Raw genomic sequence first — 561,825 nt, forward strand, 5'->3', positions numbered from 1 at the left:
CCTCTTTTGGAGGAATTGTATTGCTATAAATTTCTTCACCTGATTTATGGTTTAGCTATCAATTACTTTACAGGAAACTCTGAGGCATTTAAATTTCATTTGGAAATAATAACTATTCTATGTGAAAACATTTGATCCTGTCATCACATGCAACACGCCAAAGTGTTAACACTCTCATTTAAGGTTTCGGAGCTAAATCAGTCTGTTAGTTTCCTATTGCTGCTAAATTACCACAAATTTAATGGCTTAAAGCAATGCAAATTTATTATCTTGCAGTTCTGCAGGTTAGGAGTCCAAGACAGGTCTCACTGGGCTACAATCAAGATGCTGATGGGGCTGTGTTTCTTTCTGGAGGCTCCAGGGGACAAACCATTTCCTTGCTTTTTCCGTCTTCCAGAGGCTGCCCATATTGCTTGGCTCATGGTCTCTTTCCTCCATCCTCAAAGCCAGCGAGAGAGACTCAAGTCCTTCTGATATCACATCACTGTGACCTTTTCTTCTGCCTCTCTCTTCCACGTTTAAGAACCTTTGTGACTAAATTAGGCCCATCCAGATAACCCAAAATAACCTCCCTATTTTAAGATCAGCTGGTTAGCAAACTTATTTCCATCTGCTGCCTTAATTCCTCTTTGCAATGCAACGAAACATCGTCACAGTTTCCTGGGATTAAGACGGACATCTTTGGGAAGCTATTATTCTGCCTACCACACTAAGATAGATTTTTAATGCCGCCAAAAATCTAAAAATCTATCCATGAGTCAGGATCTCATGATCCTTCTATTTAAGCCTCAGGTACATATGATTAAGTTAACAAATTTTATTCTGAATAATAGTGTTCATTTCCTGTGAAGATAGACACAACTATATGCAGTTCTAAAAAAAAAAAAAGCACAGTTTTTAAACAGTTTGGATAAACTTCATGATCTACAGCAGACTCCTGAATAGGGTGGAGAGCTAAACTAAGCGATACTTAGGGTTCTTCCTAACTTGTAAATCTCTAAGGAACTAAGGATCTGTAGAATGCTGCTCTTAATCCCTTCCTCTCAGTCACCATGGAGCCAAAGATGCTTAACTTTTTTAGGGCATAGAAATTAATAAGAATAAAATGCTCCCCAAGACATCCATCAAAACTCCAGGATTCTCGTCAAGTTACCCTTCAGACTTCTCTAAATATGGAAATCTAACTTTTAAATTTTTTTAAAATAAATCAAGGATTGCTATTTGCCATTTCTCCTGACAAGTAAAGACATGTCTTTTCATTAAACCTGCAAATAAATACAATTTCCAAAACTTACATCACCCAAGTATAAAGTTGGTAATAAGAATTATTCTTATTTTACTGATGGAAAATCACTGACAAGATTTTTTTAAGGCCAGATTACTAATATAACTGAGTTAGAATTAGGAATAGTTATGCACAGTCCTGCAAGTAGATGTTTGTTGCCCCTTTTTTCTCTGGTGGGTTAAAAACACTAAAAGAATCCTTATAAACATGGATGGAAAATAATATGTCAAAGATGAGTCAGCTCTAAAAGACTAGTTTCTATGTAGTAAAATATATCTAGATTGTGACTGCAGCTCAGGTAGAACGGAGTAGAAGGGACCAGATTTACTCTCCTTCCTGGAAGAAAGGGGGAGAGAGGAGAAAAAATATATAAAATAGCAGTTTTAAGACACAAGATGTGAGATAATGAAAGGGATAGTGATCCCTAAGAGATGAGAAACAAAGAAGAGGAGCCTTACAATTGGCCCAACTTACTGCCTTAAGAGATTCTGCAGGTCACACCGCCCAGAAGGGGAACCCAGGTGGAGCCCAGCAGATGCCCTGAGTGGAAGAGAAAGAGCTGAGAGTCTGGGCAGACCTGCAGCTAGACTTCTCAATGTAGTATGAGAAAATTAGCAATTTGCAGTTTGCATATTCTTTTGACTTTCCACAAAGATTCATTATCAGAAACACTCTGGCCTTTATATACATTATGTTTTAACTCTGATTCCTTATTAATAATGCTTCAGTATATCTAATTTATCATTGTACTATCTCTGTCTGATCACACAAAATATGATTAAAGATTTAATATATTAAGTTTCATCCTTTGAATTGTTCCCATTAGGCAAATAAGTAACCAGGGTCATTCTGTAAGACACGGGTGTGCATGCTATACGGTCTATTCACTTTCTGAAATGGACTAATGCATTCTGCACAAGCAGAAGTTTGTAGGTGACTTACGAAGGTCACCCTTACACACATCATTATGATATTCCAGCAAAGAGTTTGCCAAACCATGACCAAATGAAAAGGAGGAAAATATATTTGCCCCATGATATTAAGTGTCAGCTACTAGATTCTGTACAGGGATATTAGCTTAATAGCTATTTGTCATAGATGGGCAGCAGTGAGCCAAAATAGCCAAACCAGTTACTTGGTCACCAGGTGCATGCTTTGCCCTGAGAAGGCCTTGATCCAGCCAAGGCAGCTCTGCAGCTGAGGCAGACCCTCAAGCTACCTGAACGCTGCTCCTCTGTTTGTCCCAGCTGCTTACCTGGCCGCGTGACTCAGACATTTATCCCCCAGGGCTCTAGGCACCATGCCCTTCACAGGCTTGGGTGGTTTGCCGTGTCCATTATGGCCACAAGTAGGCAAAGGAACACCCAGAAAACCCAAGTGAATCACCTGGGTTCCACTCACATTCCACCAGAGAAAAAAGGGGTAACAAACATCTACTTGCAGGACTGTGCATAACTTTTTACTGGGATGACCACCCTTCAGCCTCCATGTTACCCATCCTTGATTTTGTCTAATGGTACAAAATGAGTAGGACTCATTGGCTGCCCATTTTCTTTTGCCCCTAAGGATGCTGTATTCTGTTAACTTCTCCATAACTCTCTGCAGGCCAGGCGCCCTTGGCTAACCACTCCCATCTTGTCATTATGATAATTGTGACCCCCTGATTTTTGGCAATTAGGCGCTACCACTTGGCCACTATTATTTCAGGGTCTTATCACCCATTGCCCTCAGCAAGCTAAATAATGTAATAGTTTGTCTCTATGGTCAGCAGTAGCCTAGGATTATCACTAAACTTTTTAGCGACCCTTGCGGCCCTGTTATCAGCATATGTCTACATGACCTTGTTAAGAGGTTTGTTCGCTGGGCCTTCCCATGGAACAAAATCATCTGATGGATCTTCCACCTAAAGATAATCTATCTGTTCCAGCATATCCACTTCCCTCAATCTTTTAATCCTTTCCATCTGCCACAGTAATACTGGCACTTGAACTTTGCTCAGAATTGGCCATTGCTTTTTCCACGTTTCTAGAAGCCATCCTGGTAGTGAGTTCACACCATCTCCCGGGATCCTAGCCAGGGTGTTAAATCTTGTTAATTTCAGGTAGCTCTTATCCTATAACCCAAGGACTCAATGCAGATGCTGCTATCACACCGCCCCCGTAATCTCACGTTCTGACCCTCTTGATCAACACCTTCAGATGCCTGTCTCAAGCAACCTCTCCAGCTCCTCCCAGTATATACTGGCCAATTCTTGCAGCTCCTTTGGGATATAGCCTGTTTCTTCTGTCTTCTCTTAAACTGAGTTTTGCTTAACCCTAAATATAGTTACTTAACCCTAATTCTAGGCCTAGTGGCCTAGGGATAGGGCAACTCCAGAAGTGAGCACATGTTGCCTCAGGAGAGACCTCTGCATTGTCACCGAGCTTGGGAGTGGTGTCAGGGAGGGCTTAAGAGCACTGGGCTATGGCAGCAGGCTCAGAAAGTTCAGGAGTCTGGGGAGTAACAGTGTTCAGCAGCATCCATTCAGTTGTCTCCATCTCATTTGTCAGTGTCCCAGGTTTTCCCAAACTGTTCTTTGACCTTTCATAATAGACCCGCGTTGATGGGCAACTGTCTTTGAAGTTTATCTATTCAGACTATTATCCTGGGCTTTATCCTCAGCTTTCTCAGCCCACCTGCTGCAAGAGACGAAAGCTTTCTCGTATGCATCCAGAGGCCCTCTGGCTTTCATGCCTGGCTTTCCATTGCCTGTTATTGCCCTCAGCTGTTCATTATGTTTCCATAGAATAAGAACAGCTTGGCAACAGCCATCAAACCCTGTTATCCTCATAGCGCCAATTTTCTCCATACTTCTCAAATGCCAGCCTGTCCAATAATGCATTCCTTTCTACCACACCATCCAATTCATTGCCAGCATAAGTTGTAACACCTGGAACTTGTGCCAGTAACTGTCCATTTCCCACCTACCATGAATGATGGGGTCTGGCTGCATAACTTTGTGTCCACCACACTATTAATCTCTGCTACCTATTTCGCATATTAGACAAAAAAATGAAGCAAAATTTATATTAAAATATTGGAATGCTTTCCAAAATAAGTTTAAAAGAAATGAGAACAATAAATTAAACATCAAAAGTATATAAGTGAAATACTAGATTTATTCAAGAGAAATGAAATTTCCTGGGTAAAGCATCTGTGTAATAATGCTGTTTCTGTGTCTCTGAAAAACAGCTATGTAGCCACCTTTGTCTATAGATTAGGCATTAATAATACATACTGTTCAGGACAGACACTGTGAGGAAAGGAATGAGTCAATTGCTAAAACATACATATCATGACTACTTAAGATAACATGAATAGTTAATGAAAATTTAGCATATAGCATCTGACTTTTATCCTGTGGACATACAAGGAAAAATACAATAATTCATTTTACCCATTCATTGTACAAAATCAGACAGAATGAATTTATAAGCAGTTTTTTAATAAAAACAGCAATTTAATTCAAACAAATATATTACCATCCTATTCCTTTATCCTGTATATGTATCTAATTGGCAAAACCTACTAGATTACTGAAATCAGTAAAAATCTAATCCATGATGCTTCAATTGCTTGGATCAACAAACATCCTACATTTGAAATTCATTTTTCTTATGCTATAAGCCTGATTATCAATTCCTATAAAAATGCTATGCCCTAGTAAGTGTGACGAGTCTTTTGCACAAGTCTAAGTAACAGTACTTTTGCACACCCACACACACTCCATCAAGCACACACATCCCTGCTCCTCTCAGACAAGGTCACAGGGGCAAGCAGCTCCCCTAGCTCTCCTGCTCCTCATAGTGAGCATAGCCACTGGCATAGGTCCTTCCTAAATTCAAATTAGTGAACAAATCTGACGACTCAGCATCTGAATCCTTTCCACCTTCATCTTCCTCCTCTTCATCATCCTCTGCTTCATATTCATCCTCTTCCTCATCATGGTAGCTGTTATCACCATACTTCTCAGAGGAAAGGTTCTTCCAATAGGCATCATACCCAGAAGCTCCATCTCCCTCTTCACCTCCGGTCTGCCTACCAAATTTCAGGGAGCGCGCTACAAAAGACAGATATGTACACGGCACTCGTCAGTTCCACTTCTCTACACCCTCACTCTCCTCTACAATATTTAAAATTACATACACTTGATCGGCTGCTTCTTACTCCCAAATGAAAAAGTAAGCCACATTTTCCTAATTTCCCCACTTAATATTTAACTGGAAACACAGGAGACCTTAAAAACAACAATCAGTTCTGTCCTCCTCAGAGTGGGGTCTACATACACACCATATATAACAAATAATAAAGATGACAGTGTTATTTTATTAAACCGAGAAAAAGCTGGAAAACAAAGTAAGAACCACAGTACTCTCCGAACATAAGTTAAATAAGGCATGTTAAAAACTCAAATGCCCTTCGTTTGATTGATCAATTAAATGCTTATTTTCAAATCAGAGAACAGTTGATTTCATATGTCATTACATTTTTCCTGAGAGCTGTTTTATAATTCAGATGTCCTAGAAGACAAAGCCATTCATTTCTTCTGCCTTAGTAGCAACACAAAGTTCGGTGCAAAAAATTAGCAAAATCATCAGTCTCACCTCATTGTACAGCTATATCTTTGATTAAACAAAGTACTGTCAATCATTTAGAATTATGGTTCCCTTCTGATATGTTTGGTAAAGAATCAAATTCTCTAACAAAATCATGACTGCATTACTATAAGCGTGCTTGTAGTAGTCTTATTCCTTCATAGAAAACTTCTGTAAAAGCCACAAAACAACTTCCTATAGTAGTGATGTATCACATAATAAGCATAGCTGCGCAAATACCACACACCTAGGAATGGCTTCAGATTGAACCCCAACTTCTGAGTACTGAAGACTACTAGCACTTGAATATTAAGGATTTATAACTACTCAATTATTTAAAAAGGAAGCCTCAGCAAAAACAGAAAAATCACTCTTTTCGGTCTTAAATTTCAGTACTCACTATGTCATTAACTGAAGCAAATGCCAAATATCAAAATGAATGATGGTATATTTCCTAACTTAAATTGAGAAATTTTACCCACAAATTTTCAAAGGCTGTAAAATTCCACTTGCTTAAGAGAATGCATGAATCTTTTCAAATAGGAGGAAGAGGCAAAACCAAAAATAGAAAGTGAAAAACAGAGAGAAATCCTGTCTAAGCACGAAAACAAAATCACTCCAGTGGTATTTTAAGAAGAGCCTTACTTGACATGCTAAGATCCTTAGTTTCCTGAGTTTCATGTCCACATTTTGGGCAGGGAGGCTGTTTTCCTTTTTCTTGCTTAAACACCTTGCTCCTTGTATGATCATCACAGAAACAAGCCTACAGAGGAGAAGTAAAAATAAGTAAACAAATCAATAATTCAAAAAATATACAAAGACATCATTCCATATTTCAAGGAAATTTAAAGATAAAAGTTTTGTTAGGGAAGAAATTAAGAGTTTTTTGGGACTGGCCACACTCCTGACTTGAATGTCTTAAAGGAAAGAGTCTTTGCAAGGACTCCTCTGAACTATGACCTATCACAAGGCAGAAACTACACACAGGGTACGACACGTAGACACACTTATTCATTCCTAAATATATGAGTATTCACAAAGCCCCTGACAACATAATGGTGACCAGCCTATCTACCTTCACGGAGTATACAGTCTGAATGGGGACACAGACAAGGGCAGAGGCCATTACAAGACACTATGCATTGGAAGGGAAGTGCAGAGGAGGCGCGCTAAAGCAGATGTGGGATTCAGGAGAGGGTGCCCGGGAGACAGGAAGTCTTAGCTGAGATCTGAAGCAGAAGGGGGCTGCAGCAGGGTAAGCACGGATGCAAGAGGGATCTAAGGCAGAGCGAACAGCACACACAAGACCTGAAAGCCATTTGGTAAAACTGGAGCAGAGATGGGAGAGAAATGAGAGATAGGGTTAAGATGTAAGAACCAGAGAAATGCCTCTGAGAGGAAGTGAGTCAGCTGCATCTGTTTAGTGATCTCTGACAAACAGAAATGCAGCAAACAAGGTCTAAGGAAATAGAACATTATGAAAATCTCCATTTCACTCAAACTCTCCTAAGCAAGTGCATTTTGACGTTAGGTAAACTATACCTCCACCATTTTGGTCAGAATGTTCTCCATAAAAGTGAGGTGTAAAAACACTGAGCTGAGATTCAGAAGACACGTGCACTAGTGTCAACTCTAAGACAAGCCAACTGGATGACCTTTGGAAAGCCACTTTGGCTTTCTCAATTCAATTACACAATCTCTAAAATAAAAGAATTAAACTACCTAATGTTTCAGGACCCTGGTAGATCAATTATAGCTATAAATAATCCAAGGGCAGGCGGAGGAGTAGGGGATGAAAAACAAAATCTAAAAATAGAAAATTCACAAGTATACCTTACAACGGAGACAGGAATGCTGACCAAGCCGATTGCATGAAACACCTGTGGGGGAAAATACGTAAAGTCCACATTCAAATTTGGAACGAAAACACTATTTTCCACAGATTTGTACTTGATATACTATGTCAGATCAATTATTAACATTTTTTTTCTGTCTCATAATATAACTTAGAGGATACACAAAATTGAGATGGAATCCGCAACCAGAAGGAAGGAAACCAACAACTACACACACCCAACATTCTTCCACTATTTTGGCTCTAATTAGTCTCCACTCTCCTTCTACTTCTCCAGATCTAGGAGATGGAAACGTCATTAAACTACATTTAGAAAACCGGAATGGTGAAATACCATTTTTTCCATGACACTGGCTGAAGCTCTTCCCTTAATCAAATAATAGTTAAATTTTAAAAGGAATAATTATCTCCATTAATACATATTCTTTCCTGGTGATGCAAGCTATTGTCATTTTTGCATAACTTCTGATAAGAGAATAGAATGCTTTGGTTGGAAAAAGGTGACTGAAAAAAAATAATGTTGAAGTGGGCAGTAAAATAGATGAAAAAAATCCCAAAATATTTTATCCCTACTTCAGTCGGTAAGCCATATTAATCATTATCTATGACTGATGAGGAAGATTCTAAATTTAAGTGCAAATACACTGGAAAAGCCAGAAGGTCTGGCACATACTGAATGTACCAAAAAACGGAAGAAAAAAATAAGTAACAGAGGTATAGACAGAGAAAATAAACTAAGCCTTATCCTGATAAAGCTGAATATAAATTATTAACTTTCAATTCACTTAGAGGTCTTAAAAAAACAGAAAGGAAAACAAATAAAAGGAAGCCTCTCTTTGTAATTCAAATATTTGACCAGACGTTTCTAATTTGCGGATTCTTTTACTTAAGTTTGCCTGATTCATGAGGAACGTTTTCAATGTGAACAGGGAAGATTTTTTTTAAACTCAAGAGATGATGTTCTCAGTTAGGTGTATCATTATTGCTTCTGTCCACCCATCCTGCTTTCTTCCCAGGAATGCCAATAATTTGACTGGATTTGTATTACTTGTCCTACATGCTAATAATAGAAGTTAAAATCAACTGAGTACTTACTATAGATTAGGCACACATAAGCATACCAAATTATTCCAATAATAGCTATTTCAGTCTGTGAAGGACAAAATCAGAAACCGCAATCATTTCTACTTGAAGATGCGCCCAGAGAGTTTCTAGGCTCACTCTTCATTCAATCTAAAGAAAGATAGATTTAACCAAAATACTATAAATCTCTTTCAAATCCAGAGCCAGGACACACAGTGAACGTACAAAGCTCCCAAGCCCATTTCCCAGGGTCAACAGGCATTTCTGATAAGGAGTCTTCCCCTCACCCACCGCCTGAACCTGACATGCCAGAGACATGATCCCAACAAACTGGTGTTGTCTCCCCACCTGCACCTTCACCTCTGGGAACTCAAAGCGGGAGGGAGAGTGCCACGGCCAGTCCTCTCTCCCCAATCCCTCAACCCCACACATACGCACTCAGTTCACTGCCTGATGATGTCTCCCCTCAAGAGTTACAATCTTGGACTTATATAAAGAATGCACTTCTCCCAGATTCTAAAAATAGCTTGACTTTCCTAGTTTTAGATTGGGAAATGGTTTTCTTTTTAAGTCTATCTCCATGTCTTCAGAGTATTTTAAAAGAAAGCAGGTCGGGAATGCATCAAAGCCTGCTGACAACAAGCCATTTTAAATTAGAAGACCATTTTAATTATTTAAAAAAATAAAGGGAGGGGCCACCCAGTGGCGCAGCCTTAAGTTCGCACGTTCAGCTTTGGCGGCAGGGGTTCGCAGGTTCGGATCCCGGGTGCAGACATGACACCTCTTGGCAAGCCATGCTGTGGTAGGCATCCCACATATAAAGTAGAGGAAGATGGGCACGGATGTTAGCTCAGGGCCAGTCTTCCTCACCAAAAAGAGGAGGATTGGCAGCAGTTAGCTCAGGGCTGATCTTCCTCAAAAAAACAAATAAATAAATAAAGGCAGAGGAAACACATGTAGGGCTTTTTCTCCCTTTTAACATCCATTTCACCAATTATGTAGGTAAATAACTTTGTGTGTGTGTGAGGAAGATTGGCCCTGAGCGAACATCTATTGCCAATCTTCCTCTTTTTTTTCCTCCCCAAAGTCCCAGTACCCAACACTATATCCCAGCGGAGGTCATTCTAGTTCTCCCTGTTGGATGGCGCCCACAGCATGGCTTGACGAGCGGTGCACAGATCTGCGCCCAGGATCCAAATCGGCAAATGCCAGGCTGCCAAAGCAGAGCATGCGAACTTAACCATTCGGCCAAGGGGCTGGGCCCAGTAAATAAGCATTTTAAAGAATTTCTAAATACTGCAATTCATAGTTGTAAGGTCAAATCTATAAATGATGACATATGACCAATTAAGGGGTGTAAACAAACTATCTTTGGGGTTCACGGGTTATGATTAGGACAGAATTTCAGAGAAAACGTTTCAAGCATTGGATAGCAACTGATGAAGGAAGAATGACACAGAAAAAATAAAGCACTGAAAAAAGGTAAAGAAAGAGGGTAAATTACACTAGCCAAGGAAACCTGTGAGTCTGCAATGAGAATGAGTTTAATATCAGGTATCAAAGACATGGTGATAGAATTTATCTTAAAATCCTGTCAATTACTCTGTGTTCATATTTTTCCCTTTGCCTTTTTTACCGAATCACTAAAACTTCTTGATGGAACTATAGCCTTATCACTCACAGCTGCCTGTCTTTGGGGTTCGCATGCTATAAAATACACAAAGCTCTCAAGCCCCAAATAAAACAATTCAAATTTTACATTATTCTTTCTGCAGAAGCCTAAGAATGACTCAAAAATGCTGTATAGAGATGTTCCTTTACCCTTTCAGAATTTCTATATAATATTGCAAGAATTATATATCTATCTACATATATTGCAAGATATAATATATATATCTTAGATTGATAAGTTACCAACTTTAAATTTATAGCTAAATACAAAAATTAGCATTTCATACCAGAACAAAAACCAAATTCAAGGAAGTGAGTATCTGGGGAATTTAGTCTTACCTATGATGGTACCTACTATTTCACAAGGGCTCTCTAAGTGCCAGGGACTATAATAACACTTTATATGGATTCTCATTTTAATTAACTCTTTGAAAAAGAAATTAGCATCTTCTTTTAATAGATAAAGAAACTCAGGTTTAGAAAGATTTCGTGATTTGCCCAAAATCATATAGCCAGTAAGTAGAAGTGAAGTAGTATTTAACTCCAAAATTTGAGTTTTTGAGAATCAACAGAGTAGAAATAAAACGCAAGCTATCTGTAAATATGATACATCAGCCCAGTCAGTAACATGGTTCTCACACTGGAAGATACATGAGAATTACGTGTGAAGGTTAAATACGCATTCCTGGCACTCACCACAGACTTAAAGACAGAATCTCCAGGGATGAGGCCTGGGCACCTGTATTTTTAAAAAACCTGCCCAGGTGTTTCTGATGCCTACTTCCGTCCAGGAATCACTGGAACCAACAAGCGGGAACAAATTAGGGGTGGTATCACCTACTTGGGGGCATTTGGGTGCGTGTGTGCTGGGCCAGGGAGCAGTTGTTATAACAACTTCCAGGTGAAAATGACATTTAGTACTCAGGAACAGGAATGCTACAAGTCCTATAATGCCTGATCAACCCCACAAAATGAAGAATTAACCCAACCAAAATGCCACCTATTGGAAAAAATGGACTATGTGTGCTGAATTTTTTCTAGAAACAGAAAATAGATATTGAGTTAAACAGAGTCCATAAGAGGCTGCAGGAAAAACCAGATTCCTTTTTCATTAAGTTTAACACTTATACCATTAAGAATCTTGGGTATAAAGAATATCTAACACAAAAACTTACATTTAAATGTTTCTGCCTCTAAAACCTGGCAGCTGGCTTGATGTTCAAATTGATCATCTTCACAGAGAAAGTTATGGCAAAAAGAACAACTGAATATTCTGCCTCCTATTGGATTAAAGAACAAAACCCACAAATGTAAATATGATGCACTTTAATTAAAAAAAACTCATATCTATAAAACTGCTCAGAAAAGATGGTAAGTTATTTCAGATTTACACCAAAATGTCACAGCAATTTTCATTCTGCTAAACGCTACAATGAAACCTGCCAAATTGAAACATAAAGCAGTGAACTCCCACTATGCCCCAGCTATTCATACAATACTCACAATGCTTGCCGGTAACCCCCTGCCCCATCTGCTTAGATAAACAATCCCAGCATTGACTATTACTGCTAATATAAATGCCTTTCCCAACTAAATTGATAACCAAAACTGTGCCAGCAGTTAGAATTAACAGTATCCTTAAAAAAATCTGAAAAAGAGGATCCAGACTGTTTCAAAGCCAGCCGTCACTTACAGCAAAGTTCACTGCTTCCAAGCAGTTACTCACCATGGTCCCAGACACCTCGTTCACACTCCACACACTCGGCATCGGTGAGAGGGCAGGCACAGGCATGGGTGCTGAGACACTTCCTACCATGGCAAACCCAAGCCTCACAGAAGTCACATATGGCACCCTGCAACCGAGGGACATGACAAATTCATCTCTGTCACTCTACGGGCTGCAATCATTACTTAACCAATGGCAACCATCAAAATTGTATACATTTAGCAATTTATCAACCCTCAGTGCTAGTGGGTGGCTTCAGCAAAGAAAAAATCGTACTGTTTACTCTAAGCAAAAATCAAAGCAGGTTCTCTGAAAATCAAACTACTTTACCAACAGCTATTTACAACATAAACATCTTAGCTATAAATCAAAAGAAAAAGAGGCAAGGGGGAAACTAAATACTTCCCCTATTAATAATGATTAAAGTAAGTCAAGAAACTGGAAGTGTTACCTTCAAACTGAATTCTAATTCAAATGAAGTGTGGAGTCCACAGTTTAAGCATTCTTGTCTATAGTAATTCTGCTAACTAAAGTGAACTTTTTCAAATACTAATACTTCTGACTTAAGAAAATTCCTCATTATCCGTGTAATTTATAAAATAATCATCACATAGCCTTCTAGAATAACTGAGAGAAAATATTAAACTTCTAGCAGCCTCTTTTAAAGCAACTTATGCATTAAATCATTATTATATTTCTTCACGAAAAAAATTACAGTAAAATTCACAGAACTAAATGACAGGGTAAGACTCTCCAATTCCGTATCAAGATAAGATGGTAAGACTATACCTTTCAATAACACAATGGCATCTACAGAACATTAAAAGCTAGGAAGACTCTTAAGGACATGGGACTAGATGGTCTTCCCTTTACAGATGAGGAACAGGGGCCCAAGACTAAGTCCGAATCGCAGGGCCACAGTACAGCAGAGCTGAGATTTAAACCCAGGTCTCCTGCATCTCAATTCAGCATTCTACTACTCAAGACTCCGTAACAAAAGGAGTAAAGAGCAAACAGGATGTTCTCTGGCTGATAAAAATGGAATATGAGTGTAGACAGCAAATCCTCAAATATATCTCTTGGATCACTCAGGATTCTAGCAACAAAGAGATGGCACACTAAACGAGGTAACCCAGGAGTTAAAAGAAATGATTTACAAACGACAGGGAAGGGCTTAGAAAAACATTGAGAGATGACGCAGTTACCATCCCTGCACCTGAAACAAGAGGAGGGGACGGAGTTACCAGAACCCCAGGAGAGAGCCACGTGGAGAGGATTACCTGGCCATGTGGAGAGGACTTGTGGCCAATCCACATCCAAACCAGGACAATCCAGGTAGGGAGCGAGCTGGGAGAACAAACAGCCAGACTGTAATTTCCTCCCAGCTTCAGGTCTCCTGCCAGTAACCCCCACTGGCTGAACCCAAAGGGAAGTCATAAGGTGAGAAAGCCATTGATCCAGTCCACACGCAAAGGTCAGGCTCCCAGGGCAAAGCAGGTGCAGAAGAGTGAAGGGAGAGGGAATCTCAACAGGCAAAGAGATTTCCAGAAAACCATTTTCTACAATTTACAGCTAATGATGAATGATTCTACTTAAATGTTTCCTTTATATAAGAAGAGATCATTCACACTCATACAACTCAGTGAATTCTTTAAAAAGTATTTGATAAATTTAGACATAACAAGCTACCGAGGAAGATTCCAACGGTTTTTGAATAAAGATAACATTGACAATTCTATATTTAAAATAAAGAGGAATTCACAAGATGATTATGAATAATTCTAACTCCTTGCTTTTACAAGACATGCACATATGAAACATATAAAGGTCAGTCTCATGATAGAAAATTATATGTTCTTTGAAAGTTACTATAAATAACATATTCTGCTGGATGTAAAAATAGTATTGCTTTCCTCGTGGACTGAAATTTGGACCTGAGCAGAAAATTACACAACAGAATACAATAAAACTGGTTAAAAGGATAACATTTTTTCAGCGAAAAAGACAACAAAATGCATCATACAATGCAATTGTGTTTTTTATTTAAAACAATAAACTTCCTTAGAAAATTCTACATGTAATGAAGAAATTATGTATAACTCTGGGTTAAGTATGTACTCTTATTTGAAATGTAAAGCTTTAAAAAAACTACTAATCCCAGGTTCTTTTGGAACTAGGTTGCTTATTTCACCAAAAGCTTGAACTTTGGTTAAACAGGGCTTTAGGCATAATACACAATATCCTATGAAGTCTAAGTAAGGTACATTAGAAAGGTACTATTGACAAATGAATTTCTGTTTAAGTCAACATTAAATAAGTTTCCATTCCTTATATGTTTGCTAATAAGAAAAAAGGAAGCAGTCAAAAACAAGTGGGTAATAAAGAAAAATCATACAAAGAACATGCCACAGAAAATCCACATAATTCCAGACTGACTGAGCCAAGGGACAAAGCAATGCTATCTAGAAAAAAAAAACCATTGGTCAGAGTGACTTTTTCTTATCCTTAGAAACCTCCTATTCTAAGAGATGAGGACAGGAAGCTTACCACCATTGCAAGGCCAGTACTGTACACACCAGCATGCTTTATGACACAATCTGAAGACTTCATCATGCATTTTGTCTTCCCTAGTAAAGAAACAAATTTGCACTATTAGTCCTGAAAAGTAGTACATGCAAGTATTCACTAATTCCTCTTTTTATCTAGCCTAAGTTACTACAGAAATAATTTGAAAATAAATGGATAGAAATCAGCACTGTCTACCACTTACGTAACTAAAAACAGAAATGGATATAACTGAGATCTCATTACCTGAGTCAGATCTTTTGAGATCAGAAATTTATTAGTAAATGTCTAAAAACGAATTATATGCTAATTCACGTTCGTACTAATATCAGAAATTGCAGCTCATGCTTTGTTATCTAATGATCATTATTTGTTGTTAGTGCTGTCAAGTTGATTCCGAGTCCTAGTGACCCTGCGCACAGCAGAGCTGAATCCTGCCGGGTCTTTTTGCACCATCCTCTCACCTTCCAGCACCGTATCAGACAATGCTCCACTGCTATTTATAGGGTTTTCATGGCCAATTTTTTCAGAAGTGGGTGGCCAGGTCCTTCTTCCTAGTCTGTCTTACTCTGGAAGCTCTGCTGAAACCTGTCCACCATGGCTGACCCTGCTGGTCTGAAATACCATAGGCGGCACAGCTTTCAGCATCACAGCAACACACAGCCGCCACAGTATGACAACCAACAGACAGAAATGGTCATTATAGCAGTTTGAAATCTTGTGACTTTTCAGATGAATTAAAATAGATTTTAAAAAGCTATGCTTTAAGATGAATTTTACATTTTATAAAGAATAAGTCTGGTTTGAAGCTATTGCTTATTTGTTTCCACAGAACACCTCAAACCAAACCAAACATGATTATACAACTTATCTGGTTCATTGTTTAAGTTTATCCATATGTAAAAATTTACAAACATAGGCCCAAAGTAAACATTCTTCCAAAAGAATTTTCAAATAGTGCCCAAGTAAGCACAAAAGTCAGCAATACAGTGACAGAGCTAAAATCACAATGCGGCCACAAAAGCTCTCATCAAGCAGCAAATCACCAACCAGAAATGCTATCAGGAAATTCACTTATCACATACTATGTGAAGATTAATGGTGACATATTAATCACACATCTCAGGCTCCACAAAGTGGAACACGAAAGAAACAGAAGATGCTCAATTTTCCATTATCTTCAATATCTGAGGAACAAAGCTAGACAACAGGAAATGGGAAGAAAGAAAAACTGGAAATGAGAGGCAGCAGCTACCCAACTGTTCCATGTCTAACACTAAGTACAAGAATCAGTAGGTGGGAAATGCATCCTTGTGTAGCACTACAAAATTCAAGCCCAGACACACAGAAAAGATGGGAAGGTCCTAACACGAACTTAACTACCTTCGTAATCTATTTTCTCACTCTATGTTCATTTGCCCTTTGTAAAATAAGGATATAAAAACTGGCAGATAAGTGGTCTATCTAGGCCAGTATTCTCTTTTTCATTAATTATAAACCCAGGGGCCGGCCCGGTGGCACAGCAGTTAAGTGCACACGTTCCGCTTCGGCCGCCTGGGGTTCGCTGGTTCGGATCCTGGGTATGGACATGGCACCGCTTGGCAAGCCATGATGTGGCAGGCGTCCCACATATAAAGTAGAGGAAGATGGGCATGGATGTTAGCTCGGGGCCAGACTTCCTTAGCAAAAAGAGGAGGATTGGCAGCAGTTAGCTCAGGGCTAATCTTCCTCAAAAAAGAAAAAAATTTAAACCCAAAAGACATCTTTGAATGCTAAAATTATACTAGAAACATTCAGGGATGTAGCCCTAAACAGTTCTAACTGTCTGCAATGTTATCACATGTAAACACACCTAAATGAGCATATTCTAAACTGTGTTCCACCTGAAACTATTACTCCATAACCAAAGGGGCTGTTTGTTCAAATAGAAGTTTAGGGAGTAAATGTGGAGTGAATGAAATTACTCAAGTTTCTTTACTGGGTGTCTTCAGAACCTTTAACATATAAATATATAATAGAAATCTCCCAGATGGAAAGGAGGGGATGAGACTTGCAGCGTTTCTCAAATGTATGCATCGTTTTTAAACATATCTATTAATATCTCAAATATTCTGTGGAAGAATATTTGGGAAACACCAATCTTGTTCTATGAACTACCATTTAGTTTTACTCAGAATGATCATTTACTCTGAATAAAAGTTTCCACTTATACTTGGGAACTGAGCACACGGCTTAGGAACTCTATCGCAATCACTTGGGAACATATGTGAGGAAACTCAAGAACTACATGCTAAGTGCCAAACGGAAAAACAGCTGATCACAAAAACTGGCACCAGGTAAATATGGAACAAAATTATTCTCAATGGTCTATCTAACACACTGCAGTAATGCAGGCAATCTCAGCAGGAATCAAAATTTAGAGAAGTAAACAAATGGGTATCAACAAGACTAAGGTATTACAATTAAATATTCAGGATCACAAATGTTATTAGTCTGAAATCTGATCTTTTAATGTTTAAAGCAACGTGTTGGTAACCTATATCTAAACTGTATCTTAACTCTTTTCCAGGATTACATCAAAGAAACAAAATCAAGACTTGACAGTATGCTGGTAGGCCAAATAACATTTTATGCTATTTTATTAATGGTAAAGCATAACATTATTGTAAACAATAATGATAAACCCACAGGTTCAAACTGGTTAACTGCCAAACAAATTTTTGATAAAAGAAAAGGTATGTGTCCTTAGTTATCATATACTTACCACACTGTGCACAAATTGGTAACTTCTGTACAGAATTACAAAAATAGCAAAATGCTCTATTCTTCTGCCGTCTTGTCATGTAAAATAAAATTTTAAAATACAGTCAATATCAGATAAACGGTCAGAGGGTCTATATTACTACATATAGATAGAAAAAGAAATAAATAAAAATTTACCTCTGACACTTGTCACATTCCTGTAAAATATAAAAACATAACACTAATTTAATACTGGCTGAAGATTGCAGATTTACTTGCATCATAAAGACTATCCTGTTTTTCACGTTAAAATTTAAGTGACACTTTCCCAAACCCTCCAACTTCACCCACATATACAAGCACCTACACATACTTTAATAACAAAGGTATGCTCATGGGTTTATTACACTAGAGAAAGAAGTGGCATTTTCACAAAAGAGGCTAAATACAGCATTAGTTTGTTTTTTCCTTTTTTTTTTTAATTTTAAGGAATCAGACAAATAATACAGAATGGACACAAGCAACAGTAGAGAACACAATATGATGAAGTTCACGGAAAATTCAGAATCCTAAACATGCTATTAAAAGTTCTCAACAATCTGGTCCCCACCCACTTTTTAAACCTCGCTGGCCTAGTCTCCTCAGATCCGAGTCACTATTTGTCAGCTATTCTCAAAATATGTCTTGTACTCGCTCTTTCCATGTCTTACTTATTCTAATACTTTCCCCTGAAAAGTCCCTCCTCCTAACCTTTACCTGTTGGACGTTCTGGTGATGATTCCACACGCTCTGTGAACTGTACCCCATCCGCACACTCAACTTTAGCACCTCTCAGTCCTAATGTACCTTAGTCCTAATTGCACCTTTACTGCAACACTTACCAAAGTCTAGCCGTCTTTATATGTAAGTGAGTTATTTCTTGTTTTGTCTGCCCTATACCCCTCTTCTCTTAAATGACCCTGACACACAGAAGGGAGTCCCCACTGTCCTATCTGTGCTATGTAATCCTGCTCCCCCACCACAAACATTTGCCCTGGGATAGGCACCCACCCAAGTCCAAACTATCAGAGTTCCTTCCCTCTCTGAGGGCAACAATATGTGATGTGAGACATGTGAGCTGCCAATGCCTACAAACCCAAACAAATGGAGCGAGACAACCTGAGAAAATGGAAATGATAAGCAAAAAAGAAACAAAAGTAAAAGATGGAACTATAAGGTTACTCCAGATTCCAGCTGTCCCTGCATCCCAGCTACATCTTTGCCCTTCCTAACTATGCAAGTGAGTCCATTATTCACTCGATAAACTCTATTTCTCCCTACAGTTCAAGTTGGATTTGTCATTTATAAACAAACAAGTCTTAAGTAAAACACAAAACAACTATAAGCTTGTGGAAACAGACTGTGTCATTTATCTATGCATACCCACAGTGCCTAAAATAGGACCTGGCACAGACTAGATACACAATAAATGTTTGCAGAATTAAGTCATATTTAAGTATTCGGTATGTGTTTGATGAAACAAAAGAAGAAAGAGAAGTAGTGGGAATAGAAAAAGCAGAGAGGAATGGAAATAGGGAAATGTGGGGCCACTCAGAAAAACATGGTCAAAGAAAGGAAAGGGGTAATGATGATACAATAATCTTTGCTTTTTTACAACTTTGACCAAAGAAGCCCAGAAATCACGAGGACTAACCGACTGACTCAGTGCAGGGAAATAAGGTAGCACAACAGGAAATCAAAAGAGATGTTGGGAAAAGTGGAAAGCTGAGAAAAGAGAAATCAAATGAGTAAAGAATTGCTAAAAGAAAATGATGAAAAGGCTCCAACTAATAGGACAAATTGAGTTAAGGTATATAAGGGTAGAGAAGCTGGAAGACATCACACAGTTCCTAGCACGTATGCTTGTTCAACGTCTATCACCAACAGCAGCCAAGGTAATATGCTGGGTTTTATAATTAACATAAAGCCAAACAAGAATCATGGCTACTCAGTGTTAAAGAAAACAATGGACATGCCTCTACCACAGATTTCAAATTCAATTAAATATATGCAGCAACACTGTATTCACTGAAATTTTATTCAGATGTTTTTCATATAAATGCTATGTAGTTTTTCAACTATCAATTGCCATCAAAAAAGGCCGTTACCATTGAAGCATTGCACGGGTGTTTGGCTAAATCTATGGTGCTTCTCGAAGCTCTGAGTTGTTTTTCACGTTCCCGGCGATTCTCTGCCTTCTTCCTCGCCCCAGTCTTCTTTTTAGGCATTTCCCCCTCTTTCTACGCAAGAGAACAGAAAAGATGTAATTGCCTGGTTGCATTTGCTATTTTATATAAACTAAGAAATAGTAAAATGAAGTGCTCTTATTCTCATTAAATTTTAAACTCATCCGTCATTTTGACAGTTAAGTACATTTTAAGCCTTTATGAAACATTAAGCACACACTATCCCAAATAAAATAGACAACTTTTAAAACAAGGCACGTATTTGCACTACCAAACAATTCTAAAAAATGTAAACATCAAACATCTTTCTCCACTGAGAAAAAAAATTCCTCTGATGTTAAGGAGTCTTTAAAAATTACTCTGTACCTAATTTAAAAAACTATTATGCATATATCATTAACAAGATATTATTCAAAAGTATATTAGTGGAGCCAGCCCCTTGGCTGAGTGGTTAAGTTGGCGTGCTCTGCTTCAGCAGCCCAGGGTTTCACAGGTTTGGATCCTGGGCGCGGACATAGCACAGCTCATCAAGCCATGCTGAGACAGCATCCCACATAGCAGAACTAGAAGGACCTGCAACTAGAATATACAAATATGTATTGGGGGCGCTTTGGGAAGAAGGGAAAAAGAAACAAAGATTGGCAACAGATGTTAGCTCAGGTGTCAATCCTAAAAAAAAAGTCAATTAGTTACCTAGTTTATATGACTTTTTTGGGCTTTATAATCAGATGACCTGATGCTGCCAAGACATGAAGTATACATAACAAGTCTTGTTTCTCCTATGCGATATCTAAATCGACCATCTAATAGTGAAGTCAAATGACAACACTGACCACAAAGCCAAACCATTCTCTCTGAAAAGATCCTAAAGGTATTATCTTGCTTTGACTCTGAGAGCCCCCCTTCTCTCTACAAGCAGTGAATATATAACTTTAACAGGGTTCAAATTTATGTTTAAGAGTACATATTTACAATACATACCAAAATAAGGGTTTTACACCAGCTTTCATCACTTAGTTAAAGGAACTACCACATTTAGAAAAACAAGATTTTTACTAAATAACACATTTTTATTTGGCTTTTCATCCAATCTGACTGAAGACTCTAAGTTCGCTGAGGATTCCAGCCCTGTCTTCCTGGACAATGTTTGCCTCCCAGCCCTGGTTGGCGTATATCAAGCACTCAATAAACAAAGAGATACACGAATAAACGAGTCTATGCGCTTGCTCTGAAATACGAATCTAAAATTTCCCGGTCTTTTCTAAGAGTGATTCTCAAAATCCAACTGTAGATGTTCCTAAAAATACAGATTTAGACTTCCAGGCCCTACTCAAGATCTACAAACTCTAAACCTCCAAGGACAGGATCAAGTCTCCCTGGTGACTACGACACATGACCTCCCTGAAGACAAAAACATTCTTACTCAAAGAAACCAAACCGTGTCCACGACACATGGAGAAAGTTCCAAGAAAGCACACCTCACCCAAAAGGGCATATTACAATACAGCAAAATCATGCACCACCTTGTATTTGAAACAATACTTGAAGGTCACTCATAAAGTTTCCTACTTTGGGTTTCAACTCACGTTAGAACGTTCAATCAAAAACTAAGTGATGGGAAGTTGTGAGTTAAAAATTAAGCCAGGAGGTTTGGTTACTTAAGGAACGTCCAATCCCACCAGGTCACCCTTCCAGCATTTAAAATGACCAACTCTACAGGGTGAAAAAAACCTGTACTGCCTTGGCCAAAGGAGTTCAGAAAATCATCACGGGGTGCTCATCGGGATGGATCTTCTGCGTCCCCAGGGGTGAATCCGCTCAGAGAGCTGAGCCTCAATTTTTTTTTCCCCCAGTTGTTTTGGAAACTTAAGAGTGAATTCTTTTTCTCAGCCTGCTAGGAATTTAAGCCCTTCTCCAGGAACTCTCGGACTTCTTCAGGACATGACCCATGTCACCAAAGGAGGAAACGGGCACAGGGTCACTGCGGCTTTGGAGGGAAAGCCTGCAGCCGGGGGACCCAGCGGGCGGAGGGCGGCGACCAGAGGAGCCCCGGCGGAGGTGCCACGCGGCTCGGGGAGCCGACAACCGTCACCCGCCCGCGGGACACCCTCCCTCGCGCGCCCGGCCGACCTCGCTCACCCTCGCGGGGAGGTCGGGCTCACTCCGGGGACAGAGGGACAGGGAACGTTGCGAGGCCGGCCCGCCGCAGCAGCAGATCCAACTTGGGGACCTCGGCTCCGGGGAAGAAGCCACTAAGAGCCGAGCAAGGCAGACAGAAGCAGTTTCGGACCCTAAAGAGCCGCACCGGATGTCCTCTTACGTCAACAGCGTCCTTACGGCAGCACGTCGACAGACAAGGGCCCGCCCACTTCTGTTCGCCCCGCCCCGGTCCCGCCCACTCCTGCGGGGGGCGGAGCTCCCAATCCTGGGCAGGAGACCTGATCCAGGAAGGAAGAGGGTGCCAGAGAGAAGAGGAAAAATGGGGGAACGGAAGGGGGAAAGGGGACGCGGGAGCCCCCTCAATTTAATTTTTTCAGAAAAGGGGAAATGTAAAGGAAGAGAAAAATCTGAAAGGAAGAGGGAAATGAACTCGCAAACTTGGTAGTGGATCAGTTACCGCAAACAGAAAAATTCTTGCCTAATTATATTGGAAACTTTCCGCTATCTGCATCTTTTGTGCCTCACAACCCACTTTTCGTGTTTGCCGGCCGAACTGCGCCTTTAGTTGCCTGGCGAGTTCTGTACTACCCTCTTTTTTCTCCTACCGCCACTGTGCCCTTTGGAGTTCCAATCTTTTATGAACAAATTCTCCCACGTTCTGGCCTCTAGTGCGAGTTCTGCCTGTTGTTCACTGAAACCTAACATCCTCTGCCCTGCAAAGACTGCTTGCTTTAAAGTTCTCTGCAATGAAGGGTGCTCATTTTCTCGCGCTTCTTTGTCTCTTGATTAGAAGTGCTCCCCAGCGCCTCGCTCAGATGATTGTTCCTCCTTTCTATGTAGCCTTACTGCTTTTAATCCTTCATTGTTGCTATTTTTTATCCACTCCTTATTGATGGAAAATTTTGAAGCCTGACTTCCAACTTCTGCCATCACCCAGAGTCACATTAACATCCAAATGGAAGATCCGTTCTGGTGGGTTCTTGATTTTTTCATCTCCAGTAGCCATCACCTCCACTCCACTTACCTACCGGCGCCCATTCTCAGGACCATACTCCAGGTCTTGTCATCAAGTGGATCTACTCCACCACTGACTTCCAGAATTCAAACCAACTATCCAGCCTGCTATCTTACCAACTCTCTTACTCAATTTTCCCTGCTAACGAAGATTTCAAATCTCTTGCCCCTTCTATTTTCTCCCTATGGATCATCTCTCTGCTTCTTCCCTTCTTTTTTTCCCTCAATTTATAAAACAGTTCATTACGTCAATCACAATTTGCCTTATTTTCTTTCTGATTAAACCAACTGGAACATTCCCAACTCTGTAAATTCAACAGCTTGTGTTTTCTTTCCTACACTGGCCTTCTGAGTGTTAAGGAAAAAATATTACACAATCATGATTTTACGCTAGATCCAAAGTCACCAACCTCCACAAATCTCTCAAAATTTCCCTTCAATCCTCCTAGATTTTCCTAATCAGATCTATCATTCCCATTCTCCACATGGCTTTATCAAAGCTTCTCCCCTTTCCTCAACCTTCCATCCCTTCCTCCGTCAATTTCACCAGATATTATCACTTCCTATCTCACAGAGAAAATAAAATAATGGCTATATTTCATTTTGTGCTCTTAGCATTCTAATTACTTTACATGTATAAGTGTTAACTCCTAATTTTACACATGAGGAGACTTGAGCAGAGGCTATACAACTTGCCCCAAGGTTGTGCAGATGGTTTGGCTTGTGGTATTGTCTTTTGCAGCAGTTCTTAAACTTTTTGACCTAAGGATCCCTTAAAACTCTTAAAAATTGAAGACCCTAGCAAGCTTTTGTTTATGTGGATGGTATCTTTTGATATTTACCATATAAAAAATTAAAACATAAAATTTAAAGTATTTATTAATTCATTAAAAATTATACTCATAAATCTATTACATGTTCCTATAAATAACTGATTTATATGAAAAATAGCTATATTTTCCCAAACAAAAAACAGGGAAGCGTGATACTATTTTACAGTTTAGCAAATCTCTCTAATGTAAACCTTCCTGGAAGGCAGGTGAATTCCTGTATCTGCCATTCCATTGAGAAATATTTTGCTCTTCTCATTTTCCCGACATATTGCTATCCAGGGAAATTGCAAAGAACACTCTGGGGAAGGACTGGGGGCATTATTACACTGTACACTTTTTATGAATATTTCAGGGCCTTCCTCATGGGAATCACCTTTTCTCTGTTGATGGTTTCCAGATCCAAAAACTGGCTTAGACGTAAAAACTGGACAAAGAATTGTAGCTCATTATTAGAGTATTGCTCTCAGGCTGCTGATCGTGCCTTCCCTTGATTTCCTTTAGTTGTACAGACTCAGCAGTATCCTTGTTGGCTGCTCATCCATTTTGCTCCTGGGGACACCATATTCTGTTATCCATCTCTCTGATCTTCTGAAGGTGAGACCCCTCTCCCTCACTGCCACTCTGCCCTTGCCACTGATTACAATAATTGTGCCAGGAAACATTGTAAAGAAAGCCACGTTATTGACCCAGTAGCCAGGAGGGAAGCTGGGATGGATCCTGAAGGGATCCACAGGTTGTACTACAAGGAGGAGGCCTCTCCATGTTTAAGCAAGGGGAGGAGAGCGTACTAGCCATTAATCATGAATATTAGAGCATGTTCAGACTCAGGAGATTCAGGAGAATCTGGGGATTTAAGATTTTCAGGTGTCACAACCCAGCCCTTTGCATCACAGATTTTCTTTCCTATTCAGCATTCTGACCTTGGGTTAGCTGACCTCGCTGGGCTGCATGGTTATTAATCTCCTTTGGAGATCAGCCACATTTATGATTAAGCGTTGAGCCGGCTCCTCAGCTTTTTCTTCCCTCCCACTGCAAGAGATAAAAGCCTCTTTATTTGCTACCAGAGAAGCCTTCTGAATTTTACTCTGAGATTTTTAATGGCCATCAACCATTCTTAGCTTTTTGCTTTCCCCAAAGAATCAATTTTACTTAGCAACAGCCAATTCCCCTGTCCTTAAGATTACTGTTTCCCTCATATTTCTTAAATGCCTGACACATTGCTCCCACTAGTATATTACCTTCCATTAGAATACATCCCAGTTCACTACTAATGAAAGTTCTACCTATTGCACTGATAGCTTGTGCCAAGGTCTATCTGTCCTACATCTATTACCAACGTGGAGGTTCTCACTGACAGTCAGGTGGCCAATGATTCAAGTCAAAAATCCTAAAATAGCTTCTACTCTCTTGACTCATCCCTGACATCACTATCTCAGGCTGGCTTCTCTGGAAGCACACTCTGAGTCAGAGATGAGGATGGAGAGTTTATTAGGGAATGCTTTGAGAACAGCACCTGCGGAAGGGATAGTGGCAGGTTGGACAGAGGGAAGTATGGGCCTGCAATATAGTCTCAGTGAAGGCCTCGACTTCAAATCTGGGATGTCCCTTCAGAGGTGAGGCAAGCAGGCACAGTCTGTACACACCTATGACGTCAGCTGTTGGATGTGGGCTGACAAAGGAAGCAAAGTAACCTTGGGTTAGACTACTCCCAAAGGGGACTGACAGCTGAATCGTGTCAGCTTGCTGAACTCCCAGCAGCTCGGGGAATAAATCCTGCATTTCCTCATTTCTGAACAGGGATCTAAGTAGTGCCTCCCAGTGTTCACACCAAAGATTGATGGCAAAATAAAGAAGTGTTCAGACAAAGAATCTTTACCATTTATAGACCCTCTGTAAACTGAAAGAATTGCAAAGAGTGTACTTCAGGAAGATGAAAATGGAATTCTGAAGGAAGGAGGGGGATGCAAAAAGCGATAGTGTGTAATCAATTCATTGAATATATAGGGTAAATCTAAAACATTATCTGTATGAAACAACAAAACTCTAATAAACAGTTTGGGATATGGAAACTATGAAAGACTGAAATCTTCTCTAAATTCAATTCAATTCAAATCAAATCTTGACAGGGATTTTTTAATGGAATTTAATTAACTGATCCTGAAATTTATATGGATGAGTACACAGCCATAAATAGCTCAGATCATTTTAAACAGAAGCAGGAGAAGGACACTTTTATTTCTTATAAAGCTCCAGTGACTAAAACAGTGTTGTATAGAGTCAGATGTTGGCAAATACAAAAGTAACTGAATAGAAATCCTAGATACAAACTCACATATGTTTGGAGGCTTTGTAAACGGTATAGGTTGCATTAGCATCAGTGAGAAGAGACGTATTATTCACTAAATGGGGTGGAGACTATTGGATATCCATATGGCAGAAAATAAAATTAGATCCCTATTTAACAGCATACGTGAAAACAAGTTCCGGATGGATTAAAGACCTACATATACAAAGCAAAAATATAAAACTATCATAAGAAAATATAAGAGAATGCTTTTATGGTATTGTGGTGTGAATGATTTCTTAAGACACAAAAAACAAAAAATTAAAGAAAACAAATAACACATGTAACTAAATTATAAATTAAAGCTTCAGCATGAGCAAAGACACCATAAACAAAGTGAAAAGGCAAACCAAAACCTAGGGGGATGAGTGTGACACCCATGAAACTAACAAAAGATCTCTATGCAGAACAAATCAAGAGCCACCATTCAGTGAGAAAATCACAGACAACCCAAAAGAACTACAGGCAAAAGATATAAACAGGAGATTTAATGGAAGAGCAAATCTAAATAGCATTAAAAGCATCCAAATCAATACCACAGTGGAATACCTTTTCACACCCATCAGATAGGCCAAAATTAAAAGGCCTGACAATTCAAAAAATTGGAGAAAGGTGGAGAAACAGATTTTAAGCAATTCTAGTGGAAGCATAAGTTGTTAAACCTGTAGAACTGGTTATAATAGCAAAAATTTTTGAACAACCTGTCTTTTATTAGGGAAAGAAATAAACTATGTGCTATTTATACAGCAATTAAAATTCACAAACTTACTCTCTAAGTATCACCATGGGTAATCCAAAAAAAATTATGTTAAAGAAAAATCTAATTGAAATACTATTTATGTAAAATTGTAAAACAGAAAGCAATGGTATACATCATTTATGAATATATATGGTAAAATTACCTGGATGCCCATAGCAATGATATTAACTTCAGATTTCGATTGTTTCTGGTGAGGAAAAGGGAAGAGATGTTTGATGTGAAGTATTAGCTGTACTTTTAGTTTTCAGAACAATACTAATTAAAAAACTTATGTAATACCACAACAACATCTACCAAAATGGCTAAAATTTAAAAGAGTGACAATACCAAGTGTTGACAAAAATGTGGAGCAACTGGAACTCTCGTTCAGTTTGGGGGAGTGTAAATTGAGACTACCTCTTTGAAAATTATTTAGCATCAGGTGCTAAATGCATACCTGTATTCACTAAAATACATGTAAAAGGATGTTTATAGTAGCACTATTCACAATAGCCCCAAAACTGGAAACAACCCAAATGTCCCTCAATAGAAGAATGGATAAATGTATCATGACTTATTCATATAACAAAGTATTGTACACCAACAAAAACGGACAAACTACAACAATATGGATGAATTTCAAAAAAGTAATATTAAGCAAAAGAAGCCAGGATGAAAAAGAAGTCAGCTATGAAAGAAAAGTTCACTTTAATTCTGTTTATATAAAGTTAAAAAATAGTCTAAACTCATGGGGTTAGAGGTCAGTACAGTGGTTACCTTCGGGAGAAGGTAGTGACTGGAATGGGTCACAAGTAGGGTTTCTGGAGTACTGGAAATATTCTATCTGTGACAACTGTGTTCAAACTGTGACCATTAATCAGTCTGCAAATTTATGATTGATGTCATACGTATGCAATATTTTGCTACAAGTTTTTTTAAAAGACTATGAATTAAAAATAGAAGCAGAAAATCTGAATGAAAGTTTTAAAAGAAGCCATCAATAACAGTTCTTCCTAAACATTTCCTTGCTGTGGCATCAATAGGAAATAACATTCACAGGGCACACAGAGGTAAACAGAACAGGTCTGTTTGTTGCCAGAGGTAACTGTCTTTATGATTTTTCCCCTTTTTATTTGCTTTTTTTCATTTTTCTTTTTTTGGTGGTGGGCAGGTAAAATCCCTATTCATTTATCTTCCTGAAAAAAGTATTCTTTGCATTTTCATAACAGGTATCTCTCATACTCATTGTTTCTAGAAGCAAGAGGGCTTTCTTATTTCTGGTCCCCAACTCAAGAGCCGAGGTCTAGGCATACTTGCCACTCATTTGCAGCACATTATTGTGCTGGAGTAGACAGTTTGGGGACCTCTGAACTGCAGGACTCCTTAACCTTCCCATTTAAAGGCTTTTCGGTTTGGCTTCCTTTCATTTTAATTCTGCAAACAAAAATTTATTTTCTGGCTCAGAAAATCACTTTCCAAATCCAAGCACGTATGTTGTCCACCTTTTGTGTATTTCACTATCCTTAAGAATCAGGAGGGAAATAACTGTGATTCATGAAATAACTGCATGATTGATTCCACCTCAGTTCTTTTAAAGCATCCTATTTTTTAGGTAGGCTAATACATGGTCCTTAACAAATGATTTGTGTGCTTTGGAAAAGCCTTACAGTGTTTATAACTATATAGCAACTTATTTCTTCTTTTTTCACTGGTTATCATACTCTTATTATCCACTGGCCCATTTTATTATGAGGAGGGCTCTAAATACTGTCTTTGTCTGACCAATTAGCTTTGCAGGGAGAGGCAGGGTTTCTAAGTATCTAATGCCTGTATAGTCCCTTATAGGTTACTAAGATTTTCATATTCATTATAATAGTTAATGCCCATAAAAACTCTGTTGTAAAGTAGATATTGTCTCCACTTTACAAATAAAAAAGCTGAAAGTTAATTGTATCAGTCATGACAAATGATTTCTATTCAAAACTGAATTCAGCATCTTTCCCCAAAAACTGATGCCTCTTTATTGACGTCTTAACTCAGTGAACACAGGGCACTGGTCCATCTGTTCAAGCCAGAAATCTGAGAGTCAACTCAGATGCTCGCATCTCTCCTACCATCAATCTAATCATTAAGCCTTTGTAACATGACCTCCAAATCATCTGTCAAGCTCATTTCCTCAATAAAATCCAGATATCTATTTCTGGCAAGATGTCTGGAGAAACTCTGTAAGAATAGAACACACAAAATTCTGGATAAAACAAAACAAAAGCAAACAAATAAAAAACTTTTACAGTGCGTGACTAAACTGACTGGAAAGTAACAGAAATTCAAGGAGAGTAGGAGGAATGAGAAAGTGGGAATTCAGAAAGTAAGCAAGCACCAGAGCTGGCATTTGCCTGAGACCATCTGAAAAATCCCAGTGACCTAGAACTTGGATTCTAGTGAATAACATGTCACTGGAGACAGGGCGCTGTGACCAAGAAGTCTGGGATGTTGGGGTGGAGACTCTTGCATAAAGTTGAGACCCACAGAGGTCAACACCTTCAGTACAAAAACAAGGTTGAAAAAAAAATCTTGCCACATACACTCTCCACTTCAGAGGCCCATGTGTGGATCCCAGGTGCAGACCTACACCACTCGTCTGTCAGTGGCCATGTTCTGGAGGCCCCTCACATTCAAAAAGAGGAAGATTGGCAACAGATGTTAGCTCGGGGAGAATCTTCCTCAGGAAAAAAAAAAAAGTCTTACCACATAGAGGAAGATGGTAGGGATAATTCCCCGCTTCACCTTCATCTCTTAGTAGAGTGGGAAAAAATAAAAATAAAAAGCACCACAAGAGGATTCCTAACTACAACCCCACCTTCAAGCGTTTGTTCGTTTGTTTGATTTTAAGACTTTCCCCACTGTATTCTATAGTGAAATAAGAACAGCAAATCTGAGAAAGCTAAAGAGGCTCCAGAACAGCCCTAAAGTTTGACATCCCTGGCCAGCAGTCCCTAAGCCCCTTCTTGCCAGGCTCACCGCGAGGATTAAGCATGTGCTCTGAGTAAAACTCTTAGCACGGCAGCCTACACACTGGAGACCGTAAAGTGTGGAGTTCCTTCCTCTCTGGCTACCTAGCTCTAAGGGCCCCGCAGTCCCTACGCCTTGTTTTAGCCCTGGCTCCTCCATTAGTCCTGCCTTCTGCTCCTTGAGACCTGAGGCTTCCAAAGGTCTCCACTGGGTCTTCCAGAGCATTCACTGAGGTACTGTCTTTGCAGCACTGGGGACTCTGGGTACACTGACTGAGACATTTAAATCAGATTAGGTAGTTAGAGGTTATACTGCAAAGGCTCAACTCAAATGGGCAAAGCAGCCACTTGTTTCAAGTTTCCTCTCCGGTTAATGTCTTCCCTTCTCTTTAGGAGTGATCATTGTTACAACTCTGCCTGAGTGTGTAGCATCAGATGGAATGAGTTTTTAAAAATTGATTAAAATATTAAGAATAAAGATTATACAGCAAAGTCAAACAACCCTACCTTCCAAACCCAAAAAGTCATTTACTGTTAATTTTGAACATAGAATGTGATTTTTTATCAAATACAGCCATCTGTTTGACAATAGTTAACAGACATCCAGAAAAAAAATTAAGATGATAAAACAATGAAATAGTTAAAGGGAGAGTTGATTATATTATCTTCTACTTGGGAACTAGTGGAAGAATAATGTATAGATAACCTTCAATGCCGTTAAAAGAGACTCAATGTGATAAGAGTAGAAGTACATTAATGGTTGTACTTGGAGGAAATAACAAGGCATTATTACAAATGGAGTCAGATCATTTTCTAACTAGGAGTGTAAAATGTGTTAATCATGATAAATATCTAATATCAGATAACTATTGACAAATTATAGTTTCGTTTTTCTTTGAATAATATCAAATTATAGCTTCAATAAAGATTTCTTGAAATAAAAAGCATAGATGCATCTAATCTCCAGCTGCTTCCATAATTAACCATGATAAAGCAAAACACTTTAAATAACCAAACATATAAAATAAATGTGATTTGTTACAGTGATTCTTTTTCTAAAGCCTGCTACTTAAAGATGTTAAGACAACAATTCAAAATTACATCAAAATCAGATACAAAATACATCAGTTGGAACTGCATTCAGCTGCATGTAACTGAAATCCCAAATAATGGTGGATCCAACAAGATAGTTTCTTTTTCTCCCATGTTACAAGAAGTCCAGAACAGCTACAGTGGCTCGGGAACTTTGCTACCAAAGTCTTTGGGATTCTTTTGGCCAAGCTCTCGAAGGTCATCACCACCAAGCAACCTTATAGGCAGGAAAATTGAGGAAGGGGAAAAAGGCAAAAGAACCCACAACTGAGTCAACCTTTGTCAACCAGCTTTCACGAAAGCCCAACCAAATGACTTTGGATTCTGATAATCGACCAGAATTGAATCACATGAGCACACCTAGCTGCCAGAAAGACTGGCAAATGTAGTTTTTCAGCTGGACCCATTGCAACCCTGAGTAAAATTGAGGTTCTGTTATTAAGGGAGAAAAGGATAATGGGTATTAAGTAAGACACTAGCAGTTTCAGCCGCATCTTGATTTCTGATATTCCACAAGACAGGAAATTTGAAAGCTATAAGGATGGATTGGAAAAAAAAGTGGGTCAAAATAGAAAACAGTGTTATTTAAAAATCCCTTCCAGTACAAAACAACTAGATCCTGCTTGTAACATAATTTTTAACGCATTGCTGAGCTCACAGGAAGGAAGGAAAATCTCTAACACCATCACCTCCCTTTCCCTGAAAACAAAAGCTGGAGCTACAGCCAGGGCATTAAAAAATAAGCTAATATGTAAGGGGTGTTTGTCTGAGGGCCCAAACAAACATTGGCATGAAACACATGAGACTAAGCTTCTTGCCAGCAACCAGTTCAAGGAGCTCCATCAGAGGCTCAGGTTCCAACCTGGGTCCTTGAAGGCAGCTAAAGTGGCCCCAGCTCAGTGGTGTCCCCGACTTCAACAAGAAGTAAATATAAATACTCGCTGGGGGAAAGAATTGCCAACTTAGACCTCCAGGTTGTCTACAGATTAAAATCCACCAGGCATGAGATCACAACAGAAAAAGAACAAATACACACAGAAAGGGTCTAATACTTAAAAAAAAATCTACGAATGTGATTCATCACATGAACAGCTTAAAGATGAAAAAAGTACATTGTCATCTCATTAGTTGCAGAAAAACATTTCACTCATCACTCATTTGTGATTCTAAATGTACCCAGATGACTTATAAATTCTCTTACTATTCATAATAATTTTTCTTTGAATAATTTTGGCTTTTCTAAGTAGACAATTATATTATCTGTGATTAATGACCTTTTTCTTTCTATCTTTCCAGCTCCTTACATCTTTTATTTTGTTTTCTTGCCTTAATGAGCTGGGTAGGACTTCCAGTACAATGTTGAAAGCAAGCCATGATAAAGAGCATCTGTGTCTCATTTCTGATTTTTAAAGAGAATGCTGTTATCATATTGCTATTAAAATGATGTTTGAAATTATCGGTTTTAATGGATACTTTTCTTTTGGCAGCAGGGGGTGGATTAAAAATGTTCCTTTCTACAAATAAGACATTTCATTTTAACCACGAATCAGTGATGAAATCATGAACTCTTAAAAATAAATTTAAAAAGACAAACAACCCAAAAGAAAAGTGGATAAAAGATATGAACAGGCAATTCAGAGACAGGAAAACAGAAACTGTGAATAAATGTAAGCAGTTATTTTCAGCCACATTAATAATCAGGTAGTTTCACACCTAGTCAAATCCTCTAAAGAAACTTTGGCACATTTGTACCGGAAATATATGCAAGAATATTTGTAGAAGCATAATAGCAAAATACTGCAATCAACTCAAATGTTCAACAGGAGAATGGATTAATAAATTATTATGTATTCGCCCAATGCAATGTTACATGATAGTGAAAATGAACAAATTCTAACACTATGCAGAATTGTGGATAAATTTCAGAAAAAGAATATTTACATATATATTATTTTGCATGTAGCAAACATTAAATATTTTAACTTATACGTGTGAAGAATTGCCTGTGTGTCCTCTCAGGACTTGCGATGTTTGTGGGTGTTGGAAGAGGCAATTTGCTCTGGACTCTCAGCCACACATTCTTGCTGGTGTGCCAAGAACGCTGGCCGTTTAGCAGAGCCATTTCTCAGGGTTATGTTTGCAGTTAGCAACCTTGAGGACTGAGGTAGCATGTCTCAATGGACAAAGAGCAGCCTTGCTTCCACTTGCTAAAGAAGCAGTGAATTCCTCAAGCTTATTGTTCTCTGGCTATGATGCAAACCTACTGCATGCATAGCATCCAGGTGGCCGCTCTGCATCGCTTCTATGAAATTTGAGCATCAAGGGAATCAATACGTCTGTGCTGACACTCTGGCAATTGCTGTGGCATGAGTACTAAAGTCTTTTGTCCCAGTCCCAATAGTCTTGTGTCTTCTGCCAGCATCCATAAAACAGTAACAAGCTAACTTGTTAGCCTGCAAGTCAGGCAAAACAAGTCCCTGACACTTCATAGACTTTGACGCTAAGTTGGGAGACTAGAAAGACTTCAAAAGACCTTGACCTTGTTTAGTCACTAACTAGCTATCTTGACTTGAACTATTCAGCAACCTCTATAGATTCCTCATTTCTTTCATTTAAAAGGAGAAAATTGAAGTAAATGGTCTCTAATTTTCCATGATTCTACATTGTGTGAGTGCAGAAGAAATATCCTGAGTCCTGGAATGAAGGCACTCATCCAAGGGAGCTTGCAAGGAAGAATTGAGGCTGTTTTACAATTTCACTTTGCAAGTGTCTGAATCTTATATCATCAAGTGCTTTGGTGGATGGTGTTCCCTTCCTCTTCCTGCCTTCTTTTCTTTTTTTTTTTTTTTTCACTTCATTTTTCCACGAGTGGGTATTGATGCAGTAGAAACAATAAAGTACAGCAACGTGCCAGCCACTCACAGCCATGTTTCTGCTGTGCTCTTCTCTGCATTGCAGGGGCTGGAAGCCTGGGTCCTGGGTTAGACTCCACCAGCGAGAGGCAGTCATGTGAGATTTGGAATGCACAAGAGAGGCAGAAGCCATTATTATCCCTCCAGCTGAGCAAGGCAGGCAGACAGCAGAAATGAAGTTTTGCCAACCGCTTCCAGACATTCTGCTGAGAATACTCATTTCGGCACCACAGATAGCTGAAATCACAGTGGTGGTTTCTTCTGGTTTCTTCAATTTCCAGGTTTCATGAGAGATGTTTTTCCTCATTTCCACTTCCTCAATACTTGTTTATGTTTTGTTTTGTGCTTTTCTTAGAGTGCTTATTATCCTTCCTGCTTGAAATACCTGCAGTGGTTTCTTTTGTCCTGACTGAACCTGCCTGAAAAAAGAAGGTAAATTTTGAGGAAAAGCTACTCTAAATTGGTTTTATTTTCCCCCCTTTCATTATCAAAACTTTAACAGTAAAAATAGAACTAAAGATTCCATTGGAATCTGTATCCATATGCGTTAGTTTTCTACTGCTGCCATAACAAGTTACTACAAACTTAGTGACTTAACACAACACAAGTTTTTTCATCTCACGGCTTCTGTAGATCAGAACTCTGGGCGGGCTTAAACTGAGTACTCTGGTTAAGGTTTCACAAGGCCAAAATTAGGGTGTCAGCAGGGCTATATTCCTTGGTGGAGGCTGTGGGGAAGAATTCTTTTCCAAGCTCATTCAGCTTTTCCAAGCTCATTTACTTCAGTTCCTTGTGATTGTAGGACTGACGTCCTTGTGCCCGTGCTGGCCATCATCCAGAGGCTGGTATTTGCTCTTAGAAGTGCCCATATTTGTTCTCAAGCTTTCCATGTGGTCCCCTCCAGCAACAGACTCATGGAGCTGAGTCTCTCCAACATTTCTCATTCTGTTTCATCTCTCTGACTCTAGCCGGAGAAGGTGCTCTGCTGTGCCCATCCAGAAAATCCAGGATAAACTCCTTAGCTCAATATATATTTAATTATACTGCAAAGCCCCTTTTGCCAGGTCACATAACATATTCACATGTTCCCAGGATTAGGGCATGTCACCTCTGAGGGTGCCACTCTGCCTACCACACCATCTAAAACTTTGAATGTTATTTATTATATCTTCTTCATGTGACATCCTCACTTGAATGCTTATGATCTGTCTTGACTGTGACAATCTTCTTTAACTTGACATTTTGGTATTTTTTGACACTCCTTTTAGTAGGAATAAAAGAGGGAGAAATGGAAGGAACCACCAATGCAAGGAAAGCAACAACAATAAGGCAGACCCAAGGTGACTTTAGAGAGCAAGTACTCAAAGAGTGGTCACGAATGGACCTGGAAAAAGAGTGCATCATCTTTTCAAGTTATTACCTTAATGATTTCATCTTTAAAAATTAAGATGCAAGGTCCACTTCTTCCCTTCTCCAGCAATTACACATGTTAATTCTTTTTCATTGAACATCCTCCTTTTCAACACACAAACACATTCACATACACACACAGATGACCAAAAGTTTGAGACATAGTAATTTCTAAAAAAACAATTTTTGCCAAAAACCTGATTTGAGATGGATGGGGAATTTGGGCTTGCTCCCTGCAACATAGAAATTAAGAGGTTACTCTGTGGGATATGAAGACATCACCAGTTCTCTTGTCAGATAAATAAAATTTATGTCTAGCTTTATAGTGAAATGAGATATGTTCCCTGCTATTTGGCTCCCAAGAAGAAATATTTCTCATCATAATGAATATCCCCTCACACACAAACCCTGAAACATATTTGTGCTTTGATCTGGAACAAAAATATTAATTAGAAGAATGACTGAACCTTTTGTCCTGCCTCCATAAATCCATCATCTATCTCGATAATAAGAATCTATTTTTCCTCTCTGATTTTGCCCTCCCAGACCCAATTCGCGTTCTCTTTGTTTCCTTTGTTACCTACAAAGCATAGTCCAGAAAGGCAAAAATGAAATATACAGAGGTAAATAATAGCTTGAAAGAATTGTCTCTTTTATCATCTCAGGTCCTTTGGTTTCTGAGCATTATAGAAAAAAATGGGATATGAAAAACACTTTACAAGCATTGTACGTGAAGAGACTGTATATCTTTCTTAGCCACTTAGGGTATGATGGGGCCACCGAGATTCAAAATGGTTTCTTAATTCTAGAGATTTATATTATAAAATAAATGTAATGAATTGCAATTCTACTTATTGGTTTAAAAAAAAAAGCATCAGATTTAGCCTCCTGTTAATATTCTGGTCGTGTGTCAAATGACCTTAAAATTCATGTCAATATTTATTTGATGTGAGATCATTTTAAGAATGTTTATCCCAAATGGGTTACTACATTCAGAAAAAGACCTCAAGGCATGCATTTATAGGAATATATCTGATGGCCTTGCCAAAATTCTACACTTTGAAATGCTCCTGGGTTTTGCTTGTATGAAAAAGGTCCTTTAAAATAATAAATAGTCTTAGCATACAGTCACCTGAGATTAGAACATTCATATCTCTGACCCGAAAAACATTTATTAATATTCTACCAAAGACTGAGGACCAACTCAGCAAGTATCAAATGTGCAAAAGAACAGAATCATAATCTTTATATTTGTATTACAATTTATAGTCTAGTGAGAATTTTATCCTAATCATCTTATTTGGACAAGCTGACACACAAGAGTTGTTTACAGCTCTGCTACTCACAGTGGCCTCAGTTTATCTCCTTTAAAATCTCTTTCCACCCTCAGGGGAAAATACAGATCACTTTAAATGGCACACATTCATCGAACAAGAAGAAGGAGATGCAATGGAGAATAATTGTGCTTATCGTCTACTATATATTCAGTACTAGAGATGCAAAAGTGAACAGATAAGGAATTTGGTTTTTTGTCTAAAAACAACAGGGAGTCAGTGAATGCCTTTTAAACAAGGTCAGTGGTTTATCATAATTACTTTCTGCAAGGATCTTTCTGGATGCAGCAGGAAGAACACCTCCCTTTCCCAGTCCTCACATCCAGGAGATCTGAAGTTGTCAGTAATAGCTCCTGTGTGTCTCCTCCCTTTTCCATTCTCACTGCTCCTGCAGGAGCTGCGGCCTTTCACCTATTCTCCCAAGGAAGATGGCTGGCCAACCATCGTCCCTGCTTCTCGTCACATCGGCCTGCGTCCCTCCTCTAGCTGCAGCAAGACGGGTGCTTCCAAACTGCAGTCTGCACCAATTGCTTCTCTATTTCCAATGGACCTCATAATTTCTAGAGGGACGTCCAGATTTCTTCACAAACCAGGATGTTTCCTGGCCTGAGACTGCTGGTCTTTGTCCACAGTAAGCTGCCTCCGGTTCCTGAACGTTTGCATTTTACACCCGGGCACTTTGGCTTGGAGTTCTTTTCTCCCCACATTCCTCTGCCCTCCTGCTGAGCTCTACTCATCCTTCCAAAATTCTTAACAGAAACATTACCCCTCTAAGAAGGTCTAGAGAAAAACTACTTTTTCTTCACTGGACTTTGGAGAGCATATTTCTATTACTCTCATAATTAGAAGCTTAGAAGAGGCTGAGCAGACTGGTGGTGCTGGTGGTGGTGGTGGTTGATCTGCCCAAAGCCACACCTTTCCTTTTCAATGAGTCTTTTCTCCATCCCAAGGTATTTCTCAGAACCCAAGCATCACTGTTGGCAAAAGCAAAAACAAAACAAATCCAAAAATCCCTTGAAGATGCTCCCAGGCAAACTCACAAAGATACAAAAAAAGACCCTGAAAGTTTCAGGAAGATTGAGAACAACCTTTCCAGACCTGGCACGTTTGGTTCTCAAGTAAATTGAATGGAAGAGATCCTTGTCTATCCAAAGGCTAGAGGAGGAGGAAATAGTGACTAGGATGTAATCAGTTCTCAATCAATCACACGGAATGATCAGAGTCCCCAGTTTTCATTGTAATCATGTACTTTTGTCTGCATAAAAGTACCATGATCCTTTTTATTAAAAAAAAAAATACTGCTGAAAACAGATCCAGCTGAGTGGTCATATAGTCAGAATTGGAAATAAATCTTACAGCATTTCCAAAAAGGACATGAATCCTATTTTTAAATACATGCCAAACAGCATATTCTTGTTTTACGAATTTATTCTCTACAGCCAGTATTCCATTTTATGGAATAGTTTACAGCTGCAAGTAAAACATCATTGTTTATTAATTTGGGAGTGGTCTGACCTCTAAAGACTTTTGAATTATTTTTCTGTCACAATATACTTAATAACTTTCAGAGTTTTCTCTTGTTAAGACAAATGCTAATGATAAAACATTCAACTGTAGACAATTAAATTGAATATATTGTTATAAAGGGAAGGAGAATAATTTTCTTGTGTAACTCAAACTTATTTTGAAAGTATTTTCACACAAATTTATGAAAATCTCTTAAATATTTGCAGAATGTTTTAAAGAACAGTATGGCCTCCTGAAAGAACCTAATTTGAAAAACAATCATTCTGTATTTAAAAGTCTTACTTTAAACTCACACCTAGTAAAACATGGATAAAAGTATCATTAAGTATCAAAAGTATCATTAAGAATGCATTTATTAACCAAATCCTACAGTTCTGACTAAACTTGGTTGTGTTTGAGACAGGGATGATTCCTATGTTTCGGTGGGGTCTCGGCTATTCTTTTTATCTGCCCAGGAAGTTTTCCAACTCCTCTTCCTAAATAACAGACCTTGCTCCCCTGGTTCCACTCAGTTCGGGACTTGAGCTCCCTAACCCAGAGATGATACATCACTGAAGCAGGGACCGTCTCCCTTTTTTTCTAGTTGTCTAAGAGGGAAAAAAACAAAAACTAATCGTTCCTACTGGCATTTCTAAGATCAAGCTGTTGGCAGCTATCTTCCAAACTGTAAGGAAAGACCCTATCTACAAAATGAAGCCAAGCAGAGACTGAGAAAGAGGGAAGATGAAAGAGAGAGCAAAAAAAACCTCTTCGTGAGGCTGAGTCTCTGATTTAAGACGTCCTCAAGGCTTCGGCTCCCAGAAGGAAATAGCAGTGGAGCTGCACCCCTCCTCCCACTTTCATGCGGGCGGTGGGGCAGTGGCACCTCCAGAGGAGGAATGAGAAAGGTGAGCTGGGCAAATTCCTTGTCAACACTGACCTTCTGGCAAACATACCAATAATATTCACGGGGAGGAGAATCTTCCTCTGTGTAACGTCTTTAGAAGGATCTTCCTGGTCTATGTAGCATCACTTATAATAAACAAATCTGGAATCTATAGATTTACCGGGCATAGCTTCTCAGAAAATCTTACGTAAGCTGTGTAACTATTTGGGTACAAAACAGAGATGTTTCATAACCGAACAGCATCCTTTTGTGTGAGTAATGTAGCCCCGTACATGACTTATAGAATTCGTGTGCTAATCTGAACCAGAATGCATCCAGAGGTGGTAAGAAAAGATGTGTGGACCTGCATTTCATTACTTTATCTGTGCATCACAATTACTTGTATCTTTGAAATTATTGGCAAAGTTTGATAGAGTGAGGTTTCGGATTCATGTGAGTTTAAAGTGATAATGTGCCCTCTCATATTATCTCAGATTCCTACACCTTTTTCTTTCATCTTCTGTGTTCTGTCAGCCAGTAAGTTATCCTTCTGTTTATCTGAGGTTGGGTCTCTGTCGTTTGCAACCTGCTGAGTCCTGGCTAGTACGACCACTGAAATACTTGATAGATCCGATTTGTTGGGAATTCCTGGTACACCTGGTACTGGAACTTTTAGGTCCCTACATTTTTTTTTTTCAATTTGTTTCAGGGGCAGTGGTTAAGCCAGAACTGAAAAACAAAGGTGCTCCTTTAAATCCGAATACCAAGATTTACTCTCTCATTATTTGCCGATATTTCTTGATGGGGCCTTTTTACCTTCAAATGGGTTACCCTTAATGTTCATTTTCACGGATTTTTGCACTAGGGCCTCATCAGAAATTTAGTGTTTTAAAAATTAATTTTCTCTGTTAATCATTTTATACTTCAAATAGTTGACCCACATCTATGGATTTAGCACTCGAATGTCAAGCTCTATATGTACATCCATATAACTAAATAATCTGTACTATGTTTTACCCTCTATTAATATTGAAGGAATTATACTAAAAGTAGAATTTGTTTTTATCTCTATATTTATAATTTTGGGCGAAAAACTGGAAGGTAAAAACCCTACTTTTTTTTCAATTTTTAAAATTTATATACAGTAAAAATCATTCTTTATGTACAGTTCTATGGTTTTAACAAAAACATATTTACCACCACAGTCAGGATACAGAACAGCTCCGTCATCCTGAAAATTTCTTTTGTGCTGCCCTTTTGTAGTCAACCCTCTACCCATCCTCAACCCCTGGCAACCACTGATGTGTTCTCTGTCCGTATGGTTTTTCCTTTTCTAGAATGTCATATAAATGAAATCATACATTATGTATCCTTTTAGAACTGGCTTCTTTCACTTAGCAAACTGCATTTGAGATTCATCCACATTATTGAGTCTATCAGTAGCGTGTTTTTTTCCTATTGCTGAGTAATGTTCCCTTATGTGAATGCATCACAGTTGGTGTATCCATTCATGGGTGGAAGGACATTGGATAGTCTCCAACTTTTAGACATTATGAATCAATGCTACAAACATTCATGTAAAGGATTTTATGTAAATATATGTTTTTATTCTCCTGGATAAAAAGTAGATTACTGGGTCACATGGTAGGTGTGTTTAACTTTATAAGAAACTGAAAAACTGTTTTCCAAAGTGGCTGTACAGTTTTGCAATCCCACCAGCAATGTATGAGAGTTTCAGTTGCTCTGTGTCCTAACTAGCACTTGGTATTTTGGAGATTTTTTATTTTAGCCATTTTAATAGGTAGGGAGCGATAGCTCATGTTTTAATTTGCATTCTCTAAATGATTAATGATATTGAGCACCTTTGTATGTATTTATTGCTATCCATATTTCTTCTTTGGTGAAGTATCTGTTCAGATCTTTTGCTCGTTTTTTATTGGGTGGTTTGTTTTCTTATTGTTGAGTTTTGAGAGTTCTTTGTACCTTCTAGATATAAGAATCTTGTAAGATATGTGATTTACAAATATTTTCTCCCAGTCTGTAACTTGTCTTTCATTCTCTTTTGCAGAGCAAAAGTTTTTAATTTTGATGAAGTCTAATTTATCTTTTTTTTCTTTTATGAGTTGTGCATTTGATGTTGTGCAACCCTGCTTTTTGTCAAGCTATCTAATTGTTCTACTTTAGTGCTATCTGAGAGAATTTATTTTGAAGGCAGAGAGCAGTATGCTTGAGATGTTCTTAGCTCCAAAAAGAGCAAGAAAACTTATTGACTATTTGACATGTATTTGAAATCTCTGAGCTCATCTTCTGTGAGTTTTTTCCTAACCCCAGAAGACTTTGAGATGCACTTTTATTTCTGTTTGCTCATGGCCCTCTGAATATACCACTAAGCACACTTACCAGTTTTGCTCTTATCATCTGTTTAGTTTTCAACTCCCTCAAACCCCTTGAAGGAAGGGATGGTGTGTTGACTTCCATGTCAACCCAGTGTCCAACACGTAACAGGTGCTCAGCTAAACTTTACGTAATGAATGGATCTCACCCAGTGGGAACCCTTCAGACAAGCTGAGAGCACTTCTGTATGAACATGACGGAAACAGATACAAGAGAAAAATCTGTGAGTTAATCCCTTGTGATGTGTGAGAAGGGACAAATGAAGAAGAGTAGTTTAATGCTCTGAAAGATAGTCGGTAGTGAATGAAAACAAATCAAATTGCCCTGTTCACTTATTCAATAAATATTTAGTTAAGCATTTACTATGTGTTGAGCTTAGGTCATTTCTTGTTTAGATCATTTCTCAATATGCGATCACTTGACTTTAGAAAATAGAAAATCAAAAAGATTTGATAAAAGTAAATTTAGAGAGAGAATACAAGAAAATGTTAGCTTCATTTTATTATTCTGAAAATGGTTTGTCCTACAATATAATAAGTTGGAAAACAAAATGTTAAGAATTTTTAAATTATACACTGAATGTCTTTTAGTCTTTATCCTCTCTTATATTATGTATTAAAATTTTAATTGGAAAAAAGGGAGAAAATGAAAATGCAAAATCAGTAAAATATGTATCTAACATGTAAAATTAAATTTATTGTTGAATGCTTCAAAACAACACATATGTTCAAAGTAAATTTTTGATGAAAAATAAATGAAGATATTAAAGACTGAGTTGCAGTTGTGAATTCACTAATATTTTGAGATGAATAATTTTTGATATATAAAAATGTTAGCATGGTGTTTGCACAGCAAACAAAAGCTGCAACTCAGATAAAAGGAAATGACATGAAAGAGTAAAATAAAAATTGTTAAAAGACTTTGTCTTTGGGACAAAACTTAATCCAGCTCTTGCTATCAGCCACTGATCAGAACAAGATCCGTTCATGCTAACGTTTTGAAATCTGGATATTAATGAAACAAAGCTCATACTGGGACTCACTGAGGAGGGTAGACCATCTTCTATTGATCAGGAAATTTTGGATCAGCCAGACACCTCTCTGGTTCTCTTACTTGTGAAGCAGATTCTGGGAGAGGGGAAGTGGGAAGTCAGTCACTGGGGCTGAGACAGAGGAAAGAGCAGGTCACCTCTTACTAGAGGGGTCAGTGTATGAAGCCAAAGGAGACATCAAAATGCATATCTCGGCAGGAAGCCAAGGCCGACTACAACTGCAATTCCTCACCAGTTCCTCCATCCAAAGCTATGGACAGTGGGATGCTATAACAGTTACTAGAAACGTCAGTTTTAGGAGTTGTAACAAGAAATGCCAATTATTTCTACCTTTGTATTTCTACCAAAACCCTTTCTATCTTGAAGAGGATTATAGTGGAAGTACAAGAAGCAGTTCTTAGAATCAAAGGCAAACCTGAAGAAGTGGACTTGCAAAGGGCAGAACATGGGGCCGCTCTGAGAATCTAGGTAGCAGGAACTGATTACTACTAAAATCGGCATCAGTCAGATCCAACAGTTCTTTGGTACAGTCTTCCCCCGGTATCCAGGGGGATTGGTTCCAGGACCCTCCCTCACCCCTCACACAGTTGCTCAAGCCCCTTATATAAAATGGTGTAGTATTCGCGTATAACCTACGCACATCCTCCCATATACTTCAAATCCTCTTTAGATTACTTATAATACCTCATACACTGTAAATCCTATGTAAATAGTTGTTATACTGTACTGTTTAAAGAATGGTGACAAGGAAAAAAGACTGCACGTGTTCAGTACAGATGCAACTGTCGTAGGCCTTTGCACCTGCGGTTGGTTAAATGCAGAACCGTGGGCACAGAGGGCAGACTGTGTCTGCATCACTCCTCTCAAGAATCAAGGTCCTAAAAGAGGGAGCCTAACTGGTTTGATGTGGGTCTTGTGCCTTCCCCTCTTTGCTATAGGGAGACTCGATCGGCAATTCCATCAAGTGTCCTCAAATGGAGGAGATGTAAACACCCTAAAGGGGGTTGGGGTTTTGTTGGCAGAGAAAGTTAAGGACTGCTGAAGGTATGAGCCATCAGCGTGTTTATTTTGTATACATCAAGTTAATTCCTATTTTGAGCCCCAGGCCACCAGGCAGGTGGGAAAGTGGATCTGTCATTTCTTGGGGTTTCTCCACACACAGGCATTTGCTACTTTCCCAGAGACTTCTACATGTCCAAGGCATAGGGAAGAGGCCCTCTGGATTTCGATCTGCTGTCCACACAGATTACTTGGAGAATCCCATAATCTTTACCCACGTGTCTGTTTACTGCCAGCCCTTTATCACTTCCAACCCGATCTTTGCACGTGGAAATCTTTAATGAGGTTCTATGAGTCCAGCTTCCCAGCGTACTGTGCAGTCAATCCTCCTCGAGTCACATCACATGTTTGGGACTTTGTCAGGGAACAGTGTTCAGGTCTCTTCTGCTGGTAAAACCCTCAGGTTGTAAACCCTGTCGCAATCCAATAGAACCTTTCAAAAAATTGCAGGAAATCTTTCTCCCCTGTGTTTCTTATAAACCGTTCTACCCTCAAAAATTCACTTAACCTTTCTACCAGCTTTTCAAACCCTCTAATTATCCCATGGGCTTAGATTTTGCACGAAGGAGGTCAGGACACTTTGCAGGTTTCTAGTGTTTTCCATCCTAACCCCATCCCACCAGTCACTGAAGCCAGTAGAGCTGAGTCAAGGGTCAGCTTGAATGGGGCAAGGGAGGGAGAAAGACAGAGAAGGAGGAAAAAGAAAGAAAAAGGAGAAAGCCACATAAATTAATATCTGGAAAGATTATTCATCACTCTAAGATCAAGGATCAGCACTACTGGCAGAGGGAAAGTGACCTGGAATTATTCCAGAGAGAGAGCTGGAAGGCCCCACGGGGGCTTTACATAATCCCAGCTCAGGCTTACAAGGGCAGGCTGGGTTCATTTAAAGGAGCAGAGGCTACATCAGGATTTCCCCAAGAGAATTAGTGTTTTTCCTGGCGGCTTGTGAAGGAATCTCTCTTCTCTTCATTTTTATGAGGGGTTTATGTGTGTGCGAATGTGCATGTGTGTGCATGTGTCTGGAAAGAGGACGTGTAGGGGTAAAGCAGTGGGAAAGTGTGTCTTAGTCCTATATCTATTTTCTTTTTCAATACTTGTGCTTATATAATAGAAGGTCATATTATTGTGCTCTTCTCATATGCCCAGCACTGTTCTAAATGCTTTATGTGTTTTAACTAACTCATTTAATCCTCACCAGCACCCTGCGAGGTTGGTACTACTATTATCCTCATTTTATAGAGCAGGGAACCGAGGCTCAGGGTCAAGGAAGTAGCAGGTTTGGGATCTGAAACCAAGTCTGACTCCGGAGTCCATGCTTACTGCTACCTTTCATGTGAATTGTGCTTCTCTAAGCCAAACAGTGTGCATGCCAGCTCTTAGATTAATTCTACTCGTACTGAATCTCTTATGTGTGTGAGTCTCTCCTTGATGCTCTGGTGTTGTATGAGGATAAGCAAGCATGAAGAGGATCCCGTCCTTACCCTGACGGGAGCTTGTAGTTACCATACCACAATAGGCAGTGTGGTAGCGGTCATTTTTGTCCAATGGACCTAAAAATGGTCTATGATTCTTTATTTATAATTATACTGTTACCAGCCGCAAACAAAGGGTCTTTTTACCTGTCACACAAGACAGGCCAAAATAAAAACTGGAACTCCAGACTTATGGCAAGGAAAGGAGTTTATTTTGGGTACTGTCAGCCAGGAGATGAGAGTAAGCTCTCAAATTCATCTCCTCGAAAGATGGGAGGCAGAGGTTTCTAAAGGTTGCGAGGAATGCAACTGCTTGTAGGGAGGGGAGCCTGTGGCCTTGCTGGCTGATGCCTTGTCACCAGTCTGTATTTGGCCTCATGAGGCTGCTTGCAAGAAGGGGGATGGCAAGATAAGGGAATCCGCAGGTGAGCATCCTTGGTTGTCTGCCTTGGGTGAGGAATGGTGGATTCTGGCACCAGGAAGGAGTTGGGGTCTGGGAAGCTTCAGCTTCTTGATATCCTCTGGGCATCAGTTTCCCTGTAATAAACTTCAGGCACCTTTCTGTAGAAAAGTTCCAGATCTGCTGACTATGACATTCCTAAGCAATCTAAGAAAACATTAGTTATTTTCTTATCAGGGAAAAAAGGAATAGTTTGTGCAAAGGTCTTAAATCTTTTGCCCAGGGGTGGTGGGGGGCGTGGTTAGACATGGAGTCTCTCATGTTAACTTGGTTTCAGTACTAAAATTTGACGTTATTCTGGAAAATACCTGGCATTCATTAAATTAAAATTCTATGTGGTCCAATCTAAAATATGGAAATGATATTAGCTACTAAGATTGAGTTATGTGTGAAAATAGTGTACATTCATTAAAACATAACATCTAAATAACTAAATACATATATATAAAGCTTCTAATCCTTTTTCATCAGCCAGACTATGCTAATGAAAATGAATTCTCCCCAGCATACTTTCAGCTATCTTTCAATATTTTGAATGTGTGTAATACCATATCTCTGATTTCATTCATCACAATGATGGCAATACATCAGAGCCCCCTATAGAAAGGCATTAGTGCCAGCTATGGGCACCTGTCAGGTTTTCCAGTTAATTTTCTGTAGGCATTTGCCACACTGTAAGTGTGACGTTCAGAGTGTACAATATGTGTGTTTCAAATGGCATGTCCAAATGTGAGCAATCAGGTTTTGTACAACCATGTGGTTATGGGAATCTGAATGACGATGCTTCATTGCTTTTTATGGCCTACACAGATGTAGCCATTCTTCCTCAGTGGCCATTCTAATTTATCTAAGAACAAATTTAGAATAAAAGAATCCTCCTTATCATGTAATGAGGAAGTTAAACAGTATTGGGAAATTGAGTGGCCATCTTGATTTATCCAGACTAGGGAATTCACCTGCCTGCCCCCTGCCAGCTGAATAATTCCCTCAGCGGGTACAGCCCAGGCATCTCGGCATCCCTCTGGAAGATGTCTATCAGACAGGTTCATCTCTCATTTCACCTACATCCAGCTCCATTGTACCACATTTGGTGACTTCAACAGTGAGACGCCCCACCGGGCAGGCTGCTGCTGTTTCTGTTGCCCTGTGGCAGGTGGAGGCAGAAGAGAGGTAGAGGTGATGGATTTGTCCAAAGATAGAATCTCTGGGAAAAAAATTTTTGCTTATAATCTAAGCTCCATGAAGATAGGGATACTGTCTTTCTCATCACCATACTGCAGGGCCCAGGACAGTGCCTGGCACACAGTGGTGCTATAGGACCCACAAATAATCATGAAGGGCCCGAAGGAAGGAACAAAATTTGAATCACCAGCTAAAATCCCAGGAGATGTGTCAGACTGTCAGGGCATCTGAAGCAAAGAGACTAAGATGAGGCAGAGTGGGCTAAGCCTGTAAAAGGACACGGGAGGACTGAGGCAGAGTAAACACCACAGGAAGGGAAGAAAACAAACCAAGTGAACCAAAAACTAAACAGATGTGTCAATTACTTGTTTATTCATTCAACAAATATTTATTGAACACTCACTATGTGCCAGGCACTATTCTAATTGCTAAGATAGAGTAGTGAATAAAACTGACAAAAATCCCTGCCCTCACAGCTTACATTACATAATGAGCAGGACAGACAATAAATAATAAGATGCAGGAATAAAATATATAGTTCATTAGACAATGATAAGTGCCAAGAAGAAAACTAAAAGCAGGGAAGTGTGACATAAAATGTCAAGGCAGGAGGAACTGACGTTTTTAGATAAGGTGGCCAAGGCAGGTGTTAAGGAGAGGTTGCATCCTGAGTAAAAACTGGAAGAATGTGAGAAGTGATCCCTGCAGCTACCCTGCAGAAGAGACTTCAGCCAGAGAAAACAGCAAGTGCAAAGGCCCTGAGGTAGGAACTTGCCTGGAGTGCCTGAGGAACAGCAAAGGGGCAAGTGTGGCTATTCCAGAGGGTGTAAAGAGGAAAGAAGTAGGGATGAGGTCAGAGAGATAAAAGGACACCATAGAATTAGGTCGGAAAGGTAATGAGGGCTTATGCACGCCAGAGTGTTGTAGGTGGTGGGAGGACTTTGGCTTCCGCTCTGCGTGAGATGGGAAGGAAGCTATTGTTGATCTTCTCTCATCCCTCTCACCTTAGAACCATCCCACACATTGTTCCCTCCACCTGGAATGTTCTCTCCTCTAGGCTCTGCCTGACCAACGTCTATTCAGCCTCAGGTCTCTGTGTCTTTCTCAGAGGGGCCTTTCCTGATGCTTCGCACCCCTGTCAACTCCAGGCACTCACTCTCCTACCAAAGCGCTAACTACACACTAGCATTATGTGCTTATTTGTATGATATCTGTCTCCCTCACTAGGCTGCATCCTCCAAGAAGCAGAGATTGTTCCATTTTATTCGCCATTGAACACTGTGCGTACTTAAGTAACAGCCTAAGAATATTAATGAGTTTTCCTCTCCTGCGTTTCTGTGTACACACCTGACTTTCTCTGTATCTGGCCCGAGGCAAGCAACTGCGTGCCAGAAGTGGGGAGAAGACGTTACAGTTATTACATTAGGAACAGAGGGAGAATTAAAGAATTAATTTCCATTTCCTAATATTCAAAAGAAGGTTTTTGCAGTAAGGCAAAGGGCTCGAAGGAAGTTAGTCTTTTCTAAATCCTTTAGCAAACCAAGAACTGAGCACTTAGGATTGAGATCCCTGCTGCCCAGGAGAGGAAGCAGTTAGGACGTTGTGGAAATCTTGACCAGAAAGGGAAGAAGCAGCCCAGTCCATGCTCCCATCTGGCTTGTAGGGATCTGGGGATGCGGAGTAAGGACAGAAGGAGGCAGGAGTGTCCACAAAGCCAGTGAGAACTGAGACAGGGCTAAGGCCACAGGAAAGATGTCTAGGCCTGGGCAAGCTGAGTAAGACAATGGGTGGGGATATGCTGCCCTTAGGCTGCAGGAGCACGCACCTGGAGTGTGCCCAGAGATGAACTGTGAGCTCTCAGGAGGCACGAGGCCGTGGAGCATCCTTGTCAGGACATTCTTTACGTGCTTTGTTATAATACAAAGCATTGTATATGTAGATGGATGGATGGATGATTAGATAGATATAGACCGAAAGATATAGCTATTGTGTATTATACATGGATGTATTATATAAAATATTATTTACGTGTATTATAAATGTTGTATTTATTGCTGTTGCATTTATTATTGATGAAGCACCATATGGATCCAAGCATGCCATCTCCTCTCCATCATCAAGCTATACCTGCCTCCAAATACACAGATGCCCTTTGGACAGGAGCTATGTGGAATATTAAGAAATGCGCATTTTTATTTTCGTTTTATTTTAGATTGAATACTATCTAAAAGGGCTGTTCAAATGATTGCATCATACAAAGTTTAGGCCTATGAGGAAAAGGAGCCACTTATAGACAAATTAAATAAGCTATATTTTCTTTCCACATCAGAGTGAAAAAAACCTGCAAGTTTGCTGCGTGAGGAGCCCATTTGAGCCCCAGAAGAACCTGTGGGGATCACATATTTGGGCAGCTGACAGGTAACAAACACCCAGAGGAGAATTTGAGAGTTGAACCATCTTGACAATGAGAAAAATTATGTTTGCAGGCAACCACAGACAATTAGCAGGTTAAAGAAATGAAGGAGTGGGTGGGGAGGGAAGTAAGGCCCTAGCTCTTTGAAGGGACTGAGCCGTATAAGGAAAGGTGAAGTCTTATTCCAGCAACTCAGGCCCAGGGAATATTTCAAAAATTACACTCTCGAGAAAGAGATCAGACTCCAGATCTATATTGAGGCCAGAAAATGTCTCCACAGCTGATAAATACAAAGCAAACGTTGCTCAAGAAATCCACAAAGATAGAGAGTGAAGGCATTCTGTTCTCAAGGACATTAACCGGGCTGTCACCCTTTTCCCTCTGGGTCACAGAACCAAGGCCAAAGAGAACATGGAGGTGAATGGGGTTTGGAGGTGGCAACCCTCCAAAAAGCATAGCCTGCTGTCCTTGAACACGGGAAACACTTCATTCCCAGCTAAGTAAGAGCCCCTGAGATTCACCTTTGCTCAAGGGAAGCCCTACCCACCCACCTGTCCTGGGTCCCTGAAGGGCCAGTATTGGGAAAGCATGGGTTTCCTTGGGTCTAAAATCTGTCCCTTCACACAGGAGGAGACCTGTCCCCAGTTTTACCCAGCCATCCTTGGAGGACCTGGGGACTGGGGCAAATCAGAAAGTAGATTCAAGGCAAAGATTTGGCTCTTGTCATTTGGGAAGAGGGAGAAATGATCCCTAAATAAGAGTAAATATCCCCTGAGACTGGGGACATTTATTACAGGGGGATTATAACTGGGTATACTATTTGTTAAAGATCTTTCAGTTTAGACATACTTATTGACCAACCTGTCTTTCTCTACCACTCACTATCCTCCATTATGGCTAAGAAATTAGGGAGCCCAAAGCCTTCTCTTCCTGGCTCAAGGGTACTCAGGGTCTTCCTGGGAGAATAGAAAGGAGAAATAAAAATTAGCTCCTTTCAGCATCTAGGGATTGTAGTAAAAGGAAGAGTTTGAGGGAGGAGAGGCAGGGATGAGATATGTGTGTCTAAATCTGTCTTCGTTAGACTTTACTCCAGATTGGGGGAAATGTGATAGATAAGTCTATGGGAACACTGAGGGTAGGGAGCTTTGCTTTTCTTTACATCTAGGATTCTTGAAAGAGAGTCCCTTCCATCTTTGCAGTGGTATAGGTGGGGGCGGGGGGAGATAGGGAGCAGGGGGGTCAAACAAAAGGAAATTCATCACATATTGTGATGTGGCAGAGGGAAGGCTAAATTTTAGCTGTCTCAGGGAGGACGAAACCCAGAAGTTTCCACATGCCTTTTGGAGTTGGGGGAGATGTAGATAAATGCTGAGTTAGAACCAAAAGTTCTGCCATTGGATCTACAAGGGCAAAAGGTTGAGATGGGACATCCAAATCTGGGACATATGGAGGGTCTCAGAGGAGGAGCAGAGTGAGGCTATGTCAGGAAGTACCTGAAGCCCAGACTAGGTGAACAGAGACATGACCTTGACCTACAGCAGCCACAGACCAGCAGCAGATACCAGCAGAACTATCAGTGATGGGACGAGTCCTGGCTTAGTGGATACCCCCTAGAGAGCAGCCCAGGCCAAGCACTTCACAGCTGAGACCAGTGAGAGACCAGAGGTCACTGCATGGACGTAAGGACCCATCTCCCCTCCACCACCATAAGTATGCAGAGAGATGGTAAGTTCTCAATGGAACCAAGAGGTCCACTTAGGAAGTGGGATGGGAACAGGTATAAGGTGTTTAAATGCTCGTGATGGAGTTGGGCTTCAAACTGGCTGAACACTTACATGAAATGAGAATGTGTAAAATTAGAAGGAACTGAAACGATTTTAACTGACAAGTTTAAGTTTTTCTCTGTCACATACTTCAGCTGGTGAAGGCTCACGAAAATTAGATCAGTTATACGAAATACAAGGAGATGTAATTTTTTTCTGCATAAAGAAATGCAGACCAGATTAACAGGATAAGGAAAGACAGTAAGTGTTCAATAAATATTTGTTAAATATATGAATGGATAAAGCCAACAGTGTTAGTTTTCTATACCTGCAGAACAAACTTAATGGCCTAAAACAACACTCATTTATTTTTTCACAGTTTCTATAGATCAGAGATCCAAGCATAGCTTAACTGGGTCCTCTGCTCAGAGTCTCACAGGGTTGCAATCCTGGTGTCTGCAGGGCTGTGCTCTCTCTCGTGTGGAGCTCAAGGAGTTCTTCCAGGCTTGTTCAGGTTGTTGGCAAAATTTAGTCTCCTGTTGGGGCTGGCCCCGTGGCTGAGTGGTTAAGTCTGTGCGCTCTGTTGCAGGCGGCCCAGTGTTTCGTTGGTTCGAATCCTGGGCGCGGACATGGCACTGCTCATCAGACCACGCTAAGGCAACGTCTCACATGCCACAACTAGAAGGACCCACAACGAAGAATATACAACTATGTACCGGGGGGCTTTGGGGAGAAAAAGGAAAAAATAAAATCTTTAAAAAAAAAAAAATTTAGTCTCCTGTTGTAGCGGTAGATGCTCTCAGCTCCTAGTGGTGCCTCAGGTCCTAGCCATATGACCATCTCAAAACATGGCAGCTCACTTCTTCAAAGCCAGCAGGAAACTCTTCCTTTTAGGCCTCATCTGATAAGGTCACGCTGACCCAGTATAATCTCTCTTTAGATTAACTCAAAGTCAACTGATTAGGGATCTTAATTACATCTCAAAATTTCCTCACCTTTGCCTTATAACATAACCTAATTCCCAGGTTTTGCCCTCACTTGAGGGAAGGAGGTTACACAAGGCATGTACACCAGGGGGCGGGAATCTTTGGGCCAATTCTGCCCACCATCCCTACTGAGTGAGTAATTAGGAGATCTTCCCTATGGTCACCCAGGTTTATGAAGTGTTTTCCACACCCCAGATGGTAATGCATAGCCTTTTAAGGAAAGGATAAAAATTCTCTGTCTTCTCTACATGTGACGACAAAGGGCCACTGCTTCTTGGGGTCTTATGCCAAGACAGTTATACATAGAAAACATTTCTTTTTTACTTGTTCTATTGAGAGTTGTTGGATATTTTAGTCCTCTAGTCAGTTTCTTTTCTTTCCAAAATGATCAACATGGGAGACCCACATCTACGTGCTTAAGAAGCCCCAGTGCCAATTGATGCTCCAGTCCATCCAAATCCTGGGAAAATCAACATAAGAAAGAGCCTGAGATGCTAGGTGACTTTCTTTAAGGTCAGATCTGATAGAGATCAGAGAAAACAGGTAAATATTCAGTCTTCATGTGATAGAGGAGAAGCTTTCCACAAACTACAGCCCTATCCTCGTTCCCCCCACCTTTCAACTTTTTCCCTCTGCTTGTCATAAAAATGCTGGATCTGTCTATATAAATATACTCCCCATCGCTATGACATGAGTAGCTTAGCATTATGCCTAATTACCATGCAGCATGATAACAATTATACACATCATTAAGTATGTGTCTGATTAACTTTGCTGTATATTTTATTTAAACAGAGAACGCTGTTTGGATAAGTGCAGTCTTCATATTTTTAGATCGTTTCGCATGGACATCTGATGACAGCAAAAACAAAAACCATATAAAGAACATTTGCATGCAAAAGAGCAAGCATCATGGAGTGAGTCAGTAAGAATTTCTATGCAGGAGTGATTGCCCATGGCCAATCAGAGGAGCAAACCAAAAGCAGAGTGGCAGGGTATTTTCAAAGAGGTCAAATGAAGACTATCAAATAAATGAATTTCAAAAGAAATTGTTTGGTGTGTAGAATTCATTTATTATTAATTACATACAGATGAAAAAACTTTAAATAGTTCAGGTCAATCAATTTCTGCACCTAATTACAATTATAGGGAGATTATACAGATTCTATTTTCTTTCATGTGAAAGGTTAGCACAAGAGGTAGCTTTATAGCATTACGTACTGAATAACTAACAATTACCAAGAAGCTTTGTCCCTTTTTTCTTTTCATTTTTGGTGAAATGAAATGTGAACCCACTTGCCCCTCAGGGCAGCCAGTGACTTACGATACCGGAGGTCACAGGTAGCAATTCAGTGACAGATTCTGTGCTAAGGGTTGATGAATAAACCTAAAAGGCTGTGATTGAGTGGTGAGTTACTAGAACATGATAACATTTCTGGCCTGGACAGATTTTTGATTAAACTCTGTGCTTCAGAAATGCTAGGGGTGAGTGAGCTTCTATCTCCTATTACCTTTTCAAAAAATAATAAATACAGAGAAGTTCACCATAACGCTTCTCTTGAATCCCAAATCATGAAAGTACTGATCTTACACATTTATATAAATAACACATTCACTGCAACCTGGTGTAAACGTCTCTACATTTATTACTGTAGGAATTGCAGGACCCAAGAAAAGTCCACAGAAAAAAGAAAACAATACCCTAGTGGGGGCAGGGGGAAGGAAAACGTTTCAAAATAAAAATAAAAATGTCATCTTTTAACAATAGTACATGTTCTGCTGATATGCTTAATCTGACATACACATGTATGACTTGCTGATTCTGTGCCGAATATTTTCTTATTCTGGCACCAGACAAACAAGGAGGAGCATCTTAAGGTATGAGGACAATGTCACCACCGAGAATGCAGTTTGGGTCCTGTAATAAATGAGACTGCAAAGGGTGGAGCAGCGTTTCAGGTCTACCCAGACCCTTTTCTGTGCCTATTCAAAAACCGTTTCCAACCCCTTCTCCATTTTCCGTTACCTATTATAAGGGTTGGAAAAACCTATTACTCTTGTTTTTTCCACCTAGAGCAGCCATGTAGCAACACAGCTCTGGCCAATGAAATGTAAAAGGAAGTAAAGGAAGCTGGGAAGCTTATGAGCAAGGTTCCTCTCTCCTGGCTGAGAGAGAGAGGAATGAGGAGTCAACTTCTGCCGCTGCCTGGCCCTCACCTGGGCGGGTGAGCAGGAGCTCTGACAGCAGCGTCAGTCCTCTGACAGCCGTGTGGGCGGGACCCGAAGGATCACAGAGACGCAAACCCAAGTCCTGGACTTTGTGAGCCACTGAACAAATGTCAGCAACCACCAACATCCAGACATCTTGTTATGTGAGAAAAGTCATCTCCCACGATTTAAACAACTAGCAGATAGCCCGCTATTTCGAGCACAACACATTCTAAAAGAATATCGAATTATTGGAGATACTCGTGAATAAGAGGGAAAAGACAAATTGGATGGTCACCAGAGATGACAGTGGAGCCAACCCAAGGTTTATGCCTTGTTGACGCAGCTGTGCTTTGTTTCCCAGTAAAGAGTGTCAGTGTCTGCATTTGGACTACAGAACCCCGCCTTTGTGACCAGTTGAGCAAACTGTACAGTGGATTTCTTTTTTTTTTTATATATATATATTTTTTATTAATGTTATGATAGATTACAACCTTGTGAGACTTCAGTTGTACATTTTTGTTAGTCATGTTGTGGGTACACCACTTCCCCCTTCGTACCCTCCCCCCACCCCCCCTTTTCCCTGGTAACCACCAATCAGATCTCCTTCTCAATATACTAATTTCCACCTATGAGTGGAGTCATATAGAGTTCGTCTTTCTCTGACTGGCTTATTTCGCTTAACATAATGCCCTCGAGGTCCATCCACGTTGTTGTGAATGGGCCAATTTTGTCTTTTTTATGGCTGAGTAGTATTCCATTGTGTATATATACCACATCTTCTTTATCCAGTCATCAGTTTCTGGGCATGTAGGCTGGTTCCACGTCTTGGCTATTGTAAATAATGCTGCGATGAACATAGGGGTGCAACGGACTCTTGAGATATCTGTTATCAGGTTCTTAGGATAGATACCCAGTAATGGTATGGCTGGGTCATAGGGTATTTCTATTTTTAACTTTTTGAGAAATCTCCATACTGTTTTCCATAGTGGCTGTACCAGTTTGCATTCCCACCAACAGTGTATGAGGGTTCCTCTTTCTCCACAACCTCTCCAACATTTGTCGTTCTTGGTTTTGGATGTTTTTGCCAATCTAACGGGGGTAAGATGATATCTTAGAGTAGTTTTGATTTGCATTTCCCTGATGATTAGCGATGATGAACATCTTTTCATGTGTCTATTGGCCATATTCATATCTTCTTTTGAGAAATGTCTGTTCATGTCCTCTGCCCATTTTTTGATCGGGTTGTTTGTTTTTTTGTTGTTAAGCAGTGTGAGTTCTTTGTATATTATGGAGATTAACCCTTTGTCGGATAAGTGGCTTGTAAATATTTTTTCCCAATTAGTGAGCTGTTTTTTTGTTTCAATTCTGTTTTCCCTTGCCTTGAAGAAGCTCTTTAGTCTAATGAAGTCCCATTTGTTTATTCTTTCTATTGTTTCCCTCAACTGAGGAGTTACAGTGTCCGAAAAGATTCTTTTGAAACTGATGTCAAAGAGTGTACTGCCTATATTCTCTTCCAAAAGACTTATTGTCTCAGGCCTAATCTTTAGGTCTTTGATCCATTTTGAGTTTATTTTGGTGTGTGGTGAAAAAGAATGGTCAATTTTCAATCTTTTGCATGTAGCTGTCCAGTTTTCCCAGCACCATTTGTTGAAGAGACTTTCTTTTCTCCATTGTAGGCCCTCTGCTCCTTTGTCGAAGATTAGCTGTCCATAGATGTGTGGTTTTATCTCTGGGCTTTCAATTCTGTTCCATTGATCTGTGGACCTGTTTTTGTACCAGTACCATGCTGTTTTGATCACTGTAGCTTTGTAGTATGTTTTGAAATCGGGGATTGTGATTCCGCCGGCTTTGTTTTTCTTGCTCAGGATTGCTTTAGCAATTCGCGGTCTTTTGTTCCCCCATATGAATTTTAGGATTGTTTGTTCAATTTCTGTGAAGAATGTTCTTGGGATTCTGATTGGGATAGCATTGAATCTGTATATTGCTTTAGGTAGTATGGACATTTTAACTATGTTTATTCTTCCAATCCATGTACAAGGAATGTTTTTCCATCTCTTTATGTCATCGCCTATTTCTTTCAAGAAAGTCTTGTAGTTTTCATTGTATAGATCCTTCACTTCCTTGGTTAAGTTTATCCCCAGGTATTTTATTCTTTTCGTTGCGATTGTGAATGGGATAGAGTTCTTGAGTTCTTTTTCTGTTAGTTTATTGTTAGTGTATAGAAATGCTACTGATTTATGCACGTTAATTTTATACCCTGCTACTTTGCTGTAGTTGTTGATTATTTCTAATAGTTTTTCTGTGGATTCTTTGGGGTTTTCTATGTATAAGATCATGTCGTCTGCAAACAACGAGAGTTTTACTTCTTCGTTACCTATTTGGATTCCTTTTATTTCTTTTTCCTGCCGAATTGCTCTGGCCAGCACCTCCAGTACTATGTTGAATAGGAGTGGTGAAAGTTGGCACCCTTGTCTTGTTCCTGTCCTCAGAGGGATGGTTTTCAGCTTTTGTCCATTGAGTATGATGTTGGCTGTGGGTCTATCATATATGGCCTTTATTATGTTGAGGTACTTTCCTTCTATACCCATTTTACTGAGGGTTTTTATCATAAATGGGTGTTGGATCTTGTCGAATGCTTTCTCTGCATCTATTGAGATGATCATGTGGTTTTTGTTTTTCATTTTGTTGATGTAGTGTATCACGTTGATTGACTTGCGGATGTTGAACCATCCCTGTGTCCCTGGTATAAATCCCACTTGATCATGGTGTATAATCTTTTTGATGTATTGCTGTAATCGGTTTGCCAAAATTTTGTTGAGGATTTTTGCATCTATGTTCATCAGTGATATCGGCCTGTAGTTCTCCTTCTTTGTGTTGTCCTTGTCAGGTTTGGGGATCAGAGTGATGTTGGCTTCATAGAATGTGTTAGGGAGTTCTCCATCTTTCTCAATTTTCTGGAACAGTTTGAGGAGAATAGGTATTAAGTCTTCTTTGAATGTTTGGTAGAATTCTCCAGAGAAGCCGTCTGGTCCTGGACTCTTGTTTTTGGGGAGGTTTTTGATTACCGTTTCTATTTCCTTACTTGTGATTGGTCTATTCAGATTCTCCATTTCTTCCTGATTCAGTTTGGGGAGATTGTAGGAGTCTAGGAATTTGTCCATTTCTTCCAGGTTGTTCAATTTGTTGGCATACAGTTTTTCATAGTATTCTCTTATGATCTCTTGTATTTCATTGGTATCTGTTGTGATTTCTCCTCTGTCATTCCTGATTTTATTAATTTGCGATTTCTCTCTTCTTTTCTTGGTGAGTCTGGCTAGGGGTTTGTCAATTTTGTTAATTCTTTCGAAGAACCAACTCTTTGTTTCATTGATCCTTTCTATCGTCTTTTTGTTTCAATATCGTTTATTTCTGCTCTTATTTTTATTATTTCCCTCCTTCTACTGACTCTGGGCTTTGTTTGTTCTTCTTTTTCTAGTTCTGTTAGGTGTCGTTTGAGGTTGCTTACGTGAGCTTTTTCTTATTTAGTGAGGTGAGCCTGTATTGTGATGAATTTCCCTCTTAGGACTGCTTTTGCTGCATCCCAAATGATTTGGTATGTCGTGTTCTCATTTTCATTTGTCTCCAGATAATATTTGATTTCTTCTTTAATTTCTTCAATGATCCATTGTTTGTTGAGAAGCGTGTTGTTTAGTCTCCACATTTTTGCACCTTTCTCTGCTTTTTTCTTGTAGTTGATTTCTAGTTTAATAGCGTTATGATCAGAAAAGATGCTTGATATTATTTCAACTCTCTTGTATTTATTGATGTTTGCTTTGGTTCCCAAAATATGGTCAATCCTTGAGAATGTTCCATGTGCACTTGAGAAGAATGTGTAACCTGCTGTTTTTGGATGAAGTGTTCTATATATATCTATTAAGTCCATCTAATTTTTCATTTAATTCTATTATTTCCTTGTTGATTTTCTGTCTGGATGTTCTGTCCATTGGTGTTAATGGTGTGTTGAGGTCCCCTACTATTATTGTATTGTTGTTGATGTCTTCTTTTAGTTCTATTAAGAGTTGCTTTACAAATTTTGGTGCTCCTGTGTTGGGTGCGTATATATTTATAAGTGTTATGTCTTCTTGGTGGAGAGTCCCTTTTATCATTATATACTGTCCCTCTTTATCTTTCTTTATCTGTTTTGTTTTGAAATCTACCTTGTCTGATATTAGTATAGCGACACCTGCTTTCTTTTGTTCATTATTAGCTTGGAGTATTGTTCTCCATCCCTTCACTCTGAGTCTGTGTTTGTCTTTGGGGCTGAGGTTTGTTTCCTGGAGGCAGCATACTGTTGGATCTTGTTCTTTGATCCATCCTGCCACTCTGTGTCTTTTGATTGGGGAGTTCAATCCATTTACATTTAGAGTGATTATTGAGACGTGGGGGCCTACCACTACCATTTTGTGTCTTGTTTTCCGGTTTTCTTCAGGTTCCTTTGTTTCTCGTCCCATGGTTTAATCTGTTCTGATGTAGAGCTGCTACTCTCTGTTGTTGTCCTTCTACTTATCTCCTCTGCTCTTGGCTTTGTAGCCCCTTTCCTTTTTTGGATTTTTCAGGAATGAGGGTTTTCCTGAGGATTTCCTGAAGAGGAGGTTTTGTGGCAATGAACTCCCTTAATTTTTGTTTGTCTGGGAAAGTTTTTATTTCTCCATCGTATTTGAAGGATATTTTCGCTGGGTAGAGAATTCTCGGCTGTAGATTTTTGTCCTTCAGATTTTTGAATATATCATTCCACTCTCTTCTAGCCTGTAAAGTTTCTGCTGAGAAATCTGCTGATAGCCTGATGGGGGTTCCTTTGTAGGTTAGTTTCTTTTGCCTGGCTGTCCTTAATATTTTCTCCTTGTCGTTGACTTTTGCTAGCTTCACTACTGTATGCCGTGGAGTTGGTCTTCTTGCATTGATAAAGTTTGGAGATCTATTGGCTTCTGTCAGCTGAAGATCCATCTCCCTCACCAGATTTGGGAAGTTCTCAGCCATTATTTCTTTGAATAGGTTTTCTGCCCCTTTCTCCTTCTCTTCTCCCTCTGGTATACCTATAATCCTTACGTTGCATCTCCTAATTGTGTCTGATAATTCTCGGAGAGTTTCTTCATTTCTTTTAAGTCTTGCTTCTCTCTCCTCCTCTGCCTGCAACAATTCTATATTGCCATCTTCCAAATTGCTAATTCTTTCCTCCATATTATCGGCCCTACTGTTCAGAGCATCTAGATTTTTCTTAATCTCCTCTATTGTGTTCTTCATTTCCAATATTTCTGTTTGGTTCTTCTTTATCGTATCAAACTCTTTTGTGACATAGCTCCTGAACTCGTTGAGTTGTCGGTCAGAATTCTCTCTTAACTCATTGAGAATCCTAATGATGGCTGTTTTGAAGTCATCATCATTTAGGTTATATATCTCATTTTCTTTGGGATTGTTTTCTGTGTATTTGTTACTTTCTTTCTGTTCTGGAGATTTAATGTATTTTTTCATATTGCTTGATGATGTTGATTTGTGCCTCCGCATGTAGATAGAGTTTAGTTGCTCCTTTCACTTGTTTCAGCTGCTGCGGTGGGGGGAGCAGCTGTTTATACTTCACCAACCAGGAACCCTGTCCGTAGTTGCTAACTGGGCCTGGGCCCCTCTTCGTAGCCACAGTGGCCCTTTGGATTCCCTCCTCTTCCGTGCGGGCCGTCACAGGGGGGCTTCAGGCTGCAGGTGCCTACTGTTGTTGCCCACCTAGATGCGCTCTCTCCTTGGGGTCTGCAACGGTGTTATGGGCTTTTCCAGCGGCCAGGAGTGGGATCACTTATATTTGTCGCTCCGTTGCTGTCGGCACCCACCAAATCTCACTTGTCCTCTATGGGTCGCAGGAGAGCTATTGGCATCTTCTACAGTCTGTGGTTAGTACACCTAGCTATGCTGCTTTTGCCCTGGGGTCTTCCAGCCTTGTGGCTGGCGGCTGGGTGCCTTCTACTGGTGCTGTGCAGAGGCTTTCCCTAAGGCTGCTGTGAGCCTGTAGGGTTTCCCCCTAGGCTACTAAGCTGGGTCTCTGGAACTCTCTCCAGCCCCAGTCCTCTCCGAGATCTCCGGCAATCCCTAGCCTCACGGGGTGGGCAACGGCAGCTGGGGGTCGCCCCGCCCTCTGGGATTCTCTCCGGGCCTCTCCCAGAGCCGTGAATGCTCAGCGTGGCCCCTCTGCTAATGGCAGACAGAGAGTTTTGTCTGCTGCCTGGCGAGCTCCGGCGCTTCCCCTCCGGGTCGCCGAACCGGCCTTTGAAAGTTCCCCCGCCCCGGTCCTCTCCGAGATCTCTGGCAATCCCTAGTCCCACGGGGCGGGCAACGGCAGCTGGGGGTTGCCCCGCCCTCTGGGGTTCTCTCCGGGCCTCTGCCGGGAGCCCTGAAGGCTGGGCGTGGCCCCTCTGCTAACGGCAGACAGAGAGTTTTGTCTGCTGCCTGGGCGGAGCTCCGGCGCTTCCCCTCCGGGTCGCCGAACCGGCCTTTGAAAGTTCCCCCAGCCCCGGTCCTCTCCGAGATCTCCGGCAATCCCTAGTCCCACGGGGCGGGCAACGGCAGCTGGGAGACCTCCGTGCCCTCCGTGTCTCTCTCTGGGACCCTCCGGGCGCCCCGAGCACCAGGCTGGGTCTCCCCACCAATGGCGGGGAGAGACTCTCCCCGCGGGCTCAGGTGTGCAACTCCAAAGTTTCCCTCTGCGTTTAGGAGTAATTGCGGGGGGTTTAGGTAGGGTTCTGGTCACCTGTTTCCACCGTCGCTCCTCTGTTGTGTTCTCGCTCCTGCCCTAGATGTGTGTGGATCCTCTTGGGGCGTCCATTGGAAGAAAGCCGCTTGCGGGTGCTAGGCTGCCCATCGGGGTCGGAGAGTTTTCACCTATTTCCACATCCTCCCGGAGGAAAGTCCATCCGCCTTCCGATGTATAGTCGCGTGGGTGTCTCAGACGTCCTGAGATGCTGTCTGGATATCCTTTGTCAAGCAATAAGTGTCCAAATAATTGTAGACTCGAAGGGCGAGAGACAAAGAGGACTACTCACGGCGCCATCTTGGCTCTCCTCCTGTACAGTGGATTTCATTACGTTTTCTCATACTAAGAGGAGATGTTCTGGCTCTAGAGTAATTAGTGCTAATTAATCTGCCTCATCTTTCCCCTGGGGCTTTGCACCACCTAGGGATATAGCAGAGTCTCCAGCGCTCTGGCCTGACAGGTATCGCGCATCTAGAGGTTACAGGACAGTCACTGCCTGTGGCCATCACAAGGAAACAGGAAACAAATCTCTCCAAATCCCATTAAACTGGGTTGTGAGAGAGGCAGAAGGTGAAAGTGCCCTTTACTGAAATACGGGTGGGTTTAAGCAGATGTGAAAAGACACTGCTGCAGCAGTGAAAATCCCCGTAAACGGGAGTATTTTGTGAGAACCTAAATTTAACCTTTAAAAGAATATGGAATATTTATACAACCAAATGACTCTTTTCTTTACAAAACAAATCTCTATTGATCTCCTTTAAATATTAAATCATCTTGGCAACAAAGGAAGAACTAGGAAATTCTTAAGCGATTAAGGAATAATGCTGACTGACGGTTAATTTGAAATGAAGACACGGACCCTCACAAATTTCAATGAGAAAGTGAGGCAAGATGGACTGATTTAGTCACTCAGGAAATATTGATTGGCTGTCTACCAAATGGGGCTACCCTGTCCAAATATGATACCTGCCCTGCTAGAGCATGGGCTCGAATGTGGCAGAGAAACTTTTCATGAGTAAGAGATCTTAAAATATAATGTTAATATATAATTTTACATTATTTTCCTATACATATGTGTCTGTACATATACTCCTCTGAAGGAAAGCAGCAGGGTACCAAGAGAGAAAAATAAAAGAGGATCCTAATTTAGAGGTCAAATAAGATTTCCTGGAGAAAGTGGCATTGAGCTGAGATCTGAGACATGACTCGGTGTTAGAGGAAGAGCGGGACCAGCATTCCAGGTAGGAATACCTAACTTTGAAGGAATACTTAATTGGGGGCAGCCCAGTGGCATAGTGGTTAAGTTCATATGCTCTGCTTTGGCAGCCCAGGGTTTGCAGGCTCAGATCTCAGCAACAGACATATGCACCACTCATCAAGTCATGCTGTGGCGGCATTCCACATACAAAATAGAGGAGGATTGGCACAGATGTTAGCTCAGCGACAATCTTCCTCAAGCAAAAAGAGAAAGATTGATGACAGAAGTTAACTCAAGGCCAATCTTCCTCACCAAAAAAAAATAGAAGAGGAAGCAGCAGTTGGAGAACATAAATTAGCATTCACATGAATGGATCTGCCCCAGGCCTTGTCAGTACAAAGCTTTGTCTGTACCTCCATTTTCTTGCCATTTGCACCCTCCCCCCTCCCCCAATCAACTCTGTCATCTTCTTTAAGCTAAAGATAGTAGGTGAATGGCAAGCGGGCCTCTCAGCTGGTCATTTTGAGCAATTGAGAAGTGGTCCCCACTCTATTGCCCTAGAATTTCTCCAGAATTTGTTCTTTCGGACACATCTCTCACATGGAAAAAAACAGAGAGAATGTAAGAGAAAATTAACCCCCTTGAATTTGAAGCACAAAGATTACTCTTCCACTACTCATTTAGAAAATTATCATTTTTAATCTTGGTACAGCTGTGAACCTCAAATTAGATAGAAAGCCTCTAATATGTTAACATTGCTAATTCAGCTCTGTAGAAAATAGAGTGTGCATGCGTGCACTTACACTCTCTCTCTCTCTCACGCACAGGTTGCAACAGACATTGAGAAAATATTCTGTCTAAGGTCCAGCCCTAATCCTCCCAAATAAGGAAATTCTATTTCAGACACCTCCAAAAACAGAATTTCTACTATCTTCCTAAGTTCTTCTTTTCAATATTATAAATATTCTAGGATTTATAATGAAATTTAAAGATTTTTAGTTTGCTTCCTTCTAATCAAATTGACCGGATTTGTCAGTTCTATAGCTATCTCGGGACAGAATATTGCAGTTTAATTGGAAAAGTGTTCAACCCACAACTTTAATTGCCGTATTCGCAGTTATATCACTATTTATAGAGCACCACAACAGTATGAGATTCTTTATGGTAAATAGAATGTAAAAGTAAACAAAAACAACAAACAAAAACCCTTCACTCTAAAGAAGTTATCGTGGTCTCCCCATGGTGCCAATTAGATGAACCAAACCGTTAAGATGATAAAGCACCAGGGCTCTTAATTTATTCTATTTCATCAATTTTCTTTATAATGTCAGAGACAACCGAACAAGAACTGAGTATGAGAAATAATATACCCAGAAAAGAGAATGTCAGGGCATGTATCTAGAATGCAGAAATTCTCTTAAAGAAAAATTGGCTTCCTAGGAAAGTTTGACACTCCAGGGCAATGGAATGTCTTGTGCCTTAGTTTCTGCCCTAATGTTCATGTACATTCAAGGCTATATCCTGAGAGACAAAGGGAGGGCGGGGGAGATCAAGGTTACATTCCTGCACCCATGTATGGCCTCTGTAATTCTGGCATGCTGCCAGACCCCACTAACCTCAGTGGAAACAAGAACTTGGGATTAGGATATATCAGGATGAAGCAGCAAAAAGCCAAGACTGGATTTTCCCATCACTATGGTGGGTTGGCTGGAGGGAATTAGAAACACACTTTAAAGTGAGCACTGGAATCTTCCTTTTCATAGGATTATACACCACGTAAGTCCAGGATCCGACCCCTTGCATGATATTCCTAGTTCCATATGTAACTAGATTGTTAGTGGTGATACTGTAGAATTATACATTTTATATGTTAAATTTTTTTTATTAATCCTTCACTTAAAATAAAACCAGCAGACATGAGCGTGTTTGGTAGAGAACACCTGAAAGACTTAAAAGCTTTGAGTTAGTGACATGAAAATGTTGAGCATACAGGCACTTGAGCTATTTTGCTCATTATCAAGATAAAAGACAAGGAAATATTTATACATTAGGTTCCTTGAAGATACTAAAAATATAATCCATAGTCTTGTGTGGTAAATGTTCTTTTTCATTAGATTTTTACCTGCTTTGTGCTTTCTTGTTAAATTGAGTGTATAAATTGTAGTCTGTTTATAAGTGAACAAAGCAGTACTTGCCAATGACCCGATGGAAAAGTTAGCTCATTCTGAGGCTCTGTTTTCCTTCCAAAGCCGTTTACCAGCTATGCCAACTTAGCCAAATTCCTTGAACTCACTGTTCTTCAGTTTCCTCTTCTGTCAAATGGGCCAAATAATATCAGTCCTGCAGGGTTGCTGTGGGAAATGTTTGAAATGATGTTTCTAAAGTACTCAGTGCTTTACTCTTTTTGCTTATCTACGTATTTGAATTTTTTATAATAAACATTAGCATATGTATAATGAAAATAAATAAGCATATAATCAAAAATGCAAAAAAGACACTCACTATAAAGCAAGTATGTAAGCCATCACTGTGAAACTACCACACAATAACGCATCAAGGGTTAGTTGAAGACAAAGGATAGCCTTATAAGGAAATTGGGCCATTCCAGACAAAACACCTAACATCTAGTACAAAGGAAGAGTCATTGGATTGTCTCAATGCAATGAGCTGGTGGAGGTAGCTCTTCTCTTGGAAACCATGACCTCAGCAACATTTTGTTTCAATGTAAAATGATTATCTTGATTTTCATAAATCGAGCTTTTGACCTGAGTGTAAGTAATGCCCAAGGAGTGTAGTTATCTCGGGCCTAAAGGAAGGCAGCTCCAACCCTGGCAGTTCACCTAGGTGACTTGGCATCATGAGCACATGGCTCACCAGCTGGTGGAGGTACAGTTAGGTCATTTCATACAGGGGATAGGTTTTAAGGTCAACCAGTGTGTCCATATCTTTAAAAATCCTTTCCATCACTCATAGAGAGCATAGCAAACCCTGCGTGGGGGAGGAGGGTCACTTAGTGGATTGAGTTATCAGCCTCACTTTTTCACCTCTATCCACATCCACACTCTTGCCACACAGTCCCAGCGTGGAGAGAGTGTATTTCTCTGCCTCTTGACTCTAGGCTTGGCTGTGTGACCTGCTTTCACTAATGAAATGTAGACAGACATGACTGTGCCAGTTCCAGTCTAGGTCTTAAGAGATCTCATGAGTCTTCGCTTGCCCTCTCACACCTCTGCCATGACCATGAGAAGCACGTGCTAGCACAGCTAGTTCATGGTCCTAGGAAGAAGATGAGAAGTGCACTGAAGAGAGCTGATGAGCAAACTCATGAGCGAAAAATAAAAGCCTATTGTCATATGCCACTGAGATTTTGTGGTTCTTTGTTAGAGAACGTTATTGTGGCAATAGCTAATTAAAACATTGATCTTCTGTCTAGGTGTAAAATAGTGTATACAGTATTATACAGCGATAGAAGTATTTTAATTCACTCTAAGCAGAGCTTGGTGATCACAGAAACAGAGGCATCTGAGTATGTAGGCACAATGCCCATCAGGACAAGCTTTTCAAAGGACATAGGGAGGTCTCTGAAACCAGAAGAAAATTATTGCCTCCAGAATATGGGGAAATAACTTAATACTGTTAAATTAAATAGCTACACAATAAAATTTTGTCAGCTAGTCAACTGCGACTCAGTTCAGTTCATTTATAGTTATATGTAAATCATATTTAACGTGGGATGTGGATACTTTTTAATAAGTTTGATTTAAGACTAAGTGGAGCCTCAAAAGTCTACATCCATCCCTGTGCTCAGAGAAGGGCTTAAAGCAGCCCTGAGAGGCCCGTGGGGAACCGAGACTAATTGAGGGAAGAGCAGATTCAAGTTTCCCATCGCTGCTCACTCACTGGCAGGCAGTGAAAAGCCCCACCTCTCTCTCTCTCTCTCTCATCAAACACATTTTCCTGAATTCACCAATAAGGAGATTCCACTCTATGGGCCAGTCCTTGGGTAGACCGCCGTAAAGAAGGATAATCTTCCCCAAGAGGCATTGTCGTTACAGGAAAAGGCACTGGAAAGCATGAGAAGACCTAGCATGGAGTCCTGGTCCTGCTACTTAGTGAGAACATCCCTCTCCTCAGACCAGGCTGGATGGAGGAAGGGAGTCTTCCCTCTTCAAAGCCTCCCTCCCACAAGCCGGTCTTTGTGGGAAGCTCTTTCTCCTTGCTTCCTAAACAGAAGGTGTATGAACTTATAACATTTACAAGATTGTATTAAAGTTATATTTTTGTCTCCTCCAGGAGATTGTTGCTTTCTTAAAGAAGGATTGTATCTTTTTCTTCTTTGTATTCTCAGCTTCTGTCATAGTGCTCGATACATAATATAAATTCATAAGTGTTATGGACTAAAAATCAGACTTGATGCTTCATAACTTGGACACACACTTACCAACTGGGTGGAGGAAGTCAGAGCAGAGACACTGCTATCCTTCTGACCTCCGCACTCAACAATGAGGTTCTAGCAAGAGGGAATGTTCTGTTATTTTCTGGAACATTCTGAAGCCAATTGATGTTTCAGGTGATTCGCCATTTGTTTCCTGTGGCCATTTCCAAAAAGAGATTATTTACTGGGTTAGTAACTCTGTATGGAAGCCTACCCAGGACCCTCACTATAACGGATGTACAATTTTGGAAATTAAAAGTTATGATCTTATCTTGGGAAAAATAATCAGGATCATTTTTGACTGTTTTGGTGTTAGACTCTCCTTTGCAGAGACAGAAATTAATCTTGAAGTTTTCACTTTCCTAAGCAGAATAGAAGCTTTATAACCATAATAGAAATAACAAGCGTGAATTAAGGGAGTTATTTTTTATTATTTTTTCAATCTGTTGTATAAAAATGGATTTTGACAGCTCTGATAATCTAGAGGCAACCTTCAGCCATTCAAGCATTATCTGGTGATTCATGTCACAATAAAAAATCATCTACAGGTGCCCCAAGACATGCAATAAATGTCATCTATATGATAAAGTTCCTCAAAATAACTGAGAAATTACAGGCTACTTGGTCCAAAGTACATTCATCTTTGTATTGTATATCATCTGACTCATAACTGTTACAAATATTTATAATAATGGAATATATTGTTTAACATGATGAAGTCTGAAAAGGCTCATTAACTCTAAATTTGATTCAGGATCTCTATTTCTTTTCATTTGCAGACTTGTGATTCCATAGTTCTGTAAAATTAGCTTAATTATATGAGCAGTGAACCATCCCTAAATATAGATTCACGTTTAGTTTACTGCAAAATAAATATTAATGCTGGGATTCTTCTTTCTGAAATACTTTTCTGAACAAATTCATTCATCTCTTTTATTTTTCTTCTGGGGGTTTCTAGACTACAGTACAAATTAGAAGTTTTAGAGTTGTGGAATTTTTAGAAGGTGAGGACCTTTGCGGTCATAGAGATTAGAAAAATGTATTAAATGACTCATGAGTATAATAAGCTAAATCATTCTTGTAGAGGTACCAGAACTATAATTGCCTTTATAAATATCAAAAAGAAATGAAGGGGAAATATTGCAACAAAGCAAAGTTTAGACCTAACAGGTGAAAATGAGTAGAATAATAAACAGAGAGTTAAATTTAATATCTTAGATAACATTGATCCAAATCTGAATATAGATCACTGAGAAGAAGATGAGGATATTGCTGAGAATGGGGGAAATTTAGTTTGAAGTGTCTCCAAGCTCAGTCTTGTCCTGTCCTGAATCTGGTGCCAGACTTTCTCCTTTTAAATTAAACATTAACCTTTTTATCGTAATTCTTGGACCTTTTTCTGCCAGTCAACACGTGAATACTTTGTTTCTCCTCCTAAATGAGTTACTCTGATTCTTTACCAAATTATAACCATTAAAAAATTATCTAAGAAATATTTTTTGAGAAATTCATTAATTTTATTTTCTGTTTTTCCATGAGATAATGCGTTTTTAGATTATTTGTAAAGTTTTACAATTATTCCTTTTATTCTTCTTTGAAAAGACATCGAAGTTATATACTTTTAGATTTATACAATTATGTGACGTTTGGGATAAAATTCCTCAGAATCCAACCAGCATCTCCCCTGTAATGCAGGTTTCTAATTCCTCTTCCTGCAGGCTTCCTTTCCATACCTATTCTTGTACGGTTGATTTGCCTTAGCCAAATAATCCATGATAGCTTTCAGACTTTCTTTTCCTTATCTTACAGCAGTATGTTCTGACTAGTGGCTATAGAACAGCGGTTTTTCAAATTTTAGCATACATCAGGATAATCTGGACGGTTTATGAAAACACAGAATGCTGGACCAGCTCCATGGGTCCGGGCGAGGCCTGACAATTTGCGTTTCTAACAAGTTGCCAGGTGATGCTGGTCCTGCCGATCTGGCACTTAGATTCCAGAATCAAAGCTTTAGAACATCTGGAAACAAGGAAGATACACAACCAAGGACTGTTGCAAAATTTTCACAATTGTTGCAGATTGTAACACATGAAAGTAGTTTGGGAGTTAAAAACCAACAATTGGTATTTGACTATGTCTGAAATGTCAAGTAAACGAACCAGAAGTTAGAAAGAGTTGCAATAATTTTCAAAGGCTGAAGACTTGAAAACATTGAGAGACCTTAGGATCCCTGAGGCTGCCATCAAAGCTACCCCCACAGTGTCTGCTACCTTGACACCCCCAAATGTAGGATATCTGCCTTTTTCTGCTCATCTTTCAAAGTTATCCTCATCTGCTTTGACCTCACATTTCTAGAGTGCCGTTCTAGAAGGTCACATTCTTCTACTAGACGTGTTTATTCTTCTTTTAATTTACAAGGTATAGTTCAAAAAATTAAAACTCTGTTACTGGACTTAATATTGTTTCCTCCAATGTGGTACAGCTTTACTGGAGGAATTAGTGATCAAATCCTTGTATGTCTTTCTGCCCTTACCTTTTACTTCTGTACTTAAGCCTCTGAAATAGGTAGATGAATAGAAGGGTGAGTCTGGATCATTTTGTCTTCCCTACTCTCCTTTAGTACCACTGCCCAGATCACTATCAATTACTATCTTAGCAAACAGGGGGTAGAATGTCATCGGTCCAGAAATACAGATAAAATCATAGTTCTTCTTGAATTACATATAGATACTTCAATTGTCACCATATATATCCTGGGTCATTTATTTAAGGAAGCAATACATCTAAAAAGAGATCTAGGAATATAACCAATGGATTATAGCACTGTTTACAATATTAAAAACTGAAAACAGGCAAAATGCCCATCAAGGTGCTTCCATTTGGAGGCTCCGCTACCTAACTATGTGATGTCGTGTGGACCTGAATGGGAAGACAAAGATGGAGAAGGCACACCAGCTCTTGAGAGCCTTGGCCGGGAAATGACAGGACTTAATGAGGCTTCTCTACACACCAGTGCACTAGGACCAGCATTAAGTAAAGCAGTGGCGTGGGCAGTTAGAGAGGGGATTGTCTGTAGTTGTGCCCTCTTGTGACTCCCCATCCAAAGAGACCTTCATCTCTCCTGTTTCCCTTTCCGCCTATTAATATCTGAAGTCAGCAAGCAGACCATTAGGTTGAAAAACCGATTCACAAACGTTAGATATTACTCTTTTCCAAACTGTATTCATTTGTCCCCTCAATCTTAAGAGATGCCATATAAAAAATAAACAGGGTAATGAGAAAGGGCTTGTGATCTAAAGCAGGGCCGGCAAATTCTGGCCCATCTCCCAAAACTGGTCCACTGCCTCTTTTGGTGCACATTACAAGCTCCATACAAAACTTGTACAGCTGTGAGTTTTTAAATTTTTAATGACTGGGGGGGGGGGCGAGAATCAATATATTAGTAATATTTCATGACATGAGAAAATTATATGAAATTCAAATTTCAGTGTCTATAAGCAAAGCTTTATGGGAGCATAGCCATGCTCATTGGTCTCTATATTATCTGTTTTCGTGCCACAATGGCAGATTTGAGAAGTTCCAACTTCACCCTGGATGACCCACAAAGCCGAAGAGAAGAGATTTCCGTATCTGACCCTTCACAGAAGTTCGCTGACCTCTGGTCAAAAGATTTGGAAAGAGCTTGTCAAACAAAGTAATACCAACTGTTTCTTTGCTGTTGAGTTCTCTCCGTTTAAAGTGCTAATGTGGTTTTGCAGCTCCAAATGGGGGCTCTGTCGTTGGCTGCATTTCCTGAACTGACTTGAAGGAGGAACCTCCTGTTTACGGCATGTTTCATGCCGTACATATTTTGAAGAACACCAGTTTGGGAAGTTCCATTCGGGAGCACAGGCCCTCAAAACAGGGAGGCAAACTTCACAAAAAGGAATGAAGCGCTAATGATGAAATTTCAGATATCTATGAATGAATTTTGAGGATGGCCCAGGTAAAAAAGAGGGTTTGAGTTCTAAATGTCTCTCAAATTATACCCACAGGAAATATGTTCTTCCTTGAGAACATAACAATGAGGGAAAAACCAACTTTGAAGAAAGATCCTTTTGTTTTAATGAAATAATCCCACCGACTTTACACTGTAAAGAAGTAACGGTAATTATAAATAAGGAGAAATGTCACAGAAAAAATTGGCTATGTCAGTTCAGCAGAATGTTTGGTAAATGTTAACACTAAATACGATAAGCATGAGCTTTCTATAGTTGTAATTTCTAAAGCCTGGAGTTATGTAACAACAACCGTCATCATTTCACTTGGGACCTTAAGACAGGATCAGGCTGTTCTTTGTGAAAGAACAAATTCTCCTTTTGTGGAATAATAGTGACCTCTAGTGGCTGTCTTGTTGTAGTGCTTTATTTTTCCTCAAACTCTTGGGGAAAAAAATGACAGAAATGGCGTGCACACTTTTCCAGATTTTAAATGTTAATCCATTTATTTAGCAAATATGTATTGAGTGTTCATTATGTTCTTGGCACTGTTCTGAGCATTAGGAGGGATGGAGCACAGGGCGAAGAGTCGAAAGACCTGAGCCGTAAGAGCAAATGCCAAAAAGGAAAAGCTGTTTGACTCTGGACAAGACAGCTTCAGACTCACCTGAGCCTTGTTCTTCTCTCAGCACTGTTTTGAGTAACAATGAAACTATACGTAGAAGCGCTCTTTATACCATAATGCTCGTTGCGAATAGGAGATGGTATATGTTATTATCATGTATGGTTCCTTCCTTAGAGTTTTTTAAACATGCCAATAAAGTCAAGATATAGAGGATCAATACAGGAATGGGCAATGGAGCATTTCAGACCCAAGAAGAGGAGAAGTAGATTGCCTTCTGAAGCTAAACTATGAAGTCAACTCCAAACAGATTGGAAAAAAGAAACATGAAGTCCCCCTAGACCACGTGAATTCAGTGGGGTGCACACCAGTGATTTGCGCTTTCTTCCCTGTTCTCCCTTACTGGCAGAGCCCTAGGGTTGTTCTGGAGTTCACCCCTTATGTACTCTTATAGCCATCACTAGTGGCTAAGTCAATCATACTTCTATTCTCCTTCTCAGTGACTAGATTTGGCCATGGTTATAGGACCCAATCCAGGTCAATGGGATCTGAATTCTTCTTGTGGACAACAGCATGCATAGCCATACTGGGAAAGATTTTTATTGCTATTTAAAAAGGGTTTATAGGAAGTAACTTTCCCTCTCCATTTTTGAGAGGGTGTTGTTGTGTTTGCATGTGACCCTGAACTTCTACAGTTGTCTATAACTGTGAGAGGAGACATTGATAATACCCTGAAGGTGCAGAGCAGAGAGAAGGTGAGTCCTTGACGACAACGTCGCACGTGGGCTTCACCAACCTCAGAACCATCTACCACTGGACTTCTTGTGTGATACTAAGCCCATTGTTTTTTAAGCCATTTTTAGTTGGGAATTCTTGTGGCTGAAGGCATCCTTATGTATTCCACAAGGTGTTGCCACTCTCTGAAGCTTCTAGGCTTGGAAATGCCTGGACCTTGATGGGTTCCTTTCTTTTAATTATCTACAGGATATGCTCAGAGAGTTATAATTAAATATAATGCATACCATAATTTTCATATGAATGGAACAAAAGGAGTTCAGACAGAAGAGCAATCTTTATGAAGGAGAAGGTGTTGGTAAAATATCTGTTTGATGGAGAATGACATCACCCAGCATTTATTTTTGAAAACAGGCACACAGTTCCTATCTCCTGTCACTGTGAGCCAGGCTTAGAGGTAGTTGCCTCTCCTCACCTTTAGTCTTGTTAATAGGATAAATGAGATATTGCATCTGAAACATAGGTTCTTGTTGAATAAGGGTTTCCTTCTTTTCCTTGTTTCTATCAATTTAAATCCTTTCATCCATCACACCTTACCAAGAGCTCACCTTCTCACACAAGCTTTCCCGAAATTACATTCATCTGTTAATTTATGTCCCTTTTGCACTCAAGACTATGGTCTGCATTTTAAACACAACTGTTTACGTTTTTCTGCAGCATGTGGGCATAGTCTCTCTTCTAGATACACATCAGGATTGCAAGGAGGTCAAACGAGGCAGAGATTTTGGCCTCCACTTATTTGTGACTACGTGCGTTCTCTGACTTTTCCCAGCCCTTTCCCAATCCACCAATATTTACCCTTCTGATCCAAACATAGTCATTACCAATAAAAGGTGAAAACAGCCTGCCATAGCAACCCTATTGACACCAGTGTTGAGCTACACAGCTGGCTAAGGAAGGGCAGGATGACCTCGCTCTTTTATTATGTGGGCAGTAAAGGTCCTCCTTAGCTTTATAAAAGCCAGTTCCTCTCCCCTGGGTGGGGAGGATTTGACTACTTATGTGGGAAGGACAGAAGTTGGAATTTGGCCAAGAACTGATAGCACTATCACCCTGCTCTATGCCAACTAGTAAGGCAGAGCTTCCCTATGACACAGTATCCAGACATTCTTGAAACGTCTAATTTAATAGCAAAGACTTAACGGGTGTGTTTTATGTGCCTGGGACCATTCTAAGTGCATTTACATGTAGGTACTCATCTAATACAGCAAACTGATGAGGAGGTATAATTATAATCTCTGTTTTACTCATGAGGAAATGGAGGCATAGAGAGATGAAGAAACTTGCCCAAGAACAGACTACTCATAGGTGGCAGATCTGGGATTCATCTTTGGGCAATCTCACTCCAGGGCCTGCTCTCTTTTTTTTTTTTTTAAGGAAGATTAGCCCTGAACTAACATCTGCTACCAATCCTCCTCTTTTTGCTGAGGAAGATTGGCCCTGAGCTAAAAATCTTTGCCCATCTTCCTCTACTTTATACGTGGGATGTCTGCCACAGCATGGCTTAATAAGCGATGCACAAGGTCCATGCCCAGGATCGGAACCAGTGCACCCCCAGCCGCTGAAGCGGAGCATGCAAACTTAACTGCTACGCCAGCAGGCTGGCCCCCAGACCCTGCTCTCTTAACCATAACTTATACCATAGTGTGTGCTCATTGCTGCACACCTCCCCTAATAACTACCGGGTTATTTATTAGGTGTGCATGAGCACCTACTGTGTGTACAAAGAGCAGGGGGTTCAAAGACAAATTAGACATTATCTCTGCTGTAAGCAACATCACAATCCAGTTGGGAAATAAATAGGAAAATAAGTAATGGAGACCCTACATCCCTCTGGACCGTTCTTAACCTACCATGTCATCCACTCATTCTCTATCTTCTTTCTACTTGGATAAGTGAATGCTCAACTGAAGATTTTCTATCATTATTGCTTTACTATGTACATTAGTTTGCTAGGGCTATCATAACAGAGATGGTAGCTTTAAACAATAGATTTTATTTTCTCACAGTTGTGGGGGCCGGAATTCTAAGATCAAGGTGTTGGCAAGGTTGGTTTCTTCTGAGGACTCTCTCCCTGGTTTATAGATGGCCATCTTCCCTGTGCCTTCACACAGTCTTTCCTGTCTGTGTCCAAATTTCCTCTTCTTCAAATACCAGTCAGATTAGGGCCCATCCTAATGGCCTCATTTTAATTTAATTACCTCTTTAAAGACCCTATTTCCAAATACAGTCACATTCTTAGGTACTGGGGTTAGGACTCCAATAATTGAATTCTGGGGGGACACATTCCAGCCCATTACACTATATTAACTCCCTCTGCCTGCCACGAGATATGCCAAACACCAAGAGGCAAGGTGGTAGGAGAGAAAGGGTTTTATTACAGCTTGCTAGCAAGGGGGAAGATGGCTGACTAATGTCTGAAAGAACCATCTTAGAGAACAAAGACCACAGGCCAGTTACATAGAGGGCTGATCTCCAGGTTGGGGAGACCGCTGGTCCCCGAGTTGGGGGCATCCATCTGATCCCTGGCTTGGAGCAGGCATCTGATTTTAGCTCCTGATAATGTTTTATTTTACTGGATATGCATCAAAGACCAGAGGAACGCCCTATACCCTGATCTTTCACTTGTCATTGATGATGGCTATCAGCATCGACTCTCTGCCTAGGGGTCATCACATTCCTAAGGAACTCAAAAGAACAAAGTTATCAACTTATTGCAGCTGGGAGAGGCAGTAAAATCTACAGAGCACGTATTTCTCCTGGAGGGTGCATATCCGTCTGGGTTAGTTAATCAGAGGTCATTCAAAGTTACAATATGGGTTTTTTTCTACATTATAGCTTCCCTTATGTCAACCTTGTGTTGCGCCGGTACCGTCCCCACCAACTTCTCCAAAAAGTGCTTTGACATCTTTAATGACTGTAAACCCTCAGCACTTGGAGGAATTAAAAACCTTTCTCAGCTTGAGGCAGGGAATGAAGAACATAATTATGCATATTGCAAGCAAAGTGTATAATTAAGATGTTGTGCATGATTCCTGGGGATATGCTTTCAGTTATTCAAAGACGCTGCCTAGGATTGTTTTCACAGGCTAATTTAATATTATTTTCATCACAAGATATTACGTAAAGGTGCACCATGAAGTGAAGTTTATCCACATAAAAAAACATAGTTATCCCCCAGAAGTGGTTAGTCTATCTCAAACATCTTCTGGGGCAGGATAAAATTCAGAGTTGGTCCTAAGAATGAGGGTAAAGTAAACAGAAGGGTTGGGAGGACCTTATTACATAATTCATAGTGAGACCCACTACCCACTTCAGTGAAATTGGGGGCAATGCTTCCTGTGACTAAATTTCAGCTTTTTTAATACAAATAAATAATACAAAGCAAGTACATAAATGGATGGCACTTTGTGATTTGCGATGTGTTATATTAAAGTAACAGAGACATGTCACGGGTGGAAATAATATTCAGATATTCCCTTTTCATTTTTTCAAGAGGGTGGTATATCCCCTCCTAGCACTAATTATTTAGCTATGTTCATCTCAAAATCCAATAACTTTGAGAAGGAATTCTCATGTTTTCTTTTCATATGACTGGGCAAAATTCCACAGTGTGGGTGTTTAATCCACCCTTCAGGGACACAGGCAGTGTAACTGAATTCTTCAGTGCATTTCATCCTGGCATTGTCTTACCCACTGAAGAATCCCTGTGGCTTAATATAATTCCCTAATAAAACTTTACAGCTCAAATCTTCCTGTATTTCTAATGATTCATAGCAACATTTACCAAATCGCTTCAGAGGGATTAATAGATTGCATAAAACCCATTGTTAAAAGTGAGTAAATGACAATTTTATCACTGTTATTAAACTATGTATTTTCTTTGGTTTGACAAAGAACACATGGCAGACTTACATCATGAATTTTTCCAAGAATTAAAAATTTCCCAACAATATGTGTTAAGTCCATTAGAACAGCTTTTCGTTTCTGAATGAAAGTTGAAGCTGTATACTAAAGAAACTTTCTGTGAAGAATTTTATTTTATCACGGAAACACATTGCCTTTCTCAGGGAATTTAAAATTATTTGTAAATACAAATGTCATAAAGATCAAGAACATCATTTCCTTGACCATAAAACTCAGAAAACCTGGCAAACAAAAAGCCACAGAAGAATTAAAAAAAAACACAAAACTCCCACAATGCCAGAACTGATATATTTTATTTTAAGGTAAAATGTTAGATTAGATAATATTTGTTTCCTCCTAATTCTAATATACTTGCAGTTTTCTGATTCTTCCAGATTACTATCAACCTAGCTAGAATAGTGTATTTCAAAGAGTAAAGTGTAATAATTATGTAAACCTCTTTTAAAGAAAAACGTTTCTTTAGCTCCCAGTGTTGACTTGAATTACTTTTATAATAACATTACTTAAATAGGTAAAAACATAAAACTAGATTTATTCTTATAATTCTTATGCAATTATAAAAAACATTTACAAATCAAATAATACAAAAAAATTAATATACCTGATTCATTTATTCATTCCAGAGTTGTTTATTGAGTATCTACTTATTCCAGGAACTAATCCAGGTTCTGGAGTTACAGCAGTAAAGAATGTAGATGAAAATTCCTGACCTCTCAGAATTTACATTCTAGTAGGTGAGAGAGAGAGAAAGACAGACAATAAGCAAGTCAACTGTATTATGTTAAATGGAGATTAGTTGGAGAAAAAGACTAGGAAAGCAAGTGAGTAATATAAGAGGAAGAGTGTCCATTTTTAACAGAGAGATCTGAACAAAATTTGAAGAAGGTGAGGGGGTGAGACACGTAGATACCTTGGAGAATAACTTTCCAAAGGGAAAGCCAATGCAGAGGCCTTGAAGTCAGAACAAATGTCTCTTGTCCAGGGAACAGCAAGAAGATGGGTGCAAGTGGAGTGGAGTGAGCAAAGATGATGTTAAAGGGGCCAGGGAGACAGGGATGGAGGGATGTTGAGCAGGGGAGCCAGCTCATGGCCAAATGGCGTCACGTGCTTAGGAGGCGATAGAATGCACGCCTTTTTCCAACCACCATTGTGCACTGCTGGAGAGAGTGTCGGAAGGGCCATTTGGCCATTCTAAAATCTTTGCCTTTTACCTCAAGTGAGATGGAACGCCTTGGAAAGCTTCTCAGCAGAGGAGTGACACTGACTGACTTGTGTTCAACAGGATTACTCAGGCAGCTGTGTAAGGGAGGTTGGCGTAGAGTAGAGGATCATGTTTCCAAGGGGATGATTTTCCTAGAGCAGCACTCCTGGATTCTCTCTTCGCCCTTTCTCTGATTGATGAGATTGGGAGAATTAGTAGGGTCCAATCAACTCTTTGCTCTCCTCTCTCTGGAATCTGCTACCTGCAGACAGAGTGCACACTGAGCCTCTCTCTAGCTGTGCTAAAAACTCAGTGAGGCAGATTCTATTCTGCAGGGATATTCTGTTCTTTTTCAGGGGTAAGTCTGCTTAATCCAGGGAGGAAATATTAGCAGGCCTGAGATCTAGTTATTTTGGCCAAGATTGCTATGTTTTCACCAAAATCCATTTCTTCTACCTTATGGATGTAGAGCTAGACTAAATTTCCCAACTTTCCCAATCTGAGTGTTAGGTGAAACCATGTGACTGAGTTCTAGGCAAGGGAATGGGAGTTGAACTAATGTGTACCACATCCGGTCCTGGCACACGAAAATCTCCTGTGCAATCATTCACACTCTCTCTTCCCAGTCTGTTGTCTGTTGGCCAGATGTAGAGACTTCAGCAGAACACTCTAAAGCCCTAGGTGATGATGGAGCCACATTGGGAAAGGTTATTGAATGAGCATGTTGATGGCTGCCTGCCAAGCAAGAACATCCCTATTGGACTTCACATGAACGAGAAATAAACTTTAGTTGTATTAAGCCACTGAGATTTAGGGTTGGTTTGTTGACAAACCAGCATTATTTATCATAAAAAAATACTGTCACATTCTCCAAAGAGCTTTTATTGGTAATAAAACAAATATATTGGCTCCATCTGTCTGAATCCTTGTCTATATTTCAATTTGTTCTAATCTTGGGAGCGGGAAAAGGGTTTTATTTATCGATTCCTTAAACCTCCAACAGACTGTATAGTTCTCTTGGTATAATAACAAAGTTGCCTTGTGTGTGATGTAGGACCTACAAGATGGGTGCCAGCAGGGCTGTTTGTGGGTTTCATATCTAACAGTGCTCCAAACATTGGCTAATGTTCAATGGCAACTTTGTATGGGGAGCAGTGTACAGTCTCATCCCAAATGTTGAATTTTTTTACCCTTGAATTACACCCTCAACAGATTTTTCTATGAGCCAGATTGCTGGTAATTACAGAAGTTATTGCAAATCATTCCTAAGTACTCCCAGGGGGAGCTCAGTTTCATAAATGAGGAAAAGATGGCCTAACTTATGCTTTAAGGATAGTTGATTCATACTATGTGATCATATTCCCTCGTGGACTCCTTTTCCTAAAGAATGAAATTACAATCCTGTGAATGATGTAGTGAACATTTCTTGAATTAAGAAATAATTTTTTTTTGTGATCATGTAATATTGAGGGTTGGGATAAAAAATATTAAAGAAGGTTTCAATCTGTGTAAGGAATGTTTCACCTGAAGATGTTTTTTCTCCCCAGGAAAATGGGGTCAAAGCTCTATTATTTGGATTCACAATGTGATGTGAATTTATAAATTACTTTGGCTTAATCAACAGGATCAACTCTTTTTCTAATTTATTAAATGTGTCATATTTACCCTAAGAAATATAAAGCAGAAAATTCCATTGTTGGTTGCTATGCACTTTACATAAGTCCTAGAAAGATTTAACCAGCAAAGCTAAGTTCTCCCTTCTGATGTATCAGGAAAAGGGACCAGTGAGATGCTGGTCATGTCCCAGTGAGCAGTAGGTAGAAGGCAGTGGGACACTGAAAGTGTCTGACCCCCAGGCACATACTGAGGCAGCTGTGGTTGATGTTACATCTGTCCTGACACAGTGATACCCTGAGATACAACTCGACTCCTCAAAATCTCCAAAGTCGGGAACCTGAACCATGCCTGAACCTGAGAGCTGGATCTTCCATCAGATACGGTCATCCAAGTAGGCCCTGACTCGCGACAGACTTCTGTCTTGGGTAAATAGATGGGCTGTGCAATTGATACAATTTCTGTCTTTTCTTTTTTGTCTATGCACCAGAAAATAAGATTTTTTTTTCTTGTAATACCTGCTTTTAAAGATTATTCAATTTAGTGTAGCTACGCCATGTATAGCAAAAGTTGAAATAGGCTGTAAATCATTGGCTAACCCACAGAAGTTACTCTGTGATAAATGGTCAACTATACTATCCACAAGAACACACACATGTGCACGTGTAGGTTCACACACAAACATCCACGCGCTCACTCCTGTTAACTGGCAATGATACATGTATATTTTAGTCATATATGGCTATACATGGCTAACAGACTATAGTCTGAGTTCCTTTATTCTAAAATTGTCTTTATAATAGCTTTATAGTTCTTTATTAGCTGCCTCATATTAAGCTAGGCTTCATAATATTCTGCATTTTGCATATTTTTATTAGTTTCATCTTACTCATGTTAAATGAAAATATTTCTAACTCTATTTGTACTTATTTCTTCAGAGATCAATTTTTTTTGTCACCTTAATATTTTGTAAACTATTTAAATTCTATACAGTTTTATTTGCCATTAAAAAACTTATAGAAAACACCTAATTTAGGGAAAGTTCAGGAAATTATTTAGCTAATTATGAACACTGACTGTGAGAATTGAGGTATAAGAGTTATTATTCATTAGTATTTTTTTAAAATGTCACCTTTCCCCCAAATTTTCCAAATTATCCCCAATTTCCAAATTATCTATGGTACTCAACCTGGCCACACCTTAGAAACACCTCAGTTGCTTCTAAAATTACCATTGTCAAAGTCCCACTCTAGATCAACCGAACCCAAATCTCTGCAGGTTTATACAAAAACACAAATCTTCCTATGTGATTCTTATGTGTAGCCAGGGTTGAGAATATTGATTTACTCCTACCTCTGAGATCTGGACTTAAATGAAATGATTTAACCGTCCTCTCTCCCATGACTGTCATCACTAATAAATCTGAGGAAGTGAGTTGATAATTAAGAATTAAGGGTAAAGTGACTCAAAATCTGAAAATTACCCAGATTTTACACTCTCACTAAGTATGACCAAATACCTATATCTGAATCTAAATTTTTAGAAATCTCCAAAATGGCTCCTATAGCTAGCTAGAAAGTTAGATACACACACAAACACGCACACATGTGTGTATATGTGTATATGATTATCTATTTCTGTTTCCTCTCTAGTCGTGGGTCCTTGCCAGCTATTGGCTTTAATAGCACAAGGATAGTTTCTACTATAGATCATTACACGTGTGGAGTCCTCCTTTAGTGCCTGGTAAGTAGTTGTAATAGCAGCAGTGGCAGTAAGAGTTAATATTTACTTAGTGTTTGCCATAAGGAAATCACTGTGCTATGCACTTTACATAAGTGAATTTTAGCCTCTCATTTTGTAGGTGCTTTTATTATCTCCACTTATGTGCTCCCTGGAAATGTCTCCATTGCATTATATTTTAATGCTTTCTTTTGAATCTTATAAAGGGTCAATGTAGAAACGCCCATTTGAACATCATTGTGCTTTTTGCAAAAATATAGTTAGAGACGTTGATTATCATGCTACAACAATAATCACAATGAATGTGATATACTGAAATCAGTTATAAGGAAAAAATATATATCTAAAGAGAAACTGTCTTCATTCTTTTATCAAACAAAAAACTATTTAATCCAATAGGTTGCCTTTTATGCCCTATTAGGAAATTTTGTTTAAAGGCAGCACTCAAGAACAGTAATTAGTATATTCTTAGGCTAGTCACATTTTAATTTCTACTCTTTTTAATTGATTTAGTTTTCCTTTTTATTCTTAATTGGCCTACTTTCTATTATATTTGATTCTGTAAACTCCTACCAATTGTTTTTCTGGAACAGGTACAATACAAATGTGAAATGAATGTCTTAAATGACCAGGACTGCATTTCAATCTAGACCTTAGAAAAATTTCCATACTTAAAGTTCAGGCCAAAGGATGTGTTGCTCTGTCCTATAGACATAAACATTCTATTATCAAATATAAATTCTTAACTGAAGTAGCATTTCTCGTTACTGGGGTTATCTTGATTAATTAGCTTGCCTGTCCTTTCTTCCTTTCTGTCCTTCCATACATGTTTATTGAGAACCTCCTATATGCCAGCCTTTTCTAAGCCTTAGGAATACAGATAGGGCCTCCGCTTTCATGACACTTATTTCTAGTATTTAGGAAACAACTACATAGCCCTCTAGAAAATATTGTCCAAGGTAAATAAGTACCCCTTTCCTACACTTCCTCTGATGAAGAGATTGTATATATAATTATCCTATCCTTTTCTTTTCTCACTGAAGGAAGGAATCATCCCTGTCCTAAACTTTCTGGTGTCCAAGTATATTCCTGCTCCTAAAAGCAGTAATGGACATCAACTAGCAAATTGAGCTCATCAGCCGCAAAGTCACATATGGAAGCAATCCTCTGCATAGCATTCATGCTTATCCCTAAGCAACTGGCCTGGGCTCTTCAAAAGCAAAGAATCACTGAGAACCAGACTCCAAAGCAACTGTGTAGAGAATGACACTTGCCAATTGTAGAATGCCTCAACAAAGCACCATTGTTACCAGTGTGGCATAGCTGCTGGCAAGTGGATTGGAAAGGCTGGTCAAATATGTGCCATACGGATCAGAATTACATTTTTGGAACAATGGCTGTTGAGCAGATGCATGTCAAATTACGAATTATAAAGTCTTACCTAGTCAAATAATGGTTATACTTCTTAACAAAAGGATAAGTCCCACATATGTCCAATATGGTGAGGATTTTTGGTTTCCCTCCCACATACTTTATTTTTCCCTTAAGTCATAAGAAAGATAATAATTGAAGGGGGCTTTTTTTTCTAGGAGAGTGGTCAGGGGAAATAGTTCTGAGAAAACGACGTTTAAAAGTAAAGGAAGAAGCATTAACCCTGTGAACAGTGAGGAAAAGAGCATTCTAGACACAGGGAATAGCATGTGCAAAAGGACAGTGGGACTAGAGATTACTACATTTGAGGATCTAAAAGAAATGTGGCTGAGGTGTTGAGGGGACAGTACCAGCATGAAGAAAAGGCAGAGGCAGACCAAAAAAGTCATGGGATCATTTAATAAGGTGGGGGATGGCTAACTCAATCAGATTTACATTTTAAATTCACTTTAATTGCTGTGTTGAGTCCCATGGAGGAGGGAAGCCCTGAGTCCAGTTAGGAGACTACTATATTCATCTTGATGGGTGGGTCAGCAGACTGGATTAAAGTGGTAACAGGGGAGATGGAGAGGAGAGAGTAGGTTTGAGATTTATTTTGAAGATTGAATTAAGAGAACTGGCTGATGGGTTGGACATTTGGGTGGGTGGGGGGCTGTGGTGAGGAAAAGGGAGGAATCAAGAACAACTCCTGACTTGAGTACCTGAGTGGGTGATGGTGTGCTTTACTAGAGGATGACCATAAGGATGGGAAGAATTAGGAGCTCAGTCTGATATGTCAATTTTGTGATATCCATAAATCTTCAATAGGGATATGTAAATTAGGCAACAGGATAAGTGAGTCTGGGGCTCTGAAAAAATAGATCCAGGAATCATCAGTTCAAAGTGGAGATACCTAAAACCAGAAACAGATAGATCACCTACATAGAGTACAAAATGAAAAAAAAGGGCCACAGCAACCTTTGGGGTCCTTAGGAACTCTTAGGTGCAAAGCCCTAGGGAACCCAACATTTACATGTTGGACTGAGGAGCCAAAAGAGGAGTTCTGAGGAAATCAAGAGAGGTGAGCATTCCAAGCACAAGGCCATGGTCAACCATGTCAAGTGTTGCTGAGGACAGAAATGTTTTCATTGGATTTGGCAAAGCAGCGGTCACTGGAGACCGGAGATCTTTCAGTGAGTGGTCTAGGGGGAGGACAGAATATGGTGGCTGGAGGTTGGAACGGGGTGACAGCTACAATAGCCAACGCTTTTGAAAAGTTTTGCTATAAAAAGAAAGAGGAAATGAGGTGGTAGCTGGAAGAGTAGGAAAGGTTTCTTTTAGGTGATACTGGAGCACGTTTTTATGCTGATTTGGTACTCCAGTTAAAAGGAAGTGACTAATGATGTGAAAGAGGGCAGGGATAATTCTAAAAGCTAAGTTCTCAAAAAGGCAAGAGCTGACAAGATTCTGAGCAAAAGCAGAAGAGTTGGCTGCCATAGGCTGGAGGGTGTTTTCTTCATCTAAATAATAGGGCAGATAAAATGGGCTACAAGTAGGTTGCTTTTCCATCAGGTGGTGGGAAGATGAGGAATTTGATTCTGAAGCCTTCCTTTTTCAAATATGAGGTGAGACTGTAAGCTAAGACTAAAACACTAAAGAGTGTGTAGAAGGTGTGACGAGAGGAAAGATACAAAATATTCAAAGGAGAGTGAGAAAGTGAAGCTGCTGGAGAAATATGGTCGCACTGCCTGGAGGTGCCAATGTCAGGTTTACAGCATAAATTTAAAGTAAAATTGATCCGCTCAGTGGTGAGATTTTTGATAAAATAAAAATAATAACAATAATAAGAATAATAGATGTGAGTGGGAACTCTTCTTGACTCTTGTCACCCCAATGCTCTCCATGGTGGAACTGGATGAACTGGCTGGCCACACTGGTGTCACTTTCTTCAAAGTTTCATTCTTATCATACTCAGTCAAAGAGGGAAGCATTTCCAGAGAGAGGAGGGCTGTTCTGTCAAGATTATTGAGTGGCTAGTTTCCCCAACCAGAAATTCCTAGTAAGTTCGACAGATCCATTTGAAGACCCTAACAGAGTCAAGCCTAACAGCAACAATAACAGAAAAGGAAATATATAATTGTGTGTGACCTGTTTAAGAGCATCATTAAATCCCCAGAACATTAGAATTGGAGAGGTCTGTAGAAATCATCAATTCTAACACCTTCCTTTTAGAGAAAATAGACTTGAGAGGAGCTGGTCTGAGCATTCACATTAGTTATTTGTAGCACTGTGGCAAGAATTCAGACTAGACACTTATAGGAAAAATAGCACAGGGTCCGGCTTATGGGAAAAAATTCAAAAATGTTATTTTCTATCCCTGTTCCTTCTCAGTGACCTTACTATGGGGTGAGAGAATCACTCAATGGAAATACAGTAATGCCCTAGTCTTGCGAGGGGGTCTGTGTGACTACAGCTCACTGGATGTTGAGGAATTAGCATCAAAAGTAAAGTCCGCCAAAATGAGTGATTAGTCATCCTACAGTCTTGACCTAAATAGCAAATTAGGCACAGAGCCGAGATTAAAATCCCGACACCTGTGCCTTTCAGTCCTAAGGCTGTGTCCTTCAATTGTGCTAATTGCTGTTTACCAGCCCTGTGGGAATGGGCTTCATCCTAAAAGGGAAATCATTCATTAAAGCATCCTTCTAAACAGCCAGCTATAAAGGGCAAGAAGAGAGCCTGGCTTCTCTCCCCTCTGGTAATTTTGACAAAGTATAGTTTAAAGCTTCTCACATCTAACAGCAGCTACGGTCAGTCTGCATGCAATTCTCTGAACGTCTTGGCCTGTAGCTACATCCTCCTTCAGCCCAGCTTTCTGGTGAAAGGGGACAAGAAGATCTTAATAAGGACAGAGAAAGCAAAGAAGCCAGTTTTTTAAAAATATACCCAATGAAAAGTAATAATTTAGAACAAAATTTGAATAATCGTGAGAAAATAATAAAAAGAAAAAGGAAACAGATACATTGTGGTGAAAAAGTTTTTTGTTTTGGCTCAAGTCCCAAGTGAGTTTTTCTAGGATGACTTTCCAGATCTTGTCTCTTAAAAAATTTCATGACATAAAGTTGTTTAGAAGGGTTCTGGTTAATGAGAAGGGCAAAGAAGCCCAAATTAAATGTCAAAATTGTATCAAAGATGAAAATAAGTAGAAGTCATTTGATAATTCAAAGGAGCAAAGAAGAAAAAACAGTTATTTTTAGCAGAGTATCCTATTGTTCTGAAATTTGAGAAGTTAGTAAGGGAATAAAGAGCAAAGAAATGAATATCATTAGTTTCATGTACACTCTCCAGAAACACTTTTCTACGACCTTCCATTTCCATCTGCAGTATCTGCAGCAGAAGTTACAGTCACTGTTGGACTCTTGACAGTTCTTCTTTGCCTGTACAGCTAGTACCTGGTCTCAGAGAAGCAATAACAGCCCACCATCAGTAGTATGGTAAGCAGCCAAGAAAGCACAAATGAGGTAAAAGTGACAGCATGAGCGCTGACATGAACAAAAGAGTTAGCAAGAGGCAAAGAAGTGAACTTACAAATCTGAGTCCAGTCAACGATCAAGATGGCGAATATCTAAGACAAAGAGAATAGCAATGCAATAGGATAGCCTTCAAGACCATCACCTGGAGCCAAACTTCCAGTAAAAAAAGCCCCATTCTTGTACTTGCCAGTTGCATGACCTCAGGCACTTTCAGTCTCTGCTTCCTCATTTGTGTCATGAGACTGATGATACTGACCCATAAATTCATCCTGAGAATGAAATAAGACAGTCTACGTGAAGTGCGTAGACTAGTGCCTGCATATATACTAAGTGCTCAAAACTTGCAGCTCTTCATTCCTATTCATTATTCAATGCATCTATTGATGTTTTCCGTGGGCCAGACATTGCAGCAGATGCTTGGAATATAAGCAGGAGTAGGAGGGCCCTCCTGGAGGAGCTCTGCAAGCCTGGTGCTCTGTACGGTTATCCGTGTTACATGTGTTACAGGATCAGCCTGGTTCCATCATCCCTGTAGTTCACCATTTCTATGTAGAATTATTTGCTCTCACTGAATTCTTCTTATTGTGTGTTTGAAAAATTATCCACTCTACCTTCACAATTCCCTTAGATGATTATATCCATCTCTAAAACTAGATTCTAAACTCCTTGAGAGGAGAGCCCTGTCTATTCCTTAGCATCCAGCACAGGACCTAACACAAACTAGGCAACCATATATACATACATAAATAAACTGACTTTCTTTACATTTTTTTGGACATTAAAATTTCTAGACTGTTTTCTCCTACTCTTCTTGTCCTGACCTCTCCTTGGAGTCTCTCTCACTCTTTTATGTGCCCGACATACGTTGCCCTTTAGAATCTTCCGGCAGTCCTGGGAGGGGGTGTAATCACTCCAGTTTTAAAGAGAAAATTGCAGCTTGGTACTGTGAAAACTGTCCATGTGGCAGGACCGTGATTCTAATCCTGGTCTGTCTGCCGCCGAAGCTCCCACTCCCCCACTCGAGCACATTGCACTTCCCCTCCAAGCAAATATGGAAGAAGAAGAGGGAAATGTCCTTAGGATGGGCCACAGGAAACTAAATACCACAGGCTGTTACCGCATAGGAAATTAATTTTTAAAATAATAATGCCAGCCCTTATATGTAAGGCCACGTGAACCTCCTATTTTATATTTTGAAGATTCTTCCCCCTTCACAGACACGTGGAATATATTTTCGAAGAGTTTTCCTCCTTTTCAGTCATGGGGATAGTTATTTAGGAGCGTATTGTGAAGAAAGGACCTGTACTGAAGAATCAAACAGGCATTAATTTTAAAAAATTGCAATCAATCAATGTAAAATTAAAAACACATTATGGCTCAAGTCCTGCATACTGAAACTTCTCCACATTAAACTTTTATTAAGCCATGAAGATATATATATATATAGGAGGGATTTTATTTTCAAATGTTTTAATTCATTTTCTAAAAGTCAGTGGTAGAATTCCCCTTGAACACGCAGTGCACATTACTGGCAAGAGGCTAAAGCATGTCAACGCTGAGAGCTTCGTAAGGGAAGTCGAACTTGCTGACATTTGGAGAAATGGAACATGTCATTCCCTGCTGGGGCTGCTCTTCGTTTCTGACTCAGACACATATATGTTGCATGCATTTAAGTCAAATTCACTTCTACCCTTTATGGAAACAAGAATACCTCCCTACACCAAAGAGCCCTGGGCAAATCTACTTATTCTATCTGGCCCGGGCTGCTTGGGTAGAGAGAGTCCCTCTTCAGGCAGGTCTCACTACTAAGCTGTCTTCTGGTGATATTTCAAAGACTATTACTCTAGGGCATGGTGTATTAAGGGAGGCCAACGTTTGGAAAAATAATTTGCCCATCCCGCATGTGTCAATAACTTGGAAACTGTTCACGTGCTTGGATCCAGTCATCTTCCTTCTGGAACTCTGTGCTGAGGCAAAGTACATGAAATTGCCATTTGGATATCTCTAGGCATCTTGAATATAACATATTCAAAACTCTTGATTCTTATCCCAACCAGCTCCTCCTGCAATCTTCTTCATGTCAGAAAATGACAACTCCATTCTGCCAGTTGCTTAGACTCCAAACTGTAGAGTCCTTCGAGAACTCTCTCCTTCTTTCCTATCCCATTTCAAATGTACCAGAGAATCCTGTTTATTCTATCTTCAAAATATGTTGAGGATCCAGTCCCTTCTCACCATGTTCATTGCCACTTTCCTGGCACAAGCCACTGTCCTCTGTTTCCTCCATTATGGTTATAGCTCCTGATTATTCTCCTTGTTTCCTTACTTGCTAAAATAGAGTTAGAATAAACTTTAAAACAGGTCAGACTATGTCACTTACCTGCTTAAAACTCTCTGAAGGTTTTTCCTCTCACTCAGAATAAAATCCAAAGTGTTCTTACCCTGGACTACAAGGCCCCATGTGACTCACCTCTCATCTCCCTGACCTCATCTCCTTCCCTCTTTCTTTCTCTCATTCTTCTTCATCCTCAATGGTTTCTCCACTGTTCTTCAAGTACATCAAATACAATCTTGCCTCAGGGCCATTGTACTTATGGCTCCGTCTTCCTGGTACAGCTGGTCCCCCAAATAGGCACATGGATCCCTCACTTCTTTCAGGATCCTGTTCAAAAGTCACCTCATCAGAGCAGCTGATCCTGATTTTGTATAGGTGTAAAATTGCACCTATACAAAAATAGGTCACCCTCCTTCACTCTACTGCACTTGTTCTTACCTGGACTAATCTAAAACTTGAAAATTTTCTGTTTCTCTCACCCCGGAATGTAAACTCCACGAAAGCAAGAACCTTATCTATTTTATTCCCTATGGTCTACCCAGCTCAATGGTTCAAGTAGTACTACTGGACAAAAAGGTGTGGTCGTGCTGGACGAGAATCATTAGCAGCACAAAGCTGGAAACAGATTAATAACCTCCCACACCCCAAAACGGACTTTTGACTATTTATTTTATCATGAATTGGATTTCAGCTTCTCCAAAATAGTGGCTAGTGGAAACCAAGATCTTAGAGATTATCAATATTTTTTTCTGAACCATTTAAGAGCAAGATGCAGAGAGAATGCCTCATCACTCCTAAATACTTTGGTGTACATATAACCACGCAAGGACATTCTTCTCCATAGTTACAATATAGTTGTCCAAATCAAGCAATCATCATTGAGAATAGACTGCAATCCAATCCACAGACTTCATTCAATTTTTGCCAACTGTTTATTTTCCCGTCTGGTACAGGAGCCAGTCCAGGATCATTTGTTGCATTTAGTGTCATTTCTCTTAAGTCTCCTTCAGCTTGAATCAATGAGTTCTTCTATCTATCTCTGTCTCTCCTAAGCTTAAGAATTTTAAAGAAGACCTTTCATTTTGTAGGACGCCTCTCACCCTGGGTCCATCCAACGTTCCCTCGTATCCAGACTCAGGCTGAGCATTCTTGGCAGGAATGTGACAGAAAAGATGCTGTGCTCTTTTCAGCACATCACATCAGAAGGCACAGATGTGACTCATTCCATGAATGGTGATGCTCATCTTGATCACCTGGTCCCTTTGGTGTCTTTCAGGGTCTCATCAATAAATTCACCATTTTCCTCCTTGTAATCAATCAATCTTTTTCACAAGATACTTTAAGACTAGGCTAACATCCTGCTTCACATCAAACACCCATCCACCAGAGTGATGATTGATTTCCATCAATCTTATTAGTTGGCATTCTTCCATAAGGGGAGCTGTCCCTTTTCCCCATTCATTTATTTATTCATTTATATTAGCATGGACTCACGGAATCCTATTTTATCTAACAGGTTGTAATCAATTACGATGATGATTTATTTTGATGTTCAAATTGTCCCAGAGTTGGCCAATGGGAGCTCCTTTCAGCAGGCTCACGTGTCCTTTCAACATGTTCCCATCCTGCTTTGAGCACTTCCCTACAAGAGCTTCCAAGCCCACTTTCCCAGCCCAAGCCCTAAAATCAGCCCTGGTTCCTTTTAACAGAGGGTGGTACTTAGAAACCAAGATCTTCTGGCTATCTGATGTGTCCATTGCTTCTAGCTACTGAATGAAGATAGCTTACATGCATTTTTATATGGATGCAAACACACACATACATATTTTAATGATTTCTCACTCATTTTTAATATAATCCAACACCTCCAGGTTCTTTATAGCTTTCTTTCTTTCCATATTTGTCAAATTCCTTCTCCAACACTAAAAAATCTGGCTCCCATTATATTCACTATTTTCTTTATTTGCCTAAAGCTCCTGTAATTAATCAATCTCCCAGCAGGATGCCGTCTCCTTGATCCTGCCATCTCTTCAGCCTCTAACTTTTCCAAGGGAAAGAAAGGGTACGGGTAGTCATGCATTCTTAATAACACAGATCCTCTAAGTTTTGTAGCTGGAGAAAAATCACTAAGAGATAGAGGTTTGGGGAACTACCTTGGTTTGCTAAGGCATCTGTACAGAACCTGGCTGGGGGTTTTTAGCCAAACGACTCCTCCTTCAGATCTCTGGTGGTTCAGGAACCAGCAGCCAAACAGTCTCCACTTTTGCCTGTTTGGCATTTGGCACTATAAAAAGCACTGTCCCAATTGCCTAGAAGCCTATTTTCTCAAATGAATAAGTTAGGAAAACACACAAAGCCAGCACATCAAATACCATAGAGACAAATTCTCCTAAGTAGTTCTCGTGCCTGCTTCTAATTCGGGTATAGCTGGGATTCTTTGCTCTCCCCTAACAACCAACAGCTGTTTATAGTGGTGCTGGAAAAAGAGAAGTTGTGTTCTTGGGCAGTCATTAACAAAAAGCCATAAACTAAGGTGATACTAAGGTCCTGGGGAAAAGGTGGACTTTCGTTTCCCTCCTGAACTGGGTCCTGGGTCCCCTGAAAGAGTGCCAGGTGTGAAGTACAATGTGAGTGACTGAGAACCATCACGGAAATTATTTTAGAGTCTTTATATGGCAGGTATCTCAAGCCAAAGAAACCGTTGGTGTAGAAGGCTAACAACGACTCAAAACATTTAATTGGTAATGAATTGTGCTGTGTCAGTTTTAAGAACACTACTCGAGAGGGGCTGTATTCTCTGCTGACTAGTTGTGATCTCTATGCACAACTGGAGAACACACTATAAACAATAATAACCCAAACAAACCTCCCTTGCCTATTGATGCCGAGTCCTGTTACCAGTCATGACAACCAGAATAAACACAGTGAAGAAATATCTCACCCAGTTTCTTATAGTTAGAAAACACTCATCCTATAAGAAAACAAATGTCACGTGTTTGCTTTCAGATGGGAGAAAAGAAGCCTATTCCTACACTCACCCTAACAGAGTGGTCCCTAGATCAGCTTCAAGTGGGAACTTATTAGAAAGGCATATTCTGGAGCCCTACCCCAGATGGACTGAATCAGAAACTCCGTGGCTGGGCCCATCAGTTTGAGTTTTAACAACCCCCAGGTGACACTGATGCACACTTAAATTTGATAGTCACTGCCCTAGATATCGCAGGTGTGGTGCTGGAAGGACCTCGCGACCAGCTGGCTCTATCTTTTGTCCCTAGAATGGGTAATTAGGGAGTTCACTGCAGTTCCTCCTGCAAATTGGAAGGTTGTTTACGAGAGGCACGGACATTTCGCTATATTTAAGGCGCAGGAAGTTGTTCCTGTACTCTCAGGTCAAGGGGTCGCTTCCCCTTTTGCCTCCGCCTGGACCAAATCGCAGATTGGGTTGAATTTGAGACCCAGCAGGGGGCGCTGCTGCCCACAAGGAGAAACCCAGGGAGCGTGGCAAGCGAAGCCCAGAATCTTTGACATCACACTAAGCTCCTCCTTGCACGCACACATTATACACACACACAAACATATACAGACACACACACACACAGACGGCGTACTCCTCTCTGGCCGCTCGCTCCCACTACCCCCGAGCCGGCTCCTCCCGCGGCAAGCGTGTGCCCGGCGCAGCCACCCGGCGAAGCGAAGAGCGCAGCGCCCGCAGCCCGAGGAAGCGGCGCTCAGCAGTAGCGGCCGCCTCGCCTGCAGCCGGACTCGCTCGCCCGAGCGCTCGGCGGCGGCGGCCGGGACACCCTCGGCAGCACCCCGGGCTTCGAGCAGCGGCGCCCGCGCCCGCCGGGGCTGGAGGGCGCAGCGCCGCCACCCCGCACGCTCCTGGCCCCCGTGTCACCCCTATGAGAGAAGGAGAAGCCGGGCGAAGGAGCAGGACGTTGGGCAGCTGGACTCCTCGGCAAGCGCAGAGCGCCCCCTCCTCCTGCGCCCCTCCGGGGCCCGTAAGCGAAATGCAGCCGCCGCGCTCCGGCTGAAAGGGGAAGGGGCCGGCACCATCCGCTCGCCCGGAATCCGGTCTCCGCGGCGACTGCGTGTCCCGGCCGCGGCCCCTCGGGCCCGGGAGTAAGCCGGAGGAGGAGGAGGAGGAGGAGAAGCGGCCGGCCGGGGGTTGGCTAGGGCTGGGGAGGAGGGACGGGGCCGGGGGAGGGCGCGGGGGGCGGGGAGGGGGCCCCGGCGGATAAAGATGGCAATGTCTCTCATCCAAGCGTGCCGCAGTCTGGCTCTCTCAACATGGCTGCTTTCCTTTTGTTTCGTGCATCTGCTCTGCCTGGACTTCACCGTGGCCGAGAAGGAGGAATGGTACACCGCCTTCGTGAACATCACTTACGCCGAGCCCGCGCTGGACCCCGGGACCGGGGCGGCGGGCGGCGGCGGCGGCACCGAGCTGCACACCGAGAAGACCGAGTGCGGGCGCTACGGGGAGCACTCGCCCAAGCAGGACGCCCGCGGGGAGGTGGTCATGGCCAGCTCGGCCCATGACCGCCTGGCCTGCGACCCCAACACCAAGTTCGCCGCCCCGGCCCACGGCAAGAACTGGATAGCCCTCATCCCCAAGGGCAACTGCACGTACAGGGATAAGATCCGGAACGCGTTCCTGCAGAACGCCTCCGCTGTGGTCATCTTCAACGTGGGCTCCAACACCAACGAGACCATCACCATGCCCCATGCAGGTGAGCCGCCCGGGCGGGTGTGGGGCGGGCGCTGGGGAGGGGAGTCGGAGGGGATGGAGGCACCGAGAAGGATCCCGCGCCGGCCTCGTCGCTCCTTTCTGGGTAGTTGGTGCTGTGCGAAAAGACGCGTCTCTGTTCTCTGGACCTATTAAGTTTTGCTGTGCGTCACTTCGTAGGGTTTGCAGAGAAGAGAGGACTAACTGTACTGGAGGGGATTAGAGAGTGTGTTCCGCTTAGCATAGCGCCGCTCGGACGAGGGTTCGCCGAGGTGGGCTAACTTTTCCGAGGAGGATGTTGGAAGGGAGGGTTCGTGGGGCGGGGCGCGGATGTCGTTCTGGGTTAGTGACCGGCTCCGCACCTGTTTGGAAGCGGTAGATCTGATAACTCAGCTCTATACTCGGGTGTACTCCTGATGCGGGCGTTTGTGTATCAGGGTAGAGTTACTGGTGCTGGCAGCTCACTGCTGCGAACTCGCTCCTTAAGTCAGGTTTCAGTCCTTCGTGGGAGATTGAGGTCCACCCCCCTCCGTCCGGTTGACGCACGTCGTCGTAAATAATATTGAGAATCCTGTGCTCCGCCAAGCTGTCATCCGGAGAAGCTGACAGGCGGGCGCGATGGTAAATAACAATCCTCAACAAGCCAAGAAGAGCATGGTGGTCATAAAGTTATGCCTACTTTTCCAGCACTGCATTCTCCTTTGCTTGATGGGAAGGTTCAATATGCTGAAGGTTTTCTTTCTGGCGAGAAGGAGAGGATTTCAGGATAGAAAGAATAAGCTTTTCTTAATGATCACAGGGTGCCAGGACCAGAAATACATTATTGCCCTAAAACTCGCTCTTTATCCATTTGCCTGACATAGCAGTGCTTCCGTGGTAGGAACAATCAAAATTCCTCTCCAGGCTTGTCAATGTAAGCAGCTAGTTTTAGCCGACTGCACTCCTTGGGTCCAGGGTTGCTGCTTGTTTCTGTGTGCTTGAGAAGTGGCTCCTCCTTCCCCAGAAGGGTGCCTGGGTTGAGGCGGTGGCATCCAGAGGGAGAAGGAGGGCAAGGAAATGACAGATGCGTTTTCCGACTGGAGTCACCTAATCAGAAACATTATTATATCTGGCTTTTCAAGAAAATAAACAATTACACTACTGAAATGGAACACCAAGCTTTGGCTACATTTGCAGAGAGGGGTGCCTTCTTTGGGGACAAGTTTTCATTCTGAGAGCTCATGTCACCTCTTAGTGAAAAAACCCATACAGTTGGTTTGCCGCTGGGAATTAACAACAGCTGTTTTAGACAAGGAAATTGTGAACCTTAATACAAACAGGTGGGGTGGGGAAAATTCAATACTTCTAACACATGGGCCAGAAAGATGCAGTGTGTTCATAATGAAGGGGAGGAGAGACAGTTAACTTCGAAAAGTTATGATAGAGCATTTGGGAACATTTGAGATACTTTCTTGAGCTCAACAGTTTTGTAGGGGAAAAGATTGTACTCTGACCTTGAGTCATAGGAGCACTACTTACACTTTATGAGATTCAAGGATTTAGGGGACTGTGGAAGAGCACTTCAAGTCATGTAAAGTTTCTTTAAATAAACATATTTAATAGCTAGACCTTGATGGGGCGGGGGCGCAGTGAAAGAGGTTTTTTTGTTCTTTAGACTCCCAGAAGATTGTTAGCTGACTTTGCGGGATTCTTTAAATGTTTCTTTGTGCATTTGCATGAAATCTTAAGCTTGGCTTCTTTGCGCACAAAGAGGCGTCATTTGTTCCTGTCTGAAAAGGTTCTCCCAAACTGCCAACATATTGGATCAATTAATGGCTCGCCTGTTTTTAAAGAAACCAGTGAGCTGATTTTCCACACGATGCTTGATTAAGACATAGTGGGTGTAAAGGGCTTAGTAATCCTTTGAAAGTTAAAGACTAAAAAATGTAAAGGAAATTCTCCACTCTCTAATTGTTCTGTTTCCAGAAATGTGTTAATGCTGCATCTGCCAATAAGCCATGAAACTTCCACATTATCATTTGACATACTGCCACATTAGGAGACTGTATTCACTTTAGTCAGAGATTGCATTGATTTCTGCTAACGTCTCACTATAAGGAGATACGTGACCGGGTAGCTTGGCGAACTCTTCTCCTTCCTCTTAAATTCTGCCTGAATCTCAAACAGTGCCAGCACTGGTCTGGCTGTCAGTGTCTTGACACTTAGCTCCAGAACTTGAAGGTTTTACTTTTTCTAGTTAGGTTTGAGTCAGATTTCTAAATTCATCTTAGGAAACAAGTGTGCGTTTTAGATCTAATCAGATATTCTTATTTTGTGAACTTGGGATGCAATATACCAGCAGATCCTTACGTTTGTGAATTTTTTAATTCAGAAGCTCCAAAAAAGTTAACGTCAGCCTTTGCATTTTTTTTTTTTTTAATCTCACCTCTCCTCTAGATCCTTTATTTTTGGAAATGATGGCTTTTAGGTGAGGAGAGGGTCTGAATTTAGAGTTATGCAACCCATCATGTAATATCTGTGCATTTGGCATGGCGTGACCCCCACATCCACTATCTTGAAATTTAGTTAAATAGAAACCATTCCCCCTTCCCCTTTCCATATAGCCTTTCTTTCTGATACTTTTTTCCTTTCCTGCTTAAATGATTTTGGATTTCTGCCACTTCTGCAATTATGGTTTCTCATTTGCAAAGACACAGATTCTCCTGAGACAGACTAGTAGTTTTACTTTGTAACCAGTTTTTTAAATCTTTTCTTAAATGTGACAGCTTTATTGAGATAATTCACATCATATAATCCACTCACTTGAAATATCCAATTTAATGGCTTTTACTATACTGACAAAGTTGTACATTCCTCACCACTAATTCAAAAAGAAACCCTGTGCCCATTAGCAGTTACTCCTCATTACTCTCCAAGCCCCCAGCCCTAATTAACCACTAATCTACTTTTTTTTTTTTTTCTGTATATTTGCCTATTCTGGACATTTCATGTGGATGGAATCATGTAATATGTGTTTTTTTGTGACTGGCTTCTTCCACTTAGGGTAGTGTTTTCAAGGTCTATCAGTGTTGTAGCATATATCAGTTCTGCATTCCTTTTTGTTGCCAAATATTTCATTGTATGTACACATTACAGTTTATATATTCATCAATTAGTGGACATATAGGTTCTTTACACTTTTTACTTATTATGAATAATGCTGCTGTGGACATTCATGTACAAGTTTTTCTGTGGACATTTCTCCTGGGTATATACCTAGGAATGGAATGTCTGGGTCACATGGCAAATCTATGGTTTAACGTTTTTGAGGAACTGCCTCAAAACTGAGGAAAAGATTGTTTTCCAAAGCAACTCCACCATTTCACATTCCCACCAGCAGTGTATGAGCCTTCCAGTTTCTCCACATCCTCATCAACACTTGTTATTGACTATTTTTTTTATTTTGGCCGTCACAGTAGTTGTGAAGTGGTATTTTCATTGTGGTTTTAATTTGCATTTCCCTGATGACTAATAGTTACTTATTAGCATATCTTAATTCTTTCTTTTTATTTATTTTTCTTTTGAGGAAGATTATCCCTGAGCTAACATCTGCTGCCAATCCTCCTCTTTTTGCTGAGGAAGACTGGCCCTGAGCTAACATCCACGCCCATCTTCCTCTACTTTATATGTGGGATGCCTGCCACAGCATGGCTTGACACGTGGTGCCTAGGTCCACATCCAGGATCCAAACCAATGAACCTTGGGCTGCCGAAGTGGGACGTGGGAAATTAACTGCTGCGTCACTGGGCCAACCCCAACATATCTTAATTCTTTCTTTGCTTTTTGTTTTGCTCCTTTTCTCCTTGCTAGCCTTTATTTGTTATTTCAGCTCATACACTTTTTGACCTAGGGAAGAGAGAAAGGGATTAATAGAGAAAAGAGATTCACCCCCTCCAATTAAAAAAAAAAAAAAAGAAAAAGCCCATGGACCAGAGATTTTACATGTCTTCTGTAAAAGGATGTGAGGAAAGCTTTAGTGTTTTAGAGCGCTTCTGCCCGGGTTTGCCTTGGGAAAGAGCAGCAGCGGGGCCCAGAGTCAAAACCTGTGGAGGAATGCAGCCTCTGCCTGGTGATGGCCCCAGAAGCAAACTTTCAGGTGCAGGTAAAGACAGTGAGACCTAGATTATCTCCTTGGAGCCTGTCAGATACCTGTGAACCTCCTTGTAGTATACTCTGAGCAAAGTGATATCAGAAATTTCTAGAGTCAGTTTGGGGAAGGTGTTAATTAGGAATGTAGCCCCTAGAGCCAGCCACTTGAGTATGCGTCCTGGCTCTGCTGTTTTCTCACTGTGGACCTTTGAGCGAGTTACCCAGCCTCTCAGGGCGTCACTGGTGAGATGGGGATAATAGTATCTACCTCACTTTGTTTTTACGTGGATTAAGTGAGTTATACATGGACACTGCTTACATCTGTAGCTGGCACGTAGACATCAATAAATGTTAACCTTTGTGAGCATTGTACCTAGTGACACACAGGAGCCACAAACTGGATCATCAGAACCCCGGGGCTCACGGAGGCCCTGGCAGCCTTGAGAATCAGCTCTTGCTTTCCCCCCTCATGCTTTAGAGGCCAGAGCAGTCGTGGCAGTTTCTGTCTGTGGTTTCTGTGATTTGAGACAGGGTGTTCTAGCTCCCTCTGATGGTTGGTGAACATTTTAGGATTCTCCTGTTGTATTTGTGCTTTCTCTTGGCTTAAATTGGGACCTATATGATAAACATGGTGGGTCTATAAGATACGGAGGCAGTTATGATGTTGAAGAAATGATAAATTTTCTTTTTTTCCTTTTTTGAAGAGTGCATTTGCTTTCTTTTTGTCTATTGCTGGCACGTCGTTAAAGGGAAAGGAAACTAAAATCCAGCTGTCTGGGAAGAGCTCTTGGGAGACTGCTGCCCTGTTAGTGACTTAGAGATGGAGGAAGGGAGGAGATGTTTGCAGTAACTCTCAAAAGAGTAATCTCGGCCCTCGGTGAGGAGGAGCCCAGGATGGAGTATACGGCCCAGGTTGGAAACTTAGGCTCTAGTCTATGTAGATGGGTACTAAGAGTTTAATTCATGGGTTCTTGCTACATTTATGGCCGTTACTTTAATTGCTAAATCCACCTTTGCTTTAGAACTAGCTGCTAGAATTTTTTTCTTTGCAGGACTCATATTTTTCTAGAATATTTAAGGGCAGTTTTGTTTTACATTTTCCTTTAAGTTCTTTCTTTGGTTAGTAATAAAATTGCCCACGTAGCACTTACTCTGCGTCAGGCATGTTGGAAGTACGTTAAGTGTACTAGTTCATTTAATTCTCACAACAATGCTGAGATAGGTACTCTTATTATCCCTGTTTCGCAGACAAGGAAACTGAGGCGTAGGCGGGGGGCGGGGGGGTGACCTGGCCATGCAGGTATTAAGGGGTAGTGCCGGGCTTGCAAACCCAGGTGGTCTGTCTCCTGAGTCTGTGTTTGTACCTCCTGCTCCATAGACCCTCTCGATTTGAAGGGATGCCATAAAAACTAGATGTGGACGGTGATCACTTGAATCAGGAAATGATCCGAAGCTGATTCCGATTTCAGAATTCCTTAACAAGTCTATAGGCCAAGCGCGCTGTTGACTTACAGACGGCATTTTTTGTGATGGGAGAAATGGGACCTGCGTGTGGGGCTCTCCTCCTCCGGATCTACGTCTGATGAATCATTTGGCTTTGGGGCAGTGACTTTTTCTATTCTGGACCTCAGCTTTCTCACTTAGAAAATGAGAGGTTTGGATTAGTTGATCTCTAAGAGCTGTTTGAACTCCACAGTTTATTCCTTATATCTTCAAAAATCAGGATATTTTTACTAAAATTCAGATTTCTGGCTTCTCATCAGAAACTCGGACAAGGGCCTGTGTTCCTGCCTGGCAGCAGGCGGTCGGAGCAGAGCAGTGTTGCCCATTAGTTGGCCTAGGTTGCCATTCCTTAAGGTCTGGCTGTTGGCCTGCTCCACTCATTTATGACCCTGCCTCAACCCCAGGGCTTATGTATTTGGGGATTATGGAGTCAAACTAGGGTTAGTGAGGTCAAGTTACAGAAAGGAGACTTGGTTTAGTCAAGGGAAAAAATTCGTAAGGACAGAACTGTTGAGAAACGGAAGACGTTTCCAGGGAGGTGAAGCTCTCTCTTGCGTTCGCATGGCAAGTGAACAGGAGTGTTACCAAATTGCTGAGCGCAGGATGCACGCACGGGGTTCCAATGGGTGATGTCTGAAGGGCCTTCCCAAGCCTGAGAGTCCATGATTCTCTATCATTTAGATATTTAAGAACCATTTATTTATTTATTTAAGATTGGCACCTGGCCTAACAACTGATGCCAATATTTTTTTTTTTCTGATTTATCTTCCCAACCCCCCCCCCCCCCCCCCCCCCCCGCATAGACAGTTGTATATCTTAGTTGCAGGTCCTTCTAGTTGTGGGATGTGGGACGCTGCCTCAACGTAGCCTGATGAGTGGTGCCATGTCCACGCCCAGGATCCAAACCATGGGCCGCCGCAGTGGAGCGCGCGAACTTAACCACTCGGCCACGGAGCCAGCCCACTAAGAACCATTTCTTAAGAGCCTCAGTTCACACTTCCATTTTTCTCTTAAGATACATACGGAAAAGCTATCATTTATGCTTGGTCTTAATCTCCCAGGCCAAAACAACCTTACCCGCCCCACTGAGTTTTTATCTATTTATTTATTTGGTGCTAAACTGTACATCTTTACTTGTCTCTCTACTGGTGGACAGATATCCAATAGCCAGGAATTCTAGACTGTTATTAAAAGCCATAATTCAGCATCAGTGTTAAATAACGTTATTGGCAGCGTAACTTAATATGGCCTGGGCATTTCAAGAAACCGTATGGCTTGTTTACTCATTTCAGGCCATAGATATAGATAACTGGGGGATTTGGAAGAAATCCTACCTTCTACCTTCTAATCCTTAGTAAGAATTCCATCCTCATCTCTCCTGATGCCTCTGTTCTTCAAAATCCCCTGGCTTCTCAAAAGGAAGGAATTTTATGACCATGAAATCTGGAAAGGTTTAGAAAGAACCTGGGGCTTTATAACTCATTCTTCTAGTTTTTTAGGAAGAAGTAGTTATGCTTCTGATGCCACATTAATTTGTTTAGAAACCAGTCTCAACTTTTGAAAAGAAGGAGCTTAACCATTATTGCTGCGTTTCTGGACATGAAACTTCGTATATAAAGCATTTGGTGTTTAGGGAGCCCCTGAGAGTCTTCAGTTTATCCCCAGAAGAGATACTTCATCCTGGATATACTTTGAGGAGGATCTTCCCTTATTACTGAGTGGCTGAAGTGATGCGGGAATTCTTTGTGTTTGGTAATGTAAATTGAGAGATGCAAATTTGAATTAAAAAATGAAATTCAAATCCTATTCAGGTTATCTCAGCTCTGGAGGATTTTGTTGGTAATACAAAACCCAGAGAGCTAAGGCTTGTGCTGTGTGGTGTGGTTCCTCTACTAAGATGCAATTGTAGTGGTTCTATTAAATGGAAACCTTGTCTGTAGGCATAATGTAATCTTCTGAACTTTGAGGAATTAATCACTTGGCAGTTTCACTTATTGTAGGATGAGTGTGCTTTATAGATTTAAGTCATAATATTAATGATTATGCTTAGATCTAGTTCTTATTTTTTTCTGTATAAAAGAGGAAAATTAAATTTCTTTTATTGCTTCAAAAGCATTGGTTATAAATTGATTTCTATAAGTATCATTAAAAAGTCTGGTCTATTCTATAACAGGGGTATTTAGAAAATCTTTTTCAGTAGAAATAAGCATCATTTGTCATAAAATTAAAACTTATGTATTGGATTGTTAAGCTTTTTCCTATTTAGTGTATAAATTTTATTTCAGAATGCTTTTAAAAATTTTAGAAGTTTTTGTATTAAATGTATGGCTTATTCATGTTGTTTCCAGGCAAAGATGTATAATGAGTACATGTATTAGGTAAAATCCAGGAAATGTTTTGTTTCTTAACCAATTCAGCTTGGTATCTCTCCATCATAAATGGTGTTTTACACACACAGTCCATTTAAGCACTATTGAAAAGACAAAGATTTGAGGGTTTTCAGAGGTGTTGTCAGTGTACATACACAAATGCCTATTTTTTCCTTCAAATATTTCTTTTTCCCAGTCCCTTTCTTCTACAGAAGATATTCATCTGGCCATTCTGTTGCCATGAACTGACTACACCTACGGTCAGGAATATAATTCCAAATGACCCAAAGAAGAGTGGAAGAGAATTTTCCCCTTTATTTATCAAGAACATCCTTGGAATGTTCTTCCTCCCAGATCCTCACAGGACTGGCTGCCTCTCTCTGGTCCCTTCTCTTCTGTGACCTCATCACTCAGGCATTCCCTGGCTGCTCTCTTTAAAATAGCAGCGTCCCTCCCCCACTCCCCATCCCCAGCACGCCCTGCCCCCTCCCTGCTTCATTTTACATATCATTAACACATTTATTATCTGTCTCCTCCCACCAGGGTGTAAGCACCACTAGAAGCAGAGCTTTTAGACATTTTTTATTCATGGTAAAGTTCCCAAAGCCTCGAAGAATCCCTGATGCATGGAAAGTGCTCAGTAAATATTAAGATCTGTTAAATAACCTGGAGAGTGGAAAGATGGACTGTGTTAATATGTTAGTCTCTATTTCATGAAAAAATATTCTGACACTAAAAAAAATTTTCTTAGCTTTTGACTTAGATAAATGAAGTCAGAGAGATTCTAATTTGAGTCTCCCATTAAAATGTTTAGTCATTTTGTAGAATGTGCTGTGAAGGGGGTGCCTGGTTCATGTCCTTGGTCTGAGGGGAAAAAGACATACTGGTAACAAGCAGAAGAACACAAGGTATCAAAAAAATTGTAACCAAATATAATTATGCACATGTGTTTATTGTCCAGCAATTTTATATATATATGTGTGTGTGTGTGCATATGTATGTATATATATCTTTTTAAATAAAAAACATGCTGTATGAAATATTTTGAAAATATGGAACATTTAAAAAGAGAAGATAACCATCACTAACTCAACTACTCAACTCTAGAATTTTTTCAACATGTGGATACATATTTACCTACCAAATCGGGACTATATTACGTATGTTTTCGTAGCTTTTTTGAGTTTAAGGGTGCATTTTGACATTTCCTTGACGTTTCTACTTTTCCCCCGCATAAACAATGCTGCTGTAACCATCCTATGTACCTAAAAATGGATGCATATCCATGATTACTTTCATAGGTCAAGTTTCTGAATATGGCACTGGTTAGTCAAGGGCTATTCGTGCGTAGCTGTAGAGGAGGGTTTTTTAATAGCCCGTTTCGTGATATCTTCAGAGAGATGCTCACTCACTAGTATGGCTCTCCTTTGAAGGAGAAGGGACATCTGTCAGCTATTGATACTGCTGATGGGGCTGCTGCTGTGGGGTCCTAGCACAATTTTCTCTGTCATTTTGCTCCAAGCTAGACGAGTTTGGCAGCTGGGGCAAGACAGAAGGTGGAGAATCAGAAGAAATGAAGCCTTGGTGATAGAATCATCAGGGTTACAACCGGTGAAACCCCTGCTGTTCCCTTACATTCATCTATTTCTTGGGGATGTTAAAAGCAAATTGAACAGGGAGTTAGGAACCGGATTTCAGTTGTGGTTCTACCTCACGTTGGCCCTACCGTTGGCAAGTCACTTGCCCCCTCTGGGTATCATTTTCTTTTATTTGAGAATGATGAGCAGGAGGCTCCTGGAGGGGAACTTGGTTTAGATGGGTGATTCTCCACCCTGGCTGCACATTAGACTCACCTGGGGGGTTTAAAAATGACAGCTGCCCAGGTCCCACCTGCAGGGAGATTCTGATGTAATTGGTCTGGTGGGGGGAAGGGACTCTCCAGATGATCCTCATGTGCAGCCAGGGTGGACAGCCACCACACTGGATGAATCTGAATTGTCTCTCAGCTTCTTATATCCCATGGTTCTTGATTAATTATTTAAGGAAATAGTGCTTTTTCCTTTGACGATATCAAAATCCTACATGAAAAAAAGATTTTTTTAATTTCCTAAGTATAATGATTAAAACTATGATGGTATGCACAGTTAAGTATTACCTCAAGATATGAATTAGTGATTCGCTGATAATAGCCAGATTTGGGAAACCAGCAAGACAAACAAATGGCAAACATAGCAAGTACAGGAAAGCATGCATACTTATGCAAAACAGAAAGAGTACAATAAGAAGTCAGAAATGATTAGACATCTTAAGTTGGGTGAAATTTCACTGATATGCTAAATGTTTATTATCCTGATCATAGACTTCTGGCATAAGAGGTAGAGATACCATGGTATTTTTACCAAGTAGGAAGTACCCCATTTTGCCCATCATGCTTGTCGTTACCCAGTTTGGGAGGCAGTATAGGGTGGTGGTGAAAAAGACAATTCTGGTACACAATTGACCTGGGTCTGGACCCATGATAGTCACCTGCCTAGGGGGACATGAAGCAATTTAGTATTGGAGATAGAAATTAGAAGTCATTCGGTTGGTGAGAGTGAGATTCCACCATTCTAGGATGTGAGTGCAGCGGAAGAGGAGCCGCCAAGAATTGGAGGTCTTGCTGGGCAGAGAGGGCCTGGAAGCTCAAGAAGCAAGTGACTAACCTAAGCCTTTGACTCTTCCTTTGTAAATGAGCCTTGTGTTATCCGTCAGAGCTCTTGTGAACTCTTATACTACATAATGCAGTAAAGGGGCAACTCTGAGCACTTAATAAATGTTAGCTGTAATTATTGTCTAAAGAAAGCATTCAGAATGTGGCTACATCTTGCTACCTCTCTTATCACCAGCTGAGTCCCAGCTATCATGGTCTGCATGGAATGCTGCTGACTGCAGGTGTGCAGCTGATGTCCAGCTTCTCTTCCTGCCCCCTGTGGTCTGCTCCCCATGCAGTAGACAGAATGAACTTTTAAAAAGTAAAGGACATCACTTCCCTGCTCAGATCTTCCAGGGGCTTCGCATCATGCTTGGAACCAGGTCAAAGTTCTTGCTGTGGCTCCCAGAGTCTGACCTGGTTTGGCCCCTGCTTCATGTCCAGTCTATTTTCCCACCATGCTTCCCCTCACTCGCTCTTTTCCAGCCCCTCTTGCTGGTCCTCGAATATGCCAAATTTGCTGCTACCTCCCGGCCTTTGGAACCGTCTTTCCTCCAGTTTTTGGATAGAATCATTATTTTTTCACACAGCAAACCATCTCTTTATGCTTCTGAAATATCTGAGAATGACTCCCAAACAAGAATATCTGATAGCCTTTTATCTGTTGCCCCCTTATTTAACTAACTCACTATTTTTCAAATTCACCTTGCTCTTATGCCACCTGTACTCTGATGGAAATATTTTCCAGCAGAATACAACTTGGTAGCATTGTAGAATCATGGGGTTTTATTACTCAAGTGAGCAGAGAGAGTTACTAGTCAACACTCTGAACTTTTGCAAATTTCCCCCAGATACTTATGTGGCTCACTCCTTCACGTCATTCCTGACTCTGCTCAGTTGCTCCCTTCATCAGAGAGTAAATAACTTCATTTGCTGCTCATTCTCTCTTCCCTTGTTCTCCCTTATTTTTCATTATAGCATTTGTCACTACTTAAAATTGTTTAATTTCATTCATTCATTTATTTGATTACTGTCTGTCTCCCCTATGAGAATATAAGTTCCACAAGGGCAAGGTTCTTGTCTTGTTAACAGCTCTATTCCTAGAGCCTGGCACATAAAAGCCATCCAGTAAATATAAAAAATGTGAATAGATAAATGAATGGTAGCGTCTGTACCCATCCGTAATTCTCAGGTGCCTTGCTCACTTAAGGGACGAAGTAATGACTTCCTGCTACATACACTTTATTTGCCTTACATTGAAGGCAAGATTTAATTTGAGTGATTGCAAACTTCATTCCTTATGTTGTGCACAGCAGAGCTATTCTTGCTGGGCCAGTGCTAAGGGATTCATCTACTCTCCAACCTGAACTCAACCCTTGATAAAGTAACTTGTGATAGGCCCTTTCCAGCTGCTGAGAATAGCGACTAGGGAAAGGGTGGTGCCCTGAGCCCTTTCTCTTTTGGCTTCCCTTTGGGAACGTAGGGAGGTCTGGAGCAGGAAGCCAGTCCTTATTTCCTGAGATCTTCTCCTGCTGTCCTACTGGTGTTTCTGAGACCTGGATGCCTACTCTCCAATACCTGCAACCAAGTGCTTCTAGGCTCTGAGGAGCTTTGTTTGGAGGTCTGCAAGGGGACTTGTTACAGATAATGGAATAGAAATGCCCTTTGGAGTCAGCTGTTATCAAACACAGAAAGAAATCCGAAAGAAGTAGCTGGACATAGTGCTGCCCGGATGTTTTCACTGTGAGCTGGGCATGTGGTAGACTTGATACTTCAAGGGGACCTGAGTGTTACTAGGTTCATAGTAAATCCTACCTATAGAGTTTATGCATGAGTATGTTTATCTTTGCACACATTGCTTCATTCCAGAAGAATCTGAAGTTAATAGAACAGGAAGGAGGATGTCAGGATTTCTCCAAATGAAAGAAATAGCAAATGACAAATGACCAGTGAGATATGCCAAGTTGTGACCTTGGGGCAATGAGAGAAAGCTCAAGTTTTCCCTAAATCAGAATAAGAGAAGAGTAATTAAAACAATTGTTTGTTGCAGCAATGGAAGTTGGCTGTAGAATGAACTTAATCGCCCGTATATTTGCATGCCTTTACATTTTAGCTCTGAAGAACTATGAGAGTTTGAAGCAATTAGGTGGTATCTTTATCAGTTTAATAGTTCATTTTTAAAGAATATATATATATATACTATATCATTACTTTGTTCTTCCTTCCTTTCATAAATGCATTTATCGTATGCCAGTTATTCCATTTTATTGAGATTAATTCCTTACCTGGCTGTCTCTCTTGCCAGACTGTGAGCTTCCTCAGTGAAGGTGGTTTGTGTGTGCAGCCCCTTAGCCTGGTAACTGGCACAGGTTTCGTGAATGTTTCCCCATCTGTGGTAATAGTTGTTCTGATTAGTCATGCCCCATCTTTATGCCATTTACCTGGTGGGAGGTACCTGGAGTTTAGACCAAGTGGTTAAAGGAAATAATCATCTATAAAGTTCACCTTGCAAACATGGTAGGGAGGAATAGAATTCCTCTATTCCCTAGGTCCTTCTGGCTGGTCTAAGAATTATAATTGACATGAGACAGAATAATAGGAGAAAATCAAACAAAATTTGATAACATGTATACATGAGAGAAACCCCGGAAAACTGAGTAACTCTCCAGAAAGGCCAAAGCCACCACCTTAAATACGTCTTTAGCTAAAGACAAAGGAGGATGTTTGGGGTGGTGGTTTTGGACTTAGAGGGGAGGAAGACAATTTACATGGGAGATGGAAATACAAACATTTGTTAAACAAGCGTTTGCTGGGCCATCTATAGACCATGTGATCCAAGAGACAGAACTTTGATAAAAATGGGTTTGCTGGTGCCTTTTTGTCTATCACACCTATTTTACATTATGCTATAGTTATGGTATGGTATTAGCTCCTTCCTGAAACAGGCCTTCTATCTTAAATCCTTTTGGGCGGTTAGGGGGAGGGTCAGAGTTTCTTTCAGAATCTTTTGTTCTTAAAAATAATCAAGCCAAAGAGATATATTTTGAGGTGGCCAATTCTAATCCCCCGCAACACTAAACTTATGCAGGTGAGTAACTATCCCTCTCACAGGGCCGTGCTCAGAAAAAAGCATGAAGTGATGCTTTATTGCAGTCCAAGTTCTGTAGATTAGGAAGTCATTAGTCTCTTTCATCCGCTTGACCTTTGTGACTATCTTGAGACACCATTCACTCGATTGTTTTAAATTAGAAAGTCTTATTCTCTTTGGTAAAACTAAATTGACTCTTGTAATTTGGCTTACTGCTCTCTGCAAATAATCAACTTTCTCTTTTCTACTGACATACTATATTAAGTATATCCCAGCTTATTACTCATTGGAAGACTTTTGTATTTTATTAATTTAGTCATTCTGTGAAAAATACATTATGTTGTCCGTAAGAGGGGAAAAAAAAGCCATTTTCTTTAGAGAAGCTAATTAGAATTCATTTAGAACCATAGCTGAACCATGAGCCTGCTCACTATTTTTATATTTAGTTTTTGAAAAGGTGGCACATAATTACTACAGTACAGTTTGTGCACTCCAGAATAAGTGGTATTTTGGCATTAAAATGCAATTTATGAGCAGGTGAAGACACTGGAACAGTGCATGCTGTGAGTGTTATGTTAAAACAATTGCGGTTCACTGACTCGTGCAGATATATTCTGCTGTGTTTCCTGTTTGCCGTTCATCACATTTATGCTAGAACAATTTAAGAAAACAGAAAAACAGCTCAAACTTTGGCCCTTGATTGATTGATTTTGGTAACTGAAATGGGGCAGTATTTTTCAAAGGAACAATAGCCCTGAAACAGGCCATTACCTCGTCTGGCTTGTTTGGTAACCACTGTGTTGCTAAAAGAGATGTGTTGTCACGCAGGGAGACTGATTGGGGGGTCACTGCCATGGAGCGTTCATTCCACTGTCCTGTGCCTCTGGGTGAGTCTCAGCTCCAGATTTCATCCATCTTTTTCAGAGGAATGGGAATTTCTGGTGAAGCAGACACACCGCCCTTCTGTAGCTGGCAGACAGTTTGAGTAAGGTATTATCTCAACACCAGGTAGCGAGTCATCCGTAACGTAAGTGTACAGTGTTTGCCATTATTTAACATGCTCCAGGCTGAGAAAAAGCTGAGACACGAGGAACCCAGCGTCATTCAAAACTTGTTTGTGTTCAGTTGCCAAGGTCATAGGGCAGCAGGGTTCCAATGCAAGTGAGTGTGACATAACCCTCTCCACCTGCCAGTGCCTGGTTGTCTAGCAACTTGGTGATGGATAGAGTCAGACTATGCCTTGGTGTTCGTGAGCTTGGGGCTATACAGCAGTCCTGACACCAGTTCCCCTGAGACCAGGGCCTGGGGAGCTCTGACAAAAGAGCTTCAACTGAGATGACTAAATGACAGCTGGGGAGCCTGTCAGCTGCCACTATGTGACGGGCGCATTGGCCATTCTAAATAGTCGCTGACTTCGGTTTCTCACATTCCCTTTCATCTCTTCCCCTGGCAGACTACTGAGGAAAAGTCTCTCCTTTTTTGAATAAACCAAGACATCCTTTCTGCAAAGCACCTCTTGTGGTTCCAAGTTTAAATTCATCACCTTGTTCGTTAGAGGAACTCAGCAAATCTTTGCTGGATTGAATAAATGTTAGAAGGAAGAGAACTGACACTCATTCTGAACACATAAGGCTCCAGGCACTGCCTTAGGTGTCTGTCACCCTTTACTCCTTTCACAGACCCTGTGAGTTGGAAACTTGCCCCAAATCACAGATGGACATAAGCAACGCTAATATTTTAATCCAGATATATATAAATTTCACCTATTGTGAGGCTTGTAGGATTTCTTTAACTTTCTACTAATTTTTATGTTTCAAAGTATTTTTTTATAAGTGAAAAAAACTTCAAAGATGATAAACTGTCAGAAAACACTGTTTCCCATAAGGATTAGGTAACAGTAATTTTCCATTGTTATTAAATTTATTGTGTATTTGCAGCAATACAATTCTTTTGCATGAGAAATATTTCTTATTAAAGTATAAGGTGTAAATTACTATGGATTTAATTATTTCACAAGCCAAACCTTGCCCCCTGTGGATATGGTAATATCTTTGGTAGGTTATAGTCCTTGCCTGTATCTTTTGGCTTAAAGAATAGTTATAGTTCTCAGAGTGATTTATTCCCATTAGTTAAAAATGATGATGTTCTTAGAGAGTTGAGTCAGGCCTCTGTTTATTAATGCTGTTAAAGGAAAAGGATCTACCACTAAATGTTATTTCTACTTTTATGAATAAATTCTTCCCTTCACATTTATCCTGCTGTGCTTTTCCTAAATTTGTAATTACTGTTAACATTTGCAAACCAAAACCAAATCCCATTTACCCGAAAAGTATTTCAAAGTCAAAATAAAAGAATGACGTTGTTACTGTCATTGTGGGAATTAAAAGTATGTGTGTGTATACGTGTATATATAGTACGTAGTTTGGAATTTTAATTGAATTTGGATGATGCCTGATTCCTCTAATCCCAGAACAGTTTTTCTTGCTTATTTAATTGCTACACCCTTGATTTTAAATAAGGTGTTCTTTAATTGCATTTGTGAGTCCTCATGCTTGGTAATTCATTTGTTAATTTTTAGTGTTCCTTTTTGTTGCTTATTTTTATTTTATTTTATTTTTTTAGATTTTATTTTTTCCTTTTTCTCCCCAAAGCCTCCCAGTACATAGTTGTATATTCTTCGTTGTGGGTCCTTCTAGTTGTGGCATATGGGACGCTGCCTCAGCGTGGTTTGATGAGCAGTGCCACGTCCATGCCCAGGATTCGAACCAACGAAACACTGGACCGCCTGCAGCGCAGCGCGCGAACTTAACCACTCGGCCACGGGGCCAGCCCCTTTTTGTTGCTTATTTTAACGTAAATCCTAGTACTTTCACTTGTAAGATTCTTATTAGTATTAGTATTCCCTAAAATATTTTCTTAACATACATACATTGCTTTACCCCGTGCACAGATCTCCCCACGTGCAGCTAGCCCAAAAAGACCTTCACAAGGTGTGCTTACGTCTGCCTGTAGGTTGATGGATTTGTATTTTTTTCTCTCTGTATTATCAAAATTACCCAGATACTACTTGTATTATTTGTAAATTAACCACAAAATAAAAACAGACTCTTCCTGAAAGGAAAGATTTTAGATATCATCAAGTTTAATCATCTTATTTTATTGCTAAAAGTATGAATTCATCATTTTATTTTATCATTGAAAAACATGAAGCTCCAACTGCTTATTGCCTTGCTGGAGACCACACAGCAAGTGCTACGTATAGTTGGGAGGGAAAAGCCCTTGGGTGTTATCTGTGAATGATGGAGGGACCGTTTCCTCTGGGGCAGAATTCTTGACCTTGGCACTCTTGGCATTTTCAGCCCGATAATTTTTTATTGTCCTGTATGTTGTAGGTTGTGTGTGTGCTGGTTAATTTCCCATCTGTCCTTACTCCTGGGGCATGGCCCTCCAGATTATTTACCAGGGAACTTCCTCCTTGATGGATCCCAAACAGCTGTTTTTGCCCTCCCGTACTCTGAGATTGTAGAAATAGCTGTTTAGCTTTTTAACTTCTTAACAGCCGCTTTCTGATTGGTTTCAAAGCATTTTGCCCTGATAATGAGCGGCATAGGAGTCATCAAAGGTCTCAAGAGGAAATTGCTTGCAGAAAGTTCTCACTACTCTGTGGTTCCTTTTTATCCTGATGCTTGATTTCTCAAATCCTAGCAACTTTGGTAGCTGTGAACTCCAATTTTTTTTCTCCCCAACCCAGTAAGACTGCAACAAGCCCCAAGGTGCTGCTTTCTGTTTGATCACTAATGGTTTGAGACCCAAATTGGCAAATTCCCTGAGGCAGAAAAAAAAAAAGCAAATGTTGGGCTCATCTCAGTGTATTTTCCTTCTTTCTAGGATCTTGGCTCCTCATGTCCTTGTTGCCTTGATTACTGTCAGAATCTTACAAAGCTATTTGTCCTCTTTTGTTTGTTTTTTTTGTTTTTTTTTTGAGGAAGATTAGCCCTGAGCTAACATCTGCTGCCAATCCTCCTCTTTTTGCTGAGGAAGGCTGGCCCTGAGCTAACATCCATGGCCATCTTCCTCTACTTTTTATATGTGGGATGCCTGCCACAGCATCACTTGCCAAGCCTTGCCGTGTCCGCACCCGGGATTCAAACCAGAGTACCCTGGGCCTCTGAAGCAGAACGTGCGCACTTAACCGATGCGCCACTGGGCCAGCCCTGTTGTCTTTTTTAATCCACCTTTTATTGTTGTTAATGGAAGATTATTCTGTTACAGTCAGTTCCAGCATAGGTAGAAGAAGAAATCAGCCTATTTATTTTTGGTTATGCAGTTCTGTTCCTAGGATTGCCCTAGGACCTGCCATCTCTTGTCTTGCCCTCAAACCCATCTTAAATGCTACTTCTTTTCTGAGGAATTTCCTTATGCTCCTTTCTAGATGTGAACTCCTCCTTACTTGTTCTCTGAAAGACTTTTTTTTTTTTTTTTTTAAAAAGATTTTATTTTTCCTTTTTCTCCCCAAAGCCCCCCGATACATAGTTGTGTATTCTTCGTTGTGGGTCCTTCTAGTTGTGGCATGCTGCCTCAGCGTGGTTTGATGAGCAGTGCCATGTCCGCGCCCAGGATTCGAACCGACGAAACACTGGGCCGCCTGCAGCGGAGTGCGCGAACTTAACCACTCGGCCACGGGGCCAGCCCCTTATCTGTACTTGTTTTAAAGCATTTACCATATTTTGCCATGAGTCTTACGTTTGTGCATACCCATTGTTAGATTTAAAGTGACTAGAGGGCCGGGTAATTCCTTATTTATCCTTGATTCCTTTGTCCCCCCTAGTTCAAAGAACAGGACCTTCCACAAAGAAAGCATATGCTCAGAATATGTTTTATACAATTGAAGTGACTGCAGGGTACTAGCTAAAATAGGTAGTAGACCTCTCAGCAAGTTTGGAACTGGAATTTATACCATACAAAATGTTCTTGGTACAATAGGAACAATGAGAATCATGCCACTGGTATTATATAATTTGGAGTAAAATTTGCTTGTGGGCAAATAGCAAAACAGATCTAATCAGTTCCTTTTTTTCCCCTTATTATAGTTTGTGAAATTATCATCACTGTCTTTCACTGACCACTGTGTGTCTCATTGTGCTATGAGTTTTCACATAGATTATCTCACTTAATCATCTCAAAGACCCTCTGGAGTCAGGATTGTTACTCTGACTACAGGTGAAGTTAATAAGTTTAAGCAGCGTGCCCCAAATCACACTCTTAATTTAGTTGCAGAATTGAGACTTGAGCCCCAGTGAAATTCCAGAGCCTGAGCTGTGGTCACATATAATGGGATGGACGCCTTGTCTTTGTGCTGCAATTAACTGTTAAAAGGAAGATAAGTCAAAGTTCCTTCTCTCAAAATACGTATTTATTTAGCTTTTTGACATGTTAACTTGTTAACATGTTGAGCCTTCAGTGTTTTCAACTTTAAAATGGTGATAAATATGGTACTTACCAAATTTCATTGAATCTAAAATGCCACTGATTTTACAATATTTTGCCTACCCTGAGAAAAGAAATCACAACTTTGACATGGTATTGATTGTAAGAAGCATCTTGGTTTCAGAGATGTTAAAATGTTTAAAAAAACAGTCTTCAGGGCTGGCCCGGTGGTGTAGTGGTTAAGTTTGACTGCCCTGCTTTGGGTTCACCAATTTGGATACTGGGTGTGGACCTACACACTGCCTGCTCATCAAGCCACGCTGTGGCAGCATCCCACATAGAAGAACTAGAAGGACTTACAGCTAAGATATACAACCATGTACTGGGGTTTGGGGAGAAAAAGAAAAAAAAGAGGAAGATTGGTAACAGATATTAGCTCAGGGCCAGTCTACGTCACCAAAAAAAAAAAAGAAAAAGAAAAAATCTTCGTAGAGTTGCTGAAATACAATATGCCATAAGTTGTGAGAATTTTTTGAGAATGCATGTAAAGCACTTAGTGTAGAACCTGGCACATGCTAAGTGCTAAATAAATTACTATTAAATATATGATTATAAAATATTGATAATGCACCAGTGCATAATCTAAGAACCCCTGTGTAGCTGACAATGGAGAGACATAGAATTTATTGAAATAGAAAACAATATTAAGCTAGAAGAAACTTAAGAAAACAAAACCATGCTGGTACCAACTAGGGTATGTTAAGAATTAACCCAGTTGGAAGAACTGTGAAGAAGTATGGACTACCCCAATAGTTGTAAGCAGACGTACTCCTGAGGTCTGAAGCAGGCACAAGCCGAGAGTGCTGGAGAGATGTGAGCTATATTTGGAGAGTGTTTCACACCGTTCCTCCCTAGATGTGATGCTGAAGAGGAAACTGTATGAACTTCGCTGTCGGAGCAGTGCTTCCGAGATTAGCAGAGGGGAGGGAGAAGTGGAACAAGCTAATACAATGTGAACCACGCTGATTGTGGTAGAAAATGTCATTGACATACTGGGAGCTGTCAAAAGACGGCCAAAAGATCTGAAAGAACAAAATTGGCGAACTCTCTGCCTTTGCCTCAAGCCCCGTATAATGACATTTTAACAGTTCAGCAAAAGAGAAAAACATATATATATATCCCATATGAATGGATAAATCAATAGATGGTTAAAATGGTTTGATCTTTTCTAGTTGTCTTGGAAATTCTGCTCATGTGGAAAGCAGGATAATATGCCATACAGATAAAATTCCCTTTTCATGGAGTCCGTGTGGCAGGGGAGTATTGTCAGGAGATGCTGGAGCAGACCTCATGACCACTTGCATGTATCATCATCACCCAAGCACCGTTATGTACAAAATGAAACTAAAATTGGTCAGGAATTTACAGTAGGTTAGGCATGGTGCTAGCCTGTCACATCATTATTTAGGTGGGCTGTATGGTTAGGTAGGTAGAGCCAGATGACAACCGGACTGTGCAGACACTAATCCCAGCTCTGCCTCATGAAAGCTTTGCTACCTGGGACAAGATAGCCACCCTCCCTGCTTCAGTTTCCATGTATATAAAATGAGAATAATAATAATAGGACCTATTTCGTGGAATTCTTTTGGGAATTAAATGGGTAAATGTACGTAAAGCATTTATACATGTAATAAGCGCTATAAAATCATTTGCTATTAAAGCAAAGTAATATGTGATGCTAGGATTATTCACACCTATTTTAATCAAAGCCTATAGTTTTTCTCTGTAATATAGTATTTCTACGTGCTAATACCTAATATCATAATGCTGTATAGATCACGTTAAACTGATGTCACCCTTGATTTCTAGGAATGTTGAATGCTAAGATAGATAAAATAACTGTTTTTCATTGCATAGGAGACATTGGTTTTAGAAAATGTTATTTATGAGGCTGATAACAATAGTCTGGAGATGCAGAAATAATTTCTAGAAATTGATGTCTGAATTTGAGGGTGGACTGAAAAGTGACGTTTTGGATGCGTGAATGAGACATTATAACAAACAAATACAAGAAAAAGAAAAGCTTTGGAAGGAAAATTTGGATTCAGTGTTGGGCATGTTGCATTTGAGATCACTGAGGTTGGACACATAAGATGTTGGCACCACTAAAATAGTCCTGATAGTTGAAACTATGAGGATGGATAGATGGGGCCAACACCAAAGGAGGTGTGAGGTGAGAATAGAGGGGGAGAAAGAGACAGCATTTTGGGGACTGGTAGTGCAAAGGAAGTTTTTGGTTAGAGGAAAGCCAAAAAAACTAAAATTATGGAAACCTACGAATGAGGAAATTTCAGTAAAGAGGTACATAACAATGCTAGTTGATGGTGCTAGGAGGTCAAGAGGCTGAGCCTGTTGGATTTGATGTGTAATGATGCACTTGGACTAGATGATATCAAAGTTCGCATCCAGTTAACATACTGGCTCTTAATTTGAGAGTTTTCTCTAGATTAACCCAAGGGCAAATAATAATGTTAGGTAAATGGGCCAATCAGATGAAATACTTTAATTTACAAAAGCATTACCAGAGGCCTATTCCTATTTATCTGTGGGTATAATTTTGGTACTGCCATTGCTAATCCTGGCATTTAAATCTCCAGAAAGAAATTTGTTAATGGTTGTGTTGTATAGAATATATAGAATTCAGAAGACTCTAAATTTAACTTAACCTTCTAAACAATAGGCGTGCAAGGTTGGAATTATAAAAATGAGAGCAAAGCATAGCCATCATATTAATGTTTGGATGCCAAATCTTGATGGGGATAAATAATGTCTGGGAACTGCAGTTGGAGCATAGAGGTAGAGGGGTGTGTGTGCACGCACGCATGTGTATGTGGTGTGTGTGTGCAGTGGGGGGGATCTAGGGGAGGGGGTAGAGAGAGATTACTATGATGGTGCTGGAAGTGCCCAAATTTCTATTTAGACCTTACTAGAATGAGTTCAACCTAGACATCCTTTCGAAACTTACAAAGGTACAACCTGATGCTGTAGAATCTTCATTAGTTGAATGGTCATTGCTTATGCCATTGCAGATACTGGCGTTTCAGCAACCATTACTACTTTTTTTTTTTTTTTTTGGCAAAAAGAGGTTGACCATTTAGGTTCCTCTTCTATCTGCAACGATTTGGATTTTGGACATTGAATGAAACCATCAAAATGTTAGTGTTATACAGAGTATTTATTGAAGGCTTCAGAAGGGGGAAACAATGTTTTGCACAAGCTCGACTATATCATTTTTAATATATGGGGAGATCTAAAGGTGAAATCTAGTTATTGGAACCTTGCAATCTTTTAATTAACTCTCCTCTCTCTTAAAGAATGGAAAGATGTCATAGCTCTTCCCCTGCCTAGTTGCTACTCGTCTCTGACTGCCATTAGCTTTGTTGGAGATGATTCCAAACAGGTAGGAGACAAGGTTTCAGCCCTGAGAATGTTGCTGAGTGATGTAGCTGTTATAAGCAATTGGGAAGAAAGCTCTTGTGGTTCTGCCTGGGACCCATGTAATAAGAATGCGCAGATACTTTGTTGGATCTTGACCTCTGGCCTGAACTGCAGGAGTCTCTGTTCTCCTCTTTGCACTCTGATCAGCAGCCACCGAACATTCTCCTTCCGCTTCAGGGGTGAGCCAGTTAAATTATGTGCTTGAACCAAAACACTTCACTTTGCCTCCTTTCCTCCTTTGCCCCCAGACCACATCACCTCTTGCTTCCATTTACAATCCCTGATTAGAACACACACTGTCCGTTGTTTCCCCATTGCAGTGTAACCTTGTTAAATTATGGGTTTATTCAGAGTTGAAGTGAAATACTACTTTTTCCCCCCTGCAGTCTTACTGCCTTCTCCTTTAATAAAAACTCAATGGATGTCCCTAGACCTTTGTGTTTGGAATTTTGTATAAATGGAATCATCTTAGTGCCTAAGGGAACAGAACGTGACATCTAAAACTTCCACACTAGTGTTTCTCAGATTTCCTGTAAATAGATCAACTTAATTTTATTCCACCTGTTTCATTAACCTTTTATATTGGCTGTTTTTGTAACTGCAACTCAAAAAATATATATTTAGAAGATTATACAACACTCTTTTTTTTTTTTTTTTTTAAAGATTTTTTATTTTTTCCTTTTTCTCCCCAAAGCCCCCCCCCTCCCCCCGGTACATAGTTGTGTATTCTTCGTTGTGGGTTCTTCTAGTTGTGGCATGTGGGACGCTGCCTCAGCGTGGTCTGATGAGCAGTGCCATGTCCGCGCCCAGGATTCGAACTAACGAAACGCTGGGCCGCCTGCAGCGGAGCGCGCGAACTTAACCACTCGGCCACGGGGCCAGCCCCCGATTATACAACACTCTTAAAAATGAAATAAGAGAAAAATATTACAATTCACTGCAAGTGATATGGGTAGCTATTGTTTTGCAAAACTTTTGTTTTATTACATGCCCGTGTAGGTGTGTGAAAGGTCACAACGGATTTCAAAGCTTAGGTCTTAGGTGATATCCCAGTGATTCACCGTGGTTTTTTCTCTACTCTGTAAAAATGCCCACAGTGTCAAGGTTATGACCCTGTATAATCTCCCCGGTACCCAGTAGTTAGGGAGCAGGCTGATAGCTGCTGCCGACATGTTTGCTGATAGAAGCTCACACAGAAGGGCTTCTGGGCAAAGGAGAGTCTTCACAACTCGGAGGCTAGTCTTTCCTGAGCTAAAGCCAGCAGGATCTCCAACACTGTCCCTGGATTGTGCCGAGGCATTTATAGTTTTTATCGGAGGCAGAGGGCCTTGTGTTCACGTTGGAGAAGGGTCTCCAGCAGTTTTAGCTCTTGTGAACTAGCAAATGGGATCCAGAATCTAGAGCAATCTGCGTACAATTGGTGGAACCTGCACAGTGAAGGAGAAAGGCTCTGTACTTTAATCTCCAAACCATAGAGGAGGATGAGATAAAGATTATGCAATTGGGATCTTCATTTTGAAATCTCAGAAATGGAAGTGAGAATCAGGACAAGAAGGAAAAGCTGTGGACTGGAAGCCATGACCACCCTGGTCTCTCCAGGCTCTGGAAGCACTGTAGTATGCCAGAATCACTCTCTGAATTATCTATAGTTTTTTATTTTTACTTATTCAATTATTTATTTTTCTTAAGACAACTGCTTAGTAAACGATGTACAGTTCGTTCCATGGTATAAGATAAATTTTCTCAACCATGGCTTTACAAATGCAGAAGGTAAAAGGCCCTTCCTCGTGAATTATCAGCAGGCCTCCAAGCCATGGCAAGTTCTTCTGTTGTTGCAATCACTGTGCTGAGGTCCAGCTGAGCCTGGAAAACAGGACCGCTACAGAGTGGCTTGTGGATGGAGTTATTCTTGTGAACAATACCACTTATGTAGGAATTTCCTAACTGTGGGGCGAATGTGACACTGTCTACTTCTCTTTTAATATGAAAACAGCAAACCTCCGACTGCTCCCTGGTGTTGTCAGGGAAGTTAGAAGGGGGCTAAATGGCTGAGAACTTGCGCTGAAAGGCGACAGTGTTCATGGCCGTTGAGAAAGGAAAGGATCAGGGAGCAGTTATATCTAATATATGGGTTTTTGCTTTTCTTTCTTGTTTCTTACATTCTGTGTTTGTTGGCCACTGTAATTTTTTTTGGAAGGGTGAACTAAGCAGTGAAATCCTAATTAATGTTTTTTTCTACATGTTAACAGCATTGATATAGTGACGGTGGAGAAATGTTTTGAAGAAAAAGCTAAAATGTGGTTTTCCTAATACACCTTCTGTGGATATACTTGAAAGCTTATCATAAATATATCTAGTTCCCTAGCTTGCATCCTGGCGCGGTACCCTCAATTTGATGACTCCCAGGTTAGATATCGTTGAGGCTGGTAAATGTCAAAAAGGGAAAAGGTGCAATCAAATCATGTCCCTGTGTTGACTTTGCCCGGTATTGGGTCAGTTTGCAATGTGAAGGGTTGAACATCCCTGATGCGGTGACTTATCTAATAGTAGATATGCAGTATTTGTGATAGTCACTTTGGATGTGATGGCAGAAAAAATTACTCCTTTCCCTTAGTGGAAGGACTCTGGAATCTATTCCAGAATTCTGTCTCTAGTTAGAGATGACAATCTCTCACCCTGTTCTTCCAAGAGAGGGTTACATATTTAATTCTTTATGGAAATTACTGTTTTCCTTAGAAATGATTTTGAAAGAACTTTAAGATGTTCATAAATATATAAAGAGTAGAACATAATTAGCACACTATGGAGTTATGCAAATAGTATTTGGGAAAGAAGTAAAACCCAGATACCATTTGGGGACTCCTAGTCCCCTGAGGTCTACATTATATTGATTTGAATCTTCATTCTATGCCCTATAAAAGTTTAAATCCTTCTCGGAGATTTCTTGAGCTTTCCAGGGAGCATATATTTTCACGATTATCATGAGACCTTTGCTGTTGTCCCTGATTCACACCACATTGATCCACACCTAATCATCTTTTGGACACACACACACACCCACATGCACAAAAATACACACACACTCTCTGTCCCCCAACCCCAAACTAAGGCCCTACTAAAACACATACCACAGACACAAAATCACAACCTTATTTTAGTATACAGGATTTTACTGAAAATCTGAAGTCGCATCACATATTGTATAGTTCACTATTGCATTTTAGATATTCTTGTTCTTGAAAGTTTTTTTTTTTTTTTTAACTCAGTGATGTGGGTGAGTGATACATCCTGCTCTTTGCCATCGTGTTGAGTCACTCTCTGGTATAACCCTGTGATCAAACTGGCATCTCTGGTTCCTGATTTTTCCATCTGCTCCCCTGAAATAGATCTTGCCTCAGAAGTCAAAATAATCTTACTGGCCCTTCCACTTTCTCATGTGGTTTCTCAGCAGACTTCTTAGGAGCCCCATCCCCTTCATTTTTGGTGTAAGAAACAAGGTCGGAGTAAAGTTTCCATGGTGGCTGTGTAAGAATTTGACCCTCACTCACCAGAAGTTTCTCTCCGTCCTTCTCCCATGCAGAAGCCAATTACATTTTTCCCTAGCTCCTTTCTCCTCCCTTTCTTCTTTCTTCTACAGCTGCCAGCTCCTGAACAATACCTTTCTCTCCTGGTTTGCTGCGGAGCAGTTTCCCCCCCTTCCCTGAAGCTCTGGAGGCAGCGGATGCTCTGCTCTTGAGTTCTTTCATCTCCTGCCCCAATCAAAGATACTCCCCATTTTAAGAATAATTCTAGTGCCAACTCTTTGGAAAGTAATATTTTTCCCCCTTTTATACCAGCAATAATGATAAGTGTGATCATAGCACAAAATCATATTAAAACTATAAATAATAAATCTTAGGATTAATTTTCAGTATAATTCTATAAGAAGGGCAAAAATGAGGGATGGAGACAGGGGGAAGGGGAGGAATCCCCAAAAGGCTACACTTCAGAAAAAAAAAAAACTTCTACTAGAGTTAGGTAGTTATAGAACAGATTTTTTAAGAAAGTACTGGAAGAACTTCATCCTTGTGATTGTTCAAAACAACTGGAAACATTTTTGACATGCGTTAGAGGCAGTCTGTGTTGGCTGAGGTTGAGTGGGTCAGAAGTCTAAAAACGTTTTGAGGTTTCTAACCTTGACTTTCAAGTCAGCCCAGTCCTTGTGAAATGAGGAAGGAAAACACAGATCAAACTGCTCTCTGTTGATAGAAGAGGCAGTATAGCAAAATGTTTAAGAAGAGCACCTTTGGAGAAAGACACACTTGAGTTTTATTATTGTGGTTGTTTTTATTATTGGGGCAGAAATAAGGAGAGTTGAGTTAGGGATGTGTCATAGAACCAGAAGCTCTCTTGGAAAAGACCCTGGAAATCCAGGATTCCAACTGCTTCTATCTTAAAAAGGAGCAAACTGAGACCCAGAAAGGTGAAATCGTTTCTCCAAGGTCACACCTCTAGTTAGAGGCAAAGCTAAGGTTAGGACCTGTGACTCCTGACTCTTGGTACATGGCGATGGCACCATGCCAGCCGGCAGGCTACACTTTGAGCATTGCAGGGGCCCGGCTGTACTTGTGTGCTGGAGATGGACCAGGGATGTCTGACCTGCTGTAGCATTAGGAGGCCTGGGCACTGATGAGGCCAGAGGCTTAAAGCTGGAAAGTTCTGAGGAGTGGCCGTGGTCTGAAGCTATTTCTTATCAGACAGGCTTTGTGCTGCCGCTGCTGATCACATTTCCAGCTGTGAGCAGCTGTGAAGTAACCCAAAGTGAATGCTGGTCTGGAAGGACCTAAAATCTCCGTCTTTGAAGGAAAAATGTGATCAAAGACAGGAAACTGGCTCCAGGTTTCTAGTGTCTTGTAGTTTTGAATGTATGCTGATGCTAATTGGAGTTATTTCTAGCTGGGTGACATTTATCTGTATGTGATTTTCTCCTGTCTGCGAGGGCTTTTCATGAGGGAGGTTTCTGAAAGAGACTGGTAAATTTGATCAAATCTGAAATTGGCTGACATCTCTCACTAGCTGAAAAGGTCTCTGAACTGCCCAAAACACCATTAACGGAGTTAAAATGATGGATAATCTGAGAAAAATGTTTGCGTGGTGTATCAGGCAAAGGTCTAATATTTTTAATTTATAAAGAACTACCACAAAAACCAGTGAGAAATAATAAACATCTTAATAGAAAAATGTGCAACAAAATAAAAACAGGCAGTTTACAAAAGGGACTATAAATGGTCAAGAAAATGGGGGGAAAAGCGTATTCTAATTAGTAATCAAAGATATACAAGTTAAAACATCATTTTTCTATAAAATTGGCAAAGATTAAGAAAAAAGTACAATACCTAGTCTTGGCTAGAACTCAGGACACTAATTCCCTTTCGTGGAATTTAAGTTGCCATCACTGCTAAGGCCCAACATTATTTCATGTATTATTAAGAAAGAAAAAATGCCGTCAAGTAAACTGTGATACAATACTATCTTATTTAGACTTTTGTTAGTTATTGTATGGTATTCTTTATGCTTGTTGAGGTATAGATTTTAACCATGAATCATTCCTATGCGTACATAAGGAGAAAATGTAAACAAAATAAATTGTTCTAGTTGGTTACTTGCTAAAACTTTCACCATGAATGCGACACTTCTGAATCACTTTTCAACCTAGAGTGTCAACATCCGTGTTTTTTCACACTGTGGTATCTGTGCCACCCGGAGGTTTGAGGATGCAGCATTTCATAAAAGAGACCTCTGCTTATTCCGCTGGGATTTTTTCCCAAGCCATTGAAACCCATTCTGCAAATTCATTGTTGGCACTTTCTTAATCTTAAAGAAGGTATCAGAATGTTTTCAGACAGTAGTCAGCACTTATGTCCCTTCCTGAAAGGGTCTTTATGTGGTTTTCTGGCTGAGGTGTTACAAAATGACACAATGTTAACCGTGTCCCGACAGCTACCTGGCTGACAGTGATTATGTCATAGGTGATAAGGAGTATTCTGATTTCAAAAATATTAAAAGGGAAAACAATGAATCGATGAAATGTGGAATTTGCTATTGAAGAAACCTACACATTGCAGCCTTCACATTTGACAATGTGTACCCGACAAAATCCTTTGTAACGTGTATACTTTTCACACAGAAAATAAATCTCTAGGGATTTACTCTTATGTAGTTATTGTGAATGGATAATTTTATAAAGATGCTTGTTGTTTTTAAAAGTAAAAGGTTTAAAATAGCCCAGATGTCCATAGAAGGAGAGTTGATGAAGCAACATAGGATACATTCTTTCAGCATGCAGCCATTATGCCAAACCGTTGTTCCAGAATGTCTGAACTCCAGTGAGAACTGCTTGTGCAGACGGGAAAAGGTGTATGGTGTTAAAAGCGTAAAGATCAAGTTATATGACAATGTGTATAGTAAATTACTGGTAACTTATTTTTCTTTGTTTTGGATTTTTTAAATTACTCTTATCATTAGAATGAAAGAACAATGATATTTTCTTTTTAATGTTTCCAAGCCATCAGTAGAAGGGATTTCAAGTTTATCGATATCGCATTTAGAGTAGGTTCCCACAGATTGTTCAGTAGATGTTGTGCTGAATAAAAGGACAGCTGAAAGAGCACCCGGAAGCACAGGGAGAGGCCATGCGGAGCAGTTCAGGGAATAGAATGCTAAGTGTTTATTTGTTTAAGAATCGTTGAGTACCTAATATATCCAAAGCACTGTGATAGTTGGTGTGAGTTAAACATTGTTTCACATTTTAACACAGTGCTTAAAGTTAAAGTAAGGGAGATGTATAAACAAAATGCTATGGCACTTCTGAGGGGGGAAAAATTCATTCGCGCTTGGGGCTCAGTAGAGACACTGCAGGAGGTGGCATCTGAGTTAGAACAAGATTGGGAAACTGTGTTAGAATGTGTTGAACAGTATGGACAGTAAGAGAAATCCACTTATACAAGCCATATGCTTTTTTATATATGCACTTTAAAACATGCATATATAAAAGTGACCATATCATAAATATACTGCCTGATGGATTTCCAAAAAGTGATCACACCCAGATTAAGAAACAAAACGCTAACTCCAGTAGCTCCCGCCATGCCCCCTGCCCATCACTGGTCCTCTCAGGGGTAACCTCTTCCCTACTTCAAATTCCATAGCTTAGTATTCCATAGTATTGCCTGTTTTTGAACTTTATATAAACAGAATCGTACAGAATGTACTCTTTTGTGTCTGGCATCTTTCACTCAATATTATGTTTGTGAGTTTTATCCCTGTTGTTTCTGGTAGATATAATTCCAAACTGTATTTTGGTGTAGACTTAATCTCCTAAAGGCATAAAAGTGTGTTAATCACATTTGTAATTTCAGTATCTACTATCATATTGCCTCAGAGTTGGCACTAAATAAAAGTTTGTGTAACATATGAGTGGATGGCTGAAAGAAATTCATTTTCTGAGCTGTAAAGCAAGCAAATGCATTCAACTGCTATCAGTACCCAGGATGTTCCTGGCCCTGAACTAGGCTCTGGCAATACTAAGATGTACACACAAGGTCCCTTGTTCTATGGGACTCACATTCTATTTGGGGAGAAGTAAAAGATTCCCAAACAACACAATTTGGAGATTATGGTCTGCTTTGATAAATAATGGTTTTATATTCCGCCTGCTGTCTCTGATAAAACCACATGAAGAGAGTCTAATTGCATCACATTTTCTAGTTGCTGAGGACACGACTGCATTTAAAGGAAGCCCAAAAGATTTTTAGACCTGGAAAGAGCATTAGAGAGCATTGAGTCCCGCATAAAGATCTTCTCACTTTGGTTATTGGCCTTTGTTAATCAAACAGAGGAATTTTGAAGTCATTTAGGGATAAAAGAAATACAACACTGATTCTTGAAGTTTCTTGGAATTTCAGCCAAGCGTTCAGAGTACTTTCTCCACTTGGCTAATCAGGACTGCAAGATCGCTTGTCTGTGTAAAGAAATATGCAGTCTTAGAAATCACCATGTTACTTTGCCCAGAATAAAAATAAAAGGATTATTTGATCACAGTAAATTCAAATGCCACCTCTTCTGAAGTGAACAAATATGACAAAGAAAACTTTAAAGTATTTTTAAATATGGAATCTTTATTTTTAAATTGATTACATGACTTTTTGCAGCTTAGAAAAATGAAAGCTGTAGAAACCGCCAGTTCATCCTTTCAAGCAGAAAATAATCTTAAAATGAGTATAATTCATTGTTTTAGACCCTAAAAATTAGCTTTCGTGTTACAAAAAAACAACAAAGTGTGAGTGTACACTACTCCTTGTGTTTACCAAAAAACCCAAAACAAACCCAGAAACAGAAGGACATTGAGCAAGAAGTAAAGGTGGCCATTAACCCTCCCCTCCACCCTGCCCCACCACAGAGGGGACTGCTGTGAACTGTTGCGTGCATATCTGCACAGAACTTTTATTTTAATTACAAGGTATATCATATATGTATAACAGTGCATGTAACATATATGTAAAGTTAAAGAGTAATGATGGATAACAGCAAAGAAAACATATTCCAGGCACCCAGTATGCTAACTTAACTCAGTATATGAGATTAACTAGTATAACAAGATTAGTCATGAATAGCACTTTCAGAAGCCCCTGGGTGCCCCTCCAGGATTGCGTAGCTCTCTCCGGCCCAGAGGCAGCCACTGTCCTGAAGTTCTTAAATTGTTCCTTTGCTTTGTTGTTTCATCCTTACACATCTTAAAAATAAACAGATACTTACACACTATATAAAAATGTGTGTATGTATCAACTTAATTTTTGTAAACTTTACATACAAATTTTGTACAACTTTATAAAATAGGCTAACTTTACATAAGTGGAATCATTTTCTATCTGATTTTTCCCTCAGAATTATGTTTTGGAGATTCATCCATTTTAAAGCATGTAGGATATTCCATTGCATCAGTATGCTGTGATTTATTTATCAATTTTATCAGTTCTTTTGTTGATGGACATTTGAGTTGTTTTGGCTTTTTTTTTTTTTTAAAAGATTGGCACTGAGCTAGTAAGTGTTGCCACTCTTCTTTTGTTTTTTTTTCTGTTTTTTCTCCCTAAATCCCCCCAGTACATAGTTATATATATATTTTTAGTTGTAGGTCCTTCTAGTTGTGGCATGTGGGACGCTGCCTCAATGTGCCATGTCTGCGCCCAGGATCCGAACCGGCGATACCCTGGGCTGCCAAAGTGGAGCGCACGAACTTAACCATTCGGCCACGGGGCCGGCCCCATGGTTTTGTTTTTAATTAAGGCTTTTATTCCCTATGAGAGAAGGGTCTAGGTGAGAAGTGGATTTTGCCCCTTTCTGGGAGAGGCTATTCATCCCTTTCTCGGTGCCTGTACTGAGAAGGGAGCCCACTTGGGCCTCCTGCCCTGCGCCTGGCCTTCCTGGAGAGAACTCGGTGGAGGCTCATGGACAAGAACTTACTACTGAGTGCAAACCCTCTGTATTTGGGGCCCCTGGCTCTTCCCGACTGACACGTCAGCCCACACTTGGCGGCACTCTTTCCAGCTTTCTAAATCCTATGCAGAAACTCGTTTTCTGTTATTTGAGTTCTATGTACTTTTTATTGCATATGTTATATATAGGGAAAAATGTATCTAATGTTTTTCTGGATTTTCACAGATGTTTATCAATGGTTGCTCATTATTTCTTCTTGCACCTCAGACTTTTTAGTGTCATTTGCATCTTCCTAAAGTACATCCTTTTAAAGTTTCCTTGCTGAGAGTCTCTGGGCAATGTCTTTATTTCCTTCTGACAGATAGCTTTGTTGTTTCTTCCAGGGGCTGGCAAACTGTGGCCAAATCTGGTAGGAGACCTGTTTTTGCACAGCCCTGTGCTAAGCATGATTTTTATATTTTTAAAGTGTTGAAAAAAAACCCCAAAACAATAACAAAAAGAATATTTGACAGAGACTGGCCTGCAAAACCTAAAATATTTACTATTTGGCCCCTTACAGGAAGTTTGCTGATGTCTGGTCATATTCTATATTGATGCTACTTTCTCCTAGTATTTTAAAGATAATATTCTATTGTCTTTTAGCTTTCATTGTTGCTGTTGAGAGAGCAGCTCATAGTTACTGGTCATTACTTGGTAGAATTGTCTTTTCTCTCTGGCTGCTTTCAGTATCTTCCCTATGTATTGAGTGTTCTTCAGTTTCACTGTGAGATGTGTGGGCATGGATCTCATTATCTAGGAAATCCTTAATTACTATCTTAGAATGTTGCCTCTCCACGCATCTATCTATGTGCTTCTGATGCACCACATAGTGAATGTTGAGTATTTTTATTTTATCTTGCGTGTCTCTGAACCTCTTTTTATGTTTCTCCTCTCTGCATTCTGTGTGATATTTCAGCCCTGTCTCCTAGCTCACTAATTGTCTCTTTAGCTGTGTCTGTAATTGTCTACGGAAGCTGAGCATGGACCTTCAATTATATTTTTCATTGCTGCAAGTTTGCTTGTTGTTTTTGTTCCAATCTGTTTACTCAATTTTTATAGTCTCTTAATGTTTCATGTTTTCAATCTCCTCTTTCACTCTCTTTAAAATAATAAACTCGTTAATTTTATCGTCTGTTAATATCTGCAGGCCTTGCATATCTGCTTCTATACTTTGTTGTTTCCCAGTCTTGGTTGTGGAGGCTTATGTTTTCATGTGTTTAGTGAATTTGACTGTGAGTTTGTTTCTTCGAGCTTTGTCCGTGAGAATCTTTTGAGGCGTGTGTTTATAGAGTTCTCCTTCTGCGAGACTATGGATTTCCATCTACCAAAAGCCTCGATGTGCTAACCCAAGGCCACTTTAAAATAATTTGGAGGGTGAGGTGTGTTATGGGTCACCCAGGAGGGTGAATTCAGGTCCTACCTGTGTAAATGTGTGTTTAGGGTGAGGAATACCCAAGGGAGATTTTCTTTTTTCTTTTTCTATCACACTCAGATCCAAGGCCCAAACAGAAGACTCTCCTACAGGGGAGGGTTTGTGGTTTTTTCCCTAGTTCATCCGTTTCAGGGCTGCCCATCAGGGATCCCAGCTTTACCCAGGAATCGCCCTTTTTGTCCTCCCATCCTCCTGGACCCCAGACTTTGTCTTCTTTCCCCCATAGGTGTGGTTCATAAACTCTGGTGGCCACCAGGGTAGTAGAGGCCCTCAGGACGGTGAACCTTCAGTGCTAGTTTACCTGTGTCAATCATACCTTCTTGTTGTTTCTGGCCTTTTGCTCCAACTCATTTCTTTTACAAGAGGTGTTTTAAAATATTTCATCCAGTATTTTTAGGTGTATTATGCTAGAATTAGTTTCTTTACCCATGCAGTACAGGAATGGATAAACCAGATGTTTTTCTGTTTATCTATGTGCAATATGTATGCCTCTACTCTTCTCAAAAAGAAAAAAAGTTATTTGGCCCTTTAAAGATACAATACAGTATATTGGGAAGAAGATGGAATTTGAAATTAGAAGACCCTGCATTGCCGCTTCCTCACTTTATACCCTCCAGGGCCCAATTTTCTGGTCTGTAAAATGGAAATATGATCTCTGCTCAACCTGCCTCATGATGTATTATAAGAAAAAGAACAAGATAATGTGTCTCTTTGAATGTAATCATAAATCATCATGTACTCCATAAATGTATGGTGTTATTTTTAATAAATGATGCTAAGAATAAACATTTCTGATATCAATGGCCTAAAGAAAAAAGTGATGAATACAAATTTCCTTAAGATGTCACATTTATTTCCCTTTTCCTTAATGCCAACCAAAATAAAATATTAGATTTGTGAGCTTTTGCAATCACACTAGCCTGGAATTAAGTCAATATACTTGCTAAGATTGCAGTCAGGTCTGCTGGCCTTGAATATTTTGTGTGTATGTGTTTGTGTGTTGGCACAGATTAGCGGAATCCTTGGTGGTGATTCCTTTCTGGCATATCTGAATTCTTCTCTTGTTCTTGTCATTCCTTTTTATGTTAGTAGGTTGTTCCATACGATTTAGTGGGTCTGTCTTAAAGGGCATCTAAGAAATTGAATGTATTTGCTGCTGTGTAAGAGCATCACAGACATCTCGGGGTTGGAAGGGACCTGCATGTCATTTAGTTTATCTGGTTCCTACACCCGCCCCAGGCCAATACTTGAACCTCTTTCTGCTGGATCTGCCCAGTGGCTGTTTAATGAGGTTTAATTTCCTCCAGTGAAAGGAAACTAACATACTGTATTTAGAGACAGCAAAGTCTACTTAACTTTTGATTCTTTCTTTTACACTATTTAAATTTGTCTCCCTTTAATTTTCACCCACGGTTTCTTTCCAGTCCTGCCCTTGAACCTCCTAAATAAGGCTGGCTAAGCCACTCCCACATATTCAGACATTTGAAGACAAGTGTCTTGCCGTTTGATCTTTTTTCTAATCTGAAGGAAGCTCAAGTTCCTACAGTTCCTTATAAAACGTATTTTCAAGTTTTCTCAATTCCTGTCTTGTTTGAAATGTGTCGTGCATGGGTTGAGCTCTTTGAACACATTAGCTCATTTAATCCTCACATCCATCCTGATGGAGTGGGTTATTATGACTATTGCCTATTTTACATATAAGAAAACTGGGTCCTACAGAGGCCAGGGAAGTTGCCTGAGGCACATTCCTAGAAAGGAGTAGAGCTGGGATTCTAACCCTGGCCTTGCTAGCTCCAGAAGCCAGACCTCCTTTACCCTCACTGATATACCACTATTCCTTCTTGCAGTTTCTCCTTAAGGTTAGTGCCCCCCAAAATATCCTATTTCAGGTGTGGACTCACCTAAGTTGGATAGAATGGGGCTGTCGTTTCCTGTCATCTGGAAGGTTGCCTGAAAACAGGCAGCCAATAGGCCTCCCATGAGGGTATGGCTCTTTTTGGCATCTGTAGTTTTATTTAAAAATTTTAAATTAATAACTAATGTTTAGAAAAAATGGAGATGTCACATCAAAATGCGCATTTCCAGATTCTTTTGGGAAAAAATCAGAAAATCTGGTAACCCTGGGCCCTCATTCCTAAAAAGAAACCACCACTGAGAGCTGAGCAGTGGCTCTGTCCAAAGACAGGGCATGTGTTCACCAGTTCATTTTCTCTTCCTGACCGGCTTCCTTCACTTAAAGACTCTGTAGCCATCTGAGGTCATTAACCCAGTACCTAGGTATTATGTTTTTATGTGTGTAAGTTAAGGACACATTGGCTCTTTGGGCTGCCCCATCACAATTGTCTTGTGTTGGGGTAATAAGCCTCTAAAATTGCTTTCTAAGTGTGCCACTAAGACGTGCTTCCCTAGCCTATCCTTCTATGATTGGTTTTGTGCATCAATAAATGTAGAAGTAATTTTTTTCCATTTATCCCATTAAATTTCATTTCGTTAGATCAGCCCATTTTTTTCTGCTACTTAAAATTTGATGCCTTTTTATATCCTGATTCAGTTATCCATCATATTAGCTATTAATCTTTTAATGTTAGGTGTAGCTGCAAATAGAAGAGAGAAAATCCAAAGTAACACAGGCTTTAAACCAGGTAGAAGCTTCCGTCTCATGGAAATGAAATATAGATTTGTAATATCCAGGGTTATTCCAGCAGCTTCATGATCTTCAGGGAGCCAGGCTTCTCTTAAATATTGGAGCATCACCATCTTCCACACATATTCTAGGGCTGCTCAGGCTGCTCTCTAGGACCACTCAGAAGTCACGTGTTAAGACTGTCATTTACGCTTAGGTCAGCATCAAGCTTCAAAGGAAGCTGGAACATGCTGACTTTATCCACAGTGACCATGTGCCCAGCTAAAGATCAAAGTCTATTGAAGGAAGATACTGGGGACAACTAGTGACCTTGTCTCCTAGCTTCTTGTCATCTATACATTTGATTGCAGTGGTGACCATGTGCCTACTTAAGTTACTGATGACAAACATTAAGGCAGGGCAGAGAAAAGAGCTCTATGACATGATGCTGTGGACTCACCTTCAGGTGTCCTGAGTAAAATGCCAAGTAGTAAGTCTCTCAAGATTAGAGAAAAACAGATTCTATCTATTTCTCATAGTGTAGGGGGCACTCTCAGTGGTCTTCTGTACCTTCATACATGATTACAAGATGCCTCCTCATTGTGCATTTGCGGGGACATCTACCCAATAGGCCTTGTGCTGGTAGGTCGGAAATATAGGGAGTTGTTAGAAAATTAGAAGGTTCTTTTTACTCTTTAGTCCCCAAAAGACTTTTCCCCAATCACTTTTGTTTTCTTGCCATAAACCATAAGTTTTCAGCCTGTCTTCTTTTCCTTTTAGAGCTGTTTCCACCCACTCTCTTACTCATATTCCCCTCTCCTCCATTGGCTGGGAATCCAGGCTCTCTCTTTGATGCTCTCTCAACAAGGCACCCAGGCCCTTAACTAAGTTTAAAGAATCTTACAGCCATGTCCCTGGCCTGTGCTTTCTCCTCTTTTAGATGCAGTGGTAGCTCTTATCCTCCTGGGACTGAGATAGAGCTTGCCAAATCTCCTGGTAGCAGAGCTCATTAACCATGCGCCCCTGCATCCAGCACTTCAGATTTCTTCTGCCTTGAGGGTTCCACCATGCAAACCAGGCAGCAAAATAAGTAGCAACTAGTTTTTCTTCCTTTATGTTTCTGAGGGCCCCCAGGCTGCAGAACCCCCCACTGGACAGGTGGCCTTCCTAGAGAAGAGTCTTTACAGAGGCTGGTCAGCGAGAGAGTGCGTCTGAGTGCTTCACAGGGACTCTGTAGGCAGCTATGTAAAATATCAGAAGCTGAGATCTGGTTTTCCTCTTCTATCTCAGAATTATAGAACATGTTGGAAGAGTTTTTTCCCTGGAAGTTGAAAAAATTGATTCTGGACGTATACTCACATTTTACTGGTGACCAGCATAAAAGCCTAGTCAGCGTGTATATATTGATATTCTCCCTCTCCCCTACCCTCTTATTTCCCACCCCTCTCTCCCTCCTCCTTCCCTTTGACCTGTGTGTGTGTATGTGTGTGTAAAAGAAAAGCAAAGTGTTTTTGCGCCTTATGTCTCTGAGGTGATATTATAGCAATTCTTGATTCCTCCAAAGCTGCCAGAATTCACAGGACACCAACATAAAACGAAAAAAGATGTAGTTGAATTTCCCATGTAATTGGTTTTCTTTATTTCATTTTTTAAATGCAGGTTCTCAAGCAAATTCTTCCTAAGGTTTTATCAGTAATTATAAAGCAAGAAAACCCATTAGTTTAAGTCATCAGAGCAATGTTCTAATATTAATTATACAAACAGTTCAGATTCTTTCAAGCCCAGTTTCTGCTTCGAATTGGCTTTAAACTTCCCTAAATTGTGTTCATTCTGATAAGCTGATTTTAGTCTGTTCCTCCCTTTTCCTGTGGTGGAAAGAGAAGCAGAAATCAGGAGGCTGGTTTGCTCAGATGAGTTTCAGCACACAGTGGGTATGGCAGTGGGACAGATAACAGGACTGGCTAAGATGCAATGAATGCCTACTGTGTGTCAGCTACTTTATGGACATTAAGTAACATATTTGACTCTTACAATCCACTGAAAAGTCGTTTTTGATATCCCAGTTTATAGATGAGTAAATGGAAGCTGAGAAAGATTAGTACCCAGCTAGTGAGTGGCAAAGCTCGTATGCACACCTGCTTCGTGTGCTTCAGAGCCCATGTCCTTCCAATAACCCACACTGCTCCCCTCTAGGAAGGGCGTTGCCCTCCTCTGCTGGGGTCCAACAGAGACAACTTTGCATACCAACCTGAGAAATTCAGAATTAATCCTGTACGCATCTACTTTTTCCTGTTGATAAAAAAATACCTGTGAGACAGTTGTCATAAAAGATATAACTGCTATCATTACAGAGATATTCTTATAGTCCAACGAGTAAGTGTTGGGTGAGGAGCATTTTCTCTAGTGAGAGTCACTGACCCACAATAAGAAATTAAGCAAGAGCTATATGGAAGAAAAAATAGTGCATTATGCTTTTCGGTTTTTAAAATATATAAAAGCTTGGCTGACTTTTAAATTAAGAGCAGGGACTATAAAACATCATTTATTAGCTACTGTACAACCAGTGTTTCAAAGCAAATGTGATTTCATAGTATTGCAAGTTAAAAGAGATGGGGGAAAAAGAGAAAGGGAGATAGGAAGAGGAAATTACATTTTTAAGGTAGAAATAGATAATTAGCCTCTTAGGATGAAAAAGGGAGTAGACAAATAGGAAGAGGGAAAGGTGGAGGTAACAAGGCACAGTAGAAAAAGTATGCAATGTAGAGAAAAGAGAAAGGAAAGGAAAAGTTTTCTAAAGTGCAAACTCCTTAGTCATGCCCCGTTCGGTTGGGCTGATGACAGTATTATTGTTAACAGGGAGGTGTCGCTTTTATTTCAAATACATAGTGTGGTAGTTTATTTCTGTTCTCCAGGATAGAGAACGGTGTCAGCTGTGCCACCTCGTATAGTTTTCTCCCTTCAATACCTGAAGGAGTTATTCTGTGTTTCAGTGGGACATCAAAAGGGATGCATTGACATTAAGTACTATAAACTGTACACATCTGACTTAGCCATTTATTTAAGTATATGCCTTTACTTACGAAACTGGAAAGTAGACCTAACTAAACGGGTATGTAAATATATTTGTGTGTAGTTCATCTATAGTACTAATTAAGTTAATGTCAGTACACTGCTTTTGTACACACACATACACACACCCCTACTAACTGAAAGCAAGCTGGCCTTAACAATAATAGTAATATTGAATAAAATAAGAATTGAGGCGAAAGCATTGGTAGCGATAAAGAGAAATACTACTTATTACTAACAGGAACAATCCACTGAGATATTATCATCATGAATTTCTGCTGTTACCCGCACTACAGATTCTAAATAAAGAAAACCTAGTAGCTCAGGATGAAACTCAGGAATCCACACTCAGAGTAGGAGGTTTTAGCATATGTTCGTTAGAAATAAGTAGATGAAGCAAAATAAATAATTTGAAGGATAGAGAAAATCTGCCACATTTTACTGAGTTTATATGTACAGAGAGCATGGACCTGGTGGAGAAAAGAACATGGAAGAATGGAAAGGAGCTAAGGAGAAGTGATGAGACCCAGGTTGGCTAGAGTTTTGGAAGGAAAAAAAACGATTTTGTGACGAGTAGTTGTAATGAGTAATGGGCCTCTGGAGAGAACGAAGTCGTGTTAGTTTCCTAGGGTTGCCATAACAAATTACCGCAGCTAGATAGCTTAAAACAGCAGGAATTATTCTTTCTATTCTATTTATAAAAAATAAAATTATTCTGTTTATTCTTTCAAAGATATGGAAGCTAGAAATCTGAGGTCCAGGTGTCAGCAGGGACATGCTCCCTTTGAGGGGTCCAGGCAAGGATCCTTCCTTGCCCCTTCCAGCTTCCGGCAGCTCCAGGCATTCCTGGGCTGGGGCCGCATCACTCCAGTCTTTGCCTCGGTCTTCACCTGAACTTCTCCCCTATGTGTCTAAGTCCCACATATCTCTCTGCCTTTCCAAGGACGTTTGTCATCTCAATCTCCTTAATTACATCTGCAAAGACTCTTTGCCCAATTAAGGTCATATTCACAGGTTCCAGGGGTTAAGACTTGGGCATTTTTGTTTCAGGAGCCACGGTTCAATCCCCTACAAGGTCACAAGACGATTTTTAGAAAAATTTTTTGGTTATATAGTGTAATTAGCCAGCCCTGGTGGTCTAGTGGTTAAGATTCAGCACACTTACCACACCTGCCCAGGTTCATTTTCTGGTCAGGGAACCACACCTCTTGTCTGTTGGTTGTCAGACTGTGATGGCTGCATGTTGCTGTGGTGCTGAAAGCTATGCCATCAGTATTTCAAATACCAGCAGGGTCACCCGGGGTAGACAGGTTTCAGTGCAGTTTCCACATTAAGACAGACTAGGAAAAAGGACCTGGCCACCTACCTCTGAAAAAATTGGCCGTGAAAACCCTATGAACGGCAGCAGAGCATTGTCTGATATAGCACTGGAAGGTGAGAGGATGGCGCAGAAAACCAGACAGGGCTCTGCCCTGCTGTGCACAGGGTCGCTAGGAGTCGATTCTGACAGCACTAACAACAAATAGCATAGTTACCTCTCTGCTACCTCTCAGAATTCAGTAAAGATTTACATTTTTCAAAATTTTGGAATTATGCTTGTCATTGTTTTTCTTATTGTTTTGCTGTTTTTGTCATCACTGCTTTGTGTCAGGAATAAGAAGCCCCGTTTTTGTGCTTGTTACATTTTATAACATCAATGTTTCCTACCATATAATTGGTTTCATGTCACTATGAACTGTACTTTATTCCTCTTTTATGTAAATCACTTTGCACTCGCCTGGCACTTAGTACTTCTTATGTCTTTGTTGAATGTTGAATGAATGCAGGATTGAATGCATGAGTGAATGAATGAATGAAAATCTGGAGGGTCATGAGAGAAAGGTTTCTCCCTCCTGCTAACTTTAGTGGGCATGCTGAGGGATGTTGTAAGAGGAGGGGAGGGTTAAAAGGTCCAGAGAGATTCTTGCCTGAACTGTTTCATCTACAAACCAAGTGGTTTGCAATAAGTGACCTCAAAGGACCCTTCTACCTCCAAGTCCTCTGGTTCTAGTTCATGTCCCTGGATTTATTGACCATTTCTAGCAGGTACTGGTCTGTTTTAGTTTTGTTGCCAATGTCTGTCTTGCAGAGAGCAGTCAAGATGGCAAATAGTGTTAGAAGCCAAACCTCTCTTAGGAAGCCTGAGTCATACCCCGACATGCCCACTGCGTGTCCCGTTTCTCCACTTAGCACAGGCTCCAGTCCAGGTATTCCCATTTATACTTCCGTCTTTCTCTGTACTTTGCAGATGTGTTAACCTATGCAGCTCTTCCCAAATAACTTCCATAAGTACTTTTTGTGTAAATCAAATTTACGTAATTAAAATTTAGATACAGTTGAATTTACTAAATAAAGAATATTTTAATAAAAAATAATGGGTCATTTCTTACTGTAAATATTTCTATTGGTAATTTAAATTTCTTGGTGACGTTGATGGTGTCTCCTTATGTTCTTAGTCATGTTAGGATAGGCATTTGTTCATGGCCTGGACAAAGCCTGCTTGGTGGGGGTGAGGTTTGGAGGAAGACATTAAAGAATTATCTGGATCAGGGAGTGTATTAGTCAGCTTGGGCTGCTGTAACAAAATATCATAGATCGGTGATTTAAATGACAGAAATTTATTTCTCAGAGTTCTGGAGGCTGGAAAATCCAAGATCAAATCTTGAATGTTTGGCCGTCTTTTGTTTCTATATTCTCTTTCCTTTCACAGAGCAATTCTGTTTTACACTTTAAACTATCCCCTTTGTATAGATGATGTGTAGATCTGAACTTATCTTTTCACTTAGATTTTAGCCCTTTATTCCAAGCTGCTTAAAGAGACTGTCCTCCTGGGTGCTCTACCATTGCATGAGATTTTTTGAGTCTAAAACAGACACTGTCTTTCTTCTCCCGCCTCCTGGTAACTGGCTGTCCTTTCTGTTTATCCTGCTTGCCAGTGACACCTGGGAGAAGTGTGTGCCTCCTCTCACTCCTTTATCTTTCACGCTCCATTACCATCAAACTTACTGACTCTCCCAACTAAATATATCTTCTCTCCTTCTCTTTCATTCTCTTATACTGAAATGGCATTAGACCAGGCCAAAGTTAGAATTTTTTAAAATAGTTTTCTTCTTACTAACTTATCCTCTCTAATGTCTTAAACTCTTAACTGCAAAACCACTTTGCTTGAAAATCTCCTATGACTTCCTGTTACACCTCTTAGTTTGGTCATATGTGAGTTCTGTTACTTACCTCACAACAAGTATTTGTTCCAGTTACTATTTCTGTGTAACCAACCACCTCAGAACTTAAGTGACATAAAACTACCATTTTTATGCTCAGGTTCTGTGGGTCAGGAGTTTGGACAGAGCACAGAGCGAATGGCATGGCTCTGATCCCCCATGTCTGGGCTCTCAGCTGAGAAGACGCAAAAGCTGGGGAGCACTTGATGGCTGAGGCAGTTTGGCACAGTCTTTATTCATGTGTCTGACAGTTGATGCTGACTCTCTGTGGAGAACTTCTCTGGGCTGTCAACCGGAGCACCTACATATGGCTTCTGCATGTAGTTCATCCACTTGGACTAGTTTGGAATTGCTCCCAGCATGGTGGCAGGCCCCAAGAGTGGAAATCACGAGAGCAAGGCATTTGTATACTCTAGCCTTGAAAGTTGCAGAATTCCTGTAATACTCTGTTAGTGGAGGGGGTCACAAAGATCTCTCCAGCTAGGTTCCAGGAGAAGGGCTGTAGATCCCACCTTTCAATGAGAGGAGTGTCAAGGTCACATTGTGAGAAGAACTTATGGGATGGGAGATCTTGCGATGGCATATTTATAAAATATGATCTACCACATTGTCCAACCCAAATTCTGCCAAAATTAATCTTTCTTTCACCCAGTCAGTCATTTCACCTCTCTGCCTCAGGCCTATTCCTGAGTCTACACTCTGGTTCATGCTACCTCTATACTAGAATTGTCCATGACCCTCTTTTCTGCCGGTTAAAAGCCTAAGCATTCTTTAGTACCAACTTAATCCACAGACTGCCAAGGCCAGACTTGGCGGGAAAAGCAAAAGTGCTTCTCTGTTATTTTTAAGGTCCATTTTGTTTCCATAATTGGAAAATTTAAGAGATTTTGTTATAGTTAGAGTAGACATTGGGCTTATTTTCAAAATGCTGTATCCCTGGTATTTAGCTCTGTGTTGAATTAATCTATTTGTTCTAACAGCAAGTTCCCTCTTTTAAAGGGTAAAACTCTATTTGGTTTTGTTTCTTGGAGACAAATTATAACCATTTCTTTGACATTCTTTCTTGATATTCTTTGTCTTTTGGATATATTACTTGAGCAGATGTTTCAGAATCTATAGCCTTGCTACAAGCCCAGAGGAATGTTAATATTCTTTTAAGTTATTTAGGAGACAGTAAAAGTACTTCAGGTCATGCAAACAGTTATCTGCTAAGCTGAAGTCATTAAGTGGTAAACTTTCAGGAGTGCTGGGCTGTCATTTTTCGTCATATGTTTCTGATTCAGGCCTATAAATGAAATAAGTGCATTCTATTTAAATATGCATTCTACTTAAATGTGATTCAAATTAGGAGCAATCTAACCCATTCCCCATTATTATACTTTTTAAGAGTTAGAAATTAGGTATGTATGTGCAAAGTTTGGGATGGGGCACTTATAAAATCTTTTGAATTTCCACTACAATTCCAAAGAACATATTTTTAATCTTTGCTCAGTCTTCATTTATACATATTTTAGTAAAGCTTTAGTCAGTTGCCTTTGTGGCTTTCATAAATGCCTAGAAAGATATCGAGAGTCATGTGAGTGGTTTGTACTATGCAACTTTGTGCATATACCTGTGAATTGTGTGTACATACTCTGTCACAGAGGAAGAGGGGACTCCACAACCAACTTTTTGCCTGTTCTCAGTGTTGCTATGCCTTTGGGCAAAAAAGAAGGAACAAATAGAGATGTGTAACAGGGCTCTCCTCCTGTGACATAGGTTTCCTCCTCATCAGGGTCCTCGCTGATCCCTTCATACACTTACATGTCTTTCATAATGCTGTCTCAGTTCTGTTCAGCACCTCCTGTGACTTCCAGACAAGGCAGAGCCAAAATTCCTCACTAAGACCAACACCACCAACATGTAAATTAAACCTGTTAATAGTTGTAAGCTAAAGTGGAAAAGAAAGAGGAGGAGGGCAAGAAAGAAAGGGCCTAATTTGGGATCAATATTGTGGCCTTGAACACAAAGCATTTTCAGTGTCTCGTTGGATTTGTTTTTTGAGTATGGTTGATGTTTTTCGTGCTTATGGTAGAAAAAGTCAGTATCTAAGGATCTCATTTCCTAGTCATATAAATTCTAAAGAATTAGTTGTTTCTCTGTACTTCTTGGGTTGTTGAGAAGTCACCCTATGGCATGAAGGGGAATTTTGTAGGACTGTTATAGGATTCACCATCTTTCATGAACCTTTCTGATGATTCTTTAGGAGTATGCCTTTTACTGAAGCATGTCTTAAAAGTCAGAAAACATAGGGGCCAGCCTCAGCGGGCTAGTGGTTAAGTTCAGCACGGTCCACTTCAGCGGCCCGGGTTCCGTTCCTAGTTGTGTACCTACACTGCACGGTTAGTGGCCATGCTGTGCTGGCAGCCACAAGCTAAAAAGAGGAAGATTAGCACGGATGTTAGCTCAGGGTAAATCTTCCTCAGCAGAAAAAAAAAAGAAAACATAGGGTAAGCTTTTTCTTAGACTATATGACAGGTATCTGTAGGGGGTCTAAAAAGGTTTGGAAACACAAAGGAAATGTTGTATTACTGTGTTTTGTTTTGTTTTTTCAGATTGACTATTGTACCCATTGCTTTTTATGGAGAGATCTTTACCTGAAGATTGAGGAAAACCATACTGAGCATGATATTTGCAAATGTAGCTAACAAACTATTTAAAAGTAATTTTACCTGATGTTTCTTGACTTTGCATTGCTCCAGTGCCATGCTCCATTGCACTGCTCTGTGCCTGCTCCACTAGGCACGTTTTCTCCTCTTTCATTGAGAGAGGGAGAGGCGAGAAGGTAGAAAGTCAGGATCAGGAGCACAAGGAGAGCTGCCCCCAAAATCATCCATTTCAGGACATGAAGACCAGAATAATCAGAAAATTCTAGAGCCAGCCCTGATGATCTGGTGCTTAATGTTTGGCACACTCTGCTTCAGCAGCCCAGGTTCAGTTCCCAGGTGTGGACTTGTCTGTCAGTACCCATGCTGTGGTGGTGGCTCACACAGAAGAACCAGAAGGACATACAACTAGGATATACAACTATATAGTGGGGCTTTGGGAAGGCAGAAAAAACAAAGAAGATTGGCAACAGATGTTAGCTCAGGGTCAATCTTTCCCAGACAGAAAAATTAAGAAAAAAAGCAAAATTCTAGAAAAACCAATAATGGTGCATATGACAGTTGAACAAGAATTGAATTGAATCTCTCAATTACTCTGTGCAGTGGTTTCAAAGTTATGTTGTTTCCAGGAAACATGGCCCATAATGTCATCCAACGGAGCAGTGGGGATGCACGAATCACTATTTAATCCCTCAATTATTAAGCACATTGCTTTTAGACTTTTTTTTTAATGAACCTTCAGGGAATGTGGTCAATAACATGTATAACTACTTTGGATTATTCTAGTCCCTTTTCTCTAAAGAGTTCAGAACAGCAGAGGAACTGGGAGCTCAAATGATCGTGTTGCACTGGTGCCTCTGGCCCGTGTATTGGGAGTAAACAATTAGCCTAAGCCGCAAAGCTGGAGCATGCTTTTGAGAAGCAAGCTGCATTTTGGTTTCTTTGGTATAAACACATAATTATACTTCGACAGTGAAACAGTATTGAATGCAGAGTGACCATAAAGTTCTGAGAACCCTGGGGCACCAGTGGAACAGTTTATGGTTTTGAAAAGTAAACAAAATTCTCCACAGGGAGTAGAAATGTGAAAGAAAACTAAAAGCTTTTCTAGTCCCTTGATATTCAATGGGGGCGTATGCAAACATTATTGAAGGAATCCGTTTAAGTGGTTCTTTGAACACACATGAAAGTTGCCTATCTCTAAAGGAATAATCAGTCTTAGAAGATTCTATCGATCTATTCTCTTGCTCTAAATCTATGTAGATACATTCTCTCTCACACACATGAATAATTCAATTATTTTTACTTTGTTCTAAAAGATCTTGAACCTCACAGACCTCTATTATGACTTGCTTCTGTTTTTCTACATTATGTTTTTAAGTGGTATTTAGGGGTTTTTTCCTAGTAAATTTTGGAAGATCAAAATTTAACTCTTTTAGTGGAGAAGCTTCATAAATCTAAAGTTGCTAAAAATGGAACATGAAAAATCCCTCCCTTGCTAAGATTTGGTTGACAATGCTGGTTGCTTGTCTCTGTCCGATCGGAGCAATGGGCCTTGGGTGCTTTCATCTGGGGCAGTGTGGGTTTCCTTTAGTCTCATTTATTTCCTGCTCTCTATCAAGAGACACGAGAAGCCCTCTTCTGTGCTCTCTCTCTGCTTAGAATGAGTTACTTGGCAGATGAAGTTAAGAGGGAGCTCAGAGAAGACACAGGAAGAAGGTAGAGAAAATTTACCTGGCTCAAAATAACAGCTCAACTAACATCGAAATATCATTTATTTGAATGACTAATAGGGCTATTTGTGAAATGAAATGGAATTCCCCAAATGCTGATAGGTCCTTAGCCCTAGCCTGCCTTTCTAGAATTTGAGGACTAAAAATGTTACAGCAGTAATGGCTGCTTGCATCTGAAAGTGTCTGTACCCTTAGGGCTCACAGTGTTGAAAACTGTAGACAGAGCAGCAGATGATCCGGATGCTTGTGACTTAGGATGTTGTGTTAGCAGTGCTGTGCTATAGGATGGCCACTTATCCAAGGGTTAATATTTTAGAAATCCTGCTGCTTCTCAGTGGTGACAGCCACACTGGATTTGTGGTCTAGCAAACAGGTCACTCAACCAGAGTCATACGAGCAGATCTTCTTGGTAATCAGACTTCTCACATGTGGCCCGAGGACTGTTCCACCCTTGTGGCAGTGCCCCTAACTTCTGACGGATTCCTATTGACTTCCTGTCACAGCCTCGCTGTACCTTCGCTGCAGTCTGACTTTCCCTGCTGGGCCTGTGCAGCTCCAGCATCTTAGTATCTCCCATCGCTGTCAGCCTGTTCAGAGGACTAATTCTGAAGCCCTCCACAGAGCTAAGCTTAGAATGTAACAGCTGACCCATTTTCCCCTTGCCCTTTCTCACACAAGTAGAATTTGTTTCCATGTAGAAAAGGAAAAAAAATGCTATTTCAGATTAGTTGATATTACACAGAACAGAACTTTTCCTAGGTGTTGTGAAAAGAGGACGTGTTGGAGGTAAGTAAGGAATATAAAATGAAGCTGATTAAGAATGAGAAGGCATGGTTCAAGCAGTGACAGTGCCACATTTTGACAATGAGAAATGAAAATTTAAGTTGATAGTAGCAGCTAGTAGTGGAGTGGGTGAAGATGGCAAAGGGGCCAGAATGCACACAGGCAATTTCAAATTTGAGGATGAACCAGAGGTTCTGTTTTGTATTTGTCTTTTGCTGCAAAACCAAACAAAATAGTAATAGACTGACCAGGAACTTAGTGGTTAAGGGGGAGGGGAAAGGACGGATTTCAGAGATGCCTGAGAAGAGGTGGTGGGATTTCATGAGAGATGATGGAGAGATTTAGCATTCCGCTGCAGGTTAATCTTCCTGTTCCAGCCGATTAATCTGCCTTCCCCGGGAAGAGGTGTTTTTCAAGGGAGGGGTACTTTTTCATTGTTTGTCTGTCTAAAATCTTACTTAAATTTGTCTTTTTTGAATTAGGAATATATTTTCCAGTTTCCTGTATAATACACACTGGCTTTTTGAGAGGAGTGCCTGTCCTGTAATTTTGAACAATGTGTGTTGAGTCCTGACTGGGCTTGATGTGCCTTGTTTCATGTAGTCATCACAGCTGTGCTGTGAACTCAGTACTACTTTTACTGCCATTGTCTTATAAGGGAACTGGACCTCAGAGAGGTTAGCAGTTTGCCCAGGGTCTCACAGGGTTTCTCTCTAGAGCCTACGGTTCTGGCTGCTATCACCTAGAAGCAGGATACCTGCTAAATGCCAGGCATTAAATCTGTGTCTAACAGTCCCATCAGGAGGCATTATTGGCCCCATTGTACAGATGCGGCTCAGAGGACATGAAGCTAGCACATGGTAGTATTTAAAGTCAGGTATGTCTGACTCGCCAAATCATTGTCTTCCCACTGCTTTATGTGGTGCTCAGCAGATGTTGACTTAATAACAACAATAGCTACTTATACTTTTATGGTACTTACTATGTGCCAAGCGTTGTTCTAAGCACTTGACATATATTAACTCTTTTAAAAAAAAAAAAGATCTTACATGATAAGTACTCTTACTTACCATCCCATTTTTCAAATGAGGAAATTGAAGCTCAGAGAGGTTAAGTAACTTGCCCAAGGTGACATGATATTATGTGGTAGAACTGGAACTTGGGCCCAGACGGTCTTACTCTAGCAATTGATAACTCTATACATTCTCCTCAAAGAATGAAAATGAATGAAAGTAGAAATAAGAAAGGAAAAAAATCCAAGCCGCCTCCTGGCTTTCTTAGGAGTTTTAGTGGCCTAGTGTTTTTCAGAACAAAGCAAGGCTTAATTTGATCGTTGAAAGTATGATAGGATGTGTTGAATGCAAGTAGCTGGGGTTGGGGAAAGCAGAAAGCCATTTTTGGCCAAGAGTTGACCTCTCAAAGCAGTCGCTACGCTAAGAATGCATCACAGCAGCTAAGAACTCCTTACGGCTTTTTGCAAGGAATTAGGCACATCTATTAACAAATTATCTCTGTTGAACCTGAAAGAACTGATAAAGGTGATAAAACAAAATAACTCTTCATTAAATAACACTATCTCACCCTATGCCATCGCTGAGTGTGCTGAGATATTTTGCATTTGAAATGGAAGAGACATTTTATGAACCTATCTTTAATCTTAAACTCCTTTTAAAACTATTTATAGACACAGTCTTTTCTGATTTTGAAAGCAAGCCTAGTAAGAGTTTCAGTATGGGATAGAGTGAAATTGTTTCCCTTGCAAGGCAGCGAAGCTTTGAAAATGTCGGCCCTCCCCTCCAGTATACCTTTTCAAACATCCCCCAAGGTCTTCTGAGATTTTAACTTGTGAGGTTTCGGAGAGGAGATTGAAGTCCATGTTGACCTAGGGCAACCCTGTCACACTTCACCATTTACCCCACTGACCCAGGGAATGGTCCAGCACAAGCATCTCACCATTGTATTGGGTCTCATTTTGGAACAGGGTAAATTCTCAGAGAATCGATTTATGCCACTTGTGCATCCTTCTCGGTTTCAGAGCATGATCACATTCTATGAAAAATTGAGAGCACACTATTGTGCTTCCCTGGGGACGCTTAGGTTTCAAGGAAAAAAATGATTCATTTTTTTTCCTGACCAAAATCTGAGACTGATGCAAGCAACAGCTGCTGGGTTTTTGTTTGGTTGGTTTTAAAGCTGCTGCAAGAAAAATCAAAGACTCCATAATTTAGATTAGAGAAACAGCTTAACCTCAGTAGTCAGAGGACAAAGCCCCAAGCAGAGCTCGTCCCTGGCCAGGTCTCCAGCCTCAGAGGGTGGACAGCTGGTGTCTTCAACAGGGCTTGAGGCCAGGGTAGGCAGAACCTCTGCAAGCGCTGAATCCTGACATGTGGTGAGGGCGCCAGGCTGACTGGTCACACCCAGGGAGGAGGACATAAGGAAAAGAAGACTACAATCTTCCTCAAGTTCTTAAATAATGTTGGAATTTAGTCTTCATGGGCTTTGTTATTGCTTCCACAATCAGGAGTCTCTCCCTTCTCTTTTTTTTTTCCTTAAAGAATTTTTTGACATTTTAAAAAATTCACATACAGTAAAATTCACTTTTTTTTATGTGTATAATTTTATGAATTTTGACAAGAGTCATGTGCCACCACCGCAATCAAGGAACAGAACAGTTTTATTGCCTCCCAGAATTCTCTTGTGCTGCCTGTTTGTGGTCGAATCTTCCCCCGACTCCCATCCCCGGGCAACCACAGCTCTGCTCTCCGTCCCCATGGTTTTGTCTTTTTCCAGGAAGTCACAAGAATGAGATCCTACAGTGTGCAGCCTTTTGCATCTGTCTGCTTCTACTGAACACAGAGTATTTGAGCTCCATCCCTGTTGTTGCATGTCTCAGTAGTTTGCTCCTGGGTAGTATTTCTCTGTATGGATGTGCCAGAGGAGAACATTTGAGTTTGAAGTGATTATAAATAGGGTTGCTATAAACTTTCATGTGCAGGTTTTTATGTGGACGTATGTTTTCTCTTGGGTCCCCTCTTGTTTTCAATGGGCATAACTGATCTCTAGCCTCCTCTTTGCCCTCGTCTCTCTCAATATAGTCAGAAGGAAGCATAGCGAGTGCAGTTAAAGAATGCCACAGCTCTAGACCAGGTGACTTTTCCAGGGTCCTGGGCTGCTGCTTCTCAAGCTGTATCCCTTAGATGAACATGTTGGGGTCTGGGAGGCAAGAGCAGTAATTCCAATGAAATCAGGTGACTGGAGGGTTGAATTAGACAGAGCTGTCTTCCTCCAAAGGATTCTTGATCAAAGGAAGGAAATGCTGTTCACTGCCATATGAATGTATTAAATATTTAAACAAAAGTAAAATTTAAAGTAAAAAATAAATCTTATTTAGTGTTTACTGTAAGAACTCTTTTTGTGAATGATATTTGTGTTTTATGGGCAGCGTATTTTTCTTTTTAATTCAGAGATGAGCAAAGACCTCAAGAGGGCTGGCCATGCCCATCTGACAAAAGAAAAGTTTCAAAGCTGATCGTGTAAGGGAGGTCACGAACAGTCAGTCAGGGTCCGCCTGCATGAAGTTGCTGAATTTTGCAGGAGGAATAATAAATAAAGAATAAAAAGCCCAGTTTGAAGCCTTGACAGAAAAATGCATACTGTGAGGGTGGGGAGTCCAACTCTGAATAAAGGTGAAATCAAATCAGATTTGCTTGTATCTTAGAATCTATAGCCTGATATTATACTAAGCATTTGTTTTAAGAGCAAATAAAAAGAAAAACAATATGACCGATACAGTTATGTGCTATTTTTTTTAAAAACAGTTTTAATATAGAAATGAGAAGTAGGCCTAAATCAAGAAGGGTAGAGAGGAGAAGTGAATTTGGAGCAAATGGCAAAAGGTGTTACAGCGAAACTTTCAAGGTCTGGAAAGGGCTAGAAATGATTTAACCTACGCATGCCAGCTTATTTTATGCAATTTTAGAAAACTTCAAAGAAATCTTTGAAGGGTGGTTCCTGTTTGCGATTTTATAAAATATATATAATCTTTTCATGAATATTATGTCCTCATACATTTTCATCAAAACAACTGACTGGATGGTATCACCAACTTTTCAATCAGATCTAGAAAAATATTTTTCTAAAAGAAAAAGTTACTATACTAGAGATTTTTCCCACCAAACCTCACATAAGGAAAAGTAAGAAATGACAGCAGATTTTTTTTTTAAGTACTCGGAATGAAAATGTTTTGAAAAACCCAATGGAAAATTCTTTAAAGTCCTATTTTAATTAGATGCAAGTCAAATTATATAGAAAAGCAATAAGTCAAAACTCATCATGAATATAAAAATTGCATTAGAGGCAAACTAAAGAGATTTTCTAAGTGATTTACAATATAAAGCAGCAATTCAGGGGGAAAATAGTAACATTTTGAATCTTTGATTATTAGACTGAGATTAAAGGGTATAATTCCAGGTAGTAAACAACGATGACCCTACCTTCAAATTTTTAGCTATTTATTGCTGAGTTTTGAGAGTTACTTCAAGATGGGCTTCCTTTACTTGGTTCACATTGGTCTAGACCAGGGGTCAGTAGACTATGGCTCTGTCTAAGGACCAAGTTTGGCCCACTACCCATTTTTGTAAATAAAGTTTTATTGGAACACAGCCCGCTCATTTGTTTAGATATTGTCTAGAGCTGTTATAGTGCAGAGGTAAATAGTTGCAACAGAGCACATGGCCCACAAAGCCTAAAATACTTACCTTCTAACTCTCCAGAAAAAGTCTGCCCACCCTTATTCTCGATTCAGCCCTGGAATCGGAGCTTCCCCTAGTTGGACAGCTTTGGTCTGGATTCAGTTCCTGGGACCAAGATTTTGATTTTCATTCAGGGAGGTTGAATTACACTAACAAAACTGATAGGAGACTATATTTAAGACAGAAGACTTCCAGTTTGTTAATTTACAGTCAGAAATTTAGCTGCCAATGGAAATGGAATACTTTATGTGCTGGTTAGTGAATAATCGCTTCGCTAAACAAAGGATATTTAGGTTGTTTGATGTTCATAAGGTCAATGCAAGGGGTTAACTAACTGGATTAATCCTAATGACTAAAGTCTTAGTCTCCATCATCTGCCAGTTTGCTCTTGGAACCATCCCCTGCCCTTCCCTGTATCCCAGGGAGCATTCCAAGTTCCCTTGCCAGCTGGTTTCTGGGAAGATTTGGCAATGGGAGGCACTAATAGGAGACTGGGGAGTGGAGAAGCCCGGATATTTCTCTCTCATCCTGCTTTGAGTGGCATCTCAGGAATGGTTTGACCTGCTTTGTGGCTGCGCTCCAATGAGCAGCCTCATCTTTTGGTCTAGATCCCACAGGTCATCCCCAGTCTCTGGGCTTTAGTAACATACTCTGTCTTTTTATCTCTCCAGTTCCAGGAGTGGTAGAACTTGCTCCTGATGCTAATCTCTAGGTTGCCTCAACCTCCCCTGTTTACTTGTCAGCTTTTCTTTGTGAACCAGTTTCCTTTGTTTGAATACTTAGTGTGGTTTCTGTTTTTCAGACATGACTCTGACTGATACAGGCATCCAGCTCTCTGTCAAGAATAATCCTGGAGTCACTCATTCGCATTCTTTCTTTTGGGATTCCCCTTTTTCTAGTTGCTGGACACACCTGTGCTCTCTTATTAACAGTCTGCAGTAATGCTACACAACCAGCTAGGCCAGACTTGCATGCTCGCCATTGTGATTGTGATTTGCATGGTGCCAAAACCCAACTCTCTACTTGAAGGATATTGCCTAATATCAGCCACTAACTAATAGATTTTGTTCATCATGTGTTATTTTTAAAATAGCATATTCTCAAAGTTCAAGATCAATAATTATATTGAATTGTACTGTGGTCCCTACATATGGACTGTGCCTTCCCTCACTGCCTTCAAGCTACCAGATTCTTCTACTTGCTGTAGAAACCCAGGATGGAGAGAGTCCCAAATAATCTTCCACTTCCAGAATCTTCACCCTGCCCTCCTCCACAGCCTGGTGCTGCATCTGCCTGAGCTGAACACTGGGTGGTCAGGCTCCACCCAGCCTCTAGTCCTTTTCCCATGACCCCTGCCCTGCCCTCTTTTAGCCTGGACGACCCTATTCATCCATTGTGTCTTCACTAAAGCTACCATTTTACCAGCATCTCCGATCTTCCATGGAGCTAGGATGTAGAGATGACCACCAAGCCTGGCTGGTCAGACAAAAAACAAGAATTACATAGAGTTTAAATTAAAAAACTAGACTTTCCTACCATTTTTCCCCAGGCTTTTTCACTGAGCACAATATTTTAGTTGACTACGTAGATCCGAGTAACAATCCAGGTAATAAATTTAAAAAACAGTAATAAATATTGTGAGTAATAATTACTAATGAATAACATAGTCCTTTCTCTTTGCTAAGTATTTTCTATTCATATTATCTCATTTTATTCTGCATGCCCCCATGAACTGGGGGTTGGGAGGCATTATTCCTATGTTATAAAAATTAAGAAACTGAGGCACGAAGATCTCAGATAGCAGGTAAGGTAAGGGTTGATTATCTGACATTTTACCTCAGGGAGGAGGCCTGTATGAGAACTTTGACCTTGTTTTGGATTGGAAACAGAGGTGAGGAGGAGAGCTAAGGGGATGCTGCCCAGTCCGATCTCAAGCTTGCCCCTTTGTTCTTGTCTCTGGGATGGTCCTTGCCACATTCCATGGCCTTCCCAGGAAGCTGGAAAAGACTAGCTGTTGCCATGGAGAGGCCTTTTCCCTCTCTCTCCAAGGCTGTTTCCACTTCAGTTACTTCCTCTTCCTCCTCCTCTCTTCTCCTGGGTACTGTGTCCCTAGCTGTGCCACAGTAGCTGTGATTGACATCCCCGCTGAGCCAGCAGCAGTACCGTGCCCAGTACAGTGCCCTGATTCCTGAGGAATCACAGATAGTGGAACTGGTGTGGGATAGTCCTTTGTGATGGCTTACCAAGCATGGTGGATGATGGTGACAAATAAAAACATAAGGGGGAAATTTCCAGGGTAGAAAGTATAGTGATTCAAAAACAATTATCTCACATTGTTTTAAATATTGAAGCTCTTTTTGCTCTGGGGCTGTGATTCTTGAAGGTGATGCAGCTAATGCAAGAGGGAACCAGACTGGATATGATGCTGTCGTGTTCGTGGGTTATAGTGATGCATCGAGTGAAAATAAGACTGAGAACTGATGTTAGCTTTGGACAGGATGGTAAATTAAATGTGTACTTTTCATATCTGTCTATTTTGTAATTCACTCCTCAAATGTTTCTACAAAAACTATTTTAAAATGTAATTATATTTGTGATTGCCTTTTTTATTCACTAGTTGATGGCGTACAGATGTTTTATCACGATGTTATATAGTTAGAATGTTCGATAAAGGCAACTTAGTAAACAGAAATTTTAAATACATATGTGAGTCTTCTTTTCCTTTTTGTCCCACTGAAAACACACATACCTGAACCACAAAACCCTACAGAAACAGACATTAGGATCTTCGTTGTTCTGTACTCAGTATGGCTCCCTTAGCATATGGCCACCTGTAATGACAGCGGAGACCTTCAGCCGCAATTGAGGTTCATGACAATGGTTTCTGTTTTTAAGAAGTGATCAGTGGATAGCAAAAATTTCATCCTTTGATAATATAAAGCACATTTATCTGTCCCTTTCAAAATATGAAACACTTGACCTGTTGCAGCAGCTCCTGTGACACTGTTGCTCGGTTGTGGGCGGAAAAGCTCCTCAGTGCTAATACCCTGGAATCTTGCTGTTCACGGTGTGTTCTCGCAGCAGCCCCCGACCTCCTGAATCAGAATCTGCGATTTAATAAGACCGCTGGTGCCTCACACGTACATTGAAGTTTGAATAGCACTGCCCTAGAAGTTGCTTGAAATTATGGCAGAATCTCTCATTTGTATTTGATTTTTTTCTTTTCTCCCATGAAGAAAAAAGTTAAGTGCTACCAGGACTCAACAGTGCCAGCCCTGACATGATGGCTTTCCATCTTTGGGACTGTACAAATGCAGTGCTGTGAAGATTTTAATAGTGGTGAATAAATAGCCTTCATTCTGAAAGAACAAGAGCTCCTATCATGATCTCTTTCGGTCGAAACGTCTGTACTTCCTAAAACTGTGTAGGTGGCTCTGTTACCCACAAAATTATCCCTGTGCCTCTTAACACATGTCCTTTCAAGAGCCATAGGATGTTGTATTTTCACAGGAGAATGTTATCACACTCAGAAACCCCATATTTAGATTTGTGCCATATTTTAAATTAATTAAACTATAGACCAAATGTTTCGTGCTTTTTCCAGCAATAAATTTTCTTCCTCCCTCTCTCCCTTACTTCCTCTCTCGTTGCCTGCCTTTATTTTCTTCCTTTTTCCTTTTTTCTTGTCCATAATGCAAAAATATTTGAGGTCTTCAATTCTTAAGAATTAAACTGGAAACACTACTGCATTTTCTCATTCCATTTTTTAAAAAACAAAATTCACCGGTAATAACCTGGGAAATATTTTGTGTTTGTTTGATCTCAGTGCTAAAACTTGCCAAATAGTTCAAGCGATAGAAGTCAATTTAGTTCACTTAGAAGAATGCATCTTGACTCTATCCCAGTGGAAGGAAAATATTTTATATGTGAATTTTTCTACAGAGATCCTTAATTTTTACTGTATCCTTAGATGATTGCAAAACTCTTATTTGGCTTTTTCTCTGGGCTTTTTGAAACAATTTCCTTCTTCGCATAAAAAGGCTTTATGAGAAATTATTCTCTCTGACCTTGAAAACAAGAATCAAAACTGAAAAGTAGTCTAAAAGACTACCTTTTAGTAATTTATAGTCAAATCATTTGGCAAATAACTAAATAATTACTTGGTGATATTGACTGATCAAGAAACCCAATGTTGGGGCTGGCCCCGTGGCCGAGTGGTTGGGTTCGCGTGCTCTGCTGCAGGCGGCCCAGTGTTTCGTCAGTTCAAATCCTGGGCGCGGACATGGCACTGCTCATCAAGCCACATTGGGGCAGCGTCCCACATGCCACAACTAGAAGGACCCACAACTAAGAATATACAACTATGTACCGGGGGGCTTTGGGGAGAAAAAGGAAAAAAAAATAAAATCTTAAAAAAAAGAAAACCAATGTAGATCATTAGGATCAAGGAATGTTTTCCTCAACAGCGGAGAGATAATACGCTGGGAGTTTAATCAAAGTGCCCCCACTCCGTGGTTTTGATCATGTCAAGACCAGTAAATGCTTAGTCTAGAACTTTCTGGTTCTTCTGTATTGGTCAGGTTGTTTCTCCCATATAGACATACTCAGCCACAGACTTTGACTTGGTGAATCCCAGAAATAACTTGGCAACTCATTGCAAGAGCTGCAATAAAGCTGATCTATTTGGACTCTACTGGAGCTGCAGTGAAGCCCATCTATTTCTGGTGCTTCGGATGGGGCTGACCAGTTTTTTCTCTGAAAAAAATTTGACTTAGAATGCTAATAGCTTAAGGATCACTTCAAACTTTTGGAAAAACATAACTTTTAAGACCAGCTCCATCACTCTATATATGTTCTTTTACGAATAAGATAATCTGTTGTTAGAATTTCTTATTATGTTATTAAAGCAATTCCACATGAAACTAAACTAGGCAAGCTGTGGTTTATTTGCAAGTAATTAATCTGAAGTTCTTTAAAAACATACATGGTATATTGTGGGTAGTCAGTATTAATAATTCCGACTTTACACTAATTTACATTAGTAGTCAACCAAGTACTTTACATTATTTATGTTTTGTGGTTTTGTGTGTCTTTTTTTTGTTTTTAAAAATTTTATTTTTCCTTTCTCTCCCCAAAGCCCTCTGGCATAGTTGTGTATTTTTAGTTGTAGGTTCTTCTAGCTGTGGCATGTGGGATGCCACCCCAACATAGCTTGACAAGTGGTGCCATGTCTGCACCCAGGATCCGAATCAGTGAAACCCTTGGCCACTGAAGCGCAGCATGCAAACTTAACCACTGGGCCACGGGACTGGCCTCTGTGGTTTTATATGTCTTCATATTACAAAGATCTTTTAGTTTCATAAACTGTCATAGCAAAATGCTTACTAAGGTGCTATAACTCTTTGCTTAGAATAATTTAGAACATGTATACTTGATTAAAATAAAAAAAATTTCATGTAAATTATTGAAATGGAGAATTGCTTTAGTATCAAGACATATGTGTATTTGTGTCTAAAATATTTTGGAAGTGTCCACTAACTAGAAAATTTCATAAAGTTGGTGTTGGTATCCTTTTTTTAGATTAGGCTTCAAAGTCTGAGCTACCATTTGCTCATTTGTTCACAGTTCACTGATCCCTTTTGATCCCTTCTCCATGGAAAGGAAACCTTGATATGGCTGCAACGAATATACTGACCTTACAGATTATGGAGATACATACTTCTGAAATTTAAAGTGTAATTTGTAGAGTGCTAAAATGACTGAGAAATGGATTAATTTTTTTTCGCACATATGCTGACTGAACAGATGATAGCTTTTAACAGTTGCCCCTTACTCTACTATTGTTGCATCCAGAGGAGAAGGGTCATGAGGAGAAATAATTTAACAGTAGGAGGAGGAAGTTCATGCTGATTCATCCCTTTCCAGATTGAACGCACTTGGATTGGATGAATCAAATAACGTTGAGAAGGGTTAGAAGAGGATCACAATGAAAAGATTGGGAAGATGAACCTACCCACGCAGAGAGAATGCCTGCAGTGTGTTATTTTAACACGAGCAGCTCCAGGAAAGAAAACCTTTTCTGAGGTTACTGTATAAAGATAGAGGATTCCAGCCGATTTCAACGTCAGGATAGAGATGGATATGCTAGTTCCACATCATCTCTATCTGGCGGGCCGTGTGCAAGTTGTATGGCTTTGTGTTGTTAGATGGGGGGCATACATGTTGAAGGAACTGGAGTTTGATAGACAAAGAGAGGTGAACATTGGTCTCACACCCCAGCGGTCTTGAGGATGTCAGGGCCAGTTTTTCCAGTGTTTGACCTCATGAGCATAAATATTATTATTAAATTACTGAGTCCAGTCTATCTTCGAAGAGTGAATTATAATGAATTTCTTCTTAGAGGGGATGCACGCTAATTTATTGCCTTTTAAAGTTTGCCTTTTGCTAGGCAGCTTCTCTTAAGTATTATCTAATAGCTGCTGGTACAGAAAGCTTGAAATATATTACAAACAAGTGTTTTTTTTCCTATGTTTAATTCTAGGAACTGTTTTTGTTTCCAATATTTTTAGTAGCTTTTTTTCCCGTATTTTGAGCGGGGTCAGAAACATTCAAATGTCAGTAGTCTCAGGGAATTCCTTTAGGTTCTATGTTTCTCTCTGTCCCTGTCCTTCCCTGCCTCTGCCTCTCACACACTGATCCCTAGTCTGAATGTCCCTCACCTTAGACAGCAGTAACCCAGGATGCAAGAGTTCACTGCTGAAACCGGAGAAGTAAGTTGATCTGGAGACATTAGCCTTGTGATAGACATAGAACTTATTTAAGAATTGTTAGGCTATTAGACTTGTAGCTTATAAAGCCACATCACAGTGTCACACCCTCCGCGTTACCTTTAATTCAACAAATAACACTTGAGAGACCTACCTCTCACTTCACTGACATTCACTCTCTACCCCCACCCACCACCACCATGTTACTATTTTTGGTTTTATCTTTTATTTTGTGTTATTGTTTTTTTTAAATATGAATATAATGGAAATACAACTAATTAGCTTTTTTTGATGGAGGAAAGCCATGTACAGGACAGTCTAGTCATATCCCTTGACCTCATAGTATGTACAACCTGTAGGCCAAAGTAGAAACATACATAGCCAATAATGGTTAAGATTTTCCAAGTGCCTACTATATAGTAGGCAGAGTAGTGTGAATTTAAAAAGTACAAAGAAAGAATAAAAGGAAATGGTTTGGTTTATTCAGGGGAGTCTGTTGTTAAACTTTGATGAAATCTGTTTATGGAGCCACCAGTCAGTTGCTTAGGACTTTTTGTCATTGATTCACTACAAAATGGTTCTTATAGTTTAATGAGCAGGAAAGGCCAAAACCTTCAACTAGAATAAAGAGTATGACTATTGGTTACTCAGTTTTTGTAATCACAGACCCACCAACCATGACAGATAAACATGTGCACAAACACAGGGACACATACACACATAGGCATACACATTCTAAACTGTGAGAGTCTGTAACATCTGCAAAGCAAAGAATATTGTACTTATTTTTCTATCCCTAGAGTCTAGCATCATAACTTGTGCATAGTATGTTCTCAAGTTAGTTCATTTTTACTCATAGCCCCAGTTTTGTCAAGTCTTTCTTGAAGAATCAAAATAAACAATGTCAGCCCCAAACCAGCACTTAGACCTGTGACTGGTGGAAATGTAAGGTGGCACACTCTTTCAGAAAAGCAATTTGCTTACTTTTATTAAAAACTTGAAAAATCATATTTGTCCTACTAATTGAATTTTTGAGACTCTATTTTAAAGAAATAGCTTTATGTACAAAGGTATGATGGCCATGGAAGCTTTCATAAAATCTTTTTTCTAAGTCCAGATTGTTATTTCCTTTTTCATCTTACAATCAAATAACTCATTTGGAGAGAGTAGAGCTACCTCTTCACACAGCGAACATATATTCAGAGTTTTGTAATATTTAATAAAAGTCAAGTTTTGTGATGAATTTTAATTTTAACCAAATGCTTTTCTTCCCTGCAAACTAAGAATTGACTGAGAATAGTAGAAACCAGAAATACAAACACTAAAGATTGTTAACGTTGTCTACATGGATAAAAGATAACTTTTTGTTATCTTTTGAATTTCCCCTAAATACATTCTTTATATCTTAGATTTTCAGGTAAATTATCTTAACTTTCCGTCTTACTTTGCCTGTGCAGCTAAGGCTAAAATTCCAACCAGAATCCTTAATGAATAATTGATAATATTCGACAGAAACTTAAAATGTTAGAAACGAGTTACTACAAAAAATATGAAACTGCAACTGGAATGAATTCTAAAGAAAGATGCAAGAAAACTGGGCCCTGGGGTAAAACTGTTAAACTCAATGAAAGCACGCATATTGCTAGATTAAAAAAGTATGACTCCATGGTTGGAAACAAATCGGCAAGAGAACTTTCCATTTGATGATCAATTGACAGTATTTTTTTTAACTTAGTATATTTGGACTTTGTGGAAATGATGCAAAACCCAAATCATTCAAATTTGTGCCTGGAAAGGATCCAAGGATCATAGAATATAGGTGCAGAGGCTAAGGAATAAATGATTTGGCTAAATGTCTGGCGCCCTGTCTGTGTTAGTGGTGGTCAGCACAATCCCAGTGAGAAGGGACCTCTAAGAAGGAATGGGGACTGCAGAGCAGACTTTGGAGCACAAGGATGCTCATGGGTTTAAAGTGGAGAGAGCGCAAGAAGCTGCACAATCCAGAGTAGGGGCAAGATGATGTCTCCTATCTCCCTCAGAGCTTTGTGAAGAAGTCTAAGGCAACCAAACTCACCACGTTCTGCGGGGCACGAGATTACAGTACTCGCAGGTGTTTAATGGCATTGTACTGTTGTCTAAAACCTAACCTGCCAGTTAACAGAGTCAGTGAGCCAGCCAGCCATTCATTCATTCTGTCATTCTACACACTTTAATCTTGTATTGACTCTGTGACAAGCACTGGGACCTCAGGGCCCATAAAAACACAGTTGCTATCTTCAAGAAACTTACACAGTCTAGAAGTGGGGTGACTGGCAGATGGGAAAACCTAATGGTTAACGTTTATTAAGTACTTTACTGTATACCAGGTGCTGTGCACAACATTTTATTTAATCTTCACAATTCTATAAAGTAGTTATTGGTTTTTCCCCACTTTGAAGATGAGGAAATTGAGGCATAGGATAGTTTTAGTGACGCTGCTAGCGACCAGTGGAGGCTGGATTGAGACGTGGGCCAGGGTGGCTCCGGACCCATGTTCTTCACACCATGACATAGTACTGCCTGACAGGAGGGAATACTGTGCAGCTGTTAAACACCATGCCAGTGATTATGTATTGTCCAAAATGTTTGCACTTTATTTTGTGGGAAAAGGCAGACTGAAAATCAGAGGGTATATCATATTCTCAGTTTTTAAAAGCCACTCCAATATTCACAGTGTTGTCCCTGGATGGTGAGATTAGGGTAAGGATTTTTCTCTTCCTCCTCCTCTTCCCTCTACTTCTCCCCTTTCTCCCTTTCTTCTTCCTTTGTGTATTTTCCAAACATTTCCAATGAATGTGTAGTAATTTTATAAGAAACCTGTTATTAAAGATTTCCATTAGGAATACGTCTTCTAAATATGAAAAAAATAAAATAGATATTCAGTCATCTTAATAGGAATGTATCCATTTAAAAATCAAGATCAGAATACAAATTGTATGCCCACGTTTTCTTGATAATACTTCCTTTTTTTTTTTTTTTTTGAGGAAGATTAGCCCTGAACTAATATCTGCTGCCAATCCTCCTCTTTTTGCTGAGGAAGGCTGGCCCTGAGCTAACATCTGTGCCCATCTTCCTCTACTTTATATGTGAGACGCCTGCCACAGCATGGCTTGACAAGCAGTGCCATGTCTGCACCCGGGATCCAAACCAGTGAACCCCTGGCCACCAAAGCGGAATGTGCACGCTTAACTGCTGTACCACCGGGCCAGCCCCAATAATACTTACTTTTTATTTTGTGCATAGATTTGTTTTCATCAGGTAGCTCATGGGATTATAGTCATAGTGGCTTCACATTGTTGCTTAAAGATAATTATTTCAATTTTGTTAAAGAATAAGTGATGTATTTAATTAGAGAGAATCACGTTCAGTTATTATGTCCTACACAGTGAAGTTTAGTCTTCACACCCACCACTTTGCGAGCAAAGGAGTATGGTCCTGTTGATGGGGCAGGATGTGAACGGTGGGGTGTTTGGCTCTTGCCCAGGTTTGCTGTGTGACACTGAGGAGGGCAGACACCAGAAAACAGGTGCTCTGTCAAAGGGACTGCTGATGCATGTAGTAGAGGTGAGCGGCTTTGAGGACACAGGGAAGTCCACTGGGAGGCCGGGGGAGGGGTCAGCAGGAAAAGGTCTGTCTGCAGAGTGGAGGTGGGGGCTGCGGGAGCTCTTAGTGACTCTCCAGCAGGGCTTTTATGAGCACTCACTGTGTTTTAAAGGATCAGAGATGTGCCAATCAAGCAGACTTTCTCCAGGTTCTTTTCTAACAGTAAAGCTCACCCGTGGAAAGTAAGCAAAGCATGATGCTCTTAATTACCATAGTGTGAATTATGTGCTTTATGGATGTAAAAAAAGAAATTGAATACTGACCAACTTCTTTCGATTTCTCTGTACGTTACTGAACTGCATACTCCCAGAATTATGACAATAAATTTGCCAAACGAATCACAGCTTCATTCAAAAACCAAATAGAAAGTTTTCAGCGATCTCCTGTTTTCCATCATCTGTCCCCTTGTGACTCTTGATTAGCAACTGTAATCTGTTTCTTTTGCCACCATTGTCATGTCTGAGTGGCTAGAAACACCCAACTGGGAAATCTGAACAGTTGAGATAGCTAATCCTGTATTATTTTCAAATTAAATAACCCACTTTGGCTCTCAGAGCATCCAATTGGGCAAGGTATTCCCTTCATCCCTGCTTAATTTTGACAACTACATCAGTAGTTGTGATATGTTGATTTCTTTCATGTATAGAATTAAACTGCAAATTCCACATTGGCAAACAAAATACTATTTTCTGTTGTTGATGTTCTGATAAAGAGCATAACAGCAATACCATCAAATGTATTGAAACTTAAGGAATATAGTTCAATTACATTTTCTCTAGAGCCAATAAGCATTTTGGAAAATCTCGTGTTGATATGAGCCACCACATGTTGGCCAAAGAAATTGTGTTGTGTTTTTGCAAGAATAATGTTTTCTAAAAGGGCAGTTTTTATAAAATATTTCAGAATACTGGGTGTATTTATAATAGCTAGGGTAGTCTGGTCACATAAGGAAATATAGCGTTTTTTCAACATCTTTATATTTGGGGAAACCAAAGGTAGTCTTTTAATTATTCATGATTTTTAGTGAATTTTTTCTGTTTATGAGTATATTGGTAATACATATCAACTGCAGACAAATAAAATCAGGTAAGTAATGGGAGGAAGGAATCAACCCTAACCTCCCCACTCAGAAATAACCACTGTGAACCTTTTTGGTTATATCCTTCCAGACTTTATCTAAAGTATTTAAAAATTGTATTTATATGTAATACATGATTGTACATATAATTTTAATTCTGTAAAATATAATTTAGATATAATTATATAAATATAACTTTTTTTTTCCTTTTTTTTGTTTGGTTGGGACGATTGGCCCTGAGCTAACATCTATTGCCCTTCTTTTTTTCTTCCCAAAGCCCCACTGCATAGTTGTATATCCTAGTTGTAAGCCATTCTAGTTCCTCTGTGGGACGCTGCCACAGCATGGCCCAATGAGCAGTGCGTTGGTCCCTGCCCAGGATCTGAACCAGTGAACCCTGGGCCACCGAAGCAGAATGCATGAACCTAACCACTCGGCTGTGGGGCTGGCCCCTAAATATCACTTTTTTAAAAACAAGAATTAATATTTACTGAATGCCTACCAGATACTAGGCACTGTTCTAAGTATTTAATGTTTCAAAATGAATCTCAAAAGCTAAAATTGGGTACAATGGACTTAATGATGTACTTCACAAAATCCTTGTGAGATGGGTACTATTTTCATTTCCGTTTTTAGATGATGGAATTGAAACCCAGAGAGGTTCAATAACTTACCCAAGAGCACACAGCTAGTATTTGGATAGTCAAGATTTAGCTCAGCCCTTCGTTTTGAAGCAAATACACTATTGTGAATCATGCACAAGTTTTTTTAAAAAATCCAGTTCTGCATTTTGCATAGGTAGATTTTCTTCTTTCCTCAAACCCAGGGCCCTGTGTTCTGTGATCGTCAAAAGGGTGCAAGCATATATGAGAAATAAGGGAAAGGAAGGCAGGCCAAGAAGCCTTTAATAAGCCCTGGTTCTGAGACTTGGGATCTCTGATGGGAAGCTGGGGAGCTGAGGCGAAGGAAAGGCTTTTTTTCCTTCCTGGTACCTTTGGCTACTAAGGAGTTGAGGATTAGGTGTAGGGAAGGAAACGGAATGCAAGGTCATTGGTTCTTCCTTCTGTTGCTTGTTTTTTAAATGTGCTACAAAGGCCTCAGGCGGAGGAGGAAGGAGAGGAGAAACCACCTAAGACTCTTTAAAGTATAAAAAGACCTTGGAAGAGCTAGCAAAGATGTCAGTGCTGACTGTTCAGCCCTGTCGCTCTCACCAGCCCACACCCTTCTATTTTAGGGCCCTGAGCAGGTTAGGTATTATTTTGAAATTGATGTTAACAACAACTGTAAAAATAGCTACTCTCACAGATGCGTGTTTACAGCTTGTTTCTAGAAAATATATAGTGTGTGAAAAATCACAATTTCTTAATATTTGTTTTATAGAAAGTTCCCTTTTTATCAGGGGCTATATAATAGGATATTTAAAAAATAGCAATATACTACACTACCTTAAAAGTATGATTCAATAAACAATAATTTATGCAAAACTTCAGGTCAACAATTGCATTGTGTAAAGAGAGGAATACTTTTATTATAATGAACTGCTCTGGCAAATTAGTGCCTAGACCAGTTCCGAAATATAGGCATTTAGTAAATGCTGACCTTAAGATACACCCCGTGTTTTCTTCAAAATGTGCATCTGTGCATGGGGTCTATGGGTAAAACACTTTTTGGAGTGTGAATTCTTGGGTCATTTAAAAAAGTGTGTTTCCTTTATCTCTGGACTTTTTTTTTTATCAGAAGAGGAAAATCTTCAGACACTATACCTGCACATGTTGCCTCTCTTCCTTCTAGTTTCTCCTTTTGAGACTCTCATTCATTCTCTGCCCTCCATATCTCTTAGCCTCTTTTGCATATTTTCTATCTGCAGGTCTCTGTGCTGCATTCTGGGTAATTTCTTCTGATCTGTCATTCTGTTCACTAACTGTCTTCAGCTGTGTTTAAATGGTTTCTTAATCCTTAGGACCCATTGTACCCAAGTGCAGCATTTGACTTTATTTTATGAGTAGTTTTAACTGTTTTTAAGATTTGATACCTCATGACTCATTATATCTTAGAGGTCTGTTGAAAAACAAAGAGAAAATTTACTAATTTTTAATGGAATAAAACTCATTCTCTCTTGAAACTATCATATGGGTGCATTGAATCCTTTTATCACTTTACTCTTCTGTAGATTTTTTTTAAAATTTATTAAAATTAAGTATAAGCAATGAAAGAATCCATTGGACCCAGATGGTAAGTGGCAATAAGTATTTTTCCTGGTATACTCTGGATTAAACCATCAACAGAGTATTTTTATTTCAATAGTTTTTATTTGTTTGTTTGTTTTGCTGAGGAAGTTTCACCTTGAGCTAACATCTGTGCCAGCTTCCTCCATTTTGTATATGGGTTGCCACGACAGCATGGCTGCAGATGAGAGGTGTAGAGCCATGCCTGGGAACCAAACCTGGGCCACTGAAGCAGAGTATGCCAAACTTAGCTACTAGACCATGGGACCAACCCCTAATAGTTATTATTTTTTTTCCTAAAGGTTGCATTTTTCAATCTCCTAATCATTTTTATTATCTCCTGTTGCTTGATTATTTTTGTGATTCAATTTTTATTGTTTCAACATTCCATAGCTATTTTTTATTCCACTATATGAAGTCCTTGTTGTCTAAGTCTGTTGTTTGTTTTCTGCTAACTGTCATTCATGATGGAGTTCAGATTTAGTTGATGTTAAACTGTGAAAAACTAGAAGATCTAAGTTGAGGATGCTTTTCTCCAGAGACTTTGGGTTCATCATCGGGACTTTCTGACTTAGGACCACTTTCGCCTCTACCCAGTATCTCAGGCTTAATCAAGGACTCTCTGGCCCGCCTCTACCACTTTGGTACTGCCTCACATCCCAGTCCCCCCTTGTAACACTGACAATAGCATTTGCTCTGAGGAAAACACCACTTTTTCAAGCCCCTAGGTATTTTTTGTTTATTTTCACCTTGGAAATTTCTCTTACATCCTTTTGAGTTCAGCAATGCAATATAACTTTTTAATGCTAGTTGTTTTATATTTGAGGAGACCTTTCAGAGCATCTAAACCACCACTCTCTTGGAAGTGGAATTGTATAGCATTACATAACCTTGGACATACAACTTCCCTTGAAAGTAGTTTGACATAAAACCAAGAAACCAGTGTCCTGAGCCACAGCTGATTGTGTTACCTGAGGACCACATGGAGACAGGCTGCCACCCAGCCTCTAAGCTGGCAAACACAATGCAACCATTAAGTTGAGTGGTCCTTGGGGCTTGCTGCATATCTAAAGAGGCTACCTTCTAACCAGTTCGTGGAGTGGTTGGCCAACTGAAGCAGAGCTGATCTCTGCTCTCATTCTGTGATCTGCTCATTTTCACCATAGAGGCATGATCTCAGTGTGCCTAGCACCAATGGAGTTGGGCACCTGGCAATAAATAGTATTTTATTACTCCACATGGTGAAATGAAGTTACAAAACTCCCAGCACTGGTTCTTTCATTCTGATGAGATTAACCAAAAAACTAACCGATCTTGATTTCACATTTCCTGCATGAAGCTAGATTTAGTAATTATTCCCAAGGCACTCTATCTTTATGAAAACATACCACTACTCCCAAACCATTTTTTATTACCAACTGCTCAGCTGAGAACTATGGCCAAAGTCGTTTCCCTTTAATTATGCTCTTCAATAATAATAACATTGACATTTCTTTTTTGCGTGTATTTTAAAGTAATCGTGTTTTATGAAATGTCACATGTTTTTTAAACTCGATTTTATTCTTCATTATCACATTTGCTTTAACAGTTTCTCTGGCACTCTGTATGATTTATAGTTTCAATTTGATATGTGCACTCACCTCATCCTTTTATTGTATTAGTGCCTAATACAGTTCAGAGCGATGCCTGACTCATATTTCTCAGTATTGGATAATTCTTGTTTATTAGATTTCAAGGCCTGCAGATTCACTATCACATCTCTCCTCACCAATTTATCCAAAGAGAGAAGGTCACTACTTATGTCTCTACTATCAGCACATTAACTTTGTAGGGGGAATTAACATTAATGGGGAAAAAAGACGTGTCTTGACATTCAGTTGTACTCTATTAAACAGCCAATTTCTAGTGTGGTCAACTCTTATGAGGTCACGGAGCATTTTTAGAACTGAAGTGTGAGTTGGTATAAATAATGATCCAGGCAAAGTGTCTTTGGTTATGCATCCAAAGATCCCAATTCTCTTATCATAGCTTTATAATCCATTCATGCTCATCTTTATCTATGTAGATTAAAGGGAAATACAAATGTTCATACCTTTTGGTCCAGTCATCCCACCCTTTGGAATTTATCCCAAGGTAATTGTCCAACAGCATTAAAAACATTAACTTTGGGCAAAATGGTGCATATTGTAGCATTTTCTGTGATAGAAAAGACCAAGCATTATTTGAATGCCTGATATTTTATTAAATTAGGGCATTAACTTGATGAACTCTTATGCAGACATTTAAGTCATAATGATGACTGTGGAAACCTGGGGGACATTTGGATACATGGTAAATGAACAAAAGAGATAATGGAATTGAAAATACACAACAATTATAATAACCTGACTAATCTGTAGACTTACATAAATGAGACAGGAAAATATAAAAATGAAAAAAATTGTGTTAGCTTTGGGAATTAAAAGTAATTTTATTCATTTGAAATATTTCCCTTAAATGTCATTATGTGGTTTTTACAGCAAATGTGCAATTTTTAAAAGGAGTGAAGAAAAACAGTGTAGATAAATCTAGAGCATCTCCATTGTCTCAGAGACCAGGCACCTGCGGAGTTTTCATGCTCCCTGGTGGGAGAGGGCTTTCAGTGTGATGTGAAAGGGATGACGTTTTAAACAGATCATCCTTTGGAGGGAGAGAGCATTTTGAAGGGGCAGCTTTAGCAGAGGAAATGAGGCTGGACCATTTATCTCCTTTTCTTTTTTCATTTTATCACTGTCGACAGATTTAATCTCTTCTCATGACCACTCCTCATAGCCAAATGCTTCGGGCCCTTATTCCCTTTCCAGAGCCCCACTCTAGCCAGGGAAATCTGTCTAATATGAAGACTTTCCACACTTTGATGACTTCCATGATGTCTTCCTTAACATCCTAATCGCTTTTCTTTCCCATTATATCCACTGATTTAAATATCGTCTCTTGTCCTCTTTTGAAACCTGCCTAAACACTTATTTTCCTGAGGAAACTACTCGGTGGGGCCTCAACCTACAGCGTGCCCTGCCTTATAATCCACCAGCTCTTATTACTGTCTTGTTTTAAGGTTCTCAGCTTTATTTATGGTCTTGCTAAGATCTATTGGTTCATTTTATGAATTTTAGTGCTTGTCTTTAAGTCAGCTTAATGCATATTTACCCTGAGTCCTCATTCTGGTTTTATTGACGAGGCAGGCACCCTCCTTATGTTCCTTGCCTATTTGCACAGCCCTCAGGATAGGAATCTGCATTGAATGTGTATCAGGAAATATCGTCAATGACTCAGAAACTTAAGTAGTTTTAAGTGGGCAGATGCCAAGTGTTCATATTCAGAGGTAAACTGACCATGAGCATAGTAACTTTTTTGGAGCACTTACTATATGATATGCACTAGGTAAAGCACTATTTATTGTTTAATTTATTCCTAACTGCAACCTTATTAAATAGGTATTGTTATTATTATCTGAGTTTTACAGTTAAGGAAACTGAGGCATAGAGCAGTTAAACAAGTAAGTGGCTGAGAGGATATCACAGACTCCAGAACCACCCCTCAGATGGTGAAAACTGCCACAGCTGGAGTCGAACGTGATCATGGAAAGATTTGATTTCATTTGAATGTTTCAAAACTTGGGAGATTTCGTATAAACATCTGAATTTTGGCTTTTCTTGAAAAATGGAAAAGTCTGGCAACAATTTGCTAGAATTGAGTAGAATCTGTTCCTTTACAGGGGAAATAGACTGCCTCCCTGCAGGCCACAGTTGGGCTCATGTCACTTATAATTTTATTGCACTGTTTAATATTTAAAGGTTTTCCTGTTACTATGAAATCTTGCTTTATTTGGGGGTTTCTGACAGCTGAATATTTGCAACTTTGAGCCTTATGGGGAAAGTTGACGTGAAATCCCAAGTGATTCAAGAACTTGAAGTTGGTCAGTTCCTATGAAATGGACTCAGTAAATGTAACCACTCAAGTGTAAGGTTGTTACAGATAACAAATAGAATTGGAAGCAATTTGACTAAGGAAAATTTGAGGTTTGCTTCAAGCCTCCAAGAAAACTCTGTTGGTCTCCTTATCATGCCATAGTTTGATAATCCCTATGCTTTGTTTAAAAAAACCAAAAAACAGCACTTCCAAAATAATCGTTTTAAAAGGCAACTGTGATGACATCAGAGCCCGGCTTAACAGCCCCTGCTGGCTCCTCACCGACTTCTGGGAAAGGTCAGACTTCGCCTGTCTCACTAGGGCTCTCATGATCCGGCCTGTGCTTTCTCCTCTAGCCTCATTGCCTCCCATTAAAATGCTTTAAACTGGAAGCACTGGAAAACTGGTCAGAGTAGATATTACATAAGTGATTAGTCTAGAAAAGTTTAAATTTTAGGTATACTGGCCAGGTAAGACTTCACTAAGTAAGTGGCTTTGAGTAATCTGAAGGAGCCATGCAGGTGCATGTCTGGAGAAGAGCATTCCAGGTGGAAGAAAGAAGCACAAAGGCCCTGAGACAGCAGCATTCCGGACTTGTTTGAGGCACAGAGGGGAGCCCAGTGTGCCTGGAGGGGCATGAAGGAAAGGAGAGAGCAGTGATAGATGAGGTCAGAGAGATAACAAGGGGCCAGGTTATAATAAGCCTTTAGGTCATAATTAGCACATCTAGGTGACATGGAAGCCCTTGGAGGGTTTTGAGTAAGGGAATGACATGATCTGACTTATGTTTTAACCAGATTATCCTGACTCTGGTGCTGTCACAAATTGAAAAGAGCAAGGAGAGAAGCAGGGAGTAGTTAAGAGGCTTTTGCAATAATCCATACAAGAGATGATGCCAGCTCAGACCAGGATGGTGGAAACAGAGGTGAGGAGAAACAATAAGATTCTGAGTATCTCTTGAAGGATGAATCAACACATTTTGTTAACAGACCATAGGTGGGACATGAGGAAAAGAGTAGCATCGAAGATGAGATTGAAGTTTTTGGTCTGACCCATTAGCAAAACTTGTATGAACTCAGCTAGGGAGGAATTTAGGAGGAAAATGTTGGGGGGCAAGCAAGGAGTTCCGTTTGAGACAAGTTAAGATTGAGATGCCAGTTAGAGATCCAGGGGAGATGTCCAGCAGGCGGTTGGATAAATAAGTCTGGAGTTCAGGAGAGAGTTTCAGGCTGAAGATAGAAAGTCAGGAGTCATCCACATACAGGTGTTCTTTACAGCTGTGATTCTAGCTGAGAACAGCAAGGATCTGAGCCCAGGCTGCTTCCACCAACCCTGAGAGGTCAGGGAGATTGAGAAGGAGCAGTCAGAAAAGCAGAAGGAAAGTTAGGCACACTTTTGATGTTCTAGAACTTCAGAGAAGAAGAGTTCAAAGAAGAAGCAGTGATCAACGGCGAATGATAGCTCAAAGACTCAAAGATGAGAAGGAAGAACTGACCGTTGGATTTATTAAGCGGGAGTCGCAGGCTGCCTTGAGAAGAGCAGGCAAGGTCTCTGCCCTCGTGGGACTTACATGCTAGTGAGGAATATAGACAATAGAAGGTTTGACAAATCTATAATATACAGTCAAGTAATGATAAATGCTTCAGGATAAAAAGAAAAAAAGAAGGTGGAGTCATGAGATAGTGACAGGGACGCTATTTTAGATAGGGCTGTCAGAGAATGGCTCCTCAAAGAGGTGATATACAAGCCCTGATCTGTAGAAAGCGAGGGCACCAAGGCTGGCCACCTGGATAGCCTTATGGGTTTTACTTCCAGCATCCTTCCAATTGGTCAGATGTTTAGACTAATTGGGCATTTGCCAGAAGTGTGTCAGTTGTTGAATATGTTGCATATAACCTCTGGCTGAGCCATATGAATATATGAGAAAATAGTGTTCCAGGTGGAAAGAAGAGCAAAATCAAAGCCCCTGAGGCAGGACTTGTTCCATTGTTCAGGAAACCAACCCAAAGCCAGTGTGGTTATGGCAGGGAGAGGAACGAACTCGGAGCTCTGCTGCGTTCAGGAAAGCTCTCCCCACGACACACTCCATTATCGAACCATGCTTATTTAACTTAAATGATTGTCACTCTGTGAACATATGTGTGTGTGTGTGTGTACATAGTATATATGTTTATATAGTATGTGTGTGTATATGTGTAATTATGAATTGCACACATAATTTTGCTCATTGCCAGTCAAAAGAAACGTTTCTGTGCGTAGACATTACTCACTACGTACCACCGTTAAATAGTATATTCATCAATTTTAGGGTCACATATTTCTAAAGAGAAAAGAAAATGATAAGGGCTAAGTTTTTTCTTGAGTATTTTCTTGCTGAGAGGGATTCTTTTTTTTCAGGAAGATTAGCCCTGAGCTAACATCTGCTGCCAATCATCCTCTTTTTGCTGAGGAAGACTGGCCCTGAGCTAACATCTATGCCCATCTTCCTCTACTTTATACGTGGGACGCCTACCACAGCATGGCTTAATAAGCAGTGCCATGTCCACACCGGGGATCCGGTCTTAACCACTGCACCACCAGGCCAGCCCTCACTGAGAGGGATTCTTATACAGGCCAAATATCAGTGACCTTTAATAAAGTTATAAACTCCCCTAATTCCCTTTCTGAGAGGTCTACATCTATAAACATCTAGATCTTATGATCTAGAATATGTCAGCTGGAAAATACTTTTCTTTAGGTTTGAAGAGCTGTTTCTCTTAAAACTACTTATATAATAAAAAAGAAAATTAAATTGTAATTAGAAAAATATTTAGACATAATAAAAATTCCAAACATTACAACCAGTTTCATTCCTTGTGCTCCCTTCTGATTTTTGTTTCAAACATGTAAGTAGTTTTTATGTAACTGCAATATGTATGCATATGTATATAATTACATGTGTACATATGTATCTTTCTACTTTTAATATTTTTATAAATACTTCATATTTCTTAATCATATTTATCTTTTTAATGGTAGCATAATATTCAACATTTATAAATTTAAAAGTAACTCATGTAACTTCAGTATACACATGTGTGTGTATTTACATATACATTTCTACTTTTTCTTAATGTTTTTGTAAATCTCCACATTTCTTTATAGATTTATCCTTTTAGTAACAGCATAATATTCGATTATTTCAATATACTCTGATATACTTGGCTCTTCCCCCAATAAGGGTCATTTAAGTTGTTTATAGTTGGTTTTTATTGTAAGCATCATACATATTTAAGCAATTATATCCCTAGATAAATTTATGACAATGGAGTCACTTAACATATTTGGTGGGGTTTTTTGTGTGTGTGTTTTTTTTAAGGTTTTATTTTTCCTTTTTCTCCCCAAAGCGCCCCCCGGTACATAGTTGTGTACTTTTATTGTGGGTCCTTCTAGTTGTGGCATGTGGGATGCCGCCTCAGCATGGCTTGATGAGCTGTGCCACGTCCACGCCCAGGATCTGAACCCGCGAAACCCTGGGCTGCCGAAGTGGAGCACGCGAACTTAACCACTCGGCCATGGGGCCGGCCCCTGAACATATTTGTTTCCTCATTGGCAAACATCTCTCTAGATATTGCTATTTATAACGTTGTCAGCAATGAATGAGTTTACTTATTTTCCCCACTCCAACTCCAAAGACTTTTATTATTAAAAAAAAAAGTTTTCCTGGAATATTTGCTGGTGTAATTCCCTTCTTTTATATTTCTTTAATTATTAGCAACATTTTATGGGGTTTTTTTTTCCACTTTCTATATTTCCTCTTTAAGTAAATACCTGAATCTCTTACCCACTTATCCATTGGGGTTTTGAGGGTGGCCTTACATCTACATATTTAAGATATCTTAATTTTTAAAAACATTTTAAAGTGTTCTTTATTTTACTATAAATTAACCCTTTAATTGTTACAGGTGTTGTCACATTTTTTTCTCTTCCGTTAAGCTTTTTGGTCTTAATTCTGTTATCCTTATAGCTCTTATTTTTATCATCTTCCTCTCTTGAGTGTGCCATTTTTTTTCTATCTAGATCCTATATCTTAAGTTTTTTAGGACTGATGTCCTCATCCTTAATTGTGTTGGCTACCTTTTCAATTATCTCCAGTACTTATTGATAGACTTTATAATTTCATTTTCACTGTTAGCAAAATAGAAACCCCTGAAATACCGAGCTTCTCCTTATTCTCTCCTTTACTTCCTATTTCTAAGGTATTTTCCATCCCTTAGTTGTGGCACAACTAATATTAACAATGTTTCATAATACTTGTCACTCAGAGTAGGTGCCAACCGTGAATAATTGGCCTGGCCCTGCCTGTGACTGCAAAGCAGGCCTGATGCTGCTCTTATTTTGGAAGTCTGTTACTGCTGTTCTTAGATTTTATCAGAAGAGAGAGTGAGAAATGAAAGAAGAATTATATTGATTTCAGTCCTCTTGGTATATGTAGATGGCTTCCCCATAGCTATCCACATGAAAGATACCTCCTGCTTCATTGCATAATTTCAACATCCAGTTCTTACTCACATACGGTTCTGACCCATCCTGGATGACTGCGTGCCAAGATGAGTCTTCTTGTGGGCTTTGTCCCCCAGTGGTCCACTGACGGGTAGCATATTTGTAACGTTCCTTCAGAACATAACTGAATGGAGACTTTGCACTTCAGTGTACTTACAGCAGCTTCTTTTAGTTTACTGTGTAGCAGTTGCTGTGACTTACCCTGCCAGTTCTTCCCCACACATTCTCAGCCAGGTGATGGTGTTTTATGGCAGCAAGTATTTCACTGGTTCAAGACTTTGTTTTCCATGGAATGGAAATGTGGCTTTATATGACACACTGAGCAAAGTGAAGGTAGGGTGTAGGGTAGATCTTAGTGAAGTCCCTATAGAAAATGAGTCACAACCCTTCTTGGTTTTGGTTTTTTCCTGATCCTCTCCATGATACCTTAGTAGCATACTCACAGATGTGTTTCTCCAGCAGCATATTCTCATCTTTCCATTCACTTCTCCTTTAGTTAACTGCCGTATCACTGGTAGGGGGCCTGTCTGGGTCATTCTGCATTGTAAGCGACAGCTTTGACCACCTTTGAGAAGCAAGTGAAAAAACTTACATGCTGTAGAAATATGATACATTTCATTCATTGATGAAAAAATAATATAGAATTTTAACAGAAGAAGGAATGGAGAGAGTCTGAGAACCTTTACCAAACAAGCGTTGATGAGGCCCTTTTCAGGGTCCACCAGTACTTAGGTTTAGTTGTTTGTGACTGTGATCCCTGGAAAATTTTGTGCATGTGGTTCAAGAACAGAGTCAATTGCATAAAGAAGTTTCTGGTGTCTATTTTAGCTTAATTTGACAGGATCTTTTGTTTGGGAGACATTCAAAAAAATACTTGGCCCCCATTTTCTGTTTTTCAAGGCATAATGATTTATAACCAATATCCACTGATATATTACTTGAATTTATTTATTTATCTTGTGAGTCACCATCTGTGTGTGCGTCTGTCTTTGATCAGTTGTGGGAACATGCTCAGAGTTACACAAGCCTGGATCCTTGATCTGGACCAGCCTCTGCCATTCTTTGCTACGAATGGAAATCCCCTTGATGGGAGAGACTCAAGGTGCAGGAAGGGATCAAAATTCCTTCAGCAAGAAAGGTTGAAGGCACTTGACCTGTTCAGAATATGTCACAGCATTTTAACACATGTAAAAACTAGCAACCTTAAAAAGCCAATCCCTCACACTTGTTTTTTGAACTTTTTTTAGATGTAGGCAAGCTGTGAAATATTAAAGCAGGGACACACGCACACAGTGCTCCCATGAGCCTGGAAGGTCTGGACTGGACTTCACCACTGAGTTGAGTGCTTTTGGTTTCTTTCAGTGTTTTATTGATGTCTAGGGCAAATGTTAAGATTTAAAAGGCAAAGAAAATGATGTAATCTAAAAATATACTGCAAATAAGGTGAAACAAGCAAGACATCTTCTTTTATCCTTACATCTGTTTTTGCGGAATGGCAAACATACCTCCTCTTACCTTGGCCCAGTAATTGTGAGGCCGTGTGACGTACTATCTGGCAATAATTCCGTCTCCAGTGGAATAAATGTGGGGAAAACTGAGCATTTTGAATTGCCTTTTGATTTGAATTAATCTTCAGCTGGCAAAAAACCAAAATAAAAATGGTCATGGGAACAGAACCACACAGATGTTCAGAAGCTGAGGAAGCAATCAGCAGAGTAAAAAAAATTCTTCATACATCATGCTTCCAAAGATATGGAACCAATGACTCATGAAGTGCGAACTTCAATTTTGGCCCTGGTGGGTGTCAGTAAATAACAGTTGTATGAAAGCAAAGTCTACTCGGCAACTTCCTCCCAGACTTGTGGTTGTGTATTTCCTAGAATGCTCCAATGACAAGTTTATATAACTTGTCCCAAGCTTTGGCAACCAAAGAATGTAGTCTAGTCCAGTCATGAATGTGACTAACAGAATAGAATGCATTCTATTTTAAGAGGAGTCTTAGTATCTATTTAGGTAGGAGACAAAATTGGAAAGCTTTGGAGAAACTGCGTTCTCCCATCCCCCATCCAAGGTTATAAGAAAGAGAGACAAAATTGTACCAGCGGTCCAACCAAGCTGATCTTAGACAACCTTTTGCCTGTTGTGCTGAATCCCATCATAATTAATTCCAGCACTTCTGTAATTGTAAAACATTCTCATTTCTATCCATTTCTTATATTTCCCCCTAGATAAATAGACCCTTCTCTTTGGCTTTCCTATTAAATCATTTTTTCTTTACGTTTATAATTTATTTCAATTTGACCTCTCATGTGGAGACATTGTCCAAGTAGTATGCTAGGCCTGAATTTCAATTTCTTATAAAATATATCGCAAAGTTATCTATACTGAAGGATGAAAAGAACCATTTACTAGGATCGTTTGTCTAAAAGTGATTATAGTAACTGATAAGGATGTGTTCATAAGTAAAAATGGATCAAAACACTTTGTAGGTTAATACGTTAGCATAATTGCTTGAAACCAGGGATCTGACTTATAAACGTTTATAACCCAGAATCCAAAGCAGAGTGTGTTGAATAGAGTAGGACCCTAGTAAGTGTTCATTGAGTTTAATTTAGGGTTTGCTGTATTTAAGAAAATTATTTTGAGCCAGCCCTGATGGCCTAGTGGTTGAGGTTCAGCACACTCCGCTTTGGCAGCCTGGGTTTGGGTCCTGGGTGCAGAACCACACTACTCGTCTGTCAGTAGCCATGCTGTGGCAATGGCTCACACAGAAGATCTAGAAGGATTTGCAACTAGAATATACAGCTATGTACTGGGGCTTTGGGGAGGAAGGAAAAAAAGAAAAAGATTGGCAACAGATGTTAGCTCAGGATAAGTCTTTCACAGCAGAAAACAAGATGAAAATTATTTTGGCAATGCTCATCAAATTTCTCTGACATGTGCCTCTGCATGTTGGAGAATGAAGGGCTGATGTTCACCTCCATTTAACAAGATGTTTCTGTTAAGTCTTCCACTTTGACTTAAAATTGTTGTTTTCTACTCCAACACATTAATGTTGGGAGTTTTAGTAGACCTTAATGATTCACAACATGGCTTCCATTGCTGAAACCAACACTTTTTAGGCAAATGCCTTTGCACACATTTCTTAACCTCTCAAAACTGCCAGTTTTCTTAGCTATACAGTGGGAATTCTATTGGGATACACTTCCTAGGGTCGTTAAAAGAGAATTAAAAGAGAGAATGCTTGTAAAATACTTAGCTTAGTGCCCTGGCACCTGGTGAATGCTCCATAAACAATGGCTGTAAATAAATATATTAATATGTCACCAGATTACTCCTATTCCCAAACCAAAGCAAATATTGACCTTAACTGATGCTCCAGTAAGATGTGCCATGTTTTTCACAGAGCTTTGAAGTCCAGTCCAGACCTTCTCAGGCTTGTGTGAGTGTTCCCTGTTTCAACATTTCACAACCTGCCTTTATCTGAAAAAAGTCCCAAAAACATGTGTGAGGGATTGGCTTTCAGTGCTAGTTTCTAGCTATGCTAAATTTGAACTAGGTGAGGGAGGCTTCTTATCTGAAATGGCTTTAACCCTCTTTGATCGTCTACCCCTGGATGCAGAAACAATATTTTCCAGCTCAAGGCGAGATTTTTTTCTGTCATTTCCTTTTTCAACTATCAAATAATCATTTTATATAAATATTTAGTGGAGATTAAAAGAATGAGAATAGCCATTGAAATTTTATGTATTCATTTTTCTCATATTAATGATTAGATTACATGAAATTGGTGATTTCTTCTCCCTTACCAGGATTTGGATGTAGACCTAGAATTCCTTTAAAAAGACCAACATTTTGAGCCTTTGGTTAGTGCTCATGTATAGAATTTGTTGCTAGGAGATGTCACTAAATGTCTCAGATCTGCTTATGGGCAACTAAGTGATCAAGATTGTCATTATACATGTTGCTTGAAGGATATAGTTTTGTTAAATATTTAAATTTAAAAATAAGGCATTTTGCTAACATTGTATGTATGTGTACTTTTTCCCTCTTCCAAAAGGCATCCTCTCTAATGTGTTCAATATATCACCTTAAATATGCAAGGATCCTTTAAAATATGTAGGGTTACTTTGCATGTGTGTATTTAATTTACATAAAGAAGAAAAGGAAATCTTGGTAGATGTCAATAGAATACATTCACTTCAACCCTACTATGTACCCTACAAGGATGTTATGAGGGTTAAATGAGAAAATATAAAGAACCTAAGTGCTTCATAAATGTTAGTTGCTTTGGATTCTCTGAGATCCTTCCAGTTAACCTTAATACTGTCTTGTATGTGTATTGGGGGTGGGGAGATTATCTATTTTGGGGTCTGAAGTCAAGGTTGTGGTCCATGAATCCTGAGTATTATTTTTACTTCCACATATCCTTTTTCTTGAAGGATGACCTCTTTAACTCTCTTCCATAATACAGAAAGGAATGATTACCAATCAAATCATTGTATTCCCTAGATTCAGAAACTGGCTGGTAATGGAGCCAGCCAGCCATTGACCTGCTTAGCCATCCCTGTCAAACTAGCTTCCTTCCCCTTATGCCAAACCCCAACTTTCCTTGCTTCCTAAAATGGTTTAATTCTCCATGTATACCCATAGGCTATTCTGGCTAACAATACAGGAGAATAGAAATCCAAACCTCGACTCAGATGCCAGGAGCATATTTATAAGAAGAAAGTATTTATATCCTTTTAGTCTCTCTACGTAGAACTTCTCTAGACAAGATGTTAAAACTCATGTATCGTGTGCACTTGACAGGGTATACCCAGAGTCAGTCCTCCTCCTTCTAATGTTACTGAGCATTCTAGAACAAATGTTTTTGCTCAGCCATTTTGTAGGAGTGAATGTTTTATGAATTCTTGCATAAAGAAAGAGTGACCCATTGCCTTATTGATAGGTAAACTCCTTCCAGAAACTCTTCTTTGCTGTCATCTATGTGTAGACTGGCATCTTGCCTTTATCAGACTCCAAGGTGAGTTCTCTGCATGATGTGCCCCCCTCCTTCACAAACACACCATGTTTTGTGTCTTAAAGCATCCACTCTACTCTTTGCTAATTACCTACCTGTCTCTTGGGAAGATTTCCAGTTTTCCTTTCCAAATGAGTCTGTCTTATTTATTTGTAGGCTCACTGCCCACAAAGAAATTATATTTGAATATTTTTCTACATATTGATACTCAGATTATATTTTCAATAAAAAAAGTCAGAGCATTTTTCCCAAATGACTTGATCACTGAAACACATTTTGAATCTTTAAAAAGACTGTCATACATCTATGAAGTTTTCTTTGAAATATTTAATTCTTCTCTCAGTTTACCTGGAAAGGTTTGCTGAAGACACGGTTCAAGGACTCCAGAAATGTCCCTGAGGGTGCTTAATTGTGTGCATTTGATGTGGATGTAAGGAAGAAAGGACAGAGACCACCACGAGCACCACCACCACCACTCCCACCCCAGCATGGAGGGAAGGGAAAGATGTGGAGAGGGAGGGAGGATGAATATGTGAATATCAGAAAATGAAGTAGAACCTCTATGTGGGAGACGAGAGTCGCTACCTACAATAGAAATGACCAGTTACCTCTGATTTTTAGTGTTCAATTTATATATTCTGGTATTTTCTGTTTGGTACTGATGACAATTGCTGGTATCTTTTATTTTCCTAGCAGTTTTAGGATTTGTTTTCTTTAGGACATAGTGAAAAATTATGGATGCGTTAATGGAGCCAAACTGCATTTTTTCAGACTCATCTCATCTTGCGTAGACAGAGCATCAAGGAAGGAGAACCAACTTGAATTAAACTAGTTGAAATTTTAGAAAGTACCCAGATTTTTCAAATGCCTCAGACCTTTGGAATAGTTTGTTCCTTCATAATAATGTCACGGTGTTTGATGGCAAAGTAGAGAGACCTTGAGGTGTTGACTTGCCCTTTATCTAATCTCATTGATTTTAAATTTTGTTTGTCTTGGGCAATCTAATTCTTTAGATGAAATGAGGCTCACATTTTATGCAATAAGACTGACACTCTCCAAATAAATGCAAAATGTTCCCTTCAACACACCGTTAATCGAATTTCTCTGATTTACTAGAAGTTGTTGGGTTTTATTGATTTTTTCCCCTCACATTATTATAGGCAAGTGAGCCGCAAATATTAACTGCCAGATCATGTCCAATAAATACATGTTTTAATGTTTTACTGATGATTCCATGTTCTTGAATTATTAGCTTTTCATAGAGAAAGTAGCTTTCTAGTATTGGCCCTGTCAAGACCTACGATTATGATTCTTTAGTTATCAAGATACAGTTTCATGAAGCATTCTTGGAAAACAAGTTGGATCTTATATTTTCTCTAGGGCCTGTCACTTCCTAAGAATAAAATGCATTTACCAAGTAATTGGTCCTTTAGATTTAGTACATGGTGGCTCTGCAGATGGCGCAAGGCTTAGTCTTGTGTTACTTATAATATTCATTCGCATAATATAATGTACACTTGAAAACAATTCAATTCTTTTATATTTTTTATGTTATATTTGATTCAAAGCAAGTATCATCTTACCAGCATATCATCAAAAGTGGTAGTATACTTTCTATTAAGTCTGGGATGGTTTTCTTTTCCTTAATTTTTCTTCCCAGTGGCAAGCAAAAGTAACCCATGGAAATTTTTTTAAGCCAAAATGGGCCACAGACAAAATATATTTGAGAAATTTTGCACTTGGTCAGAGGTTTTCAAACTGTATTTTATAGTCTTTTGGCCAGGGACAGCTCTGTATTTGCCCGAGAAGTATAATTTTTTGTAGTTTGGGTTTAAGTGAGAATATTATTGCTGCATGCAGTTCCTTTGTGCTATTCCTCTGTCCTCTTTCGTTTGCGTGGTATACTTTCACTCTTCCTCATCATTGAGGTGTCCCTCACCTTGATTTTCCTCACTGCTCCCCAGTTGGTCAGTCCACCCTCTCTGACCTCAGAGCCCTGTGTTTATACATCATATGGCCATTGCCATGGCATGTTGTGATTTGTCAGTTTCTTCTTTTATTTTATTTTTTGAGGAAGATTAGCCCTGAACTAACTATGCCAATCCTCCTCTTTTTGCTAAGGAAGACTGGCCCTGAGCTAACATCCATGCCCATCTTCTTCTACTTTATACATGGGATGCCTACCACAGCATGGCTTTTTTTTTTTTTTTTTTTTTGCCCAGGGGTGCCATGTCCGCACCCGGGATCCAAACGGGCGAACCCCATGCCACGGAGGCAGAACGTGCGAACTTAACCACTGAGCCACCAGGCCGGCCCCTGTCGGTTTTGATAAGATGTCCATAGGACTTGCTTGTACTTATATTACAGCACGTACCATAATAGGTAGTAATTATTTGTTTGAGTATCTATCTCACTAACTGGGCTCTGAGCTTTTCAAGGATAGCAACCACATTCAGATTTTTAGCTGTAGACTTAGTACTCTGTAGCAGGTGCTATGAATTTTTTTCGATAGATGAATATTTATATAGCCAGCATTTACTAAAGAGTTTGGTAAATACTTTGGATAATAGTAACCAAAAAGTTCAGTTCTCGCACTTTTCAAAGTTAAGTTTTCTCAGCCGGACACATGTTGCTGTTGGTATTTTTTGGAGCCATTGACTGAGAAAAGGCATAATGATCAAAATCTATCACAAATTTTATAATATTGAAATGTACTTAAATATTGTGAAACATAATACTGTCTATAGCCATTTGAAAATGAATACTACATATATAAATGTGTATATTATGAGTCCATCTATTGTCTCTCCTTATTGGGCATTTAGATTTCTGTACTTGTGATTGTACCTCTGTGCCCCCCGCAACCAGGGTTTGCTGTTCATAGGTAGAAAGCCACTGATATAAGTGTCACTTAATACCATGCATAGAGGACCAGACTCCTGATTGTCCAGCACTCTCCCGGTTTCTGCCTGTTGTTCTGGTGGAATTATTAATTGCCTCCTCTTTTGCTTTCAGAAGTGCCTTGATTTGGACTATAAATTATATGGTCACTCTATTTGTAGGCCGATGTTTGTATTGCATTTACTTTATCATGACTCAGAAAAAATATACATAAAAGAGAAAGTTAGAAGCATATTATTATTTCCATCTCCAAATGCTTCATCCCCACTAAAATTGTTACCATTTTGATTTCTCCTCTCTTCTTTGTTGAGCCAGAGTGGTACACACTTTGTTTGTCATTTCTAGCGATTAAAATGTTAACGTTTGATCAAATGTATGTATGTGTGCATGTGTGTATTCTATAATTTAGTAAGAAAAGACCTATTCTGGGCCACATTTAGTTGATCCTTACTTCTTCATTTTCTCGAGTAGCTTGATATTTGACAAACCTCATTGGTTGCCTAATTGTGTTCTGTACAGTTCACATGTGTGTGATTGTGAGGGTAAGTGTGTGTCTGCACATTTAGGAACTATTGCAAAGGATTCGTTTACAGTACATTCATTTGACAGTATAATTCCTCTTTTGCCATAACCCAGTTCCTAAAAGTAGGTCTTTTATTGAAATGAATCTGTGTACTCTGTGTGCACTCCCCCTCCCTCTGTCTCCCTCCATCCCCCCCCCACCCCTCCTCTTTCTTGCTCTATCCCTGTCTCCTCTTACTGTCCCTCTCTTTCCTGCTAACTTTAACCAGTTAAACTGGTCTCATGATCTCTGACTCCATCCCAATGTCTAGAATGTTGTGTTTCCTGTTTGGATTTCACCTTCTTTTCACTAAAGAAACTCTTAAGATCTGTCCTCCTCCAATACCTGTTCCCAACCACGAGTGGCAATGCAGTGATATTTCCTAGGACCTTTACTCTGTTTTCTGAAAATGTTATTTCCCGCACTTTATTCCCCACCCGCCACAAACACAACTTGGACTTTTGCATCCTTCCCAAGGGCAGACAGTGTCTTGAGTACTGCTTACGGGGGACCTTGACCTCCTAAACTCTGAGTCTGTCATCCATGTTAGACCTTCAGACCGCCACCTAGAGCTGCCTCCTTTCTCCCCAAGGGCCTGGCTGTCCTCTGTGAGGCTGTTGCTCATGTCGTACTTCTGGTTGTGTTCTCCCTTTTCCGGTGTTGGGGGCCTTACTTGAGACCCTCAGCCTGTAGTGAGTAAAGATGACCTCTGTGTTAATTCTTTCTGCTTCTGTGGCCATTGTCAGTGCTTCTCCAGATGCCTCTTGCCACGTCTGACTGTTCCAAGTCATTTCTCTGCTCTTATGGCTTCAAAATGGGAAAGAAATTATTTTTTAAAGTTATGATTAGGCCCCCAAATATCAGTCCATTCAGGCTGCCATAACAAAATACAGTAGACTGGGTAAATTATAAACAACAGAAATTTAATTCTCACAGTTCTGGAGGCTGGAAGTCCGAGATCAGGGTACCAGCATGGCCAGATGCGGGCCCTCTTCTGGGTCACAGACTTCTCTTTATATCCTCACTTGGTGGAAGGGGCTGGGGAGCTCTGTGGGATCTCTATTATAAGGGTACTAATCCCATTCTTAAGGGCTCTACCCTCATGACTTAAGCACCTCCCAAAGGCACCACCATATAACACCATCACATTGGGCGTTTGGATTCCAATATGTGTATTTGGGGAAGATGAAGATTCAGACCATAGCACCAAAAGAAATTGCCAGCTCCATTAATTTGTGAGCCTTCTTTCTTCATTTCTTGGACTAAGTCCTCTGGACAGAGTGGAAGATATTTAGTGGTACCGCCGAAGACCATGTTCTGAGGAGGGTCCCAGAGTATAGCATGCACCCCAGCTGTCACCAGCACTTTTCCTAAGATTAAGGGAAGTCTTTATCTTCCCTCTTTGTTTAGGAGTATTATTCTGGGACCTGAAAATCAACCAAGCATTCTCTTCACCTGGAGCACCATGGGGTACACGTGCAAATAGGATCAGATGTGACTAACCTGTTGCCCCAGGTTTTTAGGGTGAGGGTACAGAATAGAGTCTCCCTTCTCTGCATGTGTTATAATTATTTTACGTGTCATTTAAATTCTCTAAACTATAAGTACTTTAACTTGGCAAATAAACAATTATTTGTATTTAAACATGTTAGTATATATGATTGTGCATGTTAGCTGTTTAAAATCTAAATTCCTCTAACAGATATATCTAGGTGGGAACTTAAAAAAATTTTTTATGACTCTGCTTAATTCTATAAGTGTGTGTAAATGGTGCCCACTAAATGATTTGCATTGTTAACCTTCCTTTGATTGTCTTTTCTTGAATATTATACAAATAGCATTGAATTCAGCTACTACGAGCTTTGCCTAGAAAAACGAAATCAACTTTTACAGCTGGGAATAATTTAGTCCCTGGCATTGAGCTCCTTAACTTTCTATCTTGGGAAAAATGCTTTTTTGATCCAACAGTTTGTTGCAAAAATGGTTCAGGCTTCTGTTTACATGATGAAAAAAAGAAAATAAATTATATTATTTTATTGGGAAACTGGGACTAAAACGCCTTCAAAGTAATTTGGAAATTCCAAGTCTTCTTGAACTATTCCATTTCCTTCAGAAGAAAATATAGATCTAATGTTCTCAGCAGATTATGTTTGTTTTCTGTCTTCTTCCAAATTCTCTTAATGAAATTTGTTATTATTAGCTTATCCTCACATCAAATTAAAGTTTTTCCCCATGAACATTGTTTATTGGATTCTTAAGTCTTTATATATTATGATGTATTAAAGTTAGGGTAGTTTAATTTACACTGGCTCTTTGAGTGATATGAAATAAATATATGGGCGCTACATTTTATGCTTTCTAAAAAGCTTAGGGACGATTTAATAGGGAGATGTTGAGCAAAAGTGATCTTACTTAATAAGAAAAAGCAAACAAAAAACCTTAAGTGGAATATCACATTTTTTTAAAGAAATAGAATACTGTGTCCATTAAAGTCAATAAGAACAGCCAACAAGTCTATAATTTTCTTCTACAACCCGCCTCTATATGTATTTCTTCTTATGTCTTGTTAGAGAATAGCATGCGAGAAATAAATGAATTGCTGATGGATCTATGCGAAATTCTAGGTCAATGCCAGGAGCATGAGAGAGGGAAAACCTGGAGCTCAGACTGATTGAGAATAGAGTGCTTGTTGGAAACGTTCAAACCAGCAGTCCGTGACTTGATGCATTTTTGAGCTACAGGTCTTTTAAGTAAGATAAGTAGATTCAATTAAGAATATGTTTATCTTGAGCTGTGCTGTGCTGTTTGATATTAAGATATTATTTTGAATATTTTTTTAATTAAATGCAACATGAGAAAGCATTATTGATATTTTTCAGATAAATTTATATATCAACAATTCTAACAAATACGTTTCAATTGGGATTTTCCTAAACAAAACAGGAATGTAGAATGTGCCAATTCACTGTAGAAGTTCAGTAACCACCTGACGGTTATCCGTTCGTGTAACCCATTCTCTAACACGCCCTTAGCGTTACTTACAGGTTACTTCCCAAAATGCTGGAGTCTTTCTCAAAAACTTTCAGAGGCGTGGTAGAGCCTACAGATCACAATCCAGGTACTAAATGGGGAGTTGTCCAATGAGAATAGACTTTCAGTTTGCCAAAATGAAACGGTTCTAGAGATGTTACATCACAATGTGAATAAACTTAACACTACTGAATTGTACGCTTGAAAATGGTTAAGATAGTGAATTTTATGTTACTTGTTTTTTTTTACTACAATAAAAAAAAATGCAAATGCTAAGCCTAGCCATTGAAGGCAGTCACGATCTGGCCCCTTGACTGTCTTTCTAGCCTCATCTTTTGTTCATTCATTCAACAAATCTTTTTAAGCACCTCGTATACACCAGAAACATATAAAACACAGCAATGAACAAGACAAACACAGCCCCACATGCAAAATTTAAGGTAAAATACTGCTAAAGTGGAAAGGGCTGCTATATTTGTTCCTGCTCGTTAGACTTTTGCCATAGATCTTTAGCATCCTCCATACATACTTCACATTTATGTACTTTTACTGCGTTATTTATGATATTCTCTTAGTCCTGAGTGCCCTCCTGGCTTTCAACTGGCCTCAATTCTTATTCTTTCTAGCCCTATTGACAGTCCTTTTATCTTTTAAGACACTGTTAAATACGACGCTGAGATGAAGGTCTTCCTTTGGCTGCCATTTCGGATTGTGTTATTTCACTTCCCTTGTCCCCTGGGCCTTGCCGAGTGGTTAGTACAGTGTTTGGCATGTAACAGACACTAAAGAATGTTTGTTAAATGAAGTGACATTATTTTTTAAGTATCTTCTTTTCTTAGTACACACCAAATATATTGTTTTCATATTAAATCTAATTTGTATTTTAATTAAATTGGTTTACAGGTAAATTTGTATTTAATATTTATATTTAATATATATTTCTTTATAATTTTTATAATCTTTCTTTTTGGGCACTAAAGTTTCAGTTGCATACCACCGAATGCCATATATTGTTCATTAGGAGTATATGTGTACTTACACTTAACAGTCTTATGAAGGAGCTGAGTCAGCGTGAGGACATAGCCTTGAGTAATTAATGAGGGTCACTACCTTATGCCATGTTCTGAAAACTAGTATTGTCTCCTGAAGCAGTAGTAGCCATTTTATGGGATTTAGATTTACTTCACCACTTGGGGCTCAGGGAGTACATATACTTTTTCCTATTGATATTGAATGTAGAATTAACTTCTGTGTCCTCTTCTCCACTTATCTGCTAAGCATTCCACAGCATTCTTCTTAGAGTAAATTACCCCCCTGTTGGTGACGTTGAAGGCTGTGGGGTGAACCAGTTAGCAGCAGCAGAAAGCCAAGAGGCACCAAGAGGACTCATAACATAAGGACAGGTGCCCCTTCCTCCATCCCCCAGAGCCAGAGCGAACACTTAATCTGAAGTAAACAGTTTGTTATGTCCCTTTTTAAGAAACTTTCAGTTTTACTGAGGTCTAATTGACACACAAAATTGTAAGGTATTTGAAGTGTATGTCTTGGTGACTTGATACACATGCACATTGTAAAAGGATTCCCCCATCTAGTTGATTAACATCCATCACCTCATTTATTTTTGTTGATAGATTGATTGATGAGAACATTTAGGTTTCACACTCTTAGCGAATTTTAGTTGTGTCCCTTTATTGTTCACTTGGCTTTGGAAAGAAGAGTACTTAACTACCTCAAAGCTATTAAAACATGTTGGAGGGGCTGGCCTGGTGGCGCCGAAGTAGGGTTCGCACATTCCGCTTCAGTGTCCCGGACTTCACCATTGCGGATCCTGGGTGCGGACCCACGCACTGCTTATCCAGCCATGCTGTGTGGCAGGCGTCCCACATATAAAGTAGAGGAAGATGGGCACAGATGTTAGCTCAGGGCCACTCTTCCTCAGCAAAAAGAGGAGGATTGGCGGCAGATGTTAGCTCAAGGCTAATCTTCCTCAAAAAAAAAAAAATTGTTGGAACTATGGCTTTTTGAGTTCAATTGTGGAGAGCTGGTGAAAGTAAAAGATAGCTTTCCTTACCTTCAAGTTGCTTTGATCAGATGAAAAGCAACCAGCACTGCCTCTGGGAGCCATAGGATACTAATAGAGTTTTCATAACTGGTTTCTTAGACTAGGCAAAAGGACTGTGTTTTGTTTATGACTTTTTAAAGTTTATAATTGTGGTAAAAAATACATAAAATTTACCATCTTACCATTTTTAAGTGTATAGTTGAGTAGCATTAGGTATACTTACCTTGTTTTGCAACAGATCCCTAGAACTTTATCTTGCAAAACTAGAACTCTGTACCACTTAAACAGTAACTCCCTTTCTCCCCTCCCTGCAGCACCTAGCAACTACCATTCTACTCTATGTTCCTATGAATTAACTACTTTAGATACTTCATATAAGTGCTATCACACAGTACTTGTCTTCTTATGACTGGCTTACTTCACTTAGCATAATGTCCTCAAGTTTCATTCATGTTGTAGCATGTGACAGATTTCCTTCCTTTTTAAGGCTGCATAGTATTTCATTGTCTGGATACACCACACTGTATTCATCCATTCATCTGTCACTGGATACTTGGGTTGCTTGTACCTCTTGGCTATTGTGAGTAATACTGCTATGAACGGGGGTGTGCAGATATCTCTTCAATATCCTGCTTTCGTTTCTTTTGGATATATACCCAGAATTGGGATTGTGGAATCATATGATAATTCTATTTTTAATTTTTTGAGTATCTGCCACTCAGTTTTCCATAGTAGCTGCACCATTTTATATTCCTGCCATCAGTGCACAAAGATTCCAACGTCTCCATATACTCACAAACACTTGTTACTTTCTGGGAGTTTTGTTGTTGTTGTTTTTATAATCACCATCCTGGTGGATGTGAGGTAATATCTCCTTGTGGTTTTGATTTGCATTTCTCTAATGGTTAGTAATGTTGAGCATCTTTTCCTATGGTTGTTGGCTATTTCCATATTATCTTTAAGGAAATGTCTATTCAAGTTCTTTGCCCATTTTTTAATTGGGTTATTTTTTTGTTATTGAATTGTACTTCTTTATATATTCTGGATATTAAGTCCTTATCAGATATTTGATTTTCAAATATTTGCTCCCATTCTGTAGTTTGCCTTTTTACTCTGTTGATCGATTAGACTAGATTTAACATTTGATGCCATCATTTGTGAAGGAATTATCTTTGGCTGTTCTGCTGATTGTTGACCAGTAATTTCTCCTGCCCAGATAATTACTGACCATGAAGTCCAGTTCTGTGCTGTGTTAAAGTTATCCAACTTCTATAAAACTAGTAACAATACTAAGGGCAATGTTTTTAAACTTTTCTGTGCACTAAAGCTTTAATAAAAAACTTACTCTTTGTTGTAACTGTACCTATTGTGTTAAGTGTTAAAGAGGACTCTGATTTAAGTTCTCCATAAACTGAACAAGACTTGAAGGAGGAGGTGCCGAGAGGCTGTTTTGCCATAAGTCTGGTGTGCATGATCCTGAGTTTGTGAAGGATGTCTGGTTTGTATTGATTGTATAGCCTCTCCCATGGTACTTGAGAAAATATAAGCTACACCAGGAGGAACAATCTGGAAGTCACTTGGAATGACATGGGCATAGAGCCTGCTTCTATAAATCATCAAGGAAATGACATGCTAAGTAACCAGGATAGAATCCAGGGAAAATGCTTGCCTATTTTTTTTTCTCAAGGAAATAATTACATTCTATGGTTTCTGCAGAACCTTTCATACCCAGGGAATAGCAGTATGTTCACCAGTTGTATAGAGTCTGCTTCTCCATTAAAATGCAGCTAGCTCTTGGGTGACTACAAGAATTGCTGTGAAAATATCTGGGCCACCCATTATCAGAATCAAATGCTTCCTAGGTATTCACAAAGAAAGCGAGTCATCGTTAGTGATTATGGCATATTTTAATAAATGATGTTGGTTTTGGTGAATATTAATGTTACTTTTGATTGCCAATTTCTGAATCCTTCCTAAATTAGTGTCTTGGATCAATGAAAGCCCCAAATATAATTGGTTACCTTTTAGGATATGAGCTTTACTGACAAGGATTTTTTAAATTTGAAATGATATTTTCACTATTGGAAAGCATATGAAATAAAGTGAAGTGTCAAGATTACCTTTGGGATTTCTATAGTGTTTTAAATTTAAGAAGCATTTCATTTTCCCCATGATCCAGCACCAATACCTAAGTCCAGAGCCACAAATACTCAGCAGCTCTTGTTTGAAAATAAAATGCAAAATCATAATCGATATTTAATTTTAAAGAAAGATATTAAAGAGCATGGTGCTGCATTGTTGCTTTCTTTTATTACTTTGTTTTTTGGTGTTCTTTACTGACAATAAAATTCATACTCCATTTGTCTAAAGAGCCATAAAGCTGGAATTTCCTAAGAGCACTGTATGTAATGCTTATGGCAAAATTCCAAAATTTTCCAATGGGGAAAAGGCTTTTATTGTTTTTTAAACTGTCAAGCTGTTGGCAAAAGCAAACACTCTAGTTAAATGACTAAGCAAATGGTTTCTGAGACATGCTGCAGTCTTTCAGAAGGGTCCATAAGAAACATCTGGCTAAGTGACTGAACGCCATTTGTGGCCTTGCATATCAAAGATTAATCATCGAGGATTCTGACTAATTCCAGCACTACCTCTTAATGAATGCCAAATGTGAACCCATCGGCCTTTTTTTCATGTGACATCAGTAACATTTGAATAGAGCAGTTGTCTACTGCTCCCTCGGTAATATGATTAATTCTACAGAGGGATTTTTGGGTTCTGGCTTGTCCCAACACTGTGTACTTAGTATCCAAAGTGAGATTTCAACAGTGTGTCCATCAGTAGCAGAGTATTCTCAGCCTTGCAATCCATCATTTGTTATATTCTAGCTTTAAGTTCCTGTCAAATTTACTCTACATTAGATGTATATCTTCGTCAAGGAAGATTGGATAAAAAAAAATTCTAAGCTCATTAACTATCTAAAGGTCTTTAAGAGTGCTAGCATAGGGAAGATTAAAAAGCAGTGTCTAATCCAAATGTCCATGAGTGAGACTGGTTAAAGCAATTGGAATATATCCATACGGTCCGTACAATGGGAGCAGGGAGGAGTGCTCTGCTGCATTCAGTGATTCAGGGGCCAAGGCTGATAGAGGCTTCTCCTTCCTAATTACATGGCTTTCAGTGTTGTTCTAGGTGTCAACATTCAGCCAGCAGATGGGAAAAGGGAAGGGAGGATGAATGCAGGAGGCTTATTGTGGGCCAGGCAGGGAAGCGACATATATTCCTCTGACCCAGACTTAATCACACGACAATATCTAATTGCAAGGGGAGCTGAGAACTGTAGTCTGTATGCCAACACGGAGAAGTAGGTTTATACATCTGTTATCCAGTCTCAGCTACAGAGGTGGTGGGAGCTAGGTAGAAGATGAGGAGACTTGAGGCATTTCATTGTGTAAGAGAGAGAGAGAGAGAGAGAGAGTTGTGTGTGTGTGTGTGTGTGTGTGTGTAATTTCAACAATGTGAATATATGACCTATTCAAAAAATAAAATGTATTTTTCAGAAAAAAACTAAAGTCATCTATATAACAGGGCCCATATCTGAATTATAAACCATGTATTCCAGGGAATTTTGTCATTCCGGAGAATTAGAAGCATGGCTTATGAGCATGCTCTAGTTTCTTTTGAACCACGCTGGTTCTAGGATCAGGGAAAACCTCGTCATATCCCGAGTTCACTGCAATTTGGGGATTATGTTTTTTCTCCTCTCCTCTCAGTTGGCAGGCCCACTGAGGAGGCACAATTGTGTGATCAGCTGACAAGGGAAGGTAGCCTCACCTGTGTTTAACTGGAGGAAAGCATCCAGCTATCAACCATGCCCATAGTAAAATCAGAGCCCCCTCTCCATTCTGGTCCAGAAAGTGGCAGCCATAGCACGCCATGGCTTTTCCTGGCCACATCTGACACCCAGAGGCTTTACTCCTGGCTCCTGCTCCTCAAATGTCTTCAGAGCCTCGTGTTGCTTATTATTGTGAGATCCAAATTTAGCCTACCAGAGAAGATTCTGATCTGACATTTGCCTGTTTTTCCGACTTTACGTCTTGCCAGTTCCTTTGAGTTTTGCCTATGACTGAAACCAGAGTGTCTCACACTGATGTTCCACGGCAGATTTTTCTGAGGGACATTATCAGATGTGCTGTAGACAAAAAGTACAACATGAGCAAATAGATTCGTGAAAGATTATACTGCATACCACATTCCCTCTTGGGAGTATACATGTATTGAAGGCTCTCAGAAACTGCTGCTTAGACGCTTGTTTAATTTTGTCCATCCTACAATTTACCACCTCAACTGAACACAGAAAATAGATTTTGCATCCCTGCTAAATATCCTTGGGCACACTGATGCACAGAACATCAAGTTGGAAGCTGCTGCTGTAGACCTCTGTGTTCTGATGTGATCACCGCTAGCCACGTGGGACTACTGCACACTTGATGTGTATCTCATATGATATTCCTGTGGGACAGTGCTACTCTAGGATTCCTTGTTAATTCTTCCCCGAATGTTCTATACAGAATAAATCAACATACTCTCACTTTGTATCTTCTCTCAATGTATCATAAATATTTCCTTGTTTTTCTTGTTCATCAGCTGTATGATTTTTTCCTTGATGATTGTTTTATCCATTCTGAGAATTCCAGTGTAGAGCGCAGTGCCTGACACACAATGTTATGGTTGGATTTACTTTGTCCCCTCTTTCTTCTCTCCATATTTTAAAGATAAAAAAGTATTTCAGTTTTTTATTTTACCCTTAAAATTTTTAAATGCATAAATGACAAATTATAGAGCTAATAAGTTTCCTGTTCTTACAAGAAACTTAGAACATTAACTCCAGTCATTTCTCTCTCTTATTATTGTTTTTTAGGTCTACTTTTTCTTATATCATCAAATAAATTATTCTACTATTATAGTTATTAAACGTATTTTAAATAATTGATGCTTGCTTACATATACCAATTCTTTACCAAGTTTTCTTTTTACCAATACCATATACCATTTTTACCAATTTCTTTATTTACCATTCCTTCCTTCTGGGTTCAGTTTCCTTCTTCCTAAAGAATGTATTTTAATACCTTTTTTTTTCGTAAGGGTCTTTTAGTGGTCAGCTTTAAGTCTTTGTCAAAAATGCCTTTATTTCAACATAATTCTTAAATGATAGTTTGTCTAGTTATGGAATTGCAGATCATTTCTTCTGGTTCACTAACCCTCTCTTGAAACTGGGTCTGAATAACTATTTAACCCAATTATTGAGGTTTTTTTTTAATTGAATGACAGTATTTATCATTTCAACTACAATTTGGTTATTTGTTTTAATCTGCCTGGTCTTTTTTCATGATCTTTGTTCTTTTCTCATGTTTTTGCTGACTTCTTTTATGGCTTTAATATTTGGGGTCTATTTATTTTACAAGCTCCCTTTGATATTTCTCTTATCAGAATTTCTTGAGGAGCTCTAATCCTGCTTTTTGTTCTGTCAGTTAACTCTTGCCCAGGATGCATTGTTTTCTCATTTGGTTTATAATTTGGAATTGCAAGCTTGTGTTTGGTAGAGCTTAGCCACTTATAACCTGGTGTGCCCTGGGATGAAGGTATCCCCCCACTGAGATGTTTTGTGTTTGTTTCTGCCAAGCACCCAGTAGTATTTCTAGGAGTTACTGGAACATACGTGTTAGTTTAAATTTGAACCCTAAGCTTAAGTGGGGAGAAACCAAAAGATAGGAGTTTTAAGAGAGATTTTTCTCTCCACTTAAGCTTGTTGTCTTCCCCTGTGACTGAGGGAGATGTTTTTTCCTGATTCAAGTTTCACCAAGAGAATACCATTCTCTGGTCCCATTGCTAGAGATGGATCCCAGCTCCAACTCATTTTTTGGTATGTGCCAAACTTCTCAGTTGCCTAGAACCAATTCATTGGCAGCCTATGTACCACCACCTCCAGCCCTGTTTAGTTTTTGCCTCTGGAAATTTTCCATATATTCCTACAATACTAGCTACGCATTGCAAGGAATATGTTATGTTTTAGCAAGCATTTCTTAGGGTTTTATAAGAGGTGGGTTTACAGGCTAACTATTCTGCTGTATTGCCATAAACTAAGGTTTAATACATGTTAAATGAGTAAATGGATGTATGGATAAAGTATAAGAACATTCTGGCAGAGAGAGAATGGAGCAGACAAGTACAGGGGGCCTGACACCACAGAGGTGGTTGGTCATTGCTCTGTTTGTCTGAAGATGTGCTGTGTAACTTGGTAGCTGCTCACTCTGTATGGCTGTGGGGCACTTGAAATGTGCATGATGAATTGAGATATGCTGAAGGTGTAAAATACAAACTAGATTGTCACGACTAAGTATAATAAAAGAATGTAAAATATCTCAATTTTTCCATCGATAAAATATTGAAATGAAATTTTGATGTATTGAGTTAAATAAAACATATTAAAATTAATTTCACTTTTTTTTAATATGACTACTAGAAAATTTAAATTTTATTTGTGATTCCCTTGTTTCTCTTGGCCAGTACTAGAGTACATTGTAGGTACACAATAAATACCGGTTGAATAAAGGAAGGCACCTAAGTCAAATTGTCTCCTGTTATTCCTAAACTTAGTACATGATGTGTTCCACAATACCTACAAACACTTTCCATACTGGACCTACTATAGATCCGATTCTTATATTTAAAGGCGTATGAGGTGAGAGAATAGGATTTAGTTCACTGCAATGTGGTGAATTTAGATGGAAAGCAGTTGGGGAAAAATGAGTTTAGATAAATGGTTTTGACAATTGCTTGAGTAAAACAACACACCCATCTTCAGTATTACTGTGTTTTTATCACATTTTGTTTAGGTGATTAGAAAAGGGTTTTTGGGGGTTTTTTCTGCTTTTTCTCTCCAAGTACCCCCAGTACATAGTTGTATATTTTAGATGTGGGTCCTTCTAGTTGTGGCATGTGGGATGCCACCTCAGCAGGGCCTAATGAGCGGTGCCATGTCCACTCCCAGGATCCAAACTGAGGAAACCCTGGGCCACAAAGCAGAGCATGCGAACTTAACCACTTGGCCACAGGGCAGCCCCTAGAAAAGTTTTGATACAATATATAATAGAAAGCACTTAAGAAAAGGAATCTCAAAAATGCAATAAAAAATTCTCAAGTTGATACTGGTTTTTCTCTAACATTTCAGCCAATCTGCTTCCCTACGTCAGCTTTCATCCATTCATCGTTTGGGTATACAGAGTGAAAAACAGGGTGCTAGAATGTAGGTAATACCATAGGCTCAAAGTATTTGTTTCATACCAGGATTCTTAAACTTGCCTGGTCACTGAATGGTATTTTGCCTTTAGGTTGAGAAATGAGCTGTAACTGACAAAGTCAGCCAACCAAATGAAAGATTCCACAGGCATCATCTCACTCCCATCTGTACATAGCCGTTAAGCCAGTAATGTGCCATATTTTGCCTTTGTCGCTATACATTCCACAATAGGCCCTCTAACAAAGTCCATATGTTCTTTTTCTAAGTGATGGTGGGGGAGTAAACTCCTGAAAGATCTAAAGCTGAAAGATCTGAGGCGTCCAGAGAGCTGCTGTTCTACCAGCCTGCAGAACAAAGCCTGGTGCCGAGGGATCACAAGCCTTGCTTCCAAACCATGTACCAACTGACTCTCCAGAGACTGTTTTTGCCCGTGTAAAGAGGCCTTTCTTTCCTGTCACCCCTTATTCTCTTAAATTGGCACCGATATCTTAGCACATTTGCTGGGCCTCCAGGTGTTGTCACTGCAGCTGCTTTCCCAGGATTCTGCTCAGAGGAGGATGGAGAATGCGTTGCAGTGTAAATTCTCCTATGTTACTGGTTGCAGGGGGAGTAAGCAAGCTGTGTGGTTCTTTGAAGGTCTCATGTTTTCCCTTTTGAGTCCTACTGCCACAAAGTTCATTTCACCCACAGTTTCTCCCGTGCATGGGTTATTTGCGTGGGGCACCAGGGACAGAGGGGCTTTGCCATGGGGTGTTACTGATAGCCTAATTCCCACATGTTGGGCTTTTACCTGTAACACAACGGAACACATCTGTTTCCCCAAGGGCCTATGCTGGGGAGACAGGCATATGGACCAAATGATTAAAACATTCGGAAATGGAAAGCATAGCCATCTTTGAAGTGGAATTATCTGTAACTTTTATCAGATGTCTTGATTCCATCCATGTGGTTAGTGTTCCAGTTTGCAGGCAGGAATTGTCCATTTACCTGCATTGTTAGAGGAACAAAAGGTCCCAAAAGCCACATGGAGGGCCACATGCAGTGATTATGCCTCTTTTCCTCCATCTCCTCCTGATCTGTTAGATTTCTGATGCCCCTCAGTCGTGTTTGTGAGCAAGGTGGCTATGCTTTGCTGGAGCGTGCAGCTGAACTAGAGAGGATGAGGAAGTGTTTTATCTGTTCAGGGCAGCTTAGCCACAGTGTGTGTTTATTTTCATGGCTGGGGGGAGGGTCTAGTCTAGCCAGGATCTCATCTTCAACCCGCCATGGATCTTACTCGATAATCTAATCAAATGAAACAGCTTAGATCACAAAAGGCTTCTAAAGAAAATCCACATCATGAAACAACACATGCTCTAGCTTTAGCCTGACTGTCATTGACCGGCAGAGCTGCGTAGATAGGAATTGTATGGTCAGCCATGGTTCACTGAGTTTGCCATATTCTCCTGACTGTTTAGAAAGATTGGGGTAAAGATGTCCACAGCCTCTTGGTCCCCACAGCAGTAGGAAGAGGTGTTACCAACAAGCCAAACAAAGGAAGAATGTTTTCTAGAGTCAGGACATTTAGTTGCTTTTGGGAGAATTCAAAAAATTCCATGAGCAGGCCCAGCTCCCTGGGCACTAGCTTGGCCAGCAGAGATTAGGCTGGATCCCAGCACACATTTGCCCCTCAGCCCAATGTCCTTGTGCAGCGTATACCACCTTTTACAGTGGCATTACCTTAGAATGTGGAGTTGCATCACATGTGCGAATAAATTCTCCAAAGGAAACTTCCTGGGGAAGGTTGGAGCGGGGAGAAGAGAAAAATATCTTTAAATATTCCCACTGACTAGAGTCAGTGAGAGTACATCATGGACCATGAAGCAGGCAATCCTAACACAGAGAAAACTACAAGATGTATGTATGAAAGATTTTAAGGATTTTTCTTGCCCGTGACCAACAAAACAAAATAAAATGAAAACAAATCAGCAAACCAAGAAAAATCTCCAGTAGCCAAGGTGAAGAGAGTGCTTTGTGGAATAAACTGAAAAACCAAGGGCCGAGAGAAGCACTGACGACCCATGAGTTAGGGGTGATAAAATTGCCAAGCAGGTGATACGGTCTACACAAACCAACCGTTTATATTGTACTCTATGGGTGATTCAAGGAGTTTGCCAGGCTGGTTTTGACTTACAAACTGACTTTAGAGCCTAACCATAAAATGCTAAAGTATTCAGTTTATGTATTTATAGTTCTCTTCTCTATCAACTTGAGAGAGTCCATCAAAGGACCAAAGAAATAACCTTGCTGCTGGAACCTTCTATAATTGAAATACCTTGTTCAGAAAACCATTTGAATTGGTTAACGTTAAAGACACATGAAAGAGACATTTGCTCTTACCAGACTTGGAAATGTGGAAAGGTTTTCATAGGCGCTTCCAGATGGCAGATATTTAAATCTCAGTTTAGTTCTTAAACATATGCTGGGGAATTTGGCAGTGGCGGGGTGTGAGAGGTGATGGTAATGATTATGAAAATTTAGCACATATTTCTAATCCTGAAAACAGCTCACTGGAGAAGTCACCTTAAAACACTATATTTTGTTCTGAGATTTTCTTAACAGTAAAATTTCCACTAAAGTGAAAGAGATCTGATTGTTGATTTTCTTCATCTAAGAAGACCTAAATATAGTCTTTCATTCAAAGACTCTTATAAAGAATGACAGTGATACTTTAAAAAATCTCTTTTTAATACCTGGAGAAAATAGTTTTAAATCAATTACATAGAACTAGAATGGCATCAGCCACAAATGCCTAAAATTATTTTCTCCATGATTATAAGATATTTTACATTTGAGATGGATCTTTTTATTCTAGACCACTGATTTTATTTACATTCTGAGATCCAAGAGTTTATGTCTTTTTTGTAAACAAGATTAAAATGTGAATGTGGTCTATACAGAGACAGAAATGATGTTTCAGGATATCCTGAACTCATTGTATTCATTGCAATGCATTTCTTCTAATATTCTTTGGATAAAGTCCCTTTTATATGTGTTTCTTTGCTGTAAGTTTGCCTTTAAAGGATTTTTTTTGGTAACTATAGATAAATAGGAAGAATAAACCCAGCAGTACTGTATAACTGGGACAACTCCTAGGAAAAAGTCATGTGCAGTATTTCAGAGAATTTACAATTCTTTCCACTTTATTTCTTTTGAGTCAGAAAAAATGGGGTCAGTAGTTTTAGTGGGGGGTTTATTTTTCCTTCTTTTTAAAAACTTTTATGCATGAATACGTCTGCAGAATGCTGGGAAAGTGACTTGTGGCATCTTTTCTTCCCCTAAATCCTTTTATGATGACACTGGCAGGAAGTGGACGGCTGGGAACCCTTTCTAGGCGACCTCCTGTCCGTGCTCCTTGTCTCTGAACCCCAGTGCTGCAGCCAGCCAGTGAAGGTGATGGAGGAGGCCCTGCATGGCAAAGGCCTGGAGTAGAGATTTAGAGGAAGGCAGGTAGGGCCAGGGGTGTTATTTTGACTCCTTATGATACAGAAAATATGCAGGGACTGGAGGGAGGCATAAGCGTTCAGGCTGGAGGGCTCCAAGAGCCAGGGTGAGACACTTGGACTTGATTCACTAGGCAACGAAGACACACTGAGGTTTCCCAAGCTGGGAGGCGAGGGTGGTATATTTAGACACTGTATAATGTATGTAAGGGGGTGAAGTTAAACAAGGGGCTCTGGAAGACCAGAAGTGTAGCCAAATAGGAGAGCATTGTGAGCATCCATGCAAGAGAGTCCTTTCTGAGCCGCACTGGTGGTAGAGGACATGAAAAGGAAAGAGTAGATTCAAAACACAGAATATTAGGGTTTGGCAACTTAGAGGGACTAGATTGATGTTTAAAGGAGAAAAGCTGGGGCTCAAGTCCTTACTTTTCCGTCTCCACTTCCATGTCTGCTAACACTACATGGCTTTGGATGAGCCCTTCTCATCTTTAAGCATATTTCCTATTGGTGGTTAGGAAATTATAATACCTGCATCAAATGAGATAGTATATTTTAAGTGTATGTAAACCCTAAAGTTAAACTGTTATTATTATTGGATGTAAGGTTTATAGAGGATTTAAAAAAGAGTCTAGGGCTGGCCCCGTGGCTGAGTGGTTAAGTTCACATGCTCCACTTTGGTGGCCCAGAGTTTTGCCAGTTCGGATCCTGGGCGTGGACATGGCACCACTCATTAGGCCACGCTGAGGCGGTGTCCCACATGCCACAACTAGAAGGACCCACAGCTAAAATATACAACTATGTACTGGGGAGATTTGGGGAGAAAAGGGGGGGGGGCGGAAAGAAGATTGGCAACAGTTGTTAGCTCAGGTGCCAATCTTTAAGGAAAAAGAAAAGTCTGAAATCTGCACACAAATATTTATGATAGTTTTATTCACAATTGCTAAAATTTGGAAGCAACCATGATGTCCTTCAGTAGGTGAATGGATAAATAAACTGTGTTGCATTCAAACAATGGAATATTATTCAGCACTAATGAGAAATGAGCTATCATGCCACAAAAAGGCACAGAGGAGCCTTAAGTGCATATTGCTAAATGAAAGAAGTGAATCTGAAAAGACTACATACTGTATGATTCCAACTATGACATCCTGGAAAAGGGAAAACTATGGAGACAGTAAAAAATCAGTGGTTGCCAGAGGTTTAGAGGGAGGGATGAATAGGTGAGCACAGAAGGTTTTTAAGGCTGTGAAATTACTCTGTATGATACTATAATGGTGCATATGTGTCATTATCCTTGTGTCAAAACCCATAGAATGTACAACGCAAACAGTGAACCCTAATGTAAACTATGGACTTTGGCTAATAATTACATGTTAGTGGAGGTTCATCATTTGTAACAAATGTACTACTGTGATGGAGGCTGATGTTGGAAGAGGCCTGGGGAGTGGAGGGGCAGTGGTGAAAGGTATGTGAGAACACTGTACTTTCTGCTCAGCTTTGCAGTGAACTTAAAACTGCCCTTAGAAACATTTCTATTAGGGGCCAGCCTGGCGGCATAGTGGTTAAGTTCGGCGTGCTCCACTTCAGTGACCCGGGTTCACAGGCCTGGATCCTGGGCATGGAACTGCACCACTTGTGAACCATGCTGTGGCAACGACTCACATATAAAGTGGAGGAAGATTGGCACGGTTGTTAGCTCAGGGCTAATCTTCCTCAGCAAAAACAAAATTCTATTAATTGAAAAAAAATGTCTAAGATGATCCCAAGATCTTAAGCCTGTAACTAAAATAATAGCAGTGCTCTTCATAGGAGTAAGAATATTAGGAAAAGAAGCTGATTTTTGAGAAAGATGATAAATTCCACTGGGGGCATTTTAAGTCCAAGAGGCTTGAATAACAATCATGTGGAGATGTCTAGCAAGCACTTGAAATACAGGACTAGATTATGTTGAACTTGACATTCTCATGGTACTTTACAGTTTACAAAGCATGTCTGCATATGTTGACTTGTTTTACTTAGTATCCCATACGTGGGATAAAGAGATCAGTTAGTTGATTTCTAAAATTTCTTTCAACTGTGAGATTTTGTGACCTCCAGGAAAAGACGGTAACTGGGATGGAGACGCGGGATTCACCTCAAGGTGATTGTGGAGGCATTGACAGTAGAGGGGGTTTTCAAAGGGAACAGAACTGGGCTCACAACAGAGTCTGGAAGAACCCCTGGAGACAAGGGTGGAGGGGGTCCAGAGAAGCAGTCAGAGATGAGGATGAGAACCAAGACAGCCCAGGGGCCAGAAAAGCACTGTGAAAAGAGTTTTAAGCAGGAGTAGACTGGTATTCAGCTGTAGCGATATTAAGCAGGATGAAAACTGAGAAATGTCCAAATGGTTTGGAAATTATGTTATGTTTTCACCTTTGAGAAGCCCATTGTTTTGTGTGGTAGGGGCAGGAAACTCATTGTACAGAGCTGAGCAAACAGCAGGTGTCGGGGAAGGATGCAAGCAGAAGGCAATGAACTAAAGTGGGCAGAGGGTCCGTTGTCAGAAGGTGGTTTTATGATGGGGAGACCTTGAAAAGAGAGGAGAGAAACAGTGGGGAGGTCACATTAACAGTGTTGGAATCAAGAATAGTGGAATTAAGAATTCAGGTTGTTTCTAGGCTGAGACTTGGGGAGAGATTGCATTGGAAAAAAGGAAAACTTCCTCAGAGACTGAAATGAAGAAAGAGCAAGATTCTCTGAATCTTGAAGATAAAGAGAAATTCTGATGTAAAGAGAAGGACCGCATAGAAAGCTTAGAAGAGCTACTCTTGGGAATGTGGTTGGCATCAACTCAAAAGAACTCAGTACTGGCTCTGTGACCTTAGGCAAGTTACTTAACCCTTAGGGGCCTCAGTTTCCTCATTTGTAAATAAGATACTTTTTTAAAAAAATGTCTTATTATAGAAGTTTCCAAACATGCAACAAATATAGAAAGAGGAGTACACAATGTTTCCATCATAGAGCTTCAAAAATTATCAAAATACTACCAATATTGTACCATCTACCCACCACATACCCTCGTGGGGTGGAAGTGTGGTGGAATATTTTATTGGCCATCCCAGTCATCATGTAATTTCCCCTGTAGTGACTTCAGTATGGATCTCTGGCTAATAAGCACATTTTAAGACATGTGCCACCACCATGACATTTTTGCATTTAACAAAATTTTAAAAATTCCTTAGTGTTCTCTGACACTTAGTGTCCTCTGGAAAATTCGTACTCTAATTTCCCCAATTGTCTCAAAGAGGTCTTTTTACAGGTAGTTTGTTTTCAATTAAGATTTAGAGAACGGCTGTTGGTTGCTTTTGGGTTCCTAGGACTCTTACAAAAATTACGCGAGATAAGGAGTATGAATGCACCTAGCCCAGCTTGGCACATGGCAGGTACTCAGTTAACATTACTTCCCTCTCTTACCTCTCCCGGTCCTGGGCAGCATATTGACGGTTGAAGGTGGGAGGAAGACGCACAAGATCCACTAGTGGAGAACTCCGTGGTTCTCCTCTTGTGGTGGAGATGGTGGGATAGCAGGGTCTGGACCACCTGCCTTTGGAGGCGGAAGATGGTGGACAAAACACCTCATGTCCCAAGATCCTGTTGATGCCAAAATAATAGCCAATAATTATTCATTGTTTACTCTGTCGCTAGCACCGTTCGAAGTACTTTTGTATGTATTCACTAATTTATTCTTCACAATAACCCTATGAGTTAGGTAATGGTATTCTCCCTGTTATGAGGAGGAAACTGAAACTCAAAGAAGTTAAGTAACTTGCTTAAAGTTACGCAGCTTGGAAAAATGTTGGAGCCAGAACTCAAAGCCAAGAAGCACATCAGAGGTCAAGTGCTTAAGCACCACGCTATATAGCCTACTCCAAATCAAATTAAAAATTTAAATCTGTGTACAAATAAAAAGACCCTGCAGAGCCGAGAGTCAAGGAAGGTCAATTGACATCAAACGCCAGAGTAGGGAGTTTAACCAAGTCCCTCAAGAAAACAGGAGGTGCAGAAACAGGAATTGGAATAGTTAGAGAGCTGGATTGTCAAGAACTAGGAGAAAAAAACATGGGAGCAACAGGCCTGCCTGGGAGTGGAAGGACAGCCCAGGGATTGGTGGGCGGGGCCAGCAGCATCTAAAGGGACATCTGAGGAGGACCGAGCCAAGTGTGTCCCTGGAGTGAGCAGAGAGGCCCGGCTGGAGAGGGAGACACCTGGGTTAAGAAAGCGAGAAGGCTTTCCAAAGGGGGCATTTAGAAAGGATGTCTTTACATTTTTACCAGGTTTGTCTTTGAAGATTCAAGTATTCTCCTTCTGAAGTTATGTCATTTTTTAAAAGTGTGTTTTTTTAATTTAACTCACCAAAGCATATTATACTATACATTGCAGCCTTTCTCTTCTTAGCATCCTTAAACTTTTCTCCCAATTGCAAGGCCCATCGGGGTTCTGTATTGTCCTGGTTATTCGCTTCTCTATGTGTCATAGCATCTGTGTACTTGACAACTGCTGAATTCACAGCACCTGTCACAGCTCAGCTGTAGCTCAGACTCCTCAGAATTCACTTTGAATGAAAAAGAACCCAGAAACTCTGATTATATTGTGATATTTTTCATATGTTCTTAGAAATATTTTAAATGTGACTTTAGTATGCTGCTAATGGCAAGGACTTTTATTTCTTTTAAAAGGTGGTTTTTTTTCCTGGAGCTTCCACTGCAGTGCTTAGCGGGGAGTTATGCCTAATGAGACAGAGAATTGTTTGCAGACAAAAACACCAGAAATTCACATGTTCCCGCACAATTTCCTTTAAATATAACATTGGTGTATCTGGGACAAGCAGCTTTGAGTTGTTTTCTTCAGTAAAGAAGCTGGTGTGTCTTTTACACATGAAAAGAAAAAGCAGCACACTTTTTTGTATAGATGTGTATACATATTCTTCATGTTTCATGTGAATCTTTGCATTTTGCTGAGATAGCGCACACACACAAACTTAAAGTTCTGTAATATTACAAAGCAAGAGCTGGAGGGAGGGAAAGCCAGTTTGTTTACCGATCCGTAACCAGCAATTGCATTAAGGGACAAGGAAATTGAATTCGAGTTGCTTCACAGCCAGGTTCTTCTAATGTACCAGCCAGGTCAGGACTGGCAGCTCCCCCTGGCTGCCCAGGACTGGCGCGTCTCTGCCCTTGTTTGCAGGCAGCTTCCCAGCAGTTTTCCAGGAGATGCAGCCGCCTCAGGAGCTTTCATAGCTCTTTGTAAGGCCCCGTGTTATGATTTGAATTGTGGCTTTTGGAAAGAAAAGATCCTTTATTTCACAATAACTTCAATATGACTGGCAGTGATTAGTGAAAAAGTAATTTCTAAAAAGAGTAGCTGTACTCAAAGAATGAGGTTAACCGGAATGCAGCTATAGCCTTAGCATGTGAAGTCTGAGAGCTCGATTTAATATCAAGAATGTTCTTTGTTCTTCAGAACCACCAGCTACATCCCTTGATAAGCTTCCAAAATTCTTCTCTCTCTAAGAAGATTTTTGTGTATGTAAATCTGAAATTTGATTTTACATGTCCTAATAGAGAATTTAGAATCATCAAGTGAATGAAAGTTAGTTATATTCTAATTTATTATTATCGATTTACTTTTGTGATGAGTTAAAAATTTGAGTTGAATGCAGTGGAGAGAAATAGAAAAGAAGATAACGAACGTTTATTGAACATTTCCACACTGTGCCAAGTCCTTTCATAGAAATGATTCCATTTAATCCTCACAACTGGTGGACTATATGGTGTTACCCAAGTCCATGTCACACAATGAAAAGATGACAGAGCTAGAATGGGAATCAAATCTATTTGACCTCAAAGCTTATTTTTGAATTATTTAGGCATGTCGTCTCGACAGGGAGGTACCTAGGATAGTGTATTGTAGCTTTTGTTTTTCTCAAAATAAGTAAATCAATCTGGTATTCTAACATTTGTGTTTCTGAGAGAAGAGTAGACCCTCTGAGGGGCAGAATCTGGAGTTGAGATAGACGACTCAATTCAATCCAGGGAAGAGAGTTTCTGATGAGCCTTTACCAATGACAGCCCATCTGTCACTCAGCCACAATGGCCCATCATGGCCTGGTTTTAAAGAAAATCCAGTTTTCTTTTTCTTTGAATTAGTCCTTTGTTTTTTGTTTTTCTTTTTGTGAGGAAGATTAGCCCGGAGCTAACTGCTGCCAATCCTCCTCTTTTTGCTGAGGAATACTGGCCCTGAGCTAACATCCATGCCCATCTTCCTCTACTTTATACGTGGGACGCCTACCACAGCATGGCTTTTGCCAAGCAGTGCCATGTCCGCACCCGGGATCCGAACTGGTGAACCCCGGGCCGCCGAAGTAGAATGTGTGAACTTAACTGTTTCACCACTGGGCTGGCCACTGAATTAGTCTTAATGAGGTAGAAATGACACCAAGAATTATGGCTTTCAGAATTATGGTGGGAAAAAAGCCCAAGTAAAATTCTTGCTCTCTGGTAACTATTTATATTCGTGTTACAACAGACTCTTTAAAGTTTAAGGCTTTTCATTGTTGGGGAGAAGAGAGAACACCAGAATTTTGTTTAATACTATAATATTGGTGATTAAGAATGCCATTGGGTCATATAAATACAGTTTAAGAATACCCCGAGCTAAAAATATTCCATGATTAATGCATACTATTTAAGTATCCTCAGTATTGCTCTTAGACCCAAGCAAGAGGGCCTCTTACTTTAGAAAACCTTGTTTTGCTCTTCAAGTCATCTCTCTCCCCATAATGCAAGGGAGGGGCCCAAACCAGGCCACAGCCCTCCTTCCCTTCAGGACCACGCTAGATACCCCGGCCCCCGGAACTCCCACTTTCAGGGCCCCAGCACCCCGTTTGCCTAGATCCATCTTCTGGAGGGTAGACCATGCTTCTTCTGTGGACTCCCCTGGCCCCAAAGGGTGGCTCTTTGGGGGCATGTGTGGCTGGAACTTGGACATATGGGCTGGGCCGTCCACATCTGCTCAGGAAGCCCCCAAGATCAGGGACAGCTGGGGATGGGAAGAGAAGGAGAAGCCCTCTGCCACCATGAACCATTGTGGAACTATGAGGAGCCCGAGGATTCTAAATTTGAACCTGGCTTCCAGGTCCTCATGAAGGTGGGAGGATAGAACGTTTTGTTCAGCACTTTATTACTTTGTATACCTTGTAAATATTTATGCACATGGTATGGGGTCCCTGTTGCTACTCCTGCCTGGGGACCTGCAAAGTAGGCAGCCTGAGAGAGAGAATTTCTTTCCCTGAAGTGCTTCAGAGGTTTTTGTAAATAAGACTCAATGCAAAATAAATTAAAGCTTTTTGCACAAATTGATCTTTAAATCCAGCCTGAGTAAATCAGAACTCTAGGATTAAAAACCCAAGACTTTCCAGCCACAAACTCAAGATTGAGCCCAGTGTGTGAAAATCCAATTCTCCTTTAGAAATGCAAGTATCATAATATCCCCCCTAAGGCAGTTACTGCTTTTAAGATCATATTTGGAAATATCTTCTTCAAGTTCACATTTTCATAATAAAGGCAGATTTTTCCCCAACTACTTGTCCCAGTCAGCCCAAGTGTTTTCATGCTCTGTTCAAGCCACTTTCCTGGATCTTAGCACAACTGCTTGTCGCTTTGCTCTTAGATCACAAAGAACCTGTCCATTGAATCCAGCCATTTGTTTACAAGCAATTCGAAATGACAAGCTTCTTGGAAAGCAGACATATCCAGTAACATTATTACTCAAAGTCACCCAGCAGTGCCCTTCCCTGATTCAGTTCAATTCAGTGTGACCAAGATGTATTGAACAGAGCATCAGGCGAAAATCTAGAGACTCTGTGGTGAGCTGAAATTTCCACCTCAGGATGCTCAGAGTCTGGAGGGGCCAACGCCAACAGAACAATCCACCATCAAAGCCAAATATGATGAATTTGAAAATAGAAGATTAAAGTGTGGAGGGAGAGAGACTGAATGTCTTTCAGAATTAATACCTCCCTCCTCTTTGTCTGCAAAATAATTTCATGGAGGAGGTGCAATTTGACCTAGGTAGGCATTGAAATTTAGATAAGATTACAATAGGTAGAAAAATAATAATAGCAGCTTACAATTATTGAGCCCTTACTAGCTGCCAGGCACTGTTCCTGTGTGGCTTATATCAGTAATCCTCCCAGCACAACAGCCCTGTGAGGTCAGTAAGTAATAGACTCATAATAAGTGATATGCAAACATGCTAATCATTTTGTCCACATGAGACACATTGGGTTAAGTAACTTACCCAGTATCGCTCAGCCAGTAAGTTGGCGCTAGAACCTAAAGACAAGCAGTCTGACTCTGGGACTCATGCTTTAAACCACACAGTATAGAGAGGCAGGCATTCCACACTCAAGAGAAGGATGGGATAGCGTGGAATAATGTGAAAGATTGGAGTGGAGTCACTGGGGGAAGTTCAAGCACCTTTTTAGCTTTGGTAGGTATTGTCAAATATTTTTCCAAAGGGATTGGATCAATTCGTGTCCCACCAGCCCTGTAAGAGACTTTCAGTTGCTCCACATCCTCAACAGCATTTGGTACTATCAGAGTTTTTTTCCCTTTTATAAATGTCAGCTGTTTTTGTTGGATGTGGCATGGTATCCTATTGTGGTTTGAATTTCTCCCTAATTAACAATTATAATTCTCTCAGAATTGGTCTATAGATATTGTAAAATCCAATTAAACCCAAAGCAGATCATCCATTTGTGTGTGTATGTATGTAAATTGACAAACTGATGTTAAATTTATATGAAAATGCAAAAGGATTAGGATACCCAAGGCAATATTGAAGAAGAGCAAAGTAGAAGGACTTATATTAGCAGATATCAAGACTTAAAATAAAGTCCTAGAAACTAAGACAGTGTGGTGTTGATGCAGGGATAGACAGACAGAGCAATGGCACAGTGAAGAGAGTCCAGAATTGGACCACAACATACAGGATCACTTAATCTGAACCGTCTCCATTGCAATACAGAGGAGAGGGGATGGTCTTTTAAGTAAATAGTGCTGGATCAATTAGTTATCCATCTGGAACGAAAGGATCTTTGAACCCTTCTTCATGCCATATAAAAAAATTAAGATAGATCACAAATCTAAATGTGATAGCTAAAACAATCAAACTTTTAGAAAAAAGCGTAGGTGACTATAACTTTGGGATAAACAAAGATTTCCCAAATAGGAATTAAAAAGCACTAACCATAAAAAGATTGATAAACTGGACTTCGTTATATTAAGAATGTGTGTTCATTAAAAGACTCCATTAAGAGACTGAAAAGACATCCACATGATGGAAGACATTTGTAATACGTATATCCCATAAAAAAGACATATTTAGAATAAAGAACGCCTACCACTCAGTAAGGAAAAGACAGTCAACCCAATTAAAAATTAGCAGATGACTTAGACACTGTGCAAAGGAGGATAAATTATCCAAAAAAAAATTGAAATGATACTAACAGAATTTTTAAATACATAGTGAAATTCACTTCTTTAATTAAGTACTAATTCAAAGATCTGTAACTCCAAGGCAGATAGAGAGCTAGAGAAAGAGTATATTTATCTTAGAATGGGAGTGCTTACCTAGTGGATAAGGACCTTTCAGTACATCTGGAATCAGTCGTGATTGCTAAGTGCTCCTGGAATTTGTGTTGGAGAATCGGAGCTACATCATCTCCCTATTTCTTATTCACATCTTCATTGCTCAGGGTTTCCCCTTCACTTAGAGCCTTCACTCACTTCCCTCGGGCAACTGAAAATGGACATAGGCTCACAAACACTTGAAGAATCCTTCTTGCAGGGATGCCTACTGTTCTGAGGTAGGAATGGAGATGGTGATTATATATCTCTCCAGGATCAGCCAGACACGTACATTCACACACACACCCCCCACAAAAATCCTGGAGGCTCTACAGCTAAACTACCAAGAATCAGAATATCAAACATTCTAAATACCCAGATGAACATGTGGTTATTTTGGTCAACATATTCAAAGACCTCTATCAGATAAAAGAGTTGTAATTGATCCAGTATAGCAGTCCACAAATTAAATGACGTAAGTCTAGAGCTTTGGCAATGGAATTCTCTTACCCCATAGTCTTCCCACATTAATCATTGAGCACCTACTGTGTGCAAGGCTTTGTGTTAAGAAATAGGGATACATAGGTAATAGAACGCTGTTTTCCCTTTAATAATTCAGGGAATTTCCAGTCTCTAACTGGCTCTCCTGGAGGCAAAGTTGTATATATGGGAAGGAAGATGTGATTTAGAATTAGCCAGGCCTGAGTTTGTATCAAATCAACTATAACCTGTAAAATCAACCCTCTGGCAGCTTAACAGAAAGAGCATTCTCACATTCCCACCTGATTTTATCTCGCATTATACTTTCTAAGCCCTAGATGGCAAGAGAGAAATATAAACAAAGTTCCCTTCTGTTAATCCTATTACTCACACCAAGGAGTAGGGACCATATCAACTTTTGAATCTGCCTTTGATCAAATAAAACCTCTAGGTCTTTATTTTTGTGAAATAGTTGGGAAATTCTAATTCAATATCTAGTTTTATTTTTAAAAATAAGAAAAGTAAATACATGAACAAATCAGACTGCCTTTCAAGTACCCAAGATGATTGGGAGGACTGAGGTTGCAAAAAATTGATTGAAACGTAGAAAAATATGACTATAGACCCGATAATTTTTTTTTAAAGATTTTATTTTTTTTTCTTTTTCTCCCCAAAGCCCCCCGGTACATAGTTGTATATTCTTATACAAAGCCCCCCGGTACATAGTTGTATATTCTTAGTTGTGGGTCCTTCTAGTTGTGGCATGTGGGACGCTGCCTCAGCGTGGCTTGATGAGTAGTGCCATGTCCGCACCCAGGATTCGAACCAATGAAACACTGGGCTGCCTGCAGCAGAGCGTGCGAACTTAACCACTCGGCCACGGTGCTGCCCCAGACCTGACAAATTTTGAAGGTTATCTGTGCCGTCCACTCACCATTCATTAGAGAGAAAGAAGATACGTTTCAGAGGACATTTGCTCATTAGGCCAAAGTCATGCATTTAATGAGGGCAGAGCCAAGACATGAACTTAAGTCCCCCAAATCTCTGCCTGGTGGCCTTTCACTTTCTGGGAGGAGTGTTTTCAGAGTCCTTACAGAAGACTGTCACTCCCACTACACCATTCCCCCGCATGGGTAAGCATAGTGTTCAATAAATCTCTGTTCAGTGTTGAAACAAGGATGAGCCCGGGCTGCCTTCCAGCTCGTTTGTTTCATATGCGTGGATATGAACCAATGGGCTGTTGGAGAGAGAGACTATAAAGAAGAGGTGGGGATTGGTTAGTGCCTCCTTCCATTCTAACCTTTGGAAATTAATATTTTACACTGAACAGCAAAAAGCAATAAAGCATATAACAAGCAAAGGTTGGAATTTTTGGAATGCCTTGTAGGAGCTAGCCTACTACATAGAACTCTTTTTCCCCATTAAGAATTAACTTTCTCACACATCTGTAGTTTTCTTTATAAACTTCCATATTTTAGACCAACACTATTCTCAGTACAGTATAAACTTAAGTGTCTGTCCATTTTGCTTTAAAAGAAGAAATATCTAAATTTGGTTTGTTCTCCTATGTTTCATACTCAAGTATAATTCTGAAACTTAAACATATGGATGTAAGACAACTGCCAAAAAAAAAAAGGGATTTATTAATCTCCAAAGCACTTCTTAGTATTTAGGAATTACATGCTATTTAAATAGACTGTTGGGTGTGAGTGAACATCACAGCTGGAAATCCAGAGTCTGTGCTTTGCCAACACATCTCCTCATCCCTGGGAAATAGATAAGAATTTTAGTTGAGCCCCCGCTTCAAATTTCCAAATGTCAACTAAAACAAACAAGCTTCTATTGCCTAATCAACCATGGCCAGTTCCATCATGTATTACTGAGAGGATTAAATATAAAGGAACTTGACATTTGTCTCTGGTTTTCCCTGTATTCCCTTCCACACCTCCTGTTGCCAGACGTCACTTTACCAGGGATCATGTTGGTCCGTTGTTTCTGCTGCCACACAGAGACTCATTCAGAGACAAAAGAAAAATGCACCAAGAATGAAGAAATGTGTATATGTCTCCTTCCTTCTTCCTCTTCATTCTAGTTCTGAAAATTAGAAATTCAAATTATAGGGGCTGGCCCCGTGGCTGAGTGGTTAAGTTTGTGTGCTCCGCTGCAGGCAGCCCAGTGTTTTGTTGGTTCGAATCCTGGGTGCGGACATGGCACTGCTCATCAAACCATGCTGAGGCAGCGTCCCACATGCCACAACTAGAAGGACCCACAACAAAGAATATGCAACTATGTACCGGTGGGCTTTGGGGAGAAAAAGGAAAAAAATAAAATCTTTAAAAAAAAAGGAAATTCAGATTATAGCAAATTCCAGGAATAAAGTGCCATTAGAAAAAAATTCTGTTCACTCAAAATATTTAAGATGTAACAAAGTAAAATGTGTCCATCTATCATTGAACATGATGTACTCAAGTTACAAATGGGTTGTGTTCCCAAAATTAATTCGTAAGGTGAGTTGGTTAACACCCTTTTTGCTGTAGCTTGATGTAGCCACATGTCTCATCCACTCAGTATCTCCATTTGGATTTCTCAAAATCGTCTCAGACTCAGCATATCCAAAACATATCTTCTCTCCCCAATTTGGATTTCTTCCATGTTGCCCCAACTCAAAAAATGGCTCCACCATCTGTCTAGGTTTGTAGATCAGAAATCTTGGGGTGATTCTTGGTACCAACCCCTCCCTCATACCTCATGTCCCTACAAGCCCTGTCGACGTTACCTCCTAATCTTCCCATTTCCCTCCAGTACTCTGAAAGTTCTGTGCTCTTTCTTGCCACAGGGCCTTTGCCTATGCTGTTTCTTGGAACAAAGACCCCTCACTTGAGCTTTTATTTTTTTTAAAAAGGAAGTCATCTGTTGTGGTCACTGATCTATCAATTCATTCAGGCCTAGAGGGAGAAGAGTTGAATTTTGAAGCTCTTCTGTTAAATACCAGGTAGAAAGCAATTTCTTGTAACAACTGGGATTAATGGTTATATTACAAGGGCAATGACTTTTCAAGTCCATATGTCTCAAAGACAACTTGTTTAAAAAATAATCTAGCAAGGACAATTTTGTGTTTACAAAATACAAAAAAGAGTTATTACAAGACGTAGAACTGATGACACAAGGGTCACTGATCAGAATCCTGTCTTCATACTCACCTAGGTCTGTAACCTCTTACCTTAACAGAGTAGTCTCGTGAAGAACTGCCTTTTAGAAAGTTTTCAGACATAATTCTATTAGCCACATCTGAATAAGATAATGTAGAAAATTATAGACTCTGAAGTGCAAGGGGATTATAATTTCCTGCCTCCTCGTTTTCCTTCTGCTCCCATCTCCACTTCTGCTGAGAAATCTCCTCTTCTTCAGAGCTCAGCTTTAGCGTCACTTCTTCTGGAAAGCCTTTCCTGACCCTTAGCCCTACATCAAGCTCCTTTGTCGAACATTCCAGAGAATTGTACTCCTTTCCTTCTTGGTAGTTATCACAGTTTGTAATTGCATGTTTATGGGGAGAGATTTTTTTTAAATTAGTTATCTGTCTCTTTCACTAAACTTCAAGTAGGGAACATGTATCTTTTTGTTCACCATCATTATAGCCCCAGAGCGGCACATTATAAATATTCGATAGGTATTTGTTGAGTGAACTGAAAATAGTACAGAACTGCTGCAGGTATAAGGATCTTTGAGAAACTGAATTCAGAATCCTAGTTGGTTTGGGACCCACACAATCCCACTCGTTCCACTCACTAGAAGAACTCTTTCCTCCCCTAACATTGCTGGGCTTTCCTTCTTTGCAGGCCCTTCTGAGATCTAAGCAGCTCGTGGTTTTCTGATGGACTAAATCAAGGCCTCACTCAGAGCTAGGGCTGGGAAGAAGGAAAGTGAGAGTGAGGAAAGACCTGGAAGGGGAACAGAGAGGAAATAGAGCGCTGGACAGAAGTGGGGCTGAAATCCTTACCTGTAGAGGCTGCATAAGGTCACCAAGAACCTTGTAGGACAGGTTTCCTTCTGTCTCAAGGCCCTAGTGACTGACCGCTCGTTTACTGCCATCACCTGTGGTCCTCAGCAGGCCTCCCCACTCTGCCGAAAGGAGGAAAAGTCAATCTAGCAGCGCCTGTCTTTTCCCCACGTGGTCAGCAGATGCACTCATGACCTTCCTCCCCATCTCTTAGGTTTGAGGGGTTGTGGGGAGAAGAGACAGGGAGAACAGACAGGCTGTGCATGAGTGTTGGAGATTGAGGGAATTTTGGGGATTAGAATATGCCGGATGTTACTGAAGTAGAAAAAGGCAATGGGCAAGGTCATCTGCCTTCTTTCCCTCACTCCCTATGCCATCACTCCCCTCAGCAAACTTCAGTGAACAGTTGGTCCTGGAGTTTGCATGGGTTTTAGTTCAGTCCAATATCAATGTGTTGGGGGGGAGGGGTGGGGGGGCGTGGAGGGTACTGCCTAGGTCCCTCTCCAAAGTCTCCTGAGAGAGTTACAGCATATGGTACAAGTAATTTTCTGTGGTATCAATTAATTCTGAAAGCCAGCACCCGTTGCAGTACTGTTTGGTATGGTGTATTTACTCCCTAAAAATATTCCCATGGGCCTTTCTCTCGTTGCCTCTCAAAATTCAGTCCTTTCCTAATTGTTCATTTTTACTTCTTATACTTGACCCAATAAATAATCAGTAATTTTGTGTCTGCTCAAGAATATATCTCTATCACAGCAGAAAGAGAACCTCAGTCTTCTAAATTAGTGACAATCACTTAAGAGTAATGGTGTTAAGCCTGCCACTTAGTTCATTCTTTCAACAAATATCTTTTAAGCACCTACTCTGTGTCAGGCAGTGCTGTAGGCATCAGGTGTACAATGATGAATACTAATTCCCTTTTAGAATTGAGAGAGTGCTCCTTGCAGAGCTTAAAAGTCAAGCCCTTTGTAGTAATGAAAGCTGATTTCCTCATTGAGAAAAGGTGGCTCAGAGCAGGAAGCCAAGTTGCCCAGGGTGGCAGAGCTCGGACTAGAACAAGAACTCAGGTTTCTTTGCCCAGCCTTCCCTCTGCAGCTCTTCACCTCTGCATTACATCTGGCTTCCTTATAAGCTGCTAGTACTGTTTCAATCGGGGTTATGTCACATGGTGCATGCAGCAGTCCTGCTTAAAAGGTTTAGTAGTTTGTCAGTGGGATTAGGCTCAACGATATTATTTTCAATAGAAGCCCAGGGAGGAGATGCATTCTCTGAGCTAAGAAACATATTGAGTAACTCACAGGGGAAGCATTTCCATAAGACAGAAATAGTGGGTGTTTATGTAACCACATCATTTTGACCCCCAAGCTCTTAATCATTCAGTGTGGCATGGTTTAAGACAGAAGAAGAAGGTGGGGGTGGGAGACGGATTACGGGCTGACATCATAGGTCTGTTCTTAGAATGAGAGGCTGTTGATAGAACTGTGATAGGAGTCAGATAACCTGTCCCGGTGTGAGCTTAATCAAATATACAATAAAGACAGTTGTGCATGTGACTTTGACAATAAAAAAGTTCAAGGAACACTGGTGAAAAGCATTTCTAATACTCATAACTCTTCAAATAATGCTGCTTTGACTGTATAATAATCTTTAATAAAATTATTTTCTTTAAGGAGAACTGAAATATTGTATTTCCTCAAACTAATGTAGGATCTCATACCATGAAATGATTTCAGGTGATGTGTGGATCAATAGTATAGATGGAGACATGTGCACGTATAGATTTAGACATGAACTCATCAGTCACATCAAAACTATCATTTCACAAATGTTTTCATTAGTATGAAAGTAGAAAAATGAGTGAATTGAAGGAAAAATTGTGTGTGTTTTTTTGTAAACTGATTAAAATTCTTTTTGAGAATAAGCATGTATAAATTATTTAACAAAATTCAAATAGATTTCAATTATTGATGTTATCTTTAGAATTTTGAATCATGCCTTTAAAACATCCTGAGTTTTCAAGAAAGTCTTTTCCAATAAGAAAAGAATACTCTTTAATTCCGATAACTCTATATTTATTTCTTCTATTCAATATATTTACTCTTTTGCTTACATTTAATATAAATACCTTTTCAGTGACTTTGGATATTGTCTTAAACCAGAGGGAGGAAAATATATTCTGTAAAGTAAAGAAAAAGAATTGATGAAAGATTATAAAAAGGAAACTAAGAAAAACTATCATTAAATTTGGTTTTATCTTTAATCCTCCTAGGAGATTACACAAACTATTCCTTTCATCTTCTTTTACAATTAAGAATAGAAACACAACTCTCTATTGAATAATTACTGAAACTGAAAAGACAGGTGAGCAGGGAGTAGAGAAGACAAATGAAAAGGATTATTACAAGAATGGGCAAGAATTGGGGAAATTTGAGAAGACAGAAGATGGTCAAAGAGACAAGTATAAATAAAATGTTATCTAGAGAAAAGACACAGAGAAAGATATTCAGAGAGAGAGGCTTTGGTGGAGTAACACAGAATTCAGTTCATTTTGAGGGATTTCTAATTATACTTTTAAAGATATGTTGCATTTTTACAACCATAGGCATAGTGGGACTGTAATGTTTTGAAAGGTTTCCGTGAACCTGATCAAATACAGATATGAGAAATATCTGTCCTGTATCTTAAAGGTTTAAGTCTGTTTATCTCAAATATTTTTCCAACATAATTATTCAATTACAAGTTAAGTTAGGCTAATTTATTTGGTTCTTTTTCTATGTAGCAATTTTCAAGAGGCCAGGATAAATTAGTACTGAATGAGTCATTCTGATAGTTATTATGACATAAGACTTGTAAAACTCAGGTGAAAAGGTTCCGTGTTGTTATACTTATTTATATTTGGTACCATCTGTAATTCTGGCAAGTTGAAATAACTTTTGAATAAGGGTGCCTGTCTCAAGGAGTTAACATTTATGAAACCTCCCAAACAAAATCTATGTTGAAATATAAGCTTTTAGGCAACAACTCATTTGGGATGTAGGAGGCAAGTTTTTAACAAATCCCATTATCTTTTTCTTGACCTAAGTGTGTGGCAAGAACAAAGTCAAAAATTTTAAATCAATGTAGGTAATTATCTTTATCTTTAAGTTGATATATTTTTTAACATCTTTGATTTGTGCATGAAAATTTAATTGCATTTACTTTAATGTTCTGAGTTATTAGTCTACCATTTGCATGGCAGTTGGATATTTCCCAAAATTGAATATATTTATTTGTAAACTAATATGTCTTGTGTACTTACAGTATGTAATAACAATTCAAGGGATAAAACCGCTCTTACATCTAGAGTTCTAGACATCTTCCAGGATTAAAAACTATAACCGGGAATCTTCTTTATATATACTGACCCAAGGAATCTAGAATATATTTATGAATTTGTGCTTAAATATCATATCATTCTTGTTTTTGAACTACTTAAGTGGATAAAATTTTGCCATACTTTCAGAACTATCTACTAGGAGACATTTGGAGGCAGACTTTCTCGAAACTGATTCCTCGAAGAGGTTTGCTTGCCTTTCAAAACTGGGTTTCAAGTCCATTTCAACTCCTGATCTGATAAAGCTCTTTATTCAGCTTTGCTGGGAATAAATACAATGGAAATGTGTTCTGTCCAAAGTTCAGGATGAGTTCAATAGTGTGAAATTGTCACCCACAATCCTGGGTCATATTTTCTCTTGAAACACCATGTCCCAAGCGTTTATAACAAACATCGCCGTTCCCCTAACCTCATTGTTGTTAAAGAGTTATTCCATGCCCAAACTGTAAGGATATATGTTCCTAGGTGTACTGCATCATGTATACCCTTGATAATAGGAATTAAAACCTTAGACTGGAAAAAAAAAAAAGAAAAACCAAAACAAACATCAGCACTTCAGTGAGGTGAATATTTCCCAATATTGCTATTTCACAATGATGTGATGTTAAGTTTCAACCACAAGAGTATTCCTGGGTCTTTCAAGTGTTGGATCAGCCCATCAGCAGAGTCACTTCCTTCTTTGGTATGAATGATACCTGAGAAACGTGTCTTTTAGTTGTTTGGCTTAACACCACCTCTCTTACTTTGATAACAACAGGAATTGTCATAGTTTTGTCTGTGAGGTGGAATGCTACTTCACTGCCCCTTTTTGGAGTGTGAGGGTTTCTGAAGGGTGGATTTTCAGAGTAGTGAATTCTCAGAGTAGAACGTGTTCTGCCTTCCCTACCTTGAGAATGCCAGCAAAACTCGGAGGGAGTGAGGAAGATTCTGTGTCTGCAGCAGCCGGCTGCAGGAGCCTCTGAGATCTGAGGTAGACGTGCTCTCCCTGATTGGGAAGTCCTAGGTTACAGGCTGCTGTTTATCTGTCACAAATATGAGCTGCACTATTTTTGGAAGTGAACTTGACTCTTGGCAGTGGCATATTTTGCTGTCTGTGTGTCAGAGATCCTGGAACCCACTGGCTGGAAGGAACTTAGAGATTCTGGAGATAAATCCTACAGAGGCTGATAGTTCAAGGCCACAGGCAGGGGGGCAGCCCAGGAACCAGGACCCTGGGCTACTCGCACACGTTCTTTCAGTTTTACCTCGTGGTGTGTTATCGTGTTCCAGCAGTGCTCCTCTGGAGGCCATGCATTGTAGTTACCGCTTGAGCTCAACTTACCGCTGGCTGGATGACTGCTAGCACAGACTTAAAGGCTGGAGCACTGCCCTCCTCCGCAGGAGTCCATGATGTTACCTGTCTGAGTCAGCTGGGGCTGTCATAACAAAATACCACAGACTGGGTGGCTTAAACAACAGAATTTTATTTTCTCATGGCTCTGGAGGCTAGGAATCCAAGATCAAGGTGCCAGTAGGGTTGGTTTCTGGTGAGAGCTCTCTTCCAGGAGTGTTAGGTCCACACCTGGGATCTGAACCTGTGAACCCAGGCCACTGAAGCAGAGCACTCCAAACTTAACCTCTACACCACAGGGCCTGCCCCCATTTTTTTTAAATTCAGCTAACATTGGTTTATAACATTATGTAAATTTCAGATGTACATTATTATATTTTGACTTCTGTGTAGACTACGTCATGTTCACCACCCAAAGACCAATTACCATCCATCACCGTACACATGTGCCCTATCACCCTTTTTGCCCTCCTCCCTCCTCTCTTCCCCTCTGGTGACCACCAGTCTAATTTCTGTATCTTTGTGTTTATTTGTTGCTGTTGTTTTTATCTTCTACTTGTGAGTGAAATAGTACAGTATTTGACTTTCTCCCTCTGACTTATTTCACTTAGCATAGTACCCTCAAGGTCCATCCATGTTGTTGCAAATGGCAAGATTTCAAATTTCTTTATAGCTGAGTAGTATTCCATATATATATATATATGTACACATACCACATCTTCTTTATCCATTTGTCCCTTGATGGGCTCTTAGATTGTTTCCAAGTCTTGGCTATTGTGAATAATGCTGCAATGAATGTAGGGGTGCATATATCTTTACTCATTCGTGTTTTTATGTTCTTTGGATAAATACTCAGAAGAAGAATAGCTGGATCGTATGGTAATTCTATTCTTAATTTTTTGGGGAGTCTCTGTACTGTTTTCCATACTGGCTGCCCCAGTTTACATTCCTGCCAGCGATGTATGAGAGTTCTCTTTCTCCACATCCTCTCCAACGCTTGTTTCTTGTCTTGTTAATTATAGCCAGTCTGAGGGGCATGAGGTGATATCTCATTGTAGTTTTGATTTGCATTTCCCTAATAATAAGTAATGTTGAACATCTTTTCATGTGCCTATTGGCCATCTTTTCTTTGGAAAATTGTTCGGATCTTTTGCCCATTTTTTTAGCTGGGTTGTTTAACTTTTTTTGTTGTTGAGATGTACGAGTTCTTTGCATATTGGATATTAATGCCTTATCAGATATGTGGTTTGCAAATATCTTCTCCCAATTGCTAGATTGTCTCTTCGTTTTGTGGATGGTTTCCTTTGCTGTGCAGAAGCTTTTTAGTTTGATGTAGTCCCATTTGTTTATTTTTTTCTTTTGTTTCTTTGCCTGGTGAGACAAGGGAATTGGTATTTGACATAGATGGTATTCGACATAGACATGGTATTCAAAAAGACGCTGCTAAGACTAATGTCAAAGAGTCTAGAAGAGTTTTATTCTAGAAATTTTATGGTTTCAGGTCTTACATTCAAGTCTTTAATCCATTTTGAGTTAATTTTTGAATATAGTATAAGATAATGGTCTACTTTCATACTTTTGCATGTGGCTGTCCCAACACCGTTTATTGAAGAGACTTTCCTTTCTCCATTGTATGTTCTTGGCTTCCTTGTCAAAAATTAGCTGCCTTATGACCTCATTAACCTTAATTACCTCCTTAAAGGCTCTCTCTACAAATACAGTCATATTGGGGGTGAGGGCTTCAACATATGACTTTGAGGGGACACAGTTCAGTCCATAACAGTACCCAAACATTAATTAAAGTCCACAGGGAACTGGACTGGACTCTATGTTGGGCAACTTTATTTTGCATTCTTATCTACCTGGAAGCAATTTCAATTAGAGGCTCTTCAGGGAACATTGTTTATCAGGGCTTCCTAAATTGAAGTCAGGGGGTGCAAATTTATTTTGAGTCTTTGAAAGCATAGGGCCACCAGATGATACTTCTAAAGTAATTTTTGAATAGGTAATAATGAGTGTGATAACGGAATTCAAAAGGGTTATATAGTGACAAGTGCATCTCCCTCACTCCTCTATCCTAATAGGTTACTAGTCACTTCTTTACTTTTATACAGGTAGTCAGTGCATTGACAGCAATCTGTACATAGTCCTTTTTTTTCTTTTTACACAAATGGTAGCATATTGTAGGCACAGTTCTAGACTTTACTTTTTTTACTTAACAGTAAATCTTGACAATTATTCAAAATCAGTGCATACGGAGCCTACTACATACTTTTGTTATTGTTGTCATCAAGCTGATTCTGACTCCTAGTGACTCTGTACACAGGAGAGTGGAACCCTGCCCAGTCTTTCTGTGCCGGCCTCTCACCTTCCGGCACGGTATCAGACAATGCTGAGCTGCTATTCATAGGGTTTCCATGGCCAGTTTTTTCAGAAGTGGGCGCCCAGGTCCTTCGTTTTGGATATACCACAGTCTTCTCACCAGTCTCCTATTGATGGTCTTTTAGGTTATATTTCAAGATTTTAAATTATATTTCTATCAAGTGTATAATGGGCTGCAATGAATATCTTCATAAGTATTATTCACATATGTCTGTACATATATCTGTAGGATAAGTTCCTAAAAGCGCAAGTGCTGTGTTGAAAGGTACATGCATTTTATGTTTTGGTGGAGATCGCCATATTGTTCCCCATTACGGTTTGTAGGAGAGGGTTTTAAGTGTGTCAGAAATGTGACAGTTTTCTGGAAGCAGGGAAACTATGCAGATTTACTTTGTACTTTGTGTATTGGCTCATGAATGTCTCACATTCTGGAATGTTCTTCCAGCTCCTTTCTGCCTCCTTATTCCAGCTCAAACTCTTCTCTTCCATGAAATTTTTCCTGACTACTGCTTTCTCACTTTTATTCTTGATCTGTACCACACAATGAACATTTAGTACATGGGATCAGGAAATCTAATTGACTACAAGACTCTGTAACACTTGACTAAACACAATTTTTCTCTTGAAATAATTCTTCCATGCATATCATTTCACTAACCAGAAACCAAATTTACCTTGCTTCTTTAATAGTAGTATATAAGTTTTATAACATTAATAAGAATTTTTACATTCATATTTTATTCTTTCATCAACCTTTTGAAATAGCCAGAGCAATAATAATAAAAATTTCTCAAGTTTATGTAAATTATTAATGTATAATTGTAATATATAATTAATATATATTATGTAGTAATAATTATTATTATTTTATCATAGAGATGGAGAAACAGACACAGTGGGATTAAATACCCAAGTCACACAGCTATGAAATGGTAAAGGCAGGGCTTTAAATCACTTTTAACTATTGCAAATCAAGTTTACTTTCCACTCTCTCATGCTCTCTCTTCGCATTTGGTAGTGCTGAGCACTCAGTGAAGAGCTGTAGATTGATTGAATATAAACTTCCATCCAGATGATCCAGGTAAAAACCAGATGGGTGACAACCTTGAGTGAAAAATCCCCCTGCCTTCTGCTCCAGTGAGCCCAGCAAATGAATCATTTTGCCCTTCAGGGCTGCCGATCTTCAGGAAATACAGAAAACCTTTTTCATTTTTTTCATAGCCTCGATTTCCTCACTCTCAGACCTTACTTTTGCTCTTGATGCCTTCTAAGTGTGGTTTGTGTTGTGCGGCCAGCCACCACAATGAGGTCACTCACTGTTCATTATTAGCTTCTGGCTTCAGGTGGTTAGGGCTGGTTAAATAGGCAGTGGCATCAGTGTGTGTGTGTGTGTGTGCGCGCGCACGCAAGTGTGTGCATGTTGGAGCAACAGCCCCACATCCAATAGCAGTATTTATTATAAATAACCCTCCTGCTCAGTTTTATTCTCACCTTCAGCTTGTGCCCTTGGTCTGATCTGTATACAGATCAACTGGGTCCTCAAGCAGCCTCCCCTGTTAGATCCTTCGGGCCTTTGCTCTCAGAACAACCTGGTAACTCCTAGTGTCGGGAGATGTTAATCTGGCTACAGCTTTCAGTAGTTCACCCTCTTCAAAATCTTTCAGGATTTGGCTGGGCTGTTTCAAAGCAGGCATGACCTTGGGTTTCCACTCCAAACATAGTTAATCTGCTGGCTCTTGTTTTTATCCTTTCCACGAGCAGTTCTCTTAGAGGGAGTGGAAGCATGCATGTCTCCGTGTGGCTTGCAAAGGTCTTGAGGGAGCTGAGATGGAGTATGTAAGAATTTGGAAAGCTCTTACATACTCAGATGCTCGTGGCAGCTATTTTTAGTCCCTAGGAGGCAAATTATCACTGTTATGCAAACAACACCCTCACATGCAACTTTTTTTTTATGCCGACATGGACCAGGCCTGTATCCTTTCTGGCCAGTGTTTTACGATGAGTGTCGTTGCCTTACTTAGAATTCTCTCCCCAGGATCTTGCTAATGGCTGAATGCCTGCCCATGTGCTGGTATTTGGGGTTTGGGGGAGAGGGGGTGGAGGGTAGGAGCTAGCAGGGAAAGGGGATAGAGGGGAGACAGGGAGTAACTATCTTTCTCAGCTCTGAGAAATAGTGACTTGAACATTTTTTGAAATCAGCCCCTGGCTGAAGTCAATCTATTCAAGCAGGATGAAGACCTTAGGGAAATTATAAACAATCTTACTTCTCCAGGCCATATAAACAGCTGGGAAAATCAGGGGCTTTCACTATGATCAGCGAAGATCTGACTCCAGTGGCGTGCCCCTGAGAGACCTGTTCCAGAAATACATCCTACTGCCACCTTCACTGATGGGCAGAATAAAGCCCCCCCCCAAAGATGTCCATGTCCTAATCTCCAGAACCTGTAAATATGTTGTCCTACAGGACAAAAGGGACTTTGCAGACGTGATTAAGTTAATGATCGTGAGATGAAGAAATTATCCTAGATTATCCAATATAATTATAAAGATCCCTATAAAAGGGAGGCCGCGGCGGGTCAGAGAGAGAGAAGTTGTGATGAAGGAAGCAGAGGTTGGAGTGATGTGGCCACAAGCCTCTAGAAGCTGGAAAAGCCAGGGAAACAGATTCTCCTTTAGAGCATCCAGAAAGAACACAGCCCTGCTGAGACTTTGATTTTAGCCCAGTGACAACCATTTAAAACTTCTGATCTCCAAAACTGTAAGATGATAAACTAATATTGTTTTAAGCCATTGAGTTTGTGGTAACTTATCACAGCAGCAATAGAAAACTAACACAGCCACCAAGACTGATTTTGACACCCGGAAGTGGGACGCATCACACCTGAGAGCATCATCTCCCTGCTCTCTCTGTCCCTCAGGGATCCTGGGGAGCAGGATGGATGCCACTGTTCCTGGTCACCTGCTGCTCTGCTCCAGGGGGCATCCCTTGACTCCTGTCATTGATGTTAGATCTCAGTTGGCCTCTTCTGCACCAGCCCTGACAGCCTCGGAACCCTTGATGCTCCACCATAGCCCAGCTCTTTTCCCAGACAAGAAGCAGACCCCCTCTCCATGTAGGATGGCTAACTTCCGTGGTTGTCCCTGGAGTCGGGGAGCAGGAGGAGGCTTGCTCATTCACATGCCCAGCTCACCTTTTGAAACAGATATTTCTGAATGTCTCCATCCCACTAGGGTGTACCAGGGTCAGAGAGCCTTGTCACACCCAGTAAAGCTTCACTCACAGAGTTGAAGGTGGAGCACACTATGGCTCTTCCCTTGGCTGCCTTTGTGCAGACCTGAGCTCCTCTCCTGCTCACAGCCTCAGGAACCAGGCCAAGGCCAAGCTGACCCTGCCGTAGCCTCCCCTTTAGTCTCCCAAGCTTGCCCTGAAGATCAGGTTCTCCTGCTCAACCTCTGGCTTTGCCTCCCTTTTTTTCTTTCCAGTCCCTAGTTAACTCATCTCATTATTCCTAGCAAGTTTGTCTGAAAATTCCTAGGTATTCAGATGGAAATTCTGCAGGCTGAGGATAAGGTGCATAAAATTATACTGAAGTAAACTAAAGTTTTAAATAACGAGAACTCAAGTTGGAATAATTACTGTACATTCTTTTATGACAAGGAATTGAGAACTTGAAGAATTTTTCATATTATTAATAAAATTCCTTCTTCCTACGAAGAAGCCAGGTTTACTATATTGTATGTATTTTCAGAAGACATTTTGTATTATTTTAGGAATTTTACTTCTTGAAATAATGCATAGTTTAATTAATAATAATGCATAATTAATAATACATAATTTTAGTTCTTGAATGACCCCATTAATTGGACTATCTGAAGATAAGAGTATTAACATGATTCCAGTCTTCCCACATTTTGCATAATTACCCTAACATTATGCTGGGAAAAATCAACCAAGCTTTTCTTTGCTCTCTAAATTTATCCTTTAATTAATATTATTCCCATATAAATTATTGTTCTTAAATTTCAGTTAGAATATACTTATTTGCTTCAAATTTGGAAGGATGCTTTATCGGTTGCTCAGCAACCCAAATATGTAACTGTCTTTTGCCTTAATTAGAATCTTATTTAAGGGTGAAATCTTGACATTCAGAGTGGTATGTTTCTAGTGAGGAAATGAAGTTTTACGGTTCCAATCTGTTGGAATAATTCTGAGGCTTCAGAAACTAATATTTGCAAATGATTTTCCAAATGAAAGATGTTAATGTGGTAAAGAAAGCTACCATTTTGTTTCACTTTGGAGTTGTTTACAAAAGAGAAAACAAGTAGTAATTTCTAGAATAAGCAAAGGGGAGCAATTAGCACCATATAATGAACACTCTGCATTGGCTGTGAAGGCAGCACATGGAAAGCCTGCCATGGGTGTCAGAAGAGGCCTTAGCTCCTTGTTGTTTAGAATGCAGTCTGTGGGCATGTGTTAGCCAGTGAATGTAAATTATAGAATTACTGTGCATTAGCAGGGTTGTCTAGAATAACCTAGCTATAATTTGGAAAATTTGAACAAATGCTAAAAACCAGGTCCAAAAGAAAGGAAGAACAATTTTTTTCATTTTTTCATTGGTTCTTAACTTTTTATGGGGTTGGTGGGGGTGGGGAGTGATGTGGTTACTGGCCCCTGTCCCTTTATACAAATAAGTCAGCGACTTCAGTCCCGTGTCTAAGGACTTTGGCAAGGCTCTTTCTCTGAACAAGAAGTAAAAATGTGCTTAATTTCTCTGTTTAGCAACCTGTGATTGACTGGGTCTTTCTGGAACCAGCCTAACTGTCAGCATTTACCTATAGTTTGCTTCAAGTACTATCCTCTCCAAAGCCAGATGGTAAATAATTAATAAGTCTTCAAGGTTTGTGTTTCATGTGGTAAAAAAAAAAAAGGTAGTAAGGTTGTGACTTGGTGCTTCAATTTACACCTTTAGTTGTTATAATATTACAGTTTAAATGCCTGAGTTAGAATTATTGATATGAATATTTAAATGATTTTGCTTCTTCTAGGAAGCTTAGCCTATAGAAAATGACAACATCCATCTGTAAGATCATAATTTAACTATTAGCAGTCAGTTACCTTCATCTTTCTAAATGTTTTTTAAACCCACCTATAAGCTGCCACCAACCTCCTTTTGTCTTGGGTAAGTCTCTAGGCCTCAGTTTTCTTTTGCAAAATAGGGGGATTGGACTTGGCAGGTGGGCTCTAGGTGGCTCCCAGAAGGAGAGTGCTCTGGTTTTGCAACAGTTTTTCATAGCTCTGTCCACACCAGGAATCTCTCCAGGGGTCAGTGTAAAATTGATACTTTCCTTGGATGAGCAGATGAGATAAGCAGACACAGATGCCATCACCGCCACCACAGTAATAAAGCTCTGTCTTTAAATTCTAGCTGGATCCACGTTACCTTGGCATAGAAACCTCTCGATCCTATTTTCCAACAATGATGAGCTAGATGGTTAGGAGTTAAACACAAAGTAACCCTGGAAACATCGCTGACGCCAGCACCTGTGTACTCCAGACCCTAGGGCCATTTTGGAAACAACCAGGTTTGGGCAACAATGGGGCTAAACCTCTGTGGCTTGAGGTAGCATTTGCTGGAGGGACAACCGAAATGCTTCAATAAGGACACTCTTTTCTATTGTAAATATTCATAAATACTACCAATCGATATTTTCAGTGTGTGGAGTGTTTGGTTGCTTGTGGTGTTGGCGGTACTGTTTTGCTGTTATTTAATATATGTCTGCAAAATGTGAGTAAGAGACAGTCTTAAAGTTGATTTTAAAGAAAAAGAGCGAAGTAAAGTAAAATTTCCCCATCATTGGATTACCATGTAAGGTAAACCCCTAGATGATGCCGCATATTGAGTTTCAAGGAGTTCAGTCCATATGGGAGCAGAACAGTGGGTTCCAGGATAGAAGTGTCCTAGTCTAAAGACAAGTGGAACTAATGTGTTTGGGGAACATAGAAAGTGTTGTTGGTGAGCATATGGCAGAGATAGTAGCATTTGGGGGGAAAATAACAATGGAAACTTGGAAAACCAGGCAAATGGAAGAATGATGCAGTTATTAACCTCAGGAAAAATGAAGAAAAGATGCCTAATTATGGGGCCGGTCCCATGGCTGAGTGGTTAAGTTCATGTGCTCTGCTTTGGTGGCCCAGGGTTCGCTGGTTCAGATCCTAGGTGTGGATCTACACACTGCTCATCAAGCCCTGCTGTGGTGGTGTCTCACATAGAAGAACTAGAATGATTTACAACTAGGATGTACAATTATGTACTGGGGTTTTGGGGAGGAAAAGAAAAAGGATGATTGACAACAGATGTTAGCTCAGGGCTGATCTTCCTCACTTTAAAAAAAAAAAAATCCTCTTCCTTTAAAAAGAAATGCATGATTGTAACACACTACCTGGCTCTACAGTGGACAGTATTTGCATTAAATATGTTTTTGCTGGATTAAATAGCAGCATAAATTATATTTGAGAATTAATGGCATCTTGTCTTTGAGAAAGAGCAAAATCGTTTCTAACCTTAAACCAGTCACCTAAGCTGGCTAGACCATATTTCCTTACCTGTAAAATAAAGGAGAATATGATGTCCAGGTAGATGATGAAACCTCCTTCTAGGACCTAAATGCCTGATTCTATTATTCCATTCAAGTCTGGAAAGCTGACATTGGCAGAGTATTTACTTCATTGTTCTGGCAGAGCATGTTTTGTAGGCTTTTAAAGAGGGTAACATTGTTTCTTAAATCACGTTCTGTAATTTACTTTAATATCAGTAACCTATTCATGTAAGAGAACAGCTACTCTCCATGAGCAAGTTATATATGCCTTTGCTTTTTATTTTACTCTTAAGTTTGGCTTCAATATTAATACCAAATCTGTGACATTCCTTTTAAAATGTCAACTCTTAAGAACAGAGAGTATTATTTCCTTGTCTTAATCTTTTTATACAGCAATGATTTTACCCACGAGGCTAGCAAATAAAAGTTGTGGATATAATGACTGAACAGTGCTCTCTGATAGGATTATAATGTGAACCACATATGTAATTTTAAATTTTCTAGTAGCCACATTTTTTTAAAAAAGGAAAAAGAAGAGAAATTAAATTTAATATTTTTATATAACCCAATATATCCAAATATTGTCATTTCAATGTCTAATTAATGTAAGAGCATCTTATTAATGTCAAATATTAATAATTACCACTCACATTTTTTATGCTAGTTCTTCAAATTCCCATGTGTATTTTACACTTCAGCACATCTCAGTTCAGATGCTAAGTTTTCATCAGACATACTTGATCTATATTTAGATTTTATAAAATTTAGCCTTGAAAGATAGATTCTCATACCCAAGTTGTTTCAGACATACCTAAAAGTTTTCTAATAATTGAACCTAATAACAGTTTTAAAATTTAAATTTAAATTAACTACAGTTAAAAATTCAGTCCCTTAGTCATACTAGCTACTTTTCAAGTACTCAATAGCAACATGTGGCTCAGGGTTCCCATATTAGATAGCAAGCTTTATAGAATGACTGATATGTTCAGTAATTTCAGTGAGTGCTATCATCCCAATATCCAAAGAATATTCTCCCCTAAAGGCAGAGATGGGAGAGAAAGATACTTGGCTCTCTCTTCAGATAGGTGGTTTCATTGGGTGGTTTGCAGTAGCTATATGTGACTGCAACTATCCTCAGGACAGTTGGGCATCAGAAGGCATGAAAGAAAAGATTCTAGAGCTACATTTGCTGAGTGATGTTTTTTTTTAGTTAAAAAAATTTGTGGGAGGGCTGGCCCCATGGCTGAGTGGTTAAGTTTGCATGCTCCACTGCGGCGGCCCAGGGTTTCTCTGGTTCGGATCCTGGGTGTGGACGTGGCACCACTCATCAGGCCATGCTAAGGTGGCGTCCCACGTGCCACAACTAGAAGGACCCACAACTAAAATATACAACTATGTACTGGGGGAATTTGGGGAGAAAAAGCAGAAAGAAAGAAAAAAAATTGGCAACGGTTGTTATCTCAGGTGCCAATCTTTAAAAAATAAAAAATTTGTGGGGAGAAGTTCATGTTTTTGCCTTTGATATTTTCCTTCTATTTGTAAATCTATTAGAGAGTGATATTTAAGAAGCAGTGTATGTCACTAAGGCAGGAGCTGTTATAGCTAGTATTTAGGACATCAGAGAACTACAGAAAGAAAAGAAGAGAAATAATTTTTGGCACAGTCCTAGTTTGGGTTGCCCTAGAAGCAGGCATGAGACAAGGATTCAAGTTCAAGCCATTTATTTTTCCAGGAAATACCATTTTGGGAATGGAAGAATGTGACAGGGAAGGAAAGGAGCCAATAAAGAGTGCGTTATTAAGCAAGGTACCACTGTGAGTGACTGAAGCGTCATCCCACTGGGGAGCTCTGGGAAATGGTGTGGGAAGTGCCTCAGAATTACACCAGCACAGGGTGGAGGGAGCTGAGGTATTTGCGCACCAGCTTCCTCAGGACTGCTCTCAGGTGGCAGTAATTCCTCCCTTCTCACACAAATGGGAATATCTAGTGGTCAAGGAAGGCCATTTAAGCAAAGAAGTCCAGATGCTAATAGTTGAAAGGACAGTGTGCCCTAAAATGGTCTGAGCTAGTTAGGGGACGTGGATGGGTAACGGACAGCATCTGCTATAAACTCTTTGACTTGTAGTGTAGAATGTATCCAGCAAAGGACAGAGAGGTCCAGAGATATTTCAGATCTGTGGAGTTTTTCAAAATACACACTCAATTGCCAAACTCTTCTCTCCTTCCTGGACATGAGATCCTGATAAAATGCACCCAATTCCCCCTGCTGTGAGAACTACTGATGGAGAGCGTAAAGACCAAGGAGGCTTAGAGACTTCGTTCACTTATATGTTACTTTAAAAACATTTAATAACAATGTTCATCACAACTAGTTACTAGAATTTGAGTCTGCCAAAGGATATGCAGTGTTTTCCACTTCTCTGGAGCTTGAGCTCTGATCTTTGAGAAGACTGTTTACTATCCACCAAGGTATATCACCAAGTTGTATCCCACTTTTGCTGTATTCTCTCAAAATATTAATAGTTGATCTTTTCACTGACCTTAATATTATTTCTTGAATTCATAATCCATGTCATCTTACCATAGAGAAGCTATGTGGGGATTTCCAGCTTCTAGAAACCAAAATAGTAAACTTTAATTGCCCTTAAGAAAGGGATTTTTCATTCTGGACTTTTCATAAACAGAGTTCTGGTGAAACCAATACCAACACTATACAGGTCAGAGAAGGAAGGAAATTTGTATGCCAGTCTAAGGATGTAAAAATCCTAAAGAAAATATACACCAACTATTTGGCAATAGATAAAGAACTCATTGTGATAAAGTTGAATTTATTCTGGGAATGTGATTTTAGTTCATCATCTCCTGATGTTATTTACCACAGAGAAAAACTATATTTTAATCTCAGAGGATACAGAAAACATTAGAAAAATTCTATATAAATTATTTAAAAAGTCTAGCAAGCTAGGAACAGAAGTGAATTTTCTTAACTTGACAAAAAGTTTCTATGGTAAACTTCATACTCTCATTGGAGTCATTAAAACCATTCCCCTTAAAATGAGAACTGAGACTATAATGAATGAAAATGAGTAAATTATAGCAGTATGCTTTAACATGAATGAATACCAAATCATAAAGCTTTACCAAAAAAGAGCAAGCCATGTAAGAATCCATACAACATTTTTCATGTATATAAAGATTGAGACATGCAAAACTAAACAATGTATATTTCTAGTGGTACAATATATGTTAAGCTGTAAAGAGAAAGAAGAGAATGATTAATACAAACTTTAGCAGCAGAGGGGGTGGGGAGAGAGAAAGTACATGGCCATATCAGGAGCTTTAAAGCCACTGCACACTTTTTTTTCCTAAGCTGAGTTGTTACGTGTTTTATTATTATTATTATCTTTATTCATACATACTCTTATGAATGAAGTAGTTATTAAAATTTAATAAAATGTGCTAAAATAGGATGATAAATATGAGAATAGGTGATGTTACAATGTACCCTTTGAATTAACAAATGTTTGTCAAATCCAGTCTGTGTGAGGCATTGTGCTAGGAACTGGCTTAACACCAGAACTTTACATTTGCAACATTTAGTGTGTGTATCTGCACATTTTATTCCTAGGACCAGATTACCTGTAGAGCCGATAGGTCAATTATTTGCTTATATATTATTACGTACCTTATAGAGAAGCAAACTACTCTTCTGTCAAGTTGTGTAACTTGTCCAAGGTCAAATAAACAGGAATTAGATGAGTTGTATGTTGAACTCATTTCTCATGACCCCTAGCCCCAATAATTGTGCTTTCCATATACTAGCTCTAGTGACAAATGGTGGACAGTGTCAGAATACTGTTAGTACTGAGTTTAAATCATTTATTTGTTTATTTGTTTGTCTTTCCCTACTAGTCGGTGAGTTCTGTGAGTAGAGGAATGTCTTATTCATATTTATATCTCCACTGCCTAGCACAGTGCCTAGTGCATAGTAATTGCTTAATAAATATTTGTTGAAAAGATAATGAATAGCTGACATTTGAGAACCTGCTGAGAGATTTTAATGCATCTAATAAATATTTACCCAATAAGAGAAGGACAAGGTTTCTTTTATCTTGATGAAAAAACTATATATATAAAAGAAATAAAGGGAGATCTCATTTCTAGTTTTCAAAGACTATCAGAGACAACTTTGGTGAATGCTAAAAAGACATAGAGATGAATCAAGTAAAGTAATGAGGCATTTAATAATTATGCAGTAAATTGGGAATTCCAGGTCACTTCTGCCAAACAAATAAGCAAAACTTGTGAGAAGAGTTGCTCCACGTATATTTCCCTGTTCTATGCAATACCGAATAGTACGCCAGAAATATCTAAAAGTTCATTAGATCCAAGGTATTGTGATTGTTTTTCATTGTAATCCTAAATTCTTCCCATGCGTTGTTAAAAATAGTTTAGTGGAGAATAATTGATGTGATTTTTCCCCCAGTAGTTCAAAGCAGAGCAAAACACGAATCCATGTTTGCTTTGATTATGTGACTGTTTCAAACTAAAAATTATACAGTTTTTATTTTTCTTAAGATAGCAATGTGATTTGGGCCGTTAATTGCTAACCCAGCTACATTTGTTTATTTCTTTGAAGACTGATTTTCTATTTATCTGCCTCAGAGTTTCCTTTAATTGACCAATGTGAGTAGAAAGTTAACCCTTTCATGTTGCAGAAATGGCAACTTGCTCAGCATGGCCCTCATGGTCCCCAGCTGTGTGGAGGGGTGCCTGTGCTCTCGATTGTCCAGAAGCTCAGCCTCTGTTCCCAGATCCCAGTGGAAACCAAGGTTCTTGAACTCCTTCCCACCCCTACCCTACCTTTTTGGTCTAAATGCAAGTTTTATACTGTCTGGGTTGTTTTAAATAATTGTTCGATGATGTCAATGGTAATAGTAACTTGGTATTTATTGATCCCTTACTGTGTTCTGAGTTCTTTGTATGCATTATCTCATTTAATTGACTAAGTACATTTACTATTAGAGTTTTGGAGATAATGAACCTGAAGCTTAAAGCTTTAGTAAATCTTCCAAGGTCACTCAGCTACAAGTTATGATAAGTGATTCTGCTGTTGAACTTCATTTACTAGATTATTAGGAAGAAGGGAATGCTGGAGAACTTTGGTGTCTCCTAGTCTTCTCTCCCTGTGATTCCGTTAGTCTGCTCCTTATACTTACATATTTATTGGCTTTTGTCCAAACTAAAACTAGAATTTAAAGCATATTATATATAACCAGAAGGTTCTTTAGGCATGCTTATTTGCTCTAATAAAAGCTGAATTATTGTAAATCAATTTAGTATTCTATGATTTGTTTGTTTCAGCATGGATTCTATGATATTTTTAACCATTTAAAATCCTTACAAAAACTATTTTTGAGTCCAATTTACTGAATATGTTCTAAGAAAATGCTACAGGTGGGACTATAAGTAAAATACCTTATTTTATATTTGTAACTCCCCCTACAGTTATCACAAATTCATAGAAAATTCTACACACTTGTAAATTAGGAAAAAATGTGTCATTGATCATCTCAAGTGTAGCTGACGAATCCGCATCAGTAAGTTAACTAAGTTACTATAGCCATTCTAAGGAAAATAAAATTGGCTATCATTATCATGTGCTTTAAAGGTTTTTTGACCTTATGAAACTTAGTTGTTATTGAGTGTCTGCCTCTGACTGTAATGACAAGTCTCCACTTAAGGGATCTGTTGTATAATTCAAATGCACTTGACTAGCATTGGACATACTTCCAGTTTTCAGCAAAGCATTGGGGGAGCACAGATTAATCAGTTTTATCTGACAGTTCAGATGAGCCTTTAATATTTTGAGTCTAGAGGTCTTCTGGAGAAACATGTCGGTCGGTTTGCACTGCAAGTTATCAGTTTGGTTCCTGAATGATAAATTTTCACACTCCTAAATTAGTCCTATTGTGAATTTGTTTTTGTCCCCTGAAACCACGTTTATTGTCCAGACTAAGACAGTACTAGGCTGCCACAGCTTTGCCTCCCAGCTGTTTAAGACCAGCAGGAAAAGAGGGCATTTACTTTCATCATAATTTGAATAAAAGTCCTGTGTGCCCTGCCCACACCTGCCCAAGTGACTGTGACACATTGAGGGCACATTTCACTGATAGGATTAGGCCTCTGTAGCAGAGGGCACATGTCCTGCATTGTACCAAGAGAAGGGTGAGGCAGAGGCAGTACCATGTGTATATTTGGCAGTGGTAAAACCGTAATGATACTAACGAAACTGAACATCTATATCATGGCTTTTGCTAAGTGCTTCACTGTGAATTACCTCATTTAGTAATAGTCAGGATATTGCCGTCTGATGGGTAATTTTTCTCAGTGGCTCCTGCAGTAAGATCACTAATTGAGAATGTGAGTGGGAAGAGGGTACAGAGGTTTGAGGAGAGCTGTAAAGATATGAGGTCATCATTTGGACACAGGGAGAGTGGGTCCAAAATAGAATAGAACAGCCAACATTCAGTATTCATTTGAGGAAAGGGATCATAAATTTAAAGTGAAAACAGATGACTTGTGAGATTTTTCTCTCAGCAGTGTTCACAAGAATTGGAGGCATTTAAAAAAATGAATTTTGTAGGGCATGCTCTGTGGAGAAATAGAAGAACAAGAGAGCTAAGAGTGTTTTTAGAGGAGTCCTTACAACCATGGAGCATGTGATCTCGGCTGGGTAAGGAGAGAAGTGGAGCCAGGAGAGGGCTGAAGGATGTTAAGAAAGTAGAGGTTTGGTTATTAGGTGGGAAGGAAAAGCAAAGAGAGCTAGATGAAGAGGAAGTGCTGTTGGCAAAGTGACATCTTGAAATCGAGATTTCAGAGATGGTGAAGTTTCTGGTTGTGACAGGTCCAGGGTAAGCCGGTGGGAATGTGTGTGTGAGAAGGACTGGAAGAAAAGGTCAGTGGAGAAAAAGAGAGCACACAACCCACAGGCCAGAGTATTGGGTGTGTTATCCTTGTGAATACTAAAGTTTTAGTCAAAGAAGGATGAATATTATGAGCTAGGAGCTAAAGAGGGTGATAAAGGAGATGAACAGGAGGTTGGTAGATGAAGCAAGGAGGGCAGAAAGAGGGTTGTAAATCCAGGTAGAATCTCAAAAGATAAGTGGTTTTAAGGGAGGGTGGGATGGGGCTAGGAGTGATGGTCTGGCAGTAGCAATATGGAGTATGGACACCAAACCACCTTCGGGCTCTGAGATATCCGGAGTGTGGTTTAATAAAAATTTAAAAAGAAAAGAAATTTACCCCTTAACCATAGTACAGAGAGAGTAGTGTCCTCATAGGGCAGCCAGATCAATCAAACCAAGGAAGTGAGGGATCAAAGGGGTGAAGTGTTCGTTCCAAGAAGAGATGGAATCTCCTAGGGAATTTGTTGACCAGAGACTTAAAGTTCTGAGAGTCGTAGAGGAAGAGTTTGAGAAACAGGATGTGGGTAGGAAGTTGGGTTGGATTAGATGATGCACAAAGGAGTGTGGTTCTAAGGATCTGGGAGATAATTCTTGACTTAGGAGGCCTGAACTTCAGTGCCTCAGGTAAATGGGATGAGGCCATCTAGGAGGAGGGCAAGCCATCTGTAATGTTGCAGAGACCCTGTCTGAATGGGATGAGTCGCTGGTGGTTCGGTGGTGCTTGGAGCCCACTGAGCTTATTCACATCTCTCCTTAATCTGCTGGAGGAACAAAACCGGGGTCCCGCCTTGGTTTTCCCCAAAAACATGACCAGGCAGAGTAGCTGATTCCACTAGGGAAACATGAGCTCGCAGGTGGAGGTAAGGAGACAACTGAGGAGTATTACATTATCAAAGAAAGTACAGTATGAGTAGGTAGCAGCGGAGAAAGAATAACTGAAAACGTGGACCACAAACATTAAGTAAGGGAAGAGTCTATGCAGCAGGAGCTAGGAGTTGTTAAAAAAGGGGGTGGGGACATTTAGTATGAAAAATATCATTTAATAAAGAACACTATAAATGGGATAAAATACAGAGTGTATACAGCTAAAGATCAATTCAGGAGCTGGGAGGTCAGCTTGAGAAACTCTGCCACAAGTCAGACATAATGGATAAAGAGAAATTATGAAAGACACAACGAAATACCACTGTATACCTATTAGAATGACTAAAGTGAAAAATAGTGATAATTCTAAATGCTGACAAGGATGTCGAGAAACTGGATCACTCATATATCGCCAATGGGAATGTAAGTGATACAGCCGCTCTGGAAAACAGTTTGGTAATTTCTTTTAAAAACCAAACATGCAGCTACCATACATTGTGACAATTGCACTCTTTGGCATTGATCACAGAGAGATGAAAATTTATATTCACACAAAAAGTTGTACAGTAATGTTCATAGCAGCTTTATTCTTAATAGCCAAAAAACTGGAAACAACCCATATGTACATCAATGGGTGAATAGTTAAACTGTGGTATACCACACTCCATACCATAGAATACTACTCAGAAATAAAAGGGAGTGAATTACTAATACACACAATAGCTTGGATGGATGTCAAGGGCATTATGCTGAGTGAAAAAAGCCAATTTCAAAGGGTTGCATACTGTATGATTCCATTTAGATAACATGCCAGAAATGACAAAATTATAGAGATGGAGAATAGACAAGTGGACATCATGGGTTAGGGAAAGAGAGAAGAGGAGGATTCCTTTGTGGTGATGGAATATTTCCATATTGTGGTAGTGGTTCTATGACTCTCTGTGTGTGATAAAATGTCATAGAATTTTACGCAAAGACTTTATAAAAACCTGTACATGCCAAAACTGGTGAAGCTGAGTAAGTCCTGTAATCTAGTTAATTATTTTATGCCAATCAATTTCCTATTTTGATAATGCACTTTAATATGTAAGATGCCACCGTTGGAGGAAGTTGGGAGACAGGTGTATGGGACTTCTACGTACTCTTTTTGCCACTTATTACTCTAAATTATTTAAAAATATAAAGTTTGTTAATTGAGAAGGGGGAAAAGTATGCAAAATATGGTGAATGAAAGAGTAAGTACCACCAACAGGATAATAGGAATCACAGGAGAGAAAAATATAGAAGGAAATATTTGAATAAATATAAAGACAAATGTTTTAGAGTTAAAAAATGAAATTCCTCAGATTGAAAGTGTTTGTGTGCTACCAAACTGATCAATACTCATAAATAAACAGTGACATTTGAGAACATCAAAGATTATTCTCAAATATAACTCCAAAAGTTTACAAAGAGAAAGAGCAGATCACTTCCAGAGAACAAGGATCATGATGACATTAGACCTCTCCACAGCAACAATAGTGTAAGCAGATAGAAGCATCGTGAAGACATATGCAGTTAACTATACAAACTCAAAATGTGGAGCAGCAACTGACAGAACTTCAGAGAAAACAGCAAAAGTTGGATGAGACGTTTTGACACATCCCTTTCAGGCAATCAAGCAAACAAAAGTAAGCCAAGATGTGGAAGATCTGAATACAATTAATAAGCTTAATTAAAGAGAGATGTGTACCCAGCAATGAATGGTTTTGAATACGTTTCTGGATACAAATGGAACATTTACCCCTTAAAAATGTATGAGATGATTAAGTATCAATATCCAGAGGCTATGTTCCTTGAACATAATGCAGCAACAACAAAATAATAATAATTACAAATGGGTAACTTTAAAAATCGTGTATGCTTGGAAACTAAATACATAATATGTAAATAATCCTTGGGTTAAAATGAAATTTGCTTCAGAAAATTTTTTTTTTTTTTTTTTTAAGATTTTATTTTTTCCTTTTTCTCCCCAAAGCCCCCCCGGTACATAGTTGTGTATTCTTTGTTTTGGTTTCTTCTAGTTGTGGCATGTGGGACGCTGCCTCAGCGTGGTCTGATGAGCAGTGCCATGTCCGCACCCAGGATTCGAACTAAGGAAACACTGGGCCGCCTGCGCGGAGCGCGCGAACTTAACCACTCGGCCACGGGGCCAGCCCCTGCTTCAGAAATTTTTTATGTCTTTCAGAGAAACTTGATTGTATAGTTTTTTTCACATAGGGCCAGTGTCTATTGGGTTTATCCTTAATATTTTATGATTTCTGCTGCTATATGTAAAGATCATTTTTTCCATTGCATATTCTGGTTAGGTATTACTGGTGTATAGAAAAGCTCTTCATTTTTGTATGTTGATCTTGAATCTTGTATTTTACTGAACATTCTTCTCATTTTAATAGCTAAGTCGTCTTGGCTTTTTTAGGTGGCCGTGTGATCCCCCAAATAATGACAGTTTGCCCTCTTCCTTTCAAGATTTACCACTCTCTTTAATTTCTATGTCGCTTTGTACCAGCATTTAGAATTATCTGCTTTAAATGTTGGCTCATCCTTGTCTTATTCATGATTTGAATTAGAAAATTTCTGATGTTTTTTCCCCTCCATTTAGTGTACTATTTCTGGAAGATACTCTTCATCACATTAAGGAAATTTCCTTATATTTCTCTTAATAAGAGTCAGGAATGGGGTGCCGTCCTAAACATATGACTTCTCTAAGAAGCTGCCTGCTCCATCTCTCTCTATTTGAAGTTGGAGAAAAGAAACAGGATCTGGGGTGCACATGCTCAGTGCTTTTATGGGTAAGACCCTAGAGTGGCAAACATCATCTCTACTCACATCTCCATGGCCAGATATTAATCACTTAGCCACATCTAGCTGCAAGGGAGGCTGAGGATTGGCATTTTTCGCTGGACAGCTTGTGCCCAGCTGAAACACTAATAGTGTAGATGGAAGAGACCAGATGTTGGAGGACAGCTAGCTCCGCAAGATAAGCATATGCTTTATTCCTTTAATTTGTTAATGTACTAAAAAGCATTAATATATTTTCTAATGTTGCATCGCCCTTACCTTCCTAGGATACATCCCACTTGGTCATGAAGATTTTTTCACTATATTGTTGGAGTCTATTTGTGAATGATTTAGGACTTTTGCATCTGTATTTATTAAAAATGTTCTAAATTAATGCAGAAAGTGGTAATACTTTACATTTATACTTTGCAGTTTTAAAAGTGATTTCACATACATTATCTCACTTGAAAGTAGATGATAATCGGGAGCTGACTGTGGGGAGAAAAAAGTAGACATGAAGTGTATAAATAGAAACTATCTGCAAATGGAACCTGTGGCCTTTTCTTATTATTGCCTAAATTCTAAAGGGCTATCAGTGAGACTAAAGTAAAGATTAGGGGAGAAATAGGATGCAGAGAATTGAAAAAGGATTTTTGTTCACATGAACCTAGGAGGCACATTATCACCCTCCACGATGCACAGGGAGGAATGGGGCTGCCAGCTCTGTAAACTGGGTAGCATTCTGCTGGTGATCTAGACGTTCTATTAATGCAATGCTTACAAAACCTGGTTTTGAATTTGTAAGTAAAGAATTTCCTGGTTATTAAGCGTTCTTTGGCTTTCTGAACCTTTGTTTTGATTCCTTACTTATCTGCATATGCCAAATTAAATAGTGGCAATTGAGCATCTCCTGGGAAAAGGAAGCACTGAAAATAAAGGGTGCTCCTGTTGTTTGTCTGGCAACTGGGTCTTGTGTGTGCTGGTCATACATTCTCTCACAGGGCTGAAGAGCTTTTCCAGAATATACAATGATTATATAACAGTGATCACTCAGAAATATAAAGTACCTTTCAGAGGAAAAGAGATGATAGGCTGACATAATTTTGCAAAGAGGCACTCAGTATTAGAGTGGCTAAGCATCACAGTAAGCATGAAATTGCCCAAATATCAGGGGCTCTTTGTAGATTTTACCCATACAAAGCATGCTATTTGTTAACTTATCCCTGAGTCTCAGAGCCTCTAGTGTATCATAGATTAGATACTCAGGGCGGCATTTAACTCTGAGGAGATTCCTCAGCTGGACTTCCAGTGCTCTATCCTCAGCCCTGTTCCCCCCGTCCCTCTCTCACAGTTACCCTCAGAAGCAATTGCACTCCATATACCTGGGGAGAATCTGCTGGCTTCTTCCTGACAGTAGCTGCATGTTCCGACATGAAGCAAAGATCAGGGAATGGTCTGATAACTCACATTGGGGCACGTGTATCATTTGAACAGATTAGATCCTATAAGTAGCTTTTGCCCTGGATTTTCTGCATTGATCAGATTGGTCAGATCATTCACCCAAATCCACTTCACTTGGTACCATTTTTGGACATATTAAGTATCGAAGTTCTCAATGACTATTTCTATTGAGATGAATGCATACCCTCAGTATCTCTTTTCACCATGCACAATACATAGCCTAAGGGGCATGGAGAAATATCCCAGAATCTCATCAATTTTTTACCATCATCAGCCCAAGAAGTTCATTATGAATACTGAAGAAGAATACAGTTAAGTCTGGATGAATAGACTTGCCCACTGCCGTGTTCACTGTGTGTCTTTCTAAGTGGGTGTCATGTCTCATGAAGGCACAGTAGTGCTACAAACAACACAAGTAGTGTAACTAAGCACTTAAGTTTAAAATAAATGCTTTAAATTATGCTTTACCCTACGGGAAGAGAAAATGTTTTCTCAGGTCCCTGAAAACGGATGATGAGTACTTGAAAACTTTGTGGATATCCAAAATTTGGTTGCCTATTTTTAAAATGTTGAGCTGGGGTTTGAAACAAACTTGGCAGTCCCAGACCCTTCACTACAGGCTCCATGGTCTCCATATAAGTAGTTAAATGGAAAATTGTAGGGAGAAATGAGGAAGGGAAGAGTTAGGCTACCAGATAGTAAGTATGTTAAAAGCTACACAGCTAAAATAGCTTGATATAGATTCAGCAAAAAATAGGCCAACCTTACAATCAAACAAAATCCAAAAGTAGCCCCAAATATGTCTAGAATTTAGGGGAAAAATAAATTGCATCCTGTCTGTTTCCTCTCTGTCCATCACATTATAAGAGCTCCATAAATGTTGTGTTGTTGTTAAATCACATTTAAATTGTTCAAGATTTAAATGTAAAAAGTAAAACTATAAGGTTTAAAAAGCAGTTTTAGAGGAATATTTCTATCATCTTTGGTGGAGAGCTTCCTAAGCCGAGTATGAAAACTGGAAGCCGTAAAGCTGTGTATTAATAAAATTTGACTACTAAAAAATGTAAAACCTGTGCAAGACTGTGCATACAAAGTCTTTAAATAACCCCAAGATTCCCTCGTTAAAAAAAATCTTATTAGAGCCTCAATAGATATGATTAAAAAATATAAATAAGGAAATAAATGAAAAATTATGATTCTACCAGTACTTAAATATCTATAAAGTGGTTACAGTACTGGGCTGAGCCTCACCAGGCCAGATTAGTCCAGTACAAAGAAGATCATATTTCTGTAGAGACAAAAACCTGCCAGCAGCCTTAATCCCTCACAAAACCTCAGACCACATGCAGCCATTAGCCAAAGTAAACATGAAAAGAAAAGGAGCATTGGAATTGTCAGTAAATTCTGCAAAGTTGAAATTCAAGCCATCAGTTTCGGTAATTCCCAGAAATAACGGCCACATCTAAACACCACGTGGCTTTATGATTTTACAATTGAGTCAATGCAAGGGTTTTAGGGATTTTTAGAAGTATGTCATTGAGGTAGCACATACACCTTTGTATGTAGTTAGCTTTTAAAGTATTTATTCAGCCTACGTGAAGTACCATCAGGGAATTTAGGATTGAAAACCTACATAGAGTAGGTTTCACTTGATCTCAAGTGAAGGCCCTAAGTAGCTTCTAAGAGACTTGTAACACTCTGAGCAAATGTAATCTGGTAGTTCCATCCAGCTGACTGACCTCAGCATGTGAATAAAGCCAGCTTTAAGCAGCTATAGTGGTGTTTAGTTTTGTCCTGAATCTACAACATAGTAATTGCAAATTTACTCTCTTTCATTTGTAGTGACTCCAGGTAGTGGGCTGTTTCCATGTGGAAGGCTGGCCCATGAAGAGCTTTGCAGGCGTGAATTGGGGTGACCCCTAAGAACCTCTCCTAGTGAAATCAGTATTCTAGTCCATGTGTCAGCCACAATGACGTGTCGACTTGGTTTATTTGCACCTGGTATCATATCCTTACTAAAGATCCCCTTTAGAGGCCCTAGAAGTGAGAGGCTGTTCTTTACATAGTGTCATGAAGAATAGGGGCAATGACCTAGATAACTCAGACCCAAGAAAGTTACCACTTTTGCTTCAAACTATTCAGTAACAGGGGCATTGTGGTGAGAGTATTGGAGAGTGGAGGAAAAACACTCCTGGAATTCTCTGTACAGCCTCCATTTTCCCTTGGTTTGGTGTGAGGATACACAAGGTGTGTGAGGGTGTTTACCTTGAATTAGGTTAGGTAAGCTTTTTTATGTTGGCAAATAATAGTAGAGCTCATTAAGAAACCTTTTTGGGGGGTTGCTTTGGATACTCATTGTGGGAGAAAATTGCCTTGGAAATAATAAGTAGAGATCTGTAATTGAATATTCCTAGTGTCTGTGTGGGGGAAAGAGAGAGAGCTCGCAGACAGATGGCATAAAACTGGACATTTTGGGGCCGGCCCGGTGGCACAGCAGTTAAGTGCGCACATTCCACTTCGGTGGCCAGGGGTTCGCCAGTTCGGATGCCCACATGGCACCACTTGGCAAGCCGTGCTGTGGCAGGCATCCCACATATAAAGTAGAGGAAGATGGGCACAGATGTTAGCTCAGGGCCAGTCTTCCTCAGAAGAAAGAGGAGGATTGGCAGCAGTTAGCTCAGGGCTAATCTTCTTCTAAAAACAAACAAACAAACAAAAAAACTGGGCATTTTTATCCTTTGGCCATGAGGTACAAAGTGCCTTTTCTCCTCCTCTGGGGATCTGTGAAATGCAACCTAGAACTGTAAACTGGGCTAGTTGGGAAGGGTCTGCGTTTACCAGACCAGGGTCAACAACCCCTAAGAGAGCTGGTGAGAGCATGATCATGACATTGCTGGTACCAAAATCCTGGGTTCAGTTTAGGCTCTTTTCTCATATACAAGACAGCACCAACCCAAGGTAGCTAAAGAAAGAGAAAATCTAACTCCATTTCTGGCTGTTCGATCTTAGAATTAGACCTGGCTATGAGATCTGGCATAGAATTGTCAAAAGTAGTGTCATTGTTTGCTTGCATGTTACTTTGTCCAGACATTTCATTGTGATTTTCTCCCTCTCTCTTACCCCCTGACCCTGCCTACCGCTCTCACAATAGGTGTAGAAGACATCGTGGCAATAATGATCCCTGAGCCAAAAGGGAAGGAGATAGTAAGCTTGCTGGAGAGAAACATCACTGTGACGATGTACATCACCATCGGAACCCGGAACTTGCAGAAATACGTGAGCCGCACTTCGGTTGTGTTTGTCTCCATCTCCTTCATTGTCCTGATGATCATTTCCCTCGCATGGCTGGTCTTTTATTATATCCAGAGGTTTCGATATGCAAATGCCAGGGACAGGAACCAGGTGAGTAGCAACAAGTTTTAAAAAAAATTATTACAAAAGTAGTACATATTATTGTATAAACTTTGGAAATCACAGAAAATACCAAGATAAAACCAAAATTACCTCTTATATCCCCACTCAAGATAAATGCTCTTAACATTTGCTGTATAGTTTTTCAGATCTTTTCCAAATCCACATATTTTAATGGTTTACTAGTATTGTTCTATAAAGTAGAGGTGCTTTGTCCTATGTTTCTTTTGCTCATTTTTTGGACAGTTATTTATTTAGGCACATAATAAAGAGAGAAAAGATAAGTGAGCTGAGTTTATGCTAACAGTGTCAACATAATTTGGGAAGAGCCAGGATTTCCTCCTTGTGAACAGAAGAAGAAAAGGAGATAAAAAAAAGCTATTTTAAAAAGCAATTAATTTTGAAACAGATAATGTATACACATGGTATAAAATGGTATACAGTGAAAAGTAATTGCCTTCTCCTGACTGTCCCTCAGTTATTCAGTTCCTCTCTCTAGAATATCTTCTTTCAGGGATATTTTATATGCTTACAAATGTGTGTGTGTGTGTGTGTGTTTCTAAACAGATGTGATAGCACACTTAACTCTGTGCCCTTATTTCTCACTTCATCTTGGAGATTAATTCATATCAACCCTCAATCCAAGCTTCTCATTTCTAATGACTGTATAACATTTCATTTTCGGCATATGTCACACTTATGAAATCAGCTCCTATTAATGGACATGTTTTCTCTTACCAAAAAAAAAAATATATATATATATATATGTGTGTGTGTGTGTGTGACACTGAGCACATTTGTGAGTATATCTATAAGGTAAATTCTGGAGGTTTAATAACTAGGGCGATGGTATGTGTATTTTAAACTTACTGGCAAATTGTCTGTCAAAAAGGTTGAACCAATTTATACATTAACCAACAATATACTAATACTGTTTATACTAATGTATACAACATCAGTATATTAGTATAACACTGTTCATACTAATATACACAATAATATACACAATAATAAGCAATTACTGTTTCCCCAAATTCTCACCAAAAGATTGTTACAGCTTTTTGTTGTGTGCAATTTGATAAGTAAAAAATGGTATCACATTTTTCTTGTCATGAGTAATGTTCAATATCTTTTCAAGTTAAATAGAAAACGTAAATTTTTTTCTATAAAGTATCTGCTTACATTATTTGGCTACTTTTCAGTTGAGTTGTTGGTCATTTTCTTATTGATGTATATCGTTCTTTATTAGTTAAAGCAGGTAACCTGTTTTGTGATAAAGGATTCCATTTTTTCCTCCCAACTTTTCACTGTGTTTGATTTATGTGTGGTGCTTTTTGTCATGCAGAAATTCTGGAGTTTTCTGTAACTGAATTTATCAATCTTTTTATATAGCTCCTGAGTTTAATATAATAATAATATCTTCTACAGCCTAAGACTACAGAACAACATTCTCTCATGTTTTCATCCACTACTTTTTTTATTTCACTTTTGTGATTAAATCTTTAATCCATACAGAGTTTATTTCAGTGTAAAGAACCAAGTAGAGAGCCAACATTTTCTTTTTCAGATGGCCTACCTATTTTTGTAACTGGTATTTATTGGGTAATCTTTTCCCCCTCATATGCAGTAGCCCCATTTAGAATATATTAAATACCCATGTGTATTTGGTTCTATTTCTGTGCTCTCTAAACTGTACCTTTAACCTGTCTATTCATACTCTGGTAACATACCATTTTGAGTACTTGAGCACTGTAATATGTCTCGTATCTGTGCTAATCTTACTTTATTGCTCTATCTTCACTTTTTTGTGTGTCTATTTTTATATAAATTTAGAATCACTTGTATCTAGTTTTCTAATTTATAGAATAATGTAGAAGGAATTTATAACCTTTTCATGTTGAATCTTCCTATCCAAATATGGTCAATATTTTCCTTTTATTCAGCTATTCGTTTGGTCCCTTAGTAGCATTTTGAAATATTATTTAATCTTGCACACTCTTCTTATGTTTATTCCTAGGTATTTAATCATTGTGTTGCTATTATAAATGAAATCTCCTTTTTTCTTTTCTTTTCTTTTTTTTTTTTTTGGTTGTTGTTGTTAAGGAAGCTTTGCCCTGAGCTAACATAGTGCCAGTCTTCCTCTATTTTGTATATGGGTTGCTGCCTCAGTATGTGTAACGAGTGGTGTAGGTTCACACCTGGAATCCGAACCTGGAAACCCAGGCCCCTGAAGCAGAGCATGGCAAACTTAACCACTATGCCATGGGGCTGACCCGTGAAATCTCCTTTGTCGTATAGGAAGGGGTTTGATTTTTGTATGTTAATTTTGTACATATTTATAATTTATATATGTAATTTTATAATTTATGGATTTTATAGCTTATAATTTGAATTATTATAATATTCCTATTATTATTACTTTAATAATAAGAGCAATGTTATTATTACTTTAATAATAGTAATATTATATAGTATTTGTCATATGTAGGCATTTTGTAAGAGCTTTATATTTATTTCCATTCTTAATCCTCTTAGTAACCCTATAGTAGATAATTTTATTGTTCCCATTTTACAGAGGAGGAAACAGAGGTTAAATAACTTGCTCAAGGTCACATAGCTAGTTACTAACAGAGCTAGCAATTGGACCAGGCAGCAGGGCTTCAGAGTCCATGATCTTAACCACCACATTGTAGTATTTGTGATTGTTTATATTAGTTTATCAGGATTATTAATGTAAAATTAATGTGATAATTTACTTCTTCCAAACTTTCAACCTCCTATTTTTTCCTATTATCTAATTCATTGGCTTGTACCTCCAGGATCAACTAAAGTAATAGTGCACATATCCTCCTTCATTCACTGTTTAGTGGGAACATCCTGAATTTAATGGAGTTGTTTTTCTCAGTTCTCCATTTCGTTATTTTTCTCGTGCAGTCTTCTAGGTTGAGAGATATATTTTATCATGTTATGTAAATGTAAACTGAGTTCTATTTTATTCAGAGTTTTTAATCAAGAATGAATGTTTAATTTTAACAAATACCTTTTCAAGAGCTGTGGTCTGAGTTTTCTCCTTTGATCTATTAATGAAAGTGGATTATATTAATGGATTTCCCAATATTGAATCATCCTGAATTCCCAGTATGTATTATTCCTCTAACATATGCTGGATTGTATTTGTTAGTACTTTATTTAGTATATTATTTATTTTTTACCTTAATATTCACATGTGAGATTTGTACTTAGCTTACATTTTTATCATTTTTAGGTAATCATTATACTGGCTTTATAAGAAGAATTTACAAATTTTCCTCCATTTTCTATAGTCTAGAGCTGTGGTGTCCATCATAATAATCACTAACCATGTGTGACTATTTCCATTTAAATGAATTGTAATAAAGCAAAATTTAAAATTCTGTTCGTCAGTCACACTAGCCACATTTCTAGAGGCTACCACATGGCAGTGCATATATAGGACATTTCCATCATCACAGAAAGTCCTATTGGACGGCCCAACTCTAGAGCAATATAAATAGCCCTGGAATTAGCTGATTGTTAAAGTATTAGTAAAAATTTTCCATAAACCAGTAAGGTCTGAGTTGTTGTTTGTTTTAAAAGGATGACTCTAACATACCTTCCTCTTATGGTTATAGTGAGAATTAAATGGGTTAATGTATATTATTTTTTAAAGCCTCTGAACTCTTTTTAAGCTCTCAATGAATGGTATCCATTATTACTATTATATATATCCCTTGACGACCACTTACAAATCCAACTTTGTCACTTTCATTGAATATTCTGGAACCTAAGTGGATACTTACTACCAGTTAGACACAAAGCAGTGAAGATAGATATAGAAGTAATATGTTGAGTTCCACTGGTTCCTAAGGGTTACATATGAAGAAACTATACATATATATATCAGTTATTGCTAAGATACTCAGCTAGTCTGATCATGATATATAGAAATGATATCCCTATGTTTTTGAGTCTGTAGACAATCCAAGCAATCATTGGGCAGTTGAGGCAAAATGAAATTTTAAGCTTGAATTAGTTGAGTAATTATTTCAGTTGCTGATTCCCTTTGTGCAGGTGGGTGTAGCTTGCATGTCTCTCTAGCACATGCATACTCTGTGATGTATGTGAAAAGCAAATTGGAAGTGGATAGTATAGAAGTGGTTCATAGAGTTAAGTTTTTATTCTGCTCCCATTTTATGAACTTTCCTTGAATTAAAGATGTTACCCTCAGGGTCACTCAGTGAATTAGGATCATGTTAAAAGTTAGCACTGTTTCCTGATCTAAACACACACTATACTTTTAGCCCTCTGATGGGAGGAATAACATATTATTTCTCTTAGAAAAATATTTCTCTTTTGATGGACAATGCTCCATTCCATTCAACAGAAAGTTACAGCTGTGCAAGCTGTAACTATAATAAGCATCGGGTTAACATAAGTCATTTATTTTTATTAAAGCCTTATCAGTCCTTCAGAAAGAGTGAACATCTCAGGTTAGATGTAGGCTCACAGCGATGGACGATCAAAGGTGCTAATGTTACATTGGTGAAGTATCCAACCATTCAGGTATGGAAAAGAGTGACTGAACTTGAATTAGCCAGATGAGCACCTCAGTCTCTGCTTGGCTTTGTGCAGATCACAATTAAAGGAAGGTCACCATCATCTTACATGATCACCAGCCCTTTCATGTCACACTATGCCTGGAGAAGATCATTCCAATGCAGTTTCCCATGGAGTAAGATTTGCTAGATGCTCTTTACATTAGTAACCTCACAGCAAGGTCTTTTGGATGGTGACGTGGAGAATAAGGGGTGCAACTGAAAGTGGAGAAGGAGATTTGGCTGGTGTGCTGTGTGTCCTAAAGCGACTACACCAAGATAAACCTAGTGCAAGATAATAGTTACAGGCACCAGCTCTGGAGTCATGCAGGACTGGATTCAAATCTTTGCTCTGGCAATTCCTAGTGGTGTGACCTTCACTTTTCTCTGTTACTATGTTACTTCACCTTTCTGTGCCTAGATTTCCTCACGTGTCAAGTGAGAATGGTCATGTGTCAGCTCCACAGGCTTGACGTGAGGGTCAAATGAGAAAATATGTGTGACAGATAGTTAGAGAGTTGTTAAAGAGACAACCTTAATGGATAAAACAATTCTTAGAAAATTGTATTTCCCCAAAAAAATTAAATAGCTCATTTCTTATATAACTCATACGGAGTTAAGTCTAGATATGGGCTTTCTAGCTCAGGTGACACAGTGTGAAACAAAATGGAATCTTTTTTTCATCTTTTCTCCAGAGTTTTGGGAAAAGGAAGGCATATAAATAGACTACAGAGAAAAAATTGGCTTTCTTGGAGAATAATTTCTCATGCAGCAGTGTTTTTTAATTAACAACAATAGTGTATGCACACAGAAAAAAAAAAGACAAAATAAAAGGGTGTGCCTTTAAAAGTAAGTTTTCTTCCCACCTCAAACTTCCTTTGTCAACTTCCCTTCCTCCAACTCTCTGCAGAGGCAGCAACTCTTAACACTTCCCTTTCCATGCTTCCAGAAGTTTCTGTGTCTATGCATAAGAAAAGTTATTTTCCACATTTATAACATAGACAAGGACTTTCCCTTCACATAGCTTTTATTGTAGTGACATCAGCAGGCAATGCACATAAAACAAATAGGAGCCCAGTTGGAGAGCTATATAGTGGTCACATGACAGGTGATGGCTATGGACCAGAGTAAGTAAGGTGGAGAAGCTCAGGAGGGATTAGATTAGGACAGTATTTTAAAATCTTGTGGGTTAAATATAGAATATAAAGAATATGTCCTAGTTTATACCTGGTATACCAGCCAAATTATTAATAACTCATTATTTTACTCTCACAAGTGTTCCAGTTTGGATAAATCATATGGTTACCATATGTGTGAGAGAAGGAGAAGAATCAAGGATGCTATTAGGTCAGTTCTCACAGCATTAACTGAAATGGGAATGACAGAAGAAGAGATCCTGAGGGGCTGGGGAATCCAGAATTTGGGTCTGGAAATGATAAATTCTAGAAACTTGTTAGATATATAAACAGAGATGTCAGGTAGGTATTTCAGTATGCAGGTCTGGAGGACAGGAGAGAAGAGCCAGAGATAGAAATATGGGAATCATCAATATGCGGTGCCATTTAAATGGCCAGGACAAGGTGAGCTCCCCTAGAGAGTAGGTGTCCCAGAAGAGGTCTGAAGACAGCCTGGGATGCGCTGATGTGGCCTCACGCCCCAGTCTCCCTCTATCACATCATTTTATGTATTCTATTTTCTTCTCAGTTCTTATCACTACTTGAAACTGTTCCCTCCTTGCCTCAGACCTCACCTTCCCCATGTGTGCAGGCACTCTGAGGAAGGTAAAACAAGGAGGCTGGTTTGCAGAGACCAAGCACAGCCTCTCGCCCATCTGGATCCACTGCTCCTCTGCTCAGGATCCACTGCTCTGCAGCAACCTTCTTTACTAGTGATGCTTGTCTTTCATATAGTCCTGTCATCTTATCTTCCAGGCCAGCCTCCTTTGGGGACCCTTATCTGTCAGCCAGTCTGTGTGTGCCTGAGTCCAGCGATTGATTGTTTCCAGCTATCTCTCTGCAGAGCTGAAGGAGGTGGCTAGACTCCTGTTTCCCATTTCTGAGCAAGCTCTGTGACATGTAAGAGCCTGGTGAAGCATCTCATATCAGTTAGGATACAAGTTGGCCCAGAGCACACAAAGGACCTTTTGGGGGCTGCTTTTTATGTCACATTCCAGCCCAGTGGAGTCTCACCTCTGACCAAGTCCAGAATATTCTGTTGCATAATCAGACATAAACCGAGATCTAAATCTGACTCCCCTAGGCAGCTTAGTAGGTGAGGGTCTAGAATACTGTCAAAGCTGGGGTGTCAGAGCTGGGACCACTTAAAAGTGAATAGGGTTTGTATCTAACTGTGATTTTGGAGCAAAGAAGAATCAGGGTCTTGGGCAAGGCAGGGTCATGAGGCAAGAGGACAATCCAGTGTGGTAAGAGCATATGAGCATTTGGAGTCAGGAACCAGATCTGAATCATAAAGATAGGAGCAGAGCAGCCAGAGCAGAGCAAGGTGGGTCAGGAGAGGAAGCTGAGGGAATGGTACTTAGGTGAAGGAGGCTTTTCTATCACACTTACACCTGTGAAGGCAGCAGGACACTAGTAAAGGCACCGAGATGGAATGGGAAGAGCAGTTGCGAGCCACAACCCGCTTTTCTGAGATGGAAAGGCCCTATAATGATTAGGAAAAACATTTTGCTGGCCATTTAACACAGGTCAAGGTGACCTATAAATACTATGACACATCTCTCTTTCTCTCCTCACAAGTCTTCATGATGTCCCTGGATGAGTACTTTAAGAAAATAGCCCATTGATGTCACCAGGGTGGACTTCTACACTGCAGAACCTGGATACCTCTCAGCCCTGAGAACCCCTGTTCCCAGAAGGGCTGCGGGTGGGAAACCACACTTGTAAGAACTAGGAGGTAGAAGACACCTGGCCATAATTCTACTTATGCATTTGAGAATGCTGACTTCCTGAACTCGGAATCATAGTTTTTGGAACTTAAAGGGACCTTAGATATAATAAGTTTGAGAGAGAGAAATGTTAAGTGATTTTTTTCAAGGACATACAACCAGGTTGGTGATTTCAAGTCAAAGTGGTTTCCACTAGGCCAATCCACCTCAAGAGTATTGAGATACTGGGGAGACCTAGCCCCTGGGGAGGGCCGCCAACCCCACCTCAGTCAGAGCAGTAAACACAGGAACTCCACACCATTCTACTATTGGAATGTTGGCCCTTTTTTGCGTTAGAAGTAAGGATTGATTGTTAAGTCCTTTCCAGTATCTAGTTTAAGATTTCCCACCTCAGGGGGCTTCACAGAGGATGCTAAGTATTCATATTCACTCTACCCACTTAATGACTTCTCATCTAGTGACCTCTTTTTGAACTTTGTGGGGGAGGCAGATACATGACAGACTCCTGATCGTGAACACCAATAGGCACTATGGGTAGTCTTCCCCTCCTCACCAAGAGGTTAAAGAGCCCTGTGTCCCTCATTTCCCAGATGTGCCACGTTTGCTACCATTCACTAATTCTTATCCTGCTTATAGAAGCCCTACAGGATGGCAAAGCCAAGCCAGCAAGCAGCATTCCTGCCATGGCAGATGATGCTCTGGGATGTTGTCTCACTGTCTCCTAGGACATCCTCTCTCAGACACAAGGACTGGGTCTCTGTCCTGAAAACCATGATACCCAGTAGATGGTGGGTACTTCAAATATAGGCAGATCAGATAAATTGTGAGGTTCTGTTTTTCATATACAATATTACCTTTGAGACTAATCCGAGAAAACCAGACCTGTTTTGTTTTGTTTTATGTGAGGCCTGGTAATGACATTCAACAAGGTTTCTTGAAAGAGTTGCCTTTCCCTGGGAATACCTTTCCTGATTATTTGCATGTACATGGCCCATGTCCATTTGATTTCATTTGCACATATCGGTGCTGAAGTTATGTTGAAACAAGAGAAGTAATGGAATTTAAAACAAACCTAAACTTCACAGTGAAAGAGAAAGGGAAAGGACAGGAATATACCAAGTGTCAGCCATCAAGGGAAGGCCTGCAGGCAAAGATGCTTCTGTCTCCTAAAGCGCAAGAACCAAAACGGTCCCTGATGTTGCTCTGGAGAAAGTTCGAAGCCCTCAAGGGGACAGAAAGGCACAGTGTTCATTGTATCCATGAAGTATTCAGTGAAGTAATTAGCCATTGATTTGCTTTTTTTAGGTAATTCAGGTCTCAAAGAATCTTTGCCTCCTGGTTCTGTTCTGCGTACATGAAAATCATGAGCCGGTAAAGCTTCAAATGACATGACCCTACATCCCTGATTTTACTATTAAGGGAAACTAAGGCCCAGAATGTTTAAGCGACTTGGCCAAATTCACACAGTTAGATAGTGACAGAAATAGGACTAAAAGTTGGATCTTCTAACTTCCGAGCCATGGCCTTCTCCCCTACCACAAGTCTTCACTTTATGAGGTCACCATGGTTTTCAGGATAGTCACTCTCATTCTTGTCTCCATTTTTCTAGATTCATGGAGTGGTGCTCTACGTCAAAAAAATTGATTGGACTGGCTGTGCAATGATTTCCAACTTATCAACCAGGCCTGGAAGGATCATTATTATGTATTAGAGCAAGTGAGGGAGTGTCTGAGTCATCCCTGGCCACATGAGGTTCCAGACGACTGGGACCAACTCTGTTTATGGTTACAGTGTCCTCCCTTCACCTAGAGCATAAGAACACTTAGTTATTTCCCACTTGGTGGTGGTGATGATGATAATCATGATTATAAAATACAGCTGTCAGGAAAAGGGCAAATATGATACAGAATTATCCAATCCAATGACATAGGGGGAACATAAACTCAATTTTGATACTGTGTTTTGGCATCCTTATTCCTAGTTTTTTATCACTTTCACTGCATTTCTCTTTATAACACAGAGGAGGGGAAGAGGAAAGTGTCTTATTTTTCTCAGTTTCTTAAATATTTAGGAGATAACTCATTTATAAGTCTTGGGTTGAATTGGAGTCTGTCATTGTTTGCCATCCTTGTTGGCATTTATAAGGGACTTTATTGTTTTAATAAATGGCTCTGTATTTATTTTCCATGAAGCTGTTTATCTTCACTGTTGTCAAGGAATCAGTAACCTTGGTAAATATTTTCTTATACCTGTTTAGGTAAAATTGATGGATGAATCTAATTACCAAGATGGCCCAATTCCTGGCAATCTTTAGTGAAAAGTATAGTATTGTTTGGGTCTGGTTGGGTTAGAGAAAATTCATAAGAGCACCCTAGAGAAGTGGGAGGAATCCCCGCGTGAAACAAAAGGCCTATACAAACCTGAGGTGGGTTCTGTGTCTTCCACTAGTGTCACATTACTCTGCATTTCTGAGAACTACAAAGGAAAGAGTCTGTTTTGTTCCAGTCCCGAGATTCTCTATTCAGGCTACATCCAAGACTCAGTTTTCCCTCTCTTTTATACTTGGTGCTTTTCAAAACCTAAAGACAGAAGAGATCAACTACAAAAGCAACGACTACCTTATTTGGGCCATCTTATTAAGAATGTTTATGTTTTACTCATTATCTCTTTAGTTTGCGTTTTGGAAATCCAATAATACTAGTTTGAAAATTGTTGAAAGTGGGACTTTTTAAAATTCAAAGGTCAACAATTCTGTATGTGATTTTCATGTCACTTAAAAACAGAGACATGCATATACTGCCAAAATTTGACTACATGCAAATGATCATAGCATTTTTGGAAACTTTATACTACTTTTCCCTTTATTGTTAATCCAGAACTCCTGCAGAAAAAAAAATCCAGTATTCCATGGACCCACATGTATCATATATATCTCAGAAGCTGATTATTCTGTATTCTCCAGGTATTTAGAACATCTGTTCTTTCCCTGGTAGGGGAGACGTTCGTGTCCTTCATCAGCCCCTGCCAAAATGCTATCCTTTTCTTCCTCGAAAGAGGTATATGTGCATTCTCTCTTAATAACATGCAAAAGGAAGTTTGTCTCAAGGAACCTCATAGGAAAGGGAAAGGGCTGGAATGCCATTATGCCAATTATCAGAATGATTAAGGAAAACATGTCTTCCTGCCTTCATGAATCCTTTGATTTCTCAGGGCTTCTAGGGAAGAAGCCCTCATAGACTTGATGTTAAGAGTAATTTATCGTCTTATTTTTTATTCCCATTTCTCCATCTGTTAATTCTGCTAATTTGGGAAGCCCATCTCCCAAATGACTTTATCCTCCACTGAACTCCTTTAACCTCTCTCAGCCCTCAGTCAGCAGAATGCCAGTAATGGAATCCCTCTTTCTAATTCCCTAACCATGACCTCTGCTGTTAGCCGTAATCCCTGATACCTTAACATCAGCTTGCTTTATATTTCCTGAGTAGACACACCATTTATATATATATAAAGGCAGCTTGCATTTTCCTTTAAAAGAACATGGAAAGGGCTTTTTTCCAAAAGAGACAAAGGGGATTTTTTAAAAAGACATTCCATTTTTATTCAGGTATAACCAAAAGTAAAGTTAAATACGTGGCAGAAATTTAAAGTAGTCTTTGAACTTACCTTACATGCTCACATTTACGAAGGGCATATTTCGTTTGCTAAAGAATTGTTTAAAGTGAAATTAACTTTTGAAAACATTATTTCTGGTTCACCTCCTTAAGAAAAAAATGTTGGTCTTCCTTTGAGTGTAATATATGATCATAGTTTAAAAATTATTTTTGCCACTTAATCGCTCTGCTTAGCCTTTGAGAGTAGGGAACAATTGAAGTGATTGAATTGGGGCCAAATTTTATATAATACTATTGAAATACAACTGCATAAATATCTGAACTGTTGACTTAAAAATAAAAACAATCAGCATTTCCTTATTTGGGGACCAGATTTTTAATTCTAAATGTGATATTCTGCAGGTTTATTGCATTTACTCCTGGTCACTAGTAGTCTTTTCTCAATGCCTTTCAATTCTTGCTCCAGGCTTCTTCAGTGAAAAGCAGGTCTTAGTTGAGACTGGCTGGTTTTGCCAAGGCCAGGACCGCAGCTTTGCCTGCCTCACTACACATATTGCTTATAGTTTGTCCGTAAATTTTCTCATTAACTGGCTAGATTTTTAAAAAATTCTCTTGGTTTAAGATTTTATTCACTCCTCAACCAGTTTTGGAGTTTCCGCTAGTTAGTAAGCTACAGAGGGCAAGAATTTTTGTGCGTTTTTTCACTGTCATTTTCTTCGAAACCTAGAGCTGGGCCTGGGACAAAATAAGTGATCCCAAACGTGTGTTGAATGATTGAGTGTCAGTGAAGGCAGCTTTGTTCTAGGTGCTGGGGACACAGTGGGACAGCAGAAATACAGTCCTGCCCTCAGGGAGCTTACATGAGAGAAATGTAACAGATTGATCGTAAAAACAAATATAAAATTGCAATTGTTGTGATGATGCTGTGAAGCGGGGGACAAGGTGCTGGGAAAGTCTAGACTAGTGTGATCTTCTCTTCTGGGAGACATGGAGGAAGGGCTCCTTGAAGAAGTGGCTTGAGTTGAGACCAAAGGATGATTATGCAATAACTGGAGGAAGAGGAGAAGAAAGAGAGTTCCGTTATGTTTAGTTCACCTCAGGTCTTTTCTCTCCTTCTCAGTCTCATGTTCCCTCTTGGTATTTATCGTTATAGACTCTTCCCGTTTTCCCTACTACCTTAGTTTGCTAGCTACTCATGGAATTCTGCGTAAATCTCAAGCATATGTAGGTCTCCTTTTAGGAAACAGCCAAAGCTTACTCTTCTGTGGAAAATGCCAGTAATTATTTTAGAAACTAAGGATGAACTAGCAAAGAGAAAAATGAATTAACAAGGAGGACGTCTCTTCTGCTTATTTATTTTCACTGCTATATGCTTAGGGAAGTACCACATGATAGCTACTTAATAGATTTTGATTGGTTGGCCAGCAGGTTGGTTAGTGTGTTGGCTGAATGGCTGGTTGACTGGTTATCTGGCTGGCCAGATGTTGATTGGTTGGTTGTCTTGTTAGTTGGCTGGCTGGCTGGCTGGCCAGATACTGATCGATTGGCTGGGTGGCCAAATGTAGTTGATTGGCTGTCTGGGTGATTGATTAGTTGGCTGGCTGACTGGGCAGATGCTGGTTGGTTAGTTGACTGGCTGATTGGGTGATTGGTGAATAATGAGAGTGGTAGTTTAGCTTTGGCTTTAAAGTCAGACTTAATTGTATTCAGACTCTGACTGACCTGTCACTACCCCGATGATATTAAACGATTTACTTTAGCTTTATAAGTCTTAATTCATCCTATAAAATAGTATTTTTCTATAGGGTTGTTGTAAAGATGAAGGTAATATTGCATATAAAGCTTTATCATAGTACCTAGGATATACTAACTGTTCACTAGCATATGTTCACAATTTTAAAGAAAAGTAAGAAACCTGAGTGTTATTTCCAAAAGGAACAAACTTAGTGAAAGCAAAGGATTAGTCTGTTTAAATGTTTGTTCTATTTATCTTAGTTCTTCAAATGTTTCACTGCTGCAAATACACATCTATTGCAGACCTGAAGTATACGTACCTAAAAAGGAGATACAACAGGTGGAAAACTCACAAGCATACCATTTCTTTCCTTGACAGATTAAAGCTTATTTCTCTCCCCATCCTCTCCCTCTCCCACTCCTCTGCCTCTCCCACTCTTCCTCATTGCTCTGTCATTGCCTTCTTGCAGGGCTCATTATGGTAGTAATTTTCGCTATTAAAAAAAAAGGAGTGCATAATATATTATCTCTTGACATGAGTGATGGTGGTTACCTGAATGTTTGCTTCATAATTATTTGTTAAACTGAACATGTGTGTTTTATGTATTTTCCTACATGCACACTCACACACTTTGTGTATGCAAACATACACAAAGGAGATGAAATTGGCATGTAAGAATGTGGTAGAATAGAGTAGTACAGATCAAACAGAAACCTAGGTGGGGTCTATGTAAGCAAAGGAAATTGCTTAAAATTCCAAATTGAAAGGAATCCACAGCACTAACCTCTGATTGTGAAAAAGAGGAGATGAAGTTTATTCCAACTGCTCCATATTGGCTATCTCCGTGGCACAAATTAAGTGGCTAGAGTGGCAAATTACTAAGCCTTTTATTTATGTATTTTGCTAGTCAGCTTAGACTAACTTGTGCTGGAGTTGCTCTCCGGCAGGATCTTTCCATGTCATAATGTCACTTGCTTAACATTGGACATGAAAAGCTTCTCTCAGTGGCAAAGCTCTTTAATAGACCTCAAATAATAGAGCCACTTTGCGCAGATATCACTGCCCCATCTCTCCCAGCCATCATCTTTAACATTCATGCCACTCGAGCATGATTTCAGAGGTAACTCTCCTAGTGTATTAAATGCCATCAGAAACAAAGTCAAGAATTATACAGCTTTATCACTAACAAGCAGCTTTTGGTTTTTCAGCGCCGCCTGGGAGATGCAGCCAAGAAAGCGATCAGCAAGCTCCAGGTCAGGACCATCAAGAAGGGTGATAAGGTAACAGCCTCTTTTCTTTTTAGTGAGGAGCTATTCGTAGATGCTCTAGGATAAAAGAGAGGGAAGGATGGGAAAGGAGGAATGCATGCTAAAAGTTCTCCTATAGGCATCTGTTATTATACCTGTCTTCATTAACTATAATTTAAAGAAGTTTATAAAATGCATACAGTAGGAAAATTAAATAGTTGGATAGAAAATATAAGAAATTGAGAAGTAAGTGTAAAAGACATAGATGAAGCCAGGCTGAAATTAATATGCAAATACATCACCTGAAGTGAATAACGTAAAGTGGTCCCAAATTTAGATTAGGGCTTTCTAGCAGCCAATGCAAAGAAGGAAACAATAGTTAATATTCAAACAATATCTAATTACCTTACTCCAGTGTCCCACAAGACAAAAATAAAATGGTTGCTGCTGGTATTATGACCTGAGAAAGGTTTTCCATGAATCCTTGCAAGGAAGACAGTGTTATGTTCTGAGTGATATACTCCACATAAGTCTACAGTAAATGCGAAAAGCATATTCGATCTCTCTAAAATCTAGTGTCTACAACCCTGAAGTCAATGCAACAGCCTCCCTGGCTGCAGAGTGATGACATAAAACCAAAAGGAGAAGCATATCTTGAGGAGGAACAACAAAGCAATGTAGTCTAGGCCTGCAGGCCTGTAAGGGTCTCTCTTCTCCCTAGGAAAAAGAATTTTTCCCCAAGAGAAATTTTAGAGCAGTGGATTACAGTGCATGGATTTGGGGCTTCTGGAGGCGTTGTAAGGGATTCTCAACTCTACATGCGTAGCAGGTGTTGCCTGTAGTCTGAATAATTGATTCGTCTTGCTAATTATGTGCTGCTCTTTTTCAACTATGTAAAATACTATTGAGCTAAATAGGATAAAATTCATTTAAAAGCATTACTAAATTCAAAGTACATTGTTTTCATTACTTTTTTCCCCCTCAAAGAATAGTAAAAGAAGGAGGACTATTGCATAAATAGTGCATTATGGGGGATTAAAAGAGATTTCTGTAGTTGAAAAAAAAATTAGAATTACTACTTTAGAGTTCTATGCACTAGATTCATGAGGAATGGATAGATTAAATATCATTCTGACAATTCTCCATAAATATTATTTCTCATCCTCAAGATTTTGATATGTAACCTCTAATTATAACAAATAGCATTATGAGTCATGGTACATTAAAAAATTATTTCCTTACAAAAGTACTAGCAGTGGCACCCAATACAAAGAGTAGAGGTTGGAAGGAATGGAAATTAAGCCAATATGCGCTAAATTATTGATTAAGAAAACTGGCACCTAGACTATTGAAAGCCTTGCTCCAGGCAAGCTCTCCTTTGGCCCGTTCTTTGGGCATTTACACAGAATTAAAGCTATAAAAGTAAGCTCATTGTGCTTTCTCTGTTGCAGGAAACAGAGCCAGATTTTGACAACTGTGCAGTTTGCATTGAAGGGTACAAACCCAACGACGTTGTCCGGATCTTGCCCTGCCGGTGAGTCACTAGGTTGCCTGCTTTTGAGGGGGCCCGTGTGGAGAGGGCCTGCTGGTCTCGCCGGCTCAGACCTGCTCAGCCTGGCCCTGCACAGTCAGTCTGACCAAACGTTTCCGTGTTTAAATATCAAACGACAGAAAAGCTGGTTCTTCTGGTGTAAACTTTCTCCTTGAAAGCATTTTGTCTCGTGAAAGGAGAAATATTTTTCGGATCCTCTTTGCACCAAAGGAAGGATACGTCTGTGAACTGGAGCGTCATGATACAGAATTGGATGATGTGGCTCCCAGTCTGAGTTTTCTTTAACAACAGATCTGTGATATTCAGAATCCATTCTCACTTTTACAAGTGCTGTCTTAATTAAATTAGTAAACTCTTAAAAATATTTTATGAATAATCATGAAGGGATCGACAATCAGAATATGGTCAGGAGTGCGTAGGAAGCCAAAGGCAGATTCCATTTCCCTTTTTTTTTTTTCCACTAACACGAAGAGACAGTCACTCCAAAACTGTTGAAAAAACTCCCTTGGTATCTCTTATAACCCTGATCCCTCTTCCTAATGAAATTCACTGTTAGGGCATCTGAATTCTTTTTATATAATTAAGTTTAAATACTGCAATAAAATCAAATATTTTAAAGTCATATAAAAGCTGTCCTCCTATCATTGAAAACCTTTTTTCTGGTGCTTTTGCATCTGTGAAGTATCTTAAAATTTAAATTATCCCTGCAGAAAGTTGCTTGACTTAGAAAGATTAGCTTCAAAAATTCCTAGAGTGTTTAAGTCAATAAAGTAGAAAAAAATACACAGATATAAAACAATCCATTCATTTATAAAACAATACAACTATAAGAACTATTTATTGGAAATACAAAAGAAATAAAGTATTAGTTTAAAAGACCCAAAATGACAAAGAAGTGACAAAAAAAATACTCCAATGGATGAAGAAACTCCCAAGGGGAATGGATCTTACTTGAAATGCTCTTAGGCAAATTGATCATTAGGAAAAGGGGCCTGAGGAAAGTGCTTCAGGTAGAATTCGCTTTCCTTGTTTTACAGGTGCTTGACTGTCTCTAAGACAGAATTATAAGTCAAGACACATAAAGGCTTGGTAGTGTCCTTCACATGGCGGTACTATTTATAAATTCTCTCTCTGATCCCAAGCCTCTTAACTCAAGTACACGTGCCCAATGTGCAGTAAACCAATCACTGAGTGCTTGGAGATGGAAAAAGGTTTAATTCGAATTGGCCAAAATGAGAAGGTAGGAGGATGGGTTCTCTCAAATCTGCCTTAACAAGAGCAGATAGCAGGGGAGTTTTATAGAGCTAAGGGGCATGGCAGGAGGAGTTTCCTAGTAATAAAGGGGTAATCATTCACTCCAGAAAAGCCCTTGGACAATCTGACTTCTGGGCATCAACGGCAGCTGGGGGCTAGTTATCCAGTGATTACAGCCTTCCTGAAGGCATTCTCTTTCTTCTGCAAAACAGGCTCACAAATCCTAGTGACCCCTGAGTCACCCCTCTAGGTAAACAAGAAAATCTACAGTAACGGCTCAGGTACCCAGCTTTATCTCTAGACATTACACTTGGTATTTACTTAGTGACTTCTAGAAACACTGGCCAAGAATGGCAGTATGTGAGCCACAGAGAGCCTCTCAGGGTAGCATCTTTCACCTCTGTTGTATTTTATTAAGGGTTTTATAAAGCCTCATGGTTATAAGCAAGGAAAGTGCTTTCCTTTTCTTTGCTACTTGGAGATTGTTTAGAGCCCTATGAGGGTGCTACTAATAAAAAATATCCAATACAAATTAAAGTTAAGTAGCAACTTTTCCCTGAGAATCCAAATGAATTAAGAAAATCTGTTTTTAAAACTATGTATAGCATTACTTTAGCTCTGTAATTCGTGCTGTATAAAATAGCTTCTTCCTTTAGATCTGTCATGAGTCTATTCCATGTTACTACATATAATTGTTAAAGGCTGCATAATATCCAGGCCGTAGATGGACCACAATTTGATTCACTATGCCTCTGTTGTGGAACATTTGGCTGATTTCGATTCTTAATTATGACAAATTGCATTGCTTTAGCTGTATTTAGATTTTTCATGATATATTATTCCAGCTCTCCTTTTATAGTATTATTTTTGGGCAATAGTAACCAAGAAAAAATAGCATTTTAATATTTACCACAACAAAATAAAACTTGAGGAAGTTTAATTTTATTTATACTACCGCTTGCCCTAGGCCAGTTCAATTTTACCTCCAGCTCTTCCTTTTTGCATCATTATTTGGTTCTCAGCTCATTCCCTGATTCTTTTGGCTTCAAACTCCTTACTGTCCATCTGCATTTAATGCCTTATTGTGGGTCCTGCTTTAAATAACAGAAGACATTGAACATTACAAAACAGGGTTACAGTTAATGGCTGTCTGATCTTAGACTGGCCACACGTATCTGGTCTTTGAAGACTCATACATTTTGTTCCATGCTGACTTTGAATTCAAGATATTTGTATGCCTGTTGCTGGCTTCTGCCAGACAGTTTGCACTAATGGATGTTATCAAACAAATCCACTGGCATTTGCTTTTTGCTAGCTAATTTCCTCTGGGGTATTATTAAGCCTTTGCTCCTGTGAACTTCATAGACCCTATTTCCCATTATTTCCAGGCTGACTCATCCTCAGAATTCTTTGCATCTCCTTTGAGTAAAAACTGTTTCAAAAACTGTTCAAGTTTATTGTTTTCATTCTCTCATCCTCTTTTTTGTGGCCTCCTAACTCCTGACATGCTGGGTGCATCTCTTCCCTGTTATTGCCTTTGAAGGTTTCATTCCAAATCACCCAGGGATACTCTTGAACCGTGACATTTTCAAAATCATTCTCTTGCTCATCTCTTTTTGCACAAATTAAGAAGAATTAGTAAATGATTTCCTCTCCTTATTTGTAGTCATGGTGATTATGAAAGTTCAGTCATGCACATACACACCAACCATTTCTTCCTGCTCAGTCTTTCTTCCTCTGGGCCCTTCTCTAGTACATGCAGGCAGGGCTTCCCATGGAGTGAGCTGGGCTTGCACATTTAACGTGAGGGAGAGACCCACAGCAGGACACCAAACACCTCAGGGTCAGTCAGGTCTAACTTTCGTGGTTTGGATTTGATCCTAATATATCACTAAGGTATTTTCCAAGGAACTTTGCTGTTGCTACAGCATACATATGCTGAAATATACATTATACTATATTTTGAGGCTGATTTTTGTGATTCAGGTTAGTATTTGTGATTATGATATTCAGCCACAAAAAGATATTTTATTGAGGTTGTCTTGTCTTCTCTTGCCTAGAGAGTAAGTGGGGCTCTCTGATTCTTCCATGGCTTTTATCCTATGGTATCCATCCTATTCTTCAATGGTTATTCATTTCAGTCTGTTTAACTACCCAATTTCAAATGCTCATGCTCAAAAAATATGAATTCCTTGGGCAGGGCAAAAGTCCTCATTTGTCATTTCTTTTAAAACAAAACCATGTATGCATCCTTTCCCTATGCACACGTAAAATTCTTTCCTATCTCTAAAAGTGCTTTTATCACTAAAGCATTGTTACTTGTTTGGGAGGATATTAGTTTCTGCTATTGTCTTTTCCTTTGATTTTGCAAACTCTTCTCCACAATTTAGGAAAAATTAAAAAGCTTCTTGGTAACAAGCAGACCCTTGCCATAAACTTTTTAGTAACTAAATGCTTCATTTGAAACAACAAATGTTCATTTTATAGCAACTGTGTGCCAAGAATAGTGTGAAGTACCAAAGATGAAAGCTAAATGGCTTGATCCTTGCTCTAAAGGAAATGGATCTAGTGGAGGAGAGACGAGAATTTAAATAAGTAATCACCACACAGAGTGACATGTGCAACAATAATAGCAAAATGAATGCAAAATTTGGAGGAACTAGTACCAGGCACAGAGTTAAGAAAAGCTCCAGAGAAAAAAAGAAAGGTCTTCATTATTTTCTAACAATGGTTTGTTTTGCCCATTTTATCTTCGTTATAGGAAATTTGTAAAGTGAATAAATATGTAATTATCTACCTAACTTCCTCAAGCAGGTAACTACTACTAACATTTTTATATATTTCCTTTCTTTTATTTTCTATGCCTATTTTTGTAAGTTTGAGATACTGCTGTCAACATTTAATATCCTGCTCTTTTCATTTAACATTATAAGAATGTTAGATTTTGCTAGAAACAGTAGATTATTGGTGGCTCATTTTGACCCTCCTTCAGCCTCTGACTCTGTAGCCAGAAGCTCATCAAAGCCTAAGTTGAATAAACCAACCAAAGACCCTGGGATGTTGCACTTATGTAGAACCCACTCCTCGAGAGTCAGGGTCTTTTCACAAGCCAGTCAGAATTTTCCGCTGAAGTAAAACAGGAATGTGTCCTGATTCCCTTCAGCTTATTTCTTAATAATGGATTCATGAGCTGTTGGCATTTCACTATCCGCCCCCCACTAGAGCAGACAGAGAAAAGCAGTTTCTTATATATAGACAATATAATTTGATTGTGTAATCGTGGCCATAGACGCAGTGTATCCTACTAGCTTATTATTATCACAACAGTTGGATTACAAATAACATCCTCTCAAACTCAACTTTGTATCTTTGGTAGATGTGCCCCCAACCCTTAACTTGTTCATAAATAAAATCCCCACACAACAAATTGCCTCATGTGGTCACATTTTGTCAGCAGTGTTTCCTGGAGCATACTGTAGGAGGCATCATTGTCAAGGCTGCCTGTACTTTTACTGAGGTCTTTCTATCTTGGAGCAGGCAAAGATGGTTGGATAAAGGAAACAACTAATAACACCTATCAGAAAAGTAACACCAGAAATAGCTCTGGTTGCAAAGTGTTGCGCTCAAACTATTTAGTGTCCAAGCTCTGAAGCAGCTTCCAAACAATGTTTGAAGGAGAACGATGCCGTGGTTGCTCCGAGCAGCATCTGAGTTGAGGTCAGTGAGCGGTTCTGCAGATCCACAGCTTGCTGGGCCCCTCACTCTTCATAACAGGATGCTAGTTTTGTCCTGAGCAAGGTTATCTGTTAGATCAGATAGTTCTGGAAGTCTGTTTATGTGTGTGTGGTAAAATATACAGTACATAAAATTGACCATTTGAACCATTTTTAAGTTGACAATTCACTGGCATGAAGTGCCTTTGCATTGTTGTGCAACCATCACCAACATCCATCTCCAGAACTTCATCTTCCCAAGCTAAAACTCTGTAGCCATTAAACAATAACTCTCCATTCCCCCAGTCTGGAGTTTTTTGTATGTTTTGTTTTTAGTTTAAGCTTGACTTTTATTAACAGAAGAAAATGTCAGTGCAGGAACTTAGATTGTGATCCAAGAATCTAATTTAAGTTGGCTAACTAAAAATTGGTTTTTACGTATTCAATTCAAAACCTGACAGAGAATGATAATTCTACCTATTTCTAGTATTATTATTATTGCTGTAATTATGATACTAGTATGATATTACTCTTATTATTAAAGCTATCACTATTCCTGTTACCGTCACTAATATCATTACCACCATCAATTCTTTCCTGACTTCCTGCAGTGGCCTTCTCACTAATCTCTCTGCTTCTACTCCTGCTCCTTAATTATTCATTCTAATAAGTCTATTTTTAATTATCCAGCTAGATTAGCTGGACTCCAGGTACTTTTTCGGCAAGTACAACTTTAAATTCATTAAGCGTATGAGAAGTATGACTAAAAAAAATTATTCTTTGGGAAGATTAATTGAAATATAATTCAGTCCTTCTATTTCTGTAAAATATACTTTAGTAACAAGGTAAATTCACAGAAAACTAAAAATTTGCATTATGTCATATTATTTCCCTGCAGGAGCATTGAGTTGGCTAATGCAACTGCCATGGCTTTTATGAGAGATTACTCTAAGACGCAATTTGGGGAACTTGACATTGTGTCCCTTGTTAGGATTTTGTACTCTGACTTCTTCATGGGGTCTCCCCAGAGCAGTTCATGTATGCAATTCAACTGCATGACTTCCAAGCAAGGGAATGTTTTTATACTGTGGATCCTGAAATGTGATACTCTCCAGATTTTCTTCTATGTTTGTTGATAGAAAGCTAAGAGACAAATTTTTGGCCCACTCATAGCCAAAAGGCATTTTTTAGCTTCATGCCTGACTCTGTTTTATGTCTCCATTCTTATTTTTCTTTCTTCTTTTGCTTTGATGGCATCCTTTTTGGATATCTGCATCTCCTAAGGCACCTTAAGTCCTTTCTAGAATAGACATCTTCCATGTTTTTAAAACTTTGTCAACATCATTTTCAATTGATATATAATATTCCAGATACCGTAATTTATTTGACTATTTTTGCACATTCATGTTTTTCCTCCCCCATGCACACTTGTTTTTGCTATTGTAAGTCAGGCTGTGATGAATAGCTATGCATGTAGAGCTTAGTTCACTTTGCAGATCGTCTCCTTGTTTCTAAGGTTATGAATTCAAATTGCCTAATTTTCCATAAAGTTGTGCTGAAGGAGTTTTCTAGTCAGAGCTAAGAAGAATATGTGAAGCAGAGATAACTAGTAGTAACCCAGAGTTGTCCGAGTGTCATGCACATGTCAGGATAATGGTGGAGAGGTAAACTGGCCCAGATCATTTAGGACTTGAGTGCCTGGCTGAGGAACCTGGATTATAGCCAGGTTCTAGGGTCCTCTTGAGGGGTTTGGCTTGTGCTGCGTGCACAGCATGCTGGCAGTGGTGTGAAGCATGGCTCCAAAGGGTCTAACTGGAGTTAGAAAACTATTGCAAAGTCCAAATAAGAAATGCTGGCCACCTGAATTGGAGTGTTGGCACTGGGGATGTAGAGAGATGGACCTAGTCAGGAGAGATTCGAGAGGTAAACCCAGGATGAGTCAGCATTTGGAATAGTTGAAAATGGCTGCCAGAATAAGTTGGTAATTGTTGGATGCATGCGTATTTGTTTGCATTTAAAATGTGCTCATATCTTTCCATTTGGATTCTAAACAATAGAAAAAATCCAGCAGCTAGAACACGGTTTCACTCAAAAACCATAACAGAAGAAACAAATCTCAAGCACTGTAATAGATTTTCTTTATCACTCAAAAAAACACTTAAGGGCCTGCTTTGGCTTATCTTTTTAAGACATTCTTCTGAGTTATCCAGCCCCAGAACACTCTCATAACTGGGTCATTTAGGAAAAGTTCCATTTTGGATAGATCATTGTTTGATTCCATATGTAAATACTATGCTATCCTTCCTCTTTCTCTTCCCTCTGTTTTAGGAATGAGGCTAAATTTCAATTGTATCAATTTAAGAGCTCCCCTTTGTAATTCAGGACATAGAAAATATCATACCATTTCCTTTTTTTTTTCCTTTGAAACTTAAGGCTATGCTTTCACAAAGATCAGACCATGACTGATAGCATTTCTGTTGAAAGAGATGAAATGGAGATTTAAACACAATAATATGCCAGACTAAAAATCAAAAACAGAGTAAGTGGTTACTCTTACAGTACAAATTAATAGTGAAAGGACAAATGAGGCGTGCCTGTGAAAACTGGCACAATAGATACCCTAACTGGCAAAGGAATTTCTAATGACATTTCAGTATCTGAGTCAGATAAAACCTCAAAGGGATAGGCTTGGAGATTTGGAAAAGGAATTTTTTGCGGGCTGTTGAAAAGTCAGAGTCTAAATTTGGTCTACTAATTTCGATGAATTGTTTGAAGGTCTGTTTTATAACATGTGTCTACAATTGACTAGATGCTCATAAATCATCCCTGTCCATCTCACCAGTCAGTCAGCCAGCTACTTTCCTTTCTTACTTGATGTGACTGATGTATATTTTTAACATGGGCCTAATGATTAATTGACTTCTCAAATACTACAATCCATAAACTCTTGTCCTCAAGGACAGGTGACATTTTCCTCTACTGCAGAAGCAGTTCTGGGAGACATCGACTATAAATATATACATATACTACTATATACATGGCAAACAGTAGAGGGATCTGTTTTAAACCCCTCTGAACAAGCACATAGCTTAAGGCTTCCAGAGTAGCTTGCCTGCCAAGGCCAAGACTCCTTAAAATTGTATTAATGGGATTTACTGAGCAATGTAGGTGAGAACACAGCGCCTACACCAAAAATGCCTTCCTAACAGTGGTTTGCATCCCTTGTGCCACCCTGGAAAGCTGATTGTTTAATGTGTCCCAGGAAGATTTCTTGTTCTCATTGGATGCTTCCAACCAAACCCATCTGGGCATTTCATAGCCTCCTCAGCTTCTCCTGAAGCTCTGATGTGGGATCCATGTCTTGGATCCTTTAATGATAACCCAAGGCAACATCACATTTGGACTCTGATGTTCATCTGTGAAGTCCCTTTTTGGGGGGAAAAGGGACTCTCATTCACTCTCCCTGCCAGACATGACATGATCATAACAAACAATATAACATGAAGAATTATAACCTGATATAAATATGGACACCGTTTTAATGTTTGCGAACTCAAAGAATCACAAGTTTTACTGAAAGCACTAAAAATAGACACTAACCCCTTAAGATTGGTAACCCTAGGGACCAGTCTGATTTTAAGCTGAGTCAAATGAACTGAATGTCTGTGTGGAGAGAAAATTCTAAACTCTTTACAGGTAAAAAAGTTTACAAAGCACTGTAATGTGATCAAGATTCAACTATGAGTCCTGCAACTTGTGAAGTAGAAAACAAAGGGCTGTTTTCCAGCCAGGCAGGAATGGTCTGTCCTGACTTCACCCTGCTGTGCCTGTTATATGGAACAGGCTTGATTAGGAACAGATTTTTTTCCAAGTTCCTTTTTTTTTTGAAAAAGAGTGATGAATGTTGGCTGATTCTCCTAAGGTTTGACATATTCTTTCATGCCAACATTATGTGAATTAGATTATTGGGCATTCTGTTTATGCCTGTTTGTTTATAGATGTGATTTTAAAAACAACTTTCAAGGTTTCATTACTAATTGTGGGAAATCTTGAAAATAGAGAAACGTATGAAGTCAATAAAAATAATAATCTCAGAGTGACATCAGCATCATGGCAGAGTGAGCTCTCCCCTTAAGCTCTCTCCTCTAAGATACAATGAAAAGAACATTCGTATGCCAACAGAGAACATCCACACAACACAAAAGACATCTGAGAGACCCATGCAGCCATACATCTGAAGGTGGAGGTGCTGCACCCCTGGAGGAAGTGGAAGGAGGCAAGGGAATCTCGTCTACATCCTTAACAGCTGCAACCCCAGGACTGTGGCTCAGAGAGGAAAGGGGGGAGGGAGGTGGCCCTCCATGGGAATGCCATTGCTCTCTGAGGTCCCTCACAGCACAAAGGAAAGCCCCACACAGAGGTGACTAGCTATCACGAGAGTGTCTTCAGCAAGCTAGCACCCTGGGAGAGCAGGTAGCAAGGACAGAGTGAGAAGCCTCCAGGATCATGCAGATGAAAGAAAGTGCCCCTCCCCCCACCCGATGCCCCAATTCTGCTGATCCAGAAAAGCAGTGGCTGAGAGCTGAGCCACAGATTGCAGCAGGCTGAGAATACACAGCTTTGACACCCACCCAGTGGCGGCAGGTGGAAGCGATGACTATGCATTACCACTATGTGGAGACACAAATACACACCATTAAGCTATATGAAAAAATACATTAAATCTCCAGCCCAGAAGAAAAATGGCAAGTACCCATAAATCAATCCTGAAGGCACAGAAATCTATAATCTAAATGACAGAGAATTCAAAATAACTATCATAAAAATACTCAATGAATTGCAAGAAAATATAGATAGATAGTTTGATGAAATCAGGAACTTCTTCACAAAAGAGATTGAAACTATAAAGAAGATCCAATCTGAAATATTAGGGATGAAAAATGAAATGGATGAGATTAAGAAAAGTATGGATTCCCTGATCAATAGAGCTGATATTATGGAGGAACGTATCAGTAATCTTGAGGACAGAAATATAGAATTGGTTCACATGGAGGAAGAGAGAGAACTAAGACTAAAAAGAAATGAAGAAATTCTTTGAGAAATATCCAGCTCAACTTGGAAATGCAACATAATGATTTTAGGTATTCCAGAGGGAGAAGAGGAGAATGGAAGAGAAAGCTTGTCCAAAGAAATGATAGCTGAGAACTTCCCAAACCTGGAGAAGGAGCTGTTAATAGGAGTGAAAGAAGCCAATAGATCTTCTAACTATATCAATGTAAAAAGACCTTCTGCAAGGCATATAGTAGTAAAGATGTCAAAAGTCAATGACAAAGAAAAAATATTAAGCCCAGCAAGGCAGAAGAAAATAACCTTCAAAGGAACCCCTATCAGGCTTTCAGCAGAAAATAAAAACTTTCCCAGATAAACAAAAGCTCAGAGAGTTCATTGCCACAAGAACCCGCCTACAAGAAATCCTCAAGAAGGCCCTGATAGCTGAAAAAAAAAGGAAAGGGGTTACACAGCCGTGAGCAAGGAAATAAATAGGTAGACAAAATCATAAAATTGTGTCTTGCCATCAGAACAGGTTAGCAAACACTTGATTATAACATTAAAGATACAGGGAAGGAAAACACCAAAAATAAATATAATCTTGTCATTTTAAGCACAAACTCACAACACAAGGTGGAATAAGATGTGACAATAACAACTTAGAAGGGAGAGAGGGCAGGGATGGAATCTGCTTAGTCTAAGGAAGTAAGAGGCTATCAGAAAATGGACTATCTCATCTACAAGATTTTTTATAGAAACCTCATGGTAACCACTAAACAAAAATTACAACAGAGACAAAAATGTTAAGGAGAAAACTAAGAAACCCATCATAGAAAACTACCTAATTGAATGGGTAGTCTGAAATACACAGGATGACAAACAAAGGAAATGCAAAGAACCAGAAGATGAGCGAGAAAATGGCAGCATTAAGCCCTCATACATCAAAAATCACTCTAAGTGTAAATGGACTGAATTCTCCAGTCAAAAGACATAAAGTGGAGGGATGGATTAAAAAACAAGATAAAACAAAATGCTGCCTCCAGGAAACAGATATCAGCTCTAAAGACAAACATGGGGACAGAGTGAAGGGATGGAAGATGATACTCCAAGCTAATGGCAAACAAAAGAAAGGAAGTGTTGTCTTACTTATATCTGACAAAGTAGGCTTCAAGATAAAACAGGTAAAGAGAGACAAAGAGGGGAAGTATATAATGATAAAATGGACACTCCACCAGGAAGACATAGGACTTATAAATACTTATGTACCCAACATAGGAGCACAAAAGTACATAAAGCAACGATTAACAAACCTAAAAGGAGATATTAACAACAACACAATAATAGTCAAGGACCTTGACACCCCACCTACATCAATGGATAGATCATGCAGACAGAAAGTCAACAAGGAAATAGTGAAATTAAATGAAAAACTAGACCAGTTGGACTTAATAGATAAATGTAGAATACTCCATTGCAAAACAACAGACTATGCATTCTTCTTAAGTGTGCATGGAACATTCTCAAGGATAGACCATATGTTGGCAAAGAAGGCAAGCCTCAATAAATTTAAGAAGATTGAAATAATATTGAGCATCTTTTCCAACCATAATGCAGTGAAACTAGAAATCAACTGTAAGAAAAAAGCTGGGAAAGGGACAAAGATGTGGAGACTAAACCACATGTTACTGAACAAGCAATGGATCACTGAAGAAATTAAAGGAGAAATCAAAAAATATCTGGAGACAAATGAAAATTAAAACACATCATACCAACTCATATGGGATGCAGCAAAATTGCTCTAAGAGGGAAATTCATTGCCACCTTAACAAACAAGAGAAATCTCAAATAAGTAGTCTCAAACTACACCTAACAAAACTAGAAAAAGAAGAACAAACAAAACCCAAAGGCAGCAGAAGGAGGGAAATAATAAAAATTGGAGCAGAAATAAATGAAATTAAAACGAAAAATACAGTGGAAAATGGATCAATGAAACAGAGCTGATTCTTTGAGAAGATAAACAATATTGACAAAACTTTAGCCAGGCTCAGTAAGAAAAAAAGAGAGAAGCCTCAAAAAATAAAATTAGGGATGAAGGAGGAGAAATTACAACAAATACTACAGAAATACAAAAGATTGTAAGAGAATACTATGAAAAACTAATGCCAACAGATTGGACAATCTAGAAAAAGTGGATAAATTCTTAGACTCATACAGCCTCCCAAAATTAAATCAAGAAGATATACGTAATCTGAATACACCAATCGCTAGTAAAGAGATTGAAACAGTAATCAAAAACTTCCCAAAAAATAAAAGTCCAGGACCAGACAACTTCTCTGGAGAATTCTACCAAACATTCCAAGAGGATTTAATATCTATGCCTCTCAAAGTATTCAAAAAAATTGAGCAAGACAGAGCACTTCCTAACACATTCTATGAGGCCAACATCACCCTGCTACCAAAGTCAGACAAGGACAACACAAAGAAGGAAAATTACAGGTCAAGATCACTGATGAACATAGAGGCAAAAATCTCAACGAAATATTGGCAAACCAAATACAGCAATACAATAAAAACATCGTACACCATGATCAAGTTGGATTTATACCAGGGACACAGGGATGGTTCAACATCTGCAAATCAATCAATATGGTACACCACATCAACAGGATGAGGAATAAAAACCACATGATCATCTCGATAGATGCAGAGAAAGCATTTGACAAGATCCAACAGCGATTTATGATAAAAACTCTCAATAAAATGTGTATGAAAGGAAAGTATCTCAACATAATAAAGCCCTTAAATTGCAAACCCACAGCTGACATCATACTTAATGGGAAAAAGCTGAAAGCTGTCCATCTAAGAACAAGAACAAGACACTAGTGCCCACTCTCACAACTCTTATTCAACATAGTACTGGAGGCTTTGGCCAGAGCAATTAGACAAGAAAAAGAAATAAAAGGAATCCAGATAGGCAATGAAGAAGTGAAACTCTCACTGTTTGCAGACAAGATGATTCTATATAGAGAAAACCCTAAAGAATCCATTGGAAAACTATTAGAAATAATCAAGAACTACAGCAAAGTTGCAGGGTACAAAATCAACTTACAAAAATCAGTTGCGTTTCTGTACTCTCATAACTAACAGAAAGAGAACTCAAGAATACGATCCTGTTTACAATGGCAACAAAAAGAGTAAAATACCTAGGAATAAATTTAACCAGGGAGGTGAAAGACCTATACAGTGAAAACTATAAGACGTTGCTGAAAGAAACTGATGATGACATAAAGAAATGGAAAGATATTCCTTGCACATGGATTGGAAGAATAAACTTAGTTAAAATGTCCATACTATGTAAAGCAATCTACAGGTTCAATGCAATCCCAATTAGAATCCCAATGATATTCTTCATGGAAATAGAACAAAGAATCCTAAAATTCATAGGGGGCAACAAAAGATTCTGAATAGCTAAAGCAGTACTGAGAAAAAAGAACAAAGCCGGAGCCATCTTAATCCCTGAATTCAAAATATACTACAAAGCTATGGTAATCAAAACAGCATGGTACTGGTACAAAAACACACACATAGATCAATGGAATGGAATTGAAAGCCCAGAAATAAAACCACACATCTACAGGCAGCTGATCTTCATCAAAGATGCTACGAACACACAATGGAGAAAGGAATGTCTCTTCAATAAGTGGTGTTGGGAAAACTGGACAACCACATGCAAAAGAATGAAAGCACACCATTATCTTTCACCATACACAAAAATTAACTGAAAATAGATCAAAGACTTGATGGTAAGACATGAAACCATAAAACTTCTAGAAGAAAATATAGGCAGTACGCTCTTTGACATCAATCTTAAAAGGATCTTTTTGAATACCATGTCTACTCAGACATGGGAAACAAAAAAAAAATAAACAAATGGGACCTCATCAGAGTGAAGAGCTTCTGCAAGGCAAAGGAAACCAGAATCAAAATGAAAAGACAACCCACCAACTGGGAGAAAATATTTTCAAACAAGGGGTTAATCTCCATAATATATAAAGAACTCACATACTTGAACAACAAAAAAAACAAACAACCCAACCAAAAAATGGGCAGAGGATGTGAATTGACATCTCTCCAAAGAAGATATACAGATGGCCAATAGGCCCATGAAAAGATGCTGAACATCAGTAATCATCAGGGAAATCCAAATCAAAACTAGACTAAGATATCACCTTATACCCATTAGAATGGCTATAATCACCAAGACAAAAAATAACAAATGTTGGAGAGGTTTTGGAGAAAAGGGAACACTCATACACTGCTGGTGGGAATGCAAACTGGTACAGCCACTATGGAAAACAATATGGAGATTTCTCAAAAAATTACAAATAGAAATAACCATGACCCAGCCATCCCAGTGCTGGGTATTTATCCAAAGAACTTGAAATCAACAATTCAAAGAGACTTATGCACCCCTGTGTTCATTGACGCATTATCCACAATAGCCAAGATGTGGAAGCAACTCAAGTGCCCATTGACTGATGATTGGATAAAGAAGATGTGGTATGTATATACTATAGAGAATTACTCAGCCATAAAAAATGACAAAATCGTCCCATTTGCAACAACATGGATGGACCTTGAGAGTATTATGTTAAGGGAAATAAGCTAGACAAACAACACATGGTTTCACTCATATGCAGAAGATAAACAAACACACAGACAAAGAGAACAGTCCAGTGGTTACCAGGGGGAAGAGGTGCACTTATATAGTGATGGACAAATAATAATGTCCAACTGAAATTTCACAATTTTTTAAACTATTATGACCTCAATAAATAATAATAATAATAATAATCTCGCCACCTAGAAATAGTCATTGTTGATATTGGTATACTTAATTTGTATAATGCATGTATATAAACATCACATGTATATTGTTAAACATTGTAGAGTCAGGCCATTGGTACAATCTTTATTCTATTTTCTCATTTGACATTAAAGGGTAAGCATTTTCCTATAACTTTAGAAATTATTTTAAAATATTTTGGTGGTTACATAATAGTCCATTCTTGGAGTTTACTTAACTGATCCCTATTGTTCAGTAATTAGTGTGCTTCCAGTTTTCATTATTATAAAGTCATGACCTTAATTGTTTATTTTTTTTTCTGTATTTATTCCTTAGGATATATTCCTAAAAGTGAACTTACTTTGTCAAAAGTGAGTTCAAAGGATCTTGATAAGTTTTGTCAAACCGCTTTCAGGAGAGGTGGTAACAATTTACATTACCCTTGCAGAATGTGAGAGTGTTTATATTAGTGTCCTTTTGGAGCCATGAAGTGGTACCATTTTGAACATCTTTCCCATCTGATAGCCAAATATAAAGGTAGCACTTAATTTTAATCGCCATGTCTTTGATTTCTCTGAGATATTACTGTTGGCTAACATAAGCTCTTCATATATCATATCTAATATAAATTATCATTGGTTGTAAGGTGCTTCCTAATTGCAGAGATGTTAAAATGTGGGGGGAAAATGGTATGGCCTAGAAATCATAAAATGTGATATTAACTATTTTAAGTATTTTGTTTTCATATTTTTGTTAAATAATGCTTTTTCTCATTTAAATGCTTTTGTTTTTATGATGCATTTTGATTAATGGGAAAACGTTGTTATAAAATTTATATTTTTATTTTTCTCTCTCCCTCTTTAATCCTTCCCTATCAAGAAATAAAATAACTGATCAAGTACATTTTTTCAAATGTATCTGAAATTTATTTTGGTGTAAGGCATCCCACTCAATAGTCAATGTTTATGAAAATCATTCTTTTAAAAACTCTTTCGTTCAGGAACATAATTTTATGCAATCTGCCAAATTAAAAGTTACGTAGTGTGGTAGGAGTTTAAAATAGCATGACTGCTTTAGAAATTTGTTTGACAGTTTCTACTAAAGTTAAACACGTACTCTCCTCTAACCTAGTGATTCCACTCTTGGGTGTATACGCAAGAAATGAATGCATACATTCACAGAAAGACTTGTACAAGAATGGTCATAGCACATTTATTCATAACAATCAAAAAATTGAAAACAACCTAAATGTCTAGCAACAGAAAAATCTATAAACAAATTGGGATACATTTATACAATGGAATACTACTCAGCAATAAAAAGTAACAAGCTATTGATATTCATCAAGCACAGATGAATCTGCAAAACACTAGTTTGAGCAAAAGAAGCCTGGCAGAAAAAGAACAGATACTTTACGATTCCATTTACATGAAGTTCAAACACAGGCAAAGCTAATCTATGGGAACAGAAGACATAATGGTGGATACATGGCAGGGAGTGGGTGTTGACTAATAAGGAGCAGGAGAGAACTCCTTGAGGGGATGGAAACAGTATATATCTTCATCTGGGTAGCGTGTGCATAAATACATACATTCTCAAGAAATCTAGCTTGCTTAAGATTTGTGCCTTTTACTGTATGTTATACCTTCATTTAAAATAACAGAAAAAAATTTAAAGTATCAAAGGAGCTATGCTGTGGACTTTTTTAAAAAAATAGTTCACTTTGTACATTAGTCAAAATTATATAAAATTTAAGTTCAGAGTTTGCAGACAGTGTTTTCTAATGTTTCTTTGATTATTTTGGATTTGTATGTGTGCACTGCTAAAAACTAGGGATCATTTAATCGAAGAGATTAAAGGAAGGAGACATGAAAGGAGATTGCATTGCTGGTCAATGATGTCTGATGTGTTTATTTTCTGTTATATTTTCAACAGAGCCAATACCGCCTTAGGAAAGAAATCTTGAACTATAATAACCTTGTTAAATATGGCATTCTGATTGCAAATGTCGTGGTCCCCAGTTATATTAATCAACTAGACACACGGGACAAATGCCAACCAGCTTTGCTGCCCCAGCCAAACGATATAATTAGACCAGGGTCAAGTTTTAAGCACAGAGCCTCCCGCTACCAGAACCCAAAGGAGTGAGACACGCTCTCAAATGAGGATTCTGCAATTCCTTTGTAACTTGCATTCCCAAAGGGTCGATTGCTTCCACAGTAGCTAAAAAAGAACAATTGAGTTTAGTAGCGAGAGGATCTGATGCAGTTTCTTAGTTTCTTAAGTTTTATTGATTTTTCTTTGATGCTATTTAAATCCAATGCTGTGGACAACTGGGTGAAATAAAATGGTTGTTCATTATAATACTTTAACTTTGCAAAGCGCTTTACTGTTTACACAGCTCTTTTACATATAATGTCTAATTTGCATCTCACAATAGCCTATAATCTAGGTAGGGCAGGACCGTTATCATCCCTTTATTTACTAAAAGAAGACCTTAATTCAGAGAGGTTGATCACAGAGCCCAAAGCAAAGCCAGGTTTTCTGATTTCTAAGCCAACACTTTTTCCACTGTACCACGGGCCACGGACTTGAGGCCTTAGCTGTACCCTCACCCTGCCCCATGAGGGTGTTCTGCTGTATATTCTACTCTCTGAGAGTATGATTTTGGCTAAAAATCTGCCTCAGAAACCCCCATCTTGCTCTGAAGCAAATGTCTAAGAACTCCAAGGAAACCAAATCAAATCTAGCCCAGCTTTAAGGATTGTACTTTCTCCTCAACGATTCCAAGCTTATTATTGTGGGCCTGAAAGCAGATCAGTCTTTTTCAGAGAAAGGCAGTGCTTGTGCTAGTAAGGTGGGCAGTACTTTACTTGATTGCATTCTTTTTTTTTTCTTTGTTTCATCAGGTAAAACTGCTAGCATAGCCTATTAGTTTGCCAAAACAAAGTAATTATGTTTATAACAATAGCCAGAATATGGTTACTACTGGTTCTGTGTGACAGCTCTTTTTCCCTTTCCTTTTCTTCTTTTTCTTCTTTCTTTTTTTCAAAAATGATGTTTACATAATCTAAATAGGGGAAATCAGGGCAATGCAGTTTCTTACACTTGGTCCAGCCACTTTAGACGAAGCCGAATAGCAGAATCACCGACAGTGAGGCACTGGGCCGCTTGGATAGTTTATGGTAGGGAGGGGCTGGTGTCTGCTTAACCGGCCTGATCCACACCAAACCCCCAAACAGCACATCCTCACCCCTGCAAGGACTTTCTGTATAGGAGACGTGGAAAGATGAGACGGCATAGATGGAAATAACTTAATGACGAGAAATTCGTCATCACCAGGAATGAGGGAAAGCCTGGCTCAGGTCCATGGTTATTTTCCTCACTGTTCATACCTCTTTTCTACTCAGTCCATCCAGATTGTTTCAGAATGCTGATTTGGACCCATGCTTTCCAGCTCTATTTCCTGCTTTTACTTTTAAAATCGTCTATATTTCAACCCAACTGAGTTTCTTATACATCTCATGACATTGCAGCTATGCCTTTACTCAAGTAAATTCCTGCTCCTTGGATTTCTTTCCTCCAATCTCCACACTTCAAAGTTCTTCCCGTCCTCTAGTTTCCAATTTCCTCACAATGTAGCTGTTCCCTCCCCTGATTTCTGTGGCTGTTTTTTGTATATCTATTTATTTATCTGTCACTTTACATGTTGTACTAACATCATTTAAAAGAGTCACTGTCACTATTAATCCACTGAACACTTACTAACTAAGCACTTTACAAACAAGTATTTAATCCTTACAACAATCCTGTAAGGTACTTGACTAGTCAGGATAGGCTAGGCTTTGCTGCAGTAACAAAAAAAACTCCAATTCTAAGTGGTTAACTACAACAAAGATTTCTTACCTATGTTTTGTGTCCATTGTGTGTCATCAGGGAGAGTCTGCTCATGCCAGTCAGGCTGACAAAGCAGTTGCCATCACAAACATTGTTCATTGACAGGCAAGGATTTAAATGCCATGGTCTGAAGTGAAATCAGTTATTTCTCTTTATAACTTACTGGCCAGAATTAGTCACATGGCCATAGCTACCACCAGGAAAGCGCATGATCTTCCCATCTTTCCGTAAAGAGCTGACATATTGGATGAACAATAGTGATGAACATCTCAGATAAATACTACTATTATCCTTATTTTATAAATGAAGGAACTAAGGTTCAGAGGGGTTAAGAGGTTTTCCCAGGTGTGGCAGCCAAGATTTAAAATGAAAGCTGCCTTATTGCCAAGCCGGAGCTTTTAATCTCTACACAGTATGGACTGTGAATCTTCCTATCAGCCTGTCAGTTTTATGTTAAAAACAGCTCACCAACAGGATGCATGCCTGATTCATCTTTGTACCCCAATGCCAGCACAATGCTCTGCATGGAGTGGTGCTACGTAACTACCACATATTAATGAACTTGTTATTCTGTGTCAATTTTCCTACTTTTCCTCAGAACTTAGCATTTCTAGTAGTTAGAAATCGTGGTATCAACTTTGGAATCTTTAACAATATATCAAAATACTCCTTTTCAGACTTCCTCATGTATAACAAAGAAAATCACCTTCCTTACTATACCAAAGTACCACTATGTCAACACCAACCACTGACCACTTTTCTCATTAATGGGCACTGGTTTGCATAATACAGCACAGTAGAAAATGTAGAGAAATTTCATGACACATTGAATGCCTGGTTGCTCGTTACTGACCACAGGCAAGGTATCTGGGCCAGACAAAGATGATACACAGAAAAAGCTGATGATTTCCGGGTGTTTTTCAAAGCCATGGCAATCAAGATGCTGGTGAAGTTCTCATTGAATTCACCTGATTTTAGGAGCAGCTAGACAAATAGAATCCTACTTAAGAAAATCAATAAGAGCAATTTAGATCTCTTTTGTCCTCTGGGTAGGAATGGAATATGTTTTTCCTACGCAACATTCATTACACTGTCCAGGCTCCACCAACATTTTGTAAGTGCCATCACCACTGCCATTTTGGTCATTCTAACGAAGTTATGCCTGTGCTCGTATCCATAAATCAAAGTTCCCAAAGTGAGACTTGCATAGATGGAGTGGCCCTGTTTTGTGAGCCTGTGGGATGTCTGCCAGGCATTCTAGGCAGTGCATGGGTTTTCCTCATTAGGAACTGTTGGCCTCCAGAAGAAGGCAGAATTCTTTCATTTCTTAGAGTCTATAAAAAATTAAGAAAAATGCTTCCAGAGTAATCTCTACCATAGACAGCTCACTTGCAAGGAAGAGGAACTAAATTACGGTTAATTAAATAATAATTTAGGGAAGATGGACTTACAGGATTCATTTTTTCAGCAAACATTTCTGAGAGCATATCCTATTCCAGGTACTCTTCTAGGTTTTGGAGATAGAAACAATTTGTCTCTGCCCTCCAAGGTGTCACAAACTCACTCGGGACCCAGAACAGTAAACCAGGTGAATACTGAGCCTGTGGGGCTGTGCTCATTGTTTATGGCTGGCATGCATTCTTATTGGTCTGTGCTTGGGCTGTACCAATTATTAAAATACTTTTAATTTCACCCATACAAAACAAAAAAACACCACCACCATGAAACTCTAGCTTCTTATGTGCCAGGTAGTATTCTAAGTGTTTTATGCCCTTTGTCCTTTAAAATTGTCATAACAACCCTCTGAAGGGTTATCCCAAACAGTATTGCTTCAGAGGGTTGTCATGACAATTAAAGGACATTGCTGTAAAATACTTACAGAAGAGAAAACTAAGCCACAGGCAAATTAAATTACTTGCCTGAGGTTACAAAGCTAAGAAGCGGTCTTCAGACCCTAAACCCGGAGGCTGCTGCGACACATGTGGGGAAACGCAGTAGGAAGAAAATGAAAAGACACTCTCCTTGGCAGAGTTTGGAGAAAAGGGACGGGATGTTTAGGGAAGAGAAGGGACATCTGAACTGTGACTTCAAACATGAGCAAGATTTGCCAGGACAAAAAAAAAAAATGTGAGAAGGGTGTTCAGAGTTATGGTGAGAGTGTGGGGTCGACATAGGGGCATAGCAGATGAGGTGAGAAGGGCAAGAATGAAGGGGCCTTCTTTGTGTGCTGTGATCAGGCATTTTGACTTTGTGCTTTAGGCAGTGGGGAGCAGCTGAAGCATTTCCAGTCTGGAGCGATATCGTATTGTGTTTTAGAAAGCCAAGGCAGGAAAGAGAAACCAGACCAAGTCAAGAAGAGCCTTGTAGGGGCCGGCCTCGTGGCCAAGCAGTTAATAAGTTTGCACGCTCCGCTTCTGCGGCCCAGGGTTTCGCCAGTTCGAATCCTGGGCGCAGACATGGCACCGCTCATCAGGCCACGCTGCGGCGGCATCCCACATGCCAGAACTAGAAGGACCCACAACTAAAAATGCACAACTATGTATTGGGGGGCTTTGGGGAGAAAAAGGAAAATTAAAAAAAAAATTTAAAAAAAGAAGAGCCTTGTGAAAAAAAGTAAATATTACATTTCGGGGCACTTCGTGATACAAATTTGAAAATTTTGTGGAAAGGTGATGGAGCTGCCAACTCAACATTTCCCAGATCTGTTGGGCAGTGGAGAATGGGGGAGTCCAAAGCATTTCGAGGCCAGTGTTATCCTCTACACAAATCAAGCAGGCTGATATCTAAGTATAGGCCTGACGAGGCCAATATTTGAATGCTTTTCCCTTCCGTAGCCAAGTGAATATGCTTAAGGGAGATCACTTTTCCCTTTGGTTTTGCCCGATCCCAACCTCTGTACCTAAGATATTGCCTCCTTGAAGCTGGAGCACAAAAATACATTGGGAAAGAATAAAAATTTGAGTTGCTCCAACTCCTTCCCTCCTTGTCCGTGATAGTTCTGTGAGGGAAGGCAGGGTGGTGGAGTGTAGAATTGGGTAAAAACACTGACTGTAGGACTGCGTTTGAGTCTGAGCTCTGCAGCTTACTAGCTCTTTGGATAATTTCCTTTAATGAGTTTCTGCTTCCTCCTCCATAAAATAGGAATAATAATTCCTACCTCATAGGTCGTGAATTAATAATGCTTATAACAGGCCTGGTACATAGTAGTCATTCAATAACCAGCAGATGTTTATTAATTAAATGAAATTAGTGTTTATTAATTTAAAACACAGTCTTACTTCTTTGATAACTTTGCAAATAAGATTCAGAGGCTCTGAAGAAACATTTCAGCTACCCAACAAAGCACAGGATATATCTTATTTCAATAGTTAATGCTCCCTGGAAGAATGGCATTCTAGGTCCCTGAGTGACTCACATTCTTTGATAACTGTCTCACCGTGGAGAATGAAACAGCTTGCATTGGTGCCAAAAGGAAAGCCACAGGATCCTAATGTCAATGGCAGGGTGGCAGGATCTGAGAAAGCCTGAAAAAGGGAGTGAGAGGCAAAAGCCAAAATAGCCCCTTCCTCTTCCAGGTAGGAAAAATAATGTCATTTAATTGGGGAAAGAGTCACCCATGTAGATGAAAGGACAACAGAAAACAAGAATCAATAGATACAGAAATGAATTTAACTGGCTTTGTCATTACTGCTAAAAAATGTGAGAATTATTATTTATAATCATCTTGGCAATATTATGCCATTGTCGATGTCATCTTTTGTCGGGTGTTTGAAGAACTCTTCCTAAAATGTTTGCTTCCCTTTGGTGAGTAAGCAAGGAGAAGAGTTTTGTTGACCCTCTGTGGTATTTCCAGCTTGCCAGGCTTGTGAGGAGAGAGATGTTGTCCTCTTGTTCATCTGGATGTGCTTTCTCATGCAGCCTTTTTTCAAACTCGTGGAGGGACAGTGCTGTGCCGCAAATTGTACAAATGGGATACGTTGAGACTGACTCTGCCTTAGAGATGTTTACTAAACTCCAGATTTTTTCCCTACTCCTTTATTTATTTAGTCTAGTGACTTTTATTTTTCTTTCCATTTGGGAGGAGAAAAATTGTTTCGCAATCCTAATTATATGGATATAGTCTTCATGTTCGATGATCAGCACAAGAAATATGGTGCTGGAAATAAATCAATGTTAGTTAATCATCGGCATGATCACCCTACATGTCATTTCAACACTTTATTTTTTTTTTTGCCCTTAGTTCTTCCTTTGATTTTTTTAAATTTGCAGTTTTTTGCTTTCAACATTAGAAAGGTTATTCTAAAGAGTAGAAATGAGAGTAGTAACCTGCATCAAAAAAACCAAGATGCAATACAGTGGTGTTAATAAAATTAGTGGTAGCTTATAATTAAGGAGGGCCAGTGCTTATGTCTTAAACTGTAGGCATTATTTATTCTGTCTCTCTCTCTCTCTTTCTCTTTCTCAGTCACACACACACACACACACACACACACACACAGACTCATTCACTAGCAAAGATGAAATTTCACAGATAAAGAACTGAATCTTGGAAAACTGAGACTTGCCTAAGATCAAACAGCTGGAAAACGATGGATCCATGAGTGTGGCCTTTCAGTGGCCTTTACGTTGTCCTTCACAGGGAACGACTGAACTATGGTACTGCCTGGAAGAGAGGGACCTTGTCTTATTCATCTTTGTACCCAGCTCCTAGCACAGAACAGAATGGAACAAGGGGTGACGTAACTAGTACTTTATTTTAGGAAGATAAATATGGCAAGGATGAGTGGGATGAAAAGCACAGGAAAAGACTGGTAGCTGGAGAGAAGTTAGATGTTATTACAGTAATACAGAAAAAAAAATTAACGAGAGTATGAATGAGGGGGTGGCATTGGGAGATGAAAAGAAGCTATGAATGTGAAAGAGACTTAGAAAGAGTGAGTCTGTGGGATTTGACCACGTGCAGGCAGTCAGGGGTATAGGTCATTTGATGACTCTCCATTCATGTAGCTGATATTTCTTGAGCATCATCTGTGTGCCAGGGACTGTAGTAGGTGATAGGATACAAACAGTGAATTAGGCAAACAAGGATTTTGCTTTCATGGAGCTTATATTCTAATGGAGGAGGTATCAGTCAGGGTTCTCCAGAGAAACAGAACCAGTGGATATATGCATCCCACTATTTATATAATATATATATATATATATATATATAAGTATATGTATATATTTTTCAAGCCATCAATTTTTCAAGAAATTGGCTTATGTGATTATAGGGGCTGGCAATACTGAAACCTGTAGAGCAGGCTTACAGGCTGGAAACTGAGCAGGAGCTGATGCTGCTGTCTTGAGGTAGAATTTCTTCTTCCTCCGTGAAATCCCTGGTTTGCTCTGAAGGTCTTTCAGCTGATTGGATAAGGCCCATCCAGATTATTTAGGATAATTTCCTTTATTTAAAGTCAACTGATTGTAGATATTAACTACCTCTACAAAATACCCCTAGATTACTGTTTGATTGAATAACTAGGTGCTATAGCCTAGCCAAGTTGACACATAAAATTAACCATCATAGAGGAGATGTCAGAATGACCAGCGCATAGAAATAACTGGGGGTGTTAGTGACTAACCGCTGGCTTCTGTGGGTTGGAGACTCAGGCAAGGCATATCTGCGTGAGTAGATAACAGCTGCATCTTACAGATGAGGCAACTGAGACTTGGGGCTATCAAGTGACTTATTTAAGCTAAAACAGCTAATGGTTGGGTCTACTGTCATTCTGACTCCAGCGTATGTGCAGGAAATACAACAGAGGCCTCCCTCCCAGGAACGGTCAAAGGGACCCGAATATTTGACTCCCTTCCCAGGAGGAATACCAGTTGGTGAGCAAGTTCAGATGAGGAACTTGTTTCCTGAGGGTAGAGCCTGAGCATGGGGAGGTCCATGTTGCTTTTGGCAGCGGCAGGAGGTGGCTTCATCCATTGTCAGCCTCTCCTTCACACCGCCTGCTGCCCTGGGACTGGCCTTCTTTCTGCTCAGCTGAGGGCTTTTGTACGAGCCAGTCGTTGTGCCTAGAATACCCTTCTCATTCTCCTCTCCCCTTCATGTGGATAATGTCTGTGTAGCCCTCAGGCCTTAGTTTTGGCACTTCGTCAGGGAAACCTTCCCTGCGTACCCAAACTAGGATAAATCTGCCAGTTACAAGCCCCCTCAAGCTCCCTGTTCTTCTAACGTGGTACTTAGCACTGTTGACATTAAGTAGTTTATTTATATTATTTTATTAATGTCTACCTCTCCTGTTATACTCCCTAAGGAAGGAGCCAACTCACTATCATGCTCATTCCCAGTGTCGAGCAGGATTCTTTTGGCATATACTACTTGTTGGATGAATGTGTGGATGAAGGAATGAATGAATGCGATATATGCTTTCCAAGCAGTAAATCTGCAGGCTTTCCAAACCATAATCTGGAAACATAACGACACACCCAGGTTTCTCCTCTCCTTTTTCTAATCCCCGATCTGGTCATACCCTGTTTACAGCTAATCCATCCTTGGCACATGAGTTCTTTTCAATTTCAGTTTAAAAGGTGGCACTTCCCGTACCCTTCTCTGATTTGGGGGTCCTTTTTCAGCATTTGAGACTAAAGCCCTCTAAGACAAAGATAACTGTTAGAACAAAAGAAGACGAAAGTGTGAGAGGGGAGTGGAAGTTTTCCAGGAATAGTGCAGGAGTCAGGCATGGATGGAATGTCCTAAAGAAGGCTTCATACTGAAGACAGACAGTTCTCTCTCTTCTTGCCCCAGGCAGGAAATTCTGGCTGCTTCTGCATGTGGTATGGAGTCTTGTGAGTGAGAAGAAAAGCTTCTGACTCCCTGATACCACTGAAGGGGATCTTGTGAGCCAACTTGAGAGAAAGTTCGGTTAGGAGGCATCCTACACCTTCTAAATGGGCCCCTCCTCCTGCCCCTCAGATGAAGGCTCCTAATGGCTGGCACTTGAGCATGGCAGTAGAGTGGAGCACATCAGAAAAGGATACAGTACCTTTCACTTGGCTTCTGATTTGACAACCTTCCGGCCGTAACAACTTAAAATGTCATTTGTAGTGTTAAATGCTTCCAGGAGTTCTTCTGCCCTTTTGTGTTAGACCCCCAAGTATTAATGGAAATGAGTCTTTACTTTGCAGTTGTCTTCTGACTGTGGGAAAAGACACTTGGGATTTATTTACAAGTAGCTTCTGTCAAGTTATCCTGAAAAGTCTATACAGGTGTCTCTACTTGCATTCTTTCCATTAAACATTCTTCCTATTGGAAAAGAGAAAAATCTCCCAGTTTCTACATTCTCTCCATTTTCTGAAGCTTGGAAGACTCAGTTATGTATCCTATAGGACACTCCTGGGATACAGACAAATTTTGACATCACCACAGGGTATAACAGGAAGTTGGCCCAGGAGGTTAGGAGATAGAGGTTCAAGTCTCGGCTCTGCCATTGAGCAGTCAAGTGACCTCGGACAAGTCTCTGGGCTGTAGTAGACTAGGTAGTCTCTGCAGTTACCGCCGCTCTAAGATGTATGGTTCTCATTGCAGGCATCTTTTCCACAAGTCCTGTGTTGACCCCTGGCTTCTAGATCATCGCACCTGTCCCATGTGCAAGATGAACATTCTTAAAGCCCTAGGGATCCCGGTAAGCACAGCACAGCCTACAGCATCGTAATGTCTGTCTTTCTGCATTACTCACAAAGGAGGAAGAAAACATCAACCCTGGATTTTCTGTGTCCCCTCAACCCCAAAGCAATGGTGTCATCTGAAGAGGCCCCAAGAGAATTCCCATGTCTGAAAACACTTCTCTCACTTTTTCTCAATCTGAGAACATCATAACCCTCTCACCATATCCATTTTATTTGTCTGTGAGTTGACATGCTGCTTATGCAGCTCGTGGGCTTCTCATCTGGGCTGCAGATTGTGAGTACAGGTGGGACTCTAGCAGAGGCCTGACCAACCAGTGGTTTACCTCTGACCAACATTGATACCTCTCGTGTCATTACCCCTGCACTGTCATCAAGGAGATGTGCATGCCACACTTTCTGATGTTGCCCCCAAATCACCGAGCTCTCAGAGGAAAGGAGCTTTTCCCAACAATGGGAGGGAAAGATAGTTGCTGGGAATCTGGCTCAGAGCCTCTGCTGCACTCAGATCTCTGTGGAAAACTTGAGTGAGCGGGAAACTAGAGCCAGAGCCACTTAATTCTAGCGCTTCCATCAAGCTGATACCCTTAGTTATATGTTTTATAAAATTTAGTCTCTTCCCCAGTGCAGAGAGAATCCCACCAGCTGTCTGGCTTGATGCCCCAGGAAGACTTTCCCAGGACCATATCAAGTGAAGCCTACAAACTGGTGGCTGGTGTGACACCAGCTGCTGTGGGGAGGGCAGGAAGTAAGCCAGGCCACTGAATCCAAGGGCTACACAGAGAGATGTGAGAAAAACACAGGCGCTGTCTAAAAGAAGCTAGACAAAGAGGATCCAGAGAGCAGCCTCTCTCCTTCCCCCACCACTTTGTTGCAGCCTCCCTGTTGTCACTCCTCGCTACTAATGGCAGAGAGTAAAGAGAATGTTAATAATCCCAAGATGTCACTGAAGAAGGAAGGATCAGATCAGATATCAAAGGTTTTCTTTAATGCCAAAAGGCTAATTGTCCTAGGACTATCAGAGTGTTTCTGTTGGAGAGGGCACACCTGAAGCATTATAAGGTCATGCATTGGCTGAATTACCTACCCTTACCAGCTGTCTCCATGCCAGCTGTATGCTGATTTTCACAGTTGATACACAAAACACAGATCAACTGGTGTGACAACGCAGAGCTCTGAGCTAGATTTGAAAGGCAATGCATTAAATTTTCAGACCAGACTTGTAAATGCATGATGCATTCAAGGTGAAAATCAACTGCAGTGAACATGAAACATTAGTAAAGACCCAACATCTCTACCAGATACTGGTGACTTAGGAAATTGAACTCACTGTTTGCACTTTGCACATTTCTGGCTGTAATTGGTTCTTACAAGGGAAAGGGGAAATGTATGTACTTGTGTGCCTGCATGTGTGTATGTGTGTCTTTGGTCTCCAAAATCTTTAAAATACTCAAAAGTAGGCAGTCACATCATCTCACCTAGTTCCTATTGCTCAGGATATTTTCAAAGCTCCTAAGTATCGATCCCGGTGCTTCTTGGTCAAGACAATGAAACCAAACCACCCCCAGTGGTTAAATTTTGTCCTAATAGCACTTGACTCCAGACTTTCCCTGGGGAGGTATAACTTCTCCAGAAGCTAGTTGTAAATGAGTTGAGAATACAGCTATTAATTGTTTTTAAAATAGAATTATTGGGTGGCCTTTTGATTTATTTCCAAAACCAATAATATTCTGACTTTTAGCAGTTGGGCATTCTGGCCGTGGATTGATGCCTACTATGTCTGGATAAGATTTTATTTAGCACACTTGACTTCCAGAAAAATAAACATCAGTAGCATCTTCTGGATTTTGTCAAGCATTCTTAAGGGCCAGCCAAACAGGAACATGACATACATCCAAGCTCACCCCAGAGAACAGAACGTCCTCTGTAAAGGAGAAGGCATACGGAGGGGGCTACTTCTCACGAAGCACCAAGGCATATGGCTACCCTCCATCCATTCCTGGGGCTTTTCTGGCTTTGTCCTAGAGTATGATACTCAAGGCTGGATCTGAGAGGAATGGAATGTTCTTCTACTCCATCCTTTGCTGTGGGGTAGCACCATGCCTAAATTACACCAGAGAGATGAAGTCTTCACTCCATTCTTAGAACTTTCCATGTCATTGGACAAGCTCACAGCTTCTCAACTACAAAACACTTCTCTAGCTAGCTGAGACCTTTTTTGTGTAGCATAAAGAAATTATTTTACAATTTTCCTAAACTCCTTGTATTCCATTTCTTCTTAATCAAAGAAAATTGAAAAGAGCCTGTCAATCTCTCTGATAATTGGTGCCTGTTGGTCCTTATGTGTATATCCCTTACTCACGCTAAGTGCTCAATAAATGTCGGTGGCATTGTAGGCCTTCAGAGGCTGAAGGCTGCAGTCACAGAATCCTATTTATGAAATTCACCCTGATCCTCCTTTGAACAGCGTCCACTCACCAGCGACTTAGTGGTAATCCTGATCCACTAGATTGTCCAAATACAGGTGGTGAGGTTTTTCTGTTTGTTTTTGTTGTTTTTAACTGAGTGTCCTTGTGCTTGCCTGTGCTATAAGGCAAATAAATATAAGTTGAAAGCTAAGAGCTGGGGACGTTTTCATTTTGTAAGTGGATTTCTCTAAAATGAGCTAAAGAATGAGAGCACAGCTCACGGATCATGAAATTCCCATTACAGTGGGATCTTTTTTCATTATATTTTGCCAAGAGAAATAAAATCCTGAACTAAAAGGGGAGAAAAAAGTCCTTTATTGTCAGAAGTGTTTTCATCCCTTTATCTCCATTACAGTGCTTCACCCTGTTTCTCTGCAGTCAAGTCTAGACGTTTCTTTGTAGGATGACAGAACACAGGTTTCAGTGAGTACTCCTATAAGGCACCATGTGACTGGGGCCTTTCATATCCCAGCAAACACCTGCTCCTGTCGCTCTTATCCTAGTATGAATAGGATGATTGTTACTGCATAGAATATCCAGTGTAACTAGTATATTCACAAGTCCCTAACTATTTAGCGGTTGGATTTTTTTGAGGACCTTCCCCATGCTAACTTGAATTTGAATACCTATACTGTGTGCACTTGCAGATGATATTTGACATCTTTTACTAAACATTATGACTATAATTTCTCTTAGAGGTATATAAATTGGGTTTCTTTTCAAAATATTGTTCTATTTGATGAACTATTTAGAGTGGATGTAAACTGTGAGGTTCTGTAAGGATGGTCTATTAAATATCATATCTAAACCAAATTATTCATTCCTGCTACCATTCACAGTCTCCCTGAGCTTAATAGTTCTTTCTCTTTCCCTCTCTGTTAAAGATAGAATACTGTTCCTACTAGTCTGCAAAGTAAAAGCAAACACCCTGCATCAAAACTAATAAAATACTTTTTTTAAAAAGAAAAGAAAGAAAGGAACAATATCAACAAGCAAAGTTAACACTTGGAAAAGTGTCCATCATTAGTGCATCTCTGATTGCGCTCAGATGCTTATGGCTGAAAGAACAAGCAGTACAGTATCCTCGTTGTGAAATCTTCCCCCTGATAGCTCACACGCAATTGCTTTTGCTTATAAGCATCTTCACATCGTGTAGAGGAGGGAAAAAAAATTATTTTTCCTTCTACTTTCATGGGTTGTCCAGCTGGAGCCCTGTACATTAAACTCATAAAAGACAGATTACCAAAAGAAAATCGAACAGGAGTTTATTAACACATGCATCGCACATATACATGGGAGCACTTCACAATGAGTAACTCAAAGGAGTGGTCAGGACTTGGGCTTATATAGCATCTTAAGAAAAGACCAATAAAGTTTTAGAGAGTGTCAAGAGAGGAGAAAAGGGCTTGGAGTTCCTAGGGCAGCAAATTATGGGAAGATAAGTATATGGGGGGAACTAATGGCAGATAAGGGCATGTTAGTAAGGTTTGTTTGCACGGATCCATTTCGGCATCAACTTGCAGTCTCTGGTTATAAAAATGTTCTCCTTTTCCTCGGACAAGCAGTGGGGGAGACCTTTACAAATTTATATCCTGCTTTTAGGCCAATAGAAGAGGGCAGAGAGCATTTCTTTATCTGCTTCTTCTCAGTTGTCTTCAGCTCCAAATAATCCTTATGCCAATGTAGCATATTTTGGGGTGGCATATTCTGCCACGCTTGAATAGCATGCCTTACCTTTGCACAGAACTTGACAGTTTTTAAAGTGTTTTCTCAAATCCTCCCTTAACTGGTCTAGGGAAGATACTAACATTCCTAAGTTTTCAAAGCAGTAAACTGAGACTCAGATAGAAATTTTCATATCAACACTTACTGAGCACCTAATAATTGTCACGTACTATGTGAGGGCTTGGAATTCAAGATCAATAGACTGTAGTTGCTTCACTTTATAAAGCTCGTGTCTCACTTATATGTGGGATCTAAAACTGAACTCAGAGAAACAGAGAACAGATTGGTGGTTGCCAGAGGCGGAGGCTGGGGGTGGACAAAATGGGTGAAGGGGGTCAAAAGGTACAAAATTCCAATTATAAGATAAGCAAGTCCTGGGGGTGTAATGTACAGCATGGTAAGTATAGTTAACAATACTGAATTATATATTTGAATTGCCAAGAGATTAGATCTTCAAGTTCTTATCAAGAAAAAAAATTGTAATTATGTTAAGTGATGGATGTTAACTAATGTGCAGTATACACATATATCAAACCATTATGTTGTATACCTTAAATTAATATAATTTTGCATGTCAATTATTTCTCAGTAAAACTGGAAAGAAAAAAAAGCTTGTGGACTAGTAGAGTGAGACAAATAGTAATAACCATAACAGAGCTGGAGAAGCATAAATAAAGTATTAGAGTATCAAAGATGACCACCAGGGAGGGACCGCTACTTAGAAAAGGTGACATCTGGCTTGGGAATTGTGGGGTGCTTAGGAGTTCACCAGAGTTGGATTGAGAACCTGGGATGGGAAAGGTGATAGGGATGATTGGGACAAATGTCATTTCGAGCAGGCAAACAGCATAAGCTAAAGCACTAAGATAGGGAATAGATGGTGTATTCTGTGTGTTTCCAAAGGCCAAGGTGAGGCCAAAAGAGTCGGCTGGGGCGAGGCTGTAGAGTGTCAGTTTTGCTATGCTAAGGAGATTGTAATTTGTCCTTTAGGAGAAAAGGAGAATCATACCTGTGTTTTGACAAAAGAATGCTCTGGTGAGAAAGTAGAGAATGGAATATTACGGGGGAAGAAACTGAAGGGAGTCTGGTAATGGGGAGAGAAATGTTAGTAACACATCTGCTCATGTCCAGTATCACAATCAGTAAATTTGGTGGATCGGTCATTCAGTGAATTGACTTTTGACAGCTTGAGTTTCAATGAATTGGCACTCTTCCTATAGAGAAAGAGAAGGCAAAAGAAGAAGCAATACAGAGAAAAGGAAATGAGCTGAATTTGAGGATTTGTGGGATGATGGAGATTTCCAAATACAGGTGTGGAGCTCAGGAGACTGGTTTAAGAGCAGAAAAGCCAGGACACGAGTCCAGCTCTTTGGATTTCTTGCTTTGCGATCCCAATGAGTCCACGAGTTATAGAGTCTCTCTTTTAGTGAACTTTGAACTTTTTAGCCGTTGTGATGTTAATCAGTGTCAGCCCAAATTCTCTTCATCTAATACTCCCCATCCTCCTCCTTATCCCTTGGGAGTACAAAACCATGTAGTAATTGTTATCACTCAAGGCAATGTTGATGTTCAGACCCGAGCAAAAATATTTAATATCTATTTTGAGTATTTCTCAAGACCATATCTCTCCACCGCCAACTTTTAAAAATAATTTTTATGAGTTTGGGCAGAGGCATAACAACTAAAAGTCATTTTAAAAGTTGTTTGTGGAAGAGGTATAAATATATTCAGTATCACTTCAAACAGCAGAACTAAGACAAAGAGTAAAACTTGCAAAACTGGCCAACGATAGAATAGTCTACCAAAGCTGGTCAACACAGGCTGCCTTGCAAAGCAAAGAGCTCCCATTTCTATGTTGTTCAAATGGAGCTGTCAGGGATATCGAAGGGAAAGAGTCTTGCAACGAGTGGATAATTAAACTAGATTGTCTCACCCTAGTTTTATGATTCTAAGCTTTTAATTTAGAGGAGTTGACAACTGTGTGATCAATTGCATGTTAGGTAAATAGGGCTTTCTTCTACAGCTGTTTTTTTCTGGCTTATGTTTAACAACAACTAAATAGCCTCATTCTGTGCTTGTGTGTATGTGGGTTTGTGTGTATGTGTATATCTCTGATTAACAGTTCACAATGAGTCAGATTCTATCCACATCTCATGTCATCGCTGTATTTGCAAACAATGCATGGGTCTTTGGGGATAATTATCAGGCTGTCAACTACTTCCTATATGCGGTGTAGACATTATATATAAGGAAGGACTATCATTATAAATAAATGTTGTTCCCCTTGAGTAATTATATTAACATTTGGATATTGCTATTCCTGGAATTAAAACTGTGGATTAGATCGAAACAGAACCTTTGGAAAGAAAATTTGGGGAGATGTTTTCATGTTAATTACAGAAACTACATGTGGAATATTTTTAAATAAAGTGGTTCAGAAAGAAAACAGTAAATAACTTGGTTTTCCATCAAGACAAAATATTTAGGCTGTAGACACTTCATCTCTAACTTGATGACATACGCTAAGAATAGATCCTTTTCTACTTCTGGCAGCCCAATGCTGACTGCATGGACGACTTGCCCACCGACTTCGAGGGATCTCTGGGAGGTCCGCCAACCAACCAGATCACAGGCGCCAGCGACACAACCGTAAATGAAAGTTCGGTCACTTTGGACCCTGCTGTCCGGACTGTGGGAGCCTTGCAGGTGGTCCAGGATACAGATTCCACCCCACAGGAGGGAGAAGTCATCTATACTACCAACAGTAAGTTCTGCTGAGCTTTGAAGTGCCATAGTCTAAAGGGCTGTTGCCTCGTGGCAATTGGAAAAAGACACTTTTCCTCAAGAAGAAAAGAAATTAAATGAGTCTAACACTGCCAGGCTAAACAGTCATACCTGACAGGCCTTTAGAAGCCCAACTCTTTCCAGAGCCAGCAGGGCAGCCAGCAGACCTGGCTCTGTCTTGCCTGCCCACACAGAGACTGGGGTACACCCGCCACAGCACTGCAGGTACCCCGTGGTACTTGATGGGGGTAAGGTGGTGGGTTTGGCCTCTGAGAGGGGAGGGCAGCTGAGAAAAGCAACTGCAAGGTATTCTCAGCGGGAGGGGAATAGGGTCCAAAGCCACTCACTGTGCTGTGTGTGTGTGCCTGCATGTGCATGTGTGTGCGTGCACGCCCTTGAGCCCTCTTGAGTGTGTGCATGGCTGGGTGAGCTGGTCTGGGCTGCATGCAGGAGGGTGCTCTCATTGTTTCTGCAGGTCTCGGCTGTAAATGGCACCCATTTGGATGGGCATCTTTGCAGTACAACCTAAACTCCTGACACTGGCACATTAATATATCTTTTGGGGTTCTCTGCCTTCTCCTGCATAGACTCTAACTAAATACTGTCCTGTTTGATGGTGGCTATAAAAATATTAAAATAGCTGTTATTAAATAAACTGATTAATAAATTGTTACTAAAAAAATTTAATAAAAATATTAAAATTGGCATCAAAATTGAAGCTAAATCCTAAAGCATCTTCTCTTCAGTCTAATACAGTAGAGATAAAAGCTTCAAAAATTCTAAGAAAATCAGCCTACAAATTAATTTAGGTTGAAGGTTCAAAGGGTGGGTGGATATTGCAATTTTTAACTAAGGTATATTTTTTCCCTTGATACACATAACCTATTCACTATAGAAAATTTGGAAATATAGACAAGCAGATTAAACCATTTTGGGATATTTCCTTTTAAGTTGGCCTCCTTTTTTTTTTTTTTTTTTTACATATTTGTGTTATAGAATTTATAAAATTATTCATGCTGAAATTCAAAGATATGCATTTTTCTCATGATGAAACAACAGTCCTCATTGTTGAAAGATTGAAAGATGAAGAAAAGAATTAAAAAATTCAAAAATCGCTCAGTACCCCACTTCTAGAAGTAATCAATCTTAACATTTTGGTATATTTCCTGATAATCCTCTATGATATAGTTGAAACAATACCATAGGGGTTGGAAGTTGAGTATTGCAACAATAGAACTTTCATAGGACCTCGACAAAGTAGCTTCAAGTGGAACTTGCTGGTAAGGTAAGTGTCTGTCAGCGCAAGGTTTATTAGTTTTGGGTAGGTAAGAGTTTTAACTTTGAAAATTTGACTTTCAGAGGCATAAGGACCTCAATATTCAAACTTTGACCGTTAGACATTAAAAGTCCTTAAAGATAGATTTCCACCCCTTTGTTTTAAAGGTCTAGGGTGGTACTGTCTATGTCTAATGTTAATATAATGCAAGCCACATATGTAATTTAAAATTTTCTATACCCACACTAAAAAAAAAGTAAATGGGTAAAGTTCATTTTAATAATAGCTTTTGGGGCCTGCTCCGTGGCATAGTGGTTAAGTTCACATGCTCCACCTCAGTGTCCCAGGGTTTGCAGGTTCAGATCCCAGGTGCAGACATAGCACCACTCGTCAAGCCACACTGTGGTGGCATCCCACATAAAATAGAGGAAGACTGGCATGGATATTAGCTCAGTGACAATCTTCCTCAAGCAAAAAAGAGGAAGATTGGCAACAGATGTTAGCTCAAGACCAATCTTCCTCACCAAGAAAATATATATATGTATCTAAAAATGAAATAGAAAATTATGGTCTGTATCCATATAATTCACAATCCCTAAACTGTTTTTTGCCTAAAATAGACAGAGTGTTTAGGTCATAGCAGGCGTCAAGGGGATGTTTACTGAAGGACTTGAGTGAAAGGGTTCAGTTGGAGCTCAAAGCAGGGGCTTCTGTTTACAACAGAAGGGAAAATGCCAGGTAATTTCAAAAGAAGATATTGATAAAGATGAAGAGGCGGGAGGCATGAGACCACAGCTGTAGTCTGAAGACTGATGGCGTGTATGAATATGGCTAGAGATATCAGTCTCTTAGTACAGAAACTGAATTTTTCTCACAAAATATTTTTCCTAGACCTCTGAATTCTGATTAGCTTTATTTATTGGGATTTAACAGAATATTCCGAACATAATCATTCTGATTAGATGTTAATGGTTTATGCCATTAACCAAATGGCTGTAGATGCCTTAAGGGGAAAATTCTCTGCTCTCTACAGGTTTGTAAATTGCCTAGTGCCCTAACTCAAATAATCAATAAATGAACAAATACAGATGCGTGAATAAATAAGAGAAAGATTCAAGTTCTCATCAACGTTATTGTAACCAACTCGATGATGCCGTCTAAAAGAATGTGGATGGAGAAATAAGTGTCATTGGGATACAATATTGCTACAAATCACAAATAACCCAGTGGAGGTTGGACCTGACTTTTCTTTACATTATCCTTTCCTGCCTCACATCTCTACAGACCTAGACAATTACTAGAAAATGAGGAAATAATAATAGTTAACCAATACATAGTATCAAGTATATACCAGGCACCTTTTTATGCCATTTACATATATTAGCTCACAACAACCCTCTGAGGTAAATATTATTTTTATCCTCATTTTACTGATGCAGAAACAGAGGCAGAGAGAGATTAAAGTAACTGACCCAGGGTCCGGCCCAGTGGCACAGTGGTTAAGTTTGCATGTTCCACTTCTTGGCGGCCCAGGGTTCACCGGTTCAGATCCCAGGTGCAGACATGGCACTGCTTGGCAAAAGCCATGCTGTGGTAGGCATCCCACATATAAAGTAGAGGAAGATGAGCATGGTTGTTAGCTCAGCACCAGTCTTCCTCAGCAAAAAGAGAGAGGAGGATTGGCAGTAGTTAGCTCAGGGCTAATCTTCCTCAAAAAAAAAAAGTAACTGACCCAGGGTCATAAGCTAGTGACAGGTGGTGCTGGAATTCAAAGGACCGTCTTTCTCCAGAGCCCCATACTTAGCTTCCTTATGCTCAGAGGATGAACAAGGGGAGAAAATGAACACAGTTGCTCGCTCCCTTCTCATTTTTTTATTTATTCTTTTCTTTCGTTTTTTCTAAATCTCTGAAAAATCAAAAATTTGTTCATTCCTATTTGCATTCTCATCTCTACCTCTCTTCTTTCTTTCCCGTCAAATAATGTTGGTGTATGGTTGATCCAATGCACATAAAAGTCATTTCAGCACTCAAGGGGAAGGTGCAGAACAGATTGCCTGTAGAGTGGAGATGGAAAAATCTGGCATTGAAGGATCATCTTCAGCTCCCAGGAGGAAAAAAAAAGGAAAAGCATTTACAAAGCAAAGGAACTCCAAACTTGTTGCAAGTCTGACATTTGGAGAGAAAGACGTTCTTGTCTGCATATCTTTAATGTTTCTGACATTCCACCTTTTATAACCTCGCTTGGCAGTCTCAAATCACACAGTGTTTGCCTTCCACCTCCATGCGAGGGGTCATTTGTAAGAATGTCCAAGTGTCCCTCACGAGTTGTTATCTGCATGCTTGACTGCACCAAAAATACACTTTGTCTCCTGGCTCCCCAAGCCCGGGCTGCAGATGGTTGGATTTGCTTCAGCAGGGAAAAAAGTTCCTCGGGACCAAAGGAAAATACAGCTAAACAAACAGTCTTTTGTGTTCAGAGACTCCAGACAGGAGCTAGAGAAAGAGACAAAAGAAGATTCTGTTACTCCTTCACAAAAACATACAGTGCCACTCTCCATCTTCTCAAGAGGGTCTGAAACCTCCCCTTTCTTTTTGAAGGAAGTTGTTGACACCACCATCCATTTCCTTTGTTGAATCATTACACAAGGCCTCCGGTCCTGCCTCTAGATCATTACCCACTTGCCACCCCTTCCACCTCAAACTAGAAGGAACCAACAGTGGGCCCATAGGGTAGAGGGTGGAGGGATCCGGTGAGCTGGGGGCCGGAAAGGGATGTGGAGATGGATGGAATCATGATATCTCAAATCTGCCCCAATACATTCTGAGGAGCACATGGCATAATGTGTTCAGCCAGGAGATCTGGTCTTCAAACTTGACAGAAGGAAGCGGTACACGTGAATTAGAATGTAGGCTAAAACTTGGCCAGTTGAAGTGAAATGTGGGGTGGGTTTCCTCTGGGAAACTTCCTGTCAACTCTGATCCTTGAGGGAAGTATAGTGCATCTAATGTGTTGAGCAAACATGAGTTTTGATGTATTCAAAATGCATCTTTCTTTTTGCTGCACTGCCACAACTGTGTTAAGTGGTTGTAATATTCCCCTGCCCCTGGATGAAAATTCCAGCAGGAATTTTCTGCTCACACTTAATTAACTGACAGTTCTGAGTCCCGTTAGGTTCCAAACACAGACAAAAGAATTGTTTTTCTGCAGGGCCCTTTCCCTTATAATTCCTGTGACTCAGGACAGAGGGCTCTCTGTCGCTTACACACAAGGCCGCCTGCAGCCCCTGTGCATCCAGCCCTCCACTTGTAGCCTCTGTTGTCTGAAGTGCCCCTACCCTCCAAGAGGTCCTTTTGGATAGGGCCCAAGTTGAGCCCAGTCCTGCTCCTGCTCGCTCTCCCTTGTGGCCACCTCTGGGACACTCACACATCCCCTGCCTTGACAGTCCTTTCCAGTACAGCAGCTGTCTCCAGCCTCTTACCCCTCACAGGCCATCCTTCTCCTATTTCCAGACTCCAGCCAGGCATGAAGGAGACCTGCGTCCACAGTCAGCTGCAGCTTTTCTAAGGCTTGACTCAATTCTCTCCAAGTCCCACCTACAGGAAACACAGTTCGGAATCCCCTTGGGGTTCTCTTGCAGTAACCCCTCACTGGGCGTGGGTGGCAGAGCATCCCCACACTTTTTGCTGTAGGAGTGGCATTCAGCATGACAGTACTGTATCCACGGTCAGTCTCTTTACCAATATCCCCACCTTCCTCTTTCTCCTTTTTATTGTCTCAAAAAGGGTAATAGGGTCAGGAATCACAGAACAGGTTTCCCTTCATAAACATTATATATCCGGCAGTGGGGCGGGAGCAAGAGCAGCGGGTGGAGGTGGGAGATGCCGTCTCATCCTTCTTTGCTGTCCACGTCTCTTCAGTGGAAACTGAGGCAGGAAGAGTCCCATGAGAGTTCCAGAGACTCAGTTCCTGAACGTCTTGATGACCTTCCCTGGAGGCCCACATTCTTAGCTGATATCTCTACTAAACTTTGGTCTTTTTTCAAAGAACTAGAGCTAGGTCAACCTTTTTGAGAAAAAATATGCTCATACTCTTCAAAATCCACTCACGAGACAAAAATAATTATTAAAACACAGCTGAAACTGCAGCCCAGAAAAAAGTCCTTTTCAGAAAAAAAGCTGTTAACAGCTATCGCTCCGCTCATCAGGAGCTCTCCAGGGACCCATGCTCTGGACTGATTATGGAACAAACTTCCAAAGCGTTCATTCAGAGACTTGTGTGTAGTGTCTGAAGTGACCCGTTTTCTCTTCTTTGAGGAACTCAGTATAAACCTCTCTGGAGATTCTTCATTCCTAAATCACATTCTCTTAAAATGAGGCCAGAAGTGACATCCACTCTTGTAATTTTCAAGTTCTATATTTATTATTTAGGGAGCAACTGATGTGGTCAGAACATTTATATTCAAAAGATTTAAATGCCCCTAGGCCTGCTCCAACCACAACTTGGACATGAAAACAAAAGAGCTTGTATTCAGGACCTTCCCAGGGCACCCGATTTTGAACCTCTGAGTCAAGACAACTGAGAGAAAAAGGGAGAGTTGGCACGAACATCACATTTCTGCTTCAAATGTGCAACGACGCTTTGCTACATCTGCAAAGCAGCAATTTCCAGGTTTTATGTGACTGCAAAATATACTGGTACCTCCAGAAATAAACATATCTAGATAAAGCATTCCACTGTTTATGAGGGAGGACGAGAGTAAGTAGCCACGTCTGCTTTTTTGGCTTGCATCAAAGCCTGAAATGGCAAAGCAGCTACCCTTGACTGTGGATAAATATGCTGGCTGGAACCAGCAGAGAATGATCTCCCTTGGTGCCCATAAGATTCACATTAGCCCTGGAAAGATAATTGCTTTGATTTGTGAGCATATTCCATTGCGGCAGACAACAGAATCAGCCAACCCTTTAAGATTTTAGACCCCACTGTCGTCTCCCCTTCAGGAAATAGTTAAGCCATAGCGGACTACTTCTATACAAAAGGGAGCATTTGCAGATTGTGACACTGCTCCCACAGTCCTTCCCATGCCTCATAATGTGCCAGGTCCCTGGAACAACATCTCTCCCTTGTTTCTGAGCCCTCAGCTCACCAGCTCAGTGATAGCTTCAACAGATGGACAGCTGTTATGAAGAGCAAAAATCTTTCCCATAAGCACGTGCCTTGAACATCAAGTGACTCAGGTGGCAACTATCCAATCCACAAGCCACCAGGTTTACCATGATAATGCTGCTCCCCAATGAAAAGCCCTTGCCAAACCAACAGAGCCCACTCAGGGCCAGACTCCCAGGGTTTCTTTCCCTCTCTTGTGCATCTGGTGCCTCTGAAAGGGAGTATTGAGGATCCAGATTCACAAACAGCCTGTGAGAGAATTAATCAATTTAGACTACAGATATATTGCTGCTTGGAGCACTCAGCCCGGGCATGACACACACCATCCACTCGGAAGAGACTTGTCTTCCTGAAATGAAGTAACTCAGCCAGCAGACTAAATCCATCCATTGCTGGGAGATTGTCTCAGATGCTCTGAGTTGCTCACAGATAGCACCATCTCCAGTTTGATTAATTCCTCCCAAGGCTGTCTCACTTTTTGTACGTGTTGAGGCTCAGCAGCTGTTACAAGAGTGAGCTCAGGAAAGGGCTGTTGAGCAGATCCGCATTTTACCAGACATTGTCACACTGAACATGGAGCTCAGCAGGAGGTGACAGCTGATGGCAGGAAGCACAATTGGAGGGTCAGTACTTTTTCAAAGTTTGAGCAGTATCCAGTGTCAATAAGATAATGTTTCTCTTTGCATTTCAGTTCTAAAGCAAATCATAGGGAAGTCCCATCATTCAGAGATTAAGAAAACAGGAACAGCCAAAAATGCCTTTTGGATGACATAAGAATTGGCTCTGAAAATTGAGTGTCTCGGTTCTGTAAGCCAAAATGTTTCAGAAATGAAATTCAGTGGTTCAGAGAAAAAGAAAAAAAAAACAGCATAACTACCAAAACATTACTGGAGCTACATGAAGCAAGATGATACAATGGAAACACCACTAGCCAGAGGCAGGAAATTTGGGCCTGAGTCCTGATGTGGCCTCCAATTAGCTGTGTGACCTTGGGCAAGTCACATACCCCTTCTGCACTTTCATTTCCTCAATTGTCAAATAAGGCACTGTACTGGCAGATGATTTCTGAGATCCTTTCCAGTTCCATAACTCTGTGATTAAAGTTAGAGTCCCTCTCTTGGCACCCTTCTCAGTCTCACTGGGAAAGGTACAATCAAGCTCTTGCATCCTCACTTACAAGCCCTCCTTCCTGCCTTTATTCCAGCACCACTAAGCCCACCTAGCAAGGAACTCTGCCCTGAGCTCTCTCCCTACTGCCACATTGTTTAGACTATAGAGGGTCACAACGAGACTGTAGCATCTGCCCAGCTCCATATAAAATGAATGATTGAGAAGACAGTGGGTGTAGGCAGCTGGAAGAGCAGCACAGCATAGCCCAGATTCCTTCTAGGATTCCGACACACAGTGGACCCTGTCCTCGGAACGTTATGGACTTCTGCTCACAGAGGCTCTTAAAACAGTCCCCACCTGGTTCTGATACTGCCTTTAGTGTCGATTTTAACAATAACTGTGGTGGCAAGTCATGTAAACCAAAATGCTAGGCAGAGCAGCTCTTCTTTATTATGTTTTAATACTGATGCTAGACAATGAGCAAATAATACTAGCAAAAAGCACTGTGTTTCTTCAGTAGATAGTGGTGTAGGTGTGAAGGCTGTGTTTATGTACTTACGTGTATGCGAATACACTTTGCTATTTAGTCCCGAGGTTTATACATACATATGTATGTTGCATTTTTATACTGCTTTTTATTTTTATAGTAAATACCACATATATTGTCTCATTTTCTCAGGGAAGTAGTAAAAAAAACAAAACTCTGTGACATTGTTTGGAATTGGTATTACTTCCATTTTACAAGTAAAGGTACTAAGGTACAAGTACCACTTTCAGAGTTGTTGGTCCCAAATTGAAGAAGAAATCCCCTCTCACTGGACCCCAGTTCCGGGATTCACAGTGTATGTGAATCACATATACACACATTTACACTCGGTATACACACATTTTGTATTAGCATCCACCCCTACCCCAGAAAAAGGTGCTTTTTCCTGTAGTGAAAATATTGGCCTTGCACAGAATACTTGACTTCAGAAAATGTGTATAGTACCAAACTTTTAAGACTATTTCCTTTTTGCATGCATGTTTGTATTATACATGCAATATACTAATGCAGAGGCTTACTTTATAAGCTAGTGACTTCAGTTTTTATAGTGAAATTACTCCCCAGTGCTCAAGCCGATAACTTGGGGCTACTCTATATTCACTCCACTCTATTGCCCCCCCACAGTAAGGCAGTCACCAACCCGTGTTCATTCTGCCTTTTAAATCTGTCTCCATGTGCCATTTCTCTCTGCCACTGCTATCATTCAAGACCTTATCATCTCCAACCTTGATTTTTGCCATTTCACTCCCTCTGTTTCTAGTCTTACCATCCTCCAGTCTGTCCTCATCTTGCTTCCTGGGTAATCATCTGTTGAAATCTGATTTTGTCACCATTTTGATCAAAACATTTTTATCACCTCTGAGTTCAGATCTGAAGCTGACTAATCTCAACAAATCATGAAGCATTTGGCCTCTGCATATCTCTCCCAGATTTTACACCACTCCCACTTGACACTTTACACAGAAGCATTTCTAAGCCACTAGTGGTTCCAGACACACTGTTCCTGACGCCTCTTCCTCCACCTTCCAAGTCATGCGTACCCTTCAAGCACATCTCATCTGCTGTATTCTCTGAGATGTCTTCTGTGCTACTCCAAGCAGAATCTGGTGCCCCTTCACCTGCAATTATCTCCTTTCAATTCTGTTACAATTTCTTAAGAAATTGTCTATCACCCCACTAAACTTATAGGTCCTTAAAGGGTTTGGACTCTAGCTTTTCATCTTCATGTTCCAAAATCCAGCAGAGTTCGTGGCATACAGTTAGACAGTAAACATCAGTTGAATGAATGAATGAACATGCTGAATTTTAAAAGAAACAAACAATAGCAATAGTTAGGAGATGGAAGAGACTGTGTTGCAATATATATTTGCACTTTGTCTGCTAATGAAAAGAATATATATATATTCTTGCATGGATATTCAAACTGAACTGAGGCACCAGTAAATGAGCCTCCCTAGAAGCCAGTTGCTCTGGACAACACTGTGACCCTATTCCCATGTGACAGGAGCACAAAGGCTAGCCTGGTCCCCCATCACGAGGAAAGAGGGAGACTAATGTCTTGTAGAAATGGATTGATGATTTATTATTTATCATTATTGATATTGTGCTCCACAGCAGAAACAGGGGATTAAAAGCAGTGGAGAGAGACGAAGTGGCAGAAACAACAGCAAAGGGAAATGTGATGGGGAAAGACTCTAATGCCTGACTGTGCATCAATTTCTGCAGATGCCCGGGAAATATCATAAAACCAAGAGCCCAGAAACCAGTGCAGCTTAAATGAAGCCCTTCATTTTTGTTTTATACCATCAGCACTATTTTTATTATTTTATATTAACCCATGATGAGTGAAGGTGACCCTACAGAGAGATAATATAGGCTGGGGGAAACTGGCTGACTTTGGCATTGGACAGATCTGGGCTCAAGTCCTGGCTGGACACTGACTTAGTAGCTGTGGCCAACTCACTTAACCTCCCTGGGCCTCGATTTCCTCGTCTTTAAAATTGTCCAAATAAAATCCACCTCACAGGTTTATTGTAAGGGTGAAATCAATTGATGTCTATGCAGCTGCTGGCTCAGTGCCTGGCATTCAATAAATCATGAATGTTATCTCTCTCCCCACTCCACACACCACCTCCCCATGAGAACACACATTGGACTGACACGTCCCAAGTACTCATTGGTGCAACTGAAATGTCTTGATATTGTAAAAATATCTACACAGTCCCCTTCACAGATAGATTCCAAGGCCTGAGAGCTCTAGCTTGTATCCTAAACCATCTGCCTGTGGGGATGAAAACTGACATTACCTTGCTCGTCTTCAATTACCGTAATTACTTTACTTCCTGAGCCAGAACTGCATGCTTGCTTCTAGTTATTTATCTTTTTCACTAATTGATCATTTGAGTGCTACTGAGTTATAAACTGCACTCTTTATTACCATGATCTCATATAAAATAATGGCTGTCCTTATAACACCATTTACAGAGAAACCTCTCAGGTTAGCAGCATCACTACTAGGCAGCCCATCCATCAGTCAACAACCCATTAGTGTCAGTTCCTAGAAAGTCGTAATTATGTGTTTCTACACGTGGCTCTGTACTGGTTATACTCCACAGACAGTGGCCTTACCAATAATCTTAGAGAGCGTTTTGAGTTTACAGACCTACAGACGAATACCCATGGAAAAATTACTCATTTCAAATTTACTAAGTCTTGATGTTCTTTTTGTGTTTGTAAGTTAAACCTCAGGGAACAGTTTGGAGCAAAAATTTTAAGAGTACCCATTGATAGAAACCTCCAAGTTTGTGGCAATTCAGTCTCACATCCCCAAAGAGAAAATCTGCTAGGAGACCTTTTAAAATACAGATGTACCTAACTTACCACTTATGTGGTGGTCCTTACTGCACTTCCTTCCGCCCTTTGGGGGAAGAATTTGCAGGGAAACTTCTGGAGAAAAGAAAATATATTGTGGTTAAGTGATTTCACCAAACTCTCCCTCATGGTTCCATCTGGGACACAGCTGTGGTGATTACCAGTCAGGTCACATTCCACTTGTTCTGGGTAAGTCTGAGAATGCCAGGATGATAGGAAGACTGTCCTTCCTCCTCATTCTGGAGGCTTCCTGTGGAGCACACACCAGCACACCAGGCTGAGAATCAAGCCAGGTTCCCTACACGCACACATGCATGCATACATGCACACACATACACACGCGTACCTACACTCTCACATGTACACATCCACGTCCATGCACACACCACCACCAATGCCCAGGGCCTTGGCTCATCAGCCAAAACCACTAGGAATTAAATCTCTAGGAATTCCCAGGAATTGTTCTAGGCAGAGGTAGCAAACTGATGTCACATGTGACTCCTTATGCCTGCAGATGAGTTGGGTTTGGCCCTGAGAATGCTTCTAAATACATTCAACTAGTAGCCAACACTTAAATATGGTAAAGTTTTACATACAAATCTGAATTTCTAGCTAGAAAAAGTTGCAAGAAGCAGCAATCCTGGGCCTCTTTCCCTTCATGGCGGCAGTTGGCAGGACCTGAGTCGTGGCAGCCCATTGAGCCAAGGCATGTCCTCTGCAGTTCACAGCTCCGTGACCCCAAAGCTAGGGACAGGTTCAGGTCAGCAGTACTTCCTCCACATGCACTGGTGTCTAAGGGAAGATCACTGTTTCAAATTTCCTGTTAGGTCTTATGAAAATAATCCCTATTGGTAAAATCATGCAGTGCCACTGTATGTGTGTGTGTGCCTGTTAAGTGACAGCATCCACAATTAATACTCCCACCCGTAACTAATGTTCACAGCAGGAAGGAACAACGAGTAGATTTACGGACTAAAGTTCCATCAAAATTTTTTTGTCAAATCATTCGTATATATAAATAAAGACTTATGCCTTCATCAGAGCTGTCAGCACAAGAAAGTATTGGCTGCACTTAAACTCCTGCTGTGCAACCAGAACAGTGGACTGAATTTTTTAAGGAAAAATAATACCATAATAATACTGCAACTGTTATTTAAATAAGAAGTTAATTAGAAAATTGGATTTGGAAATCAAAGTTCAAGCGGGAACACAGTGGACTAAAAAGCATGTCTTCCCTGTTATGCAGTTGAGGAAGATTCTTGCAGTTGGGTAAGTAAACACATACATGTGTGTACACACAGGCATGCATATGTGGAAGCATGTGTGTGTGCACGTGTGCCAAGAACACTGTACCTGCGTATACGCACAAACGCATATGCATATACACATGTTCAAACCTGCATCATATGTAGCATGTGTACATACCTCAAGCAGTATTTTACACACATACACATCTGTACATTGATATGACATACATGTGTGCACACATACATATGACTCATGCCATCAACTTCATGTCACAGTAGTTAACCATTTTCAGCGGGATAATTGAAGTTTCTGCTTGTGATTCTCCATTTATTGCTGCTGGAAATGAAACTCTAGTTCTAACTTGGCTCATCAGGGAGAGAACCACTCCCCAAACAAATTTATGTATCATTTTGTTTCTTTGATGGACCTAAAGGATCTCTAATATCTGGGAAAAGGAAATGTGCCTCTAGCAGTTAGGCAGCCCCTCATTTTAGGTACCATGTATTCCTAGCACCCGTGCCCTCGACAGAACAATACACTTTACAGCCAATTCACAGTTGTACGTGTCTGTGTTCACTCTGAATGAGAGTATCATCTTCAGCTGGTGAGGCATCAGGGGACATGACAGATGGTAAAGGTGCTGGGAAGTAAAGGGTGGGTCTTTATTAGACAGCAGAGAGAGGTCTTGAAATTTCCTGTCCCTCATTCATACCCCTGAAAATAATGTAAGTTCACAGCAGGAGAGCTAAGTCAAGGCCCAGCCCTGCCACCCGCTGCCTGTGTAACCTTAGGCAAACTACTCAACCTCTCTGTGCCTCCCTTTCCTCCTCTGTAAAGTGGAAGTAGTAAGAACAGTTACCTCATGGGTTAAAGGTAATGAAAACTCTTTAGAAAAGTGCCTAGTTTGTAACAAGCATTCAAAAAACGTTCTTTCTTGTTAACTACAGAGGAAATGGTAGAGGGAACTCAGACACTAGTAAGCAAACACCATGTGCCAAGGATCTTGCAGAGAGCTTTCTTTACATATTTTATTTAACCTTTACAATTACTATCACTCTTGTATGTATAAGATGCTGAAGTGGAGAGCAGTCAAGGAACCTCACCAGAAGTCACACCTTGAGTAAATGGCAGCTGGGGTGAGAGCTCGGTCACCCCCTCCAAAGTCCACGTTCTTTCCAACACACTGGAGTTTCTCGAGTGTGGTCTGAATACCCACTGGGGCTGTAATTGCAATGCAGAGCCCTGCGCCCCACCCCACGTCTGCTAGACCACAATTTTCAGGTGGGCTGAGAATTGAGATTCTTACCAATTCTTTCTAAAACCAGAGTTTGAAAATTTGTGTCACTGCCCCTAGGATGCCTGCCCAAGGAAAACAGACCCCAGACGACTCACACATCCTAAGTGTTGTCTTCTCCCTACCAGCCATTTACATTTTCTCTGCATCCCTGATAGTAATTTTATTCAGAGGCCCTGGAGTTGGAACATTCTCTTCAACCCAACTAACTTCACCTATTTCTTGTTGCCTTAGCTTTGGGAATCTCCCAGCTGGACACTTGAGTGCAATGTTACATGTTTGGTCCTTGGGTAGATCCTTCATAGACCCCACACTGTCTATCCATGCATACATGGTCCCTGTGACACGGATCCCAATCTCAAAAGAAAATCCATAGAGGATACAAGTCCATTTTTATTCAGTCCTGCCTTGTTTGTGATCCTGATGGAGTTTAATCCTGGCAGCCAACATGGCTAGGTGGGCAGAGGCCACTGCCTTTTTATTGTTAGAATAATTGCTCCTTTGCTCAGGAAACATTGTGGACCTGGTATGTGACCTACACCCTGTGGTGTAAGCATTCACTTACATCTTGAGCATAAGCAGTAACTCCAGAAGCATCATCTGGTAGAAGGAAGTGCTTTCTCTAGAGAAAATGCTTTAACAACCTGAGACACTAAAATAGATCCTTGATCCAGTAGAGTAAAAGATGAATTTGCAAAGAATCACCATTGGTTTTCTCAGATATATAATTTTACTGAGCAAAGAGGTCTTTAGTGTCATAAAATGAACTGCTAAATGAAAAAGGGTAAGGCAACAAGGTTACATTTTATGGTTCCATGGGCTTCCTGGCAGCTAAGATCTGCCACACAGCACTAATTAGCTGGCAACGGCAAAGCGGCGTAATCTGCCACGAAAGATACAGCGTAGAAAATATGTTTGGGGAGCTGAATACTTGAAAGGAGGTGCTAATGGTTGGAACTCTATCTTTCTTTGTTTTTATTTTTCTATCTTTGCGAGCAGTTACAGTTATGGAACATGTGGAGCCGTGACTTAGCTCCCATAAAGGATATAGCGAATTTCTTAGAGTCAAATAATGTTTTTATCCTCTTAGGCATATTGCTGGGTCTTTGCCTCTACACTGATGTATGTCTATGCTTATGATATGCTCATCTTCTACTTCCAGGGTTCTCTCGGCAGCTAAATATGCATCCCCCCTCTTAGAGAAACCCTATCTCTAAAAACACAGCCGTAGAGGCTGACCCAATGGCCTAGTGGTTAAGTTCGTGTGTTCTACTTCGGTGGCCCAGGGTTCATGGGTTTGGATCCCGGGCATGGACCTACACACTGCTTATCAAGCTATGCTGTGGCAGTAGCCCACATAGAAAATAGATGAAGATTGGCAACGGATGTTAGCTCAGGACCAATCTTCTGCAGCAAAAAAATAAAAAATGCAGCCATAAAATGGAAAAATATACTCACATCTGATTCTGTAATTAGATCGAAGTTTTGAGGGGGAAAATGTTTGAACAGTCTCAGAAATCCCAACCAGCTCTCATGCTGCCCACACCCCTTACCCTTGCCAGAAGATTTTCTTTTTGGGGAAGTGGAAGAAAGCCGAAGTCAGCCTGGGACTTAGTCTCCAGTGAACAGGGTCTATAAAGGTAAAGTTCTCGAGGACCTTTGCTGCTTTTTGCCTGGTCCCAGGGGGTGAGGGAGTCTGCTCTCCCTGGGGGTTCCCCAGAATTGAAGCTACTCCCTTGGTATCCATGGAGACAGCTCACCACCAGATGAGTGGGTTGTATGTGATTTGGGGATTTATGGATTTTTAACCACTCTGCACCGTATTTACCATTATTGACAAAGCATCCCACATTACAGGAGACTTTAGAAATGGTGTCAGGTGGCTGTTCTTCTGTGGCAAAGTAATATAAAATATTTGCAAGCAGGAGAAGCAGGAAAAAAATAAACATTGAAGACTGCATGGTAAGATCTCTCCAGCAATAGAGCATCTCCTATTTGGGATGTGTTCTATGCTTGTGGCTGCAGATTCTTCAAAAATACAAGTTCAAAATGTTCTTTGGTTGTGTGCTACTGTGAAACATTGGCAAAACAATAAACACAGCATGCAGTAATTGACGGGGGCTAGGCAGGAGCTCTGTCCTGGACAAATATTTAGGCCAACCGTGGGGTTAAAAAAAAAAGAGAGAGAGGTGAGGGGACTCATTATAAACATCAATTGTCATTCCAAATAGCAGCATGATCCTTTAAAAAATCAAAATTCAGAATCTACATTGGGCCGCATGTTGAAGTGACTTTCCGTTATGCAAAGATCACAAAACATATGAAGAATAACTAAGGAGAAAAGATATTGCAAAATACTCTGCAAATATCTAGAAGACCTCACCGGAAGTTAATCTAGAAGCCTGTTTCATTAATTAAAGCCATTTTGCCAATGATGTCAGTGACTTAGTATAATATTTATTAGTGCCCATTTTGAGCTAGGATGAAATTGCCCCTTCTCTGAAGAAATTTAGATTCTAACAGATGCAAAACAGATGCGTACAATGTAGAAGTTACTTTGCCAAGTGCTGTTTTTTTAAAAATATGTCTCATTTGCCAGATCTACTAAAGGCTTTGTCTACATAAGGGATTTGTATAGCTCTCCTTAGTTTACAAACGAGAGAGAGGAGTGATCACTCTTGGACTGGTGCAGGAAATACTAAGACCGTAACCCCCAACATTAAATTCCAGAAATTCCCCATGGGCTTGTTCAGGGGGTTTGGTCTTTTGAACACATATTCGAGCACATTAGGATGAAATGCCTCTGTCTTAGATTTTCCATCCTTAATACTGGAAAATTGCTAGTTTTTAAGTCATTTTTCTAATTCTGTGTTTATCGTATTTCTTCACCCTGTCATGATAGTCCAAGTATAAATAGTACCTTTTCAATCTCCTCATTTTTTTTAAAGATTTTTTTTCCTTTTTCTCCCCAAAACCCCCCGGTACATAGTTGTATATTCTTAGTTATGGGTCCTTCTAGTTGTGGCATGTGGGATGCCGCCTCAGTGTGGCTCGATGAGCCGTGCCATGTCCGCGCCCAGGATTTGAACTGACGAAACACTGGGCCACCTGCAGCGGAGCGCGTGAACTTAACCACTCGGCCACGGGGCCAGCCCCTCAAATCTCCTCATTTTTAAGTTTATCAAGCCACACCCTCCCCTGTGCCAGCAACAGGGACAGAATTCCACACAAGTGGCCCCTCTTCCCAGGGAGGTGCTGAGCATAATTATGGAACCATTAAAGAGAAATAAGAAACCAAAAAATGGTCTTAGGAGATACCCACTAAGGTGGAGGGGTTGGGAAGAGCAGGGATAAGTTTCCTGGCCCATATACATAAATGAATCTCTTAATTTATGTACTGCGTGGTCTAGATCTTGATTCTCTTGGCCTGTTTTATGGGCTTGCCTCGTGCCGTAGTGTAGTGTGCTCCACATGGCACTGAAATGGAAGAGCAGGAGGCTCCCTCCCCAATGCTTTTAGCCATTAAAAGACCAACATTTCTTCAGATCTTCCTGTTCGTTTATTCAATACATTCAAGTGATAACCGTTGTATTTCTTTTGTTTGTATAGCACTGGGGATGGAGGTTTGGCAGTGTCTATGCGAAATAAGCCCCTGCCCTCTGAGAGCTAACAGTCTACACTAGTTAAGAGAAAAAGCGTCCATGGGTGGGATGTTAAATAATGAAATAAGGCAGTGCTGTTAACCAGGTGTCAGGAATATTGTGGATTACAGGTGCTCTTCGGAAAAAGGGGGATCATGGTGGGCAGCACTACCCTCTGACGTCTGGCCGCACCCCTAACCCAGTGGGAAGGAACCTGCCGGAGGCCAGGAGGACAAGTCACCCAGAGCCCCTACCCACTTACTAGAGACCGAGTGAGCAGGCTGCAAACTGCCATTGTGTGGAAGGCCAGAATTGGCTACATCCTTCCTTTAATTTGAGTTTTAGTAGCAAAACCCTTTTTCAAACCCAATTATTTGTGTACAGGTCAAATGTAGTAAAGAGATAAGTTTAAACTCTTTGGATTTTTGAGCTAATTAGTGAAAGATGCCCAGCACAGCATCTAGTGAAGGACAGGTCCTTCCCCCTCCCTTGTTGTGTCACCTTAAGGAGAGGCATTTGATGAAGTTAATTTTTTCTACCAGATGCTCCGTTTTGTTTTGTCTTTCAGGGAAATAAAGATCAGATTAGTGAAGTGAATGGGAGGGTTTAAGTGACTTCAGCAAAGATTCATTGCGCTATTAATTAATCATCTGCCTCTGAATATTGCTACACTAAATGCTGGAGGAGGAGATGCATGGATGGTTTGGGAAGAACTGTTTCAGGTGTCCTTGTTCCAGTTCCTGTTGTCACCTTCATCGTCATCACTGTCATTATCCACCACTGCTGAGCCTCTCGGATTCCTCCCACAGCAGGCCGCTAGGACCCCTGGGTACCTCTACAGACCTCTAGGACTTCATGGAGCACCGTGAAAACCGCCAGAGCCAGAATAGGAGAGCTGGGTTCTAATCCCAGGTCTGCCACTTACTGGCTCCATGGGAGACCTTGAGAGAGTAACTTAGCCTTTCTGAGATTCAGGCAGCCTGCTGTAAAACAGGCTCCATGTGTAAAAGAATATTATAAACGAAAGCAGATGTAATGGATGATGATGATGGGAAAATAACAGTAATTTTAGTTGTGAAAATGTGTTAAAAGACTTATGGGTTAAGTCTACCATTTTCTACCAGCGCTGTTACTCCCACCTTTATTGCCCCCTGCCATAATCATGGAATACAATGTAGGTGCAGGCAGGTGACCAGCTGTTATTATAATTAATCTTTATTAGGACCAGTGATTAAAAATGATACTTGAGGGGCCAGCCCAGTGGCGCAGTGGTTAAGTGCACACGTTCCGCTTTGGCGGCCCGGGGTTCACTGGTTCAGATCCCGGTTGCAAACATGGCACCACTTTGCAAGCCATGCTGTGGCAGGCGTCCCACGTATAAAGTAGAGGAAGATGAGCATGGATGTTAGCTCAGGACCCGTCTTCCTCAGCAAAAAGAGGAGGACTGGCAGCAGATGTTAGCTCAGGGCTAATCTTCCTCAAATAAAAAAAACAAAACTTGACACCTCTTCATTTCTTTTATTATTCTGATATTTATCCTCTGGAAAACCAAAACAAATGATAGCATCTAGGAGCTACATTAAACTCCTCAAAGTGCTTCTTCTCTAGAGAATAAAGTGACCATGTAGTCTTAGCTCTGAAAACAAAAGAAGAAAGGAGAAGGAATCTAACATTTATGCAGAATCTGCCACAAGATGTGAACAAGGAAAAATTGTTATTCTAGTAAAAAACTATAAATAACCTGAATGTCTTTCATTTGGGAAAAAGACAAATAAAATATAGCATATTTTTAGATGACTAGTTAACAGTGGTTAAAAGGAATGAAATACAGAGTATAATTAAATCTGAAAAACAAGATTGAGAGAAAAAAGTAAGTTGAAGAGTAACATGTACAGCAGTTTCATTTATGTAAAGAAATTTAATACTTAGACAAAGCAGTACTTGTTCATGGATTTATTTATTACCTCATGCACACACATATATACATACGCACAGACAGCTGTTTGTATAAAATGTACTATAAAGCTTCATATCAAATCATAAACTGATTGCTTTGTTGGAGGCATAAAACTAGAAGTAAGGTACAAAGGCAACTAATGTAGTTTTATTTGTTGTTTTTACTTTTACTGAAAAGACACGCTTGAATATAGCATGATTCACTCAATGAGTGTTTCTTCAGAGTCTGGTATAACTCAGACCCTCCTTTCTGTGCTGGGGAAGCTTGTGGTGATGCAGTCAGTCCCTGACCTCATGGGGATTACCTTCTATTAAACAAGACAGAAGAAAAAGAAGTATGGTATATAATGTCAGGATGGGACTATCAAAAATAAAATTAAAATAATGTCAGGTAAGGGGTTAGAGAGTGACCAGAGACTGTTAGGTGAGACACTCAAGGACAGCTTCTCTGAGGAGGTGACATGTTAATAAGCACCAACACTTGGTGATGGAGACACAGTAGCTTAGTTTACTGTATTATTCCCTGCACTCTTGTAGTGTTTTTTAATGTTGACCCCCACCAAAAATAAAATCTGCTTCAAAACAGCATGAGATTTTTAAAAAGTTACCAAACCCAGATAAAGCATTTAAAGATTTCAACCTTCTGAACCGGTGATTGATGGTAGGGGATAGTGTATCTGGAAAAACATCCCATAAGTAATAACTTAATTTTATATCTGGAAAACAACAAAATGTAAATCATCTTTTAAGATACTGACTCTAAAGTTCAACAAAATCTTCCTTGCAGGTGGGGCTCCAGGAAAGGTAGCAGTGATTTTCAAGGGCGAGGTTGTGAGGGGATGTGGATTTAAAACCTTCATGGGAAGGGATAAGATTTTTATGTTTATCAAAAGGGAGTATGGTGTTTTGGTAAAAAGTTTGAAAATGTGCTCACAAAGGGGAAATAAACAGTTGGAAAGAGCTGTTTTAGGAGTTAGAAGACCTAATCTCGTACGCTGACATATTAAGCATGTGCTATTCGACCACATGACTGTGGGTTCCTGGTCTGCCTCCTCACTTATAAAGTGGGTGGGATGGGTTCATCTAACTGTGAACAACAACATAAACGGTGGCTCCAGCTTTATCATTGTCACCGCGATAGCCTGTATTCTATTAAGAGTGTCTCTGAACCAGAAACTGGGCTAAATACTTTATATCCATCATTTTATTTGATTGACCAAGTGAGCGCGTGATTAAGTAAACCGTAAGGCTCTCCTAGCTTTATCCGCTTAGTTATGAAACAAAGCAGAAGAAGTCACAAGAGACTAGAAGACCAGTAGTTTCTATCCCCAAGGGGCAGAATGAAGGACAAATGTCTGACCTGGCTAATGTCCCTCCTTCTTCCCTTTGCCCTTCCATGTTCCCTCAACTTGTTGAACAGGTTATCTCATTTGTGTCTGCTTTATTCTCACCCTAAACTCATGGCAAGGAATTCCCATTGCATGGCCAAATACTGATTACAAATTCCATTTTTTGTTCTAAACACAAAGAGCTGGAAATTGTATTCTGTGAGCCAGAGGAATGGGTTAGGTTATGATTTTATGCCATGCATGACTGGAGCACTGCTCTTGGCTATTATATGCTTTAGAGAGAATCCATTAGGTTTTCCAGGAAGGCATGTTAACACATCCATCTAGGTGAATTTCAGTAATTTGTTGTGGGGCTATCAAACTATGCTCTGGGTCAAAACATCAGGCCTCTCTTCTTTAGCTAAGAGTGAGTCTGTCAGTTTTTGAGGGCTCATTCATGCCACCATTTTGAGCCCTCCCCTCCTGCCCCATCCCCCAAAACACCAGGTCATGACCTGTTCTCAAACCAGCTAACGGTGAATTATGCAGTACTTACTGGAAGAGGTGGAAGCAAACAGGGATTCTTCTTTAAAAATGACTTGAAGTCTTGAAACTTTATAAACAGGCTTTTCCATGTGCTTTCTGGGGAAGTAAATGTCAGAATGGTCAGAAACAAAAACTGTATTAAAGATCTCTTTTTTTTCTGCCTTTTCTCCCCAAATCCCCCCAGTACATAGTTGTATATTTTAGTTGTGAATCCTTCTAGTTGTGGCATGTGGGACGCCGCCTCAGCATGGCCTGACAAGTGGTACCGTGTCCGCACCCAGGATCCAAACCAGCGAAACCCTGGGCCGCCAAAGTGGAGCGTGCAGACTTAACCACTCGGCCACGGGGCCAGCCCCCTGCATTAAAGATCTTAAATCAACCATGGTAGTAGAACAGGTTGATGTAAAATGATGCCTGCATATGGAGATCCAAATGTATTCATGGCAGTGGTTAGTCTCCAGTTTAGTGTTGAGCGTTATTTACCTTATAATTTGCATATGCTCTTCTTAAGAATTTACATTTCAGCAGACTCACTATTTAAAATGCTTCTTCCTTTTGCAAATGTATGTATAAGAAAGTATGTTCCTACTTCTGTCCTCCCCTCCCCAGTGCCTTCCAGAGGAAAGTAAAGGATTCCCTACTTTGCTGTGTTCTGCAACTTGACCTTTAAAACTAGACTTTGTGTTTCCATCGGAGCCCTGTTCTCTAGTTTCTTCTGGCTCTTGTGTTGGACTATCTTGTAACAGGGTGATACTTGTACAAGCAGTAAGGATAAGGCTGTCACACGGCAAATGAGCTCTTCCTGAAATGTTAATGCATCAGCCTACATTCAATAACGCTGAGGAAATAGAACAGAACAGAAACAGTAGGGTAGTGGCCAGGGAAAGAAAGGGCACCCCTTGTTCTTCAGCACGTTAATGGACAAGGAAGGAAGCCAAGAGGTTTAATGGGAGAGGAATAAATCAGGTTCCCAGTAAATATATTAAATACAATACTAGCTGCATGTTACCTGGCGTAACATGTACCAGACACACTGTGAAGGGAAGCTCTGTGTGTGTGTGTCTGTGTGTCTGTGTATCTATACACACACATACCAAATTTTGTTACTACAGGCTACCAAAAAAGCATTATTATCACTATTTTACTGATAATGAAACTGAGATTGTTTATCATTCAGCAATGTATCTAAGCAAGTACTTCTTATGCACAAACATAATATAATCCATGTATGTTAAATTAGGTCATGACACTTTAGCCTGACTCAAATTCCTCTTCAGTTTTAGTACAGCCTATCTTCCCAGCCCTATTGCCTATATTCAGCAAGACCAGTCAGGAGAGTGGAAATCACTCTAGGTATTTCTAAATAGGGGAATTTAATACAAGAAATTGACATAAAAATGCTGGGGGAAAATGAAAACCAGTCTTTACCTTGTACCATACATAAAATTAACTTGAAATGGGTCATAGATCTCAGCATTCAATACGCCACATTAATAGAAGAAAGAACAAAAATAACAAGAACATCTCAATGCTGAAAAAGCATTTGACAAAATTCAGCACACTTTCATAATAATAACACCCAACAATCTAGAAACAGAAGGAAATTACCTCTGTATAACAAAAGCCATATGTGAAAAGCCTGCAGTTAACATCATTTTCAACAGTGAAAAACTGAAAGCTTTTCCTCTGAGATCAGAAACAAGGTAAGGATGCTCACTCTCACCATTTCTATTCAATATAGTAGTGGAAGTCCTAGCCAGAGCAATTAGGCAAGAAAAGAAAATAAATGTATCCAGATTAGAAGGAAAGAATTCGAATATCTCTTTTTGCAGATGACATGATCTAATATGTAGAAGATCCTAAAGATTCCAACAAAAATTGCTAGAACTAATAAATTAATTCAGCAAAGTTGCAGGATACAAAATCAACACACGAAATAAGTTGCTTTTCTATACACTAACAATGAACAACCTGAAAAGGAAATTAAGAAAACAATCTCATCTACAATAGCATCAAAAATAATAAAATATTTAGGAATAACCTTAATTAAGGAAATTAAAGACTTGTACACTAAAAACTAAAAACCATTGCTGGAAGAAATTTAAAAGACCCAAATAAATGGAAAGACATCCCATTTTTGTGGAGTAGAAAATTTAATATTGTTAAATCATCCATACTACTCAAAGCAATCTACAGATTCAATGTAATTCCTATCAAAGTCCCAATGGCATTTCTTGCAGAAATAGAAAATACAATCTTAAAATTCATATGGGATCTCAAAGGACCATGAATAGCCAAAAAATCCTGAGAAAGAACAAAACTAGAGACCTCACACTTCCTGATTTCAAAATATATTAGAAAGCTACAATAATCAAAACAGTATAGTACTGGACCAATGAAACAGAATAGAGAGCCCAGAAGTCAGCCCTTGCTTATATGGTCAAATGATCTGTGATAAGAGTGCCAAGACTACACCACAGGCGAGGAAAGTTTCTTAAACAAATGGTGTTGGAAAAACTAGAAATCCACATGCAAAAGAAAGAAGTCAGACCCTCATCTTGCAGGAGTCATGCAGGGTGGGGGTTCTGGGGATCTGTTGTACAACAATGTGCCTGTGGTTGACAATATCATACTGTACACTTGGAAGTGGTTTTAAGAGTGAAGTTAATGTGATGTGGTTTTTTGCTACAAAAAAAAAAGTTTGGCAGTTTCTTATATAGTTACATGTACCTACCATATGGACCCAGCAATGCACTTCTAGGTATTTACCCAAGAGAAATGAAAACATATGCCCTCGAAAAGACTTGCACACAAATGTTCATAGCAGCTTTATTCACAATAACTAAATGCAAGAAATAACTCAAATGTTCATCTACTTGTGAATGGATAAGCAAAATGTGATGTATCCATACACTGGGATACTATTCAGCAATAAAAGGAATGAACTATTGACACATGCAACATCATGAAAGGATCTCAAAATGTGTATACTCAAAGAAAGAAACCAGACACAAAAGAGTACCTACTGGAGAATTGCATTTATGTAAAATTATAGAAAATGCTGCACCTTAATCTACAGCCATGATTCTCCACTGGAGGTGATTTTCCCCCTCGGGACATTCGGCAACGTGTGGAGGTGTTTTTCATTGTCACAGCGGGGATACTACTGGTATTCAGTGGGTAGAAACCAAGAATGCTGCTAAACATTCTGAAATTCACAGCACATTCCCCTCACGACAACGAATTATCCAACCCTAAATGTCAATTCTACTGATGTTTAAAAAACTCTGATAAAGAGTTATTTAAGAAAAAAAAAAACAGATCTGATGTTACCTGGGGCCAGGGATAGAGAGAAGGATTCACTACAAAGGGGCATAAGAAAACTTTTGGGGGAAACACAAACTTTCAACAGTTCAAAACAGCACCATCAGGATAATAGTGGTGGTGGCGCAAGTACATGTATCCATCACACCCATAAAAGCTTATCAAATCGTATACTTTAAATAGATGTAATTTATTGTAGGTAAATTATGCTTCAATAAATTTGGTGTACCAAAAAGAAGTTTGGAAGACTGGAAGAGTAAGAGTGTTACCCAAAGCTCCTGAGCGTGCATCCACTATTCTGATGTAGCTGGAGCGGTCTTGCTTCTGCTGGGGAAACCACCAGCTCTGCTGCTAAGTAGGAACTCAGGATCTTCCTCCTTCTGATGCCAACACTTCTGGAACCCACAGTGACCTGCCTGAACCAGAAGTATAATAGCTTCCCTCTTCCTCCTGCCTTCCAATCTCCTTGGCAAGACCTACCTGGCAAGAGGAACCCGGCTGGCAAGGGAGTCTGGGAAATGCAGTACCCAGCATTCTAGCTCCCTATGAAGCAGGAGAGCACAGGGAGCAGGAAGCAGGAATAGTACCTGTGGGCTACCTCTGGCACATGGCTTGTCATTCTCCATATCCTTTGCTACAACCAAGTCAAACCATCTGCAGTCTTGACATTCGCTCTCTGATGACACCTAGTCATGCTGATTCTCCTAAAAGGAATGCCATTTCCCCTCATCTCCATACTTCCCAATACTAATCAGATCTCACCACTGGTTTGCATGTAACCTACTTCATGAACCTCTTGGTTACCCATTTGGAGGGGAAATTTTTCCCACTCTTTTGTTTCCTTGGCATTTTATTTATGCCTCTCTTTTTTCATGTCACCTTGCATTAAATCTATGTAAATACAAGTCTGAGCTCTTTTGCTAGATCAAGTTCAATTTAAAGTCAGAACCTGTGTTTAGTTCTTAATTTCCTCCACAGTGCTGTGTACCCAATAGATATTCAGTAAATGTCTGTTAAATAAATGAACAATTAAAGAAATTGATGAATGAATAAATGAAGTCTATAGATAATTTTATACAATTGCAAAAATAGATGTCTGCCTACCTCTCTAAATTCATCTGGCAGCTTTCTCTCCCTCTTTTTGCACTTCAACCATATTCACGTTCATCAAGAGCCTTCTATATACCAGATATTAAGCTCACTGCTTAGGGTTTTCTGTGGGTGGTACTAATTGGGGATTGTAAAATAGCTATTAACAACATAAATGTTCACTAGATTTTGCCTCCTTTCCTGCAAAAGCTAATGTAAAACTAATACAAAAATCATATTGTCTCTCCTTTTGACACTAAGTAAGGAATTAATGAATGAACTGTTAATGAAATCCTAAAGAATTTGAGCAATTGGAGAAAATCTTTCTCATCCTGGGTGAAATGTCACAGGGAAAGAAAACAAATGATGAAGAAATAAAAGTGAAATTATAACTAAGTGATCTAATTTAATATCCAGGCTTCCAGGGAATTCTCCTTTACCAAAACCAAATAAAAACAATGCTTTAAACTTCCCCATCTGAAAGGTGAGAAAAGATTTTCCTGATTTGAGCTCATCATGTGTATAATTATGGATCAAGAATTTAAAAAGGCAAAAGTGCCAGTTCTATCTGAATGATTATAGGAATCGCTTGGCCAAATGGATGAATTTACAGTCCTGCATCGCTTAATAATGGGCATATATTCTGAGAAATGTGTTGTTCGGTGATTTTGTCATTGCGCAAACATAGAGTGTGCTTACACAAACCTAGATGGTATAGCCTACTACACACCTAGGCTATATGGTACTAATCTTATGGGACCAGCATCATATATGTGGTCCGTCATTGACCGAAATGTAGTTATATGGTACATGAATGTATATTATAAGCCTGGAATGCTTGGTTCCCAAAACTGGCCAAGTGTCGTCTATGATAACAGCTTAAAAGCCAAATAGAAATCTAGCAGTTGTGCCATTCCAGAATAGCACAGCTGTCAACAGCACTGGCTTGGGTTGAGACTCCCTTTCTGCCCCTTTCTATGTTCTTCACTTTGACAAGTTGACTTTACCTGTAAAATATGAAGCAATCATTAGGGTAATCATACACCTACTTCAGAGCGTCGTTATGAAGATAACATACGTAACATATAAAGTTGCTTAGCACGATGCCTGGCATGTAGGAAGGAGTCAATACACTCTAGCTATTATTGTTAACATTATTGCACAGCCTCTGAAGACAGTGACCCAGAGGCCTGCCATTCTCGCAGCAGAAGCCACTCATGAGAGAGAAAATATAAACCAAATCAGAAGTTTATCTCCTCCGAAATTCTTATTAAGCAAAAAAGAGAAAAGCAAGGAGCACATTTCTTTATTGAAAACACTCAGCGTTTGAAGTCGAATTAACTTTCCCACTAAGATTATGACAGGGACTATACAGGCAGTGCCCCAGCCCTAAGAAACCTCGATTCTGAGAAGAAATGAAAAGACAACAACATCGTAAGTCAGCTAGTCTGATTGAGCATCTCCCCTGTGGTGCTCTTGTATAATACAAGGGAGATTGGAAATGATGTCCTATTTTCAAGAAGATAAGCATCGGTAGCAGTGGATGGAAGGATGCTGTTTTTCTTTCAAACCTTATTTTTTAAGTACATGGGGAAAAATAAGCTTTTATGGGATGCAGAGCAGCTCCCAGCATGTGAACCAAACCTCCTGGGGAATCAGGACAGCGGGGGATTACATTCGTCACTACCTTATTTTTTCTCAACACAGAGAACACTTATCCTGAGGGCAATGTTTGTTAATTCCTAACAGAGGAGGACTTATTCCAGCCTGCTACTGCTCTGTGCCTTCTTTCATAAGACAGGCAGTAGAGTAAATATGAAACCTCATTCTGGGAAGGATAATTTTCTACTTTAGCTTTGAATGACAATCATAAAGAAACAATTAAGTAGGAAAGCAGTGACTGCTTATGAAAAGTGTCATGTGAAGTTAGAAGAACGCATAGTGAATGTAAACCAAAATATCCATTAAAGAAAAACCCAGGCCATTCTTGTGGCATACAGTAAGGTGTTCTCCAACTCATCCAGGATGCAAAATCTCTAAGTGAATGGTTTTTAGCCTTTTGCAGTTCCTGTGAGAATCTGATGAAAGCAACCCTCTCACCAGAAAAATGCGTATCTGCACATAGCTATCAAATGTGTATGTACATAATTTTAAGCACCTGGACTTCCCTCCAAGTCCACTAATCCTCAGGTTAAGAATCTCAACTCTAAAGTATAGATATGGTCAAGTTCATGGACTCTGGAGTCAGACAGACCTAGATTCGAATTCTGGGTCCAAATTTTACTGCCATGTAAGCTCAGGAAGATTTGTTTTTTTTTTTCTGAGGAAGATTAGCCCTGAGCTAACATCTGTGCCAGTCTTCGTCCATTTCATATGTGGGTTGCAGCCACAGCATGGCTGATGAGTGGTGTAGGTCTGCACCTGGGATCTGAACCCATGAACACAGGCTGCCAAAGTAGAGCATGCCAAACTTAACCATTATGTCATGAGGCAGCCCCAGGAAGTTTTTAACCTTTCTGAGCCTGGATTTTGTTTTCTTATTGAGGTAATAGTGGTTTATAACGTTATATAAATTTCGGATGTATGTCATTTGATTTCTGTGTAGATTACATCATGTTCACCACCCAAAGACTAATTACCATCCATCACCCTATACATATGCCTAATCTTCCCTTTTGTCTTCCTCCTTCCCCCCTTCCCCTCTGGTAATTACCAATCCAATCTCTGTCTCTATGTGTTTGTTGCTGTTTTTATCTTCTATTTATGAGTGAAATCATACAATATTTGACTTTCTCCCTCTGACTTATTTTGCTTAGCATAATGCTCTCAAGGTCTATCCATGTTGTCACAAATGGCAAGGTTTCAGCTTTTTTGAGACTGAGTAGTATTCCATTGTGTATGCATACCACAGCTTCTTTATCCATTCATCCCTTCATGGGCACCTAGGTTGCTTCCAAGTCTTGGCTATTGTGAATAATGCTGCAGTGAGCATAGGGGTACGTGTATCTTCATGCATTCATGTTTTCATGTTCTTTGGATAGATACTCAGTAGTGGAATAGCTGGATTGTATGGTTGTTCTATTCTTAATTTTTTGAGGAATCTCCATACTTCTTTCCATAGTGGCTGCACTGGTTTGCACTCCCACCAGCAGTGTATAAGAGTTCCCTTTTCTCTGAGCCTGAGTTTTAGCACCTGAAATAGAAATAATAATTCTTCCTATGTCATTGCTTAATTGTGAATAGTAACTCAGACAAGCACATAGATAGTCCCTGGTGTGTGGTAAGTACTCAATAAGCATTAATATTGTCATTAGCTAATAAAATACAAAACTTGAGCCCTACATGGACAGAGAGAAACTTTAATGCAACTTAAATGCTACACATATTTACCAAGTGCCTCCAATTTATGAAGGAGTGTGGTGGGATTCCAAAATGGGAATGTTGACAGTGGCATGGCCTGAGCCAGGGAAGTGATAAAGACAGGCCAGGTGTGCCCAAGACCAGACAGAGCAGATCTCAGGATCTTATATTCTCAGATTGGAAGGAACTCGAACAATCATCCAGGCCCTCTGTTGTAGACAGTTATTTCAAACCACAGCAGAGCGACGACGGCAACGCCTGTTTCACGAAAGGAAACCTGTGACTCTTTAGGAAACATTTTATGTATTAAAGAAGAAAGAGATAAACCAAAGATATGAATAATTTATGAACTAAATGGAATTAATAAAACAAATCCCGCCACTAGGATTTCTTGGCTAACCACACTTATGCTGCTGATGGGTTTTACTTAGAATTAAATGTGGGAATATATGAAAACAGTAGCTATAGGTCAGCAAAATAGGTCACAAAGATCCATTTAATACACTATTTTCTGCTCACCATCTAATCAGATGTTCTTTAACCTACTGTGATAAAGAGGTTCAAGACCAGGAATTAGATGACTTGGAATCAGTTTTTAAATCTACCCCAACCTATTCAGTCATACTCGCAGTAGTTGATTATGTGAGTATCTCATAGCAATAGGTATGGGTCGTTAATTGTGAGCCAGGGCTTATAAAGGAGATAAAAAAGCAGAATTTATTTAAAAGAAAAGAAAGAATTGAGTCAATGACACGATATTCTCTGGCCATTTTCAGGTTCTTTGGGCCTTACCCTCCTCTGCTGTTCTTATGCCCTCCCTCCAAATATGAGATTTCAAACTCAAATGTCTACACAGGCCAAGTAACGTGGACCAGTACAGCAGATTATTTGACTACCATGGTGGCCTTGAGCCTGTTTGCCTTGAGCTACATGGGGCAGCCCTTCCTCAGCTGTCCTCAATGATTTCCATGGGGAATTGGGCATATATTGCCAGATATTTCTTTTTCCAAGATGAATTTCAAATATAGATTTATATGTAAAATATCCTGACTTTTAAATATGGATAACTAATTCACATTTTTAAAAAAGCATTGTGCGGGCCAAACAAATCATGTCAGGGGCACCAGTTTGAGTCTTTGGCTCTAGGTTTTGGTGTTCCTGGGAACTCTGCCCCTGGTGTTATCTTCCCACTCTACAATCTCTTCCTAGAAAAACTCATCGACTCCCATGGTTTAAGAAACCTTCTCTATGCTGAAGCCTCACACATTTATTGACAGTCATGGCCTCTCTTAAACTCCAGACTCCTGTATCTAGCTACCAACTCCACGTGTCCCTTGGATGTCTTACAGACATCTCAAACATAGCATCTGCAAAATGGAATTCTTGATCTAGCCCCACCTGTTCATCTTCTAGTTTCTTCAGCTCAGTAAATGGTACCTGTATTGCTCAAGAAATGTGGAAGTTATTCTCTACTTTCTCCTCTTTTGCCACCCTTGTCTGGCCTATCACTATTCTGTATATTCTTCTTCTAAAATATTTCTTCAGTTTGGCCCCTTATCTCCATTCCTGTTGCCACAAGCCACCATCAGGTTTCATCTCTTTTGCTGCAGTAGTTTCCTCTGGATTTCCTACACACTCGTCCTGCCAATTTATTCTTCGCTTAGCAGCAAGAATGATCTTTAAAATATTAAGTGGCTCATATCACTCCCTGTTTAAATTCTCTCAATGTCTTTACAATGCATGGAGACCAAGAGAAGAGTGTGTCAAGTAGGTATTATGCCCAATGGAGTAAGAGTGTTTTTTTTTTTTCATCCGTAAAATGAGAATCATAATGCCTACATCAAAGGGTTGTTATGAGAGTTCAATAGAGGCCAATGTTATTTTTGCATTAGTTTTATATTAGCTTTTACAGGGAAAGAGGTAAAATTCAGTGAACATTTATATTGTTAATAGCTACTTTACACTCTCCAATTAGTACCACCTACAGAGAACCTTCTAAATGTTTTAGTGACAACGTTTTCATTTGTATTATGGTAGCCTCAGAGTAAAACATCTGCCTTGATTAAAGAATTTTAAAAATTCTGGAACAAACCAAGTTCAATTAAAAACAGAAGACAGAGTAAAGAATAATTTCAAATGTCTTCAGATCTTTTTTTTTAAGTTTTGATATGGAAAATGATTAGATGATGTGGTTGATGCAATGTCACATAAAATTGAACCATTTTTTGTAAATCTATGTTTTTATTCGTTTGAATTCATCTTTGCCTAGAGCTGTGTAGGACAGCCAATTTCCAAAATAGCATCACGAATACAGCAGCCCATAGTTAGGGCCACCCCGTGGCACTTTTGTCTTTCAATTCACACATTCCAGTTTAGAAAACACCGTGGTGAGAATGAATCCATGAAATCTGCTGAGGCTGGTGGCTGAAAAGCCAGGAGTGGAGGTGAGAAACTGCCACTGCGGGTACAGGGCGCTGTCTCTGTAGAACTCTAAGTTAGCTCTTTATCTGTGCTATTTTTTAACTAAATCTCTATGAAAGTCATAAAATCACTCCATGATGAGCTCTTTGGTTGACTTACAGTTTAATTGTGAGCTGAAAATTTTGGCTTTTTATGAGCTGAATTAGTTCATGGACTGCTGCAGGGGGAAAAAAAAGAGAAGAAATGGAGATTATATCTCTATAACATAACCCTCATATTTTGTCTCTGGGAATAGAAATATTTCAGCTTTGATTACACCCCAAAGTAGTGAATCTCCCAAAAGTGCATACTTGTACTAAATGTGCAATAAGCGGACCTTCTTTTTGCTTAAGAAAAAATTTCAAAAATAAAAAACAACACCTTGAAGGGTTATGAGAAAAGATAAACAACGTTGTTTCTGAGTTGTAATTCTACTAATTATTTATTGAGAACCCGCCATGTAGGAGGCACTGTGCTAGTTTGGCATCAACACATCAATGTATAAATTATAACAACTGGAAAGGACTCTAAGGTATCTAGTCCAAATTCTCATTTTATAGATGATTAAACCGTAGCCCTGGAGGAGAAAGTGACTCACAAAGTAACACCTGTAGTTACTAATAGCTGAGACTAGAATTCAATCTCCTAACGTAAGATAGGTTCCCAGTTCTCCTAAATATAATTTTAAGTAAATACATTTCTCATTGTAAAAGTGATGCTTAAGGAGAGCACTGAGTAAAGAGTGGATTGAACATATGAAACTACTTCGAGTCGCCCCTAAATTAACCCCACAAAAACTGTAGCAAAGGGGTTTTTGTGAGGCATAGACCAACATGGACAGGGGAGATCTAAGAAGAGACAATAACAAAATTTGGGCAACTGGAAAAAAATAGATGACGAATCAGTGACTTAGTGGACCAGAAAAACAGACTGAGGCCCTGTGTCTGGCTGTGCAGGTTGTGTCCTGACCAAATCCAGCGGCCAGTGCTCACTCAGACTCCAGAGTGAGTCCACCCACCTCTGGAGGGGTGACAAGCACAGCCTGCACAGCAGCCAGCCATGGCCCTGCTGAGAAAACGAGTGCAAAGCAGCCATGAGGAAAGGGAGAACCGTTGCAGTCTGCATCAAAGAATTCCACAAGGTCAAGGATTGAAGGTAGCGGGTGGCTCTGGAGAAGAGAATAAATGAGAAAGAAGTGCACAGACACAAAATAACGATGGGCTACAGGTAGAGGTAGAGAGAGAGAGATTTAGCCAGCCTAGAATGTATTTTGTTGTCAAGTGTGAGGCAGGGATCCAATTTCACTTTTTTCTTTTCTTACTGTAATTTTGTACTATTTTCCCAATAATTATTTAGGTCCTTATTATTACAAGATTCCATGATTCAGATCAACAATTTCTTTTTTTAAAAAATAAGTGTATCTGATGTTTTTATCTCCCTATCTGTTATGAGTACACAGCCTATCTCAAGAATGCCATGGGCTTTTTTTTTTTTTTAATTTTTACTATCCCCTTCACCCATTTCTCTCCCCCCCCCCCCCCACCTACCACCCACCTCTGGAAACCACCAATCTGTTCTCTGTATCTATGAACTTATTTGGGTGGGATGCAGGGGTGGGAATTAGATTCCACGTGTAAGTGAGATCATACAGTATTTGTCTTTCTCTGTCTGACGTATTTCACTTAGCATAGTGCCCTCGAAGTCTATCCATGCTCTTGCAAATGGCAAGATGTCCTTCCTTTTTATGGCTGAATAATATTCCATTGTATATGTATACCAGAGTTTCTTTATCCATTCATCCATCGATGGACACTTAGGTTGTTTTCATATCTTGGCTATTGTAAATAATGCTGCAGTGAACATGGGGATGCATATATCTTTTCAAGTTAAGATCTTCATTTTCTTCAAATAAGTACCCAGAAGTGAAATTGCTGGATCATATGATAGTTCTATTTTTAATTTTTTGAGGAATTGCCATACTGTTTTCCATAGTGGCTGCACCAATTTACATTCCCACCAACAGTGCAGGAGGGTTCCCTTTTCTCCGCTTACTTGCCAACACTTATGTCTTGTCTTTTTGATAATAGCCATTCTAACAAGTGTGAGGTGATATCTCATTGTGGTTTTGATTTGCATTTCCTGATGATTAATGGTGTTGAGCATCTTTTCATGTACCTGTTGGCCATCTGTGTGTCTTCTTTGGAAAAATGTCTATTTAGATCTTCAGCCCATTTTTTAATCTGATTGTTGTTTTGCTTTGAGTTATATGAGTTCTTTATATATTTTAGATATTAACCCCTTATCAGATATATGATTTGCAAATATTTTCTCCCATTCAGTAGGTTGCCTTTTCATATTGTTGATGGTTTTCTTTCCTGTGCAGAAGCTCTTCAGTTTGATGTAGTCCCATTTGCTTATTTTTGCTTTTATTTCCTTTGCTTTTGGTGTCAGATTGAGAAAATCATCACCAAGACCTATGTCAGGGAGCTTACTGCCTATGTTTTCTTCTAGGAGTTTTGTGGTTTCAAGTCTTATGTTCAAATCTTTAATCAATTTTGAGTTCATTTTTGTTTATGGTGTAAGCTGGTAGTCCAGTTTCATTCTTTTGCATGTGTCTGTCCAGTTTTCCCAACACCATTTATTGAAGAGATTATCCTTTCCCCACAGTATATTCTTGTATATTCATTATATATTCTTTGTCATAAAGTAAATGGTCATATATGCGTGGGTTTATTTCCAAGGTCTCTATTCTGTTGTATTGATCTGTGTGTCTGTTTTTATGCCAATAGCATACTGTTTTAATTACTACAGCTTTGTAATATAGTTTGAAATGAGGGAGTGTGATGCCTCCAGCTTTGTTCTTCTTTCTCAAGGTTGCTTTGACCACTCAAGATCTTTTGTGGTTCCATGCAAATTTTAGGATTGTTTGTTCTATTTCTGTGAAGAATGCCATTGGAAGTTTGATAAGAATTACATTGAATCTGTAGATTGCTTTGGGTAGTATGGACATTTTAATAATATTCTTACAATCCATGAACATGGAATATCTTTCCATTTATATGTGTCTTCAATTTCTTTCATTAATGTCTTGTAATTTTTAGTATGCAAGTCTTTCACCTCCTTGATTAAATTTATTCCTAGGTATTTTATTTTTTTTGATGCAGTTGTAGGTGGTATTGTTTTCTTAATCTCTCTTTCTGATAGTTCATTATTAGTGTGTAGAAATGCAACAGATTTTTGTCTATTGATTTTGCATCCTACAACTTTACTGAATCCCGTTTTTAGTTCTGACAGTTTTTTGATAGAGCCTTTTTTTTTAAATGACCAGTTGTATTGAATATTTGTTAAATGCCACCATTTTCAAATACTAAATACCGCTATCTTCAGAGAGCTACTTCCAGAGTTTTATTCTAGCCATGGATCTGTCTACATCACTATGAACCTCAGGCACTTAAGGGCCCAGGAAACATATAGTAGAGCTGAGTCTTTAGGTTGGGTATATCCCTGTGAAACACTGAATTTCTCTAAAACTGATTCTTAACGCCATAACTCTTTGTTAGTTCTCTGTTTCTCTTTAAACATCTTAAGAATTCACTGCCCTTCATGAAGCTCATATATTTCCCTTAACTGAACCTCAACATGAAATAAATTGTATCAGTGATTATCAGAGCAGGTGTTAGAACCATTAGCATTATAACCATCCTCAGGAAGTTAGAAATTTTGTTGGTCTTTTAATTGTGAGTTTCTTCTGCAGGATAATGGAACATACAAGCTCTTTTGGGTTTAAAGCTGCCTTTTATGCAGCTGAGCTCCTCAGGCTGTATTCTTCCTGTTCATACTCCCTAACTTGACTCTACATTCCAGTCATATTTAAATACAATCTGATGTCCATCTGCACAAGGCTCCCTATGACCGCCAGACGTCTGTACATGCTATTGCTAGTCCTTGAAGGATTCCTCCTTCTCATTCATCTGGCTAAAATACAAGTTATCCTTCAGGACTCCATTTAAACATCGCACCCTATGGGAAATCTTCTTTGACCCAGCAAATAGTTACATTGCCCTCTTACCTGCTCCTATAACACCGGATACATTTTCCAGCGTATTGCTTATCCTAGTGTGTTGTAGTTGACCAGCTAATGGTCTGCCTGCCTACCGGACAGCAAACTCCTTGCGGATAGGAATTGTCTTGCTCTCACCTATATCACTAGCATCTAGCACAATCCTTAGCACGTAGTGGGGACTCATGTCTTGAGTGACTGAATATTTGTTCATTGCAGAATGGTTGGAGTAAAACTGAAAAAAACTTCTTAAAAGAAAATGAATATAAATCCCAAAACTTGAGAAAACTCTTATTAAAATTTTTGGCTTCCTTGCTTCTAGTTAACTTTCTCTGCCAAACTCACTGCACATAAAGCTTTGAATACTTCTGTTTTCACTTAACAGTATACCATGAGCATTTTCTTATGTAACTACAAATTCTTTGGAAATGTCACTTTAAGTTATAACAAGAAGATTGTCCTTTGGAAGTAACATAGTTTATTCAGATATTCTTTATGGTTGGACTTTGTGACTTGCAATATTTTACTGCTATAAAAAATGCTTAAATGAATATTTTTGCAACTTTGATTATTTCTCTATAATACACTCTGGAAATGAAATTACTGGGTGAAAATTTCATAGTTCCCAGTGTAATAGATCAAAGTACCTACCCCTGTGTACCCTTAACTGTAATATTATTTTTTTAAAGAGTGAAGATTTCATAAACAAAAAGGGGTAGCTCATTTTTACTTTAAATTTATTGGTCATTTATATTACATTCTTCTGTGAATTATTTAACAGTGACAATAATTTTTCTGTTGGACTATTAGTTTTACTTAGTGATTTAAAAGCTCTCTATATATTAAGAATACAAGCATCTGTGAAGTTTTTACAAATATTTCCAGTGTGATATATGCCGTTTGATCTCATTTTTCATGTTTTTAACACTTGTTAAATTTTACACACATTAATCAATCTTTTCTTCTGTGATTTGCTCAATTTCTTTTCCATGTAGAATTTCTTGCCCTACTTAGATATGTTAGATATATATTTTCTTACTTCGATATATACTTGTAAGATATATTTTATTCTAGTTTTATTGGTGTCTTGTGTTTACATTTAGCTTTTTGACCCATTTAGAATTTATTTGGGGCTGTAATGTGAGATGAAGCTCGAACTAGATTTTTTATTTTTTTATCCAAAATAGCCAATTTTTCTAATGCCTTCTCTTGGACTTCAAAGAAATGTTATTAAAGACAATTGTATTGAAATACCCAGCATCCAAGACATAATTCAGTGTTCACCATGAACTTTGCTTTCTCCTCCCAGGTGAGCAGGAGCCAGCCGTAAGCAGTGATTCTGACATCTCGCTGATTATGGCAATGGAGGTTGGACTGTCTGATGTAGAACTTTCCACGGACCAAGACTGCGAAGAGGTGAAATCTTGAAATGGCAAATGCAGGAAAAAGGGATGGTAGGACCCAAGGGGAAGGAAGGGAGGAGTGCCCCCAAGACTTGCACCGGGCACACACACCTCTAGAACACCTTGGCGACTCCAAGGGTGCTCCGCTCAAGAATGGTAACGAAAAGCAATATCCAAAGTCACGTGAATCAGGATGCAGTTTCTCAATCTTTGAACAGTCCACGGCCTTGGCAGCTTGGAAGTTGAAAGCTGATTTTCCCTCCCATGTCCTGTAGACCCACACTTCAGAAGCTCCTAAAACAGACTGAAGGACACTTTTAGGGCTTCTTGCTTTCATTTCCATTTTTTTCCAGTTCTTGTTCTCTTGTTTTTGGAATGTTGTTTGATTTCTTTGGCAGTTTCTTTTTAAAGACTGTGTGTAGTTTACTTTAGATCCACTTTGTTGTTTTCCCTTTGCTTCCCTCCAGCTTTGTATAGAGTTCTGTTTAGAAGCACCAGTTCCTGCTATGATCGGTTTGTATTCCATCTGTGAGATTAATGGCCTTGACCTCTCAGCATGAAGTGTGCATGGCTTTGGGAAGTGCCTCAGCGCCCTGAAACAGTCTAAGGCCAGCTTTCATTAAGAATCTAAATTCTTTTAAGTGGATCTTGAAAATCCCAGCCACCAGAGACCCCAACACTAAGCTCTGAATCTGCCGAGGCCGCTGCTCGTTATTTTCAGCTACATCACACTGGCTTCCACTTGCCAGGCTCTGTTAAGGGCCCTCGTGACTTGAGAGGAAGCTCTAGGGAGGCACTTCAATTCGTCTGGACCTTGCAGTCTTTGGCTGAAATTCTGAACTCAGAAGTGCCCCCCAGAGCATTAACGCCGTTCTTCATGGCTGTAGGGCTTGTAACCAGGACTGCAAGCCTGGTTTTAAGACCAGACACCACATGTTCTTTCAGAAAGCGAAATGTCTGTTGTATTGGTTTCCCCAGGGCCAGAACGGTCCTTTGTTACCTCCACAAGTGGCTTCTGCAGGAGATGGAGGATTTAGAAAAGATCCAGTCATCTTTGAGCCCAGTGTCCAACACAGTTAGGGCTGCTGTTAACACCACCTAGGTTTTACCTTAATTCCAACACACTTGTGTTAAACCTCGCCAGACCTCAAGGAAGGATTTAGGTGAATCCTTAGAAAATTGCTTCCCAGGGCTCCTTAAGTGCATCCGGATACCAAGTGAGGAGGGAGGTAAATGATATGATCTAAAAGGTATGGCCTGGAAATTTGCTAAATCAAGCTTCTCCTGACCAACAGAGACAAAGAGGGAAAGGAAAAGAGGTATGAGATGAATGCTAAAACCCACCGGTGTTTTTACCTGTTTATGTTTTTATTCTTTTTTTGTAACTATGACAGAGGTGTGCTATTTTTTCAGTGGGCAATTTTGTAATACATTTAGACTCTCCAGATGCAGTGATGACTAAGGTGGTGAATCCTTTTCTCTGGACAATCTTGGATCACCTCATCCTCTGTGAGAAGGCCATGTTGCTGCGTGGGGGTAACCAGGAAAGAAAGCTTTTCTCACTGAGTTATTTACCTATTTGATGAAGCTTTTCTATGTTGTTATGGTAATACTCCTCCAGAAAGCAGAGTCTGGTTCTGCCGTAAAACCTTGCGGCCCGCTGAAACCTGGAAGGTACATCAAGGGAGACCACTGGCTGCTCTTTTTCCACCTCTTTCAGCAGTTTCCTATTTGATGCTTTCTAAATAGTCAGCAAAGCAAGGAAAATGATTATCGCCTTCAGAAATGTCACATCTCTCTAGGAGTCCACCACTTCCTGTAGTGAAACCCAGTGTCTCGGCGTGGGAAGGCAGCCAGGGAGGAATGAAGAGAGCGCTGAACCAGGAGTCACGAGGCCTGGATGAGCCACATGCTTGCTGGGCCTCCGCTGCTCCATCTGTAAAAGTGAAGGGGTTTAACAAGATGGTGCCCAAGGCGCCTTCTCCCCTTACCACCTTAATGAGCGTTTTGCCAGGGGAATCCACTTATTGCAGATAGCCATGACATGTAGCTGACTTTATACCTTGGGGAGGCGGTTACTTGACATGTAACATATAATAACTGCTTTTGAGCTTTGGTACTCGTCTGTTGCTGAGAATGAATCTCTAAATGATTGAAATTTTAAGGCCAAAGAGGAGTAGTTTAGTTTTGCCTTGTTTTAAAATCACTGTTAGTCACAGAGTTTGCAATCTCTGGACACGTTAACATCCCAGTTCTCAGTGTGGAATTCTTAATCTCAAGGTGTTTCTTTTCCTCCGTCAGCATAGGCTTGCACTGCCTACTCCTCCTTCAGTCAGCTTTGCCCAAAACAAATTTTGGTATTAAGTCCAGTGGATCAGAAGGATAATTCAACAGGAAAAGAACTACAAATTGTATTCCCTACCCAGAGAGAAAACGCCTTTTGGATTGCATAGTCCTCTGTTTGATGAGTGTTCACTCTTCCTGCCAGTGACCAGATCAATCAGGAATTGGTTGCATATGTGCTCTGTGGCCACAGCAGCCCCTATTGGATGCTGCGTTGATAATGAGGGGCCCAGGAGGTCCATCTGAGGCCCGTGGACCTGACCCCAAGGAGGTTCTGCTGCAATTCCCTAAGCCTAGGAGGTTCTTCACTTACCAAAGGTTTGTTTCTGGAGGATTTTCCTGTGGCTTTGGTAATTAAAAAAAAAAAAAAAGCTTTCACTGGCATGGCAGGAGTCAAAAGAAATGGAAACAGCCTTTCTCTCATAGCCTTCTTCACCACCTCTCCCCAAAGAGAGATCTCTGACCTGGGGACCTGGCGGTTTACGGAGCATGTCAAAGGGTATGGGAGCTCTCTAGAAGTATTTGCAGACTTGATGTGTATTTGCAGTTGTGCATTTTTCTGTAGTGATTGTCTAGACCAGCACTGTCCAATAGAACTATAATGCACGTCACACTAGTAATTTTAAATTTTCTACTGGCCACGTTAAAAAAAGTAAAAAGAAACAGGTGATTTTAATGATCTATTAATCCAATATTATCGTTTCAACATGTAATTAATGTAAAAAGTATTAATGAAGTACTTTACAATTTTCTTGTGCTAAGTCTTCTAAATCCGTCGTGTGTTTTACACTCACAGCACATCTCAGTTTGGACTAGATGCGTCTCCGGCACTCATAGCCACAGGTGGCTCGTGGCTGCCGATTGGACAGCGCAGGTCTAGAGCTTCTCCAGTGTTCGCTCAAAATTCCCTGACCCTTACAAAGAAAAACGGTTGAAACCTAATTACCTTCAGGGAGGACTAGGCTCCACCCAAGTCGCCCAGTGAGAGCCCAGAGATCCCTTTGTTCTGTAATGAGTGAATATCCAGGCCACCCTTTTTGAAATTTCGGCTTGACCTTTCTCACCACACCACCGATGTCCATTGCTGTTTAACTGTTACTTCTCCGACCAGTTGTTTTTTAAAAGTCACACAAACCATGTTGATTTGGTGCTGAAAGAAAATTTTATCCCTGCTTCTGTGATAAACCCTTAGGCTGATATGTGGCACTCAGGAGCCAAAGAGAATTCCAGACTGTGGTCGTCAACTTTACCTCAACCCCTACTTGTCCCTCTTCCTGGTTGGCAGAAGGTCTTTTCCCAGTCCCAGTGCCCCTTGCCCTACAGCTGTAGCTAAAACACATGGATTTACGAGGAAAAAGTGGGAAGTTACATATTGACTCCAAACACAAGACTTTGTGTGGCCTTAGGGAGAAAAAGTCTTTGGAGTTTGTGACTGTCTGGCCTCTACTTGGTGAATTATGACCACCTGCACCAGCCACCTCGCAACTCGGAAGTGAGCATCCCCCTCATCCCAAGGCTGTGGACAAGAAAAGGAGCATTTCTATTCCCTCAGAATAAGTTAGAGTCACCTCTAGGAATTGCTGCCTCCTGTGTGGCTGGTCCCTTTGGGAGGAACTGAGCCCTGATCGTGAATACGGTATCTGAAGATTGATTTAGTCTCTAGAGTCTGGTCACCCCTGAAATGTCAACTCGTCATCTAGGCAAGAAGAGGTGTAGAGTTTGGAGAAGGTAGAAAGTTAATAGTGACAAAGGCACCTACCTATTCTGACATCACGTAGTAATGATCATAACCATGGAGGCAAATCTCTATCCAAGAGATTTTTTTTGTCTATTTTGTTTTGTTTTCAGCATTTTGCTCATTCTGTTGGAAACATCCCTGAACCTTCATGGGTCTGGATTTGGTCATATCAAAAACCACGGTACCCAGTGCCTTTTCAGTTAGTGCTCTGACATCCTTGTGGCTGCCATACTTTCAGAACCAGAAATAATGACAGGTCACTTAATAGAAGATTCTTTCTTATGTATGAGTTTTGTCTAGATGAAAATTCTTGCAGAGGATAAAAAACAAATGGCATTTAGTTATCCATTGAATACATCACCTTGACTTAAAACAAAGAAATCTCATTAAATCAAAACTCTTTCAGAAAATCCGGGATACAGAATCCCTCCCACTATGGAGCAAGGACCCAGCCCTCTGTGGTACTGGAGCCCCTGAGGCAATTTCTGGTAGCATTGTTTTTAGGCTGTCACTTAAATTTCTTTTGCTTTTCTGTCTGTGTTTGTCTCTGTCTATCTCTGGCTTTCTCTGATTACCTGTGTCTTTCTTTGTACATGCACCCACACACACATTCTTTTACCATCTTTGAGGACAAAAAGATGTTGGTGGCTCTGGACCTATAGAGTTATTATTGTGATTATCATTTTTACTGTTGGTGTTTTTCTTCTTATTGTGTGGCAGTATCTATATTTGCACTTCTGGTGAGGAAAACCAGTTTCCTATAAAGGCAAATTAACTTCCTCTGTAATGAAGCTAGCCTCGTTTTCACTTCTCCTATCACTAATTTTATCTCCGACCACCTCTAGCTATTGTTATTTTTTTTTCAGGCTTCCTTGCCAGAAAAGTCTCCTAGGCAGACAATGGCAAGGTAACAGTCTAGATCTCTTATCTTCCACCTACAGCATGTGTGACCTTCCTTGTTTACCACAGGCCCCCAGGGTTAGGATTTCTTGGAAAAACTTGTGGGCTGTACTGTATCCAATGTCCACTGTGCTTCTTAACATCGTAGCATGAGAGCTTGTTCTTGGTAAGTGATCTGAGAAGCCACTTCTCCCTTAAGAAGTAAAAGAGGCACAAAAAACTATCCTTCTAAGGTGAGGAACACACGGTTCCTTGTGCACTGTTCTGTGCCATGGAAGTCCCTCATCCATCTATTACCTGGCTGGGAGTGCAGAGTACATTTGATGATGGCAGTTATAAGGAGGTGGGAATACTACCTGCAGGGAGTCAGAAAAGAGGATGGCAGGATGTGAACACGGATGTTCTTCCCGAATAAATGATCATGCCCTGGGTTTAGAGCTGACCTGGGTTTTCTGTGTTTTGGGGGCGGGGGTGGGGCACTGTGGGAGGATAAGGAGTTTAACACTCATGAGTTAAACACTTAGGATTGCAAAGAAGGTTGAGATTGTTTGAAAAATAAATTAATTCTGACAAGCAGGTATGAGTTTCTCATCATCACTTACCTCTTCCCTTTCCCCACCTTTCTCCCCATCTCACACCTCCAGGCCCTTTGTAATAGGAACAAGAATTTGTAAAGACTCCTGTATCAGTAGCCATATTCTTCCACTTTGAACCTGTTTGTTTGTTGGTTCTCTTCTTCTCCCCAAAGCCCCCCCCGTACATAGTTGTATATTCTAGTTGTGAGTGCCCCTGGTTGTGGGATGTGGGATGCCACCTCAGCATGGCCTGATGAGCGGTGCCATGTCCGCACGCAGGAGCCAAACCAACAGAACCCTGGGCCGCCAAAGCAGAACACATGAACTTAACCACTCAGCCACGGACCAGCCCCTACTTTGAATGTTTTGATGGCACTAAATTATCATCCCAAAGTTAAAGAAGTGATTCCACATCCTAAATGTGGACCCTTAATTTTCAAGCCCTTTAATTGAAAATCCTGCTTGTTCTGCAAAGAACCTCTGAGGTCATTCGCATCTCTCTTGATCACTCTCTGGACTATGCCTGCCTCAAGTGCTTCCTGGTCAAGTGGCTTTTTCAGGAATCTCAGTGATTAAAGACCTTCTCATCCTTGCACTACTATTGAGGTTTGCCCTGACCTCAGAGCCGTTCGCTCTATGGCCACCTGATAAATATTTGTTGATAATGCTAAGGCAAGCATATACATCTCTTAAGAGGTCTGCAGGTCTGAACAGAGTGAGGGAGGAAATCTGGGGAGAAGGTAGCTCCACCTGGGTCACCCAGAGTCGCTGCTCGGCAGATTGTCTGTAGTCTTGCCGTCCTTACTGAAGCGAAGGGCTTGGAGAAGCAGGGAAATGCGGGGACCATGTGTGCTGTATAAACCAAAGACTGACCGCTGTCCACGTGGACACGTCTCTCTTCCCTTGACTAGTTTAATTTTCTCCCAATGTTCTCACAAATGAAAGTGAAGGTGGATTGCCGGGTCGAAATGAAACTGTAAAACCTTAGGGGTTTTCTCTTGCGGGCTGGTGATTGACCTTACCATTCTGGAAAAATCCAGAAATCTAAAAAAAAATGTCGCCTTAGTACCACACCATCTCTGAAAGTCTAGTGTTTAGTCTCCTTTTCCCTCAAAAAGTTGTAGGCAAATCTAGTGCTTTATTGAACTCTGAATATTGTTCTGAGAATGTGAAGATTTTAAATAGCCAAAGAATTTTCATGTATAAGAACTAGTTAATTACATTGCGTCTTGCTCTTTTGAAGAACATACCAAACTATTGCCTGTACTAATAGATAGTAGAACATTTGGGGAAGGACCACTAATACATGGACTTTTCACTCTGCGTCGGTTGGCATCTATGGTACTTACTGTTCAGGATCTATTGTAAGGGGACAGGGTGCCCTCTGCTGGAATAATCACCATTATTCTTTCAGCCAATTAATTTGACTGGAGTCACCATTTCCTCAACAACTAGTTCTTTGCCTTTCATGGTACAATTTCCTCAGTAGCTGACAGTTTGGTCCACGTTTATCAAAAGAGGAAGGAATGTCAAACTCTGAAAAGTTGAAGTAGAGCCCCACGGAAGATCTTCTCACTGTCAGCAGCCCTTTATTCTGCAAAATGTTGAATTGCTCTGTTTGCAAAGAAGATGCCTCTGGCTGGAATGTGTGTGCAGAGTTGTGAGGCCAGGGCTGATTGTTTTGGAACTTATCTCAACTTCCTTCTTGTCAAATTGCAAAGGAACTTCAATAAACAGACTTCTTTCATATGAATGTAAATGGTGTGAAATACTGATGTGTTTTGTACATGTACATAATAATATATTTACTTCCTGCTTTCACATTAGTAATCTGAAATGGTTGTACCATTTTATAATTAGAAAGAGATGTAGGGGTGGGGGAGGAGGGAGGGGCTGTTATTTTTGTAGTGGGATGTCCCTTGTATTTAGAAAACTTGAAGTAATTTTGTACTTATGAAAAGTTACATTCCATTCATTTCCTGAAAAATAGTGGATATTGTTCTTTCAAATGTCCATGAGGTGGGAGGATGATTATTCTAGTTTCCAGGGGAGCCTTCCAAGCAGTATTTATGTGGCACCTGATTTTGTAGACGGCAGACCATGACCAGCAATTACCAGTTCAATAATGTGAAAAGAAAAAAACCAATTAATTTTAGCCCTTTGTCTAGAGTGCATTATTATTTCCATTGGGAAATAACCTCTGCTACAAAGAATGAACCTACCATTACGAAATAGTCAGACGTGGCGTCATACATCAATCTGCAGTACCTCCCTTACTAGCAAGAAAAAAATCTGGTGGATTTATTTTTCTTGCCTAAACATGAATTGTGTGCTTTCATTATAAAATGAATGTCACAGGTAGAATTTTACTTAGCTCCCCGACGAGGTCTTTCCGACCCGTCTGCAGATCATACACATAATGGTCCCATCATGGCTTTACGCATCCTCTTCATATTCAGGTCAGAAGACTGAGCTTCCTTGATTTATTTGGCTCATGAAATCACTAAAGTTATTCCTGAGGGCATCTGCATGAGTAACGTTTAATTTGGACTTTGGTTAGCTTTTAATTGCTGAAAAGTTTAGTGGTGGATTATGTAGCTGTTTTACCCAAACATCGTCATCTGTACAAAGTCACGGGCTTATTTAAATAATTCGTTAAGGCTGTGTAGCTATTTTTTTTCCCCCCGTATAAATCTCTTTCTCTTCTTCTTCGCCTCAGGCACTTACCTTACTCCTTCCAAAGCACTTTATATCTCTCTTGAAATACACAGAAGTTTAAAAAAAACTGTCTTTAAAGGGATTTGTCTTCTTTTAGGAGACCCAGACTTTTATTTTGCTTTATTCTGTTCTGTTTGTGCTTGGAGAGCAGAAGCGGTCTGCCTCACACTGGGCTAGTGATGAAGCATTAAGGATGATGGTTGGACACAGTCCATCGTACAACATGGCTATTTTTGTTATATAGAAGACTATAATGTAAATAAGTGCAATTGTGTTCTTATGTACTGGTTAAACAAAAAAATTGCAACTATAAAGATTTGAAAAGGATTGTGAATTCCAGGAAATTTCATTGCAAAATTTTGTTTGGTTTTCTTTTTTAATAAAATGGAACCGGACGATTGTGTTTGTGTCATCGGTATTTCCTAACTGTGTTGCCTCATCTTGAGTTCCAGAGGTGGCACTATGGATTTTTAAAACAATGATATTTATCATTAAATCGTGATTATGTTAAAAGAACGAGAAATTTGATAGTTTCTTTATTTCTCTCAGGTAAGTCAAGTGCCAGGAACCAGACCTCCTCTTAGCTTTGTTCCTCTAAGTGAGGTGATTAAAAGCTTTTGAGCAATTCAAGAGAAAAATAGTTGCTAAATTAGCTTGAGGTGCTGTTGTGTGGGAACTGAGCACTGTGGTCCCAGCCATCTTGGGCAGGTTGTCCTAAGCAGGGCTACACCATGGAGCCCACCAGATGAGCTGGGCAGCCAGGTCCTTTTTATATTTACTTGTACATCTCTAAAGGATTTTAAACAGCAATTTCTTTGAATTAGCAAGGGAATGCTAAGGAAATAAACGTGATGGGATCTGCCAGCCTGGGAAGGTAGGAAAGGAGAGAGGTGCCCCTCCCTATTCAGTGTTATCACCTACTTGAAACTGGCAGGCCCCTTGGTGTGGCTGAGAGCCTCTGTGTCTGATGCGTCCCCTGGAGAAGCAGGCGGGGTTGGACATGCCAAGTGCAGTTCAGCCTATGACAGAAGCCTTCCACCTGGCCATGCACCCCTCCAGGAGCTGTGGATTCCACACAGTCGGCTGGCAAAGAGTCAGACTGTGTGGAGCGCTGTGGCCTCCCGGAGCTCTTTCCTACTCAAGTGACAAACTGCTGTGTTGATAGTGGAAAAACATTTGCGCCCTGGAGACTTTGCCCTTGGGACCAGTCCATGCTTAATTTGTAGATAGGAAGATAATCTAAGCAGATTGTTAGTAACAATAATGATTGTGCCACATTAGAAGACACGTTAAACTTTGTTTATGCTTCCTTTATCGCAATTTTTATCTGCCTATTGTTGATAATGACAATAGGGGTGTGAAGCCATTATCCAGGATCTGGAAACCTTCCCTTCTGACTCCAGCATCCTCAGTCCTTCCACCAGACCAGGGCTTCCCAATTTGGGAAACACGTTCTGTGGGACACATCCTGGGATGTGTTAGAAATCACAGCACAGAGTCTCAGGGTCAACTCAGCTGGCATAAGGCTTTGTACAATAGATATTAGCTATTGAAAACTTTCAAGAAGGCCTTTCTTAGTCACCAATTTAACTTCATATAACCCAGCTTTTCCTGAAGCTGACTGATGACAGAATCTTCTTTCTCAAGGGTCATGTTTTTCAACACTGCACTGAACAAGACTGCTTGCGTGGAACGTGTTGCTGTTCAAACTAGAAAAAAAGCTGCTAGACCTTGTCTCCCATCTCTCTATCTTGCCTACCCCGTGGACCCTTGTCTCTCTAGTCCCTGTTCCTACTCTATCAGGGAAAGGTCAGTGTGCACAAGTTGCATTACCAGCCTGGTGTCTGCTTCACCTGGAGTGGAGATGTTCCGGGAAACAGGTCACTCGGGGCTGCTCAGAGTCACACATGTGCCAGGGAGCACTGGGGGCTACCCAGCTGGCTTATCATCCACTTTGACTGCCCTCCTACACAGTCCACTTTCTGGACTTTTGAGAAGCCACGCAGCATATTCGTCCCTTTGAGAATGGAAAATTTAAAACTCACCAGAGCTTTGTAATAAGCCAGCTTGGCCACCTGATTCTTTGTTAACACCTGTTTGGGGTATAGGAGCTATTCAAAAAAGACAAAAATGTGTTTAGTTCTTTTCTAAGTCTCACAATTCCTTCTAAACCAATGCTCATCTCCTTGCCTTGGTTGAATAAGACATTGCACCAGATTGTGGAACAGGGATGAAGGGGGAAGATGTGAATTATTTTTGTTCTAAGATAATTACATAGAAGAGTGGGAGTGCCAACTGACGAAAAATTCAGATGATTGAGAGGTTTCATATAGATGAGACGTTTTAGAACAATAGTTCCATCATCCTTAGTGATCCAAAAACAGAAATTCGTTTACCTCTTATTTCATCACACTCATTGGTATAGTTTCCCCTTCAGGTCTCAGTGTGATTCTTTGTTCCTGGCTATGAGAAGAATAGGGACAGCGACCTTTCCACTGTGCCATCAAAGACCAGGAGAGCCCTCTGCTCACTGTGGTTAGATCTCCCTTCATTGATTTGCAGTCACAGTGCCCTGCCACAGTCAGATGCCACCCTAAGTTTCCAACCAGTGGGAATATGTATTTGCTGGCACCCTGGAGGTAACAATTAACCTCCCCAAACCCCTCAGGCCTTTCTGCTGTGGAAGACATTCCCCATCCTGTCCCTTTGGGAACATTCCGAAGGTCTGATCATAGCCATGACCCCCCTAACTGAAGCACCCACCCCCTCCATGCCTCCCACTAGCATTCCTGCTGTCTTTGTTCTTAAGGATCATTTACTAAATAGTCAGAGGAGAAACCAGAGCCAGCTTTCATTGGCGGGCAACTGACCTTGGTTGCTATGAGAGCTGTATACGCAACATACACAACACAGCTGTCATTGATATTATGGATCTAAGGGGAGTGAAGGGTCTCAAATCTCTAAGAAAAAAAAAAAATTCAGAGCTTTGGAAATGGCATCAATGTCTATAAATAAATGTGAGAGCAGAAAAGTTAATTACAGAATGTAAAAACACAACAGAGAATAAGACCTCATTGCCATGGGCCTGGGCCTGATATTTTCTACAACAGTAAAACTCCCAGTAAATCTAATAACGTATACACTTTCCTTTACAATTGGGAAAATTAAAAGTGGTCCATTTGCCTCTTACCACTTTCTTTTTCCCTCTTTTTCTTTTGTTTGAAACAAGGAGGAGAAAAGGGAGGACATTAATTAGGGGCAGAAGTTGAGCTAGAACTTCGGTTTCCTGACCCCATTGCTAGAGGTTGTTGGGTTCCACCGTGCTCCTTCCATCAATGGGTGGGCGTCTCTGGACTGCTCAGAAACCTCAGGAATGGAAAGCAAGAAAAACTGAAAGTTGGACTTTGTTATACTGATTTATAGTTTGGTATAGTTAGGAAACACTCCCTGAGCAGGAACAATTCTAATCTGGAAACACAATAGGATGGATGCAACCACAGTATAGAAGCAGGGACATGTCCAAAAATACACACACACACACACACACTACCTACAAGGTGAGTCCCCAGTGAATGCTGTCTAATTTTAGCTATGCAAGAAACCTCATTGCCTTGAGATCCCAGTGTGAGTTATTACTTTCTAGATTCACTCCTTTAAAATAAAACTAGTTATTATTTTATGCTTTCCAAAACTGGCTCACAGGCAACAGCCTGCCTTTCTTCTAGCCCCTGCCATGCTACTGAGACTTGCTTGACAGGAAGTATAGAGAAAAGACTTCTTCTTCATATATTTTGGGAGACTAGATGTCCAGAGAAACCTTCCAAACTACAGAGCACTTAAAAATATGGGGATAAAATATAAGAAATCTCAAGATGGATAGCTAATCTGGTGCAAAAGTAAAAGAAATACTTGGAAGCCAGAAACTGTAAGAAAGTGCCAGAGAGGAAAATGAGCATCAAAAATGGAGAGGCCTGCCTGGTGGCATAGTGGTTACGTTTGCACGCTCTGCTTCAGTGGCCCGGGGTTTGCAGGTTTGGATCCCAGGTTTGGTCCTACACACCACTCATCACCCATCGGAACCCGCGAACCCAGGCCACTGAAGAGGAGTGCATGGAACTTTATCCAGCCCCTGGAGGATACTCTTTAGACCTAGCCACAAAGAAATCCCCACAAACCAAGTTCCAAGGAATATAAACTCACAATCAAAAATCTCAAAATACATGAAGAAACAAACCACCGTGAGGAAGAGACTGCAGAGTCAGATGCAGAGAGATTCAGAACACGGGAAATATCAGGTACAGGATATAAAATACACATTGAAAGGACCCCTCTGGGTGATTCTAATGCACCCTAAAGTTTGAAAACTACAGTTCTAGTCATTTCAGAGCCCAATAGAGAGCCCCCAAGAGCAAAGAGGGAAGGGAGAACAGGTGACATCATGACTTTGGTTGGGCTGCCTTGACCTTATCATGGTGGATTTGCAGGAGGCTGAATTTCATCCATAAAATGTTTTGTTGCTTGAGATTATTTGGCTTGCAGATCGGGAAGGAATAAGCAAGGTTACACTTGGCCTGTGATCTAGCCTTGCCTGCCTCTCCAATTTTCCTCTCTCTGAGCATTGTCCTCCCAGCTGGAGGCCTACAGCCACACTGTGTCTGTTAGTTCACTGCTGTATCCTCAGGACCTAGGAGCTGCTCACTGAAGATTGTTCAACTCATAACTGAATGAACCACCCAGACTCAGCCTTTTGGCCCAAAGGCCCCAAGTCCAGGCCTGCATGTTAATGGAAAGAAGTGCATAGTGAGGAATTGCTGCTACCGACTCTGAAGAATAAACTCAACACTGACTTTAAAATAAATATATAGTGCTTATAATCACTGCTGTCATATTAAAGTCAGCAGTAATAGCAAACCCTTGAGTGTCAGAGTCAGTTGCGTGTTAGTGCCCCAGGCACCTGGTAAGTGCTCTCTGTGCATCACGTCATTGGGCCCTCACCATAACAGTTGAAGGAAAACCTGTACTTATCTCCATTTTTACAAATTCTGATAGTGAAGCTTAGGAAGTAACTTGCCCAAACTCACACAGCTAGTAAGTGGAAAACTGCTCAAAAAAACCCAAGTCTGTCTGGCTCCTAAAAGCTGTCTTTCACCACTATGTCACACTGCCTTCCCTCTTCTGAAAGGAAAACTGACATGTTTCTCTATCTCTATAACATAAGGTGAAAGAGGGCCGGCCCTGTGGCATAGCAATTAAGTTCTGTGCACTCTGCTTCAGCGGCTGGCGTTCATGGGTTCAGATCCTGGGCATGGACATACACAACTTGTCAGCAATGCTGTGGCAGCAACCCACATATAAAGTGGAGGAGGATTAGCACAGTTGTTAGCTCAGGGCTAATCTTCCTCAGCAAGAAAAAAAAGAGAGAGAGAGAGAGAGGAAAGAGATTTAAATTTAAAAAAGAAACCAAGAACAACAAAAAAAGTAACTGGGTACTGGAGAGATCTAATCAACACCACCTCACAAGTGATCAACACTAACCTCAACAGCGGTAAGTCGTGTTGATGGTGTGCACCCTTGACATAATGTGATGAGAGTGGTACCCCACCTCTGTGGTCTTCCTCCCAAAACCCATAACTCCAGTATAACCATGAGAAAAACATCAGACAGATTCACATGGAGGGACTTTCTATTAAATGCTAATACTAGTAATATCAGTATTCTTAAAGACTGTGAAGATCGTCAAAAACAAAGTCACAGAAACTGTCAGAGACCAGAGGAGCCTAAGGAGACGTGATGATGAGAGTAACGTGGAACCCGGGATGGGATCCTGGGACAGAAAAGGACATTATGGGAGAACTAGTGAAACCTGAATAAAGTCTGGAGTTCAGCTAATAGTAATGTACCAATGTTGATTCCTTAGTTGTGACAAATCAACCTTGGTAATGTCAGAGGGTAACAATAGGCAAAACTAGGTGAGGGACACACAGGACCTCTATAATATCTTTGTAACTTTTATGTAAATCTAGAACTATTCCAAAATAAGTATATTTTAAAAGAGATTATTTTTATAAAATATAAGAACCCAATGGATTATTAGAAACATAGAAATTGATTTTTGGTGATATTATGGAGTGTCCTTACCTGGAAATTTTAAGAACTGAACAAAGAACTCAGCATCCTGAAGAGATTAGGTATTTTTCTTGAAAGAGGAGACAGGACCAAATTATTTCTCAACATCAATTCCAGATTTTTTAAGACTATAAATTTATGGTTTGTATTCATTGTTACCACGACTCTTTAATCCAGAGTAATTGGAAAATGTTACCGAATGAGAAGTTAATTATTTATAACTATACGTCAGAGTTATTGCAAAGGTAATGAGTAAGTTTCTTAGCTGGTGTCCAGTAATTATATTTAACATTGAGTGGATGAACCACAAATATATACACACACACCAAATGTTACAGAAAGCTTGCCCTTTGTGTTGGTATTGATGTCATTGAACTGTTTCTCCCAGTAGGGGGCTCAGTTCACCAGCAAATGGAAAAGATGCCCGGGCCTTGGAGAATAGAAATGCCTGGATTCCACTTTGAACACTGTTTGTAGGGTAACTTTGAAGAAGAACTGATCTGAATTCTCTCCAGTAATACTTGTACAGTAGGAAAAGGGGATTAGACAACAACAACCAACATGGTTTGGTAGGGGGTGTTTCACAGAAGGGAGAAAGTATATTGGACTATAACAGAAAACAGAGCCCTTAGGCCTATGTATCATTGAAACCATATTTCCCCCATTGAAAAGCAGGTTAGAAATGGCAAAACTAGAAATACCTTATCCTAGCTCCGACTTGAGTTCCTGAAAAGTAATGTGGAAGAAATGTTCTTAGATTATCATCTACTCATTGATTGACCACAAATGTCGTGCTCCACATAGCATTTCACAAGATAGCTCATGCACTTCATTCTTTACCTAAATGCAGCAGCAAAACAAGCCTCTACACACACACACACACACACACACACACACACGCACACAGGCACTGACCCAATTAAAATACTTTAATGCTCTCCCATTTCTATTAAGTCCAAGTACAAGACAGAATCCTTAACATGACCTCTAAGTTCTGCATGATCTGGCCCCTGACAACATCTCCGGAATTATCTTACATCACTCTCCCATTCACTCATGTGCTCTAGCTCCTCTCCCTTCCAGTTAATACCTGTTCATCATTCGGCTCTCAGCTCAGGCACTTTCCCTTGGAGAAAAGCTCTCACACCCAGTTTGGTTAGGCAGCCTGTTAAATGCTCACACAGCACCTTGTACTTTGCCATCATAGCTCCAATGCTAGGTCTACTCCATGTGTTAAACATAGCACGAAACAATGTTTAGCATTAATGATTCACTTATGTGATTGTTAGATTGATATCAATTCTCTTTGCAAGTTCCTTGGAATTAGGGATCATATTTCTATTCTCTATGCATCCCAGTGTCTAGCATAGGACCTGGCTAAGAGTAGGCTTTCACTATGTATTGGTAGAAAAAATGATTGAAGCTATGACCAGCTACCTGCCAGCTGTCCGACTCACTCCTACCTATTTTACCCTTTTCATCTAAAAAGAGAAAACCACTTCACCCAAGAATTAGAGCTACTAAGATTTAGGTATTATATACCAGGCTGTTTGGGAGATTTGGGAAAAATAATGTAGTAAGCAAAACACTTAAATGTTAACTGTAAACTAAGGAGAAAAAAATGATAGAAAAGAATAAGAGATAAAATGACATAAACCAAAAGTTTTCACATATTTGAGACAGGTCATCAGAGAGGCATATTTTCTAGAGAAATATCTTCCAGTATTCCTGTGCTGATGGAGAGCAGGTTACCATGTCTATGTGTTGATTCTGGCAAAGCTGGGTACTCTCTTTAAACCAGGGAACCTGGAAAACTCAGCTCCTGACTCAGTTCAGCCTCTCCTTAGCAGAGCAAGGTCCTCAAGACAGAAATATATGATACACATAAGAGTCTGAGTTGGCTCCTAAGTCATTGTTGCATGATATTGCTGGTCTTTGAGAACTTCCTCCCTGTCTGGTATAACAAAATGTTCCAGAATCATCTTGTACATTTCCTGCCCCAAACATGGAATCAGTCATATCTCTAAGAAATAATATGTCAAGAACAATCTGGGCACTAATGATACTTATTGCTACTGGCTTGGTTATTGTTTCTGTGCCTCTTCAGTGATATACATATTTTTCAAAAATGTGTTTACATGGACACTTCCAATTCAAGTTTAATACTACAAAGGTTTTTAATTAACCACTTCTCTATTACACCTCTATGCTTTTCCTTTCTTCTGTGATGAGAATTCTGAATCTCAAGGGCACAAGGAATGATAGAATGACAGTAGCTATTGATTATTCATTTATCCCATACCACACACACAATAGTCTCAGAAAAACACTTGGATTTCAGAATTTACTACTTCCGATGAGATGAAAACCCATTCCTGCTGACCTCAGAGGAAGTGAAGCCAGAAAGGCAAGCAATAAAAGAGAGTATCTTTGCCCACAATGTGTAGGTTTTATGACATTTACTCTCTTAATAAAGTCCATCCTGTTTTCTGAAATACTGAGTTAGGTTATTCAGACCAATGCTTATGGTAAAAACTTATTTTTAAAATGGGATAAAAGATAAATAAACATAGATTTTATATATATATATATATACACACATATATATATGTATATATATAATACATCTTAAAAGAATCAAAGAACTAACAGGATAGTCAGGAATTACTAGGCCTACAAAGAAGAGTAATAGAGACCCCAGAAGTATAAAGACAGAAGCTTTTTTCACTGTCAGAGTAGTTATCCACCCTCAAACTCTTGGATTTTCATGTCAGTGGTCTTCTGGAGAGAGGAGGAAAGAAGTCAAAGCCCAGAGACATCATGAAATAGGAAATCTAATAGGAGATTCATGCCATAGTAATCTAGACTGCAAAGGGCTGCGCCCCCACATCAACTAGTCCCGGCACAGAAGTGCAGCCCAGGTAAGCTCTCCTGCATCTCCTTTATTTTCCAGGGAAGTTCCAGTCTTGAATTTGCTTTTATGTTGTCTTAAACAGGTAGTCTCTCCAAGCACCTGGCAGAATCAAATGTAAATTCTTTCTGGAAAAAAACAATTTCCTATTAGACCTCAGATAATTTATCCAATAAATTTTTCAAATCTAAGATTAAGTCAAAGATAACCAGATACATAAAGAATGTAGATGTCATAAGTGATATCCAGTGGAGACTATAGACTACAGAAACAGAGACTACAGACTACTAGTCTTTGCAAAGACTTCAAATCTTGGAATTATATAAATTTACTAAATTTAAAGTTTTGTTTATAAAATAACATCTGAAGAGAAAGAGAAACTACAAACAGATTTATAGGTCTATGGTTTAAAGTACAAAACAGATTTTTTTAAATGGATCAAATGGAACTTTTGGAAATAAGAAATAAAATAACCAAATTTTAAACTCAGCAGGTGGGTCTAACAGCAGATTAGAGGCAGATGAAGAAAAAAATAAGTGAAGTGGAAAATAGAAAATAACTGTTCACAATGAAGGATGGAGTGACAACAAGATTACTGATACAGAAGAAAAAGTAAGAGACGTAAAGAATACTGCATGCATTTAATTGGAGTCTCAGAGGGTAAGGAGGAAAAGAATGAGGCAGAGGCAGTATTTGAAGAGACAATTAATTAAAATTTCAAAGCTGATGGAAAACACTGTTCCACAGAGTCAAGAAGCCCAATGAATCCAAAGCAAGATAAATTTATACCACTAAATGCATACGTTAGAAAAGAAGGCTGGGAAGATGGCAGCACAGGAGGACTCTGAATTCACCTTCTCCCACAGACACAACAAATTTACAACTGTCCTTGGAACAATTTACCCCTGAGAGAGTACCAGATACTGGATAAAAAGAACCACTACAACAAGGGACAGTGCTGACTGCGGTGGAAAAGGCAGAAATACCCTCCTGGGGAGGGAAAAAGCCACATTCTACCCATGGTGCTTCATGGCCGGGAGCAATCTTAAGATATGAAGCTTTCCCTGGAGAAGCAGGGCATCTGAGCAGGAGAGCTATGCCACAATAAGCAGCTTTTGAACTCAGCACAACCGAGACGAGTGTCATATCTGGCTTTTCTGGCTATTAACAACAACAGGGAATACCCCTAGAATGTAAGAGGGAAAAAAAGCCTGCTCTTAAAGGGCCCATGCATGAATTCATCCATATTGGAAAGCAACACAAAATCACCAGAAAGAAAGGTACACAGCTCTTTGGTGAAAAAAGACTCACTTGATAGGCTCTGGGTACATCTCAGGGAGGGAGAAGGCAGCTGGGACCACCTCCTCAGGGACTGAGACATTGGCAGCAGCCATTATTGTGATCTAGAACAGGCATGCTGACACAGGTGCTAGCAGAGGCCATTGGAGTTCTTCCCCTGGCATGTTAGCACAGGGGTTTGCCCCACCCACTAGAGCACTGATTTAATCCAGCTCACCCAGAGCAGGCAGCCTGCCCTAGGGACAGGCCCCACCTACCAACAAGCCCTTAGGCAACTGGTGGGCCTGCATAGACAGGGTATGTGGGACCTCTCTGCAGTGCGGCAAGTAGATCCACTTTTGCAGGGCAGGGCATGCATGAGGGTTGGGCCTGCATTGGTGGAGTGTGTGGGGCCTCTGCAGCAGGTCGAGTGGGTCTGCTTCAGTGGGGCAGGGCATGCACATGGGGCAGGACTGCATGGATGGGGTGTGTGGGGCTGCTGGGTGGTGGGGTTTGTCAGCTGCAGCAGACCTTTGCTTCTCAAATGACCATACAGGGGATCTGCCCCACCTTCCAACACCTTAAACAATTGTATGCTGCCACACCTGGGGCCAGCCTCACCCAGCTGCACTACTGAGAGACTGACAACAGTCTTGCAGGCTGGAGGCCTACAGCAATTACAATCCCCTAAGCCTAGCAACCAGCCACACTGGGGACCTACTCACTTGACAGAAAAACTGCAGCAGGAACGTGCTATTAGACCTTGCAGCCAACCATCCTGGGCCCCTCCCTCCCAATAAAGTGACTGAAGGAACCATAGCAGCCACACACAGCTGAGCTTTACAATTAGCTGGCCAGAGGGACAACCTAGCTTCCCATGAACCTGCAGTAAGAGCAACCTTGCCACAACAGAAGGACACATGTAGCCCACACAAGGGACACTCCTGGAACATTTGGAACTGGTGTCAAGAAGGAAGCACATTGCTGGGCCTCATAAGGCATCTCCTACATAAGGCCACTTCTCCAAGATTGGGAGATGCAGCTTATCTACCTAAAACATAGATGTAAGCACAGAGAAATAGGCAAAATGAGGAGACAAAGGAATATGTTCCAAATAAGGGAACAGGACAAATTCTCAGCAAAAGAACTAAGCAAAACAGAGATAAATAACCTACCTGATAAAGAGTACAAACTAATAGTCATAAGGATGCTCACTGATATTGGGAGAAGAATGGATGAACTCAGTGAGAACTTCCAGAAAGAATTGGAAAATATAAAAAAGAACCAATCAGAACTGAAGAATACAATAACGGAAATGAAAAATTCACTAGAGAGAATCAACAGCAGAGTAGATGACACAGAAGAATGGATCAGAAAGCTGGATGAAAGACTAGAGGAAATCACCCAAGCTGAACAGACAACAGAATTAAAAAGAACAAGGACAGTCTAAGGGACCTCTGGGACAACATCAAGTGCACTAACATCTGTATTATAGGTGTCCCAGAGAGAGAAGAGAGAAACAAAGGGACAGAGAATCTATTTGAAGAAACAGTAGCTGAAAACTTTCCTAACCTAAGGAAGGAAACAGACATCCAGGTACAGGAAGCACAGAGAGCTCCAAACAAGACAAATCCAAAGAGGCCCACACCAAGAAACATTATAATTAAAATGTCAAGAATTAAAGACAAAGAGAGAATCCTAAAAGGTATAAGAGAAAGGCAACAGTTACATTCAAAGGAAACCCCATAAGGCTATCAGCTGACTACTCAGCAGAAACCTTACAGGCTAGAAGGGAGTGGCACAACATATTTAAAGTGCTGAAAGGAAAAAACCTACAGTCAAGAATACTATACCCGGCAAGGTTATCATTCAGAATGGAAGGAGAGATAACGAGTTTTCCAGACAAGCAAAAACTAAAGAATTTTAGCATGAAAAAACCAGCCTTACAAGAATGCTAAAAGGACTTTTATTTTTTTGTTCCACTGAGGAAGATTTGCCCTGAGCTAACATCTACTGCCAATCTTCCTCTTTTTATATGTGAACCGCCACCACAGCATGGCCACTGACAAATGAGTGGTGTAGGTCTGTGTCCAGGAACCAAACCCCAGGCTGCTGAACCAGAGCTGAACTTAACCTCTAAGCCACCAGGGCTGGCCATAAGAGGACTTTTAAGTAGAAAAGAAAAGACCAAAAATAGGAATAAGAAAATTAAGAGAAAAGAACTCAAACATAATACTAAAGAAAGCCATCAAACCTCAAGGGAAGAGAGCAAGAGAAGAAGAAAGAAACAGAGAAAAACTACTAAAACATCCAGAAAGAAGTAACAAAATGGCAATAAGTACATTCTTATCAATAGCTATTTAAATGTCAATGGACTAAATGCTCCAATCAAAAGGCGTAGGGTGGACAATTGAATAAAAACACAAGACCCATAGATATGCTGCATACAAGAGACACACTTCAGACCTGAAGACACTCACAAACTGAAAGTGAAGGGATGGAAAAAGATACTCCACTCAAATGGTAGTGAAAGGAAAGCTGGGGTAGTAATACTTATATCAGACAAAATAGACTTTAAAACAAAAACTATAACAAGAAACAAGGAAGGGCACTATGTAATGATAAAGGGAACAATCCGACAAGAGGATATAACACTTGTAAATATCTACACACCCGACATAGGAGCACCTAAATATATAAAGCAATTATTAACAGACATAAAAGGAGAAATAGACAGTAACACACTAATAGTAGGGGACTTTAATACTCCACTTACACTAATGGCTAGATCATCCAAACAGAAAATCAATAAGGAAACATTGGCCTTAAATGACACATAAGACCAGATGGACTTAGTAGATACATACAGAACATTCCATCCCCAAACTGCAGAACGTGCATTCTTTTCAAATGCACATGGAAGATTCTCCAGGATAGATCACATACTAGGTCACCAACAAGTCTCAGTAAACTTAAGAAGGTTGAAATAATGCCAAGCATCTTTTCTGACCATAACGGTATGAAACTAGAAATCAATTACAAGAAGAAAATTGGAAAAGCCACAAATATGTGGAGATTAAACAAAATGCTACTGAACAAATATTAGGTAAACAAATAAATCAAAGGAAAAATCAAAGAATACCTGGAGACAAATGAAAATGAAAATATGATATGCCAAAATTCATGGGATATAGCAAAAGTGGTTCTAAGAGGGAAGTTTATAGCAGTACAGGCCTGCCTCAACAAACAAGAGAAATTTCAAATAAACAATCTAACAGTGCACCTAAAGGAGCTAGAAAAAGAAGAACAAACAGGGGCTGGCCCAGTGTTGTAGCGGTTGAGTTCACACACTCCATTTCGATGGCCTGGGGTTCATGGGTTTGGATCCTGGGCACAGAACAATACACCACTCAACAAGCCACATACAAAGTAGAGGAAGATTGGCATGGATGTTAGCTCAGCAACAATCTTCCTCAAGCAAAAAGAGGAAGATTGGTAACAGATGTTAGCTCAGGGCCAATCTTTCTCACCAAAGAAAAAGAACAAGAAGAACAAACAAACCCCAAAATCAGTAAAAGGAAGGAAATAATAAAAATCAGAGAAGAAATAAACAAAATAGAGACTTAAAAAAACATAGGAAAAAAATCAATGAAACTGAGTTGGTTCTTTGAAAGATAAACAAAATGGACAAACCCTTAGATTCACCAAGAAAAAAAGAGAGAAGTTTCAAATAAGTAAAATCAGAAATGAAAGAGGAGAAAATTACAACAGACACCTGAGAAATACAAAAGATTATAAGAAAATACTATGAAAAGCTATATGCCAAGAAATTGGATATTCTAGAAGAAATGGATAAATTCTTAGAATCATCCAACCTTCAAGAAGAATCTAGAATCAAGAAGAAATAGAGAATTTGAATAGACAAATCACCAGTAAGGAGATCAAAACAGTAGTCAAAAACCTCCCAAAAGATAAAAGTCCAGGGCCAGATGGCTTCCCTGGTGAATTCTACCAAACATGCAAAGAAAACTTAATACCTATCCTTCTCAAACTTTTCCAAAAAATTGAAGAGGAGGGGAAGTTTTCTACCTCATTCTGTGAAGCCAACACCACCCTGATACCAAAACCAGACAAAGACAACACAAAAAAAGAAAATTACAGACCAATATCACTGATGAACATCAGTGCAAAAATCCTCAACAAAATCCTAGCAAATTGAATGCAACAATATATTAAAAAGATCATACACCATAATCAAGTGGGATTCATTCCAGGGATGCAGGGACAGTTCAACATCTACAAATCAATCAACATGATACACTACTTTAACAAAATGAAGAAGAAAAATCACATGATCATCTCAATAGATGCAGAGAAAGCATTTGACAAGATACAACATCCATTTATGATAAAAACTCTGTATAGAAGGAAAGTACCTCAACATAATAAAGGTCATATATGACAAACCTTCAGCTAATATCATTCTCAATGGAGAAAAACTGAAAGCTGTCCCTCTAAGAACAGGAACCAGACAAGAATGCCCACTGTCACCACTCTGATTTAATATAGTATTGGAAGTCCTAGCCAGAGCAATCAGGCAAGAAAATGAAATAAAAGGGATCCAAACCGGAAAGGAAGAAGAAAAACTGTCATTATTTGCAGATGATGTGATTTTATATATAGAAAACCCTAAAGAATCCACCAAAAAACTATTAGAAATAATAAATGAATACAGTAAATTTGCAGAATACAAAATCAACATACAAAAATCAGTTGTGTTTCTATACACTCACAGTGATGTAGCAGAAAGAGAAGTTAAGAATACAATCCCATTTATAATTGCAACAAAAAAGAATAAAATACCTAGGGATAAATTTAACAAAGAGGTGAAAGACCTGTACACTAAAAACTACAAAACATTGTTCAAAGAAATTGGAGACACAAAGAAACGGAAACATACTCTGTGCTCTTAGATTGGAAGAATTACCATGGTTAAAGTGTCCATACTTCCTAAAGCTATCAACAGATTCAATGCAATCCCCATCAAAGTTCCAATGACGTTTCTCACAGAAATAGAACAAAGAATCCTGAAATTTACATGGAACAACAAAAGACCCTGAATAGCAAAAGGAATCCTGAGAAAGAAGAACAAAGCTAGAGGTATCACATTCCTTGATTTCAAAATATACTACAAAGCTCTAGTAATCAAAACAGCATGATACTGGCACAAAAACAGACACACAGATGAATGGAACAGAATCAAGAGGCCAGAAATAAACCCATACATCTGTGGACAGCTCATTTTCAACAAGGGAGCCAAGAACATACAATGGAGAAAGAAAGGTCTCTTCAATAAATAGTGTTGGGAAAACTGGACAGCCACATGCAAAAGAATGAAAGTAAACCATTGTCTTATACCATACACAAAAAATTAAGTCAAAATGGATTAAAGACTTGAATGTAAGACCTGAAACCATAAAACCTCTGGAAGAAAACATAGGCAGTACACTCTTCAACATCAGTCTTAGCAGTATATTTTCAAACAGCATGTCTGACCAAGCAGGAGAAATAGAAAAAATAAGCAAATGGGACTACATCAAACTAAAAAGCTTCTGCACAGCAATGGAAACCATCAACAAAATGAGAAGACAACCTAGCAATTGGGAGAAGATATTTGCAAACCATATATCCGATAAGGGGTTAATATCCAAGATACATAAGGAACTCATACATCTCAACAACAGAAAAACAAATAACCCAATTAAAAAATGGGCAAAAGATCTCAACAGACATTTTTCCAAAGAATAAATACAGATGGCCAATAGGCAAATGAAAAGATGTTCAACATTGCTAATTATTAGGGAAATGCAAATCAAAACTACAAGGAAATATAACCTGTCAGAATGGCTATAATTAATAAAACAAGAAATAACGAGTGTTGAAGAAGATGTAGAGAGAAGGGAACTCTCAAACACTGCTGGTGGGAATGCAAACTGGTGCACTATGGAAAACAGTATGGAGATTCCTCAAAAAGTTAAGAATAGAACTACCATATGATCCAGCTACTCCACTGCTGAGTATTTATCGAAAGAACATGAAAACACGAATGCATAAAGATATATGCACCCCTATCTTCACTGCAGCATTATTCATGATAGCCAAGACTTGGAAACCACCCAAGTGCCCATCAGTAGGTGGATGGATAAAGAAGATGTGGTATATATATGTAATGGAATACTACTCAGCTATAAAAAGAGATAAAATCTTGTCATTTACAACAACATGGATGGGCCCTGAGGGTATTATGCTAAGTGAAATAGTCAGAGGAAGAAAGTCAAATACCATCTGATCTCACTCATAAATAGAAGCTAAAAACAACAACGACGACAAACAAACACATAGATACAGAGATTAGATTGGTGGTTACCTGAGGGAAAGGGAGGAAGGAAGAGGGTGAAAGGGGTGACTGGGCACATGTGTATGGTGATGGATGGTAATTTGTCTTTGGGTGGTAAATATGATGTAGTCTATAAAGAAATTGAAATACAATGATGTACACCTGAAATTTATATGATGTTATAAACCAAATTTACTTCATTAAAAAAATAAAATGAAAGAGAAAAAGTCTCAAATCAAAAGTCTAAGCTCTTGGGTCAGCCCAGTGGCATAGTGGTTAAGTTTGAGCACTCCACTTAGGCATCTTGGGGTTTGCGGTTTCGGATCCTGTGTGTGGACCTATACACCGCTCATCAAGCCATGCTGTGGTGGCATCCCACATACAACAAAAACTAGAAGAAGATTGGCACAGATGTTAGCTCAGAGACAATCTTCCTCATGCAAAGGAAAAGTCTAAGCTTTTACCTCAATAATCTAAAAAAGAAAAGTAAAATGAACCAAAAGCAAGTAGAAGGAAATATTAAAATTTAGAATAGAAATCAATGAAACTGGAAACAGAAAAACAATAGAGAAAATCAATGAAACAAAAACTTGGTTCTTTGAAAAGATCAATAAAATCAGCAAAACTCCTGCAAGATAGACAAAGAAAAAAGAAGACATAAATTACCAATATTAAGAATGAAACGAAGGCTATCAGTGCAGATGCTGCAGACATCTAAAGGATAATAAGGGAATACTACCAACAACTATACACACATCAATTTGACAATTTAGATGAAATGAACCAATTTCTCAAAAAACACAAACTACCACAACTCAAGCAACATGAAATAGATAATTTGAATAACACTATATCTATTAAGGAAATTGAATTTGTAAATTAAAAAAAAACCTCTCCCTAAAAGAAATCTCTAGGCCAAAAGGATGTCGCAGAAAATTTTATGAAACATTTAAAGAATTAACACCAATTCTACACAATCTCTTCCAGAAAATAGAAGAGGGAGGAATATCTCTCAATTCATTTTCTGAAGCTAGTATTACCCTGATACCAAAACCAGGCAAAAATAACACAAAAAAAGAAAACTATGGACCAATATCCCTCATGAATATAATTGTAAAAGTCTTTGACAAAATACTGGCAAATAGAATCTAGCAGTATATAAAAAGAATTATACGCTATGACAAAGTAGGATTTATTCTGGGAATGCAAAGATGATTCATCATTCCACAACTAATTAATGTGGATCTATCATATTAATAGACTAAAGAAGAAAAAGTATGAGATCATATCAATTACTACAGAAAAAGGATTTAACAAAATTTAATACCCAATCATGATTAAAAAATAAAACTCTCAAAAAAATGGGAACAGAAGGAACTTCCTCAACTTGATAAAACATCTACAGAGAACTTACAGCTAACATTATACTTAATGGTGAAAAACTGAATTCTTTCCCCATAAAACTGGGAGCAAAGTAAGAATGTTTGTTCCCATCACTCTTATTTAACTTGAACATAACGCTAGAAATTCTAGCCAGTGCAATAAATCAAGAAAATGAAATAAAATGCATAGAGGTAAAAAAGGAAGAAATAAACTCTCTATTTGCAGATGCTGTCATTCTGTAGAAAATCTCAACGCATCTACAAAAAAATCGTAGAACTTATAAGTGAGTTCAGCAAGGTCACAAGATACAAGATCAGCATACAAAAATCACTTGTATTTCTATATGTTGGCAACGAACACATGGACACATGGAAAAAAGACAAAGCGGAACATTTCATACTGAGAAAGAGAAGAAACCAACAAAAGATATAAGATATGAACTAAGAAACACTTGTTTTGGTCAAGATAGACTAGACTGTGTTGAATAACAAACAATTCTAAAATTCCAGTGGCTCAACACAAGTTCATTTTTCATTCACATTACATGTCCAGTGTGAGTTCGTGAGGAGCTCTGCTCCAATAACCACTCAGAGACTCTAGGTGATAGAGGCTCACCATCTTGTAGCTCCACTTTCTGAACCATGTAGCATCTTCAGTCAGATAAAGAAGAACTGCTGGGGGGAATCACACACCAGCTCTAACATGCTTCATCCCAGAAGTGACACATAGCGCTTGACTCATAGCCCATTAATTGGAACTTGTAACAAAAACTTACCTAATTGCAAGGAGGCCAGGAAAGTGTAGGCGAATGGATATTTGGTTAGCTAGAAATGTTTATGCCACAACCCTACAACATAGCCCACAAGGGAAAATTTATGAAGGATTTCAAAGAAAAAATAAAACTCCACTAACATAGTGGAAGATTTCACTACACTTTTCTCAGTGACCAAGCTAAATATAATTTTATGCCTGAAATTCCTCCATTAGAGAATCACTCATTTGAGTCTTGGAACCCGAGATTTCTAGTAATTTCCTATTAAAATCCATTTGATCACCTGAAGTGGAAGAAGGGAAGGGGTAGATATGGTTAGCAGATCTTTTTCAATCTGAAAGCAAGCCCCTGTGGGACTACGTCTTAGGATGGGGAGGTATAGCTAACAGATCGAGTACTAGGAAAGGGAACAGCAACAGAGAGGGACAGAGCACAGAAAGGAGGAGAAGCACATTTTGTAATTTTTGCCAAAGTCACCCAGCAGGAGATGGAGGGAAGATGAAAAAGCAAACAGGGAGGTTTGGAGCAGAAGCATTAAGTCACATGATTAAGGCCTAGGTTTACTTTATATAACTACCACAAGCAGTTGTAACCTTGGCAACCACGGTCAATAAGAATCATTGCTCTATGAGCACCTTAGTTTAGCTGGGTGGTTGTAAAGGAGTGACTTGCTAGGGAAGTGGGGGCTCCCCATCATGTTTACTTTTTGCTGGAATGGGAACAGAAAGCTCACTTATAATTAAAACCACTAACATTTATTTAATTATAGAAATATATAATTATACCAAATACTGCAGCAGATACTAGAATAAATCATCTCTTGAGTGCCCTGCCTCACAGCTCACATACAACTTTTGTTTTCCTTGTCTCCCCTGATCCTCGTAACAACCTACCAGGCAGATTGGCGAGACATGTTTGTTTGCTTGTTTATCTACTTATGTATACAGCATGTGTTGTTCCAGAAAGGACTTAAGAGCATTTAAAGAGACTCATAAACTACAACAAGAGATCAGAAAATAGGTGGAAAAGAGATGTGACATGTTGCTCAATAAGAGAAGCAAATTACACAACACCCTAACCCAATTTATCCACACACACATTAAAATCTTAACAATGTTATCAAGATTAGTCACATTGTGGGTGGTTTTCATAGTTTCTTTATGATTTTTATTGCCTCACTTTCAATAAATAAGTGATTTATTTCGTAATGAAAGAAAAATGTCGTAATTAATGAAACAAAGATATAAATGAAAAGAAGAAAAATAAGGATGGAAAAAAATACTCTTTCATAGTTTTTCCAAAGGTAAAAAATGGAGCTAGGCATGAAACTCAAATTTAAAAGTGTATCTAAAACACGCATACAGTTGCTGGGGAGATGCAAATTAGGTTTTAATGTATAAAGAAAGGAAAACCTGGTCAGTCATGCAGTTCACATTGTCCATACATAAATCCTAACCGATTGCTCAGAAGTACACCTGTTTCAATATATAGGAAAAATCAGAAATATCTCTCAAGAAATATTAACAATATCCTTGCAAAGGAAAGAGAGACTCAGATGCAGTAACTTGCCCAAGGTGAAGCAGGTTCTAAGTGTCAACCTGTCTCCACATGTGGCAGCGTCCCTTCCCTGCCCTTGCTGTCCAGGAATGGATGGCATTGAATTTTCTCTGCTTTCAAATGACAGCATTGACAATCCAGACAAGCATAAAAGGAAGACAAGGAAGGCAAAGTTCCTTGGGGCTCCATAAACCGATTACAATCCCTAATTAGCTGATTTTATCATAATGCACAGCAAAGCCTTTCTTGAACATTTGGAGGATGAGGAAGATGCCCCCATAAAGCTACCTGTTAGCCCCCATTTAAAACCTCCTCTAATGACTGATCACACCGTTCATCTGCTCTTTGCTGGCAGTTTAAGAAGACTGCATCCCAAAACACAGTGGTAGAAGGACTACAGTTTTTTAGTAGAAGTAACTGCTTCTAACCTGTTGTCACTCTTTGGTATACACGGGGATGCTTTAAAATCAAAAAATTAAAATGCTGGCCATTCCATGAACCTATCTTGACTTTTGAGCAGAGTGTATTTTCCAAAGATGACCGGAACAATATATATCCTATCCCACAGTTCTATTTACAAGGTGATATTTGCCACTCCAGAACTTCTGGAATTGCTTCAACTGATCAAATGCATTGGAAGTGATGTTAATATGACTTCTGAAACTAGGTCATAAAAGACAATACAGCCTCTGCTGGGCTTTCTATTTGGGGACATGCTGGTTGGAAGCCCTGAGTCAATGAGTGTGAAGGCAAGCTATCCTGAGGCCCTCACGTGGAGGGACTGGATAGAGATAGAGGGGGATGCCCGGGGAGCCCCAGCTGATCTACCCCCGGATGTTCTATCTTCCCAGCCTAGGCACCAGACATCTAAGTGAGCGAGATTTCAGATGACTTCAGCTCCCATTCTTCAAGCTGCCCAGCAGAGATGAGCTATTCTTGCCAAACCTTTGCAGATTTGTAAGCAAACTAAATGTTATTAACGTAAGTCACTAAGTTTGGGTATAGTTTGTTATACAGCAGTTGATGACTAATACAATCTTGTATTTACTTAAAGGATTAACTTTTGGACGCAGAGAGACAATAGGTGGAGAACAAGAGTAAGGGGCGGAATTCAGAATAGGTGCTTGGTGTGTGAATAAATTATGATGGATTAGAAACTGACATATTCGATGAGTGACTTAAATTTGGTAAATCTTGTGGCAGACCCTACTGGAGTTACCATGACGAGGGGGAGCAGAGGACAATATCTGAAGCCTGAGATTGTTCATTGGCCGAAAAGTTTGGGCAGGGTCACCAGATCTAGGGCTGGAGACATGCAAGCAAAACTGCTGGTGTCTCCAATGGACGTGCCAAGCTCCTTTCATAGTCACTGTCACAACAGTGGCTTCATCCTTTGTAGTCCATGTCCCTGGTTCAGTTCATACCATACTTATTACGTTTCCTGCTTTGCAAAGACAGAAATTTGCACCTCTCTCCCAGATTTCTCTGCCTCTTACCTGGATTCAACTACTCACTCCATTCAACACCTGATTTTATTCTGAATTATGTTCATATTCTTCCCATCTGTTTAGACCACAATTCTTATTGATAGTTAATTGATATGACTGGATTCTGTGTATCTCTTAACCTGTGCTAAACTCATGTTAATAACACAGACCAAATTTACTTAATTCTTTTCATATTTTAGGCATCTGGGTTGTTTCAAATTTTGCACTATTTTATAAAGGAGCATGTGATGAACATCCTTGAATATAAATCCTTCTATCCTTTTCTAATTTTTCTCTTTTTTTTGGTAAGGAAGATTGTTCCTGAGCTAACATCTGTGCCAATCCTCCTCTATTTTGTATATGGGACGCTTTCTCAGCATGGCTTGATGAGCAGTGTGTAGGTCTGCACCTGGGATCTGAACTGGCAAACCCCGGGCCACTGAAGCAGAGCACGCAACCTTAACCACTACGCCACTGGGCTGACCCCCTAGCTTTTCCTTAGACAAATTTGCTAGAATTGGAATTACTGGATAAAAACGTGAATACTGTGACTATATATCTCATATGAGATATCTCATCTCTCAAATGACTCTAACAATATTCACTCCCATGCCCATGATAACACCTCGGTCCCTTTGCCGCTGTTCCAGCCTCACCCTGGGAAATCAAATCTCTCACAGAGACCTCTTAGGACTAATAAAACTCAGTCTGCCTGGAGCTTCTTGGGCAAAATGTGATATCAAGAACTTTTTAAAGAAATAACCCAGAAATTTGAAATGTATGAAGGATAAGACAAGCAAGTCACAGAAGAAAAAAATGCTAAAGACTAATGATGAAAATATGCTCAGTCTCATAAATAATGATGGGAATGCAAATCAAAACAATGGTATATAATTTTTTGTCTACTGTCTTGGCAAGGTCTTAAGATTGATAATGTCTCGTTATCAATGTTAATGAGGATGTGAGGAAACACCTTGACAGAAATCATTAAATAAGTTAAAATTATTATTTTAATAAATGTGTTATTTATTATTAATAGCCATGTATTAAATATGTATTTGTTAAAAGTAAAATTAGTTGTTGGGGCTGGCCCAGTGACACGGCGGTTAACTTCGCATGTTCCACTTTGGCAGCCCGTGATTCACTGGTTCAGATCCTGGGTGCAGACCTACACACTGCTTGGCAAGCCATGCTGTTGCAGGCATCCCACATATAAAGTAGAGGATGATGGGCATGGATGTTAGCTCAGGACCAGTCTTCCTCTCCAAAAAGAGGAGAATTGGTGGCAGATGTCAGCTCAGGGCTAATCTTCCTCAAAAAAAAAAGAAAGAAAATTAGTTGAAATTTCAGATTCTCTGGAGGATCCTTCTCTGGAGGAGAATCTGAAATTATCAAAGATTTAAATAAATACCCTTGACCTAGCAATTCTACTTCTGGAAATTTATTCTAAGATGATAACTAGGCAAGTGTGCAAAAATGTGTTTGTAAAGATGTTCATTACAGCATTATTTATCATTGTAAAAGTTGGAAGCAATCTAGAGTCCAACAATAGTGGCTTTGTTAACTTTAATTATGCTGTACACATATAAAGGTATAATAAGGTTCTAAGGACTGCTTTTTAAGAATGATATGGCTTGAAAATATGCTCTCTACATCACATATTGAATGAAAAAGCAATTATAGAACAAAATCCTTCCTTCCTTCCTTCTCTCCTTTCTGTCTTTCTTTCCCGTCCATCTTTCTCTCTCTCTCTCTCTCTCTTTCTATCTCTCTCTCTCTTTCTTTCTTTCATCATTTCTTTCTGAACTACATACCGTGAAAGTATATACATCAAACCTATTAGTGGTTATCTCTGGGAGAAGATATTGTGCTAGAGATTTCTATACACTTATGAGTTGCTGACTTTTTTTACAATGAACTTTCATACTTTCATAATCAACAAATACATCTAAGATATTTCCACTTGTTAAACAAAGCATTCCTTATTGATATACTCGTTAAACAAATTGTCGTTGAAGACATGCCTTCTACTGGGCTCTCTCCTGGACAATGAAGGACAAGATGAATAAAAATTTCCCAGAATCTAGGAGGAAAACCAGAGAATTGTGACCTTGCTAGATTTGCACATACACCAGTAAATGATGCTTATAAATGAAATATATAATCCACTTGGAACTCGATGGATTTCTGAGATCCTTCACCAGCTGAGGTCTTTATAAACATAATCTGCTATTCTTGCATAGGCTTGGGTAAGTAAGAGGTTGAGAGTGGAGAAAAGAGGAGAAAAAGATCATCCCTTCTGGTTAGGTCATCCTTTCTGGCGCTCAGGGACCCTGGCACCCACGTCTCTGGCCTTAGACCAGGACAAGTACACTTTTACAGAATTTGACAGTCTCTCAGGCTAAAGTGGAGGTGCTTAGAGGCAGGTGTGATGACTTTGAAGTGGGAAGCAATTTCTTTCTCCTGGAAGATTTGTTATTTACTGGACACAGTTAAGTCAATTTCACATGAGTATAAACTTTTTTTTTACAAGCTTTCTTCCTTTCCACAAACTCTGTGCAACTGACACATGGATTTTCTCATACACACATCAAAGCACAGAATCACAAACTGTTTACTAGAAGAAGAAAACTGAAGTTTTCCAGAACTTGCCTGCAGAGAATCTTCAAGATGCAACCAAGCCAAGACTGGCCATCCTCCCGAGACATTAGGGAATGTCGACTACCTGAAACGGTGACATGGGAGAAGTTGGCCGAATGGAGAAGGGCAGCCACAATGCTCAGGTGGGCCTGGCTTCCAGACTTTGAAAACACGAGATCTCGTTTTTAAATGCAGATGACGTCTCTCAGTTAGCCTCTCATCCATTGGGCACTGATGCCTTTTCAGCAATTTCCCCCAATTTTAGAAGGCGATGCTACACCCTGGGAGAACTTTGTTTTGACCACTTGGCTTTCTGGCCTCAGGAGGGCCTACTTTCTTCTGGAAACTTAATTGTTGCCATGTTGCCAATTGCTATAATTTCTTAGCCCCATCCAGCTTTGCTGGGGTTCAAACAAATGTGCTGCTTATTGCAGATTCTCTCTAAGCTCAGCCTGACATGCTGAAGAACTCACAAAATCCTAGAAGAAGCCCAAAAGGTAAGTGTACCCAGAACAGTATCTCAGAGAAGCCTTCCTTCCTTATGTAAATCCTGACATGAATTCATTACACGTGGCCTCACCATCAAGTACTAGACCTTGCTCAGATATGTATCAAAATGCAATAGATTCATGCTCAACTGTGAGGATGGAGGTCCCTGTGCGTCCCCCGGACCAACCAGCCAGGTGCTGAGTGAGCCATGTTCCAGGCCCCAGGACTGAGGATGAACAGCCATCACTAGCAGGTTCTACACTGACTGAAACTTTGCCATTAATCCATTGATCTAACTCATACCTATTTGGTGTTCACTGTGCCTAAAATACTGAATATAAAAGAAGAAAAAAATTCAACACTTCTTGGAATTTGACCCACATGAAGACAGGTAAGATTGGTATGCAAATCCTTCCAGAACAGTTCAAAAAAGAGAGTGGTAAGTTCTACAACGGACTTAGTTTTAAAATGCTAAGATTTGCTAAAGGAAAAGCACATCACGGCACCGTGATGTTTCCTTGATTAATCATGACTCTTAGTTTTGTTTGTTTCTTTGCATGTTGGTTTGTTTCTGTGCATCCTCCCCTCCATGGATGCGTGAGGCAACTGCTCTATTCACTGATCTATCCTTATATAGAACACATAAATTTGCTTATTGAAAGGAAGAAAGAAAAAGAGGGAGGGAATAAGGAGAGAAAGAAAGCAAGAATAGAGGGGAGGAAAGCAGCACACAGAGCAGATAAAAGCTTTGTAACTACAGACTGCCAGAATTAACCCCCAAATCTGTTAAGTATAGCTGTGTGGCCTCAGACAAGTTACTCAACCTCTCTGTGCCTTTGTCTCTTCATGCTGAAAATGGGGGAAATAATAATGCCTACTTCATTGAGTTGAACAAAGACAATTGAGTTAACATTGTCGCTTTAGAACAGTGTTTGGACAGAATAAGTACTGAATAAACATTCTTTAAATTTTCAAAATCATAAAGAGAGCAAATATTCACTGGGGAAAACTAGGAAATGATTTTTGGGAGAGCTACTGCTTGTTACTTGAAAGATAGATTTGAATTAAATAAATAGTGATGATAGAAAAAGGCCACTTAGAGTTAATATATTATAGGACATAATCAGAAAATAACAAGAAGACCGAATATCTGCAAGCGAGGGGTGGGAGAGGTAGTCAATCAGGGCCAGATCATGGAAGGCCTTGAATGCTCCACTACTCAGTTATGTCAGCAGCACAGAAGCATCATCAGGTTTTGAAGAACGTGACCTTTTCTGGCTAAACCAGGCCATGGCAACAGTATTGGCAAGAAGACTGGAAATAGCGCAAGTATGGGAACAGAGGGGCAGGTATATTTGAGAGCTGTTTGGGGATTACAATGTGTGGATCTTGACAATTGTTTTGATGCCATGTGTTCAGAGGGAAGAGTAGAAAGTCAGGGCAGAGGGGGCTGAAACTACCAGAGCAAGGAATGGGAAGCCCAAACCTCCGGGCAGATCGTGCCTGCCGTGAGGAAGCAGATTCCTTGGCATGGGCTCTCCAGTGTGTGTGTGTGTTTGTATGTGTGTGTGTGTGTGTGTGTGTGACTATACACCCACACTGCCATGGAGTTTCAGGATGTGTCTATTTCTCCCTCGCTTGACCAGGAATTCCGTGGGGATAGGGACTGCCTTTTTCAACACTGTATTCCCACTCACAAGCTGTATACCCTCAGCAAAGTTGTTTGTCTGCCTTCTTGCTCAGTTTCCCGATACGTTTAAAAAGATAAAAACAAAGCCATCTAACAGTCCTGTTAGAAGTGATAAATGGGATGGATAACGGATAAATCACGCTTCGTGTGAGTCCCAGCACATGGTAAACACTCAGTAAAAACAAACAAGTTAATGATATAAGAAATTTACAGCTGAGCTAGAGTTAGAGGTCATCCACGTTTCCACAGGTCGAAGAATGCACATATGGTAAAAACTCATGCAGCAGTCAAAAAAGAATGAGAGCTACAATCGCACACCAGAGAGATCTCAAAAATAGGAGGTGGAGGGTAAAATAAGAAACAGGAAGGTTTTCAAGGCACAATGCCACTTTTAAAATATTAATTTTAAAATGTTAACAAATATAAACACAACCACATGATACATTTCTTAAGGCTATAAATACATAAATAAATGTTTGAAAGGTGGATTGGAAGAAAATGCATTAAATATGCAGAAGTGCCTAAGCCAGGGACAAGAATAGGAATGTAAATGGGAGATTGTGCTGGCTGGAAAATGCCCCCCACCCCACCCTGCTCCGGCCAAAGATATCAGGTTCAGTGCCTAGAACCTGTAAATGTTAGCTTCTTTGAATAAGGGGTCTTTGCAGGTGTGATTAAGTTAAAGATCCTGAGATGGGGAGATTATCCTGGATTCTCCAGGTGAACCCTTAATGCAGTCACAGTGTCCTTATAAGAGGAGGCAGAGGGAGATTTTCCACACACGGAGTAGAGAGAGATTTGAAGACACTGGCCTTGAAGATTAGAGTAATGTGGCCATAAGCCAAGGAATGCAGATAGCCAGCAGAAGCTGGAAGAGGCTTCCTTACAGCCTCTGGAGAGTGTGTGGCTCTGAGGACACCTTGATTTCAGCCCAATGATCCTCGTTTCCAACTTCTGGCCTCCAGAACTGTAAGAGAATAAATTCCTGCTGTTTTAAGCCACTCAGTTTGTGCTAACTTGTCACAGCAGCCACAGGAAACTAGAGATGAAGGGGGCAAATCATATGATAAAATAAAATAAAGAAGCTGCTTTACATAAATGTATGATTAGAGATTGCTGTGAACTGGCACTAAATTCTGTCCACCTACAGTCCTAAAAGAACAACAAAGCAAACAAAAAAATGGTAATGACCACAGAAAATGCCATTGTTATTTATATATCAAAATTTATTTAAATATTCCTCTTACAATGTACTTGAGCAGTTTCAAATGTTGCCTTTAAAACTTATTAAACGTAGTTAAATGGAACAGCCTCTAAGAAATGCAGCTTAAAACAATAATGCAATTTGATTTTTTTTGCCCATCAAAATGACAAAGATTTTTTTATTTAAAATTTTTAATTTTTTCCTCATGTTATGTTTTTAGTCTCCTTTTTTCAACTTAGTGATTTATCCAAGCATGATTTTGAATGAAATGAATAAAACAAATACTGGAAAAAGTGTGATAAAGTTGGCAGGACTTACTGACGACTGTGTGCTTTGAGGAAGAAATTTGGCAATAGGGATGAAGAGCTTTAACGTCTTTTCAAAGACTTTGGCCTTCTCTTCAATTTTCTTCTACAGATGTTTTCTAAGGAAATGATTCTAGGTGAGGAAGTGCAATGTTCATCATAGAATCTAAAATAGCAAAATTTAACACAAGGTAATAGCTTAGAATAGGAGTCAGTGAACTATGGTCTGTGGGCCAGATGTGGCCCACTGCTTGTTTTTTTAAATAAAGTTTTATTAGAACACAGCCACACTCATTTTTTAAATATATTGTCTTTGGCTGCTTTGCACTACTATGGCAAAGTTAAGTAATTAAGAAAGAGATATATGTCCCACAAAGCCTAAAATACTTACTATCTGGCCCTTTACAGAAAGATTTTGCTGATCCCCAGAGATTATGACTATTGGTTAGTAAATTATGGCCCATATGCTTCCTAGACTATTTTGCAACTCTTGGGAAAAAACACTTCATGTGGAGTTTGTAAAAAATGGAAAAATGTTTTATGCCTTGGGAAAATAAGAGAATACAGAATTAGGTCCTATACAGTTGCAATATATGAAAATAAAATTTAAAAGGGGGCTAGAAGGAAGTGTAATAAAATGTTAACATTATGTCTCTTTCCATGATGGGGAATACATGTGATTTTTAACTCTGTGCTCACTCTACTTCTCTGCTTTTCTTCAAACCTAGTGCCCCAGGTTTCACAAAGGGTATGATTCTGTACCATAATATAGTGTTTTCTCCAAGCACTTGCAGCAACCTAAAGAGAGCTTCTACCCACTAGAGTTGGAGATTTTACATCCATTCAGACTTGTGTGGCAGGAGGGGACTTTCTCCCCTTTCACCCTCTTCTTGTGGAAGGATATACATCTGCCTCAGTCCTGGGCCCTGCCCCATTCTAAAAAAATAAATAAAAGGGGCCAGCTGATGGCATAGTGGTTAAGTTCACCCCCTTCGCTTAGGTGGTTTGAGGTTTGCAGGTTCGGATCCTAGCGCAGACCTAGCACTGCTCATCAAGCCACACTATGGTGGCATCCCACATAAAATAGAGGAAGATTGGCACAGATCTTAGCTCAGCAACAGTCTTCCTCAAGCAAAAAGAGGAAGGTGGGCAACAGATCTTAGCTCAGGGACAATCTTCCTTAAAATAATAATAATAATAATAAAAGAAAGGCATCCTTGACAAGGCAAAGAAACACCTAGACTTCAGCTAAGGTGTGGCTAACTGCACAGCAGCAAGTCTGGACCTCAAGGTCCTTTCCTGCATTCCTTTATTACCTACCTGTGACTTGACGGCACTTCCAAAGGAAAACCAGATGAACTGAAATAAATGAAGGACAACCCAGGCCAGCCAGGAAGAAGCAGAAGTGAGACTTTGAAGGTAGACAGAGAAGACAGAAGATGGGGAAGCAAAAGTGGGCCACTCTTTCCTCCCCTCTGAGGTGGGCTCTGTGTGGACTAAAGCGATCACAGGAGCAAAGCCAAGATCTGTTTTTAATCCTCCTCTGGACATGTGTGAATTTCGTTCAATTGTGAAGTAAAACTTTGTAATGGGCTCCCCACCCATCGAAATGTTAAGGGCTTAGGTAAAGGATTATGCTTAATTCAAAACCATCAAGCATTAAGAGCAAAGCGGGGGAAGACACAAGTGAGAACAAAATTAAACCAAAAAGGTGAGGTCAGCCAGCTTAACTTCACTTCCCATAATCACTTCCTATTCTGCAAGGCCTGGAAACATTGCAGCATTGAACTTTCTAAACTGCTTGGGCAAGGCAATCATTGCTTCCCAGCATTGCCTCATTCTTTGGGGGATAAAGGGTAGGACTGCTGATTCTCTTCCAATTAGACATAACTCACTCCAAGTCACCAGGCAACCCCAGGCTTTCGCTACCCCTCCTGCTCAGCCTGCATGCGCAAAGACTCATTGAGACAGAGTAATAACCAGACAGCTGTGGGATCGACTACACGGAAGAAAGAGTGAGCAGGAGAAAATGATGGCACACATCATCATTGACCAATTTAACATTTACTAATCATACCTCATTTCTTAGCCCTGTGAACAAATTAAATCTAATTCCCTTTTGGGGGACCAATAGCCACAGCTAAGAGCATCACCTGTTTTCTCTGCATCCCTATTCCTTCATGAAAATCTTCCCAAACTACAAATTTTGGGCCAGAAAGGAAGCCTGACCTCAAAGTTCATTTTTTGGGCATTTAGTCATCTACTCAACAAAGGTTAATTGAGCACTTTCTATGTGCCAGGCCCCAGGGATCCAGTGGTGAAGAACACAAACCTCTGCCCTATGGAGCCTGCATTGTTGTAAGTATTTGCCTTTTGGGCTTGAAATCATTTCTCTATTAGTTTTGGGGAAAAGAAGCCAGACTTTGTTACACTCACATGGCTGTGATGAAGGTCCTGGGGGAAATATCTGAAAAGATAGTAGCTCACAGCAGGGGGCCACTAATTTCCTAACTCTCTCATCTTCCTCAGGTCTTCACTCATGGATTTGATAAGGCTTATCCTGACCATCCTACTTAATAATGCAAATGAATCCCCCAACACCAACTCCCACTTCCCCTGCCCTCTCCTGCTCTTTCTTTTCTCCCAAATCACTTATTTATTATCTTCCAACACACTGACAGTTTACTCATCACCTCTTCTCCCTAGTGTCTATCTCCCTTCAGCTTGAATCTAAGTTCCACCAGGGTGGGGATCTTTTTTTCTTTTCTGCTGTATCCCCAAAGCCTGGAACAGTGCCTGGCACATACTTGGTGCCCAATAAATATTTGCTCGCCATCTTTTACTCTCTCTCTCTCTCTAGCTCCTGCTCTGGGGCAAGCAAGCTGCCATGTTGTGTGTGGCCCTATGGAGAGGTCCACGCAGCAAGGAACTGATGTTTCTGCCCAATAGCCTGCAAATACCTGAGGCTGCCACCAGCCAAACGAGTGAGCTTGGAAGCGGATACTCCCATAGCTGAGTCTTGAGAAGACCCCGGTCCCAGCCACACCTTGATCACAGCTTCTGAGAGGCCCTGAGGCAGAGGATCCAGCTAAACCGTGCCTGGATTTTTGACTCTCAGAAACTGTGAGAGAATAAATGTTTGTTGCTTTAAGCCACTAAATATTAGGATAATTTGTTATGTGGCAACAGATAACTAATACATGTGATCAACCCTCAAAACAAGATACGGTAAGGTAAGTGGCATATGAGTGATAAAAACAAAGTATTTGGTGTGGAGGAATTCACAGGAGAAAGAGTGGGATGACTGGGGGCTATAATGACTCAAATTTACACAGCTTCTTAAAATTTACTGAGTGCTTCCACCACAATTTTCTCATTTGATCTTTACAATAAACCTATCTAAGGATGATATTATTTGACTTACCCAACTCTAAATATTGAGTAAAAATGTTAAGTGTCAAATATGTGCCTGTGATGGGTACAAAGGAAACCGAGATAAGCCATAGTAACTGCCCTCAGAGAACCCAAAATAGTATAGATGCATTAAATAAACAATAAATAGATAACTAGACCTTATCAGTACAATATATTAGATATCATAATAGAGGTACGTACAAGGTAGTCACTAACTCAAAGGTGAGGATGATGAACTCTTCCAGAGGGTCTAAGAAATACTCAAAAATTGATTCTTTTGTCCCCCAGGTTTATTGGGGTATAACTGACAAGTAAAAAAAAATTGCATATATTTAAGGTATACAATGTGATGTTTTGACATACATATGTGTTGTGAAATGATTACCACAATCAAGCTAATTAATACATCCATCATCTCACATAGTTACTTCTTTGCGTGTGGTGAGAACACTTAAGATCAATTCTCTGAGCAAAGTTCACGTATACAATAGGGTATTGTTAACTATAGTCACCATGCTGTCCATTAGATCTTCAGAAGGTTGAGCTGGAGTTTCCCAGATGATAGGATCATAGAAAGGATGGAAGAAGAAGAGCATCTCAGGCAAAGGGGATGGGGACACATGCAATGGCATGAGGTTTGGAACAGTATAGTCTGTTATAGAAACTAATTCAGTATTGGTGGAGAGAAGGGTGCATATAAAGAAGAAGGAAAATTGGCACGAGAACAAGCTGGCTTTCAGACTCAACTCTTCTGGCCTAAACGCCATGCTTTTTCCACGATGTCATACAGTCTTTTCTAATCTCCCTCCTTTCCTGATTTCTCTTACTCCTTCATGAGATTTAATGATCACTATAGATTACTGGAGAACAAATCAGAAGCCGGAAAGGAGCTCAAGCCAAATGGCTAGTAAGTTAGGGTGTGAACTGATGTTCTGAAGTGAGAGAAAGAGGTGGTCGTGAGAGAGAGAGGAAGGGAGGGAAAGATGGAGAGGGAGATGAGTAGCTTGAGGAAAGAGCAGGATTGAAAAAAACATTATCTAAAGTGTGGAGCGGATTAGAGAATCTTTATAGGTGGGTTGTACAGAGCCAAATCAGGACAGATTTGCATAGGAGACATTAGGTGAAGAAAGATAAAAACTAAAGGTTTTAAGAGAAGAAATAGATTCTTCAAGGTTTTACGAGAAAAAATAGATTCTTTAAAATGAAAGACCAATGTACCTCCTGATATGATATAATAAGAAAGGTAATTCATTCCTGTAACAATCTTCCCCAAAATCTATAACCCCATTCTAATAATTTGTTGGACAATTTGTCTAATTGACAAGTTGAGGAAAATTCTGCAAAATACCTGACTAGTACTCCGCAAAACTGAAATCAGTCTTTGAGAAGGTGTCACAGATGAGAGGACACTATGGAGACTTGATTAAATGCAATGTGATATTCTCAGTGGGATCCTGGAATAGAAAAAGGCATTAATGGAAAAGTTAGTGAAATCTGAATAAAGTGTGAAGTTTAGTTAACAGTGACATATCAACGTACATTTCCTAGTTTTGATAAATGGACCTCGGTAATGCAAGATGATAACATCAGGTGAGGGGCATATAAGAACTTACTTTTTATTATCTTTGCAATTTTTACGTAAATCTAAAAATATCCCAAAATAAAAAGTTTACTTTAAAAATGATAGGCCAGTAGTGAAATCTAAATTATGGCTTATATGAACCAATTTTTCAATTGGCTTCATCACTTGTAAATCAACTCTTAGCATCTTGTATACACAATCTCTTGGGTGTATCCTTTAAGTAAAGGACAATTCTTTGAGGATTTTCCAAGAAAGTCCTAACTTAAATGTTAGATCAAAAGCAGGTTTGGCATGGAGGAATAGAAGGCACTTATAATAGTCTCACGGAAAGGGTTAGTGAAAGAGAATAAGGAAGTATTGAGAGACCAGATAATAAGCAATGTCATCAGGCTCTAAGCAAGCTGGGAGACAGAATTTGTATTTGAGCATCTCCTCCTGGTCCCCAGTCTGTGGCCTAAATAAGGACATTTTCCAAATAAATAAATATGGAGAGCATTTACTACCTACAGATCCTCACTAAGTTAACTCTTTTAAAGACAACAAAATGATGTAAATTGGGAGGGGAGTGATCAAAGTTAAAGTATTCAACAGTGTTGATTTGTTTCAGAGTAAGGTGAAGATATTGATGAACTCTAGCCTTGATTAAGGCAATCGCATTAAGTTAATTTTGCACAATAAAATTTCAAGGTAACCCTATGACATCCAAACTTAGACCACAGAAGGAATTAGACCCAAACACAAACTCCTCATTTTTCTCTGTTCCTCATTTTTAAGTCTCTGCTTCTCCCCAGAACTAGAGAATTCTCAGGCCCATGAGAACCACTTACTGTATTTGAGGACCAATAACTACATTAAACCAAAAAATAGAGAACTGTAAATAATAGTCCAGTGAACTGTAGATCCAGATCCAGCAGAAATAAGACAGGAGGTGTCCTCTTAGGCTACCACAGAGTCCTGGAGAAGGAGAAGTGACTCAACATACTCTCTGTTCCAACTGCACTGGGCTGCTGGCTGCTTCTCAGACACGCCATGCTTTTCCATGACTCCGCGGCTTTCTCCATGCTGTTCACTCAATGAAGGGCCTCGCATGGAACAGCATCCTGGAACAGATCCTTCCCTCACAGCCCTCAGAAGGAACCAACCCTGCCAACACCTTGATCTTGGACTTCTAGCCTCTAGAACTGTGAAATGGTAAATTTCTGTCGTTTAAGCCACCCAGTCTGTGGTACTTTGTTATGACAGTGCTAGCAAACTAATATACCACCATTAGAGAGAGCCTGACTGAGAATGAAGAGAAAAACCGAGGTGACAAATGGAGAAAGACAGAACCCTAAGACCTACTCATGACCTTTCAGGAATCTGAACTAAAAAATGTCTTTTTGCTGAAGACATCTTGAGTTGATTTGCTGTCACAATGAAAGAGCCCTGATTAATAGCAGTGCATGTGTTCCAAATCCCAAGACCTGCCTAGGATAACAATATTTCATAATACAATCCCCTTATTTCTGATAAGTAGTGTTCAGTAAGTATTTCTGCTTTCTGAAAAAGGCAATTAAACTTGCTTTTATTTTGAGAATATCATGGGGCCAGCCCCAGTGGCCTAGTGGTTAAGTTCAGTGTGCTTTGCTTCGGCAGCCTCGGTTTGAGTCCGTAATGCAGACCTACACTATTTGTCTATCAGTGGCCATGCTGTGGTGGTGGCTCACATACAAATTAGAGGAAGATTGGCAACAGATGTCAGCTCAGGGCCAGTCCTCCGCCTCAAAAAAAAAGAAGAGGGGCCCAGCCCCAATGGCCTAGTGGTTAAATTCAGTGCACTCCACTTTGGCCACATGGGTTCAGTTGCTGGGCACAGATCTATACTACTCTGTTTGCAGCCATGCTGTGCTGACAGCCCACATACTAAAAAGTAGAGGAATATTGGCATGGATGTTATCTCATGGCAAATCTTCCTCAGCAAAAAAAAAAAAGAGAGAGAGAGAGAGAGAGAGGCTATAACCTGAAGTGCCACCAAGCCATCTTAAGAAACATTGTTTTTTTTATTGGACACTTTTAGAGAGGAAAATCTAGGTGTATAAGAAAGGGAAAACAGAAGAGAATACCAATCAAGGGTGAATTTAAAAACCACTACAGGTAAATTATACTGCAAAGAGATATCTTGTTGCAATGGAAGGCAAACTAGATTTGTACTAGGAAGACGTTGGTTACTTTGAGGAAATCACTTAAGTATAACGTGGTAGAAAGACCCTGAGATTTGGAACCAGAGGATCTTGGGTTTATATCCAGCTCTGGTGCTTTCTGTGTCGCCTGAGGCAAGTAACAACCTAACTGAGTACCTGAGCATCAGATTCTTTGTCTGTAAAATGGGGGTAAGGACACTACCTGGCAGGGTTGATACCACATCAGTGATAATGTGAGTAGAGCAGCTGCTACCATGCCTAGCACATAGCAGGTACTCAATAAACGGTAGTGATGTCACTTCTGTCCTTGTTTATCTTATTATTTATTCCTAGGGTCCTCAGTTTCTCCATTGATGGACTCTGGATAGTAATCCTTGCTGGTGACAGGATTCTTATGGAAATCAAAAAGATTTTGCAACTTGAAAGTGCCTTGTAACATATATTTCAGACACAAATGTGAAGATGTTATTAACATAAGGTAAGTGATTGGAAAGCTCACAGGACCCCCATTTCCTACATCTAAGTGTGTCTCTCCATAGCACCAGCTTTGTGCGAAGGGACCAGCCCCTCTTAAGCAAATGGGCGGCAGCTCCAGGAGGAAGACAAGCCCAGTTCCTACCCATGAGACCAAAGCCATGAGGGAGATCACTGCAAGGTCTGGGCCTCGAGCTCACTGTGAGGCTTGCTCTACATAAACCGGAACGAAATTAGGGGAACCGAGCCATCCACAGGCAGAAAAACAAAAGGTGCTCTAACCAGTAAACATACATGGCGCCTGCTTTTGTATGTTAGAAACTGAAACAGCACAGTTGATACTGAAATGATGTGTTCAGGAAGATTGCATCTGGCCTTGCTTAGTGAATGTCTTGCATTATTCTTGGGAACCACCCAACTGGTAGGAAACTCTCCCGCTCTGCACTGTTGACCCTGAAGGAGTTCTCACATATTACTAAACCGACAGTGAGTCATTCCTTCAAAAATAGCAAGGGAGAAGTTAGCTTTCTAAAGTCCAGAAGTGATCAGTGACCAGGCTCCATGATTTCAAATACTTTTACCCACATCAGATTTTCACCTTAAGACAACATGGAAGTTAAGAGAGTTTTTTAAAGACAATGCAAAATCTGTCATTCAACAAGAGAAAAGGTCGTTGTTTGTGTCTAAAGAGGGCTACCCTAACATTTTTAAAGGAGGGCCATCTACTTAAAGTGCACACCACAAACGGTGCTGAAAGGGAAAAGAAATCAGAAAAGGCAGAGTTTTGGGGGGTGGTTAAGAGGGACGGGTGGGCCATGCCCTCTTTGCCTTGTGACATTGTACAGAGTGACAGCTCATAGCTGTAACAGCATCAGGCATGCTGCTATTGTAGCAGCAGGGAAGCTGGGCTTTGCTGCACCACGCCCAGCTTTCAGAGGAGGAGGACAAAGACAAAAGAAGACAGCTCGTTTATGGAAAGAGAGAGCCAGCCCTGTGCCGTGCACTCTCTTTGGGCTGCCAGAACACGAAGTACGGTGAGCAGGACTGCACACGGCCAGCCACGTATTGGCAAACTTCTATCTGAGAAACATACACCAAAATTACAGCCGGAGGATTCTCAGAATGTTTTTCCTTCCTGCTGGTTGCCTTTTGGTCTATTTTCCCAATTATGTCAAAGAGAGGGAACTGTATCATTTTTTCCAGCTCATGCACTTGGTTGATAGGATCTGGATAAAATTTCATTTTAGAAATGATTCATGAATAACGTTTACTGGTAGCATAATATCCCTCTGTGTAGAAGAAAGAATACAGGCTCAAATCCAGGAGATCTGGGCTTAGGCAGCAGCTGTCTCATTAGCAGCTAGTCCTTGAGAAGATGCTTGAGTCTTAGTTTCTCCTTCCATAAAATATAGCCCATATGTTCTTCTGAGAAGAAAATACATTCAGATGTTAGGTCAAGATGCTCTGTGAGTTTGAGAGCATTACAAAAATGTACAATTTTTAATAATACCAAGAAAGGATGCTTAGAAATTGCTGACAAGGATCGCTGAGAAGTCCAAATGGTAGCAGATACACACATAAAATCCATCTAGCTAATCTCAAGATCCTTCCTAATAAGACAGAAATATATATGCATATATATGTATATAAAGCGGAATCCTGAAAATATGAAGTTCATCTTTTAAAAGGTTTTTCTTTGGAAGAACATCCAGGAGAAAAACAAGATGCATCTTTGTAGTCTTTTCTTGGACGAGCATATTTACAGTGGCATGTGGAAGCTTTGTTGATATCTAACAGGATTGTGTCAAATGAAATCTCCCAGCATTCAAATTAAATTGGAAAAAAACCAGCAAGCAGTCTCTCTAGTGATGTCATGACTTGGGATTTGACATAAGTTGATGGTATTTGGGACACTTTATTTTAGTAATTTGATATAACACGTGTATCTGGTTCACTCCCATCCATTTGGTTGGGGCCTCCTGTACCCCTCCATCAAGCCTCTCTGGGGCAGGGGGAGAACCCGCCAGACAAACACTGTATACCACTCCTCATCATTTGTTCTTTCCTTTCCCTCTGCCTTGGTTCTCTTCCACAATTTTGCTGGCAAAGTCAAATGAGGATGCCACTCCTCTATCACGGAGGTTGGCCACCAAAGTCACACTGAGCCAGCAATGATCTGCTTTAAAATAGCCCTACCCATGTGGGGAAAATGCCTTCCTCTGCCACCCTCTGTCATCATGATCACAGAGGAGACTTGCCCTGGGTTCCCAAGGCCCTACAGTAATCTGTGTATGAAAACCATCCCTTGCCTTTCTGCTCACCATGGCTCCCACCTGAGACTCAGGCACAAATACTATCCTCCGAATTCCCGTCCCCTTCCTGCTCTTGTGATTGCTTTCTCAAGCCTCCTGACCAGCTGTATCAAGGTCTTGTTTCCACCCCTGCTCCACCATCAGCTCGTTCGAATGAAGTTTTGAGTTTCACTATGAAGTTTTCACTAAGTGATAGTGGTAAATATTTAGTCACTCATTCATTACTAGCATTCTACATCTGGTACACCCAGGCAGCAGCCTGAGGGCAGAGGCTGTGTTACCAGAGGCATGTTAAGTGGTGGAGGTAGCCCTAGCCTGAGTCCTAGCAAAATTGGGACAATTCTACCATATATGTAAGATTTCCATCCTTTGTAGGATTTCTTCCAAATTTTCTTCTCCTAGTGCTAACATCTGAACCATGCCCATGAGCCACAGTTTCACAGATGTTCTGAAAACATTTCTCTGCACACACTTAGCCAGAGCTCATTCCAATTCCATCTATTTCCTCAATCAAATATATTTGTTAAGTTCTGCAAAATGCTCAGGCTGATCAAATACTCCAGGCCCTAGAATAATGCTCTGACTAATGTGAACAAATTCTTTTGTGACAAAAATTTAGAGCAGGCATTTTATTATAACCAAAAGATAAATTAAGCATTAGGGAGAAGAGCAGATGTGGGGAAAGATCTCATTGGCCCTGGAGCCCATTCCATAGCATCCAGATATCTAAAGGATACTGTGAGTGTGTGTAACAGAAGCTGCTTTCATCATTCACTGGATATCTGCCAAGTGCTCCATCCTCATGTCCCCATGCTGCTCATCATTAGCAAGGAGGCTCTGTGGGAGCCATCTGCTGCCTGGGGAAATGCTCACTCTGCCGCCTTCCAGAAGAACTAGTTACTGTAAAGAAGAGGGAGGCATATGGAGAGGAAGAATTAGCACAAGAACCGGCTTGATTTCTGCTTTGTCATCTGACACCGTGCTGCTCCTTGTAGCTGTTAGTGTCCTCAGCACCAGTCCCGTCTGCTTCCAACACTGATTTGGGTAACTTTAAGCTCCTCCATGGTAGGAATGAGGGTTTTGTTTGGTTTTGTGTTGTGTTGTTTTCCATTTAGCATCAACCTTCAGAGAACCTAATATGGTATCTCTTCCAGAAGGACATTATTATTGTTAGCTGAAATGATGCTCTCTATTCCCAGATTTTAGTTGGTTGAGGTTCTATGAGATAAAGGAGTTTGCCCAAAGTTAAAAGGTTCAAAATGGTAAAGTGTGGATTTGCAAACTCCGCCTGATATTCAGCGTCATCTATATCTTTCGCCACCATGAAGATTCAACGTTTTGTGCCTCGTTATTCCCAAATGCAGACGCATCCCTCCAAAGGAATGTTCTGTGGATGACAATGGTGATCACCCCTGTTTCCCTCCACTTACAGGTTTTCTATATATTCCAAGTAGAGGGACTAGTATGAACAAAGATACAGAGATAGGACCTTAAAAAGCACTTTGGGGAAATGCCAAATAGGCAAACGATCAGACTGTGGGTAGCATAGTAGGTAACAAAGGAGATAAGATTGCAAAGGACAAGCCAGAGTGTGAGGACTACTGAATCTCTTGCCAAAGAACTTATTCAGTCCTCTAATGGCCTTGGAAAACTATTAAAAAATTTTCTTTAGGGAAGTTACAAGCTCAGATGTATATTTTAAAAAGCGGCTAGGTAAAGACTAAAACCAATAACATAATACTGCCAGAAATGACTTTAAAAAAGCATATGGCAGTGATAAGAAAGGTGGAGAAAAAGGAAGGAATTCAAAAAACATTGTAAAGTTAGAAATGACTGGCATTGGTAACCCATTAGATTCTAGAGAGGGGGCTGGAGGAGGGCAAAGGGTAGGAATGAGTAGACGTAAGTCCAGACTTTCTGGCTTGGAGTGTAGGGTGGATGGTAACGTTCTTAACTGAGGTAGATAATATAGAAGAAGGAGCAGACTGACAGGTCAGATGTTAACTCAATTTTATGTCTTTTGTGTTGGAGCTGGCTGTAGAACATTCAGACGTCTGATAGGCACTTGGAAATTTTAAGCTGGAATTCAATACAAAAGATGAGTCTGCGTATAGAAAATGTATGAGAATGAATGAACTCACCTGAAAAGAGTAGACTAGGAAAAGGAGGGGATGAGTGGTACAATGTTGGTGACTACAGAAAAAGTTTGGTGGAGAGGTGTACAGAAAAATAAGAGTTAAAGAAACCGACAAATTGTGATCAGAGACATAGCCAGAAACAGGAGGTGCATAAACTTATGGAAAATACCAGCTCTGTGTGGGGACAGAGGGGAATACTTGTTAAATTTTATTGCTGAATGCTTTTTAAAATGATTTTATATAAAATGTGAGTTTTTACATTCTTGTTCTCAATTAAGGAATGCACAGTTTTCACATCACAGCCTTTTCCAAAGTGTTTCACAGACCTAAGATTTTCTTTACTAATTAGATTGGTTTCTTCTCTCAGGAACACCTTTAAGAGTTTGTAATGAAAATAACCTAGAAAAATATTTACTTTATCGACAACATGGTTAGAAGACATCATTTTCAAAAATTGAGGGATACCTGAGTGTGAGATATAACTACGTTAGTGCTATGTTGCTTGATGCATACAACCAAATCCAAGTATTTATTAAAACAACTAGCAAAATGCCTTGATGGCTTGGCTTTTTAGATGGAATGAGAGGAATTGAAGTAATAGGGGACATCCCTGCCTTCAAGGATCACATAGTATAATCATAGTGCTAAGATATTGGAAAGTATGTCAGTTTTGTTTGTAAGCCACACAGTAATAATACGTAAGCTACAGTGGCAGATTGCTTTTGTTGCCACACCTCCCACCTCCCTGCCCCCCACTGCCCCCGCCAAATCCATTTTCTCCTTTTTCCATAGTAACAGAGTAACTCTGGCTCAGCACAGGCTGCCAAGCTAGAGACTGCACGTCTTAACTTCCCTGGAAGTTAGCTATGGCCATGAGATCAAGTTCTTACCAAAGGTGAGAAAAGTTATGTGTGTGTCACTTGCTTAAAGGAAAGTCACTTATCCTAGATTTTCTTTCCCCTGCCCACTGGCTGGAACATGGACCCCACAGCAATCCCACTTCAGCTGTGCAGATGAGGACAACACTCTAAGATGGTAGAGAACAAAGGAGGAGGGACCTAGGACACCATGACCTTGTGATGCAGAGTTGCCTTCCTTCCCAGTCTGGCTCACTCACCTTGGACTGTTACATGAGGGAGTAGTAAGCCTCTCTCTCTCTCTTTTTTTTTTTTTTTTTTTTGAGGAAGATTAGCCCTGAGCTAACATCTGCCGCCAATCCTCATCTTTTTGCTGAGGAAGACTGGCCCTGAGCTAACATCTGTGCCCATTTCCTCTACTTTAAACGTGGGACGCCTGCCACAGCATGGCTTGCCCAGCAGTGCATAGGTCCACACCCTGGATCTAAACCAGTGAACCCTGGGTTGCTGAAGCAGAATGTGCGAACTTAACCGCTGCACCACGGGGCCAGCCCTGCCTCTCTCTTTTTTAAGCACTGTGTTTTTAGCATCTGTGTTAGCTTTTTTTTTCCTTTCAATTTTTTATTGAGGTAACATTGGTTTATAAAATCATATAAATTTCAAGTGTATGTTATTGCATTTCGATTTGTGTATAGACTACATTCTGTTCACCCTCAAAAGTCTAGTTTCCATTCATCACCATACAAATGTCCCCTTTTACTCCTTTACCCTCCCTCAAAGCCCCTCCCACTCTGGTAACCATCAGTCTGTTCTCTGTAACCATATGTTTGTTGTTGTTATCTTCCACATATTAGTCAATCATATGATATTTAGCTTTCTCCATCTGACTTATTTTGTTAGCATAATACCCTCAAGGTCCACCCATGTTGTCACAAATGGCAAGATTTCATCTTTTTTTATGGCTGAGTAGTATTCCATTGTGTGTTAACTTTTGATGTAACTGATGGAGCTACCATTTATTGAATGATTAATATGTTTTCTATACATTAGCTCAACAGATCTTCACACAATTTTATGAGGTAATTATTTCATAGTCCCACTTTACAGATCAAAAAACCGAGACACAGACAAACAGATTGAATACCTTGCTCTTGATCAAAAAGCCAGCAGGTACTGAAGCCAGGAATCCACGTCTGTGTAATTCCAAAGCCAGCAATTTTAACCTAATGTTCTTATGATTAAGAAGAAGATTCTAAGTGTTCAATTTTTAGAAATTTTTAAAATTATTAAATGGCTTATTTAACCAATAATAATCATTAAGTATTATTATTAAAGTAACTGCTGTTTATTGAATGATAATATCTGTCAGGCTCTATGCTAACTCATTGCATCTTTACAAAAGCACTATGGGATAGTCATTATTATTATCCCCATTTTGCAGGTGAAAAAACTGGGCTGTTGAGCAAGTCACCCAAGCACACTGTTATGGGCTGAATTGTGTTGCCCTCAAAAATTCATACGTTGAAGTTGTCCTAATATGCTAACCTCAGAATGAGACCTTATGTGGGAGATAGGTGATTTGGGAAACAGGTGATCACTGAGATGATTAAATTAAGGTGAAATCGTTAGCGTCGACCTAAGCCAATGTGACTAATGTCCTTATAGGAAGAGGAAGTTTGGACACAGACGTGTACGGAGAGAAGACGATGTGGAGCCACAGGGAGAAGATGGCCACCTACAAGCCTGGACAGAGGCCTCGGAAAGAACCATCCCTGCCTGCAACTTAATCTTGGACTTCTAGCCCCCAGGGTTGTGACAAAGTACATTTCTGGTGGGTGAGTCCCTCAGTGTGTGGTATTTCGTTAGTCACACAGCAAGTACGTAGATAATGCCTGGTGAAGTAAGGCTTCTGTAGTTCAGAGTAAGCCCTGTGATAATTCCATGGAGGAGAAATGAATGCAAGCTGGAGGCTTCAGCACAGCCTCATGGTGGAGGTGGCAACTGAGCAGTGCCTTGTAGAAGCGTAGGAGTGTCCTCAGAATGAGAAAGAGAAATACGGGATCTGCCAGGGTGGAGATGGAAAGCCCAGGAGGACGGCGTCTCAGCGGCAGGGGTGGGACAGCTGGGCTCTCCAGGGTGCAAGGCACCTCTGCCCAAGGCTGCTTCTCTGGCTGGATGCCCAGAGGGAAGGGGTACTGCAGGGGGACCTGCCAGGGGCAGCAGCAGGCCCACAGAGGAGCCCAGCGGCTGGGTCCAGGGGAGTCCTGGGGACTCTGAGGCTCTCTCAACAGCTGCCTCTGGCCTCCCAGAGAGAGGTGCCTTATGTTCTCACCAGAAGGTTCTCCCATCTGTTCACCTTCCTGTGAAAATCGACAGCCTGGACCTGCACGGCGCCTCTCCCTTTGGACCTTTTCCCACTTAAAGAACTAGTTTTATTTGTTTTCTAGTCTCCTTAGGAAATATTGCTAAGAAATCTGTCCACTAAATCCTCTATTTGCTCACCAATCCAGCAGGTGGTGAAGCTCCCCTATTTGAGAGGAAATGTCTTCACCTCATCCCCACTGTGATGGATAATTTTGTGGCCACAGAGCCCAGATATTTGGTCAAACATTATTCTGGATATTTCTGTGAGGGTATTTTTTGGGGATGAGACTAAAATTTAAATTCATGGACTTTGAGTAAAGTAAATTCCCCTCTATTACATGAGGGGGCCTCATCGGATCCGTTGAAGACCTGAACAGAACAAAGACTGATCTCCCTGAGTAAGAAGGAATCCTGCTAGCAGACTGCCCTCAGACTGGGGCTGCCGCTCTTCCCTGAGTCTCCAGCCTGCCTGCTCTAGAGATTTAGTCTCCACAATGGTGTGAGCCATTTCCTTAAAATCAGTCTCTCTCTCTCTCTCTCTGTCTCTCTGTCTCCACACACACACATACATCCTGTTGGTTCTGTTTCTCTGGAAAACCTTAATACACCCACATTTCCCTGTTCTGAATGTCCCCTTCCGGTTATGAGGTTTAGAAAATCACCACTGAGGGACTTAAGTGAAAGTGTGGGAAACAAGGTCTGCTGAGCCCGCGCAGTGGCCTCCCTCTGAATGGTTCCACAAACCATGGCCCCGAGACATGACGAGAGACGACTTCCTGATTTCCTGATGCAGCTCCAAGTCAACAAGTCATTTCTGAGAACCAGTTTTGAGCCCAGCACTGGACTGGACCTACCCATGGCGTACACAGTACGAGGAACCTGTTTCACTGAAGTCTTCTCAAGGAACGAGACTTACCACCTGAAACGTGTGAAGAGTATAGTAAGCAAAAGGATCCTTCTCCATGTGTGGTATCTAATGGGTCTAAGACAAGTTATGAGAATGTGTCCTTGTGGGAGAGACCACAGTCATACAAGAGTTTGGAGAAAGGGGGGGAGAAGCCCCCAGGGCCAGAGCAGCAGAGGTTGCTTTCTGAGAAGAGTTGGCACCGAGCTGCCCTTGCACCATGGGCCAGGTTCGTATGCGTGGAGGAGAGTTAGGAGAGGGTCTTTGCTTGGTCGGGGAGGGTGGAGGAGGGGGAGCTTTTAGAATACCTGCCTACCAGGCAGCCAAAGTGTCAGGTAAGCCTGCCTTTAAAGTTTATTTGATTTCCAAATTGTCTATCCACATAGATTCCAATTTCCTAGTCTGTGAATCACATAACAAGGTATTCCTCCTGCTGCCTAGACAACTCAGAGGGACATTGATCCTAATACCAAAACATGGATTCCGTAGTACGTAAATACATGAATTTTGACCACAGTAGCTGTTCTCCTTAAGAACAAAAAGTGACTGAATAATAAATACCCATCCTTCTAAGAAGGCTTTTCTCTTCACAGAGAGTTTATGCTTAAAAAGGCACATTGAAACTACCGTAGGGGAGACCTTCAGGTGCACCCCCATAGCTTCTCCCACCTGCCCTTCAAAACTCTAGGAGTAATGTTCTGGGTTCTGTCCCGGACCCTTAGTCCATGGCTCAGGCATCACAGGCCAAGGCCATAGCTCAGTTCCCTCATTATGCGACCTTCCCTACAGGATTCCTCCATCTCCTGGCTTTGTACTCTGACTCCTGATATAAAATCTGCCTCATGTTCTCTTCTTCTGGTCTACCGACGTCACTCCCTGCCTCTCCTCCAGCTCAGTTTCAGATTTCCTGATTTTTTATCCTTACAGTTCTGAATAAGGGACAACTACCTACCTGCTGGCAGACAGGAGCTGGGAACATCTAGCGTCTCTAGGTTCTGCATACCTTTCCCTCAACCATGAGAATTTTGGTGCACATTCCTGTGGATTTTGAGTCATTCCTGTGACAGGTCATCAGAAAACCAAGGGGCTGGGTGCAGGACAGAAAGCAATGAGGGTGAGGTGGATGGTGGAGTTGGAGACACTGTCACTGCAGCTTTGGGAGATGTGGCTTCAGAGTTCTTTCCCTGAAGACCTGAGGGTTCCCCAAACCCTGACACACTGGTGACTCCTGTCCAACCTCTTCAAGGGATCATGAACCAGTAGCATCAAGAGACACTGAAGGTAGGAAGGAGAGAGAGGGGATGTTGAATAGGTTTGACACTGAGACATTACCGAGAAGAATCAGAAGAGAAAATTTTGTTTTTACATTTTCTTAATTAATTACTGAGAAGATCTAAGATCTGTCAAGATAGAAAATGACTTGAAGAAGAGTGAACAACGTGTCTTCCCAGTGATACAGAGCTGGGCCGATATCAGCATGAACAAAAGCTCCCATGGGTAGACAGGGAGAAAGCCAGGAAGGGAAGCTGGTGTGGTTGACACAGCATTGTCATATAAGTTACACCAAAGAGCAGTTTTTAAAAAGAGGCATTTTCCGTAATGATGAAAACTGTGAAAACTGTTTTAACTGTGAAAGAGAGGAAATAGAACTGTGACTTCTGCTTCACAATTTCTGCAGTTAATTCCGGTTATGATCAGGTCAATAATAGTGGAATCCGTTTTTCTACTGGGAAGTTGTTGGGGAGGGCAACAAATTTCCTGCACTCCTTCCTTTCCTTTCCCGTGATGTTAGGCTTGTTCTAGATTATATAAAGGAAACTTCAGTCTCAGAGCACTGATCTTGCTGCTTTTTGGGGTGGTGCTTAAGATTTAGGACCCTAAATTGAAAGAAGGAACTTTGTCAACAGCAGTATTGGGGCCAGCCCCATGGCCAAGTGGTTAAGTTCACGCACTCTGCTTCAGCGGCCCAGGGTTTCTCGGGTCAGATCCTGGGCGTGGACATGGCACCACTCATCAGGCCATGCTGAGGCGGCGTCCCACATGCCACAACTAGAAGGACCTGCAGCTAGAATGCACGACTATGTACTGGGGGGCGTAAGGGAGAAGAAAAAAAAGAAGAAAAAAATTGGCAACAAATAGCAGCATTATTCACAATAGCCAAGTGAGAAGCAACCCAAATGTCCGTCAACAGATGAATGGATAAACAAAGTGTATATATACATACAATGGATATTACTAAGCCATAAAAAGAAAGGAAATCCTGACACATGCCACAACGTGAGTGAGCCTTGAAAACATTATGTGAAATGAAATAAGCCAGATACAAAAGGACAAATACCATATGACTCCACTTACACGAGGTACTTAGAATAGTCAAACTCTTAGAGACACAAAGTAGAACGGTGGCTTCCCAGGGCTGGGAGAGAGAGGGAAATGGGAGTTATTCTTTAGTGGGTACAGAGTGCCAGTTTGCAAAGATGAAAAAGTCCTAGAGAAGCACAAGAATATGAGTTTACTTAATGCCACTGAACTGTACACTTAAAAGTGATTCAAATGGTAAATTTATGTTATATATATTTTACCAGAATAATAAAATTAAGATTTAGGGTCAGCCCAACCTGGATTCAAATCTATGTCTACCACTAACTGGTGGTATTACCTTCACCAAATTTTTTAGGCTAAGGTTTAGTGTCCCCGTCTCTAAAATGGCGATAATAGTATCTATCTCACAGTGTTACTGTGAGGGTAAATAGCACAACTTGTGGAAAATACTGAGCCCCACACTCGGTGCAAGGAAATGTTCAATGAATGTCGACTGTATTGTATCTGCAGAAAGAAAAGAACTGAAACTTCTAAGGGGAACTGACAGAGCGAGAATGCAATGTTCTGCTCTCTTCTGATAAAGTTTTCATGACCTTGTGCATAGAGGGGTATGAGAAATAACCTCCTCAATTATGCAAATGTTCCTTCACAAACATCTGAGTTATTCGAAGAAGAAGAAGAAAACAACTCCAGATCAGAAGGGACGGGATACTTGAGCAGGAAACCAGACCCAGAAAGAAAGGAAACATATCTTGAAATGCAAATGAACCTTATCTGCAATAATGCAAAATGAAGTTATAACCATCTCAATTAAATGGGGGAGAAATCCTGAAAAGTATCTAGCAAGAAGGAGATGCTACGTGGCAGTTAATTTTCCAGTGTTCTTTAACTTAGGCTGTACTTAATGTCACCAATGGTCTCTTTAGTTAGCGTGTCCTCCATTGCTTGAGTTTAGAAAATGTGATAATATTCATACGTTCCTGCAAGGTTGCTTCTTCTGTCCTATTTTTCCCAGAAGGCCTTAAGTGACTCAACCACAGAATTTCTTACTATTTTTAGGCTACGTTTTAGGAAAACTTGACTGAAGTTTTCAGGAAAATAACCTTCAAGTTTTGGAGAGGCAATTCTGTTCTATCATTGGTTATCTAAGTGATTGCTTATTCCCAGTGAATTTAATTTAACTGCCACCAGCTACACTTGAGTAATAGGGAACTCTGTTTTCTCTTGATGACCTTCCCTTTGGCTATACCAAACAATGTTCCATCTTCAGCCTTTGCCACTTTGCTAATAGCTCTCAGCTCCATTCTTGGCCTTAAACACACAGTGGCCCCCATTTCACTTACCTGGTCTAACCTGCAGGTAGTTAGAGAATCTACTGCATATCAAACACATCAGTACCAAAACACAGCGTCTGGCACATAGGATATACTATGTAATTGTTATGATTATTATTACTATTATTAGTATTTTGTGCAATTGTTTTTTAACTTTTTTCTTAAAGCAATGGAACCCTATCTGTGGTAAGCTGATTATGACCCAAAGGTCGTAATCCCTAGAGCTTGTGAATATTTATATTGAACAGGGGTCTTTGTAGATGTGATTAAATCAAGGATCTTGTGATGGGGAGATTATCCTGGATTTCCAAGTGGGCTCTAAATGCAATCACAAGTGTACTTCTAAGAGGGAGGCAGAGGAGGATCTGACATAGAAGAGAAAGACGGAGGTGTGATGATGACAGAAGCAGAAGGAGGTTTGAAGATGCTAAATTGCTGGCTTTGAAGAGAGAGGAAGGAGTGCTGAGCCAAGAAATGCCAGCAGCCACCAGAAGCTGGAAAAGGCCAGGAAATGGATTCTCCCTTTGAGTTTCCATAAGGAGCACAGCCCTATGACACCGTCACTTAAGCCCAGAGATACTGATTTTGGACTTCCGGCCTTCAGAACTGTAAGAGAATAAACGTGTGACATTTTCAACAACCAAGTTTGTGGTAATTTGTTACAGCAGGCATAGGAAAAACTAAGATATGTTCTTTTCTTTCTTTGAATTATGATTATTATTTTTTGTGTGTGTGAGGAAGATTCACCCTGAGCTAACATCTGTTGCAAATCCTCCTCTTTTTTCTCTTGGGGAAGATTAGCCCTGAGCTAACATCTGTGCCAGTCTTCCTCTATTTTGTATGTGGGATGACTCCACAGCGTGGCTGATGAGTGGAGTAGGTCCACACCCAGGATCCGAACCCACAAACCCCGGGCCACTTCCATGCACGGAACTTTAACCACTCAGCCATAGGGCAGGCCCTTGAATTATATTTTGTAAAAGTTGCTATATTGTATTACATCTTATCAGTGACCACCACAGAACTTTTAAAAATTAATGGAGGCAAGATTGAGCTGTGGAAAGAAAGTTCAGAACAGGGCTCAAATTGGAAAAAACTGCTACTCCTTTCTCTTTCTCTAGAAAGGTCCTAAAAATCTCTTGGGAAAAAGTCTCAAATTATAGTATCTGCCCTTTGGAGGGGCTGAGGTGGAGGGGAGAGTGCAACTTCTTACTCCAAGGCAGGTACTTGCATCTCTGAGATCAAACTGTCCCACACACTGTAGAAGGATTTACAGTGATGGATTAGAACTGTTATATTTTCTTTCTTTATTTTATTTTATTTTTTAATTTAGCTTTATTGAGGTATAATTGACACGTAAAATTGTAAGATGTTTAAAGTGTCCACAGTGGTGATTTGATGTATGCCTACATTGGACAGGATTCCCCCATCTAGTTAATTAACACATCCATCACCTCACATATTTATCTTTTGTGTGTGTGAGAGAACGCTCGCTTAGCAAATTTCAATTATACAATACAGTTTTTTCACCCGTAGCCACCATGTTTTACATTAGATCCTCAGGCCTTATTCATCTTATAGCTGAAAGTTGGCACACTCTTACTAACCTCCCCTTGTTTCCTCCACCCCCAGCCACTGGCAACCACTTTTCTATTTTCTTATATAATGCTTTTATTATAATAGGATAAAAATTATACACATCCAATATCTTTAAAGTACTCTTTCATCCTATTATATCACTTGAGCCTCATGACACTAGACAGAGCAAATAAGGTACCCATTCTACAGATGAGGAACCCAGTTTTACCAAAAGGAAAAACATGATGTGACTTGCTCAGCATCACAGAGCCAGCAAGGAGTGTGGCTGGAAGTCTCCTTCTGCTGAAACACTCAAGAAGGACAAGCCCCCGAAACGCGCATGTGAGGATCCTTTACAGTGAGGAAGTGCACCGAATCCTACAGTGAAGAGATAGGAGGTAGGAACGTCTGAGCAGGAACAGGGTGGCAGGGCAGGGATTTTCACTTCCACATTCTGAGGGTTGATGCAAATAAGAGGAAGCCTACAGAGCAGGCGTAAAACAAAACGGAAATGTTCCGCTGGCCAGAGAACCATCCCCACTCCTGGGTTCCCGCCTCCCCCATCTGTACCCGGCTTAAAGCCGAACCGTTGTGTGTCTTTTCTTTGTCGTGAGAAAGGAAAGGGAACTAACATTTACCGGCTGCATTTGGCATGAGTTTTTTTACTCTGTTCTCAAGGACCAGGTCTCATCACAGAGCTGTGTGAAAATTCAAGTCTGGAACTTGAAATACTGGGTTTGGTAACCATCAGCATAGAAGAAAAAAATAAAACTCTGAAATCTCCTTTAAGAGAGAACAGCAGGCAAATAGAGTGTCAAATTGCTGCAGAGAGACAAAAAACGGTGGTTGAGAAAGGTCAGGGGATTCAGAGTGTATATGAAATCGGACAGCCTGAGGTCTGTGTGCTTTTGGTGTGCTGTATAGTGGGTTAAGCACATGAGCTTCCAAGTCAGATAGTCTGAGTCCACCTAGATGATCATCCATCCTATCAATATTTACTGGGTACCTAATACGAGCCAGTCTCTGCTCGTGGTGTTTACATTCACATGGAGAAAGACTGATAAATAGATGAACAAGCAGATCTGTCGTGACTGCCTTTGATTCATTCATTCTTCCAATAAATACTGTAATTATCTATTCCAGTTTTCTAGGAGATGAGGTCAGAAAGGCAGTGGAACACAGGGAGTATAGGGTCTGCTAGCCCATTGTGAGGGCTCTGGCTCTTACTCTGCGTGAGATAGGAACCTACTGGTAGGTTTTGAGCAGAGGAGCAACATGATCTGACTAATATTTTAAGAGGATAACTTTGGCTGCATCAGGGCCTAGGGCGGCCCACCCCTAAATATCCCACAATAGTGTATTGATTATTTTGGATTAAAGTTACTTGAGAAGCAAAAAGGGCTTTCTGACCCTCCTGTTCTCTTCCCTCTGAAAGCAGGAAATCAATCTTTGCTGTGAAAGGTGCTCTGCCCACATCCTTATCCCCAGAGCTGGGGATTCAGGGCTGAGAAGCCTGCAGGAACAAACCTCGCTAATTTACACCCTCAAGCCTAAACTCTGCTTAAATTCCTCACTATTTACATACCCCAAACCTAAGTTTCTTTGTCCTGTCAATTCTTCACAAATTTATTGTTTCTTTGTTTAAAAGATATATATACTGCCTGCTCTGTTCACTCTCTAAGCATCATTTCTCTATGATCTCCAATATGTATGTATTGAACTGGGTTTTTCTCCTGTTAATCTGGTCTTGTGTCAATTTTATTATTAGTTCAGTCATAAGAATACAAGTACAGAAGAAAGAGGATTTTTCCTGCCCTGACAGCCCCGTTAACAATAAACCAAAGAGACCTAGGGCAGAAATCAGTTAGGAGATTATTGCAATAATCTGGCTGAGAAGCAGTGGTAACTAGGCCAGGAGGCAGCCGTAGAGAGCGTGAGAAGTGGTTGGGGCCAGGATTTACGTTGAAGGTAGATCACAGGATTTGCTGACTGATTGGGCAGGAGGTGTGAGAAAAGGAAAGGCGTGAAAATGCCTCTAAGGTTCTGTTCTGAGGGATTGGAAGAATGGAGCTGACATTAATGGAAATGAGGGAGATTGCAGGAATAACCAACTGGGGGAAGGCAGGAGGGGATCTGATCTCGCTTTTGGACACGGCTCCATTGAGTTTGAGGAGGCTGATCGACAGCCCAGTGGAGATGTCGCGATGGAATTGGTTATCACAGCATGGAGTTCAGGGCAGTGGTCCAGGCTCAAAAAACAATCTCTAAAAGGAAAAATAAGGCAGGATATTGGAGATAAAGATAGATAAGGGCAAGGGATGCCGTTCTAGATGGGAGAGTAAAGAAGACCTTGCTGAGAAGGTGATAGTTGAACTGAGACTTGGGTAAAGGGAAAGAGAAACCCACTGTGCTACCTGAGGGAAGGGGAGTCCAGGCAGAGGGAAGAGCATATGCTCAGGTCTTAGAGGAGAGTGTGCTTGGCTTTTGGAGCAAGAGCCAGAAGCTCAGGTGGAGACCAGGGGACCACATGGTAAAGATAGAAAATCAGAGAGGTGGGGAGGGATCATATCCTGAGGTCAAGTTCTTGCTGTGCCACTTGTTAAGTGTTTGCCCTTGGGCAGGTTGCTCACTTTCCCTCAGCTCCATTTTCTTTATAAATAGAGGTAGTAATGGAACCTCCCCACAGAGGATCCTGAGAGGATTAAATGAGGTAACGTTTGTGAAGTGCTGAACACAGTACCTGCAGCATAGTTAACATTTACCAGTGTTTACTACATACTTTTGTTAAACGTCCCACAGTATTTTCTGGAGGTTCTTATGGTTTCTGGATGGAGAACTTTGTGCCACCTGGAAGTTTGGATTTTGTCCTTGGTGCTTCACTCTTCAATCTCTGTTTTGCTGATCTGGTTGGTGAATGTAGCTGTCTGGTAGCTTGTCCTTGACAACCACAGCCACTCCTGGGCACGTTAGTGTGGACAGGAAATCTGCAAGAGCCACAATCACTGACTTGAGTTACAGGTGGAGTGACTGGATACTCACCCAAACCCTCCAGGTTCTCAGCAATCACGGTGGGCTTCCCTCCCACAGGGGGCCACGTCAGGGCTGGCAAGACATCTAGTCACTGGTTCTCACTCAGCACTCAGCAAGAAACCCAGTCACCTCTGGCCTCCGCTGACGACATTAGGCTTCACCCTGAATCTCAAATGGAGCAGGGTCCCTGGAAGTTCCTACCCTGGGCCTTCCCTCAACTCTCCTGAACTGATGTGGACAGGGAAAAGTTAGAAGCTTTGCTCTAGACAAGTAGAGCTATGTTATGAAAATGCATCTCATTTCATACATCAAATATAATTTAAGACCCTCAGTGTAACATTCTGGGTATGCCCTGATGCAAAAAGGATAAGCAGGAAGAAGAGAAAGGGTTGAGGAAAGGAGAAAGAAAAGAGCCCAGAGAAAATGAATTTTTATTAAGTCTTACCCAACACTTGAGTCAATCATTCAGAAAAAAATGGATAATATGCTAATGGCTATAACCTCTCCAAGGTGCCACCACACACTTTCTATTGTGCATCAGTGTGAACCAGGTTTGCCCTTTGTCAGGAGAGGCTGACAATTGCACTTCCAATATTCAGTGGAAAAGAAAGATGAAAACGTGGGAGGCATGAGAATAAGTTAAGGGCCTGGGGAGATCAGGAAAAGCCAAATGCAAACAACACTGACTGTGAAGGAGAAGGAAAGCTGGACTCCAGTCAGAGCGGGAAGCATGGATTTTATCTAATAATAACCACTGCACTGGGGAGAAGCGTCCAGTGTGAACTGAACTCAACATGGCTGAAACAAAAGGCAGATGGCCTTTTAAAGGCTCTGATGTTCTAAGGAAAGACACTGTGGGGTGTGAAGGGGGTTGGTCTATGTGACGAGGCCATCTGGGTTTGTTCAGTGGCTCTTATCCAGAAGAGAAACAAACTTCTTGAATGTTTATGACAGGAGGCAGTGACATAAATCAGAGCAAGGTGCCCGCCAGGCTGGGAGTGAGTGAGATGATCTTCTTGAATGTTTGCTCTTCAAAGAGACGGCTGTCAGGTCTTTGAGAAGACAGTTCAGGGTGGTGGAAGATTTACATCTCAAAGGGTCAGAGAAAGGATTTATTTTTGCAAGCTTTCTACAGAACTGCTCTATGGAGGGTTCGGTGGCCTGTCTGCATATTACCAGTTTGGGCTGGAACAAACAGTAAATTCTCCTGGCAGCCTTGAGCTTTCTCAAGCAGGCATTTTAAGGCAGGAAGGAGTGATCCTAAGGATGTGGCCTTGAGCTGTTAGAAACTGCGCTAGTGTTTGTCCAAGTCTCTAAGTGTGTGTGTGCCTGGGGGGCTGGGCTGGGGGACGAGGAGGTGGGAGCAGGAACTGTGCAGTTTTTATAGGCTGAGTTTGAGGCTTACTTGAGAAGAGGGCTCAGAGGAGCCTGTTAAAAAACACAATGTTCAACCAAGTAAATTTGAAGATCCATTTGACTTTATTAAACAATTCATGAATTGGGTTGCATCCCCATTCAGCAAGTAGAAGGGCGCTCAGAATGGGTTGTGCAAAATGGAAGGGTTTTACAGGAAGAAGGGTGGGTAATGGAGCCATTAGCAAAAGAAAAGAAAGGGTTATTTTGAGCCAGGACATCTTCCTTTTTGGGGAAAGGAAAGTGACACTTCAAAGCCAGAAGTTTAGCATCTTCTTCCTCTGGGGGATGGAGAGAGCCTCTGTAACAGATTACCTTACTAGTGCTTGGCCAGAAAATTCTAGACTGGTCAATTAAGACCCCATTTCTGGCAGAGGTTGAAATTGTAACTAGATCAGGCATTAAGTCTAGGTTTGGTATCATGGACTTTAGCACGATGCTATTTTGGGCTTGTGGTTTTCTTTTTGACAAGCCTGACTAGAGTTTGGTCAAGGAGAGAGTCTTTGTTGTGACCCAGCTACAGAAAGTTTCCAAAGGCCTTGATTTTATTTCCTTAGGCCTATAATTGTATTCGGTGGTTTTATGAGGAAGACATAAACAGGCATTAAGCAGAAGGAAGGAATTAATCAAAAAGGGGAAATGAGAAGTGAGACGAAGAGGAAGGAACAAAAAGACCCTGGAATAACTGGCTGGCTCTGCGGGGAATGTGAATTCAGTTCTGACTAAGCTATCAATCTTTGACTCCTCTTTGCAGCCTTTCCAGGTCTGAGATGCCCTTGTAACTCTTTTGATCTTTCATTCTGCAAAGGTACAGAGTGTAGTTCAGACAAGATGACACAGTGATCCAAAGACCTGGTTGGTGAACCCAATCTGGGCGTTCAGCAGTGTTTCTCCTAGGTAGCTTTAGTTCCTTCTCACAGCTAAGAGAACTCAGTGAATATCAAATTCCCTCCATAAGCTCACAGATGGTCATGGCACCACCGAGGCTAAGGCACCAGAAGCCAGGGCAGAGTGTGGCAGTGGACTGGAGTCGGCCCAAGGCTTCTAGATTACGTGAAAGAAGGGAGTGAGCAAAAATTTCCTTCAAAACAAACTCCAGGTGAAAAAAAGTAAGGAAGAAGGAACAGACAGCTGAGGAAATGGGAAAGATCTCCTTGGGACTATTGTGTTGGAAGTGGAGGAAGCTGACTTGCAGTAGAGTCCAGAGGCTGGGAAGAGCGCCTTTCAAGGTGCCTAGCCGATTCTTCAAGTAAGCACAATCAGCAAATGAAAACCCAAAAGACCTATTAAAAGGAAAAGCAAAGATACCCAGTAAACATTCTGAGTGACAACTTAGTCCTGTATGGATTTTTTCTTTTGACTCTGGGTACTGATTCCAGTTTTCGTCCTCACTAAAATATACATGGTGTCAACACAAACCACTCTAGTTACTTGCAGATCAGACTGTTTCCCAAACTGAGTTCTACGGGATTCTAGTTGAGTTGAACACATCTAGGTACTGCAGAATTTTAAAAGGTCCACGTGCATTGCAAATCTCTAGATAGAAGGTGGACATGGTCTGCCATATTTCCTAAACTCCTTCCGAGGCACACTAAGAACTAAGTCCTGAGTATATAGAACTAATATTCCAAGGGTCATATCTGAAGAAATGTTGTCATACATATGCGTATATGATCCCATGTACTCATCCTGTGTTTTCTTTCCTTTTTTTTCATTTAAGGCACTGTCCTAATTCACTGCAGTGTGGAGAAATAGCCTCCTGAGAAAAAGGCTATAAAACATACTGAGAAACTTTTTGAGGAAAAGATTGTAAAGTGTTTTCATCAATAAATTATCCTTTATGTAGTAATTAGGCGGGAAAAATGACATAAGCAGAGCCATATTAAAATAGAGCCAGAGCAGCTGTTTCAGAGGAATTGCCTTGCATGTCTTGTTTTCTTTATCTTCCAAACTGGACCAAACTGCCAACATTCCAAGAAATCAGTATAGACAAATCAGTATATCCTGCTTGTAAGGACCGATGAAATTGGACTTTGTTGATGACTGAATCTCAACCAATCAATGAAGTACAAGTCTAGCCTTTGCTTCATGACTGAATCTCAAGCCAATCTATGAAGTACAATTCTAGCCTTACCTCATCTAGCACCAGGGAACTCTTCTTTAATACAACCTGCTTCACCTTTGTCCCTTTTTCCCGTAAAAACTCTGAGCCCCTCTCCTGCAATCAGCACTATTTGAGTTTCTACCTGAATCTATGCTCCCTGAATTGCAATTCTGTGATCCCAAATAAATGCTTTGACTCTTACACTGGTTTCTGTTTCTGTAGGTTGACACAGCTATGGGTTTAGTTGCTGTAATTAAAGCTCAAAATAACAGTAAACAAGGAGTTTGTTTCTCTCTCATGTAATAGTCTGGAGCTGACATGATAGGGGCCGAGGCTATCCTGTTGTTCAGCTATCTCTAGGACACTACTCACTTATTGTCTAAGATGGCCACCATGTCCACATTCTAGAGAGCAGATTGGAGGGAAGGGATTTAAGGACATGTTCTACAAGTAGGACACACTATTTTTCCTAACATCCCATTGGCCAGTACTTGGTCTCATGGAGGGTCTATTGCTGTAGAATAAGGGAACATTTCAATTATCTATTGCTATGTAACAAACTACTCCAATACTCAGAGGCTTAAACACAAGAACTTTTTATTATCGCTTACAATTCTGTGAATTGAGTGGGCAGTTCTGCTCATCTCCCATGCAACTGCAGTTAGACAATGGCTGCAGCTATAACGTCCAAGATGACTTACTCACATCTGTGGCACTTTGGCGGGGACAGCTGGAAGGTTGGCTTCAGCTGACATGTTTGGACATCTGCACCTTTCTCTCTCCATGTAGACTAAAGATCTCTCCCTTTCTATAAGGCCTTTCTATGTGTCCCTCTAGCACAGTAGTCAGACTTCGTAAATAGCCACTTAAGGCTCCCCAAAGTGCAAAACTTTAAGTGCCAGACCTTCCTAGGGCTCTGGCCCATGTCACTTCAATCACATTCTACAGATTAAAACAAGTCACGGGTCTAGTACAGCTTTAAGGAGAGGGGACTGATAAGGGTGTGGATGCCAGGAGGCATGGTTAGTTGGAGGTCGCCACTGGAACTAATTCTTGAATCTGTTGGTTTTCTATGACTGCCATGATAAAGTATGACAAACTGCATGGCTTAACCAATAAAAACTTACTGTTTCACAGTTCTGGAGGCTAGAGTCCAAAATCAAGATGTCAGCAATCTTGGTTCTTTCTGAGAGCTGAGGGAAAGAATCTGCTCGAGGCCTCTCTCCTTGGCTTGTAGACAACCATCTTCTCTCTAAGTCTCTTCATAACTTCTTCCCTTTATGCACAGCTCTGTGTCCAAAATGTCTCTTTTCTATAAGGACACCAGTTATATCAGATTAGGGCCCACTTTAATGACCTCACTTTAACTTGATTGTCTCTGTAAAAACCCTATCTCCAAATAAGGTTACATTCTGAGGTACTGGGGGTAGGACTCCAACATATGAATTTTGAGAGGGCACAATTCAACCCATAACACTGAGGAACAACTAACAGTTTCTAGTGTAATAATGTATTGTAATATAATAATGTATTATGTACTCTGTAATACATTAAATTCTACCTCTCTAGAAATACGCTGATAATGCTTTCCCCCTTGCATTGTACTTTCTATTATTTCTTGAAAAAAATTGGGCATTTGGAATATCTTTCCTATTTTTTGCCAATGTATGGTATCTTATTATAAATCAAGACTGTCACTGGCGATATAAAGTCAATATCACAAAAAAGGCAGGAATATTCAGTTCTTACTTTGTTTTGTCTTTTCTTTTAAAGAGATTCATCTTCAGCTTGGAAAGTTAGAGAAAATTTTAACCTAAAAAAAAGGAGATAATTTAAGAGAAAACCTTAAGACCTCTAAATTAATCTGATGGGCCAAAGGAATTAAGTTTCATCATTCTGAGAGAACAGGCCGAATAAATCATCCTGTTGCTATAGAGCTGCCTGATTAGAGCAGGTCCACTTGAGCCTGTACCGTAAGTGATGCGTCCAAGAACAACATAATCCAACTCCCAAAGTGAAGGTGGTACACGGCTGGTGCGAGTGTCATTGGCATAAACGCTTTTGAAAGCAGATTAACAATAATCTGTTCAGCTACAGTATATGTTTTTATAACACAAATTAGCTCCTACATGACAGATAAATAGAGTAACAATGTCGGTATAATGAGGGAGTTATGTTGCATCATTCATAGTTTTTCCTGGGCAAGGAAACCTGGAACAGTGGAAATAGAATTAATAGCCTTCTAGAAGGACAAAAGTTCTCAGATCAGCTGTTGCACATAGACCTGAGTCTATTCAGCTCTATTCAAGCAAACAACTAAAGTCAGCTCCCGCATCCCCCCTTCTTTCCTGGAGAGGTACATCTCCATCTTTGGGTAGCTTAGGGCTTGTGACAGGTCGTACTTCCTGTGCCTACCCTAATGGCATCCCACCCCCATGGGCTCAGCGCTTCACTTCCAGCTGTATTGTCTTAGTGCTTATAATCCAGCATTTCCAGTCTAGTGTTTTGGTGCATTTTTTTTTTTCCTTTGGGCAGCGTCTAGCCTCAATGAGCTGCCTTTGCTGGTAGTCCAAGTTGTCTTCAGGTGGACATTATTCTCTGCAGCTGAGCCAAACCTACATCATAATAGTTGAAGGTCAGGCCTGGAGCAGGGCTGGCTGAGGAGAAGAAGGTTATCGGCTTTGTTAGTGCTCTGGTTACAAAGCTGCATAGATTTTGAGTGGTCTGGCCCAGTGCATTTTCCCATAAATGCTATTATTTTGGGAGCATGATTTTTCAGAAAATAGATTTCTCAGGAATGCCTGTATCTACTACTATTCACAAAAATGGCAACTCAACTAAAATTTTAGTCATACTTTGTGTATGACCCAGCGTGTCTATTTTTCAGAATCTATCTTTGAAAAATACTCATATGTTTGCACAGGCGATAAGTACAGAGATGGCCATTGCAGCTGTGTTTGAAAGAGTATAAAATGGATGGGGGGCGGTCAAAAGTTCAACTCCCACTGGGGAGGTGCTTAAATAAAATACAGTATATCTACACCCTGGAATATTATGCAAAAATTTGTTTAAATGCAGCAGCAATATATGTAGACCTAGGAGGATCTCCAAGACACATTGTTGAGTAAAATGAAACAAAAACAAAACACACACACACAATGTTCTATATTTTCTACAATTGTAAATATACGTATGTATATATATGTGCATGTATGTGTGGGTGTATATATATATACACCCGTACATACATATATATATAGCCATATATATCCCTATATACACTACCTGCATATATATGCTCACGCATATACACACATGCATATAAATGTACAGGAGATAAAAGATCTGGAAGGCTATGATTATCTCTGAGGCAGAAAAGAATCAGAATTTGAGGATGGGGAGTAGTTTAGGGATGGTTTGGCTCATTCGTAGTGATTTAAATTTTTTAGCAAGGAGACTATATTCATTTTTATATGTTTAATAACAATCCAATGTAAAAAAGGAAGAGAACCAGCATAATACAATGACTACAAGCACAGACTCAGGGGCCAGACTGTGAGTTTAAGGCTCGGATTTGTCACTTTCTACCCAAGTGACCTTGAGCAATTTATCTGCTCTATACCTCTGTTTCTTCAATAATAAAGTAAGGAAAATAATTGTGCCTACCTCATAGGGTAATTATGGGGATTCAATTATTGTTAAATCACTTGGAAAGTACCTGGTGCACAGTAAGCATGTTTGCTAGTTATTTTAAAAATGTTTAGAATGATAGGTTTTAAAATATGACTATTTTCTGAGACTTAAAGAAAAATAAATATTACGGGGTTTGTTGACAAAGTCATTGGGAGACAGTCTTTGGGGAAGGAATAGGACATCACAACACATTACACAGCAAGACTGTCAATCCTCTCCATGTTTGATACGTTTCATTCTTTCCTCCAACCTCCTCCTCCTTCCTGGATTTTTCTTCCCATACCTTCTCCTAGGGAGAGAGATCTATCCCCTACCTGGGCTCCTTCGGGCATCTCCACTTAGGATTCTGAAGGTGTGTTAGCCAAGCAACAAGCAGAGGATCTTCGGTAGGCCAGAGGGAGGAGGGAGGGTGATGCTGTAAATACACTTGGGTTTCTTTTTTCATCTTGACACACTGATAATCTTCTTGTCTTTTCCAAGAATGGACGGCAGTTGCCTCAATGCCACAGGTGACAGATCTGTCAATGGAGCTTCTGCAAATGCTCAAGGCACCTGCAGAAGTAAGCTTTTTCCAACTCCTGCCAACCTGCAGGATGAGGCCCTGGAGTGCACAGAGAAGTGTGGAGAAAAGGCAGAGCTTCCACTTGAGCTGCATGCACACACCACAGTATTATCCCAGGGAGGGGAAAGGCCGCTCCCAGCCTGCCGTCTCTCTCTCGAGACTCCACCAGCCTGGTAGGAGGAGAAGGGGCACCAGGGGGGCCTCCTCTGCCGCTGCTGTTCACACAGAACAGGAGTATCCCTCTCCTGTCTCACTCTGGCTCACAAGTGAAACTGATGCTCCTCAAATCCCTCCTGTCTGTTGCAGAGGTGGGTAGGGGACCCAGGGAGGGAACACTGAGTCAGAGAAAAGAGCCATTCTTATGCTCCATCCCTTCCAGGACACCCGTGTACTAGAAACAAACGAGCCACTGCCAGCAGTGTCCAGAAGCCATTTAGTTTCATCCTTTATTTATGTTTTTTCTGACCTTTGGGGAGTAATCTCACCCTATTTTATATAACTTCGTTTTATTATTTTTATATTTATAGGATTCTTTAAGCTAATCTTTTATGTTAGAACATGCAATTAAGGTAATCTTTATTATTTATAGCCTAACTTATTGGGTAATTGTCATTCTTTAACTTTTGCAGACACTATTTGATTATCCTTGTCAGCTCATTTAAAATTTTTGTTTATTTATTTTCACACTGGGAACAGAAAGGAGCAGATACCAGTATAGGCTCCAAACCTGGAGATATGCCTTCTTTATACTAGTTGGCCTTAAGCAGGCCCTTTTCATACTTCTAAACAGATTACCATGGTGATCTCAACACAGACCTAACTATAGTCACATAGGAAACACCGAATGCTGTGTTGTGAGCCATTCAGGTTGCTAGGAGATGCTCAATCAAATATCCCCAAAGAAGATCCATGGAAGCCACTCCAACGATGTTGCTATTTTCCTCCCAACATCATTAAGTCTCCATATGGGAACTGTTCTATGTAGCCAGGCCAAACCTATATCACAATAGGCTGGAGGTCAGACTCAGAGAAGCGGTGGCTGAGGAAAAGCAACAAGCAGCAACTTCAAACAGAAATGGGGAAGTGCACTGACGATGGGTCTCTCACAGCTCACTGGCTCTGGAGGCGGCCAAGCCAGGGACTTCACTCTTCAGACTGTCAAAGAGACCGGGGACCTGGGCTGGTTCTGGAAGAGGTCTCTGGCATCCACAGCCCTCATAACCGACAGCTCCTTCAAAATTCGAGTCTTACAAAGAGTAGCAATTCATAAGGAGAAGCATGAATGAATTTCTCTATGTTCTATTCTTTTTTTTTTTAAAAAAAAGGAAAGATAACTGCCCTTGTACTGGCTTTCTTCTCTTATGAATCTTCGATGGTTTGATAATTAAATGTAATTTTTAAAAGTCTAAGAACTAGTGTTGACAATGAGCTTAAGCACAAACCCAATTCATCACTTTATTGGGATCAATAAATACTTCATGAATTCTTCATTATGAGAGAGTTTCATCTTTTTAAACCAGTCTTTTTGCCCTGTTCACAAACCTTGAGTTAAAGAATCCTGTAAGTACTATAAAATAGAGATGTCTTTATTTAGTGGGCCCTACCATTGGGCTTCAGAGTTCTGCAGCACAAATAAAGAGTCTCCCAAACAGAATTCTGAGTTAATGAGGTTTATTTCTGTTGGGTGTGCTGCATGTCAGTGACACTCCCCTTGTCAGGATGCTGGTGGCCTTTAACTTGGGCAAGCCGGAGCACTCCATGACACCCATTACCGCAGCCTTGATTTTCTCTTCAGAGCCATCAAAAGGACATGGCACCCCTCCCCTTCCCACTCATCCTCACCCAGCCTCAAAGGGGAACTGAAAGAGGAACACACACTCTGGTGGAGTGGAGACAGAACAGAGAGGGTATGCACAGCCCTAAATAGCCATGTAGAAATATCAATGGGTGCTGTACAGCGACTGGCTGATTTGAGACAAGATATCTGTTCCCTCTCTTGGTTACTCAAGACCAAGCAGTAAATGTAACTCACAAACAGGGACCTGCCATTTCACCGAATCACAATAAAAGCTGACATTTACTGAGCTTTTCCTATGTGCCAAGCACCGTGCAAAGTCTGCTCTAAGTGTCTCAAGAGAGGTTAAATAATTTGCCTGCACTGACTAGTGGTCTAGCTGGGATGCGAACTCCAGCAGTATTACTCTAGAACCAGATGCTTTTCATCTTTACACCATTCTCCCTCCCTTAACTTCTCTTTACCTCTATGTCTTCAAAATAGCGATAATAGTACCTTATCGTAAGGATGTTGTGAGGATCAAAAAAAAAATCAGCAAAACACTTGACACAGTGTCTAGTACAGGGTGAAAGCTCAATGAGCGTTGGCTGCTAGGAATAGTACACTTCCCCAGAGTCATAGGAGCAACCAGGGAGCCTGCTCCTGGAGTCCTTTCCTGACCCTACCTGTCCTGCTGCCCTGAGGCAGTGACATCACAGGTGAAGTGCCCAGCACCGTGCCTGGCACAGAAGGAACACTCAGGAAACATCAGTCTTGTTCCTCTCACATCTCTCTCCTTCTCCTCACTGACAGGCAAAGCAAGGCACGGAAACACTCTTATTTAAAAGTAATGACCAACTTTGAAAAGAGAAGCCTGATTCAAATTCCGCCTCATACTTCCTTTCTCATGCTTATATATAAGACAAAAAGTAAAGTATGTTAAATAGAAGACAGAATTTTTAAAAATAGATCATGTATTTGGCTTCATCTTCCTTCCCCATGATCATCTTGGTCCATTGTATTAAATCTACGGGGATGGAATGCATCCCTCGTCAGTCGTGCTGCATCATCTGCCTCATGTCAAACAGAATGCTTCGCTGACTCACAGACTTGTAGGCTACGGTAGGCACGTTGCGCATTTAATTGTGCAATGACAGCATCTGCAGTCAGCATGAGCATTCAAGTTTCAGTTTTGAAGGAAGTTAGCAACCACCTGGTAAGTCTTTAGCAATGTAATAGCGCACTTCCAGGTTTTTCCCCTTAAGAAATCTTGTACTCTACGTATTGCAGGAAAGTCTCCTGACTGTCCTCTGATTCTCTCGCTGTGATGGAGTCATCTTTAAAATCATGAGATCACTCTGGCCTTCTTGGCTGATGCAGATTGCAAATCAAACCTTAAATATATCCTGAGGAAATTTTTAGCAGCTCAGAGTCTTTCCAGGGGGAAAATAGCACAGGGTTCCATTCTTCACCACTCTCTTGTCTCTCTTCTCTCTTCCACTGCCACCTCCCTAGATCAGTCAGGAAACAGCTCTGAAATTGTAAGGATCTTCCTGGTGTCCACAATTCCCAGCAACCCTGAAAACGCCTTGCTGCTATATTTTGAAAACATGGATCTAACATAAAATCTTTTACTGGTATATCTGGTACCTGAAGCACTTTCTTTCACTCATTGCATATATATCTATCTCTATTGTAGACCACTTGACTTCTTGAGAGTGGAGTCCATCGTACTCCTCTTGGCATACACAGATCCTGCCCTGGCCCAGCACATAGTAAACACATATGAAATAGTTTTGAATAATAAATTATATATCCAGAGCCCATGTGGCTTAGTATTGGTATTATGTTTACAAAACACAGTTCAACTGGCAGAAATAATGAAAAATAAATTGCATACTTTGCTCAAATATCTTGAACGATATGAAAAGAAATCCAAACATATCATCCACAGCAACACCTACTAAAACCCCAATTCTTCTCTTATTCACTTTTTCACCCTCACAACTGCTCCAGCTCAGCCCTCCTTAAGCCCCTCTCCGGAAGAAAAACACTCTCTCCATCCTCAAAGTATCAAACTTTTTCCCTTTCCTTTTCCTTCTCTTTTTCTTCCTCAATAACTTATTATATAGATGGATTTAGCTTCTGAATTAGCAAGAAGAAATCCTCGGACAAGGAAGAAGTCCTTCCCAGGGCAGGGAAACTGGGTTAAAAATGATAGGATTCTGATTAGGAGCCTGGAGAAGAGGGGAAATATGCAAACACTCCTATCTTCATAATTTTATCCCATCACAGTTTTAGCAATAAAAAATTTGACCATCAATTAAATAAGCAGGAGGGGGAGAGGAAGGGAGATGAATCGTCGATCTCTATAACCAATAAGGAAGACGTTGTTGTGTGTTTGCCCATGGCTGTGTTCAACAGCTTCAAATCCGGCAAATGACTCTTCTGAAACTTTTATCAATGCGTATCTCTTTTATATTTCCTTGGGGGAGAAAATGCTTCTTAAATCCTCCCCAAAAAGAACACTTCTGAAGGCAGGACAGTTTAAATTGGTTCTGACATATTGGATTCTATATAAATATTACCAACAAAAAAGGACTCCTTTGTTCATCAACAAATGGACTGTTGTCTCCAGTTAGCTCCTACTTGCACACTCCACTCTGAGTTTTTGTTGAACTGGAGTTATTACCACAAAATCAACACCAAGTTATTTTTGTCTTTGGAGTAGAATGAAATGAGGGAATGAGGGACATCCTAAGAATCTAGAAATAATATTTTGAGCCTGGTAGTAGGTGAGGACAGGTGGTATGAAGTCTCCAGGTCTCAGAATTAATATTTAACAGTATATTAGGTAATATAAAGTCTAAGGACTATGCAGGAAAGCATCACCACTTTTATGCTTTTTCAAGTATTTTCATGGGGTGATATTTTTTCTTTTGGGTTCTCTTAGATTTCTGTAAATTTATATTTGAAAATCCCAGTGTATTTTAACTGGCCTAAGGGGAATTAAGAAAAGGGCTTTATTTTGCCTCTTTTTGGGTCTGGGAAAAAATGATAAGTAGTAGTATGCTGGGAACTTGTAAGGCCTTAGGTATGGAGTTAAAAATGAAAGAATTTTATGGTTAAAAAAAATATGTGTGTGTGTTTTAAAGAGAGAAAATGAGGGGATGTAAAAATTAAAGAAAAGGTGTTCAAACACCAACTCTTTATCTTTTTTTTTTAAAGATTTTGTTTTTTCCTTTTTCTCCCCAAAGCCCCCCAGTACATAGCTGTATATTTTTCGTTGTGGGTCCTTCTGGTTGTAGCATGTGGGATGCTGCCTCAGCGTGGTTTGATGAGCAGTGTCATGTCCGCACCCAGGATTCGAACCAACGAAACACTGGGCCGCCTGCAGCAGAGCGCACAGACTTAACCACTCGGCCCCGGGGCCAGCCCCAAACACCAACTCTTACCAGAATTTTTCTCATGAGAGATCAGCCTTTCTCATCTGCAGCTTTGTTCATCTGCATAAACCTCCCATCAACATTCTTCTACTTTTTTTTTGCTAGTTTCTGTATTAGTTTCCTATCACTGCCATAACAGATTACCACAAATTTAGTGACTTAAACAACTATTGTTGGAGGTCAGAATTTCAAAATGGCTCTTAATGGGCTAAAATCAAGTCATCAGCATGACTATATTCCTTCTGGAAGGTCTAGGGGAGAATTTGTTTCCTTGCCTCTTCTAGCCTCTAGAACCTGCCTGCATTCCTTGCTTCATGGACTTTTCTTCCATCTTCAAAACCAGCAGGTAGCATCTTCAAATCTCTCTCTGACTCAGACATTCCTGCCTCCCTCTTTGACTTTTTTAAGGACTCTTATGATTATATTGGACCCACCCATGTAATCCAGGATAATTTTACTACCTCGAGACTTTTGAATTAATCACATCTGTAAAGTGCCTTTTATCATGTAAGGTCATAGTTACACAGATTCTGGGGATTAAGACAAGAACGCCTTTGAGGGGTCAATATTCTACTTATAGTTTCCTTAATTCTTTCATGTTCTGCACTTTCTGTGACTCCCACTTGACTATTTTCCAACAAGATGTTGATACATGAAATAATAACTCAAACCGTCTGCTTTCTCCACCAATCTATAATACTTCTGAGCATCAAAAACCCAAGCAAATGCCCACTGCTCAAACTTTCTACTTGCAAGTGCTTTTCTTCCTGCCTCAAGCATCTTCCCTTAACTTTGCCCTTCATCTTCATCTTTAGAAGTCTAATTTTCTGAGTCCAATTCATATCATACCTCCTCCATGAAAATTTACCAGATCCCCCCAACCAGGAATCAGGTATTCTCTTCTCTTTCAAATCCCATCACATTCTCCTTCCCTTTACGTTCATACATAGTATGATACATATGCATATGTGCAATGTATATATAGGTATGATACCTACACATGTGCATGCAGTATATATGATAGCAAGTTTTTGTAGGTCTCAATTATATACAAAATTCTTTCATATATACTTTTTCTTTGAAGTCTTAAAACAAGGTAAATTTGATATTAATAGCCAATTTTAGCTAAAAGAGAACAAAGTCATAGAGTTTAAGTTAATGTGCCCAAAGTCATACCCTTACATCAAATGTCCTTTCTTCTGTACTATGGCCCTTGTGGTCTCCATCCCACTGGCATGCTTATTCTAACTCTCTCTACTAAACTGAAACTAAAGTTACAGATTGTGTCTTATTATGCTCAACGCTCAGCAAATATTTCTTGAGTTCTCAAATACAATTAATCCTCCAGGATTTTGTGTGCTATTCTACAGTGTACCTGCTCACTTGAATACTGAATGTACCCTTTTACCCCATTAATTCACTTTAACATGGATTAACATCTCTTCAGAAGTAGAATACCATCATGTTAGCAATGGAAGACATCGTCTCAGTAAAGAGTTATTTGTTCTCTCTGTACCAATGGGAGAAAATGGGAAAATTAGTCATGGTATGCTTGCTGAATAAACCTCTGAAATGCTCTGAAATTGTTAGTCAAACTGACCAATTTCCTAGTTGATTAGAAGTGCCCCATGGTGCCTAGAAAGGTACTAATATTTAAGTATTTAATAGACCCTTTAAAAAATGTTAACTTAATTAATGAATTCTTTAGTTGTAACTACTAGATACCAAAACAGGAAGTCAATTTGGCCAAATGGTTTAAGCAATTAGTCAACTCAATGAAAAATATCAATCATGTCAAAACAGCTGATCCACATGTAAACTCAAAAATTGTTTGAAAAAGATAATCTCATTCATAGCCAAAGCACTTCCATAAGTTGTTGACATATTTTCAGGGTAAATACAGGGCTGTTAACATGTACACTTTAAGCTTCATTAAAAGGCATGAAGTTGACTCCATTCAGTTTTAGGAATAAAATTTTATTTTAAAAAGTATTAATTTTTAAAAAGAAAACCAGATTTACCATTTGAATTATTCATGGACTCTGAATACCCAGACAACATTTCATTTGATCCATCTAACCTTTAGCTTCTATTGAATGCAATGACTATTGACAGAGAATTTTTTTTTAAGCCAGGAGATCATATTAGACCGAATTCAGACTATTCAAGTTCACAGGATGTTCCACAAGGAAAACAACGATTACTGATTTAATTATAAACAGTAGAATTTACCAAAGTTCGTGGTGCCCTTTCTTATTCTTTATCAAACTATGCAAGTTTGCCAGTTCTCAAACACTAAAAATGTTACATATACTGAAGAATGCTGCCATACACAAAATTACATTTGTCAAGGGAAAAAATTCTAACTTCCACAATTTATGCAAGATTTTCCAAATTTGCATAACTCAAGTTCAATATTCAATTTGCTGTATACTCACAAATTGCCTAGTTGAAACAATTCAAAACAAAGTATTTTCCTTGTGTTCCTATGATATAGTAGGTCAAACGGCAATTTTTAAATTTTTTTTGCTGAGTAAGATTCACCCTGAGCTAACATCCTTTGCCAATCTTCCTGTATTTTGTATGTGGGTCGCCACCACAGCATGGCCGCTGACAAGTGGTATAGGTCCACACCTGGGAACCAAACTCCAGGCCAACAAAGCAGAGCATGTTGAACTTAACCACTAGGTCAAATAGCATTTTTGGTAAGGTGCAGAACAATGTTCTTATCTGTGCTTTATTTAAATACAATGTTCTCATATATGCTTTGCTTAAAGTAAGACGTCATTAAAGGCCATTGTTCTGTCCTTGTCACCAGGAACCATTTCAAACAGAGAAAAGGCCTGGGGACTTGGTCCAGGTACCTTCTTCCTAATCTCACCACCCTCAGCCCTGGCTGCCAACTGGCCTATATTTTTTCCCCCAGCTGCACCATGGAGCCTTCCAGGGACCAGAGCCTGCTAGAATAGCCAGGTTGGGTTACATTTTGTATTCTCTAGAGTCGAGAATACATTTCTTGAGAGGAGGTGTGCCCTAGATTTTAAAGCTGGATGACTAGTCCTAAATCACACCCTGGAGAAAAAGATCTCTTTAGGAGCCAATATTTGCATTCCCAAGTCTTGTTAGGAGTCTGAGTTTTCTTGGGAAAAACAGAGGAAATGGTTTTCAGGCTGAAAATGGGATCTTTATTTTGTTATTTTTCTCACAAACCTCAGCTAACTGTCTACCCCTTCCCTAGGACCAGCCTTCACATATTAAATATGTGCTTATCACCATGCACAATAATTACAGGGAGATGGTTCAAATCTCTTTTGCAAATGTCCAAATTCTCAAAAATTATGATAGAACATAATTTCCTTATAAAATGCAGTATAGTAGAAACGTTAACTTACTACCCTCAGGAACATACAAAGTGTTATTACAATCTCAATTCTGAGAAGAGAATAATAAAGAAGATTAAAGCCAATATAGGTTGGATTTAGATTGTTGGTTAAGCTCCCTCACTGCTAAGAGTTAATTTGCTCTGACACGTGGGCCTCAGCAGAAAGGCAAATCACTACCTATCATTTGCCTTCTGGGCAAGGCAGTAAACTTTAAACGCTGGAGGAGAAGGATCAGCTGTGTTTGTTTACACATCTATCAGCCAAACAAGACTGAATTCCAGGAGAGCAGAGCCTGTGTCTTGTTTCCCCCACATGTAGTACTGGCCCTGCCTCAAGGTAAGGCTGTAATAAATGATTGAGTGAGGGGATGTTTACCCAGATGCCAGGGTAAAGACCTCTTGACTTTCCAGCTGCTCTCTTCCTGCTCATAGTGTGAAGCATCTCTTTAGTTTTACTTCCAGAAAGCAGACAGGCAAGCCGGCAGGCGCCTTTGTGCACTGAACTCCTAGTTAGTAATAATGTCATAGGTAGAAAGTCCACCTGCGGTCCCAAATCTAAACTTCTCCAATCACCAGTTTACCTAGGAGAAGCTCTGACCAATCTGAATAGATATCAGACTCATCAAGAAATGTGTTATTAAATTTGAACTTTTCAATTCAATATGCACTTTTTAAACACCTGCTGTGTGCCAGGCCCTGTGCCAGCTGGTTAGGATAGAAAAGTAAGTTATATGAGAGAGAGAAGGAGATGGAGAGAGAGAGAGGAAAGAGGAGGAGAGAGAGAAGAGAGAAAGAGAGAGAAAGCGAGAGAGAAGGAGAGAGTAAGTGGTCAGAGCTGAGGAAGCATATAAGAGAGGTATTTAGCCTATGGACTGAAAAGAGGCTTCCTGGAGGTGACGGCTCTTGCCCTGAGGGTCAAAAGATGAGACAGACTCATCAAAGCAAAGACATGCAGAAAAGAAATTTCAGGCTGGAGATACAGCTTGATAAGTGGCAAAGACTCTCCAGTCAGTTTGAAAGGGGTGGATCTTGGCAACCAGAGCAGCAAATTATTGCCAGAGCATGAATGTGAGGCGGAAATGTGGGGCATGAGGCTGAGAGGGAGACAGGCGCCCTTGTAGACCACACTGAGACTCTATTTGGAAAACTGTGGTGAACCACCATAGGGTTATATGGACCAATTGCACCCACTTGAGTTGCCATGTGACCTCTGACTCTCCCTTTGACCTCTCTTTTTCCTCATCCTTCACCTCCTTGTATTTCTTACGCATGCTGGGGATCCTTAGCATGCTTCAGAAACCACTGTAAGCAAAAACATGGCCAGTTTAGACGATCAAGTTTTCTCCCCCAGAGACTTTGTACATCACCATATGGGACAAGATCACTTCCAGTGCATTATGGTTCACAGGCTAGAATGCTCTGATAAAACCAAGGATCTTCAAATGGAAGACACCAAAGACCTCAACCATTATATTCAAACTGTATGCTTAACTACTGACTTAATCCCAAAGTGGATTAAGATCCACTTAGTGGAGAAAAGATCCAGAGTGGAGAAAGGAAAAGGAAGTTCACTCAAAAATTGAGACAATGAACTCTTTCAGGACGTTGCTTTATTTCTTCAATTACTTTGTTGTAGATAATCTTGCACATTCTGGAAGCAGTGAAATCAGAGGTGGTTTGTGGTCACATGTCTTCAGTTGATTGTGCTTGTACCTAGGATGGCAGGAGCAGGGATGGGGGTTGGTGATAGGACTTGAAGGCCACAAGCAATGTCAGCTCCAGAGTTAACTGCCAACTTCTTCCCCAACAATCTCTTGCCCCAGTTCTTACCTCCTCACCTGCTTCTATTGGTGCTGAAAGGAGCACAGACCAAGGGCTCTTGGATGCATGAAAGGTCAGGCAGATTTGAAAATATGTGGGTGCTCTAAAATTCACTTACCAGGTGTTATGGACTGAAGTGTGTCTCCTCAAAATTCATATGTTGAAGCCCTAATCCCCCAAATGACTATATTTGGAGATCGAGTTTTGAGGAGGTAGCTAACTTTAAATGAGGTCACAAGGGTGGAGCCCTCATCCAACAGGACTGGTGTCCTTATAAGAAGAGGAAGAGACACCAAAGAGTTCTCTCTCTCTCTCCACACATGCACGGAGGAAAGGCCAGGTGAAGACACAATAAGAAGATGGCTGTCTCACCAGAAAGCAACCCTGCTGGCACCCCCATCTTGGACATCTAGCCCCCAGAACTATGAGAAAATAAATTTCTGTTGTTTCAGTCACCCCGTCTGTGGTATTTTGTTATGGCAGCCTGAGACTAACACCCCAGGGTTATCGATACATTTAATGTAACCTCTGTCTTGCAGAATTCTAAGAGCCTGGCTCACGCTGGAGTAGACCGAGAGTACACCCATGTGCTGCTGAACAACGGGGATACGTTCTAAGAAATGAGCTCTTAGGTGATCTTGTCTTTGTGCCAACATCACAGAGCATACTTGCACAAACCTAGATGGTATAGCCTACTATGCACCTGGGCTACATGGTATTAATCTTATGGGATAGCCATTGCATATGTGGTTCATCGTTAACTGAAACGGCTTTATGCCATGCATAACTATACACACAGTCAGGCTTTTTTCCCCGAAACAAACAAAAATAAAAATCTTTCTTTTTTTTTTCTTCTTTTCCCAAAAGCACCCTAGTAGGTAGTTGTATATTCTAGTTGTAGGTCCTACTGGTTCTGCTATGTGGGACGCCACCTCAGCATGGCTCTGATCAGCAGTATCAGGTCCATGCCCAGGATCCAAATCAGTGAAACCCTGGGCCACCAAAGCAGAGTGTGTGAACTTAACCACTCGGCCACGGGGCCAGCCCCAAAACTTTCTTATTAATTGTATAGGAAACACACATGGACGTAGTAAAATGCTCATATTTGAAGAAGTTTCAATGCTTCTCATCCCAGATGCTCACTCCTGCAGTCCTCCTTTCCTGGAGGCAACCACTGAAAACTGTTGCCACTAATATGCTAGAATATAGACAGATGGATGGCTATCTCTAGACCCCCTTTTCTTATATGAATGAGAACATTCTACATATACTGTTCTGAATTTGCTTTTTTTACTTGTATTTTATATAAATTCATTTCATAGCAAATACACATGTAGAAGGGCCTCATGCTTTAAAAGTTGTGATGTATACCATTTATAAGGATGTAGCACAATTTATATAGCGTATCTTTTGTTGAAAGGAGAATTTGTTTTTTTCAATCTTTGTGCTTCAATACAAATGATGCTGCAGTAAAACACCTATGCATTCATCTTCGGCACATATACAAATATACGTGTAAGATAAATTCCTATAAATGAGATTCTTATAAAATGAGATTTTGAATTCTGCAAATTCAAAAGATATTTGCATTTTTAGTATTTTATATTCATTTTATAAAAATTGCCAAATTCAGCCATTCTTCCGACTTTCAGAGACAGCAAGAGGCATTTGGCTGGCTACGTGGCAGCTAATGTAGCTTCTCCATGATGTCATTATCAAAGGTCTTTCCTAATAACTCCCATATGTCTAAGTGTCACATGACTAACCTCTTCCTGAAATTGACCTAGGGAAAAATCATAGAAGGCTGGGTCACCAGAGAAGTCATCTGATCTGCTGAGCAAACGGGCCTTCCCTCTGTTATGACACATGCCCCTGGGGTCTTTTTCCTCTTCCACCCTGCTGCCACGGGAATTGTTTCAACTCAACTTTTCAGATTCTTCTTAGTTTATACCTAGGAATAGAAGAGAAAGGGAATCAAAATTAAAGGCTGTATTTTACTACCAGACACTAGGGAATCTCTTTAGATTTCTTTAATAAGCCTTGGGGAGTGAAGATTATTTTCTTGAGAAAGTGTTCGGTGTCTTCAACTGACACTTTGAACAGAGCTGGCCTGCTTCAGAGGAGCACATCAGGTTTGCTCAGGTGAGTCAAAGGTATTTCAGCTTTGTATTTTCTTTATTCCCTCAATGGAGGAGGAAAGTAATAAGAATCATTTGCACTAGTAATCTCTGCCAGAAGACCTGAGAGCGTGCGCATTTTTCGGACTCTAGAGAATAATTTTCCCAAATATCCATTTAGAAAAAAAAGACCCTGACTAATTTTTACTAGTTTCATATGATTGTTTAAAACTTGATTTGGCGGCTGGAAGACAAGCATCAGGGGGTTCGTAGTTTACTAAAGTACCGCACATTCTAGTTCATCCGACAATCCACAGGGGCTTCCTGAGCTTTTAGTACTGCAGTTGAACATTTCTCCCCTTGCTAAAATTATTTTCTATGTAATGTTTATTTAGTATTTGAAATAAACAACATTTGAACCATCTTTCATTGGGTTTAGTGGGTTTTTCTCATGCTTCGGCTCTCAGCTTAAGAGTCAACTCAAGAAACACTGATGACTATGACTAAGCCAAACCTACAACTTTAAGATCACAGAGCACATGGCCTTCTCATTCTTCTTTTTTTTTTTTTTTTTTTTTTGAGGAAGTTTAGCCCTGAGCTAACATATGCTGCCAAGCCTCCTCATTTTTTTTTTTTGTTTTTTTTTGCTGAGGAAGACTGGCCCTGAGCTAACATCCATGCCCATCTTCCTCTACTTTATATGTGGGATGCCTACCACAGCATGGCTTGCCAAGCAGTGCCATGTCCGCATCCAGGATCCGAACTGGTGAACCCCAGGCTGCCCAAGTGGAATGTGCGCACTTAACAACTGTGCCACCGGGCTGACCTGGCATTCTCATTCTTAGCACTTATCAGAGTTGAATTTTATGTTTATTTTACTCATTGATTAATATTTGATTCCTACTTACTGTAAGCTTCTTGAGGGTGCAAAGAGTGTTTGATTTTCTTCAACATACATTCCCAGCATCTAGCACAATGCCAGGCATCAAATAGGTGTTCACTAACAATTAGTGGTTATAAGAAGAGTCCAACAAGTGAATACAGGATCACAAAGGTAATTGGAGGCCCAATGTAAAACTGAGAGGTAAGTTTAGATCATTTCATTAAATCACAGTCTGGTGTCAAGGGATAAATTAATCCAGAGCTGAAGGCCGATACCTAGATCCCATACAAGTATTTAAGTAAATCCATGGCCTGTCTAAAAAGATAGCCTCCAGCTGAAGCACCCTTCTTTGATCTGTCCCAGTGGTTCCTGGAAGTATGGTCCCCGGATCAACAGCATCAACATCACCTAGGAACTTGTTGGAAATGCACATTTTCAGGCCTCAAACACACCCGTGGAATCAGAAATTCTGGGGCTGGGGGTCCAGCAATCCCTTTTAACAAGCCCTCCAGGTGGTTTTGGCACACTGAAATTTGAGAACCACTGACATACACAAATGCTGTCATTTTCAAATGAGAGCAAAGGAAGACCAATGAAAACATGGAGTCTAAGGTTCTTGGTGGAAATGTGAATAAAAATGAGGGAAAGAACTGAAGACCAGAGTCTACACGAGATTTTTAGCTGTGTTCAACAGCTCTCTGCTGAAAAAACCTTGGAGAGAGTAGCTGCACCGTATTTCCATTCTATCATTTTATTGTTTTAGAACCCTGACTATCTGCATACAAAGTACTTAAAAGTCCCTTGTACACCAAAGATGATCTAAAAATAATTCCATCACTTAAAAAAGTTTGTTGAGCCAATAATATTGAGACTATAATATAAAATAACAGCAATAATATGCAATATTTATAGGAAAGAAGTAGTGTATGATTAAGAGTTCAGCCTGGGTTTAGGCTCCCTGGTTTTGAATTTTGACTCTACCACTTCCTATTGCATGACTTCGGTCAAGTTACTTTATCTTTTTCTAAGTGGGTTTCCTCATCCATAGCATGGAGTTCAAAAATAGTATATTCGATCACTACCTCATAGGGTTGCTGTGAGGATTAAATGAAATAATATATATGGCCTTGGCACATAGTTCATGCTCAATAAATACGAACCATGTAATATGCGGAATATAGCTATACACACACACACACATAAATTGTCTTGCCCCCACAGCTTCCTCAGTTTGAGTCTTGGGGAGTGTCATGACAGCAGGGTTTCTGCTATAAGTTTAAGATATAACAGTCAAGAGGACCGGGGTCTCTCGTGCAAGTGACACGCTATGCGTCAATGAGAAACCACCTCACCCTGCTTCCTATCACCTCCTCTTTAACACAGACACACACCGTAATGTTGAAGCAGCTGGAAGCCGGAACTGGAGCTGTGTTATGTCTGCCTTGAGACGGCTAACCTCCTAAGTAGGAGGGGCAGAGAAGAGTCCAGAAATTTCTGTCTTCCCTTTCTCCACCCCGCCCATCACCAGTAGGGAATAAAAATTACCGGTAGGCCTGGACATATTTCCGTGACTGAGAGAAGGGAAAGTCTCAAGAGAAGGACGTGATGTGGTTGATTCCGGGGCTGGGTGCGGAACCAGCTATACCTTGGTGGATCAGCAGCACCAAGGAGCTAAGTGGGAGTCAGTCCTGGCTGAGAAAGCCCCGCTGCCATTTGAGGGACTCTCTCGAGAAGAGGAAGAGAGTCCAGATGATGAGCAGCCAAAAAGACAAACGTTCACCCTGAATATCACGTATAGTAATCCCTCAGCAATGGACGGAGAGCATTTCCCATAAAAGCACCGTCTTGGCAAAACCATGTTTGACGAGAAAAACTGATCATAATGCATTAAATATCTGTATTTTTAACAGCAAAAAGAAGTTCTAGAAGACATCAGTTTTCAAAACACATTCCATTCATCAAAACACCATGAAGCAGCTGTGCTAGGAAGTGAGCCTCCTGCTGAGCGCACCTGGGCCGCCATTGTTTGGGAAACATTGTGTCTGTGTTGGCAGCTGCTGAGGAGAGTTTACCACAAACTTCACATAGGAACCCTACGTCTCTTTTAAAAGGGGAAATTTAGAGTCATTCGCATTGTTCCATTTCCCTTTCAAGTTTGAGCAAGATGCTGAGGTAATCACCAACCTTCTCACACATTATCACAACTTTTTTCAGGGCCTAGTCTACACATACGTAAGAAAGTGGAGCACTGGGGACCAGCCCAGTAGCCTAGTTGTTAAATTCGTGTGCTCCACTTTGGTGGCCTGGGGTTTGCTGGTTCGGATCCCTGGCTTGGACCTACACACCACTCGTCAAGCCGTGCGGAGGCAGAGTCCCATATACAAAATAGAGGAAGATTGTCATGGATGTTAGCTCAGGGACAATCTTCCTCACCTAAAATAAATAACTAAATTTGAATTATAGGTAAAGAACGCATAAAAAAAAGTGGAGCGTAAACAGATTTCCTCCCTCCACCCAGACCTGTTCTTGCACGCTATGAGAGAGAGAGGCCGTAATTGCAGTCCTGATCTTTAGTTTAACTCTGCATATGGAACGAGCATCAAAGAAACCCTTGGAATACAGATGCAAAGCCATGTTATCTCAAAATAGCAGTTAGGCACAGGAATAAAGAAGGTCTCTTTGTCTGTATATATTAATATGCACAGATTGATGTTTGGAAAGGTGTTCACCTAACAGCCAAGCGTTATTTCTAAGTGGTGACATTTTGGGAAATTTTACTTCCTCTCCTACACTTTTCTATCATGTTCATTTTTTTATAATAAATATTTATTATTTTTATAATCTGAAAAATGAAACAATTTTAATCTTGGAAAAAAGTTTTAAGTCTGTTGAAAGCCCTAAAATGTAATAAAAATGCAGAGTCATATTACTACGTTCCACCCAAAAAAACCAGTGAAGGATCCTTTCGTACAAACCTGTTACATGAGGCTGTGGAGAGACAGGTGCTGTCAGTGCCGCTGGTGGAAGAGATTGGATATAGTGTTGCCGGGGAGTAATTTACCAATGTGTATCAAGAACATTAAAAAGGTGCATTCTAGATGGCCCAGAAACTCTACTTCTGGGAGTTTATACTAAGAAAATGGTTAGATAAAAGTGCAAAGATACACGGTGAAACATGTTCATCAGAGATTTGTTTATAATATTTTCCAGATACAAATCATTATGGCAAGATGCAAATACTTACCTGCCATAATTGTGTATGATTAATTATACATCACATAATTAAATAATATGCAGTCAATCCAAGTAATGATATAAATGCACATTTTAAAATGTCTGGGGATGTATTCACAGTATTATTATGCAACAAAAGCAAGTTACAAAGGTTGACATGTAGTGTGAACTCATTTCTGCTTGAAAAGAAAAACACACTACATACCTGTAGATTCAGACTTTTCTTTTTGCTTATCTGTATTTTGTAATTTTAATCAAGATGATTTATATGTGTGATTAAAAGTTAAACATCAGGGGCCGGCCCGGTGACGCAGCAGTTAAATTCGCACGTTCCCCTTCTCGGCGGCCCGGGGTTCGCCAGTTCGGATCCCAGGTGCGGGCATGGCGCTGCTTGGCAAAAGCCATGCTGTGGTAGGCGTCTCACATACAAAGTAGAGGAAGATGGGCACGGATGTTAGCTCAGGGCCAGTCTTCCTCAGCAAAAAGAGGAGGATTGGCAGCAGATGTTAGCTCAGCGCTAATCTCCCTCAAAAGAAAAAAACAATTAAACATCCGGTGGAATATTATTGAGAGGTTTAAATTTGTAAGATGGTTCTTGTCTCACACACACAAAAACTTCTTTCAATATAGGTGGTTATCTGCTCCAGGTTCTGGTAAAGCCTATATGCGATATAGCACCAGCTTCAAGAGGCCCCACTGCAGCCATAAAAATGGTTAGAGTTGATTTAATCAGATGTAATCTCTAGTACAGCACTGTTCATTTAACCACTAATCAGCTATCTTTATCTAGAATTCTGCCATCTTTTATTGGCATGTCTGAGATAGATTTCTTTCAAAAGGCTTCTTAACCGAGACTTCATGTTAATCACATTTTGTAGAGAAGGATGCATTCAATAGACGTTTATTTTTGTTTTCAGTATGTGCCTTCCACTTCAGTGTTCTTTAGGTAAGTGAGGGTTGGCTCTGTATAAGAGAAGAAAGAAGAAATTATGCTCTAAAAGGTTTCATTCAGGGACAGAATGTCTAAGCTTCCAGTTTGATTGACTGAGTCATTCCCATTAAGAGCAAACTGTAATTTTCATTGAAATAGAAATCAGAGTGATTTAACACATTCCTTTTTATGGAAGATTACATTTCACAGTCTATAAGAGGATCACAAGTGACAAAAAAGCAAAATTCTCACCAGTACAATTTTATGATGAAAACGCCTTTTAAGGGCTGTATTTCATAGAAGGAATAAAAGACATCATTCAAGGGCAATACATTCTGTAAGAGAAACCTCAACGATAAATGCCTGTGGAGAGAGTGTTGAGAGCCTTGGGGACAAATAAAGATTGAGTCATTTTTCCTTTTTCTTAATTTTGATAAAAGGTAGCTCAAAAGCCAACTCTCAAGCTTATCCTTTGAGAATGAAGTGATCTGAACGTTGATATTTCTCCTTTGGCACAGCGAATAAGTTCTTTTTTTCACTTAATGTTTTATACCTAAAGTTTTTCAAAGATCTGTGGTCTTCAGATCATACTCTGTTTTATGGTCAGTAATCTTGTGTGGAAGCTCGGAGAGGCTGGACATCAAGAGGCAAAGGGTTAAAATAAAGTGATAAATTAGAGGGTTTGGGTGGAAAGTTGTTATTTTGTGTTAGTATTGATGCTTAGCTGTTCCCCTTTCTTTTAAGACATCTAGTCAAACACATCATAAAAATGTTTTAAAGATTTGAGATTCAAGATAGAAATAGCATTTCTCTAATGAGAATGATGTCTGCATAATAAAAAGACAGGGGCCTCCCGGTGGCATAATCGTTAAGTTCATACGCCTCACTTTGGTCGCCTGGGGTTTGCAGGTTCAGATCCTAGGCACGGACCTATACACCATTCATCAAGCCTTGCTGTGGAGGCGTCCCACATACAAAATAGAAGAAGATTGGCACAGACATTAGCTCAGTGACAATCTTCCTCACCAAAAAAATTAAAAAATAAAAATAAGATATAAAAAGACAGCTGAGTTGTTTTATTCTGAAAAGGAAACTATGCAATTTTTTCCAGAAGTCTGAGGTTAGACAATCCGTGTAATGTTAACCATCTTCTTTCATAAAAACATACATGTGCAAATAAAGATATTTTATTTTAAAAGATCAATGAAATTGATGTTAATTCTTATCCTAGGAGGAAAAAAGATTGTATTCTTCTATTGGAAGAAAAGAAAAAGAACTATTTAGGGTTATAGGCACATGCACAATTTAGAAAAAATACTACTGTTACCTTGATCTCAATGTCCCAATCTGCCTTTTACCTGTATTTATATGTTTAGTACCAGCAGTTGTGGTGATTTAAGAAATCCTATTGATGGTGGAGGTCTTCGTGTTTTTAACAAGACAGAAAACGGACAAATGAGTCATTGGCAAAAGAACAGCATAGCTGTAGGAAAAAAACTTCATCTCTCAAAAGAATGAGGAGGCAATTTTATAATAGTTAGAGCCCACAATTAACTATACACCCTATTAAAGAGCCTTTGCCTTTGTTGATGTGGCTGATTGGCTTATGGAAAACAGGGGAGCCTTCAGACACTTCCCAGCTAGTAGAGACCTGAAGGCCAAGTAATGGATCAACTCTCAGAATGACTAATTTTATATTAAAAATTAACTTCATTGAGAATTTGTAAATTATCATCAGCTAAAATATGCATATATACATAGCTGCCGTGTCTTGGTGATACGGCCAAATGGCAGCCAGTCATAGACTGGCAACAATCTGGTTCTTGAACAAAAAGGTAAGGTTGGCCAACCAATTTGCCTCATGAATTATAGGAAAGAAATACCTAGATAAAATATTTAGTTAATGGTGGGAGCTATAGCTTAAAAGAAACAACAGAAAATGGAACCAGAGAGGCTCTCATGAGTCACGTGCATGCTGAAGTCATGAGGGAACAGAAATTACGGGTAAGGAAAGGAAGTTGGTTGGTGGAGAAAAGACACTAGAACAAAAGTGTAGAGAGAAGCAGAGATTCAGAGAGAGACGGAGAGAGAGACAGAGACTGGTCCCAAAGCTTCCTGAAGGTCTCTGGTCCTAGTTTAGTCTATGTGAGCCTTGATATAACCTTTTTTTTTTTTTTTTAAGGTAACTTAAATGACCTCTGACTCTCACTATCAAATGGGTCAAACCACTAGTTTTGTTAGCATTAAACAAAACAACGTACACTATAGTTATGTGACATAGAATTATAACCAAGAGGATACAATCATTAAAAAACGAACTGTCATAAACAGGCTGTCTAGTTGACCTCTGTTGTATAGGCTTGCCCACAATCCTGTCACCTTATTCTGATAACAGCTCTGTGACTTTCTCTTAGGGACTATCCCACACCCACTGACCCCCTTCTCTGTCACCACCTCTCCAGGTAGTCATGTGACTGAGGTCTAGCCAATCAGTGGATCCCAATACCCAGACGACACCAGGTGATAGACAATGGCCATAAAAGCATTATATAAATGTGAACTATTTTAATTCCCGACAGAAATGTGACAAATGTGTGGAGAAAGAAGGAAAAGTTGCAATTAAGATTTGGGGCATAATAATCTAAGTAATAAGACCAAGTTCCAACTCTGCTATTAATTACCCAAGTGACCCAAGTCAAGTCCTTTCCCTTTTCTAGGCTTTAATTTCCTGTGTATAAAATGGGGAGCTCAGCTGCAATCAGGGTTTCTTAAGGCCCTTCCTTCCTAAATCTCTAAACCTTTCTTAAGTTTGGAAATTCAGCAGTCGTGTAAGCACCTCCTTGTTGGGCGTTTACAGAGGCTCCAGTGCTGAGCTTGGGGATAGAACAACAATCTGGACACCGTCTTAGGCCTCAGGGAACATGCAGTGGATGATTTTGAAGTAAGCGAAGTGTCTCCCCACCCTTCACTGTGATCTAAGGTCTTTACCTTATCACTCTTCCCAACCATTAAAACTGCCCTCTTTAATGACAATTAATGAGGAAATGAATCTCCACTAATACATTGCTTCATTTTTCCATCCCCGGGAGAGGCTGCTATCTTCTTTCCTTCCTTCATTGCAGGAACACAGATGCATTTGACAGAGGTCATCTGACCACAGTTTCTCCAGAAACTGAGAAATAATGTTTTATTCATTTTTGATTTCCAGAGCATCTCAGAATTCAAAAAGTGGAGTGATCCACTGAATGGAGCAAGGTAGTACTATTGCAGATCAGAGCTATTTTGAAGGATTTTTTTCTCTCAAATCACACTATGTGTAAGGATGGTCCTGGCTGCAGATCTAGTCAGTCGCTTAAAGCTGAAAGAACCAAACTGTGGCTGCTATATCGTCATTAGCTCTAGGACTTGCGGAGTAGACATTGTGGTGACCGGTTGATCTAGTTTTTCCAGCTGGATTAGCAACTCAGATTGACCGTGCTGGTCTCAGTATCAGATATCAAAGCTACTGCAACGTCTTGGATCTTCAAAACAATGTTACTCTTCCTTGCCCCAGCTGGCCACTCTCCTTCTACCTCACGGAATGCTAGAAATTCCAAGTACCCTACAAGAGCTTCCAGACTGGACAGGGAAGGTCCGGGTATTTTTTTTTAATAGTCCATGTTAACCTGTTACCTTCAGCTGGAAGGCTAGCGGAGGAGCTGGCTTCTTCCAGAGAAGCATTAGCACTTTTTTACTCTGCTGGGTGATTCTGTCTGCTGAAATTAGAACTGAATTTCCCACTGGCCTAACCACTCGTGGGGTTACTGGGTGATGGAATGGTTGGTTGGTAAGACTAGTGTTCTGCAGCCTTTGTGCCTCTACTTCTGGGAGAACTGGGCCATCAGGGAGTGGGCACTGCAGTTGAGAGGTGGGAGGTGCGGGCAGAAATAAAGTTCCCAACACGCCATGGTATTTCCAAGGGTGAGCATGTCCTAGAAGGCAGAGTAGAGGACTTACTAGGAAAGGCTGAGGGTAGGGAGGAAAGGTGTGAAGATGAACAAGCAGGAAAGGTGGAAACATTGTAGGAATGGGGGTGAGAATTGTCAAAGACGAATTTACTACCCTCACAATTTTGCTGCAGTCAGATCTGCCTACTAAGTAGTAAACCCACAGAATGCTCTAAGGCGGGGCCAGCAGAATCCTTTCCGAGCTGATTCTTTCCGTCTGGGGGTGGGGAGAGTGGGAGATCTCAGGAAGACACAAAGACTGTGATATCATTTACCCCGATTTTATCGAGGCATCTGCTGAATGTTTTTCCTCTTTAAGCGGTTTGAGACAATCCGTGGGCTTAAAATCAAAGAGAATGAACTGAAAGCTAAAAATAGTCACCTAATTTCACTGAGGAACTGGTTGGATTAATTAGGTTCTCTTTGTGTTATTTCTGGTTCTGGTATATTTGACTGTCATTGTTTTTTTAAACAAAGCCACATTTTAATAAGTAAGCAGTTAGCTGTATGGGACCAGCAAGCTGCCATAAACTGCTTATAGTTTCTCTGATTCTTTGCAATGCCCGTCTACTACAGTTTCACAATTTATTATAATAATAGAAGCTCTAATTTCTGGAAAGAATGCGCTCTAACTCTTCTGAAAAACCAGAAAATAGCTACGGACTTAACATTTTTTCTTTTTTTCCTCTTGGTGTCCAATCTTATTCTGAAAGTAAGTTTTCATAAATGAGTCTGGGTTTTTATTATTAATTTCACAACTTAATCTTTATGAATACAGAGATCTTTGTATATTTTCTTCACTTCTTATCCCCAGGACCTAGAGTATAGTAGGCATTCAATAATCACATGTTGAATGAGAGAATGAGAGAACGAATGCATGACTTATATAAGTAAATAGCATTTTGGCACCAAAAGGTGAAAAATGCTAAGCTAGAATCACACTTTAGGGCTAGGGTAGAGGTGTCAAGCCACAACTTTGACCAGTATGATAAGAACACTCCAAAAGACAGTATGCAGGCACCTAGTGGAGTTTAAAAAATGCTAATTACATAAAGTGAAAGAATATCTGTAGAAGCACTTCAAAAATATTAAAAGTTATATAGCTATATTAGGAATACAATTCTTATATGTGAAGGATTTGCAATCTTATTCATTGTGTTTTATTTGCAATAGATTTTGTGACTGAAGGCACTGTACTGTGTGACTGAAAGTGCCAAACATTTTTGAGTCTGTGTTAAACATGGGAAGTTTCCACAAAGGCCTGGAAGTCCAAAATGTTTCCTAAAAAGGCAGATCAGTCAACGTAACAGTAAAGGGAGGCTTCCATTCCTTGAGAGCCCACTCACTGGGTGGGAGACCAACAGGTGCAGAGGCAGCCTCATTAAAATGGCTGGGATGCGCTCACTAGGTCATTGGAAGGAATTCAGCAGTACAAGTGAGAGCTACACAAGCACACATTTTAAAGTCCACACAAGAAACTCTCATTTGAATGCTTTGCTCTTTTGGAAACGAAGTCCCTAGGATTGTCCAACTTCCATAACAAAACAGAGCTTGGTAAATTACCGTCTTCTGAGAAGAAGAGCCTCTTTTTGCTGAGCTATCTGCAGATCTCCCGAGTGTAAAAAGAGGCGAAAAAAGGTCATCAGATATGTAGGTAGATGGGCTGTGATCACAAGAGACCTGTAGTTTTGGGGGAAAGCAAAATTGTCTAGGGATCGAGCTGACCTTTGTGTGTCTCAGATTTCAATGATTTTTAAAAAATTTTAATTCATCTATTAAGTGTGGATAAATCCCTGAATTCTCTCATGCCCGGTCCTGGAAACTCCAAATGCTTGATACAGGAACAGCTGTGGTGTGAATTAGTCGCTCTAAGCTTTTGGGCTGCTTCCAACTTGCTATTGCTCGTGCCCTACAGGTCAAGGAAAGAAGTGATGTAATGCACTTAGCTGGGCCACTTTAATTACAATGGAATGGAGAGGGGGAGGGGTTACAGGCGGTGACAAGTTTAGCACATGACTTGCCCTAGGGATGCAGGAAACAAAAACATCGACAACCATTGGCTGCGTCCACTTCCGACCCGGGTATCTAGTCCGATGTCTGGAACCTTGAAACACTTATTTCCTGGGAAGAAGGGTGGCGCTAGCCTACAGAGCGTCAACCATAAACACACACATACACACCCCCAACGGAGGCTGGCAGCGTCCTCCCTGCTGGGATGTGCGTGGGGCCGAGTGCTTAGCACACGGTCCCCAGAAGGTTCCCCCAAAGCCAGCCACAGCGGCCCGGAGGACCTGCGTCCGCGGAATCTGGTGTCACCCGGGTTCGCTCCAAGTGAGCTTCGCTGTCGTCATTCATTCGCAGTGTCCGGAGCGTCCTTCCAGCGGGGAGCTGGGCTTCGCCCCGGGTGCGAGTGGCCCGGGCATGGAGTGTTAACCGCGGTGACCTCCAGGGCTCTGAGCGGCTAGAAATCAAAGGGGCCCGGAGCTCGAGTCGGCGCTTCGGGGGCAGCCGCGCCCCAGCCCAGCTCGGCCCTGACCGCGGGGCCGAATCAGCTCTCGCCGCCCGCAGCCCTGCCCGCCGCCGAGCCGATCCCGGGACTGAGCCACACCACTTCCTCCTCCCCCCGCTCCCTTCCTCCGCCTCCTCCCGCCGCCGTGGGCCCCAGCCGGGCTGCGGCGCGGCGGGCCTGGGCGTCTGCGGCCGCGGGCTCGCGGGGGGCGGCGGCGCCGCGGAGAGGATGCTGCTCGCCGCGCCCGCGTCCTCGCCGTCCTCCTCGGCCGCCCGCCGGGGCTTTGTTGTGGCTCGGGCGCCGCGGGCCGCCCCCTGGTGAAGTCGCTTTCCGCCGCCGCACCTAGCGGGCGGGCGTGTGCCTGGGAGTGCGCGCCCCTGCGCCCCGCTGTGTGCGGGACCCGAGCCGCGGCCCCATTGTGCGTCCGCCCGCCCGCGGCGCCCGGGAACATGTGGGTGAACCCCGAAGAGGTGCTGCTGGCCAACGCGCTGTGGATCACCGAGAGGGCCAACCCCTACTTCATCCTGCAGCGGAGGAAGGGGCACGCGGGCGATGGAGGCGGCGGCGGCGGACTGGCGGGTAAGGACCCGCGGCCGGTCTCTGCGGGAGGGGGTCGGGAGCGCTGCGGCGCCGCCCGCGGCCCCGGGCTGCGGACCCCCGAGACGCCGCCCGGTCCCCGGTCCAGGGCTGGGCGACCCGCCCCACTTTGGTGCGTGGAAGGCATCAGGAGTCGTGATTTTGAGACTGGGAAAAAGATGCTGCTTTTCCTACCCTGTCAGGCTATGGGGCCCTTCGTCTACTGGGCGCCCCCAAAGTGGGTGGTGTTGATGAGAATGGAGATGAGTGAGTCTGGGGTCGGGGGAGTATCGGCCCTTAGGAATTGAATGCAGTCCTTCCTCTGCCCGCCCTTCTGAAAAATAGCGCTTTATATATGGGCAAGAGAGGTGAAGGACGGTTAATTTTTACTTCATTTTCTTTACTGGTAATAGCAGGATCAGGTTTAAAACGCTCTTTTGTTTCCAGGGAGCAATCACTAAGGAGCTGGTGTGGTCATTTCCTATATTAGTTATGACGGAAGAGAATGAATAAGGAAAAAGGAATTTTTTTTTTGGTTGCACCTAATTAGACAGGAAACAAAGCAGGTTGTCTGCTTGTGAAAAGAATTAACAGTATAACTACATTTTAACTATTTTAACTCCATCACTTGTTTCCTGAACCCCCTCACAAGGTATTATTAATACTGTAACTAGTATTACTGAAGCCATGTCATACCATTCAGGATTATCAAATCAGTCATATCCCAAGTAGTGCCATATTAGAACGGTCTGTCTTTATTAACTGACTAGTTTGCCTGGTGGGAGGTTACAAATAATCTCCAACTCATCCCAATACTAGAGAAATTGGACCTTCCTTTCTCCCTGTTGGTTAGAATGAACAGAACTGGGATAACTTTTTACAACGAAAAAGTTAGCTGAAGAAATAGGAGAGGTTTAACCAGGAAAGGACTGCAGAAAAGAGGTGAACCTTGACCTCTTAGGCCGGAGTTCAGACTATATCACCCCCCAGGAGCTTGTGTGCTTGGTAGATTGTTGCTTTCAGAATGCCCTGGTATGAACTAAAAATTCCTGATAAAGTGTGTATTTAGCTATGATTATAATTTACAAGCTAGTTTTCTCAAGATTAAAATTCAAATGTCACATATTGGTTTGAAAGATCTTGCTAGTGCATGACATCGCCTGGGGGTAATTTGATTTTTCTGCACTTTTTCTACCATAAAAGAGAAAGGAAGCTGCAGGGCTCCAGACCCTCTTCTTGAAATTCTGATTAGTGGCCTAGAATCAGAATTTTCCAGGTTGCTTTCTAGAAGTTGTCTAACTATATACCTTAATGTGTAACTTCCATATCTAATATTGGGATCAGCCCAGATTGTCTTTTAAATCGAAAACAACAATGGAGAGATGGAGAGTAGATCGTTTACTATATTGACAAAGAACATTTCCTGCCTGGAGTTCACCCTCCTACACCATGTAACTACTAGATATTTATTTTCTAGAGTCATTTGCAATAAGTTATGAAAAATTCAGAGATGCAGAGCCTTCTTTTTCTAGTGAACATTTTTATTGTGTTTCTACTGACTCTTAGAGCTGTTACTACCTACAGTCCATCTGGAATCTCATCATTGCTGACTTATTTCAGACTGATAAAGTTAGATCTTTTTAACTGAGAACTCATAGCCATTGTACTTACTGCTAGAATAATGGAAATTATTATCGTGAGTAAAAATATTCCTGCCAACAGAGGCTATTTTCAACCAACAGAGGTATTTGCTCTGATGGATTGGTGCCATGTCAAATGTAGCAGGAACATGTTAGAAATCCTTGTACTAGGTATAGTATATTCTAATTCGAATGTGAGTTCATTCATGCATTCATTAACTCACTAAATCATTTAACAGATATTTGTTGCCAACTTCTGAAATACCAGTGTCCTGAAGCCCACAGCCTAATGGGAAAAGGGAGATGTTGATGAGATAAACACATAAAGTAATAGAAAATTGGCACTCTGCAGGGTCTCAGCAGAAAACAGAATCCAGCCCGCTTCAAATGAGGAGAGTTTGGTGAAAAGACAATTAAGAAAGATGGAGGCAGGGTTACCAGAACCAGTGAAAGTCCCAGCAGTGGGGAGCTGTTAGCGCCCTAAGCCTGAAAAACAAGAGGCAGGAGTGATGTTCCTGGAGTCTCTGTGACCTGGAGCCAGGCAGGAGGAGCTTGGGCCTCCAGAGGAGCAGCCACCCCTAGACACCCAGACCACAGCCAAAAAGGGGAGGAGAGAACATGCCCTGACTGCTCTCTTCTCCCTGCCTCCCAGCCTCTGCCATTGCCCTCTCATCAGTGGAACCCAATAGAAGCCAGCCGGACAGGGTATCCTGGTGACATAGTTTCTAGGGATCAGCCATCCAGGCATGGATCTGGGAGATGGTGGCTAACTGAGAATGACCAGCACTAAGAAAGGAACATACTGTTGTTTATACCAGTCTGGGAAGGGGGTGGGATGGAGGCAAGGAAAGATTCCCTGAGGAAGTGACACTTGAGCTGAGAAATGAAGAAAGAAAAAAATCAGCCTGTGAGGACAGGAGGGAAGAGCAAGTGTTGGGTATCAGTTGTTGAAAGAGCTCAGAACCTTTATATAAAGTGCATAATCAGGACCAATGTGCCATTGTCTGCTCAGCAAATGGGTAACGGATGAGTGGGAAACCTGCTCAGTGTGAACTGGCCAGGAGCACTCAATGTATGTATGGTCTATGTGCTTGGTAAGATGTTAGCACAGAAAGCCATAAAAAATAATGGACCACAATGAGGACACTTGCCTCTTTATTTTTTATTTTTTTGAGGAAGATTAGCCCTGAGCTAACATGTGCTGCCAATCCTCCTCTTTTTGCTGAGGAAGACTGGCCCTGAGCTAACATCCGTGCCCATCTTCCTCTAGTTTATATGTGGGATGCCTACCACAGCATGGCTTGCCAAGCGGTGCCATGTCCACTCCTGGAATCCAAACCGGCAAATCTCAGGCCGCCGAAGTGGAACGTACACACTTAACCGCTGTGCCACCAGGCTGGGCCCCAATTGCCTTTTTATTTTATCTTATTTATTTATTTTTGCTGAGGAAGATTGTCCCTGAGCTAACATCTGTCTCAATCTTCCTCTACTTTATATGTGGGATGCTGTCGCAGCTTGGCTTGATGAGTGAAGTGTAGGCCTGCACCCGGGATCTGAACCCGTGAACCCTGGGCCACCAAAGTGGAGCCCACGAACTTAACCACTGTGCCACCAGGTCAGCCCCCTCATTTTATTTTAAACTGAGCTATTCTTGTCCCAGTATTCCAGGCAATACTATAGTGCATAGATATTGATGCAATGAAGTTTTCCTTTGTAGATTCACCTGATTTATTTATTTAACCCCCTTTAAGTGAGATTTCATATACACACAGAAAAGTGCATAAAATAAAGATGCAGAGTGCAATGATTTATCACAAAATGAACACCTTGGAACCAACTCCAGGATAAGAAAAACAGAACATTGCCAATACCCTAGGGGCCTGCCTTGTGACCCTGGCCCAAGTGCTACTCTCACCCTCCCCCAAAGGTAAAAAAAACTATCCTGATGTTTTTGGGTAAGTGCCTCCTTGCTTTTCTTTATAGTTTTTCCAACAAAGAACATATATATCTCTAAACACAATATTTTGGTTTTGCCTATTTTTTGAGCAAAGAATGAAATGGAATCATAGAGTATATATTCATTTATGTCTGGGTTCTTTGCTCAGCATTATGCTTGTGATATTTATGAACGTTGTTGCCTGTGGCTGTAATTTGTTCATTTTTCGGTGCTGTATAGAAAACTATTTTATGAGTATACCACAGTCATTTATCCACTATTTATCCACTGTATTGTTGGCGGAATTTTGTATGATCCGTTTTTGGGCATTACGGATAAGGTGGCCATGATCATTCTTGTATGTGTTTCTTGGTGCCTGGGGCAGGCCATGCATCTCTGTTTGGTCCATACGGAGGAGGGGAATTGCTAGCTCCTAGGTGATGTGTGTCGTCAACGTTAGTAGATAATACCAAACTGTTTTCCAGAATAGTTGTACCAATATACTGCCACCAGCAGCATATGGGAATTTCCCTTGCTCCAACTCCTTGCCAGTATTGTCAGTCTTTGTAATTTTAGCCATTCTGGTGGTTTGGTAGTAATATCACATTGTGGAGTTAATTTTGTTTTTTCCTGACTGATGTGGTTGAGCACTTTTTCACATTTATTGGCCATTTGATTTTGTGACAGTATTTTGTGACGTGGTTGTTCAAGTCTCTTGCCTACTTTTCAGTTAGGTTGTTTGTCTTTTTCTTACTGATTTGTAGGTATTTTTAATATATTCTGGATATGAGTTCATTGTTGGTTATTTGTGTGGCAAAATATTCATTCTGTTACTTGCCTCTTCCCTCTCTTAAGGATAAGCAGAGGTTCTTAATTTTAATGTCTGTATCCTTTATAGATTCTGTTTCCTTTATGGTTAGTGTTTTATTGCATCCTGTTCAATAAGTCCTTTCCTACTCTGAGGTTATAAAGATATTCTTCTATATTGTCTTCTAGAAACGTCACAGTTTTAACCCTTATATTTGTATGCAATTCACTGGGAATTAATGTCTGCATGTTGTGTGAGGTAGGGTTAAGTTTATTTTTAAAAAAATTTTGTGGACATCCACTTGTGCCAGCATGATTTGTTCATAAGACTATTTTTTCCCACTGCCCTTGTAGGGCTACCTTGATCATAAATCAAGTGCCCAAATATGTGTTGGTCTGTTTGGGGTCTCTAGTCTAATTCTTTTGTCTTATGGAATATTCTTTCACCAATAGTTTTGCACTGTAGTTTTACATTAAGAGTTTACATTCATTAGATCAAGTCCTCTTATTTGTTCTTTAAATGTTTCTTGGCAATTCTTTGTCTTTTACATTTATACAACATTTTAGAATCAGCTTATTAAGTTCCACCAAAACAAAACAACAGCAACAACACAGACTTTTAAACTTTTGGGATTTTGATTGAGATTGCATTGAGTCTATAAATTTGGGCGAAATTGGGATCTTGTAATATCAGGTCTTCTGGTCCACGAACATGGTATATTCCTCTATTTATTTAGATCTTTTAAAATTTCTCTCAATGATGCTGATAGTTTTCTGTGTAGAGGTCTTATACATCTTTTATTATGTTTATTCCTAGGTATTTCATATTTTTTTGTTCTACTGTATATTGTGTCTTTTAAATTTTTATTTTCTAATTCTTTTTTGCTAACTTATAGAAATAGAGTTTTTTTATACTGACCTTGTATCCGTCTTGTATCCAGAACCTAGCTAACTTATGAAATGAAGTCTAGTAATTTATCTGTAGATTCTTTTGTATTTTTTACATAGTCATATCATCTGAGAATATTGACAGTTTTATTTATTTTATTTTATTTTATTTTTATTTTATTTATTTTAATTCTATATGACTGGAATTTTTTCAGATGCTTTTCAGTATCTATTGAGGTAATCGTATGATTTTTCTCTTTTAATCTCTTAGTATGGTGACTTATATTAACCGATTTTCAAGTGTTTAACCAAATTTGTTTATATAAAATAATCCAACTTGGCTGTGATATATTATTGTTTTTATATGTTTATTAAAATTGTTTGCTGATCTTTTATTTAGGATTTTTGCATCCTTATAAATTAGTGGGATTGATTTATAATTTTTTTTTTAACAACATCCTTGTCAAATTTTGGTATCAAGATTATACTGGCCCTAAAAACAGTGCTCACTCTGTGTTCTATTTTCTGAAAGAGTTTGTGCGATAGCAGTATTATTTCATCCTGACATGTTTGGCAAAATTCATTGGTGAGGCTATCAGGCCTTGAAGTTTTCTTCGTGGGTCTATTGAATGGAATGCCAGCTATTCAAATATTTTACAGTTTTCTTTTACTGTCAGTTTGCTGAGTTGTTTATTTCTAGCATTTATCCTTATCATCTAAGTTTTCAAATATATTGGCAGAAATTTGTTAATAATATTCTTTCTCTCTTTCATTTTTTGCAAGGAAGATTAGCCCTGAGCTAACATTTGTTGCCAGTCTTCCTCTTTTTGCTTGAGGAAGATTGTTGCTGAGCTAACATCCATGCCCATCTTCCTCTAGTTTATATGTGGTATGCCTACCACAGCATGGCTTGCCAAGCAGTGCCGTGTCTGCACCCGGGACCCAAACTAGCAAACCCCGGGCTGCCGAAGCGGAACTTGCGTGCTTAACCCCTGTGCCACTGGGCTCGCCCGCGAGGCTAAGTTTTGATATGTAGTATTTTGGTGATTATTTCATTTAGAATAGTTTCTGTTCTCCATTATGATCTTTTTCTTTGATCTTGAATTATTTAGATATATAGTTCTTGGGGCCGGCCCCGTGGCCGAGTGGTTAAGTTCGCGCGCTCCGCTGCAGGCGGCCCAGTGTTTCGTTGGTTTGAATCCTGGGGGCGGACATGGCACTGCTCATCAAGCCACGCTGAGGCAGCGTCCCACATATCACAACTAGAAGGACCCACAACGAGAAATACGCAACTGTGTCCTGGGGGGCTTTGGGGAGAGAAAGGAAAACAGTAAAATCTTTAGATATATAGTTCTTAACTTCCAAACATTTTGATATTTATTTTACAGCAGTCAGAAACCATAACCATATTTTATATAATTCACTGTTTTGAAATTTAATAAGACTTGTTTTATGCCCTGTTGATAATCAACTTTTTTGTAAATGTTACATGTTATGCTTGAGAAGAATATGTACCTTGCAGTTGCTGGATAAATGCTTTCTTTATGTTCATTTGGTCAAGTTTGCTACTTGTGTTCAAATCTTCCATATCTTAACTGATTTTTTAATCCTCTAATTTTGTCATTTACAGAGAGAGGTATGTTCAGTTCTTCCACCATAATTGTCATTTTGACTGTTTCTCCTTGTAGTTCTTAAAATTTTTGTTTTCTGTTTTTGAGGCTATATTATTTGGTGTATATGTGTTCATAATTGTAGTATATTTCTGGTGAATTGAACATTTTATCATTATGAAATGTTTGTCAGTATCTCCAGGATTGCTTTTTGCTTCGTTATTGTAGTTAGAACAGATTTATTTGGTTAGCATTTGTATGGCTATCTTTTTTATAATTTTACTTTCAACCTTTTATATCCTTATGTTTTAGATGTGTCTTTTATAAGAAGCAGAGAGTTGACTTTTTTCTTCATCCAGTTTGAAAATCTTTGCCTTTTATATGGATTCTTTAGTCAATATACACATGACTTGTGTTTAAATCTACTATCTTATTAAATGCTTTCTATTTTTTCCATCTGCTCTATGTTCTTTTTTTTAAATGAGCATTTTTTTAAATTGCAGTAACATTGGATTATAACATTATATAACTTCCAGTTGTACATCGTAAATATATTTCGAGTTCTGTGTAGATTACATCATGTTCACCACCCAAAGTGAGATCATATGGTATTTGACTTTCTCCCTCTGACTTATTTCACCTAGCATAATACCCTCAAGGTCCACCTATGTTGTCACAACATGGCTGGGTTTCATCGTTTCTTATGGCTGAGCAGTATTCCATTGTGTATAAATACCACATCTTCTTTATCCTTTCTTCCCTTGATGGGCACCTAGGTTGCTTCCAAGTCTTGGCCATTGTGAATAATGCTGCAATGAACATAGAGATTGCTCTGTGTTCTTTTTATTTGCCTTTGGTGGGATATGGGAGTTGATTTTTTTTTTTAATGATTACACTTTAAGCCTCTATTAGCTACAAGTTTATATTCATTTCACTATTCTTTTAGTGGTTACTCTGGAGATTATAATGCATTCTTGACTTACCAAAGTATATATATTTTTAAATTTAATTTTTATTTTGTTTGAGGAAGATTAGCCCTGAGCTAACATTTGCCGCCAATCCTCCTCTTTTCGCTAAGGAAGAAGCAGTGTGTAGGTCTGTGCCTGGGATCCGACCCTGTGAACGCTGGGCTGCCAAGGTGGAGCATGTGATCCTAACTGCTATGCGATGGGCCAGCTCCTCAAAGTATATTGTTAATTGGTACTTTCATTGGACTTAAAATTTTTTAATTGGTACTTTTAATCTCTTCCCAGATAATGTAAGGACCTTAGAATACTTTAACTCCATTTACCCTCACCCCCAATTTATATGCCATTATTGTAACATATTTTAATTCTTTATATATTTTCAACCCAAAAACATATAATTACCACTGTTTTTAAAGTATGTATTCAGTTAGATTTCCACACACGTTTACCATTTTTGTTGTACTTTCTTCTTTCATGTTTCCTTTTTTCTGGAATCATTTTTCTCCTGCCTAAAAAATTGTCCTTTTCTCTTTCCTTAGTGAGAGCCTGTTGGTGACAAATTTTCTCAGTTTTCGTGTATCTGAAAAGGTCTTTGTTATGCTTTGATTCTTGAAGGATATTTTTGTTTTGAATGGTTGCCAGTTAATTTTTTTAAAGCGCATTAAGGTATTGTTCCATTGTCTTCTGATTTACGTTTTCTTTTTAGAAATAAACTGTCACTCTGAATTACTGCTCCTTTATAGGTAATATGTCTCTTTGCTCCAGCTGCTGTTAAGTTTTTCTCTTTGACTTTAGTTTTCTGCAGTTTTACTGTGATCCGGCTACTTGTGGATTTTTAAAAATCCTGTTTGGGGTAGGGGCCTTCAATCTCTCTTTTATTGGTTTTATAAACTTCTCATCCACTGTCTTTTCAAATATATTGAAGTCTCTGTTCAACTCCAAGATCTTGAGCCCACGTGGGTCTGTTCTGTTGTCTCTTATTTCTCCTAGTTTTCCTTCATGCCATCATGTCATCTTTTATGCCTGACTACTTTTGATTATGTACTGGATATTTTACTTCTACTGTGTAGAAGTAACTGGACGCAGAAGAGGATGTATTCTATAAGAATGCTGTATTCTATAAGAAAGATTGTTTTCTGCCAGTTGCAAACCAGAATCGCATTAATTTTAGGTATTGATATATTTGAAAACTGAGCTCTCACCTGGGTAGTTTTGCCTACTTAGCATTCATATTTATGATTAGGTTGTAGGCCTCTAAGGTCTCAACCCAAAGAGAGAGGAATGTCATTAGCTTCCCGCCCTCTTGGGTGGCCCTGACTTCTTTGGCGGCCCTGACTTCCCTTTCCAGTCTATGATTCTGCTAAAAGCACACCCAGTCTCTGGGCCGCTCAGCAGCCCCTCCTGGATGAAGCAGATGCCTCCCAAAATAACAAGCACCCCACATGTAGGGCTCTTCTCTCTGAGCCTCTCTTTTCCCCAGGTGAGCTAATTGTATAGCTGTCCTCGGTGACAGATAGTGGCACAAATTACTTTGCCATTATCGCGGGGGTGCTATTCTTATCCCCATTTTACAGAACAGGAAAGTAAGGCTGTAGAGAATGAGTGACTTGCCGTGGGTCACACAGCTAATAAGGAGCAGCCTATTTGCTTATGTATTTATTTATTTTTCTTTACAAGACTAATTATAATGATATATACTTTATTTTCTCTGTATGTTATTCTTTCGTATTTTCTTTACCACCCCGCTTGAGAATCTAAAACACTCAAAAAATTTACATGCAATTTTAGGAGTTCTGTGGATCCCAGGTAAATTAGAACATAGGCACTTCAAGTTAGAGGACGTCACCAAGAGATCGAGACAATTTCTCATTACGCAAAATCAAAAGTGTAATATCCTCAGTAAGCTGTTCTGTCAGAAATATGTTTGAGTACCAACTGTGTGCAGAGTGCTTAACTTTATAAAGACATAAAAGAAAGAAAAGGCAGGTTTGTCTTGCTGAGCCATTGCTAACTTAGTGATCAAACCAGGATGAATAAATTTGGGAGAGCTGAGAACATAGGCATGGAGGTAGGAGTGCTGGAAGGCTGTAGCAAATTGTCCCATGTGAGATACAGCACTGGACTGTCCAGGAGTTGGACCTTTTGCACCCCATGGAGTCCTTCATAACTAGGGAAAGTCTCGATGTGGTAACCAATAAAGGAAATCAGAATACGTCACCCCAAAATATGCTACTTTGACATAGAAATTATTTTGAGCTGAAGGCAATTAAGAAGCCATAAATGCAGACAAAGCTCCCCCTTTTTCACTTCAAGGCAGGAAACAAATTCTTTTGCTGCGGACAGATTCTTATCGGTCCAGAGGAATCTGGAAACAAACCTTGTTAAACTAACGCTTATCTCCCTAGTTAAGGAAGATAAGGACTACCTAGCCCTGGTTGGACTTACCCCTTTGTCTTGTCAGTTCTTCACAAATGTATTGCTTCTTTGTCTAAAAGTATAAAAGCTTCCTGCTCTGGTCACTTGTTTGGGTCTTCATTCTCTTGTGAAGGCTCCCATGTACGTGTAAAAATTCAGTAAAATTTCTATGCTTTTCTCCTGTTTCATCTATCTTTGTCAATTTAATTTTTAGACCCAGCAGGGACCCAAAGAGGGTAGAGGGAAACTTTTTACCCTCTTGTACCAAAGAACCCCCAGTGGTGACAGAGAAATAACAAAGCAATGCTCTTCAAGCTCTGACTAGTTATCAGGTGCCTGTATTTAGGGTGAATGCTTTCATCTTGCTAATTTTTAAGTTTTAGCCAAGTTGCTACTAGTTGCACCTAACAGTTAATATTTTTCTTTGTAGATTAATTATATATAAAAGTGAGTAAAATTTGTGTTAGTTCCTAACAGAGTTTATTCTCATGACTGGTGACTTCTGTGCATTGGGATTAGCAGTGGTCTATATCCGTGTGTGGGGTTGACTCATAATATGTACATAATAAGCAAGTGCTGCCAGCAAGAAGCATGATTAGACAAAAGCAGATGTTGCTTGCTTGTTCCCTGAATTCCTCCCCCTCTGCTTGTTATCATCAGCTTCAAGAGAATCTCGTCCACAGAATGATTGTCTCCCATTCCAGTTTGTCCTGAGACCACTTTATTCCACAAAGAAGCTGTAAGGTTGAACGCATATAATTTGAGATGGCTTTTGACATCTTCTGGGTGTTTGTAAACTGGTGTCAGTAAAGTAGGGAAGAGAAGATTAGCTCCAAGCTTCCTTTCAGAAATTTGAGGGACTGAAGCCAACTTGCTGTTCCAGGGGCACTGCGTATACTTTCTGCTTTGCCATCGTCATGCACTGCGAGGACCCACTTCGTGAAGAGACCCGGTTCTCTGTTGTCGGATGGTTCCCAGGCCTGCACCCAAAAGCTTGTTTTGTCGTTGTGTACAAATCAGGAGGTTGTCATTTGGATCTAGGCAGTTTATGATGTTAACAGCCGTGGAGTGTACCCCCTTGAGGTCTGGGGCATGGAGGCTGAAGCCCCTGCATGCTTCATGTGGCGGTGGAGTGCAGTGACTTCCAGGCGCGAATTGGAAAACCTCCAGGGTTGCTCTTTAGGCAACTTCTTTGTGTTCTCTGCCCCCTCACAGGGCTCCAGTCTTTCAGTAAGCGGACAACTGGATTCAAATCCCAGCCCCATGGGTTACCAGAGATGTGATTTGGGAAGTTTCTCTTCCTTTCTGAGCTTGATTTCCTATCTCAAATGGCTTACTAACCTTTTAGCACTCCCTCTGAAGACTCTAGGAGAGAAGTTATGTAAAATACAAGAAACAGAAAGAGCCATTCATAGATGATGGCTCGTCGTTGTTCTCCCCTTGCTGCTGATGTCGTTTAGGTGTTAGGAGGCAGCTGGCTCTAACTGATTCACAAGCGTGTGAGTAACTGAAGAGGACTTCTGTTTACAGAGTCCGTGAAGTTTTTAAAGGATGCTGTTAAAGCAAGTGGATAATGTCTGATATTTTAGCAACTTAAAAAACTTCAGTCAATTGTTCAGGCTTTTTGGAGAAGGTAATTTTTGATCACCAACTTTAGATTGTCTCCACATCTCTCCTTCCCTCTCTCCCTCCTTTCTTCCTGGATATGCACATTTTGAAAGCTCTGCCAGTAAACACAGTATTCTCTGTCTCCTTCTCTCCCCACTTCCTGTCCATTCTCCTGTCTCCTCTCTCCTTTCTCTCTTCTCCCTGTCTCTCTGCTTGCACAAATGACTCTCTGACAGTGGCAAATAGGGACTATCGGGGAAAGGACTGGGTTGGAAGGCAGGGGAGGGGCCACCTTTTCATATACCTTTATATATATATAAAGAGATATGGTTAATTATTCAATCAGGAATTTGTAGATTAGAAACATTGTCTAGTAGTTAAACCAGAGAACTATGAAGAAGTCGCTAATCCACTTTCCTCATTTCTTTGTTTTCCTTTCCTGTCAGGTGTTGAAGCAAATAATCTATAAATCAAAGTTTGGGGTAAGTTTATTATGAGCCAGGTCTGAGGACTGTCGCCCGGGGTGCTTCTTTCCCTGAGGAAGGATGCATACCCAAGAAATGGGATATACAGTGTGGTTATATACTGTCTGGAAACAGAGCATATGTCACATATGACAGGAATGGCTCCTTTATTACTGTCACAAGTTACTTAGCTGGCACAGCAGGTCAGTGGTCACAAGGTGAGCACAGTAGGTCGGTTGTCAGCAGGTCAGTCAGTAGTCACAAGGTGAGCACAGTAGGTTGGTAATTAATCTTTAGTGTCTAGGAAGAGATGCTTATCCTTAAGGAAATACCCATCTGGGGGGAAGCTACATCCCTATCTTTAGGGGCATCTTCTTGTCTTTGGGACATTGTAAATGTTTAAAGTAGGTGTACAATGCATGCTCAACAGGCCACATCAGGCCTTTCTGGAAAAACAAGGTCAGGCCAAATTAGTTTTAAACCAAATGGCTTCCTCATGTACTCCAATATATCCTATTGTTTTCATTTGTTTATCACAGGCATGTGCTCAGAGAATAGGCCAGTCATTTTTTAAGGTGTTCTGCAATTGTCACTGGCTTCTAGTTTGCTTCAAATGACATTTCAGTTTTGCTGTTAGGTTATTTACACATCCTTTCAGGGAGCTAGATTTTCTAGCTGTGGGAAGGTTCCCCTAACTCTTCGCAGCAGATCTGGATTAGAAACTCTCATTTGAATGATTCAATTCTTCTACTTTCTGTTTGGGTCCAAGGGGCACAGAGCTGGGTGAATAACTGTGTAGCCCAGGAGGTGAGGTCTGTGAAATGCACTCCTACCCTTTCAGCTCCATTAGTCGAAGCCTTGCTGGGTGAGTATTTGCTAGAGGGAAGGTCAGGTAGAACATTAAGGACTTGATCTCTGTTTACTCTCTAAACAAAGCAAAAAAAAAGTGAGTCTGTTTATCTCATTCCCTTTTTTCTAGATAACTTGCCTTTAATACTTCTTAATAAGGAAAACTCTTTACATTTCAGTAGTACAAATGAATTTTTCAAATCTTTGTGTTAAGCTAGGAACCAAGGTAGTCACTAATAAAAATAAGTGAGACTTAGATTTACATTTGGACTCTTTAATTAAAGCGTAGAAAGAAGAAATCATTAATTCATCTACCTTCTTTCCCTCCACTGGTATTTTATAACATTTACATATCTATTACTGTAATGAATGACGTAAAACACATTATTTCTAAAAGTGTCTTTGTAATAAATTTTCAAATCTGTGGGCTCTAAAGCTAAATTTCAAAAAATCATTGTTGTGGTCATATTATTTTATGAATGGCTAATTATATATCTTTTTTATCAGTTTTACAGTTAGCGTAGAGAGAGTATCAAGGCAAAGGAAGTAACATAACATTTGCTAGAGTCCTCTGTGGTTCAGGCAGGCTGCTGAGAATTTTTCATACATCACTGATTTGATTTTCATAACAACCCTGTAGCTTAGACATTATTCCATTACAGGTGAGGAAACTGACTGCTCAGAAAAGTTAAGGATCTTACTGGAGGGGACCCTGCTGGTAACAGGCAGAGCTTGGATTTGTACTTAGTTTGACTGAATTTGGAAAGAGAAGGATAAAAAGTGGGAGGGAAGATGAAATTGGAATGCATCCTTTGGAAAACTAAAGGAAACCCAGGCAAAGTGCGTCCCAGTCTTAGAAATGCAGTCTTGAGTGTGGCAGTGAAGGGAACAGGCAGAGCAAGGCTGCACCTTCTCCCATGTGGGGGTGGTGTCGTTGTGGTGTCATTGGCTGGCAGCTGTTGTGGGTTACACGTACATGACTGTATGCCGGGGGCATGTCTGAAAACTAACTCTGGATTTTCCAAAAAAAAATTTCCAAACTTTCTCGTTTCTAGCTTTCTAGCTAGGCTGTGTTTGCCACCGCTCTATGGAGCCATTCCAAGTTATACAATTAAGAGGGCGTTGAACCTTGGGGTGGAGGACCAGACGAGGGAAAGGCCTGTTTGCGTGGATATTCCACGGAGACAACAAATATCCATGTTTATTTTGAGGGAGGTCAGTCTCAAACAGTGTGTGGCTACCAAAGGAGAAGAAAGGTAAATTTGACGTACAGTATTGATTTTTCATTAATGTAATTTGTGTCAAATGTCATAAAAATTTTCTTTATTTAGCATCTGTTTCGTTTCTCCTGGTGGATATAAAAGTATTATTGAACTTTTTGTAGGATCATTACAATAATTTGGCTCCCCAAATTATTATTTTTTTTTAGAAATACTTAAATGGGTGGGGATTTCAGAAGGTTCTTGAATGGCATGAAATCAAATACAAGATTTATGGAATTAATGAGGAATGTGTACTTTTCTGGAACGGAAGCTCTGCCACTTTCATCAGCTCCTTCTAGTGGATTGTGAGTCAAACAGATGAGGGGCTGATACCCTAACATCTTACCCTTCTAAACTCTGATTTTTCCACCAAGTGAGTTTCAGGAATTTATCACTCTTGCTTGTACCAGGCTTACTATAAATTGTAAGAAGTCTCATACCATTTCCAGCTAATTCTGTGAGTCTTCAAACCAGTGAAAATGTTCTGTTTGCCGTATAGTGTTTGAACAATAAGAATATATCACTGTCTTTAAATACAATGATAAAGATATTAGTGCTCTGGGGCCGGCCCCGTGGCCACGTGGTTAAGTTCGCGAGCTCTGCTGCAGTGGCCCAGGGTTTCGCTGGTTCGGATCCTGTTTTTCATTTGAAAATGAGAATGGTTCACCCTATCCACCTCACATGGTTATTGTGATGGTCAAGTGAGTTACTGAAAGTTCTTTGAAAGCCAAAAGCATCAGTCAGATTGAATGTGATATTAGGATTCTCTGTTTCCAAATGAAGGCCTCTCTTATCAAAGTATCCTCCAACTTCCCCACAATATCAGGAACAACCACAGTGGTAGGATCAAAAATCTGCTGAGCAGCCACCAGCTTGGTTGGCAGCGTGTACGAAGTAAAAATAGTAAGTAAAACAGCCTTGTTCACGAGGAGCAGATATGCATTAGAAAGAAGGAAGGAAAGAAAGAAAGGAAGTAATGGAAGGAAGGAGAGAGGGAGGGAGGGAGGGAGGAAGAAAGAAGAAAAGGAAAAAGAGGAGAAGAGAAAAGAAAAGAAAAATACGTGGCTGTAGTAGCTGTCCGGGATGGTAGATTGTCAGGCGTTTTGATTTTTAAATCTAGCTGAAACGGACTGACCAGTCCTTATTTCTTTGGAAACGGTGTAATGTGTTATATTTATGTCACACACAGAGTTAAACAGAAAGTGTAGGCAGTTCCATGGGCCTTGTGATTTCATGGACCTTTAGATTCCATGTACCTTTTTACCATTTCGTTCCAGGACAACAAAAGTAAGGAATCAGAGAGAAAGCCTGCTTAACTGTCCTCGGGGGGCCTTGTGTCCAGATGGTCCGGATATGCTTGGGAAAGCTGGCTTTGTGAATAGAAGTGTGTGAACACATGTAATAAGAATTTAATGTTGTTTAGTTTAAAGTTGTAGGATTATTTGCTGAAACTAACAGGGAAAATGAAGATCCAGACATTAAACAGTATCAAACTTACAGTCCCCCCAAACCCTAGAGGATCTAGAAAGCATCTCTCAGAAGGAGAAATTTCTCTGGAAAGACTTTTTTTGTTTTCCTGGGCAAGTCTGGTCCTGACACAAGCTGAATAAAGGAGAGATTAGTACCTGGATATTTAATAACTCTTGGCATTTTAAACTCAAATAATTATTTTTGAAGGGGAATGAGGAAGGAGGGGATGGAGGGAAGAGAGAGATTGCCTATAACGTAAAGGTCATTTTTTTTTAATTTACTTCTTAAAAAAAATTTTTTTTAACTTTTTCTCCCCAAATCCCCCCAGTACATAGTTATATATTTTAGTTGTGGGTCCTTCTAGTTGTGGCATGTGGGACACTGCCTCAACTTGGCCTGATGAGCGGTGCCATGTCTGCATCCAGGATCCGAACTAGTGAAACGCTGGGCTACCAAAGCGGAGCGCACAAACTTAACCACTCAGCCACAGGGCTGGCCTTACTTCTTAAAAATTTTATTGAGGTCATATTGGCTTATAACATTGTATAAATTTCATGTGTACATCATTATATTTCAGTTTCTGTATAGACTGCATCATGCTAACCACCAATAGTCTAGTTTTTATCCATCACCATACACATGTGCCCCTTTACCCATTTTGCCCTTCCCCCACCCCCTTTTCCTCTAATCTGTTCTCCTTATCTGTGTGTTTGTTTATCTTCCACACATGAGTGAAATCATATGGTGTTTGTATTTCTCTGTCTGACTTATTTTGCTTAGCATAATACCCTCAAAGTCCATCCATGTTGTCACAAATGGCATGATTTTGTCTTTTTTATGGCTGAGTAGTATTCCATTGTATATATTTACCACATCTTCTTTATCAGTTCATCCACTGATGGGCACTTGGGTTGCTTCCATGTCTTTGCTATTGTGAATAATGCTGCAATGAACATAGGAGGGAAGGTCATTTTTTTAAAAACGTTGAACACTTAAGAATATTCTTTATTGCACAGAGAAATATCTTTTCCCAAATATTTTCAAACATGTAGTCCTCTCAGTCTATCTTTTTTTTTCCAGCTTTGATAGAGATGTAGTTTATAGTTATAGACATACATTTCATTACTGTGAACAATGTTTGTAGATTTTAAGAGTACAAGGTGATGCTAAATGGAAACTGACATCAGCTCCAATGTCGGGGAGACAATAAGGAGTGATGGAGACCAGGGCAAATTGGGGAGTCCGTGCCCTATTGTAATAGCTAGTCACAGGCCTTTATTTACACTGGCAATTGTATGGTGTCACCATGATATGTATGTTATGATTTACAAATATATGCTGTTGATTGGATTGTATCACTAGGAATGTTCATTTCCTGATAATCATTCAACATCTTTGAAATTAGCCCTAAAGTGTTACTGATTCAAGTAATCATGCTTTCCATGGAAAACCTGGTTTCCTGATACGGTGAAGGAATTCTGGGGCTTGGTAGAGTGTTACATCCCAAGGTGTAAATAGCTCTGGAGAGACTGCAGTTCTATATTGAAACCAGTTTTAACTGGCAAGGGTGTGTTTCTTGCCCAAGACCAGATTTCATTTCAGTTAATTAAATAAAGACTTAATGAGATGAGATGAGAACTGAACAGTGTTTTATTTAGCACTTGGAGAACACGGGTGAATAAACAATAACAATGTCCCATTTGGGAAAGGTGTTCTGATTTCCCAAAAGTCTTTTCGTACTTATATTTGAGACATCTTATGCTAGTATCCACCTCTTAGGGCAGAATGCATTTGCGTATTTGACTGTATTTTTCAACTGTACAAAGATATCTGTTAGTGTTTGGTTTTCTTTCCAAACAAGACCTCTGACAGGTGTCTGACAAGGACTCCATGGGGCATCCGTCTGTGGAGGCTTGCTGTCCTGGGAGTCTGCCAGAGAAGATGGAGGTGTAGTCTGCCCTGTATCCCTAAATCCCATTCCCCTTTACTGACTTAGAGCCATATTATCCATAACATATTATCCATTATTCATCAGTACTCTTTCAAGTGTATATTTTCAACTGGTACCACCTCTAGGGACAGCAGTCTAGTGTTTAATAAGAGTGTAGACTTGTGGTTCAGAGTGTGGATTTGGAGCCACTACCTGAGCAGGTCCTACACAGGGCATTGTGCACTTAGAAAAAGGTGTCCCCTCTGAGCTGTGCCACAGGGCAGGCGCAGCCCCCCAGACAGAGCTGGAGCTAGATTTCAGCACCACCATCCCTCTAATCCAGGTACCTTTATGCAATGCACGCACCGCTCAGAGGTGTGAAATAGCCCCGTACTTGAGTTTGAAACCCACTTCTCACTTTCAGACTGGCGTGTTTTGGGGGGCACATTGACTTTCCCTGCCTCAGTCTCCTCATCTGTAAAATGAGGATAAAAGGAGTGCCTGTGTATTGAAGCTGTTTATATTTGTATCTGGAAAGTGTTTACAGCAGCAGTTGGAACCTAGCGAGAGCTCCGTGCATCACGGCTCTTGTGACAAATTATAGAATGAGGAGTGAGGGGGGAGGTTCAGCCTTGGGCACTCAGCTCCATTCCTATAAGAGGGTGATTTCCATTATCTGAGAGAAGCAGAAGCTCAGAGTAGCTGTGCTTCTTAGTCAGTTCAGCCTTGAGGTTCAAAGCACCAGTCAAGAAACATTTTCACCTCATGATGTAGTGGAAAGAGAAGAGGATTTGGAATGCAAAGGTGTGGCTTTGAGTCCCGGCTCTACCAATTGCAGCTTTTTCATGTAGGTAAATGTGAGAAGAATAGCTACTCCTCAGGATTTTCACTAAAATCAAACGAATAATGAATCTGGATCCACCGAAGTGCTCTGCAGAGGTTTAGTTTAGTTTTGTTTTACTGTGAGGTTGCATGAGGTTTTAGACCAGGTATTCATTCCACGAGACAGATAACAGCTTGCAAACCATTTGCCTTTTTGTAAATTAATCATTTTGGTGGTTTCCAAGAGTTGTTTTTTTTTTTTTAATGGGTTAGTCAGAAGAAAATTCCTGGATTTTGGCAGGGAGACTCCTCATAATAATTAGTAATCCTACTAGTAATCATAATAACAATATATAATACCAGTTGAGTGTTTATCGAGAGTCTGGCACGCTCATTGACCATCACAACAACTGCAATAAGTAGCACTTGCCATTATCCCCATTTTGAGGAGGAGGGGACTGAGCCTCAGCCTCAGGTCACTCACCCGGGAGTGCTTGGTCTGGTGAGATGCGAACCCAGGCCGTCTGCCTTGAGTCTACCTGCTGAAACACCACAGGCTACCTCGCTTTCTCCCTGCCATTTCTGGAACCTCAAAAGCAAGTTTAAATGGCCCTATGGTGTGAGGAAGAATGTGGCTGACCATCTTTGGATAAAGGACAGATATGATTTAACTTGAATTCATTGAGCACAGGCCAGTACCGTCTGGATTGATAGCTTAGAATAGCAGTTCAGAGCATATTCAGGGTAGACAGTGGTTGTTGCAGCAGTAGAAGGTCTCTCTGCAGTGTTCTCCGTTTTGGAGTGGAGAGTACCTGTTGTTCACGTTTGCTACCTGTGGTGCTCATCTCCTTACCGTTGGGTGTCGGTGGCTTTGGTGTGCAAGCTGATGCATGTGCTATTTCTTGTTGATGTCTTCGATAGACAGTGCTATCAGACCCATTATTTCTCAGGGTATCTGACCTCTGATTTCCCCTGGTTCCAGTATTTTAAAGGCCTTTTTCCTGACCTGGTGCCGTTTGTCTCAGAGTGGCCAGCTTACACACACCAGGCTGTACGAGAGGCGGTAATTGTCCAGGCGGTCTGATGAAGAAGAGTTACTCATGATGGACTCATGCAGGCTTACTGATCCTGTCAAGGCCTGGACTCTCAGACAAAGCTTTCAGTGCCTTGAGTCAGAGTGGGACTCAAGGGTGAAGCTCTATGAAGCTGTGAGAAGAGACCAAGTAGATGGAGGTGTTTTCTACCTAACCAGTCTGTGTGGGAGAAGACATCATCCCTGCCACTCACTGACACTGAGATTTTTGGCCCCCTTGACGCCATACCCAAATGTCTGGACAAGTCAGTGGTGACATCCCTCAAAAGAGAGTGCTTGCTCAGCCTCAGTGAAATAATTGCACCAAAGGGGATTTTTACAAAGGAACGTGGTAAGGGAGAGAACCCTATTGCATCATTATTTTTTACTCTGTTTTGAAAACCAGAGGAAGAAAATTTTGCACAGCCTCTTAAATGGAACTGAAGTGATCATCTCCCTCATGCCTTCATGGGGCTCTTTGTTGTGGTGGTGGACAAGTTGAACTGTGGGAATATGGTTGAATGCAATTTCATTTTCACATCATCAGAATCCTCTAGCATTAGTTAAATCTCATTAAAACTGTGGCGATTTGTTCAAACCATGCATCTCTCTCATATCTTAGGAAAAACAAATAGCTAATGTACACTTTTACCTTCACTACCTTTATGAGAGCTTCACATTCTGAAATCAGTGAGGTGGTTTCACTGTGTTGTCACATGAAAGCTGAAATGTCAACTGAGAGACCAGTTAGTGGCAGTTCTGTAGCTACGGTGAATGAAGACTATGGGACATCAAGAAAATCCAAAAAGAGTAAGAATTAAGGAGGGGCTGGCCTTGTGGTGTAGTGGTTAAGTTGGCGTGCTTGACTTCAGCAGCCCGGGGTTCACAGGTTTGGATCCCTGGCGTGGACCTAGCACTGCTTGTCAAGCCACACTGTGGCGGCACCTCACATAAAATTGAGGAAGATTGGCACAGATGTTAGCTCAGCAACAATCTTCCTCACACACACACACACAGAATTAAGGATACAAAGGACAACAAAGCAGTGCCAGAAGGATCTAGCATGGATCCCAGAATGGCACTAAATGCTGCTTTTATTTGCATTACCTATGCCTAAATTTTCATCAAAGGAAGTAGACATCCACCTTTTCTAAAATGGCTAACTTAAATTAATTGAAAGCTTTGGCAGAACTGTTACTTATTACCGTTTAAAGTTAAAAAAAGATTCTTCATGTAACTCAGAAATTTCTTGAACTTGAGAGAGAATTGTTTCCTTCTCCCCTTATGTTGGATTGTGGCCAACATTCCTGAGCAATGTTGAACATGGTATCAAAGGAATGTGCCTGAAGTATGTAGCCAGTGACCTTTATAGTCACTATACACATTTGGTGAAAAAGTGTTTACCACATTACATTCTTTATTTACTTAAGTCCAGTAGAATCTACTTGTTTTAGCTTTAACCTCAGTGGTGGGCCACGTATCAGAATAACTATATTGCACCTGCAAATGCTTTAAAAATAAATGCACGTGAGAACTCTGCTATATTTTCCTAGTAGACTATGGTTTTAAAAGAACATTATATGTGGAGAGAGATTTTAATTAGAAAAGGGTACCACTGCTTCTGTGTAATCAAAGAGGGGTATTAGAGATATAAAAAAGAGGCCTGCTGATATGTCAGGGGGAGTCTACTGGCATTAGTTGAATGAGCTCTTTTTTTTTGCCTTTTCCCTGTTTTTACTCGCTGGCTAATTCATCCCGCATTCATTCATTTATTCATCCATTCGCTCACTCATTCATTCATCCATCAAACAGATCTTAGGTGCTTACCACCTGTTAGGCACTGAAGATGCAAAAATATGTGACATCATCCCAGTGCTTGAGAGACTGGATTCAGCAAGAATCTGCACAGATGTTTAATACTGAAATTAGTTTCTTGGTTTTTGTTAAGACTTAATGAGAGAGGCCTTGAAATGCAGATTGAAATGTATGTGCCCTCTATGGAGAATTGTTAATTGCACCGAATAGGGATTATACTTCATGGATTGTCCACACTCATCCTAGGCCACACATCTTATCTCCGGTGATTCGAGACTCTGCCCCAGGCTGGAGTTGGAGAGCCTGGAAGTGGGCACAGGAGTGGGGCCAGGCTGCTCCCCAGCTGTGGGCAGTGACACAGAGGGAATCAAAAAGGTGAAGGCAGACTCGGGGCCAAAGGGTCTCACCCCTCAGAGGCTTGAAAATCAGGCCCAAGGCAAAGAGTCTTCAACTGGGGCAGAGAATAGAGGCATCACAACTCAAAGGTATTAGCTAATTACAGCTGTTTTGCATACTAGGATCTGTGAAGTGCTGGGGTCTGTGGACACTCAGTCTGAGATCTCTCCATAGTTTTTAATTTTGATATTTTCATCTTTATTATGTGAATAATTAATTGTATGAATAAAAAAGTCTTAATACAAGTTACTCTGGGTTGTCGGAATGACCACGTTATGACTGACACCCCATGTTAGTGGTCAGGTTAGCACTTGCCTTTATGGTGACTACTTATCAGTTGTTCTTGAGCCATTGAGAAAATGGCAGAGGCAGCTTGAATACATAAAGATGCATTTGGCCGAAAGAAGGTCAGATGATTTCACAACACGCTACACAAAGGTGTCCTGAATTCGAATAGAGGAAATGGCGGTGGAGTCACTGCATTGCATGATGAAGGTAACGCATGTGCTGAATTCCAGAGAAAACCTGTACAGTATTCTGCATCCAACTGACAGTTAGGTTTCAACCAGACAACCTCATCTTTCACAGTAAATTCATGAGGTTATTTCAGATTCTTACTGGTTTTATAATTTTGCTGTATTTAATTTGACACTATATCTTGGTTTTGTAGTTGTAAATGAGCTTTCAGTGTAAGAAGTTTATACCCGGGTTTATGTATTTAAGGAGCACCGTTTTTACAAAAGGTAGTGCTAGGGGAGATTGTGAGAATGTTTATACCTTTAAGGTCCATAATTTGTGTTTGGGAAACTAGACAAGAGAAGAAGAAACTGGAAAAGATGACCTTGAGCAGCTTTCCCTCAAGCTTCCCCTAATTCTTTCTTTTTTTTCTTTTTTAGATATTTGGCTTTTCCTTTATTTTTCCTTATTTGTTTCAGAAGAATAGCCCTGAGCTAACATCTGCTGCCAATCCTCCTCTTTTTGCTGAGGCAGATTGGCCCTGAGCTAACATGTGTGCCCATCTTCCTCTATTTTATATGTGAGACACCTGCCACAACATGGCTCAATAAGCAGTGCGTAGGTCTGCACCCAGGATCCGAACAGGCAAACCCCGAGTTGCTGAAGCAGAGAGCATGAACTTAACCACTGCGCTACTGGGCCAGCCCCTCCCCTAATTCTTGAGGTTAATAATTTATTAATATTCTCGGCAAAGAAGGCCTTTGACACAAAGACACTTTTTAAAATTTAAATAAATTTTGAATAACAATACATTCCTATGGTTCAAAAACCTGATATTGAAGGGTATACAGTGGAAAATTTCTCAGGCCTGTTACCTACTATATTCATTTTACTGTTGTTTTTAAAGATTGGCACCTGAGCTAACAACTGTTGCCAATCTTCCTTTTTTTTTTCCTTCCCAAAGCCCCCAGTACAGTTGTATATTCTAGTTGTGAGTGCCTCTGGTTGTGCTATGTGGGATGCCACCTCAGCATGGCCTGATGAGTGGTGCCTTGTTCGCACCTAGGATCCGAACCGGCCAAACCTTGGGCTGCCAAAGTGGAGTGTGCGAACTTAACCACTAGACTATATGGCCGGCCCCTACTGTATTCATTTTTTGTGTATCCTCCCCAGATCTTTTTTGCACATAAAAGCAAGTATCAATTTAGCTTTATCTCCTATAGCTTTATCCCACCCTTTCTCCAACCCTTTGTATAGAAAGGTTTTTCTGCACCATACTTTTTCAGTGCACAGTGTATCTTCCTATATCAGGACAGAGAATGTCGTTCTCTTTCTTTTTTATAGATGCCAATTATTTCATTATATGGCAATGCCATCTCTTAACCACTCCCTTACTAATGGACATTTAGGGTGTGTTCAAACATGTACCATAAAACTAACACTGCAATAAATAACCTTGTACGTGTCGTCTAGCCAAGTGAAACACATCTGTGGAATAAATACCCAGTGAAATTGCAGAGCCATTGAGTACACGCATTTGGAACTTTGATAGATTTTGCCAAGTCACCCCGCCTCAGGATTTTACCAAGTTGCACTCTCACAGGCAAGGTATGAGGAGTGCTTGTTAAAGAGAATGTCTTATCAGACTTTGGATTCTTGCCATTTTGATAAGCGAAAATGGTATCCCAGTTTTTGGTGTTTTTTTTTGTGGAAGATTAGGCCTGAGCTAACATCTGCTGCCAATCCTCCTCTTTTTGCTGAGGAAGACTGGCCCTGAGCTAACATCCATGCCCATCTTCCTCTACTTTATATGTGCAACGCCTACCACAGCATGGCTTTTGCCAAGCGGTGCCATGTCCACCCCTGGGATCCGAACCAGCGAACCCTGGGCCGCCGAAGCGGAACATTTGCACTTAACCTCTAAACCACCGGGCCGGTCTATCCCAGTGTATTTTTAATTTGCATTTCTCTTATAAGTGATGTTGAACATTTTTCACATGTTTACAAGGCATTTCTATATCCTCTTCTGTAGACTGTATTGTTCTTTGCCCACTTTTTAGTGAGTGGCTGCGTTTTTTCTTACCCACATTTGGAAACTGTTTATACTTTGTTAGGGACATGAGCCCTTTGTCTGTGATCTGAGTTGCATCTTTTTTTCCCAGTTTGTCTTTTGACTTAACTTATGGTGTTTTGGCCGTGTAGAAATTTGGGAGTTTTATGTAGAAGAATATGTCTTTTTTTAAAATGGTTTCTGGATTGTGAATCATAGTTGGAAAGCCTTCCCACTCCCAGATTCAAAGGGGATTTTGAAAAGCCTTTCAAAAACAGTTACTCATCAGTGATGCTTAGGTTGCTTTCCTGGGCTACATCATAGCCATGGGGCGTGGGAACTTACTGGGGCTCATGTACCTCAATCCTGTCTGTTTCATGGTTGCCAGTAGCTGAAGCTGAACTAGGATATTTTTGGTTGCCTATTGAACCAGTAATAGACCAACTCTGTCCTGAGCCTATATCCTATTTCTTTTCCTTGGTACTATTTGAGAGGGTGATAAGAGGGAGGGGTAGAGCAGAAATGGCCAGCTGACCCTGGAAACTGTGCAGTGATGTTGCATTAATCAGGCCTGTTTGCATTAATCAGGCCTTTTCACAAATATATCATCACTCGTTATTTTTGTGACTTTTATTATCTTAAATTTCTTGGGAAAGTAATGCTACCTGTGTGGTTAAAAAGTAGCACTTTGATCATTAAGTTTGACATTTTTATGGAGACTATACATTAATATTTTCACATTTCAGTAATTTTAAGAGCCTGTCCAGATTGGAAGAAAGCTGTCAAAGTCTGGGAAGTAATGATGTAAATCAGGCCAGCTCTGTTGGTGATGCCTTCTCATGTTAAACCCCTCCAAGGAAGGCCATGATGATTAAGCTGTGTATATGGACATCCTTTTTATTTATGCCAGCCACCCAGGGTCTTGAGAAGAGAAGCTGAGAGTGCACAGCCTATAAAAGGGTAATTACTAGGAGTTATTAGAGTTCGTAATTCAAGATGCCATAATCATTCAGACACAGTAAGGCCCTTCTCATTTGAAAGGCCTCTAATAAGTAGGTACTAAGATTTCTATCATATGATGTAATTTGATAGTCTAAGAAAAAATGAAAAGCTCACTCCCTCACAAAGGAGGTTGAAAAAAATAAAGAAGAGGGAGGAAAGGAAGGGGGAAAAGAGAGAGGGAATGAGAGATGATGAGAGAGAACGCCAAAGAGTACTTAGCTGTAATTCAGTGAAGAGGGAGAGAATTACTGGAGGAATCCAATGTCCTGAGAAGCCAGGAAGGAGGAGAATCAGAGACATAACTAGGAGGGGACAAGAGTGACGTTCCAGACAAGGTGGTGATGGGAGTCTTTTCAAAGGAAAATTAAAATAAATAAATAACAGCAGCATTGAGCAGAAAATAATGGTTTAATTGTTTTAGCAATAGTTGAAGAGTGAAAGGTTTAGCATGGTATCACCTTTAAGAATTATCTTTAGGCCAGAATCATAGTATTATCTATCATATGTTGTTTACCAGACTAATCACTCCCCACTCAACCCAGATTCTCTTGAGATCAACATAGCACTGCCATGACCCAACCCAATGTCAGATATATGGTAAGTCACTGTGTAAATGTTTTCTGGATGAACAAATGATTGGATGATAAATGAATTATCTATTTGGGGCATATTTAGACCTCTGACCCAAGTTCAGACTGAATAAAGATATTTTTGGCTTTGTTATGATAGTGATTTATCTATCTGTTTGTAGAACCAGATGGAAAGGTTAATGGAAAGGATTTCAACCACCATACTTGGGTGCAGTTTATACTGCCACTGCTCCTTCTATACTTCTGAGCTTTTTTGTTTCCATTGGTGGGGAATGAATGAGTTGAAAAATGATCAGCATCAATGGAAACTCTCAAAAGACCGAACACCTTTTTTAGTTGTGACATTTGTGATGGTTGTCGCTTTGATAGAACAATAGTTAGTTCATATGCTCATGCGATATTATGTTCCTTTCCTTGTTTTCATGCCATTGGAGCTATTCTGATGGTTGAAGCTTGGCCTGAGTAAACCTTTTCTCATCCCCTAAAAGTTTCCTGCTTCTATGAATTGGGCATCAGTTATTACTTCCATTGACTGAAGAACAGCCTCCAGGCTTTGTGGGAATCCAGGACAGGAAAGGGATAAATCCTGGGTTGGTGATGGCACAGGCCAGACCTAGGAGAATGGGGCTAGGAACTTAGGCCCACTGAGACTAGGCATATTTTCTGAGACAGTCTCTGCAGAAGGTAGTTGAGTAAGACCCAGGCAAAGATGAGCAGATGTCAGCAAGAAGGAAGACTCTGTCCTAAGGGAATTGGGATGTTGGGCAAGATACCAAGACAGACATTCAGCCACTGGAGAATAATTCTGGACACTGGGTCAAATTGTTCTAATAGGACCAGCAGGAAGATGGGGGTTCCTCAAATAATCTGGCTCAAAACAGAGCCCACGTCCAAGTGCCAGTATTTCATGTTCCCCTACCCTGGGATTTAGGAAGATGAAGAAAGAGGAGATGAAGGAGTTAATTGGGACTACTCCGGGCTCACAGGTTGGGCGGCTAAATCCGGGTCAGAAACAGGCTAACCAGTTCTTCCAGCTGTCTCACAGTTTCCAAGGTAATGTCTGTTGTGTTTCATCTTAGCCATGAAGCATGTTTATTTATGAAAATTTCTAACAGTCGCACACGTGGGGGTTAAGGAGAATACTGCAATTTTTATAGACTGTTAGGGGAAAAAGATGGAAATGGGAAGGATGCCATGGGATCTAAAGTAGATAAAGACTGAAATAAGGTTGAATTTTCTGGAACTGGAGTAAGAGCATATTATTCCTCTTTTTATTTGTACTGCCTCTCTCTGGGCATCCTCATCTCCCCTAAGGAAGTTATTCTAGAAGCTGATGAGTGAGACTACTACGGGCTTTGGAGTTCTACTGCCTGGGCCCAATGACTGGAGCCACCACCTAAGTGTCTGCATGCCCACTGGGCAAGTTACTTCACTTCTCTGAGCCCCAGTGTTCTCATCCATTAAATAGGAATAATAGTTGTATATATGTCATAGGGTATTGTGAGGATTAAATTAGAAAATGCGTATAATGTGATTAGGATAGCAGCTGGCATAAGGTCAGTGCTGTTAGTCATCCTTGGTGATATAGGGTTGTTGTCTTAAGGGTCAAGTGAAATAATATATATACGCTTGGCATATATAGTACATTTCATTTCATTTCTCCAACAAGGTATATACAGGGCTTCTAGTGGAAATGTGGACTCTGTGCCCAAGACCACCCCTGAGTTCTCAGAGGGGGGCCCTTAGGATCTCCAAAGTCTTCCCTATGCTTTGGGTCTAGTTATCTGTTGCTAGTTAGGCTCCAGGGTAATTCTGGAAACTTCCTTCAAAGGCTGGCAAGCTATAGTGAGGACATTTATCTCAGAGAGAAAGCACCATCTAGGAACCAGGAAAAGAGCTGTGTTTGCTGATTGGGCCGCAATGGCTCCCCTCTGGGTGCACACACCAGGAGCTGGTCTGCAGTCCCAGTTACAAGGGCCCGTCATTCCCCTCCTGGAGAATAAAGAGAAAATACTAAGCTTGCTGAGGCTGGAACTGGCCACTGTTGTTAGAAGTTTATGGGTCACCTCGGAAACCCACTCTTCAAAGCCTAGCCCTACTGGGAGAGAGTGGATTAAGAAGGCTCCCCCTTGATAGAAATAAAAGCAACAGAGAATTTGCCACCTTCCCTGGGGTGGCCAGTATTACCGCCCAAGTCATACAGTGACATTTGGTTTCCCCTGCTGCTCCTGACAGCCCATGGCCCTTGTCGCCTTGTATGTAGGAAGCAGCCGAGTGGATTTGCTTGGACATTGAAACAACATCTGTTACTGTATGTTCCCTTGAACTAACTGAGAAAATGATCATTTTAACAGTTGTTATTTGTATGTGCTGCATCTGTCTTCTAAACCAGATCCTATTGTCCTCCAAGATAGCAGAGAGAGGTTATATTTCCAATGCCCAGCAAAGTGTCTTCTTCACGGGTACCCAGTGTCCCATTTCATGATGATAAGGAGGAAAACACGCACCTTCAGGACTGAGACCATGTTTATTCCGTCACCTTTTCTAGACACTAATAACCAAGATGACTGCTTACTAAGGTTCAAAGCATAACCTTGGCAAGCACTTTTTCATCTAACGCTCGGTGTCCTTCTCTGTAATACAAGAAGATGGAAGTGTATGACCTAAAGCTCCTTTCTCACTCTAAAACTAAGCATTATTGAAAAAAAAACTCCTAGATACAGTACATGGGCAAGATATTCTACAGTTTATGTAGCACTTCCATACACAGTATGTCATCTGATTTTCCTAACAATCCTGGGAGATGGGCAGAGAAGATAGATTATTTGTGACTTAGTGGCGGGAAACTTTGACTCAGAGAGGCTAAGTGACTTGTCTGAAGTCACACAGCTCCTAGGTGGGGAAGTAGAAACTTGAAGCCACTGCCTCTGATTACCTAGCACAACCCTGGGTGGGCCCTGCCACATTAGAAATGTTCCTGTTTCCATCAAGGAAATAGACCAGTGCGAACATCTAAATGTTTCCCTTGGATGGCTGTGTACTCTCCCAAATTTAAGTTCAAAAAACTTAGGTTTTCTAGGGGTTTCCCTGATTATCTTTTTGGAAAGTATTTGAAATAAGCATGTTGGTAATTTCCTAATCGTTTGGCTTGCTCATTGTGAAAGTGTTTGGTCGTTGTGGTTATTTATTTACTGGACTCTCTGGGGAGGACCAGGAGGCCTGAGACCTTGGGCATAGATTCTGTGGGGTGGTCCTAACTCACTTTTCCTCGGGGTCCATTCAGAGGTGCAAGGAATAAGGATCAGAGAGCCTAAAACTTATAAAGAGGAGATTTTTCTATCCTAAAATAAAAATTTTGCAAGAACTAGACAAAGAGAAGCAAAGATCAGGCAAATGTCGCATGAGTCACCTCCTGATGTATATATTTAGATGTATTTTTCTCTTATTAAAAAAGGAAAAAGTATGTATACAACATTTAAATAAAGTAAAGCACATTTAGTGTAACTTTATGGGAAAACTACATACTATCAACTCGAATGATGTCAGTATGCATCGAAATTGAGTGTATAGAAATCTTGTAATGTGCTGTTAATGTGAAAGGTTTGTTTAGTCTGATACAGAGCTTTCCCTGTATTTTCACATCATAGTCCACTCCGAGCTCACTTAGAAAATGGTAGTATTTGCAGGACACCTAGGGTAAGGCCCCACCTCCCTGCCCCTAAGGGCTGAAGAATTTGTATGCTGCCATTCTTGTTACCATCTCCTGGCCTAATAGAGAATTAAGAGCTGGGCACCGGGGGACCCCCGGAGCTCTGCTTTCCCGTCTCATAGACCGCACCCTGTCACACCCCTGGAAACCCTGAGTGCATGAAGCATGCACCTCTCCCGATCGCAGAATCTTCATGCCGTGACTGAGCCGTGGAAAGAATCTGTTTTCCTGATCTGTGTTCTAGATTTCACAGAGGCCCTGGCCCTCGACCAGCAGGGGACAAGTTCTGCAGCCAGGAAGTGCTGTGATGAGAAGCCTCGCGCTGCCTGTGCCCATTCTCAGCGGAGTGGGTGCCTCAGCGTATTGTGCCCAGTGTCTTCCTTGCCGTCCTTGGTTATAGCTGACGTGCTGTTGGGAAATTAGCTTGACAGGCATAATTGAGATACATAATGTCACAATGGGAAAAGGGGAGTTGTGGCTAAAGGGATAAGGGATGGTGAATCAAGGAAGAATCCTTGGCATTCCTGAGTTGTTTATGTAATAGCTATTGAACACGAAGGCCTGTGCAGTTTGAAGAAGCATCTTGAATATTATTAATTTATTACCGGAACATTTTTCAAAAAAAGACCTTAGGCTTTTTCTCTCTCCCTTTAGTTCTGTTTCTCTCTCTCTTCTCCTTAATGCAAATGACACAAAGGAAAGTTGGGGCAAAAATCGTCTGTCTGTGTCTTCTGGATTCAGGGAACACATGTAGATTCTGTATGGAATCATGATTTTTAGGGAGGGAGAGAGTGAAACTTTTATGTTTATTAAGAGATTAGATTGGTTGAGAAACATTGGCATAAAAGGAATTCTTGCCTGTGACTATCTTTTTCAAAAATTTTTAAATATTTATTTTGATGTAATCCTATTCTTTCATTGCCTTGTTGTGTTTCCTTAAATCCAAAGATAGAAACCAAAATTTGAGGGGTCTTTTTTAGAGTTCCCATTACTCTCAACTCAGTTTAAATGAGCATGCTTTAAATGAGCAGCCTGTGTATTGTAGTATGTGTGTGCACATATATGTGTGTATACCATGTATGTATGTATAACTTATGTGTACCTATGTCATTTTTGCTTAGATATTAAGGAGTGAAGTGTAGAAGATGTAATTCAGGGTGAAAGGAACATAAGACCTTCATTCCTTTAATTTCCCCACTCACTAATAAAATAATAATATAAAAAATAATTCCCCCCACATTGCATCTTTGTTCATCAGTCTCTAATTGAAGATGCCTGAGTCAGTGACCATTGCTGGTATCATAATGTTGGTGTCATACTGCTCTGTGTCTGTTGTGTCATGACATTGTTTAGAGCATGAAAAAAGAACTGTTTCTTGGAAATGACTTGAAATCACTTTGCAAAGAAATGCCCCCCACCCCAGTATACTGCTTTTTTATTGCCATTCATCATTTTTTTCCATCTATTATCAGTATTTTTCAGAATACTTTATAAGCTATTTCTTGGCCATACCTGAACTGTTTCTTAGGAAATCTCAATTGGCTCTAGTGTATTCCATAAGGGACTCATCTGCATTTCAAGGTCATTTACATATATTGAAAAACATGTAATGTTATAATAGACAACTTGACAAAGTAAGGATGTTACTTGCTTCTGTACACCAGCTTTGCAAAGTCAAGCCATCTTGACAAGCTTCCTTGTTTGGTTTCTCTGTTTGTTGACGCCATGATGTTCTCTTTATTTTCAGGTCCTCCCAGCTCACTTTTCTCTTTAAAGCTTTATCTGGACCTTAGGTGAAGATTGCTTTTGTTTGATTTATCAAAAACTGAAATTTCTCTGTGAAATACCCCTCGGTCTTACCCAGGTGACTTAAGGCTAAGCTGGAAGTGGAATCCTTCTGAAGATGGCAAGCAAGTGGAGTTGCATGCCTTCAAAGTGATAAGGTCAGACAGAACTCCCAGTAATCATGCCGTGCTGCTACTGTATCTCTCCCCTATAAATAGCGTGATTGTTTTAATTACAGTTCTGTAGCCGCTGTTTTTATCTATTCTGGATATTTGGATGCAAGGCTGGAAAGCATGTGATTAAATTGCTGTTAATGCCTTGGTACTTCATTATATAACACTTGTCTTGCTGTAGTGGAGAAGGGAATGTTTACTTAAAGAGTCCATCATGGATGAGCCAAGGGGGTAGGCAGGGTTTTAGTTGGGCACTTTTGGTTGCAAGGAACAGAGGCTCAGGTTCCCTCCAGTACCTGGGTTTTGTCGCTGGGATACATGGGAACTGGAACCAGGCTGGGAACGCTGACAGGAGGCAAGACAGGAGTAGGGAAGTGGCTCCTCGCCTCCCCTCTCAGCTCCCGGGGATCACGTGGTCCCCTTCTCTGCTCTCTACATTCCTGCTCCCTTCTCTTCTTGCTGACGAAGGACTTTCTCACCCTCTGCTTTATATCTTTTCTTTACCTCAGTGTTTCTGCTTCCGTATGATCTCCTTGGTTGTTACATTCCCTTTTCATGGAATCCTTTCATCTTCCGCTTCTGTAGCTGCTTGGCTTTTCTGTTGGCGTTTCTCAGCTCACCCTCCCTTGAGAGGGTGTGATTGGCTTGCCTCATCTTTCACTTGAGGCCGCCTCTGAGCCCCGTGAGTTAGCCCTGACCGCAGTCCCTGGTGAGCGGCAGCCTTCTCTTGCGTCGTGTGCATTCCTCTTCTCCGCCCTACACAGCAGGCTAAGGGCCACCAGTTCTTGGGGTGGCCACTGCCCGGTACACAGAGTGCCAGGAGCTGATTGGTTACATAGTTTCATCTTTTATAAAATCTTACAGCAGGATCTTCATTGTGATACTTTGTTATTCCTTTGTTAGTTCTTTTATTATTACTTTACTACAATACATGCACATTATAAATAATTATGAGTGCAAAGTTCTATAAAGTCTAGTTCTAACAGTATAAAAATTACTTTTTAAAAAGTTCTAATAGTCAAAAGAGTCTCTGGTTTCTTCTCTATGGGGCATCTCCCATATCAATGTCATTCCCCAGAGGTAACCATTGTTAACAGTTTAAGGTACGTCCTTCCAGACATTTCCTGTGTAGCTGTAAGCACATAGAGCCTCTTTCTTTGCCTTGCTAATATATAGCCAAAGCCCATGCGACAGCTACTTAAAAAATAACGAATACTCAGTGGTGAAAGTAGTGAAACTAATTTCATTCATTTCATTTTTATAGTTTTTATTTGGAAACTATAAATTTCCTGACTCAAGATGATCTAGTTATTAAACACCCCAGTCCTTACAGCTGGGTTAAGCAGTATGGTGCTGTGTATATAAATATGTATCAGTTTGTAGCATTGATGCACTTCATATCCGACTGGCAAAAAATGAACTTAAACTTCTAAAGGCAAAAGCCAGGCTCATCTCCATTGAAATGTGTTTTTGAGGATACCACTCGTTTAAATACTGACTCATATCTGGCATATTGCATCCTAGCAACAAGATGCTAACCATAGTTATCTGAAAAGAAGTAGCAGCTTTAGTATAAACATGGTAATCATCTATTTACTTGATGGCGTGATCTCTCTTTGAGTAAAGAAAGCCTACAGTAGAAGCTTGGAAGTAATTGAGAAAACAAAAAAAATTGTTTTTCATCATAAACATATTGAATGTACACTTGAGAAATTTTTGAAAACACAGAAGAAAGTAAAATTATTTTATCTACCAGTATGTTAATTTTTGTAATCTTTAAAAATAGTACATATGTTCTAATTTATAATGCAGATAATATTATTCTTGTATTTTGACAGATTAGGATCATATAGAAGAAAAATTATATAGTTTTGTGTTCTTTTTTTCATATAACATACTAGATACATTTTGCCGTGTCATTAAATAATTATTTGAGGACTTGATTTTAAATGTCTAAGTATCATTGTAGATATGTACTAAAATTTATTTACACATTCTAGGTCATTACCTAAATGTAATTTTAAATTCATAATTGTTTCTATTTCATAGTATTGTCTCATTGTGGAGAAGGGGTTCCATGAATTAGAAGGGTTGGCGGTCATCTTGGGGCTGGAAGTGGCTCCTGCAAATGCAGCCCACCTAACAGAAGGGGTCTGAGGGGTATCATGCCCAGGTTTCCCCGAGGTCTGGATGCAACTTATCTCTTAGAAAGGGGTGGGCGTCACGGCAATGAACTGCCCCCACCTGCGCTAAAAGGGCTCCTCCATGCTCGCTCTCGAGGCTGACCTTGGCCTGCACTGAGCCATCAGTTTCAGGTTTTCAGAGCTGCCTCTGCAGACAAGGTTAGAATCAATACACCTTCCTGTTGCATAAATGGAAGCAGCTGTAAATGTAATGAGACTGCATCTACCTTCCTCTGACTGCCTTGAGGGCTTGTTTGAGGAATTCGATCACACAGGAGTGTTTTTTGAATAAATTCAGTCCGTTGTCCTCATTGGTCTGTATCAGAGCCAACTTGAATCCCTGACAGAGGTCTGAGAACAAGCAGCTCATCTATGGGGATGAATCACCTTCACACTGCTGGGGTCAGGGCCGGCTTCCTGGGTGGCTGCTGTACAGGGACCTTCACTTAGAAAGGTCCCAGGCTTGGTTTAGTGTTTTACTGTGGCTGTCTTGAAATTCTTAAGAAGTTTTGGGCAAGGAGACCTGCATTTTCATTTTGCACAGAGCCCCACAAATTATGTAGCTGGGCCTAACTGGGCTGTTAAATAAGGTATTAGAAAATATTTTTATGATTCCTTCTCAGCCACTGGCCCAGAGAGAAGGAAAAATGAATTGCAATTGCCATCCCTTTTTACGGGAGGAGGTGCGTGTGACTTTAAGAGACTGGCCTGCAGGGTGAACTCGAGCGGCTCCTGGAAGAGTGGCCTTCGAGGGTGCTGGGTGGACTGGAGCAGAACATGCTCATTGGCTGCATGACAAAGGCTCTGCAGATGACGCGCTCTTCAGATTTCAGTCTTCTGCTCTGTTTGGTTAGTTATAAACCAGCCCGTGCTTCATCATTTGTGGTGGAAAATATGAACGTCAGGGCTTCTTTCTCTCCTTTGGAGCCATAACTTTCTGGGTACGTATAGTATATAAGCATGAATTTCAAAGACCCTTCCATCCAGAATTAGTTTGAAATACTACAACGCGGGTGCTCTCCCCCCCCATCCCCCCCCCCCACCCCCACTCTGAGTTTTGTCCTTCTGCACCCTTGAGCCTGCTTCCTTTTTGGTAAGAAATGTGTCAAGGGTCTGTCAGGATTGCCTAATGCACTAGTTCAGATTCTCCACACTTTTTTTTTTTTTAAGACTTTTTATTTCTTTTCCCTTTTCTCCCCAAATCCCCCCGATACATAGTTGTATAGTCTTCGTTGTGGGTCCTTTTAGTTGTGGCATGTGGGATGCTGCCTCAGCATGGTTTTGATGAGCAGTGCCATGTCCGTGCCCAGGATTCGAACCAACGAAACACTGGGCCGCCTGCAGTGGAGCGCGCAAACTTAACCACTTGGCCATGGGGCCAGCCCCCAGATTCTCCACACTTTTAAACCAGCGCCCCTTTGGGATAAATATATAAGGAAAACCTCGTGCCTCCTCATACTCATGTATTCTTGCCTTCAATTAAGAAATGATTTTGAGTTTTATTTTAATTTGCAGTGGGAAAACAATTTTTTTCGTTTCCCGAAATAAAAAGTTGTATTATAGAATTGAGTGTGCTCTTTAAAACTATACATATGATTCTAATAAACACAGTTCTGAAAAAATTACTGCCCAACCAGCCTTACCTTCCCTAATTTAGTGCTATTTAAGGTGCCTGGTTTGCAACCTGTTCGTTACCACTGCCTGGAGCTAAAGAACAGAAATTGAGATTAAACATTTAGAAATCTAGAGCAATTTGTCTGTTGAATTAAATAATTAAAAAATCAGAGGCTTGTATTTTCTTTGTCTTTTTTCATATTCTATAAATATTTTTTAGTATTTCATGTGCGCCATTTTCGACAAAAGAATCAGTCTGCCACAGATTGGAAACTAAAAACAAACAAACAGAAACTGATTCTTTAACCACAAATAGTTTAAGTACTATCCTAATTGAGAAGTATTGTCCTAATGGGCAGAGTCAGCGATATATTTCCTATGCTAATAGACTTCTCATTAACTTATCTTTTCACAATCAGTGACAAGCCCCTGTGAGAGAAAGGGAGAGAGAGAGAGAGAGAGAGATGTGTATGTGTGTGTGTGTTGTGTGTGTAAGATGGGCTCCCTCCCCTCGAGTAACTTGTCATATTTTCAGGCAGCCATGATACATGTCTGGCTGGAATGGTGTCATGAAAGGCAGCTATTGAAGTTGAGAGGAAAGAGTTGTGTATGGCCTGTTCAAACCAACAACAGTGGTTTGAACTGTGTTGTGAAATCATTTTTACCTAAATATGCTAGAAGGATTGGAAAATAGAAACATTCGTAGACTCTTCTACACTGAAGGTGGAATCCCAATATTGAGACTGGTCTCTCCCTTGTAGCCAGTAGCACCCATACTTGAGTAAGGCTGTTATACTCTTTGAGGTTATGAAACTGAGAAAACGCATTGCCCCCATCTCCAGCCCCAGCCTCCCCTCCCAACAAACCTCCCACGTGCCCACCTCCTTACACAGAGACAGCCGTCGCCTGTATCCCTCTCTCATCATACACACTGTGGCTGGCCCACAGTGACCCGTGTGTGCCTTCACACTGTTCACTGTGGCACCATGAACTCAGGTGCGTGTGTAGGTGGGGAGCTGACCCTCACCTGGAAATTCCAGCATTCTCCTTCACAGCTGTGCACACAGGACACTTTCGCTAATCTCTCACCTGCTCCCTGGCCAGGAGGGCAAACATAGTGTTCAGCAATCTGTGTGTTGGGTGTAGGAGTTTAAATTGATTAATTAAATCTTTGGGTTTTCTTGTTTTTTGGCAACAACTGCTAATCTCTAGACTGGTTTCCAAAAGTCGGAGGATGGAAAGACTTGTGCTTCCCTTAAATATCTCTGCTTTTGATCCAACTTAATTCCAAATAAATCCCAATGTTCATTAAAGAGTGAAATTACTTCTGAAAGTAGAGGGGTTGATTTCCAGGGTACAGAGTTGCAGATCTGGGTTGGATCTGCCTTACCTCACACTTTCTGAGATGGAATTCCCAGCCTTCTTCTCAAGTATTGGTTTCCTTTCATTGTACGATTCTTAGACAATTTTAATTATTTAGGGTCAATTTACTAGAACTTAATATATTGGATAGTGTGGTACAAAGATGAATAAGCTCTGAAAATAATTCTTGGTTTCTCCCAGTGTCCATCAAGTTGAAAACTTTGTGGCCCATAGTCTAAATCTTCAGCATAAAGTGCTGGGCATCAGTGTAGGCTCCGGGAATTCCAAGATAAATAAGGCTGTGCCTGCCCTCAAGGAGCTCACAGACTGGTGGGAGGAAACTGTACTTTTTTTTTTTTCAGTAGGAAACAATGTGATAATTACCTTAGTAATATGAAGTCAAAGTGGTTGGCAGATCACAGAAAAGGAAACAGTTAATTGCCAGGAGATTTGGGGGTTGAGTGTTGAGAGGATGGGGAGGGTGTTGGAGAAAGCTGAGCAAATGCTTTAGGTAACCTTGACCTGGATATTGAAGGAAATAGACGTTGGCCAGAAAGGGAAAAAAGAAAGGACGTTTCAGATCAAGTGAAATGACTTGTGCAAAGCTTGTAAAGCTTTAACAACAAGCAAGCAAACAAACAAGGTTTATTAAGAGAAGTGTAAAATTTATGATGTGGCCGGAGCTGCATCTGTCAGCAGCTGCTTCTGGATGTTATTGTTTAATTACTTTCTGCCTAATATCACGTAGCCCACATAAAAGTGGTGAGTGGTGAGACTTACAGGAAATGTACCAGTTACGTCTAGGGAGCAGCAGGCCGAGGACAGGGTGGAAGCACGTGACCTGCAGCAACTTTCCATCTTCCCAGAGAGTAAGTCAGACGTGGGAGTGATGCAGAGCGACTTGCAAACCCTGATCCAAGATTCTTGCCTTTATATAGAAGATACATAAAGAAGTAAATCCAGGAGGACTGGCTCTCTGGCTTTAGAGATATCAGTGTATATTTGCTGAAACGAATCGAAATCCAGCGTATATATTAGTGGAAAACTCTAAATGGTAAATTCTGAGTTTCTGACCTGGACCTCTCAGCAAATGTCAGCACAGTGGGAAAGGCAAATCACTCGCAGAATAGGAGACTGGAATGGCCAACAAACAGGAAAAGCTACTCAAACTCATTAATCAGAGAAATGCAAATTTAAACAACAAATAGATACAATTTCTCATCCTTAAGATTGGCAAAATAAAAAACAATAGGATAATACCAAGTATTGCAGATATTATGGAGAAACAGATATTCTCTCGCTTTCCTGGTAAGAGTGTAAATTGGCACAATCACCTTGGAGAGCAATTTTGTGATACCTAAGAAGGTTTAAAAACACACTTACCCTGTGACCCAACGATTCCATTCTAAAGAAATCTGCTGTCATGCTTAAGGATCATGTACAAAGAAAATAATTGCCGTGTCTGTTATAGCAAAACATTGGAGATAAACCCAAATTTCCTTTATTAGGAAAATGGATAAGTTATAGTCCATTTATACAGAGGAATGTTACCCAACATTTAAAATGAATGAATCAGATTTACAAGTATAACCTGGGTAAATTTTGCAAACGTTGGGTGGAAAAAAATAGGTTGTAGAATAATATCTACTCTTTATCATTAATGTAAATTTTACAATACACATCAGAGTTAAATCTATATTCATGTACATACACATAGGGCAATAAAAGCGTAAGGATCTGGATGGGAAGAATACAAAATAGTTTGAGAATGGTGACTGGAGAGAGGGAAATAGGATTGAGGAGGCACAGAGGGGACCTTTGCTATGTGTTACATTTTCTTTCTTTAAAAAAAAAAAACAGATCTGAAGCAGATAAGGCCAAATGTTAAAGTCAGACTGGTGGTGCATGTATTTTGTAATTTCTTATACTTTTCGGTAGTTTTGAAATCTTTCATTAAACAATAGTGCTTAGTACGTTCCAGGCACTCTCTGAGTGGGTACTATCATTGTTTCCATATCATGGTACTGTTATTGTTTCCGTATCATGACACAAACTGAGGCTGAGCCTGCTTCCTTACCACGCTGGCATGGTCTTCATAGATCTCTGCCTCATCTCCAACTGGCTGCATGGCTGAGGAAATAGAGGGAGGCTGAGTGATCTTTAGGATCCTGTCCACTCTACATGAAATTATTCTGAGATCGTCACTAGGATCATTCAGTGGGTTGATTGCTGTCGTGGGCACATTCCTTTGTGTCCATCACTCTCTTGACAGATCCCCTCCCCTTCCCACCCCACGCGTGGTCTGCCCGGGAGTGGAGCCATGACTCTATAAGTATCACACACCCTCTAGTGCCCACAGCTGGGTAGGAAGCCCAAAGGTACCAATTTTGCAGTGTTTTCTGAATCTCCTTGAAAACAGCACTTTTATGTTACAAGATGCTCCTGAACTAATATAATAGGTGGATGAAGGGAAGAGTTATTTTGAGGGCCATAATTTGATTTAGTTATCTCAGGCGATCAAAGATTGTTTAACACCAGAAATAGCTGACTAGAACAGCTGCTAAAACAACGCTTTGTGTGGGAAATGATGAACGGTTCAGTATTTTGACAGCCCTTTCAGAGGTATGAGTAATAAGACTTCTAAGAAAATCCTGATTGCTGCTTTTTTTTGGATTCTCTAGCCCAGATTTCCCATCTTCTAGTATTCTCTATGGATAGAGGGTGGAGGACAAATATTTCTCTTTTCCAGTGTCTTGATTCCTTATATCAATAGAGTTTAGGCAGCATGGTGATAACTGATTATTTAGGTTTTCAAAAAATGTTGACACCACTCAACTTAAACAGTAATCTTTACTACACATATTAAAGATTTTGTTCTTATTGTCTTTAAACTAAATCAGGGTATAGGGCATTGCTCCAGTCTCTGATGCATATCCAATAAAACAAAAGATTGTGTGGAACTAAGATGAAATGTCTGCCCCGCCTAGAGACCAGCCCCCTATATAAATGGCCTGTAGTCTTTGTTCTGTAAGATGGTTCTTTTGGACATTAGTCAGCCATCTACCCCCTTGCTAGGAAGCTGTAATAAAACCCTCTCTTCTACCTCTTTGCCTAATTTTATGTGTACCTAGTGTGAGTATCACCATATTTTACTGTCTGTACTTTACTTTAAAATATTTCAGCATGGACCCTGTGGTAGGTATGTATATACCTGTTAGTCTTCATCTAAATCTTAGTGGAAAGTGAAGTTGGTGGTGCTAGTTGTGAACGCACAGTCAGGGTTGGTGGGCTGGCATCTAATCAGAAGCCCTCACTCCTGGGGAGGTCTACCTTGAGCAACTCAGTATTCTTCATCTCTGAGTGACACCAGAGGACTTGTTAATTAGAATAATGCATATTGGAGATGGATTTTAATTGGGGACATTCGTGGTGATCAAGACGTGTCGTTTGAGTTGGACCTTTTCAGAGACCTTCCCTCCTGTATATTAAAGAGTACAGAAGTCTAGTGAGACATCAAGGATGGGGAAACAGGCTCAGAGAGGCTGGGTCTGGGAGTTGGGAAGTGGCAGAGCCAGTACTGAAGAATTCAAGAACCAGGACTGCCTCTGTCAGCTGCTCTGGCCAGTGAGCTATGCTTGCCCTTGGAAGAATCTTCATCTACCAGGACACTCTGTAATGAGAGGCTCATTAAACCCTGTAGGCTAATCTTTGACTGCAGCTTTCTAACTCCAGACTGAAATTTATGTGCCTTAGAACCAACATACATGATGGCTTCCAGTATTTTGGGCATTTTATTTCTTCTTTTGATTCAAGAAGAGGGAAGCATTACAAACATTCAGGTATCATGAGTGATGCTTTACGTTTTTAGTTAACAGAATGTTTAGCTGGCATTGTTTTCTGTTTTTCCTATTAATATACTCTTCCAGCTGTAGATCATTGAAAAGTAATTAGAGGTCTTTGCAGTAAATCCGAGTCACAGCACAGAAAACAAAAATGCACACGTGTGTGGCATTATGTGAAAATCTACCCCTGGAAAACTGCAGGCTCTAAGGATTTTATTTTTAATATACTTCACATGGTCCAGAGCAAACCAATGAATTAGTTTCCACTTTAGTGAAAGTTTGTTTTTCCTGGTGTGTTCAGGTCAGCTAATGGTCGCTGTGGTTTGGAGTGTTCCTAAATGGATTCCTGTCCTTGGACAAAGACCAAGGACAATGTAGGCCTTCCCCGTGGCCAACCTCCCTTAGGCGGCTTGATTAATACTCCTGGCTCAGGAAGGCAAGTGCTGTTACAACCACTTTACAACTGAGAAAATCAAAGCAGTGAGAAGTCAAATGGCCTGTCCACGCCACAGAATTGGTTATAACAGAGTCAGAGCCGGAACTGAGCTCTTCTGAACACTAGTTGACTCGTCCCCTGCTCTTTCCATGACTCCAGGCTGCCAGAGCAGAAGGAAGTGAATTTCAGTGGTATTGTGCCTATCAAGGTATTATTTGGTATCGTCAGAATCAAACCTCAGGATTACAAGATAACACGTCAAGAGATACTTGTGGTGACAGCTTCAGAAGAACTCGAGGTTCCGATTCAGTATAACTTCATGAAGAGCCTGTAGGGGCCAGGCGCTGAGCTTGGTGCTTGCTGGTGTGCTATTTATTTTCAACAGTGGCAGAGCAAGGGAGGCTGGGGGCCGTTGGCCTCCCTTCCCAGCCTCAGCCACCATCACTTCCATCCCAGAGCTATCCTTACTAAACATGCAATCCAAGTAAAAGTCAAATTAAATAAAGGAGCGTCTTGGCAGGTTCTAGACAGGTGCTGAACCCCTCATTCCAACCAGCCTCTTACCTCTAAGTCTTACTACCTTCAGTCTTGAAGAACAACCTTGTAATTTTGATATTGTCTCCATTTTGCAGTTGAGAAAACCAAGGCATTGGGAATACATTGTCTGCCCTAAAATAAAAACTAGCCAGGGTTCCTAATTGGTCCTTCCGAGTCCAGTCCCTGCTCTATGCTGAGTTCTAGCTGACTTTGGAATAATTATGGGCTTTACATTATGGGGATATTTTGGATTTGTCCTGCCAAGTAAGGGGTCTAGTGTATTTGACCTTGTGGAGTTTGTGTGTCTGTGTCCATGTTCTTTTAGAATAGTGTAGAAAGTGTTTGCTGTCTAATGACGGCGCAGTGTGGATATAGGAGGCACACCTTCCTGTAGCGGGGAGGGAAGGGGGAAGAGAAATTTGCACTCCTGGAAAGAGAAGGCACTGCCTCTTCTTAAGTGAGCATGGGTCTACTGGGCATTTGTATTTCTCACAAATAGCTAAATTCATTTGTGGGATGTCCAGGCTTGCCTGGACTTGGATGATGTAAGCAAGTTTCCCCAGGACCTGACCAGATCGCTGAGGTTCCCAGCCCAAAGTACTCACCTTTGTGCTACCCAATCCCTTTCCTGATCCTTTGTCTAATTACTGCATCCTCGCAGAGTGTAGACCACACTCCAGTCAGTCAGCTCTGGTTTTAATGATTGATGTGATAAATGGCAAAGGACTCTGCTGTTGAGACGGGAAAATGCTTGTTTCACAGCCCTTGGTCACTCCTAAACAGTGTTAAGACACTCCTTGACCTGCTCCCCTGCTAGATTATAAAGGCCTTATGGACTAGGTCGTATTCAGCTTTGTGCCCACAGAGTTTGCTTTGCACATAGTAGGTACTTAATTAGTGTTTGCTGAGCTGAACTGTACTTTTTTCAGTAAAAAAGAAAAGTGGGGCAGATGAAAATAACATGTGGGGCAGCCGGCTGCACCGACTCAGATATACATAATTGGTTCCTGTGGCTTTGACAAGTTACTCAAATTAAAGATTAATTTCTTAGATGAAAAAGGGAAAATAATGCATATTGGCCATTATGAAGGTAAAGCAGAGACCCCAGCATGTAAGTGCTTAATACCTTGCTTAGTTTTATTTGAAATAGACATTTATAAATTCCACCGTATGCCAGGGACTGACACAGCCTTGTTAGCCTCCCATTACTTTTGAAACCAGCAGTCTTTCAGCTCTTGCAGTTTCTCTCGGAGGTTGTTGGAACAAATAACGTAGAGCCAGCATCATCGTGTCTAAGATGAGAGTTTTGTCAAGGCAGGGTGCAGTGGGAGAGGGGTTGTTGAGAGGTCCAGCAGAAGGGGCGTGTTCCCACCGCCTCTGGGAAAGCACTGAGGAAACTCTCATGCATTTCTCTGCCCTCAGGCCTCCTGGTGGGTACCCTTGATGTCGTGCTGGACTCCAGTGCCCGGGTGGCTCCTTACCGAATCCTGTACCAGACTCCAGACTCTTTGGTCTATTGGACTATTGCCTGTGGTAAGTAGCGATACTCTGAAATACAGAGAAACCTTATGATTAATGACTTTCTGCCAGAGGGGAAGGAACATTTATTTGTGGAATGCAATCTTTTGGTATTTCAGGGTAATTAGCCTTAGCCATTTCAACAGATAAACCCCAAATGTCAATGGCTTAACACGGTAAAGGTTTCTTCTCACTCTGTCGAAGTCTTGTTTGGATCTGTGGCCTCCTCCAACTGTAGTGACACCCTCTGGAGCGCAAAGCCTTCAAGGTCAACCTAACGAGGGAAAAGTGGGAAGTGGAAGCACACCTGCGTTTTAACTTCTTTGGCCCAAAAGTGTCACACACCACTTTCATTCACACGCTATTAGCTAGAACTAGTCACATGGCCCCAGCCTAACCCCAAGGGATGCTGGGAAATAAAGAGGAACACATGGAATACTTGGGTGTACTAAGTAATACTTATACATCCTAGCAGAAGACTTCCTACTGAGTAGGGATCTTTTTTTCTCCTGATGATAATCTGTAAGAATGTGCTGTGCTTAAAATGGTGGGAAACGATCATCTTGTTATTGGATCTCTCACAAGGATTTCTAATCCAAAGTCGCCAAGATGTTTTTAGTGGTTTGTTTGCATGTGGCTTTTCAAATAACCAGAGGAAAAGCCAGGGCACTGAACACTTTAGTTTTTTCATATTTTTACTGCTACTTGATTTTTTCTTCCGTTAATAGAATTTATTTTTTAAAGCAGTTTTAGATTTACAGAAAAGTTGAGCAGATAGTTCAGAGAGCTCTCATATACCCTCCAGATACATAGGTTCCCCTATTATCAACATCTTACTGTGGTACATTTGTTCTAATTAATGAATCAATATTGATACATTATTACTAAATTTATTTACACTATTACTAAGTTTATTTAGGTTTCCTTAGTTTTTACCTAATGTCATTTTTTTTGTTCCAGGATCCCATCTAGTATACTATATTATATTTAGTTGTCGTATCTCTTTAGGCTCCTCTTGGCTGTGGATGTTTCTCAGACCTTCCTTGTGTTTTTTTGAGGAAGATTAGCCCTGAGCTAACATCTGCCACCAATCCTCCTCTTTTTGCTGAGGAAGACTGGCCCTGAGCTCACATCCGTGCCCATCTTCCTCTATTTTATATGTGGGACGCCTGCCACAGCATGGCTTGACAAGTGGTGCGTAGGTCCACACCTGGGATCTGAACCAGCGAACCCTGGGCCACTGAAGCGGAACATGTGAACTTAACCACTGTGCCACCGGGCTGGCCCCAGACTTTACTTGTTTTTTATGACCCTGCCAGTTTTGAAGGATACTGGTCAGGTTTGTTATGGAATGTCCCTCTACTGGAATTTGTCTGATGTTTTTCTCATGGTTAGGTTAGGGTGATGGATTTTTGTGACCAAGATCACAGAGGTAAAGTGCTGCTGTCATCACGTGTCAAGCAAGGGTACATACTGTCAGCTTTATTTATGAGCGATGATGTTGTCCTTGATCACCCAGCTGATCTTCACCATCAAGTTACTCTTTTCTTCCCCTTTCCATGCTGTCCTCTTTGGAAGGAAGTCACTATACACAGCACACACTTAAGAAGTGGGGAGTTATAATTTATTCAATTATTTTTATCAGTATGGGACCATGAATATTTATTTTATGCTTTGGAGGAGTACAGTAGTACTTTACTTATTTTGTTGCTCAAATCATTCCAACTTTGGCCATTGGGAGCTCTTCCAGTTGACTTTATTCAGTTTTTAAATTGGTTTCTACTCCACAGGAAGTGCTGTGCTGGGATCTAAAGATAGTTAGACCCAGTCTCTGCTCTTGAGAACACAGTAAATATTCAATTATAGCCCAGTGTGAACAAATACCATACAGCGCCATTTGATTGCAGAGCACCCAACTAAATACAGGAATCTCTGCCGGCTTTCTCCGTAGGTACAGGAAGTTGTCTGGGTGTGATTTCAGCCTGCTGGGAGGCTCCAGTGCCCTAGTAATGCTCCCTCAAGGATTTAGTAGTACCCGAAATTCTAACATTGTAGTTATATCCGTTTAGAGTGATTCTGGTTCAGATGCAAACAGCCCCGTGAGGAACAGTAGAATCTATCAGTCATTTATACATTCTGGTGAATGAAGAAATGGCATCAGGGTTTAGGGCTTGGGGAAAACCACCTAGGAGTGAAGCATGGGGATTAGAGTGAGAGGAAAGAGGTAAAGAAAGAGGGAAGCTGGGACCCTGAAGAAGACAGACTCACTAGTGTAACCCAGGCTCCTGTAAGATAGCATTCCAGCCATCTCTTCCATTCATTTAGTACAAAGGGAAACAGCCCAGTAGCTGCTGTTGACGGGGAAGTGCCCTGTGGTAGTTGATTGGGAAAGTGTCACATTCTGTTGGCAAACAATCTAGAACAGTGTTAAAATAGACGTTGTAGCCAGCAAGTGAAGAAGCAGAAAGAAAGGAAATTAGAAATTAGGCAGAGCCACGAAACCACTTGACTTAAGAGGGTGTGGAAAGGACACTTGACACATTCTCACTCACCTTCCAGCACTTCCTCTACTTGTGCCCAGAGGTTTTCAAGATCCTCTGGAGCCTGGAGCTCCTCAGGGCCCTCGGATCTCTCCTTACAGTGCTCTAGGCTCCTGGCTTTCCCAGGTCAGTGTATGCAGTGCTCTGAGCAGCTGGTTGGTGCCTGTGTGACTCTTGTTTCCTGTCCCCTCAGCCCTAACCTTTTTTTCTTTCCCATTCCCTGACATCACTATTCCTCAGTCTGTTTCTGGGGCTTTGCCATTCTACAAAGCAGATGCTCCTATGAATGCTCATGTGGGAAAGAGCCCAGAGTTACGAAGCTGAATTATTCCTGAATTATTCGCTGAGCCAAGGCTAAGGAACCCTAGGCAGTAAATGCTGATGGCATAATTTATGCCACAGAGAGATCTACTTTCGTTTTCCCAGCAAGTAATGCCTGTCACAACTGTATGATCTCATTATAATAAACGCAGCACAGTTTTAGCTTCTGTGTATATTGCTTACCCATAGAGATAGCTCCAGAATTTCCTTGTGGAAGACTCCACGGAAGTGACAACCGTTGTGAAAGTCCCATTCACCCGTTAGTTGTTCTTTCTGATCGATTTCTGTTTAAAACCCAAATTGCTGGCTCCCTTTCATGAGAAGATTTAAAGAGCAGAAGGTGCTACCTTAAAGAGATTTCTTTGATATGGTGGCCTTTCGGTTTGTAATTTTAATGTTGTTTTTTCATATACTACAAGGTTGGTATTTGGTGGGACAGCAGGTCGACAGCTTTTTAGTTTGCTTGAATTTCGTGAGTCATTGCTGTAAGAGAGCTTCAGCAGAAAGTTGGGTGACTTTAACTCACTATCCTGTAATATCCATAGGATTGCAAAACCTTGTTCGATGCCACGTGCCTTGCAATCTTCAAGCTGTGTAAGTTGAATTACACAGCAACAATGTCTTCATGTTGACCGCTTTTAAGAGCAGTAGTCTTAGTGGTAAATCCTAGTCATGTGATTTGCCTTAGCCTTGGGCCACGTGGAACTGGGCAGGAGGCGTTGTACTGACTGCCAATATAATGATCACCTGGCCCTTGGCAATATGAACCATACAGATACAGAAGGTGGAAGAAAACAAGAGTTATTTGGTGAGACATTATTTTCATATACTCCTTTTTATTATCTTCTAGCGGTCTGTATCCAGATTGCTTTGAATAAATTGATTTTTTACATTTCCTTGGCATTTAACTGGGGTAGGGGAGCCAAAAACCTTCTTAAGTGATGACTCTTTCTTTTCACTCCTGCCCAAAATGAGGCCACCATTCTCTTCGGTTGGTATTCCATTGTGCCATCAATTCTAGCCTACTGAATTGCATTTTACTCAGTGGTTTGTGCAGGAAGTTATGCTTTTTGCCATCTCTAAGAACATAAACGAAGCAGTAGTAGAGGAATTTGCCCAGCTAGCTTTGTTGAGCTGGTTGTACTCTAATGATCCTACCTCTCCCAACCAGTCAATTGACTGAGTATTTGTACCTGAGGCTCTCATTAGGGACCTAAACGGCCGCAGGTCTTCCCCCAACAGCTGGTGTTTTGGACTTGGGACCCCAGAGGCAGGAGAGAGCCCAGTCCTTTGCCCTCTTTGGCCTTCAGTGGACTTAAGTAGAAGGCAGCCCATTTGACTCTCCCCGTTAGAAGAACTATTCTAACAGTAAGCAGGGTTATACGGCCTCAGTGAGCACATGGACACATAGAAATGCAGGTAATTCCAAGGATATTGTCTAAATAGGAGTTCTGGGGCAGCTAGGGAGAAGAGTTACAAACAGAAAGACAGAGGAGCTGTTGACAGTTCCCTCTGGATACATGTGACCCTCCAACAGGACTGATAAAGGAAATGAGGTGGAGGGAACATGTGACGGACACCTCACTGATAAAACACCCTGAAAGTACCTTGATTCAGCTGCCCATTGATTGTTTCCTTTTTCTTTACCATCCCAGAATCTCATCTGGGCCTAGGTGGTCGTTTGTTTTCAGAACTGAAAGATGTGTTAGCCATCATCTTGTTCAACACTCTTATTTCAATAGGATACAAAGGTAAAGTGAATTGCCGGAGTTCACATTGCTAGTTCAAGCTAGTTAGTGTAGAGCTGAGACCAAGTTCTCAGGTCTCCCCGATGCCCAGCCCACTACTTTTTAAGCGGCACCATGCTGGCTTTTATGATTAAACATTCTTTTAGTCAGCAGCTGGTAAGCCCCAGAATTTAATTAAAGATTGCTAATTGGTTCTGGTTCTGCTTCTGCTATTTCTCTACAGCAGAGAGAAAATGTTGGGTAATTTAGTTGCCTTCCACATGAGATACACGTAATGTGGAAGTTGGTCAGTATTTCCTGTTTTCTTGGTCTGTGGACCTCAAGAACTGTTCTTTTATCCTTGGGAACACAGCAGCTTAAAAAAAAAGGAAGTTGGGTTTTTTCTTTAAGCAATACATCTTCGTTCCAGAAAATTAGAAAATATAGATAAGAAGAATAAAAAATTAAGAACAATACAACATCACAAATTTTCACTTTCCAGACTTCTTGTTTATAGGTATGTGTGTGTATGTGTGTATACATATATATGTATAGACTTTCCATGTCAGTAAAATAGATTTCTGTCATGTCAATTTTAATAGGTAGATAATATTTTGTTGTGTATATAACATAATTTACCTAACTGATATACTATTGTTGGAAATCTAGGTCTTTTCCACCTAATGTTAACCGCATTTTGAACAACCTTGGTGAATATCTTCTGAACAAAATGTTTTCACATTCCCTTAATTATCACCTTAGGATAAATTTATAGAAGTCAATATGCTGAGTCAAAGACTATGCATATATGTAAGGCTTTTAGTGTCTCTAGCCTGACTGCGCTCTAGAAAGATAGTCATTGACATTCATGCTCTCCATCAGCTAGAAGAGGACCTTGGCACATAAGTAAAATAAGGACATTAACCACTGGTTCTTACTGCCAAGGTTGGGTGAGCTACCTGGGCCTCCCTTTTCTCAAAGTGATCCTAAAGCTGTGAGCATATTGTGATGGGCTGTGAGAGACGACCCGCAGAGTTATGTGAGAAGCTTCTAACAGTTACACAGGGAGTGCTTCCAGGCATGCCTGACTTCAGGAATATGTACAGTTTGCAATCCAAACATACTGGTGCCAGGGCCAGAGAGATTTCTGCTGGATGTATGTTAGGCAACAAACAGCTGATTTCATAGTGTCCTGACATCAGAAGCTAGGAATATCTTCTGCATCACACTTCAAGATGAGATCTGTGCGTTTTGTGGTTTATGATGATAATAGCAAACGTAAGTGTTTATTTAGTGCTTTGTGTGTTCTAGACCTACGCTAAAGACTTTACATATATTATCGTCTTTAGACTCCAGCACAAATCATTGTGGTAGGTGGTGTTAACTACATTTTATAGATGAAGAATCTGAAGCACAGAGAGGTTAAGTAACTTACCCATGGTCACGAGGCTAGTATGTGGCATGGTGGGGACTGGAAACCAGGTGTACTTTTTTGACATCAATGTCTGTGTTCTGAGCCATTGTGTAAAATTGTTTCCCTGATAACCAGGCTCCTTATTACTCCAGATAACCTCACCTCTAGTCATACTTACCACACTTACAAATACATCAGGAAGTGGTAAAGTGTAGCAATTAAGAGGATAGGTTTTGAAGCCAGAAAAATTTAAATTTGATTTCATGGAAATATGAAAGCCTCAGTTTCCTCGTCTGTAAAAGCATTGTAACTGGACCTACTCATATGATGGCTGTGAGATGACCTGTGATAACGTGTCCAAAGTGAAAGCATGACGCCTAGCGTTGGTCAGCACAAATAGGAGATAACATTCTCTTTACCTTTCTATTTAACCTGTTTATAATTATAGCTTTAATTAGCTGTGGACTTTTAAAACATAAATCTCCCTTTTGTTTCTAGAAATGTTTCAAATCGCCATATGATTTTGGGTTTTATCTTTTGCCCTCTCCAAATACAAGTTTGTCATTTTTCTGCGTGTGGAGAGTACAATGGTAGCTTTGTAAATACTACAGGGACAATAGGGGTTACTCTAGTGTACTGAGTATTACTGCTGCCTTCATTTGGGATTTAAATTTCAGAATTATTATCTTTGTGGCTAAGGTGGTGTTTGGATAAGGCCATAAAATAGATGATCCTGTCACCTGGTTCCCTTTGTTTAAGTAGCTTCAAGTGCTATTCGTTTGAAGACTGATCAGCTCTGGGATCCAAAGGCCCATTTTGGTATCTGCAAATACTAGGTTGGTTGCTTTTTAATCCCCCGGAGGTTTTGTGGGTTTGTTTTGCTTTGTTTTGTTTTCTGCTGTGTCATGTGTGGTTTTTGTTTTTGCATGTACACACAAATGTATACTTACACGTGTGCATACACACAATCTTGATCAGTGAAAATTTACCGTCTTAGTTATTTTGGAATTTAGTTTTTTAAGTCAGTGAGATAATTTCAAAACCAAAATTTATTATTAATCGTGCATTGCAAAGAAATATCCACTAAATATCTATCAGTGGGGCCTTAAACCTTTGTCCTTAATCCTCAGAGGCCAGATGCAATAGAATCAATGCGTGGGTCCATCTTAATACTTCTTCCTTTTTATGTCAGATAGACTTTATGTGCTTTAAGATACGTTTCAAACTAGATGAGAAATGAGGATAATTTAGTATTTTTCCTCATCATAAATAATGTTTAAATTTTGCTCAGATATGTACACAGGACCTGTGGCTAGTATTCTAAAAAAAAACCACTCTGAACGATAAAGATTCCCATTTTTCCAAAATTAATTTCTAAATCACCTTAAGCCCATCGAGGGTTGCTCTAGTTTTTACCAGAGCAGAACGCTTTCACTCGGGTTTCCTGAAGGATTCCCGTTCCTGGCACCAGCTTTCTTTGTTGTTCCAGCTGATTGCACAGTCGGGTCAGCCTGTTTTTCCTGCTGAATCTCCGTAAATGAAGCCTTCCCAGAAAGTCGACAGCCAAGCCCTTCCTTTCTCTTCTGAGCGTCTAACCCATTTTGCTCAAACTGTTGGGTAAATAGACCCGTCCCTTTTCAGTCACGGCAAGAGCTTCATGCTGTCTCACTTTAAACAATAACAAAAGAAAAGTTCCAAGATCTTAAATATTGCAGCACTTGTGCTTATTTTCTTGAGAAAGGAATGAGCCATTTATGAGGAACACGTGGGATTCCAACATGTTTCCTCTGGAGTCTCGCTCGTTCCTAAAGAGTGGTCCAGCAAAAGCGACAGCTGCTCTCACACTGTTAGTAGGATGTTTGTGCTTTGTTCTCCGAGAGGTGACATGGACCCTTTGTTTGTTCTAGGGTGAGAAGTGGACACAAGTAGACGCCTGCTTTCAGAAATAATTGTTACTAGATTGGCATCTTCAGAATTGGTCGCGTCTGCTTGGGGAGGGAATCCAGCTCTGCCTTATGGGTGTCCTCATAATTCTAGTCTCCAGAACCTGGAGCCTGGAACACCTGTCCTCATTTATTCTTTGTGCATTTAGGAAACATTCAGAGAATATAGTGCATTTGCACAGTAAATATAAATGTAAATGGTGCATTTACATTACTCTCCCTGGGATGTATCTGTTGAGTATAAACAGGAATCCGTAGTTACCTGAAACTACCATTGGCTGATGGCATTTGCGTCTTTTTCTTTCCTCAGATAGTATATGGTGATAATGGTTTCATGCAATGGTATACCAAGTTCTTCCCTATCTAGAACCCAGTCTTTTGGAACTTTGGAATCTTAGGTCTGGATGTAGCCAGAAGAAACTTCCAGAACCTCTTTGGTAGTACAGAAGCAGGCCCAAAGTGCCAAGGAAGCTGAAAGAGTCGAAGACCTAAGGATACTGAGATTTGCCATCCCAGCTCCTCTCCTATACATGGGGGCAGTGAGTGGCTGGTGACAACTCTGAAAGGCCAGCCTTTTCATATGACACTGACATGCGTGCGAGAAGCAATAGGACATGGAGGCTAGAAGAGAAACTATACAGGCAGCAGCAGGAGGAGGGAGGCCAGTGGTGATAAGCAAAGACAGAAATGTGGAGATGTACATCCCAGGCAGTGAGAGGTAGAGAGCCAGTGGTGAACATGACGTTAGATCGTGGAGGGTGGAGGTGATAGAAGTGGTGGACCATGGGGCAGGGTGGAGAGCGGGAGGTCCTGGGGCAGCAGAGAAGACAATAGATGGGGAAACAATGTGGATAGTAAACCTGAACTTCAATACAAGAGTGCTCAGATGGTTACTTGAAGACGGGGATCAGCCATGTAGGTCTTCGTATGATACCCATGAAAATTGGAAGTACGAATAAATGTTTATTGAGTGAATGCATGCATGCATACACTATTTCTACCCTGGGTGTGTGTGTGGGGAGGGTGTACTTATGTGAATATGTGCCTAAGGAAAACTGAAGACAGCATGTGCAAAGCTGAAGGCAAACCTGTTCTGCCCTAGGTCCTGTAGCAATGGGCTTTCTATCCAGGATAACTGAAGAATTGTGAGGTTGAACTGTGGTTGGATTCCACGGCCAGTGTAATAGCAACTCCACAGTCAGGTACCTGGTATGACTACCTGGTAAAGGGCAGAGCACGATGAGGTACCAGTCAACAGCCAGACTGCCCTGGCTGAGCCAAGGGCATGTGTGACAGCCAGCCTCTGGAAGGCACATCTGTGATCATCATAGGCAGGATTGGAGGAGAGGCAAAATCAGGTGCTGGAAATTGTGCCTGATGGGCCTGCAGAAGCTCAGCAGTCTCATGGGTCCCCAGGAGTGCCTCTGTCCTAAGGTGCATATAGCTGACAGTGCCAACAAGCACAGATGGGACAGTGGGTGGAAGGCGCATGGTTGGCATTTACTTTGGACAGGGCTCTATCTGTAGATCCCAGCCAGTCACAGCTGGTGATGGTAGTGACCTGTTTACAGACGAGGAAGGGAGCTGTATGTTTTAGAAAATTTTCCAATGACTGTTTAAAATTTTAAAGTCTAAAATCTTTTAAAGCTTTCTCTTTTAAAGCAAACTCCAAAATGACTCATTCCCTAAATATTCCAAATCGGCATTGTGTGTTTTGCATCCAAAAAGTGTTTTCTACCTTCCAAAGTGTATCTGTGGACATTATTCCTTGTAATTTCTACAGCATCGCTCTGAGATAGGTAAGAGTTTTGTTTTGTTTTTCATTTGTCTCCACTTTACATGTAAAGTGTTTGAGACAGAGAGGGAGGGGGACCCAGGCATCCTGCATTCTGGCTCTTGCCATGGCCTCGTGGTATAGAGTCATTGATTGCTTTTACATGTGATTGACTGTGGCCCCGAATAAGTGAGCCATGAAAATGCCCATGGAGAACTACAGACTCTCTTATTCTTTAGTGTTTTCCTGGGGCTGCCTCTCTACTCAGAAATTTGCTTTGCATCTTCTACGTAAGCATTCCATCTAGGCAATTTTGGTGTTTAGGCTTAAAGTAAAAGACAATGAACTTGGATTTTGTTTTGCTTTGCCTTTGTGCACAGTGGGTCTGAAACCCCTCAAGCCTGTCTCTCGTTCTCGAAGAGATTTTATTTATTTATTTTTTTGAGGAAGATTAGTCCTGAGCTAACATCTGCTGCCAATCCTCCTCTTTTTGCTGAGGAAGACTGGCCCTGAGCTCACATCCGTGCCCATCTTCCTCTACTTTACGTGTGGGACGCCTACCACAGCATGGCTTGCCAAATGGTGCCATGTCCGCACCCGGAATCCGAACTGACGAACCCTGGGCCACCAAAGCAGAACATGCGAACTTAACTGCTGCGCCACCGGGCTGGCCCCATGAAGCGACTGTAGTTCTTAGTATCCTGGTAGACACATTTGTGTCTGCCACCTTTCTTTGTCAGGAGTCAGAGTGAGATTCTGAGGTATATGGAATGACTGTGACAAAGAACAGAGAGAAGACATTTTTAAGAAATCAGTTAAAAGATAACTTGGAAATCTAAGCAGAGGCCTAAAGGACGAATCAGTGGCATCACAAAATCATTCTTTAATTCTGGAATGAATAGTACATACATTTTATGTATATGATTTATGGATGATTTATAAAACACTTTTTCTGCAAGATTGTTAACAATCCCAGAGCAAGGGAAAAAAGGAAGAGAATTTATTCCAGTGTCTTTACAAGCACATCCTGACATCATCCCCGTTACGCCCTTGTGAGCAGAGAGAGGTGCTGCGGTTGTACAAGGCAAAGGGTGTTTAAATTTGCAGGTTGCCAGGCGAGGCGCCTATGCTTCTTGTTACTGACTGAAGTGCAGTGACTTGGTTGAGCTGGTAAGGATGACCTCATCCCTTTACATCTCAAGGCAGCCGTGCTCCAGAGAGCCAGGCTGCTATTCCCCAGCGATAGTCCATTTTCACATCTCATTCATAATTGAAGTGAGGGAGGATCATTTTCTGCCCATTACAGGAGGGGGTTGCATCAGGTCTCCAGTGGCGTACCAAAGCTCTCCTATTGTTGTGGCTTAACAACCGTAACGTAGGATCCTAGCAAGGTCTCAGTTACCCTGTCAAGTGCAGGTTCTAGGAGGGAGAAAAGAGGAGGGTGGTGCTAAACTTCCAGTCCAGAAACCAGAATGGGAGAGATGTTCCTGCCTTCTAACCTGAAACAGTGTCTGAAAAGTTTTTGGACTCGCCTGATCAGAGTTGACTGTAACACCGCTCTTACTCTTGGGTTTCTACATCTGTAAGTGTCTTGTGTGTGTCTCCTCTGGAGGAGAGAAAGCATTTAAAGGCAGAGTTGTGAGAACGAGTCTCCTTCAATGGTATTGAATATGCATGAAGTGAGTCTGGTTTTTTATGTATCTTTTAAATTCTGACATTTATTTTTATCATTGTTACATTCGTACAGGTGGTTCCAGAAAAGAAATCACTGAACACTGGGAATGGCTTGAGCAGAATCTCCTGCAGACACTCTCCATCTTTGAAAATGAGAATGATATCACCACATTTGTGAGAGGAAAAATACAGGTAGTGGGTGTTTTGTTTTGTTTTTAAACTTTTTAGTTGGAAATAATTTATAACTTACGGAAAAGTTGTGAAAATGAGCAGATATATGTATTTTTCTTATTTGTCTTTAATTCATACACATAAAACTTCATGTATGTATGCTCCTTTGCATTTGCTTTTTTCACTTAATAGCTCCTGGGTGACACTCACATAAGTTCACTGACATTGTCCACGTGGTAGTGGTGTTTTTTCTTTTTTTTAAGATTTTATTTTTCCTTTTTCTCCCCAAAGCTGCTGGTACATAGTTGTGTATTTCTAGTTGTGAGTCCTTCTAGTTGTGGCATGTGGGATGCCACCTCAGCATGGCTTGATGAGCGATGCCATGTCTGCACCCAGGATTCGAACTGGTGAAACCCTGGGTCGCCAAAGCAGAGTGCGTGAACTCAACCACTCGGCCACGGGGCCGGCCCCTGGTTTTTCATTTTAATAGTTCTGTTTTTTATTTTGAAATAGTGTTTAGATTTACAGAATAACTGCAAAGATAGGTGGGAGAATTCCCTCAGACCCTACAATCACCTTCTCCGAATGTTAACATCTTATATAACCATGAGACATTTATCAAAACTAAGATATTAGCATTGACACAACATTGTTAACTAAACTACAAGCTGTATTTGGATGTGCCAGTTTTTCCACTTCTTGGCCTTTTTTTATTCCATGATCCAGTCTAGGGCCCCATGTTGCGTTTAGTTCATTATTTGAAGCTGCGTGTTATGTGTATACGCACCATAGGTAATTCAGCCAGTCTCCTATGCTTGGACATTTAGTCAGTTTCCAATTATAATTTATAATTTCCAATTATAAATAATGCTTCGTATATATATTCATGCATATGTATCTTTGTGTTGTTGGCATTGTATCTTTAAGATAAACTGGTAGAAGTGGGATTGCCAGGTCAAATGGTAAATGCTTGTGTTCTTTTGCTGAATGTTGCCAAGTTCCCCATCCCAGGAGTTGTGCATGTTACATCCCCACTGGCATGGTCAGGTGGTCAGGGGCCGGGGGCCGGGGGCCGGGGCGGGGAGGGCGGGGGAGCGGGGGTCCTGTTTCTCCACAGCTTCTCCAACAAGGCGGATTGCCAACCTTTTGAGTTTTTGCCAGTCTGATGGGGGAGAAATATTTTAGTGTTGTTTTAATTTGTATTTGCCTCATTTATGAGTGAAATCGAACATCTTTTCATATGTCGCAGGGCCATTTTTGTCTGCTTATTGTCTTTTGCCTCTTTTCTGTGGGACTTCGGTCTTATTTTTCTTTAATTTTTAAGTTTTTTAAAATAATGGCCATTAGCCCTTTGTTGATGACATATGTTATCGATATTTTCTCTGTTTGTCATTTGTCTTTTGACTTTGCTCATGTTAGCTTTTGCTGTGCAAAGTTTAAATTTTTTATCTAGTCAAAATTAGCAGTTCTTTCTACTATAACATCTGGAGCTTTAGTCATAGTGAGAAAGCCTTTTTTTTCACCCAGGTTAAGGAGGAGTTCTGGGAAGTGATCTGCCAGCGTGCTTCTCATTAAAATTCCACAGAACGGTTGATTTTTATTTTATTTCTTCTACTTTCCTAAACTTTTACATGAACATGTAATAGTTTTATACTCAGAAAAAGAAGGAAAAGAGTACAAATGGAATCTCATTGTTCTTTAGAGTCTGATGTTTTTGAAGGAGAGAGCTGAATTTTAACTGGGCCACAAAAAATTGGTGAGGACTGAATAGTATGAAAGTACATATGGTAATACTGACTTCTTCCTTACTCCCACCCCTTACTCCTCAGAATGAATCTTTTATCCCTGCTTCAAGATTGGTGATTTAAGTCTGTTACTCTATCCTTACTAAAGAGATTAAAAGAGTAGTGAAGGAGATAAAAATGAGAGGGGGGAGACATTGTAAAGGACCAGTGTGAAGGTAGGAGGAGCTGGAAACTTACAGGCAAAAAGTTCTTTCTTTAATAATTGAGAGTTGTTATATTATTAAAACCAATCAGATTTTATAACATCTTCATTTGGTTTCTCAGTGGTGTATCTGAATTTCTGGGAAGTAGTGTAAATGGAGAGAGTCTGAGGATTCCTAGTTTGATCACGTTGAAGGATCTGGTTGAAAGCGGGCAGCCGATTGGTGTGGTACAGACATGAAGCATCTTCTCTATCCAGGAGCCACTATTGAGGTTCTCACTTACCTTTTCCTAGTCCTCCCTCAAATGTTATCATCTTTGGAAAAAAGGTACAAATAAAGAACTATAGGAAGAAACGGAAGCTTAGAAGTGATAATAGCCAGGAGGGGGGAAAAACCCAGAAAAATAAATCAAGGACAAATTATGTCAGATAGCCATTCTTCTCACCGTTTCATTACACCAAAAATGTCAGATTTAATTCCCCTGAAACCAATTATGAGGAAGGAATTGCTATTAATGCAATTATGTGTGAAAGAATGTCATTCATGTGCAAATGAATGGTTTAAGCATTCACGGATTGTCCAATAATGAAGAGAACCAACAAATTTGTTTTGAGATTTAATTAACTTTTATAAATTATAAATGTAATAATTAATTGAGGAGGCAGCCATAATCCAAACACCCTAGATAACATTTTGTGTATTTCTTTCTAAATTTCTAGTATGCGTTTTATCATAATAGTCTCACGGTATGTATAATTTTGTATCACATCTTTTTTCCTTGACCACTATCTACTATATTGTTATATAATTTTTAATTGTTATTGTTGTCCCATAATTGACCTTACCATTCCTCTCTTTCTCAGTATCTCCTTAGCTTCTAGATAGTGGGGGCAGGCACAAGCAAAGATACAGTGAACAATTTTGTTCATAGAACTTTTCCTGTAGTTTTTGTTTTTTTCCTTTGGGATAGATTACAAAATATTGGTTACTGGGCTAAATAGTAGTAGATATTGTTGGAATATTAGAATCCCTGTGCGATTGCACCATTGCTGACTTTTGGCATTATAGTTGTTTAAATGGTTTTCCAAATTTAACAGGGAAAAGTGGGTGTCTTATTGTTTTAATTTTCTGTCTTTGATTGATTATGAAGTTGAACATTTTTTCCTGTTTGCTAAGTTAACTTTCCCCTTTTCATGAATTACCTGTCAATGCCCTTTGCATATATAAATTTATATTGAACATCCCGCATATTTAGATCATAGTAATTTTCCAGAGATATTTGGGGCTGTTGTCTAGAACCACGGTGACCCATTTTATATTATGGAGAACATACAGGAAGGAGATACTCCGTCCCATCATCCAGTCCACCTAGCTAAAATATTACAGCAAACTAAAACGAGATTCAGCATTCTAGACCCTCTCTTTTCTTAGAGGTCAGGAAGTTCGGAGTGGAGCCTTATGGGGAGTATTATCATTAATATTAAAATTAGTTGGCAAGGCCTGGTCTGTTGATATTAGTGTATTAGACCCCAGAGTGTTTCAGAGTGATGTGTCTCAGTTCTATATCCTCATGAATCTTCTTATATTTAAAAATATTTTCTTTTGAAAATTTAAATGAGCATAGTAGAAGTGCGATTTTTAGTAGATCTTTTAGATAGCACAGTCTGAACTTAATGTTTTTCTACTGAAAACATATGGGTATCATTTGGTTTGTTATACGTTGCTCCCTGCTAATATTCTCCTTATTCTGACTTTAGGTGAGAGCCCTACTCCAGTGGTCCCGGAGAAGAGCACATGTTAGCCCACTTGAGAGTCTCCAGGCTTACTCTGAGTTGGTTGGCCATTGGGATTGCCTAGTGACCCAATTGCTACTTCTTATTACAGGGTTCTCATTCAGCATTTTAATCGATTCATTCATTTATTTCTTCTTTCATTCTTATATATATTCTGATCCCCTTCTAAAGGCACTGATAACTTTGAAATGTCATATTGACTGTAGGTAAATTTGCCAACTGGGAAAGATTTTCCCTCTGAACTAGCTGCTTCTTCTCCCCATCCAGAGGTCCAGGACCCTCCTGCTGCCTCCTGGTTGTCTAAAGTTCCCTAATAAGCATTCTGCCAAAGTCTGCTTACCTAGGTCCAAATATGGATCTCCCCTAAGCTCCATCAAAGTCAACATCTCTATTCTCTCAGTGGAGCCATGTCAAAACTAATTAGAGGAAACAACCTTATCTTAGATCCTCTCAGGGAAGTATATTGCTACTTCCCGTGCCAGCCATAGAGCCCTCCCGTGTGACTCAAGAGCAGGACTCAGCAACTTGGTACTTAATTTCCCAAGGGTTGCTAACTCTTAAACAATTTTACATTTAGAAATCTGCAACTCTGGAGGACACAATAAAGGCTAAGATATGGCACTTAAGATACATTCTAGTTTGGAAAGGCAACATATACCCACTTAATCTTTTAGTGAATATCTTTTAGATGCTAGTTACGGGTGATAAAAAACCGTTTAAGATGCTATCTTTATCTTTGGAACTCATATTTAGTGGAAGAGGGACATATAAACAGAATATTTTCAGCCAACATAGGAATTAAGAGAACATAGAGGTGAGAATACTTAGTCCTCATATAGGATCGGGTTAGTGTCACAAAGAACGTGATTTTCACGCCTAACCTGGAAAAGTTGATTTGGGCAGATTGAGATGGGGTTTTATGGCATGAGACCCAGACTGGACTTTTTCCCTCTTTCACTGATATAGCCTTGGACATTTTTAAGGCAAGAATGCTATTGTGAGATCTCTATTTCGGAAAGTGGCCATACAAAATAGATCAGAGTGTGGAAAGACACTGGAGGGGCTACCAGTTTGGACGCTATGAAGTAATTCCTGGACTGTGTAGAGGAGCTAAGGGGTGGTTTCCTATTAGAAGAATAGGTTGGAGACTTGTCTTGGGGTTGTGTTACATAGCAGACCCACTATTTGCTGTTATGGTTATTGTTTATATGTTTGTTTTTTACTAGAATTGAATGGTGACAGAGATTATGGAAGAGTAAAGCCATCCCTCTTGCCATTACTCATTATCGCAACTGCTGGCAACAGGGGTGAAAGATCTAGCAGTAAAAATAAAATTCTAGCAAGTCATTTCAGTACACGATGCACTTAATGTGAGGAAGGGGAATCCTATCTGAGGGAAGGTTCACAAGGAGGTGGCAATTGGACCAGACGTTGGGCTTAGTAGGATTAAGGAGACAGAGAACAGTCTGACTTTAGATTTTTGGCACACAGAGCATCAGGACCACAGACAAGAAGGTGGGAAAGCACACAAATGACATATTCAGGCCCTGAGGGTGCCTCAGGGTGGCTGGGGCAGAATTACAAATGGGGAATTTTTGTCAGACGTAGTATAGTGAGAGAGAAAAGGTTGCAGTGTGGTTGGATCAAAAATGTGCATGGTCTAGAATTTTGGACTTCATGCTGTTGATAGTAGAGAACCACTCAGGATTTTGATAATAAGAATTTTGTAGTCAGAATAAGTTTTAGAAAATGAATTTGTAGAGAGCATCCAGGATGTATTGGAAGCATAGGAGTCGAAAGCAGGAATTCTAGATATGAGGCATTTGTACTTTTCTGTCCTTGGAATATGGAGGCCTCAGTCGTATCAAGGAGAATCCAAGAGGTTACCCAACTTGACACAGATATGCAATGATGCTGTTGGAATCTGAAGCCAAGACTTAAACATGCTTGAAAGCTTGTGCTTTTCCAATGCTACCTTGAGATCAGAGAAAATGAAGATGAGGTGAGAGAGATTTGATGATTACAAAGTCTAACGTGGAATTCAAGGAAGCATTTTCTATCAACAGATATATGTAGAAGCCAATTTTCAGGGGATTACAGAGGATAACAATGAAATGGCTTCTCAAGCTACGATAATGATTAAACGGTAGATTAAGCCAGTCACTTGCTATGCAGATATTTCATTTGCTGTCCAAAATTTGTATCTAATATAATTTTTGCTCTCATCTTCACCCCTTTTCTGTTCAGATGGTTGCTGTTGCAATTTCTAGGTTCCCTGATGTCATTCATGGCCCTGGGACAGTAGATCTGTGGCCAAGCATCAGTTATTGATGTGTTCTGATCTTTCTTTCCTCCCTTTCTATTCATGATGGAATTTTGTTGATTTTTGAGAAAAGCAGAAGTTGACCTTTGGGGTGACTCTATCACGATAAGCTAGGAAAAGTAGTAAAACTAGCAAAATCTTTACATCTCCTCATTTGTGATGTAAAACTAGGGGCTTCATTTTAAGTGAACTGAACAAAATGATCACCACCAATAAACAGATAATAAAATCTATATTGTCATGTCAAAATCTTTTAGTACACACATGCTACTTGTTGATCGACTTAGAACTTGGGGATTGGCTTTGAAAATAATTCGTCAATTTTTTTTTAATTGTAACCTTAAAAATTGTTTTTTCCTTTCTGATATGTACAGCATAAGGAACAAAGCACCTCTAGTCACGTTAATAGCAGTTGTATGCTTTATGCTTTATCCCTGCTTAGGGCATCATTGCAGAGTATAACAAAATCAATGATGTGAAGGAAGATGATGACACAGAGAAGTTTAAAGAAGCCATTGTGAAATTCCATAGGCTGTTCGGGATGCCCGAGGAAGAGAAACTCGTCAACTATTACTCTTGCAGCTACTGGAAGGGGAAGGTTCCCCGTCAGGGTTGGATGTACCTCAGTATTAATCACCTTTGCTTTTATTCTTTTCTTATGGGAAGGGAAGGTAAGTTGGCTAGCATTTCAGAGGGAAGCTTTGGAAAGTCTACTGAGGTTTGCCCTGAACTCACAAATCACATTAAAATACCAACAATAAATCTGTAGTTAAAACTGAGTCAGCCCTATTTTTGATGATGTAACAAATGAATTCAATTATTTTTGGTCCAGTATTTGTAAAGAAATTGGTCATTAAGGAATAAAGATTCACCAAAGGTATAATTAATTTAGCAGACATGGACTTAAATCTGTAATGATTATGAACTCAGAATTTATATGGTCCAGATTTGTCTCCTAAAACTAACAAAATAACAATAAATATGGGCACACAAACTCGAAGGAGTTGAGCGAGATTGGGGGGTGGAGGTGTGGGATTGCAGCATCTTGAAAGGATTTTAAGGAGCCAGGTGTTGACCTAGCCTTGTTCCCTGTGCTCAGCCAAGCTGGTTATCCGGTGGGTGGACATCACTCAGCTTGAGAAGAACGCCACGCTGCTCCTGCCTGATGTGATCAAAGTGAGCACAAGGTCCAGTGAACATTTCTTCTCTGTATTTCTCAACATCAACGAGACCTTCAAGTTAATGGAGCAGCTCGCCAACATAGCCATGAGGCAACTCTTGGACAATGAAGGGTTTGAACAGGATAGATCCCTGCCCAAACTGAAAAAGAAATCTCCTAAAAAAGTGTCTGCTCTAAAACGGTAGGTGACCAAGACCGAGTCTTACAGACTTTAGAAGCAAGAAACCCATCCATTCATTTATGCAGTTTAACTTTCTGAACAACTTCAAGGGTTCTGAGCACTTTTATGGATATAGATAAAGACTGCCTGAGGCACTCCAGTTCTGTACGTGAGGCAGAGATGACCAGCTCCAGTACAGTGTGATGGGAACTCTTCTGGTCCTGTGAGCAGAGTGCCATGGGCGCACACATGAGGAGATGGGGCAGAGTGATGGGAAAGGCCTCTCAGTGGAGGCTGCTTGGAGCTGGACTCTCAAGAGATTGTAGAAGTTACCTCTGTAAATTCAGAAGGATGGATATTTCAGGCAGAGGGAATAACATGCTGGGGGAAGCTCAAGGGAAGAGTCCAGAGAGAAGTAATCCATCACATGTCTGGAACGTGGCAGGGCCTGGGATGAGGAGAGGCTGCAGAGAGCCTGGAAGTCTGGATGTAGGAGTAGAGCTCACAAGACGTGAGGGAAAAATTGATGCTCTAAAGTGTGACTGTGTGCATGGAATTACCCCTAACTGAGATGGATAATAAGTCCAAGGGAGATGAGAGCTCAGTTTTGATCACGTTGAGTTGCCTGCAAGACATTGAGTTGGAGATTGGTCCAGTAAGATATATGGAATTGGAAATTATTGGCGTACAGCTGGTGGTTGGAACCTGACATGAGGTCACTGCAATGAAGAAGACTTTGTTGATTTGAGACCTGTCTCAATAGAGTGGTGGAGGATGGATGGTGTTAATGCAGCAGGTTAAACAGCATATGAAAGGCAAGGAAAAGGAAATATGCAAGTGTAGACTGCCTTTTCAAGAAATTCAATAGTAAAGGAGGGGGGATTCCTCTTTCTAGAATGTAAAAGATTTGAACATAGGATAGAATGAAGTAGGCAGATGGGAAGAGTTTGGTGGTGAGGGTAGGTACAGGGACAGGATGGAGCATAAAGACAAAGCTATAAGAAAATGAGTAATTTTTAAAAGTGACATCTTATAGGGCATGGATTTATGTGTGCTGTTTCCTCTGCCTTTGAAACAGAGAAAGGAAATAAGAATAGGTGAGGATGGAGTTAATTTTGGAGATAGAAGGGAGGAAAGTGGAAGGAGGCACTGCTTCATAGCCTCTCTTTTCTCTGTGAAGCCAGAAACTAGACCATGAAGGGGCTGAGGTTGGGTAGAAACTTGAGGGGACAGATTTAAACAACAACCTGATGTATATGAAAAAGGAACTCATTATGGAAAAGATTGTAGTCACTAGAGGACCCAGCTGAAGTTGCAAACTCAAGTTGTCCAAGAGGCGTGTTGTATCTGTGTTTCAGGAAATTTTGTTGTCTGTTCAGGGTGGACAGTGATGGCTGGCAGATTCATGTGGCTTGTTTGCATTCTCATTAGGTCTGTCTTAAAAGATAAGGCCCTAAAAGTGGCTCTGGGTAGGTATAAATGTAATAATCTCTTTAGAACTAATTATTGTAGTCCTTTGAATAAGAATGAATTTCCTGTCCAGGCCTAGTTTTCCTAAGATTCTTTAACATGTACAGATTGATTGTAAAATGGCTACACAAGGGACCTAAATATGTTAAAATAATTTTGTTGTACTTTTGGGTCATCGGTTGGTGTTAATGCCAATAGAAAGCCAGGAAGGTAGGGATAAGTCTGGCAAGATCAAGGAGGGGAAAGATGGGCTGGGGAACCTCCATTGCTGCGTCATTTTGAAGGTATTGAAACATTTCTCTTGGGTGAGATGACTTATTATTGTTGCTTTCTAGTGATCTTGATGCCAGGGCAAAGAGTGAGAGATACCGTGCACTTTTCCGGCTGCCCAAAGATGAAAAATTAGACGGCCACACAGACTGCACCCTCTGGACTCCGTTTAACAAAATGCACATTTTGGGGCAGATGTTTGTGTCCACAAATTACATCTGCTTTATGAGCAAGGAGGAGAACTTATGTAGCCTCATTATCCCACTCCGTGAGGTAAGTGTCAGGCAAAAACGGGCGTTTTAAGAGTTTCATTTGTAATACTTTTCTATGTGAGCCAGTAATATTTTACCAACAGTTCGTTGGCTTTTAACCGTACATGAATGTTCATAATTCTTTGATGGCACTTGCTCCCCTTTCATGTGTTGTCTTTGCTCTAAGTGATTGTGGGACCTGCAGGATCTCTTCTTCCAGCGGCAGCCTGGTGTTTATAAAGGGAGATTTTATCATTCAGGTATGGTGAGGCCAACAAATCAGGAGATGACTGCCATTGAAAAGGTAGTTTGTTTTCCTCGCAGATCCCACTAGGAGGGGGCATGCCATGCCATGGGGACCATGTCACACCATGGGGACCACATGGGGAAGCACCAGGGTCAGTCAGCAGACAGAGGGAGTGGGGAAAATGTGGGCAAGAGCCTTTATTGTGATTTCCAGAGAAGAAACAGGGAAAGCAGGGTGAACAGGTTTAGGATTGGCTAGCTTGGATAATTTCAGGGGACTCTGGGGCATAGAGGCTGTCCCTAGTTGTCTGGTATCTGGCCCTGGGGTGATTAGGGCAGGTGAATAGTGGCCCTGAGTGTGAGAGCCTATAAGGCAGGTAGTTGGGCTGTGGGCTCTGGATTGGTTGGTTTGCATATGAAAGTCTGCTCCAAGGTGAGTTCTTTACTATCTCTAGGAGTTGGCTAACTCTGGGAGGGCTGGCCCTCCCAAGGTCAGCAAGGCCCCAGGATGTCAAAGCATCAAATTCGGAAACTAGGAAATGTGATTATGAAGCCTGGCTCACATCCCGAGAGAGAGCACCCTGGTGTAAAGGAGACAGTCTAGGCTGTGAATCAGAAAGCCGAGTGTTGTTCAGATCTGGTCTGCTGATTCCCTGCCTTAGATCCACCCAGGCTGCTGGCCACAGCGGTAGACCCCTCAGCCCACCCCGTATCTTCTGACTCCGAATCTCTGCAGCTTTACAATCTGTATTTTAATAAAGTCCCAGATGGATTGTCATGCAAAATCAAGACTAAAGAAATATTACTGTATCTGGGGTGAAGATGATTCTGTCATGTCTTCACAGTGATAGGTTATCCCGGTCCTTGTGTGAGGTTTGGGGTTGAGAAGAAACTCCAGCTAGGATGTCAGGGTTTGGCAGCCCTGCAATTTCTAACCTGGCAACTTTCAACCTACCCTAGTCCTTTTCTGGAAGTTAAGATTGTTAGAAGCTTTGGTTATTTAAATAAGACTGACTCTTTGTTAAGATTCCCCATAATAAATGATTCAATTGACAAATTAGTTCTCCTTCTTATAGGGTAAGCAAACGTGGTATTATAATACATTTTGAGGCTAGGATTTGTTCTTGGGGGTGAATTGTGAGATGCATAATTCATCAGAACTTACGTTAGGCTCTGAAATGGATTTCAGAACTTTTTCCAGCAAATTTACCTTCTTTGCCATAGACTCTTACTAAACTTAATTTTCTTCGTCAAGTACTACTGGAATGTGGTAAAGCAGAGTTACCTGGAATGGCTAGGGAAGCCCATTCGGGGATTAAGAATGTACCGTGGATGTGCCGTTTATGAATCTGAGCGAGTCATCACTGTTTATCCAGAAGGAAGTGAGGAGCAGAGAAGGGCTGGAAGCCGTTGTCAAGACGTCTGCTCTCTGGCTCACTGTCTCCCAAGGTTTAGGTCCAGTGAGCTCTGTTTACATTTTAGTATGATTTAGAGTAAATGCAACAGTGAGAGCTCAGAGGCACTGAGAGAAGGGTGATTGATATTCTCAGCCCATCTTCTGCTTGCCAGTTTTCCTTAATAGGTAGTAGGGCAGATATAATTCAGTCATGTTCCAGGGCAAATTGACGGAGGGACAGTAGCAGAGGAAGCATTTAGAAATTAGCATGTTGTGGCTGGAGGATGCGGCTTTAAAGAAATGCTCAATGAGACAGCAGCACCCCTCCCTGTAACCTGATGAATCACTGAGGTATATTAACAGTAGATCTTTAACCCCGGCTAATGGAAGAAGCAAAGGACTTGATGTAATTTTTATTACCTTTCGGTAACCACAACAACAGAAAAGCATGGCAGGAGGGCCTCCACCATCCATCCGCGGTCTGTTTGAGTAAAGAGTGGTCTCTCCATGAACTGGGTACCTTCCACAGCTGAGTTAAGCTGATTCATCCCCAGGAGCCTCCATGGAAATGTTACATTCTACTTGGAATGGCCGCTTTTAGGATTGTGTACACTAGGATTTGTTGTTTCATTTAATTTTTTATAAATAAGCTGAAATATTGACTACAGGTCAATATTTTCCACATATAGACTTAAGGTAGACCAAGTCGACAGATGTTAAATGTTGACACACAATCACGTTGCTATAGATTTTGAAGACATCACTGAGGGGCAGCAAAGCAGGAGGATAAAGTGAATTGATTTGGTTCCTCATTAGAGAGAGCTTCCAGATGAAGTCTCTTTTTTTAAATCATAAATTACCTTGCACATGTTCCACATTAAACCTCCAGATTTGATTAAATTCCAGTCTATTTTATAGCTTAAGTTGGTAATGAAAATCTGTCTTCTTGTACTGTAGGATGCTTGACTATAGCTGTTACCCTTTTCTGGTGGCACAAAGCTTATGGGGATAGAATTCTCCTAGAACTCATTTATCAGTGAAAAATCTTTTGTAACCCTTGTGAACATTCATTGTTTTATGTGGGAGCTTTCTTGTTTCTATCTCCATGATCCAGCTAGTTTAAGGACTTTCCACTTTGCCTTTATCAAGAGCCGCATGGCTGTCTGTGTTTTAGGCACAGAATTTGAACCTTTCATTTCCTGGCATCTGTCATTTAGTCCCAACACGTGGTGATCAAAAGAATCAGAAAAAAATTTGTTGGGGGAAGGAGTTTTTATAGGTCTTTTAAAAGTAAGCATTGTTTAACATGTCTTAAGTGTCACGGGAAAATCCTTTTCATGATAAAGAGGGGGTTTCTTCTGTTTCCCTGGTTTTTTTGGCATTAGGAAAAAAAGCTTTTATGTGCAACTCTAGGTATTTCAGAGGATTCCTTTAAAAATATATAAATATATATAACTATATGTATTTATAAAATCTGAGAGTAGACATCACATTCTGCAGTTTTCCCTTTATAGATCTCTGCCATACCCATTTTGGAACTTGGGGACCATGCAACTTTTTAGGCAATTCCAATAGATTTCTTAGCCTTGATGGGGGAGAAAAGTTTTTAAAGTTCTGCTGAGGAGGAAATGTATTTCACGCGAAAATGCTGATGAACGGGTTAAAGATGAAGCTAGACTGCTTGCAGGTGGAAGTAAAGAGAGGAAAAGACACTTTAAGTATATAGTCAGAGCTGCTGCAAGTAAATCATTTATCTAGGACTTGCCTTGAGGGTTTTTTTCTAATGTGCTAAAGAAAAAAGTTTTAATGCATTTATCCTAGTTCTCAGTTGATGAAAATCCTATTATCAACCACCAAGTGTATGTCTTCAGTTCAGAACTAAAACAGATGTCTCCCTCTCCCACTTATCTCCTGATGTGGTCGACTTACCTCACCGCGCATACACACTTGTGTGCATACACACACCCAGACACACAAAGTCAGCCAGTGCAGATAGGGTTGCAGTTAAGCTGTTTACCTCATGTCTGTGCAGAGTCGAGCCTTTCACACTTGAAAGTGGTAGAAGGTGAGGGTGCAAAGCCCTGGAGTATAAGTGAGACATTTGAAGGATGGTAGTGTTTTGAAACCCATGCCAACATTAAGCTTGGTAAAAGGAACCAGTATCATGGGTTGTTTTCTGTCTCTTAGATTATGCAGCAGCTACGAGTCCTCTCTCTTAGGGTTCCATGAAATTTTAATGAAAATCAGAGAATCCCTTCGCAAGAAGGTTTCTCCGCCTCGGCACTGTTGACACCTTGGGCCAGACTTAGTTGGGGGCAGGCTGTGCACTGTGCACTGTAGGATGTTTAGCAGCATCCCTGGCCTCTACCTACTACGTGCCAGTGGCACCATCCGCTTGTGAAACCAAAAATGCCTCTAGATGTTGCCAGATGTCTCCTGAGGGGGCAAAATCACTCCCAGTTTAGAACTACTGCTTTAGAAAGACCAACAAGATGATTTCAGCTTCTGGTGTGAGCTCCAGTTTGATTTGTTATGAGCTGTTTTATTTATTGGAACAGAGTCAAAGAATCTCAATTTGCTTCAATAAAAATGGGTGGTTTCTATAGAATAAAAAATTGCTGTGTTCCTTCTTTAGTGCTGCTTATAGGCTGCTGTTGGGTAGTCCCTGGAAAGTAAAGCACCTTGTTTCATGTTTCTTTTCAGGTGACAATTGTAGAAAAGGCAGACAGCTCCAGCGTGCTCCCCAGTCCTTTATCCATCAGCACCAGGAACAGGATGACCTTCCTATTTGCCAATTTGAAAGATAGAGACTTCCTAGTACAGAGGATCTCTGATTTCCTGCAACAGACGACCTCCAAAATATACTCGGACAAAGAGTTTGCAGGAAGCTACAACAGTTCAGATGATGAGGTCTGTGGAAGACACCTGTGGGTGTTCTGGTTTGTCCTATTGCTCTGCCTGGAAGTGTGCACCTCCTTGTCCATTTTGTTTGATCTTCAGGCTTTGTGGCTGTGCTAAGATAAACCACCTACCCTGATGCCCAGAGCAATATCTCATTTAAATCTCATGGAGTTTGTATTTGGGATCATAAAGCTGGACAGAACCTTACAGATATCTGGTCTAACCGTCTTGTTTTACGGTTGAAGAAATTATGAAGTAACTTATCCTAGTTACACAGCAAGTGACTCTGGTTCATATAGTGACATTGATGGGAATGCTACAGAGGTCACTAAGTAAAGTCTCAGACCTGAAGTACAACAACATTATGATGATTTTATTATGATAAAATATGTATTGTGTCCCTGTTGAATTAGACCCCCGACCAACATCCAGGGAAACTAGAGCCCCGGAAGATATATGACTAGCTCAAGTGATGGGCAAGTTATTGGCAGCTTAAACATGTTATAAAGATGGTGAGCTCACAAGTAACATCCCTGGCCCTGTCCACCTGCTCCAAGCTTATGTGGGCATCTTTGAGGCACCAGAAGCTAGAGAAGAGGTGAGAGAGGCAGTCCCATAAGCAGCAGATTTAACCTTGGCATGCTCTGCATACATGCTAATCAGAGAGGCAAATGCCCAACCGGTTTGTTGCAAAAATATGTCTAAAATATGGAGGAACCCTGTTTCGAACATTGAAGCTCTGTAGCGTATGACCCATGCACCTGTCTAATTCCTGCCAGAAATGCTGGCCTGCTGCCTTTGTCCTGTTTCTTCACATAGCAGGAAATGTCTTGGGAACAATGACATAGCTATTGGTGTCTGTTCAGAGGACACTCAAGAAGTAGATTCTACTGCCCAGCCCCTTCCAGTGTCTTCTTCTTCTCTGCATTGGCAGGTGTATTCTCGGCCCAGCAGCCTTGTTTCCTCCAGCCCCCAGAGAAGCACGAGCTCGGATGCTGATGGAGAGCGCCAGTTTAACCTAAACGGCAACAGCGTCCCCACAGCCACGCAGACCCTGATGACCATGTATCGGCGGCGGTCTCCTGAGGAATTCAACCCGAAATTGGTGGGTGCCTCCTGCTCTTCCGTGGAACAATATTAGAACAATATTATTCGAACAATCTATATTAGAACAATAACATTTAAAAATATTTTAAAATCAAAGTAAACTCATAAATATCTATGTAAATAGATATTTTCCTGTAAGTAAAGCAGATTTTGTCTAAATATGTCACTAGGTTTCTGAGTAGCTTCTTCGTGAAAAGAGACAAGAGTTATAGAGGGCACAGGTGACATTCTTTTGTCTTGCTTTTAACTTGTTTAAGTCAGCCAACAAAGGAGTTCATAATTTCTCAGCCCACATTTAAAACACATAACTCACTTTCACTTGGAGGTGTCAACATAAAGCTATAAACATAATTTGCATTCTGCTGACCTGTCACAGGTAAGTGGAATTCTGACTCTGGGCCAGAAAGCTTCATGGCAGAATTGCAGGCTATGATAGAGGTGTAAAATTAGGGAAGGATTCCACCAGATCTGAGTTCTTTATTATTAGGAGTTCTTGTCTAGAACTTAACTGCTCCATTCACGAGGGGAAATGTTCTGACGTTCCCTGGAACGTCTCCTTACCATCCTCCAAGTACTTTGGGATGTAGTCATGTTTCATTATCCCTTTCAGGCCAAAGAGTTTTTGAAAGAGCAAGCCTGGAAGATTCACTTTGCTGAGTACGGGCAAGGGATCTGCATGTACCGCACAGAAAAAACACGGGAGCTCGTGTTGAAGGGCATCCCGGAGAGCATGCGCGGGGAGCTCTGGCTGCTGCTCTCAGGTACGGCCCGGCTTGGGATGGGAGCACTGGCCCGGAGCCTGCGGGACCCGGGCTTCCCTTCTGCCTTCTGTCATGCATCAGGGCTTCTTTCAAATATTCAAACCCTCAATTCAGAACGACATCTCATTTCCTCACCAGAGTGTGGAAGTCCCTCAATTACTCAATAAAAATACAGGACACTTATTCACTGGCCCAGATGTCGAAGCTACCATCCTTCAAGGCCTCACGACCTCTTCCATTTCTTCACTAATGCTATTTAGGAAAAAAGAGAACCTGAAGGAAAAGAGTGTAATACTTTGTGATTTGGGAAATCCTTTTTTCCTTTCCCACCTGTGTCAACTCCATTGTGAATGTTTAAGTGCGGCACATGTGCAGAGCAGTCACTGAGGTCGGGGACAGAGGGAGGAAATGGCAGCAGTGAGAGCCGCCTCCTTGATTTTCGCCACCGCCTGAATTGACTGGTTATCACTGGAGATGTGGAGGAGACGCCAGAATCTACTGTGGAACCGAAAGGCTGCTGAGATTCCAAGCTGGAGACGCCAGGAAGGATAGAACGGGGACGGGTCATGGACCTGTGGGAAACATGTGTCCACCTTCTCTGGTGCACAAGCCAGGCTCATGTCCAAACTTAACCCTGTCAGGTCAAACCATTGAGCCCTGCTGCAGAAACCAGAGGTCCGTCAGGCTAAGCCCATCCATCACTCCTTCCTCCCAGCCGACAGCATCCAGCGTATCCCAGGGATCTCTTCTGTCACGAACATCAGGGCTTTCCTTCAGGTGTCACCAGTCTTTACTGCAATGTATAAAGCTCTAACTTCTCTGCCTCGTTAGAGGCCTGACATGTAATCATTCTAAATAGGCTGATGTGAATATTTTATTTGAACCTAAGATGGTCTGACACAGTGCTGTTATTAAAACCTTTTATTTAAAAAATGACATTAAAATTAAAAGACTAGTTACCAGACTTACAGGAAAGCCATTAAAAAAACCCTCATAGCTCTTCGTCAAAGCAGATATGATGGTAAGTGCCCGTAGTGAGATGTATTAACATCTCAGAAGTAGGGGAATAGAAGCCTGAAAAATAATTGGCTTTATCCGTTTCATGTAAAGTTAGGTTGTTGTAGCCTCATTTACATGTCTTGTTTTTTCATTTTCCTTAAGTAGATCAGCCATAGCTCCTCGTTTAGAAACCCAGATTTGAGTCAGCTCATCTCTAATTACAAATTCAGCCCAAGAGGATCCTTGCCATCCAGTCTTCTGTCATCCTTGTGTTTGTTGAACTAGTCACCTTGACAACCTGATTCAGATCGCTGACAGAGTAAACAAAAAAATGCCATCTTCATCCTCCTTATTCAAATTAGAAGTTATTTACAGCCACATTTTAGATGAAAATGAAACTCGAAATGAGCACCAGGAAACAGTGTACTGCAGTACACAGTCTTGTTGCAGAGACACGCTTAGACTTAGACCATCCAGTGTTTTCTTTAATGGCGATGGGCTCCGTGAGACCAGAGGATGAAGTGGTCTACACACTATCTCTGCTGGGTAGATGACTGAGCCCAGGTTTCTACCCACTTCCCTGGGGGTGGGGTTCACGTGGAGACTGGCTTGTCCATGAGGAGACCCCAGCTCCTGGCAGGGTAACCCCGCCTGGGTCCTGCCCTGCTGCTGATGACCCTTAGGGCCACGGCCCCAGGACCTGGCTCGGTGTACTGCCTGCAGTGAGGTGCAGGCCAGATGGCAAGAAATCCTAGCGGGTTTCCCTGAGAACAGAGCAAAAGCCAATGTTAAGTTGCTGTCAAGCAGACTGCCTTTTCCAGGGCAAATGTGTGTAAATTGTAAGGCTGGCTTTCTGGGTGACCATCAGCGACAAGGACTGGGCCAGCCCTGGGGCTCTTATTTCTAAACAGTGAAATATGAATGTTTACCCTGGCACTAAACAAATATATATATGCAGACACACGTATATATGTGTTATATATAATATAATATATATAATTATGTAATATATACATTATATAATATATACAATGTGTATGTATTATATACATTATACGTAATTAGGTTTAGATATTTGCATACAGGGTTTTTCTATCTTCAGGAATCTTAGAATGCAAATATTCCCCAAACCAGTGACTCTCAGCCTGCCTCTCCCGCCCCATCCCCACCAGCTGAGGGACTCCCAGCAATCACAGTGCCTCAGCGCTGTTAGGAATACCCTCACCACCCCCGAAATTACAGAAATCCCTCCACGTCGACCAGAACCTCCTCTTGCTCTTCAGTATGGCTGCTTAAGCCCTTCAAAGCTTGTGCTTTAGCAAGCAGTTTTCTAACTTGTTTTGAGAGGCGGACTTTCCTTTTTCAAGTGAAATCTTAAGGAAAACCCCAATAAAATAAAAGCAAAGCTGCTGAGGTTGAGGGGAGGGCTGAGACGGTGAGGCATCAGCTTGGCTCACTCTGATTACCTCCCTGCTCTGCTCGTCAGCAGCCCCTCAGGATTGTCTGTGGAAGTTCCTTGGAACACAGTGTTTTAGATTGGAAATCTCCACCTGGTGAGGTTTTTATATAGCCAGCTTACTATGGAGCTGAAAGAGGGAAGGAGGCCACAAGTAAATTTACCAGTCCAGCCGCGATTGCAACACACTGCATCATCTACGGGATTTCCTTATTATTGCGCAAGTGTCCATTGAGTGGTGGCAAAACGAAGAGTTTCTGTCGGGAAGTTGTAGTTGCAGACCACAGGGCAGGGCTTCCACTTTTTGATGCTACCTCTGTTGGGTATTTCCCAGGTGCCATCAACGAGAAGGCCACGCATCCTGGGTACTATGAAGACCTGGTGGAGAAGTCCATGGGGAAGTATAATCTCGCCACAGAGGAGATCGAGAGGGATTTGCACCGCTCCCTTCCAGAACACCCAGCGTTCCAGAATGAAATGGGCATTGCTGCTCTGAGGAGAGTCTTAACAGCTTATGCTTTTCGAAATCCTAACATAGGGTATTGCCAGGTAAATGTCACAGATGGTTTAGACTAAAAAAAGAAAACTTATTTCATAGTCAGTAAACAGGAGAAAGAGGTTAACAGAACTATCAGTTCACCAGGGCTTCTCGACTTTGGTACTGTTGACATTGTGGACTGGATACTTCTTTGTGTGGGGTTGTCCTGTGCTTTGTAGGATGTTTAGTATCATTCCTGTTTAATAACATGTTTAATAACATCTACCACGAAATACCAATGGAACCCCCTAATTGTGACAACCAAGATGTTGAGACATTGCCAAATGTTCCCAGAGGAGCAAAATCGCCCTGGGCCCTGGTTTGAGAACCATTGCACTGAGCAGAGGAGCCAGGAGACAAGAGTGCTCTTTCTAGATCCACCACTGTCTGGCTGAGTGACCTTGGAAAGTCGCTTCTGATCACTCTCATCCCTCTCTGGGGTAATAGAGAGCATGCCTGAGTACCAAGCCTAATTCTGGATTCTAGGTTCCACAGTGTTCCTTCTTTGCATCTACCTAAGCAATAATGTCCTCAAGAATATAACTTTTATATGCTATGGTTATATTTTAATACACATTAAAATAAATGCTTAATTCAGTATTTAAAAAAATGTTGCTCACATACCAACTAAAATTATCTCTTGCACTAGTACATATATCACAATTTGGGAAGCTCCAGGATAATATGACCTTAGATTTAAATGCCACGTATTCAGAGAGGGCTTCCCTGACCATTCAGCTAAAAGCTAAAGCAGGCTTAATTCTTCTGTGTGTATGCGTGTGCGCGCGCGCACACACACACGCACACACACAGTGCATGTCTCCTTGTACCACATTACAGTCATGCATCACTTAACGAAGGGGATACGAAATACATTGTCAGGCAATATCGTCCTTGTGTTAGCATCACAGAGTGCACAGCCTAGATGGTATAGTCTGCTACACACCTAAGCTATATGGCACTGTTCTTAGAGGACCATCACCATAAATGCCGTCCATCGTTGACCAACGTTGTTATGCAGCACATGCGTGTATTTTATCTTTTTAATAGCACTTAATTTAAATATACCCCAAAATTGATTAACTTTTACATATTTATTCTATCTTTCTGACACCAGAATATAAACCCTGTGAGACTTGTCACCACAGTGTTCCGCCCCTCAGCCCCCAATACCTAGTCCAGAGCCTGTTACAAATTAGACCCTCAAAAAAAACTTACCTTGACTGAATGACTAAGGAACTAACCATGGCTATGATCATGTACTAGGATTGGCAGGTTAATTCTCAAGTGGAGTTTTAATAATGATTTCACTTGGGAAAATATTGAATCAGACTTTCAAGAAAGAGCCTGTTAGCCCAAGATTCCTTTTTTAACGTTTATATTGTAGAAATCTGATGAACCGTCACTGGTTTCTAGAAGATCAAAAGAAGTACAGGAATTAGTTGGCCTCTAATATAATGGAGTTCATATTTGTCTTTTGATCTTCCTCTTTTTAATTAAGAGGACTATTAAAGTAGTTGCGCCTTGAGTGGTTATGAGCTATCTGATAATATCTTTTAATAAAGTAGGTTACTTTAGAATTTAAATCACTGATACCTATCATTACCATCCTTATCCAGATGGAAATAATGGGCAAAGAGGCCAACTTTGAAAGGTTTCCTTGTTCTCTGAGGAGAGCCTCAAGACATGTGTACTTGGTTATAGAACCATTATGGATAATTAAAAAGGAAATATTTACTGCACAGAATTAAGGATTAAAAACACTGAGATTTTAGCAGGTTAAAAGCTTTGTCAAATAGGCTTTGGGCAAAGTTTGTGAATGAGGTTTACCTATATCTGGGGTCGGGGGGACACCTAGTCCTTGGTGAATATTGGTGTTCTGAAGACCCTTAACAGTTACAGGCTCAAGGACTAAGGGTTTTTACGTTTTTAAAAGGTTGTAAACATAACAAAACCCAGAAGAATATGTGTGTGTAGCTTGCAAAGCCTTTAAATATTTATTATCTGGCTTTTATAGAAAAAATTTGCTGGTCCCTGTGAGACTAGCTCAGTAATTTTTTAGGTTAACAAAATTGCTTATGTATTTGATGTATTTAAAATGTATTTGATGACATCCTCTTACTCCTTTAGGCCATGAATATTGTCACATCAGTGCTGCTGCTTTATGCCAAAGAGGAGGAAGCTTTTTGGCTGCTGGTGGCTCTGTGTGAGCGCATGCTTCCTGATTACTACAACACCAGAGTTGTTGGTATGTGGGGATGTAGTTAACATTTCACCCATATCTCATCAGGAAGATGTTTCTAGAGCTGAGATACCAGCTGGAACACCATTTCCAGGCACCATTTGCTAAAAGAGTTTCAGACTACTCCAGTTTTCCAAAATGGGAATGAGAGGGCTTGAGACATATAGATTGTACACAAAGGAGCCGCATGTAACTTAAGAGAATACACACGTGTCACTGTTACAGAAATTATCTTAGACAACATTTGGTGTGGGTGTCACTTTATGGCACATGAGAGCTACATCAAGCACATGGACCATCAAGCCAAAAAGGTTTGACAAACAATTCTTTCACAAAGAGGATGGCATCTTTGGAAAGCAGAAGTATTCAAAAAAGGAGTGGACAAAATAGCATATAAAATTTATCCAAAGCTAAGTTTCTAAAGTACTTTTCAGAACTGTTTTGCTGCAAAGCAAGCAACGATTGTGAGCATTTAAACGAATAATTGCTCTTACTCCTTATACTCCTCTCAAGTGTTAGACATTCATTTAGCAGGACAAGCTTTTTGTTGCTAGTGTAGTAAAAGGTATGTTTTATGCTTCCCTCTTGTGTCCTGTCTTCATTTCTAAACCTCGATTCATTGGAAATATTCTCCAGAAATGTCAGTAAGTTCATGAATATGTCCAGCTAGCGTGCTTTTAAGTTTAAGAAACAATCGTTTAAAAAAAATGATTCATATGTGGGGACCATGCATCCAGAAGAGTGATTTTTTTTTTTAAATAGGAGTTTGCCAAGATATAGAGCTACTTAGGTATACATTTCATGCCTAACCAAACGTTAGGTTGCTGACAAAATACCTAATGGTATGTCATGAAAACTTTGTAAACTGGCTTTTTCAACATCCCTTATAATTGCCATATTATAGCTCTTCCCTGGTAGGGAAAGCATGACAGGAAGACCCCAGAAAGAGAAGATGCAGCCAGGACTAATCTGATGACTGAGCTGTGTTGACGTCTTGGTCTCGTAAATAGTAACTAGTAACATAATAACTGCAGAATAGCTAGAGAAGGGAGCAGAATTCAGTCTCAGGAGCAATTGTGAACTGGATTATTGTGGTCAAGCTGTTTGTTTGGATTCATTAGGAAGAAGGTGTAGTTGACTAACCTGCAGCCTTTTGTGTCCGCCCCTGCTACAGGTGCACTGGTGGACCAGGGTGTCTTTGAGGAACTGGCACGAGACTATGTCCCGCAGCTGTATGACTGCATGCAGGACCTGGGCGTGATTTCCACCATCTCCCTGTCTTGGTTCCTCACACTGTTTCTCAGTGTGATGCCCTTTGAGAGTGCAGTTGTGGTTGTCGACTGTTTCTTCTATGAAGGAATCAAAGTGATCTTCCAGTTGGCCCTGGCTGTGCTGGATGCAAACGTGGACAAACTGTTGAACTGCAAGGACGATGGAGAGGCCATGACCGTTTTAGGAAGGTAATGTACTGAGCCTTACTTTGAAAACCTCTGGTTTCCATCTGTGTTGCTCCTTGGTTTCATGAGTCATAATTGGCTCAGTGGTGATCATACTGCCCACTTCTCTCTGTGGCTGAGGATTTATTTTCATATACTTTGTCTTTAGAAGTTAAGGAAGTTTCATCCTGTTCTTAAGGAAATTCTTGGATTTTGTTTTAAAATGCAGAGTTTGCAGAAAATAGGTGGAGAACTCTAATGGGAGAATTCCAGATTAGCCTCCCTGTGACTTCTGCTTCATTTCTTCTTCCAGGTATCTAGACAGTGTGACCAATAAAGACAGCACACTGCCTCCCATCCCTCACCTCCACTCCCTGCTCAGTGATGACGTGGAGCCTTACCCTGAGGTAGACATCTTCAGACTCATCAGAACTTCCTATGAGGTAGGTCGTGTTTCCTAGCTGAGTGTTACAGTACTCTGAAGATGCTGTGAGGGGCTTGGCTGGATGTATGCCACCTTCCATTGCTAACCCATGGGTGAACCTGCTTCCTTTCACCTTCTGAGAACTAGTTGTCAGGGTAAGCAGCTACCTGCCAGCTGATAGCTTTGAACTCCAGAGACGGACACTGAATGGGGCTCAGAACTTCTGCTGGGTCTAATACCATGGAGCAAATGGTGTGACAAGCTCTGGCCCTGTGGTTCTTTGCTCTGCCCACCCTGAAGCCTGATCAAGTAGCAGCTCAGGTTCAACTCTGGGTGGACTGAGGAGGAGCTGTTGAGAGCAGGCAGAGGGAGGTTGACCTGTATAAATCAATTCACTTCTGTTCTCATGCCAAGTACTTAGGTCTTCTCTGAAGTAGGCAAGCCAATCCTCATTGAATATCCTGGACTGTCCTAGAGAAGAACCAGAGTTGTAGGGTTCCTCTAAAATTGCTTGGCCTGGGTGGGGGAGGTGCTTATGAGCTGGTTCTGAATCCCAGCATAGAACTAAGAAGCTCCTAGGTGCCGTGTGCCCTGTAGCATTTGGTAGTTTGTGGAGCCCCAAGGACTCAGTGCTCATAACACCTCATGGTTTCTTCATTTCCTGAGCCTTGGCCCTGAAAGCTTTCATAGAAATGATCATTAGGAGAGCATGAATCTTCTGCTGAGCACACTGCCCTCTACAGACGTTGTGGGATCCTCTGACTGGTGATTGCCAGCACTCCGACTAGCAAGAACCTGGATAAGGGGGAAATGGTGAGCAATGGGCTGAGGTCAGAAAGTCGCTTAGAGTCAAAATTTTACTGCTTTTTAAAAAAATTGGTGTAGATACCAAAGCCTTTTCAGAAATGTGTGTCCTTAACTCACAATAGGAGAAAGACTGGTCATTTTTTATTTTTAAATGTTTTCACTGAGGCTCCATGTATACTGAAAACAAAACTTCTTTGGTATGTTTTAGAATCATAAAAGTAATGCATGTTTATTGTAAAAAATGTAGAAACTGTATAAAAATATGAAAAAAATAGTTTATCCTTATGAGCATATCACCATATTTCCCTCAAGTATGTTTTTATATTTGCAGTATGCATTTAAAGAATAAGTTTCTGCTGCATAATGCTTTGTAACGTTCTGTTTTTCACTTAGAACATTCCATGAACGTCTTCTAATGTATTAATATCATTTGAAGTTGTGGGTTTTTTAATAGAGTCTTAGTGTTCTGCTTTAATGAGATACCAAAATTTATTTAACTGGTCCCCTTTCATTGGACATTTACTTTGGTTACTTCCAAATTTTCAGTATTATATGGCAAACGGGCACTATTATATATAATGATATATGTATATAATATGATAAACTTGTACACAAATATCACATCTCTGATTATTTTCTTTGAGTCCTAGGAATGGGTTTACATCAACAGATCAAAAAGTGTGAATTATTTCCAAGCTCGTGGTGCACACTGTCCAATTTCCATAAAGATTGTCCCAATTTATATTTCCATCAGTAGAGATTAAGAATGGCTGTTTCACTTCACTCTCTCCAAAACTGGTTATTATCATAATGCATTGTTAAAAAATCCTTGCTCCAGGACTTTTGGATCATACTCTATCGGAAATTTTGCATGATTATTTTTTCAGAAAAAGAGCCCATGTGATTTAAGACAATAGTTATTATTATACTTGTAGGTTGTTTTTCTAAAGGCATCCCCTGAAACATTTACTGTTTAGAGAATTCTGGACCAAAGTAGTAAAGCTTTGTATATGGAAACTCAGCTTTGTTCTTGACGGCAGATAAGCTAACATCGTGCTGAAGTCAGCACTTGGCCCATTTTTAATGGGAAAGAGAAGAAAATGGAGAGAAGACTAAGGGCTGGTTTCCATTTACATCCTGTCTGGCTGATCCCTAGTAGTGGCCTTGAGGCTGCCAAACATCCTATCACAGGACACAGCAGCAGTTTCCTTCCTCTGCCTGGGAAGACAGCCCCTTATATTTATATCAATGCCTGTGTTACCTGGTCTTTCTATGCACAATGATTGGTTTTTTGTTTTCTCTTCTCAGCCCAGTGTCACCTGCTCATAAGTTACCAATGGCTCCTGATGCCTTATAGGTCAACCTAAAGGGACCACCACTCTTCCCTATCTTTTTTCTTTCCCTCCTGGCTATTGGATTGGTGGTTCTCAATCATGCTTGTGCATTAAAATCACTTTAAAAACTTTTTTAAAGCCAATCTTTTAAAAATATGAATTCCCAGGCTTCACTCCAGACCAGTTAAATCTAAATCTCTGGCATGAGGCCCAAGAATAAGTATTTTTTAAAAGTTCCCCAGGTGATTCCAGTATGCAATGAGGGTTGAGAACTGCTGCCCTAGATGCAGAATGGGGCCGCTCATTGCAGAAGCCGATTATAACCTGGTTTGGACCGAGGCATGACGCCAGAGTGTTCCGAGGCATGTAAAACATTTCTTTCTATGCTTTAGGATAATTAGCCACGAAAATAGAAAAGTAGGAAAAATACTGAAAGCACGTTTAGCTTTGAGATCTGGTCAAGGACTCCCCAGATTGCTAGAGGTTGGTCTGATATTGATCAGATCTCAGTTGGGAAGTAGAGATGATAACTTTATTCATAAATGCCTCCTGGGGAAAATCTCCCTTATTGTAAGTTCTCCCAAGCCCCTACTGAAGGGAATTGTACAGACAATTTCAGAAACGGTCGTCTTCTGTGTGAGCCCTGTGTGTGAGGCTCTGCAGTTTTGTAGAGTTATACAGAAGTAGAAGACAAAGTCCCAGCCTTCAGGTTTGACTCAGAGACCAAGATGACCATCCTGGAAGCCACACAGGCACATTAATAAAAGATCTTACAGCAGACACACGACCACCGCAGTTTCTTCATACTCAAGATGACCCAGCCTGTTGGGTTTAATCTGAGAAATGTTAAGCAGGGAAAGGATGTGGCTAATAGAACACGAAAAGGAGTTTGTGCAGAAGGGTAGACAGTTATGAAAGTTCAGAATAATGTGTCAGGCTGGTTAATGATGACCATAACGCTACCACTCATTGAAGTCTGCCCTGTGTGGAGGAGGGCGCTGCGAACTTCCTAGATGGCCTCGCTAGGTAAATGGTAACCAATTTTAAGATGAAAATGTAAGTTGAGAAAGGTGGAGCTAGTTTTTTCAAGCCACATAGCTAGAAAATGGCAGAGTCAGTGTCCAAGTAAGTTCTCCCTAGCATTGAAGCCAGAGCCAAGGGGGTTGGCCTGGATAGACGGGAGATGGAATTTCTAGATGTGCATATGGACGTGAGGTCAGATGATCCAGTAAAGGCTGGTTCATGGGGAGTCTTGAAACCCCTAATTGATTTGCAAAGCACCCAACAGCCAGTGGAAGCTGAGGGGAGTTTTTCTTCAAGATATTATTTCTGCTCCCTGTGCAGTAGATTGGAGTGGGGAGAGCTGAAGGGATAGACTAGCAAAGAAGATAGTACAGTTGTGTCAGTGTGGAAAGATCCCAAGAGAAACAGGAAACAGTGTCCATTCATTTATTCAGAAAAATATTTATTTAAGATTTCATAAGTTTCTGTCCTACGCCAGGCATCATGCTTGGCCCTGGGGATAGTTTATCACACTTGATGTGAATCTTTTTCTTTATTCATTTTTAATTTATAGATATTTTTGAGCGCGGTACAGGTCAAAAAGATAATATAATGCATTTCCAGTCCTGACAATTATCAACATTTTCCTGATTTTCATTTCATCTAACTCCCTCTTTTTTTTTTCCCCAGGAATATTTTAAAGCAAACTCTAGACAGCATATTATTTCACTCACAAACCCTTCATTATGTATCTCTAATGGGAAGGGCATTTGGGGCATGACATTTTTTTGCTAATCCATAGCTTTGATTTCCAATTTTAATTTTTTTTTATTGAGGTCATAATAGTTTATAACATTGTGAAATTTCAGTTGTACATGCTATTTGTCAGTCACCATATAAATTTGCCCCTTTACCCCTTATACCCACCCTCCACCACCTTCCCCTGTGGTAACCATTAATCTGTTCTCTTTGTCCATATATTTGTTTATTTTCCACATATGAGTGAAATCATATGGTGTTTGTCTTTGTCTGGCTTATTTTGCCTCACGTCTACCCTCAAGGTCCATCCATGTTATTGCGAATGGGATGATTTTGCCTTTTTTATGGCTGCATAGTATTCCATTGTATATGTATACCACATCTTCTTTATCCGGTCATCAGTTGGTGGGTGCTTGGATTGCTTCCATGTCTTGGCTATTGTGAATAATGCTGCAGTGAACATAGGGGTGCATGGGTCTCTCTTTGAATTGTTGATTTCAAGTTCTTTGGATAAATACCCAGTAGTGGGATAGCTGGGTCTTATGGTATTTCTATTTTTAATTTTTTGAGAAATGTCCATACTGTTTTCCATAGGGGTTGCACCAGTTTGCATTCCCACCAGCAGTGTACGAGGATCTCCTTTTCTCCACATCCTCTCCAACATTTGTTATTTTTTGTCTTGGTGATTATAGCCATTCTAACAGGGTAAGGTGATATCTTAGTGTAGTTTTGATTTGAATTTCCCTGATGATTAGTGATATTGAATATCTTTTCATGTGCCTTTTGGCCATCTGTATATCTCCTTTGGAAAAATGTCTGTTCATATCCTCTACCATTTTTTGATCAGGTTGTTTCTTTTTTTGTTGTTGAGTTGTGTGAGTTCTTTATATATTTTGGAGATTAACTCCTTGTCAGATATATGATGTGCAAATATTTTCTCCCAGTTGGTGGGTTGTCTTTTTGTTTTGTTCTTGGTTTTCTTTGCCTTGCAGAAGTTCTTTAGTCTGATGAAGTCCCATTTGTTTATTTTTTCTCTTATTTCCCTTGCCTGAGTAGATATGGTATTCGAAAAGATCCTTCTCAGATCGATGTCAAAGAATGTACTGCCTATACTTTCTTCTAGGAGTTTTATGGTTTCACATCTTACCTTCAACTCTTGGATCCATTTTGAGTTAATTTTTGTGTATGGCGAAAGATAATGGTCTACTTTCATGCTTTTGCATGGGGCTGTCCAGTTTTTACAACACCATTTATTGAAGAGACTTCCCTTTCTCCATTTTATGTTCTTAGCACCTTTGTCAAAGATTAGCTGTCCATAGATGTTTTATTTCTGGGCTTTCAACTCTGTTCCATTGATCTGTGTGCCTCTTTTTGTACCAATATCATGCTGTTTTGATTATTTTGCAGTCAGGAATTGTGATGCCTCCAGCTTTGTTCTTTTTTCTCAGGATTGCTTTAGCTATTTGGGGTCTTTGGTTGCCTCATATAAATTTTAGGACTCTTTGTTCTGTTTTCATGAAGAATGTCACTGGGATTCTGATTGGAATTGCATTGAATCTGTAAATCGCTTTAAGTAGTATGGACATTTTAACTATATTTATTCTTCCAATCCCTGTGCATGGAATATCTTTCCATTTCTTTATGTCATCAATTTCTTTCAATAATGTCTTATAGTTTTCATTGTATAGGTCTTTCACATCCTTAGTTAAATTTATGCCTAGATATTTTATTCTTTCTGTTGTGATTGTAAATGGGATTGTATTCTTGAGTTCTCTTTCTGTTAGTTCATTATTAGAGTATCAAAATGCAACTGATTTTTGTAAGTTGATTTTGTACCCTTCAACTTTGCTGTAGTTGTTGATTATTTCTAATAGTTTTTCGATGGATTCTTTAGGGTTTTCTATATGTAAACCCATGTTGTCTGCAAACACCAAGAGTTTAACTTCATCATTGCCAATTTGAATTCCTTTTATTTCTTTTTTTTGCCTAACTTCTCTGGCTAAAACCTCCAGTACTATGTTGAATGAGTAGTGAGAGTGGGCACCCTTGTCTTGTTCCTATTGCTCTGAGGGATGGCTTTCAGTTTTTCCCCATTAAGTATGATGTTGGCTGTGGGTTTGTCATATATGGCCTTTATTATGTTGAGGTACTTTCCTTCTATACCCATTTCATTGAGAGTTTTTATCATAAATGGATCTTGATCTTGTCAAATGCTTTCTCTGCGTCTATTGAGATGATCGTGTGGTTTTTACTCCTCATTTTGTTATTGTGGTGTATCATGTTGATTGATTTGCGGATGTTGAACCATCCCTGTGTTCCTGGTATAAATCCCACTTGATCATGGTATATGGATCCTTTTAATGTATTACTGTATTTGGTTGGCCAATATTTTGTTGAGGATTTTTACGTCTATGTTCATCAACAATATTGGCCTATAATTTTCTTTCTTTGTGTCCAATTTTAATTTTTAAAAGTTTGTTCATCCCTCAAAAAAAAATGTAGATCTGTAGGTTAGTTATCACTAGTTGACAGTGGAACCTTGTTTATAACATTAGCACATTTTGCCTGATTTAAAGATTCATGCTTTTTCCTCCTCCTCTTCTTGTCAACAGTACTAGGAATGATAAGAGCTACATACTATTTGGGTTACCTGCATAGTACATGAAATTCTTAACACCAACTCAAAGAGGTAGGAATAATTTTCCCTATATTGCTGATAAGGAAGCTTAGGTTCATCTTCCTTTTTTGTGAAATTTCTGTGAAATCTGGGACCTGTCTCTATATCTGACTAAGAAGCTATGCCCTTTCTGATGCTCGCTGTCAAAAGCGTGTCTCGGGGGCCGGCTCCATGGCCGAGTGGTTAAGTTCGTGCGCTCCGCTGCGGCGGCCCAGGGTTCGGATCCTGGGCACGGACATGGCACTGCTCGTCAGGCCACATTGAGGAGGCGTCCCACATCCCACAACTAGAAGGACGTGCAACTAAGATATACAACTGTGTACGGGGCGGGGGTTTGGGGAGATAAAAGCAGGAAAAAAAAAGCGTGTCTCCTTAATATGGCTGAACTTGACATTAATGTGTGTTAAAAGAAGATGCTCTTGAGCAGAGTGGCAGGTTCACATGGCTCGCAAGGCAAACACGAAGTGGGCAGGGGGTGAAGGAGTGGGAAAGCATGGGCCTGGGTGGTGGGCCAGGGGAGTCTCTCTGCCTGCTGAGATGAGGAGCCCTTATTGCCCGATCTTTTGATTTTTCAAGAGAATTTGGAGGTCTTGATTTTATTTGAATTGTCCTAATTTTCAAAATACTCCGTGGGTCAAACAGTATATGTCATGGACATTCTTGCCTACTAGCCACCTCTATAATTTCTGCAACTTTTTAAAATAAATTCTAGATAAATATGTAATGATCAAGGAACTGTGGTTAGAGTGTTTCAGGCCCTATCAGAATTGATGATCACAAGCCTGAGAATCAGGTGGTGTTTTTATGCCCCTTTTACAGATAATAGAACTGCAGCTCAGAGAGGTTAAGTAACTTACCCAAGGTTCCCCAGTATGTTGGAGCTGGGATTCAAATCCCAAGTCTGTCTGTCTTTCACGTGCTTCACATTATTTCTTATGTTTTAACCAGCATGTTCAAGCTACGGCTAATATTCAGTCAGTTCTCACTGTGTCATTTGCATATTTCTGGTCCTCTCTGGAGGACGTAGAAAGGAGGAGCCTGTTGAACTTGATGGAGCTGCCCTCATGGTCTCTTTTTAAAATCTGTGTCTGTTCTGCATCCTCCCTGTCTTCCCAGCAGTGCAAGGGAAAGCTTTGGAGGATGAAGGAAATCACAGAGAGGGTGCCCAGTATGGGGAGGGGAACTCGTGTTCCCCTCAGGAGTGATGGTGGGGGTGGGAGAGGCCAGACGTAGACGGGGCACTTGGACAAAAGCGGCTCCACCTCATTCCTTTATCTGAGCTACCTGCTCCTCGTCCCAAGTCTGTCGGGGAGAAAGGAAACATCTGCAGACAACGTGGTGAAGGTGGTATGAGAGGCTGCATACCTGTTTGTTAGTTGGTATCAGCAACCCGGGGTGTAAGGCGGGGGGACGGTGCAAAGCAGCAAAAAGAAGTACTGCCTGCATTGAAAATTGCCTCTCCGCTCATCAAGTCATTAGAAATTAGACTGGAAAATTAGAAACAAGCCACAGAAACATTCAGATAAAAATTGAGTTGGAGAAGAGACGTAAATGAAGATGGGTAATTTTGTTTATTGTTTAAGGAAGGGGAGATTTTTAGAAAATTAAAATAATTTTAGGCTCCTTCACCTCCATCACTAAATTCTATTTGTTAGCAAAAGTATTGTTGTTACCTTAGTGAACTGATTCTTTTCAGGGAACTGAAATGTGCAGTGCCTGGTAGAAGGTATTGTACGCGGGGCCTTCCCCCTTGTTTTGGGAAATGGGAAATGTTGGCTCCGGGATATACCGAGCCAACTTTTGTTTGCCCTATGTTTAGCATGTCATTCTGTCAGAGCCCCTCCAAAAGGTAGAGGGGAAGGGAGAGGAGAAAAAGGGAGAGACAGACCAAGACCCAGTTGTTCTCATTATTCATTTTGCTTTGGAAATCCTCCAGAAACAGCCAGGCAGGAACTTAGAGCCCATGGTTTCCTTTTAGATCAGGACCATTGGCTCCAGGTGGAAGGGCCATTGTATTCCATTGTGTTCTGTCTGTGGCCAGTCCCAGAGGCCTGGCTGAGAGAGGGGTCCTGCCTGGCAAACAGCAGGATCCATTTCTACTTAAGGAACAGATGTTGATTAAATATAAAATATACAGGGCTTTTTGAATGTCAGGCTTGGGGGAAACAACTCTTGCTTTAGTGATCTGCAAAGATTACCAAGCCAACGTTTAATATTAGTTATTATTATTGGTATTTTATATTAATGTATCCTTATCTCTAACAGCAGTTCTACAAGGACAGTTTTGGGGTCTCATTTGACAGAGGAAGAAACTGAGGGTCAGAAGACTCAAGTGAATTGCCTGGAGTCACACAGCTAATTAGTGAAAGAACAAGAATTTGAATCAAATTTTGTCTGGCTCCAAAATGTATGTTCTATTCTACCGAGAGACAAGGAAGAACTTACTGTCTGATGGAATCATAGATGGTGGAGTTATAAAGCTGGTGTCTGGGCCTCAGTCTTGCAGCTCAGCCCCTGTGGAACTCTGGCTAACTTATTTAATGTCTCTGAACCTTTGTTTTCCCATGTGTAAAATGCAGGTACCAGTACTAACTCACAGGGTTATTATAAGGAGCCAGTGACATGGCATGTAAACGTCCCTGCCAGTTATAGGTGCAATAAAATTTAGTTTCCTTCTGGCTAACAGCTCATGTTTTTTTGTTGATCAAGGGCATACTGTGGCCCAGCTTGAAGTAAACTAATCCTCCATCTTTAGCATGTGCAGCCCTTTGCAATGAATGCTTTCCACTTGTCTGTTAAGATCAAAAGAGTTACCTTTCCTGGAAGTTTCACTTTCTCATCCAAAAATTTAACCCCAGAGTGAATTAAATCACATTTTTCATCAGTAATGGCAACCCCTTCCAGCTCATTCTGAATTCTGGCTTCTCAGTGGAAATAAATATGGCATCTTTCCTTATTGTTGAGAGGTGTCTGGCTCAGTCTTTAGAAGGTGCTTCTCTGGAGATGAGAAATTTCTTCTGTAAATCCCATATTTTTTAGGTCAAGACCTGCCCAGTGCATTACTGGTAGAAGACCAACTGGTCAGGCTCGAATATGTCAGTGTGCTCTTTTGTGTTGATTATCAGAAAAGAATGCTTGGGTCAAAACTCAGTTCCCTGAATTAGTTCTTTCAAAACAGGGAGAAAATAGAAAGCACTAGAAAGGTGAAGTCTTTAGCTATAAACCCCAACTTGAGAGATTATATAGTTCAGAGTCCACCAGCTGGAGCAACCTGTAAAGAGATACCATCTATAGGGTTGCCAGATAAAATACAGGACTGGACATACTTAGAGTAAAAAAGTATTCATTGTTTATCTGAAATTCAAATTTAGCTGGGCACCTTATATATCCTGTATTTTTATTTGCTGAATCTGGCAATCCTGGCCAGTTATTGAGCACCCACTGTATTCTGCATTCAGTCTGAGAAGTGAACTGCTGGGGCGTTTCCCCGGGATGGAGCTGAGTGCGAGTTCTAGAATCAGACAGCCTGGGTTCAGACTTGGCTTTACCACCTACCAGCTCTGTGGACTCAGGCAAGTTAATGATTTTTATTAAGCTTCCATTTGCTTGTCTGTGAAACGGGGGTAAGAAGAGGACTGACTTCCTGGGATTATCATGAGGATTCAGCGTATTCAGCAAATTTGTGTTGAGCACTTACTATGAATCAGCACCGTGCTTGGCTCTGGTGGACGCAGCCCTCGTAGTAAGGGTGATGAGTGTAATAAATAGAAACCAAATGTTAGGTAGTAAGAAATTCAAGTCGGAAGGAACACAGCAAGATAAAACATGGGATGTGCTGTTTCTCTGAAGGTTTGTGTTTCTGGTGAAGTGGCATTTAGCAGAGACGCAAATGACATGGGGGAGCAAGCACATGGCTATCTGAGAGAAGCACGTTCCAGGCAGAGGGGGCAGCCAGGGCACAGGTCCTGGTTGGCCAGGGAGCCTGCATGATATGCTTGAAGAACAGCAAAAGGCCATGTGACAGGAGAGGGGCTGAGAGAAGGGCGATCAGAGAGGCAGCTGTGGAAGGAGGAGAGCATGTGGGCCTTGTCGGCCTTGGGAAGGACTTGGAATTTGACCCTGAGTGAGCTGTAAAACCACTGGAGTTTTTGTTTGTTTGTTTGTTTTTAGTTTTTAAGTTTTATTTTTCTCGTTGAGAGAGAATTCTCATGCCATAAAATTGGCCTTTTAAACTGTACAATTTAGTGATTTTTAATATATTCACAGCATCATGCAGCCGTCACCACTATCTCATTCCAAAGCATTTCCATCACCCTGAAAAGAAACCCCGTCCCCATGAGCAGTCACTGCCCATCCCCCCTCAGCAAGCCCCAGGCAACCACTAATCTACTTTCTGTCTCTATGGATTTACGTATTCTAGATATTTCGTATAATATGTGGCCTTTCTTGTCTGGCTTCTTTCATTGGACATAATGCTTGCAGGGTTCATCACTTTGTAGCATGTGTGAGGACTTCATTCCTTTTTCTCGCCGAATAATATTCCATTGTGTGAATTGACCATGTTTTATTTATCTGTTGGTCAAGAGCTAGCATTTTTTTTTCAATTGTTTTATTGAGGTCATAATGATTTATAACATTGTGAAATTTCACATGTACGTTATTATTTATCAGTTTCTGTATAGACTATATTGTGCTCACCACCAATAGTCTAATTTTTATCTGTCACTGTATATATGTGCCCCTTTACCTCTTTCCCCCACCCCCATCCCCCTTCCTCTCTGGTAACCACTAATCTGTTCTGTTTATCCATGTGTTTATCTTCCACATATGAGTGAAATTATGTTAAGCGAAATAAGCCAAACTGAGAAAGATCAAACCACTGGAGTTTTAAGCAAGAAGTCCCACCATCTGACTCAGGTTTTGGAAGGAGCACTCTTGCTGCGAGGGGGCAAATAAAGGTGCGGTGCCCCGAGGAAGCAAAGAGATCACTTTAGAGGCTATTGTAAGAGACAGCAGTGGCTTAGACGAGGGTGGGAACAGTAGAGGTGGTGACCAGTGAGTGAGAATCCCTAAGGAGTAGGTGTAGGTAGAGAAAAGATGTCTAAAGACTGAGCCCTGGAGTTCCCTGAGGTTTAGAGATGGAGGGGAGACAGAAAAGGAGTGGCCAGTGAGGTATGAAGAGAAGCAGGAGAATGGGATTAAATGGATTTGAAACATGTAAATTTATGCCAGGCACCATCAGCAGCAGTTTATGTTTTAGCTCTTGTATTAGTTGGAATACAGGCTAGGCTGTTGTAACTATAGACCCCAAAATAGATTAAACAAAATAGGAATTTGCTTTTCTCTTGCTTTCAGTCTGCATAGGCAGTTCAAGGCTCTTATGGAGCTCAGCGGCATGGCGTCAGGGACCCACACTTTCTCTTATCCACTCTTGAAAAATGTTTTATCCTTTCATGAGGGGTGGGTGGCTCCTTTTCTTTTATGGGCTCTTATGCCTAGAATTTCTACTCACATCCTATTGGCCAAAATCTAGTCACCTGGGCACAACAAGCTGCAAGGGAGGCTGGGAAATGTTGTCTTTTGCTGAGCATCTGGGTACTCAGCTGACATTTTGAATTCTATAGATGAAGGGAGAATGGAGGGATGTTGGGGAGTCAGTTGCCAACCTGTGTGACTACCATTAGGTGTCTTTCACATTTGACTTGGCTAGATAATGCTAGTCCTTACTTGATAAAAGACATTCAAAAATTTCAAAAGGCAGTGCTCTCTATACCAATACTGTTCTTAAACTCAAAGGGAATTTCTCAACTCCCGGGTTGTCACTCACTTTTCAGATGGCTTGACTGTTTTCTATCCTAAAATGTTAGCCCATAACTTCAAAGCCATTCTTTAAAAAAGAAAAAAAGCACTTTTATTTTGAAATAATTATAGATTCACAGGAGGTAGCAAAGAAATGTATAGGGAAGTCACGTGCACTTCCTCCCCCAGTCCCCTCCTGTCCCATGCTAACAGCCCAGACAACCTCGCTGCAGAATCAAAACCAAGAAATTGCATCGGCACAATCCACGGAGCGTATTCAGATTTATCAGTTGTACATGCACTCATTTACGTGTGTGTGGGGAGGTGTAGCTATGCGATTGTGTCACACGCATAGCCTTGCATAACCACCATCACAATCAAGATCTCAAATGTACCATCACCATAAGACTCCTTCAAGTTACCCCTTTATAGCCCCACCCACGCCTCCCTCACCCTATTGCCAACCCTGGCGATGACTAATCTGATCTCGATCTCTATAATTATGTTATTTCATGGTTGTTACATAAATAGAAACATGCAATATGTATCATTTGGAGATTTGTCTTCTTTCATTCAACATAATTTCTTTGAGGTTCGTCCAAGTCATTATGTATTCAGTAGTTGTGTTTTTTTTCATTTCTGAACAGTATTCCGCAGTAGGGACATACGAAGGCACTCTAGACCTCTGTTTAGCCTACCCATGTAACTGTTACCCAGGTCAATACCAGCACTCCAGAAGTGCCCCTTGTGTCCCCGTTCTGTCACTATCCATCCAACCAAGGGTAATAATTCTCCTGACTTTGAACACCATAGATTAGTGTTGCCTGATTTTGAACTTCATGTAAATGGAAATATACAGAATGTGCTCTTTTCATTCTGGTTTATTTTGCTCAGCATTCTCATTGTGAGATTTGTCCAAATTGTTTGTTTTCCTTGCTGCATAGTAATCCAGTGTGTGACAATACCACAGTTTATTTATTCACTCTCCTGTTAATGAGCATTTGAGTGGTTGCTTGCTTTTGGCTAATAGTGGCACTATGAGTATTCTAATATATATGTCTTTAGGTAAGATATATACACTTTTCTTTTGGGCATATGCTTAGGAAAGGATTTTCTGGGTCATAGGTATTTATCTGCTGAAAAGAAGCATGAGAATTTCCTGTTATTTATTTGTGATTGTTAGATGGCTTTAAAATAAATAAACGTAAGATAGTAAGTAAAGGTGTAGGACAGGATGCCTGTCATGTGGCAAGAAGTTTCTCATATGTATCAGGATTGTGTCTCCATCAATCGTGCAGACATGACACACTGTGCTGTAGCAGATTTGTCAGAAATACCGATATTGCTCCTTTCCAGAAATTTGGAACTATCCGGGCAGATTTGATTGAGCAGATGAGATTCAAACAGAGACTGAAGGTGATCCAGACCCTGGAGGATACTACGAAACGGAATGTGGTAAGTCCTTGGAGAAATGGCATGTGGCCTTCTTTCTCTATCCTTCCTCACCCTCCTACAGGTCCATAAATTCCTACTTGACAGACTGAAGATGATTTAAAAGAAGAAAATCAAGAACTTTCCCAGTATCTTTTCTTTTTTGTGTGTGTGGTGAGGAAGAGTGGCCCTGAGCTAGCACCTGTTGCCAATCTTCCTTTTTATCCTTGAGGAAGATTGTCCCCAAGCTAACATCTGTGCCAATCTTCCTCTGTTTTGTATGTGGAATGCTGCCGCAGCATGGCTTGACAAGCAGTGTGTAGGTCCATGCCCAGGATCCAAACCTGTGAACCCTGGGCCGCAGATGCAGAGCACACAAACTTAACCACCATGCCACCAGACCTGACCCCCAATATGACATTTTTGAGTTTGTGAAATTTGTTGTGTTTATTCCTTTTGTAGGTACGGACCATTGTAACAGAAACTTCCTTTACCATTGATGAGCTAGAAGAACTTTATGCTCTTTTCAAGGTGAGTTTCAAAGTAAATTCATGTATATTCAGGGACATAAAAGAGTTCACTTTAATAATTCAGTTAGTTCTGGATCTTTCTGTTAAATTCTTAAGGGATAGCATGAGTCTCAACATACATAAATAGGAAGATAGAGCTGAGAACATAAAAATGGAGTACTTAATATGAAAAAATAAACATATTCTTGTAATCATTTAAGTTGATGTTTTAGCTTTCTTCCACTCCATGTAATATTTTAACTGTTTCCTTGGACTTAAGAAAATAACGTGTTTACTTTATAATGCCCATTGGAATGATGAGTATTATATTCTGCCTGAAATTCTTGTAAATTGTAATTTCTTATATCAAGCTGTACTAAAGCACCCTTAAAAAGAGATATATAGCAGAATAAGAATAAAGCTGATCAAATGGCTAAGGAAAAGCCTAATTGATTGAGTCTCTGTGATTTCAGTTTAGTAGTTCAGCCCCTACCAGGCTTGATCCTGAATAAGAAAATATGTTAGTAAATAAAGCAATGTAGAATTTTTTTCTTCTAGAAAAAATACTTTTGTCATAACTATCGTTATCGACCTCATAGGTAAAAATGTGGCAATTGACAGGAAAAAAATCCTAACGATGCTTTTTATGCAGGTACCAATTTTTATCACCATCTCTAGTTGGGTAGCTTCTCATATATACGGTCATGTGTCGCTTAACAACAGAGACGCATTCTGAGAAATGCGTCATTAGGTGATTTCATCATTGTGCAAACATCAGAGTGTACTTACGCTAACCTAGATGGTATAGCCTACTACACATCTAGGTTATATGGTACTAATGTTATGAGACCACCATCATATATGTGGTTCATTGTTGAACGAAATGTCGTTATATGGCTCATGACTGGTGCCTTTCACCCCAGAACTAAACTTGGCTGTATTGAGACCTGCTAAGATCATAGAGGGACAAACATAAAGGGACAAGCATGAAGATCTGAGCTGAACGTCAATAGATCTTAGAATCAGAGGATATGATCGCTGGGAATGTTTTCACTAACATTCCCACTTGCCTGTTAGCAACTGGAGGGTGCTACCATTTTATTTATTTTTGTTTCATTAGTGCCTCCTATGGTGTCTCTCCCCGGTAGGTGTTCGAAACGTGTGTGTTTAATATATAGGTAAATTAGTGGTCAGTTATCAATCTGGTACAGTCTCTGCATGCTTCTTGTGCAGACGCAAAGATTGGGGTTTCCTGGATGGTTAGTGATGTGCTTTGTGCAGCCCCGCAGCATGACCAACCAAGGGGACAATAGCACCCCCACCAGCCTCCATTCAGCACTTGAGAGTGAAGTCTCTGGCATGTGCCATCTCATTCATACATATAAAGCACTGTAGCTAATTGCTTGGTGTAAGTTGGTTGTCAATATAATGATGCAACTTATATCAAAACAAAAAAATGTAATGATCCAACTAAGGTCAGATTTTAAAGGGATACTGAAGACCATAACAGATCTGCTTCACAGGGTGGTGAGGGGAAGGGCCAGGATTTGGGGTCACTAAACAGACGTGGGAGTAGCTGCTGGAGGCAGCAAGACCGTAGACAGATAATGGGAAGAGCCTGAGACTCTCGGTTGGTGTCAGGGATGGGAAGGAGTCTCTGGAGCTGTGGAACCCAAGATGAAAACTTCAGTTATGGACTCTTTCTTGAGTCTTTTGAACACTTTTATTGGCTTTAGTTCACTTGAACAAACATTTATTGAGGCATTTTGCATGTCATATACCCTGCCCGACTTTTCAGTCATGTAAAAAGCCACTTTCTGGGAGTTTTTCTGCAGATAGAGAGGAAAGATGCAGTCCTCTCCCAAGATGCTTACTGCTTGGGTTTCTAGGGTAAAACTTGGTGGAAAAAGGTGAAAAGCTGCCATCCTGCTGAAGATTTGGTAGAAAATGTGCTTCAGGACCTCTTTGTCCTAGTTTCTCTTGAACTGTTTCCTCATTAGTCCTTCGGTCCTTGTTCAGTCTCTGGTCCCTTAGCCACTGAATGATGCAGTATGGGTCTCATCAAGAAATAGGAGGTGATCTGCCTGGCTTGTCTCTGCTGATGGTTGCGAGCACCAGGAAGGTGCCTGCACCCACGTTCAGGCCTATTTCCAGAGTAACTTGGGTGCTTCAGTTAAGAGGAGATGCTTTGGGTAACCTTTATCCACTGACACAGCTCAGGTGAAGAGGACCCCTCCTGGGGATGTAGCATCAACACAGCCCACTCACAGACGGTTACTGGGTATCACCAGTGATAGTTCAGAGTACAGCTCAACCCATGGCCACCGGAACCTCAGCCTCTGCCTCCCTGCCTCTGACGTCACCGCTGCATCTGCCCTGCAGCCAGAAATGCAGTCCCCAATCCCTGGTGAACTTTGACATGCTTCCTTTATTCTCCCAAGGCCACCTTGGAAAAAACCTGGCTTTGGCTCTGCTTTCCACCTCTCCTTCCTCCTCCCCCTACTCTACTCTCTTTTTTAGGTTATTAGCTATAATTCCCAGTAAACAACAATGTGATAAAAACATTGGTCCTCTTTGCTTCTTTCTAAATGAGAGCAAAACTGAAGTACTATACACAACAGACTCCCCCACTTTCAGAATCCCCAGGCAAGGGGGAAAGATCTGTTTCGAAGGTGCTTTTTTCTATTGCAGTATTTATACGTGCGTGTAGGGAAATATTCAGATGGTACTATAGGGAATAAAGTAAAAACAAAGTCCCCGTCTTCATGCCCTTCCCGTCTCCCCCACCCACCATCCAGAGCTAACTGTAAATGTCTGGGGGGAGGGATGTCTTTCTGGGCTTTTCTATCACATGTTTTATCTTTGCAGTCTTCCTAGAATGCGTGTGTGTGTCCACCAGAATCAATATGACCTCGTGAATAAAGAAGCTGCCTTGTTTCCAAGAATAGAAACAGGAAGCTTTCTGTTGGATCCAGATCTCTTCCTCACCACAGCGGTTCCTACTCATAATTTTTCTAGACCTATTTTCAGACGTGTGAAATAGGACCACACTTATAGCTTGAAGATTGTGACTATGATTATGTTTATGTGATTGTGATGACCAGGAGATAGGGGGTTTACGGGACACTAAACCAGGAATTAGGAAACCCGAGATCTCCTCATAACTCTGCTTTGACTAACTGGTTGGGTGACCTTGTGTGTAAGCCACTGAACCTCTGGGCTTCACCATCCTCACCTAGGAAACAAGGTGGTCAGATTGCCCAAATTATAGATCCTTTTCAGGTTAACGTTCTATTTATTTCTTTTAAGGAAAAAAATTGTTTATCTTTACGAGAGTTATTTCTTAAAATGCTTGTGAGTATGTGTGTAAGGGAGAAGAAAATGGGGTTCTGGGGGGTTCCCCTTCTTTCTTCACCTACCTCCAGTAGTTCAACTGGATCTTTCATGCCAGATATAAACAGTAGAGATGGTTGCCATGGCATTGGTGAAGGGTGGTCAAGTAGAGGTATGTGTAGACAAGGAGAAGGCAGAGGGGGCCCTGAGACCAGAGCACAGCCCTAGAAGATGCACACAGGTTGACTGAAAGCCTTTTTCCCAACTTGGGGTGGGGGCCTCTTCCTGGTATTTGTTGCGAGATGGAGTCCCCAATAATCATTCTGTTCTTTAATTTTTCAGGCAGAACATCTAACCAGCTGCTACTGGGGTGGGAGCAGCAATGCGCTGGACCGGCACGACCCCAGCCTGCCTTACCTTGAGCAGTATCGCATTGACTTTGAGCAGTTCAAGGGGATGTTTGCTCTTCTCTTTCCCTGGGCCTGTGGAACTCACTCTGATGTGCTGGCCTCCCGCTTATTCCAGTTATTAGATGAAAATGGAGATTCTCTGATTAACTTCCGAGAGTTTGTCTCTGGGCTAAGTAAGGACGTGATGTTATTGCATGAGTTTGGAGGGGGCGATGGGGCAGTCACTACCATGGTCCTCAGTGCTGCTCTCAGGGCCATTGTCCCCATAATGCCTCAGAAGATTGGGTTTAGAGGGCAAAGGACCACATTTTAAGGTTTGAAAACTGGTTGTAAATTTTTTTAATGAATGGATATATTATATCATTAAATTATTACCTTCTACATTAGATAGTTCTCAGCACTATTAAAATACATTACCAGAGAATTCACAAGACAGTAAAATTCCAACTTAAACACTGAAACCACAGACTGTGATAACTTTACAACAGAAAAAGAAATGTTTGGATGGATTGCTTTTCTTTCACCAAAAAATATATTTATATTACATATAATATATTTCATAAAATTTCATAGCGCTTTTACTAAAGGGCTGAAAAAACCACAACAGCTCTGCAGTGCAAATGGAAGTCTTTTCTGTCTGCTTTCCCGGGAAGAAGGGCTGTCCATCATGAGAGTGCACACTCACACCCACACCTCCCCAGGGCCATGTGGATTGCTGCGTGTCAGCCTCACTGTCTGACCTGTTCACTGCCCTGTATTCTTACTGGATTATTGTTCCCTTTATAATTGAGCAAAATAGCTACGTCGTAGTCGAGCTTGGCCCACCTGATGTGAGGTTGTGGATGTAGCAGGCATTATATCAGGCTGCCAGAATGAGATAAGAAGGAAAAAATGTTTTATTCTAATTGTGCCCCTCTGTGACCTTGGGCCATGTAGTTTAAAATGACCTACCGAGGAAAGATGAAGGGGTCAGACATGGAGCCAACGATGATTCCACAGAGTGCCCTAAACCTTTAAGAATAATGACTGGGAGAAGGCTTAAAGGCCAAAGGAAGCTGATGGTTTTTAAAAAGGCAAAGATGAGGTCCTCTTAGGTAAGAAAAAATGATTTGTATGAAGCACTGATATCTTTCCTTAAAAGGGGGGCCGTGGAAGAACTGGCCTTTATTAAGGGCAGGCACTGTTCAAATGAATTAGAACTTGTTCTTTATCACTTAATCCAAACAACAGCCCTTGGAGGTACTAACGATGATGGTAACTAACATTTGTACTGCGTCGGCTCTGCTCCAGGCACGGTAAATAGTTTATGTGCATTTAATTTGCCTCCAGGCACACAGCGACAAGGCTGGAGGCACAGTTTGTACAGTTCCTATTATGCTTCACTACTTGCCTGCTTCTATCATTATCCCCATTTTCAGTTAAGAGATGGAAGCTTGGAAAAGTTAAGTAACTTGCTGAGACGGGAGTTTTTAGCAGGTCTTCAAATACGTTTTCTGTTCTCGAACTGTCAGTACCTGCTGGGCCCAGGATTCCAACGAGGGCTGTCCAGGAAGCTCATCTTTCTCTCACTACTCAGTGCTGAAGACAGCAAACTGGATTTCTTTTAGGGAAGAAGGAGGTATTAATTTTTAATTACACAAGGAATACATAAGTAAACTCTGCATTTTTAAAAAGCAAGACAATCCAGACAAAACTAAAGAACCCTTTGGCCTTATCCTAATCTTTTTCTGTCCCAAGGCAATTACTTGTCATCCTATTAGTATGTATCAATAGGGGAGTATTTAAAAATTATCTTTGGAGAATAAGGAGGAAGAAAAAGAAACATGTTCTGCATATAGAAAGTCATAGAAATAAATGCAAATATCTGATTTACTAAAGTTCAGTCAAATCCAACAAGGAAAATACTCTTCAAAATCTTCAAGAAAGGATAGGAGGGCTTGAAGTCCAAGATAGAGAAAACACTGGAAAAGTGTGCTTCAGGCTTCTTCAAATGCAGTTGAGTTCTTGAACAAAGTAAACTACACGCCAGATTACTGGGTGAGCTCTCAGAGCTGTTGTCAGCCTTGTGGGTCAAATATAGTTATGAAGACAGACAAGTAGACCAGAGATGAGAAATTCTGTTCAAGTTAAAAAAAAAAAGCTAAAAAATGAATTCTGGAAAAGATAGATCAGTAACTAATGTTAATTCCCAGAAATTCCCTCTAGAAATTAGCGAACAGATGGTCTGTATGGAATTAGAAACGAGGGATTACTATCAGAAGCCATAAATTAGATCATCTTCTTTTCCAGCCATGTCGATGGAAGGCAGAGTCTCTCTAAGCATGTCATGGGTGTCATGATGCAGCCGGTCATTGGCCAGATAACTCATTATCAATGGAAAAGGTGGAAGTGTATAGAAGTCAGTGATTGCATGACTGACTGAACACGGTCCCCAAGTGTAATGGTTAATGAGTCAATTTCAGCTGAGAGTTCACTGGTACCTTGGGCTTGGTATTCAACCTCACTGATTGTTTCCTCATTTGCAAAATGGAGTTATCGTCAGAACTAAAAGCGATAATTCAAGTCAAGTTCCTAGAACGGTGCCAGACTCAAAAAGGGTTAAGTATTATTGTCACTATGCTTACTATTTATCCCCCTCTGCTGGACGCAATCGGCAACTTAAACCATAAAGCTAGAGAAGGCATACTTACCAAATGGGTGGGCTACACGAAGCAGGGGGAGATAGCCAATATGTTGGATGACAAAAACAAGATTAAAAAGTATAAGGAGAGGAAATGATTGGCAAAAACAAATGGAAAGGGATAAATCAGAAATCCTAAATTTTAAGAAATGATTGTAGAAGAACCAGCTAGGGTGTCTGCGTATAGTATAGTGGTTTCAAGCATGGCATTAGGGTCAGACAAATCTGAGTTCAAATCCTCGACCTACCGCTTACTAGCCTGTGACCTTGAACACATCACTTAACACCAATAAGCCTGACTTTTCTCATCTGTAAAACTGGGATATTAATTAAACCCATCTCATGGAATTATTATGAGAAGAAAGTGAAATACGCACAGAAAATAGTTAGCGTAGGACTTACCACAAACAAATGGTTAATAAGTGTCTGTCATTACTTTCGTGATTAGTATTAGTGAGTGTGCAGACATCTTGGGGTTTAGTTAACCATGTGGTCAGTGTGAAACTCCAGAGAGGAGAAAGAGTATAAGACGTTGAATGTAAACTTAGGCTCTATCAGTGCAAGTCAAGCAGAGTTCCACTATTCTCTGATGTGAAGAAAAGGCTTCTGGAAACGCTCTGTCCAGAGAGAGATTGATTGACAAATTAATACAGTTAATGGATGTGGGTAAGAATAGGGGAGGGTATACATACAAACCATGTCATGTGAAAACTTGAAAAATGTGGATACCTGTACCTTGAGGAAGATTAACACCTGGAAGAGGTAAACTCGAGGGGGACAGGGCAGCTGTCCTTAAAATCTGAAAGGTTGTTGCGTTGAAGAGGCAATAGACCTATTCTCTTTTGCTTTAGACAGTATAATAAGGGGAAGAGGAGGAATTCTAAACGTTTTTTGAGTCATGGACTCTTTGAGATCTAATAAGGACTATAGCTATTTTCTTCCCCAAAAGCGATACACACATAGAATTTTACGTTTTGTGGGCTCATGGACTTTATGAAGTTGAGACTGCAGGTTTAGGATCCTGAAACTGAAGCAAAGATGGGTGGAATGAGATGCCTCTGGTCGTGATGAGCTCCCTGTCTCTGGGGATGTTCAAGCTGATGCTAGATTCCTGTCTTAATGTGGAGGTGTAAGGGGGATCCTATGTTAAGTGGGACATCCAACAAGATAACCGCTGATGTTCCTGTCAACCCAGATTCTATGATTCCTCTTTTCCCAAATCTGATTAATCTTCACCTCGATGATCTGAGATAAAATATTTGCAAAGGATTTTCTGATTCCTGAAATACATATGGACTTTAAGGGAAAAAGTAACAGGATTCTTTTGATTGAAGCTATTATGATGTAATGGCAGATAGGTTAGGATAAATTAAACTGAGGAAACATTTAGAAGAACCCAAAACAACTAAAAAGGATTTGTAAAACGAGTAATTTGAAGCAATCTCAAATATATTTTGAGATTATTTCTGAGCTCTAACAGTTATTTAGAGTGTTGAAGCCTCGTCGCATGATCTTTCTTATTAATAACACTAGTTTATTATGTGCCAGGCACTATTCTAAGCAGTTTATATCTATTGACACATTTAGTTCTCACATTTCATGGGTCCTGATGTCAACACCCCTGGCAGCATCTTCTATTTATCATCTGGCCTTATGGAGAGGAAATTGAGGTACAGCAAGGTTCACTCTCCCAAGGGCACATATTTAGTACAAAGGATTTGAAGCCAGACATCCTGGTTCCAGAGCTCTTAACCCAAATATGTCCTGGCCAGACCTTCTGTCACACAATGTTTCAATTTGTAAAGTAGACTTTCAGGGGCGTGCTAAGCCGGGAGGGGATACTAGCACACACAATGCATTTCTCATCCGTACTTACGTGACTTCTAGGTGCCGCGTGCCACGGGGACCTCACAGAGAAACTCAAACTCCTGTACAAAATGCACGTCTTGCCTGGTAAGTGAGCTACACAGAGCAGCACCTGTACCTGTAACCATGACCTGGCCTGAAACTTCTTTTTGGTGTGACCTGTTTGCCTCTTTTTGATACACAAAGTCACTCCTTGGTCACTGAGAATGAACTGAACAATGACTAGTTACGTAAGTTCCTGAATCCGCATGTGCTTGATCCTGTGGTCATTCCCCTGTTAGAACAATGAGTTGTGGTAATAGAAAGAGCAGACTTCTGCAAGAGATGGAATCACTGGCATTTGGTAACCCATGGAATGCAAAGGTTGTTAGAGAGGAAAGGGTGTAGGAGCCTGAGATTCTGGCTCCAGGGGAGTCGTTTTACCAGTGATGGAAACAAGTGGGAAAGATGATGAGGTTCTGAGTTCAGTTTTCAACAAGGTTGGCCTCTGATTGAGATGTATCTAGCAAATACAAAAATAATAATACTAATAATAAATAACTGAGGACAGATTGGCACTAAAGATAGAGTAAAACTGTAAATTTGGGAATTATCTTTATAGCTTACTATTTCCTAAAATTTGGTTCCTAAAGCATCATTCCACAGAATTTAGCAAAGTCTCCATAAAAAGGAAAATGTAAAGAGACACTTAGGCGTGGAGCTGTTAAAAAGGAGGGTCGAGTTAGAAATGAGTGAGCCCCTCCCCCAATAAGGGTTTAGAGGCTGTAGGCATTCAAGGCCCCCAGTGATGCTACCCTCCCACCTTTGTAACTTCAGCTTCTCATCCTCTCCTGTGTCATTTCTTTAACAAATAAAGCACACTTTGACTGAGTCATGGCCCTGCCAATATGAAGATTCTCTCTCCTCCCTGCTCTAGAACCATCCTCTGATCAAGATGAGCCAGATTCTGCTTTTGAAGCCACTCAATACTTCTTTGAAGATATCACCCCAGAATGCACACATGGTAAGTGACTTTCGTCACCAGGGGTACTATAATTCATTTCTACAGAGCCCCCTGTTATTGGAAAAAGTTGCCTCCAAAGCTAGTCAGTCAAGAAGTATATGAATTCAGTTGCCTAGTGTGTTACTTTCTTTAGAAGATTTTTGACGTTGGACAATTACTGTGACGAAGGTACTTCTGCCCACCAAAGAGACCGTGTACTTTGAGTCCTGGCGGCTTAGAAAAATCAATCATGTCCTGTATAGTTGTATACTTTGCTCCCCTCTCCCCACTGCAGTCAGGCTCATTAAGATCCAGAATCGGAACTAGCACTTATCTCAGAAAGCATTCTCTTATATCTGTCTTTGCTCTGTAACAGACATCAGCAAACTTTGGCCCCTGGGTCAAATCCAACCCACTGCCTTTTTGCACGGCCTGTGAACTAAGAATAGTTTTCCATTGTAAGTAATTTTTAAAAATCAAAAGTAAAATATTTCATGACATGGGAAAATTATATAAAATGTAAACTTTAGTGTCCATGAAGTTTTATTGGAACAAAGCCGAGCTGTTCATTTATATATTGCCTATGGCTGCGTTCATGCTTCAGTGGTCGAAAGGAGTAGCTGAGACAGAGACCTTATGGCCTGCAAGGGCTAAAATATTTACTATCTGGCCTTTTACAGAAAAGGTTTGCTGAGCCCTGCTCTGTGTGGTTGTTAGGTCCACATAGACATGATCCAACTCACTGTATATATCTCCGGGTTTACGTGTTAAAGCATGTACTGTTTTGTCCGGTGTGAATCTAAGCACCATCTCTCAGATTGCTAGCAGCGAGTTATTTACCTTCTCATTCATCATTAGGGCAGCTCCATGACTTCACCCGAATCCTAAAGTAAATGTGGGTTGTCGCTGGGTCCTTTGCCTCTTAAATGTTGCCATCCCGAAGCAAGCACAGCTTAGACCTGCTTTTAAACTGGGAGCCTCTAAGTAATTGAGTAGAGAGGAGTGAGTCAGACCCAGTCTTATTACTACAAGTTGAGGGTAGGAGCTTTAGACAGGATGCTGGCTCTGTATATCTTTATCTAGGTGACCTCAGGCAGGTTCCTGCGTCTCTGAGCCTCAGTTTCCTTATGTGAAAATGGAGATGATAGCTGTCATATAGGGTGTAGTAAGGACTTAATGAGATAATGTAGTAAAGCTTTTAGCATAGTGCCTTACCACATCCTACAGTATTTTCACCATTGTGAGCAATCATATTTTGGCTGCAGAATGTTTGCCATATCTTTCTTGGTGGACGCTCATTTCAGGAAAGAAGCCACTTGTTTCAGAAATGCTTCAGGCATAGTCACAGGCCAGTAGCATTTAATATCATTAAAAGACACTTTTTAAAAAATGTTTTTCTGACTCCAAAAGTACTATTGCTTTGTATTAAAATTTTAAAACAAAAACAAAATATATGAAATAAGCCAAGATACCTTAAAATCTAATAATAGAGAGCGAACTAATAATATCTTGAAATATTTCTTTTCAGTCTCTTTATTCATATTATTATAATAATATATATAAGTATATATAAAACTGGGATCAAACTGCTTATCCAGTTTTGTATCCTACTTTTTTCACTTAAAATCCAGTGAGCATGTTACCATGTCATTAACATTCTCTGAAAACATGGTTTTTAAATGGCTGTGTAATATCCATTGCATGGGCTTACCATACGTTAACTAGTTTTGAATATCTACTTGTTTCCTAAATTATTTTCAACATTAACAGGAGAGGAATTTATCAATGACATATAGTACATTGTCCTCACTGTCTTAAAAGTTGCTGAGGGGGCCGGCCCAGTGGCGCAGCGGTTAAATGCACACGTTCCACTTCAGCAGCCCGGGGTTCGCTGGTTCGGATCCCGGGTGCAGACATGGCACCGCTTGGCAAGCCATGCTGTGGCAGGCGTCCCACATATAAAGTAGAGGAAGATGGGCACGGACGTTAGCTCAGGGACAGTCTTCCTTAGCAAAAAGAAGAGGATTGGCGGCAGATGTTAGCTCAGGGCTAATCTTCCTCAAAAAAAAAAAGCTGCTGAGATTGATTTGACACTAAATGCAGTAAAGGTCCCATATCTGACACACCTTTTGGATGGCTGAGGAAGTGCTGTAATGCTGTCTTACAGGCAAACTGAGTGGGATTCTGTGATGTTGTATGCCTTTCTCTTGTGAAATCCTATGCGCCTCTCATGTCCTGTTTTAAGAAGAAGAAAGAAAACAGTTATAAGTGGTTTCCTTGAAAGTCATATTTTTAAAATGCCAGATTATGAATCTGAAGGAAATTTCTAGTATATAACATGTTTCTGTTTTCTTTTATCAACATAGGTTTTAATTTCTTTTTAAAAAGTGAGTTCTTGATCTTTTGTGGGGCCTGACAGAAAGTCAATCTCATGCCAGCAAAGTTCGGATGATAATATAACAGAGAAGGGAGGGAAGCCAACATTCCTTGGGGACCACCAGTTTTTAAGTACTGAAGACTACATGAAATCATCCATTTAATTCCTAATTACACCCTGAACCCCATTTGTGAAAGAGAATTCCGGGGGAATCCTTCACCTAGAGTAGAGATAGGGTTGTCAGATAAAATATGGGACACCAAGTAAAATCTGAATTTGAGACGAACAGCAAATTATTTGCTTCTCATGGGTTATGTCCCATGAGGTATTTGGGACTCAGTACTAAAAAATCATTTTTCTTTTATGTCAAATTCAAATTTAACTTGGTATGCTGGGTTTTTGTTTTGTTTCTTTTGCTCAGGCAACCCTACCTAAAAGTTTTTTCAATTTTCTACTACAAATGCTAAATCTATGGGTTTATTGTATAACATTCTCCTCTTTCCTTCTGACTCTTTCCTGGCAGTGGTTGGACTGGATAGCAGAAGCAAAAACAGTGCCGACGATGGCTTTGTCACAGTGAGTCTAAAGCCGGACCGAGGTACCGATTTTCTCCTCTCGATGTATGTTTCCCTCACTGCTGATTGAACACTCGTTTCTTGACCTTTGAGCACTTATTTCTTGGCATTTGGGTTTTAGGGAAGAGGACAAATTCTCAAGAAAATCGTAATTATCTGAGACTCTGGACTCCAGAAAATAAATCCAAATCAAAGAATGCAAAGGATTTACCCAAGTTGAATCAGGTAAGTGCTGAACAGTTTAATTCGTTCATTTCAAACCCTGAGGCTCTGTTTCCCAGTCATAAATAAATGCGGAAGAAGCATCCTCAAACAGAACGTGGGGTGCTTAAGTAGTATCTGTCTGGATCTATTTTGGGCATGTTTTTGTGCATCAAAAATGTGCTTGGTTGTGAGGAAATGACCTCCTTAGATAAAACGTGAACCATGAAATAGCCAATTTTGAGAGTACACGCATTCTCATCCCAATCATTAAAAATACCCTCAGAAACGATGCTCATCATCACTTATCATCAGGGAAATGCAAATCAAAACTACACTAAGATATCACCTTATACCCGTTAGAATGGCAAAAATAACCAAAACAAAAAAGTAACACATGTTGGAGAGATTGTGGAGAAAAAGGAACCCTCATACACTGCTTGTGGAAATGCAAACTGGTGCAGACACTATGGAAAACAGTATGGAGATTCCTCAAAAAATTAAAAATAGAAATACCGTATGACCCAGCCATCCCACTACTGGCTATCTACCCAAAGAACTTGAAATCAGCAGTTCCAAAAGTCCATGCACCCCTATGTTCATTGCAGCATTATTTACAATAGCCAAGATGTGGAAGCAACCTAAATACCCATCAACTGATGATTGGATAAAGAAGATATGGTATATATATATATAACGATGGAATACTACTCAGCCATAGAAAAGGATAAAATCATCCCATTCACAACAACATGGATGGACCTTGAGGGTATTATGTTAAGTGAAATAAGCCAGATAGATAAAAACTCTGTATGACTCCACTCATATGTGGAAGTTACACATGTAGACAAAGAGAACAGATTAGTGGTTACCAGGGGAAAGGGTGGGTGGGGGGCAGGCACAAAGGGTGAAGTGGTGCACCTACAACATGACTGACAAACAATAATGTACAACTGAAATTTCACAGGCTTGTAAACTATCATGATCTCAATAAAAAGTTAAAAAAAAATACCCTCTGATTCTCAAAAGACAAGCTCATGCTGTTTAGAAATCACTGTGCTCAGCTATAAAGATGTCTGACATACTTTTTTCTTAAAAAGCTGAAATGTAATGAGGGAGATAAAACAATATAAATAATTATAACACAAGATGAAAATGCTAAGTTTCCTAACAGAAGAACAGGTAAATCATCGGGGCGGGGGGGGTGGAAGGCATTACTTCTGTCCAGGGACACCAGCAGATGTGTCGTGGGAAGGGGGATTTGAGCTAACCTTGGAAAAATTGGGCAGCATACTAAAGTGTGTAGACGTGAAACGAGATGAGATCTGGGATTTACTTAGGATACTTCAACAGGGGGTGAAAGAGTTAATGAGCAACTGTAGAACATAGTCCTTCCTGACTCTAGGTAATAGGTACGTGAAACTTTATTATTTCGTTGTTTCTACTTTCGTGGATGTTGGAAATTTTTCAGATTAAAAAAAATGGAGCCATCCATAAAGAGACTTTAAACAACACATCAATCCACCCTACATATAGGACTTTTTGGGCATCTCGTACTAGTCTAATGTTAAATGGCTTTGCGGTCCACTTCCATCCTGCCTCGCTGCTCCCCATGAGATGGTCACATTCTTTGTGTTTTTCCATACTTTTCAGGGGCAGTTTATTGAGTTGTGTAAGACGATGTATAACATGTTCAGCGAGGACCCCAACGAGCAGGAGCTATACCATGCCACGGCAGCGGTGACCAGCCTCCTGCTGGAGATTGGGGAAGTCGGCAAGCTCTTCGTCGCCCAGCCTGCAAAGGAGGGCGGGAGCGGGGGCAGCGCGCCCACCTGCACCCAGGGCATCCCAGGCGTGTTCTTCCCCAAGAAAGGGCCCAGCCAGCCTTACGTGGTGGAGTCCATTGAGCCCCTTCCAGCCAGCTTGGCGGGCGAGGGTGAGGAGCACTCCCTGGGAGGGCAGATGGAGGACATTAAGCTGGAGGACTCCTCGCCCCGGGACAATGGGGCCTGCTCCTCCATGCTGATCTCCGACGATGACACCAAGGACGACAGCTCCATGTCCTCGTACTCGGTGCTGAGTGCTGGCTCCCATGAGGAGGACAAGCTGCACTGCGAGGACATTGGGGAGGACACAGTCCTCGTGCGCAGTGGCCAGGGCACAGCAGCGCTGCCCCGGAGCACCAGCCTGGACCGGGACTGGGCCATCACCTTCGAGCAGTTCCTGGCCTCCCTTCTGACTGAGCCTGCCCTCGTGAAGTACTTTGACAAGCCCGTGTGCATGATGGCCAGGATCACCAGTGCGAAAAACATCCGGATGATGGGCAAGCCCCTCACCTCGGCCAGTGACTACGAGATCTCAGCTCTGTCAGGCTGACATGCGCTTTCACTGGGGATGGGGGAAAGAGGGAGGGAAAGGGTCTTTTTTATGTTCTTCTGTGTTGGGTTTCTTTCTTTTAAATTAAATATTTATTAGTACCTGGCTTAAAGCCTAGTGTTTTCATAATATAATATAAAGAAAACTGTTGGAGAAATATTTAAACACCTCGATGTAGGTACAGTACACTCTGTTGTTGGGGGGAGGGGATTTACCAGAATACAGTTTATTCAGTGAATTCCAAAAAACCTGAACCTGTCTGTGATATGTGTGTATTATAACTTCTTAATCTCGCTGTTGAGCTGTATACATGGTTTAAAAAATAGTGCTGTTTAATGCTAAATAAGGCAGCAGCCACTTGGACATTTGGGCTTTTTAAATACAATTAGAGCTGTAAGGAAAACGAAATGCCACAAACACAAGAATGTTCTTAAATGGAAAAAGGCGTTGTCAGCTGGGGTAAATCCTATACCATTTTAGGGAGCGTTAAAAATATTTTTTAAGATTTGAAATATGTTTCATAAAAGTCTTCTATTCACAAATCCTATTCAACAGATGTTCCCCTCAAGGGGAAACATTTGAGTTTCTAAACAATCATGAAAGTCTAAATGATTTTTACGTGATGCCAGAGTAACACTTGTATTTGATCAATTCGAACAAATAAGAGACCAGTTTTGCATTAAAAAAACTCTTCTGATTATTTAAGTCAGCTGACCAGAATTCAGGGAAAATGAACAATCTTTTGTGCCAGAGAATCTGAAAGTGGCAACGAAGATGACAGAGGGCTCAGGATTTTTTTTTTTGGAAAGAGTAAAAGTACTGATGCTTCTGATACTGGATTTTCAGCTTCTTGTTACTCATTGCAAATAAAGCAAAAAATAAAACAATAAGCTTTACCATTTCCATACTCTCCATAGAGTCAAGAAATTATACCATGTATCACCTATGGCCATCTTTCCAGTTAAATCAGTGTAAAGTAGAGATCGTGTAAACTGAAAAATTCTGCAAGATAACATAACTGAATGTTTTACAGCAGAGCTTGTCACTTTATAAAGGAATAGTATGCTCTATCTAGTTCCTGAATGGATGTGGAAATGAAAACTAGCACACTTGCACTTTGATTCATGCTTCTTTTTTTATGACTATTATAGTTTTGTCTTTGACAGATGTTGAAGGTTTTTTCTTATTGTTGAATTCATGATCATGGTCACCTTTTCTTTGCTTATTCAGAATATTCCTTTCAGCACCTTCCTTTACTTTATTGTACATTGTGTCCTTGTTTGAGCTGTTGCTGCTGTTTTTTATTTTGTTTACAGAATGATTTTTAAACTGTCAAATGAAGTAGTATTAACCTCAAATAGGATAAATGTGAACAAATAAAATACGTCAGATACTCAGATGTGGTTTTCTCTTGGTGCTTGAGTTCCTGCCGAAGGCAATAACCGTTCTTTTGACAGCTTTGCAGGGGGAATTATGTTAGGCAACCATTTTGACTAATGAAACAAATTTTTATAGGCAAATGTTTTGAGATAAGAAATAGACTATGTCATGATGTGCATATGAATGAGTATTTAAAATAAGGAAGAGAATTTTCATCAGTTATCTATTTAACATTCTACGTAAGTGAAAAAAGGGTGAAAATCCCTCTGTTTAATCCTTATTGGTACACTGTGATACCATTTGGTATATATTTAATGGAGTTACTAGTCATTTATTTGATCTGGCTCTAAGATTGTTCCCATTACTGCATCATGTGTTTTTATCTGTAAAGTCACTTAAGCAAGCCTCAAGAAATAACTCTGTAAATTTTGATACTCTAACCCACCTCTGCCTCGCCAACATCAAAGATGGGTTTGGGAGGGGACTAAGCATGCGTTGAAGGGTATAGGCCTAGATAAACAAGAGGAGTCAGAACTTCCCTTTGTCATTGAGAGAGGGACTGTACTGAACAGTACATCTCTCTGAATGCTCTGTCGTATCATTGATGCTCTATCGTAATACTGTGCAATATCTTAAACATTGTCCTTATTTGTTCAAGCACATCAGAGTGCTTTTCATCACAGCAGCAATATAGTATATAATGGCAGGTTTTGGTCTGTTTGCTTCTAACAGCTGCATTTGGAGGAGCCCTGAGCCCTTAAGTTGATTATTTCCAGCTCAGTCTGTGAGACAAATAGGCTTGTCAGCTCGTTTCTCCTCAGCCTCCAGAAGGCAGGCAGTGCATTTCAAAGAGCATTTTCTGAAAAAAAAATTAAAGTTCCTGCCTCATTTTTAATGGTTGTGTTATGTCTATTTAGTATCTCCATGGATTATTCTTTTTATTTTAATTTATCTTCTCTGAATGGTCACTTTCCGTCTAGCTCTGTGATGATTAGTTTCCCAAGCTAAGAATCATTTCCCCGTCACCATCATGTTGGTGGGGTCGGTGTCTATATCCCAATAGGCTTGAACTGACATCCCAGTGAGCTTCTAGCTCCAGAGCACGGGGCCCTGGCTTTGGGGGAGCTTCCACATATGAAAACTCAGAAGAGAAAGCTACTGCGGGGGGGAGACAAAGAAAGCTTTTGGAGCCTAGATGCTAGGGAAGTGAGTGTGCCGGAGAAACCACAGATCCAACCACGTCAACGTCATTCCATCCAGCATTACTTCAAGTCTGTTTCTGGGTAGGAGGGGGCTGAACTATGTGGAAGTGCCACAGGGGGAGCCCTGGGCAGGGAGAAGGCTCATATGCCAGCAGCGTCCTCACCTCCCACTGAGTTGTGCAGGCTGGGAACCCTGGCAGCCAGGCAGAGGGCAGCTCCCAGCATGCTCTTGTCACAGCAAGGAGGAGAGATAGCCAGGCTTCTCATCCTCGCTGTCCTGTTCCCAGAGATTGGATAGCAGCCTCCCAGTCTGAGCAGAGTAGCCTTGGCCTGGTCTCTGGAGCTTTGTCTAGGGAACCTAAACTTAGAGCTACTTTAGTTCTTGGATTTAACAGAGTGAAACCCCTGGGGAGTGTTGGCAGCTGCCTCATTTCTCCCATCTCTGGTTAAGCGCTCCTCTGATGGGGTGTTCTTCCTTACCCATCCTGTAAAAAGACTCTTTTGTTACTTCTAACCTGAAAAGAACAGCAGTTGATGTGGTGAGTACAAAGCATCTCACACTATTTTCTGCTTTAAAATGACTCGCTTTACATAATGTTTAGGGCCCTGTGCCTTTTGTTTAACATATTCCTGACAGTCTAATTCTTTAGAAGGAGAGCATAGGGAGCCAGACAAAGGAATTGGGAGATAGGCACAGAGTGAGGATAGAAGGCAAGTACTAGGATTCGCTTCCTGTGGGCTTTGTTAATACAACTGGCTGCCAGGAGACAGGTCTGCACAGCAACTAGGAGCAGATGGCTGAGCGCCAAGCTGTAGCTTATTTGCGCTTTCTGGATTCACAGTTACTTCCTTTCCTCACCCTTCACAAAGGCTAAAACTCTGCACACCTAAACCCCGTAGCTCTTCTTAGTATGCATCAAGGGCAAAGTGTCAGCTAGACTCACGCCGCGTCCCTAGGGCTGGGCCAGAGGTAATCTTTCAAATGGGTCTAGCGAATCCACTTATTTCATGAATGTTGACTACCTACTGTGTGCCAGATATACTGTTTTAGGCACTGAGAGTACAGCAGTGAATGGAGATCAAAAATCCCTTTCCTTAAGAGAAATTTACTTTCTGATAAGAGAGACAGACTATAAACAAGATACATACCATGTATGTTATTAGTGACATGGGTGGTAAAAAAAATAAACCAGGATTTGAAGTACTGGGCTTGGAAAGGTGGTGAAATTTTAGGTGGGGTGATCAGGGAAGACTTGACAGAGAAGGTGACTTTTGAGTAAAAGCTGAGGGAGTGAGCCATGCAGATATCTAGGGGGATTACTTTTCAGACAAAAGGGACTGCAGGTATAAAGGGCCTGAGGTGGGCGGGTACCTGGCAAGTTTGAGGAACAGCAAGGAAGCTGTGGATGGAGCAGAGGGAAGGTACGAGGCAGGATGGTGACAGAGAACCAGATCACACACGGTCTAGGACGTCAATGAGAAGACTTCAACTTTTAACTCTGAGTGAGATGGGGAGCCACAGAAGGGTTTGGATCAGGGGAGAGACATGATCCAACTTAGGTTTTAATAATTCTAACAGCTCTAATGAGCATAGAGGTAGATGCATAAGGATGGAAGAAGGCAGACCAGATAGGAGGTCACTGCAGGATTCAAGGAAGAGTTGGTCATGACTTTTTCCCCACCCTCACTCCTGAGGCCTGGAACTAGAGTAGGAACATTTCCACCAATCCTAATGGTCAAAGCAGCCAGTCAGAGGCGAGGTCAGACTCAAATGAAGGTGAGCTAGACCCTATCTCTCGATGAAAGGTGTGTCCAAGAATTTGTGCTTCCTTCATTCTGTCACATCTCCCAACCTTCTGGGTTTTCCTGAGCCTTCTCCAACATTCACTAAATACTTTAGCATCTGGCTCACAGATTTCCTTTCTGCCCCAATTTTTGCTACCATTCAAGGAACTTCAGCATCTACATAGAGAAGCCGGCAAACCCTCCAACCCTGATTTCCGTGACTTTCCGTCTCCAGCTGTACCTCAGAAGTATGACCCTCCTATCGTTCCAGCTCTGTCATTCCTGCTACACTGGCTCCCGTCACTTCTAGTCCCTTAACCCCTCTATTAATCCACAATGTCTCTCACTGATTTTCCTATTCCAATTAGATCGTCTGGCCATTTCTTCAACCACTGTTTTCCCAGCTCTCTCAACTCCAAATTCCCTAATCTTCTGTAACTGCCACGTGTGGTGGCCACTCTGCGGTCCCCAAATCTTGAATCATTACAAACATCTGCCTTCTTCAGTCACATCTGGGCTTCTGAGTAGTAGGTACTGCTAGAGTGGGGGAAATTCACACTAGATAGATTTGTGCTACTACAATTTTGTGATTTCATCTTATCAGATGAGTCCTGAATGCTGCTCCTCTATCCTTTTCCCTGTCCTTATCCAATCCTCTGATTCCCAAAATAGCTATTTTAATTCTTGACTCCTTTCTTCAAACCGCTAATCCTATTCCTGCCCCTTCTTAGGTGAAAAACTTGATTCTGAGTTCACAGAAATAATTTGTGCTATCAGTTGCAACTCTCAACTTTTAGCTCCTCAACTACAAATTTATCTGTACCCACAATCTGCTTTTCTCCCTTCTCCATCTTGGAGAAAAATTTGGCATCCTTTAAGCTCTGCCTCTCTCATCTTCAACATCTTCTTCACAATGGATTTCTTGGCTTCAGATTGTAAGAGTATTTATTCAGTCCCTTAAATCTGTTACACACTCTGCTTATTGATTTATCAACTGCATGACAGCCAAACACGAAAGAATGGTCTGATCTTACTGCCTTCATTTCTTCAGCTCCAGTCTAACTTCATTTCACCTCAGCTTGACTCCTGGATTCATCATTGCACTGAAACTGCTCCTGCTGAGGGCACCAAGGATTTCCTAATTGCTGAATCCAGTAGATCCTTGCTGGTTCTTAACTTACTTACTTCCTCTTTCTTTGACATTCAGATCTGTTGACATTCCCTCATTAAAATTCTTTCCTCCCTTGCATGGTCTCTGTGGCAACAGTATCTTCCAGATTCCTTCTTCTCTTTCAGACAAATCCTCCATCAGCTTTCCTGGGCTGCCTTCCTTTGCCACCCCTTAAATGATGGATACCACAAGGATCTGTCTAAGGTCATCTTCTCTATTACCTGTTCTGAAGGGCTTACCCACTTCAATGATTTCAGCTCCTGTCTATCTGCTGTTGACTCCCAAAGGTTATCTCAGACCAGGCTTCTCTCCTGAACTGTTTGATTCAACAAGTATGTATCAAATGTCTTGGGTGTTCCAGGCTTTGTCTATGTTCTCATTTCCTGAATATACCATATGCACCTCAAAGACTGGGCTTGTATTTTCTCCCTATAACATGTTCCCCTTTGTTATGCCCTAACTTAGTTAATAACACCAATACCATCCAGTACCTCAAGCCAGAAGTATGAGTAATCCTTGATTCCTCCTGATTGTGTATGACACACCTCCAGTTACCTATCCATTATTTCTTCTAAACACCTCAATCTCTACTATTCTATTCCCAATTATAGTGTCTTAGTCTAGCTTTGCATTTGTTGATATAGGTCCAAGAGGGTTTTATTAGGTTCATATATTAATATTTGATCTATCCTCTTCAGTCCGGACTGTACTTTTTTTTTAAATAGGTTATCCTTAAACAAAAGTAGCAACCCCAACTACCTGCCACATAACAAGATAAGATCTACTGCTTTGTGCTTAAAAGAACAAAGCATGCCTCAGGCCCTGGTGGATTGAGCAGGCTCTCAGCATCTTGTTTCTTCTTGACATCTTTTGTGCAATATCTAATGGTCCAATTCTTATGCCCCAAGGTGTGACCCAAAAGGGGAACTCAGAGGTTGATGCTCTGATGAAAGGTTATGTATAGATTTATGTCCCTGACCCTGGCAACTCTAAGGCAACTTTCCTTAATTGGATCTGTTGTTTAATAACTGGAAGGCAATCATTCAAAATAGCCTTTTGGCAATTGGTCAGTCTGAGTATGACATAATTACTCTTCCAATCATTGGCAAGTAAGAAAGAAATGGTCAAGTCTGTAAGTTCATGATGCCAGGCTTTCATGTGTGTCTATTAATGTTTGTGGCAAGTGTTTGAAAGAAAAAAGATTTGGATTACAACAATGATGGCTGGATTATAGCCACTTTATTTTTCTCCCCTTGGTCTCTCCCTTCATACCCTCCAGTTACTCATTTAAGCTGCCATTTATGTGATCTTTCTAAAACTTCAGTGTAATGTTTTCCCCTGCTTCAAACTCTCAACATCCCAACTTCCTACAGAGTAATAAACAAGCATATAAGAATGCTTATGATCAGTCACTGCCAATATCTCTATAAACCAGTTTCTCAGCACTTATTAGTATTCCAAGAAGTGAAGAACCTAAAATATACAAGGTATTACCATTTATTCATTTTTCCCACTTGCTGGTTTTGATATATAATTTACAGCATCCTTTGTCATACTATCAAAATCTATGAACTACGTGAGATATTTCAACCCCTCCCAAAAATTTAGATCTAAGAGTGAGAGACGGAGGAGTGTTGACTTTCGAAGTTTTGGCAGTGAAAGAAATCTTCATATAAAATGATGTATCATCAATATGAAATTTCATCAAAAGCCAAAAAGGAAGCCTTAGCATCAGATATTTGGACAATACTTCTCTATAATTTGTATTGAAATGTCAGCTATTTCTACAATAAAACAACATGTTATCTTTTCTCACTCTGACAGAGAAAGAACTGTACATCAGAGCAAGGAAAAAAATAAGGAAGTAACACTGGAATTCACTGAGTCCTTCTGGAAAAGACAAATCAAAGAAATGCTCATTTAAGCTGAGAAGACATTTGAAAGAGTCCATAAAAAAAAAAGTACCAAATCTTTTGGGATGCGGCGCTGGGTTAATTCCTCAGCAGCTGGTCTCATAAAGAAGAAGATGCACCATGCCATAAGGGAACTTGTAAGTACCTGCTGCAGTGGAGTTAATCTGGGTATATTGGCTTCCTAAAAGACAAGCAAAATATAGTTATAAACTCCTTTGGAAATGAAGTATAAGATGAAAGACCTTTAATAATACACACAGGTTGACATGGAGATTTCAGAATTTCCTTTGGAATTCCATCTTCTTTCTAAATGGGGAGGAGCAAAAAGGACTGTTTTAGAGCAAATTGTATCCTTGGTGGCTTGACCAGGTTCAAGAGTGTTTGCTGTGAAGAGACATCACAGCTGGAGTTCCGCAGGCTGTACCCATCACTTCAGCAACTGTCGCCACCTCATCCACCACGGCTCATTCTAGAGGCCCCCAGTAAACAATGCTCATGCAGGCAGTGGTGAGGCCAGGGAAAGATCCAAACTATCTAGGGGATTAGAGATCCACTCATCTTTCTAGCAAAATGTTTATCTATGTGCTGAGATTTCTTGAAAAATGACACTTAGTGGATGGACTTGTCATTGGGCTTAGCCTTGCCACACGCTAAATGTAAACTTTCTATGTCCTACAGTGAAGTTTGCAGTAAACATCAGTGCATCCTCATGAACATCATGTAATAATAACTAATGATTTTGTTTACTTTTTATATACAAGTAATACACAATACGACAATCAAAAACAAATACCCATACTGAATGCTAGAAAATGATATAGAGAGTCTGCCTTTATTAATACAACTCCTACTTCCCACATGGAGGTAAGTATTATTGATAGATTGAAGTTCATTTGTTCTATGAATTTATATACACATCTACATACATACACACATTCTTTTAAAAAACAAAAGTGAAACCAAACTAAAAGTTATTCTGTGATTTCATTTTTTTCACCTAAGTGTCAGGGAGATCTTTTCATGTCAGTATATGTAGATCTACCACATTTATTTATGTATTTATTTATGTATTTATTTATTTATTTTGTGAGGAAGATTGGCCCTGAGCTAACGTCTGTGCCAATCGTCCTCTATTTTGTATGTGGGATAGCACCACAGCATGGCTTGATGAGTGGTGTGTAGGTCTGTGCTCAGGATCTGAAGCTGCGAACACCGGGCTGCTGAAGCAGAGTGCGTGAACTTAACCACTATGCCACCAGGCCTGGCCCTCTACCTCATTTATTTTAATGGCAGCACAGGATTCATAGAAAGGGAATGTTCCATGTTTTATTTAACCACACACACCCTCCCCCACCCAGCTGATGGACTTTCACTATGGTAGACTCTTCTTATAAACATTGTGGCCATGAATACCATTGTAAAGAGATTTGGGGCATAATTAAGAATGTTTCATTGAGAGAGAATTGAAGGACTAAAGTTACTGGATCAAAGCATATGCCCATTTAAAATCATAACAAATAACTGCCAAATTGACTTCTAAAATAATCCACTTGTTCACACTCCCATCAGCAGGGACTTCTCTCTTCTCACACACATGGACTGACATTTGAAGTTAATCTTTGAATCTTTACTAATCTGCTAGGTGAAAGATGATATTTCATTTTAATCTGAATTTCTCTCATGGTAGGGAGGTGGATAGTTTTTGAAATGTTTATCAGTCCTTTAGATTTCTTTTGGATTTGTCTTCTACCTTTTGGTGTCCTGTGTTCTGCAACAGTGTGTAATTTTCATGAGACCAAATCTGTTACTCTTTTTATATATGACTTCTGTTTCTTATTTCTCTAGTTCTTAAATGCCATTCACTATGGCAACAATGAGAGAATAAAATGAAAGAGAACAAGGAGGTTATTAAGCATAATGAATTGTTCCACCCTCACGGAAGGCTAGTGACGTTCCAAATGGAAGATGTATTTTTAAATGATATTCTTAATAGCCGCTTACACCTGTTCAGTTGCAACCCACATACCCAAATTAATATCTATTCTAGTGTATCCTGCTAGGAGGTAATGCTGGCTAAAGACCATCCTCTGCGACTAAACTCGAGAGCCATATTCAATATATTCTGGTTAAAGTTTTACTTCTCCAATAAAAAATAAAAGAATACATTCCCCCTTAATGCCCAAGTCAAGAGGGCAGAAAAGAAGGGCGGAGTTTTGAATTCAAGTGTAATTGAAGTGATATTATCAAGAAGAGCTTGACAGAAGCATCTGCTCCAGGCAGCACTCAGCAAAGACAATGCACTCTATTCTATTATGAACACCAGAAGCCAAGGGATCACAGAAAGAAAAGATGCTATGGAAGATAGATGATATCCTTCATGATGCAAATATTACCTAACATTAACTGTTTCCACAGGATTTTCTTTCTGCTTAAAATGCAATTTCCTCTTGGGTTCATGGCCTCAAACTGGCAAAATTTCCCTGTACAGTGCTGCCAGTACCAGGTTGTCTCAAGGGGCCATTTTCCACGGCTAGTGTGCCTCTGGCACCTCCCATCAGGGGCTGGCCTGGGACCCAGTCAACTCCCTGGTGGCCTCCACTGACAGTCATAAGCTCATGACACAGTGGGTGGAAGCCAACTTTCTGTACAAAAGCACGTACAAAAATCATGTACAAAACATGATCTAGGTCAGATCACCCTTCATCCTTCAAAATACCTTCCACTTCTCAAGGGCACTTCCTTCTATTGCACACTTTTTATTTTCTCTGCAAAGGCAACCACAATTGCTCTTTTAAAAGTTCCTTTAAAAACATGAAAAGTCTGAATGAAGAAACTTAAACAAAGGTCAAAATGATCCACATTAAATGAGACAACCATTTAAGGATTCAAGGATGCTACTTTTAAAATAATAAAGCCTTAGGGGCTGGCCCCGTGGCTGAGTGGTTAAGTTTGCGCACTCTGCTGTGGCGGCCCAGGGTTTCACTGGTTCGGATCCTGGGTGCGGACATGGCACTGCTCATCAGGCCACGTTGAGGCCGTATCCCACATGCCACAGCTAGAGGGACCTGCAACTAAGATATGCAACTTTGTATTGGGGTGATTTGGGGAGATAAAGCAGAAAAAAATAAAAAATAAAAAAAATAATAAAGCCTCAGCCTTGACAGAGGGATCAGTGCCAGGTGGGCCTTCCACCCAGAAAGCTCACAGACAGTAACACCAGCAGACAAAACTAGGTAACCTTCTTTCCCAGATCTGGCTAGAGAGAGAGAACACACACGAGAGAAGGACATGTGAGCTCACCGAGTAAAATAGCTAGGCCAAGAGTCAAAACATCAAGAACGAAGGAGGCTAGCTTTCTAGAGATGTCCACATCCTCTTTCTGAAAGGCACCTCTGGCTGTGACAGGGATGGGGCAGCGCTCACTGAGCCAGGTTTCAGGAGGTAAGACAACCACATGCTGACACTCCCACGTCTGTTTTCTATGGCTCTCCTTCCCATCTACAGATCCAGTCTTTGGAAACAGGAAGGGATATTATGCCCCAGTTTGAAGTCTATAACCTGAGAGCTTGGAAAAAAAAACAAAAAAAAGAGTAAAAATGTGGCAAGGGAGTCAGTGAAGCAGAGGGCAGATTAACGGAGGCCCCTCTTATGGGAATAAACATCCTTCCTTTCTGAATTGACTCCCTTTTCTGTCTTCTTTCCCTCCTCCCAGTAACTGCAGCTGCCATTGAAATTCTCATGAGAAAAAAAACAAACCTGGAGATTTTGTGACCCCCTCCGGTTCCTAAGAGGAAGAAAGAAAGAAATTCAGTAAAACCACTTAGTGAAGCTAAGCTTGTGGGCAGACTTGATCCCAGGTTAGCTGTCCTTCCCTCCACCTGTATTTTAAACTATGTGTTATTTAGTATAATATATCCTGAAATGCCATGAATCAGAGAGCCATTTGGCTTCAGGACTGTCCTCAGACACAGGCAATTGGTGTGTGGTCTTGGGCCCCACCCTTTAGAGGGCGCAGCTTTGTCCTTCTCCTCAGCTCATACGGTTTCCTACATACCACTCCAGAAGGCACAGAGACCGTGGTCAGTGGCGCTGCATCACCCTCACTGTCTAGACCACGTTCCAGACCTGGAGCCCATTAGTCCCCGCCCAAACAGCCCTGAGCCCCCTCCCAGAGCCAACCAATCTTCTTTCCATCCTCCTCAGAGCAGATCCATTTATCCTAGATGTGGGCACCAAGGACAGAAGGGTGCCTATAAGTTGAGAAGATTTTTTCTGTATCTTTGGCATATAAGCTGGGTTGTCACACCATTTGCACAAGGCCACTTACGGTGAGATATGGAGGGGGCCCGTACGGGGGTAGCCCTTTGGCCTCCGTGTGTACTCTTGCACCACCCAAAAATGCTTGGAGTGGGCCTGCTTGGCTTAACGATCTTTCTTCAAAAAGGGACCACAATTATTTACTCATTAGTATGAAATCAATTTATAAAGGAACCTAGTCTATAACACAATGCATCAGCAGGGTCAGGAAGGAATGGAGGGCAAGCTAGCTGTATGATCAAATTGATCCTGTACTGATGCTGTGGACCACTGGATGTCTAGTAAATGCTTCTAACCTCTGGGCTGACACCATTACTATTCACCTCGTGGCAAGTGGTGCCCCAATTTCAAGCCTAATGCCTAAGACAGCCATGGCCGACAGGTTTTATCTTACAAGCCAGATCCTGGCTTGTGTATTATATTTGTAAAGATTCTGAGACATTCTCTGGACTCATGAAAAAGGGTGCCGTGACGAGTTAGCCAGATGCGCCATTGGTGCAGGATGGAGAAATAGCACACATGTGCCAGGTGTCTGCCACCACCAGTCAAAAAGAAAATATTTTAAAACTTCCTAAGGGTGTGCCCTTTAGACTTAATCCTATTTTAAACTGGAAACATCCTAAGGAGCTAGAATAGTGAAGACTGGAGTCTGAACTGGACTTGGGTTTTTATTTTCTGGAAACCAAGAGTAACCTCCCTTCTGCTCATCCCAAGTTAAGCAGACAGCTTTCGGTCACGCATTTGTTGTCTTCTCCTGAGCCCCTCCTCATCCTAGTAAAAGCCCGCCTCTCTGTCCTTGTCATGGACCATTCACCTCTTGTGGCTGCCGTCATGCCATTTTGCCAGTGTGAGCAGGCTCAGGCACTTCAGAAGTGTTTGTGGACAACAAAGGAGTCCCCAAATTCCACACAGTCTTCCTTCAGCCCAAGTGGTTGGAGTAAGATCAGAATGACCAGGGTGCTAAGCTTGGAATGGCTGTTAGCTGGCAATGGTGGCAAAAATATTCTTTTAACCACAATACGGCAAAACCCATATTTACAGAATAACATTTTAATATTTAAAAGGATCTCAAAGACTCCAGTCCAAACTCCCCAGTCTTACAGAGGAGAAACTGAGACTCAGAACGGTTAAGCTTTACCCAATTTTATGGAATAAAAGTGAATCTGGCAATCTTCAGTTTCAAATTTGTTTGATTTCCAAATATCTAAAGAAACTGAGAGCTTTGGACAACTTGCAATTGTCAAAACATATGTTAAGCCCAAATACTAATAGTGAAGATTTCTCTTTGAGAATTGCCAGTATTTCCCAATACTTTTCTATATAGTCCTGGAGGGGTTGGAGGGGCCCCCCGGGAAGCCTGTCCTCAGATATTCATGTCTTGAGTGCTTTTCCTTAGCACACGCTTAGACAGATGGGGGTGGGTGTTGATGATCTCTCTCTGTGACCACAGGCCACCTCACCCCCAAGAAATATCAGAATTCACTTTATAATGGAAATTTAAACTTCTCTGCTGCTTCTCACTATTTACAGTAAAAAGAATCTCCGTTGTTTATAACCGGCAGGAAAAAATGCTCAATTTGTATGAATGACATTAAAATGTAAGCTTATGGCTGCAGTGTACAGTACAATCTTATTGATTTTGATTTAGAATGCTTCATATATGGAAACAAAAAATTCAGAGAATGTGTATAGAAGGAGATGATTTCTTTGTTTCAGATCATTTGGTATCCTTAGGGATTTCAAGTACAAATCAATTTTTAAAATCCAGATAAACTAATTTATGTTTAAAGTTCTGAGTTTACTTTGATTTTTGTAGTTTAATAATTATTTCTAGTATCTTAAAGATCAAGCATCTGCTCACTTTTATTTGCTCTCCTTAAAAAATATGTTATTGAGTATTTCTGCCTCTAAGGATGATTTTGGAATACCTTGTGTCAGACCAACTCTACTGCAAGAACAACTAGGAAGTCTGGATAAGATACCAAAAAGCAAAAATAAAAACACACAGGGGCTAGCCCAGTGGCCGAGTGGTTAAGTTCACGCACTCCGCTTTGGCAGCCCAGGTTTTCACTGGTTCCAATCCTGGGCGCGGGCATGGCATGGCCCATCAGGCCATGCTGAGGCGGCGTCCCACATAGCACAATGACAGGCACTCACAACTAGAATATACAACTATGTACCCAGGAGCTTTGGGCAGAAGAAGAAGAAGAAAAAAAAAGATTGGCAACAGATGGCTCAGGTGCCAATCTTTAAAAAAAAAAATTTTTTTTAAGTAAGTCCGTGCAAAATTTAAAAAAATAAAAATAAATAAAAAATAAAAACAAACAAGAAACCTGTTTGAAGTCATAAGAAAACTATCAAGGCAGCTAGGACTTCAGGGACCAAGGTCCTGGAAAGAAGAAGTGTGCATGGAGGTGATGCCAACATTCTGTGCACTTTTCTCCTTGAGAATTTGTCAGTTATTTATCAGGGCAGGGCTGAGGCTGAGAAGCTAAGCAAAAAGTGGTAGCAAAGACGAAAGATGCTGAACAGAACTTTCAGTAGCCTCTCCAGGCTAGAGAGAGAAAAATTGGAGCTCAGGAAAGACAAGGCAGCAAGGACATGAGGACCCAAATCCTGGAGAGAATGTAAGCAAAGAGAAGTAAACTCTGCATTGGGTGCTCCTTTCACTTCAAGGCTTCTGCTGATTCCTAACCTGCATATGGCCAAGACATTAAGAAGCTGAGCAGAACTTCAGGCATTCTCTCTGAACAGGGAAATGGAAATCAGGTTTCAGGGCCTGTCAAGGAGTTGGAGTTGTAGTAAACACCCTACGTTATTAGTTGGGAGTTCTGAAGGCCTATATTCGAAAAGTAAGTGTGAACCCAAAAAAGGCCAGTCTTTATCAAGACCGAAATCTAGAAATAAGCTCAATCTCTGAAATAAAGAGAACTGCACCTAGTTTCAATGCCTCCCTCCCCTAAAAAGGTACAATCTCTCTGGGTGAAGATAATATCATCCAAAGCCTACATGACTTTTTATATACAAAGTCTGGCATTCGATAAAAAATTAGCAAGCATCCTAGAGGACAAGACTAAGAGAAAAAAATAGACAATGGAATCAAACCCACAGATGACCCAGATATTGAAGTGATTGACACAGCCTTAAAAGATTGTGTTCAATTTGTTTAAGGAAACAAATAATAAAATGGAAAACTTCATGAGAGAACTGGAACAAAGAATTGAGTGAAATTTCTAGAGCAGATAAAAATAACTGAAGTTAAAAACTCGATAGAGGCGTTCTACTGAAGATCAGACAGAGCCAAAGAAACGCTGATGAGCTGAAAAACGTCTAGACAGAAGCAAAAAAAAAATGAAGTAGGAAATAGCATAAAAGACATACGGAACTTGAGGAAAAGGTCTAATCTACATAATTGGAAACTCAGAAGAGGAGAGGAAAGAAAATGAGCAGAAGCAATATTTGAAGAGATGAGAAAAGGGCACTTAGTTGAATTGTCAACTGGCCGCAATCAAGTCACCTATCCACAGAAATTAGTTCATTTAAAACATATACTGTGTTTGTGTGTGACAGGCAAGTAGAAGGCACGGGGGACGCAATGATGTAGCATATGGTCCTGGAAGAGCTCACAATCCGTTGGAAGATGTAAACACAAAAACAATTCCAAGACAATGGAGAGGTGCAACGGTAGAGACAAACCAGGGAGTCTGCAATCACTTAAAAGATTCCTGAGCACCCTGTGGGGAGGGAGGGTGAATTTGGGATGTGATGCCTCCTCTGAGTCTCAGGGGTGAATGGGATTGGTTAGCCACTGAGGGAAGAAGGGCATTCCAAGCAGAGAGAACATAAGAAGTTAGACAGAGGCAAGAGAGGAAATTTAGGAGAAATAGAAATCAGTTTGATATTGTTGGGATGTAAAAATGTTACAACTTTTGCTCCATGTCTCTTTTATTTTAACTTTCTTTGTGGTGGCTTTTATCATAGAGTTAAATTTTGATCTAATAAAATTTATCAAGCTTCCCTTATTTCTTTTGCCAATTTTGTCTGATTCAAGTTTGCTTTTCCTATTCCAAGTTAATAAATATAATCTTTTATATTTCTTTAGTACTTTTATTATTGTTTTTTTCTTTAACGATTAGGTCTTTAATTTACGTATTTTGTGAATGACATTAAAAAGAGATTTCCCCCAAAGTTTGAAATGTTACCTTTTTCATATATCAAATTAAAAGAAGTAGGCAGTAGCCAATTTATATAATCTTAGAAGATACAGTAAAGGTTTTTCATTTTGTTCTAAGTCTGGTGACAATCCATTCAAAGGGTGAAATTTTTATCATTTTAAATGTATTTTTATTGACATACAGTAGAATGTCTTTTTGGTGTATAGTTCTATGAGTTTTGACAAATTCATGGAATTGTGTAGCCACCATCACCACAATTGTGGTACAGTAGAGTTCCATCAACCCACCAAAAAACTCTCATTCAACTCCTTTATAGACAAATCCTTCTCCTACTCCTGGAAACCATTGATCTGTACTCCTTCTCCTTAGTATTGTCTTTTCCAGAATGTTATATAAATGGAGTCCTATGCTGTGTAGTCTTTTGAGACTGGCTTCTTTCACTTAGCATAATAAGATTCACCCATGTCGTTGCATGTATATCATTCCTTTTTATTGCTGAGTAGTATTTCATTGTATGAATATACACTTTGTTTATCCATTCCCCAATTGACTTCCCCAGGCCCCTCTCTCCTTATAGTCTCTGATAATCTAATATGGGTTTAGGGACTAAACTTATTTATCAAATATTATCCTTTTTTACATTTCATATCTTCTCTTTTAAAAATCATTTTCGTATTCAGTTTTACAAGCATGTTTACAACATGTAAATTTACTTAACTGCCTTTAATGCTCACTGCCAGTCCTTTCATATTCCAACTTCTCCATTTTTTTAATAGACAAAAATATTTAAGTTTTTATAATGTCAAAGTCATTAGTAAATCTCAGATTAACATAGACAATGGGCATTCAATAAAACTTTGATCACTGTAAACCTTAATATGGCCAAAAGTACTCAACTTTGTTTCATGTTGGTCTTAAAAACAAATTTTGGTGGATAATTTTCTTGGACAAGTGTAAAAATTTTCTTGGAATGTTTTGTTTTGCTTTGTATTATTTTACAAACAAAATCATGGTCCCAAGTGATACTTTTTGAATAGATGAAAGCTTTAAGAGGAACTTAAGTTCAAATTTAGTTCTTAAACTTTGAGTATGAAAACCCCAATCACCACTATACCAGGAATGCCAAATCACTCATCTAAGTAAGCATTTCTTATGTGGTGTGAACCATCCTTCTTAAGATGCTCTAGATTTTTCTTTTCTCTTTTGAATGCAAAATATTTAAGCCTGCCCTCCAATTATTTAGATATAACAAATTATTTTGCTTTACTTTAATGTGGCAACATATTAACAGATTATTTTTAATCTTTTTTTCCATCTGTTTAAGATCATAGACTTTAAATAAGATAAAGCTGCATTAGAGCTTCTGCGGATTCACTTATGAATGTAATGTCTGTTTAATTTAGCTTGTGACACCTAAACTAGTAAACTGCAAAAAAAGAAGAAAACTATTGATAATGTATACACAAGGGATGTTCATCTCAATATAGGCTGAAGCTTATACTATTACAAAAAAAATTATTTGAAATAGAATATAGTGCCTAGTTTCCAAAAAATAGATAATAAGCTAGGGCAAGATTATAGGACAGAATCACATCCAAAATGAAAATATGGACAGGCTCATTCATATTGTAATTATCCTAATCATCTGTACCCTGGTAAGAACTTCTGCCCAACAAATTACAAAAGCCATATATATATATATATATATATTTGAAAGTCATCACATAGTAGAAAAGATATGGACAAAAATAAAACTTCTGTTAATTCAGACTTAGATAGATAACTGGATCTCCCAAAAGAAATGTAGGGAATTGCAAAACAATCAAAGTTACTGTAAGAAAATGAAATATCTATAATGAATATAGGTGGTTTTTACATAAATTGAGGAAATAAACCAAACAATTTGCTAATGAAAAAAAACCACAAATAAAGGAAATAATCCAGACAGCTTTTTAATAATTCATTGCATAGAAATACAAAATCTTGAAACAGAATACAATGGATGAGTTTACCAAAAGTTAAAGGTTGATGCATACTATTGAAATGCCAAATAGTCCATGGGCATTTTTTCACATTCCTGTCAGGAAGATTCATTATGTTTTCCCAAGTACAATCTCAAGAACATCAGGCAGCTGTCATTTCCAGGCTGGTTTGTTTGATGGCCCTGGGGCTGAAAAGAACCGTTCTTTCAGGAAACAGTCACATCCCTCCGGTTAAACTTCAGAAGTCATGCTGAAATACATGCAGACATAATATTAAGTGGCTTTATTTTCTATGTCCTGACTTCTCCAGCAGGTATTTCTAACACCCGATGCCATTTCTTGGTTAATAATGACTTGAATTCTGTTTTTCCATCGCTTATTCTCTTATTCGTCTCCGTACGTGACAATGTTGCCACGCCTGAAAGCTGTGGACAGTGAGGGCGCCAAACCTGGTGGGCTCCTCCCCTCGGACAACAGGATAAGGACACTGGGGCGGGTTTCCTGAGCCGAGATCGTGTGGGGGTCCCCAACGTGACCGACGTCCTCATGGCAGGAGCTGGGGCGCGAGAGGGTCGTTGCTCGCCTACCTGCCCGCGGTGATGGAAGCAGGGAGGGAGCGCTGCCCGACTGGTCCACCAGCGTCCAGGGCAGGATGCTTGGCCCGGGCGGGCGCCGACACTCCAGGCTCCACGCGGGGCCAGGAAGCCCTCGCCTGTCCTGGATCCCTTCGCGCAGTAGCCCTGCGGCCACCAGCCCAGGTATGCCTGACTCAGCAGGGCGCCTCCTCCAGCTTCTTTCTTGGGCTCTTAATTTTGATCCATCTCTCCATAAGCGGACCTACATGTTCAAGTAATTTTTGCCAAAGAGCATGTGGATGTTTCTGAGCTTTGCATATCTTATAATTGAATCATTATTCTCTTTTCCATATTCATCATCAGTCTAATCAGTTTTATTTTCTTGCCCAACGTTCTCTACATTAGGGAAGTTTTCCAGTTTGTTGTCTAATCACTGATTTAAATTCCATTAGTGCTTCTAAGACACTGGCAAATTCAGGGATGAAACTTCATTCCTGATTCCTAGTTCCTTTCTTCGGGTCTGGCAGAAAATGTGTTCTTCGTTATTCTTGGGGCTTCCGCATCCTGTCGCGTGCCTGGGGGTCTTACAATGTCAAGAGTGGTTGAAGGCTCTTCAAGCAGCCTGTCTCTGCCACTTTCAGGCCACACCTGGGCAGGGAAAACTGGTCTGAAGCTGTTGCTCTTTCCTGGTGGTTGGGGAGAGAAAGGACTTCCGGGAGAGGGCAGTCAATTCTGAGTTAAGCTGTTCTTGGAAGTCGTTCTGCCTCTACCTGAAAAATCCTCTCCCTTTCTGGGACTGGGGTTTTTGGAAACAACAGCTGGGAAGGAAGAGTTTTCAGGACAACTTGTCCATTCCATCCTACCTCCTATCTCCTAAAGAAATGAGCACAAAGCTAGCTACCTGCTTGAATGAGATGAAGGGAAAGGGGAAAATATAGGGAAGAAAAAACTTCATAAAATAATATTTCGAAATATTAAGTAGTCCTATACAAATTCTGTTTATTTCTTTCACTAAATCAGATTTCTGTTTGGCTATTGAAATTTTGAATTCTCTGCATTTCTTCTTATCTTCCACAGGTCCCTTTTCTTCTCAACTTGTCTGCATCTCATACTCTTTTTCATCTAAGCATGATTTCTCTTTGGACTTTCTGCTTCTTTTTTCAAAATTCGTGTCTTCTTTACATCATTTTTAATAGGCTGCACAATTCTTTTTACATTTTCTTCTGACTCCTGAAGAAAGAAGTTGTCTTTGCCACCATGTTTATTCTTTTTTTTTTCTATTTATTCATTTTTAACCCAAGGCTGACCTATACAGACTCAAGGCATGCCAAAGAGGCCTCTACAGCTTGTCATCGGCATCTTTTATGGGTTGAATTATGTCCCTCTTCCCCCAAAATTCATATGTTGAAGTCATAACCCCCAGTGCCTCAGAATGTGACTTTATTTGGGAATAGAGTTGTTGCAGGTATAATTAGTTAAATTAAAATGAGGTCATTAGGCAAAATGGATGAATCTGGAGGACGTTATGTTAAGTGAAATAGCCAGAAACAGAAAGAAAAAAACTGCATGATCTCACTTATATGTGGAAACTAAAAAAGTCAAACATACAGAATTTCTGCTGAGAGTTGAACAGCAGCTACCACAGGTGAGGAAGTGAAGGGAATGGGGAGACGCTGGTCAAAGGGTACAAAGTTGCAGTTGTGTACAATGAGTAAGTCTAGAGATCTAACATACGGCATGATGACTATAGTTAATAACACTGTATTGAATACTGGAAATTTGCTAAGTAGATTTCAAGTGCTCTCTCCACAACAAAAGAAAAAATAAAGCTAACTATGTGAGGAAATGGATATATTATGAGCTTGACTATAGTAATCACCCCATTGTGTGTATATATATGAAAACATCATGTTGTACACCTTAAATATATACACTTTTTATTACATAAAAAAAAGATGAGGCCATTAGGGTGAGCCCTAATCCAGCATGACTGGTGTCCTTACAAAAAGGGGACATTTGGACGCACAAGAGGAGAACACCATGTGAAGGTGAAGGCAGAGACCAGGATGATGCTTCTGACTCCAGAGACTGCCAGCAAACCGCCAGAAGCTAGGGGAGAGGCATGGAACAGATTCTTCCTCATAGCCTTCAAGACTTCCATCCCAAAGCCACATAAAGCCATCTAAAACATAAAATTAACTTTGTCACTTCCCTGTTTAAAACCTCCTCGTTACTTAGGAGATAATAGGATCAAACCTCCAGATTTGCCCTACCTCCTTAGGCTCAAGTCTAATTTCTAGCTTTCCTCTGCCTTGCCTTTTGTAGTCCAGAAAAAACAATAAGCTTTTATTTATCCAAACTCTCTATGCTGTTCCTTGTCCCCATGTCTTGGCTATGTTGTCTCATCCGTCCAGCGTGACCTCGCTCTCCATGTCCCATGCCCCCGTCCCTTGCCTGGGTAACTCCTACTCACTCTTTTGGAGTTGGATCCATCAGCACCTTCTTCAGGAAGCCTCCCAAATGCCCGTAGTCTGGGACAAGTACCCTTCTTCTCTGCTTCCCAATCTCCTGGGTACATCTCTAACACTGTACTTAGCATACTGAATCATAATCATCTATTAATGTGTCCATGTCCTCAGATCTTCGCGCAGTGCATGCAGTGGGTAATCAGTGCATAACTGCATGTGGAATGAGACATTCATTGAATAAACAGTTACTCCAAGAACGTTAGAACAGCTCCACCCAATGGATGGATACCCCAAATGCCAGTCCCCTTCATACTCTACCAAGAAAAGCTGAACAAGAGAGTTTAGCAAAGGAGCTAATCAAAGAGGGTGCACCTTGAAAGGGTAAAGGCCCAGAAACATGGGGCAGAGCATATGCTAAAGGACCGCTTCTGAGTAAACTACCTCCAAGTGAGCTGCTTCATTATGAAATTCAGCTGGGCAAGGAAACCCTCCCGGAGAGTGATCAAAAGGTCATTCTACAGATCATAGGAAAATAATGGAAAACAAGCTTTGTTCTCTCGTCTGTGAGATTCAGGCATTTTAAAATCAGTCACATATGTGTTTCCAAAAACTCATTTTAACCACACGAGTGAAATGTAAAAAAGAGGGCTTTTATGGCATTTTAAGCACGCTAATATATTTGCACATTATAAAGACTGCATATACTCCAGATGATTTTTCCCCTGTCCTTTCCCTTCAGACACAGTCCCCTGGGCACCTCAGGTGTGGGAGACACTGAATTCCCTTGGGAGGTTCCCCATAACCTGCTCTCTTAGCATTTTCCTCACCATAGTCAAACAACAAAGTGAAAACAATCAATGGAAGTAATTTCTTTTCTTTATTTTGCCCTGCCCCATCATGCTGTGTATGAAATAAAATCCATCTTATTCTTAGAGTCAGGGCCTCCTCTTTCGCAGACATGCAGGATCGACAGCTCACCACGCAGCGGCTGCCATGGGGCTGTTCACAATCAGTGCAGCGGCTGCAAACCCCCTGGTGTGTCTCTGACTCACACGTAGTGTTGGAAATGAGCAAACAGGGTTTGAAGCAACCACCACAGACACCACGAAGAATGCTTACCATGTGACGTCAGTTAGTCTCTGCCCCTTTCCCCAGTGTCTGGGTCACATTCACACTAGGGCTGCAATCCCCGACCTTTAGCCGAGTCCTCTCTGCCAGGCGGGATGCACCACTCTGCAGTTTCCATTTGTCTGGGAGATTAGGAAGAGGAGGGATGAGGGAAAGAGAGGGTCCTGGAACTGGGCTGTGACCTCTAACCCGGCGACCGCGTCCTCATCCGAACAGAGGCTCAGCTTCCCCAGCACCAGAAGCCTCAAGGCTGATTCTCAGCTGGAATGTCCCCGTTTCACCCTGGCTGCTCTCAATAAAGAGACCTGCGTCACAGTCCTCCTTCTCCTACGTAATAACTGTGCCCCAGAGTGGGTCACCGTCACCAACTCAGGATCTCAGAGTGCGAAGGGACCTTTCACATGTTTTAGTGAAAACTTTCGTTCAATGCTTTGGTTCCCTACAACCTGCAAAGTGGTCATCCAACTGTATTGATAAAAAACGTAATTGTAACGATCATTGATTATGCCCTTGGTAGGTGCCACTCTGTAGATACTGTGCTAAGATCTTTACTAGTGTTATTTAATGATATCCTCACAATACCACTATAAATATGATTACTCTCTCCATTTTGCCGACAGGAAAAGAGAACTGTAAAGAGATTAAGTAAGTTGCCTGAGGTCACATAGATAGCAAATGGAAGATTCAAATCTAGGTCTTTCTGACAATAAATTTGACACTGAATTAATATCACACAAAAATATCTGAAGTTTAACACCTGTATTGATGAGAACTCATTACCTGAAATAGCATCCCGTTCCATCTCCAATCACACTGACTAGTAGAACATTTTTCACACTTATCTAAAATCTGTCACCCTCTTCTTTACACTCCTCAGAATTGCCTTTTTCTAGGGGACAGCCCCGTGGCTGAGTGGTTAAGTTCACTCGCTCCGCTGCAGGCAGCCCAGGGTTTTGTCGGTTCAAATCCTGAGCGCGGACATGGCACCGATCATCGAGCCATGGTGAGGCGGTGTCCCACATGCCACAACTAGAAGGACCCACAACTAAGAATATACAACTATGTACCTGGGGGCTTTGGGAAGAAAAAGGAAAAAAAAGAAAAAAAAAAACAGAAACCAAAAAACCAAAGAGGATGTAATATCTGTTTTAAAAAAAAAAGAATTGTCTTTTCCTTGTGTTCTGAAAAAATGTAATCTGCCCACTGGATCTGCCTTCAAGACCTCTGTGGACAGAAATGTCCTATTCTGTAAGTCATCTCTTCCTTTTCATTATCTGATCCCTCTACTGGGCCTCAATCCCTGTAAATCTCATTTTTCTAAATCTCACATATCAGCTTCCCCACCTCTTCCAGTAGGTTATATTGAAGATGAAATAAAGTGATTTTTTAAAGTAAAAGTGTTTTCTTTTTTTGGTAAGTTCCTTAGTAATGTATACAAACCAAGTAAGTTTTAAACAAATGACTTTTATAAAGCTTTTGATATGACTTCTAGAAAAAAAATGAGTACATCTAACCATAATACATCTTCAAAGCATGGGAAAGTATCATGTCATAAATATATTCAGAAGGCAGCTTGGGTATCATGTGGTGATTGAGAGTGTGGGGTCAGACATACTAAGTATACCAATCAGTGGTTACATGACCCAGAAGTTACTTAACTCCTCTGAGCCTGAGTTTCATCATCCATGAAGTGGACGTACAACATGTACAGTAGTACATGCCTCAGAGGACTGCAAGGAGGACTAAATGTGTTCAATTTTGTAAAGTGCTTAGAACAGTGTCAAGCACTTGTTAAATGCCATATAAGTGTTCGTTAAGTGCATGAAGTGGATAAATCCTTCATAGGGTTATGATGATTATGTAATTGGGACTTAGGACTAGTGATCTATTTCATAAGAATAACCTGGTGATGCAGGAATATTCATCATGAAAGTGAAGAACTGGAGGTTCAGAGAAGTTAAGTGATTTGTCCATGCTCACCTAGCTAGTAAGTATCTTAGACAGAATTTGAACGTGGACCTGTTGTTCTCTTAATCACTACACTATTCGAACTTAATCAGAAAGGAAATGGAATATTTTCTCTTAATACAGAGCTTGATGCTCTCTCTTTGGGCTGGGCTAGACCAAGAAAACCCCATCCTGTCCTCCCCCTACTCCTTCCCAATTCCTAAGGGAAGTCTCCTTTCCCACTTCCATATCAATATGTACTGGTAGACACCTACGGACCACTAATACGCACAGCTCTTCAGACAATCCCAGATATGCACGTGTAGATCCCAACTGAAGTTGGTACTCCCACTAATGTGCTGGTATGAATATGAAGCTATAATAAGCATCATCTTACATACAACTTTTTCATACTTTAGTGAATTATTTTAGGGAAGATATCTAGAAGTAGAATTATTAGATCAAAGGATATAGACATTATCTTGGCTCAACGTGTACTGCCAAATTGCTTTCCAAGAGAATTATGCAAATTTATAATGCCATCATTAATATGGCATGATATTATAATTATATATTTACATTCACAATTTGGAATTATAAAATTCATAATTTATTTTTGTATATTTATAATATTAAATTTAAAATGTATACATAAATGTTATAAAAATTATAATTTTGGTAGGGACAAGATATTAATGTATTAGGTGAAAGAGGTAAATTTCCTTATTAGTGATATTAAACATATCCCCCCAATTTTTAAAATTTGTATTTCTTCTTTTATAAACTGTCTCTTCCGTCATTTGCACGTTTATCTATACAACTACCACATGATATTTCCTACCGGTGGTTAATGAGAGAACTATTGGAAAGTGTAGAACTCTATTTTATGCACAGCATTGTTATCCTTTTTTATTTAATATGAAGACATTTTGTTCAATAATTCCTGATTGACCACGGTTCAAGCAAGCGCTGTTGTAAATGTTGCTCTAAATTTTAAAAGAGGAAAACAGGAATTTAGTACATTAGGAACTTGCTGCCACGCCTTAGCTACGTCGTAAAATGTCCGTTACTCTTGCTCACACTGACCTGTCCTTTACTTCTTATCTTCTTCTTTGTGCCAGAAGAGCAGAAGTCTAACCCTTTGGGGATGCCACCCTCTCCCCTACTGTGCTCTCCGACCTGAGGCAAACTTTCTCCTACTTCCCAGAGCCTCTCAGAAGGGGTGAGGGAGCCTGCTCCCTGGAATCCAGATTTCAGAATCTTGAACTCCTGCAACCTCTCAAGAGGCTTGACTTCTGCTTCCTTTCTGACCCTTACTATTGGCCTTGTGCCTAGCACTTCTTGGGTGCTCAGCCACCACTGAACTAAACTGATACTGTCTCCTGAAGAAGTCTCTAACTGACCACATCTATTAATATCCCAGAGGCTCATGCTGTCATTCTTTCTTATGGTCTCAAATAAATCAGCCTCTTTCTCCTGTCACAGGTTTTGTCTCCTACCTGTCCTTGCCTGTCTTGGACCCTTCCTATTTTCTAACAGATCTTTTTCTCATATTCCCATCCCTTCTAAAGCTTTCATTTCACCTTCTCCTCTAGTTTGTCAAACCCTGCCTTTATACCATGCAAACACACGCCTTATGGAAACAAAACAACTTTCAGTTTACCCTGCTTCTCCTTCAAAATATGCTATGACTTCTTTTTATGTCCAAGTCCAAAGATTCCAAACCCACCCACTGCATCCAATTCCTCATCATGAAGGGAGTGTTAGGGGGAAGGGCAAAGAGAGGGTACATGCTGCTCCCAACTTCTCAGAACAGGAAAGGTGATATTCCAGCTTAAACTAACAACCATTTCATTATATCTCACAATTTTATGGGTCAGGAATTTGGGCAGGGCTCAGCTGAATGATTATTCTGCCTTACTGACACTGACAAAGATTACTTGGTGGTATTCAGCTGGCAAGTGGGTTTATCTGAAGAGTCCAAGATAGTTGCAGTCTCATGTCTGGTGCCTTGGTGGGGAGGGCTGGAAGTACAGACATGGGGCCCCTCCAGTATGACAGCCTCAGAGAAGTTGTGTTTCTTACATGGTGACCCAGGGCTGCAAGTGTTCCAAATGAATAAGACAGAAGCTGAAAGGACTTTCACAATCCAGCCTCAGAAACCCACATAGCGTCAGTTCTGTCTTATTCTATTGGTCAACGCATTCATAAGCCTGCCCAGATACAAGGAGGAAGGACATGGACTCTCACTCTTTCATGGGAGGAATTTGAGATTATGCTGTAAAACCACTACAGCTGGAACCGCTGTGAAGGATTCAGGGCTAGGGTTTGGTTGTGGGTTGGTGATTAACCTTTCGATGGCAGAGGTTCACTAGAGTTAGCAAGGAAAAATGCTCCCCTTTTATACATTTAGTCATAGTATGCCAAACATTCTCAATCTCTGCTTAGCCATAAGCCTCACAACCTAATAACTCCGCCACAGCGGCCCTCCCTAAGATGACCAATACTGTTAGAGCCAAATCCAATAGGCTTTTCTTTGTTTTTGTCCTATTTTGACATTCTTCTAAACTTCACACTAGTTAAGACCTCATTCTTCCTTATGTTCTCAAATACCACGGTTCTATGACTGGAAACTCTTTTTTTCCTTTATTTTATATTTGGGTTGTTGCCACAGCATGGCTAACAAGTAGTGTAGGTCCGCAATCAGGATCTGAACCCATGAACCTGAGCCACTGAAACAGAGCATGCCAAACTTAGCCACTATGCCACGGGCTGGCTCCCTCTGTTTCTTTTCCTAACTTTACCTTTGACCAAGCTGTTCGTCCCAGACCATAACTCTGGGTACCTCTATGGCTTGGTCCTTGACCCCTTTTCCTAGTTCCATTGTACTTCCTCCCATGCAAAGGGCACCCTCTTTCATCACATTCATATTGCTGACTCCCAAATACTGCCCGGCTCTGATTTCTTGCTCTCTTAGCATGCTATGTGTAGTTTCCTATGGTAGCTCTTTGCCTATGATAAACACCCTTCTCTTCAAATAATTCCAAGACTTTAAAAGCTGATCTCATCTTCTTGTCCCTAAAATCACCTCCCCTTACCAAATGCCTCATGACAATCAGCGGGTACCATCACCAAGCCTTCTACCCAGGTTCTTAAACCTGCAGTCATCTCTAAAAATCTTTGACTCCATATCCAACCCTTCATAAAACTGTATTGTCTACCAGATTCAATGCGAAATTTTTGTGGCAGCACTTTACAATCTATAAAGTACTACACAGGCATGAGGTGATAACATGAAGCTACATTCAGAATAGATCTTTCATGGTCAGCTCTCAGGGTCTCATGTGGCTTCTACAGCTTCACGTCTTACCAGCTGCTTACTCTGCCTCTCTCCTTCTTCCTCACCCTCCAATTTCCCAGTCAGGACAACAGAACGTATTCCCAAATAGTCACTCTGCTTTCCCCAACATCTTTGCTGCATGCATGCCATTTACTTGCGTTAGGTGCTGTTTATTTCAACAGGTGTTTGCAGAGGAGAAAACCCACAGCAGCCTCCTTCTCTCCTCTGTTTATCCAGAGCCCATCCTACCTTTAATGTTGACTTCCTCCACGTCCCTCGAGCACGACCTCCGTTGAAGCCCCTTAGGAATGGCTTCTTGCACAGTACACACAACGTGGTCTTAGACAGGACTTGGAAATTATTCTCTAGGGGCTTCATATCTTATTCCCTGCTCCTGGACCAAAAGAATAAATGAACTCTCAAAATAAATCTTTGCACAAGGATAGAAGGAGGAAAAGCTCCTGCTCCCACAACAAACACACATTACAAAGTTCAATTTATCACTATAGTTAAGTTAGCAGCAGGATTTCACACCGGGCGGAGCTCCGGAACCACCTTCTAGTCAGATGGAAGCAAAAGCGGGAGTAAAGATGAATCCCAGGGTCACGGAGCAGGTGAGCGGCGGAGCTGCACCTGGAGCCAAGCGACCTGCCGGTGTCCTTTCCACCGCACTCCCCTAAGAAATGGAATTAAAAGGAGCGAGTGATATTCCCTTTGTATAGCGCTTTAGCAACTTGCTGTTTGCTTTCTAGTATGTCTACGATCTCATCTGACATTCTCCTACAAAAAGTTCAGACGAAACACTTTATTTCTTTTAAAAGTTCACAGTGTTCCTGGTTTCTGCCCGGGACTTTTCCAGGTCTGGATTTGGTGGTTGGAAAGAAGGGACGACGAGAAGTTAGAGGGAGAGGAAAAGGAAGTTGAGCCGAGACGGTGCCGGCAAGGTTCCTAGGGAGTCAGGAATAAGAGAAACGCCCCATGCTTGCCTTGGAGAGCTCCGGCTGCGCAGAACCTTTTACCAGCATCACTGCGATCGCGCTTGTTTCGGGGAGCCCCACCGGCTCCCCTTCCCAGCCAAGGGCGCGCAGCTGAAGGCTGGCAGAAGCCTCGAAGGTGCCGCGCGTGCAGGACGCCGGCGGCCAGGTGCGCAGCGAGAGGTTTCGGAGCGGAGGGTGACTTCCCAGGCGCGGAGCGAGGAGGCGGCAGTGGGAGGGGCCCGGCGCCTCAGGACACGCCCCTGGCGGGTCTCACGCCCGTGTCTTCTGAGACCTCGACTGACCAGCTACATAAGCCGCCAGCGGTGGGCAGGGCGCATGGGCGCTGCCAGCCTGGGCGCCGTGGGTGCTTCCGACACGAAGGAGGGAAGGGAGGCGCCGCCCGACTCGGCCCCACTCTGCGCTCCGCCTGCCGTCGAGGGCCCGCGGCCCCGCCGAGGCTGCCGGCCGCCCCCCGTCCCCGGGGTCGGGGAGAGCGAGTTTGCCGCCCGCGCCGGACCGCGGCGCGCAGACAGGGAGGACTTCCACCCTCGGGGCTGGAGCCCTTCTCCCCGTGCTCCGGCGCGTCGCTCCGCTCTGAGCGAGGATGGTGGGGCCCACAGCCTCGGACGTGCCCCCGACCATGGCGGTCAAGATCTTCTCGGCTGGAGTGGCGGCCTGCGTGGCGGACGTGATCGCCTTCCCGCTGGACACGGCCAAAGTCCGGCTGCAGGTGGCGAGCGCGATGGGGACGGGGAGGCTTCTCAGGGCCCAGAGGGGACGCCTATGGTGGGCGCCCCTTTGATTCCGGGTGTCGTTTAACCACCGTTTCTCAGTTAAGCAAGGCGCGTGGCCACCTTAAAAACATTTTGGCTGGTCGTCGAACGGACGGAGGTTTTAGGATGGGAAACTGGAACTTTTCCAGAATTAACCGAAAAACCACAAGGGTCAAGGAGGATGAATTGACCATGACTATGGCCAAACTCCTCCAAAGTAAGGGTGCACTAAATGTTCTAAGAGCTGAGAATATCAGCCCCTCCCGAGTTTACAAGCCAGGCTCTTTCTCCTTCTTTCTTGGGTTGGGCAAGGGGACCTTCCTTACTGTCTTAGGGGTTCTGGAGAGTTGGGGGTGGGGAGGGCAGGGGAGAGAATGTTCAAAATGTGCATTGTGGCCAGATTCTTTCTCTCCATAGATTATAGATAGAGATATGGATACAGATACAGATGTACATATACATATAGATATATAGATATAGATACAGATATAGATATATTGGGGGAGATGTTGCTGAGAAGGGAAAAGGAACTGAAAATAGGAACACAAAGGGAAAAAAATCTTCGCTTGAACTTTCTCCACGGAGGCCAGCCTGATGCCAGTCTTTGTTTTTTCACCAGGTAAGACCCCTCACTCAATTCTTACTTCCCTCTGACCTGTACCTTTCTCATTTTCAGATCCAAGGCGAGCGCCAGACCTCCAGTGCCCTGAGGTATAAAGGTATCCTGGGGACAATCACCACTCTGGCAAAAACAGAAGGGCCAATGAAACTCTACAGCGGGCCGCCTGCTGGCCTCCAGAGATAAATAAGCTTCGCCTCTCTGAGGATTGGCCTCTATGATACGGTCCAGGAGTTCTTCACCACACGGAAAGAAAGTAAGCCATGAACATTCCTGGGAGGGCAGACAGTCAGAGAGACACCTCCTGGGCCCAGCTCTGTTCAAAAAATGTTACACACAGGCTTGTGGTCTTCATAACAAATTGGCAAGCCAACATCAATATTTGAACTTCTCTCCACCCCAACCCCCCCAAAAAATTAGCTTGGTACTCACTGTTCATAGAAAGAAGGAGAGGAGTGCAAAGTTGATTTTTCAGATGCAGGTTTAAACTTGTAAAAATCACCCAGTCAGTCATGGAAGTTTTGTGCCTAATTTGGATATCTGTCTGGAGACGATGGATGGGCTGGAAAATAATGTTTAAATCAAAGTTCCCCGAACAGCGAAGTCTCACAGAAACACCAATGGAGATTGCTAAAAATCCAGGTGCTGAGGACTACCATGTCCCCTGAATCTGAATGGTTCAAGTTGGGACTACAGAATCCGTGTTTTCACAAACTTCCCCGGTAATTTTGGTATGCACCAAATTTGAAAGCCTTTGGTTTAAAGAGAAGAAAACCAGACCTCGTGAGGAGAGTTGAAAGGATGAGAAAAGACTCTTTTCCTTTAAGAGGTTCCTTGTAAGGTCTCTAATGCTGGGGAAGACCAAAGAAGAAAAAGTGGACTTCAGCTGTAGTGAGTTTGAGAAGAAAAGGAAACTAATGTTTCTTGAGTGCGGTGAATACCAAGAATTTCTGTCAGTTTAGTTAGCGTTTATTGAGTGCTTCCTAGGAGCTGGACACTGTTCTAAGTGCCTCAATACATCACCACTGGAAAGACATTATTATTTTTATCCTTTAACAAGTGGAAAAATTGAAGCACAATTTTAACTTGCCAAGGTCACACAGTTGGAAAGGGGCAGAGCAAGAGTTCAAGCCCAGGCAGTCTGGCCTCTGAGCCCAGGCTCGTAAGCACTGCACTGTCCTGCCCCCTGCAACTTGCATGTGATTTGGTGCATCATTCAACCATACAACGATGCTGTGGGATACAAACTGTTATCCCCATTTTCAAGTGGGGAAAGTGAGTATCAGAAAAGTTAAGTAATCTCAAGACCACTCAGCTAGCAAATATCAGAGGCACTTTCTTGTGGAGCAGACCATCCAGAGAGAAGGTGTACTGATGGTAAAATGAATATGATAACCCATTGCCTAGGCAGATTTCATCATTTCTGTTTTAAGTAACCTTTGCATAACATGACCTCACGGGACATGTTATAAATATTATTTATACAAACACATAAATTTAAGTTTATCTACACGAGTACTTCCAAAGTAAAGATAAAATCTGGATGTTTCTAGATCAATACTACATTGTCTATTTATAGATGTAGCAAGAGAATAAACCCAAAGGATGTAAAGCTGCCCATTCTGGTGGTTTTTTTCCACAATTTACTGTTCTAACCAATTGTTGGGGACTTTAGACACCAAATTAATAGGACGTATTTTGGCAGTATTCTATGCTATGCCTATTCCATTCATTTAGTTAGCTTTCTTGAGCTGCCATGTGCCAGAAACTGTATGAGATGCACAGATGACAAATATCTCTCTAGGCAAGAGCTACAGTTCAGAGTGTGGGGTATGGGGGAGGCCCAGTTAATAGATGGTTATATGCTGTGATGCATGCTGTGTCAGAAGTAATTACAGGCCCCTGGGGCACACGGAAGAGGAACATTTAACCTAGCCTTTTGGGCATGGCCATGCAGGATTTTCCTGAAGACTTGATGTCTGAATGAGTCTTGAAGGACAATAGGGTAAACAGGCAAAGTGGTGAGAAAAGACCTTCCATTAGAATGAAGGTCAGTACAAAGACTGCGAGAGGATTGGCGAGAGGAGTGGCGAGAACACACACCGCAGAGAGGGGAGACAAGCTGGCAAGGAGGGAGAGGTGAAGCCAGAAAGGAGTCAGATCACAAGAGACCATGCAGGCCACGCTAAGGAATTTGGATTTTATGCTTACAGTGATGGGAAGGCATTGAAAATGTTAAGCAGAGGAGTGGCATAAACCATTTATATTTTCAAACATCACTTTGGCTGTAGTATAGAGAATGTATAGAAAAAGGGAAAGAGAGGGGTAAGTTAGAAATGATCGGGGTATGCTGAAGCAATGGCAATAAGGAAGGGGAAGAGAGGTCAATTGAAAGATTTAGGGAGTATAATTGAACCTGGGACAACTGGAAGTAAGGCGTAAGGGAAAGGTAGGAATATAAGATGACTTCCAAATTTCAGGCTAAAGATACCATTCATTGAGGGAGGGAATACAGAAACCGCCTTAAAGGGAAAGGTAAGAAATTCAGTTTAGGACACATTGACAGGTAATGTCCAGCTATCGCGTGAGTTTAGGAGAAACATCTGGATTCCAAGGAGTCACAGGAGGAACTATCAGCAGGGTCAAACTGAGCAGAGAGATCTAGTGTGGAAAGGACCGAAAAGTGATCAATGTACCTAACAATAGAAGCTCATGGGTTTCTTTAGCAAAAACATCTTCAGCAGAGCAGTGGGGGTGGAAGCTACACTGTAGAGGGTTGAGGAGGAAATGGGTCATGAGATGTGAAGACAAAGAACATAGCCTCTCTCCCAAGGAGCTTGATGGGGAAATGGAAAGGGGCCTGGAGGGGAGGATGAGTGCATCAGAATGAGATTAGAAATGTGGGCCAAAAGTGAAGGGAATTGTAATGACATGATGGTGCCAATTAAAAGATGGTTATCTATTACATGCTCAGCTCCTGACCATGATGAGAGAAGAGTACACTCATAATGGTAATGAAAAGAATTGCTGTACTTCCCATATGCAAGACAGTGTCTTAAGTGCTATGTTGATATTACTTTAACTCACACAATGACTGTGAGGAAGATAACTATCTCCATTTTACAGATTAGGAAACAGAGTTAGAGAGACCGAGAAAGTCCTTGAGGAGCAAATGTTATCGATTCATACTTTATCTTTAATTATAGGAATGGGCATGGGGCTGCAAGACTATTTGTGGTTTTATTAAATGATATCTATCTGGAGTAACTTAAGCTAATTTTTCAAAATTTCAAGTCAAAAATCACTTTATCAGCTTATTTTTGTCCCTTTGGTAGTCTGTTGTAGTCTGACCCCACTTGACATCCCATATTGGGGCTGTTTGTCCACTGAGGCTTTTCCGAAGACCCCCAAGTCCAGTAATTAACATTACCATTGATGGGAGGAAGACTAAGTCATTGGTAACTGGTGCCTCCTCCCGGTTGGGAAATACTGAAACAGAGAGTAAATATAGGAAAGAACTAAGGCACTGTTTAAATAGGCATTATGTTTTCTTTTTTACTTGAAAGTCTTCATTTTTAAAAAATTTCAGTCAACTTTGAAGTCTTCTAGCCCTACTATGATTTGGTGCATATTTAGTACATGATCAACACATGCACCAGCATTAGGGAAGTAGAAAAGATATAAAGACACAGCAATATTAACCACTAAAAATTAAAAAGGCATACATGCATTCTGGGCCTCGATTTTTTTTCTCTTTTGCTTGATAAATATTTTTTCTCTCTGAATAACAACAGCTAGTTTAGGAAGCAAGGTCTCAGCTGGCCTAACGACTGGAGGAGTGGCAGTATTCATTGGGCAACCCACCGAGGTCGTGAAGGTCAGACTTCAAGCGCAGAGCCATCTGCATGGTCCCAAACCGCGCTACACTGGTACTTATAATGCCTACAGAATTACAGCAACAACAGAAGGCTGGACGGGTCTTTGGAAAGGTAACTAACTTCAAGGTGGATTTTATAATCCTTAAAACACATACATCCAATCAGCACTTTATCATGTAATGGAGTTATTAAACATTTTCTTTTTCCCAGGGACCACTCTCAATCTGACAAGAAATGTCATCATCAATTGTACAGAGCTAGTAACCCATGACCTAATGAAGGAGGCCCTTGTGAAAAACCAACTATTAGCAGGTAACTTTTTTTATATAAAAAATAAAAATTCTAATTGTTTTAATAACTGTAAATATAAAAATTTACAATTTCACCTTAGAACTTCTCCAGCCACATTATATCAAATCCCTTAATAGTAATAGTTTCCTCTTTAAGAAGTTAAGTAATTTTGAATATTAGATATAACTTTTGAGAAGCAGAAAAAGACTGAAACCCTGAGTTTTAGAAGTTTAGCTGCAATAAAATTTTTTTGCGACAAAAACAAAATGCACCTGTATTCTTACATCAGCAGTTCTTATTTAATACGAACATATGGGACTTCTGTTAGCATTTTATTCTTTATAAAGCAGAACTCAGGAGGTGAGTCCATTCTGTACTGTATCCAAATGAGCTGGTTATATAAGAGGTCATCAGTGGTCTCATCCAAAAAGTAGTACCATTGGATATGTTCTTAAAAATAATATCCTAACAGGTTCTAGAGACATTGAACCTCTCCTTGGACAATGACTTTAATTCAGTCAAAAAGTATTAGATGCCTATATATCGGGCTTTCTGCCATACCCTGAGGGCACAGAGAAAACTGACAGGTTATTTTCCTAAAGGCACTTAAAATCCACTATACCATGTAGTACATACCATCTTTTTCTGGTATAAGTGTAACCTTCCTTATTATATTTTCTTTATGTATAAGACACCTGCATTGACCTCCTATTATCAACAGCTTTACAAGATTTGATAGATAACTAAAAACTACAAACCCCTCCCCAAACTGACGTCGACCTGTTTCACTGATCCATGTTAGATGATGTACCTTGCCACTTTGTGTCGGCTGTCATCGCCAGATTTTGTGCAACAGTTCTGTCTTCTCCAGTGGACATGGTGAAAACCACATTTGTTAATTCTCCACCAGGACAGTACACAAGTGTGCCCAACTGTGCAACGACAATGCTCACTAAGGAAGGACCGTCAGCTTTTTTCAAAGGGTAGGATATGATCTTCCATATCTATAATGTTGTGGTCAGGGTATCTGTGTGCTTTGGGACACTATCTTGTCTAAACAATTGGCATGTAGCTGACCAGCCTTAGTATATGCAGGATACTTAGTGTCTACTTTTCCTTGCTATAAATTTCTCCAATCCACCAATTCTGCTGCGCCTGAAAATTAAAGGCTGTGATATTAAATTTTTCTCAACCTTGATCAGAGAGGCTCATTTGAAATCATTGACCTCTCCTTGGTCCCAATCTATTGGAAATGTAGACAGTATTTTGCCTTCTCTGGGCAGAAGAACTATAAAGTGGAGGGAAATCATAATGGAAGGCTATGAGAAAATAAGATTTGATTTTCACTATTTTAATTTGATGGACTCAGATATTTAGATTGTATTAAAGCTAAACCAGAAAAAAATCATTGCAACTGACCTAGGGAAGTGATGCAGAAAATGATGTGGTTTGGGTAATTATTACACTCAGCTAGAAACTAGTATTGTGTAGTACATCATATTTTCCCATAAAGCAATATTATATTGGAAAATACCTTCCTAAGAAAATACAGTATGAACTAATTTATGGATATAAGTATTTTTGTTTAAACTAGTGATAAGATAAAATTCTATAATCCTTTAAAATTATAAGATAATGCCTCAGACCTTTTAAAATAAGCATAGGGGTCAGCTCAGTGGCGCAGCGGTTAAGTGTGCATACTCAGCTTCAGCGGCCTGGGGTTCGCCAGTTTGGTTCGGATCCTGGGTGCGGACATGGCACCACTTGGCAAGCCAGGCTGTGGTAGGCGTCCCACATATAAAATAGAGGAAGATGGGCATGGATGTTAGCTCAGGGCCAGTCTTCCTCAGCAAAAAGAGGAGGATTGGCAGCACATGTTAGCTCAGGGCTAATCTTCCTCAAAAAGAAAGAAAGAAAGAAAAATATAAAAATAAAATAAGCATAAATGTACACAAGATTCCAATTCACCATAATGTGTACTCATGATACATTAACACAAGTGAAATATATTGTAAAATTAACTTAAAATGGATACACCAGTTATTAACCATTAAGCATTTAACAATACTTCTATTCTTTTCAAATTTAAAACCTTTTGGGGATACATGCTACAACAAAGATGAACCCTGAAAACATATGCTAAATAAAATGAGCCAGACACAGGACAAATACTGTATGATTCTACTTATTGCAGTAACTTTGCAGTCAAATTCATAGACACAGAAGGTGGAGTGTTGGTTACCAGGGGTCGAGGGGAGGGAGGAGTGGGGAGGTATTGTTTATGGGTGTAGAGTTTCAGTTAGGGAAAACCAAAAAGTTCTGCAGATGGATAGTGGTGATGGTTGCTCACAATGTGAATGTACTTTATGCTACTGAATTATACAGTTAAAATTGTAAATTTATGTTATGTATATTTTACCACAATTAAAGCATGCGCGTGTGTGCACGCACACACACATCCGAGGGGCAGGAGAAATACACCGAGACCTAAAAAAAAAAAGCCTTCGGGGGACGATTTTTATAGACCAAGGCAGATTTAATTGATGACATCTTTTCCTCCTGGAATATTTCATTGCTGCAAACAGGCATTCAAAATCAATCATTTGGTCTGCATAGTTTGGTAGAATTCTTAAAAACAACCAAAAAAACAAAAACATGCACTTAGCCCCTTGACAGTCTAAGAACAAGAATTGCCAAGATCTAGACAGCCCTCTTTTCTTGACTCTGGAAAATGGTCCGTTTACTTCTCACTTCTTTGCTTTCTCCTCTCACTTCCTCTTTTAATAGTTCTTCCTTCCATTCAGAGAGCAAAGCAAAACAAAACAAAAATTTCTTCTCCCTTCAAAAAAGGAGGAAAGTTATTGAAAAAGGCCATGTCAGAAAGGAGACACGCTCTGGTCTGGTGGGAATGAAGGACGTTTATGTGCTTGCATAGATGTGATCATCTGGGTTTTGTCGTTTGGAAGCAGTATCATCTAGATGACGCTTCATTTTAGGCAGAGTAGGGAAAGACGAAGAATGGGTACTTTTAAGCATCTTCATTTGAGAAGAGTCGTAAAATGAGAAGCATTAGCTGCCTGTACTATAATAGCTGTAAGAATTTCAAGGAGACTAACAGAAGGGTGACATGCACTTTTCCAGATTTGTGCCTTCCTTCTTGCGACTCGGATCCTGGCATGTCATCATGTTTGTGTGCTTTGAACAGCTGAAGCGAGAATTGATGAAGTCGACGCAGACCATGGACTGTGCCACATAATCATCTTCAGGAAAAGGGTGCAACATACCAGTGGGAATCTTAGCTGACTGGATAATTAAAAAAAAAATTTGTTCACTTTATTTCACTCTAAGAAGATAAAGGAATTCTGGTAGAGAGTTCGGACTTTTTTTTTTTTTAATTAATACTCATTTCTTGTAACTTATTCTGTGTTTTAAGGAGGGGGAAGCAAAACACTCACTATACAACCTGGCAAATGTAATGTCCAGATAAGTTACTCCATTTGATTGACTATTTGTTTGGTGGGGGGGGGGGGGAGTTTTATGATTAAATATGAAGACGTTTAACATGTTTTAATTATAAATCAAACTGACAGAAAACTAAGTGAAATGCATTTTATATTTATAAATACTTAAAAATGAACAGTTATCAAAGAAAACATTACCATTTTCTTTCTATTTATTAATCCAGTTGTCAGTTAATGTATTCAATAAAGTATTGCTAACACCTTTAAAAGTGTGTCTTTTGGGATCTATATCTGAATGTTAGAGTTGAAGTTCACCTAGATTATAGAATTTCCCAATAGCAAGTGAAGGTCTTTAGAGTCAATAGGCAGAAACCTACTTTAAATGTTATTTAGTACAGATTTTTAATTTTTAGAGTCTGTATTTTATGGCATCTATAATAACTTCTAATCTAAGACACTATATTCATTTGGGCATGTCTGTTATTAGAATCATGCTATCTATCCTAGAATTACAGAATTTTTGAGCTAGAAGGTACCTTTGATTTGACAGAGGAATAGTCTGAGACTCCTACTGAGATAAAAATGAATCTTCATGGCATCTTTCCAGGAAAGTTAAATTCATCAACACCTGTAGTCAGTTTTTTCATGCCTACAATCTTAGGGCAGAAGAGATGGGGAAAGAGTAAACAAGAGAGTGAAAAAAGTCAAAGACAAGGCTTGTTTTAATCCAGAAACCAGGTCTGACAGCAGCAGGATCAGGAAGCCTACAGGCTGTCAGGCATCATTCTATTTCTGTTTCAATCAGCTCCACATTACACTCACGGTTGTGTTTTCTCCCCCTTGACTTCATGAGGTTTTCCTCATGCTTATTTTCCCCAGTTGTTACCTGTAAAAGCGTCTTGTAGCAGATGCTTCAGTATCCTGCACACATCACTTTGCTCTGACCACTTTAGGACACGCTGGGCTGACTTCCTATGGTCATGTCAGCACCTGTACTTCTGAGGGTCTTCCTCTGGCCACCAGAGCCATCGTTGTCCACCTGTGCATGGTACACTAGAACAGGGAAAATAACATGCCTGGGAGCAGCCCTTGACCAGGAACTTATGGGATTTGGTGTATAAATTTCTCAGGCCCTTCACCCTCAGGTGGACTACTTTTGAGGGGTCAAAATTCAGTTACACACAGTGTATTTTCCTTAGTACAAAAATCCCTTACGGGATGACTTCCACTCCCTCTCTGAGTTCCCCACTCTCTCATCAGTGTTTCCTGGGATCACCTCCCACATGAATGGCAAATCCTTGTCTCAAGGTTGATTCTAGGGAAATTCAAACTAAGACAATGCACAACCTTTGAGTTTCTTTCAAGAATAAGAAATCATAAAACTTCATTTCTTTGCTGGGATCCTGCTCAGGCAATGGGCAGTAGTGACAAGACGCTCCCCCTTGACCAAACTTTAGTCAGGCTCCTCAGAGCTACCTCTTTTGACTAGGTTCCATCCTTGGGCTTGTCAAGAGCTCAATTTCAGCAAGAATCCTGCTAAATTGGTTTAGCCAGAATCCCTCACCCTCGAAATGTGATCACCCTTGATATCTGATCAAATTCCTCATCCCTGCCCTTCGATATCTGACCACTGATTCATTTGGATTTTCTCTGTATACATTCACACCATTTATGAACAATAACTTTTCTTTCTTTCCATTTGTTTGTTCGACTACAGTAGTTAGGATCAATAGCGCTATTCTGAATAGGTGTGCTGTGACAATCCAGATTATTTAGCAAATGTTCACTCCTCATCTCTTCCTAATAGAGTACATTTCCCTGTTCCATTGATGTTGGGCTTGGCTATGTGACTTGCCATGGCTAAGGGAATGTTAGTGGACATGATGTGGGCAAAACCTTGAAATACATTTGAGCAATTGGGCTTGTTCCTATGCTTCTGTCACACCATGAAAAGAGCATGCCTCAGGTAGTCCATTGTCCCAGATGAATTAAAGTCATGTGGAGCTGAGTGGAACTGAACCCATGAGCTGGATTTAAGGCAAGCTGAAGCCACCTGAGATTAGCAAATCTGCCTGGCTAGTCTACCCATGTGCGAGGAGGAAATTGTTTTTGTATACCACCAAGATTTTTTTGTGGTTGGTGGTTATACATTGTTATTGTGGCAATAACTGATGATACAAGTGGTTACACAGGACATCCTTTCTTAATTCTGATCTCAATCCTTTACAATTAAGTATATTTGCTATAATTTATTTTATAAAGAAACATTTTGTAAAAGTAAGGTAATTCCTTTTTATTTATCATTTGCTAGAAGTTTTTAATATAAATGGATGTTGAATTTGTATCAAATGCTTTTTCTGCATCTATTAAGACCATCACATGATTTTCAAATGTTAATGTGGCAAATTACATTAATTTTATTCTGAGCATTAACCGTATTGAACAGCTTATCTATATCTATATATGTAGTTCATTATTTACTACATAATATATTGTTCAATATATTTCTGGATTCAGTATGCTAATATTTTAAGATTATTGCATCTAAAGTGACATTGGCATGTAAGTATTCTTTTCCATACTGTCCTGGTTGGGTTTTAATCATCAAGATTATCATAGTCTCATGAATCGCAGAGTGTACACTCTTTATTATTTGGAAGTCTGTGAAAACTGAAGTGATTTTATTCTTAAATGTGATAACTCACTGGTGCAAGCCATACAGAACTGCAGGTTTTCTAGTGGAAAGCTTTTTAATTGCTGAATCCATTTAATAGCTCTTAAGACTTTTTGCTCTCTTATTGCTTCTTCTGCAGTTTTGTTTTGGTGAGTTGTATTTTTCTAGAAATTTTTATATTTCATCTAAATTTTCAAATTTTTGATAAGGTTCTTCTTTATTTATTTATTTTTTTTTGAGGAAGATTAGCCCTGAGCTAACATGTGCTGCCAATCCTCCTCTTTTTGCTGAGGAAGACTGGCCCTGAGCTAACATCCGTGCCCATCTTCCTCTACTTTATACATGGGATGCCTACCACAGCATGGCCTGACAAGCAGTGCCACGTCCACACCCGGGATCTGAAACGGCGAACCCTGGGTCACCAAAGCAGAACGTGCAAACTTAAGCGCTGCACCACCGGATTGGCCCCAAGGTTATTCTTAATATATTTTCTTTTCAATATCTGTAGGATCTGTAGTGATGTTTCATACTCCATTCTTGACATCATCTATTATTTGCTTTCTTTTTCATTCTTAATTTGTCTCACCAAAGTTTATCAATATTGTTAGTCTTTTCAACCAACAACTTTTTACTTTTGTTGATCCTACTATATGCATGTTTTATACTCTATGCATCTAAGATCTTATCTTTAATATTTCCTTTTCAATTTTCTTTAGATTTATTTTGTTCTTCTTCTTTGAACTCCTTGAGATGATTGCTTTGTCTTTAATTTTCAGCGCTTCTTTTTTCTAATATATATGTTTAAAGCTATAATTCATTCTAACTTTAATAAGTACTGCTTTAGCTGTATCTAACCAATTCCACATGTAGTATTTTTGTTTAGTTCAAAATAAGATACACACACTGGAATGCTTTGCAGCTGTAAAAAAATAGAAGAAGAAAGTTATGCATTAATACAAAAATAGATCTAAGATACATTGCAAAGTTAAGAAAAACATTGCAATATAGTATGAATTATTCTTATCTTTTCTAAGAGTAGGGGGTGCGGTGGCTTCTTTTCTGGTCTC

General features: G+C 40.3%; 4 protein-coding genes and 2 long non-coding RNA genes across 11 annotated transcripts; 5 read left to right on the forward strand and 1 right to left on the reverse strand.

Annotated features, from left to right (window-relative positions):
• Positions 1-4,425: 4,425 nt before the first annotated feature.
• ZNF330 (zinc finger protein 330) lies at positions 4,426-22,159 on the reverse strand. Of its 2 annotated transcripts, none has more exons than XM_008517292.2 (10): positions 21,926-22,159; positions 19,709-19,840; positions 17,760-17,779; positions 17,584-17,654; positions 14,802-14,881; positions 12,255-12,381; positions 11,704-11,808; positions 7,753-7,799; positions 6,565-6,682; positions 4,426-5,384 (listed from the first exon to the last, which is right to left on the reverse strand). In XM_008517292.2, exons 2-10 carry the CDS (start codon positions 19,826-19,828, stop codon positions 5,110-5,112), a joined length of 963 nt encoding a protein of 320 aa, XP_008515514.1. In that variant the 5' UTR covers positions 19,829-19,840; positions 21,926-22,159; the 3' UTR covers positions 4,426-5,109. The 2 variants fall into 2 exon arrangements, with proteins under 2 accessions (XP_008515514.1, XP_008515515.1); XM_008517293.2 differs by having other exon boundaries at positions 21,917-22,129.
• A 39-nt stretch (positions 22,160-22,198) lies between these two features.
• LOC139081806 (uncharacterized) lies at positions 22,199-34,323 on the forward strand. Its single transcript, XR_011537144.1, has 3 exons — positions 22,199-22,918; positions 24,295-24,387; positions 33,938-34,323. It is a non-coding gene; the product is annotated as an uncharacterized lncRNA (long non-coding RNA).
• Positions 34,324-38,677: 4,354 nt separating this feature from the next.
• LOC139081805 (uncharacterized) lies at positions 38,678-51,593 on the forward strand. The gene is made up of 4 exons (XR_011537143.1): positions 38,678-39,049; positions 48,978-49,066; positions 50,600-50,786; positions 51,414-51,593. It is a non-coding gene; the product is annotated as an uncharacterized lncRNA (long non-coding RNA).
• Positions 51,594-91,112: 39,519 nt separating this feature from the next.
• On the forward strand, positions 91,113-329,146 carry RNF150 (ring finger protein 150). 4 transcript variants are annotated; one of them, XM_070609043.1, is made up of 8 exons: positions 91,113-91,584; positions 91,935-92,313; positions 234,468-234,718; positions 248,800-248,871; positions 250,290-250,372; positions 276,726-276,822; positions 283,570-283,780; positions 320,384-329,146. In XM_070609043.1, the coding sequence occupies exons 1-8, from the start codon at positions 91,486-91,488 to the stop codon at positions 320,500-320,502; spliced, it is 1,311 nt and encodes a 436-aa protein (XP_070465144.1). In that variant the 5' UTR covers positions 91,113-91,485; the 3' UTR covers positions 320,503-329,146. The 4 variants fall into 4 exon arrangements, with proteins under 4 accessions (XP_070465144.1, XP_070465145.1, XP_070465143.1 ...); XM_070609044.1 differs by lacking the exon at positions 320,384-329,146 and adding an exon at positions 287,092-292,054 and having other exon boundaries at positions 91,173-91,705; XM_070609042.1 differs by lacking the exon at positions 91,113-91,584 and having other exon boundaries at positions 91,790-92,313.
• An 83,693-nt stretch (positions 329,147-412,839) lies between these two features.
• On the forward strand, positions 412,840-522,099 carry TBC1D9 (TBC1 domain family member 9). Of its 2 annotated transcripts, none has more exons than XM_008528545.2 (21): positions 412,840-413,913; positions 457,024-457,134; positions 468,586-468,704; positions 475,190-475,418; positions 475,847-476,108; positions 477,893-478,100; positions 482,424-482,630; positions 483,556-483,726; positions 484,339-484,489; positions 487,279-487,493; positions 489,613-489,730; positions 490,899-491,184; positions 491,474-491,603; positions 505,319-505,417; positions 505,856-505,924; positions 509,578-509,818; positions 514,213-514,278; positions 515,108-515,194; positions 518,074-518,148; positions 518,247-518,350; positions 519,980-522,099. In XM_008528545.2, exons 1-21 carry the CDS (start codon positions 413,784-413,786, stop codon positions 520,700-520,702), a joined length of 3,801 nt encoding a protein of 1,266 aa, XP_008526767.1. In that variant the 5' UTR covers positions 412,840-413,783; the 3' UTR covers positions 520,703-522,099. The 2 variants fall into 2 exon arrangements, with proteins under 2 accessions (XP_008526767.1, XP_070465147.1); XM_070609046.1 differs by lacking the exon at positions 412,840-413,913 and adding an exon at positions 417,070-417,165.
• A 27,240-nt stretch (positions 522,100-549,339) lies between these two features.
• UCP1 (uncoupling protein 1) lies at positions 549,340-558,353 on the forward strand. Its single transcript, XM_008528543.2, is given in 6 exon segments — positions 549,340-549,792; positions 550,512-550,710; positions 554,249-554,443; positions 554,543-554,644; positions 555,426-555,606; positions 557,765-558,353. Coding segments are annotated over 6 exon segments (918 nt in total). The 5' UTR covers positions 549,340-549,666; the 3' UTR covers positions 557,880-558,353.
• The last annotated feature ends 3,472 nt before the right edge of the window (positions 558,354-561,825 follow it).

The sequence above is a fragment of the Equus przewalskii genome, chromosome 2 (assembly GCF_037783145.1).
Source record: "Equus przewalskii isolate Varuska chromosome 2, EquPr2, whole genome shotgun sequence".
NCBI lineage: Eukaryota > Metazoa > Chordata > Mammalia > Perissodactyla > Equidae > Equus > Equus przewalskii.

Coding starts and splice junctions, on each gene's coding strand:
- RNF150 (XM_070609041.1), top strand. CDS start 91,827: ATGGCAATGTCTCTCATCCAAGCGTGCCGCAGTCTGGCTCTCTCAACA. Junction 234,719..248,799: donor ATGCCAGGGACAGGAACCAG/GTGAGTAGCAAC, acceptor TTGGTTTTTCAG/CGCCGCCTGGGAGATGCAGC. Junction 276,823..283,569: donor TTAAAGCCCTAGGGATCCCG/GTAAGCACAGCA, acceptor TACTTCTGGCAG/CCCAATGCTGACTGCATGGA.
- ZNF330 (XM_008517292.2), bottom strand. CDS start 19,828: ATGCCTAAAAAGAAGACTGGGGCGAGGAAGAAGGCAGAGAATCGCCGG. Junction 12,382..14,801: donor GTACTGGCCTTGCAATGGTG/GTAAGCTTCCTG, acceptor CCTCGGTTGCAG/GGTGCCATATGTGACTTCTG. Junction 7,800..11,703: donor AGAGGCAGAAACATTTAAAT/GTAAGTTTTTGT, acceptor TTTCCCCCACAG/GTGTTTCATGCAATCGGCTT.
- TBC1D9 (XM_008528545.2), top strand. CDS start 413,784: ATGTGGGTGAACCCCGAAGAGGTGCTGCTGGCCAACGCGCTGTGGATC. Junction 514,279..515,107: donor CAAAATGCACGTCTTGCCTG/GTAAGTGAGCTA, acceptor TCCCTGCTCTAG/AACCATCCTCTGATCAAGAT. Junction 518,149..518,246: donor GAGTCTAAAGCCGGACCGAG/GTACCGATTTTC, acceptor TTTGGGTTTTAG/GGAAGAGGACAAATTCTCAA.